At 35.8% G+C, this 522,558-nt stretch overlaps 3 protein-coding genes across 3 annotated transcripts in view; 1 reads left to right on the top strand and 2 right to left on the bottom strand.

The window, feature by feature from the left end:
• Nucleotides 1-106,914, bottom strand: part of LOC145692014 (inter-alpha-trypsin inhibitor heavy chain H4-like) — a 199,556-nt gene extending 92,642 nt beyond the window's left edge. The window contains exons 1-5 of the mRNA XM_081767312.1: nt 106,686-106,914; nt 21,796-21,950; nt 16,225-16,344; nt 6,551-6,689; nt 3,945-4,059 (exon numbers count right to left, since the gene is read on the bottom strand). Coding sequence (XP_081623438.1) covers nt 3,945-4,059; nt 6,551-6,689; nt 16,225-16,344; nt 21,796-21,950; nt 106,686-106,865 — 709 coding nt within the window. The 5' untranslated portion in view covers nt 106,866-106,914. The remainder of the gene's footprint in view (nt 1-3,944; nt 4,060-6,550; nt 6,690-16,224; nt 16,345-21,795; nt 21,951-106,685) is intronic.
• Nucleotides 106,915-184,869: 77,955 nt separating this feature from the next.
• LOC145692013 (inter-alpha-trypsin inhibitor heavy chain H4-like) lies at nt 184,870-411,760 on the top strand. The gene is made up of 15 exons (XM_081767311.1): nt 184,870-185,145; nt 284,267-284,421; nt 299,845-299,964; nt 303,909-304,047; nt 312,615-312,729; nt 315,188-315,363; nt 320,025-320,225; nt 331,406-331,568; nt 337,374-337,771; nt 342,026-342,388; nt 362,333-362,402; nt 371,488-371,694; nt 380,986-381,107; nt 392,702-392,838; nt 411,528-411,760. The coding sequence occupies exons 1-15, from the start codon at nt 185,005-185,007 to the stop codon at nt 411,601-411,603; spliced, it is 2,583 nt and encodes an 860-aa protein (XP_081623437.1). The 5' UTR covers nt 184,870-185,004; the 3' UTR covers nt 411,604-411,760.
• Nucleotides 411,761-416,956: 5,196 nt separating this feature from the next.
• LOC145693612 (uncharacterized) lies at nt 416,957-498,224 on the bottom strand. The gene is made up of 13 exons (XM_081769761.1): nt 497,896-498,224; nt 477,787-477,959; nt 474,341-474,451; nt 465,952-466,090; nt 463,836-463,953; nt 461,555-461,730; nt 458,119-458,319; nt 453,348-453,504; nt 445,548-445,936; nt 439,885-440,205; nt 435,644-435,725; nt 424,657-428,931; nt 416,957-417,026 (listed from the first exon to the last, which is right to left on the bottom strand). The coding sequence occupies exons 1-13, from the start codon at nt 498,082-498,084 to the stop codon at nt 417,019-417,021; spliced, it is 6,339 nt and encodes a 2,112-aa protein (XP_081625887.1). The 5' UTR covers nt 498,085-498,224; the 3' UTR covers nt 416,957-417,018.
• Nucleotides 498,225-522,558: the final 24,334 nt, after the last annotated feature.

The following is a 522,558-nucleotide window of genomic DNA, read 5'->3' as shown; positions in this document are numbered from 1 at the left end:
ATGGTAATATGGATACCTGACAATTTCGTCGAAATAAAGGACCCTGAAACAGAATATATTAGATCACGAGACTTTTTTCTTACAAATTTTAAAGGGGGTCCCTGAAATACTACCCCATATTGTTATATTGTGACAGTATTAAAAGTCCTACCTCATGATAAATTTGAAATTATGGGCCTTAAATCAGATGTGAACAAGAAGACATTTCAACCTGTCGACTCTGACATTTGGTTCATTAAAGAGCCGGATATCATTGACTGTATGCTTATTTACGCAATGGTAATTTGTAGTGATAGATATAAGGACCGTTTTGAAGAGACTGTTAATATGTTTGAAGTGAAAAAGCTAGAAACGATTCTAGGTACTCCAATTGAACATTATGATCATGAAAATTTTGAAATTTGCAGAAGTGAGTGTGAATACGTTTATTGTTCCGTACAAGCTGAGAAATGTTCGCATTGTATTTTTCCGCATTAATGGGATCATGTTCAATCACGATAACGGCATGATATTTTATAATTGATATTTTGTGCATTGCAGCTTTTCACCGAATAAAGGATTTTTTGGTGAAGACGTAACACGAAAGTAATTTTCACTAACTCCAAGCTTCCTCGGCATCATCACTTGCAAAGTTATTACTGATATATACCACACAAACGAGTTATTAATTCATTTAATGTTTGGTAAGAAATAACTGAGTAACTATCAGAGAAAATTTCACCTAATTTTGCCATGTAAAACATTTTATTATAGCCTTTAGTGTTCTTTAGGGTCTTCAAACCTGTAAGTTATGCGGGTGTTTAACAATAGCTTCATTTTTGTTTCAAAATTGCTCCAAATGCAGGGGCTATTTTGAAACACATATTTTCATTTTTTCCAGAGAAACATATTTGATAATGAAGTGCACCTGAGTTATTTTCAAAGATATTTGTGAACGTATATGATGGTATTTTTTTAATGTTTCTAATCCAAGCAGTTTTTGCTGTACACTCAGAAGTATGTTTTTTCGTTTCACAATTACCCCACTTGACCCTATATACATTTTTCGTTGAAAAGGAATGCCATAGTAACAGTTGATTGAACTGGTATCTTTCCATTCTAATGTAACATAGTATGTTAAAGTTAACCTTTTAGAGACATGCAAAGGATATTAGCACATAGATGGCCGTTCTATTGAGAATAGGTGTTGTGTATAAACACAACATTTGGACGGATAGGAAATGAAATGAAATCCTTGAGTTTTACGTCCCACGGTTATGCCAGTTAGGGTAAAGGAGACAGTGATGATGAGTAATGAAGTAAATGGTGGAATGGAGAAAGTGGGAGGAAACGGGAGAACCCCCAGGAAACCCACGCACACGGTGGGACCTGGGATCGAACCCGGGACCCCAAGCACTAGAGGTGAACGCTCTACCACTGAGCCACCGCGGCCCCGCTTTGGACGAATAGCATGTGGATGTGGTTGATAAGTTCTATTTGCCTTGAATTTATCGAAGGAGTCAATCAATACACAATTAAAGGCTTGGTTGAATTTTGGGGCGACCATATTTTTTTGTCTCTGCCGAACACTGGTAGCTGTTCATAAAGGAAGTGGCATACAAACAGAAGCCGAAAACAGGTGTGGTTCTCAAAAACGAAATTTGTATGAAGAGGACAAGTGTAGTTTATAACGACATTGGCATTGAATTTATTGAAGAAATCATTCAATATTCAATTAAATACTTGAATGAATTTTAGAGTGACCATTAAATCATTCAATATTCAATTAAATACTTGAATGAATTTTAGAGTGACCATTTTGTGCCTCTGAAAAAAACAGTGATTGCTATCCCTAAAGGGTATCATTTGGAGACGTGCGTAGCATACAAACACAGCCGAAAATAGATGTGGTACATAAACACAAATTCTTGATGAAGAAGGCGAATGTGGTTTAAAGCCTCACTTCTGTTGAATTTGTAGAAGTCATTTAATCATCAATGAAACGTCTCGATGAATTTTTGGTCAATTCTTTCTTTTGTCGTTGAAAAAACTTTGATTGCTGTTTCTAAAAAACAAGTACCCTTTATGGACGGGTGTGGCATATGAACACATTAAAATGTGTGGTATATAAACACAAGGTATGTGTGAAGATGTCAGGTTGTGGTTTATAAACCTCATTTGCGTTTAGCTTGTCAAATAAGTCCTGTTTGTGACAATATATTAAAAATTCACATGGAAAGTTGTTTCTTTTTTCGCATTCCTGAAGAAAGACTAATTCAGAGTACCCAATTCTGAAAGCTTATGTCTTTTAATTTATAACGTCAATATTCATACATCTAATTTAATTCAATTATTATTGAAATACACTTGCATATATAACTGAAATTATAAATTCCAGGACACCTCAAAGTAAAGACAAAAAATACATAAATCAAGGTTTATCAACCAAGATGGTGCGGTTACTTAACACAATCAACGACAGACGCAGAGCACCATTTACTGTGTTTATATAAATCAGTGTTATGAGCAAAAGTTGTTATTTATGATTGGCAGTTTAGAAAATGTATTAAAATTTACAAAAAAAACTAACGCTTATTCCACTGGTAAAAAGTACCAACGCTCGTATACATTTTTAAATGCTATTTATATATCTACTACTTCGAGGACGCTAAATTCGCGCCCTGGACAAATATCAACACACGCTAGCCGCCTCTCTCTCTCTCTCTCTCTGTATATATATATATATATATACGAGGGCTATTTTGTCAGTAAGGTCCGATTTTTAATAGAAACAAAACAATAACGATAATACCATACATATTTCCTTATTTCCTCTACATACATTATTCTTCTAAATAGTTACAATGTTTGAATAAATATTTATTATAGCATTCGACAAGTTTTTGTACCCCCCACGTAGTAAAACTCACCCGCCCGTGATCGAAACCAAACTTTACCTGTTGTTTGAACTTCTTCATCCGTGTTAAACCACTGCGCGGTTTGAATCTGTTTCAGGTGGGGGGGTCCAGTAGCTTCCAACCAAAATATCTGATTAACTGTTCAGTTTTTGCAGCAGAATGAGGATGTGGCTTTCAACTACCCATACTGACACTACAGCTACAAGTAGTGTCACCTCATGCAAAAAGCATGCTAGGAGACAGTGCGTGTGCACATTTCGACAGAAACAACATACATAGCCAAAAGCTGCAGTGAAAACGTTTGAAGATTGCCTTCGGTCACAGCTGTTGGTTTCTACGACGTGGGCATACAAAATTTGTCGAATGCTATGATAAATGCTTGAACAGACATGTTGCAAAATAGCTTTTTGTGTACAGAAGAGATAACCAGAAATGTATTACATTATCTTTACTAGTTGTGTTCCTATTGACAATGTATTGCATTATCTTTACTAGTTTTTTTCTATTGACAATGTATTGCATTATCTTTACTATTTTTTTTCTATTGACAATGTATTGCATTATCTTTACTAGTTTTTTTCTATTGACAATGTATTGCATTATCTTTACTAGTTTTGTTTGTATTGACAATGTATTGCATTATCTTTACTAGTTTCCTTTCTATTGACAATTGGAACTTACTTAAAAAACAGCCCTTGTACTTAGGTAGGGTGACTCCATGAACAAGTGTGTTTATAAATAATTCCAGTGGATTCAGCTTTAGCAAATAAGTATTAAAAGTGAACGTAGAAATGTACCCATCGTCTTGGGCACGTTTTACGTTTCCGGAGCGTAAAAATGAAAAATTCTGGTAAAATATCCGTAAGAACTGTGGCCAGATGCATAGGATTTCGAGAGGTGTGTATGGTAGCTAACATGAAGATTATAATAACATTTCTGATTGTCCCAGTCGATTTGACCCAATATTGATGTTAGAATAGTGAATATATGAGTAACAAGAAACAAATTATAATCATAAATTTCTACCATAAGTTCTGGAACACTTACTTCCAAGTTGGTCGTTATTGCTTTCAATAAAACTTGGTTTCATTTCTGGTGCCTTAACAATAGAGATTGGTATTAGATCACGTATTGCCACAGTTACTACTATTTTGCCTGCAATCTATAAGAAAAAGAACATATTTTTAAGAAGCTTTTAAATCTATATTACATTTACTGTAAACGCTACAAAATATGAGATCTTGATTGCAGAATTGGTAAAATGTAGATCACACCGCGAAAAAGTAGATCAAAACAGAATTAACAGTATTTATTACAGTAAAGATTTGGTAACAGTCTGAAATGTCAAAAGATTTACTCAGGGATGTATTTAACATTTGTGCCGCCACTAGTATTAAAGAAGTGCGTCCCTTCAACAAGTGGAAAATATTACTTAAGTTTAAATTGTTTCTATGCTCAATTTAACCTAATCTTTTTCGCATATTAGGTTACACATGTATAAGAAAGTATCCGACTGGTTGTATATAAATTTACTACTCTAATGAGCTACAATCTAACTGCTAAGCTCAATGCTCATCACAAGAATGAAACGCTCATTCGTGTCTACCTTGATGGTGAAAACTATGCCATGTATGATTTTGCAGTTGGGTGATACGAGAGGTTCACGGAAAGCCTGATGATTGAATTGATGATAAAGTACCAATGACAGTAGTTTAAAAATATCCAATAGCTGAAATAACTAATCTAATGAGAACTTCAGAAACTTTCCAACTATTGAAATTGAATTATGCCAGAACTTGATAGAATACTGACTGAATAAAACTTTTCTTATAGTCGAACTTAACCAACCAAAATATCTGATAAGTTGGAATTAACGTTACGAGAAACTAACAGAATACACGGTGGTTGAAATTAACTCAATGGAGGGACTAACAGAACAGTCAATAGTTGAAATTCACTGATATAAGATCTTATCAAAGTATTTGATGATTCTGATTTACTCATACTACACTTAACGAAAACCCTATTATTGAAATGGACTGATTCGAGCATTTCAGATAGTATCCGATGGTTAAAATTGAGACCAAGGCGAGAGTTTATTAGAACATTCGATGGATAAAATTAACTGATGCGAGAAATTAACACAATATTCCTGGTTGAAAAAAAGCTGATGAAATCCCTTTTAAAAATATCTATTGACTAGAGTTAACGCAAGCAAAAATTTCACAGAACACCTAATGATTGAAATTGGTCGAAGAAAAACTTGGCGGAATACTTGATAGTTGATAATGACTTATACTACATCTTACCAAAATATTTGATGATTTAAATTGACCGATGTGAGTATTTTACAGAGTATCTGACAGTTGAAATTGATCAATGCGAGAACTTCGTAGAGTACTCGATGGTTAAATTTGGCTAAGGCAAAACTTTTTAACAGAATATCTCTGGTTGTAATTGACAAATGGAAGGAGTTTACAAAATACCTGATGACCACAATTAACGAATGTGAAAACTTCGAAAAAAATAAATAATGGTTGAAATTTACTGAATCAGAACTTAAGGAATACCTGAAGGGTGAAATTGGTTGATTCGAGAACCTACAACATAAGTGATAGTTGGAGTTCACTGTTGCAGTACATTACAGAATGTCGTATGGTTGAAATTAACTAAACAGATAACTTTGTTAAAATATCCTGCAATAACTTAATCAATTATCCATCCCATTGTTGAAATTGACTGATGTAATAACTTAACAAAATGCCCCGTTGTTCAAATTAAGTGATACGATAACATACAGTAATATTCAATGGTAGAAACTTACTGGTGCAATAACTTAACAATAACATTATATACGAACGATTAATATTGATTGTTAGGAGAGAGAATGGAACATAAGTAAAATGATCAATGGAATAATTTTAGAGCTTAGTCTATTACCAGAGGACTCTCGATTCAGCCTTTCTGCTGTCATTTTTCCCAGGATACTTTGCGGTCGGTGACATCACGTGAAGGTATCAACAAGGATGTTATAAAACAGAGGATCTACCCATATCACAAAATCGTGAAGCTATACGTATCCTATGATTGGTGATTTCCATACCTGTGAAAGGTTATTTCGGGGAATTTCTTCTCACTTCTATTTGTACACCCACAAGTGCAGCATGTAAATAATATGTTGTATAATAAAAATCTGAAGCAACGACTTCAACAAAAATAAATGACAGACACACTTCATGTCTACATATGAAGATCTGAATGTTTTGATCCAATATATACGGCGGAAACGAGAGTAGCCAATTAGACGTGTTAAGGCCATGTTTCTTTTGGCTTCATTCAGTTAATCAGATGAAGATACATATGGTCAGACTCTCTATTATATAACATCCCTGAGTATCGCGAAAGTATCAAGAGAACAAGTGAAATACTGAATACGCAATTACTCTAGTTGGCATAATGTTTCAAGATGAGCGAAAGTCCCTCCACATGACGTCACGGACAGGGAGCCAATCAAAACGCTATAGTGAACTGGTGCTACCTGTTATATACACACCTTAGTCTTTGACAACATTTAAAGGTTCAGTAATATATCAGAATCAAAATTTTGTGCAAGAACTTATTATAATCAATCTGTTTCTTTTATATTTACTTACATGTCCCGTGTTGATATTCAACCCATACTCATAAAACCCTCGTTTGCGTTTCAAAACTTCTTCATAAGTTAAATTAAAGGTGACAACTGCATTAGGTTCTACCGATAGCCTTATTTTAAAATAACTGTTATCCTTCCCACTGAAAATGAGAGAAATCGTATTGATTATTTAAATTATTTAATACTAGAAATAACTGAACATGATTTTCTAGTTAAAAGGTGGCTAATTTCAAGCAAGTATGTTCTTGCACACAGAGAGAAAAATCGATCGTATATACAAGAAAAAACCCGTAGATTCCGATTACAGACAGCATTACTGGTCCTGCCTGTGTCATGCTAGGAGAACTGCAAATGAAAACAATTTATGTCGTATTTCAGAACTTTCGGACTGTGTAATATTCGTACAACATAACTATGAGTTTTTTTTTTTTTTTTGTATCGTACACGTTGTAATATACCATTACAGTCTAATGAAATTATGTTTTTAATAGGAGGGTGCCCGAAATTTTTTGCACCGACTGTACTTGATGTTTAACAAAAAATTTCTGGCTGTTCATATAATTCGTAATTTTATTTGTTATTCTATTTCAAATTAACATGGAAAAACTGTAAAAAATTCATTGGGAATTATAGTTTTGGGAATCAATACCTTTATTTATATTTTAAATTAGTTATAAGTCTTGTATATGGATATGTAAATGGATTATTACAATTCTTACGGTGTCAGTGCTATCCGAAAATATAGATCCACTATTGGACGGAACTTTCCAGATCAAATAACCAATCTAAAATTCGACAGAATTTTCAGGACCACCCTTCACCTCTCTTTTAGATACCTAGGTCCTTCTAAAATCTAGTTTAATCCAGTTTTTACCAAATTTTATTCGTTTCAAAGCCCCACCGCCAAAATGCTTAGTTTTGATTGGATGATAAACCCACGCTATGATATTAGGGCGCAATTATTCCATTCCAAGCCGGAAAATCTTGCTGACAACAACCAGATTTCGATCGTCGAGCTTAAAAGGTCGCAACGGAGTGAGAAAACTGCAAACAAGGTAATATTTGGGAGTTTTTTAACCTAAAATCGTTGGAAGTCTCTGGGAGCCAAAAAACTATTAAATTTCATAGTCAAAACTGGACTAAAAAAAAAACTGAAATAGTAAGTGCAACAGTGACGCCATGTTTTCATCTGCGGATCGCTATGGACAGGATTCAACAGTAGTGTGATTTCCGTCTTTCTTTTCCCAAAACCGGTTCAGAAGATCAGTGTTTCCCATCATATTTCTACCTCCCAATTTTCCTACTAATTGAGGGTTACAAGACCTGTCCATTATAGATTTGTTTATGTAGTTAGTGAGTGATTTTTTTTTAATTACATACATGGCGGTATTTAATTTTGTGGTAGTCAGTCCAGTAATCACAATGCACGTGTAAATTTCAGTAAGGGCTCCTATCTGACTCCCAAATTGGGAGTACGGCTTCCAGCGGGATGAGTTGAACATTCAGTTTGTTCCGGGTTCCTGCCCCTTCAGGGCAGGGGTCCTATTGCTAGCTAATACTCCGATATGTCCCCTCAGGGCATCGATTAAATAGGTCGAGTAAAGAATATGATTTAGTAAATATAAGGGCCAGTTGGCCCTGTTCATTTCTTTCCTTTCGTTACCTTTCATAGAGCCGATTTAACATGGTAAAATCTGAATGATTTCTGTGTATATTTATTAGTATAACATGTATTAATGTAGTGTGTAGTATGAATGTGGCATGATGTGTCTTGTAGTTCGAGTAGTATGTGTATATTTGTAATGTAGTATCAGTGATAGTGATAATTAAGTGATGAAAGAGTGTGTTGGACAGTGTAGTATTTACTATGCGATAAATTTTTATTACTCCGTCATTAAGTGAACGTAATATAGTATAATAATTCCGTGTACAAGGTCACATTCAGTTGTTCAAGGGTTCATTATATCGTCGCTAGCCCTAGTGTCAAAAGTCAGTACTAACCGCCATTCTTCCGTCGAGGTGCTTAGTGATTTAGTTTCCATGAAATTGACCTTTCTTTTCGAAATAAAACCTAGAAGGTATAATTCACAGCCCATATGAATGTACAGTTAGGTCAAGTGACCCAAAATTAATATATTCTGAAAATTTCAACATTCTGCTTAGTCTAGAACCTGAAATATTTAAATAAATAAACAATACGTAAATTTTTAACAGAAGTCGGGCGATATGATGCTAGTTCTTCGCTTTGAAAATATATTAAATGTCCATTTTTCTTCGTGGCTGTAGAATTTCATTGTTGATGCAGAATTTTATAAACATTAGACATTATCGCAGATAATTCTATTTTCAGTGAACATACATAGGATTTTTTTTCTTTTGTTCTTAATAAAGCTACCAAGTATTACATAGTATTGTGTGTGTGGTAAAAGAGTCTTGGGTTCGAGTGAGGTTGTCGTGCGGTGATCGGAATGGGAAAATGTTTGTAGTGATTATAGATTTTAAAGTATTATGATGAAATGTGTAAATAGGCTGGGCGTAGATAGAGGAAACAGGGTGTTTGTAGAATATAGCGTCGTGGCAAATGAATATTAATGTGAATATGAATATTAATAAGTATATGAATATTGTAGTAAATGAATATAGAATATAGGACATCCAGTTAAATATATAGTAGCCCAGTGAATACTTCGCCGCGTGTTGATATATAGATATTGAATAGATACGTGTAACTACAAACATCTCAGGTTCTGACCCCTGCACCATAATATCACGCGGACCGGAGGGCGATATATAGTCGGACTACGGTAATACTTTGTAGTTTATGTGTCATAATAGTAATCAACCATAGTAATACCATCTGATAGAATGGGTAGCATCATATAATCGCTGACTAGACATATTGAATAATAAATTATGAAAAGACAGTAGCAGTTATACAACAGGGCTGTAGTGAATTATATTTTCTGGTCGGTTTTAAAATAGAATACCCTGCTCCGTGAGATTTTTTTTTTCCTTCACGTTACCTACTCAGGCTAGCTTACAATGTTCATGGAGGCGACAGCTCTGATATGGTACGGAATCAAAACAATTAGTTATTGGAATTTATTTTCGCGTACCCGGATGTCGACCCCTAGTCCCTTTAAGTATTTTCATTTCTTTTCTTAGTTTAATTAGACGAGGGAAATTAACGACATCCCATACCGTGGCGTGTCTGCGCGGGGTAGCTATCGGTGAAGTTTGGCAATAGAAATCACCGATCCGAAATTCAGTTTATTTAATTTTTTTTTATTTCGGCAAATCATTAGTTAGGGATATCTTAGATAATACTTCTATTCTAGTTTCATTACTGTCCTCGAACCTTCTTAGTTTTTCTAAGGGGTCGAATATTTTCTTTTTACTTAGAGATTTCGAAATTGGGGACGCAGTTACCTGGTCCCTTTCCCCCCTCCTTTTATCCTGCTGGTCTGGGCCGGATACGGGGATCGGATTTCAATCTTACAAGCCAACTCTTGTGGGATTGGGATCTGATGGACACAGAACTTGCATCCTTGGCAGCAGGGCGCCCCTTGAGTCTACGTATTTGAGTAGACCACCCTTTTTGGCATGTTAAGAATATTTTGGCTATGGATTTGGTTGAGAGCGAAATTCGACTTCTAACTTTGTAGCGTTAGTTATTTCTCACTTAAGTCTTTGGCGCCCCTATTCTTCGTCTTCCTTCTTCTCTATTTCTCTCTCTGTCTTCATTTCTTCAAGTTTTTTTAATTTTTTCAACCTTCCCCCCCCAAGATTTTGAACTTGTTACTTACGATTTATTTAACGTACAACTCTGATCTGAAATTACCAGCTGAGACGTTGCAAGACACGATTCATGAATGGAGTAGATAATGATTGGGTCCTCCATCACATTTTGACCTATCGCTGAAATGAACAAAGACTTAGTATTTGACGACACTTCGATTACGTTCTTTCACCGTCGTTCGTCTTAAGTTTTTTTTTTCCGTTGGTCACTTTCCTTTCTGTTTTGGTTTTCAATTACCTTGTAGTTAACCTGGGCCCAGAAATTGTATTTTGATTTACCTAGTTATATCTAGAAATGCTCTGTGTTACGTGCCTGCCTCACAAAGTTTTTTTTTTTCCTTCATGATTTAAACACGAATTGATTATATAAAAGTTAAAAATTTATAGACGCGCGGTATCAGATAAAAGTTAATTTGTTTCCAAATGTAATGTTGGAAGTCATTTGTTTTCTTGGACAATGTTGCAACCTTGAAAAATTTTATTGTTGGGGATGATTAATTTAAATGTGTGCGCATTTATTATAAATATATATATAGAGAGAGAGAAATAAATACTTCGAAATGTATGTGTAATTAGTATGTGAATATGATGTTAAAGTAAAAGTATGATATTAAATGTATTATGAATATATGTAAGAGCGCTCGTGTCTGTCCCCCTAGACGTGTATTGGTTGCTATAGTTTACCAGAAGTCTTCCGACGAATTTAAGAACGTAGATTTTGTTAAGAATACCGCCGTGCACTTAAGTAATTTTCCTTTTCTTCTGAATCAATGTAAGTGATAACCTCTGTAATTATATAATGGCATGCATTGAAAAAATATCGGCAGGTCTAAACGTAACCCCCATCATAACAAATATTATCCCTGGACAATTAACCTAAAACCATTGTGGAAAGTGCACCTTGAATCCTTCTCACCTACATGTGTATCCTGTGACTTGACCAGTTTTTTTTTTATCCTCAATTTGAACCATCATACTCCGTACACCTGTGGAAGATCATTTTTTTTTTAATCCGAACCATATATAAACATATACGAAAGTGATCCTAATGAAAGGTCTCGTGAAGTGTCCCAGTGTTGGATAAATAACTTGAAATTATTCGATTAATAAATTTGGAAATAGACCGTCTAAGAGGAGAAACTTCCTCTAGTGAAAGTTATTTTCTCGAAATCCCTAGATGGGTATAGACGTAGCAGTGTGCGATTGCAGATATAAACTGTTACCAGTTACAAACCAAATATAGACGACGAATGGTTTTGTAAACCAATAGATATATATATATATATACATATAGAGATATATATAAATGACCACAAATTAAGTTAAATGGAGCGAAACGTTTTGGACACTACGACTAGTGCGTGAGTTGTGATTTGGACGCTCGAAATTATTAATATTTTAATATCTCGACGTGAGGTAGAGACTCATATAAGTTCTAATACACCAAAAAGTTTTTTTTCTTTCCTCTTTGTCCAATTTTTTTAAGTGAAATAAGTTTTTCTTTTGCGTATGTCGCAAATCATCATTTTGCTTTAGCATGCCTAAGATATGATACGTGTAATTATTTTGTTTTTCTTTCTTTTTCATTTGTCAATATGATTGAATATATAAAAAATTACTAAAATATAACACTATGTACTCTATTAATATATAACCAAGAACTTGTGCTTTTAATATTTTCTTCATAATTATTTGTTTTGTCCTTTTTTTTCACTATGAATGTAATAAACTATTTATACCTTTGTAGTTAGTTGGTTTCCTTTAAACATATATACACTGTCCTGAGTGAGTGAGCGTGTGAATGCATGATAGATTTAATATAAGTAATTTTAGTGATATCATTTGTCATATTAACATCTGTAATATATGTGTCATGTTTTAATATATGTGTTAAGGTAAATAACCTAGGTCATGAAGGACCGTCACTAACGGTTTAAATCGGCTCGAGGAGTGAAGCAAAAATAGCAAGGATAAGCCTAAATACGACATCTTTCTTCCAGGAAGTTGAGACTTTTATTGATGCGATACATAAATTTATATTGAGTTGATAAGTTTGATTTTTTTTTTCCTCTTGGCTAATTCATATGTGTAGTCGATCCTAGAGGACAGAGTTCAGATGCTGGATAGTTATCAATCACCGGTTGGAATAACTTTACAAAGAATTAAATTTCACTTTTCTCATTTCCAGGTCTAGGTCTGGGCAACCCCATGATCGTGGTGCCTGGAGCTAGGTCTGGGTGGTATGAGGGAACATGTGTCTATTCCGAAGCATTCCAAAATTGATTAGTTGTTAATAACATTTAGAATGATTCATCTTTCAACGACTTTCCCGACCTTTTACTATATTTCCGGAATTATCCAGTAATCTGTTTCTCATTAAAATACCCTATTTCTTTTCTTTCTTCTTTACCTACCTCCTTCTTTTACCCTTCTACTTTCTTCTCTTTTTTTCCTATTTCTAAATGAAAGAAAACGGAGTCATGATTGAGAGTAGTCGCTATTGGCACGGTCAATAAGTTGTTTCGATAAGTTTTCTTCGGGAGTCCGATATGGAATAATTAACAATAACAAAAGGTTTATTGGAAGTTACTCTATTGGAAAATAATCTGGATTTCAATCAGTAAGTGATCTTTCGTAATCGTCCTCGTTAAAGAAAATTAATTTCAGCGACTCCTCTCCAACTCTACATTAGCTCTTTTATCTTCGTTAAATTTTTACGTCTTCTTTCAATTTTGGCTAACCGTGACAGGATCCGTTGCCCTAGAAACTGCAGTTTCTATGGCAACGGACAGAAGTTTTTCTTTCAACGTGCCATGGAGACATGATTCCCGTCTATTTGCAGCTGTACAATTTGGTCCTGGCTATGCAAAATATATGTATGTAGCCTAGTTCAGAAAATCTTGTGAGTGATTTCCTCCCAAATTTCCTCCCTGCAATCCGTTTTTCTTTCTTTCAATCTATTAGGTTAACTAAAGGAATAGACTGACATTAGGGTCAATCCAAATGAAATTGACCAATGCTGACAAAATTTAGTTTTGATTAATTTTTTGAACCTAAGTTTGTACCATATTATGGGAGTCGAAAACGGGTATTCATTTATTTTTTAGCCGCGCAGGTTTTGTCGTAGCGGCCATTTTGTATAGGCGTCTGAGCGTATTTTGAACTTTTCAGAGGATTTCGTTAAACGCTGTAACATTTTAGATTTAAAAGATAATGAGTTCAAACTAAAACCATACAAAAGATAATGGAGTGGACAACATTGTCTGTTCTGTGAATATTGAGACGTCCGTTAGAACGTCGGAGAAGAAAGCTCTGAATATTGATGTTGGAACCTTAAAAAGTGCCCTTTTTGGAATGTACGTTTTGAAACGAAATAAATCAGACTCGCCTTCAATTCCTTTGTCTACACAGAGACTAGACAATAGACAACGCCCCAAATAAGTTTCAGATCTGAGAAACATATACTTGATTTTAGGAAATTTTTAAACATTGCGAATTTTCGAAAATCGTATTTTTTCATTACCAAACATCTCAGGAAGGGCGAAAGTGAAAAATCTGAAATTCACACAAAATAGACTATAGTTGTGCAGTAACAAGTGGGTAAAATTACATTACTGAGACTTGAGTGGTTTCTGAGTTACAAGTTTTTTTTTTTTTACTAGTACTTAATACCATGAAGCGCCATGAGGCGTGGATATTAACTTTGCAGCAGAAATCAAAATAACATGACAGTAATGTTAAATTGGTAAAATGTGCACAATTTATGAATCATATCTTGTACAAACAAAACGCGCCTGATATTTTTTTCTGCCTATAGCGGAGCTGTGGCACTGATATTGAAAGTACAACCTGTAGAAATTATGAATTCTGTGGGTGTGAGTTTCCGGAGAACCTTAGTGATTGGCACCCACACCTTGTCATTCGTAGGTAGTTTAAAAGAGGTTCTTGGGCCATGGGGATGGAAAAGTGAACAAAAAGATCGTCCTGACTGATGTCTTCAATTCTCCCAATCCGCCATTTCTCGTCGTAAATACAGACTACGATATCATTAGGTGCAAAAGACAACATGCTATGTTCTGGAATTACTGAAGCACTGCAGTCCGTAAATTCATGTGATTGTGACAATTCATAACATCTGATTTGTGTTTACGTCAGAGGTACAAATCTATGATATGATATGGTATTGATAGTTATTTTACAAGTAGTTAATCTCGAATTTCTTGCTATTTGACTGCACTTCTTCCGATGAAACATAGATAAATTGTATGCCTGAGATAGTATCAACAGAAAACCTGAACGTTTGTTCAGCTGTTAAAATTTTGAATTTCACATGATTGCAACAACTTATAACTCAGAAACTACTCAAGTCTCAGTGATGCAATTTTACACACGAGTTACTGCACAACTATAGTCTATTTTGTGCAAAGTTGGATTTTTTACTTGCGTCCTTTCTTAGATATTTGATGGTGAAAATACACGATTTTCGAAAATTCGCAATGTTTAAAAGTTTCCAAAAAATCTGTTATATGGTTCTGAAGTCTGAAACTTGCTTCGGACGTTGTTTATTATCTAGTCTCTATGTAGTCGAAAAATTGAAGGTGAGTCCCATTTATTTCGTTTCAAAATATACATTCCAAAACGGACATTTTTAGGTTTCCATTATCAATGTTCAGAGCCTTTTTCCTCGACATTTTAAAGTACGTCCGAATGTCCACAGAACAAAGAATGTTGTGCATTCCATTATCTTTCATAGGTTTTGGTTCGAACTCATTATATTTAAAACTTAAAAAGTTACAGCGTTTAACGGAATCCTCTGAAAAGTGCAAAATACACACACGCGCCTATACAAAATGGCCGCTATACACAAACCTGTGCGGCTATAAAATAAATGAATACCCGTTTACAACTCCCTGATTGTGGTACAATCTTAGGTTTAAAAAAATTAAAACATAAATAAATTTTGTCAGCAACCTATATACATATATTTACACCTCAACAAGAATTTGAGTTGAGTTGAGTTGAGTTGATTTTAGTTTAGCGTCCCTTTCAGCAGCGAGGCTATTTGAGACGTGGACCTACTGATTAACGTGAAATACGAACCTCATGAGCTCCCGCCGGGAATCGAACTCGGGTCTCCCACGCCAAAGGCGCTCACGCTAACGACTTAGCCACGAAGAAGCTCTCAACAAGAATTTATTTCTTAATTCAATTGTAGGTATGTTTTTAGTGTATGATTTTAAAGTTTGAGCCAGTATCTCCACATGTCATCTACTATTAGTCAGGACAAAAGCCAAAATTATTAAAGTATGTTAAGCATATATTTGTTACAAATTAGCCACGTACAGTGAATAGCTCTGTAAACGTACCGATACTTTCTTCCATCCTTCCCAGTATGGTCCAATCCTTTCGGTTCTGCTCACTTAAAATAAAGAGGAGGGACAAATTCGGTCGAAATTTAAGGTCAGATTGCAAACTATTTTTCGTTAAAAACAACTAAAAACTTTGATTTTTATAACTAAGGATTACTCGTCTCGGTTGAGATTTAAATTTGGTGAAAGATTACATGATGAATATATTCAAATGTCAAAAAATCCTCCAAGTTCAGCAATTCACGATACCTCTAGTCCTATATATTTCTAATGTCATTTTCATGCCATTAAACAAATCAATTACTATGATTTTATATGGAGAGGAGAATTATATGTAAGCGAAAAATGGTAAGTTCAAACCTTTACGACCATGAAACATTCAATAATTATACTATCATTTACTCTCTCTTTCTACTCTATAGGTAAATAGCATCATCCGGAGCAGGGCTTAGGAGATACTTTAAGAACGAAAACGAAATAAATAAATAAATAAATAAATGAAAATAACTGATTTGCTTCCACTATTGCTGCCGTTTGTTCGTTTTCTGTTGCATTCTGGTATTCTTCTTTGGCCTTCGACTTTTCCATTATTTTTCCAACGTAGGTCTGGTTCTCGTCCCCTAATCCCCTAGAAGAATAAAAGAAAATAACGAATAAAGAAATATACAAGGCTTAAGAAGATAGTTGTAGTTAAGCATGATCATTTATTTATTTTACAAAATGGTAAAAACTGAATTTGACTTATCGACTGATACACAAAATTATTTCTGACAATAAAATACTGAAACGGAAGTAAATAATAGTTTCAAAAAGTTTCAAAGAAAATAATAATTTTGCATTATACTTCGTTAACCATATTGCATACTGTTGCCTATGTAGTATCATAATGAAATTACATCTCATTAACTATATTATATACTGTTGTCTTGATAGTATCGTAATGAAATATCTTATTAACCACATTACATACTGTCGTCTAGATAGTATCATAATAAAATTATGCCTCATTAACTATTTTATATACTGTCGTCTAGATAGTATCATAATGAAATTATATCTCATTAACTACATTACATACTGCCGTCTTGACACTATCATAATGAAATTATATCTCATTAACTATATTATATACTGTCATCTAGATGGTATCATAATGTAATTATATCTCATTAACTACATTACATACTGTTGTCTAGATAGTATCATAATGAAATTATCTCATTAGCCACATTATATACTGTCTTATAGATAGTATCATAATGAAATTATATCTCATTAACCACATTACCTACTGTCGTCTAGATAATATCATAATAAAATTATATTTCATTAGCTACATTGTATACTGTCGTCTAGATAGTATCATAATGAAATTATATTTCATTAGCCACATTATATACTGTCGTCTAGATAATATCATAATAAAATTATATTTCATTAGCTACATTGTATACTGTCGTCTAGATAGTATCATAATGAAATTATATTTCATTATCCGCATTATATACTGTCGTCTAGATAATATCATAATAAAATTATATTTCATTAGCTACATTGTATACTGTCGTCTAGATAGTATCATAATGAAATTATATCTCATTAACCACATTACCTACTGTCGTCTAGATAATATCATAATAAAATTATATTTCATTAGCTACATTGTATACTGTCGTCTAGATAGTATCATAATGAAATTATATTTCATTATCCGCATTATATACTGTCGTCTAGATAATATCATAATAAAATTATATTTCATTAGCTACATTGTATACTGTCGTCTAGATAGTATCATAATGAAATTATATCTCATTAACCACATTACCTACTGTCGTCTAGATAATATCATAATAAAATTATATTTCAGTAGCTACATTGTATACTGTCGTCTAGATAGTATCATAATGAAATTATATTTCATTATCCGCATTATATACTGTCGTCTAGATAATATCATAATAAAATTATATTTCATTAGCTACATTGTATACTGTCGTCTAGATAGTATCATAATGAAATTATATTTCATTAGCCACATTATATACTGTCGTCTAGATAGTATCATAATGAAATTATATTTCATTATCCACATTATATACTGTCGTCTAGATAATATCATAATAAAATTATATTTCATTAGCTACATTGTATACTGTCGTTTAGATAGTATCATAATGAAATTATATTTCATTATCCGCATTATATACTGTCGTCTAGATAATATCATAATAAAATTATATTTCATTAGCTACATTGTATACTGTCGTCTAGATAGTATCATAATGAAATTATATTTCATTAGCCACATTATATACTGTCGTCTAGATAGTATCATAATGAAATTATATTTCATTAGCCACATTATATACTGTCGTCTAGATAGTATCATAATGAAATTATATTTCATTATCCACATTATATACTGTTGTCTAGATAGTATCATAATGAAATTATTTCGTTATCCACATTCCATACTGTCGTCTAGATAGTATCATAATGAAATTGTATTTCATTAATCATTAGTTATTTCAAGAAAAAGGCTGTGTTTGTGTATGGCGTATGCTTATAGAAGCGTAAGATGCAAAGTATCTGCTTCGAATTGTAAAACATTGTGCTGCCGTGGGCCTCAACATCATGGTTTTCAATGAGTCTTGAACTGACATTTTCATATAACGTTACACCGTATGATTTTGTCGCCATTTTAATTGATCATGTACATCCTACGATACAGGTGTTATCTCTGGGCAATGAAGCTATATTTCAGAATGACAATATGGCAATTTACACAGTTGGTGTGGTTTGAGTAACATCATGGTGCCTGGTACGTCCATTCGTCAGACCTGAACATAATTGAACATCTGTAAACAATTTTCGAGACACGTAATAGAATCAACAAGTAAGTTTAGAAAAGGGATGAAATGACAGATAAAAGTGCAATTGAAAGGCAAGTTCGATAGGGATGGAGTCTCTCACCTATATTATTTAATATGTATCTTGATGAGATAGTGAATAAGAGCCTACAAAACGAAGACGGTATTTAAATAGGAGATAAAATGATTAGGTGTATACGGTTTGCAGAGGATATGGTGTTTGTTGCAGAATCTGAAGAGAGAAACAATAAAATGTTTGAAAAAGTTGAGGAAGATCTATGAAGAATATGGGATAAAAATAAACGTTAGAGAGATGAAACCCATGGTGATTGAAACGAAAGGGTCAGTATCAAATACAGAAGAAATAATAAACACTTCTGACCAGAGTATATACACTTGTTTATTAAAAACTAAATTCCAGTGTAACAGTTTCGACAACGTAACGTTATCTTCATCAGACACTAACTGAAAGATATATATATATATATATATATATATATATATATATATATATAGCGCAGATATTTATACCAAAAGTGAAAGTCCTTGTGTGCATGAGAAGCCACCTGGGTCGTACTTCCCCGAGCGTCATCTTTCGGCCTGACTTAATTACCCTCCCACTTGTGTTTATCTTTTCCAAACACACCTGTTGTTTATACTTGACCAATTGCCTTAAAACTTTCTCTTAATCTGCCTCTGGTGCCTATTAGAAATAAATAACAGACTATACTACATACAACTGATTATAAATAAAGCAATACAAATATATACAGAAGTATGAGGGAAGAAAATATAACAAATGACTAGTTTTCGGTACCTTAGCCATATTAGTAATGATTTGAAATGTGAACGTGAAATAAAAGTAAGGATAGTAATGGCGAAAGAAGCCTTTAGGAGAAAGAAAATACTATTTTCTGGGACTTCGAATAAAAAGTTAAGAAAGGAACTCATAAAATGTTTAGTGTGGAGTATTGTACTGTATGGGTCAGAAACATGGATATTACGCAATAATGATGAAGAATGATTGGAAGTTTTCAAAATGTGGGTTTGGAGAAGAATAGAGAGAATTAGATGGGTCAAGCGGAAGGCGAATGAGAATTTGTTAGAAATCGTGGGGAAGAAACGAACAATTTTAAATATTTTAAGAAGAGAAAGAGAAACTGTTTGGGGCATTGACTAAAGAGGAACTATGTCATGAGAGACGTGCTAGAGTGTAAGGTAGCAGAAGAGAGAAGGACGGAGTGAATGACACTGCAATAAATTAATGCAAGCTATCAAAACAGAAAATTCGTACTTGAAGACGAAGAGGTTAGCGGAAGACCGTGTTGCATGGAAGCTTCTCAATTTCAGCAAGTCACCAGCCAATAATGGCAGAATATCTATGATGATGATGATCATGACGATACATACAGTGGAACATCTCAATTGTGTTGTCAATTTCGACGAAAATTCCCTTTATCACATTCCGAATAATTAATATCAAATACCCCATGAAATGGGATTTTCCAACGGGTTGACATCACTGAATTAGAGATTTTAAAAATTTTCCCGAAACCTGCGAATGAAAAATTGTCCTCAAACAACTTACCTCTTTAATCTCGTTGTAATCTATTGAGTGATGTGTGTATTAAATTTGATATTCTTTTAGTTAAATATAAATAAAAAATTTAAGTTTTAATGATTATTTTAAACTACATCTCATTGTGAACTATATCTCGTTGATGTTTAATTTTATCTGTGAATGACAGCTAATAAATTGGTAGGCAAAATGAGAATTAGACAAATTGCAAAAACTACAATATTAAACATACTGACGGCTTTTGGGGAAGTTACGTCTATGAAATTAAAATTTTATCGTTAAGAGACATCATCATAGCGAAATTAAAATACTGTTAATTTTACAGTAATTATGTGATATCTTCAAAGAGATGAAAGATAATCGAAAAGTGGAACAAGAGCACACTAGACAATATTATTTTACATGAGACACCGTTATCACGACTTGCATATCTGCTTTTGATTTCCAGCTGTTTGAAAAATCGGCATGTATTTTAGCGTTTTTAAATGGCTGCAAACGGAGAGCTACTAGGTGACTCGCAATAACGGCACCTCTTGCAAAATAATATTGTCTAGTGAGATCTTTTTTCACATTTTGATTATCTTCTATCTATTTACAAATATCACATAATTATTGTAAAATTAGCGGTATTTTAATTTCGCAGTGATTAGGTGCCTTAAAAGCTAATAACAAAGTTACTTGTAACGATATTTTTATTAAATTTCTCTTATGTTAACTTCTGACAAGAGCTGATTCTGATGAAAGATCAACATTCGGCTTAACTTGTGATTCAGGTTACTTAAGCTATCTCTTTATCGTTTCTACATGTTGGTAAACTTGCTGCTGAAGAAAAGTTCAGTAATACCCGAGCCACTCTGGCACTTACTTATATTCAGGTACAATATTATACATTAATATATTGGGTGTATCTGAAAAGTAAGTTTCCCTATGGCGCGGGAAATAAGCACAAAGAAGACACAATGACTTTGTATCATTTACTACCACAGACGTAGGACAATTAACCGCACTTTTCAGCATATACACAATCAGAACTCAGACTCTTGTTATATAACATGGGATAAACTTTTGTATTTCGATGTCGAAATAGTCAGTTGCCTTGAAGCGGAACCGTCGGGACTTGTTCGTCGCTATCAAAATGCCTACCGGGCAGGTATTACCTGAGGTGCAAGGGGAGGAGAAAGTCGCTAGGAGCAAGATATGACAAAAGATCTCTAGTAGCCACTCCAATTTACGTGTTTGACTAAAAGAACTGTGTCAATAAAATGTTTCAAGATCATTGTGTCTTCCTTAAGTTTACTTCCCGCACCGTTTGAAAATTTTACTTTCTGGACATACCTAAACGGCGTGACAAACATCTTGGCATTTGAAGGCGGCGCTCCAAGTTCCCTTTAAATGCTGCTAGCAAATGAGAGGCCAGCGGTATTGTCACGTTTATTTCGCACACATCCACGTCTATCCCCTGTCACCTGATCGCGCTGTAGTTTGTCTGCTTACCCATAGGAACATCCCTTTACCACTTGGCAACGTCACACCAGAGCTTGCGTTTTATTCGTTTAGCTGAAATGACAAGATGTTTGTCACAGGCCTTAGTATATATTATTAATTGTTCCTAATTACTTATACTCACAGTTGAAATCCTGAGACAAAAGCTCCTGGTGGTACTTGAATAGCAAATACTTCTTCCACCGAGTTGTTATGGGGATTTTCCACTGTACAAGTAATCAAGGTGTATGCATAGCGTACGTGGATATCCGTTGTTGCTTCCCATGACGCAACGATTGGCTATAAAAGACAAGAGACGAGTAGTACTCATACTTGGAGATCGAAACATTTATATATATATATATATATATATATATATATATATATATATATAATAGATTTAAAAAAAGACCCATAGCGTGTTTCATGTTCACTTAACTACTATAACATTTTAAAATTCTATCTGATAAGTATTAAAAAGCAAAACCCGGCTTAGTTGGCTATCATTTGTCTCACTTCAATTTAAATAAGCACCAGTGGAGTCTCTTGACGGAAGATTTAATATAATGTAACCTCATTGTGGTTAGCTCATCGTTTGCTTTCGGAATACTATTTATCCATAGCACCTGTTTACCGTGCTAATTTATAGTCACTAATGGTGCTGGGTAATGTGTTCCAAAAGGGGAAATAAACTTACTTCAGTGCTATCCTGACTCGTTACGTAAACAATTCACACCGTTGTCGAAAGCCTGAGTTGCAACGTGCGTTAAATATTTACTGACATGCCGTTTTACAATATGTGTGGTTTACGTTAGACGCAGTGATCGGTGCAAATGTTGAGAGCAAGGCGTTTCTGTCCCTTGAAGTTTGTTTGCGCCATGATTTCGTATTAAAATCATCATTGATTACTTGTTAGATGATATCTGACAAACCTAAATTGATCACTCACAAAGGTATAGAGAAATCGATGCCAATAACACAGTTCAGTCGCAAATTTAAGAAGTGCTACGATTGTGATTTGAAGTTTACAATTGGCATTTGGTAGGTACCTTCTGGTCACCTACTCCTGCTGACATGTATCCTACTCCTCTGTTCCTCTCATAATCAATCCTCGTTTCTAAATCTTGGAGCATTTCTGCCAACATTGGAAGAAAATTCAATTAGCCGTAACATAATCATTTTGTTAAAGTCACATAAAGAGAAGACAATCAAACTTAAAGGCATGGTAAGAAAAAATATGCACATTTAGAATATTAAAGGACAAAGCATTCTCACCAGTATAAATTTCAAGAGAGGTACAGAAAGCCACCTAGTAAAATTGAGCTTCAACACTTACCCTAAAATGCAAGCAAGAATACGATGAATGTTGTGATACTGAGATACAAGGTTAAGAGAAAGTTGATTTTCTTATGTAAACCTATGATTATATACTCTTTCACCTGACTTGATTGTAGGTCAAGCAGTTAGTTGTAGATATCTACTACCAATTTCGAGTTGAATGTTAATTTAAAAGATATCACGCCATGCTAACCGAACTACATCTCGTGATGTACACGTGAAACCTTTTGTTGACTTCTTAGTTTAAAATCCCACAAGTATGCACCGGGGCTAAGACAGACAATGATTGATGAAAATGAATGTTTGAAAATACTGGTAGAATTGGAAGTGCCTCGAGAACGCCCACCAACACGAAGTTCTCCAGACTAAAATCGTATGTATGGCTTAGGGTATAAACAAGCAGCACTCGCTCCAGAAGTAAGCCACTCAAGCCTTGATTGACCCTTGATTCTTACAGAATTTATCGGAGTCTGCCTAAACAGTCCATAATTGACCAGCACATAAATATTGTTAAAGTTAGCCAAAGTCTTGTTCGTGCATTGGACATAGTCAAATTAGCCTTTTGTCCATGACCAATCTCGATTGAATGTAGCAGATCATCAATAGTTACGACAGACAAATTTGTCTTTTGTCCATGATCAATCTCGACTGAATGTAGTAGATCATAAATAGTTACGACAGACAAATTTGTCTTTTGTCCATGATCAATCTTATTGAATGTAGCAGATCATCAAAGTTACGACAGAAGCTTCACTATTACAATGTCAACTTTGATCCAAATCAGTTTTTCGATTCTTAAGAGGTGAATATTATGATTAGAATTAAATTTCTAGGCTTTCAACATCTATCGCCATGTTAGCCGGTCCCGTATAAATAATAACGTCTCACGGCAATTACACTATGCGAGGAAAGTTAAGGAAGGAAGCGGCCTGGGAACTATGTGTTAGGTAGCATCCCGGCATTTGCCTCGTGTGAATGAGGAAAAGTTACTCAGGATGACTGACCTGAAAAAGCTTTTACACTTTTACGACCGAGTGTCCCCACCGGGAATCGCACCCGGGCCCACTCGCACCAAAAACGAGAGCGTTGGTGACTACGCTAGGCGGAGATAGAAAAGGTGAAACTTAACACCGGGCTTTTTTTCTTTCATTTGGAGTGTGGGTTTGAATATTCTTAGTGAAATTTGGCAGATGTGTTGAAATGTGGTACAGTGGATCAGAGATATTGATCTTCGCCATATACAGGGTGTTTCAAAACACCACCGGCAACGTTTGGGAGATGATTCCTGACACCAAGATAAGACAAAAAGTATAGACTAACCTGGGTGCACAAATGCTTCCTTTCGGACTTTTAGGCTGCCGAAAACATGAAAAAAATGAATTTTAAAGGTCCATAGCTCCAATACTATAGGACTCATTTTTTCATGTTTTCGGCGGCCTATAACTCCGAAAGGAAGCATTTGTGCACCCAGGTTGTTCTATACTTTTAGTCTCATCTTGGTGTCAGGAATCACCTCCCAAACGTTGTCGGTTCGAAGCACCCTGTATGACCACAGAATGTCATAAAATTTTGATTAGTCATTAATGACCTTTATTGCATTGTATTCTTCAGAAATCAAATTACACAACTTAGGTCAATGTGACAGAGCATTGCAATTTTAATCTCTAGAGTTATAAGTAACTAGTATTTTTAAATCTACGACTCGCGTGCGTGGTTTGACACTCGATTTTGGATAGGTATTAAACGAGACAAATTCATTTACAAAGCCCGTTTTTCGATTTTCTAGTTTGATTTTCCATTTTCCAAAGAGTTATAAAAGTATCCTCATTTTTTGTTGTCTTCGAAGAACGCTTGGCCTATATGCAAGTAGCATTCCGTTTTCTTGTTGTGGGTTTATATAACAGCAGAGGATAAATATCCGGTAACAAAATATTTGTGGAAGTATTCTTCTTACTCTCCTTTATTGAGGCTCTAACTTAACCCTTTATCTGGCACAGGTTTCTAGAAATGGGTATTCTCGGGTGGTTCTACGTCGTAGCCACAAAACCTTAACTATTTATTAGTTCTGCTGTCGTCACTTCATATACGTAGATATCGCACACATGCCTACACACATACTCTCTCTCACTCTCTGACACATACACACACACACACACACACACACATACAGTATATATATATATATATATATATATATATATATATATATATAGATAGATAGATAGATAGATAGATAGATAGATAGATAGATAGATAGATAGATTGATAGATTGATTGATTGATTGATAGATAGATATAGATATATATTCAGTTACTCTAACATTTATTAAATTCAATGATGTGAATGACTAGACTGTATGTCATAAATATTTGTTTGAGTAGCTATCATTCCCCACATATCATGTCCACAAAACGTTTCAAAATAATCTATTACACTCGCATTGCCGGGAATTCGTGCTTGGATGCCCGCAGTTTGTCTAAACTAAAAGCGGCTTCTTGAAAAAACCCGGCCCTCCAAGTCATACTGTTCGAATCGTCATTACCATCATCACTATATTCACCACTTTCTGACGTCTACGGAACCACTTTCTGACGTCTCTGGCTCACTTTCATAATCTATATTGAACCGGTCATCCATATCGTCAGCTGAACCGTCATCTTCAAAGCAGTCTATGCATTGTCTCATCATCACATACCTCTTCTTTCTTCTTTCTGCTTGTGGACGTCATTCGTATTTTGTAGAACTATGAAACAATTGTGTGTGTTTCACACAAACGACAATACCACACAATAATTAACAAAATACGTTACAAAGACGTCCCCGCCTCACTAAGACGTTTGCTACTATTTTGACATGCAGTTTCTGCTTCTTTGTATTAGAGTAGCAGCGGTGTTCTTATTACGAGGAGCAGTGTGCCATCTATTGGCTATTCCAAAAGCCAATGTTATTTACACATTATGGGCATTCAGAGTCATCTGTTGATTTGTTTTTGATTTAAATGTAAGAAGAAAAATGTTTCAAGAGAGATCTTCGTCATTGCCACTGAACATTAGTTACTTTTTAGTCAAGACGTAGCACTACGTCGTAGCCGTTTCCAGTGCACATATGAGATGACGTAGCACTACGTCATAACCAGTAAAAGAGTCAACTGGCAACGACGTGTGATTTCTTCCTTTACCAAGGTTCTGAATTACAGACCCGAAAAGTATATGTGCTTATAACTAGTAGTTGAATAAATCCTGTGGACTGGGTTAATGTGAAATAACAATGCAGTCTTTTGATTCGTGCGCACGCCAATACAAGACATAACGAGAAATAAGCAGTATAATTTTCTCCTTGTTCTTCGAGAAATTAATTTCAATGGAGAACCATTTTCCATTGTGTTCATTGAGCCTCTAGAACATAAGGCTAATAGACTAAGCAGTTAGCGCACGCACCTTTGGCGTGAGAGACACGGGTTCGATTCTCAGCGGGAGCTCATGTGGATCGGTTTCCACGTTAAGCTATAGGTCCACGTCTCATATGGCCTGACTGCTGAAAGGGACGCTGTACTGAAGATCAAATCAAATCAAATAAGGACTAATAGTAGAAGTTGTTTGGGAGAGATTATAAAGAATGAAGATGATTGGGTCTGCCAAACAGCATACACACAATTCATACAATTAGAGGGGATACGTTATCAAAGTTCATATCGTTTCAGGATTTTTGTATTCATATTTTGAGAGAGTAAATGTCTATTTTTCCGTATTTCGTATAAGAGGGCTTAAATACCCAAAAGCCTCCTTTGCATGCGCCACTGCTATTGTGTTCAGGCGTCGAACACACAAGGGTAAATTTAACATAAACGCTTAGAAACAATGGGCCTTATGCAGAAATGTTCTGATGCGTGATTAACGCCATACTGAAGAGTTCGACTAACATATGTTTCCTGCAGTAGTTAGACCTTTAGTATGACGCTAATAATACGTCTAAACGACTCCGCATAAGGCCCAATGTTACCTCAATGTGGCCAATTTACACGATATACAACTGATCAACTTGGAGAATAACAAGGGAAAATGCAGGTTTTACAACAATGAATTAAATTTAAGCTGGCCTATGCACAGTCGTTTTGACGTATGATTAGTGTCATACTAAAAGCCTGACTACTGCATGGAACATATGTTAGTAGAACTCTTTAGTATGGCACTAATCACACGTCAGAACGACTCTGCATAAGGCCTAAGGTGTCTAAGCTAACAGTTTTTATTGTATTCCTACGATGGTAACATCATCATGACAGCTTCGGTAGGTAACAGGGTGACCAATATCCCACTGCAATTCTTCTTACATAAAAAATAAGGAATCTTTACAGAAATTTCGTGAAAGTGTTCTAGTTTGTTTAGGTGGTGCAGGCGAGCATACATGTCCATTTCTACCTTTAGTGATAATCTCTGTAGTCGCAGAATTCTCATCATCTGCATCAGAAGAACCAAACTAAATTTCACTGTTCTCTTCAGACGGAACCTAAACTTTATATTCTTCATCATTCACAGTTTCTTCACCACTGGACTCGCTCTCCTCTTCATTCAGCACTTTGTTCACAAAGTCATCAAAATTGTCGTTGGCAACATTCATAGGATCCATGGCGAGCGACAGAAACCAGGGGCGTCATTTGCCTCCCCCTGAATTTGAGAGTTATATAGATTTTATCAATAGAATAGTAGTAACTCAGTGAAAAACGCGAAACTTTACGTATATCAAGGGGGTCTTGCTCCCCCTCCAAGCCCAATCTGAAATGACGCTACTGACAGAAACAATTGTCAGGTTAAATGAAATTTACAGGCGTAAATGGTAACAGGTGTGACACGCAACCTCAAAGTACTCAGAAAACAAAAACAGGACCCACTTCACGCAAGCTTACGCAACACACTAACTTACCTCGTACTGAAGATAGATTAGTAGAGTAGCCTGGTCACAAAAACTAATAGCAGTAAGAGGGTAAATATTAAAACACTAGGCTGAAGTTATGTGTCACCCCTGTTACCATCGTAAGGGTATTATATTTTATTTGTGCAATTTTCCAAAGAGCATTAGTATCTAATACTCTAACCAATGTTTATGGAATGGTCTTCGTCCTTGCTTAGCTCGTTAATTAAGGCAACGATCTTTAAATTTCTTGGCAACACATAAAATTGTTAAAATTATGTCCCATCAATTAACCATTCGTAACTCAATCACCTTACTTCTATCATTTTTATTAGAGATAATATAGAAGTCCTCAAAATTACTAGCTCTCTGTCTATCTTTATCTATTAGCAAAATTCTAGGTATAGCTAAAGACCAATTTGCAAATAGAATATATTATAATCTATCAATAATAATAATAATAATAATAATAATAATAATAATAATAATAATAATAATAATAATAATATCATAATAATAATAATATAAAAATCAACATTAGTTATTGGAACAACCATAAAAAATTTACCACAGCACCCGGAAGAACAGTGGCTAAATGCTAGAGTCTGGTGTATGTGGTCTCTAGTTCGATTTCCGGCCAAGTAAGTTTGCAGTGGACAACTTAGTACTCGTGAGTTTTCTCGGGGTTTTCCTGTCTCCTCCCTCTTTCTTGTTTTACCCATTCTTCAAAGATCAGTCACTTGTTTTAATCATGGTTTATCTTACTCTAATAGGAATAAATGTGGGACGTTAAACTCAAAGATTTCATTTCTATTTCATTTTCAAGTTTACAGTGAAGGCGTAGTGAAGATTATATTGCTTCAATCTGGCCAAGCTCTTAGATAGACAAGTTACAAATGAAACGTATAGTTTACGGGAAAATGCAGGTTCTAACGCCAATGAGATCAACTTAACGAGGTGTCAAAGTTGACAGTCTTTATTGTTTATAATGCATTTTTGTAATTTTCTAGAGCACACTAAATAGTAGTTAGTAACCTACTACGTCTTTTGAGATAGTCTTTGTCCTTCATTAGTTCTAATAAGCTATCGAAACAGTGCAATCAACAAGAAAAGATAACTCTTAACTAGCAGACTCAATATTGGACTTAAGAAGAAGTTGGTCAAGTGCTATATATGGAGCATTGGACTGTATGGTTCAGAGACTTGGACATTACGGAAGTAAGAGAAGAAATAGTTAGAGAGCTTCGAAATATGGTGTTAGAGTAAGATGGAGAAGATAAAATGAACAGAGAGAGTAACAAACAAAGATATTTTAAAACGGATAGGAGAGAAGAGGACACTTCTAGCCACCATCTCCCTAGAAAGGTCAATTGGATTGGACACATCTTCCTAAGAAATTGTCTTCTTCACAGCGCCATAGAAGGAAAGATGGAAGGAAAGCGAGGAATAGGAAGAAGAACACAACTGATCGATGATTTGAAAGATAGGAGAAAATATTGGGAGTTAAAAGAGGAAGCTGAAGATCGAGAAAAGTGGAAGAAATATTTCTAGGCCCAACTCTAAAAATGAAAAAATCCTCATTAGTCCCAGGACCTTCCAAAAGGCAGAATACTTTAATAATAATAATAATAATAATAATAATAATAATAATAATAATAATAATAATAATAATAATAATAATAATAATAATAATAATAATAATAATAATAATAATAATCGAAACGATGTCTGAGGATGAATAACACATTAACACCACAAAGTACACCGCAAGAAGTAAATCCGTAATGCTCATCCAAACCCTGGATGCAGTTCCCACTTTTTCGTTGAGATTTTAACTTCCCTACAGGATGGAGGTTCCTCTGATTTCTTGAACGTTTAACTGTCCAGAAGGATAAAGGTCCATCTAACTGGTCGAATGTTGGTTTAATTTTCCTACAGGACGAAGGTTCATCTGATAAATTTAACGCAAGTAAGAGAAGAAACAGTCATCCTCGTCAAATTTCCGAGAATAGGTTGAACGTTTAGCTTATGTAGCAGTTAACACTAAACTGCTGTCTTATCTAATACTTGTACTTGCTTCCGTCATAACCTGTGTGATTTGATGCATGTTGCTCAGAATGTTGCAAAGGGCATGGGTGGATAAGTACAGTGAAATGGCCCCAGATGAATTTTGGGGTTACAAGTGGGTGGTATGTAGGTGCCAACAAGAAACATTATTCCCCACAAGTTTCAAACCTCAACTCTCATTGGTTCCTTGGGAAATTGCGCAAATTCGGAAAAGTGGGATTAATTTATTTCTCAAGAATGGCTCGATCGATTTTGCTCAAACTTAGATATATGTATAGGTGTTACAAAGGCTTTGTCTGAAAATATTAGCAGCTTTCCTCGACATTTCCCTTCTCAAACAATTCGATTCAATATTTTGAGCCCCTTTTAACCTATGATGGTCTGCGAGAACAATTATGAAAAAAATAATTTTAGATTTCGCTTTAAACCTACAATCACATATATTCTTTTCCAAAGTTGTATCACGGGTACACCATTGTCAAAGCTACAACTAATAATGCCAAACCTATAAGGAGGCAATTGCAAGCGGAACAGTTATTGATGTAGTTTTAGCATGTTTGATACCTGAGTGGATGAGAAATCATACTTGAAGTACCAAATTCACTGGGGCCCCAATTGATGACTTGTGTCCCTTCTATCCTTAGTTTGCGATATAGTGAAACTGTTGATATTTAGCAATTTGTTTGGAAATGAACACCCTTATCACTTAAACACGAAACAATGAATCTTTGTGATTGTGTGAATTTGTCTCGAAGAAAGGAATAGTGTTATAGAATTGCTAGTTCTCTGCACCAATAAATTCTCCATACGTGTTACAACAGATGAAAACCACTTCGCAATCATCGCAATCATGAAATCTGCGGAAACTTAAGCAACAAAAACACCTTTGCAGCCTTTATTGAACAGAAGAAAATGCGAACAAGAGAACGTTCGTTTTGCTTCTATTTCTAAACAGGATCTTGAGGATTTTCCTCGAAAGTCCGAAAAGTATTTAAAAAGATTGTTTTGTGGGTATTTCCAATATAAATAGACAATATGTTATTTGACTGAAATGTTGGATGAGAGGGGTAGTATTAATATGCAGTATGTTAGAGACAACGACAAGATATTGAAAACAACTGTGCATTTAAGACATACGCAAAGTAAGGCATACAAAGGTTTCATCTAAAACGAAATACAAAAGGTTACAAAAGTATCATTAGATATTGTTGCGACTGTGCAAATGGATTGTGAACAGTTGGCTCTTGCTCCCATGTTACAGCCATTATTTATTAACCAAGTTATGGAAGATATTTCTCGAGGATCTCAAAACCAGAACAAATATTAAGCAAAATATTCGATTATGATATTTGTGTGGTCAGAATTGAAAACAGTGAGAAGGACTGAAGTACGTACTTCAATGTTCCTTTCATTCTTATTTGTTTCACACATTGAAATACTTAGACTTCTTACATGTAACTTACTTTCCCTTTGAATTATATTTTCTTGTATTTCTTGTATGAAGTGTACCTTTTATTCAAATGTTGCAGTTTTCCACTAATCTACTTCTTTTCCCCTATCCTTTCTCTCAGGACCTATTGGAGACACTACAACAAAGATTATATTACATTATGGTGTTGTTGATGGTTATCCTCTTTCCAGGTGAGTCTATTCCTCTTTGATTGACACTGTAGATATGGGCAACATTGATTTTTTATATGAACACTCGCACTGAAACTTCAGGCATCCTCAACTGGGTTATTTACGGGGGTCTAATGGCAATTTTAGTCTGATATTCACGTTTAGGCTGATTATTTCATATGAAAAAAACACCAACATAAACAGTTTCACTTTAGCTCAAAATGGGGATGGGGACGCCACAGGCCATCAAATGGGGCCTCTGTGAATTTGGCACTTCAGGTGTGATTTCTCATTCATTCAGGTAGCAAATGTGCTAAAGCTACATCAATAACTGTTCCGCTTGCAATTGCCCCCTTATAGGTGTGGTTATGGTTGGTTTTGGCTAATTTTGACCATTTCGTACCCGTGATACGACTTTGGAAAATTATATGTGATTTTAGGGTTAAAGGGACATCTATTTTTTTAAATAATTGTGCTCGCAAAGCATCATAGGTGAAAAGGAGCTCAAAATTTTGAATCGAATTTTTTCAGGGGGAAACTGGACGAGGGGAGCTGGTAATTTTTTCAGACAAAACCCTTGTATGCACCTATACAAACATCAAAGTTTGAACAAAATCGATCTAGCCATTCTTGAGAAATAAATTAATCCCACTTTTCCGATTTTGCGTCATTTCTCACGAACCAATGAAAGTTGAGGTTGGAAACGTGAGGGATTAATGTATCTTGGAGGTACCTGTATACTACCCACTTGTCGTCCCAAGATCCATTTGGGGCCATTTCACTATCCTTAACCACCCACGTCCTTTCCTACACTAAGTTTTTATTATAATTTTAACACGTATTACTTTTGCCTCATCAAAAAACGAGTTATCTTGCTTCGTAATTCTAGATGAGACGAAGTAGAGTATTTTCTAGTCGAAATGATGCAGTATTTTCCCAACATGAGACAAGATAAGACTTCATTCGCGTCTTGTCCCGTGCTCATTCCAATAGATAATGTTATTCTACAACAGCAAATATAAACCTGAACAATTTTCAGTGTTGCCATCTATAGAAATTACAGTGTTGTCAGAATAGCAACGCCCCTAAAATCGAAGTTAAGACAGCGATTAGATGAACGATCTCAACTGCATTTGGTTACGTATCATGTTGCTTTTTAGTTTCCTGTGAACTACTTTTTAAACAACATTATCATTTAGTTTTAAGAACTGTATGTTAAAATTTTTTTGTTTATTACAAACTAAATATAACTATTATTTAGAACGTAGGTCAAACGAAACCAAAACAACATGATACGTAACCAAATGCAGTTGAGTTTGTTCCTCTACTCACTGCCTTAAGTGAGATTTTAGGGCCGTTGTTTTCTGGCAACTGTAATTTCTATGGATGGCCACTCTGAACATTCTTCATGTTCATATTTTCTGTTGTAGAATTATATTATCTATGATTGTGGAAAAACGAGCAAAAGAAAAATTGTAAATTTTGTATTATTCGTTAGTAAGACAGGCTCTTAGGATGATATATCATTGGTTCACTAGTTTATATGAAACACTTTAAAATCGTAAATGCCGCATACTGAATACTGTAGAAAAAAAGCTTCCCACCCGTTAGAATACGGTTTGTGATTTAAAAAAAAAAGTAACAATGCCTTACGGGAGTAAGTAATTTTTATTAATTTTTCAGGAGAGACAGAAAACAGTGACTTACTTCTTTTTGGCTTTAAGTGCCTTCGGACTTATATCCACTTTTATTTAGATAAAGTATTCCTAATACAACTACAAGCTTTCTAAGAATAAGAGATATCAGAACACGCCTTTCAAATCTGGCAATAACTCATTTTCAGAAAAAAAAATGACTTACTCCCCTCTGCCTTTAAGGTCCGGAGATATGCATTTCTGTCGATGTTTGTAGGTTTTCTTCAGACAATTTCCCTCGACGGATACAAAATTTTCCTTTGTTTGTTGAGTGTCCAATTACTGACAGAATTTATGTGATATTAATTTAGTTGCATTAAAGGAAGAGAATTCATTTAGTTTTGTTTTGTTTATTTGCTTCTTAATTCCATTTTTTACTTTTTCCTTCAGTTTTTACAAAACAAAAAGAAAACGCACACACACACAGCTAACAATTCTGCTACTTTAAACATACACACGCATACACTATTGCTATTGTGTTGGTTTATTTCTTACAAATAAAGAAAAGTTTATGCATTTATGTTGGTCAGTTTGTCAGCGAGGGAAATTTCCTGGGTTTTCACGTTTTTATCGAAGAAATCATTTTCCCCTTTTTTTCTAAATTTACCTGAAATTTCCCTCAAACTACGAACACATTTCTAGCGAAACAAAAGAAAGAAAATTAGTCCTTTGTCACAGCCTCCATCCACGACTCAAAACAAAATCATTAATAACTGAACCATCTTGCCTTCATTTAAAACGACATGAATGATTGTCCTTTTTACGAACTGTAATCCATATTTCTCTATGTAACTTAGCAAAATTCTAGGTGAAACTAAACACAAATTTTCAAATGGAAAGTATTATAATTTACAAATGGTAATAACAATATAATAAAATAGTCCATATCTTTTAACGGAACAACACCAAGAAGAAGTTACCACAGCACGAGACATCTAAGAAGTAAATGCTGCGTTAAAGTGAAGACAAAATGTAAGATAACTTCAGTACTGGGAATGAGGGGCTGTTCACAACTTTCTAACCAATTTTTACTCAATAATAACTAGAGCAATCCAAAACCATGAAAAGCGTAAAAAGCATAATAGCAATTTACACATATGGTTGGTACCTTAAACATCGTTGTGGTTGTCTAAGGGTCAGGCCCGTATCCACGGGGAAGGGGGGCAAGGGGGCCTGGGCCCCCCTAAATTTTAGCTGGCCCCTATAAAATTTCACGGTAGGCTTGCAAATGAACTATAATATGGTGATGAAGTATAATATGATTGGGTAGGGCCCCCCTAACTTATACCGGGCCCCCCTAAATTCTTGGGCTGGCCACGGGCCTGCTAAGGGTCCAGAAGAAACTAATTTTGAAAGCATAATAAAGCATAATTTTAGAAAATAAAGCATAAAACATAATTTAAAATGTATAGCACAATTCTTGAAAAATTCTGTTTAACTGCAAGTTTAACATACTGTATTAATATTTTTTAAGTCTAATATTTACAACGTAAAATCATTGAGAACATAACAATGCAACAATGAAAAGCCTATTTTAACTCCTGTAAATTTCTGTTCGGTGTAATTCTTTGATGTAGAGAAAAAAAGTAAAAGAACAAGAAAACTTTCCGCTAACAATGAATAGTATACAAGAACTCACTGTATTGTTATGTGTGCCTCTTGAACTTGAGCACTTACTGTACTTTTTGGTGGCATTTTAGTGTTGCCAATCTGGGGGAAAAGTCACTAAATCTAGGGGATTCGACTTTCAGAATAGCGACAAAAATTAGCATTTCCGATTAGCGACTTTTTTGGTGATTTTTAAATGACGATTTGGCGACTTATTTACAAATATAGAGAGTTTTGTGATGTTAATAAATCAAGCATTATTACCTAGGTAGTTGAAAACAGTTTTTATATGTTTGTTTTCCTTTTACTTCATTGAATTAGCTCAAGCGTCAATGAATTTTTCTAATAATCCCGCTTTGTTTTGTGATAGGCTACGTCTTATCATCTAACGGATAACAATTTTAACCTTCCATGTCATTTAGCTAGCAGACCTTCCATTGAAAGGGAGAAATAATACAGTATTACTTCTAAAAGCTCGAGTAAACTGTGAATGGGTGTAAGTTTTTTCTCTGTAAAGGTTTACATTACATGTGTTTTTACTAGAGAGCTTTCGAGAACGTGGAATTCAACCTCCGGGTTCTATAGGGCATAGAGTTGATGTTCAGTTTAACGTCCCGCTCAGCACTGAGGCTATGTGACACGTGAACCTACTAACATGGAATCCGAACCACGTGAGCTCCCGCTGGGAATCGAAGCCGGGTCTCCCACGCCAAAGGCGAGTATGCTAACTGCTTTGCATGGAGTTATATATATATATATGCGAGAGACGGAATACCAAGAATAATTTTTAGCGATTTTTCACCCCAAATTAGAGTCATTTCGCCTCGCACTTAGCGACTTTTCGTGTCAACTTTTGGCAGCACTGTGGCATTTTTTACTTTCAATTTCTGTATATACACACATCTCTAAGGTGCACACAAGTGATAAGAAAAACTGACTCGAGCAGATATCCCTTTACAGTGCATTTTGTAGAAAGTCCATTAAGTATAAAAGAAATTGGTTGCATAAAATATTAATAAATAGATCAAGATACTGTATTTAGAATATTTAATACATAGTAAATATTATACACTATACACGATTAATGTAAAACACTGATTGAAATTAACATAAAAGGATAATCAAGTATAATTTGGAAAAAATTAAAGCATTATTAAACAAAAAATAAAGCATAATGTGGGTTGCTATAATAATAACCCTTTTCACACTTAGTAACACAAAGCTGAAACCCTCCCGTCTTTGTCATTTAACCGTATTTGATTTATGTTTTCTCACTAATTTTGCTAATTTTGGGGGTTATTTTCAGTGGCGAAGCGTAATCCCACAATTAATCCCGTAAACAAATAACAAAAATAACATTTAATGTATCATAAAATGTTTAAAATTATGGTCAATATTCTTTTTTTACTTATTGAGTTTAACAAAAGAATCTACCAAATCTATTAATATTAAAGAACATTCTTAGCTGTATTCCTAACATTGTTTAGAGTTAAATTTATGTCATGTATACATAGTAGTTTTTATTTAACAAGCAAGAATGAATATATATATATATATATATATATATATATATATATATATATATATATATATATACAGGGTGGTAGGTAACTCCACCGACAAACTTTGGGAGGCGATTCCTTATATGAAACGAAAGAAAAAAGTTCTGATAAACATAGGTCGAGAAACGTCTCCTTTCAGAGTTATGAACCGCCGAAAATTTGAAAAATGTTTCGAAACGCCCTGCCTTAAAAATTATAGGACCTATCCCAAGCGGTTTAAGAAATTACACAGGAACGAGTACGCAAACTATCTAAATATCTATGTTTTACCATCCTCCGCTATCGGCGAAACGAACGCGTTATTAGCACTTAAAGGAGTATCCCTATACCTCAATTTCCCTTCTACAGTTCGTTTCGCCGATAACGGATCACGGTAGAACAGAGATATTTAGATAGAGCGCATACTAGTTCCTTTGTAATTCCTTATATCGCTTGGGATCGGTCCTGTAGTTTCTAAGGCAGAGCGTTTCGAAATGTGAATTTTCGGCGGTTCATAACTCTGAAAGGAGACGTTTTTCGTCCCATGTTTATTAGAACTTTTTTCTTTCATTTCATATAAGGAATCACCTCCAAAATTTGGCGGTGGAGTTACCTACCACCCTGTATATATATATATATATATATATATATATATATATATATATATATATATATATATATATATATATATATATAAAAGCAAAGTAGACTAAAAGTAGTGTATTAATATTATTATTCAACTAATTTTTACATGAGGAAAACACACAATCTGTATTAATGAAATATTCTCATTTAGCTCCACTACAAATATTTTAAAGTGCAGTTCATATTTTCTTCTGTCTGGGATTTGCAGCGCGGTTAAGGAAATTTCCTCCTTACTTGCTGTTTTCATTTCCTGTATATTTGAAAATGGAGGGAGAGAAAAAGGAATTAGGGTGATGGCAATATATATCGAACACTTAAGGGCAATCGTATGAATATTTAATGAATATCCTTTATCAGTGAGAAACAAACCCCTGTATGAGCGAGGTTTTATTTATTGGTTGAAACCAGCCCACTATGATAATTATAGTTAACAATTTTGAAATTTAAGATACATTTTAATAGCAAAGTTGTATTGCTTGTTGTACGGAACGGGTTGCTATATATATCGATTAATGAGATTTTAATTATCGAATAGGATGTTTTGTATATTGGACAGCGAGGTTTAAATATTTTATTTTTAAACAAGTTTAGTTTAAGGGTTATATGGATATAGTATCATTGAAAACACATTGCAATAATTCTAAAATATAAACTAAGATAGCATATGCAAAGAGAAATACATATTAAAATGTTCTTTTCTACAAAATATTTGTATCATATCGCCACTTTTCATCACAGAGAGGGACATCTTACGTTAATTTTTTGTTGTCTTTCTTTTAATTCAGATCTTCCCGTTATTCCTCGGAAGATATTGCACGCATTTTTTTTTCAGTCTAAATTGATGAGGTTTCTCCGGGGCTTCAGGAAGTTTGCGAAACTCTTTGAATGAACCATCACTACTACTTGAGAAAGGCAAACATTATAATTCCGAAGCAATCTCATCTTGATGCAATAAGTTTGGCTTGTGGATGTTTACCCCACTTTTCGAAATGATGACACCTGGAAGATTCTTCATGGGCGAAGGTGCCTACACTCCTAAGCGTTCGTTATTCCATGTGAAATCACAATTTTCACTTTTTTGCCCTTCGTTTTCTTTTTCTGAACTTGAACCATTTGTTTCGCTTTGATCAGCCAATTTAGTTTCATATGTCGCACCGTACCGGATCTTAACACTTTTCCAATAAGCATCCAAATCTGGATCACATTCACTCTTTCTCTCTTCGTAACGTCTTAGTTTGTCATGCAACATGTTAAGAACAAGAGAAGGCAGGAATTCTTCCAGATCATCAAGCACGAACTTTATTTTCTGATGAGGAGTAGGGAACAGGTGCTGAGAAGATGAAGGGATACTGTAGTCACTTTCTTGCTGTGGTTTTCCCACTGGTGTCTTTAGAATATCGGCAACATACTTGCTATAGTCCATAGCTGCAGGACTCAATGGATAAAGCACACATTTACAAAATGCGCTTTTCACAATTTCTAGTTTGATGGCATCATCCGAAACTTTCCGCAACTGACTTGCAAAATTTACCTTTAGTACCGATGCTCCGAGAGTTTTGGTTTACTCGTCCTCTTCCATGCTCATTTTAAGGGTGAAAATGCGCCTACTTCTGCTGGTTGCAGAAGACGAGTACCGTTAGAGAAAAGACAATACAACAATATTTCATGATCGTGACAATATTTACTGACCTGAAGTGAGAGATTACTCCTGTACCTATCGAGAAAGAGGATAACAGGAAGTGTGATTTTCTCAATATCTAGCCACTTCCTAAATCGTTAAAGGTAAGTCAAAAATGCTGTAGCCTTTATCCAGCCAATTTCTGTCAGCACAGAAATTACCGAGTACTGTTATGTTCTCTTTTTCTTTAGATGTTGCTGTAATTTGAAGCTGTTCTCCTCTCAGAACAAGGTACTTTTCTGAAACTTTGTGGAAGAGGAAGTTTGTTTCGTCTGCATTGAGGATCCTTCTTCAGTCTTTCATAATTGCACTTAATGCGTCAGATTCAAGATAGCTCGAGAGTTCAGCAAACCAATCGCGTATTCTTTCATCCGAAACTGCAGCAGTGCCGTTGCTAAAAGTGTCAGCCTTCTTCTAACATAGTCCCAAAAATACCTGAACCAAGTTTTCCCTGGTCTTCCCTGCTTGAAAGGTGTACTTCTTCCTGCAGACGGTACAATTTGCTGAACAGTGTCCAGTAAATTAGTTTTTTTCACCGGAAATAATCACTTTCCCATGTTCATCATCCATTCAGAAATTCCGTCTTCATTTTGTGGGCTCAGTAGTGGCTTTCCCTCAAGAGCAATGTCAATCCTCTTATGTCCAGATAATTTATCATTTAAAAAGAAAGGTTTTTCATGCCTGTCTTTGGGACATCGTACCAGACCTCACCTACTGAACAGCTCCAGTCAAGACATACTGTATAACGAACAGTAGTATCGTTTCATTCTTTTGACAGGCCTGGTTCTGGTTTTGGAGACACCTTCCTTGTTGGGGTTCTTAATCTTGCCCATTATCAAGTTCTGAATAGTAGTTAAGGAAACTAAACAAAAATGTAAAATAATCATTTTATAATTAATTTCTACTGTGTTTAGTAGCCTATAAATTGAGGAAGAGGACAACCCGGAGACAAAACTCTAAAATAATGCGTTTAGCATTACGTAAGACCTCAATTAGATGGTCTCTCTATGACGGAACATTACTCAAAAGGTAAATCTAAATATTTTATAACGGTTTGAACCCATGAACTATCAGATACAACGTGGAAGCCTTAACATTCAATGCAAAAGAAATCAACAAATTAGTTAAATTAATATTTAAATCACCAATAATCCTTTGACTTAAAATAACTTTCGGTACAATAGAACACTTTTCTTTAAAGGGACCTCTTTTATCGAACAGCATTTCGATATTATAAAATGTTGTTCCGAATATCGAACACTATTTTCTTTTCGCTTCAAATAAAACAATAGCTGAAACATTACATTATTACAAATAAATATGCATATATTTATACATGTATTAACACATCGCATCATTAAAAGGATACGTTATGATGACACCATCACCCGGGGGAAAAAGATTATTATTGCGGTGATGCGCATGAAAAAAATATAGTAATTTCTCCAGTCTCCAGCTAAAACCACAGACTAGGAAATTTTTCTGTGTTCGCTAATATCGATGCGTATCGACCTATTGATTTTCATAAGACGAGATTTGGAAGGGTGAGTTCACAAATTTCAGATAGTGCACAACATTTTCGATATTCTTATTTTATAAAGAAATGACCAAGGTGTTCAATATTTGGAGGGATGTTTGATATTTACTGCCATTGCCCTACATTCTTACAGTTAACTCTCAAATCTCTAGGATAAGTGTTTGAATCAATAGGATATTTAATATTGTATTCTACGCAGTGACATATTTAATGGGAAGGTTTCCGGACTTAAGCACTCGCCGAAATTTTATAGCAACTTTTTTTATATACATTGCAGATTTTTTTTTACATTTCCAGGAATAAAGTCAGCAAACACCCTCCCGAAACAAACGAAGTCCCCCGAAACAAAATTGTAAATACCCCACTGATTCTACGAAATGGAAAACTCAACTAAAGTTACATTGAAATATTATTATTTTATCCTGTACGGTAGAGTTTTGTAAATTTATATATATGTTTAATGCATCAGACTTATATTCTACCAGCTAAGAACTGTCCCAGAAATAAAGTAACCACTTGGAATTGCGTTTATCTACTACATTGTTTACAAATTGAACTCAGTGTTCTTCTGGACTTTAACATTAGAGCCAAACACATATTAGAACCCATAAAAAACAACTGTTACTGCTCCCGAAAGAATTTTCGAAGTTTGCTTCTGATATCTTGCATTAAGTTGCGCACAGTCGTTTCACTGGTAGTACGGACTGCACTGTTGCACATTTGTTTGAATTGCTGGAGGTTAGTGGCAGCCGGACCCTTCTTCCTTGAGAATTCGCTTCACAGTTGCTCAGTAGCGTTCGATGGGGTGAAGTTGGGGAACGTTTGGTGGGTCCTTCGTCACAAAACTCACCTCATTCGTGGTTAGTAGTGCTGTACTGACAGTGGCGTAATGGACCGGGGCCCAATCTGGCCAGAATAATGGGGAACTTTGTGTTTATGATACAAGGGCAGCAGACCCCTTTTTAATGCACTCATTTCTATAAATCTCGCCTCGAATTGTGCCATTCGCGTAAAATGTTGAACTTCTGAGACCAGACGAACAAATGGCTCGCCATACTATCATTTTGGCGTCAAATTTTGACTCCCGGATTGTCTTATCCGCATCACGAAGCACTACACCCTACATTGCTGTGTAAAACTGGGGCCCGGGCAATGTTTTTGTGTCCATTTTCACGTGTGTTTCATCGTCCATTAGAATGTATCGAGACGGATTTGTCACTAGATCATAAAGTTTTCTAGTGAGGGTTTTAGAGCGTTGTTTCTGCTCTGCACTCTTTTTTTAGGTTTTTTTTCTTTCGATACGATCGTATGTTATGTTTCGACTTTACCCGTTGCACTGTTCCTTTGGTAGTATGTAAATTGTTGGCTAGTTCACGAACTGACAAATGTCTTTTCGTCTTCAAAATGTGTAGAATCTATCCTTCCAAAGTTTTAGTAGACATTGTAACGATATATTTTTTCTCAAGATTCAGGACCTTCGAAAAATGGACTCGTACAAGGATGAAATTAATTATGTTTAAAAAAAATATTCTTGAACTTCTAGTAAAAATACGATGTTTATTCTTAATTAGAAATTATGGTTAAACATTTATATCATTCTGCCCTAATTCAGTCTTATTCAATCGTTTTTGCAATTTTGTTTTTTTAAAAAAAGAAGGGAGAAAATGTATTCTTGTTTGTCGTTTGAGCTACTGGAGAAAGAAAGAAATATGAGTTGTGTTGGGGGGCGTGGCTTATTGCGAGCTGAAGGTTTCGAGCCAGCGAAACTTCGTGTGTTCGCTGACTGGATTCTTAACGTTTCGCCGGAGTAAATTCTTGTCTTGTTTGTGTCTTCCGGTCAGTGTTAAGTTGCTTCTTCGCAGTTGTGTGTTTAAGTGTGAATGTTTGACGGTTTTGGAAGTTGGTGCCACTGCTACGAAAGTAATATATTTATTAAGTGCTTTACACGGCAGGAAGTTTCTTTAATTTCAATGCTGAAGATTTGTAAAGTAAATTATGTTAAATGGGCCTATAGTAGAGATATTGAGATCTCTAATATTGAGATTGGAGCCGGATGCAGTGGCCATTCTCGTGGGTCAGTTTGAAGTTGCAAGTAAAGTGGTGGTTTTTGTTAAAGAAGTTATTTTAATGACAAGTGCAGTTATTTCTCTAATTAGTGAAGTCTCTGTGGCTTATGAATAGGTGCTCGTTACGAGGAAAAGCTTCAATTTTAAGGCGTGTTATGAAAGCTCATTTTGGATTTAGTGAAAGCAAAACTGAGTTATAAGCTGGAAGTTTTTCTAGTTTCCTAGCTGTTTCCGAATAACTTCACTCTAGTGCTCCGTTTAAATGCCATATGCTTTAATATTGTTGAGCATTATTCGGAATATTCACTGGCATTATACTACCGAATTGTCGTCAACCTTCAGAAAGTAGAAAAGTTCAGACGAAAGAGACCAGAGGGAATCATTAGATCACGATTGACGAAGGTAACACGATAAAAAAAATAGTACTTCAAATAAGGTGAGTGAAGTTCCAATTTTGGTAGAAACAAGTAGTTGTGCTACGTTTAACTATATGTTTTTGTACGGTTGTGAAATTTGACCCGGGTTAGGATTCATTCAATTGGGCCTCGCGTATTTCGCTGCTTTATCTGTTTTGTCCTCCATCTGATTTACGAAAGATTTCTGCCTTAATCAATCTCGACACTGAGGCTCGTTACACACTCAAGTGGAGCTCCGTGCTCCGTCTTCCGCCCTCCGCGCTATGCGTGTGTGCTTACACAGTCATCCGTAGTTACGCGCTCCGCGTCGCGTGATTATATACACAATTCTCCTCAGTCAGTGTTGCGAGTCAACATGAGTAAGATCGAAACGATAATAGTGGCTTCTTATTATCTCTGTAAGAAGAGAAAACAAAGAACACAGAAAAATAGGCGGTTCCAAAGTCACCCCTTAGTTACTCAAATAAGTTTGAAGGGAGCTTTTGTGACTGTTTATGTAGGTTTGAGAGAAAATTAGAAAAAGTTCTTCAATTATTTTCGCATGTCAGTCCGGTCGTTCGAGGAATTAATTGGAAAAATTGTGAATGTCACGATTTTTGTATTCTACGCAAGCGGGATCCCATAAACATAGTCTTAATTCAACTTCTGTAATAAGTCTTTCTGGATCAATCTTTATTTTGGTTTTGCTACTATGCACCTTGCTCTTTACATTTTAAAGGGAAATGGCAGCTCCGCGCACGGAGTTCCACTTGACTATGTAAGCACCCATTTGCTCAATGGCCCTATCCGCCTCGCGGAGGGCGGAACACGGATAGGGCCACGCGGAGGCCTCCTCATGACTATGTATGCACCCATAAGAAACAATAGAACAATCTTGCCACGCGGGACTCCGCGTGACTGTGTAACGGACCTAATAACGGATTAATATTTGAAGATTTATCTGATTGATCCAATATTTTCGCTAATCCGTTTTTCTTAGAGCTTGTTGCCTATCGTTATCTGTTCGTTATGATAAATTTGGGTTAGAAAGTTTAATGAAATTCATATTTCTAATTTCTCCAACAGCTAATGATTTGGGTCTAGAGATTAAACTTTGAAAAGTAGCTTTATTGATTTCAATACTTTACTTATTGAATGTGAATTATAAATCTTGAATATGAGAATTATTAATTTGAAGTATTGATAGATACAGACTTTAATTTAAACTGATTGTTAATGAATAGTGAGAGGACTTATTGCTCGTTGAGTTGTCTTTATTGAAAGTGAATTCTAGAATATACATAATTGACTTGTGCTGGATAGGCCGAATACATTTGTTTCATGATTGTCAAGCTATAACTGATTTTGACTGTAAATTTCAGGAACTTTAAATGTTATTTTTAGGAGAAGTTAATTTAGGTGAATTTTGATATGAAAGCTGAAATTCCATACAATTATGATTCAGAATTTATTGAAAAATTATTCATTCGGAGTTACGATCAGTTTGCTTTCGAATTTGAACTCAAGTAATTGTTTTACAATAGTTAAAGACTGTTGGTATTTCGCATAAATTTAGTATTTATATGTTATTCAGTCGGTGTGTATATGATCTTCCAACGTAAAAGCACATATACACCCTTGCAATGTTGTTGAATAAAGTTGTTACAATAATTTAATATTGTAGTGTTTATTTAGCATATGTATGGCTTCTCTCCGTATATATTCTATATATATTTTCTGATTGGAAATATTGGATAAAATTTTTCGGTTATTCACGAATCGAGACAAGATTGATCTGCTCCGCAAGTCCCATCTATCAGGCCCTTTTCTTGCTGAGTTTGAATCGACAGTTTATTATTATTATTATTATTATTATTATTATTATTATTATTATTATTATTATTAACAAGACTCTCGTTTTAGATGCGATCTGAGTTGGCTAGGCTGAGGTGGACGTTACAACATACCTGGTTTTCGTCCTCTTCCTTTTAAATCTTTAATAGTATAATGTTCTCCAAACTTGAGTATCACTTTTCTGACACCAGAGTAAGACACACTTACCGACTTTGTGATCCTTCGCATTGAAAGTCCCCTCTGAGTGCACCGTTTGTGCAGAACTAATTTTCGCTTCGCTTCGCTAGTCTGTGGCGTGACCGCTCACTTCCATACATAGAACGACTCTTTGCTTGGCATTTCAACTACAGGTATGTGGCTATGAGATACTACTGAAGCTTCTGTTGAGTTCTGACGTATATTATAGTAGTTACTTTATTTCTGGGACAGTCCTTATTATGGTTCAGTCCCCATGTAGGGAATAAAACAGCTACTCTGAATAACTTCTGAGAGTATATACTTAAATTAAACAAATTATCACTAATAGAAACACATAATTGCACACACAGACTTGTTACTCTGTGTTAATGAAATCTTTTTTGCATTGGAAGATGCCTTCAACTCTAAAACTAAACTCCTAGAGGCGTTCCTTCGCAAATTCCCAACAATGCGCGCAATATCCATCGATAGACAATAGTTTCGCTCCCTGTGCAGGATAGTCCGTAAGTCTGTCTAGCGAGTTGGTGGGGCTGGGACGGAAGGGTCTCCAAATGTTTCCAACCTACATATTGTTACCGATAAAATTGAAATGTTTAAGTATTGACTTTATTTTAAAAGAAATCGAAGATAAAGAAAATATACGGTAGAAAACAGAGTAGGCCCGGCTTCAGAGCCTCATAGCCTCATAGTACGCTTCGCCACTGGTTATTACCAAGGGCAAAGATTTCTCTGTAGAGATGCAAGGGCTCGGAAAAAAATCGGCTTTTTTGGAAAAAACTCGTTTTTTTCTGCTTCGCTTTTTTGCTTGGGAAATTTTGGGCTTTTTTTCAAAATTCTGCTTTAAATTGATAAACCAGATTTTGTTTTGCTTCTCTATAACACAAAAAGTCATTTAATTAGTGGTTGATGCCGATAATAATATAAAACCTCGAAAATAAACCATGAATTTTGAAAAGATATTTCACACAGTTTAATTCTCGACATATTTACATTAGGATTAACCAATATATATAATAAGATTTTTTTAACCTCTTACATACAAAAGTAAGCAGGGTTGGCAAGAACCATGATTGTTTTTGAAAATGCCAAAAACCCGTTTTTTTGGGGGGGAGTTTAAACTAGGCTTTTAGGGTTTAAACCAGGATTTTTGGGTTTAGATATTTTGCTTTATGTATTTATATTACATATTGACAGAAATAAGTTTGTTTCGCCTTGGTGTTATTAGTCAACAACGGGGTTATGCTGGAAGAGGTCACATAAGCTTAAAGAAGTCCGGTCAGTAAATATCTTAAATTGGGAAACTCCCACCCTAGCCATCGCGAAAATTCCGTCGTTACTCTAAATGTAAAACAATAACGGAAATATCCTATTATTGCTTTGCATGTAAAATTTAAAGGTCAAATTCATAATCAGTACACTAAAACTCAGGTTTTAAATTACAAATTTAGTACTTACATATCATTGAAAGTCCAATCCAAGCTAATGTTGTAAGTTACCTAGGCAATCGATAAATCTTGCCAATTTCTATCAGTATATTTAAGCAAACTTGGCTTCTTTATAAAACAACAGGCATTCAGAAATATACAATTTGGTTTCGTTTCGTATGTTCAGGCTTAACATCATTACGTAATACCGAGGTTATCAAGGAGAAGACTTTCGCTTACATCCGAACCGCTACTTTACGTATGAAAGAAGGGTTGTGGTTCGACCGAGAATTGAGGTGAGGTGATTTTGAGTTTAACGTCCCGTTCAGCAGCGAGGCTATATGAGACGTGGACATACTGATTAACGTGGAATCCGAACCACATGAGCTCCCGCCGGGAATCGAACCCGGATCTTCCACGCCAAAGGCGCGTACGCTAACCGCTTAGCCACGGAGGAGCTCTACCGACCGAGAATTGAACATGGGACACTCTGATTAAAAGGTGAAAAGGAAATAAAACAAAGGCAGATGGTTTGATGTTGGGAAACGTCACCATGAAGTTCACACGAATCGCATTTTTCGTTCTTTTTATTTATTTTTTGGTTTAAACCAGTTGTTTATTTAAAAAAAAGAAAAAAACAGCTGGTGTAAACCAGCCAACCCCAAAAGTAAATACTTCTTTTAAAAAGTACACAAATAACTAGCAAAATTCTATGTAGTGTTTTTCAAAATATTCAATACCCTCTTTTTGGAACAAAATAAAATTAAAATAAAACAAGAAAAATGCTTAGATTTATATGATACACTTAAAGGCTGCACATCTAGAGCTTTTGGTTTTGTATATTCTTGAAAACCTAGAGTTTTATATAACCACCATCACGGTTTACTCAGTCCTCAAGGTTTCTGAATTTTTAACAAGAGGGATTCAACATATCAAGGGTGTGAGGCAAGAACATGGTAACCCACAATTTTATTATTTTAAGAAATTAGAGATTTTCTGCTGCACAATCCATTTTGAAAGTCGGAAAGCTGATATTAAACATAAGACAATACATGAATAATTAAACTAAGCGGAATGCGTTGCTGTCTATCTGGTGCTGCATAACTCAGCAATTGAAAATTTGTTAGTTACCTCTTGTTCTTAGTTGTTCTTGGCTCATACCCTTCATATCATTATGGAACTCTCCCCACCCCACCACAACAACAACAAAAAAAAGACTATGGAATATATTTGTTAAGATAAATACAACTGCACAACAAACATGGCTGGGTGGAGCTTTTGCGCTTCTATCGGGAAGTCCGGGATTCAACTCAGCATTCGACCATTCTGACAAAGCTTTTCTTCATTCCAACTGTGAAGTAGAAAAAGTGTGTGTACTGTGAGTTGGCCGACTTCATTCTTTACTGTTTTTAAATCGTTATTACTAATTACCAGCAGTGACGGTTTTGCGAAGGTTAGGGGGCGGTCTTTCGGACTGAAGCCTGTTCTCCAAAATTACGGAATGTCTAAAACAAACGAAATATCTATTAGTCATGCCTTTACTCATAAACTTTAAGCTCCCGTCAAATAAAAATTACGAATGTTTAGAAAAACTAAACATTAGTAAGAAAAAAAACTCCCAAAATACTTTTCTAAATCCGCCACTGATTCTCAGCATAAAATGATCTTCAAGGTTGTATCCGGGAGATTATTGATAATATATAAACGAAACGAAATATTAGTTACGCTTGTACTCATAAACTTCAAGCTCCTCCCAAATAAAATTAGGACATTTAGAAAACGAATCAATCAGAGAAACCCCTCCCAAATTACTTTTCTAAATCCGCTACTGATTATTTGTATAAATTAGTATTCAAGTTTGTATCCGGAAAATTATTGCTAAATCGTTGCACAGCTACAGTACAACAGAAATGTGGAAGTACGCTTTGACGGATATATAGAGAAACGTAAGTTTAACTTTTGCGCTAGCAGCTAGAGTACTAAGCTCTTAGAAATGAAACACGGATGACAAACTGAAATGATCCCGAGAAGAAGAAAATGTCGATAACTCAAAAGTTAAAATAAAGTTAAATAGCCTCTAAAATTGCTCTCAAATACTACTTTCTTCATGTTAGCTTTAATTCGTAAACACGTGCTCCATCCATCTTGATAGTGAATTTTAGAGCGAAATATGGCATTCAGGTCATGGAATTCTTACCTAACTATAGAATATAGTATAAGAAAGCTATTTAGATAGAAAAATCAGGAAAATGAAAAAAGCCAAAATTTCGAAAATTCTCGTTTTTTTCCCTAAAAAGCCGGCTTTTTTGCATCTCTATTTCTCTGTAACTCCGGGGCCCCCATTCAAATGTCTGGTTGCAGACAAGGGTCTAGGGAGGCATATATGAGGATTGTAAGACAAATTGAATTCAAATTATGACAAATATTGAATATTCATAAAAATACGTATAACAATAAAAAACACTTATAGAAATACATGGGGGCCCACATGAAAATTAGAGGGGCCGTTGCAAACCAGTACAAACGGGTACCAGGAGCAGTCTAACCTTGCCGTGATTGGCTCGATGAAATACAAGCATTCTCATGTTAAAATCTAAACTCTGGCACCACTTCTTTTCCTACACTGTGATTTCAAATACTAAGTCGGATGTCTTACTCTCTAGCACACCAATTCCCTTCAGTTGTAATGCGGAGTTGTGGAGTGGAAAGACGAGTTTCGTTAGCATGATTACGATACCAAGTTGGATTGCTGCTTAAATGTGTAGCTCTTTCAATTCTGGAGCTCGGGTAGCGTCACAAGAGCTTCTGAACTACAGTGTTGCCAATGAATTCTAGCCACTACCAGAAGACAATCGCTCCTGAAATTGTCATTTGTTCCTTATCCATAAATAGAGCCATTTTATACTATTCTGTGTTTTGTGGATTAATAATCTTTCTACTCAAATATCGGTAAATGCCCCTGAAAAACAAACTTCTAAATTCGTTGTACAAAAGCAGAGGAGTGATTCCTGAGAGTAAAACAAACAAAAAAGTTCCAATAAACATAGGGCGAAAACCCCATCCTTTACGTGTTGTAGGCTGCCGAAATCACGAAAAACTGAATTTTAAAGGTTCATAGCTCCAAAACTATGGAACCTACCTTGCTCGGGTCAATACTTCACTTAGGAACTAGTATGTGCCGTATCCAAAAATGCGTCCTTCAGAATCGAACATGAGACCTCCACAGAGCGTCATAAGGACGTGTATGCTGTACGAGTTCAAACTGGTATCAAACGCCGCTGCAGCGGGACTGAAGATAAGTCAGGCCTTCGGTGAGAGTGCCATGACTACGCGGGCAGTGCAGCGGAAGTTTAACAAGTATAAGGACGGTGATGAAACCCTCGAAGACGCACCACGTGTCGGAAGACCAACAAATGCATAAAATGATGATCTTTAGGCAGCAATTGGGTTGCATAGTAGCCAGACTGTGAAGACTGGGACTACAATTCACTGTGAGTGGAAAAAACACTTGGCAGTATCTTCATCAACTTGGGAAGCACTGTAAGTTAAGTCAATGGGTTCTACATGATTTGACTCCGAACCAGAAAGGAACGCGATTAACTACCTATGTTTGTTTGCTTTCTCAGGAAGGAGCCATTTCTGGAAAGGGTGTTGACATGTGATGAGAAGGGGTCCTGTACGAAGTTCTATGACGCCGTCATCATTGGTTAGGATCCCATGAACAGGTTCCAAAACAGAAGAAACCAGTACTGCACCAGATGAAGGTCCTCCTGTGTGTCCGGTGGATTGCTCGCGGCATCGCACATCGGGAACTGCTACTTCCTGGTCAGAGCATCAATGCAACTATGTATTATCAGCAGATGAGCCGTGTTCAAGGAAAACTCAAAACTCTAGAGTCAGAACTTCTGAATAGCAAAGGGGACCTCCTGCTACAGGACAACGCTGAGCCTTACGTGGCTAGGATGACCCGGAACACCATTCTACGGCTTGGATTTAAAACCCTATCACCATCCACACTCCCCGGACATTGCACTGTCCGATTATCGCTTGTTTCATTCCTTGGACAATCATCTTCGCGGACGCCAGTTCAAATCCCTAGTAGAGGTGCAAAATACACTTGATTCCTACTTCGCTTCACGGCCTACCACCTTCTACTGCAATGGAATCAATGACTTTCCAGAACGTTGGCAAAAGGTCGTCTATGTTGGTGGGAACTATTTTTGATCATGCAGGTACGTCTTAGGTGACATATAGATGTTCAAAGATAGTCTGTGAAAAAGCGACAGAACTTTCTTGATTACCTTTATAAAATCGTTTGTTATTAAGTGCGATTATTTTAGCCTAAGATATATGCAATGGTACAAAGAGATTTTCTATGACATTATATATATATATCGTCAGGAAATGCACAACATAAGCTTTCAAATGGTACGCAATACAGTACAATGTCTTATTGCCACAAGTATGGATCTAATATAGGCAAGTATACATCGCGATAAAACATGGCCATTTTTTTCCTCGAAGGTCACGATCTAAGGGTTTACTTGTTCCTACCATAAATCCTTCATTGTAACTTGATTTCGGCGTAGACGCATCAACTCAGGTAGAAATGTATAAAGCTCTCAGTATGGCTAACCCGATTACGGTTATCATAGTAGCCCGAGTCCGTGCAGATTTCTAAACACATTACCCCACAGAAACGAGTGCCATAAGTCCAGGCCTTCTAAAGGCTGTTGCGCCACGAATTTAGTTATCATTATTATTATTGCTAATAATAATATGTTATATTAGTAATAGGCTTAATAAAGATTCTGTCTGTTTATCTACTCTGCTTGTAAGTATATTATTTCTAACTTTAAGATATAGTTATACAGGTCAATATATAATTGATCAGTTTCTTTCTAATCTGATTCTTCACGTGTATAAAAATTGGACAAACTACAAATTAGGATACTATAGACAGGAAATTAATAATGATAGCTTTATTACTGAGATATTAACCTGCATACATTAATACATATGAGGACTTAGGTCCTAAATAGAATGCTTTTTAATCATTTTTTAAAGGAAAAAAGTTTTAAATTCTCATTATAGACAGCTGACCTGTCTAATAATAATAATAATAATAATAAATAATAATAATAATAATAATAATAATGCTATTTATAAAAGACTAACATTAGTGCATCACGCTAACTCCTAATACTGAATCACGTTGATACTCATTGCAATAATATAATGCAATAATTTAGATTTGAGCATTTATATTTATGTATCCGCAAGTTCGTTGGTCGGTTAACTAAAAAAAAAAAAAGTGAATGCAAACAATTAGAGCTCTTAAGTATTGACTTTAACCTATAATTAGTGCTTGAACTTTTCGGGTAAGCTGTACCCGCCCGATACCCATTGCGTTTGGTTTACTTGATCCTTAGACCTGATAAACTCGTTTGACCCGTGTTTCGCCTGTTTGGACCGTTTGACCCGATAGACTCGTTATGAGTTCGTACATGATAATTAGAACAATTTCTGTTATGATAATAAAGTGAAACAACACATCATTTACAATAATGACACACGTGATTATCAGGTCATCTCTATTCATACGCTTCAATCGGGCAAACCCGATTCATACGGGTAAAAATACAATATCGGTCCAACCTGCGGTCCAGGATCTATTCTATTTTCCGAGCATTACCGAAAATGCACAGAAGCCCGAAACGGCTCGGACGTAAAAACTATCATATATTTATTATTATTATTATTACTATTATATTAATAGGAGAGAAAATTACTTGTTGAATGAAGTGTACGTATTTTATCCCTATTTTAAATGGTTATTCTGGTTTTATGTATCTGGTTATTGGTTTGCAACACTCAGAAAGAATAGTTCGAGACTTCATTGTTCACCCTAGCGACAGGGAAAGCAACTAAGCTTTTGTAATACCGGCAACATCCAACTGGTTGACAAACCGCACGTGGCCGCTAACAACCATATGACAGTTTACTGCTGATAAGAAAACTTGTTTTAGCTTTGAAAACCACTATACAACAAATCTTACATCAATATGTTTAAAATGTAATACATGGCAATAGCCTGTCAGTTACGCAATCCATAAGAAAACAATATAATTGGAAAGCTCCAAGAACATGGCCACTTTATTTTGAGCTGCGCGAGTCATGCTGTTTTAGTCACGAGCCACCACTAACAAACACTAATGGGAAGCTAATTGAGGATCACCTAACTACATCAGAGAAATACGATTTTTTTGTGTCAATACGTAGTACTTAATTAGTACTTACTAGTGGCCAAGCTCATCAAATTATTGCTGAAATTATTGTAGACATAATTGATTGATGGTTGGGTAAAATTCATGCTTTCTAAAAGTGATCTCTAAATCAAAATTATACTCCACAGAGATTTATTGCTTAATTAGTACTCTTCCTCCCATATTGCCTCGGAATTAACGCTCAACAAATAAGAGTGTAAGTTGTAAATTAATGTTTGTGGGGTTATATATGAAGTTGATCCAACCACTTCGGAAGAAAATAATTTTTTCAACTCAGAATTTAGTGCATAATCAGTACTTTAAATCCCACATAGTCCCATAATTAGTGCCCAATAAATAAGGAGGTAAAATACAGACTTTTGTTTGGGGTTTATGTGAAGTAAGTCCAAAAACTTCGAAAAAAAAAAAGATTTCTTTTAAAAAAAAGTTAGGATTTTATGCATGTTTAATGTTTTCAATCCCATATAGCCCCAGAATTAGTGCTCAATAAATAATGGCATATCTGCTTAATGGGTATATATATATTTCACGGGCATTCACCCATTTTTCACGGGTATTCACCCTTTTTACGCCTATCCCGTCGCCGGATGTAAAGAATATATCCGCCGGATATATGGTTACCATACAAAAGGCCTAAGCGATGGGGGTGATAAATCGAAGAAAGGGCTTCTTATCCTACTTAGACACGTTGAATCGGACACCCAGAGGCTAGCGTCATATTTATGAAGCTCTTGAATATCTGCTGCATAGCACCAAGATGGTGACACGCCTAAGAGGTTCGGATCGAACGAGAATCGATCGCCCCAGCTCGCTTGAAGCGAGAGCCAACCATATTCCCCTCCTCGAGACAGTTCAAGTTGTCACTGTCCTGAAAATTCTTTTACAGACTTCCGAACTTGTGGATTACGGGAGTATTTAAGACGCTTCAGGTGGTGGGCGGCATCCAGGCCAGTGGCTCCGGAGACAACCTGCACGTCGATAATTGTCGCTTGCGACGGTATGAAAGAGAATATGTCAGGCTTTCTAACACCCTTTGAGGTCGAATTACGGGGCTCCCGAAGCACCGTCCATCACTGCTCCTTAAGATTCTCCCACAATGCACCACAGATAATGTCGTTGTTCCTGAATCGAATTCCGTGAGTCCTACCACAATTCTGGATAATATGGGCAATTGTCTCTCTGACTCTATAGCTAGCCGGGCAGTCAATGGACATTCCATATCTCCGAGACCCACGCGAAGTTCGAATCCTACTAGGTAAACAGTTGACTCTCGTATGAAGAATATCCACAAAGGCCTTGCGGAAGAGGCTTACTGAACCACTCAAAGGGAGGGGGAAATGACGCACCAGCCCGGAAACATTCCCGGAGCTCATATCACTCAACAGAACTATGCAGCTTGACAGAGATGTGTTTTCTAATTGTGCGAGTATCACTCACGCCCTGACCGATAGCCTCAACTCGGCGACGTGCATACTCCACCTCTCTCTGGATGGAAGGTTGGAGACATCATGGTGCAGACGGAGCCACCGGCGCACCACAGCACTTGTTGGTCAAGTGCTTCAAGGCTGCCTGTCGCTGTGCAACCAACACCAGTACCTGATAAATCCTTGGCAACAAGTATTGAATCAGTAACAGGATCCACTGCTGCGGTTTCAATGGCACTTTCCTAAGACGTTGCAAATGAAGCGCCAGAGAATCCTTGGTCGTCTGTCGTCCCTTAGGTGTAAATTGTACTCCCAAATTGCGCCAGTTGGAGATAATTCCGGTCTGAGGAAGAGGGTCGGATCCCATGTGAAACCGTCGCTCCGTCATGATCTTCGTCTTCTTCCCCTTTCCATCTGGCATCATTGAGAGTTACGAGCTCTTCTTGAGTTTGAGCTCGAGGCCATTCTTCTTAAGCAAATCCATTGCAGTGTCCAGCAGTAGATGAAATACGCCCGGTGCGTTTGATGAAATAAGCACCAGATCGTCTACAAAGGCTAGGGAATTCACCTTTGCAGAAGCGCTGAGATCAAAGCCGCCTTCAGTTGGTAAAGGTTACAGAACAATGTCAATTACTAGATTGAATAGCAGTTAAGAGAGAGGGTCACCCTCTCGAACACCTCGATTGATCAGCACACTTTCAGAGGCCTCCCCAAGCTCCGACGTGGTTTCAGAGTTTGTGTATAACACATCGACGTGATGCAAAAACGAAGTAGAGCCCAACGCTTTCGATAGCGGCAAGGAGGACATACTTTGAGGCAGAGTCAAAAGCCTTGGAGAGGTTAATTGTGGCTCGATGACGTTGCCGAAGATGATGGTTAGCAGTAGAAAAATCACTGCGTAAAGGATTGAAAAACTCTTCAAACAGGCAAAACTGCCCGCTGCCGACTATCGAATACTGGGGCCGTCACTAGCCGGACTGCTAGTATAAAACTGCCTAGTCATTACAAAGCCAATGGAAATTGGTCTGTAGTCTGACGGTACCAAATCGAAGGTGATCCGGCAGAGTGCGAACCAAGAGGGATAGGTTGTACAACTTCAGAAGGAGTCGGACTGGAATTTCCAAAAGCTCATTCTCAGTCAATCCGTCAAGTCCAGGGCCAGTACCACGAACAAGCCGAGCTCCGGTAACCTCCGTGACAGTTACAGGAACCCACAAGTAACTTAGAAGGGGACCTTCGGAGAAAACTGGTTCCTCAGGATAAGGAACCGACTCCCTACCATAACCGGCATAAATCTGGGATGTAAAACTAAAGATTTCATTTCATTTTCCCTACCGAATAGGCCACGCCAAAATCCCTCATGCCATCAGGATTTGGGCGCCTTGAAAGATCTTCAGGGCCGTCTAACACCCCTTAAGCTGCCAGGTGTTGTCACCCTGAAAAGAGCTTCTGGGCGTACTCCTGTCTGCGTTGCCTCCTGTTGGATAGGACCTGGTCAGGAGAGTCGTCACCGCAGCCAAAGTTCGACGGAAAAATGGGCGATCAAAGTATGGCTTTCAAATATGAGGAAAGTCTGGGCAAAACTTCTTCATTGCTTAGGGTCGCTTATATGATATCGTCGAGGCGGCACTCCTGGTACGTCTCTACGTTGGGCTGCTGCGTCTAGGTGGTCTGCCCAAGCAGCCCTCTCAATTTCCCCTTAACCCCCTCCCTTCAGCCAAGTATGTCTCCAGTCGAACGTAACGGTGGTGCCGGAGGAGAGAGGAGGAAAGGAGAACCGGATGTAAGCACCATCATCGCCAGAGATAGCCAGAAAAGCTTTTATATTTTGCATACCAGCCCAGTGCTGGGGATGCAGATGTTACATACACGTAGGAGGCTCGAGGAGCGCCCAACGCCAAGGAACTCCTCTAGCTACCCCACCGAGTCAGCAGTATTCCTAGTCGAACACGCCTCGACCCCCTACTAACAGATTTCTTAACCTCAACCCTCGCCCAAATGAACGGATGGATAAGTGGCAGCTCCTTAGAGACTGGTCTGGGACGCAGAAAGGCATCCAGTCACCAATACTCCTTCGCGTTCTCTTACACGCTCATGAGAGAGTCTCCGCGGAGGGCTGCTATCGCTCGGTTACTCACCTGAGGCAATGGCGAGAATACCACCATCCACAGGTTACCAGACCTGCTGGATACAAAACCTGCCCCCTCTACCATGAAACATCACATACTCCCCTGGATGTTTACACCAACAAAGATCGAGGGTATAAGGCCCAGCGTGCGCGGTCAAGGGGTTACTTGTTGAACCTATGGTATTGCGCTACACCAGACCCCACGAAGATGGAAGGTGCTTCGCCGATGATTGGCGTACTCTGCCTGTCACCACATGGAAGTGTACATAGGGCATTTGCCACGTCTTGTGCTCGCTACTCTAACTAACCCTCACCCCCGAACGGGCTTAAGGCGCCATTAGAGCGCACAGTACATGAGCGCAGCTTAGACCGGCAAAAGGGATACCGCGCCGCCACTACCGATCAACCCAGCATTTTAAACCCAATCACCCCGACATAGCTGTTTCCATTGCAGCAAGCTTCGGCGAAAGACACTCATTGGAATTCTGTCCCACTCCTGCAAGCTTTCTACAAGCTTTTCATAGACCATCCACGCTGCGTGGGCTGCGATGTTGAAGACGTCGTTTCAACAGTCCGTATGCGCAAAAACGCATTGGACTGGCATCTGGGTTTTCCAGATGAATGCCTTCAAGCAGAATGAAACGAATTCCGAACTCTTCTGCCATTTTCTGATAAAAACCTAATGATGTTTTGGCGGTATGACTCGAAGGCTTGTCCGTATGGATCGTCATCTTGTTTGCGCCCATTACAATTGTGGGATGTCTCTCCGATAGATAGGTACTATTGGAGGTATTTTGATGGTGCAAGGTGGAATCTGTGGCTCATATGGCGTTGAGTCGGGGATTTTTCTTGGCACACCAATCGGTGGATCTCTCTGAGCACTATAGGTATCACTTTGCCTGAAGCCCTTCTCCTGGTGGTTTTCGCGGCTGAATGTTTGCGGGTCGCCCTGAGTGTTAACCCATTCTCCCGACACTGTTTCATAATGAGTACGTACGAAAATTTAGCATGTAAAAGGGCCATTATGATTGCTTTAAGTACCCTCCCAATATCGATTAATTTCCGTCGCCATTTGATACCACTCACGTACCTACAAGGTCACATACAACAGTTTCCCCGACAGCAAATCCATAGTTCCAGCATGACACAGCAGGTGGTAGCAGTGAATAAAAATTGTCAGGTACACAGTGAACAACCTTCTGTATAAAATTGCCCAATTACCATGATAATGAGAAATGTTGCTGTTAGAATTTAGTGCTTAAGACGCTATTTAAGATAATAAGGGTGCCGGTGTTTCTGGTATGATTTGAATTTAGCGTTCATTTTAGCTACAAGGCCATGAGATGTGTATCTACAGCTTAATATGTCGTACAAACCACATGAGCTCCCACTGAATATCGTATCCGGGTCTACCTCGGCATTGAAGAATTCTCACGTATCAACTTTCGAAACCGGTTTTCCTCTCTTATTTAGATGTCCTTAATGGTAGTGACATTCATTCAAAAATATGCCAAATGTATAGAGCTACGTCTCTTTCTTTTATCACTCTTTTTTAAAATTATTATTGCCGTTTGGTTTTGGAAATGAAGAAATCAATACTTTTGTCATTTAAGACTACATATGTTTGATTTTGTTGTCACAACGTTTAGATGTACTATTCATCTATAATTTCCCACTTTGTCTGTGTATCTATATATGTGAGTATGTCTATTAACTACGAATGCATATGTATGTGGGTATATAATGGGTGCTTTTTGAAATGAGAAGATCTTCAAACTGGCAACATTGTTTTCTGTGACGGCTGACATTACAGTTTTGGCAGTTGATCAGAAGTAGACTCACGCCGGAACATTGTTTGCAAATTGTGCAAATTTATTTTGAAAACCGTAGTTCAATTCGACAAACTCATTGGGTATTACGTGCATTTTTCGGTGCTCATAATTATCCATCAGAACGATTAATTCGAGAAACTATGGTTTGTTTTTGCAACACGTTTCCCCTAAACGATCATATGTATGCGGTGGAATCATTGGGCCATATGCCTTCAAAAATGATGCTGGGCATGACGTTGCAGTCAACAGTGAGCGCTACAGAGACATAATTACTAACTTTTTCGTGCCTCAATTGACAGGCATTAATGTTGCAGACATGTAGTTTCAGCAGGACGGCGCAACATGCCGCACAGCGCACGCCCCATTTAATTTACTGAAAGAAACATTTGGTGAACGATTAATTTCACGAAATGGAACTGTTAACTTGCCACCTCGTTCGTGCGATGTGACGCCATTAGATTACTTTCTCTGGGGATATGTAAAGTTGCATGTTTGCGTCGAGAAGTCAGAAAAAAATGAGCGCTTGGAGTCAACATTCTACGCGTTATTGCCGAATTACAGCCTGATTTACAGCGAAGAGAGTGTGAAAATTGGATCAATAGATTACGCCACGTACGCGCAAGGAGCGGTGGCCACATGCATGATATCATGCAAGATTAATGCTATAAAATGAAATCAAATAAAGCCAATTTCATGGATATTAAAAAGTCTTTGTTTTATTTCAAAATAAATATCTCTGCTTCTAAAAAACCTCTACATACATAGGCTATATGCTCGTTCCAAAAGTCAGAACTGTAACATTAAAGGCAATCTGACAATGTCTCTGGAAAGTAAAGTACATAATAAATGCGTTTCGTCTGTGGTGTAGCATAGTTGTGAAAGGGTAATTGAATATGCAATTCCAAATACACGAAAGTCAGGACTTGCATAGAGACGTACGGACAGATGTATGTTAGTAATAACTTGAAAGGCTGGGCATACCTTGACATCTAGATGGAAGATAAATAAAATATATTTTACATTTTGTATGTAGAGAGAAGAAAGGACCCAAAGAATAATAAACTGGGAAATGTATATAGTAAGTCAAGCATTTTACAGTGTTTATAAGAATAACGATAGCAGCTGATCGAATTTTGTGGTGGAAAATAGGAGAGCATTCATACAGCAGTGTATTTAAAATGACTGAATATGATTTCTGTAAAAATGCAACTTATTTTTTACATTAAATTTAAGGCAGTAATTTTAAATAGTAACAACAAAAATTAAAGACCATATTTTTCATTCTTTCAGTCATTCATCATCATTGCTGCTTAAAATTTTGGGTTTCGGAATAAGCATAAATTTTGCTTTTATTGCCTTGAGCACTAGTTCTCGGACTATGTGTGATTGAAAGCACTAATCATGCCCTAGATCCTGTTTCGAGGAAAAATGTATTTTTTTCAAAGTCATTTGGACAATTTCACATATACCTCCAGTATAAATTTGCCTCTTATTTCCTTATTTATTGACCAATTATTCTGTGACTATGTGCGACCGAAGGTATTAATTATACAATAAATTCATGTGCGGTTTAATTTTGATTTTGAGACAACTGTTAGAAAGTGTTAGCCAAACCAATTATTAATCAATATATTTTTAGAATAATTTGAGCACTAACTCTGTGGATTTCATCACTAATAAACACTATATAACCACTAAATCTTGACAAAAAAGGTTCCATTTCTGTAATGTGATTACGGCAACTTCACGTCTCTCACTGAGAGAGTTGAAAGAGTTACCATACCTCGGTAACACATTTAAGAGAATTTGGTGTTTTTGTAAACGTAATTTTGAGATGCAATTTCTACATTTAACATAGAACACTAGATGGTAGTCCCACTCAATGCACAATATGTTTTAATTGAACGGACATTTTTTACCATTGTAACCACAGGTCTGTTATACTCTTAACAGCATTCAAAAATGTGTTTTTGACATTGCCTTACAAAAGGTCGAGTATAGTTGCAATTTGAAACTAGGCTTTTCCTTTGCAATCTGTTACAGAAGGAAAATTATAGATCCTATTTTATTTTGTATTCCTCCGCCTCAGGTAAACAGTGAAGATAATTAGAACATTATATTAGTCAAACAAACTTAGTAGTGTTTAAAGCAGAATTTCAGCTTCAACTTTTATTATATTGCCAAGCCCTGAGACTCATTCATTGTCATGCTCTGTAGATAATAGCTGTGTATCCGAAAATATGCTTCAAAACCATACTCGTAAATTGTTTTCAGTGTTTTATCAAAATACTTTTGGCTTACGGTCCAAAGCTCTAGAATTCTATACAAATGTCTTATCAAATAATTATGATGTAATCACAATCACCGAAAGTTTTTTAACAGAATGTCATACTGATGGAGAATTTCTCGATAAAAGATGCGAAGTTTTTCGTCAAGACAGGAACCTTGAACGATCAAAAAATTGTAAGGGAGGGGGTGTAATAATAGCAGTACATCAAAATTACAATGTCCCCTATATAAACTCTTGTGATCTAAATTTTGAATGTGTAATTGTCAAACTCTCCAGTCACTCACTAAAGGTGTTTATTTGTGCAGTATACATTTCCGGATTCAACTGTAACGACATATGAATTTTTTTATGAATTTATTGTGAGTATTGTTTCAATAGGAAGCACCGTTCTTTGCATAGGGGACTTTAATATAAGTCAAATAACGTGTTCTAATTTTGACCTCCTACTTTCAATAAATGTAAAGACTTAAATAACTTCATGTCCCTGTATGACTTAATTTCCCATAATGACATTCAAAATAGTAATGGCCGAACGTTAGACTTAGTACTTTCAAATCTTAATGACGTTTCCGTAATAAAAGTCTTCTCTTGTTACTAATGAAGACAGGCATCACCCAGCTTTACTTATCTCTTTCCCATTTGAACACCTGCAGAAATCGAAGAAAAAAATTAAGGAACCCGGTTTTAATTTTAGAAAAGCAGATTTCCACAAGATGTACAAAGAACTCTCTAAAGTAAACTGGGATTGCCTTTCGCAATCGGATGATGTAAATATAGCATTAACAAACTTTTATCAAATGATTAACAACATATTTTTTATATGCGTCCCACTTAAAAGACGTATCAGCAGAAGTTATCCGTGTTGCTTTACTTATAATATAATTAAGAAAATAAAATTCAAGACATACCACCATAACAAGTGGAAAGAGGGATCAACAAATATACTTTATCATCGCGATCAATTTGAGAGACTGCGTAAAGAAATAAAATCTGACATAAAATTAGCCTACAAAACTTTCATTTTAAACTCAGAATGCTCTATCGAGAAAGACCCAAACCAAATCTGGAGCTTTATTAAACGCAAAACACAGCATTTGTCATCAAACTCCCTTACATACAATGGTCATGATATCCAACATGTCAGTGAAATAGCACAGGCCTTTGCACATTATTTCCATTCAGTGTACAACAATGTACCCGCCACATACGACATTGACTCTTTTCTCGCTAATCGAACCGAATGTAATATATTAGACAACTTTCAATTAGATGAAATAAAACTCGAAAAAATAGAAAATGCTATACGAGCGTTGAAACCAAAAGCATCTTGTGGTCCTAATAACATCCCCCCTTATGTTGTGAAAGGTTGCAGTGATATATTTAAATATCCAGTTCGCACTATATTTAATATTTGTATTAGAACAAACACTTTCCCAGATAAATGGAAAGAAAGTTTAGTCTGTCCATTACCAAAATCTGGAAACAAGAGAGAAATAGAAAATTTCAGACCAATTGCTATTCTGTCGCCTTTTGCAAAAATTTTTGGAAGTATATTATATGCACGAATTTTAAATCATGTAAAACCTGTTCTTTCAACTTATCAACACGGCTTCTTACGTAATAGGTCTACTTCGACAAACTTATCAATTTTAACAAATTTTATAGTAACAGAATTAGATAGAGGCAATCAAGTAGATGTCGTTTATACTGATTTTAGCAAGGCATTTGACGCCGTTGATCATGATGTCTTGTTACTGAAAGTAGCATCTCTGAACTTTTCGAAACAAGCAATGGAGTATCTTGTATCATACTTGCATAACCGAAAACAATATGTTTCATACAAAGGATTTGTTACTGAAAAATTTAATACTCTATCAGGAGTCCCTCAAGGATCTAATCTAGGTCCTCTGTTGTTTCTTCTTGTTATTAATGATATTCCTCTATGTATTAAAACTTCTCAAATTATTCTTTTTGCCGACGATCTCAAATTGTACTCCAAAGTAAGTTCAATTGATGACTGCGTGAAACTTGAACAAGATCTAGAGAGTATTCAAATGTGGTGTGATAAGAATAAATTAGTCCTGAATGTTTAAAAATGTAAATATGTATCTTTCACGAGGAAAGAAAATCAAATTAACTTTACGTATACAATAAGAAGCACTTCCTTGTCTACCCCAAATACTATCAATAATCTAGGAGTTATATTTGATAGCAAATTGACCTTTACTCAACACATTGACGCGATAACGAGTAGTGCATATAGAAACCTAGGTTTAATTTATAGGATAGGACAGGATTTCTGCAAACAATCAACATTTATAAGGTTATATTTTTCATATGTGAGGTCAAAATTAGAATAATGTTGTACTGTTTGTACACCAAATGTCACTAAATACACTGATGCAATAGAAAATATACAATTTAAATTCTTAAAAATGCTTGCATACAAGAAAACCGGTTTCTATCCAAAGTATGTCTCCTATGAAGACTCGGTAAGGAATTTTAATTTTCAAACATTAGAAAAAAGATGTGTTTTTGATTTGTTGTTCTTACATAAATTATTAAATGGTAAAATTGGTTGTCCAGAATTAGTTTCAGAAGTACTATTACGTGTCCCAACAGGTAAGACGAGGACAGCAAACGCTGGGACCTTCTATTGTAGAGAAGCAAGAACAAAAATATTACATAAGTCTCCTCTGTGGAGAATGTGTGCTTCATATAATGAAATGATTAGATTTCATGTAATAGATGTGTTTAGTATGTCAGAGAACAAGTTCAAAAGAATTATCATGCAATAACTTATGTATAATTAGATAACGTATATTTCTCTATGAATAATAGTGTATGTTAAATAATTCTGTATACGACACTATAACTGGGCATTAAGCCTGTTGTGTTGTCCTTATGAAATAAATAAATAAATAAATAAAACTTTGAGATGCTACTCGTGAGAGAACTATTTCTTTTATTGATATTTCAGTGAAACGTTATCATAAAATTCATGTTGCATTTCCTGATGATGCCTTAAGCACTGTCCTTGTTTACAACAAATACTTAACTCGTTCTAGTCATTATGAACTTTGGTGTGCGTACCAATCGATCTAGCTCCAAGTAAGCATTCCTGTACAAAATTACCATACTTTAATACATATATTCTTTTTCATCGGACATACGGGAAGCTACAATTATTACACTTCCAAACTATGCTATGCATAGTGTCGGAAGTCTTATAGCACGGCTTTATCGGTATCGTACTACGTGGACAGCTATCAGAAAATAAAGAGTAAAAGATGTCGAGATGCAATGCGAGGAGGCTATTGCCCCGCCCAAGTGTTTGAGGAATACATATACTTTAATGGATTACCTGTTAATATACTAGTTAAAACGTTCAATTGTTATGTTGGTACAGTTCTTGACCCCCCCTCAAGCGAAGTCTGAAATGACGCCCCTGTTAGCTTTCCAAAAGTAGTTTTTTATCTCATCCCTTAACCACCTATTCAATACGGAAGTGATTCAGATTAACGATTTCCAGTTTCAAGCTTCTTTGCGCCATAGGAACTAAAACAGTAACATACTGCGACCAATGACTTTCTGATATGAACGTAGCGTTCCGAAGAACAGGCTCTATCTTCGATCTTATTAATGTATTGCAACCAGTAGTTCTAAATGTATGTTCTACTTGAAGTTTGAGTATTGAGGTTCATAGTTTGGAAATCTACCGTTGGTTCATACTGTGAAACGAAACTCGCTCTATATTTGGCCTATCGCGGATGGGAATGTGTGGTGCAGTACATCGGCAAAAAAAAAAAAAAAAAAAAAGCTTTAGAATACGTGAGTCGGTTAAGAAATTTCAAGCTTGGTGTATGAATTCCCAATAATGCATAGGCAGCTGTTCATGCAAATCGAGTTTTTGTTCTACTTATAATGCTACGGCTCCGCCGGAATACCTTGCTTGCCACAGTACTCAACGAATTTCGTTCAATTTTTCCGTATGTTTATCAATGTGATCTGTTTTTAAGCGAAAACATTATTTCTTTTCACAGAGGTGTACAATGTGATCTCCTGGCACTGTAAAAAATTTCATAGATAAATTTACAACCAAACGTTGGCAATCTGTTTGCCACTCCTCTATGTAAATCAATTTACGTCTATAAAGTAAAATTACTCATATGAAATGGTGTAAAATTACAGTTTTATAAATAAAAGTATCATACTTTCTAATACATTTACTGTAAGTTTATAAAAAGACCCAGCAAATTTTGCAATTTTATGTAAGGAAATGTATATCAACTTACAAAATGAATGGTAAATGTTTTTACATTGATGTTTGACAATTTAATTACAGCAATGTTTTTCAGTGGGGCCCAGAACTTTTCGCTGTAACTATTAATTCTTAGTTAAATGACTTGAAACCAAATAAAAGTTTAATGAAAGAGGAAACCACCGATTATATTAACACACCATAACCTTTATAGATATGAATTCAATAACGCACAAAGAAGTCACTTTTCACTCTTTGTGTGTTAAAGTTTGGTACTTGGTCGATGGAACAATTGGTGGTGAACCGAAGGTGGTTCTTTCATCCTTAATACAAATAGGGTCTAAATGAGGAGGCATTTGTTCTTGCCTTACGTCTTAGTTGTTTCGAAGAGCAAGATTGAATGTTTGAGCAAGAAGAAACCGCATTCGACAAAAGCATTAGAAGATTTATTGAGGCTGCTCCAGACATATGGCCTCTAACCATTCCAAATATTCGTCTTCTGGGCGCTACTCTCATCTCGGGTGCTATTGAATAACATACTGTATGTAATGTAGAATTGTTCTTGTCTTGAATTCCTTATTTTCAGCTCATTCAGTTTTCTTTCTTTTACGAGCATCTTTGTCAATACCTCGCTTAATCTACTTTTTTTTTCACAAACCTTTCCGTCTTAGCATAAGACTTCATTGCCTGATCTTGTCCTTGAATCAATTTCGAACTGCTCCTCAAACCACGCCTCTTGGCTTTGGTGGTCTTAACATTCAACGAGCTGTGAATGTGGAGTCCTACATTTTTAGCGAATTACGTTTAGTTGAGGCTCTCCTTCCACAGAGTTATTGTATGGACCCCAATGGGGCTGTTCAGGAACGCTCTAATAGATGGGCAAGTTTAGAAGATACAGGTCTACCAGAAATTACCATAAGGCATTATCAGTCATATCAGTATACACCAATTGCATCTCACTTTCATAATAATCTGTTCCAATTTGCAGTTGTTCCGGAACCTAAAGTCAAACTCCTTGCTGCTCCACCTCCCAAAATACTATATTCTACGCTTTTAGGCTTTCAATTGTCAAATGAAAGTTTTGAAATTGCCGTTACCTTGCGTTTAGGTTTAGCTGTTTGTGAGGTTCATCGCTCTCCAGCTTTTAGAGATCGGGTTAACCAACGTGGCCTGCATGGCTTTTCATGCAAGTACAACGCTAGTAGATGCGACCGATACTAATGTGTTAATAACTAATAACCCTTAACACTACTGCAAATTCCTTCAATACGGGAGTCTTTTTGGATACGGGCGTTCGGATGGAAAGCTACTCGAGGACATGACATTTGTTCCATGGATGAGAAGTAAAAGCGTGTTAGGGACTTTGCGTGCTTTGACACATACTCATTCAGGTCTCCCTGTGTTTGAAATGAACTCTGGACTGTTGCTAATTGCCGAGACGCCGACAAACAAACAAAATACAACAACCTTCTTGAATATTTTCCAAACCCATTGCCATGAAGACCAGTGGCGCTTGGAGTTTAAGAAGCCTTGATATCATTAGGTAGGTACGATGATGCATTTCTTGCGTTTTCGGCTAAATTCGTTATACATTTTTCCTAATGCTTCACAAAGCTACCTCCATCCAAGGTGGCAACGTGTCGTCCGTCCTTGACACGTTACCACCTGGAATAAAACTTGAGTTGTTTCTTCTCGAATAAGATTATTATATATTTTATTAAAAATGCTAATCATCTAATTGTTCAGATATATATTTGAATAACGACAAAAAATAGAAATAATTGTTGCAATAACAAAATGTACGAAAAATTAATGAGGTAATAATATTGCTTGTATAACAATAATAATTTGAATGAGGATAAAGATGACGGCCAGACAGGTAAATACATGAATGTTAAACTCTCACTTTTTAAAGAATTTTACTTTAAGATACTTTTAGTTTGATATTGTCTTTAGGTTATTTAAAACAATTTATATATGCCTGGTATCTTCATCCCTAATTTCTTACAATTTTTCGTGTATGGAGATTTATTAGAACCGGCTATTCGGTCTTCGGCTGAGTCATTTTGTTTGGTCCAATATCCTCAGGTTTCCTTAAGAAAAATCACCTCGACTGATACAAAATTTCCACTTTTTAAAGCAAATTTTCCCTTGTTTGTTGAGTGTCCAATTCCCATGACAGAAGAATAACATAAGACATAAGATTAATTACGCTTTATTAAAAGAAGTTCCAACTAGTCAAAAAATATCAAAGATAATAATGTTTCTACATCAATGATTTCACAAAAAATTGTAGTGAAATTAAAAAGAAAATGAAAGTACTTACATAATTTGTTTCAGGTTTGTCGTTGATTTGTGAAGAGGTAACCAAAAATTCAAATTAAACTTAATTTAGTTTAATGAAAAGAAATAACTATGTCTTCTATTTTGATTATCTCATTTGAAACATAAATTTGAGTTATATAGTTAGATACCTTTCTTCATAATTATCGAGGCATTTATCTTCTATCAACATCCTATACAATCTTTTCAAATATTCCATTAGCAAAATTGACCCCATAAGCCGATGAAGTTATTGGCCATTATTTATCTGTGCGGATTTAGGCGAAATCGATCAACTATCAACCAAATATTTACGATTCTACAAATACTCAGAAATGGGAGTACAGTGCTCCGGTATATTAATTATTTATTAATTTTAGAAAGGCCTACGACTCGGTTAGAAAGGATACATTGTGCAGCATTCTTAAACAATTTGGAGTACTGGTAAAGGTAGTCCGATTAATTAACATGTATTTAAATGAATCAGAGTAGGAGTAGGAAAATCTTTGTTCAGGATCTTTCACGTCGAGAATGGCCTCAAACAAGGAGTTGCGTTGCCGTAGTTGTTATTCAACTTTCTTCTGAAACACGCTGTAAGGAAAATCAAAGGTAGCAACAAGGGCCTAGAGCTGAATGGTATTCACCAGCTGAGGTATTCACTGGCTGAGGTAAGGCATATGATGATGATGTAAATTTGATAGAAGATGATAGGAAAACAATAGAAAGAAAATAGAGGTCTTCTGAAATGTTTGCAGGGACATGGTTTAGAAGTAAATCCAAAAACAAAAATACATGAAAGATCGTCGGGATCGTAATATTTCAAATTATAAATGCTCTAAAATATCAAATAATACTTTCGACAAAGTGGATACATTCAAATATCTAGGATCAATATTGAGAGACCAAAACCATATTCACGAAGAAATTAAATGTCGACATAGGCAAGGGATTCGTGTTACTATTCAGTTCAAAATTATTTTTCGTTGCGAATTCTGTCGAGAAATTTGAAGCTTAAAAATATAAAATGATAATCATGTCTATTGTCCTATATGGTTGTGAAACATGTTCGCTTACTCTGAGAGAAGAACATACACTGAAAGTATTTGTGAAGATTCTGAGACGAATAGTCGGATTTAAGAAGTATGGGAATGGGGAATGACGGAAACTCCATAACGGGGAACTTTTTATACCGTTGACTAAGCATTGTTAGGGTCATCAAATCTAGCAGGTTCAGGTAGGCAATGATGTAGGCTTAAGCCAATCACGCTTTGAATCCTTTTCTATAAAATCATTTTTCATCTTTGGACAGTTCTCCTCTAAGTTTTATTAATTTTTGAGGTACTGTGGGGCTTTGTTTTTGGTTTTCGCTTTTCCTAAGATGCACAGCAGTCAACACTTGCCTCCATTGAAGAAACGTCGATTTATTGGCGCAAATTCTTAATACAAAATACATAAAATTCACAAAAAAATCAAACTTCCGGTTGCACTAACGATAATTGGGCATGGGCTAATTTTAACTTCAAGTATTGCTGTTCCCTTTCCTAAATAAGAATTTTGCTTTTACTTTTCTTTTGCTCGGGTATCTAATATAGGACAATGTATTTATACCTATCTTTTACCTTATTACCAAGTTCATGTTTAGGGCTCATATCTCCTAATTATTCACTAATATTACCTTTCTCTTCTGTCACACATGAAACTCGTAAATGTTGTCTCTCTCCAGAAATAAAGCACTATTGTGTTCGTTCTTATGTACTTATAGAAACAGAATGTGTTTGGGCGGAAGGAATACATTGACAATAATAACTTCTATGACAATAATAACGGTTTAATTTCTAATACCATTGTTTATTTCATTTCTTTTTATTTCTGCTTTTTACGTATACTTCATTATATTTTAAAAACAATATTAGTCGAGTCAAAATACAGTTTGACCTGGGCAAAATTGCAACCTTTAGTTTTACACCTGTATTTTGTTTAGGTACCTCACCTGATGAAAATATCCAAAATCCGACAAAATCGGACCACGGGAACACCTCTAAAAACGGTTCCAAAATGGCGGACCATCTTTTTTTTGAAAAAATCATAGACCTTTACGTTGGAGGCTCTAGTAGCCCTCTTAATTGACACAGAGACATCAATGATACCTCGTTGGAACGCTCATAGACCACAAAGTGCAACGAAGTGACTTTGGTACCCATCATGCCCAACCCATAGAAGAAGAAGAAGAAGAAAGTCGATTTTTGTTTTTTAATTAATATTTCTTGGACCCTGGCAACACTGTACGTCCTCATACTCTGGCAGAAAAATTCCTACGTGTAGACCAGACATTGGTAACAATAATATAAAAAAATGAAGGACGTAGGTTCAACAGTGAGGGAGATAAAAATTCGGAACCGCGGACAAGGGAGGGTCACTCTGTATATTTTTTACTGTGGTCTAACTTATATTTCTTAGATCTAGCATCCTCCCTAATTGTCACAGAGACATGAAGCATACCGCGTTGGAAAGCTTATGGAACCCCCTTGCCAACGACGTATCGTTTGTGCCCCCTGTGCCCAACCTGTAGAAAAAGAAGAAGAAGAAACCTTGAAAAAACTCGGAAAATCTACACTTTTGCCTTTCTTGGGCTCTGGCAACCCTGATAATCGTCCTATGCATGAAAATATATTGCTTCTTTCTTTAAATCAAAGGTCGCTTTAATATATGCACTATACATAAAAATATTCTTAAGCAAAAGAATGGGAATAACGAAAGACTTAGGGAGGCAAATTACATATCTACATCGTCATTGCCTACGCTAACACTGTCCTCATCATATTCATTTAAACAGTTAAAACATTCAGTTTCTTGGCATACACCACAAGCAATAGCAAATAGAAGGTCATACCATAATACAATGTACAAGACAATTCGTTTTGTAGAAACATAACACCTATATATAAAGCAAAAATATTCTAAAGCAAAAGAATGGGAAGACGAAATATTTTGGGAGGCAAATTACACATCTACATCGTCATCGCCTACGCTAACACTGTCCTCACCATATTCATTTAAAGAGTTAAAACATTCAGTTTCTTGACACACACCACAAGCAATAGTACATGGAAGGACATGCTTTCTGCAAGTACAATACGTTCTTGCACACCCGGTAGCACAGTTGCAATGAACAATGGTGAGCAAATTCCATACCCATCAAACACGATGTGCCATATTTACGAACCGTATACTCAGCAAATGAAGTAGCGATATCGTCGTACGAACTTCCTTTACACCATGGTAGTCTATGTAACAGAGATCCTCCGTCTAAGACATACAGAATATTGTCTGGCTCCGTTTCCTCAAACTATGCGGTCTGCTGCTTGCTGAACTCTAGTATCGCATGGGCCAGTGGGGCTTTGTCTGCCTTACGCATCATGCTGGGTGACTCAAAGCTGGTGGGTAGGCACGTAATTCGTGCGCTAAGGTCTTCTCTAAAGATGCATTAGCGACATCTAACAGTCTTTGAAACAAAGATTCGAATCGACGGAGATATCGCTGCTGATTTTGACACTACTCGGGGATGCTAGAGTTTTGACTTTATCTGCACGTTCCTACTTCACAGTGAACAGGTCTTTGCCAAATAGTTTCTTCGCAATCTCTTCTCCAACTGAAAATAAATTATGGACGTTGACTGAGGAATCCGCTGTGACGCCAGTGGCAATGTTTGTCACCGATTTGTCTCCATCAAATGGTGAAATGGGCTGCAGTCCTGCAAGAATGCGACGTGTGTCACTGATATCACGTGACATTCTTGACGTTTCGGCTTCTTTATGTTGTTCGCTAGTGACATATGCTGTGTGAGTAAGAGTTTGCATCGCCAGATTGTACTCGGAGCATGCTGGCATTGAGAGCACCCACAAAGATCGTTGCATCTCCGACATTCCACTCCCATGGGTTAGACCTCCAGTGGATTTCAGCGATCTCATCAGAACCTGTTCTATGACTAGATCAGAGGACAACCCAGCCCAATAACGGTTGCTCCTTCTAATAACTCCGAACCCATTTTGAAAGCTTTCGTGAACTGTTGGATTAACCGATGGCAGCGTTAACATTGTTTGCAGGTACAAGCACGTCGACATCAAATAATTGGAGTGTCCTGCTGCAGCGAATATGAGAATGCAATCTGCTATAGCATCAAGGTGATCCTCCAAGCTTCCTGTTCAGTCTGCTGCCACAAGTTTCCTTGCTGTAGTCAACAATCGCTGGTATGCAAGCCATAACTGACTTGTTTTTGATATGTTAATAAGTTCTGACTTTCGTGCTTCTATTTTTTCTCGGGCTTCTTGGAGAAGAGGTGAAGAACTAGCTCCAGTTACAGTAATCTCACCCGACATCAGACTCTGGTAGAGAGAGTAAGCATCGTTGATATTTCGTCGATAGCATCGTTGATAGTGTTCCGTTATCGGTCTGCACAAAAACATTTTCCACAAGCAATGCACTTAATGCGAGGTCAACCATCATGTGCGCACGTAGGAATGCACTTGCTACGGACTTGCCACTTAACATATGTACAACCGAATTTTCTCCATAAAGCTCATGCAAGATTTCACGTAAGCCTCAACCATCCATCAGGGAACCAATTGCTCCTAGAAGGTTCATCAGAGTATGAAATGAGCCCAAGAGGAGAACCGTGTCCTTAATACTGGTGTTATGTGCTCTGTCATGCAGGATACGTGAAGCTTTCCAAAACAGTGGTTGGTCTAAGGTGATGATTGGTGTGACTTTATATTTTCTTAAGGTACACTAAAGTGGAATAGATGCATGACATATCAGATGGAAGTCAATAATCGGTAAGCAGATAACAGTGGATTTCCCTGGATGATGACGAGATGGATCTGCGTGAATGGCCTGCATCATTCCTGACCAGTTTGGTGTGCGTGACGGAAAGTGCCAGGAACGTTTCCACAAAATATCCAGGAAGCTTTCGTTCGGTGATGGTGCTGTTACCAGTTCACAGTTGACCTTTTCAAGAATAGTCCTGGCTTCAGTGTATGCGTGAATGGGAACACTGGCAAGGGACTTCCCATCAGTATCAGAGACGGGCTTCCGAAAAATGGTTAGACTGTTAGTAGTGGATGGAGTAATGGCCGCCAACATTTCCATACTATGGAATGTGCCTAAACCACTCAGCGTTTGGACATTATGGTCTACATTATCCGCTGCAAAGAGGAGAGTCCGGTCTGCTGGCATTTCGATCACACGATTACCAAATGTACTTGCAGTACAGCGTTCAAACCGCTGCACTTCCGTGTATGAAGAGCAAAATTCCAGGTGATGCAGCGTGTCAACAGGTGTTTCGATCGATAGGGGTGGTGCAGCTGCGCGGCAACACCTAACTGCAGAGGAGCTAAGATATCTCTTGGTCTGGCTGCTTGCATCAAACACTGGCCAATCGATGCTATTTTGGTTTCATTGTCCTTTCCGGCAAAAAGTATGGCATAGAATAGTTTAAGGTTAGGTGGAATGTACTGAAGGAATTCCTGAATGGTCAAGTCGCTGGGTGAAGGATATGTATCACTTCCAGTTCGTAGTTTGAATTTTATGTCGCCTTTGATCAGTCGAGCTACGGTTTCTATTATTCTATTTTTTTTCTTTTCTTCATCATACTCTCGTGGTAAATCACGATATCCCCGTAGAATGTGATTGGCAGTTTCTCGAAGTGTAATGAAGTCGTTTTTTCCACTGTCACTAGAAATTATATTATTTTCACCGAAGTACTCAATTAGTTGACGCTTCATGTGCCGTCTGTCATATGCAATGTGATCAGTCCCTACAAGAAATGTGCCCATTTTTGTAACAAATTCTCCCACAGTTAGTTGCTCATCATCGTGCTCTTCCAAATAACTACAGATGCCCTGAAATGCTCGAATTCTCTCATTATTTGTAGGTCGGTCAGCCCGGATTTTTTTGACGCTGACTGATTTTCGGTGCAGTATTGTTGAGGAATTGCTTTACCTGTTCGAAAGTTGATATTACATGATCTGTGATAGACACAATCTCCCTCATGAAGATCAGATGAGAAGTACTCAATTCGACCTCGGACAGTTTGTGACCCGGTATCGTTTAGTTCATTGCAACACTTTAAAATGCTGTGTGGCAATGCTTGTGTTTTCACTCGAACATTTTCTGATTTCAACACATGACGGTCATCAAATAAGACAGGCGTTAAGCAAAACAGGCAGTCACTGTTGCTGTTGAAGGACCCATCCGACGAGCGAGTAACTCGTTTTTAAATCGGCGATGACGTTTTTCTTTTTAGGGCAATCACAATATCTTTTTTTTTTATCAATTTAACGTTTGCGACAAGAGACATGAACCACCATACTTGTAGCGGAGAATGTTACTACCGCGAGCCTTACTGGCATTGTTCACTCCTTCAGCTCCCTTTTCTTGAAGTGTGATGAGGTTATCGTCAGGATCTAGGCTTCTGCAGATGATACACAAACGTGTAAGGGAATCAGCCGTGGTTCTTCAGTGCCTAGGTTCATGCAAGACTATGATATGTAGAAAAGCTTATGGAACACCATTTCCAACGACGTATCGTTTGTGCCCCCTATACTCAACGATTATCAGGGTTTCCAAAGCCCATGAAAGGTAATAGTGTAGATTTTCCGAGTTTTTTCAAGGTTTCTTCTTCTTCTTTTTCTACAGGTTGGGCACAGGGGGCACAAACGATACGTCGTTGGCAAGGGGGTTCCATAAGCTTTCCAACGCGGTATGCTTCATGTCTCTGTGACAATTAGGGAGGATGCTAGATCTAAGAAACATAAGTTAGACCACAGTAAAAGATATACAGAGTGATCCTCCTTTGTCCGCGGTTCCGAATTTTTATCTCTCTCACTGTTGAACCTACGTCCTTCATTTTTTTATATTACTGTTACCAATGTCTGGTCTACGCGTAGGAATTTTTCTGCCAGAGTATGAGGATGTACAGTGTTGCCAGGGTCCAAGAAATATTTATTAAAAAACAAAAATCGACTTTCTACTTCTTCTTCTTCTACGGGTTGGGCATGATGGGTACCAAAGTCACTTCGTTGCACTTTGTGGTCTATGAGCGTTCCAACGAGGTATCATTGATGTCTCTGTGTCAATTAAGAGGGCTACTAGAGCCTCCAACGTAAAGGTCTACGATTTTTTCAAAAAAAGATGGTCCGCTATTTTGAAACCGTTTTTGGAGGTGTTCCCGTGGTCCGATTTTGTCGGATTTTGAATATGTTATTCAGTAGTAATTTCTGAATCGAAAACTGTTCAAAAAGCTTGTGTTGCAATTTTGCCCAGGTTGAGGGTAAAATTGCTCTAGATTTCCTGGACTATATACACAAATACCAAAAGGCAATTATGGGTGCCAATTATACTACTTTGAACAGATATATGCAAGCTTTTGTCATTGTATTGGATTATTTCCGTGCAGGGTAGGTGGAAAGTAGCTCCCTACTTTTAATACTTTTTCCTTCTGTTGTAAGCATAAACTCAACGTTTGGCACCCATATAGTTTATATTATACTATTATCTTTCCGAAGGTTACAACTCAATATGTACTCCAGTGTTTGCTAGACACTGTCACAAACGAACATCTACGCTTGCTACCACCTACCTCAAGACCTCAGAGGGAACACCACTTATGACCTCACCGATCTTATTCCCAAGTTCGTCAAGTGTTTGCGGCTTGCTGTGATGCACTTCTTTCTTAGCCCATGGGATGAGGTCCGGACTTTGCGCTGGCCATTCTGTGGGATCCCGGCGACTTATCCAGCGTCCTGCATAACGTTCATCAAGCCATTGTCTTACAGGCAATGCGTAATAAGGGAGAACTTCATGTTGCATAAATAGCAATTCACGTGACTCGTTCTATTCAGAAATTGTAGGCCATGCAACACTTGATAACATTTCTATGTATATTTTAGTATTCATAGTGTCTCTCAACAGATAGGGTCAAATAGTGTGAGGAGAAGTTGGTCCATATCACACTGTCACTTTTGACTTGCCCTAATTTTTTCAAAGGTCTCCGTGGGGCCACCTTCTGCTTAGTAATGCTATTTTGACGATTAAGAAACTTCCTACACGAAACACATCTTTATTACTCCACAGAAATCTAGAGCCTGCCTTGTTGCTTTTGAAGGGCTTCGCTCGAACATCTCCCTCCCTGTGTTGCCACCTTTTCGTCTGATCCCGAAGTCGAAGGCCTACCTGACCTCTTAGGTCCACGACACTTCCGGTACTCATTAATTTTATGTGGCAACATTTAATCGTGATTGCATCCAGAACAGCTTCCCTCCAGTGTTGACCCCTCCATCACCGTTGCATCTGAATTGAAGACTGACTGCCACATATCCAATCTTGCTGTAATTTTGTATCTCTCTCTCTGTGTCTCAAATCCTTAATCGTCCTGGCATCTGTGTGGCTTCCCAGGAAAAACAAATGGTTTACAGGATCAAGAAAAAAATAGGGGGGTCTATAAAACAAGATAACTTTCATTATCTCATGACATCAATAGAAATTCACAATTCAAAATAAGGAGTTACTTTCCACCCACCCTGTAGACCAAAAAAAAAAAGAGAGAGAGAGAGAGAGAAACAATAAGCATTTATATTTGTCAATCAGTCTGCACGAGTATTCTCTGGATTTTCAAGTTGTACCGGGAAAAAATCTTTTGATTGAATTTACCTGCGAAATTTCTGTCAAATCTCGACAGTGTTGCCACAGTCCTAGTTCTGGAGTGGGCTGAAAAATAGTACAAAATTGAAACAAAAAGGGTTGAATTCCTTACTTTGTACCAGTGTAATAGATGGCTCTATAACACGAAACTGAAAGAGTTAAAGTTCTAGAACACTCCCCCGCAAAGGCGCTGACTTTCCATAATTTATGTGGGTACATATCAATGGCGGACCGTGTTATATGTTTCCAGGGGAGTCTCGATACTTTTTGATCGATTTCCTTTCAGTTAAAATCTTTTATGAACGCTATCATAAAGGGCTGTGCTCGCTTCTGTTCACAATATAGTTTTATTTTTTATTGTGTGGACTGCCTTTGACTAGGCCAGAGGGAGGGAAGGAAAGGGGGAGTGTGTTGCTTGGTTGTTTTTGCACAAACACATTTGAAACAAACAATTAGAGGTTAGAAATGTTAACTTCCATCTCAATGTCTTAATTGTTTATTTTAATTTATTTTATTTATCTATTTATTTATTTAATTTTGACAATAGCAACATATTTTATTTTGTTTTGTTCCTATCTAAAATTCCTGTGACTGCTGGAGCCCCGGACTACCCACGTAGTCAGCGCACATGTTCCCTCGCGCTTCCAAGAGTCCAAATCAAGAGGGTGCTCTTTCTAAAAATTACTTTTTAAAAACGTCCAAACAGAAGAACCCCAAACAACCGTGGAAGCAGATGAAACTTTTCTCGCACGTAGGAAGTATAGCAGAGGCCACAAATTATAAAGGAAAACAGTTACCATCTTCGGTGCGTATTGTAAGAAAACCAAACACGCCTCTATTTGAAGGCGATCAATAAACCAAAACGGTATTATGACCATAGCTATATGAAAAAAATATATATATAAAACGAGGAACAAATAAATCATCTTCGAGTTCTTGTGTAAACAGTGTGTTATAATAAAATATTAAAATATAAATTATTGCATCTTATTCTCGCTTATTTCAGACCAAAGAAGGATAATAGACTATAAGAATAATATGAAATAAGTAAACCGACATTTGTAAAAAAAAAATGTAACAAGTATTTGAAAATATGACAAGTATTTGTTAAATTGTGCTGAATTGGGTAGAATTGTTGTACCAACTTTTTCCCAAATGGGGCTGAAAAAGTCAGCTTGATGCCAACGGGCCGATGAATGACACGAAGGACTGAATTTGATACAGTTGTACTGTACCAAGTGTAGGAACCCTGAATCACGAACTACTGCAGGACACTGCCATACTTCGCCTATCTGTCTTTCAAATCAAAAAGAAATATACAAAATGATAATGTTAACTCTATTAACTCACGTATAGGTATTGCAAGTTTAGAATAAGTAAACTTACTCAACAGAGGCTTCGTGGATATTCACTGCGTCTTCTTCAAGTAAATGTAGTAGCAAAACTCGAGATAGTTTGGATAAACTATGCTTAACCAAATATTTTAGTGCCAGCAAAGCTATACCTTTTTTGCATTATACACTAGAGCTGAATAAATTTTGATGGTTAAATTTTTAAAGTGTTACAACCTGTCATCTAGTAGGCTGTTCGTAAACTGGAAAAATAAAATTTTGGACATTCTGTAAGTCGGTGAACAGTTTACAGATTCAGTTTTAGTTTACATTCTTATATGTGTGTGAGGGTATGAAGAATGGAACTTTTGTGAACGTGGCTGCGGACCAACACCGTGGCTAGTGTAGTTGCTGGGTAAACGAGTTTCACAAGACCTTCATGGAATCTCAACCTTCATATTATAGATCATTCTACGCCACCCAACCTTGCCTCCGAGATGGCTGAATAAATGATGAATAAATTGAATTTGTATTAGATACGTTCCCAAACAATCAAACATGGTTGATAAGATTTCCTTATATCCGCTTACTTCACAGACACTAATGAACACTCACGACCCAGAAAGTTTTGTTGGGAGGGGTCAAGATTTGGGGGCATCCAATGCTAGACGCCCTACGTCTATGTAATATTAAACGGGATAGGATTCTGCATCCCAAAAGATGATATGTAATTGAAAAATAATTCCACACATACATCAAGCATTTCCCAGTGAAACAAGTATAATTTTATTGAGAAAGTATAAAAATATGTTTCAGACAAGAAGTTTTGGGGAGTTTGAACAGTGTAGACCCCATCTTGTGGGTACGGCCAGTACTACTCATTTAGTCGAATCAATACATTGCACCAGAGAAAATATCCCAGATAGAAAAAAAAATTAATTCTATTAGTTTGGAATGTGAAATGTCCTCAGATATTGTAGTCACGTGAAACGAGTCATGACGCCACCACCATTTCAGAGTCTGAGGTGTCATATGCGTGGTTACAGTGGAGGAAAGATAATCTCAGTACACAGGAGAAATCATATGTATTTTCGGTGTGTGGAAGTATTCTTCCTAATTATTGAAACAGTTTTCACGAGGTTTTGTTTTCCATGGAACTCTACAATGAAGTAGTGTTTGGTCATTATTCCAGCGGCACGTGTGGTTGAATTCCGATCACCCTATGTCCTTCCATCACTTTTTACCATACTAGCAGTGTAATTTGGATTGATTGAACGGTGCAAATATGATACCTGCACGACCAATTTATATGAGTTAGAGCAGAATGGTTCTACAGTCCATACAGTACACTAAGATAGAAATTCTACAGTTTTGTGATGGCTGATTGGTCAACCATGAGGTATCTGTATTAACACTTCCAGCATAATTGGTTTCCAGTGTTTTTTCAAAAGAATCGAAGAGTCAAGCATGACGTATTTCTATAAATACTTCCAGCATCATTTTTTCCGTCTTTGAAGTTAAATCTTTCACTTTATATCGCTACTCTTATGTCCATTAGGCTAAGGTATATGGATGATTAAGACAAGTGAATGATGATGGATGAATTAGTGGAATGATAAAGTGGGAGGAAATCGGAGTATCCCGAGAAATCCCACGGTCACGATGTTGTCCACCACAAACATACTTCGTCACTTATATGGATGAATTCCGCCCGACAAATCAGTAGTTGCTTGCAGGACAACGGATCTCGCAACTAAGTGGCATTTTCTTAAGATGTTTTCGTTACTTTGATAACTATTTCATAAGCCATTGTGTAGACTTAGTAATGAAATAATATTATGTCATAGGTATCTAAACAGAATAGTTGGATCTGCTTTCGAGAAAGCTTTCTAAAAAATAAAATCTTCCTTTTTTCCTATTGTCTTGTAGACGAACAAACCATTCTGCCTACGATATTGAACACAAAAGTTTAGAGCTACAACGTTTTCCTTAGGCTATATACGTATCTGTGTCCCTGTAATGTATAGTATCGTTTCCGGTTTAGAAGCGGCAGATATTATGAGCAGGTCTTGTAGACAACAGCACTTGGAAGTAGAGTGCGGGGTGAGCTAGTGGTTAATAATGTCCCTAACCTTACATCTATATACAGTCTACAAAAATGAATTTATGTATAGAGGATGATTCCAAAGAACACCGACAGCGTTTGGGAGGTGGTGACACCAAGATTAGACAAAAAGTAAAGAGCAACTTGGATACACAAATGCTTCCTTTCGGAGCGAAATAATATATGCCCTATCCAAAAGTACATGTTTCAGAATCCTGTGTTACTCACGCAACAATTTTGCAGAGGGAGTTTGGCTACTGGGATATACTTTGAAGTACTTAGGAACTACCTCTATAAAAATTGTTGTGAAAGTACCACAGGGTTCTGAAACATGGATGTTAAATCCGAATTCAGCGCCGCAACTTGGCGGTGGGAGAGGGGTTAGATATCGAAAATGGCCGATATTAGTGTCGAATCCATAGTCTTCGGTGTCTCTAAGGATGAACAGTAACACGTCCGATGCTGTTTAAATCCGAATTCAGCTCCGCAACTTGGGGGAGGGAGAGAAGTTAGATATATACAAATGATCGAAAATTGTCGATATTAGTGTCGAATCTATAGTTTTCGCGATCACTGAGATGAACAGTAACACTTCCAATGTCGTTTAAATTCAAATTCAGCCCCCTTTAGTAATTCTAAAGGGGGATAATGACATGTAAAAGTTTCGTCCAATTGACCCTGTCGAAAGCTTTATGCCAGTCTATGAAGCACAAACACAACTCTACCGTTACTTCAAAACGTATGCACGATACATAATAAATAAAGTAAAATCGTAGAGGTGAGTATATACAGAGGTTGATCCACTTATATTGAGCCATCGTCATTGTGGAACTGTACCACCTTTATGAAGCAACTCGTTAGTCACGTAGTCTCCTGCAACGGAAACTCTAATGCAGAGAAATAATCAGTACAAGTGGTCTGCTGGCTAGCGGAAATGTGGCATATATGTATATATATATATATATACACTATATATATATATATATATATAAAGCTGTATAACACAGTCTATGTTGCTGAGCCGACCCTCCCCCATGAAAGATTAGACAAACGAGAAAAAACAACTAAAGAATCTGATGTGAAAATAATTGAATCGTTGATTTGAGAAACATCGTAAGTCAGCCATATGCAGAAAATGAGTTACCACGTAGCTTTGATTCTTGAAGGATAGTTACACCGTTGGATTGTGATATGCCAGAAGTCACGCTAATAGCTCGTGCAATATCGAGCTGCAGCAAGTATATATCCCTGAGTTGAGAAACGTCACAAATCATTGATTTACGGTATTATTGACATTATTGACTTACGACGTTTCTCAAATCAGCGATTCAATTAAGGTCTAAGGAACTACCGAGAACTTAGAACTACAGGCTTTCAGTGTCTAGAGTTAATGCTGTGTAATTTAGTGCCTTTCTACGGTTAAATGATTAAGTGCTGTCAAGAAGAAAAAATAAAAGGAAAGTTATTTTATGTTTTATGTAAACACCAAAAAAAGTGTAATTACAATAAGAAATCTGGCGAACCAATTTGTTTTAACAATAAGAAAATAACCTTCCAGTTATTTGTTCTTAAGTGAAGCTTAAATGTAAATTTGTTTCAAGTGCTAACAAGAGGAATAGTTATACGTATATGAGAATTAAATCGAAATTTTTAATGAAGAAAGAAATGAAAGCAACTAGGAAATGTGGAATATCAATTTCGAAAGTAAAATTCAGATGAAGACGAAACTGAAAGAATATAGTATAAAAGAATTATTTAAAAAATATATGAGAAATAGGATATTTGATCAACTATCGCTTTTAATATTTTACCTAGTCAATAATATTTCATTTTCATTGCCATCTTGTATCGTTTCATGTCACGTTCAGGTATTGCATGTCTGCATGTGTGTTTTTGTAAAACTAAACAAGTAAATAAATAAATTATAAATATTCCTTGGTTTAATTTTTAGGCATCGTGCAATTAAAAATAGCCACACTTCAATCCGCTGAGGATAATAAGCCAGAAAAATGCGGGAAAGAATGAAATAAAAGGAAAGAGAGGGAAAAATTCAGAGGAAAATTACTACTGGCATAAACAAGCAGGGCCGTGCTGTGGATAATCAGCGCCCGGGGCGAGAGTATATGACGGCGCCCTCACACATATATTCCAAGTAATTTTTCCTTCCTTTTGCCCCTTTTCACACGATTTTTTCGACCCCTTACTTCGGCGCCCGGGGCCTAGCACCGCTCGACCCCCGGGGCGGCCCTGTAAATAAGTCTGTAAGAAAATAGCCAAGGCATGGAGATATGGAGGCATTTAAATAGTAAATAGAAATATATATATATATATATATCAAGAAATAAAGTACCGCAAACAAGGCGAACCTAGTCTATCCCTAATCGACCCTGGCTATCAAATGTAATAATCGTTATGGCTTCGACAATAGCATATTTCCTCATCAAATCTGATTCAAATTCGGCCAATATTACCGAAAATAAAGTAACAGGTATTGATACACACCTGTAGTGAAACTATAAGCTCGCCTGCAGGCGCGATGGCTCAGTGGTAGAGCGTTCATCTCCGGTGCTTGGGGTCCCTGGTTCGATCCCAGCTCGCGCCCTGTGGACTTTGTGGTGGATAAACACCGTCCTCGTGGGTTTTCTCGGGGTTCTCCCGTTTCCTACCACTTTCTTCATTCCGCCATTTCATTCGTTTCTCATTATCACCGTCTCCTTTAGCCTAACCGGCATAATCGTGGGACGTAAAACTTAAAGATTTCATTTTTTTTATAAGCTCGCCTATGTTTCAGGCCAGAAGTTTATAAATAAGTTTATCTTCAGGTAGTCAGCATACTGACTTGTCAATAGGTTTCAATATCGTTCGTACGTGAAGAAGAAGCTTAATACTCAGCTTGGCAAGTAGTAACATTTATTATAGCTTGTATTTGGAGAACTCCTAAGTAGAATTATCTCAGAGATCCAAGAGGGTTGTGATCGAAAATGGCAAGCAGATGCTACACGTAACATCAGCGAATACATCAGCGTTTTATTATTATTGTCTGCAGAGAAACGTTCCAAAAATTTCAAACTTGATGTTAAAAGAGCAGAAAGAAGTAGACCGAAGCAAATTAATTTGCACACAGTGATAATAGATGTAAAACGAAGGTCTATGTGACGTATTTATACTTGATAAAGTGGTTGGGTGTAGCATAGACCCTTCGACACTTACTATCACGAAATATCCAACTTGAAAAGAATGTAGCTCAGAAGTATCTAAAGCACATTCATGCCTGTAACAAAACTTCATACAGAATCATCATCATCATCATCATAGGTGTACTGCCATTATTGCCAGACCACTTGAAGCATCCAAGGAGCTTTCATGCTACACGGTCTTACGCTAACCTCTTCGTCTTCACGTACGATATTTCTGTTCCGGTATCGTCCAATTATTGTAGTCTCCTTCGCCCCCTTTCTCTCTTTCCTGCCACCATACCCTCTAAAACCTCCCATGTGATACAGTTCCTTCTTAGCCAATGTCCTAACCAGTTTCTCTTGTTCTTCTTCTTAATAATAATATCTAAAATTGTTATTTTCTCCATCACAATTGCTAACACATTCTCATTCATTTTCCACACGAAGAAATTTATGAGTTATTTTTCTCAACTCTTTATTCAAGGTGCCACAGAATAGATTTGTCTTCCTCCTAAATGTCTCTTTCGCCATTCCTACCCTTGCTTTTTTATTTCACGTTTGCACTTCATGTCATAACTAAGAATACTACTCAGGTATCGAAAACTATTCACTTGTTCTATTTTCTCCCCTAATATCTTTATATTTGAGACTGACCGCTTTGTTCCAATCATCATGGCTATTGTCATTCTAACATTTATTTTCATTCCACATTCTTCACAGCCCTTCCTCAAGTTTTCTAACATCCTGTTGATTTTCTCTTCAGATTTTACAACAAGCGCCATATTATCTGCCAATTATGACGTCATACAGCCCGTCTCCAATGGAATCAGGCAAAACCCCTGGTAGTAAATGATTATAAGATTCATTACAAATATATCACGAGTAGCCATAATATTTCGTCATTCAAAATCCCCTCAAGTGGAACATATTAATATATGCTCCTGGTATTTACTGAGAAACAACAGAAAACTTAAAACTGTGATTGTGTCTCGGAAACGGTAAGAGATACCAAATATTTTATAATAACCTTTTCTCTTCTTTTTTTTTTTTTTCATTCTGAACCAAAAATGTTATTTACAAAATTTGCATAGAATCAACCATAAACGAGTTACAGACGGAAAAAGATATTAGTATATATTCTGGGAGCCATCTTGAAATTATGATATCATGCAGCCCGTCTGCAATAGAATCAGGCCAAACACCTGGTAGCACATGATTATATGCTTTATAACAAATACATCGCGATTACTCTCAATATTTCTTTATTCAAAATCTCACGGATTAGGGAATATTTTCTTATGCACCGGCACTATCAGTATGATGTGCTCATTCCGTAGAAAATACGAAAACTAGATTTAGGGGCCGTTCAAAAATTTTGTGGTCTCTAATCCAAAAGATGCAATATAGGGGAACGTGGGGCATAATGGGGAAGCTAAGATATTTGCCTTTCTAAATTGGTAACCAATACCTCAATTGCAGTAATTTTTCTGCGGTAGACACGTTGGACATTTATTGTGATATTTCAACCAGCAAATCCTTTCAAAAATATTGTTTTGGACCTTTTTGCTTAGCTTATTCCAAAAATGGCTCTTTTCCCCATTATGCCCCCTACGTGGGGCATAATGGAACATTGGATTTCAGTCAACCCCATTATGCCCCTACCCCATACTGCCCCGTACACTATTACATCTATAACATCCAGCTCTAATATAGACTTATCATAAAACAACAATATATGATTACTATTATACAACACAACTTGAATTTTATGAAATATTTATTAGACTCAATAATCAAATATAACAAAAGATGAGTACTCTTTTTTTTAAAAAAAAAAATGTTGATAATTACTTCAAAAGTACATTCTGAATTAGGCATTATTAAGAAAAAGAAAAAAATGTGATCATTGGGAATTGTACTACAAAGCTTATGCAGATTACATAGAATTATTGTCAGTTAAATCTTAATATTTCCTGACATCAAATCAACATAACCAAATTTTGAAAATTCAGCATGAAAAACTTAAACAAAACTGCGCAAATGCAATCCCAGCATTAACAAGAAATGTTTCGAGCTGGATAGTAAACTACACAATCGATACTCTTACGGGGCATAATGGGGTAATGGGGCAATATGGGGTGATTGCAATACCGTTTTGCCCCACCCCGTTTTGCCCCAAATGAGTTGTAGTGTTAAATCAACGAGTATCTCTGTTATAACTTACAATCCGTAAACCTCAAAAACACACAACAAACACAGAAGAAATATTCTTTCAACATATCAATAGTTTAAAAGTGTGTAATAAATAACTTGCCTTACATTGACAGAAGTAAAATCCCAATCGTTATATGCCATAGCACGAAAACAAAGAACTGACACACAGCACTGTTCCTTTTCAACTTATAAGAACGCTGCTCAAGCGCAACAGCCCTTCGTCCTTGAGAATCTTGTTTAGGTACTTATCGCTAGATTGCAGTTAATTACAGTTCAAAAAATACCGATACCCCGTTATGCCCCCCTATCCCGTTATGCCCCACGTTCCCCTATTTGAATCATAAATTTTCTTGTAGGACTTATATCTGGAGAATTGCATATAATGTAGCCAAACCCAAACTATCACTTAACTTAGTTCGATGTGTTTATTCCGTAGAAAATACGAAAACTTGAATTAGGGGCCGTTCAAAATTTTTGAGGCCCTTGATCCAAAAGCTAATTATTCGCCAAGATCGCAATCTTTTAATCCATTTTCTCCCTAAAATTCTTATTTTTAAATTTATTTAGTAGAAACAAAGAACTCGTGGAAGGTTTTTAAATGTTTAATATTTTGCAGATGCTTTTTGCGTTAGGAATGTTTTTCTATGTCGCTTTTTCTGCAACGATACGTTATTCTACACACCAAACATTATCCTCCATTTACTTAAGTCAACCCTTAGAACTTTCATCATCCGAACACTTGGCTTTGATCGTTTTCTATAAATTGATTTTCATCTTTGGGCAGTTCTCCTTTGTTATTTTTTGAAGTATTTCGGGATTTTTTTTTCTCGTTTCTGCTTCTTCTAAGATATACTGGAGACAAAACTTGTCTCCATTGAAGAAAATACGATTTACTGGCAAACACCAACATTAACTAAGATATAAAAATTTCGGTTGCACTAACAACGATTCTGTGGTCGCTAGTTTTGACTTCAATTATTGCTGTCCCCTTGAACAATTAACCTCTTTGATTTTTACTTTTTCATTATGCTCGGGTATCTAATAACTAACTAACTCTATGGCCTATGGAAACCGAAGGTTTAGTGCCACTTTCACAAAAGCTCTCTATTGACTTCTGTCCTCAGCCAACTAAATCTATTTTTACTTTGTATTCGCATTTCTGCGGGATCCATCTTAATATTGTCCTTTCATCTTCACCTAGGTCTTGCTAAAGGACGTTTTCCGATTGGACTTGCAGTTAACACTTTGAAAGCATTCCCACTTTTTGTGTTATGGCTACATGACTTGCCTACCTGAGTCCCCTAAACTTGATGACCCTAACAATATTCTGTGTCTAACATAAGCACATATTTATACCTATATTTTATCTTATGAACAATTCACATTTAGGGCGCGGATCAGGTAATTACTGTATTCACTAATATTACCCTATTCTTCTGCCATACACTGAGCTCATAAATGTTGAATCTTACTAACGATAAAGCTCTAAAATATTCCTTCTCAAAGTTATATTTTTTTCTTGTACTTACACAAAAAGAATGTTCGGGTGGAGACATACTACTATATATATCCTCAATAGTAATTTCGAATGTTTAGTTCTTAACACCATTGTTGATTTCATATGTTTTTTCTTCTCTTTTACTTTTACTTAATTTTTTAGCAAAAAATACAACAGGGTGTCTACTAAAATTCCAAAATGAAATTTCGTGACTTTTTCGTGACCTTTTATTTACCAAATCATAAAATTTTCTAACATTTTGAAGAGCGAATTTGGGTGCGAATTAGGCCGAATTTTCATCCATGCGATAGAAACGTACTTTGCTTGGGATTTGGTAGAGTGTAAAGCCGATCATAAGCATTTTTGGTGGTGAATTTTGATGTTTTATAGAACAAAATTTTCCAATCTCTACTTACATTTGCACAGTTTAAAAAAAATCGTGACCTAAAAGCTAAATTTCGTGACTTTTTCGTGACTTTCATGACCGTTTTCTGATTTCGTGACTTTCGTGACCGATAGACACCCTGTACAATATACCCAGATATCAATGGGTGACTTTCAACAGACACACATAAACTATTGTCATTGTATTGGATTATCTCTCCAGAACAAAGAAAAATTAAGTATTTATATTTGTCAATCAGTCTGAACGAAACATTTTTTGGATTTTCATGTTTTACCGAAAAAAAATTATCTTTTTGCTTCATTTTCCTACGAATTTTTTATTTCAAATTACAAATTTTGCCTTCAAGACACTAGCATACTTCGCCAATATGTGTCTTTTAAAAAAGTAAATTCAAAAATCTATCACCTATCCCATGTCCACTTTGTGACATCATGAGATAGTTGTTACGAGAATAGAATAAATAAACTTACTCCACAAAAACTTCATGGACATTTGCTGTGTTTTCTTTAGGTAAATGTAGTAGCAAAGCTCGAGAAAGTTGGGTGAAGTATGTTTAGCGTAATGTTTTAATGCTAGAAACTCGAAACTGATATTTGCATGATAGTCGTTTTGTGTAAATGTTAATGGTTGAATTTTAAAATTTTGTATCTTGCCATCTAGTAAACTGTTTGTAAAGTCCTGGAAAAATAAAATTTATGATACACTTTAAGAAAACGAACTCTTACAAATTCAGTTTTAATTTACGTCACTGAGGTACAAAGGACAGGAGCTTTGTTCATGTACACTCATGTCCAAAATGACTGTCGCATATCTATAACTGTCTTCTGGTAAGAATATAATTTGATAATTATTTTGCACGGTACTTATAATACTGATACTATGTGTATAATCGAGAAATGTATATTCGTGGCAAATTTCATAGGAAAAGAATTATAAATATAAACATTAGAATAAGTAAAACCAAATGTTCCTAAATGAACAAGAAAGTTTTATTTATAGTCATGCGACAATAATTTTGGACATGAGTGTACCTCCGAACTAACATCGTGACTAGTGCAGTTGCTGGGTACACGAGTTAGGCCTACCGCTCACTGGCAACATTTTGTCGGGCAACTATCTTGTTGCTCTGGCTAAATGCATTGAGTCTTATGGGAGTCAGCTCACTGAGGGGACAGCGACAGAAAAGTTGCCGAGGTGTCGCCAAGCAGGGCGACAGCAGGGCAACAGCTCGGCGACGGAACAGTTGCGCAACATTTAAAAATGCATTGAGTCTTATGGGAGTCCGCTCACTGAGGCGACGGCGACAGAAAAGTTGCCGAGATACCTCCAAATAGAAAGGTAAAAAAAATAAATGTTTTCTACAAGTAGTTTCACGTAACAGTTCGTTCCGTGTGTAGCGCGTGAAAAGAAGTGCTCGCAATGGAAACTAATACATTCTTTGATTAGTGACTAGCATATCATTTGTGATAAAGACTATGAAAAATTAATTGAGGATATAGAGAAATGCTCAGCGTTAAAGAAGAAATATACTGTATATAAAGAAGAAATTATGGAAGGAAGTGTGTTTCGCTGTTATAAGAAACTAGAATGAGCTTTCCAGCCAAGAGAAAACAACACAGGGAGTTACATTTTTCGATAATGACATATCGCTGTCATACTACACACTACTACTTTCATTAATTTCCCACAACTAGAAAAAAATACAGATAAAATTATCATTTTCAAGTTTCTTTCCATTTCAAATAATAAAAAAAAAAAACTGTACTGTATAAAAATGGCCGATTTTAAAACGCGAAGAATACGCGGGAAGAACGAAGAAAGCCAATTTTTATTTTATGGCTATACGTAGTACATTGAGAGTACAGTTACTGTACAGTGTTGTCGGATTGCCGCTTTTGTTAGTTTCGGTCTGTTAGTTATTTCCAGTCGTTTTATATTTTCGTTATTCTTGTCATCTTTTGATTCGAATAATTGTTACCGTTCGTATTAGCTTACACAATGCTGTTATTCTTGTCACTCACTGACATTCAGGGACGTCATTTAGGGGGGTAGGAGGTGCAATTGCTCCCCAAGAGTTTGACGAATACATATACTTTAATCAATTGTCTATTAATATACTAGTACAAAACGTGAAAGTCTTATGTCGGTGGCGCTCTTGCCCCCCTCAAGTGAAGTCTGAAATAACGCCCCTGTTGACGCTACCTTCGAAAGTTTATTTAAATTTATTTATTTAGCCATTGGAATGGGCGGTAGTTTTTTTTTTTATGTCCAAAACCAGCGATTATGTGAACTGTTCCGGTCGCCGATTATGTAAATTGTGATATGAAATGCTCGGCAACTTTTCTGTTGCCGTCGCCAGTGAGCGAGAGTAGGGCAACAAAACTGTTTTGTCTCCGTGAAGTTGCTGACTGCAGGCGACAGCGACGAGATAGTTGCGCAGCTGTTTTGTCGCCAGTGAGCGGTAGGCCTTATACATACCTTCACATTATCGGCAGGGGTAAAGTGGATCTGAAAAGTAGGGGGACGATAGGTAGTGGCATGACGTCACGCCGTCTCTTTGACTACTTTTACCCATTGTATTCTTTTTAGGAACTGGGGGGACGCTGTATATAATTTTTGAAGGTGGAGAGACGGCATCCTCCCGCGATCCCCCTCACTTTTACCTCTGATTATAGGCCATTCTACGCCACACAATCTAGCCTCCAAGATAGCTGGATAGATAAAGGGAATAAATTTATTTTTATATTAGGTACGTTTCCACAAGAAAAAATAAACATAATTACTACGATTTCCATATATCCACTCACTTCATAGACACTAATGAACAGATGTACACCTAGCTTTCTTTTGGGTGGAGAGCTGTCCAACCGTTGGGGGCAGGGGATCCAACACTACCAGCTACTAGTGATGGGCAGTGGGAATATTCCCGATGGGAAGGAATTTTAGAAAGGGGAATATTCCCGTGTTTTTCCCTGCCTATAAATTCCCGGGAAGGAAGTTATTTCCATTTGTGTACTTTATCTTCCAAATTATAAGAACCATATTGTCAATACATGCGTATTGAACGGGATTAAAATTGATAAATAAGTGAATTAAGAATGAAGTTTTCAAAATTAAATTTAGGTTAAAGTATGAATTAACATTAGGAAAGATTAAGACATTACAAAATTATGTCATTCGCATTGTTTGTTTACATTGAAGTGACAGCAATAAAAACAGATCTAGCAAAATTAGCTAAGTAATGTTATGATAACGAGTACAATAATTAAGAAAGTGCAATGTCAAGTGTTTTGTAAAATGTTTGTTAACAGAAATAAACAATTTTGGATATGTGTAAACGGCCAGATTTACAGATGTGGATGTCTGGAGATTTCTATCACTTGATAACATTGCAGAAACACAGGTTTCGGCAATGAGACGGGTAAGCATCGAAAGATGTCATCAGATGATGTAGCAGCTTCCCCAACCAAGGAAGAAGAATAAAAAGACGAACCAGGGACCCCAAGCACCAACGGTGAACGCTCTACCACTGAGCCATCGCGCCCCCTCGAAAGGAGAAACGACTTCCTTAAACTATACGTAAGTACGAGAACTGGCTGCTACAAAGCAGAGTAGTATTTCTACCCAAACGCTTCAAATGGGTTTTACGAGCATCGAGATTGTAAGCCATTTTCTTTGAGTTTGCGTTTAGTAACCGGAGCGTGTTATATGAAACTTATTGTAGATATGTTTTAGGACCCATGATCATATTTGAAATATTTTGTCTAACACTAGAACACACATTTTCAGTTTTCGTTTTGTGCAGAAACGAAAGTAGCCGTGCTTTATAGGTTTCGATGCGATGAATACGAATGTCTCGGGTAAAATGGTCTCCTAGCTCAGGGTTACGGGTAAATAAGGTGTTTATACTTCACAGTAATACTTATGACGCCGAAAAGGTGTGAGGTGGATGCTTCCAGTGAATTTGGTAACACTGTTTTACACCATGATTCATGCGCACACTTTTCAGTCACGTCAGCATTGTCGAATGTAGAAACTAGATGTGATTTTAATTGCCGTTGTTCAGGGCTGCGTGCTTTTCTGCTGCATTAGTTCACTTATTACTGGAACGAGTGTCGTGACCTTTGCCAGTGAATGCTTATGAGGTGAAGAGTTAAAATTGAAGAATTAGTATTATTGTGCGCATGTACGCTTTCAAGAAAATGCCTCATACCTGCAGTAAGAAACCTGGTAACTTTCGTTATATTTATATATATGTTGTTTGTGCTTCTAGAAGGCGACAATTGGCTAAGGCAGTAAAACAAACATATACGGTATTTTTCAGGTGTCAGGTTAAAGATCAAGAGAAATTGTGTGATCCACATGCATGTTATACCTCGTGTTTGTCTACATAGAATGCTTGGATGTATGGTAAAAACGTCTCCATGAAGTTTGGTGAGCATGCACACACAAATCATGCATCGGATTGATATTTTTATATGGTACCTCCCTTGAGGAAATGAGTGAATACCTATAGGAGGCGGAATATTCAATACCCTGACATCCTATCTGCCATTTGCCCTGTGGCTCACGGCGAAGGATTGATAGTTCATGTTCCCCCACATGTACCACCATAAAGCAGCGATGGCGCTTATGCTGAACCGACACACAGCCAAAACTGTGCAATCATCCACCAGTGACTGACCCAACATTTATACTAACATCGTCATATCGAGAACCACACAAAATCACACAGTATCAGCGTTGCCAGATCTAGCATAATGATGCTAGATCTAGCATAATTTGCATGTCTTTAGCATCTAGCATCTTGCTTTTAGCATCCTGCCCAAATCTAGCATAATTTCAGTAAGTTTATCAAAAAGCCGTAAAACCTGGAGATGAGAAAGAAGTTGGTCGCGGGAAGGAAAAGAATGGCAGAAACGTATCCTCTCCCATTGATTTATACAGTCGGTAAACCATACAGGCAGTCTTATTTTTTGAAGTAGGTTAGAAACGGCTTTGGGCTTTTTTGTGTGGCTCCACCCAGGGTTTTCTAATCCTTTAACTTCGAGGCATGGGCGGAGCTATCGGGGCCATTCTCCCCCCCTCCAACTTTTTGACAACTTCACTATCTTTATTTCTGACTTCATGACCATCTTTTTTCCTCTAATGAAAGGTCCGAGACCGAAAAAATTTGCCCCCCAGCAGACAATTCCCAACTCCGCTTATGCTGAGAGGTAATTTTCTTTCAAAGTATGTAAACAAACACTTTGCATTCATCTATACGATATATACGCAATTGAGTCTTGCAACGACTGCACTAGTTTAGTTGCGTTAAAGCTTTGGTGCGTGAAGTATTGAGTTCTATCCACGCATTCTTGCGCTCTGCGTATTTTAAGTTACGTTATCGTATCTCAGCTTCGTTTTTTTTTTTAAATCTCCTGAATTAGTAATTATGAGGATCTAGCATAATTTGACCGAATCTAGCATAATTTCGATCAAGTTTTGGAATAATTCCGACCTATGAGTCTGGAAACGCTGCACAGTATGAACTCAATGATCTCATTAAAGATTTAGATCTTCCGGAGCGTAATGCCTAGCTCTTTGGCCTCACGACTGCAGCAGTGGAATCTCATCTTTGACACAGTATGTATGTCTGTGGTTCGGGAGCGTTAGAGAAAAAAACTCAGGGTCATTTCCGTACTGAAGGCGACATTACATTCTGCAGAGACATTAACGTTTTATTGGAAGATCTGAACATTACATACCAACAAGACGACCGCTGATACATATGTTACATTTATCGAAAGAAAGTTATACCATGTTGAAATTCATTTTAAACTCTGTTAATTACAATACGCATGAATGGGTGGTACTTAGAAATTTCAGTCATTGCAATGCTATTGGGTTTGCAAGGAGTTACACTAATTATTGCTACTACTTACGTGTGTGGGACAGTTGCACAAGAGAAAAACACTACACACAGAGGGAATGGTCTCCACGAACAATTCTGGTCCCTTGATATAAAAAATATTGCCGAAGAACTCTAGTGAATCCGAACAAAATTATTTTCCACCATTGCTCATTACGTTAGGACTCGTGACAGTATTTGTTAAGGCTGTGCACATGAATGAAGTAGCATTTCAGAATTTGTGTAATATGGTTCCACCACTCAGCACAGAACAAGTCACAAATGGGATATTTATTGGTCCACATATACCTCAGCTGTTGGGAAACACACACTTTGAATCCACTCCAACCCCTGATCAGCTGCATGCGTGGCGTTGTTTTCGTAATGTGACAACATTGTTCTTGAGAAACAGGAGAGGTGAAAATTGCAAGGACCATTTGGACCACTCACGAATGTTTATAAGGTCATTGGCTGCAACATTACATAGAAGATGCACTTCCTTTACTCCCACCTCGATGTGTTCCAGAGAACTGTGGCGCATTCAGTGATGAGCTCGGCGAGCGGTTCTACTGGGATTATTTCTCAAAGAGAACAGCGGTACAGAGGACAGTGGGTTTGCTGCTATGTTGGTTGATATATTTTGGATGCCACAGAGAGATGCTCCAGGCACTACTCACAAAAGGAAGTTAAAAAGCGGCGCGTATAAATTAGGTAAGTTTAATTAAAGTATATATCTTATTGATTACGGTAGCAATATATGTGAAATGTAAAGTTCCAATTTACTCGTAACCCTGAGCTAGGAGACAATTTTAACCATGATATTTTAAATCAGTGTGTCGAAATATAGAAAGACCGGCAACTTTGGTTTCTGTAAAAAAAAAAAAAAAAAAAAAAAAAAACACTGCGAATAAGTATATGTTTTTTAATAATAAACGTTTAAATATAAATAAATAAATGCAAAATAAGACAAGGTACTGAATGAATATTTTGTATTACATTAGGCAAGAAATGTTTTCTCTCGTCTTCAAAACAGCAAGGGTTGAGACCAGGGACGGATTAAGGTTTTTGAGGCCCTATGTTACAAATAATTCCAGCTCATAAATTTTCTCAAATAGCTCACACTCTCACAAAATAAGTATCGTGAACTCTAGCGATACCGCGAGCGTAGGGAGTGGAAAAAAATTCAGGGGTCTGAAACCTATAATATAATATGTTGATTGCTATATTTTAGTAATTAAAAGAGGGAGAGGGATTTAGTAATTAAAAGAGGATCACTAATATTTGTTAAGAACGGAAAATTTTCCGGAAAAATATAGAAGAAAATTTTCCACCCCACATCACGGCTAAACAACGATGTAGGAATAAGTAGAGTATTTTTTTTGAATCGGAAAATTTTCCGGTAAATTTTCCGTTCCAAAATTTTCCGGAAAATTTTCATCACTGCTTATACACAATAACGTAACAGCGCATGTATACTATTTACTAGCATGCACCCTGCACACCCCATGTTTGTGCTGCACACGTGCCATGTACTTTGTCTGTCACCAGTTTCCGCACATACGTGCCTTCTATACGCTTCTTACATCCAATGAACATGCCATGTCGTGTACTTTCCCACATTACACAGCGTGTACAGTTTCTCGTTACAAGACCTGGGCCTTACCTGTAATGTTTCACTTTCATTACAGGAGAGGCACAGGCCGATATACATATATATATATATATATATATATATATATATATATATATATATATATATATATACATTATAGTAAATAATAAACAATATTTGTGTTAGAGTGAACTCTCTCCTCTCTATATTGTAATATCCCATGTAAAGTTGTTTACAAACAAATCCACGCATCAAGTGTTTATAAACAGCACCTCGTGCTTCATCAAGAGGAACTTCCACCAGGGGGACCTGCAATCACCTGCAGACGACGTTTAGCCCCTCCCACGGAGCAGAAGACGAAATTGAAGCAGCAGCGCCAACGCCACCCAAGGGACGCTATAAATTGGACAGAAGAATCCAGCTCAGTACCAGTTTTCTGGTGACCCTCCTTTAGTCTGCTACGGGACTCTTGGAGTAACCAAACCCCAGGCCTCTAGTCCGCTACGGGACTACGCCTATCCTTTCTCCTGGCTTAGCCTGCTACGAGGCTCTGTCTGGGAATCCTAACCTCAGCCGCTTAGCCTGCTACGGGGCTCTGTTAGCCACTTAACCCGCCTCTGCTTGCTACGGAGCATTGGTTCCTTAATTCCACTCCTCTTAGCCTGCTACGGGGCTCTGTTGGAGATCCTGTCTGCGACCTTACGGTTAAAGACCATCTATACTCACCCTGGTTCTAGAGAAATCAATTTGTATAGTATTTTTGTAAAAATACTTTTATAGAGGAACTTTTTATAATAAAAAATACTGGTAGTGGGAGTCGATTCCGGACGCTCTTTTTACTAACAGCTCTACCTCTTCCTTATATATGAGACAAAACTACACAAAGTTTTACAATATACTTATCGTATGCGTCTTTGGTGTGAGGTACATAAAGAGAAGAAACGTAAGTAGCGTACATAAAAACGTAGGTTACATGCGTAAATCCTGTAGTTTTTGAACTTAAAGTATGAGTTTATATAACACCCTGCAGCAAACATATAACTAAATCGTATGTTTTATAATACTACTTGTGCCAGAGCCCGGGAAGGGAAGAAAGTGAGTAGTATCGTTCGTTTTGAAGTAAAGTAGAAGCGAACAACATTGAGCCAATTACTAATTGTATCATTTTGAGAAGTGGCCGAATTATCTATAGAAACGTTATGAGTACTGCAGATAGTGAAACGAGTGGCACTCAAGTAACAAATTCTTCAGACAACATGATGGACTTATTAAGACAAATATCGCAACAAATCAAGGATCAAGCTAAACATTTTGATAAAAAGCTTGAACAATTGCAGCAACGCAATGATGAAAAGCTAGAGCAACTGCAAACAACGCAATGATGGTAAGTGGGAACAAATACACGAAAAATTAAACCAGATGAACCAACAAATTGCTGCCAAATTCGGACATTATGATGAAGATATGGAAAAGATAGTGGAGAGATTTCCCGAGGTCCAGGACTCTGTAGGCATTATAGAAACCACGGAGAAAGCAAACTTTTAATCTACATTAGTGTAATTTACGGATTTTTCACAAAAGCATACTGCCGTATTGGTTAGAACAGACTATCCTAGCTTTTCCTTTCAGTCCCATACTTTTGATTGTCTTATGAATGCTGCGTGTAATGGTGATGCCGGTATGCATCAAAGTGTGAAAAGGTACGACCGTTTTCGTATAGTGAATGCTATTGATTGCTTGTATTCACAATATATTCAACATGATATTAATCATGTGGTTTATGTAGCAGGAGGTAAGTTGATTCCAATATTCGTGAAATGCAGAAAGAAAACGTGTGTTCCTGTTAGTGCTTGTGTTGTTTGGTTCATTGAGTTGAATCTGTTGAACTGTGCACTTAATGACAATGCTAATATGATAATAGTGAGCAATCTGACGATATCCTTACGGAATATTATGCAGTGCATTGACTTTAATAATCTAAGCATGATAGTGCAAAGTTTTGAAAATCCGTCAATGGTGCAACATAGTGCTAGCTTGAATCTAACTTACCTTCGAAACCAAGCTCGAAGTGTCCATGCGAGACTAAAGTGTGATCTCAATGTAAAAGGTGATGTTAAATCCATATGTACCGGTAATGTAACCGAGCCTAACTACAGAAGAAACAGAAACCATAACAGGACAGACTACCGTGGATGGCATGTAAAAGACAAATATAGATCTATGAGGAGGCACGATATTTCACCTCCAGTGAAACGAAGGAGAACTGAACCTAGTGTTACCGGTAAGATAACCGAACCTAACCTTAGTATTGACGGTAAATGTGATTGTGTAACTCGACCTAATCCTAGTGTAGTACGATTACGTTCACCTAAGAAGCATGTAAGCATTAGATCTAATCACGTTCGATGGAGACTTCGTAGAAATCCCATAGATGACGAAAATTCTCAAAGTAAGAAACAAAGAAATGTAGATGTAAATAACGCGCAAGACTGTATTTCTGTTTATGACTTTCAATACAACCTAAACAAATTCATTGTTCATGTAACTTAACCTAAAGTAGGGACGTCCGAAAGGATATATCAAATTGATTCTTAATATGGCCACATATGTCTTCATGTTATGTGTTTTCTTTGATATTTGTATTATCAATCACATTATTTGTGTTCCATGTTATTGAAGTATATTTAAAAGCATCTTTGTAATGCTAGGATATATATTGAAGTTAATAATTTATGTTTTCTATAAGGAATTTGTATTTTAAACAATTCTTACGTTTGTGTTCTTGTTAGATTCGAATTATATGCTAATAGTATAAAATGAATAGCATATACATCTTTTTCAAATTCTTGTTCATGATGCTTAAATAAATAATTATTAATTTGTAACAAGCATTTAATGGACCCGAAAAAGGACTTAAAAATCAAACAACTTGTAAATCAAATTTCGAATGTGCCTTATCGTCGTTGAAACGTATAAATAAATGAAGATGATGATAAAGTTTAAAATAAATATGATAATAATATTAGTATAAAATTAAATATGAGATATATGTATATTTATATGAATTGTAATTTTCAAGTATACGAGGTGCATTCGAAAACTCGAGTGATTGATATGTTAAAGTCAACGGTCCAGAATTCTTTTTCTTTTTATTTGAGTAAATGAATAAAAAGAAAAGTCCGTCGGGCGCCATAATATACAGCGGTACGTTGTTGTATATTTGTACATTGTTAACACTTGTAAGTATTTTTATATATGTACTAAACTATGTTATTTCAAGAAAAAAAAGAAGTTAGTTAGATATAATATGGATATAAAGAAGATATATATATGTTGTCATAGCTTTTAAATAATAGGATTGTGGATAAGAGGTTGTCAGGACAACCGAATATAAATAATTGCAACAGGACAACCAGATATAAAAATAAATGAAATAATTGCAACGTAGCTTCGTTTTATTTAATGGCTCAATTACATAATTTTAAAGAAACGTTTTAACGGAACATATTCGTATTTTCCTCTTAATTTAAAGTAAATACAACTATTATTTAAAAAGCAGTTCACAGAATACCAAGACAACATGATACGTAGTCAAATGCTGTGGATTTCGGTCCTATAGTTGCTGCCTTAACTTAAATTCTGGGGGAAATGTTATTCTGGCAACAGTGTACTTTCTATGGATGGCAACACTGAAAATTCTTCTGGTTCATATTTTCTGTTGTAGAATTACATTATCTATGATTGCAAAGGAGGATAAAATTCCTTACATACATAAGATGTATGCTATAAATTGTTCCCGTATACTTGCCATTACAACGACGCTGTATGTTGTATTTTTTCGTTCGTAACCAGGGCAGCAGTGCCACGCCCGTATCCACGGGGGTCTAGAGGGGCCGCCCCCTCTAAATTTTTGCTGGACCCCTAAACGTTTCACCGTAAGATTGCAAATGAACTATAATATGGTTGGATCGGGCCCCCCTACATTTTGGGCTATCTACTTTTGGACAGTGCTCAAGCACTTATCATAAAATAGAAGAGGAAGAAGAAAAACAGTGTAAGCAAAATCTCTCTTATATATATATATATATATATATATATATATATATATATATATATATATATATATATATATATATATATATATATATATATATATATATATGTGGGGGGGGTGTTTGCGTGTGTGTTTGTATACTGCTACAGTGATGTTAGCCGTTGTAAAGGAAAGGTTTATGATATATAATGGTGCTAATCGCCATGACAGTAAGATGTATAATTTTGAATTGTGATGTAAAACAAGCAATTCTCGTCAAATATAATGTTTTGAGAATTTGAAACAGATGTATGTTTCTTAAAGTTACCGCTAATATTCGTAATAGTTAAAATACATGAAAACATATATGCAAATTGAGACATAAGGTGGTTATACCATATACATTTCGATGGTAACTGATTGAGTCTATTTACAAACTCGGCTGAGACGATTTCTTTAGCTATGTATTACAAAAATAAAAACACACAGTTAATGTAAAAAGTGACCGTTATGAGCTACGACACTGAAAAAAAAGATTTGGTCGGATTGAGCAAAAAAAAAAAAAAAAATGGTGCTGGTAACCGAATCGTTTGTTCAATATAGCGCCAATTAAACATTTGCAATCAGCACGAAATCATTTGGTTTTGATTTGTTTGGTGCAACAGTAACCTAGTATTAGTTAATAGTACCAAATATGTATTTGGTACTCCTGACCAAATATGTAGGATTTGGTTGGGAATGCCAAAATATTTGGTTAAAGTGATCCAAGTTTGATTCTTGAAACTAAATAATTTTCTTGCAAATACTAAATCTGCACTTCAGCTCGTGCCGTGTGGACTTTGTGGTGGACAAACACCGTGTTTCTGGGTTTTCTCGGGGTTCCCCCGTTTCCTGTCACTTTCTTCAACCGACCATTTCACTCATCTCTCATCATCACTGTCTCCTTTAGCCTAACCGGCATAAACGTGGGACGTAAAACTTACAGATTTCATTTCATTTCGTTTCATTTTAAATCTGCACTTAGCGAATATAATCAAATGTCCTCTACGAAACTTGATTTACCAAAACATTTTATAGCAATTATCAAAAACTTTACTTACAAGAACTAAACTGAAAATAATACACATAGTACTCTATAAGCAAGACATGATGAAGTAAAGTGCTACGATAAGCAAGACATGAATTTTATGCTATATAAAGTGCTTTTCTACTATATTCGTTTATGCGTACAGTCACTGTCACTGACGCGCCTGCTCTCTGCGTCCCTGCTGAGCTCCTGCCCTGAATCAGCTAAATGGCATTCGTGCTCTTTAGTGACAACCTAGCACAAGTTGGTACGTGTTTTATGAGCTGTAGTTTTGTGTCACATACTGTAGATACTCAGTCCGGGTTAAATGCCGCAGATGGCGATCCCGAGAGTGAACTTAAAGTTGAAAATGTTTAGATTTTCGTAGTTTCTTATTACTCTTTTGGTTAAAAGCTAAGCGGACAATCATCTTCGGAATTAATGCGGTTGTTTCTTATAGAAATGAAGTGCATGAGTAGTGCAACTTCTATTAACGTGTTTCTCAAGAAATATAGACCTCGCAGGTAAGTGTTCGCTTATCTGGATTCTTTATGAAATGTGTTTTCAATATTATATTTCATACTTCTTCGTAAATTTAATATTTTGTGCATCTGTAAACTGTGAGTCCATCAATTACTTTGCAAACTTCTGACGTTTGTGTCACTTTATATACCCTTTTACGGAAGTTTCTAGTAGCGGAATGGGAATTGCTCCAACCCCTACAATATTGCACCCTGCTCTAGCGTCGTCACTGGAACTGGACTCCATTACCTCTACAGAGGATTATTTGTTACACCAAATTTACGCCTACTAAAGTAACCAACACACATTACGTAACAGTAAAGTAATATATATATACGAGAAAGTAATTTTTTGTTCCTTTACGCACTAACCGTTCCTTTAGTCAAGCTGCCATTTGCTTTTCATGATTACCCAAAAGTCAATATATATAAGTGACCTAGTAACTAAATATTTTGGTCAGAAAAACTAAATCCTTATAAAAAAAATTAATCAACCAAATCTTCTGACCAAAAAATTTGAAATAACAAACCAAATTTTGGTTACACTGCACAAATAAAGTGACCAAAATACCCTGACCAACCAAATTTGGTATTCCCGACCAAGTTATTTTTTCAGTGGATGTTAACGGACTTACTCAATTAACGAACCAGGTCATAGCAATCAATCTAGCTATCTATTGGTAAAACAAAATTCGCTTACATGTATTGTATATGCGTTAGAGATATACACAGCCAAAGTCGTCGTTATCCGTTACGACGTTGACTCCATTTTCGATCCGCTCCGAGATAATCGCTCTAGGTATCTATTGGTAAAAGAGAATTAAAAAATCAGTTGGTTGCACATTGCCATTCTACCGTTCGTCACGTAGTACAAAGTTTCTTCTATGTATGTTTAGTGATGAGTGCAAGAGTCTTGGTCTTGCAGTTTTTGCAAAAGATTAGCATGCAAGACCACTACCAAGACCAGGAATTCCGATGCAAGATGAAGACCAAGACCAAGGGGTGCGAGACCAAGACCAAGACTTTTGCGCAAGAGTCTTGCAAAAGTAGCGGTCCTACTTGAATTTCTCATAGAATGTAAAAAAGAAGGGGAAAAATCATTACATCTTTTACTTGAATTTCTTGGCTTCAGTATAAATGCCGCTAGAGTGAATGCGTTCCCAGTAGTTAATGCAATCCGTGTGAGTCAGTCTGGTCCTATAATATATAGCTACAGTATGTCGTTTTCTAAATTGGTTGCTCGCGTTTTATGTAGATATTGCTCGTTTTCAAGCCACACAGGTGTCATCTTTCATCGTGTAAGCTTTTTTGGTGGGTAAACACCGTGTGCGCGGGTTTTCCGTTTCCTCCTACTTTCTTCATTCCACCATTTCTGTCATTTCTGATCATCACGGTCTCCCTTAGCCTTGGTGCATAATCGTTGGACGTTAAACTAGATATTTCATTTCATTTCAAAGCATATCAGTGGTGTTCTTCTTCTAAAACTAAAGAGAAGTGTAGCATTGAACATCGATAATTCCGTATACCATAGGTCCCGACTACATGGGTATGGCCTTGGCTCCGAGACTCAAGCATCCGGTACTACTACTCCGAGACTCAAGCATCCAAATTTTTGGTGAGGTTGGAATTTTTTTCTTTCGAAATGACAAAAACTTAGTGTATGACCGCAAGTTTGATTTCATGGGCGGATGCTTTCGTATGTTGAATAATTGTTTATAAATATAACTTCTAGCCTCCTTAGGTATACATCACATCGAAGATTGAGCAATATAATTATACTACAACAATAACTCTATATTATAGAATGGAAAGTGGCTATGTTTGTGACTTCTATCTCTTGAACCACTTGACCGATCTCGATCAAATTTTTAACATAGATGAGGTTTGGACCTTGGAGTGTTTTCATCATTTCACTTCGACACGGGTAGTTATAAACTTAGGAGGAGGAGGAGGAAGGGGGAAAGTAGGAGGAAACGGGAAAACCCCGAGGAAACTCACGCACACGGTGTTTGTCCACCGCAAAGTTCACTTGCCGGGGACTGGGATCGAACCCGGGACCCCAAGCACCAGTTCTACCACTGAGCCACCGCGGCCCTTTGAAAAATCAGAGTTGGGCCCCGTGCGGTCCGCAAGGGGCCGCACACTTTTTGACGAGCACGGGTTTTCGATAGTTCTGTTGATATCCTGCAACCGTATCTTTTTCAAATTTTCAGAAAAATGCATTCTAACGGATTTATTTAGCCGTTCCGGAACTTTTGACCACAAGTATATATATATATATATATATATATATATATATATATATATATATATATATATATTAGCTTGGTAGTTCTTATTTTTCGACTTGTTAAGTTTCACTGCCCTAAAATGGTTAGTCCAAGAGAAAATTGTGCTCAATTGAATAATACTGAACAATGCACGAAGCGACCTCAAGTGTTCGAAGCATTTATGGAATACAATAAGAGAAAAACCTTGTAAGTTTAGAATGGCTAGAGGAAGTGGCACCATATCTTAGATAGATAGAATTACATCTCTTACTGTCAGTGTCGGATTTAAGTTTGATGGGACCCTAAGCTATTGGAAACTCTGTCCTTTATACGTCAAGTTTTCTTTTCAGCGACAACATGTTGCTGTTTTTTAGGTTTGAATATGTGCTGTATGTTAATTTCTATACCTAATGAATATGTAATTGAAAACAAGGGCCCATTACAAGCAAGGTTGGGAAACGGGGGCTTCATTACAAGTGGGGCTGAGAAATTGAGCCCTACTACTCGCTTCATAAAAATGTAGTACATAACACTACAAAACACCATTGTTGTACTGTATGTGACTTTTATCTTATTTGCTTTTTCTTGTTATTTGGAAATTACATTACAATCAGTTTTTTTTTCTTTGAACTTTTTGGGCCACCAAGCGAGTAGGGCCCTAAGCTATAGCTTCTTTAGCTACGTAAATCCGAAACTGATTACTGTCGTACTTCACCACAAGCATCGTACGGAAATTAGAATTATAAATACAAAAATTAGAATGAGTAAAACAAAATTTTGCTAAGTGGACAAGAAAGGTTTATTTTCGTTTTATTGTTCTTATTTACTGCTCTTTTGACATGAAATTTGCCACATACATGTCTTTGCCGATAATACACATACTAACATTATAAGAAATACCGGGCGAATTCGTCATCAAATTATTCCTACAACAACATATTTATAGACAGGCGACAATAATTTTGGACATAAGTGTACATTGCCGTTTAAATTCAAATTTACCGTTACGTTAGTATTACTGAGGGGAGGGAGGAAGGAGTGGCATGTAAAAATAATTGAAAATGATCGATATCAGTGTTGAATCCATAGTTTTCGGGGTCTCTAAGTTAATTGGTGACAATTTTGTTGCCATTAAGTCCAAGGTTAGCTCGAAGTTGGGGTAAGATCCCCTAGTATTTCCAGGAGGAGGGAAAGAAAGACATGTAAAATGATCTAAACCAGTGCTATTCAACATTTTTTTTTTCTCGCGTACCCCTAGACACAGTTCACCATCCTATTGTGTAACCCTGAAGCTGTTTAAAATAAATTAAATTGAAATGTACTTTTTAAACTAAATATAGACATTTTCTGTTGAATAAAAAGCGGGACAAATAGAGATACAATAAAATGACAATCAGTGTGCCAATCAAAAGACTATTTACAGGGTGATAAAGGGCACATTAAAAAAATGACATGAAAAATTTCAAAATTTTCTTCAAGTATGATCATTCAATAAATATTGGAAATATAATTATTTTAGGATTACGTATCCCCAGAAACATCTTCGCATATCCCCAGGGGTACGCGTACCTACTGTTGAATAGCACTGATCTAAACTACCGACATCGGCATCGCATCGATAGTTTTCGGGGTCGCTTAGATAAATAATGACACTGCCAAAGCCGTTTAGGTCCAATTTAAACCCACATAAGCTCCCGCGGGAAGGCTGAAATGATTCCATTGAAAAAATACGAAAACGACCGATATTAGCATTGAATCATTAGGTTTCCATAGTTTTCGGGGTCGCTATATAAAAAGCGATTCTCCAAATGTTATTAATATTCCAGTTAAAGCCTTATTAGCACCCTGTGGAGGGTGAAATCGTCAGATGTAAAAATAATTGAGAATGATCGATAATATCGTCCAATTTATAGTTTACAATTTGCTGAAATAAATAGTGATCTTCCCAACGATGTTTAAGTTCAAGTTTATACTCATCTACACTGTAACCAATAACCGTGAAAATAAGTGCCTTATACCGTAAAAATATACGGTTTACCGTTTTTCTAAAATAATGGTAGGAGACCGTTTTTCTGTCAGATACTTGTGTCGGGCATGCGCATTGCAGAGAAAAAGCACATGTTTGAAGCGAGGATTGATGGCGCATAGGTTCAGATGTGTTTTGTTTTGTTTCTTTCTTTCTTTTGTTTATTTGTTTAGTGTGTGGTTTTCTGGTGTGATATACACAGTACTATTGTTGAAGATATCCTGGAAATTCAACATTATAAGCAAGGTAATGTACGGGAAAGCACCATGTTAATATTTGAACTTTGTTCGGTGACAAACAAAACTTCAGTTGCCTACCGTGGCAAGCAGATCGCTCCAAAGTGCAACGATGCGAAACCTAGAAGCTGCTGGATGTATAAACTAAAGTTCTTATGATAATGTAGCCAACTACGAGTGGTGGTGAAGCTAGAATTAAAATCACAATGTTGAAATACTTTAAAAAAAAATAGGAAAAGTGCTTCGTAGTTTACCGTTGCATCAACCGGAATGTTTCATGTTACAGAAATAAAAGTACACTGTCACTCATGTGTGCCCGAAGGAGAGCCAGGGGGTCGCTCCCCTAGCTAATGAAAACGTATTAAATTTCTTAATAGAAATAAAAAAAAAATACCAAATGTAATAGTGTGTATAGTAACCAGGGAGATGAGTCCCCTAGAAAATTTTCATCGGGCGCCCATGCTGTCACCATTTTTTCTGGATAAGTGAATTGTTAGATTTGAAAAATATTTATGTAAATGTTGTTTCTATCTTTAATTTTGTTCTGAGTACCTATAGTCTGTTCTAGTGTCTTGTTAATATATTTGAGCGTTTAATAAATATGCAAAAGTTCGATACTCTGGAAGTTTGGTGACTTTTTTTTTTTGAGCATTGATGCCACTCTAACATAATTATGCAAACACGTATTTATTAATTTGGGATAGCGGATACTGGATACTGTAGGCAGTGTTGTGAAGAGTCATATGGTTTTACACTTGTTTGTCGTACTTCTGGTCATTCTCAGCTATGTTGTCGGGTGCCTGCTTGGTTATCTGAAACCGTAATAATGCGACTAATCTAATGAATTGCTGATTAGAATATTTGAGGTCTATTAGTCTACTGGTACTCATAGCGAAAATACATGCAATAAAGCTAGTCTTAACACTGCAACAAAATATCAATTTATGAATATCTTAAAAGGACTGTTCCAACTACATCTCCAAAGCATGCGAAAACTCAGCTATAAAATTCAAGAAATACAGTTTTTTTTTTTTTTTTTATGTAATATCGAACCCCTCTTCTGGTGTTCTGTTCAATACATGACAAAATTGGTAATTTTGAAAAGAGAAAGCAATATATGTTCAAGATGATATCAGAACAAGGGTTCGATATTACAAACTAAGAATTAATCTCAACTTTTATTCTTATGGATATTATGCACGTCGTAGGTGCAACGTTTCTTTCGTTCACTTTTGTGTTTTATTTAGTTAAGTAGTCTTTAACACCAGTGGACAAGTGTGCCCTCTATTTCCATCCATTTAGCAAAAATTATTGCTAGCCAGTGTGCGTACTGATACAGTTTCCAGCAATTCGATGAAAATTGGGTCAATATATATTGCCCAGCAAGAATTCTTACTGGATCTAGAAAGAGGGTATGCTGGACCGGCAAGGACCTCTAGATAGGGAATCGGTGTGATAATTACCGTAAATCTTCTACGGTAATAACACACCTGTGCTTTTTTTTTTTAAAAAAAACACCCCTAAATATTACGGTAAATTACCGTAAAATATAAATATGTTACCAAATTTATTTCTAAACACGGTCAATATTATTTTGCTTCTAAATATACGGCCTACCGTGTTTTATGAAAAAACAGTGGTCCGTAAAATTTAGGGTAATCGGATGGCAGCGAGAGTTGACGGTAATCGGTCAGTAAATTTAAGGCGAAATGTTTTACAGTGTGCAGAGGATGGGGTGGGGAAGGTGAAAAATAAAATTTCGAAATTTACTGACATTTGTGTCAAATTAATAGTTCAATTGAGTATTTTCTACATTTTTTTAACATTACATTTTCATCGAAATAAGTATTTGAAGGACGAAGGAAATTCTTTTCCTTAATCCTATTCTCCCCGTGCGAAGAATGGTAAAAGTATATATATATATATATATATATATATATATATATATATATATATATATATATATATATATATATATATATATATATAGGATGTAATTAAAGATTCCCCACACAAAAATAAGCAGAAAATTTATGTGACATTTTCTAAAAATCGGCGTCATTTCCGAGTTACAAGCTGTTGCAAATCGCGGCAAAACGACGTGTGACACCTCATTGCGGACAAAGGAAAGGTGCAACAGCAAGCGGGTCTACACAATTTAGAGAAAGGAATGCCTGAATAAAATAATGGTGTTAGAAGCAAGGTAGTAGGGACGCGGCACAAGCAGTTCCTTTTCTGCATCCATTTTCCGCATGTCAATCTCTCCACATAAGAAAGTCCCCTTTGAGAAATTCCTTGTGCCGCGTCCCTACTGTCTTGCTTCTCACCCATTATGTTATTCAGGCATTACTTTCTCTAAACTGTGTACACTCGCTTGCTGTTGCTTCTTTCCTTTGTCCGCAATGAGGTGTCACACGTCGTTTTGCCGCCATTTGCGACAGCTTGTAACTCGGAAATGACGCCGAATTTAAGAAAATGTCACATACACTTTTTGCTTATTTTCGTGTAAGGAATCACCTCCCAAGCGTTGTAAACGACCTTAATTACACCATGTATATATATATATATATATATATATATATATATATATATAGCTATCCTTTTTATACAAGACAGGATTTCTAATTGTAAAATCTCCAAAATTAAAGTTCTTAGAAGAATTCAGTCTATTGAGAAAATTTCGCAATCCAGCAAACAAGACCATAAGTGTCTCCATGGATCAGAACCCACTAATGAAGAGTTCAGTTAATTTTTGTTTAAATTTAGCTGCAATGATTTTTCTTTCAAATGTATGTATTTTGTGAAAGTTTAAAGTAATTATATCTTCTTGTACTTACCTGAGCAGTTTCTGAAGGCGCGTCCTCCGAATAGTCACTGAATTCATCCGCATAATCCCCGCCAGTATACATGCCATCATCGTAGAAATCATTTTGAGAAATCAGCTGAGGCGATTGCAGCGGTAAACGGAATCTTGGCATCATGTCCATAGGAAATGTATTGATCTGCCTTTTGGACATTTTATGCACATTCTTGTCAGCAACAGATAGATAGGATTCCGTAACAGAATTCTTTAAAAAATCAGCTAATACATTCGATCTAATCATAAAAACACAAATTCCTAAGAACCTATACAGAATCATTGCTAGCAATTAGGTTATCCACATTTCCTTAATGCATTTAGAAGTGCCGCAGCGCACTCTTACAATGTTCATAAGTATCCTTAAGTACAATTTATTAATGTTAAAAATAACATATTTTAAATTTTCAAAATACCTTAAAACCTAACCATAAACAATGAAATGTTTTGTACATGTACATTTATAACAAAGAAAACATGATGTAATGTTTAAAACTTGATAGAATTTATGTTTTTGTACGCGTGTTTTCCCTATAGTAAATTGCATAAAATTACAGTACTCAAGAAAAATTACATTCTTAAAATTTTAAAACATATACGATCAATAGTTGATGAAATCATGTGCTTAAATGAATTTATAGCTCTTAAAAGCACTTAAAGTATCTTTTTTAAAAATTCATTTTTATTTCATGGTGATATTTACACACTAATTTGATAATCAATAAATTGACATTTAAATAGTTTATATTTTAACGCTAGAGACTAGTTAAAAATTAATCGTTGTTTTACTTTTTTGTAACTAACGCTCCATTTGACCTTATTTTTTATAAACCAGACGAATTTCCCACGCATTCAGTGCAATATGCTCTTGATATTTATTGCATGTACAGCAGTATTCAAATCGCACCCGCATAAAACTCGGCAATTTGGAAACTTCCTAAGTCAACATACATTTATACACTTTATACAAGACAGATATGATCTTACCCTTCATCTCGACTCTTTAGTTTTCTTCAGCTAGATTATAAAAAACAATCTAGTTATATATTTTTTTTCTAAGAATATACGAAGCAGCAATATTTTCGGGTGTACAGGGTGTCCGCAAAGTCTTGAAACCATTAGAATGAATCATAGCTCGTAAACTATAGCAGACAAAGACAGTAAGACTATTCATGGCTTTGGATTGATTATTTTAACAAAAGAGACACTGACCAAAGCTTAAAACCCACTTTATTTTAAATTATAATTTGTAACTGTTTCGGATATCTAGCATATCCTTCTTCAGACACTATAGAAAATAAATGAAAATACGGACATATATATATAAATATTGTTATGACAAAGTTTAAATTATTTAACCGTCATATATATAGTCATTATTATGAAAAAGTTTAAATTCTTTTAACAGACATATATATAGTCATTGTTGTACTTTTTTATTTTTATTTATTTATTTATTTTTTATTTTTATTATTATTAATTTTTTTCCTATTTATTGAGGCCTTCAGCCAATCCCATAAGTCTTCGTTTTCACTTTCCAACTAATCACGTTCCTTCATTTTTGGTTCTTATAAGGGTCTTTTTTTTATTTATTTATTTTCTTTTTATTTCTAAGTTTGAATAGCATAGAGAAAAAGAAAATAAATAAATAAATAAAAAAGACCCTTATAAGAACCAAAAATGAAGGAACGTGATTAGTTGGAAAGTGAAAACGAAGACTTATGGGATTGGCTGAAGGCCTCAATAAATAGGAAAAAAATTAATAATAATAAAAATAAAAAATAAATAAATAAATAAAAATAAAAAGTACAACAATGACTATATATATGTGTGTTAAAATAATTTAAACTTTTTCATAATAATGACTATATATATGACGGTTAAATAATTTAAACTTTGTCATAACAATATTTATATATGTCTATATTTTCATTTATTTTCGATAGTGTCTGAAGAAGGATATGTTAGATATCCGAAACAGTTACAAATTATAATTTAAAATAAAGTGGGTTTTAAGCTTTGGTCAATGTCTCTTTTGTTTAGATAAAGACATGTTTTTTTTTTTTTTTTTTTTTTTTTTTTTTTTTTTTGCACTGTATTCTACAACTTTTCAAGTTTTGTTAAGTTGTGATAGTTAAGTAGTATTCTTATTATTCTGATCATTGTAATGAAATTAAAGGTTGACATTTTTTTTTTGTATACTTCTGCAGATTATGTTGTGAGCGACAATGGCGATATCACAGGAGAAGGCCCAATGTGTATGGTGGTATGCGGAGTCTGGTAAATCACCAGCAACTGTGCAGTGACAATTCCGCCAGAACTATGGACGAGATCCGCCATCAAGACAATCCATAATTAGATGGACTGCAAAGTTTTTAAAGACAGGTAGTGTAATGGACTTGCCATGGTGTGAACGACCAAGTGTGGCGGCAGAAGTGATAGACAACGTGCAAGCAGCATTTCAGCGCAGCTCTAAGAAATCAATCCGTCGTGCGTCACGCGAATTGCATGTCCCGAGATCAACAATTCGTAAGGTCCTCCACAAGCGGTTACGTTTGCTTCCTTTCAAAGTGCAAATTACGCAAGCTTTGGAGCCAACTGACCTTCCTCAGCAGGCTGACTTTGCTGCTCGCATCCTGGCCTTAATTAACGAAAACAATCAGTACCTGCAACTGGTCATGTTCTGAGACGAAGCCACGTTCCAACTGCCTGGATATGTTAACCACCATAGCATTCGGATATGGGCTGCGCGTGTATGGATGGAGATTTAATATCGTCTCGATTTCCTGAGGCCAACTAACGGGGCGCGAGAGGAAGTGTTGTAATTGTGAATAAAACTTATAGTGGAGGCGTGGTGGCTCAGTGGTAGAGCGTTCACCTTCGGTGCTTGGGGTCCCTGGTTCGATCCCAGCGCGCGCCGTATGGACCTTGCGGTGGACAAACACCGTGCTCGTGGGTTTTCTCAGGGTTCTCCAACTTTCTTCATTCCACCATTCCATTCATTTATCATCATCACCATCTCCTTTAGCCTAACCGGCATAGCCGTGAGACGTAAAACTTAAAGATATCATTTCATTTCACTTCAAATCTTATAGAGTAGTAGAACACGTTGCAAAGAACCGCCTATCTTTATATGCTATAGTTTACGAACTATGTTTCATTCTAACGGTTCCATTACTTTGGGGCGCCGTATCCATTTCAGTTTAACCTTCCACAATTATGAATTTTAGGCTAAGGGAGAACAGTTATTATCATTAAAGAACAGTTATTCCTTGTAACTATTAATCTGGAATAGATTACTTTGTCGTATACCTTGTTCAAAGTATGGAGTATAAGAATTGGTCTGTAATCTATTCCAGAGTAGTTTTACATTTTTTTACCGCCTTTGTACACTGATATTACTTAAGTGATTTTCATCCCATTAGGAAATATTCCTGTTTCTGAAGTTTTATTCATTGCATGTTCTAGAATGAGCGCTGTTTCCTTAGTAGAATCTTGGATGTTTTTTTGTGTGTGTGTGTGTGTGTGTTTGTGTGTTTGTATTGTCACATTCTTCAATTGATTTGTTAAGTAATGCCCTATTTATGCTTCATAACTCAATGTTACTTACAGGATTCAGAAATATATTTGTTTCAATATTTGATAATAGCATTGTTTTATACTGGCCGCCAAATTTGCCCCAACACCGGTGGAGATACTACTGGACTCTTTTACTTCTTTTACCGGGTCATTAATAAAGGCTCCAAGCTCAATAACGATATTCATTTCAGTATGTTTTTCCTTTGTTTGAATGTTTATTACCAATTTGGTTGTCTCCCACTTTTCTTTAATATTATTTACTGTTTTGATCATTGTATAATAGGTGCCTTTGACATTCTAGATAACTTTCTTTAAAGTATTGGGATATTGCTTGTATACTTCGCAAAGTCGTAAATTGAATGGATTTTGAATACTTCTTTTACAAAGGTATAGATATAGTTATCGTCATCCACGCTTATATTCTTATGTTGTATTTAAAAGGACATCTGTTCGTTACGGTGCATTCTTCTATATACTTCTCTATTATTGTCTGAAAATTTTGTAATTCTTTTGATGGGCATGCTTCTTATGCCCCGCAACTAGCTATAACAGCTCTGTTGATATTTTGTTAACTTGTTTCTTATTTATTGTTTGTGATGACATTTCGTACAAGTTAAATTTTCTACAAAGTTCGAATTTTGATTTAATTGTTAAAATGTTAACATGTTCTAGACCTGTGCCAAGCAATATTACAAATTACATTACTAATATTTACTTTAAACGCAGTAACATATATTATACACCTGTACCGTTAAAGATAGGGTTTACGTTATAATTACTAAGTGTCAATTGGGGAAATAGCTTCCTTTCCCGGAGCAAGAAGAAGAAGGAAAATTATGAATTCGAAAATATTATAATTTGAATAAAATCAGGAGATTGATAAACAAGTCGGTGTTCTCTGGAGCTATTGATTAGCAAAATAATTGGATTTAAAAGTGTGCAAAAAGAAAAAGGAAAATCTGCATTATAATCTAGTAATATAACGTTTATTAGCAGCTACTGTACTTAGATAATATATATTAAAGCATTGAGGATATATTTTGCTAATGGAATACAGGAGAATGCAGATATATTTAGCTAAAGTATTACTTATGGGGGCTTAAGCTCCTCTTCTGTGTTACCATGACACCAAACATGTAAAAATATTTAATTTCATGATTTAATAATTACATTTTAACTAGATTCCAGTATTCTATAATAATCATCTGGCCAACATGGAAATTACTTGGAATGATACCGAACCTTTGATATATATTTTATTAGCTTAATATTTGTTGTCTGAAACTTCTACGATATATTTTGTTGGCATAATATTTCTGTTTGCAAAGATGTTATCAACAGCATTTAGTGACACAGCACTACGTATAATCTTTATAGGTTGTATAAACTCAGATTAAACATGTAGTTCTTCGTCGAACAGTTGATTTCATGTTTTGTCCCTTCAGTAACAAAACGAGGATGTTTACCACATTGGTTTTATTTAATATACAAAATTATGATAATAATTTTAAAATAATTTTGCATTTATTATAAACGAAAAGAAGATATATAAGTTACATGCAAATAAGTATACATATGGGTATATCATTGTACATAGAATGTTAAATGAAAATTGCTTCATTATTATAAAAAATGTAACATAGGTTCCACAAATACATTTTATATATTTTCAATTAGCAGGAATTGCGTGAGTTTAGTGAGAGGAGGGTGGTTACAGAAGGAAGATTTCTTCCAATGCTTTTCCCGGTGGGAGCGTTCCTAGCATCGCTGCTACGTTCCCTCTTTGCACAGCCATACTTAATCTTTGTATAAGAAAAGCTGAAGCTCGAGTGTCGCTTGTGTTGAGAGTTATGCGGTGTCCGACTTCTTTAATAAAGTTTAGTCCTTCATGACCCCAGGAGCCACAAGTTTCGATGGCGATGGTAACGAAGTGGTATTTGTCCAAGAGTTTGTTATATTTTCGTCTCTTTTCAGATTCTCTGCAAGTTGCGACCATCCCAGCTTTTGTGGAAGAAGTAGGAAGATTAGAGAGGGCTAGAATATCGATACAAGTGAAATCCCATATTAAAGTCTTCCCTCGTTTCCATGGCACCAAAAACATTCCGTCAGATCTCTTGCCGTCAGAACTACTACATCCCATTGGCTCTCTCACAGAAGGCGTTCCAGAAGAAATGAGGGCTCTCATGATGAAGTTATTAACACCGGAGTGGCGAGAGTATCTGCCAGCACTGTGAAGACATGATAGGTAATGTATACCTTTCTTATCCACTAAACTTCCGCAAGCAAGGCACCGGTGTTGTTCGCAGGCATCTGCTCCCAAACATAAAACACAAGCCATTCGAAAAGATTCGTCGGGAAGATGCAGCCCTAGGGATGCAGATGGAATAGCCTGTACCCAGGCACCTGTTTCAGAGAATGAAGTAGCAAGAAGACGTGCCTTATCTTCAGGATTGGTGGAGGACTGGAGAAGAGAAGAAAATCAGGAGTTTATAAGAGGAGTGCCCATGAAGATTGCAAACTTCTCTTATCAAGATCAAGTAGAACAAGTCCGCCGCACGATGTCCACTGGAAGATACAATCATTAATCTCAGCTTCAGAATCTTGATGAATATCCTGGCAAAGAAGAGAAGTGATCAATGGCATAGAGCTATGAATGGAAGAAAGAAAGATGGAGTGGCCAAATCAAGGGCTCGACGAATACCTAGACCTCCGTGATCCACTGGGAGAGATGCCTGCAGCCATGAGCTATCTGTAAGAGAGCAGTTGAGAAGAGATTCTAGGCCAAGTTGGATGGAATTATCGTATTGTTCCAGAAGATCTGTCTCGCTCCAGGATGGAGAACTACGAAGGAAATATAAAGGTCTAGATATTGCTAATGAGGCCCGTGACATGATGCGTCGAGTGTCAGTGTTTAGTGCTGCACCGAAAAGGGAGGCTCTGTCTGGTGATATAAATTTAATTCTAGGTGCGACTTCGTTGAAAAGGATGTGCAGGGTGTTAGCCTGTTTGTTTGAGGCTCCCAGGAAACCAACGTCACACTTGCTGAAATTGAGATTTAATCCAATCTCGCGAGATTGATTATGAATCTTGTCAAAGCTTCCACTACATCTTCCAGCTATTTTTCCATCGATAAGATACCAAATGTTTAACTCAGTATTGATATTGCTGACAATAGATTTAATATGCATTAAAGATTAAATAAAATGCTGCAATTATAATATAGTAAATAAATATGTCCCATGTGGAATATATTGGCCTTTTCGCTAGACTGTTGTACTCCTACGATGTTACCTTGAACAGAGCAGGCACAAAAGCTGTGAAAGAAGAACTTTGAGCGTAAACACAACTAGCATGGTGCTTGTATCTACTGTTTTATAATCTACTTCTGCTATTTGATTACAAGCTTATGAATGTATCGTTGGTTATTTATATAAAAGGTTAATTACTTTCTGATTAAATTAACATGACATGGAACAAATCCATTATATGGACTACATCACAAAATTAATATTAGGAATAATATTTAAATACATATTACGCTAATTTAAATATACATAGTTGTTGCATACATGAGGAATTTACCGGTTCTGTTAAATATAATGCGCAAACGCGTTTTATAAAATAACCTAACTTATTTTTCCTCGCAACTAAAGAGCACAAAGGTTTAATGTTGCCAACTGCCTTATATGCAAGGCATATTTCACGGTCTATGCGCGGAAAGTACAATTTATCCTGGAAAGAAAAAATCAAGAAAATATACAATAACTTCCACACATCACATTCACTTATGTGCACTGCATAATTTAATCTTATCTAATAATGAGAATAGAATTTTCTTGAAATAACCAAAAGAACATATAAATTTTTAACATTTTATTATAATTATCAGACTTATTATTTTTACAGAGGAGAGAAGACTTCTATTAAAGTTTATTATCTTTAACAAAACAAACTTTTAATGTAGTAATATATCAAATTGCAAGATGGTAAAGTTCCTCTGTTGTCGATGCTTGAAATTCCAAAAATATCAACTTTAACAATCTTTAGTTCGGAATTCATTCTCTCAGTTTTTAATTTTTAAGGTACACTAATAATTTAATTTATTATCACTCTTCATTCAACATTCAGTGCAGTGTACATCCAACTAATATCTACATTTAAAAAAAATTAATACTTACCAAACATAGTCGTTACGTACTTACTTCTGTGTTATAGGAGAAGAGGGTTGCCGATTCGACTCAACTCACATTCAACTCTTTCACACAATTATTTAGGTATATATTTTAAATCAGAAGTTTTAAAGGCTATTAATAATTTTTTAAGGATCTATTGTGCACTACTCATTTTAATTAAAGTCAAGTGAACTGGTTTTAATTTACATACCAATACAGAATTTTATTTTCAATGAATTTAATTCAAGTAATTTAAGGTTTTTTCAACAAGTTCTTAATTTACACAAAACAACAAAACCTAAATTTATATCCCCCTTTATTTAAAGGAATTACTTCTTGCATTTTATAACCGTTTTAACTACATTCAACTACTCCCCTTTTTACCATTTTTTATCGTTTTTGAAGTTTCATCGTTCTATATTTTATCTGGTTTAATCAATAAACATTATTTTTAAGGAATGATACGAGGCACGTCCAGAAAGTAAGTTCCGTTTGGTAATAAAATTAAATTGTGTACAGACACAGAAAAATTATTTATTGCACAAAATTCTACAACTCTTAAACTACTTTTCCACATAACTGCCGAAATTTTGAGCGTGGCACAAGCTTTTGTATACTTTCTTCATAGAAGTTTGCCGCCTGTGTCTTCAACCAGTTGGAAACAGTTTCTTTCAGCTCGTCGTCATTGTTGAAGTGTTGACCGCCAAGGAAAGACTTGAGATATAAGAACAGGTGAAAGTCGCTGCGGTTTTCCTGGATCTTGTCATCAATCGTGTGAACCAGTTCTTCTGTAACCAAAGATGGACGCCCACTTCGTTCTTCATCGTGCACGTCACTACGTCCTTCATTGAATTGTCAGACCCATCTTCTCACCATTGAATCACTCATCGCATTTTGTCCGTAAAAATCGCAAATTTGCCGATAAATTTCACTTGGTTTCACTTTCCTCGCATTCAGAAAACGAATCACCGCTCTGATTTTACAAGCGGCGGGATTTTCAATCAACACCGACATTGTAAACAAGCACAACAAAGTGTACGTGACTGACAGCGATCTCCAAATGGTGCACGTTTCTTCTCCTTGATACAGAGCGCATGTGCGGAACTGCGATCGCAGCGCTACAGCGGAGATAAATTGAGACGGAACTTACTTTCTGGACGTGCTATGTAATTCACTTTTTAAGAATCTTAAACAGATTTTAGAAATTTCACGCAAAAAAATGAAAAAGAGAGAATTAGAACAACTAATTTTAACAAGAAAAGCCAGTTCCTCACTTTGAGTCAAAACGACAAATTTAAGCACCTGATTTTTTTAAAATTTTGAATATTTAAGATTTATTATTTTTTTTAAATCTTGCATTATATTCACTAAGCAAGTTTAATTTTAAGACAAAATTATTATTTTTTTTTCAATCTCGATAATTTAATTCCTTTGTTCAACCTATTTGAGTAAAGCCTTTAAAGAATTTTTTGTTAAAAAGAAATAATTTCAACGTATTCAGTTTCAAGCTAATTTAGATTTTTAGTTACGTGTTTCAACTTTTATGCACTCAATTTTTCTTCTTTTCCGTTTTAACTCAACACCCACACACACAGCATGACGGAAGCCAAAATCGAACTTCGTATAACCAAGAAACACTCAAGAGATGTCCCATCTTCTCTTATCCGATGTTACTTTCCCTTACGAACAAACAAGAGGCACAGACAAAGGATATACCCTTTGTCTGTGGACAACAAGTACGGAGCTCGAAAGCCGCGGGGAAGAGAAGGCGTGGTCAAGCACACCAAGGAGTAAGACTACTACTGCTGCCATCTCTTATTGAATAAGCAAAACATTACCACTTGCAATAAGATTCACAAACTTTTTTCTTTAATATGTGACCAGGGCCGGCGCGAGGGGGGTCGAGCCGTGCCACCACCCAGGGCGGCACGTCTAGTGGGCGGCAAAATTTGAAAAAGAAAAGAATACTGTTAAAATATAATGCTTCGTAATAGGCCCACATGGAAAAATAAAATTGTGTTCCCTGAGAATGTAATTAAACTTACTTCACTCACATTCAGGAAAATACTCACTCAGGAAATTCAGAGCATTCCCCTTCATTTACAATTATCAAACTACTAGCCACAGGTATCTCTTCAAGATTTCCCTTGCAGCGGCATAGATAAGATTTTCAGCTAGGACGGATAAGATTGTCAAGTGTCTTTTATATTTTTTTTCTATTCAGCAATATTCTAATGCTCCACTCCAAGTACGCAAAAGGCACACTCCCGCTTGAGACAAGCCGTTCTAGCCTACAGCACCTCTAGAGACTTTTAGGTTCTAGCAGCGAGTTTTTAACCAATTTACAAATTTTTTCATTATCATATCTTATCAACAATATACATATTTATATATAATTGTTTTTATATTTAAACAATACAAGATTGACTGCGTCATGGCCGAACACATTAAAAGAACCATGGGAGGACAAAATAAATACCACTACCAAAAGACGTCCAATTTTTTATTCCAATTCTTAGTGAGTAAATTGAAAGTAAAATACTGTTTTTGTTGAAAGCTGCAACATCTTACACTATAATGCTAGACTGTACACCAGATATTTCTGGTACAGAGCAAAGGATCGTTCGTTTTGTACAAATTACATACAGTAATGGAAGTAGTAAGGGCCTGACTATAGGAAACTTTTTGGCCCCTGGGTCCCTGCCTCAGGACCCATGGTCCCTGGCCGGGGTCAATGACCTAGGGGTACATAGGACCACCCCCTCTAAATTTTGGCAGGGGTACCTTGGCCCACCCCTAAATTTTGGCAGGGGTACATAGGACCACCCCCCTTAAATTTTGGAAATTGCCAAATCTAAAAATTTGGTATAGTAGCCTAGGACCATACTATGTACCTCTATTAGTATTGGGTGTCTATGTCGTTCCCTTTCATGGGTAAAAAATTGCCAAAAAGTCAAATTTCGGGGGTTTTTGACCTAATTTATCCCCTTGGATGAGGTGTTATTACCCTATATGGTTATATGGGCGTATACAGGGGTCCATTCCCTTTCATAAGACATGGGTATATTAATGCACCCCTTGAAAAATTTGGGAGGGGTACCTTGGCCCACCCCTTAAATTTTGGAAATTGCCAAATCTAAAAATTTGGTATGGTAGCCTAGGACCACAGTATGTACCTCTATCAGTATTGGGGGTCAATGTCGTTCCCTTTCATGGGTAAAAATTATCCCCTTGGATGAGGTGTTATTACCCTATATGGTTATATGGGCGTATACAGGGGTTCATTACCTATCATAAGACATGGGTATATTAATGCACCCCTTGAAATTTTTGGGAGGGGTACCTTGGCCCACCCCTTCAATTTTGGAAATTGCCCAATTTCAACATTGGGTATTATAGTACAGGACCCTAATATGTATTATGATAAATTTGGGTAGTCCACCTCATTCCCTTTTAGGGTAAAAAATTGCCAAAAATTTAAATTTCGGGGGTTTTTGACCTAATTTATCCCCTTGGATGAGGTGTTATTACCCTATATAGTTATATGGGCGTATACAGGGGTCCATTATCTTTCATAAGACATGGGTATATTAATGCACCCCGGGAGGGGTACCATGGCCCACCCCTTAAATTTTGGAAATTGACCAATTTAAACATTTGGTATTATAGTACCGGATCCTAACATGTATTATGATAAATTTGGATGGTCCACCTCGTTTTCTTCTAGGGGTACAAAATTGTCAAAATATAAACGTAAGCAATACGTTGTACCACGTGTTTGGTCTTTTGGCCCAATTTAACCTCTTGGATGAGGTTCTATTACCTTATATGGTTATATGGTTATGTATAGGGGTCTATTCCCTATCATAAGACATAGGTACATTTGTGCACTCCTTTAAAAATTTGGGAGGGGTACTTTGGCCCACCCCTTTAATTTTGGAAATTGCCCCTTTTACATGTTTGGTATTATAGTATAGAACCCTAATATATATTACTATAAATTTGGGTGGTTCACCACGTTTCCTTTGATGGGTACGAAATTGCCAAATTTTAGTACAACCACGTGTTTGGTTTTGGCTCAATTTATCCCCTTGGATGAGGTCCTATTACCTTATATGGTTATATGATCATGTATAGGGGTCCATTCCATATCCCCTTAAATTTTGGAAATTTTCCAATTTAAGCATTCGGTATCATAGTACATGACCTCAACATGTATCATGATAAATTTGGGTGATCCATCTTGTTCCCTTTCATGGGTAAAAATTACTAAAATATAAACATAAGCAATATGTTGTACCATGCGTTTGGTTTTTGGCCCAATTTCTTCCCTTTGATGGGGTTCTATTACCTTATATGGTTATATGGTCATGTATATGGGTTCATTTCCTATCATAAGACATGGGTACATTGACGCACCCCTTGAAAAATTTGGGAGGGGTATTTTGGCTCATCCAGTCGGTTTTAGAAATTGTTTAATATAAGCATTTGGTATCATAGTACAGGACTTCAATATGTACCACTATAAATTTGGATGGTCCACATCGTTCCCTTTCATGGGTAAAGAACTACCAAAAATCGAATTTCGGAGGTTATTGACACCTATTTAGCACGTTATATGGTTTATTACCTTTATATGTTTATGTTCCCTTTTAAATTTGGGAATTATCAAATAACAAAATTCGGTAAACGTTTTCTAGGACCCATTGGTGTTCCTCTTATGGCCAAATATTCAAAATTTAAATGTTATTGACCGGTTTTATTATTGAATAAGTACAGGATTTATTACTTTTTTTTCATAAGACACAGGTGTATTTGTGTACCAATCTTAAATTTTGGGAGGGGGTACATTTCTTATTGTCGTATCAATAATTGGTAATTGGATAGTATATCATTCATTGGGTAAATCATTGTCAAATATGAGTATGATCACGTGATCAGTTATTAACCTATGATGGGATTAGGAGTCCAGGACATTGGTACATTAAAACTTTGTAGTATAATTTAAGAATTGTCAAATGAAATTACGTCATTGGTTTTGATTATTCACGCCAAATATAAACGTAAGCAAGACGTTGTACCACGTGATTGTCCTTGATGAGGTAGTGTACAGGGATTCATTTCCTTTGTTGTGGTACTTCTTAAGTTTGAGTACACACACTTCTAGAAAACAGTTGGTTCTACTCAGGTAAACAATTGACGGACATTATTGACCTTATTGAACATATAATAATATGATTAACTCTAAGACTTAGGTATATCAGGAGAAGTATTCTTTAAATTTGGGAATGGTGATAAACAGAATTTTAACATAAGGCGCGAAATTAGAAACAATACATTGAACTTTAGTCACAGCTCATAGTCTAAGATCATTGGTGGTGATTGATTTGAAATCTGATAGCTATCCTTATTGAATCTTATGACTCATAGACGAAAGGCAATACATGCTACAACACTGGCAAAGTTATTGTTAATGCAATTTGATTGGTTGATCACTATCTTTCCTGCAATCTGATTGGTTGATCACTATCTTTCGTGCAATCTGATTGGCTGATGATTTTCAAATCTTTGCTGTATTCAGTTTTAAGTTTTGTTTAACATTTAAAAATCTTGGTTTCGTTCAACATTTTGCACTCACTGATAAATATGATCAAAACCGTTTATTTGTTAATCGAATAGTTAAAAACCGGATAAAGTTTGACGGTTAACCGTGAAACGTAAAATTTTTTTAGTTTGAAATTTTTTTGCTTGAAATTTTTTTGTTTGAAAATTTTTTCGTTTCCAAATTTTTTTGTTTCAAAATTTTGTTTGAGATTTTTTCGTTTGAAATTTTTTGTTTGAAAATTTTTTCGTTTGAAATTTTTTGTTTGAAAATTTTTGTTCGAAAATTTTGTTTAAAATTTTTTGTTTAAAATTTTTCGTTTCCAAATTTTTTGTTTGAAATTTTTTGTTTCAAAATTTTGTTTGAAATTTTTTCGCTTCAAAATTTTGTTTGAATTTTTTTTGGTTTGAAATTTTTTGTTTGAATTTTTTTTCGTTTCAAAATTTTGTTTCAAAGATTTTTGTTTCAAAGTTTGAGTTGACATTTTTAAAAGTTTGTGCATTTATTAGTAAAGAACCGGAACTGTTTAGAACAAAAACCTTTGACAACATTGTGGTGCAATAGTACACGTCAGAACCTGGGGTTGTACTTGAAATGAAAAAACACAATTCATTGAAATGGATCATTTTATTACACTCCACATACATCCATACCAGATAGTGGTTCTGGATATTGTCGATACAATATATTTTGAACTTCTTGCACTAGTTTGTCTTTAGCATATAATTTTATTTCCAATTGAAGTCTTTTAAGGTCTATTGCAATATCAATTGGTGGAAACTCAATGTCCATTTGATCACAAATAAACTGTTTATCAATACAGGTATGCACTAGCCGGAACTGTTTAGGACAAAAACATCTGGCAACGTTGTGGTGCAATAGTACACGTCAGAACATAATAATGCAACGTCATCAGTTTTGCATCATCGTTCGAGTTAGTATTCATGATAACGTCATCATGGCTACTTGTCTGCAGTTTCTAAACACACGTGATGTGATGAAATCATTTACCAAGATTACTGATTTACAACAGAATGTACCTTATAGAATCTTAGCTAGCCAAATGATCCCTACAAAGTTTGGATTAAGAATCGTAGTGAAGCTTGAAAATGATAAGAATATAATTTTACCAGCAAGATATTTACCCATGGAACCATCAAAACAAGAAGAACTGCTGCGTTTCTTAAATACTGGATCTGTATCTTTATGTTACAAAGGATTCTTGGGTCGAAGTCATCAATTTGAATTTAGTACACAGCCGGATTTGTCAGCAATTGTGATGAAATCATGAATCAGCACATTCCTTTGACGTCAGACATAGTTGTATGAATTTGGTTGGTCGGCATGACGTCAGTAACTGTGATGAAATCATGAATTCAAACGTCAGCACATTCCTTACCAATGACGTCAGTAATAACTATAAATCAACCAATACACTGTCATCCCACGAAATCATTTGAGCAAGTGCTTTTCTGGAGGAAAGATGTGTACTTCTAACGATAAAGAGTTCATCTTCGCAAGCTATTATCCAATAAATATATTTCAAACAAAACATGTGATGATTGGTATCAGTGCTAGAACATTTGAACCAGTAATTCGATTGGGCAAAGCAGAACAATTTGGTGTACAACTGACCTGTGAAGAATGGCAAATATTATGTTCACGAATCGACCAAATGAACGATTATTTTCATGATGAGCTAAATGTGACCATAGTCAAATCATTAGGCTCAAATCATGAAGTGGTGATGCGTACAGTCCTCGAAGAGAAGATGGTGCTGTTACGTAAAAAGAGTACATTTCATGTCCCTCGCAACGTGGTGTATCTAACATAAACGGAATGGAACAAATTCATCAGCGTATTTCAGTGTGTGAAACATGCAGTGGAAGTGTGCAACAAAACTAGTATATTCCTGAAAAAGTACTATTTTGAAAAATGTGTTATGCATATTGTACAACATGTATCTAGATATTGTGATGGTTGTCAACATCGTTCGTGGGTGCATACCTGTATTGATAAACAGTTTATTTGTGATCAAATGGACATTGAGTTTCCACCAATTGATATTGCAATAGACCTTAAAAGACTTCAATTGGAAATAAAATTATATGCTAAAGACAAACTAGTGCAAGAAGTTCAAAATATATTGTATCGACAATATCCAGAACCACTATCTGGTATGGATGTATGTGGAGTGTAATAAAATGATCCATTTCAATGAATTGTGTTTTTTCATTTCAAGTACAACCCCAGGTTCTGACGTGTACTATTGCACCACAATGTTGTCAAAGGTTTTTGTTCTAAACAGTTCCGGTTCTTTACTAATAAATGCACAAACTTTTAAAAATGTCAACTCAAACTTTGAAACAAAAATCTTTGAAACAAAATTTTGAAACGAAAAAAAATTCAAACAAAAAATTTCAAACCAAAAAAAATTCAAACAAAATTTTGAAGCGAAAAAAATTTCAAACAAAATTTTGAAACAAAAAATTTCAAACAAAAAATTTGGAAACGAAAAATTTTAAACAAAAAATTTTAAACAAAAATTTCGAACAAAAATTTTCAAACAAAAAATTTCAAACGAAAAAATTTTCAAACAAAAAATTTCAAACGAAAAAATCTCAAACAAAATTTTGAAACAAAAAAATTTGGAAACGAAAAAATTTTCAAACAAAAAAATTTCAAGCAAAAAAATTTCAAACTAAAAAAATTTTACGTTTCACGGTTAAGCGTCAAACTTTATCCGGTTTTTAACTATTCGATTAACAAATAAACGGTTTTGATCATATTTATCAGTGAGTGCAAAATGTTGAACGAAACCAAGATTTTTAAATGTTAAACAAAACTTAAAACTGAATACAGCAAAGATTTGAAAATCATCAGCCAATCAGATTGCACGAAAGATAGTGATCAACCAATCAGATTGCAGGAAAGATAGTGATCAACCAATCAAATTGCATTAACAATAACTTTGCCAGTGTTGTAGCATGTATTGCCTTTCGTCTATGAGTCATAAGATTCAATAAGGATAGCTATCAGATTTCAAATCAATCACCACCAATGATCTTAGACTATGAGCTGTGACTAAAGTCCAATGTATTGTTTCTAATTTCGCGCCTTATGTTAAAATTCTGTTTATCACCATTCCCAAATTTAAAGAATACTTCTCCTGATATACCTAAGTCTTAGAGTTAATCATATTATTATATGTTCAATAAGGTCAATAATGTCCGTCAATTGTTTACCTGAGTAGAACCAACTGTTTTCTAGAAGTGTGTGTACTCAAACTTAAGAAGTACCACAACAAAGGAAATGAATCCCTGTACACTACCTCATCAAGGACAATCACGTGGTACAACGTCTTGCTTACGTTTATATTTGGCGTGAATAATCAAAACCAATGACGTAATTTCATTTGACAATTCTTAAATTATACTACAAAGTTTTAATGTACCAATGTCCTGGACTCCTAATCCCATCATAGGTTAATAACTGATCACGTGATCATACTCATATTTGACAATGATTTACCCAATGAATGATATACTATCCAATTACCAATTATTGATACGACAATAAGAAATGTACCCCCTCCCAAAATTTAAGATTGGTACACAAATACACCTGTGTCTTATGAAAAAAAAGTAATAAATCCTGTACTTATTCAATAATAAAACCGGTCAATAACATTTAAATTTTGAATATTTGGCCATAAGAGGAACACCAATGGGTCCTAGAAAACGTTTACCGAATTTTGTTATTTGATAATTCCCAAATTTAAAAGGGAACATAAACATATAAAGGTAATAAACCATATAACGTGCTAAATAGGTGTCAATAACCTCCGAAATTCGATTTTTGGTAGTTCTTTACCCATGAAAGGGAACGATGTGGACCATCCAAATTTATAGTGGTACATATTGAAGTCCTGTACTATGATACCAAATGCTTATATTAAACAATTTCTAAAACCGACTGGATGAGCCAAAATACCCCTCCCAAATTTTTCAAGGGGTGCGACAATGTACCCATGTCTTATGATAGGAAATGAACCCATATACATGACCATATAACCATATAAGGTAATAGAACCCCATCAAAGGGAAGAAATTGGGCCAAAAACCAAACGCATGGTACAACATATTGCTTATGTTTATATTTTAGTAATTTTTACCCATGAAAGGGAACAAGATGGATCACCCAAATTTATCATGATACATGTTGAGGTCATGTACTATGATACCGAATGCTTAAATTGGAAAATTTCCAAAATTTAAGGGGATATGGAATGGACCCCTATACATGATCATATAACCATATAAGGTAATAGGACCTCATCCAAGGGGATAAATTGAGCCAAAACCAAACACGTGGTTGTACTAAAATTTGGCAATTTCGTACCCATCAAAGGAAACGTGGTGAACCACCCAAATTTATAGTAATATATATTAGGGTTCTATACTATAATACCAAACATGTAAAAGGGGCAATTTCCAAAATTAAAGGGGTGGGCCAAAGTACCCCTCCCAAATTTTTAAAGGAGTGCACAAATGTACCTATGTCTTATGATAGGGAATAGACCCCTATACATAACCATATAACCATATAAGGTAATAGAACCTCATCCAAGAGGTTAAATTGGGCCAAAAGACCAAACACGTGGTACAACGTATTGCTTACGTTTATATTTTGACAATTTTGTACCCCTAGAAGAAAACGAGGTGGACCATCCAAATTTATCATAATACATGTTAGGATCCGGTACTATAATACCAAATGTTTAAATTGGTCAATTTCCAAAATTTAAGGGGTGGGCCATGGTACCCCTCCCGGGGTGCATTAATATACCCATGTCTTATGAAAGATAATGGACCCCTGTATACGCCCATATAACTATATAGGGTAATAACACCTCATCCAAGGGGATAAATTAGGTCAAAAACCCCCGAAATTTAAATTTTTGGCAATTTTTTACCCTAAAAGGGAATGAGGTGGACCACCCAAATTTATCATAATACATATTAGGGTCCTGTACTATAATACCCAATGTTGAAATTGGGCAATTTCCAAAATTGAAGGGGTGGGCCAAGGTACCCCTCCCAAAAATTTCAAGGGGTGCATTAATATACCCATGTCTTATGATAGGTAATGAACCCCTGTATACGCCCATATAACCATATAGGGTAATAACACCTCATCCAAGGGGATAAATTAGGTCAAAAACCTCCGAAATGTGAATTTTAGGCAATTTTTTTACCCATGAAAGGGAACGACATTGACCCCCAATACTGATAGAGGTACATACTGTGGTCCTAGGCTACCATACCAAATTTTTAGATTTGGCAATTTCCAAAATTTAAGGGGTGGGCCAAGGTACCCCTCCCAAATTTTTCAAGGGGTGCATTAATATACCCATGTCTTATGAAAGGGAATGGACCCCTGTATACGCCCATATAACCATATAGGGTAATAACACCTCATCCAAGGGGATAAATTAGGTCAAAAACCCCCGAAATTTGACTTTTTGGCAATTTTTTACCCATGAAAGGGAACGACATAGACACCCAATACTAATAGAGGTACATAGTATGGTCCTAGGCTACCATACCAAATTTTTAGATTTGGCAATTTCCAAAATTTAAGGGGGGTGGTCCTATGTACCCCTGCCAAAATTTAGGGGGTGGGCCATGGTACCCCTGCCAAAATTTAGAGGGGGTGGTCCTATGTACCCCTAGGTCATTGACCCCGGCCAGGGACCATGGGTCCTGAGGCAGGGACCCAGGGGCCAAAAAGTTTCGTATAGTCAGGCCCTTACTACTATGGAGAATGGCTTGTAAAAATTTGTGAACACTTTCTTGGTTTCGTACCAGTAAAAGGCATCACTGGTCTAGAACTGACAGAAGTAATAATTAAACAGCTAAAAGAAATGAACTTCTATCGAAGACATGAAGGGCCAAAGATATGATAATAGTTCCAATATGAAAAGCAAAACCAAATTCCCAAGCCTTCTATGTTCCTTTACTAAACTTTGTCGTTAACGATACAGCCAAAACAACTCAGTCCACCGTTTCATTTTTTGTATAGTTTTAAAAAATGTTTATGACTTCTTTTCTGCGTCAGTTCAACGTTGGGTCATACTAAAGGATTATATTAGCAGCCTCACTTTAAAACCATTCAGCAACACAAGATGGGAGAGCCGAGTTGATGCTCTGACTCCACTTAGATATCAAATAGAGGTTTATGATACCTTATTTCAAATAAATAACGATAATAGAATACATAGAATGGTCGCCTACGATGCTCTGTGTATAGCAAACCAGCTGCGTGACGTTAGTTTCCTTTGCTCTTTCGTTATCTGGTATGACTTTTTACTCCACCTAAACATAATAAGCAAAAATCTCCAAAACCTTGATTCTCGTGTGTTGAATGCAGTCGGGGTTTCTTGAAAATATATTTAAGTACTTTGAAGGACCTGAAATGATGCAAAATTTCAATATATCATAGTTGATATGATTTGGCATCAGCATTAGATATGGATGACCCACGGATATGGAAAAAGAGAGATTCAGTACGAGGCAGAGGATGAAGCTATTGAAGATCCACATAACAAAATACAAGATCGATTTTTATTACTACTTCTAGACCTGATTGTGTTAGCTTTAAGAGAATGGCTTGAGCAACTTAAACATTACAGCGAGTATTTCGGTTTTCTTTACGATATAAGTAATCTAAACGATATGCCATCTGACTATTTGTCTGAAAAGTGAATGCATTTTAATATGCAAAGAATCAAAAGATATCCCAGTGATTTGAAAGACGAACTGAAACTATTAACTGCTATAATTAAGCCTAAACGTTCACCAAAAGAGACTAAAATTAATTAAGGAATATGACTTTGCTCCCTATGTCAGTATTGCAGTTATGATTGTGTTTACCCTACCAGTAACCGTGGCAAGTAAAGAAAGAAATTTTTCGAAACTTACTCTCAGCTTATTAAAACCTATCTACGTTCTTCCATATCTCAAACACGTTTAAGTGGTCTAGTGATGATATCAATGGAACATTAATTGGCTGAAATATTGGACTACGCGAATGTGATAAAGGAATTTGCTCATACCAAAACAAGAAAAGTTTTTTCAATTAAAGTATGTTAAATTTGTGCATTTCTATTGTGTTTTAATACATAATAAGTCTTAAGCTAATTACTTACTTTTGCCGTAATATTTGATTCAATATATTATCTTTTTGCTCCATATTCTATTGGAAACACCTTTTGATATAAAGTCGGACTAAAGTACATTTAAAAAACTACTGTATGCTCTGCTATATATCCCGTACAGTGAAATCGATCATACTGAATATTGTGTCATGTATGGAGTCGTTTAAATTACATAAGCATTCGAGAGAGGTAGTTCAATTTTTTGTTTCCTTTTCCTTTTCATACATGTTTTTAAAAGGTTTGCGGATTAAAGGGGCGGCATTTGAAAGTACCGCCCAGGGTTGCAAAACTGCTAGCGCCGGCCCTGTATGTCACATAGATTAGATGTATGTCACGTACTGTAACTCCTGTAATCTATGGTTTCTTTGGGAGATATAAGATTAATAAATACCTTCCTTTTTCAACGTACCTTACTGGTGTTGAGAGTAAAAGAATCTGATACTATAAAAGTATGTACGGGGAATTGAATAATTTTGGACATATATTATTTCCAGTAGTTAGTGTTTCTACCTTGTAAAAAAATCGTTAAACTATGGTGTTCCAATTTCATCTTTTAATCTGGCTTTATTTCTTTTCGGTAGCGTTCTCTTGTCTCGCTTCCTAGGTGTTTCATCGTCTACAGGAATCAGTGGATACATCTTTAGCTTGTATCAGGTAAGAATTTATTTTAGGTATTCTCCTTTTTCCTATCTCTTTCTCTTCCCTCTCTTATTTCTTTGATTGTATTATTTATGATATAATTCCCAATGCATAACTTTAAATTATTAATGAAATTATTTATTTTGTTGTAACGTACCATTACAGTTGAGAGTAATGTCAACTTTTTACTCACCCTGTACCTAGTAATTTTTTTTAAAAAATTCGATTTCGGATTAATTACACAATTCTTTTTTCTCTTTACTTCAAATTAAATGTAATGAATCGAAAGGTCTCATTAGTAATCATATTTTAACTGAATATATATTTTTTTATATTTTGATTAATTGTAAATCCCATTTTCGCATATACAAGTTGAATAGTTACAAGGTTTACCATTCTGACGTCATACCGAAATATAGTTCCGCCATTGGATATAAATTTTCTTAATTTCAGACCAATGTAGATTTTGGCCAGGTAACTAAACCTTCCTCACCCCCTCTCACTAGTCCACAGTCACTTTCAGATCCGGTTTTATCTGGATTTCACTAAATTTCTATTCGCTTTGTAATTTCCGCGGCTGGAAGACTCCGCCCTGATTGCTGGAATTCTCCAATCCCTGTCGTTTTCGGCGCAATGTTTTCATTCTCTCAACACAGACGTTTCTGCAAGGATAGCCGGGGACATTAACTGCTCTATATTTGCTGGTAAGGACCTAACTTCTAAGGAAAATCAGATAAAAATCAAATTAAATGCCGTAGTAAATGCCATATGATCATTTAGGAGCATATAAGCCTATACTTTTGTTGAAAGAACTGAAAAAAACCAAGGAGAAATGGGAACCAGTTTGTTAGACGCCATATTGCTCGTCATTCAAGCCAAATCATCGACAGACTGAAAGAGTGATCTTTTAGGTTCGTTTTCTCTTAAAAAGCCAGCAATTTCAGTTAGGGGTTAGGGAAAATACGACCTGTTTTGTGTATTTTGTTCGTGTATATTGTAAATGTAATTTTATTTATCCGGTAATTGGCTGTATATAGTAGGTTTCGTAGTGCAATACTAATTATCATAATGGCAGTTTAATCTAAATAAAAGGGTTCCAATTCTCTCTCCAAATTGAACCATTTCTAGCGGGGGAATGAGTTAGTTATTGTTTGTTTTAGGGCCTTTTCCCCTCTGAGGGGAAATGTCCCTCAATAAATCTTGTTAAGGAGCCCCCAGGGCATCAATCTCTAGTAAACATGTTGTAAACAATTGGTCAGGTCAATTGGACCTAGGGTTAACCTTCTCATTTTGTCCCCCTAAAGTTCAATAGAGCCAACTGTACATACCGACAAGGGAATAGTGTGTTAAGTATAAGATATCAGGTACTTCTCTTTAATATGCATGTAATTAAATGGTGCTTGTTTGGTTTAGTAGTTTAGTATATATATTGTTATGTGTAGATAGTAGTTTTGTGTGACTGTGCGAGGACAATGTAGTTACGTATGTAAACTCATTACAATCATTCTAACTAAAAGTAACTAAACCAGAATAAATATTATAGATTTGATTAGCAAGTGTAAGGCTATATTTTAGTACACAGCGAATTATTTCTCTACTACAGCACCATCGTGTCCGTTTTCGGTATTCAATTGTTTGTTGACATTACGACATCGCATTAGTTAGTGATCTAGATTGTTTGATTATGGCCCCTTGTTCTTAAATTACATCCCGTGGCCATGGTTTTCGTTTCATATGAGTGTACATTCATATAAAGTAGCATGAGACCTTACACTTCTGAAAATTACAGCTTGTTATGTCAATTAGCAATTGAAATACCCACTGAAATCAAGAACACCTATTTTCTTAATATAAATACGCCCACATGATGTTACTGTTTGTTTCAAAATGTAATATTAAATTCTCTTTTCCCGTGGCTGTAGAAAAAATCCATTGTTGCTTTAGTTTTATCAGCAAATCAGAAATAAAATCATCGTTGACAATATTTAACTTTCAGTGTGTGCACGTATGATTTTTTTAAACAAAACTGCGAAGTAAATATAAGTTGGTGTTTCGTAATAAGAGTCTGTAGTTCGATGAATGTTGTCGTGTATCGGCCTAAGCATGACATATCATGATAATTATAGATTTGTTAGTGTATAATATAATGAGTGTATGGCCTGGGCATAAATACACATAACAGGGTGTCTATGAAGTATTGCTTCGTGTATGGAAATGAGTAAATAAATTAATAGATGTAAAAATATAGTGATTATATGAGTATAATATAAAATGAATAAGACGATAGGACACCTGTATATAAATGAATAGGCCCAGTGTACCTTATATATATATATATATATATATATATATATATATATATATATATATATATATATATATATATATCGAAAATACAAATATGCTTGATGATACAACTCTTGCGCTTCGGCCCCTACACCAATGCATTCATTCAACTGGGTTTGTTATCGGATAGCAAAGTGTAGTCTGGAATTATATTTTACTTCGTATTTAAGTACCTCATACTAACAGCCCCGGATCTTAAGCCTTTCATTAGATAGGGTAGCATCATGTGGGAATTACTTTCAAAGGTTGACAGAAATAATAATTAAGAAAAATAACTGCTATATCCTGTGATCATCGAAAAGTACATGTTTGCTCATTTGTACCTTTAACATTCATTGACTCTCCGAGATTTTTTTCTTCGTTGCTTACATTATTTACCCTTCAGTGTTCTTATAGCTAACAGCTCAGATCGGGCTATATGATAAAATCAACCCCTACTAAACTAATATTTATTAAATTCCGTACCTGGACGTCGACCCATGACCCTTTTAAGTATTTTCGTTTCTTTTCTTAGTTCAATTAGATGATGGAGGTTAACTACGTCCCAGACCTTAGCATTTCTACGCAGTGTAGCCATCGGTGATGTTTGGTCACTGAAATTACCAATCCAAAATTCAGTTTATTTATTTTTTTTATTTTGGCAAATTACTCGTTAGGGATATCTTAGCTATTACTCTAGTTTCATTACTATTCTGGACTTTCTTAGTTTCTGAGAGTTTGAATGATTTATTTTTGAAATTCCCAAAATTAAGAATCTACACTACCTTCCGGTGGATTCCGGGGTCTTCAATGGCGTTGACCGGATACAGTGAGTGGTAGGATTTCCCTAAAGCCTTTATCTTTCCGAAAATCCCATCGAGGGCACAGACTCGTCTCGTCGTTGCAGACATTTGTTTTTCGACTATTTATTTAGTAAGCCGAACCCCTTTTGGCATAAAAGAGAATATTTGGTTATAGTATGTTGTATACGTAAACTCGACCACTTATCTTTTGTAGTTGTAGTGTTCTGTCTCCTCTCTTTTTACCTATTCTTTCTTCTACTTCTTCTCTAAAGTTTTTTTTTATTTTCACCCTCCCCCCTCGGTTCTCAAACTCATGAAAACATACAATATTCATATCACTTATTTCGATCGTATCTACTAACTGAGACATCGAGGGATACAATTCGTGGAGGTAGTTTCGGTATTTCAGCACAACTCAGGACCATTTTCACGATACTCAATCCACCATGGGAGGGGCTGACGAGAAGGTACAATACGCTTTCAGGTACAATACCCAGAAACTTGATTATTGTTCATCGATCGTACAAATTATATCCATTGATTACTGATTTCTGGTTTTTATTCTATTAATTGGTTATATGGTGTGTATGTATTAGTAGTTTGGGCCCACTAGTTTCAAATAGCTTTGATTTTTTTCTTTCTCTGTATATACATCAATATATATATGCTTACATACTTTGAAAAGTTACGTGCCTGTTCTATTTGTTGTATGTCCACCTATTGTGTCAACTTATTAAATAACATCAACCATATCTTTATACGCGGATTTTAGTAAATTGAAAATTATTATTGATTATCGGGTTTATATATACAGTTCAATGTTGCAACCTTATAAGAAGAAAAAAGAATTTTGTTAGTCAGGGTTTTTGTTTATTTTGAGCCAAGAAAGTGTGAATACTTGTTGAATATGAAAAGGTTATGTAGAAACTTAAATGTAGACGAAATACTAAGATTGATATGAGAGTGAAATTTATTATATTGAGTAATATGAATATATATATATATATATATATATATATATATATATATATATATATATATATGCGATTATGTATCTAAAGGGATCGGTATTTACCCTGGTTGTTTTAGGTTGCCATAGATTTTTGACACCCGATACTGACCAACTATTTCAATTTGTACAGTATTACTGCATAATTTGTGATAAATAACGCCTTACGGATTTGTTATTAATGTCTGTGACTATTAAAGTTTAATACTATATTAAATGTTGCATGTAAATAGAATAAGTAGCAGGTCGTAAGAAAACGAAACCTAATCTGTATCCAAAGTTATTTTGTGGAACAATAGTGAAATCAGTAAACCATGAAACAGTGCGCCCCAAATCCTCCCCTACGATCGGAAACCTAACTATTTGTCGTTCGTCAGTTCAGTGACTAAAATCTTTTGACTCCACGATTTAGACCAAAAATCAAATTTTAGTGATCTTAATTTGAACTAAAAGTGATTAATAATTTAGTAATGTGAATACAGGACCTAGATAGGTCCAAAGACCTAACTTCATTGAGATATAATATAGTATTATGGAAATATGTTCCCAGTGTCTGGAGCTAGATTCGATAATTATTTTTAATGATAATAAATTTTGAAATTTTATACCAAGTGCGTCAAGTGACGAAATGAAAATTATATATAATATGAAGAAACTAATTTTTTTGTCTGTAGTTAAGACAAACGATTAAATACTCTCATGGACACCAATTATAGTGCATAAAGAGAGTTGATAAACGAGTTACTATCGACGTGAGAAAAAGGACCCATAAAATTGTCGAAATTTCTCCTCTTGGGATAGAGACTCAATAAAAGTGCTACCAAGTTTTTTTTTTTAAAAATAAGTAACCAATTTATTCTTCTTTCGCATTGATATGTACTCGTTTTGGATTGAATGTCAAATATGTTCAATGTTAACCTTGTTTTTCTTTCTCTCTCTCCTTCTTTCGTTTTGTCGATTTTTTTTAACATAATCCAATTTTTTTAATGTATCTACAAAGAGAAATGTATTATTCTATATTGTTGAAAGTAACAGATTTCTGTGCATGCCTAAAAAACATAATAGTATTATTATTTTTATAAATTCATGTATCAAACTTTTTCTGTTATGTCAAACTAAGTTTTCTTTTCTTGAAATGTAATAAATGTCTATAGAAATGTAGTTAGGTTAGTTTAATTCAACTAAATGCAACCTGAAGTATACATTGTCCTGTATGAATGTGAGTGTGAGTGAAATGTAGGTTTAGTATTAAGTGCACCAATTCTTTTGACATATATGTGTGACTTACTATAATTAATGGTAGTTGGCAATTAAAGTCGTTGAAAGTCTATACTAACCTAATTTAAGTTGGCTCTATAAAGGAAGCAAAAAGGACGGAAATAGCCTGACGAATGATCATCATGGGAGAACTGTGAAAGTCAAAATCTTCGACAAATATATGTTACTCTGATTTTTTTTTCTGTGGTCGATTCTAGCATGCCGTCCGCTTCATCGTTTATACTTCAAGTATTGGATACTCGTTAAGAATTTTGGAAATATTTAATAAACTGTTAAATCAAACTTTCTCATCTATCTCAGAGCTAGATTGGGATAATTCGATAGTTGGGGTTGCATGGATCTAGGTCTGGGTGGTATGGGTTAACATATGTCTACCTTTGATCATCTTAATACCAAATATTCAACCAATAGCTATTGGAAATGATCCCAATTCGGTAATTATTCACTTTCTTTTACCATATTTCTCGCAAATATCCAGTAACAGTTTCCCTATTTTCTCATCTTCTTACTTTGCCTATTTTTCTTCTCTTCCTATCCCAACTTTCTCTTCTCTTCTGTACTTCTTTTTCTATTTTAATAAAACTGAAAACGGGGTCGTGACTGGGAATTCCATATATAATAAACACGGTCATGTATTTATTTTATTTTATTTTTCTTCGGAAGTCCGATATAAGAGTTTTTTTTTCATTCTGGTTGAACCTTGTAGGTTTGGAAAGAAATGAAATATATATATATATATATATATATATATATATATATATATATATATATATATAATTAGACATAAGCTGATAGCTTCATGAATATTCCCCCACCAGGGGTGAAGGGTTCCCACTCACGACTTATTCCATGCACGATACAGGGTTCCCACCCTCCTTTTGTTTCTTTCTTTCTCTTTTTCTTCCTTTCCCTTTTCATTGTTACACTTATACCCTCTTTATTTATATCTATATATTTCTATTTAACCTTCAAATTCATCTATTCATTTAACTTCATGCATATCGGCGACTCTGTTACATTGCATTTTTTAAATGAATATATTATCCTTGATTTTACGCCGAAGGTATCTTGGCTAAGTATATTGTTATGATTTCCTCGTACTTTAATGAAACTTTTTCTTGCGAACACACTCTGGAATACACAAGCATGTAACCATTTTATTTGTAGACATTTAATAGTATATGGTCTTATGATTGGTAAATTTACCTTGTACTTTACTGAATAGTATTTACATGAGACTAGGTTAGTTGTTTCAAGTCGAACTTCAATATTCAATTTCCTATTGAGAATTTTGAAGAACACCCAAAACTTGCATCCGTGTCATGTTAGACCAACCACAAACACTAAAACGACCGGAACATATCACAAAATAATGGGCTATTTATGGGCTAATTAGATGCTCTAATCCTAATTTTCGGGCTCCTACTCTTTAGCGGGAAATCAGAAACAAAATGGGTGAGTCTAGCTTGACGTCAAGCTGGAACTCCCCATACGGTTACAATGGTCCGATCGAAACAATTCAAACGATAGAATTATGCGCTTTTTATGGGCTAATTAATTCCTCTAATCCCAATTTTTGGGCTTCTACTGTTTAGTGGAAATTGAAATCAAAATGGGCGAGTCTAGCCTGATGTGAAGCTAGACCAACCCATACAGTTACAATGGTCCAATCAAAAAAAATCAAACGCTAGAATTATGGACTATTTATGGACTAATTAGTTACTCTAATCCCAATTTTTGGGCTATTACTGTTTAGCGGGAAATCGAAATCAAAATGGGCTTGTCTAGCTTGATGTCAAGCTAGAACCTTCATCTGGTTACAATGGTCTGATCGAAAAAATGAAACGCCAGAATTATGGGTTATTTGTGGGCTAATTAGTTGCTGTAATCCCAATTTTGGGCTCCTACTGTTTAGCAGGAAATCGGGATCAAAATGGGCTAGTCTAGCTTGACATCAAGCTAGAACCCCCCATCTGGTTACAATGGTCCGATCGAAAAAATTCAAACACCAGAATTATCTCATATTAATGGACTATTTAGTGCTCTAATTCCGATTTTGTTTTGTTCAAGTGTTGGTTTGTGTCACTGAGTATTGTTATGATTTATCTGTAATTCGCTTCACTCATGAATATTGTGTTTTCGAAATATTTTAAAATTATGTTAAGTATGCCCAAATGGAAGAAATACCTTATGTAACATTTCAATATACTTTAATTTAATTTGTCTATGACCACCGGCAATATTGAATTAAAGAATCTATTTTAGGACCTAAATAATCAGCAAAAGGATCATATTTTGAATAAGTCCTCATCGTTGATATTATAAAATCAAAATGAAATTGATTATTAAATGAATGTAAGATTACTGTTAAAACAAAATGAAATTTATATATATATATATATATATATATATATATATATATATATATATATATATTATAATTTATATTTGTGAGGACTACTCGGAAAGTAAGGTAACCACGAATGTAAGATATGTAAGAGCCCAGCATTCTTCAATTGTAATCAATTTAAGAAGTCCCCGTCGGGAGCCATATATACACGGTATTGTATATCTGATCTATAAATTACTTCCATTTTTAATTGTAGCTATTTTGGGCAACGGTGCTTAAAGGTGCACAATGTGTTATAAACAACAAGAAGAAAAATGTAGAAAATATGTTGATATAGATTGATGTTCATGTAATGGTAGTGGCTATAACTAGAGATAATTGTTTGTTTCGTGTTGCTATGACAACAAAAAGATTATTATTCATGGAGTTTTGAGAATAAAAGTTAGTTGTTATATATGTTTGACGAGCCTAATTTCCAAGGTATGCAATTGTTAGTTTTTGCAATTAAGTGTATAAATTAAAGTAACGAATCGTGTTGACTTACTCGAACTGTGAGCAAATATATGTAACAAAAGGAATCTTAAATAACGTTACATGATGACTGATCACTACGAGTGATTCTTCTTTATTCCATTGATACATGAAATACTTCCAATTTGAAGAAATTTGTTTTTGGGATCATTTCTCCATCAAGTACTTGTATCGCCAGGATATTTTGTTCTGTGTAGGGTAGATAGGGGGAAATCGGATCACCTTTGCAGAAAACGTCAAATTGGAAGTTTAATATCCTTCTATTTAAACGAAAAGTACATATATAATAATAAGTGAACCTTCATCTAATAGACTACAATGATTTTTTTTTAATTTATAGTTCTCATTTCAAAAATTTCATTTTGTAACAGATGATAGATCTATCCGATTTACCCCAATGTTGTGAGGTAAATGGGATCAGTGTTGGAGAAAATCGGATCACAATGATTGTGATATGCAAATTCGACAAATATTTTTTTTTCTTACCAAGCGCATTAACACAACATGCATGCAACCATAGTGATAGTAGGACACACAGCAAAATCAACCACTTCATACTTCATTGACTGCTGTTGTATTTGACGATGTGATGCTTTCCTCTTCGGTACTCTGTCGCTTTGCTTTCATTTTGGCCTTAAGAGCATGAATATGTGAATCTGATGTCAAATGCAAGGAAGATGTACGGTCTCTTCGTTTTTCCTTCGCTGATATGTTCTTAACCGGAGAAGGTATAAGGTTGCTAATTGTAACTATGGCTGCTAATTGTATCTAGAAGGAGTGGCTGAATTGGTTTCAGAGGAGTGAGACACTAATGATAAAAAAAGGTGAACTCAAAATTCCAATCACAAATTTGTGTTCTGCTATAGCTGATGGATTGAATGGATATATACCAGTATCATTAAATCCTTTTACACCATCAGTATCTGCTAAATTCCACGCTTGTTTGAAGATGCAGCTAAAAGTTGACTTTAATACTGTTCTTTCAGGATATTGGTGAAGCCAAGATGTTGTCTACTGGTTGAAATATGCCTTTAATGGCTTAAATTCACAAACACAAACCAGGGACTCCTGGAGCCAGAGGTGAAAGCTCTACCACTGAGCCACAGTGTCCCCTATGACTATAGCAACATCATATAAGAGAGGTTTTCTTTAAATAAAACGATATATATAGAGATAGGTGGTTTCAATACATCCCTAATCTTCCTACAAACTTCTGATGCAAATTATAAATTCAGTGATCCGATTTACTTCAAACTGTACTTTTCTTCTTTTCCCTTTCTTACACAGCATGTTTAATAATTTTTGGCCAATTTGTTGTACAGCCTAATGATCCATGCACCAGCCAATGAAACAATAGTATTGAAAATCAATAATTCTCACACAGTTAGAAAAAGCTTATTTTGCAACAATGAAAACTTACATTTGCTTTTTTTTTGCCACTCGAAAAACACACGTACCTAAACAGTGTCTGGAACTCTTCTGGCGCCAAATCAACAGCGTCTTCCGTTAGTATCCATTTCTTCTGAGAGATGGCACTACAATGCACCCCACGTTGAAGCAAAGAATATTCTTTTGTCGTCCAATCACAAGGGTTGTTTCTTACTGATCCGATTTACCCCATGATCCGATTTGCCCCACCTACCCTATACGTATCTAGTTGTGTTTTGTTTTATCTATCTACATACATACAAATTACTAATAAGTAATCTTAATTTCAAAACTTTCATTGATTAAGAAATTTAGTAATTACTATAGCTTCAAACATATATAGTAGCCAAACTATATTTTGGATTTTAAATATAAACATTAAATATATTCTTCGCCTGCATCGATCAATATTTAGAAATTCACAAAGAAGGCTCCTTCTGAATTTCCATTATACCTCACAAAATATATTTTTTACCTTAAAAAAACTAACTGTATGACCTATGAAACCCAGAGGTTCAATGCCGCGTTCACGAAAGCTCTCCATTGACTTCTATCCTTAGCCAACTGGATCCAGTTTCTACTTTATATTCATATTTCTTGCGAGATCCATCTTAATATTGTCCTCCCATCTGGGCCTAGGTATTCGTAATGGACGTTTTCCGATTGGTCTTCCAGTTAAGACTTTGAAAGCGTTCCTACTTTGTCCCATTGTCGCTACATGACCCCAGCCCTTGTGAGCCTCCTAGATTTGATGACTCTAACAGTGTTTGGTAAAATGTATATAAATTATGCAGTTCCTCGTTATGAAGTTTCCGCCATTGTCCATTCCCGTTCGTTTTCGGTCCGAATAATCGTCTCAGGATTTTGTTCCTAAATACTTTGTCTGCAGTCTTCCCTTAAAGTAAGTGACCATGTTTCACAATCGTACAGAACAACAGGCATGATTATCGCTTTAGATACTTTAGGCTTCAAATTCCTCGACAGAATTCGCGACGACAAAAGATTTTGAACTGAAAAATAACATGAACTCCCTGCTTTTAGTCTACATTTAATTTCTTCGTGAATGTGATTTTTGGGATGTTAATATTGATTTTTGGATGTTGCAAAGTTTACGAATCTAACACCGTTGTCATCACTTTCGTTATGCAGACGTTTATTCCCTACAATCAGTTTGAAAATATCCTCTAGTCCTACTTCGTACTGAAATCCCCTAATAGAATTTTCATATGGTATCGTGGGAGTTGGTCAAACACCTGTTCTACTTCTTCGTAAAACCTGTCTTTTATATTGTCATCCTTATCTTCTGTGGGGACATGTGCATTTTAAACAATAATATCACACCTCTGACTCTTCAGCGTAATAAAAGGAAGTCTATCATTATCAAATTCAACTTTTAATTACTGGTATTAAACGAATCGAAATTAAAAGGCTATTTGTGTGATCATATATACAATAAAATTACAAAAGTTTACTATCATTACTGGAAATTAATATTGTTACCCATTTCGTACATTGTAAAAGCACATAGTTTCTAATGTATTGAAATTTCATTTCTTATCGATAGGAGAAACGTTGTAAATAACTGTAAATTTTCATAACTGTTCTCCAATTGGATTTGTATACAACCAAAGGTGGTTTTGTGAAGTTTAACAAAAGTCTAAAAAAGCCTCTTGAAAACAGCTCTTATTTGTAAAAGAATACATAATGATCGTTTTTGACTGTTGCAATGGTCTGTCTAAGCAACTTGATAAAAATTCAGCGTAGCATAACAAAAGGTGATTCTCTTACATGTAAACAAAAAAAGAAGAAAAAAGAAAGAAAGAAAAGAAAAGAAGGAAGGAAGGAGGCAAAAGTTTGGTATGGTGAGTGTAAGGGGTGACGAATTCTGCTTCGCCCCGGGCCCCGAAATCTCTAGCTGTAGCTCTATATGCTACGAGTATTTTCTTGAATTCGGGTGGAAACTGTTATACATATTTTGTTACTATTGCTATTTAGCATGTGTACACTCATGTCCAAAATGATTGTCGCATATCTATAACTGTCTTCTTGTAAGAATATAATTTGATAATAATTTTGGGAGGGTACTTGTAATACTGATACTATGTGTATAATCTGGAAATGTATATTTGTGGAAAATGTCATAGGAACACAATTATAATTACGAAAATTAGAATGAGGAAAACAAAATGTATTAAAATTTTCGTTTTATTGTTCTGGACAAGAAAATTCTATTTTCGTTTTATTGTTCTTATTTACTGCTCGTTTGACATGAAATTTTGCACACACATGTCTTTGCCAATTATACACATACTAACATTGTATGAAATACCGGGCGAATTCGTTATCAAATTATATTGTTACAACAACATATTTATAGACATGCGACAATAATTTTGGACATGAATGTACGTACTCGGAGCTTTCATATTCATAATTCAAGAGAATGTTAATGTCCTCTGCATATATGCAATATCTATTTTTGATATTAATGTTAGTAATTATTAAATTTTAACAATTTTTGAATTCCTCATAATTTTTATCAGATAACCTCGTATAAATAACTCCTATGCCAATACTCTTCTTGAAATTGGGATTGCTTATTTCAACCCATAACATTTCATATAAGTCAACTTTCTATTAATTTTGTATAAGTGTTCGTGTAATGACGTTCTAATGTATATCTTACCACGATCTAGTGTTCGCCTGCTACTGTATATATACTCCGAAGAGACAGTCAAAACTTATTTCGTACAAAAACTTGAATAAAATAAATGATGCCCTTTTCTTTGATGCGGCAAATATTCCTTGGCACGTAGTGTACAACTCTTCGTCTATAGACGAACAAGTTAATTTCTTTAATACCGCGATATTAACACTACTTGATAAGCATGCTCCACTCATTAAACGCAAAGTATCGTGACCTTCTTCCTCGTGGATAACTAAAGAAATTCTAAACGCGATTCTCCTTATAGACAATACACGACATCTCGTAAAGATAATCCAGTACAGGCTGACGACTGTTTTAAAAAATATAAAATCTTACGAAATAGATGTACACACTTAATTAGGAAGTCCAAAATGAAATTTGCCTCGAACTTAGCGAACATCACTGGTAACTCGAAAACTTTGTTGAAAAAGTTTAAATGTATTTGTATTAAGGACCAAAGCAGAAGAAACAACATATGGCTAACAATCAAATTACTGCAGATGATCTTTATAACAATTTTTGTGACATTAAGTTTTTAAGTAATACAGATTCTAAAATTACATTTGATGAGAGTCCAGAATGTACAGAAAACTTTTTTCCTTTGAATGTGTCAGTCCTCTAACAGTCATGGAGGCCCATTAATAGAATAAAATAAAATGCTACTGTAGTTGACCAAATTGGTATTAAATTTATTTTTAAAATTTTGCCTTTTATACTAAATCCCATTACTAATATTTTCAACCGTTCTCTTATGAGTGGCACTTTTCCATCTGCTGGAAAAAACAGCTGAAGTTCTAGCGTTTCTCAAAACAAGTAATATCACAAGTATTAATGATTTTCGGCCAATTAGTATTTTACCTGCTCTTTCAAAGGCATTAGAATACATTGTTAGTGATCAAATTCGAACCAATCTAATGAAATACATTTTTTTTATCCGTTTCAAGCAGGCTTCAGAAAGCACCACAGTACTGCTATATCTGTTACTTATGTCACTGACGACATTAGACTAGCAATGGATAGAAAGCAAATAACTGCTCTTGCTCTACTAGATTTCTCTAAAGCTTTTCAAACACTTATACATAAGATTCTCTTCCATAAATTTCCAAGGAAATTTAACTTCTCCAATGGTGCTGTGAAATGGGTTAAAAATTATCTACAGGGACGGAAGAAATTTGTAACTGTAGCCGATACTTCTACACTCACGGCGTCCCTCAAGGAAGTGTCCTTGACCCTCTTTTATTTTGTCTGTACATTAACGACCTTCTTCTGTCTGACAATACTGTAAGTATCACCTATACGCAGATGATTTTCAAATATATATCTCAGGTCAACCCTAAAACTTGGACAATTCAATTCAACAAATGAATGATGATTTGCACCGCATTTACTTGTAGACAAATGAACATGGGTTAACCATAAATCCACTTAAATTGAAGTGCATTTGTGTCTCCTCTAAACGACTTATACAAATGCACCGTTCGAATATACCAACAGTACAGATAAATGTAACAATTATTGTAACAATTTTTGAAACTGTTACAAATCTTGGTGTAATAATAGAGCAATTCCCTGAGTGGAAACCTCACATTAACACTGTATGTAAGAAAGCGTTCTAGTCTTTGCATTCACTCACTAGACTAAAGAAAATTCTACCCACGGAAACATAGCTACTACTTTTAAAACCTCTAATATTTCCTCGCCTTGAATATTGTGATGTAGCTCTATCAGACTTAAATGAAGAATAAGCGTACCGTTTGCAACGTATCCAAAAATGCCTGTATACGGTTTGCTTATAATCTCAAACGATCAAATCATTTAACTCCATACAACAGAAAGCTGGGCCTTTTGAAACTTCCGATAGACGTTATTTGCATCGACACACATTTCTCCTCAGTGGTGTGTTTAGGGGATGGCTATCGGGCTCACCCCCCTCGAAATAGATAAATTTATACATAGTATATATAATAACTGTATATCTACAAAGAACCAGCACATATACACCCACTCAGGAGAATGTGTATAGCCTCCCCCGAAACAAAATCCTAAATACGCCACTGCTTCTCTTTAAGACTTTGCGCTTTCAACAACTTTCCTACTTATTTCAACGTTTGCAACCACTAAATGTTCACCACTATCACAATACACGATCAGGTGTAAATAAACTCCTTTCTCTTCCCCTACATTCGTCAAAATTCTACTCAAATGCGTTCTTTGCATCCACTATCCGTGCGTGGAATCACCTTCCATCCAATACAAGACAATCTCTGTCAATCAACCTTTTTAAGAAGCCGATTAAGCAAATCCTCCATAAGTCTACCAAGGCTTACTAATATCTGAAAAAAAATTCTGATTTTTCTACTTCCTACCTTTTATTTCTTTTGTTCCCTAATTAATGTGACTATGTTATGTGGTTCTTTGTAGTAATTCAGGTATTCTATGAGTGCATGTGATGTGATGCGTGTGTGTGAATGATTGGGAGCGTTTTATATATATTTTATACAAATATTTTATTATTATTATTGTATTACTAATCATGATAATATGTATTGCATGGTCAAGTGGGAGACAAGGCATGATTAGCATTAAATTCGCCATGTAAAAGAAGACTAAATAAATAAATAAAATAAAATAAATAATGTACAGGCTTACTCTACCGTGTCCTCTTCGGATGTTATTGCAAGGGGTATAATTTCTTAATTTGTTTACATAATTATAGTTAGGCAAAGTTACATAGTAATTTGTTTCTTCTTCATATTTAAAACGAATTTCAGTTAATGCAATGACGTTGAACTCAGTCTTTATTTGACTTAAGAATGCTTCAAATTCATTATGTTTACTATTTAAGTTCTGAATATTTAGGCGCAATAGTGCAAACTGATCGTCAGGTGGAATGTCAAGTACATTTGGTTGTACACTCTTACAGGTTAAGAACGCGTGAACGTAGTCAAATATTGGGTCTTCTATATCACAGTTGATCATACAAGGATTTTAGTTATTCTAAACAATATTATTACTACTACAATATTACTATTTTACTACTGTTAATGCTACTAGCACTGTCACAACAATTAACAATTATATTACCTCTACAAATATACTAGAATATATTTCGGTACTAAACATATGTGACTGAATACAAACACGAAAGATATACTTAGGATATTTTATCCACATCACTGCATTTTTTAACTTTGATTCCTCTGTCTTACTGAGATTTTCGCACATATATGGTTCCATTTGAATGAGTCCAACAAACTACCATGGTGCTTATTTCTTCTTTGCCATTGCCGTACCCAGTAGTCGTTTCCTTGCTGGCGTGAAGTGGTACTTCACGAAAATTGGCACAGAATGCTGAAAACCTATGAAACAAGGGTGATTTTCTCATTAGTTTTGTCTATGTTTATGACTGCTCTCATGAATTGGCCTCGCTTTCGTAAGTTCACGAACTACACTACGATATTTTTGTGTCTGGGTTTGCAAGAACTCCGCTCCATGAGTTTCGTTTCAAATGTCCACTTGAAATCCCATTAGCATATGCACTTGCCGTTACAACTCTTTCGATATATCCATCCTTATTAGAAGGAATTTCTTACTTTCAAAGTTTCTCACCAGTTATATTGTTCTGTTTTCTCTGACTCTAATTCCAAGTTCAGAATTTCTTATTTTAATTTTGTATTTTCTTTAGCGATGTCAGAGTTGTTCAGATTTTCTAATGCCAAAAGCTTTTCATATATTTATTCGTACTTGTAGTTCATGAATTAATTTTAATGTCCACATAGCTGACGAAAATTCAGATATGGGAGAACTATCACCAAGATTGTCTGTTGGGCCATTTACGATGACTTCAAGATTCTAATTTTCTTGCTCTCCCACTTTTAGTTCACTTCCACTCGGCAGCTGACTTGTCGTTTGTGAGTGTTTTACTTCATCCATCTCTCTCTGGTAATTGACCTCAGTGGACAGTCTTGCGCTCGCCTTCGCCTTTTGCATGTTTTCGATATTAACAACACAATTTACACATTTCCATCTTAGTTTTGTCCCACTGTTCATGGTTCTAAATTTTTACTAATGGAAGTGCTTTTACATTCTAAGTGGAATTTTCCTCCACAACTCGCATTACACTGTAGAAAATATTTATTTTCCAGGATAATACCACACCTTTCCGTCATGTTTATTCTTTTCTCTTTCTTCTCTTTGCAAAGTTAACTTTTCTGTAAGGTATAAAAATTTTACAGAAAAAGGGCAAAGAAACCTGAAGTTTCCTATATGAGAGAAGAAACTACGGTGACAGTGAAAAAAATGGGAAGAAAGTTCATTGGATCTACACGCTTCATAGCAACTATGAAAACATTTTTCTTTAATGTCCGTACGTCCTTTCCTATGTATCTATGTACTGTCGTAACGGTTTGTCCTTTAACTTACACCTAGTACCTGTGTTAGGTGGCATTAACTGTAATTGATGGGTTGATTTCAAGCTCGTTTTGGATTTGATCCTCTGGAGAAGAATTTTGGTTACACTTCTACTGTTTCTTACCCCCGTGGATCGCAATACTGAAAATTTATACATGCAACCTAACACGACTACCTGACACCTCCATTCATACAAATAATTAAAAAAAAGACATTACCTGGATAACGAAGACTTATTGGCAATTTCACTTGTTTAAAGAAAAGACAGCGCACAAATATTTCCATAAAACTTATTGGTTAGAACCTTAAAAATAATAAATAAAAAAAAAGTATTTAATGACTTTCTAAGAAATGCTCTTTTGGTGGTGGTTCACTTATAAATTTTACATTTTCACTGTTCACACTTTTCGACACTATACTCCAAGGAGGTAAAGTGAAAATAATAACTCCAAGGGATTATCTCCCGGCGAAAATGTTGTTGCACATGGGAATCAATAATACTCTCGAGATTCTGTTTTCTTCTGATTTCATGATCCATCTTAGTTAAACAACCATTGTATTATAATCCAATCTTAGTGTGAAAGTTTAATCTTTCATAGAAGAGAATAGCTAGTGGTGGTTACTCCTTCATGCGCACTGAAAGTTAAAATAATGGTTTCTCAGGGCAGCTTATGCGTTGTTCTTCTAATAGGAAATTTCTGAGTAGTTGACAATAGTTCCCTTAAATACTCAAGGTGAAGAAATGCGATTGTATATATAAAGGATATAGAAACTTTGCTGTAAATAAAATACTCAGTTGAAGCAATATTGATTTTCTTATCTGAGAACTACGTTTAGTGAGACAACTCCTGATAATAGTTTCTCAAATATGTAAAATGTTGTTAACTAACTAAACTGAATATTCATAAGCATCATACATATAAAGATGTTTTAGTAAAAATAAGCGATTAGCAATAGTGTCGACTGATGCCTGTCATTCTTACCTACACCTGGTATATATATGAGGATTTCAAGAAAAATTGCATTCAAATTATGCCAAATATTGTATATTGTAAAACTTTGTCTCATATAGGATTTTGGGTAGAGCATTTAATAAAAAGAGCGTCCGGAATCGACTCCCACTACCAGTTTTATTATAAAACCTTTTCTTTATAAAAGTATTTTTACAAAATCCTATACAAATTGATCTCTCTAGAATCAAGGTGAGTTATAGGTGGTCTTTGACCGTAAGGTCGCAGACAGGATCACCAACAGAGCCCCGAAGCAGGCAAAGAGGAATGGATTTTAGGTGCCCAAAGCTCCGAAGCAAGCAGTGGGTAGGTTAGATGGCCAACACAGCCCCGAAGCAGGCAAAGCGGCTGAGGTTGGGATTCCCAGTCAGAGCCCCGAAGCAGGCAAAGCCAGGAGAAAGGATAGGCGTAGTCCCGTAGCAGACTAGAGGCCCTGGGATAGGTTATTCCTAAAGTCCCGAAGCAGACAGTAGGAGGGTCACCAGAAAACTGGTATTGAGCTGGATTCTTCTGTCCAATTTATAGCGTCCCTTGGGTGGCGGTGGCGCTGCTGCTTCAATTTTCGTCTTCTGCTCCGTGGGAGGGGCTAATCGTCGTCTGCAGGTGATTGCAGATCCCCCTGGTGGAAATTCCTCTTGATGAAGAGCACGAGGTAGTGTTTATAAACATTTGATGCGTGGATTTGTTTGTAAACAACTTCACATGGGATATTACAATATATATATATATATATATATATATATATATATATATATATATATATATATATATATATATATGAGGATTTTAAGAAAAAGTGCATTCAAATTATGCCGAAATGTGCATTCATAAATACAATAAGGGGCCCACATGAGCTTTGGGGGGCCGGACAGCCTAAGATCGGCGCCCTTGTCTATATATAGAACTAGATCGTTCATAAAAGAAATAGAGTACAAATGAAGTGTAAGATCATAGAAATGTTCATGCTACATCAATAATTTCCGTGTTAAATTAGCACGGTTTTATTAAGAAAGTGTACAAATGTATGCTGAGATAGGAAGTTTAGGGGAGAAATCCAAACACAGTGGACCCCCTCCGCCCTTGGGTGCGCTCTTGTAATACAAATTTGGGTATTAGCAACCGGTGATTTGCACATGAATGTAGTGGCGGATCTACAAGGTAAAAACTGGGGGGTAGCCAGAACCCAGACTAGGACAGGTATATCATGAGTTTACTATAAACTTTCAAAAATATATACATAATAGCTTAAATTGTTTTTGTCACTCAAAAAACTGGGGGGCCTAAGACCCCGGCCTTGGCCTAGAACCGCCACTGCATGAATGATGTAATCCATTTCGAATTTACTAAAAGATAACAACCCCAATTTCCTACAGGAGTGAAGTCAAATTAAGTCAACGTAAATTTACTTTCATTTTACTTGTAGAAGATCGTCTAGCTGTAGGATATTTTGTCCATGACAAAATTGTATAGTAATAGAAGATGCATCATGGATGTAGTCGTTGCATTGCGATCCGAAACTAATGAGAAGACTGAGGCGTCAGATCCGAAGACGCCCAAGAAAAATCCCCACATTAGGTCAGAAACAAGCCAAGAAGCCCAACGCACAAAATTCATATATACCGGTGTATATCAGAAATTAGCTACACCTTGAATTTAAATGGATAAATCAATTCATATAGAGAAAGATAAATACATAAAGAGATATCCTTTATTTCTTTATATTTGATATAAAATGCACAGACTATTATATTCATCAGCAAGTATTTGTAAGATTTCCTACATAGTCCAGCTGTGTTTCATCTAATTTTGTTCTACTCTGTTCGTTACGCAAGTAAAATAGCGATAAAAAGGAAGAGAGGTTTCAATTGCGTTCAAAAATTCTATTTTATGTTTTAAAGTTGTGTTTCAAATCTATTTAGTTCGCTTTGAGGTTACTGTGTAAAGAAATTCACACATGAGAGCTATCTCTCGGAAAATAATCTCAAAATGATTAAATGACAATCACTCTATAAGTTCTACTAGAATGAAATGATTATGCAGTAGCACGATTGATGACAAGATGAATAATAAGCACATTAACAGATGTCTGTTTTATCTGTGAATGTTCCTTAAAGGTAATCAAGAATATAGTGTTTGCCTTTGAATAAAATCGTTTTTCTCTGTGTAAATTCAATTATTTCCCTTTCCAAAATCTGACCTATTTTGCAGTTAAGGTTATTTAGCGGATTTTGCATAAATGAAACAAATTCGTTCTAAGAACGTTTGTTAGGAGATACTACTTAAAAGACGGAAATAACATAAAATATGCCGAAAATAGTGAATCAGAGTTTTCACCAATATTACAGTTATTAACTTGAAAATTGTTGTGTAGAGAAACACATGCAAAGAAAACAAAATGTTAGTTAAATTAAGAAATGCCTCGATGTGTTACTGTTGGTAGTACTTTGCGTTCTTCTTTCTTCTAAACCTTTCACACAGAATTCGTCTGCTGAGCCGTTGCTAGGGCTAAGGGGGCGAGCGGGCCGGTTGCCACGGGCGCTGATAACAAGAGGGCGCTGAACGAGCAAAAAAAAAAAAGTGTTGGAAATGAGTAAACAACACGTCACCCCGAAAACATATTGGCGCCCTATTAAATCAATATTGTTGTCGGTTTGCAAAGAAATAAATTTGTTGAAAATTTTCTTGCTCGCAACTCAAACGTTTTAATAAGTCACCATAAGTTTTTTTCTTATTACCTTAAAAAGTTATTATATAAGATTTGTTGCTGACGATGTGATACATAAGGTGCCGAGTAGTGATCTATAGTCTACGCAGGGGCGTTTTCAAAATCAGAAACAGTCAAAGTCTGAAATACGTGTTCCGCGTTTTGATAGTGATGGGTTTGTTTAAATAATCACGCTTTGACCCAATCGGAATAATCATGACCGTGAGAATAAATGATTTGAGAAATTTGTAAAGAGGGCCTCTAATGAATTTCCGTTACATTTCGGAAAATATTTTTACCGTAAAAGAGTCAAAACTAAAATGCTATTTGTGTGCTCACATACCCAATATTACAATTATTGCTGGAAATTAATGCTATTGCCCATTTTGAATATTTAAAAAAAAGCACATTTTCTAAAATATTAAAATTTCACTTCTTATCGATAGCATGAATCACAAATAGTTGTAACTTTCCATAACTGTTCTGCAACTGGATTTCTATACAGCCAAAGGTAGTTTTGTAAAGTTTAACAAAAAGTCCAAAATAAACCTCTTGAAAACAACTCGTACACATAATGATCGCTTTCAGCGGTAATGGTCTGTCTAAGCAGCTAGATAAAAATTCAGAGCAGCAGAACAACAAAAGCTAGTTCTCTTATATGTAAAACAAAGAAGAAAAAAGAAAAGCTTGGTAAAGCGAGTTTAGGGGGCGCCAAATTCTACTTTGCTTCCGGCATCGAAATCTTTAGCTACGACTCTGCTCGTCTGAACTCAAATCTCTTGCAGAAAATTCGAACCTTTCGTTTGTGCGTCTAAGGAAAGCACCCCTACCTCATTTTCATCCATTCTAAGTCAAAAATCTAAAATCACTGAAAGATATATTTAATTATTTTACATGAAAAGTCCAAACACCTAATTTCACGCCTCTAATACATAAGGGCCAAAGGGGTATTCTCAAAGCTGGTAAAATTTTAAGCATATTAGGAATCTCCTTGACCCCTTCTTATCTTTATTCAGTTTTGTAAACCAATAGATACATTCAAACCAACACACATTACATATACAACCAGTTGAGAACAGTCGTTCTTTCAGAAAAAGTGCTCCGGGGGAGCACACTTAGTATTCCGGGGGGTGGCACTGCTCGTATTATTCGATTTATTATTATATTATAGACATTTTGGTCTCCTTCGTAGGGCACTCTTGGAGCTCCGGGGTGCAGTGCCCCCTCAAAAACCTGTCTGGAAGAAACACTGGTTGAAAATGCTCCAAGAAGATTACCAGAACGAACTTAGAAAGAACTGTTTGTTGTCCACGGCAAATTGATTTTATGAAAATGCAAACCAAAAGTGGTAGGCTTTGTCTCTTATAACTAGAGGAAGCATAATTGCATATTAGAAACTGGAATGCCTAAAAAGCGAGCCATAAGCCTGACTATTGAAACAGTTAGATATTGTATTGAACGATTCGAAGCAGAAGGGGGACAGTGATTACGAAATAAAGCGAAACTGAGTAGACTGCAAGTGACAACGAAAGACAAAAATTTTTCAATTAGTGAAGCTAACGCAGCAAACCCGTTCGCTGCGGCGATTAGTATGAAAACAACTTTTAGGTCTTGTTAGCCTGTGCTCATGGAACCTTACCGAAGTAAGCATGGACAGTCGCATAGGGTAAGGTGATGCCTGTCGAAAAATAATCCCACGTTCCATTTTTTGTTAAATTACGTAGCTGAAACAGAGAGAAACAGAGATAAATGTTCATTAAATCCAGTGGAATACGTCGGAATTCGTATAACGGGAAAAAAAAATTGTTCCACAAAATTCAATTACTTGCCACAGAATATCAAACCATTATAAATCGAAGATCTCACTGAGATCTTCTTCCAGGTTAAATGAGAAAGTTCTTTTAAATACGTATATCTTTATATGAACAATTGAAATGAACAAATATACAGTTTCTTGTCAAAAGCTGATTAACTGAGTTCTTATAGATCAAAAGCATATAAAGCAAATGTGAACTTAACAACTTCCAATCAACTTTCAATCATAATCACAAAAACTCCATTATACACTAACATAGTCTTCTTATTACACGTTTTATAGCTCGTAACACAAATATATATTTTTATATTACATTTCTTAACTTTCGGAGTGAAATATGTATATATATCTTCATTTACGTACGTCTCCTTTAATTATCTAATATGACAAAACTTATACAACTCGTCGTAATATTTTTTTGAGATATATCACCAACTTCAGTATGAAAGGGCTGCCTTCGTATTACACGCAGCTGTTCGTTTGGTTTGCCAAGCTAACACTTGGCGGCGCTGTTAATCAATTTAATAAATGATCAGCTAAAAACTGCAGCATCGATATATATATTTTTCTTTTTTTAAGTAAATTTTACCGTTTAACGGTGTCGAATGCAATGTATAGACATATAACTCTACTCAAATTACACTGTTCAACAACGAAAATGTAAATTGAACAAAATCAGCTAATTCTTATTGATTTTATGCTGCTGATCACGAATCTGAAAGTTATTTTCGAATATTAGCTCTACTTTTCGTTTTACAGGCATGTCTAATAATAACGCTTTAAAAATAAATATATTCGCTTCGTTTGGGATAAAATGTTACACTGATCCGGCAACAACTGGAGAAACTATATGAACGCTTGGTTTCATTGTGTTCCTTATCTCAGTAGTGTTCTGCTGTTGTTAGAAAAGACAGGTTTAGTGCAGTTATCAGCGTTTTAGGTGTGACGTTTGTGTAGTGCAGGACATAAAAATACAACTACAGGTACGCAAAAATACTGGTATTTCGAATGTATATTTTTAAATAGTTGTCGGAACTATTTCAAGTGACATTTTGAGGATTTCAATAAACAAAAATGCCGCGAAATTGTGTAAACAGTGCGGATAGCTTCTGTTACGTGTGTGGGGAAGTGACATTTTCCTCACAAAAGGAGACTATAACACCACTAATAAGAAAAGCCTATCAATATTACTTTGGTTGTAAACTTGGAGACCAAGATAAATCTTGGACACAACACATTGTGTGTAACACTTGTGCCAGCAATCTAAGAAATTGGATTAATGGGAAGGGGCGCTCAATGCCTTTTGCAGTGCCCATGATTTGGAGGGAGCCAAGCGACCACATCAGAGACTGTTATTTTTGTATGGTTCCTTCTGTCAAGAAGGGAATTTCCACGAAGAAGAAGCGGGCCTTGATCTATCCTAACATTCCTTCTGCAATGCGCCCTGTTCCACATGGAGAAGGACTACCTGTTCCTGACCCACCTAAAGAATACGATCTTTTTTCTGATGATGATCAAGAAGTTGAAGCTCCTGAATCAAGTACTTCGAAGGACCCTACGTTTGTTGTAGAAGAACCTCCATGTGAACCACATAGACGTACTCAAGAAGAACTAAGTGATCTAATCAGAGACTTGGACCTCTCGAAAAGCAAAGCCGAAATTTTAGCATCACGCTTAAATCAATGGAATTTATTGCAGGAAAAAGAATATTTCAGTGTATCGGAATAGGGAGAAAATGTTCACTTCATTTTTTACTATGGAAGACACACTTGTAGCATGTACAGATGTAAATGGTCTCATGAGGGCACTTAAAATTAATTACGAACCTACGGAGTGGAGGCTCTTTATAGATTCGTCCAAGGTGAGTTTAAAGGCAGTGCTTTTACATATTGGAAATAAACTTCCTTCAATTCCTGTAGGTTACGCAGTTCATATGAAGGAATCTTATGAAAACTTGAAACGTTTACTTCAAGGCATTAAATATTACGATTTTCAGTGGCTCATTTGTGGTGACCTTAAAGTAATAGCACTGTTGCTAGGTATGCAGTTAGGGTATACAAAGTGTTGTTGCTTTATATGTGAATGGGACAGTAGAGATCATGGATCTCATTACCGCAAAAGTGATTGGAGTACCAGAGAAACTCTTCAGCCGGGAGTGAAAAATGTGCAGCATGAACCACTGGTAGATCGTAACCGAATTTTGCTTCCCCCTCTACATATTAAATTAGGTCTTATGAAAAGTTTTGGTAAGAGCATGAGGCCTATAAGTACCTAAGAGGATAATTCCCGCGATTAAGTGATGCCACAGTTAAAAAGGATGTTTTCATAGGGCCACAGATTAGGCAACTATTCAAATATCACAAGTTCGACGAAATTCTCCAAGGTGAGGAGAAAGCTGCGTGGGAAAGCTTGAAGAGTGTTTGTTCATAGTTCTTGGGAAGACACCGAGTAACAAATTACAAACAACTGGTAGCAAAGTTGTTATTGTGCTACGAAAATCTTGGTTGCAATATGTCTCTGAAACTCCATTTTCTTCATTCACATCTAGACTTCTTTCCCAAAGATTGTGGAGCAGTAAGTGACGAACATGGTGAGCGTTTCCATCAAGATATTGCAGCCATGAAGAAGAGATATGAGGGAAAGTGGAGTTCTAACATATTGGCCGACTACTGTTGGACTATTGCAAGGGATGCTCCAGATGTAACCTACAAAAGGCAAGCCAAGCGAAGACGCTCAAAATAAAATAAACATAATCCTGTACAAGAGATCACTTGAAACTTTTGTCTACATTGCAGTGTAGTTCTTGCACAAAAAGGTATTTGTACATATTTTTCATGTTTTGATGTTAATACTGATTTTTATTACGGAATTGTTATTGTTTAACTTGACCACGGTTACTTTATTTTCTGTATCGCTGTGAAACTGGTATTTGCGCAATTTTGAAAAAGGAAGTAGAAGGGTATAGAAAGCTATACGTTAGGGTACTTCTTAACTCCCCAGCTTATCACATCACAGTGAAATAGATAAAAAAAAAGTGAAATGTAGGTTTATACAAGGATTTTGCTTAAATGTTCTATAAATATTAATACATTTGTGTATATATACACCTACTGTTGTACAAGGGCGTTTTTTTCACAACCTGAGCTAAGAAAATTCTTCTATTATCATTTCCTTTCATATTATGCTTAAATGAATGTAAAAATCGCAATTTCAAAGAATTTACATACTTTCGATCAAAATTTGTTGAACAGTGTTATTCGTTTGGCTTTACGGGTCAAACTAACAGATGCTCCTATACGTACATGCTCGCTTAGAGTTTGCAAGGATGCACCTCAACGAGCCACAATACTTCTGCAACCGTGTAATCAGGAGTGATGAGAAAGTTTTCAGTTTATACGAAGGAGGGAACCTGTTAAAACGTTCTTCGAAGACATATGTTCATAATGGAGGGCTCAAAATTGAAATATTGGCAAACTATTATCTCTCTATGACTTACGGTTCCCAAGATATAGCTTCTTAAACCTCTCGAAATCCCATTTTATTTCACCAATATCTGGGGAACGGTAACCAATTGGCCAGTGGCTACTGGTTACTATTTGATACCGAAATTTTCACCATCCTCTTAGGGATTGATCAACATCAATAAAATACCTGTGTGACTTACGGTTCTAGAGATATGACTCCTTTAATCTCCAGAAATCGGAACTTTTTTTTTGGCCAATACCTCGGCGATGGTGAGAGTAACACGAAGAGACACATATTGAAAATGGAAAGACACATGTTCAAAATGGAAAGACATGTTCAAAATGGAAAGACACATGTTCAAAATGGAAAGACATGTTCAAAATGGAAAGACACATGTTTCCATCATTTTCTGAGATAGTTTTTGATACTCTATCGAATGGTGGGTTCAAAAGTTTTAAAAAATCGCAAATTACAGACAGACGCACACAAATATAGAGAGTTCAGTAACGAACTTTATAAATTCGTTGAAAATAGCTAGAGCAAAGTACAATCGCACTTTAAGTCGATTGCTAGCAAACATTATGAAACACGTCACAAACCAAGTTATGAGAGATAAAACATGAACAATAACAATAATAATAAAAAGCCTTGTCTAAGCATTGAAATAAAAATTTTCCAAACATCTCTTATAATATATACAGCAAGAACACCGTTATAGCAACAAGTAACATAACAATATATAATATTTTGTAATAAAATTACCCAGCCAACATTTACAACATAAAAAGGCAATAAATAAACCAATTAAATATAGTAAACAACAAACCAATTATTAAAATATCAAAATACAGTAGTACGTCGATAATCCGAACGTGGTCCCAGGAAGCTTTTTACATTTTGTCTTAGCACCATCGGCGAAAATCTGTCTTCAACATTGGGGGGAGACGGGTAAGACCCTTCTCATATTATATATATACAGTATATATATAAAAGAAATGTTCAAAATATTTATGAAGTTGAAAAAGAATGCTATGGAGGATCAACGGAGCAGAATTGTCTTCAGTGACGTATTTAGGGGGCTATGGGCTTGAAGCTCCCCCTTAAATAAATTTGTTAGTTTTTCGCATTCCACGTACAACAATAATCCTTCTTATCATTTCTAAGAATGTCATTGACTTTCCATTTTCTTATGTTCTTTGTTCAGAAATAATAATGTATTTGTCAACTTTCATTCCATGTAAGAATTGCGTCCTTTTGTTCTTTCTTTCGTCCTTTCTACTTTTCTGTTTCTTTTTCTTTACTTTACTTTTTTCATTTCGCCTATCATACTTTATCGACCGTTGTCAGTTGTGATTCAAGTCGGCCGTCTTCAGTAACGCCAAAACTAAGAAGAGTTGATAAGCGAAACTGGTGTTCCACACCAACTTGCGCGGATATCAACATGACATGACTTTAGTTATTATAACAAAGGAAAATTATATCGTTTAGTTATTTTTAAAAGAAGGAAATATTTGAATTAAAGAAAATCAAAACAGGTGAACAATTAGACCGGGAAATTAGGAAGGCCAAGAGGATGCTTCCTTTTTCTTGTATGAATAGAATAAATGGTTAGATTCACTCCTAGATTTTTGTATCATATCATATAGGATTTATGGTCTGCAATTCTTGCCATTATAACTTCAATTTATGCATAAATTAAAATATATTTAATTCTCAAACTCAGGTGGGCATTGCCCACTTGCTTCCTTGTGTTGGCCATAGTCCCTCGACACAAAATCCTAAATACGCCTTTGGTTGTTTTCAACATTGGGAGGTGGGCAGATCTGAGGCTTATTCTAGAGAAGGGAGGTAAAACTCATATTACGGTAGATGAATCTGATCAACTATTGTAGAGTATTGTGACGCTAAAGTTCTGTACTCTTTAACCAACCCTCGTATTCACAAGAGGAATTCTTGGAATTAGCGATTAGCCAGTCGAAATTCGCAGAAGAACGAAACCACGGAATTTTTCTACCTTGAAGGTGCACCTCTCGCCGAACCGTCTTTGCTCGTATTTGCTTGTTCCCTCACTCACATCTACGCAGTCTGCTGTCCAAAGTATTAACATGTTCAATTATCAGTTATTGATTGATATTTAATTAACTATTTAGTGTCTACGTATTAATCACTCAATTAATAGATATTCAAATTCTCTTAATGGTGTTTAACTGGCTAATATAATTAATAATAATGTGCAGTTTTGTAGGAAATATATCCTAGTGACATTCATATCAGTCCGCCCTCTTTGTCTGCAGAAAAAGTGCAATGTTCCCTTTTTCTTCTTTATCGAAAGGATAATGTCCTCTGTAATCTGACTCCACTAAACTTCTTTTATATAAATCTCTTTCGATAGCACACTATAATAAAAGCTCGCATGGACGGGTTAATTCGTTTGTATGTTAAATGAGTGCTCATTAATATATTATATACTTATATTTTGGCGTTAGATATTACAATTGCTACAATGTCGCACGGACGTCTTAACACTAGGATTGTACCTCTCCAACTAACTTATTGAACTCTCTTTTCACACTCAGTGTATCCAACTACAATATAATACCACTAATTCAATTCTTTTTTCTTATTTGCATACAAAATAATTCAACTGATCTTTAGAAAATACTAAACACTACAAAAGCGTCGATGCAAAAGAGGCGGGCAGTGCATCTTAAGGACTTAAAGCAATCAACAAGTCCTCCGCACTCACAAGCCACAAGTTAAAATATATTTTATATATCTGTGTACTCCCAAACTATGGGCAAGTGATAAACAATCCAGAGTGTGCAAACAACACTACAAAGAAGAAATTTGGGATTTTTTTTTTTACCATGGAACGAGAGATGGATTATTTCTGCATTCTCGTATCATAGATTTCATTTCGTTGTTACTCACGCGACGCGAATAACGCGATCGTAGTTCGTTTATAGATGGACCAGCGAATGAAATACCCACTTAATATATAGTTATTCCATAAAATTTAAGTGTCGTTTGTGATTGTGAAATATTAATAATAAATCGATATTTTTCATATCATCTTAAAATATTTTCTTTGACCAAGAGCAGTGTAATATCAATTATCTAATTTTCATGCGTAATGAGAATAATAAGTGTCGTAAGTGTTCTGTTGTTTATTTATTATTGGAATGTATTCGTAATATCCTATGAATGAAACCAATACAGGTAAGGATTTGAAGTGCTTTTGACGATTACATGTTAATTTGCAGGCTATGACGATAATGAAATACGGTACAACACTACGCTCATCTCTTAGACAACCATCGCATATTCAGGTTATTTTTATTATTTTTTGGTAGATTTTTCCCTTTTGGTTGCATGAGACATGTGTATTATCCGAATCAATGTTATTTGGGACGATTAATTGTTGAAACTCAAAATTCAGTTGCAATCGTACCGGCTGGCCTATCGGCGACAATGGGTACGTGGAGAAAAACTATAGTCTATTTAAATAACCTGACACTGTACCGAACCCAGCACCATCATAGTATATTACATATTAGGCGATGTAGATGAAGTAGTAGTACATATCAGTATTACAAATCATTGCCGTAAACACATTGCTTTTTTTCAGAGTATAATTTTGTATGGTATATTATTTTAGGTAACAATTACCATGTGAATAGCATTATTTTAATATAGGAAAAGGCCATCAGAATTATTTCAAACGCAGACAAATTAGCTTATTACAGACCTTTGTTTATCAATCTTAAAATTATGATAATAATCAATCTATACATTTACACAGTACTTCTCTATATAAAAAGTAATCACCAAAATTTACAACTCAGGCAAGACATCCATTCGTATAATACTAGATGCAGTAAATTCATAAATGTTCCATATCAACGACTGTCCTAATCGTTATATATTTATGAGACACTTGGAATAAAACTGTATAACAATTTGCCTGCAACACTAAAAGGTGAACATATAGATAGATTTAAAAGTAAGTTATACAATTGGTAAATTGCAACGCCCTTTTATTCTTTACAGGAGTATTTTAATTGTTCAATAGGAGTGTAACGTATTTTCTAATCTCGTGTTGAGCTAGTATTTAAAATGCATATTGTTATTGTAATTTATTTTGTAATGTCATTTCATCATTAATTTAGTTATAAATCATTATTTATTTATAGTTACGTATTGATATTGTATCATATTTTGACGTTGTCTCATTGCTATGTATAGCTTAACGACAATAAAATTCTTTATTATTATTATTATTATTATTATTATTATTATTATTATTATTATTATTATTATTATTATTATTATTATTATTATTATTATTATTATTAAATCTGAACACAAGCATATTTATAATTGGTATATTTCTAATTAGGCATCCACAAAGTTCCAAGTTAAAATTGTTTTATAAAAATATAATAATATAAATAAGGACTTCTCCAAAACTATGAAGAAAGAATATCAATTATGTGTGACGCAACAATACTCTTTGAGCAAAATGATGATAATCTCAATAACATTACAGGAATCATTACAGAAATCTGACGCATGTCATATACTCTTTAGTTAACAGATGTAACCTTAAGATCATGGAGAAAAATATTCCGGCAATTGAATTCTTTCCTTTGCTTACGAGCATCCTCTCTCAAAGGAAAAATTGGGACACGTGGAAATACGTAGAAATATTTTTCGAACTAGCAGAGAAGAGAAAACAGGTAACATTACGTTGGCTACAAAAACCGAATGAAATAACTACACAAAATTTCATAGACATCAGGCGGGAAACTTCAAAAAGTTTTAGAACAAAGAAACGTGATTTTTTGAAAGCTAAAATTTAGGAACTTGAAGATAATAGTAAAAATAAAAACATTCGAGACATGTATAAAGGAATCAACGAATTTAAGAAAGGCTATCAACCTCGTGCTTATATATTAAAGAAATCTGACGGTACAGTTCTCAGTGACACGGATAGCATCTTAAATAGATTGAAAGATTTCTTTGACGATTTGCTTAACACGCAACCAAAAACTAGTGTGCGTGAAGAAAAGGAGAACATGAAAAATATACAATTTCTCTGGATCTAAGAGTTGAGACGACTTCCTTCACAGGTAAAATGCCAAGAAGACAAAATTACGTCATCCGTATCAACTTTCATTCGTAACTGTCTGGGAAGTAACGTGTTTGGACAAGAATTGATGAATACATAAGGGCTAAACATGTCCTTACTACTGTAGAATGGGTCAAAAATGAGTTCCAATGAATTGTTCTTAGCTGTGCACAAATTGCAAATAGTGATCGAACTTACAACGCTAGCCACCACAAGAATCATCCTATTTAAGATGTCACCTCACCTTTCTACCTAGAACAAGGGGGAAACAAAATATATTACTGTTATCAACTAAAAAATATTTATATTCCATTTCTTGTTATAAAATGATAATTCTATCTGTAAATCTATAAATGTAATAATATCATTGCGTTGATGTGTAAACCTAAGAAACATCTAACATATTTTATATCTTTTCTCTTTCTACGAATACCGTTGGCTATGTTACTTTTTCTTTTCTTCTGTGATAATAATAATAATAATAATAATAATAATAATAATAATAATAATAATAATAATAATAATAATAATAATAATAATAATAATAAAGGAATAACATAATTACAATACCAATTACATAAATATCTTCCCATTCAGAAAAATTACTAATTACCACGACGGGATTTGAACCCAAGTAGCTGCAATGGGAGTTTCCTGCTTTCACAATTTTTTTAAAACAAATTGCCCCCACCGAAGTATTGTTCGCTACTGGCAGTTTATGTCCTTTCGACGTACTACAAACACTACAGGAGCACGAAGACAGAAATACTGAGGACAATTAAAATTCCGATCTTGCTCTTCAGATGAATTCGAACATCTAGTGGATTGCGCCTCATGATCAGAAGCCGGACACCCTAGATCACTCGGTTAGTGCCACCGGCTCAATTTGCCACAAATTCCTCATATGAATATAAGAAAATAAACTAGTAGTTATGCATCAGAAATATAGAACTGTCTATTTCTACACGTGTTAATACAATTAAAAGAATGTGAAAATAATTTCTGTTGTCTTTGCGTCTTTGAAAATTAGAAGAGTTATGATAAAGACGAAATTTAATGTAAATCGGGATCATCTCTATAACCAATGACGTAACCTCAACTTGAAGAACGTTCCGTGATATTTTCCTCATTGAGGAACATCTATATAACTTGTTTTTGAGTTAAACAAGGAACTCTCGAATAAGTCATTGTGACACTCACATAAGGATTAGTACCTTCTGTATATTCTTCCATGAAACAATTTTGACTTGGTATTAGTTTAGGTGGAAGATGAAGTGGTGCGGTATGAGAGTGGTTAGCGCATCGAACTACTATTGGGGTTCTTTTGACTGTGGCCTGACTCAAAGACTGTTAGATTTTCTGTGCAGTGGTTGTTAATAGTTTTGCGAAGAATTCTCTTCCGTGTTGAGGACAGTTATTGTTTTTGCTTTGTATTCTTTCTATTGTTCACTAAAGTTTTTATGCCTCTGTTTTAGATTGTATTGAATAAAAAACAGTAAAATATTTTTTTCTGAATGTCATCCGTTTTCTCCACTGGAATGTGGTAATATGTTAAACAAAATACTGTACTTCATTTGAATGCTAATGTCAACAACTGAGTTCTGGACATTGGCAATCATTTATGCACATGTGTAATACTAATGTTATATTATGTAATACTACTTTTTTTCGAAATTCGTTACAAATTTTTACTTTTCAATTGGAAAGAGATGATCTTGTCATCTTCTTTCATGTGATGCCACATCCATGCTGGTATAAAGTCTTCTCCATTCAATTAGCTGTCACCTCCATTCAGTTAGCTGTCACCTCCATTCAATTAGCTGTCACCTCCGTTCACTTAGCTGTCACCTCCGTTCAGTTAGCTGTCACCTCCATTCAATTAGCTGTCACCTCCGTCCACTTAGCTGTCACCTCCATTCAGTTAGCTGTCACCTCCATTCAGTTAGCTGTCACTTCCATTCAATTAGCTGTCACCTTCGTTCAGTTAGCTGTCACCTCCATTCAATTAGCTGTCACCTCCGTTCACTTAGCTGTCGCCTCCGTTCAGTTAGCTGTCACCTCCGTTCACTTAGCTGTCACCTCCATTCAATTAGCTGTCACCTCCGTTCACTTAGCTGTCACCTCCATTCAATTAGGTGTCACCTCCGTTCAGTTAGCTGTCACCTCCGTTCAGTTAGCTGTCACCTCCATTCAATTAGCTGTCACCTCCGTCCAGTTAGCTGTCACCTCCATTCAGTTAGCTGTCACCTCCGTTCACTTAGCTGTCACCTCCATTCAATTAGCTGTCACCTCCGTTCACTTAGCTGTCACCTCCGTTCAGTTAGCTGTCACCTCCATTCAATTAGCTGTCACCTCCGTTCACTTAGCTGTCACCTCCGTTCAGTTAGCTGTCACCTCCGTTCAGTTAGCTGTCACCTCCATTCAATTAGCTGTCACCTCCGTCCAGTTAGCTGTCACCTCCATTCAGTTAGCTGTCACCTCCGTTCAGTTAGCTGTCACCTCCATTCAATTAGCTGTCACCTCCGTTCACTTAGCTGTCACCTCCGTTCAGTTAGCTGTCACCTCCGTTCAGTTAGCTGTCACCTCCATTCAATTAGCTGTCACCTCCGTCCACTTAGCTGTCACCTCCATTCAGTTAGCTGTCACCTCCGTTCGCTTAGCTGTCACCTCCATTCAATTAGCTGTCACCTCCGTTCAGTTAGCTGTCACCTCCGTTCAGAGCATTTTTCAAATTTACCAATATTTCTCTAAATATTGGTTCTCGTGTTAAACTACTGTATTAATGTGAATGTAAGTTATTATAGCGAACAGAAAAATAAAGAAAATAATGATTTTGAACAGTGTGAAATTTTCGTTTCTCAAACTCTCAAGAAACACTTTTCAAATAGAATGACCCATATATTTGTGTTTTCTTTATATTCAGTATTTCAACTTAAGAGATAATCTTTAGGATTCCAGACGAACGCAGATTTTTTCAAGCATGTATATCTAGAAGCAGGCGAGAATATTGGAGAAAATTTATTATTTTTATATGCCAAGTAAATAAATGTTCTTTATTAACTGGATTGGTTTTTCTCCATTTTTGTGTATTACACACAAAATCTCTATGGGTAATTTTTTAAGAGTCCTTTTCCTATATTTTTTTTATTAATATGGTTCCAAAGGACCTTATATTACCACAGCCTGGTACTGAATATGATTAATAGGGACGTGCTGAATCTCACGTCTAGCCACCTCGTGGAGAAAGGGTGTCAGATCATAGCAAGATTTGAATTGATAGGTTGCTATAAATTTTAAGTAGACAGTATTGTTTTAAAATTCTTTACGATTTTTGCATCCCCATCTGTACTCTGCAATGGGTTACAAATGCAGAGCATAGGATATATACCAACAAAATACGCTTTCATACTTCTGATACTTTTTTAATTTAGATATATTTTGTTGTAGAAAACCTTTTTGAATAATTATGTTCGAACATAGAATCTACTGAGGCAGGGGCGGGTCCAGGACGGACTTCTGAGGGTGGCGGTGGGTTGTAATACTGCTACTTAGAGCTACTTTTAAGAGCTCCAAACTCCGAAACGAGTTTTATTTATATATAAAATAAGAAAGCACCCTCTTCTGAGGGGGGAGGGTCCGATCATCTGATCGCTCCCTGTACTGAGGCCAATAAATTATAACATGTTAATGTATTGTGGAGTACTGTCTCATGTTCATTAATCTTATATGGAATTTTAAGTAATCTTTAAGCCACCCCCATTATAATTGAATGCCACACAACTATATATGTTATGTAATTTTAAGAGTTTTTGCTTTGAATTTGGAAATGTTTCATTAGAGAATATTAATGTATTTTAATTTTTTTAATGAAATGAAATCTTTGAGTTTAACGTCCAACTATTATGTCCTTTGTTCTAAGGAAAATGATGATTGAAACAAGTGAATGATGATGGAAGAATTGATGGAATGAGAAAGTGTGAGGAGACGGGAATATCCCGAGAAAACTCACAGAAGCGTTGTCCATCCCACAAATTTACTTGGCCGGAGATTGAACCAGAAACCCACACACTGGGATCTACTTTGTGTAGCACTCTACCACTAAGCAACCTTGCTCCTGGTTTCTTTTAAAATAATGTATACATTTATTATTAAGAAAATTTTCCCTTTAATGCGTATTGATTCATATTATGTTAATAGTGATTTCTAAATTTTAGGTCTTGTTCCGTGTTTGCAAATATTCCAATTTCGTGTGTAACAATTTAGATTTCTTATGTAGCTCAAATATATAGAATGTATTATAATAGAGAATAAAAACCATATTGTTTATAGATTGTTTCGTAAACATTTTTAGAAAATAATAACAATAATTTGTTCTTAGGATGCGGAAAAAGAAATTAAAAGTATTTAAGCTTTCCATCGATCATTTTATTACGCTTTACTTCGAACAACAATACAAAATTTTGAAACAAACTAAGATTTCCATATTATCCGATTTTAGTTTGTACCACTCGATTTTCAAATCCTATATTCGTCCCCCGTTTAATCATCTTTTAACCACGGAAAAATCATCCGCTTTTTTGGATTGGAGAAAAATCTAAGACAACTTTGTTGATAAAGTGTTGTTATAATCAACGTAAACCGCTACATCTCTGTGTCAATTTAAATCGTGATTGAGTTAAATTTGGACTCGCGTTCAGGCTCAGGTTGTGATCTATTTGCCTAGTGCAAGTGCTCAAAGCCGTTTTATAACATCTTGTATCATTTTTCTTGTAATAAGCTTGTAATTTTTCTTGGGCGATACTTGATTTTTATATGCACTAGCCTGCTATTCCGATAGAAGAAGAAGAGGATAAAAATTTATTTATTTATTTATGACTTCTTTTACGTGACGAAGTTAAGGCTCTGCAGCCTTCTCCGAGCACTTAACCACGTGCATACATTTATTTTCTTAAAAAAAAAAACACCAATATATAGAAAATATTAACAATTACAAAAGAAAAGTATTGAACCACATAAAAAAAGAATATACTACTTAAGTGAAAAAAAATAGTTAAACACTTCAAAAACGAAAATTGAAAATAATATACAATAGAGGAAACAAAATAAAATGGAGAAACCTAGAAGTATGAATATATAAACAGTACAAATTAACATAGGTTACCTATTGGTTGTGTGTTCATATGTAGATTATTAATAATCTGATAAAACAAAGATGTCTCATGTGCTACCAGTATCCTTATCTTTACTTAAAAGAAGGGAATTTACAGATTTTTTAAATTTGGCAACTGTGGAAACGTTGTGCATTAATTGAGGTAAACTGTTCCAGAGGCGTGTAGTACTTACTGTGAAGGATTTTGAGTATAAATCAGAATTGTGACTGGGTATGGAGAGCAAGAAATTATCTTGTGATCTTGTGCTTCTAGTATGAAAGTCTGATAAATATAAAAATCTACGGGCTAGGTACGATGGTTCTGACGTAGTGAGTATTTTTTACAATAGGGTAAGGATATGTAAATTTCTTCTTTCAACTAACGTCAGCCATGACAGTTTTTTATAAAAAGATGTGAGATGTTCCCTGTAAGTTACATTGAAAATAAATTTAATGCAGGCATTTTGGACTCTTTGCAAGCGCTTTGCTTGATTTTCTGTTAGACCAGAATAGACTGAGTCGCAATAGTCAAGATGTAGAAACACTAACACCTTGACAAGTTTGATCTTCAGAGATATTGGTAAGAAATTTCTTAGTCGATTTAACGTATGGAGGGCGCCAAATGCTCTCTTACAAACTCCATTTATTTGATCTGACCAGGAGAGATTTTGATTTAGTATGACTCCCAAATGTTTGACAGTTGTAGAGAATGGAATAACAGTATTGGACAATTTTATATTTGGGAGCTGATAGATATCAATAGAAGAGAGAATTCTTGGGGAGCCAATTAAGATGCACTGCGATTTTGTTGCATTTCATTTTAAGCCGTAGACCAGTCGCTGATTTAACTCGGTATTTATTTTCTCAATCGCATTATTAATATCATGTTGGGGAAAAGAAGCATATAACTGAAAATCATCAGCGTAAATATGGTATTAACAACATGTGAGAATTTTAGCGAGATCATTAATGTAAAGGGCAAAGAGAAGAGGACCTAATACGCTACCCTGCGGCACTCCACTGTTGATACAATGCCATGTCGATATGTGATCCTGATTGATCACTACTCTTTGTTTACGTTTGTGAAGGTGAGAATGAAACCATTTAACCACTGATTCAGGAAAATTAAACAATAATGATAATTTCCGAAGTAATATGTCGAAATCAATCGTTTGAGATGCCTTACTGTAGTCAAGTAGAGTAAGGAGCGTCGGTTTTCTGTTATCAATAGCCCATCTTATATCCTCCGTTACGTTTACTAGTGCAGTGCATGTGCTATGATTACTTCGAAAACCAGATTGAAATGTATCCAATAAATTATTTGTTGTTAAGTATTCCCGAATTTGATCATTCACAATATATTCAAAAACTTTTGAAAGCACGGGAAGGACACTGATAGGACGATAGTCTGCAATATTATCAGCGTTGTTCTTTTTTGGAAGTGGGCGGGCTTTAGCGAGTTTCCATACTGTGGGAAACGTACCTGTGACAAGAGAGTAATTAAAAATGTCAGTGATAGGATTTAGTACATGCGGTAGGATTTTCCTGATCATGCTTATTGAAATATTTTTGTAATACAGATAATAGAATGTTTTTGGTATCCATGACGACGAATTACTTGTTGATTATTCTGAAAAAGACGTAAGTTATACTTCTTTAAGTTGTTCCACGTTAAATATTTAGAATAAACGACATATTGCGTGAAAAGAAAATGAATTATTTGATTTATTCATAATGGCTCAATAATATATTAAGGATCAGGGAGGTACTGTCGTTATAGTTTGTTAATAAGAAATCTGGTCTAATGCAGAGTGGTTTTCTTTGTGTAGTTCATATGTTTTTAATGCGCTGTACTGGAGTCTCTGTACGAATGAATATTCGTTAGTGGATGATGTGACAAACATACTTGAATTTCTCAGAAGTACATAAACCACAAGAATGCCAAAGGACAATTTCAGATCTAAGTTTAAAGACTCTCATAGAAGCGAATTTACATTTGTTCGCCAGGGCAGAACTCAGTTTGAAGCACAATATATACTATGGAGAATTTAGTTTCGTAAGAAAAGTACATTGGAAGTGTCACTTAACAAAGATATCACTAAAACAAAAGGTCCAAAGGATCGCAAATCAGTATTTGTAATAGACAAGTTCACATCAGTATTTACGGTTTAGAATCCGCCGGTTTTCTACTTTTAAAATATGGTAACCTTAAAACAAACCTTTCGAAATAGCACAAAACCATTCTAGCTCAATTATTCTTTGCATATAACTTTTCGATTAAGATCATAATAATTTTATTTCAGTCATTAATGGTATTTCAAGAGTCGATGAAACATTTTGTCATCATTTGTAATTGTCACTAATGTGTAATTACAGTTACCTACTTTTTCAAATATCAAGTTACACATTTTTATTCCAGTAATAACGTCATATTTGTAAGTGAACGAAGGCTTGTGTATAGCTCGCTCCCCCACTTCTTTGTCCTCGGAATTGGAAGAGTCACTACTACTACTACTGCTACTACTACTACTACTACCGCTACTGCTAGTACTACTACTATTACTACTACTACTACTACTACTACTGCTTATATCGATAACAGAACCCAATCAACCCCTGTGGGGCTTCTAACCCGTTCCTACTACTACTACTACTACTATTGCTACTAACTACCACTACAACTACTACTATTGCTACTAACTACTACTACTACTACTGCTACTAACTACTACTACTACTACTGCTACTACTACCACCACCGCTACTACTCCTACTACTACTTATACTAAAGCTTCCCTACCGCAAGATTTACATCTTGAGCTCCCTCGTGGCTAAGCAGTTAGCGTACGCGCCTTTGGCGCGAGAGACCCGGGTTCGATTCCTGGCAGGAGCTCATGTGGTTCGGATTCCACATTAATCAGTGGGTCCACGTCTCATATAGCCTCGCTGCTGAAAGGGACGCTAAACTAAAATCAACTCAACTCAACTCAGATTTACATCTTAAATCTTTATAACATGCGATTCCGATTCATTATGAAATAGAATGAATCGTTAGAATCACTATGATTCGTTACAAATCACTGAGGGGAGCGGGCTATACTCAATCCGTGAACGAAAATATTCAGTATTAGGAGAGATATTTCACTTGTGTAGATTTATATTATTTGATTTAAAGGCATGAAGTCATTGTTATGTTGTATTTCATGAAGAATAGGAAGAAATGAAACTGCAATCTTTTAAGTTTTACGTCTCACAGTTATGTCGGCTAGGCTTAAAAAAAAAAAAGAGAGAGAGAGAGAGACGGTGATGATGAGAAATGAATGACATGGTGAAATAAAGAAAATGGGAGGAAATGCAAGAACCCGAGAAAACACACACACACACGATGTTAGTCCACCACAAAGCTCACTTGGCGCGAGCAGGGATCGAACCAAGGACCCCATGCACAAAAGGAGCTCTACTACTGACCTACCGCAACCCATGAAGAATTGGAGTACAATGAGTTTCATTAATGCATTTTCTTGGAGGCATACATCGGAATTGTGAATATGAAAAAATATATTCTATAGAAATGGATATTGTGATGTTGGATGAAGCATGCACTTACATGTTGTAGAAATTGTATTATTTGTGTCATAGAGACGTGTATTTTGTGGTTTGTTGTATGTTTATTGCCATGTATTGTCAGATATACGTATAAATATATGTAAAAAAAATTAATGAGAATTTTTAATTGAGTATGACTTGTATAGTAATTGAATTTAATGAGTACAACCTATAAATATGTTATACAGCGATTATATCTTCTAAATATGGTTTCTGAATGTTCATTAATGTTTTTTTCTGACGTTAACGCTTTGAATTTATTTTTTCAGATCATTAAGACTGAAAAAAGAGGAAATAGTGCATTACCTAGAAATATTTCATCGACATTTCAAGCAATTTATTGGAAAGATAAAAGTTCTGAGTATAGTAAATGACTAATAGTGCTTTCCAGAATGATAGGATTGATTGAGATTTTATTAAGATGTTTTTTATTACTGACTTACATTTTCTTTCGATCACGTTTTCTAATTTCCACGCATTGCTGTACGGTTTGCATACATTAATAACATACTACGTATATACGAGTAAGACAATATTTACACACGCATAATTCAGCACATGTAACAATTTGAGCTGTGAAGCATCCGTCAGTCATATATTGAGGAAACAATAATGATTTTAACATTCTTACTGGAGAATTGTTCCATTATCCAAAAATTTTGGTAATATTTTTTTCTTCTTCTGTTTAGGCATATTTGCTAGCTAAAATTTACACAAAAAACTTCCCTACAATTAGTTTGTATGCTCATCCGCTAAGGTAAATTTATAAATCTAATGTACATTAGCATACATACAGGTAAAAACATTATAATAATGTCAATATCAGATATTTTTTCAATATTTTAATAATTTAGCTTTCCGCCAACAGGTTCATATGAACTTATCTTTCTTATTTTGATGTGAAGAATCAACTCTCAAAATATTGTGAAACATTTTTGTAATATCTAATACAGATCAATAAGTAATATTTAATGTTATTGAAATTATACTTAGTGTTGTTCAAAATATAAATATTAAGTGCAGAAATTGATTTAAATATTAAAGTTCTATTTAAAAATGTCCTTAAGAGTCTTCATCTCGGCGAAATTAAAATACCGCTAATTTTACAGTAATTATGTGATATCTTCAAATAGATAAAAGATAATCGAAATGTGGAACAAGAGCGCCCTAGACAATATTATTTTACATGAGCAAACGTTATCACGACTCACTTATCTGCTTTCGATTTCGAGCCATTTTGAAAATCGGCATTTTATTTTCGCGTTTCTAAACAGCTGAAAACGGAAAGCCACTAGTTGACTTGTGATAACGGTACCTCACGCAAAATAATATTGTCTAGGGCGCTCTTGTTCCATATTTCAATTATCTTTTATCTATTTGAAGATATCACATAATTACTGTAAAATTAGCGGTATTTTAATTTCGCCGGGATGAAGACTCTTAATAAATATTTTTTAGTGAATAAAATCTACTAGTGAAATGGATATAAGAGTATCTTAATGTTAGTGCAAAAAAGAAAAAAAAAGAAAGAAAGAAAGAAAGAAAGAAAAGAAAATACCCACACAGTGCAATTATTCCACATATATAATATCCTTTTTCTCTCATTTCAAGAGGATACTGAAACCATTTCGCGAAATATGGATTTTCCACAGCGTGAACAAAATTTCGGAAGAGAAGAACACACCTAGTATGGAATTCAAATGGACCTCAAGAATCAAAAAGACTTCAAAGGAAGACGAATGAACTTCTAAACTGCAAGTAAAATTAACTATAAAATATCTTAACAATTTATACTACAGGTGAAAAAAAAAAAAAAAACAAATATTGAGTTTTCACACTTTCTGCATATCTATTCTCTTCAGTGAAATTATCATCAGTGACTACATTCCATCTGATGAAGTTTAATACGAAAGAATTTATATATAAGAAGGAATATATATATATATATATATATATATATATATATATATATATATATATATATATATATATATATATATATATATATATATATATATAAGATAAAATTTTTGATATTTTACTTTCGAAAACTTCCAATGATTTACGCCCAGAGATATTTCTTATTATTCCCTATGTCAGAATGCCACAACATGAATAACCACTTCGCGGTTTCATACTTTTGTCTCCAAGGTAACTTAAGGAAAAATCAATTTTAATATATATTTTAGTGCTCAAATAAAGTTTTTCCTTATGTTGCTGAATATCGAAGAGAAACCATTCCCTTTTAGTCATCGTAACTAATACAACGAAGTATCTTTCTTATAATATTCAATACTTTTTGGACATTTTCGTTTAGCTAGTTAGCAACAATTTACATGTATGAGAAACTGCAATCAGCAGCAATCTCACGAAAACGTAATTCTCAGATAAGAAAATCAATGTTGCTGAAACCTAATATTATTCATAGAGCATGGTTTTTATATGCTTTTTATAAGCAGTTTTATTTCCTCACCTTGAATATTTAAGGGAACAACACATTAGCCACCCTGAGAAACCATTCTCTTAACTAACAGTGCGTATCTATAACCCGGAGAAGTAGCAAAGATTATTTACAGTATTGTCTTGTGTAGACTATTGTGCACACCGAAAACTTCATAATAAGATTAGATTATAACACAATGGTTGTTTAACTATGATTCACTGTAAATTCACAGGAAAATAGCATCTCAAGAATATTTTTGACTCTCATCTACAACAACGTTTTCACTGAAAGATAATCCGTTGGAGCTGCTATTTTCACTTTTTCCTCTTGGAATATAGTAGCAAAAGTGTAAACAGTGGTACAAGATCATCAAATATTTTTTATTATTAATTTGATGTTCTAACTTGTAAGTGTTATGGAAATTTGTGTGTGCTGTGTTCTTTTTATTATTATTATTATTATTATTGAACAACTGAAATTGGCAATATTTCTTCGTTGTCCAGGTAATGTGTTTCTTATTAGATGATTAAACGAGTTTTTCAGTCTTACTGGGTTCTATGTAAAAATTTTCAGCATTTCGAACCACGGAGTAAGAACAGTAGAAATGTAGCCACAATTGTTCTCCAGGGGCTCAAGTTCAAAACCAGATTGAAACCAATTGGTTACAATTAATGTCACCTAACACAGGTACTAGGAGTAAGTTAAAAGACAAACGGTTACGACATAGATATCTATCGACGAACGAAAAGACATTGAGAAAAGCAAATTAGTTTATAATGGGCCGTGAAATCTGTTGAATTTTCGAATTCGACTTTTTTTCCACTGTCACCATAGTTTCTTTTATCATATCATCAGCATTTCCACTCTCTTTCCCAAAAAAATTCTAGGACATTCCCAAGACGTTTCCAGGACAAATCACCAATTTTCCAAGACTTTGATACAGGAGGGTATAGCAGAATTGCAATTGTATTCACAATAGTGATATGAAAAGTACAGTAGCGTATGCAGTGAATATTAATGCGAGTCCAGTATTAATACACAACAATTAAATACACAAAGCGGAGCGTAATGTGCTGCTTTTTTTTTTGTGGTTTCTCAACTTCCCTTATTGCCACCCAATCCACCCCATATCCAGTACATGTATTTTCATTCTTTCTACATTACATTTTAATTGTGCACCGAACAAGTGTACAAGCAACAAAAACCTATTTTTCGTACTGGCATCTTCGCTGCGGGGCAGATATAATTACGGAAAAAAAGTTATATTATAAGTTTTTCAACTGAGTATTGAGTTGTATGATCTCCTCATCTATAGACTTTTTTTTTTTTTTTTTGTAAATTATTCATCGCAGCTTTGGAAAATTCAATATTGCTAATAAAATTCTCACTGACCAAAGCAGTATATATATTAAGATTATATATACTGCTTTCGTCAGTGAGAGTTTTATTAGCAATAATTTATTTCTTGTTTAGCGAAGGTGCTCTACGGATAGCATCTGACTTTGACAATAAAGTAAACAACACTTCTTCTCTGTTTCATGTGGAAGCTGGTTTGCTTCAGACTCCAAAGCTTCACTTGTTTCATTCAATTTTCTTTTCTTTCTCTGCAGCTGATAAATACTTTGACATATCACTTTCCTCTTGCTCTGCACTTGACTTTCTCTTTTAACAGTCTTTATTTTGTAAAGCTCTTCCATTACTGTTGCCTTGTATTGAAGGCATGATGGAGCATTTCTTTCATGAAGTTGACTGAAGTAATGTCTTTATGAGAAATGTTATCATACACAAATCTATGGAGGACTGATACTGATACAAATCACTGGTCTGCAGGATAGTGATAGTGATGACAGCATCCAAGAATTGGATGAAAGGAGAGAGAAATTCTCCCAGCTAATCACCCTGTTGGGAGAAATAAATCCCACCAACCACCCACACATGCAGGATCATGACAAATTATTATTATTCAACACAAAAACAGGAATAGCAAACAAAGTAGCAATTAATTAAAATCTTCATTATAATTATTAAAAATCTGGCATTCAGTATTTCCGTAAATTTCAAGGACAGAAATGCATTTTCAAGAACGTTTCAGGATGTTTCCAGGACAAAATTAATTCAAGAACATTTCTAGGTTTTCAGGATTTTCAGGATGAGTGGGAACCCTGTATCATGGCCTATAGGAAATTTCAAGTTCCTTTTCTATATCGCTCTTAACACACTTCTATTATTCCTTTCGTTTCTTCTGTACCTTACAGACAAAGTTAATTTTGCAGAAAAGAAACATGGCGGAAAGATAATGTTTTCCTTGGATGTTTCCATGGATGTTTTCCTGGAAAATTAATATTTTCTTCGGTGCAGTGCGAGTTGTAGAGGAAAATTCCACATTGAATGTAAAAGCATTTCCATTAGTAAATTGGTCCACTAACAGTGCGACCAAACGAAGATAGATGTCCGGAAATTATGTTGTTAATGTCGAAGACATACAGAAGGTGAATTCGGACGCAAAAGAGTCGACTGAGGTCAAGTAGCAGAGAAGGATGGATGAAATGAAGTACCACTAAGCGACAACTCAGCTGCCGAGTGGAAGTGCGCTAAAAGCGGGGAACCAAGAGAAGAATCTTGAAAACATCATAAATGACCTAACAGACAATCTTGGTATTAGTTCTCCCATATCGGAACTTTTGTCAGCTATTTGGACATTAAAAGAGAACGTATTGTCAGCTATTTGGACATTAAAAGAGAACGTAATTTTCATGTGCTAGAAGTATAAGAAAATATACAAAAGTCTTTTGGCATTAGAAAATCTGAAATCTGACATCCCTAAGGAAAATACAAAATTCAATCCAGAAATTATGAACTTGCAATTTGAGTTAGACAAAGCAGAACTATATAACCAACAAGAAAATTTGGAAACCAAAACTTTAAAGGAGTCAATGTCCCATTTAATAAGGATGCAAATGCCGAACCTGTTAAAACGGCAATTACATCTGTTATCGAGGTTGAAGTGCACATTGAAAACGAAACGAGTGTAGTGCATTAGGCACCAGTCCCTTTTAAACCCACTCACAAAAATATAGTGGTGCGGTTCGGGAGCAAACGGAAGTTAGACCAGTTAATGAGAGTAATCGAAATAAAAAATAATGAAATACTCACAATTCGTTCCATTGGTTTTCAGAATTCTATATCAATTTACGTGAACTATGACTTGACGCCAGCAAGGAAATGACTACTGGTTATGGTCATGCGAAAGAAGAAGCAAGAAAGTTGGTAATTTGTAACACTGATTCAAATGGAGCCATGTATGTGTGAAAATGTCAGCAAGACAGAGCGATCATAATTGAAGAAAGGCATTGATGTAGAAAAATATCCTATATGCTCTTTCGTGTTTGTATCCATTCAAATGTGTTTAGTACCAGAATATGTTCTGGCATGCCTGTAGAAGTAATGTAGTTGTTAACTGTTGTTGTATTGCTAGTAGCATTAACAATAGGAAAATAGTAATATTGTAGTAGCAGTAATATTGTATGGAACAACTAAAATCCTTGTATGATCAACTATGGTATGAAGGATCCAATATTTGACTATGCTCACCCGTTCAACTGTGATATCGAGGATCCAATATTTGACTACGTTCACCCGTTCAACTGTGATATCGAGAATCCAATATTTGACTATGTTCACCCGTTCTTAACCTGTTAGGGTGTAAAACCAAATGTTCTTGATATTCCACTTGAGGATCAGCTTACACAATCACACTTAAACATCCAAAACAAATAGTAAATACAATGAATTTTAAGCATTCTTAAGTCAAATAAAGACTGAGTTCAGTGTCATTTCATTAAGTGAAACTTATCTTAAATATGAAGGACAATCAAATTGCTATGTAACGTTGCCTAACTATAATTATGTAAACAAATTAAGAAATTAAAAATAACATACGAAGAGGACACGGTGGAGTAGGCCTGTACATTAGAACGTCATTGTATTATTTTATACACAAAGACTTAAACAAAATTATTAATGTTGATTTATATCGAATGTTATAGGTTGAAATAAGATACCCCAATTTCAAGAAGAGCATTGTCGTAGAAGTTAATTATAGGTCACCAGATAAAAATTATAAGGAACTCAAAAACTGTTTAAATTTAATACTGACTAAAATGAATAGCAAAAATTGCATTGATCAATCATGAAAATGGCACGATATTTTATAATTGATATTTTCTGCATGATATGCAACTATTCATGGAAATAAAGAAATTTGGTGAAGACTGAAAATGAAAGTAATGTTTCTGAATTCCAACCCTGCTCTCCATCATCACTTCCAGAGTTATTACTGATAAGAAGACGAGAAGTACCAGAAAACGAATTATTATTCATTTTATTTTTATAGGGAATAACTGAGTAACTATCAGAGATAATTAGACCAAATTTAGTCATGTGAAACATTACACCCAAAGCATTTTATTATAGCCCCCGGTATTGTTTAGTCTTCAATCTTGTAAGTTATACGCGTGTTTCACAATAGTCCCAAAAGCAGGGTGTATTTTGAAACACATGTTTTCATTTTCGCAGGAAAACTAAATGTGGTAACGAAAAGCACCTGAGCTATTTTCAAAGATTGTTTGCGAAACGTATATAATGGTATTTATTTTTTCATGTTTCTAACCCAAGCAGTTTTTGCTGTACACTCAAAAGTAGGGTCTATAGCTTTTTGTGTCACAATTACCTCATTTGTCTCTATTCTGTGATATTGGTGTCTTGTAATAATAAACATGATCAAAGGCTATAAACAAATCAACTGGTTCGAGGATTTGTTTATTCCGAAGTTGCTAAGTCACTTAATAAATTATTCTCTTGCATGTTCATGTAATTTTTACATGTTTGAACTTCTACATCAAAATCTACAGTGGAAAGGGTATGTGTGACTCTGCGGAACAAATTCAACATAAGATCAATAGTAAGAATTTTGTTCATGGGTATCGAGAATGATATATTTCTGGTGTATAACTGCACATATGTAGACTGGATATAAAATCCGTGCTAGGTGCCAAAAAAGGAAAAATTTGGTTTAATGTCAAAATGTGGCCTATGTGCCTAACACTGCTCAGTGAAAAACGGACTGTCTAATATTCACTGTGGAAATAATTCAAATAATCGCAAGAAGAATGCACGTGGGTATATGTCCAATCAGTTCTGAAGTAAAATCTGGCTTTTTACTCAAAATTTTCACTTTGGCACTTAGCATAGATTTTATAGTCACTCTACATATAACGTACATACATTGTATGATTTTATTCTAGATTTGCATGTTTGTGAATCATTATGAATATTTATGTTCATTTGTCTTCATTTTACCTTCGCTGTCTATATGCTTATGCTCTTCTTGCAACACACATTTGTTGATGACATGAAACTAATCTGTAGCCATCTTTACAACTACAGTTATATGCAGTATACACAAGGTGGGCACAAAGTCGCTTCTCCAAATATGTGAAGAAGTACTTGTTTCGGGGAAAGCAGCTTTGTGCCCGCCCTGTATATTGGATAACATAGTGAGAAAGCATAGTACTTACTTGAACTATCTTCTTTTACTTATGTCAGCCGGTGGTATCTGGAAAAAATGAAAAATGGAGTAAAATAAATAAGTGTAATGATAAAGTGCGCCATTAATTAGAAATGTTACGTATATACAAAAGGCACTAGGAAAGTTTTGCAATGCGATCCTATTTCTTATACTTTTTCAAAGTATTTTCCACCACACTTTACACACCTTTCCATTCTTCCTAACCAGTCATCGAAGAAACTCTGCCATCTTTCAGCAGAGATTCGGGCACACCTATTATCCCAAGCCCTTAGCAGGGCGTCATCACTTGTAAACTCCTTCCTTTCAGTCTGGTCTTCACATGGGAGAACAGCGCAAAGTCACAGGTAGCGCGATCTGGACTGTACTAGGGTGCTCTAAAAGTTTTAGTCCAGGGCTGGCCAAATATTCTGAGCAAACTTTTGAACGGTACGCTGGACCATTATTGTGCTGAAAAAATCATGTGCCCATCCTTGAGTTTGTGTTCAACTACTATAACAAGATGGATTGGTATGAATTTTTAAGTCAACCCTCGTATTTCCCCAGTGTCAACTCTTAGAAATATAACGCAATCAGTTAACATTTGGAGGAGAACAATGCTCAAGAATTTGTCACCCAAAAGGTGCCTCACTTTTCCAGACAGCCCTGCTTCCTCTCGTCAGCCTATATTAGGAAGAGGAATTTAGCTACTCTCGTGCTCTCCGCCCACGCAGCAAATCCTCATGACGATGACAGATTTTTACGTGACAATGTAAAATCTATCAATAATCGTCAATCGTACAACTTATTGGAACGATCAGTGTTTTTAATGTGATTTCTATTAACCTATGAATCATCTATTATATATTATTAACAATATAATAAAGCAAAAACTTAATGTTTTCTACGAACTATATTTTAGTTTGTTAGTGTATTCTTGCGCTGTTAACTGGCAACTATGTGATGCATGAGGAGAAGCGCAAGAGAGTATCATTCTTTCAACATGTAATAGTGAGAGTGTTTATACCTTGAGAACAAGCAAAAATGTTCTACGAATACTCTCAAAAGAGAGAGTACTATTCATTCGCCATGTAGGAGTCATCATGTGAGAGTCAAAGTGAACGAACGAAAATGTTCTACAAATACTCTCAAACGAGAGAGTATTATTAGTCGCAATGCAAAAGAGAGCATCGACACCTGCTAGGAAATTTAAATATATTTAATATAAGCTCTCATATATACCAACCTCATCAGCAAACATAAAATGTTCAGTCATATTTTATAAGTTTTGTGATTTTAAGTTAACGAAACATTTTCAATGGTATCTCTAAGATAACGTGTGATTTGTGATGTTGTCATCATATATTCGTACTTGACATTTTTAAATGAAGAAACTCATGGAAGAGATCTAAAGCGTTCTACTATTGAAAACGACGCACAAACGTATCTTTATTCAACAGTGCACTAGTGAATTTTATTCCGTATGTTCGTCGGAATCGTCGTGCGCGTTTACATATCGTCCCGAAATCTTTTACAAGGGCCAGATTATCTTCGAGTGAAATATTAATCATAATGTGCAAATGTTAGCATTGTTTTAAATCATATGTAAATCACCTCGTGAAAGTGAATATCAATACAGTGTTAACCTACAATTCTTGTTATTTTTCCTAAAAGTGAAAATAATGATAACAAGATGTGTTTAATAAGTTATGTTTTCCTTTTAGCGGTTGAAATGTGTATAAGTTGAAACATACGTCACTAGGTAAGGTATTTCTAAGCAGTGGAGGGCAAACAGTACTTTCGTCTCCCACTACTCGTCTGGTGTTGATTATGCATGACCATCCCACCTTGTATTCTTTAGCCGGCAGTGGGCAGCATATCTCTGAACTGACGCATCAGCGACGGTGGGTATACGGCATATGCCTCTAGTTTGTTATAACACTCGAATCCTAGGACCGTGGAAGTGGTGTTATTTGTTTTGTTCTCAGTTTCTTACTATAATCTATTAATTTATGCAAATGAATGATATTTTAAGGAAGACTTTTAAGGGAATCCAAGGTTCGGATCCTGATTACATTATAAGTTGGTCTTCTCAAACTGGAACAAGCAAATATCAAACCCACTCCCATTATATCTGGCGCCCGTCACAGGAACAGATAATGAACGAACACAATATCCATTATACTACTTGAGAGCTGTAAGAACGTTAGGCACACATTCCTCGGTATACCACAACCCTGTCTTCTGTGTTTCTAAGACAGCTTGGTCGACAATTCCTCGAACACTAAAAAATACCGCCACCATTCTCTTCTTCAGTGATGTGGACTTTCGAACAGGCTCGAGGTTCTCCTCATCTTCGAACAGACACACTTTCTTTTGAGTCTTGGTCGGGTCGTCATAGTAATAGAGCCAAGTTTCGTCACCTGTCACAATATTGTTTACAGAGGAAGATTTTTCATTTTTAAATTTTTTCAACATTTTAAAGCACCATAAAACATGGTGTGCCATCTGCTCGTCACTCAAGGCATCTGGTAATCAAAATGTGCAAAGCTTTCTTACTCGAAGGTGATCGCGGAGAATAGCACGAACTGCTGGTACATTAATGCCCAAGCATACTTCTATTTGATGGTATATAACCCGTCTATCTGTCTCAAGCATTTCCTTACTGCAAGCAATAATTTGTTCAGTCACAGATGAAGATAACCGACCCTAACTTGGAGTGTCCTCAAGGCTAAAATTTCCTTTTTGAAATTCTAGGTACCACCTAAATATCGTTGTACGATGAGGACGATCCTCTTCAAGCACAGGACTCGTTTCCTTTAAACATTGGTCAACGCTTAAACCATGTGCAAAATTGGAGCGCAAAATTGCCCAGTATTCAGGTTTTGATCACGACGACATCTCCACCACATTTCACTAACATAGCTGAAAATCAACTGACATTGAGATAATGAGTAGAGATTCTACAGTGCAGGTTTGGACATATTTAAACAAGCACTAAGTGGCAAACGCCTGTGATGATCCAATCTGTTCTATTGCAAAACTTTCCTAGATTCCTTTGCATTAAATATAGCAATTGCATTGCATGCATTATATTTGATTAAAAGTGATTTTTGTAGTGGACAAACACCGTGTGCGTGGATTTTCTCGGGTTGTCCCGTTTCACCCCACTTCTTCGTTTCATCATTTCTCATCATCAACGTCTTCTTTAGCCTACACAGCAAAACCGTGGGAACTAAAACTTCAAAATTAGATTTAATTAATTAAAAAGCATACTTAGGTATTTATATTAAAATGAATACAGTGCCATGCCGTGGAAAATCAGTGCCCGGGGCGAAAGTACATGAAGGCGCCCCTCTACATATGACTGAGTAAGGTCGACAGACCAGACAACCAGCGCCACCATGGTTGTTGCAAAACATAAGAAAATTTACAAAAATAAACCCTGCTTTTCCTTGATTTTGAGCACTTCTTATTACTTTTTTCGTTACATTTTATATATATGCACATGCATTTTCCTAACATGAGTAACATTATAGGACCACTTCTTAAAGCAGGAAGAGGATTTAAATACATACTAGTAATATTCCAAGTATTTTTCTTTCTTTCTTTGTTTTGGACCCCTGAAATTTGCGCCCCCTTACTTGGGCACCCGGGATCGGCGCCCTTTCCCCCTTATAGCACGGCACGGAGTGAAGATGAGTTAGTTAGATACAAATAAAGTAACTTACGATAGTTAACTGGTTTTGATGAATGGCGTGTTGGATGCATTAATCCTCGTAGACCTTCGATGCATCATCTGATTGAGAAGAAAACAAAGGATTAGTACACAAATCATAATACCTAATCTAGTTATCCTAATCTAACAACCTAATTTGAATGTTATCTAATCTATCTACCGCCACCTACTCAATCCTGGTTCATCATGAATGACAAATATAACCAAGTTTATCTAACATTTTAGGCTTCTCACCTCATAATGATTAGGAACAGGGATATATTGTTCTCCGCACCGTGCAATGGCATCATTAGCTCACCTCTTCTTTCTCCAGAAAGAACAAATCTTAAAAGTCACAATATGCTACCCCCATCATGAACAACGAAAGGGAGAAAGAGCACAATCACTCAGAAAGGCCTAAATATCACAAATACAATCTCGTTGATTCTATTTTTCTTTAAATAATAATCAATTATGTTAGTGTTATATGCTGAGAGATATGGTCCTGGAAGTCCGTCGTTCGATTCTAGTGGATACCACTTACAAAATTTTATTTTTTTTCCAAGAAGAATTGAACTTATGCAGCCTCAAGCTTTTTTTAATCATTTTGTAAAACCTTCTTTGGTTCATTAAACTAGGTGCAAAGCAGACGTCCATCACCCTGTACATGTTCACATCATATTCTTTTTCCTGGCCTTTATTCCCTTACTTGCTACTTTTACACAATATACATATTGTCATATGTCACCTATACTTTTATTGTGTTTTGTTGAGTCAATATTTTGATATTGACTAACTCCCCTGCTAATGCTTTCTACAGAGTGATGTGATCTACATATATCCGCATACACAAACATTATTTTATTGTGAAAATCCGTCTTTTCTACTTTATCAGCTATATTGGTAAGTTCACGTTGGTCGATGTCACCTCCTGTGAGGTCGATTGAGGGTAATGCTTGAGGTACTGAACCTTGGAGTTTTATGTCCTAAACCTTCTAGAACCTTTCGACCTAGGTCATGACAACGTGATTGTGGGTGTTTCCTAACATTCGAAGTTCACTGCTTTTTTATGGAGAAGAGAAGAAAAGGGGTGAGTTTTTGTGAAACTGCCTTTGAATAAAACCACGAACACCGAGTTTGTCGGGGAAGTGTGCACAAGATTTTTACGGAGCAACTGTGTTGTACGATAGCTCATGCAACTACTTCCATACATAAAGGTATTATAAACAGCAGACATGTTGAAGGAACTTTACTTAACAAACCGTTATATTTTACAGATCAGAGATTCTTATTTTACCTACCTAAATTCTGCTGCATCTTTTCAAATATGCATTTTGTGTATTTCATTTATAATTACAGTGATAGCTATGTTAAAGCTACATTAAGAATTTAGTATCCATGTATTTTAATGAAAGAATTAAACGATTTAATGATGCATGTTTCCGGCTTTTCATAAAGCTGGCGGTGGAGATAACATCCCCAATTTGTTGGGCAACGATTTTCTCACATTTTCTAGGTTGCCTTCAGTGCTTTGCCAGCACTATTTACAGTGATGGAACATGGTGGAGATACTAGGTACTACAGAGAAAGAAATAAAAACAGCATCATTTCTACCATGTTCCGTCACTTTGAAAGGTACAGCAAGCACATTAGTGAAACATTAGTGGAACATTAGTAAAAAGGTAAAGCAAACACATCTGCAGAGGAAAGATAGTAATCCTTTTTTATAGAATTCAATATCGAGCTTCAATCTTAATATATCAGTTTGCAATTCCATGCAATTCTTTTATCTTTATTTCTTGATTTTCCTTCTACATCTGCTAAAAAATTTAAAAAAAAAACCTGTTTCCACCTTGAATGATAAGGAACTTGTTTGCAATTATAACAAGACTAATTTCCATATCAAAACTGTGATAACTAAATGGAACAGGTGTTCGCTACTAGTCGAAGATTGAAATGAAATGAATTCCTTCAGTTTAATCCCACAATTATGTCGGTTAGGCTAAGAGAAAAAATAAAATGAAATCTTTAAGTTTAACGTCCCACGGTTTTGCCGGTTAGGCTAAAGGAGACGGTGATAATGAGAGATGAGTGAAATGGTGGAATGAAGAAAGTGGGAGGAAACGGGAGAACCCCTAGAAAACCCATGATAGGCTAAGACAGACGCTGATTAAGGCCAATGAATGATGATGAAAAATTGGTGAAATGACAAGGTGGGAGGAAACGTGAGCTACCGTGCCCCCTATTCGAGGATTGAATTCTTGTATTTGACAATAATCAAACAATTCATTCTGGGATTTGTTTGACCATTTGATTTAGCACTGTCAATGTAATTTTAAACTAATGCGACCTATACATGAATGTAGGATTTAAATAGAAGATCAACTTAATAAATTTAGCTACCATCATCATGAAGTCTGTTTCCAACAAGAAATATTTATTTTAAACGATACAGTTAGGGCAGATTTTGCCGCCCCTCGAAACTTCCTGCCCGTGAAAAAGCATGTGTTACACATATGGTAGAGCCGGCCCTGATTAGGACTCAAGGAACACTCTTCTAGCACCAAATATACAGTATTCTGGAAGCAAAAAGCAATATAATTATAGCCGTGCCATGAAAAATCAGCGCCCGGGGCGAGAGGATACGACGGCGCCCCCATACATATATTCCAAGCAATTTTAACTATGTTTTTTACTTTTTTCTTCCGAATTTTTCGCCCCCTTACTTAGGCGCCCCGCTCTCTTCCCCTCCCGGCACGACCCTGGTTGTACGCAGACTATAATGAACGAGCGCGTACATATTATGTTGCTTGACTATTAGTAACAATTTGAAAAACAAAGTTTATGATTCTACTTTGTATATATATCCGCATACTTGGTGATTCTTTTAACGTTTTTATATTACGTTGTATCCGAAATTATTTACCAATACGACCTGTCAATCTGTTATATAGACAAAATATCATTATGATTTTTAGTGTAAACAAAGTTTGTTACGGAAATGTATAGACGAACGAAGTGATTCAACTCCATCTTGATTTCCATCAAACAAATAAGAATCTGGAGCATGCGTTCTTTTCCGCGGCAAGTCACTGAAGAGCGAACATACAAATCAGTATTATATTGATGTTAATTTCGTCTTCAAAGAACTGTATGTATAAAGACAATTTATAATAAATATTGCAGTTGTTTTGTATTAAAGATTTCAGAATGTAGCAGTAGAAAAGAACAGAAAAAGGAGATTAGGGGCAGATAAAGGGGGGGGGGGTCCAAAAAGGGAAGAAAAGGAATAAAGGGTCCAAAAAAGGTTTTTTAAAAAAAGTGCTGGAAAATTATCTCGATTTCCCTTTATGAGGACTCTTTCTTGCTCTAAAAGAAAAAGATTGCCCACCTAAATTTCTAGCCCTACTCAGTAATTAGAAACATACCTGCGCAATTCCAAACAATTCTGTATTACCAGCCCCACACTCTGTTGTTCGTCAATGTTTGTGGGGCGAATACTACAACACACTATGTCTATGTAATACATGTATTATATTGTATTATTCCAAGGTTATCAGTGGTAGAGCGATTATATCTGGATCGTGAGATCCTTGGTTCAATGCGCGGCTAGGTAAGTCTGAGATGGACAACATTCTTTCTGTGAGTTTTCTCGGGGTATTCCCGTTTCCTCCCCATTTTCTCGTTCCACCAATTCTTCCATCATCATTCACTTGCTTTAGTTATCGTCTCCCTTAAGCTAAAGGGCATAATCGTGGTACGTTAAACTTAAATGTTTTATTCTACACCTGATAACATTATGCAAGTACTGCCACCTATATTGTCAGAAAATATATGGAACTTTGTTTTCTTATAGCTGAAAACACTAAAGAGTGCAGATGAAGAAAAGATCAAATCTTTAAAAGGTATAATCACTGCAAAATTAAAATACACGCAAATTTTACAGTAATTATGTGATATCCTCAAATAGATGAAAGATAAATCGAAATGTGGAACAAGAGTGACCTAGACAATATTTTTTTCTGTGAGGTACCGTTATCACCAGTCACCTAGTATAGTAGCTTCCCGTTTTCAGTCATTTAGAAACGCGAAAATAAATGTCGATTTTATAAATGGCTGGAAATCGAAAGTAGATAAGTGAGTCGTGATAACGGTATCTCATGTAAAATAATATTGTCCAGGAAATTTCTGTTCCGCTCTTCGATTATATCTATTTGAAGATATCACATAATTGCCGTAATGTCAGCGGTATTTTAATTTTACCGTGATTCGGCCTCTCAAGCTGCATCAGCCATTTCTCTGCTACAGAAATATATCTTTAGTAAGAAAGTGTATAAATGCAGTGAGAAAAAAAAAATGTAGGTGGCGTACTTAAAGAGACAGGTTACATGCGTAATTCCTGTAGTTTTTGGACTTAACGTGCAGCAGACGTCTAGCTGAACACGCATGTTTTATAATACTTTCTGTATAAGTGTTCCATCTATACGTACTTTCCGTATGAACCAATGTAGGTGGTCAGAATCTCACATACAAATGGACGTATATAACATATAGCTGACGAAGGTAACATAAGTATATGTATGTGATATACGGAAAATTGTTAGATGTCAGATATCTTGCAACGGCATGATGTAACATCTAAGGGCAGTGCCTATGTAGCATACGGATAATGTATGCTCCGTACTGATTTCTATAGTAAGCAAGAGGATACCGTATATTTGTACAATATACCGCTGTCCGGAGAACGGATCTTTCTCTGTGTGTATGTTGAGTTTGTAACTTTCCAAAGTGCTAAGTTTTGTGTGGGTGAATATTGATCATCACTTTTGACAATAAGGGATCTCATCCGTGTGAAAGACATGAAGAGTTGTTAACTGCTGTATATACAAAACTATCAAATTAGTATTGCACTGAATGCGTGGGAAATTCGTCTGGATTACAAAACTTAAGGTCAAATGGAGCTTTAGATGCGAAAAGTAAAACAATGATTAATTTAAATAATTTTTAGCATTAAAATATAAAATATTAAAATATCAGATTATTGTTATCAAATTATTGTAAATATTACCAAGAAATAAAACAATCTTTTAAAAACGTGCTTTAAGTACTTTTAATAGCTATAAATTCATTTAAGCACACGATTTCATCAACCATTGATCGTATATGGTTTAAAAATGTAAAAATGTAATTCTTTGTTTATTTGAATACTGCAATTTCATACAATTAATTGTAGGAAAAACACATGTACAAAAACATAAATGCTATCAAGTTTTAAGCATTACATCATGTTTTCTTTGTTATAAATGTACATGTACAAAATATTTCATTGTTTATTGTTAGGTTTTAAGGTATATTAAAAAATAAAAATGTAATTTTTAACACTAATAAATTGTACTTGTGGATATTTATGAAGAGCAGAAGGGTGCGCTGCGACATTTCCAAAGACATTAAAAAACGAGTGGATAATGTACTTGCTAGCAAAGACTCTCTATAGTTTGTTAAGAATTTCTATTTGTGTTTTTATAATTAGATCGAATGCATTAGCTGATTTTTTAAAGCATACGCAATCTTATGTATCTGTTGTCGACAAGAATGTGCATAAAGTTTCCAAAAGGCAGGTCAATCCATTTCCTGTGGACACGATGCCAAGATCCCATTTTCCTCTGACATCCGATCAGCTGATTTCCCAAAATGTTTTCTATGATGATGGCACGTTTACAGGCGATGGTTATGTAGCTCCGTTCAATGACTATTCGGAGGACTCACCTTCAGAAACTGCTCAGGTAAGTAGAAGAAGATACCATTAGTTTAAAAACTTTCACAAAATACCTACGTTTGAAAGTAAATAATTGCAACTATATGATCTTCGATACTATTAACTGATGTATTACTCCGCGGTTCGCGATCAATGTAGAGGCTTACAGGCTTGTTTGTAGAATTGCGAAATGCTAGCACTAGACTGAACTCTTCTCAGAATTATAATTTTGCTGATATTACAATTTAAAATCATGTCTTCTATAGAGAGGGAAATTTCCAATGGACGATTCCATCTACCTCTGCTGACAAATAGTAGAATACAAATGAGAAGAGATAGCAAATGGAGATATATATATATATATATACTAGCTGAAATTCTCGTTCTTCGCACGAGGAGAATAAGTTCATGGAAAAGAATTTTCCTTTATCCTTAAAATACTTATTTCAATGAAAGTGTAATAATACAAATACAGAAGGTATTCAATTGAACTATCAATTCGGTGCTAATCTCAGTAATTTTCGACACTTTATTTTTCACCATCCCCACCCCCACTCTCTATAGATGGGTATAAACTTGGACTTAAACGGCATTGGAGGCGTCACTACTCATTTCAGCGAACCCAGAAACTATGAATTCGATGCTAATATCGGTTCTTTCGATCATTTTATGCCTCCCCTTCCCCTCCCCGTAAGATTGCTAGTGGGGTCTTATCTAAAGTGGGAGCTGACCTTAGACTTAAAGGGCACAATATCTGTCACTAATTAACTTAGGAACCTCGAAAACTATGGATTCGACAATAAAATCAGTCATTTTCAGTTATTTTTACACCACAATATCACCCTCAGGAGTGCCGAAATTCTAAGGTTACGAAGGTGAAAAGGTTAGAAATGATTAGAATTTTAAGCGTCTCTAACCAACCTAATATTGATTTTCGAGTTTTGCGGCTTAGTCGATTAAACCTATCCTCAACCTAACTTATCCAACCTTACTTCTCGTTTCCAAGGCAAATCTATTTCTAAACACTTCTGCAAACCTTACTTCTCGGCATTTTCAGCTCTGTCATCAAAAATTCACGCTGCCGATATCTATGGATACAATTTTAATACTTCGAACTTACTGAAGAAAATTTTACACTTAACCTAACATAAAATTGAGAAGAAGTGAGGTGATTTTGAGTTTAACATCCCGTTCAGCAGCGAGGCTATATGAGACGTGGACGTACTGATTAACGTGGAATCCGAACCACATGAGCTCCTGTCGGGAATCGAACCCGGGTCTTCCACTAACATAAAATTGAATATCTCCGTTGTTAATTGAGTTACATCAATGATTCTGGTCGTGTTTGAAAGCTGTTGAAATGTTCCATAACGTTTGTTTCATGATGTGTTTCCTTGAACATAGCCGTTTTCAAAGTCATTTGTCGTAGAAGTTCAAAAAATTAATGTGAAAATCATCATTTTTCTAGTTTGAGCGGACATCTTTAAAAATGGCGGAAATAGAAGGCAAACTTTTATAATTATAATAAAAGCCCAATATATTCTCTGATAAATAAAAGAGGAACGACGTTTTTATTTTGAATAGTAAGGAAGTTACAAAATTTTAAATTTGGTAAGTCGAAAATTTGTTGGCGGCCATATTGATGACGTCATAGAAAAAACTGCCCGGAATTCAAAATGTCTACCCAACTTTTTTTAAACTTGTTTTTTATTGTAGATACCGGATCCGGAGAGAAGAGCTATCAGACATGTTCAGGGCCTGGACAAGGCTGAGTAACTACTCCGCTTTTGATATCAATAAAATTCAGAGACAGCTCTGTAGTGCGAGTAAGTTCTCCAAATTTGTGAGCCAATCTCAGTAAGTGACTGTGCGAAACATGACAAAGTACATGATTGATTTGCAGCGTAGAAAAACTTATAAATTGCGTAGAAATGTTGCAAATGGTGATTACAGAAAACTTTACAGGTTCAAGAAAGAAAGTGTGGAGTGGTTATCATAATATATTTTTTAGGAGAACCAACCGAAACTCGGGGTAAGCACAAGGGCGTCGATCTTGGGAAGCCGGGGGCCTGGGCCCGACATGTATTTTTATGAATATGTTTCTTTTTATTGTTATGTGTATTGCTATTTGTATTTTTTATGAATATACAATATTTGGCATAATTTGAATTCAATTTGTATCGAAATTCTCATATGTGCCTTCTTGAACCTTAGTCTGCAAGGCAACACACATCTAAATGACTCCTCTCCCAAAGTTGCAGAGAAATCGTCGCCCTTGGTGGCACACTAAGTTATTACGAAAAGACGTGGATCTTCTTACGTTGCGTGAACGATTCTGGACCCCAGGTTGGTGTATCAGAAGATTCTGATCTATTACAAGTGTAGTGGATGCTATTATTGTGAAATCTGAAAACTGGATTAAGTTTCTGGCAAGTGTGTGTGATATGCAAGCAACAAAAGCAGAGCGGCAAGAACGATATACATTTCCGGAAACTATCGGAGCACCTGACTAAACACACGTGGCAATGAAGAAACCTAATATTTTTGGAGACGAATACGTTAATAGGAAGGAGGTACCCAGTATTAATGTACGAGCAACTTATAATGCCAAAGAAGAGTTTACAAGTGTGGATACAAAATGACCGGGATCAGTCCATGATTCCCGTATATGGAAAACTTTGATGTGTGTAGGGCAAAGCTATTCAACCGGGGGTACGCAAAGATGTTTCTGGGGTACGTGATTCTGCTTTTGGGGGACTGATGGAAATATCTCTTGACAGTTCACTAAAAATGAAATTCGATAACTTTTCAATTTGTGACTTTTGTATTTATGTTCGAAAAGAGTACAATGAAATTACTGACAGTGCTATTTTACAACTTCTTTCATTTCCATCAACATGTGTGTGTGAACGTGGTTTCTCTGAATTAATATCAATAAAAACGAAGCAGAGAAATTGCTTGAATTCAGAATCAGCTCTGATTCTCGCACTCTCGAAGATTCGACCCAGAATCGAGGAGTTGACGACCCGAAAACAACCTCAGTTATCTCATTAGCAGGTTAGTTCTAGAGTTACTTTTATTTTTGAACTTTTAACATTGCCATCAGTGTAGGAATTATCAGAGAGGATGACGAGAAAATCCTCCTCATAGTCAGTAGAACTGGATGTCTGCCATATGTTTTGAAATTTCCCGTGTTACTTTTTTTTCGGATGTGAACTTTATTTCCCTTAAATAGTCTTTTGACAAACACATTAATTGTCTTTTTGTTGGGTGTCTCATGTGTATTAAGTTTAATAAATTAATTTCGATTTAGTTTCTTTTCATCAGTATCAGGGGTACACAATTGGATGGTGAATTTGTCTAGGGGTACGCAAGAAAAAATGGTTGAATAGCAGTGGTGTAGAGTAAGACAGAAAATCGTGCAAATGCATTCTTTTGGAAGATGTCAGGTATGGTATTTCTCCATGGTTAGTGACCCTTCCATGACTTTTAGGACACTGCACCATAGGTTAACCGCAAAGAAATGATCGCCCGACAGATGGGAGAAATGAGTTGAGTTGTTTTTAGTTTAGCGTCCCATTCAGCAGCGAGGCTACATGGGACGTGGACCTACTGATTAATGTGGAATCCGAACCACATGAGCTCCCGCCGGGAATAGGAGAAATGAATAACCCCTCCTTTTATTGATATGGCTCACTGCTACGTGCAGACGTAAAGTGAATAAACGTTCATAAAACTGAAATAGTTTCGACCTGAGAAGTAGCTTGTTCTGTTGATACGAAATTGAGGGAAAAGATTACTCCAGGAAATGTAACTCAAATTCTCGAACAGGACTTCTCAGGAGTAGTTACTCATTTTTATTGATATGACTAATTGATACGCGACCAAATTTTAAGTGAAACTCGACACGTCTACAGCAGAAACGTTTCCAAAGGTTCACCAAACCTTCGAAGATAAGTGTTTATCACAAACAAAAGTCTACAGCTAAAAAGAAAAAGCGTTTTTGAAACTCTGTGAAGAAGTCGACGACGAAGCCCGCGCGGACACCTGTTAACCTTTTCAGCGAAGAAAATTTGACTTTTGAAAAAGAAGTTTTGCAAAAAGACCATTAAATGAGTGTTCATTTAATGACTAACATGTTAAATATTCCAAAACCAATCGTCCACGAGATTGTGACCAAGGATTTGGAGATGAGAAAAGTGTGTGCGAAGCCTCTGGCAAGAATTTTGACCAACGATTAAAACTTATGCCGAGGGGAAATTTGTCAAGACATTTTGGAAATGTGTGAAAATTATCGTCAATTTTTGGATAATGTTGTCAGGGTGATGAATTGTTGGTATTCCTGTACGACCCCGAAACGAAGAGGCAAAGTGCCTAGCGGAAGAACTTGTCGTCCCCTCGCCCCGAGAAGGCTCGAATGAACAAATCAAAGATCAAGATTGTGCTCATTGTGGTTTCTCTGACATCAGGAGTATGTCCACCGTGAGTTTGTACCTCTCAGGATAACTGTTAACTCTAAATTTTACTTGGAAGTCCTCATGAGACTAAAGACCAGACATCAGCGGCGATTAGAAATTTCACCATGACAACGCGCTAGTCCACCCTGCCTTCGTCATGATCAGCTACTTGGCCAAATCTAACATAGTAACGCTGCCCCAGTCACCCTACAGTCCAGGACGTCGCTCCCCGCAGACTTTATTTTGTTTGTCCGTTTGAAATATCCTGTGAAAGATCATTGTATAGAGCAATTGACGATGTGAAACCAACTTGTGAAATGGCTTTAACACACTTCCAGAACAGGCCTTCCAGGATGCCTCCGCAGATTAGAAATCCCGTACAGATAGCTTCAGCTCATATTTGATAAGATTTAGACATTAATATGTAAAGATATTTATTGAGCACTCTTCGAATTAGCATATTTCACATTACGGTTTAGCATTCGTTTATAAATAATTTCTACAATATCTACTTAGTTATCAATAAAGAACAAAGTTGCAACGGTTGGTTCATTGAGTCAGTAACTATTTCTTAACCTGTAACATATTCAGCGAAAAGTATTTTACATTATGAACAAATTGGTAACAGGAACTCATTGAAAGACACTTAACAGTACACAGCAAAAAATGAGGTGTTGAAACAACCCAAAATGACTACCACTTTGGCGTGTTACTTGTGTGTCAATTCAACACCACACACATCGTCTTCAGAGCATATCAGAAATACCTTGTTACTGACTGTGAGTATTTGCATCGTTTTCTATTGTTTGGTGTGAGCAAAGCTTTGCGAAATATATTTCGCATTTGTGGTAACTAATAACATTCTATGTTTTCTGTAATCGGTGACAGTAATATTGTTGTAAACATGTGAATCATCTGACAACAGTTAAACAGATAGCAGTGCTTCCATCTATTTTCCTTATCTATTATTCTTGTCTTAGCACTTATCAACAGGAGATGGCAGTACTGTTGCCTAAGTCAGTGTTGTCAAACGACAGGTTTACAACAATATTATTGTGAGCGATTACAGAAAACATAGAACATTATTCGCTACTTGGCACAAGTGCCAAATATACTTCGCAAAGCTTTCCTCATATTAAACGATAAATACCAACGCAAATTGTCTCAGGTAGAACAGGTTATTGCTGATATGGTCGGAAGACGACGTGCTTGGTGCTGAACACTTTATGTCTCTTTATCATTTGCAACTGGATGATGCTGTAGGGGATCCCGAAATCTTTCACATCTACGAATCACGTGAGCTTTCATCATTCATCTACCCATCATGTGCACCGTAACTACCTATTAACATGGGATTCCTCTGTCTTCCTCAGTTCCTGAATCGCCCCAGGAACAGAAGATAACTTGCATTCGTCAGTACTAGCAAATCCATGTGATGTGATGGGGCGTTCAGAGCACTGCATATCATCTTCATCTAGTTCTCTCCCTACTGCACCCTGCACTATATTCATTCTAGTTTTACATTCGTCATAACTCAGCACGGCATGCTACTAAATGTATTTTCTTTTCTAAAATATTACTGTTGCACACTTGGTCTCCCATATATTATGCTTGTACGTCATTATATGTTATTTATCACCCCTCTGTATGTGTATGAATATGTAATTAACGAATGAAAAAAATAATAATTAAATATATGTAACCTCCTAGACCAACCACATTAAAGTTCAATCTAAGTTTTATATATCTGAAACACTCACCCGAAGAAAGGGCAAAACCCTTTAACCGGGACGACGGACAAAAAAACTTCGTGCTGAATTAACACACAAGTAACACACTAAAGTGGTAGTCATTTTGCATTGTTTCAACACCTCATTTCTTTACAGTTTAACAACGTAGTTTTAATTTCTTGGGTGGAGGGTAAGAGAAAGGACAAAACAAATTTAGGATACAGCAAATACTTGTTTAGGAAAATCATAATTTTATATTACTTCATCTATATCACAACACAATACAAGGCCTGTGAGCGTGTGGCCCCCCTCACTCCCATTCCATTTTAAATTTTCCCAGTTTTTCTTGGCTGAATTGGAATAAGGCTCCATGTTCTGTTCGTCGACGTAAATTGTGCTCTAGTTTTATCTTTTTGTAAGTTGGCAATCCTGTGAGTGATGATTCGTGCTTCCTGTTCACTGAACAAAGGAGGTGCAATACGGTTAAAATGATGCAAAACATAGTTCGTCGAATTCAAACATCATCGAGACTTACTTTTACTGTTTTTAACATTTCAATTATTTTGTTTTAATGGTAAACTTATTTAACGCCCTTTAATATGTGTATTTCTAATGAAGAATATTTATTATAAACATTTGTAAAATCTTTTCTGGTGTGCTAGGCGCAAACATACTGACGCTGAGGTAAAAAGCCGCGAAGGTGTGCTAAGCAGTTATGGTGGTCTAGATTGTTCTATTTCTGTGGCGCCTGTGAATAATATCTAAGTTTCTCTTCGCAATCGATCACGATTTTTGTAAATTCGACTGTGGGAAGAACAAGTTAATCCTACACGAATGATAAACATAAAATTAACACAAAATCAACGTTTGCGTGCTAAAATAGCGTATAATATGTGAATCTATGAAATCAACAAGGCGTGAGTAAAAAACCAACACAGGTAAAAGGGCGAATTGCACTCACAACTAAAGAGTAATAACTATGACGGAACCTGAATAATAACTGTTCGACGATCAACAAGAAGCACCGAGGAATCCTTTTTTTTGAAAAATAGCTACATGATTCCACCCCCCCCCAAATCCATCAACTTATAGTGTAGTTAAGTGTAATATAAAAATAGCGTGTGTTTAATGCTAGTGCATCGTGTAATGGAAATTTCAGCCGGCATTCGTAGTGCGTCATTTTCTTAAAAAAAAAATAAAATATATAATAATTTCATTGCGTAAATTCCATATTAATAAATTTTTGGGCTCATGGTGTCTTGGTACATGTTAAGTAAAAATCACTAACAAAATGTTGTAATGTCATTAACGTAAGTATTATACATAACCTGTGTTCACTGAATAAAATTTACATACAATCTATTTCTTTATGTACAATTACCTTTACAGCACTTCTGCACAATCACTACCCAAAAATGGTGGATGTTTTCGTCTAGTAACTTGTACTCATTCCGCTATCGCCAGCAGGCGTGGCAATGACGGTGGCCGCTCGTAGTCGCAACCTCAATAAAATAATATTTTGGTTCAAAATCCAACTTAGAGGTTTGCGCACTCTCTATTATAGTATTATCATTTGTATTGCAAATGCCTTCCTCATGCAATTACTAAAATCCACCACAGGTAAGCTGTATTAAACTGGAGTTGTTTCCAGCAGAGTTATAAAAATTGGTTATCCCAAATGGGATCAAATAAAAATAAAACTCTGTCAGTCACAAAAGTGGTTAGCTCGAACAAAAATTAGACCCTGCAGGCCATAAAAACAGCTGCCCCAAACTGGAACCAAACCCAACACGATCCAATCGTGTTACAAAAATGGCGCCCGGACAGGGACAGAACTCCTTCACCGTACATGTAAAAAGTAGTGATTTATGTGTAGAAACGTAAAGGTATAAAGTATCTAACTCGTACTGAGAAATTTTCTGTAATTGTAAAAATGGATAAAAGTAATGTTAAATTAGTGCTGAACGCACTTAAAGCATATAAAGAGGAACTCATTGAACAAACTAATATGGTACGCGAATCATTAGAAAATAAAGTTGAAAAAGTTAATGAGTCTTTAGAAAGCAAAATTGGAAAATGTAATCAATCCTTGGGAGAAAAAATAGGAAAAACCGGTAAACAAGGTAACGTATGGAAATCTTTAGAAAGTACAATTAATAATTTTGGGAAATCTTTGGAAAGTAAATATGCGGAAGTTAATGAAACAATTGTAAAGCACGTTAACGATAAACTCCAGGCACAAATAGAAGTTGCAAAAAAAAAATTTGGGGTAAAAGTGAAGAAAAGGGGGTCCAAGCACTTGAAAAAATTGAATCAGTTAAAGCTCCAATTGAAAAGGCTAGTTGTGCAAATGTAGAACAAGGGTGCCAAAAGGTTGTAAATGAGTTAGTTTTTGTTAGCGCTTGCAATGGTAAAGAAAAAAGTAGTCAGCCAGTATCATACAAATGTAAAGGTTTAGTTAGCCAAACTGTTACGTCAAGTAGGCCTAGTGTTCGTTCGAAGTTTAAACAGAAAGTAAATGCGTTGAACAGAAAATATTTGTCATGTTACGGAGGAAAATGCACTGATAGGTTTTGTGCGTGTAATTGTACTAATGTAGTAGTATTAATAAATGGAGGCAAAAAAATGCGCTCTTTACTCATTAGTCATATGTTGAATTTAATGGAGCTAGGATGCGTCCAAAGCACGTCACAAACAGATAAGTTAGCATGTATTCCAAGTAATGACATATGTTCGTACTTCGTGAACATAGTTAGGGTTCAGATTAACAAAAAGGAAAACGGTGGTAACAGTTCTCACTTGGTTGTAATAAATGTGTATGTTGCAAGTTTCAAGCGCATAAGGTTTTATTGTTTTCTATGCACCCAAATATGTGTAATGAATGATAAAATCAGGTCAGGCACTAGTAGCATCAAAGAGAATAATGTTAGTGGAATGTCATGGCACAAACAAGTTGAAAGTTGTCGAAATAATTTTAGTAAGTTGCAGTACATTTTGAATAAATCCGTCAGCAAGTATAAATATTGGTCACAGCGTAGTAAGCACACGTCCGATAAGAAACAAAAGTTGTGTAAATTGAAACGAAAGATAAAAGGCATGCACAAAATATTGCGATCTTTTGAAAAAATGTCAAAGTTTGTCCGTAGGAATTTTAAGAAAACCCAATGTAAGCACAAAGGCAATTGTATGGTGGTAAGTAGTAATAAAAAAAGCAATGTAGTCACTCCAGAAAAAGCACAATCAGAAAATGTAAGTGAAAAGCGAAATGAAAAGTTAAAACCTAGTAAGCGTTGTAAGTTGTTCAAAAGGTCAAAAGTCAATGCAAAAGGAAACGATATGCAGGAATTAGTCGTTAAAAATCATGATGGTGTCCGTGAAAAATGTGAAAATCAGGTGAGAAAACCGCGTTGTAGCCAAGCGTCGAAAATTCAAAACAAACGCGAGAAAAGGGCAAAAGTTAGGTTAGTCAAACAAACTTGTGCTAGGTGGCACGAGCATTCAGTAATAGCACAGAGGCGTAATCACACAGGGAAAATGAAAAACCGGGTTGATCATAAAAGCAAATTCAATGTTTTATACAAAATCAAGCAGAGAATTTTCTGTAACAAAATTTTGAAAGAAAATAAGTGCAGTAAACATAATTACGAAATATGTGAAAATTGCATGTTAGTGAAGCAATGTGGTAAGTCGAAAGTCAAAATTTCTGTCAATATACGATTTGTTGTTGCTACTGACAGTGAAAAATCACACGCGTATGGAAAATCAGTGATTATTAAAGTAAATATTTGTTGCAAAAAACACACAGGCAATTACGAAGACATGTTTATTAAACGTTTTGGAATAAAATTCAAAATTCTTGTTTTACTTAAAAAACCGAGAGTAGAAATTGGATAAAAGCATGCTTGCGAGAAAACTAGATGGTGTACATTTTGAAAATTTGACCGTAGCAATGTTTAAGATTCTTGAATATTACAAAAAAAAAGAAAGAAAAACAAAAAAAAACAAAAGATGAATGCAAGATTAAATATTTTGTTTTTAGAATGTAAAAAAATTAAAAATTAAGAAGATTGGTAAATTGTTAGATCCTTTAACTGGTAAATCAATTGGTTCACATTCAGTGGATAGACTTAAGGTGTGAAAACCTACAAAACAAACTCGTAAAATTTGGTTAAATCTCGCAGTAAAACATAGTTCTGAGAAATACCATGATGTAATTTCAAGCGAATTTAAAAATTCAGATCTAAAAAGCAGTGTTGAAACTGTTCTTTGCAATGCATTAACCACAACACCAGTGTGTTTATCTCAAAGTGTTCAATCCAGAAGTAATAAGCAACGAATACATAAAATCTTGGAGAAATTGTTGGGTATTGATAAATATTTGAAATTTCTGTACTATAAAAATTTATGTTCATCTGATATATTGGAATTTGCGTTTGTAAATCTACAGAATCCTTATGTGGCACTAAATAAACAAGTACAAGGAATGTAAAAAAAAAAAAAGGTTGTTTCATATGATATATGCAGGCATCTGTGACCCGCTATGCGACTTCCAGATGGCCGTTAATATTTCTTTTCCAAAGCAATGGAAAAACCAGCAAAGAAATATGCCAAGTCATGGAGATAAGGTCCCCCCCCTTTTATATGTATTGGGTAATGTAACATGTTTTTAATGCTCGGAGTAAGCTATTTTAGTAAATCCCATTCTTTATTATTTTAAGTTTTTAACCTTGTATTCTTTAATTCGGCCTCATCTCGGGGTGGTAGAACAAATAATTTATTGTGAGTAGGTATCTTCAAAATTTAGCCAGGCAGATCCTGTCGAGTGATCAGAGAAAGTCATAACTAAATTATTACGTTGTAAAAATTTAGCTGTGAATCTTTAAGGCGCCGATAAATTTTATTAAATCTCGACAAAACGTATATTACTCAATATTGTGTAAAATAAAGTTTTTAATATATAATATATTTTAAAATTTTGTTTACAAATGAAAGATTTTATTTCATATATTCGTGTTACTGTATTATTGCATTGTGTTTAAAGTTAACTAACTAATTAATAGTGCTGTTTAAATGTTGTATTTTAAAGGTTTAAAAAATGGAAATATTACATTATTAGGAGTTATTTTGAGAATTAGTTATAAGGAAGCATATATTGATGAAAAGGTTATTTTTGCATTTCATGTGTCATTTTTCTTGAAATATTGAAAATTTTATGTGTTCAGTATGATAAAAATATTTAGTGTGAGGTGTAGTAATACGAGTCAGATACTTACAAAAGAAAAAAAATTAATTGAAAATTTTATAATTTAAGTAATAATGTAAGAAATATATTGGTTTGATGTTAATAAATAGAATATGAATAGGATATAATATAAAATGAAAATATAATAAATAATCAATATTATTCAACTTATATTGAAATATTGTATTATGAAAACAAATGTAATCTTATAGTTACACATACAAAAGGAGAGCCCATTTAAAGTATATAGCCCATAAAATAAAAAGCCCATCTACGTTTGTGTAAAATGTTAATGAACCATAATGAATCAAATGTTAATAATAAAAGAAAAAAGAGGAATAACAACCAAAAAAATAACTCTAAAAAGAGGGAACCCAAGATCCCAGGGTTCTGATAATCTTCAAAGAAGATCATCGTCCATGTCGCACGCCATTTGTGAGCGTGTGGCCCCCCTCACTCCCATTCCATTTTAAATTTTCCCAGTTTTTCTTGGCTGAATTGGAATAAGGCTCCATGTTCTGTTCGTCGACGCAAATTGTGCTCTAGTTTTATCTTTTTGTAAGTTGGCAATCCTGTGAGTAATGACTCGTGCTTCCTGTTCACTGAACAAAGGAGGCGTAATATGGTTAAAATGATGCAAAACATAGTTCGTCGAATTCAAACATCATCGAGACTTACTTTTACTGTTTTTAACATTTCAATTATTTTGTTTTAATGGTAAACTTATTTAACGCCCTTTAATATGTGTATTTCTAATGAAGAATATTTATTATAAACATTTGTAAAATCTTTTCTGGTGTGCTAGGCGCAAACATACTGACGCTGAGGTAAAAAGCCGCGAAGGTGTGCTAAGCAGTTATGGTGGTCTAGATTGTTCTATTTCTGTGGCGCCTGTGAATAATATCTAAGTTTCTCTTCGCAATCGATCACAATTTTTGTAAATTCGACTATGGGAAGAACAAGTTAATCCTCCACGAATGATAAACATAAAATTAACACAAAATCTACGTTTGTGTGCTAAAATAGCGTATAATATGTGAATGTATGAAATCAACGAGGCATGAGTAAGGAACTAACACAGGTAAAAGGGCGAATTGCACTCACAACTGAAGAGTAATAACTATGACGGAACCTAAATAATAACTGTTCGACGAGCAACAAGAAACACCGAGGAATCCTTTTTTTTGAAAAATAGCTACATGATTCCCCCCCCCCAAATCCATCAACTTATAGTGTAGTTAAGTGTAATATAAAAATAGCGTGTGTTTAATGCTAGTGCATCGTGTAATGCAAATTTCAGCCGGCATTCGTAGTGCGTCATTTTCTTAAAAAAAAAATAAAATATATAATAATTTCATTGCGTAAATTCCATATTAATAAATTTTTGGGCTCATGGTGTCTTGGTACATGTTAAGTAAAAATCACTAACAAAATGTTGTAATGTCATTAACGTAAGTATTATACATAACCTGTGTTAACTGAATAAAATTTACATACAATCTATTTCTTTATGTACAATTACCTTTACAGCACTTCTGCACAATCACTACCCAAAAATGGTGGATGTTTTCGTCTAGTAACTTGTACTCATTCCGCTATCGCCAGCAGGCGTGGCAATGACGGTGGCCGCTCGTAATCGCAACCTCAATAAAATAATATTTTGGTTCAAAATCCAACTTAGAGGTTTGCGCACTCTCTATTATAGTATTATCATTTGTATTGCAAATGCCTTCCTCATGCAATTACTAAAATCCACCACAGGTAAGCTGTATTAAACTGGAGTTGTTTCCAGCAAAGTTATAAAAATTGGTTATCCCAAATGGGATCAAATAAAAATCAAACTCTGTCAGTCACAAAAGTGGTTAGCTCGAACAAAAATTAGACCCTGCAAGCCATAAAAACAGCTGCCCCAAACTGGAACCAAACCCAACACGATCCAATCGTGTTACAGGCCTTGTATGTGTGTGGGGATAGGCGTCGTCACCGGGTCCAGACGCTTGTCTTCCTATTCCCCTCTGGTGTTGTCACTGATTCTTAACTGTTACATAATTCAGTTCATCGCAAACGTATAAATCATGAAAAGTGGATTAACACGGCGAAAGAAACCTATGTATGAAACTTCCACTAGGGAATCTTTACAAGAGTTAGACGGAAAAGACAGTCAGGTCATATAAAAACAAAGTTAAAAGGAGGTACGATAGAATGTTCAATGTGAATCGGTTCAGGAATTTAAACACATTAAGGATATATTTTAGAATTAAACCAGTTGAAAATGCTCCAAGAGCATTGCTAGAATGAACTTAAAAAGAATGGAGCGAGAAGGATAACTGTGACTGTTCCTACATGTAAATGCAAATCTTTCTCCCTGCATCTTCTGTTTGTCGCAAAAATTCACAAAATATCATCTCTCTGTGACCTACTGTTTCAGAGATATGGCTCCTTAAATCTCCCGAAATTCGAACTGTTTTGTCTAATATCGGGACAACGGTGGCCAATTGACCAGTGACCACCGATTATTATTTGGTAACAATATATTCACTATCTTCTTAGGTATTGATCAACACCAATGTGATCTCTCTGTGGCTTACGATTCGCAAGATATGGTTCCATAAATCTTCCGAAATCGGAACTAATTTTTGACCAATATCTCGTGAACAGTAATAGAGAGATGATATTGGTGTTAATGAATAACTCAGAGGTGGTAAACATTCTGGTACCAATATTAACAGGTGGCTACTGACCAAACCATTGGCCACCGGTTACTATTTGGTACCAAAATGTTCACCATTTTTAAGATTTTGATCAACACCAATATAGTTACTCTATAGTGTATGGTTTCCGAGATATGGCTCATTAAATCTCCGGTAACCAGCCATTTTTGACCAATATCTTGGGAACAGTAAGAGTGACGCGAAAAATTCCATAAAAATTCTCTTTCTCTCTCTCTCTCTCTCTCTCTCTCTCTCTCTCTCTCTCTCTCTATATATATATATATATATATATATATATATATATATATATATATATATATATATATATATATATATATATAGATAGATAGATAGATAGATAGATAGATAGATAGATAGAGAGAGAGAGAGAGAGAGAATTCAGTGACGAACTTTTTAAGTTTGCTGAAAATGAATTAAAAAGAAATAAGAAATAAGATAAGAGAGGATGTGTTGTTCGTAGAATACAAGGCATTCTTAATAATTACACCTACAAGCGCTGTGCTCCCTTATATAACATAAATATTTCAGTATTTTCCATAAATGGTAAGCTATGCACTATCTTTTTCTTTTAAAGGGACAGTTTTCCCTCCAAAAATTTATTTCGCGCTGAGACGAACTAGATCAATCAAACATGTGTATTTCTTCATTTTATGAGTTCTAACACTCTTCTTCCAACTTAATATACTACGATCTTTGTTCGCTGACTTAATGTACTAGATTCTATTCAATTTTTTTCAGTCAACTTTCGATAAAATATCTTAGGATTTTTTTTTTCAGTTTCTTTGGGTCACGCTTGCGCTGCAACTGCACTACATCGAATTTTGCATTAATGGAATCTACGACTAAAAATAAAGGACTTTCCTTTTACCTGACTTCAGTCCGACATTTTGATCTGTAGTTCTGGTTGTTTTTGCATTTTTCCGACGAACTTTGGACTAGCCGAAAAGAAGCATTCGTGCACCCTAGTGGTCTTTTCTGTTTTATCTTGGAGTCAGGAATCACCTCCGAAACGTTGTCGGTGTTATTTTGAAACACTCTTTATACAGCAAAATAATAGAAACATCTGAAGTTCGTAAAAAAAAAGTCACATGTATGAGATGGTGACTACAGTGCCGGGTTATTTGGGATAGTATATTAGGGAAAACTCCGTACTACGTGAGAATCTTTAGAACGGCCGTGTGCAACGAAGTGAACGGTCGGCAAAGAAATAGGCGATATCTTTGATTTCCAAATAGATCAAATTTTTAGCACTTGGTTATGCGATACGAGCGTGCCGAAAGTGGCAAGTTTATTAAATGTATCACGCGGGACAATGTCCAAAGAGATGACACCCTAGGAAACTTAAGGAAAAATCAAATCGGGAAAGAGGAACAATGCTCAACAGAAAATCTTCAGTGAGTGGTCAAGTTAAAGTGGATTGTCTCTCAGAACTGGCGTGTGATTACCGCACAAGTAACGGAGAAACTCAAGCTCTCAAAGAACCTGTATCGACAATCATAGTCCACAGCGAGTTACATTACATAAGAATGCCGGGTCAAATTGCACGTGCTAAATCGTTGATAACGTACCATAACGCTTTAGTACGACGCCAATGGTGCTGCGAACTTTGAATATGAATTGCTGATAGCTGGAAACGTGTGATATGGTCGAATCCACCTTGTATCAAACCACTGTCCATATTTATGTGTGTCGGGTGCCCAAAGAAGTGCATGATTACAGTGTCTTCGTCCAACCGTAAAACACAGTGGCGGCTCTCTGGATCTTGCGGACCGCAATACGTTTGTTTGCAGTGGGTAATGTACTGACTCTTACCGGGCACCTCACCAAGAGACAGATGAAACCTATGGTCCAAATGATGTATCCGGACAATGGCACCATATTACAGGATGACAATCCCCGCGTCCAAGACCACGAACCGCGGCTGCCTGCCGTCGTAAATTTTGCGAAGCGTTAGCAACTGACGCGGAAATCGTTACCGTTTCGAAATTACACGAAAGCCACAATTTTGCCGTCATCCGCCGTTTCTTCTCGTTTGAATCGCTAGTGTCGCCGTTAAACAGGCGTGGGTCTCTTTGTAACCGACAGAACCGCCACGTGCCTTTTCGTAACCGCCAGTACCGCCATTAAACCGCCACATAACCGCTTCGCAACCACCAGTGCCGGCTTGAAACCGTCAGTACCGCCAGTAGTTTATGCACATGTTGCGTACCTAAACTTCTTCGTGCTAAATTTCACACTTTCTCTTTTCTTCCTTCTTAAGCAGAAACGGTAAAAGTAATGAGGCAGCAGTCCGCCGAATAATCTGTTAATTTTTTTAAAAAAAATGTAAGAGTCACTGGGTAACCCTATTCGGTCGATTTGTATCGGCCTGCACTTTGAAAACTTGTTGTTAATTTTGCTCAACCCTCCTCGGAATAAACAACTGTACATCGCGTTGCCAGTGCTGCCAACGGCGTAAACAGTAACGTTGCTGAACGTAACTCGAAAACCCGCTGAAAACCCTAATTTTAATGGAAATAATGATAGTTTTGTCTCTATACGACATTTAAAAAGTAGCTAATTCCCTATTCTAGCAGTGATAAATTAACAAAATGTTATCGCTGAAATATGTTATTAAATCGCGGGATCTAGGGGCAAAGTCGCTTAGTATGCAGTACTGCGCTTAACTAAACACGATCTTAGCGGACGCAACTGAGTTGTCACGACCATCCAGCGGTCATTCGTGAAAGAGTCTCTTATTACAATTCTGGCAGAAAAATGTCAACTAACATCTAATAAGCGACGGAATCCAGTTCGCTTCCGCTCCTGCGGCTTGTCGCTTCGAACCGAAAGCGGAACGATGTCGGCAGTCATTTTTTCCTTCACTTTGGCATCTATCTGCTAAAAGGCGACAGCGGACTGATGATAATTGGCAGTCCTTTACACACGGGGATACTCCCATTCATATAGCTGAAGCTCTTGCAGCGTGATTTGAGAAATATTATGATGAAGTTAAGAACCTCCCCGGGCGCGTCCAATTCTCGAATCTAAATTGAATTCAACATTTGTAGTTCGTTTTGGAAACAGGAATCCGGCACAGATTTCTGTGTTCATCTTCTACCACGGAACTGTGCGATATACGCAAGGTACAATGGTATAGTATTCCACTTGTTCCAACCTCTATGACTCTGTTCGGTATAGTATTAGTGCTCTATTGAGAGTAGAAGGTTGTACAGTCTACATGGGCCGGAATTTTTAGCCCGCAACCGGCCCTGCCCATGAATTTATAATGTTAGGCCCAACCCGATTCCGAAAAATATGTTTTAGAATTTAGGCCCGATCCCAGACCGAGTTTGTGTGATAATCAAATGAGCCCGAAATAAGCTCGAATTACAGAAATTTAATAATGAACGCAAAATTGTATTTTTATTTACAGCAATTAACGATTTAACTTTGCAGTTGTGCTTTCAAAATTCTCCAGAAAGAACGGTGATGTATCGTAGCACAGTATATTTACAAAGTTAGGCCCGAGAAATGTGGTTGTATGTTTAAACATTTATGGCCCGGTCCCGAAGTGATATATGCTTTGTTGGCTCGATCCCGTGCAGACCTCTAGAAGGTTGTTCAAAGCCATATAACAAAGTAAGATGCACTATGTTTGAGGAGTTTCTATTATTTTTAATCAGGGGGTAAAAGTGGTAGGAGACGCATAACGTTACGCCATCCCCCGACTCTATCTTTGCCCTTCGTAATTTTTAGGAAGTGGGGGACGCAATAATTTTTTTGGAAGAGGGAGAACGGGGTCCACCCGTGTTCTCCCTTACTTTTACCCCTGATTTTGATATGTTTAATTGTATGTACACTGTAGAAAATCGTTGTGTTATTTCAACGACATGCCTATGTGTTAACACGATTGTGTTAAAATATAACACAAACAAGTGGTTAGAACAACTCACTCTCCATTTGGAGTTTTGTGTCGAATGTCCGTAGTTGAAATGACACACAACCTGTGTGTTAAATTAACACAAGTGTAGAATCTTCAGTGTTGTTTTCTGCGTGATTGCCAAATATGTTGGGCATCTAATTATAAAGGCTTATGAATTGAAGCTACAGACAAACACAGTAGAAAGAAATACTTAAAGAAATCCAGGTATACGCAAAATTTCATCTCCCACATTTGATGCATGTATTGCTTCTTTTTCTAAGCGATTGTGTACTAGAAGCAACAAACGCATCAACTTGATTAGATGGCAACTGTCACCGATCATTTGAAAGTGAATATGGAAGAACTATAAAATAAAGTAAATACACAGTCGTCATTTTGTTATAAAATTACATGGCGAGTAGATTTTATCTTATCCCGAAAGGTTATCGTCGAATATACGTGGCTTAAAGGAACACTCTGATTAGCCAAATTCAAAAGACCTCAACAATTTATCCCTCTACAAGCGACGTTTTCTTCATCGCTTCCGTGGCCAAGTCGGAAGAGCACGCGGCTAGTAATCGAAAGGTGGCTGCTGGGAGTTGTCGTATACAGACGCATAGTACATAGTGCTGAATCTCAGAGTTAATATATTCATAACTAGGGTTAGGCCTAAATAATAGGCTTATAAACAAGTTAAAATAAATTGAAAATTGTTACAGGTAATTGTTATTTAAGGTTATTATGTGGGAAGCAATGCTAATAAGCAGTCTTCATGTAGTGAAAAGAATGCATCTCTCAGCGATTCAGGAAATGTTGAATTAGAATCTGCTTCCACTGCACAAGGAAACAATTTCCCAGAAATAACAGTAGATATTCTTACACACAGTACTCCTCCTGTATCTAGTAATGTAGAAAATCCAAAATGTAGAAGTGAAGAAGTTAAAGTACAAGGGGAAAAGATCAGGAAGTTCAGGGACAAAATGATGAACAAGTGCAAGGGCAAATTTGTCGTGCTGATACGGCGATTACCCAAGATGAAGATCTTAAAAGTCAGTCCAAGTTACGGGAACGAAGAGGAAGGAAACGTTTAAAAAGAAATGAATTAGCTCAGAAACTAATTAAAACAACGGTAAGTTGTGAGATAGAAGTAACAAGTATAAGCGAAAATGATCCATCTAACCTGTCATCGGAAGAAACATGAGTAAATTTAAAAAGTGATAAACGCATAGATTTAATACAATATTACGTGATGAATATGTAATGTATATGTTTTCTTGTTTAAAATAATCATAATTACACTTCACATTTCCAAATTAAAGACGGAAATTTTCAAAAAGTGAATTACATACCTTGAAACTATGGAATGTTTTTATTATAACTTATAATTTACTTAATTAGGTTGATTTTACACATAGTAAATTACCGATAATGAATTATTGCAATGAAAATGTGTAATCAAAAGGACAATTTGATGACATTTCACGAAGGGATTTCTTTGGCTATCTTATGATAAACGAGTTCTGTAATAGTAAAATAATATTGTTCAGCGTTTCACAAATACCTGATTCTAAAATTTGACTTTTTATTTAATCATTGATCACATCTTATTAACAGAATTAACAATTTGTATCCCTTTAATAGCATTACTGGTTATGAATTGAGATTTTAAATTATGTGCATATACGTAATTTTCTCTTCATCGTTGTCATGTCTTTAACAATCGCTATAATCAATATAAATAATTTGCAATCAAATATCAACTTATTCTCAATTACGTGATTTTTTGTTAAAAGAAGGGGTAGACTTAGCCTTATTACAAGAAGTCGGCTTACAATATTTGGATTTGGAGAAATGTTATACTGTTTATAATAATTTCAATTTTAATGGTACCGGTACGGCAGTAGCTGTGAAAAATAATGTAAATTTCTCATCTACGCTATTCCAGCCTACAGGAAGGATAAGCAATGGAAGCATTGACAACATACAAATTACAAATTTATATCCACCGTCTATTTCGCAAGCTAGGAATTCACGTAACATGTTTTTGCTATTGATGTAGCTGAGAGCTTAGTTCCAAATCGTGAATATTTTCTCATAGCTGGAACTCTTTAACTGTGTCTTGAGGGCTGAAGATCAAACTCCAGGATTTAATTTTAGTCCTACTTTGAATGAATTGGTACAGGGCTTACACCTTCAAGACAATTGGATATATAAAAATCCTAATATACGTGGGTTTACATATATCCGTAAAAATTGTGCATCAAGAATAGATCGCATATATTTGTCAAAAACCTTTCTGGGAAAATAGTTCCTACTGTATTTTCTGATCATCAAGCCTATAATGTTTCTCTTCGAGCTCCAGGTCTAAAGATTGAAAGAGGTAGATGGTATTGGCATTTTAATACATCTCTACTCGATGATAAACCTTTTTTGTGAGGAATTTCAAAATAAATGGAAATATTGGGTGCTTCAACAAAAATATTTTCGAACAATAACTGAGTGGTGGTTTCAGTAACTTAAACCTCATGTTGCAAGTTACTGTCGTTGGTTTCCTTCGGAGAAAAGCAGGGATCAACGGAAACTTTATTATTTTTACTATAGATGTTTGAGTGAAGCACAAGCTGCTGCGACACATGATCCAAAACATATCACAGACGTCCAGAAGTACAAGGCCAAATTACTGAATATAAACAGGCAACGGATGGAAGGTATGAAAGTTAGAAGCAAAGCTCCTTTCATTGATCCTGAAGAAAACCCATCCTTGTACCATCTGATTCAAGAGTATAAACGTGGCAGTAGAAAAATAATTACTAATATAAAAGATGATGAAGAAATATGTTGGAATTCAATAGTAGATATCAAAAGAGTTTTCCAATCATATTATAAAGAATTATATGGAAGATCGGCTTTAACAGTTATTCCAGACCATGTTATGTCTCAGATTCCCTGTGTTTTAGACTCTGATACGGCGAAGTACATTGAATCACCTTTTAGTGGAGATGAGGTGCGACAAGCTGTTATGACTGCGTCAAATGGAAGATTACCTGGAATAGATGGTCTTCCTGCCGAATGGTATCAAACGTTTTTCCCGATAATTGGTGAAACTTTAACGAAAATTGTAAATGAGCGTTTTAGTGAAATTCCAACGTTGAAATATAAATCACCTGGAGTAACCGTTTTTGTTCCAAAGCAGGCTAATCCTACAAAGGTATCCAATTATCAACCAATCACGCTAATGAATTTTGATTATAAAATAATGGCATGATGTTTAAATAAGAGGTTAACCAGTTACATTGATTTGTTAGCGGGACCCTTTCAATATGCTTGCGTTGGAAAGAAGAAAATATATCACATTTTATAGTGTATACGAGATGTTATTACTATGTTCAAAGATTCTTCTGGAAATAATGCTCTGTTTTCAATTGATTTCCATCAGGCATTTCATAGGGTTAACCACGAATATTTGTGGTTAGTATTAAGTAAACTTGACTTGGGCGCAAGATTTATTAAGTGGGTTCGCGTGCTTTATGATGAAGCTAAAACCAAGTTAAAAATTAATGACTTTTTTACGGAGCCGGTTTGTATTAGAAAAAGTGTACGTCAAGGATGCCCATTAAGTATGACATTGTTTGTAATATCGTTACGTCCACTGTTAGACAGTATATATAATCGCCATCAAGGTATTACTTTCAACAATCGAACTCTGAAAGTGTGTAGCTATGCAGATGATGTAACTGTTTTTCTTAATAATCCTTTAGATCTATCTACATTACAAGGTTGACTGAATGAATATACAGCATATTTTGGTGCGATGATTAATGTAGATAAAACTCAACTTCTCCCGCTTGGCACACAAACACAGCAAAATTACTGTGGATGGATAACTGTATCTTCATATTTAAAAATTCTTGGTGTTAAATTTAAATCTCGAATCAGAGATACTATAGATCTAAATTATAATATATTGCTCAATAATGTACGTCAAGTTCTATAGATGCATAAGTGACGCCAATTGTGATTATTATCACGTGTATATATCATTAATAATCATGCATTTTCAAAATTATGGTATATTTCACAGATTCGGTATATTAGCAAAAATCTTACAAGCGTAGGTAATTGTTTTCTTTGGTATGGACATGTTTTTCGTGTAAGGTATCCGTACATATGCTTACCTAGAAAAAATGGTGGTCTTGGCCTTGTCCATGTCGAATACAAAGCCAAAGCTTTTTTCAATCATTGAGGCATTCAGAGCATGATGAATGATTCTGCAGGAATAAGTTTCGAAATACGAGGGTCACTACGAAAGTTTTGAGATACGTATTGTTGTAGCACAGTATTAGTATTCGAACAACTGCGTTCGGTAGTGGTATCCGGAGCGAAGAAGCGAAGCAAGTTGCAACTCACCTAGCTTATCGGCGTGGCCGTATCGCTTTTACTTGTTTGTTAATGTGAGCAGTATTCGGATGTCTAGAATGGAGTTCGAAAGGGAACATTTTCGGGCAATGATTCTTTACGATTTCAAAATTGGTTTGAACAAGACAGAAAGCCTTGACCATCTTCAGGGGGCATTTGGGGACCTTGCTCCTTCCCGTGCTACAATTTTTCGGTGGTTTGGTGGATTCAGAAGAGACCGGACATCGCTTAAAGATGAAAAGAGAGCTGGACGTAAGGCAACAGCTGTGTCAGATGAAAACGTTGCCGCTGTGGAATAAATGATTCGAGAAAATCCTCGAACAACTTTCAAGGATATTGAATCTACAGTGAACATTGGATCACCAGCAGTAACAAAAATTCTTCATGATCATCAGGAAGGTTTCATCTCGTTGTTTGCCTCCACTTTGACTGAACAGCAGAAGCGCATGCGTATGGATTGGTGTGAAGAAATGCTTGCAAGATTTGATGGAGGCAATTCTTGACGCATCTCTGACATTATTACTGGCGATGAGACTTGGATCTATCAATTTGACCATCAAAATAAACGCCAGCCTACAGTTTGGATCTTTCCAGACGAAAATCCACCCACGAAACTGAAGCGGCCGCGAAGTGTGGGGAAGAAGATGGTCGCAACTTTCTTCTCCAAATCTGGCAATGTTGCAACTGTTCCACTTGAAGATCAAACGACTGTTACTGCTCAGTGGTACATCACTGTTTGCCTAAAAAAAGTGTTCTAGAAGCTTCTGGAACGGCGTCCAAGAACTGGATTCCGTGGGATCCTGCTTCATCATGACAACGCGTTCGCACACACGGACAACATCACAATTCAGTTTTTAGAATCTACGCAGAACAAACTTATGACTCATCCGGCGTATAGCCCTGACCTGGCCGCGTGTGCTTTTTGTCTGTTCCCCAGGATCAAATATCGCATGCGTGGGAAGAGATTTTGCAGCTCTGAAGAAGCTGTAGTGGCTTACGAGAATGAACTTTGAACACTTGAAGAAAAAGACTGGCAACACTGCTTCCAAAAGTGGTTTTCGAGGATGCAAAAGTGTGCGCAGTGTAATGGTGAATACTTTGAGAAAATGTAAGTGTTAAATTGATTTTAAGTATGTAAGTTATTTCACATCTCAAAACTTTCGTAGTGACCTTCGTACTAACAACTCTTCTTAAAAACATTGGAATTAATTTGCCAGTTAATATTCTAGTAATTCCAAATTCTTTCTGGTATTATAAAGATGTTGTGTGTGAGAACGTTTATTGTAAGACTGGGTTACAAGACAACCAGTTGAGCTCAGTTAAGTCTCTGTACATAAAACTCTTCAAAAATCTTTAACTCCCGCCTTCTAAATTAACAACTAAATACCCTGATGTAAATTGGACACAAGTATGGCAGAATGTATTTTCATCTCATGTCAAAACTTTACTTCAATCAACATGGTATGCTGTAGTAAATGATATAATTGACACAAATTCTAAAAGACATCGTTTAAAATTCGGAGATACGGACAGCTGCATGCAGTGTGGTCAAGTAGATGATATAGAACATCGATTAACAAATTGTATTGCAACAACAGAAATTTGGAATTGTTATCAGAAATTAGTAAAATTTGTCGTACTGTTCAAAATATGGTGCATGTTCGAACATTAATAAAACCAGATATTAAGCTTTTTCCAAGAACTAAGAATAATGCTGTTATGTGGTTGGCTGCAAATACTGTGCATTACATGTTATTATGCTATAAGAGTCATCAGCAACAAAAGTATTATGATTACATTTATGATCAATATCGTCATTTTCCACCAGTTAGAAGAAAATAATTATTTGCAAATTTCCTAGAAATTGTTATAAATAATTGGCTTTCTTAACTAAATATTCCTTATACAAATACTTTTCTTGACAATGCATATTGTTTAAAGATAATGTGATATCCTAATTGCTGAGCTTGCTACCTATGATCAACAGCTGTTATAAGAATGAAATGATTCTATTTTTGTGATTTTTATATTTGTTTTATGTACTTTTATTGTTTTGTAAATGTATATAAATTGTTAATAAAAGTGAATTAAAAAAAGAAAGATTGGTTGTTCGTGCCCTCCTCCCGTCACTGGAGTATTTTTTTACTTGTTTTAAGTGTTTTTTTTAGACAGCATAATGTAAACACATTACGCATATAGGCGATTTAACATATTTTGAGGGAGTAATTTTGTGGTTCATTAACGCTTACGGCACGGTTCAACACCAGTTGTGTGTTAAAGACGTAACACACCCCCTGTGTTAAACGCCAACACCGCGGGGTATGTGATGAACTAACACCGCATAGTGGTAATCTCGCTGGAATCAATGCCTTGTGTTAAAATTCAGTTGAATTAATACATCCATTTGTTACTATGTATAACTGCAAATATTTGTTGAAATTACAACTACTAAATACTATGATATTATCATATTGAAGAAGCAAAGGAAATCAAATATTTTAAACATTCAAAAATGTTTCTAGCATTACTAAGGTTTGTCGTATCTTAGGAATGATTTGAGACATTAAGTTGGTGAAAAAAGTATTAAGATTGTTTCGTCTGTTGGGAACCATAGAACTCCTTAAATATGATACTTATTTAATCACCTTTTCAGAAGAAAGAGTTTGTTTAAAACAGGGACATTCCATGTGAAATCAACCAATGAAATGGCAACATCTGACCTGAGGATCTTAGATTTTTGTAAAAATTGGTGCACATCTTTATTACTGTCGGAGATGAAAAAATCCCAAATATTACCTCTCTTCTTCTGAAAGTGTCCCCATGCAGGGTGTTCAAAAATGCCAAGTAGGTCTCATAGTATTAGAGCTATGGACCTTTAAAGTTCATTTTTTTTTCATGTTCTCGGCAGCCTATAACTCCGAAAGGAAGCATTTGTGCACCCAGGTTGGTCTACGCTTTTCGTCATATCTTGGTGTCAGGAATCACCTCCCAAACATTGTCTTTGTTGTTTTGAAACACCCTATATACCCTTGGTTTTCGAGTTGAGTTGAATTTGAGTTTAACGTCCCTTTCAGCAGCGAGTTTATGTGAGACGTAGAGATAATGATTAACGTGGAATCCGAACCACATGAGCTCCCGCCGGGAATCGAACCTAGGTCTCCCACACCGAAGGCGCGTACACTAACCGCTTAGCTACAAGGGACCTCCTTATGTTTCTCGAATCAAATTACTTTTCTTCTACATAATCAGCAACAAACCCATATCAAAAGATTGGTCTTGGATCGAAATTTGTGAGCGAAAGAACCAGGGTGAATTTTACCATATTCTACCTTTATTTTGTAAATCTCCCTTTCTGTCTTCGAAACAAAACATTTCTCTTCAAAACAACCAATAAAAACCGATTAGCTTCAGTTTTGCATCGAAATTTGAAAGTGGAGTTAGTGTAAATATACATCACCATTTGTTTTGTAAACACACTTTATGTTTCTTAAAAAAAGAAATAAATGATTCCTAATTCAAAATAATCAACAACAAATGCACATCAAACGATGCATTTTGGTTTTAAATCCAAAATTTGTAAGTGGAGTGAGCAGAGTAAGTTTCCGCATCCCAACTTTATTTTGTAAATATCTCCTTACGATTTGAAATTATTGGCTCCAGCAAGTTGGCTCTCCCAAGTTTATTTTGTAAATATTTCCTTACGTCTTTCGAATCAAACGATTTTTTCTTAAAAACAATCAATAATCAGCGAAAATTAACGTTGGGCTTCGGTTTGGAGTCGAAATTTCAAAGTGGGGGCGGTGTGAAGGAGATCCACCAACTTCATTTTGTGAATTGTGAATTTCTCCGTACATTTTTCGAAACGAATGTGTTTTTTTAAAAAACAATCAATAACAAATGAAACACAAAAAATTGATTTCAATATATAATCGAAATTTGTAAGTAGGAGTCCAGTGCATTCTTTTCTTCAAAACAGTCAATAACAAACGATAGACTTCGGTTTTTAGTCGAAATTCAAAAGTGGGGCACCAGTGTGAATTTGGTCCCCCGAGACTTCGGTTAGAGTCGAAATTTGAAAGTGGGGATCTAGTGTGAATTTGACCCCCCGAAATTTATTCTGTAAATATATCCGCACTTTTCTCGAAACAAATGATTCGTTTCTTCAAAACAATCAATAAGAAACGGAAAACAAACGATAGACTTCGGTTTCGAGCCGAAATTTGAAAGTGGGGGGGCCAGTGTGAAATTGGCCCTCCAAAACATTATTTTGTGTATATTTCTTTACGTTATTCGAAACAAAAGATTTTTTCTTGAAAACCATTAATACCAAACGAAAAACAAACGATTGTGTTTGGTTTCGAGTAAAAATTTGAAAATGGTTGAGAGAGGGCAACTTCATACACGTATACGACAGTTTCGATATGAAAGCATATTGTAAGTTCTGCTTTAACCATGTTCATCGACAAGCGATTTCTTTTGTCACTCCAAAACAATCTGAGTAGAACAGAGAATGGCACTAGTAAGAGGAAAATTTACCTTACATTTAAAGTTTGGTTTCGAAGTCGTACCGGACACCGGACAAGAAGTTCAAAAACGGAACTGTGAGGTAAAATCCCGATGTTTGGCAAAACTAATTTTACATTAAACTAAACGGTAACGCCTCATATCTACTCGGTGCCGGAAAAAAAAGCTAAATTACGTACGAGGCATCATCAAAAAATACAGTGAATAATTTTATTTGAAACAAAATAATAACGTAACATGGAATTCGATTTAATCTCCTTCAAAGTACTATCCTCGGCTAGCAGTGCACTTTATCCCAACGTTGAATCCATGACTGAAAGCATTTCTGGAAGGCTTGTTTTGGAAGGGCGTTCAGCTGCTCTGTCGTGGACCCTCTCGATATCAGGAATGGTATCCAAACGTTTTTTCTTTAAGCACAGTTTTAATTTTTGGGAAATGCCAGAAGTCGTGTCACATTATATCTTGAGAGCATGACGAATATGGATAGACAGGAATACTTTTTCGGCAAAAATCTCCTTTTCTCAGTCAAAAGTCGGGAAACGAATTAATCACTCAATTTTCTCATTTATAAGTCGGTAGTTAAAATGCTTCGCGCGGACTTTTTCGTCAAAAAACTTCTGTTCCTCACTCAAAAGTCGGGAAACGAATTAATCACTCACTTTTCTCATTTATAAATCGGTAGTTAAAATGCTTCGCACGGACTTTTTCGGCAAAAATCTCATGTACCTCAGTCAAAAGTCGGGAAACGAATTAACCACTCACTTTTCTCAATTATAAATCGGTAGTTAAAATGCTTCGCGCGGACCTATACGAGATGCTAGGTTCTTGGAAAAGCTCTCAAATAGTTATTCGCCTGTTTGAACGAACAAGTTTTGCCAATTTTTACACGTTTTGTTTTGTTTCTTATGGTCAATGGACGTCACAAACATTGCTAATTTTCTACCGACTCATTTCTGCTTTTAAATCGCTCATACCACTTGTAAATAGTCTTCAGTGCTACAACATTATCGTCATGTACCAATTTCAACGTACCATTTCCTTGCGAACTTGAAACAAAACTTAATGTTCACGCGCTGTTGATGCGCGAAAGATACGGTGAACACAACCTCATTCTAGCGGTTCTGGATACTGACTGACAAGTCAGAACGTGTTTCATCTTGACGCTGCCTGTCTCAAAAGATCAAACTATCGGCCAAATTATATCAAATAGTTGTAGAGTCAGCAGTTGCTGCTAAAAGAAATTCATTCTCCGTATTTTTTTTATCAAATCTTGTATAACCGAACAGAGGATATTAATATAACAAGAAATTGGGGAGATAGTAAAAAATGATTATATGAGTTCCATTCCCATCCATTGCTACCGAAAAGAGAAAACAAATACTTTAGGGTTTAATATTTATTTATATGTCCAGGTAATTAATTAATCGCAGTTTTACAATGCGAGACGAAGGTCACTTCTTTCGTTGTGTGTTAACAAATGGGTACTCTTCAAATTTCGAATAATCTATATATTAAAATGATAAGTTTATGGTTGTGGTCAAGAAAAGTTTATATGCTTGTGAATATTTATATTTGTGTGGACGTTTGTATGTTTGTGGACGTTTATATATTTGTGGCCAATTATTTCGACAATGATATCTCGGAAACCACCACCTTTAGAAAGATGTGGTTTTCACTGATCGATTGTATTGTTTATTTCTAACTGAACATTTTTTTAAAAAAAAGACTTTTCTTTCTTAATTACATTTTTAAGATTACATTGGAAGCAGGGTTGTTTTGTTTAAAACAAAATGTTTAAAACATATGATTAAAACTTGTTTTAAACAATTGATTTTGTTTAAAACAAATTTTGTATACGTTTTAAACATTTTGTTTTAAACACGTGTATTTTTTAAGACTTGTTTTAAACATATGTTTATTTTATTTTATTTTTGTAAAAAGAAAATCTGCTAGAGAAAGAAAATTGTCAAAAGGGCTTTCCATTCAGACGACTATTTTCTTCCCGTGTGAATGTTTTGATTTCTCGTGGCAACAGCAGATCAATGTGGTGATCTACAATTTATTTTGTCTCTTTTTCCCCTTATTTTAAACGTATATTGTAATGTTTAAATGCTCCTCAGTTAACTTGCAAGAAAGTGTCGTAGTCGAAGGTTGGACTACTTGTAGAACTGATATTAAAAAATAAATAAAATAATTATCATGGAAACAAATTTTTGTGTTGTATTCGGAACACAAACAAAAGATTATTTGCTAAATTGCGGTTCTCAAATTAAAATATCGCAGGCATTCGTTGATACAGTACATGTTGGTTCTCAGTCTCCGTACAACCTGGAATCGCTTAACATGAGTTTTAAGGGAAGAAAAAAGGACATCATTTCGAGCAAATTTATTTAAAAAAAAACTCAAACTCCATCAGATAAGAAAACGACCATGCGAGCTCGTTTCAAAACGTGTAAGAAAGAAACGGTTGGTTTAGTTCAAAGAATGGAGAATCATTATCAAAAATGCAATACTGTGAAAAAACTGGAAACCCAAACAAATGGTGAAAATATTGATCCGAAAACTGCTTCTGATAATTCTAACGTCATTGATCTGGTTGAGACATAATGATGGGCAGTGGGAATATTCCCGGTGGGAAGGAATTTAAAAAATGGGAATATTCCCGGTTTTTGCCCTGTCCTATAAATTCCCGGGAAGGAATTTATTTCCATTTCTTTACTTTATGTTCTAAATTATAAGAACCATATGACTAATTACTATATTTTAATATATTATGATTTACTTCTAGGTTTTAAAGAATTTGGAGGTTAAAACATTTAGAATTATTTGACGGTACTTTATATACCTAATAATATAATTTTTAAAGTTCCATTTCCATTTGCACTAAAAGTAGGGTAATTGTTTAGTATTGGAGGCCAAAACTAGCAAAAAGTAGGATGATTTACGGGAGAAATAAGTTGATAGTGATGTTCAAGTAGTCAAGAAAGTATCGAACACTTTTTAGGGCAGTAGGGGATTTATACAAAACGAAAAGGTAAGTGGAAGTGATTTATGTGAGAAAAGAAAGTGAATTGTTTGTAACGAAGATAGAAAACAACGTGCCATGCGGGACTCTAACCGGCCTTCATTCGCTAACACTCGCTCTGCAATGCTGTCTGGATTTAATGCTGGTAACGTAATTTAACGTATAAAACCATAAGCCAACCGCATCGGAATAGAATATCGCAAAAAAGTAGGTGCAAAAGCTGGCCCCCAATGCTAAAGAACAGCAAAAATTAGCAAAGTACTAATTTACAAATGATGGAAACGAACCATTTTGTAAAGTCATTTAGAATTATGTAGAAATAGAGATGAAGTACTATTAATAAACCCTGAACCACCATTAGTAATAGACGTCGGTCTGTCTCCTCTCTCTGACTCGAATTTCTGAAGAGGTACTTGGATTTTTTTACATGTGAATTAACGTATGGAATTTCGAGAAATAGGTAGAATGAAAGGTCGTGTATGGCAATGAGGGGCATCATTTCAGACTTCGCTTGAGGGGGGCAAAAGCACCACCGCCATAAGACTTTCACGTTTTGTACTAGTACATTAGTACACAATCGATTAAAGTATATGTATTCCTCAAACTCTTGAGGGGGGGCATTGCCCCCTCTGCCCCCTTAAATGACGCCCCTGATGCAATGTTACGTGCTAAAATATAAAGATAAGCAAGTATCTTGCAAATTTTGTGAACATTAATTGGTGAGACATGTATCTTGTAGCATTTACCCAATCTAATTGGTTTATAACATTTATAAATTTAATGCGTTTATAATATCAGTAATAGAGTCACGTTGAGCAAATCCATTTACATATAAATTTAAACTGTTTCGTCATTTAAAAGTATTAGGTCTTACTATATAATTTTTCACACATATTTAATTGATAGAACATATTGCAAATAAATATACATTTATGCGTACTCTCTAAATATAATAAAGTATTAATAAAGTAACATATTACCGTTCAGAATATACAGTACATTTTAAAGAAGCCTCTGTGGACCACAGTAATAATATGCTGTGATATAAAAATTAATTTAACTTTGAAATCATAATATAGTAATAGAATGCAATTATATTTCTGATTGTACAAAAATTCCCGGATAAATTCCCATTTTGGAAATCTTCCCGGGAATATTCCCAGGGAACATTCTCGAAAAATGTCTTCCCGAGAATTTACCCATCACTATTGAGACACTGGAGGATCCACGGAGGGGGCGACCGCCCCCCCAAAGGTCTTTATTTTTTTATATTTCCAGCATTTATCATTGGCAAATATAAATATTGCCTTTTCACGACCGATCCAATTTGTGTAACAAGCCTAAGAGAGTCTAATCAAAATGTGTGGTATTAATAATACTTAATACAGACATATTTTAATTATGAATGCTTTTGTCCCTAGTTCCTTAGGCAGACACCATAAACCCCAAAAGAGTGAATATATGATTCATTCGTTGGACGAACAGCTGTAGGAAGGAGGGTAAGACGGCTCACCCTTTGAATTAAAGACGTATATTTTAAAATTGTGTCCTAGAAAAAGAATATGAAAATGAAATTCTTGTCCCGAAACTTCAATTACCTTTATCTGAATAAAGAGAAATGTAGGAAAAGAGCTGGAGGTGGTTCACTAAAATGACGTATGAGGTGTTTTAATTTTGTGACAGAGTTTTAGCTCAATTCAATTCTATATGAAAGATACAGAAGGAAGAACACTAAATATTGAACCATAGTAACACGTATGAGCATTTGCTATATTGAGCGAGCCCGTATTCCAAGCAAATTGGGTGTCTGGAGGCGAAGCCTCACCTTAAGCGAAGGCTAGTATAATATAATTTTATTGTTGTTATAGGAATAATTATAATTATCCTATGTTTCTAAAAGCTACATCTAAGAAATTACTTTATAGAGCCAATTTCTAACCTCCTGTTCTTAGTCTGGTCTATTATTTTTTTCTTTACATACTCAATTATACCACTGCAAAAATGGTGAACCTGGACAAAATACCCTATATGGTGCTCATGGTCCCCGGTTCAATTCCCGGTTGGAGTACATTTGAACAAAATAAGTGGTTCGGGTTCTACCCTAATCAGTAAGTGAGCGTCTCCTTTAGTCGCCATGTCGTTACCGCTCAAGCAACAAACCAAAATACCCTTTGCATACACTTTTATAAGTGTCCTATATTTGTCTTCTCGCTCTCTTCTGTTTAAGTGAAAAATTCCTGAACGTACCAGCAATTGAATTCCTGATACATTCATCTTTAAATACATCAATTGGATACAGTTGAAAGTTTTTTTCTTGAGAAATGAACAATTTTATGGATGGATACATAATGCCAAGGTTTATCAGTAACTTCCAACATCTCGTGAATCCTGGGTTCTATACCGATCATAGAAAAGTTTTCCTCACCTTTGATACATCAGAAGATTTTGGTATAATTTATGGAGCCGCAATCCGAACATACATTTAAGAAAACCTCAACAATGTTGAAAAATTGAAGTCGTGGTGAAATATTGAATTTCAAAAACGAAACGCATCGAAAATCCAACAACATTTTGCCCATCAGGAAATGTTCTCCGCATAACGCTACAGTTCAAAGATTATGTCTCTCTCAGAGAGGACAATGAGAAAATATAATGGATAGGAGTCGACGATCGGAACATACCCTTGCATTCTATTGGATAGTGAAATCGATAGATTTAGCTCAAGCTTCATGTTTTCCTGCGATCACTTTAGTGCAACAAAGGAAAGCTATATTTATCTACACAAAGGAGAAATGGAAGGGGCTTAATGGCAGATAAGAGCGATAAAATATTTTTTGCGTTACTGGAATTTTAACATATTTCAAATTCAACCCGTTATATATTAATTTACGGTGGTTCTGTTAGTATGTGTGTTTGTGTTGAAGATGAGTAAGAGACTGAAGAACGTAACTCTGTTGTCATTTTTCTGAAGCGACCGAGACTGGAAGAGGCAGAGGCATAAACATGTGAAAATCCCGTAATGAGAAATTCATGAAATTCGGGGAGGCACGTGAAAACAGGGTGTATGTATGGCTTTCAGTTATTTCGAAATACATGCTTTCTTTATCATACTTTGGCTAAAATTATGGACTCGAATCAAATCGAAAGAAGTAAGCGCTTTACAGGCTTATACCACAACTCACCATGACACCCCTCCCAAATGTCATTATCAACAAAATATGAAGAAAGCACCGATGCTATATGAAACGTACATCTGCAGTTTTAGGTGGAATCCGAATCACTGTAATGCGCCCAGAGAACAAACGATATTGCCACTAGTAGAAAGTACGTACTCTTGAATAAATTTCTAATTGCTATTTTCATACTAATTTGAGGACCCTGAACTATTTTAACGCATATCCGTTCATGGAGCCACGAGAATGGAGTTTGCATATCCATCCATTGATGTCATTTTTCTCGTCGCTTCATACACCAATGTGTTGAAACGTCCTTCCATTGGCCTCAGTGTCCTCAAATTAGTATAAAAAAGAGCAATTCGAAACGTATTCAACCATCGAACTTTTATTATTGGCATAAATGGAAGTTCAAAAATTTCAGTTTTTAGGTTATTTGGCTAGTGACCCCATGAACGGATTTGTTTAAAAATAGATTCATTGGATTTAGCGATTTTAAAAAATCAAAAATTTTTCCAAGCGAGGGCACTTTTTACCTGTGCTATTGGCGTTAGTTAGTTCTTTCAAGGCTGTAACATCAGGATCTCATGAATGAAGAAACGTAGTTATACATGTCTTATACCTCGTGATAAGAGATACGAGATACCTCGTACGTTGGACTAATTCGGGAGCGAGTTCAAATTCATAATGAGAATCAATTATTTTCAAATTTGTAAAATCACCACAGAAATTAGACGAAATTTACAGAAAAATCGAGATTTTGTGGAAGGGATCCGGACTTCCTGGATCCATCCCCTGCGTACGTCCCTACCTTGTGATGTGATACTTCAACATCTCTCTCTCTCTCTCCGTCTGTCTCTGTCATTTTTTAAATGAATATTTACGAAGTGCGAGAAAGAGTTTTATAGAGTTTTAGATGGATCTTTAAGTAGACTGAGAAGAAGAATATAAAGAGTAATCTTATGCAAGCAAATTATCAAAGGAATTACTTAATTGGTACAGCGCAAGGGAGGATGCACTTGCGTTCTTTTGTTACTGCGGAATGAATCTACGGGTTCATTAAGCCGTAAGGAAGAACATACTTTCATTTTTAAAAACACACACACACACAAATTCGGGTCCCAAAATGGAATCTGGGAATCAGATTTACACCCCCTGCAACCCCGGATTGGTATGTGTCCCATACTTAACTAAAATTTTAGTTACCTTTAAGTTACGCATATCTTCCAGGAAGCGAACCGCCCCCTTCAAACGATCCTTCTGGATCCGCTAGTGGGTTGAGATGCAACTGGATACTTCAGGTAAGAATTAATTTTGTATCAACAACATCTTTTTCATTATATTATGAAAATTTTATTTCGTCCCTCTTCCCCACCTCAGTTTTAAATTTTCTTAAAAACTTTACAACTCGGCAAAGCTAGTTAAAGGGACCAGGTGAGGAAACATAAGGTATGGTACGCCCGCGTAACTAACCATTAAAACATGATACTTGTTGTAACATCAATGCGGAATGTCAGTGTCTGGGACAATTTGATCTCAATGTGTTCGTCTGTCTGTATGTATGCACCACGCTGCAGGGCGCAATTTTCGGTCTTTTAACATTAAATTTTAAGGGTAGAGGCACGAGACGTCGGAATTTGCTGTATAGATTTTGACTGCGATCCGACATAAAATCTCAAAATTAGTGGTTCGGATCCCACTTTAAGCAAAAGCCCTGTCTCATATAGCCTTGCTACTGATGCAAGAGCGTAATCAATCAAACTAAGCAAACTAATTTTATGCGTTTCGAACAAACTTGGGTTGCAGGATAAATTTGGCTCTAACTCAGTTTTTATAAGATGTTTTTAGATATGGGGCGTTCACAGAGAGCAAGGGATCCAAGCAGGTCTGCAACAAGCCACAGAGGTTTGGGGGCCATGAATATGTTAGGGGGAGCCAAGTCATTAAAAATTGTCTTACAAATAGCTAAATTGTGCTTTTGTATTAATAATAGCATTTTGTGTTAAGGTCTGGAGGGGCCACGAAACGTTTAGGGGGAAAGCCCTCCCTAGTCCCCTTCTGGTTGCGGGCCTTGATCCAAGTTCATTTTCAGAAAGGTTCGCTTCTTCCTCAGCAAACATAGTATCTTCGCATACATAGATTAATAATAAATGAAACAAAAACCACGTGAAAGGGTGTGGACTAGAGTTTCACAGGACAACCGTTGGACAAGGACATTGATAGAATATAGGTGGAAGGTTAATTCCCCCTCCTTGCTCATAAATTTAAGATATTGACATTATAGTTTACGCTGCTGCGTAGGAATGGTTAACAAATCAAGCTTCGAATGCCATAGTCAATGATGCATAATTACGTTAAATAAATGGAGGGTGTGTCCATAAGAATACACCGACGGAAAGCGTCATATTTTCACAACCACGAAACCGAGATGAACGAAAGAAAAACTACATGATAATATGCAATCTAGGATTTTATATGATTGCCACTAAGGAGGGGCGCTCGTTTAAAGGTTATCCGCCCCTATCCTGAATTTTAGATTTTGAGGGCAGTAATGCAGATTTAGAAAACTTTTGCTGAGCAAAGTACAACATAAAAAAAATTGAAGTCCTTATCCGAATAAATACGGATTTTGATCTGTTATAATCCAGAATGGGGGTGGAGGCGGTTGTCCTCCTGCCCCACTAACGCTCCTGTCTAGCGGCTGTTATATGAAACTATCCCAAGCTCTTTCGCATGGTTTTAGTTACATTTGTTTTTGACTCTTGACTGCGAAGATATTACGTTTTGAAATAGAGTTCACTTCAATAAATTATTGACTCCGAAAACAACCAATTACATACGCTTACAGAAAATATTCTAAAGTTAGCACAACATAAAGTGTGCTTCAAACATTACTATCGGAACATTTATTATTTGAAAATAATTTTATTATCATCAGTGTTCTGAAATAGTAATCAAATTTTGCATCAAAAGCTTCGCTTGCGTCCACGAAATGCAAGCTTAGCCCCTTAAGGCATAACTAAAAACCTTTCAGAAGCCGTAACTAAGAAGTGATAACCGCACAGCCACAGCCGCATTTCTGGTAAACTTCTAGCCTTAAAACATGTAAAATGACTCCATTTGCATTTGAAATTTCTAATACCAAGCAAAGATATCCGCCATGATGCTTGATAGCACCATCTGATGTGTCAGACCACTTCCAACTTTCATCAGTCTCCCTTAAGCCGTTCTCAACACAACGATAATGAGGACTTTTGTTTTATCATGTATGATAGATTATGTGAAATCTCTATATTAGATAGATTTTAAAATCTAAGTAAAAAGCTTATTACAACCAAGAAAGTACTTACGAGAGTCACTGGCAAAAGGGTGTAATGAAACGGGGTCGTGATATGAAATAAGTTGAGAATTACTAATCTATACTGAAATATTCTGTACCCAACTGTGTAGTCTTAACGGGAATAAAATAAATGAAAAGATCGGTTGTAAGAGAAAAAAGTCTTAATAAATATGTTATTACACGATTGTGGAATATGTTTAAAATCATGTTTTAAACTGTTCAAAATGTTTAAAACATTCTTTTCTCGTGTGTGATTTAAACATGTTTAAAAACATCTTAAACACAGTTTTCATGTTTTAAACATATGTTTTGTTCTTTTTAAAAATATCTGTATTTTTTCAAACGCTGATTGGAAGTACTGAAATTGTAAAATGTCAAACATCATATCCTGCGAGTTATACATTCTAACACATCATAATTGTATACGGGAGTAGTATAACAGTCACGCGCTTGTTTCATGCCCAAATTATAAGGAAGAGTGAAGGAGAACCATTTCTCCAGTCTAAGATGAATCTTTATTGTCTGGAGTGTTTTGCTCAATGAACTCCATATATGACTAACATTATAATTAATTGTGTGTGTAATGTATTTGCTTGTTACATACAGCATGCAAGAAGAAAGAAACACTGATCATACATGAATTAGAAACTCCAATCGGAAGTGCGCTCAAATCTTGAAAACGGTGAGAGATATTGATAAAATAATCGAAAAATCTTCCTTTTATGATACCCTTTGCTGATTTTTATCAAGACTCCTTTCACTTGCGTCTGTAAAGGGACATGTACAGATGTTGTGAAGAATAACAATGAGATTCATGCTCATATGAGAATGATACGCTGTGTATAGTGCGCAGGTTCAGCTAGCTATTTATAAAAAGGCTAAAATGTAACCTAAATAACGCAGAATTGCTTTACAATGCAAATCATTTTTACAAAGACTTGGACACCAGCTAAGACTTCTTTATTAAAACTTATACAAAATTTACTATTTTCTTTTGCTCGCTTCTCATAAGTGAAAGGAAATAATGAAATGCAACTCACCACAATCACAGATAATGTTTATAATAGTTTTTGTAGTGGCAAGAGAAATTATCGCGATAAGTAATCCCGAGGATCGAACCTGGTATCCACTCAACACCCATGAAGAGATAGCTCCGCCAAAATTCAACCTTGTAACAAGCGAGAACTATTCATACATAAATGTTGTTTCCCTGCGAGTTAATATGTTATTTAAATGAAACGAGGTTTTGTTTCAATCACATCGAAACAACTACAACCACTATATCAAAGATTATATTAAGATGGACATTGATGAAACAGACTGACGAACTACGCACAAATTATTAAATTTAAGGATACGTATAAAGAAAATGCACATTCATCTGGTCTTCTGTATTTCCTCTTAAAATGTATTTTTTATTACAACTTCATACTTAGGATCAATTAGTTACAAATAAGGATAGAAATTACAGTAGCAACTTACAATTGTCCAATTTTGTTTCACCGGATTGCGAACACAGTTAATGAGCAGACCATCGCTAGCACAATAGATGTCAATTCTCCCGCTCTTGCTGTTCACATCACTCAGCTTTGCCCATAAATTTCGTACGGAAGCAAAAGTTCGTCTGCTATAGCACGTCTCATTCGCTGTGGTGTTCTCATGACGCAGCAGTTTAGGTGAGAACGTGTTACAAAGGTGGTTCTCACGGTAAAGCTTGAGAAAGAACAAACAGCCATTGTAACAGAAAAGAAAGATATAAGAGAAAAGAAAGATAAATGAAATTAATAACTAAAACACACTTATAAGCTTCACTGCTATAACAGAGCTACAAAAAATAAAAATGAATGCTTCCAGATTTTGTTGGAAATAAAAATCATTATAAATGGCTATCAACAGGTTGAATGGCTACCAACAGTTGAGTCTTGATTCGTTTTCATTCAGAACCCTGAATCACTATAAAATGGATGAAAAACACGATACACTATAAACACACCATTAAAATTTCACTCAATCACTCAATCACAGGGTTAACAGAATAATCACTGCTAAAGATTAAGTGAAATATTAATACACACGCATCAACAACACACACACACACACACACACACACACATATATATATATATATATATATATATATATATATATATATATATATATATATATATATATATATATATATATATATATAATATGGTTATAGTTTATATGTAATAAAAATATAACTATATATATTCAAAAATTATAAAACTTTCGTAATAACTGTTTACCCAGTCTTAACACTTTCGTTCAATCCTGCTTCACTTCGGAAGTCGAATCACTAATGTTTCAAATATGAGTTCTCGCACTTAATCCATCCATAAGTTTCAGTATCTTCTGCTGCCATTCTATTCCCATACAAATAGGGCTAGAATTTCCCCGGTGGATTTTCGGTTTTGTCCTCTTCCCTTACGGACAAAACGCTTCCCACGGTGAATGTTGTTGATGTTCTCGATGAAGTATAAGTAACAAATGGAGACAAAATAACGTATCTCCATTTCCTTATATTCTGGAAATGTGGCTTCAAAAATAGGAAAGTTTAACAAAAATATGTGTGGCCTGCTTCATACGTATAGTAGTGATAACTTAATATTGAACTGTTAGTTTCAAAGATATATATTAATGTTGTCCTTGTGGAAATTCTTCTCCATAATAAGTAAGTATAATTATATGTTAAATTTTGTAATGATCAGGAAAATTAAAGTTCTTCCTTATAAAAACAAATAAAATATTCTTCTATAACTTCCGTCGAGTTCTTCGTGTAAAATAGATATATAGATGTATATGTGATCGTAGGATAAAATAACTCAAGTCTTTGTATAAAAGGATAAGGTTAAGGGTTGTTAACAAAGCATGATTTTTTTTTTACATCTTACTCAAATACAAGAAATCAGACCAATGTAACACATCATCATCAGGATGGGATGACATATCGAAGCGTCCAAACATCCTACGGTCCGCCAAGTCGTATCGACATAGAAGTGTGGTTTGGAAGATAAAATAACCTCCCCATATATATACACTTGATAAACCTCCCTGAAGAAATCAACGATCACGTAAGAAACATTAGTTGTGAAGAAAGGAAAAAATAAATACTAAATTCCCTTAGACGATGTAGTATGGAAGACAATAAAACGAATGCACACAGTATACCGTTGTAGGAAAACGTGGTCATGACTTAGGTATATAATGCTCTAATGGTTCCTTTTTACCAAGGAAAAGAATACCTTAAATAATTATGGTTCTGAGAATGACTAACAGTCAGCAGTTCTACACATACCAAATCCAATAAGGACTACCTCTTTCACTGGCTGGACCAAAGGCCTACTCCTTTCCTTCCTTCCTCCAGAAACCATACATTTTAATAGTAAAATCTTCTCTAAAAGTGTAAACAACTTCTCTTCACTAATTTATTCATTACGCAAACACCATGTTATACTATCATCTACAAAACTAGAGTTAACCTTCACTTCACTATAGTTAACGTCACAAAGCTGATTATCTGCTTCACCTTCTTCCATAGTTTCAGAGCTACCCTTAGCCTCCCTTTCAGCTCGTTCGATAATGTCACTGAAACGATGTTCGTCCACATACTTTTTAGCAATTCTAGCCACTTCTTGCGAGTTGCTGGGGTAGGTCTCGAGAGTTTCATTCGTGATACGTTTTGGAATCAAAGGTATTTGCCATTCGATGTATCAATCACTTCGAAAACATTATCTCTTATCCTTCTCCAGCAAACATAAGGCCCAGGAGAGACATTACACAGCTTCGCTATTCGTTTACCCAACAGACTACTTAAATTGTATTGGCGAAGAAAAGTACGATCACCTTCAACTAACACTCTTCCTTACCTCGATTTACATTTAACTTAGCATTACGCTTTTCAATGATCTTCTTTCGTCTTAAATTGGACATAATCAGTTTACCATTCCAATCGGTACTTTCTTGTTCGCCTATTTCTTCATTCTTCGGCGTAATACCAAAATGAGATAACGTAAATTTTTCGGGTTTAACATTCAAAGGTAATTCTGCTGGAGCAACTCCTAAACTAGCACTAATGGTGTAGATTAATAGTACACAAGCTTGAACTACATACTCTGGCTGAGATTCACGACACAACACACGTACGATACATTCTAGATCTCTATGAAAACGTTCAATAACATTACTGGAATCGTGGTAAGGTGTAGTGTAATTGATTTTATCGTCATATGATTCCATTGCTTGCACAAACTGATTTCCAACAAACTGTGGCATATTATCAACTAGGATATTTAAACACAATCCCATATGCATAAAGTATAACTTAGTAATGCATCGAGCCACTGTAGCACTAGTTGCCTTCCGTAAAGGATAAGTCACTAAGTATCGAGAATACACATCGCATACCGTAAGACGATACATTTCGCCATGTTTACCACGAGGTAACGGTCCTATGAGATCAACTGAGATCAGATATCTCACGTTCTTAGCTGGTACACATTGCATTAAACACTGCACAGGTTAGTTGTTTCCTTTTGTACGCATACACACTTCACAGTCGTTAATATACGATTTGATATCACTTCTCATGTCCTTCCAATAAAACATTCTGGATATGATGTTGAACATTTTAGACGTCCGAAATGGCCATAATGATCATGAAAACCATTTAAAATGTGGTTCACCAAACTCGGTGGAACACACAACTTTAGTCTGTCCAAAAAATTAAAGTCTGGAACCATCAACAACCCATTCTGTAACGTATAATTATTATTCCAGTTTCTTGAACTACTTCGAACTGACAAATTTTCTTCATCACTTTCACCACGTAGATGTTTAATTATGGGTCGATAAATATCTCACTCTCATTGTATTTTTGCGATACCAGCGGGATCTAAATCATACACTTCAGACTGTATAGCTCGTATAGGGTTAGCGTTCACAATAACTTCCTTTTCTGTTGGAAACCTTCGTGATAAACAATCACTCAATACATTGGATTTTCCGCTGATGTATTACTTCATAGTCATACTATTGCAATTCTAAAGTCCAGCGCATTAACCATGCATTGCAATTGCGCGTACGTTTCAAATGCGTCCCACCTTTATGACCACTATGAATGTAAACTTTCGCTCCTTTGAACCATACGGGAAACTTCCTCATACCCTACACTAAACATAAACACTTAAGTTCTACTGTAGCATAATTCTTCTTACACTTGGTTAAGGTTCGGCTACCATATTCTAAAACACACTTTTCATCGTTCATATACTGAGAAACTACAGGCAAGCCCAAGGGCTGAAGCATCACATTCCTCGTAAAATGGTTGATCCAATTGAGGATGGTGTAACATCACTTCCTTCATAATTTCCTGTCTTAACAATTCAAATGCACTCTGATGGATTTGTTTCCATTTCCACTTTTTTCTTTCTTTAAGAGTTCATAAAGAGGCTGAGCAATTATTCCGTGGTTTTTAATAGTGCGAGAATGCCACTGTACCGCACCTAAAAATGAACAAAGCATTTTTAAATTCCTTGGCACTGGTAGGTTAGCAATACCCTCTACAGATTTTGGATCTCGCCGAATACCCTTGGATGACACATAGAAACCTAAAGTAGTTAATTTCATTAACGCCAAAATACACTTAGATTAAGCGTCATATTCACATCACTTAACAATGCTAACACTCGATCGAGTATAGACAAAAATTCAGAAACTGTTTCTGCACTAATTGCCACATCATCTACATATCGAATTAAAAGTTCCTGCAAGTCGAACGGAAATATCTTATTTAGATATAATTGTAGAACGGATAATCCATTTTTCACTCCGAAAACCATTCTTGTATACTCATACAATGTTCACTCGAATAAAAAAGCTAGATATTGCATTGAATCTTCTGTAATTCTACACTAGTTATACGATGAGGCAAAATCGAGATACCAACCACTTTTTTACTGTTAAATTTAGCGAACAAATTAGGCAACTTCTCTGAACGCAACGCTGGAGTTTTCACATGAACTTATAAAGCACGACAGTCGACCACAATTCGCAACTGTCCAGATTTCTTCAGAACTATATGAATAGGTAGCAGATGACATGATGAACTGGACCTAATGATACCCCACTTTAGTAATTTGCGTATTTCTTGTCGCACACCCTTCTTGTATTTCTGAGGTATATCATGCAGTTTAGCAATGATTGGTTCACTGGTATCAACTTCCAAATGATACTGAAAATAACGACACTTTCCTGGAAAACCCTCAAATACCTTACGATGCTTCATTAATAACTCGTACAATTGAGCTTTTTCACTATCGTTGAACAACGTAGCACGAGCAACAGCATCTTTGATTTCTTCTTCCGTAAAATAGAAATCTGGAGGGAATTCTTCACAATTCACTGTTAACTCATCACTTTCATTCTTACGTGAGTCACAACTACTTCTGGAAACCTTTACTGTTGTATCTTGTGTCGGAGGCATGCATGATCCATCGACTTGCTTTTTAGTGAAAAACCACCATCGCAGTTCTTTCAGGGATGTTCTCTTCGGGCATCTTAGGTATACGGAGCATATAAAAGTTTCCAGAACTCGGAATGTTTCATTAAAACTATCTTTTCCCAGTGATGACAAAGTGTCAAGAAAATGTCTCATCAGCGTCAAAAATGTATTTTTTTTTAAAAAAAACTAGTTTTCATTTTACCATAAAATGATCCGATGGTACCAGACCCTGAGAGAATGCAATCCAATTAAAGTATGAGCTCGGTTGTGACCTAACGCTTGATGTACCATACGAACAGAAGTCTTTCAAGTTTTAGCTCATGAGGCAACAAAGCAGATATCCTGTGGAAGTTGCTGGTAGAAATTCGTATCTAGCACTAAGATATCAGTCCTAGGGAAAATCCTTTTTTTTTTTTTTTTTGAAATTTTTATCAAAACTGCTCCATTTACATAAAAGGTACTAATAACATAATGTGTAGAACGTCATTGGACCTTTCTTTAAAAAAATAAAATCGAATGATTAGAAACGGAGTTATACGGGATTAAGCGAGCGATAACTCATCGTTTTCCCTCACCCTTTCCAGTCGCGGGTCTAACATGTCCAGCATCACTTTTCTTATTCCCTACCTTAAAAGGAACAAAATGATACAATCCACAATATTATTAAATTGCACACGGGATAAAAAAGTGATCAATAGAAAACTGACTATCAATTAGTTTCGAGTATTCTCGAAAAACGTCCAGTGAAGCTCCATATATACGCGTACAAAGTTCCATATTTGAACTAGATTTTTTATATGAAATATTAAGTTTTTAAACAAAATTCTGTTTCCAAGGAATTCCTTTAGATCAAACATATAACAAGCGATATACATATGACAACTGAACTTCGCTAAAAAAAATGAATTTCCCGGCTTTTAGGCGCCTCATATATTCGCACGGAGAGAATACATTTTATTTAGGACATATAAAAGCTAAATTTCTAATTTAAACTGCACCGGAAGTATCACTGTTCGTCTCAGCGATCCCGAAAACTATAGATTCAACACTATCGGTATTTTCGACTACCTTTAGAACACTCTGGCGCTCACGGACCCCTATCAGGCATATCAGTGGGACGTAAAACTTAAGGATTTCATTTCATTTTTTTTTCTCGAAGTCAAAATAAATATTTAGAAAGTATATATTTGTATACCTCTCGAGTTCTCGTCTCGAGATACAAATTGCACTATGGGGACGTCGCATATAAAGAATCATAGATCAGATCTACCAATCTATCAAATAGTTATATCAATTCTTTTCAGATGACAGTTAAAGTCGATATTGATTGACAGTAGCATCACTTATTGGTGTAGCAATTAGTGCTGTCGAAATCGGATTTTGAAAAAAAAACGAAAACCGATATTTGAAAAAGTGAAATTTTATAAAATCGAAATCTCGGTTTTAAAAACCGAAAACCGCTTTTGTGGTTTCGCTTTCGAAAACCGCATTTGCGATTTCGGTTTTGAAGACCGCAAATATCACAAAAATTCGACAGCACTATTTATCACAAACGTTTCACAAAGGCTAATGAACCAAACTATAAATTTATAAACAAGGCTAGAAAGCCAGGTACGCGATGGAACGTCTATTGTATATTAACAGATATGTCGAACTTGCAGACTGCAATCCACTGACACTGTTACCGTCGTAAACTAGATTTATCACGGGAGCCTCATTCTGTTCAGTGCCTCACATGAAGATCTGATACTGGTATTACCGTCAATTTAGGCATTTGGTGTATTTCTTCGTTGACATGCCAACAACAAGTTTATAAAACACTGACTCATACAGGTAGCAATACAAATATGAAATAACTCAATCTAAGTGGATCCACACTGAATTTCATGAGTTGCATGTGTAGTGATCTTAAATAGGGATAAACCTTATTTTCTATTTAGCTGTGACTTGTACAGTGGGGGACACTTCTAAATGGTACACCTTAGCCGTAAATCTCCATATGGCTGTACCATTTAGAAGTGTCCCCCGCTGTACAACCAACGAACTACCCCTTTCGCACAGTGCTGCACATATTACCATAATAGTCTTGGTATGTTAAAACCAAATAAAAAATGTTAAAACACACATATAAACCAATACAATTGTCTCGACTGATAAATGATTTCATAATTTTAAAAGGTGTAATTAAAAACAGCAAACATTGTTTCTGCTTTGAAAAGGAGAAACATGGCTTCGCTTATAAAACCGCAAACACGGTTTCGGGCCGCTTTCGCTTTCGAAAAGAGTTTTTGCGGTTTCCGCTCGGAAATCCGCTTTTGCGGTTTCGGCTTCGAAAACAGCATTTGCGGTTTCGGTCTTGGAAACTGCATTTGCGGTTTCGGATTTGAAAACGGCTTTTCCGCTTTCGGTCTTGAAAACCGTATTTGCATTACGGTTTTGAAAACCGCTTTTCTGGTTTCGGTTTTGAAAACCGCTTTTCCGGTTTCGGTTTTGAAAACGGCATTTGCGGTTTTTGGTTTCAGAAAACGATTTTCTCAGAAACCGAAAACCGCAAATGTCTCAAAAATTCGACAGCACTAGTAGCAATCGATTCAACTGGTTGTTGTATTCGTAGAGTAAGGCCCTTTGTAGACTACGCAACTTCGTGTGTCGAATACACGCGACAATTTTTTTTTCTGTCGCAGGCTTGTCGTGGAGTAGTGAGTTCCCATTTGATACAATGGATGTGGCGCGGGACCTTCGTACACTACGCAACAAGCGTGACACTGTTGCAGGCTTGTCGCGAGAACCCCCACCTGACACAAGTTTTGACATTAACAGACTGTACGCATTCGCGTGTCGAATACGCGCGACAGCGCTACAATTTGTCTTTACAGCAAGCAGATACTCATTCTGAAAGATAACCTCAATGGGAGCTTTCGACACAGACGCCTTCAGTGCGGAAATTCAGGCACAGCCTAATATATGGAACTCCAGCTGTGATTCCTATAGCAACAGACTTGAAAAAGACATAAGCATGGGGAAAAGTGTGTTGTGCATTCCATAGTGGATTCATGGATATGCCATCGAAAGAGAAGAATTGTATCTGTAAGTACACTGCGTGTTGCCATTTTGTTCTTTCTTGCATTTTCCAAAATTCGGTACTAAACCAATGAACTGTTTGGTGGAAATTGCAACATTAAACTACATTGTTTATCGCTTCACTTTATTATTTCAAATTATACTTTAAAAAATGGCACGAATGACCAAATATTCTCAAAATATGTTACACATTCTCGAACTGTGATCCCCAGGCCAATATGTAATTTTATAACGTTTCGTTATTTTTATATATATTCTGTGTACGAAAATATGAAAAATAACGTTTTATAAGCACTTAGGCACAACGCTGATGACTCGTGTCACTCTATAATGAAATTTGTAAGGAGAGTCCGCGAGGCATAAAGGCCAGTAGTCAGTGGAGGATTTAGCAATATTCTGACTAGGTCCCTGATTTAGTCCCCGACTCAAGGAGGACCGCCAATTCCAGGCCACATACGTGCTTGGATGTGCTTGCATTTTGTCATTAACGAATATAACAGATTGTTTAGTATTACGGCAGTGCACTGTCCCCTTATTCTGGCTAAAATAGTTCACATTCGCGCGACACGTGAAGTAAGATCTAACATCTGTCGCGTCCCGGGTGTGTGCCGAATATCAGGGTCGCGACGACACAGCCTATCGTGCGTCTTTGACACACGAAGTCTCGTAGTCTGCGGACGGCCTAACGCTAATGGCTGCAAGTTGATTGATATATATAAACCGAAAAATTCCTTAACATAGTATAATATTCATTTGATTTAATTTTAGAGTCCAATTCAGTAGCGATGGTTTATAAGACATTGACCTACAGCTTAAACGTGAGATCCGAACCATACGAGTCCCGCCGGTGTATCGAATCGGAGTCTCTAACACTAAAGGAGCGTGCACTAACCACATAGCCACGAGAGAGCTCTGTGGAAGGCAAATTCACCCGTGTCCCACCCTCTTGACTTTGAGTAATATATATCAATACTCTTTAATCAATTTTATACTAATATACTTTTTTTAAATGTTAAACTCTTGATGTCTGTAGAGAACATTGCAAGGCCCTGGCGAAATCTGAAATGCTACTACTGATGTGTAAAGCTAAGAAGTAATATTTCACGGTAACTATTTTACTTTATTAAGATGAAGCCAATACTGAAGTATATGCTCATCAATACTTTCACTATAATCCCAGCAAGTCACTAGTTGTTATTTAACCTTAATATTCTCCACCGACATATCAATGAATACACCACATCGAGATAAACAAAATAAGAACGTTTGAGGTTAAAAATCGTATGCATACTTTCGTAGGAAACCGTAAAAAAATATTTTTATCGTGTTTTAACATATGTTGCTAGTTGTTTTCAATAACGATTGATACTTTCTCTATTACTTAAAGTAGTTTGGTATCATTTGAGTTTATCGTCGTTTTCCGTCAGCAAGGTTATATAAGACGTGAACCTACACCTTTACGTGGAATCCGAACTACACGAGCTCGCACTGGAAACAACGGAGATACACTGACAAGTGAGAATAATCCGCTATCCAGATTGCAGTGTTGTACAAATATACGGAATCCATATGTTTACTATGGAAATCCGTACGGAGTATACAATATCCATATAGTAAATACGTACTGAATTTTACCCGCTTAGATGTTACATCATTCCGATGCAGCATGTCTGACATCTAACAGTCTTCCGTATGTTACATATGTCCATCTGTATGTGATATCCTTACCACCTGTATTAGAGGTCTTTCTTCCATACGGAATGTACGTATAGATGGAGCAATTATACCGAAAGTACAGGGTTAGCATAATTGATTTCATTCGTTTTGGAAATGCTATATTTTTAAAAGTATTCCCCGTACACAGATGAAAGATACATGAAAAGAATCATAAACTGACCAAGTTTGTACTGTGTGGCAGGACGAAACCATTATCTTTCAAATAGGGTGTGGCAGTACGAGGTTAGTACCATTCGAAAATGGAGGGAAAACAAGAAAAAAAAAGTTTTTATGTGCTTGAATGTGCCAGTTGTTCGTCTGTTATAGCTGTGCAACGCACTTTCAGAAGAGAGTATGGAAAAGACCAACAATGTAAAGCAAATACCATAATGCAGTGGTATGGGCAATTCAAGGTCAATGGTTGCTTGTGTAAAGAGAAAATCACCTGGTCTCTCAGATCTCCTGATTTAACACCCTGCGACTGCTTCGTGTGGGGGATACGTTAAGGACCTTGTTTACATTATCCCTACTACCGCAATCCTTAGTCGAGCTCAAAGAAAGTAGTGCAGACAATTGACAGGACTATGTTACAAAATGTATGGAATGAGCTCAAGTATCGTCTGAACGTGTATCGTATCACCAAAGGGACACATATTGAACATTTGTAGACGGTGTATAAAATTAGTGAGTTTCGGGTTTGTTTCATGTACTTTCAAGCGTGTGCGTATAGCACTTTTGAAAATATAGCCTTTTCAAAATGAGTGAATCATTTATGCTGTATCAGTGGCGTATTTACGATTTTGTTTCGGGAGGGGTTTTGCTAACTTTCGGGGGGAGGGGCTTTGCCTGAAAATGTGGAAATTCTGCAATATATTCCGTATACTTTACTATAGTAAGAAAGATTTCGGGGGGGCTTAAGTCCGGAAGCTCCCCCCTCAAATACGCCACTGCCCTGTATTATCAAACTTAAGTTTTCAGTTATACGTTTGCTGCAGGATGTTCCATATAGTCTTCATCCCGGCGATATTAAAATACCGCTAATTTTACAGTAATTATGTGATATCTTCAAATAGATAACAGATAATCGAAATGAGGAACAAGAGCGCCCTAGACAATATTATTTTACATAAGAAGCCGTTATCACGACTCAGTTATTTGCTTTCGATTTCGAGCCATTTTGAAAATCGGCATTTATTTTCGCGTTTCTAAACAGCTGAAAACGGAAAGCCACTAGGTGACTTGTGATAACGGTACCTTACGCAAAATAATATTGTCTAGGGCGGTGTTGTTCCACATTTCGATTATCTTTTATCTATTTGAAGATATCCATAATTACTGTAAAATTAGCGGTATTTTAATTTCGCAGGGATGAAGACTCTTAAGTTTAAGAACCACAAGATTTACACATGTAACACGTTTTACGTACCCTATATACGTTAGTTTTCTCTGTTTAGGCTGAACCAAAGACGCATACGGTAAGCATATAGCGAGGAGGGAGTTCACTCTATTAGAAATAATGTTTATTAACTTATTTACTATAATGTAAAAAATGTATTGTTAACTAGTAGAGTTTATCTATTGTTTCTTGCCCTGTCGTAATGCTGATTCACACACACACACACACACTACCAAGAATGACACACATACGCCTAACAGTGACGCAAAATGAACAGATTTTATCAAATACATTTTAGAGGTATTGCAGTAGACATCAACTAATACAGAAAACTGGAAAATGAATTGGTGGGACAAACTGACAGAGCCAGGGAGAAGCACATGTACAGTAAGAGGTATGACATTTCAAAGGGACGGAAGATATGATCCGATGAATCAGAAAAATCATAAATTAGGAAAGAAAGCTAATAAAAGTATTTGCTCGTTTGGAATCGAAGATCAACAAGGACACGTAGTCACTGACAATCAAGGAATCCTTAGAGTCTGGAAGGAATACATGAACTATCCGTATGACCAGAACAGCTTAAGAGATAAGGTAATTGAAGCAGAAGAATTGGATTAAAGGAAAAAGCAAAGATCCCAGTAATGGCCAGAAAAAGGAGGAACAGGGTGTCTACTAAAATTCCAAAATGAAATTTCGTGGCTTTTTCGTGACCATAAAATTTCGGAACATTCTCAAGAGCGAAGTTGGATGCGAATTAGGCCGAATTTTCATGCATGCGATTTGGTAGCAATTTTGTAGCGTCTAAAGCCGACCATAGACATCTTTGGTGGTGAATTTTGATGTTTTGTAAAACAAAATTTTCCACCCTGAGAAAGGTCACTGAAGCGGACATACCAGTGGACTTACTCAAGGGATTAGGATACAATGAACCGGAAGTTGTGGCTTCACTATTACGGTGTCTACCTGAGTAAAGATAATCAAAGAAATGTATGGATCTCAGAACCAACAGCTTTATTTCATACACTGGAAAGATAATTACGTGCATGCTGAATAAGTACCTCGAACGTAAGATAGAAGAGATATTGCAGAGATGCCATTGGATTGATGAGATCTACGTATATCATAACGAATTCTGACGTAATAGATAGCTTGTATTTGTGCTTCACTGACTGTCAAAACACTTCGAGTGGGTCAGTTGGACCAGGGCTGGATTAATTCATCTGGAAGCTCGGGGCTAGAAAAATATGTGGTCCCTGCACACTTCGCCTAATACATTTCTGTGAAAGTACCATAGGACAGTTAAGAGAATATGTTTAATATTTTTCGTCATAATTTGTCCTACGATTATATATCTTATATGATTGTTTTTAGACAGACAGTTGAGTTTTTGATCACAATGGAGGCCCATGTCCATTTGGTGGCCAGGGGTTACAACAGCCTCCCTAAATCCATCTTTAATCTGGCCATGAGTTGTACCAATCGTGTGAAAGAGCTTAAAGAAATCGGGATAAATTGAAAGGAATCGGATACTCATCCATAACCTGTACGCAGAAGAAGGAGTGAAATTGCGCACGAACCAAAAAGAAATTAATAGTTTGTAGTTTTGGAGAGAATTCACTTAAAGATGTAGTGTGCCACCCCAATTATTTAACGTTTTCAGTAAGTGTTTAACGAAGGAAGCACTAATGGAAGCTGTAAGTTTCAAGATTAGAGGACGAATCATTAACAAGGTGAGGTATACTGATAACACGGAAAATATAACTTGAAGGACCAAAGAAGGACTACAATAGACGTTCGTTAGAACAATTGACACTGGGAAACAATATGGAATAGAAATCACAATTAAAATATTGAAAGTCATGAGATTATCCCATACAAAGACGCCATATCTGATAAGACTAGAAGAAAGAGAACTTAAAGATGTTGATTAATTCAAATACGAGAAGCTTCTTCCACCAGAAATCAGGTCAAGAAATGCAGTAGTCAAATATTCGTTCAGAAAGAAAATAGCGCTCCTAACTAGCAGGCTTAACGTTGGACTAATTAAGAAACTGTTCAAGTGCTAAATACGGAGTATTGGACTGCATGGTTCTCATACTTAAACACTATAAAAGTTAGAAAAGAAATGTTTAGAGAGCTTCAAAATGTGGTATTGGAAGAAGATGGAGAAGATAAAATGGACAGAAAGAGTAACAAATTAGGACGTTTTAAAACGAGTGCGGGTGACGAGAACGTATTTAACGAGCATCGTCCATGGGAAGGTCAATTGAAATAAACAAGTCTTGCGTAGAAATTGTCGTTTTATAAGGGAACAAAAGAGAAAGATGAAGTAAGAAGAGTGGTAGAAAGGAGAGCATGACTGATGGAAGATTTGAAAAATGGAAGAAAATATTTTGAGTTGAAATAAGAGGTTTAAGATTGATGAACATGGAAGAAATGAATCCGTGGCTACTGCCTGTAGTTGCAATTCTCTATTAGTGAATATCATTGCCTTTTTCCGTAAGAAGGTTTCTTCCCGTGAAAAAACGGTCTTGGTCAAGTGCATTAAATGGTCTTGGTCAAATGCATAAAATGGTCTTGGTCAAATGCATAAAATCAATCAGGTGAATGAAATACGTGGGTCATTCAAGGGAAAAGTTTCCTCATGTTGCCAAAAATTTCGTAAGATACAGGCGAAAAATTTAGTTACACCAATTATCATGGTTCTTTCTCACTTTTCAAGATCATCTCCAAGGTGGCAAAGGCATTTTACCAATCTTTGCATCAATATTTGAAACTCATCTGCAAATAATAATAATAATAATAATAATAATAATAATAATAATAATAATAATAATAATAATAATAATAATAATAGTAATAATAAAATAAAAAATTCGGGGTTCAAAGAACGAATATCACTTTCCACACCTGTCCGAACCACCAAATCATTCTGAAAACGTTGACCCTGCATTTGGAACTTCAGTTAAGGAAACAAATGAAAGTCACTCGGGGCCAAGTCAATGTTGTATGGAATGTTCTAATCTTTCCAATTTATTTTTTAAAGTTTAATTGGGTTAGTGGTGCCAAATGGAATGAGCATTGTCATCCAGAAGAATACCAACAGCAGAAAGGTGTCCACAACTTTTGTGACGAATTGTATTTTCTCTTCAAAAACTCTCTGTGAGCACTACTCTCTTCAAATTCAAAAAAACAACAAAACAACAGTCACATGAACCTTACCTGCAGAAGTTCAACATTGAATTTTTTTTTATTATTCACATGCTTCCATTCCATCTAGGTCTATTTGAATTCTAGAGTGTAGTGACCAACGAAGCTTTTACTTTGAGCCACAATATGCCAGAGAAGGTTGCGATGTTCTTTGTGAGATCGGATCAAAGGATCCAAGCCAGAGACCGTACGCGTATTGTCATGTTGTTCAGAGAGTTGTAGGAACCAACAATATGTAACCGTCGCTTATCCCAGTGATTTTTCATACTGCTTCGTCGGAAATGTTCAAATCAGTCCCTGCTGCACGAATCTTGTTTTTTCGGTTGGACAACAGAAGTGCATTCATTTTGAAAATCAATTTTGCGTCACTGACCAGGAACGGTCACCGGGCCGACGTTAATTCACAAAACAATTTGCATCACCGTTGCACCAGGGTCTCCATACACAACAACCAGCCTCCTGTAAATGTTGATACGAGCAACACCATTCGTCCACTCATATCGGATCACAGAACGAAACTCTTTTTTATTCCACACCACCAACATACATTGTTCTGCAATGATACGTTTCTCTGTAACACCACCGGTTCTTAATTAAATATTTCTTGAGCCACAATATCAAAAACAGAACTTTGAAGCGTAAATATCATTTATTTTACACCTTCGGTTAATATACTTATTACAAACGATTAATTTCCTAAACATCAAATTCTTCTGATAACCCTGCAATCTATTAGTCAACAATCTTACTTATTTATATTATCTTTTGTAACTAAGGAGCACTAAAAAAAAATCTTTTCAATACAATTTTTCTTCTTATTTACAAAATATGCTCCGTTGTCGCACCTCTGATCACCTTTTCTAAGACCGGTACAGGTAAATATACAACATACCGTTGTATCTGGCGCCACGAACATGGATTTCATTTATTTACTAACAATAAATGAAAAGAATCCTGGACCGTACAAGTATACACATTTTGATCAGCCCTTGTATATACATAGAATTATGTTTTATATTAATATCATATATTAATCACATAACTGGGCATATCCTTTGGCCTTACATTATAATATAAATATCAAGGTACATCAACAGGAAAATAACAATAATAATACGGTCCACAATTTTTTTGATTCATTGGACTATTTTTACTATAATGTGCATAGTTTAATTCATGAAGTTAAATATAATTGCACTGAATTAAATATAAATATGTTCTCTAATAGAATTGATCCAGATGTAAACACAGCATAAACATTCTACGTGAATATACATATAGAACACATAAAGGGCTTAGTGAGTAATTATAGTGTTGTGAACATAATAAAACAATATAACATACTTTAACATTGAAGAAAATAATTGTTACACTAGAAAAATAGTTGAAGATAAAATAACATGAAGAAAAATACAATAAATAAGTTATATAATTATGAAATACGACGTTTATCTCGTTTTGAGATTGAGTTCCCTCTATTATACATTATTTATATTAATTTTACTTATGATCTCAGGAGGGACTACATTTTTAACTAAGTCCATCCATTTCTTTTTAGTGTTTTCGGTAGGTTGCCAAAATAATAAACTGAATAAAGAACACATTAACCATAGACATAAGCAAAGTCGATCTAAAACAAATCTGTCGGACGCCTTTTTAATGGTTCAAGTTATTCGTTCAAAGGGCGCAATTAAGGAACATTGTATTCCGCATTCTTGAGTAGAATCGGATCGATTGTATGTATACACAGAATTTGGATTTCTGTTATTATAATTGCTACCACCTATGAACCGATTTTGTGCATAATTACGATAATTGTTGTTACTTCGATTATAAGTTCGGTGATTATTTCTGAAATTCCTATTATTATTTCTTCCATTAGGTTGAGTTGAATTACCGGTATTATTTGGATTACACGCTCGTACATTAAAACGACGATTGCCATTTCCTTGTGTGTTAGAGCTATTTCCATTCTGTACACTTATATTGCGAATATGAGCATAATTAATAGGATTGCGGCTAACATTACCCTGACCTCTATTGGGATTTTTATTATTTTTCTGCATCAAATATTGACTCTCGAAGTTCTGCACTAACATGACCATATGACTGAAATTGACACATTGTGCAGACATCAACATTTGTTGTAATCTAAACGGCAATAGTATGCGAATTGAAGCAATTATACGTGATTCCGGATGATTAGGATTTAGAGCTTTTAATTCGTTGTATGTCGATACTACAAATTCCGTAACATTTTTGTGGCTTCGGGGATCGAAAACTTTGGTACGTAATAAAGCATCCCTGTTAGCAAGCATAAAGTCGTTTTCATAATTGGACAGTAGGGCCGCTTTAAAATCTGAATAAGCATGGAGATTTTCTCGAATGGCTTTGAACCACGTTAAACATGGAGGTTGTAAGACGTGTGGAAGTATCTTCAAGAATTTTGATTCTTTGATTCCTATCAAGTCGCATTCGTCCTCGAACTTCTCGATAAATACCCGTGCAGGAATATCATCAGGTCCACCGCTAAATTTGGTCAATGACTTTACTTCGCTAAATCGCAAAGGTTTGTCATTATTATGAGATTTTGAATATTTACCGTAACATTTTGAATTCCTACGGGATGTATATTTCTTTCTTCTTCCAACTTCGGTACTTCCTTCACTGTATCCCGAAGACTCACTATCCTCCAAAACTCGATGAGCTGTTGATGGTTCTGGTTCCTTGAAAGGAGACTGATTTCTATAACCACCATCATGAGAGATTACTGGTTCTAATCCATTATACATAGCCTGATTTCTATGTCCACTGTGAGACTGATGTCTATGTCCACCGTCGTGCTCTTCCGTAGTAGTATGGTACCACTCTTGCAAACAATTCATATCCTCCCGGAGTTCTCGAATGTGAAAGGTGTGTTCGTTAATTACCGATTCCATGGCTTTGACCACATCCTGCATCTCAGTGTAATTTTGGGATATTCGTTCCAGCTTTTGGTCATACTGCTTACATCTCGTGGAAATCTGTTCCTCCAATTGACCTTCTATTTTACAATGTAATTGATCCATTTTATCTTCCAGTCGTTCCTCAATTTTAAGTTGTAATTGCTTTAGGGAGTCCTCCAATTGTTGATGGGTTACATTCTGGAATTCCTCAAATTGTTGTTGTGTAACCATTTTTTGCTGTAACTCCTCAAATTGTTGTTGGAACTCCTGTTGGTTCTGTTGGAACTCATGTTGGTTCTGTTGGAACTCATGTTGATTCTGTTGGAACTCCTGTTGATTCTGTTGAAGTTGGTTCATTTGACATGATATCTGCTTTAAAAGGTCTATCACGGTATCAGGAGCATGACTACTACTTTGCATAGGTCGGTCTTGTATACCTTCAGTTTCCGACATACCTCGGTTTATTCGTTTACCGCTTCTTAATATAGTAACATAAATATTGGGCTCAATTGTGTCCGTTGTTACTGTACTTCAGAACGATACACTTCTCCCGGTATGAAGGCACCATTTAATTATGTAACACCACCGGTTCTTAATTAAATATTTCTTGAGCCACAATATCAAAAACAGAACTTTGAAGCGTAAATATCATTTATTTTACACCTTCGGTTAATATACTTATTACAAACGATTAATTTCCTAAACATCAAATTCTTCTGATAACCCTGCAATCTATTAGTCAACAATCTTACTTATTTATATTATCTTTTGTAACTAAGGAGCACTAAAAAAAAATCTTTTCAATACAATTTTTCTTCTTATTTACAAAATATGCTCCGTTGTCGCACCTCTGATCACCTTTTCTAAGACCGGTACAGGTAAATATACAACATACCGTTGTATCTCCTTATGGCCAGGACACATTTGTCACTGCATGACTCATGGTAATCACGCACCACACAACACATGGGCGTTAGCTCGCACGAACATTCTATTTTGTTGTGTATGTAGAGAAAAGACCAAAGAATACATTGCTAGTTTCGTGTCAATTATCGGGTTCATACTTTGTCCATTTTTTAACGGCAAGCTTTCCCTTGAACGACCCACGTACTTAAGTATACCTTTCTAATACAAATTATTAATAATTACTGTACCTAGATTGTAACTGTACGGTCTAGTTGATCGATTATTAATGAAGAAAATTTTTAACTTTTAAATGAACCTCGCATAAAAGCACTCTCAAGAATTTTTCTCTCAGCCAACAAACAAATGTGCATATATGTATGTGCGTTTCGTCTGCGACAGAGATCGCAGAGTTCCTCTCTCCTTCCCAAATAAGGAACTAAAATTCAGCACAAAGAACAATCGTCGTCTCAAAACATTCCTGTCTATGGGCTGTCATAGCTATTTTTAGCTTCTGACATCACCAAACTGCGTAGCAAACCGATTTTTTGCCTAGCAACACGACGAGACGGAGAGAAAAGGTGCTTTAGTCTGACTATCACATTCATAGAAGCAACCACGTTGAATTTGGTGCGCAACTGAAATGAAAAAACAATTTGAAATAACGTTTAATTTTTGTTAGTGCAATACATGGCAACTTTAAGTGTCGTAAAATCGAACCAATACAATGATAACGAAGATAAACGACAAGTTGAAAATGTTCCTTTACAAGTAAATCTAAAAACTCATTGCAGCGACATGGAGTAGGCAAGCAGCAAAGACCACTTGTTCATCAAAAGAAGATGAGAGGAAACCAACCCGCAACCTTCTGGACAGACCCTCTGGAGCCGCCAATGACAATTCCCCTTCGATTGTCACAGTGAGTAAAGGGTGCTAGTGAATAACAAAAATCAACCATGTGACGAAATATAACGAATAATTCGTGTCAACCGCGACATCCGCGTCTTTCGTATTAAATGGGCCTAAATTATTGGTTATCTAAAGTGAAGTGCTACTGCTTATGTAATATTTGTTCGTGAAGTTCAAGTGTTAATTAAATCAACAATCCAAAAGTTGAGTATTCTTTTAAAATAACAATCATGATCTAAATTCATATATGTTAATTTTAAGAAATAACCTAATTCATTTTTCTTTACAGCACGAGTGATTAGCGCCTATTCAACTTAGTAATTCATACATTAATAAATTGCATCAGCGCTAAAGAATACAATTGGAGTTAGCTTTGTGCCGGTTTCCCGAAACGTTCTGACCGAATTCTGAACCTGTTGTCCAGCGGCTATATGGTCAGTTTTAATGGTCAATCCAACCCGCTAGTAAATACTAAAGAAGACATTCAAACGGTGGAGAATCGAACCTAGACCATGGTAAAAGCGCAAGCCCACTTTGGGACCGTAGGACACGAACCACATACAGTAACAAAAGGGTTTATCTCGATAGGGAGTGAGACGTACCTGGATCGAACCCAGTACTGTTATATATGGCTTTCTCTCACGGGAACGTACCAGGACTCGAACCCTAATACTGTAATAAATGGCTTTGCCGAACAGAAAAAGACGAGAATCGAATCCTTTACTGTAATAAGATCTTTTACTATTAATACGAACCCGGTGTTTTCGTTTGAAGTTAAACTCCACTATAAATAAATAGATACTCCAGCAACATGAATATATCGTACTGCATTCTAACGGCTGAGAAGAAGATAGTTATATCCTTCCTGTTGTTCAATTAGGCATGATTTTCCTTTTATCACTAACATTATCACACTCAACGGTTACTAGAACACATAGTAGAGGACAGGGCAGAAGTATCAATAAAGTTTTGTCTCGATTGGCCAAATTGGGAAACGTGAACACTTGTTTGTCTTTAATAAGTCGCAGAGCTACCTGGGATATTTAAAGGGCAGTTGTAAGAAAGATTAAGTTTATTTGGTTATCTTAACAAGTTTCCAAGAACTAATTCCCATGGTTATTTAAGTAATATTGAACATGATTTAACATAATATCACTTATGTCGTGCAATATTACAGCTCCTCCTCTGTGGTTAGTGGAAATACTAATTACTGGTAACATTACTTGCCTCTTTGTAAACTATTATTATATCTGCATATTATTTTTGTACTGATTGGAAAGTTGTAAAGAAAATGTCGTCTTTTGAAAACCTCGGGAAGACCCCAATTGCTGTGTTATCCTACCGACTCATTAGCCTTACTGACGTGTGTACGAAGCTATTGGACGCTTTTAAGTGAATGGGCTTCATCACAACCTACAGGTGGAGAACAAACTGCCAACCATTCAAACTCCATCTTATAGGCTGTGCAGTGTCGTGGAAACTCAGTGCCCAGGACGAGAGGATACGACGGCGCTCCGTACATTATGAGTAAGGTCGACAAATCAGAAGTGAAGCACAACCGTGATTGGCGCGAATCGTAAGAATTTTTTCAAAAATAAACCCTTCTTTTCCTTGAGCACTTTTTATTACTTTTTTCCTTCCATTTTATACATGTGCGCATGCATTTTCCTAACATGAGTAACATTATAGGACCACTTCCAAACGCAGAAAGAGGATTTAAGTACATACTAGTTTGTACTGATATGTTAACGACACTAGTTAAATTATCTTTATGTGAAACCACAAGTAAGTCCACTGCTAATGCATTTGTCTAAAAATTTCATATCCAGTGATTCGGGTGTAAATAGACGGGGAGACTCTTTTAGCAACTGTCTAGGGACGCAAAAGGTATCAATCTGACAGTAGTCAAATTAAATATTAGATTGAAAAATACTGCAGTTGATCTAAATTATTCTAAGTAATTTTTAATCTCTTTATTTTCTTTTTCCTCACGAATTTTGTGCTCTCCTTACTTCGGTGCCTGGGGTCGTCGCACCTCTTCCCCCTCCACACGGCACGGCACAGCCTATAGGACTGCTCACCAGTTACTCAGGCTCTCTACCTTTTGGCCAACCATTTTAATAGGTACGTTTCATTTTGATCTCTGATATTGCACTAGCATTTCATACTGTTTGACATGGCGGATTACCTTACAGAGTAAAACATCTGCTTCTTCATTCCTAAATACGATTAATTGCCACTTTAATCCATGAGCCCCAGGATTGCGTTCAGATCAACTTGTCAAATGGCAAAGTGACATGACAACATATTTCAACTCAGCACCGGTGTGCCACCAAGATTTGTGCTGCCGCACACACACACACACACACACACACATATATATATATATATATATATATATATATATATATATATATATATTTACATCAGCTAATCATTATCACAACAAACACTATTCGAAGCTTTCTTGCACCCACTGGAAAACCTGAAGTATATTAATATTTATTTGCATATATTGTTATTGTAGATTGTTCCCATAATGCCCACCGACTTCGATTTTACAAAATTTGAAAAATAAATTTCACTTTTTATTTAGTGGTCAATTTGAAGGCATTTTCTTATACTACCATTAAGAAACCCACATACATCATATTACGAATCAATCATTATGGAACAATCTCATGTGTGACACGCAGCAGTGGTACGAATCTTTGAAAGTTTCATTTACAACTCTTCTCCTTTTTCTTTTTTAACTGATTTTGTGAGTAATGGTGCATTCAGTATAAAGGTACAACAAGATATTCTCTCTCTCTCTCTCTCTCTCTCTCTCTCTGTGTGTGTGTGTGTGTGTGTTTTTGTTTCTAGTTTCCGGCGTAAGCATGTGGATACTACCAGGTATACTTTCGTGTGTACATATGCTAGTGTGTGTGTGTGTGGCGCGGGTATATGAAGTATTAATTGGGATCGCGTAGTGCAACTTATCGATATTAGTACGTACATACAAACGGCTGTTACTTCCAACGATAACTTTGAACGAATGCGAATTTTTAAATTCTGCTTTTTGCAACAAATAAGTAGAGTGATTCTTCTCGAGGGAGTTCCCCTAAATGGTAGCCCCTACCATGTCCAATTGAATCACAAATTGCCGCATTCGTTTGTACATTGTTTGTACAGAAATGTGCAAGCCAAATTTTCGTTTGTACATTATTAGGGGCGCCGCCAGAACGAAAACAAATTGGGGAGTGTCTAACTGGTAGCCCCCCACCAACATGTCCTATTCAATCACAAATTATCGCAATCGTCTGTACTTCGATTGAACAGAAATGTGCAGGCGAAATTTTCGTTTGTACACAATTAGGGGCGTCGCCAGAACAGAAAAAATGGGGGCTGTCTAAGTGGTAGCCCCCCACCCAGGTCCAATTGAATCACAAATTGTCGCAATTGTTTGTACTTCGTTTGTACAAAAATGTGCAGGCGAAATATATGTTCGCACGCAATTAGGGGCGCCGCCAAAACGAAAACAAATTGGGGGCTGGCTAAGTGGTAGCCCCCACCAACATGTCCAATTCAATCAAAAGTTGTCGCATTCGTTTGTGCATCGATTGTACAGAAATATGCAGGCGAAATGTTTGTTTGAACAAACTTAGGGGCGCCGCCAGAAGGAAAACAAAGTGGGGGCTGTCTAAGTGGTAGCCCCCCCCCACCATGTCCAATTGAGTTACAAATTATCGCAATCGTTTGTACATTGTTTGTACAGAAATATACAGGCAAAACTTTCGTTTGTACACTATTAGGGGCGCCGCCAGAACGAAAACAAATTGGGGGCTGTCTAACTGGTAGCCCCCCACCAACATGTCCTATTCAATCACAAATTATCGCAATCGTTTGTACTTCGTTTGTACAGAAATGTGCAGGCGAAATTTTCGTTTGTACACAATTAGGGGCGCCGCCAGAACAGAAAAAAATTTGGGGCTGTCTAAGTGGTAGCCCCCCTACCATGTCCAATTGAATTACAAATTGTTGCAATTGTTTGTACTTCGTTTGTACAGAAATGTGCAGGCGAAATGTATGTTCGCACGCAATTAGGGGCGCCACCAGAACGAAAAAAGTTGGGGGCTGTCTAAGTGTTAGCCCCCCACCAACATGTCCTATTCAATCACAAATTGTTGCAATCGTTTCTACGTCGTTTGTACAGAAATGTACAGGCGAAATTTTCGTTTGTATACAATCAGGAGCGAAGCCAGAACTGAAAAAAATGGTGGCTGTCTAAGTGGTAGCCTCCCTCCCCCCGTCACGTCCAATTCAATCACAAGTTGTCGCATTCGTTTGTGCATCGTTTGTACAGAAATGTGCAGGCGAAATGTCTTGTTTAAACAATCTTAGGGGCGCCGCCAGAACGAAAAAAAGTGGGAGGCTGTCTAAATGGTAGCCCCCCCACCATGTCCAATTGAATCACAAATTATCGCAATCGTTTGTACATTGTTTGTACAGAAATGTGCAGACCAAGTTTTCGTTTGTACACTATTAGGGGCGCCGCTAGAACGAAAAAAATTGGGGGCTGTCTAACTGGTAGTCCCCCACCAGCATGTCCTATTCAATCTCAAATTATCGCAATCGTTTCTACATCTTTTGTACAGAAATGTGCAGGCGAAATATATGCTCCCACGCAATTAGGGGCGCCGCCAGAACGAAAAAAATTGGGGGCTGTCTAAGTGTTAGCCCCCCACCAACACGTCCTATTCAATCACAAATTGTTGCAATCGTTTGTACTTCGTTTGTACAGAAATGTGCAAGCGACATTTTCGTTTGTATACAATTAAGGGCGCCGCCAGAACAGAAAAAATTGGGGCTGTCTAAGTGGTAGCCCCCCCACCATGTCCAATTGAATCACAAATTATCGCAATCGTTTCTACATCTTTTGTACAGAAATGTGCAGGCGAAATATATGCTCCCACGCAATTAGGGGCGCCGCCAGAACGAAAAAAATTGGGGGCTGTCTAAGTGTTAGCCCCCCACCAACATGTCCTATTCAATCACAAATTGTTGCAATCGTTTGTACTTCGTTTGTACAGAAATGTGCAAGCGACATTTTCGTTTGTATACAATTAAGGGCGCCGCCAGAACAGAAAAAATGGGGGCTGTCTAAGTGGTATACCCCCACCATTTCCAATTGAATCACAAATTGTCGCTTTCGTTTGTGCATCGATTGTACAGAAATGTACAGGCGAAATGTTTGTTTGATCAAACTTAGGGGCGCCGCAGAACGAAAACAAAGTGGGAGGCTGTCTAAGTGTTAGCCCACCCCATCATGTCCAATTGAATCACAAATTGTCGCAATCGTTTGCACTTCGTTTGTACAGAAATGAGCAGGCGAAATGTATGTTTGTACACAATTAGGGGCGCCGCCAGAACAGAAAAAATTGGGGGCTGTCTAAGTGGTAGCCCCCCACCATGTCCAATTCAAGCACAAATTTTCGCAATCGTTGGTACTTCGTTTGTACAGAAATGTGCAGGCGTAAAGTTTATTTGTACACAATTAGGGGCGCAGCCAGAACGAAAACAAAGTGGGAGGGCTGTCTACATGGAAGCCTCCTACCATGCCTAATTCAATCACAAGTTTTCGCAATCCTATGTACGTCATTTGTACAGAAATGTGCAGGTAAAATTTTCGTTTGTAGACATTTAGGGGCGCCGCCAGCACGAAAACAAAGTGGGGGCTGTCTAAGTGGCAGTCCCCCACCAACATGTAATATTCAGTCACAAATTGTCGCAATCGCATGTACTTCGTTTGTACAGAAATGTACAGGCAAAATTTTCGTTTGTACACAATTAAGGGCGCCGCCAGAACAGAAAAAATGGGAGCTGTCTAAGTGGTAGCCCCCAACCATGTCCAATTCAATCACAAATTGTCGCATTCGTTTGTGCATCATTTGTACAGAAATGTGCAGGCGATATGTTTGTTTGAACAAAATTAGGGGCGCCGCCATAACGAAAACAAAGTGGAGGCTGTCTGATTGGTAGCCCACCCACCATGTCCAATTGAATCACAAATTGTCGTAATCATCTGTACTTCGTTTGTACAGAAATGTGCAATCGAAATGTTTGTTTGTAGACAATTAGGGACGCCGCCAGAACGAAAACAAAGTAGGGTGCTTTCTAAGTATAACCCCTCCACCATGTCCAATTGAATCACAAATTGTCGCAAGCGTTTGTACTTCGTTTGTACAGAAATGAGCAGGCGAAATGTTTGTTTGTACACAATTAAAGGCGCCGCCAGAACGAAAACAAAGTGGGGGCTGTCTAAGTGGTAGCCACCGACCATGTCCAATTCAATCAAAAATTGTCGCAATCCTATGTACGTCGTTTGTACAGAAATGTACAGGCAAAATTTTCTTTTGTACACAATTAGAGGCGACGCAAGAAAGAAATTAATGTGGGGTCTGTCTAAATGGTACCCCGTCCATCATGTCCAATTCAATCACAAATTGTCGTAATCGTTTGTACATCGTTTGTACAGAAATATGCAGGCGTAATTTTCGTTTGTACACAATTAATGGTGCCGCCAGAAGGAAAACAAAGTGGGGCTGTCTAAATGGTAGCCCCCACCATATCCAATTCAATCACAAATTATATCAATCGCTTGTACATCGTTTGCACAGAAATGTGGAGTCGAAATTTTCGTTTGTACTCTATTAGGGGCGCCGCCAGAACGAAAACAATGTGGGAGACTGTATAAATGGTAGAAACATTAAAAAAAATGTGTCACATTTATTTAGTATTTTTCTAACAGGACTTTGTTCACACTTTTGTGTGGTTTTGTATGTTCACACTATCGTATGATTCACTATATTGATCTTATTCTAACGATGATGGAATTAAATGTTTATTTTTTGTTTTTGTTTTTTGTTTATATTTATACTTACAATCATTATTGCTGAGTTAGTTTATCACTCCTTGGCTCTTATTATTAAACTTATTCATTATTTCTTACGTGAGCTGAATCCTTATGAGAAGAATTTATTTTTTTCTTTCTATCTTGCGCAGAAACCGTTATTCTCATCTCGTACAGGAAATTGATAAGTGGAAGATATAACAAATTCACAAAGTAGACTGTTAAAGGGAAAATTATAACACAGTATTTTGTTTTATTTGATCGTCTTCATTAAACTCATTTTGCAGAAACTATAGAATGCATGGTGAAGTATTTTGGTGCATTCAGCATTCTGATTTACGAGTAGAGTTGCTAACTGGCCGGTATTTGCTGTGATTTTGATTAAGGCCGGTGACCAGTACAAACTTATTAGCCCCCTTCTGACGGGTATTTTGGAATCTGCAATCCAGAATATAACATTGAACATCGAAATTTTTCAACAGTGCCTTTACAAACACAAATTTCCGTTGTATTATTCATTATAGATATTTTTTTAATGTATGGCAGTTTTTTTTTATTTATTTAACATAACAAATTTGATAACACCTATATTTTATTGTAAAAGGATTTTATACATTTATTGAGAGTAGAAAATGACTTTTTAAAGCAATTTCCTTTGTTTGAAGTGTAAGTTTATAGAGTAAATTTCATTTTATGAATCAACTATTGTTACATAAAGATTAATATCCAGTATTATTCATCTGTTTCGATAATTTTAAACAAGTGGCAATTGCTGGTAAATAAAATAACGATCAATACAGTCTTCAGTTTCTCATTTGTACAGAAAATTTTGAGGGTGTGCCGGTAATTTTGTTTTCCTGAGTTGGCAACCTATTTACGAGGTTTTGTTTCAACTCTGCTACGTAGTGGCTCCGTACTGACACTCCGCATGCAAATAAGTATGTAAGGCTACCATACGTCCCGGTTTCTTAAAATTTGTTCCGGTGTGCAGAAATTTTCCTTCTTGTCCTGTTTTTTTCTTTATTATTATTATTAATTACATATCAAAATTTCTGAAAAGATAATAAAATCGACTTATTCCTTTTGCTTTCAATTCCGACAATACTATAGGAACAATTTCATTCTAATCTTTATTATTATTCCAATCGCTGCTTCCCCGGATATAACATGCAATGTTTAAATCCTCCTAAGTAGCACTCTTATCACTAAAAGTAAGTATACCCCGAGGTGGCAACAAAGTCTTGTGACGTTGCAGACCAGCCCCGAAAACACATATTTTTTCTGCTTCAGAAAAACAATTATGCAAATTGGTTTCTTTTAGTTCGCATTTTAGGTTAACAAAAATAAATCAGTCTATTGAAATTTTGAAACAACTTCATAAATCTGGATTTTTTTCTTTATAGACATGTAGAGCATGTAAAGGTGGTATGTGTAATAATATTGAAAATATAATTTTTCCCTAAATATTGTATGTTCACTGATTGCGTTTATATTGTATAACAGCTTCTAGCTTCTATAATAATTTTTAGCACTGTTGATTAAGTATGGACTATATTAATACATTATTTTAAGTTGTGTAATTAGTGCGATACTGTAGTAAAATTGGAAAAATGAAATTAATACAAAATGCAATATTTACTACTATTTGTAAGATGTCCCGTTTTTTCTGTTTTCAAAAAGTATGGTAGCCTTAAAGTATGCTAAACCATACAAAATAAATTGTACTGTAAATTGTACCCCTCTGATAGTGCTCTCAAACGGGTCGGGTCGGGTCGAGTCGGGTTACGGGTCGTGTCGGGTCGAGTCGGGTTGTCGGGTCGAGTCAGTCGGGTTAGCTCGTGTCGGGTCACTCGGGTCGAGTCGTCACATTCTTCACTTATTTTCTATACGGAATACTATAAGGAGCTTTGTTGTAGAATTCAATTCGAAGTTGGTGAATGAATGATAATTGTGACTAATTGAAGGTGAAATAGTAACAAAATTTTACTTTAACCCTATATTAACTAATTGGCATTGTAATTGTAATTAATATTACTACTGACTTTTTTCCTTTCTGCGTTTCTATGTCAAGTTGAATGTCACATTAAGTGAAATTGAAAGGAAATATCTAGTTAACGTCCAACGTTATGCAGCAACGCTAAGAGAGACAGCGATGATGAGAAATAATTGAAGTGGTTGAATGCAGAAAGTGGGAGGAAATGGGAGAACACCGAGAAAACCCATGCACATGGTGTTTGTCCACCAGAAAACTTACTTGGTATGAACTGGAATCAATACCCATGGATCTTCGGGTCAAACATCTGCCTTTGGGCAGAAAACATTATTATTATTACTATTATTATTATTATTATTATTATTATTATTATTATTATTATTATTATTATTATTATTATTATTATTATTATTATTATTATTATTATTATAACTTTAAGAGTGCCCAAGAAAGTTCCGCCGCCTTTTCACCAACACCTTCGAACATTGGTATGTAACCTAAGACGTACCTGGAATATCAAAAATCGTCTCCATCAGCCTCGACGACCTTCTGCCGACGTTCTGGAAGGCTATGGATTCCATCGCAGTCGAACTTGGTGGGACGTGAAGTAAAGAAGGTATCAAGTGCATATTGAACCTCTACTAGCGATTTGAATTGGCGTTCTCTAAGGTGATTGTCCAAGGAATGGAACAGGTGATAATCGGACGGTACAATGTCCGTGGAGTATGGCGGATCCAATAGTGTTTTCCATTCAAGGCGTAGAATGATGTACTGGGTCATTTTAGCCACGTGGGGCTTAGCGTTGCCTTGTAACAAGAGGACCCCTTTGCGATTCAGAACTGCTGGATCCAGACAGTACACAGTGACAGTACACAGTTGCATTGATGATCTGAGCAGCTTGTAGCAGTTCCCGATGGACGATTCCTCGAGCAGTCCACAAAATGCACAGGAGAACCTTATTCTGGTGTAGTGCTGGCTTGGGTTGTTTTCAACCGGTTCATGGGATGCTAACCAACAATGACGGCACCGTGGAACTTCGTACAGGACCCACTTCCCATCACGTGTCAACACCCTGTCCAGAAATTGCACCTTCCTCAGACGAGACACCAAAGAAACACAGGTGTCTGCTCGCGTTGATTTCTGGCTCCAAGTCAAATCATGTAGGACCCATCAACCCAACTTGCAGTGCTTCCCAAGTTGATGGTGGTGGTGCCGAATGGTTTCTCCACTCACACTGAAATGTAGTACCAGTTCCTCACTTATCTGTCTTCGCCTCAATTGCTGCCTGAAGATCTTTATTTTGAACATCTGTTTGTCTTCCGGCACGTGGTGCGTCTTCGAGTGTTTCGTCACCGTCCTTAAACCGTCATATCACTGCACTCTCCGCGTAGTCACGACACCCTCACCAAAGGTCTGTCATATCTTCCGCCCCGCGGAGCAGCAATTTGAACTAGTACAGCAAACAAGCCCTTATGACGCTCTGTGAAGGCCCCATGTTCACTCAGTCCTTACGCACGTTCACGGTGTATCTGAACAGCCACAACCAAGTAGTATGTTGGATATACTTACTAGTGTTGCTCACGAGACCAGGTTTGGGGCATTCTCGTCTCGAAAATGTGTCGTGAAGGTAGTCTCGTCTCGAAAAGTGCATATGTTTCTATTGAAAGAGCTCTGTCTCATCTCGTACCCCTTCATGAAAACTCTGTCTCGTCTCGTCTCGTCCAACAACTGACCTTCACCTTACATCCATTCGCATTCAACTCACGGTGTGAGGGCCAATTGAACACAGACCTCCACAAAGAGACAGAACTTTCTTGGTCATCTTCAGATTATTATTATTATTATTATTATTATTATTATTATTATTATTATTATTATTATTATTATTATTGCTGCGGTAGTGATTTGACTTTCTCCGCAATAAAATACTTGCTAATTTTATATAATGTTGCAAATATCTTCTAGATAAATTAATCAAGAAAAAATAAAAGGTAATTCCCTACAGAATGAAATTTCAGTGCAATTAGTTCCTTATGATTCTATCAGACAGCAGCGCTGTTTTTAAATAGAAAATCGGAATGTTAACGTGATGAAATTTTTGTTTGTTACACAGCAAAAAATATTAAAAGAAGTTCTATATACATTCCTTACTAGAAAATAATGTTGTCTTCAGAACTTTTATTCTTTTAGTCTTCAGAACTTGTCTTCAGAACTCAGTCAAATTTAATTTTGATTTTCGAAGTTGATTGCCTAAATTTTAACCTTGGAAATTTGGATGTGGAGTAAAATAAAGAAGGTTAGCAGGGTAGAGAGGAAAACGAATTAGGAAATGCTGAAAAAATGCAAGAGACGAGAGCAATATTAGACGATATAAGGAAGCGAAAAAATGGACGGATCACAAGTTTCGATCTTGCTAAGGGATTGCATTCTGAGAGATGTAGTAAAGGGGGTGATATCAGGAGAGCGAGAGTGTGTAAGAAGGTAGCAATTGATAGATTGTAATAAGGAGGGTGGTACTTTATGTTGGGTTGCGAGGCAGATATTAGCGGGAAATCGCAAAAATGGAAGCTTCTTACCTAGTTCACGGAAACTGGCCTGTCATTAATGGCAGAACACTGAGGAGGAGGAGGAGGATAATTATACTACAAATAAAAAAAGCCGAAACAATGGTTTATGCATAAGAATTGGCCAGCATTTTTTTTTCTGGTGGCAGTTTTGTAAGGTTCTATCTCTCTCAAACTGATTAGATTGTAAGGTCAGGTCACTCGGGTCGGTTGTCGGGTTAGGTCACTTCGGGTTGGTTCACTCGGGTCACTTTGGGTCGGGCCAATCGGGTCAGCTCTGGTCGGGTTGTCGGGTCGGGTCAGTCAATTCGGGTCACGGGTGGGGTCGGGTCGGTCTTCAACACATATAATTTCCACGAAAATTACAATATACCACGGTTTATACCTCATTGGACTTCCAATAAAACATTTTCAATGATGTGTACACCATGTCACCATTTTTGTATGAGGAAATTTCTAGAGGGATTTTGTGGGAATTTGATGGAGTGTAGATTCCTCTGTGTGTGTGTGTGTGTGTGTGTGTGTGTGTGTGTGTGTGTGTGTGTGTGTGTGTGTGTGTGTGTGTGTGTGTGTGTGTGATACGTTACAGGATACAAGATGTCGAGGAAGTGTGTAATAAACCGGACAATTTCTGTTATGTATGTGGGGAGCTGATATTTAAATCACAACGTCGATGTTTTACTCCACTTGTGAGGAAGTGTTATCAGTTATATTTTGGTTGCTGTGTAGGAGACCAAGATAAGAACTGGATTCCTCACTACATTTGTTGCACTTGCGTGAAACGTCTGACTGGGTGGGCAAATGGTGGACGAAACATGAACTTCGCAGTACCGATGAACTGGAGGGAACGAAAAGATCATTCTTCAGACTGCTACTTTTGTATGACACAGATAAAAGAAATAAGCAGTAAATCTAACCACACATTACAGTACCCTAATTTGCCATAAGCAATTAGGCCAGTTCCACACAGTGCAGAATTACCTGTATCAGTACCTCTTCCTCATCTTACGGTAAATGAGGATTACGTACTTGAGGCAACTATTGAAGTTCCAAATGAAGATGATGATCCTACTTATGTAGGAAGCATATCTACATTGGATCCCCATCTGATAACTCCGGGTGAACTAAATGACCTCGTACGGGATTTAAAACTCTCCAAGACACAGACAGAACTTCTTGATACTAAACTTAAGGCTGGAATCTGCTCCATCGTGACACTAAAGTGTGTATTTTTCGAAACCTTCATACGGAGTTTCAAAACTATTATTCTCAAGAAAATGATTTAGTGTATTGTAATAATGTCTGTGCTGTGATGGATACACTTGGACATGCACATAAGTACAGAGTGGAGATTGCTTATTGACTCTTCAAAAACTAGTTTTAAGGCTGTCCTTTTGCACAATGGCAACAAATTTCCTTCAGTGCCTTTGGCTTATGCAACTAATATGAAGGAAACCTATGAAAACATCGAAATAGTGTTAGAAAACATTCAGTATGAGAAATACAAGTGGACCGTTTGCTGTGATTTACGTCATTTCTTTGTTAATGGGTTTGCAGCTTGGTTATACGAAATGTTGTTTCCTCTGCGAATGGGACAGCAGGAACAAAGCGGAACATTACATCAAGAAGGAATTGCCAACGCATGTATTAACTCCTGGACAGAAGAATGCTGTTTATTCCTCACTGGTGAGCCCTGATTAGATAATTCTACCTCCTCTTCACATAAAGTTGGGGCTCTTCAAAAACTTTGTTAGGGAAATTGACAAAAGTAATGCAGGATCTTGTTACCTCAAGGAAAAAATTCCTCGGGTTAGTGACGCTAGGGAGTTTTGCAAACCCCCAAATAAGATGTTTGATTCGTGACCAAAAATTTGAGGATCTCTTAACTCTGGTTGAGAAAGCAGCTTGGTGTCCATTTAAATGTTTTTAACAGAGAATTTTTTAGGAAACAAGAAAGCCCCAAATTACCGTGAAATTGTGAGTGATTTCCGGCAATCATTCAATGAAATGGGTTGCAACATGTCACTTAAAGTTCACTTTCTAGACTCCCACCTGCATTTCTTTCCTGAAAACCTTGCTGCTGTTAGTGATGAGTATGGGGAACATTTTCATCAGGACAATTCCTCCATGGAGAAGAGATACCAGTGACAGTGAAGTTCAAAAATGCTAGCTGATTACTGTTGGACACTTAAAAGAGATGTTCTAGAAACCAAACACAGAAGAAAGTCGACAACTAAAACATATTAGTTGAGGTAAGTAAGTGTCCATTTATTAATAAGATACTACTCACTTCTATTGTATTATTTATTAAGTAGATATAAAATACTGACACGGTGTATACATCATTGAAAATATGTTTTATTTCAAATCCAATAAGATATAAACCGTGCTTATATTGTAATGGAAGTTATATGTGATTTTATCTGCACTAATGAATATTGTAAAATGAAAAGTACACATAGCATATTTTTATATAAATATGTTTATTTCTCTAGATAGAATAATGCTACTTAGAGGGCTTACTAAGTATAAATCAAGCTAACATACAATATAATTTGTGTGTTTATATACCTAACGTACCCAAGCTACAAGTATGAAAATGGTTTTTAAAAAAAGAAAAAAGAAAAAGAAAAGAAATTTGAGGGGAAATTTTCCGAAAACACCTCTGTCACGGAAAAACTGAGGGTGATAGAGAAAAACTGATTGCAGATTCGAATTCTACGTGAAAAGTTCTATTAGAATCAGGTATTTTCTTCCGTGTGCCAGAGAAAAAGAATTTTTTTTCGACTAGTGTAATAGGTACCATTTTCAAACTCAGCAACCGTTATTCAAACCGGTTAACGTTGATCGCAGATATTAAAAATACTCACATCCGTATATTATTTAATACAAACGAAAATTTTACCTGCACATTTCTGCACAAACGATGTATAAACGATCGCGACAATTTGTGGTTCAATCGAACATGGTGGGGCTAGCACTTAGACAACTCCCCTTTTTTTCGTTCTGTCCACGCACCTGATAGCGTAGAAAAAAAAAACTTTCGCCTGCGTATTACTGCTCAAACGATGTACAAACAATTGAGATAATTTTCTTTTGAATCGGAGTAGGGAGGTGCTACCAATTAGGCAGCCTATACTTTGTTATCGTTTTGGCGCGCTCGCAATTGTGTACAAACGAAAATTTCGCCTGCAAATTTCTGTACAAAACCGTAATAAACAAGTGCGACAGTTTGTGGTTGAATTCGACATGGTGGGAGGGCTATCAATTGGAGAGCCCATAGTTTGTTATCGTTTTGGCGGGGCCACATTTATGTGCAAACGAAAATTTCAGCTGCACATTTATGTACAAAGGCGTACAAACAAGTGCGACAGTTTGTGGTTGAATTGAACATGGTGGGAGGGCTACCATTTAGACAGCCCCCACTTTGTTTTCGTTCTGGCGGTGCCCCTAATTGTGTACAAACCAGGGCCGGAGCGAGGGGGGTCGAGCCGTGCCACCGCCCGGGGCGGCAAGTCTGATGGGCGGCAAAATTTGAAAAAAGAAAAGAATACAGGGGCGGCAAAATTTGATAAAGAAAACAATAAAAGGGCGGCATGTGAAAGAACCGCCCAGGGCGGCAAAACTTCTAGCGCCGGCCCTGGTACAAACGAAAATCTCGCCTGCACATTTCTCTATAACTATATTCAAACGATTGCGACAATTTGTAGTTCAATTGCACATGGTGGGGGGGCTACCATTTAGACAGCCCCCCACTTTGTTTTCGTTCTGCCGTCGCCCCCTAATTACGTACAAACGAAAATTTCGCCTGCATATTTCTGTACAAACGATGTACAAACGATTGCGACAATTTGTGATTGAATTGAACATGGTGATTGGGCTATCACTTAGAAAGTCCCCCACTTTGTTTTCGCCCTGGCGGCGCCCCTAATTATGTACAAACAAAAATTTCGCATGCACATTTCTGTACAAACGATGTAGAAACGATTGCGACAATTTGTGATTGAATTGGACATGGTGGGGGGGGGGCTATCTCTTAGACAGACCCCCACTTTTTTTCGTTCTGGCGGCGCCCTTAATTATGTACAAACGAAAATTTAGCCTTCACATTTCTGTAGAAACGATGTGGAAACGATTGCGACAATTTGTGATTGAGTTGGACATTTGGGGGGGGGGCTATCACTTAGACAGCCCCCAATTTGTTTCAGTTTTTACGGCGCTCCCATTTATGTACAAGCAAAAATTTCGCCTGCACATTCTTGTACAAATGATGTAGAAACGATTGCGACAATTTTTGCCTGAATTTGACATGGTGAAGTGCTACCATTGAAACAGCCCCCACTTTGTTTTCGTTCTGGCGGCGCCCCTAATTGTGTACAAACGAAAATCTGGCCTGCACGTTTCTGTACAAACGATGTAGAAACGAACGCGACAAATTGTGATTGAATTGGATATGGTGGGGGGCTACCACTTAGACAGCCCCCACATTATTTTCGTTCTTGCGGCGCCATTAATTTTGTACAAACGAAAATCTCGCCTGCACAGTTCTGTACAAACGATGTAGGAACGATTGCGACAATTTGTGATTAAATTGGACATGGTGGAAGGGAATACCATTTAGATAGACCCCACTTTGATTTCGTTCTGGCGGGGCCAGCAAATTTTACCAGTGCCGTCTGGGCTATTAAAGTTTCCGAGGTATGAGCTATTACATTTATTGAAAACTTATTTTCCTATTTGGTTTGTCGATGCTAACTTTACTAACATGACATTTCTGACAAATACGTCAATTGGAATCTCCACAACTTTGTGTCAACTAACAGTGTTGCAAGGTTCAAGATTTGGGCTGCTGGGGAGCTAATGTGAAGTTGCTCCTCCAAAGTTCTTGAAGGTTTAACTCTGTTTCAAATACAGACGAAATCTTGAACCTTGCATCATTGTTAGTCGACACAAAGTACTGTCAATTCCAAGAAACGTACCGGTATTTGGCAGAAATATTATAATATAGAAGTTAACCCCGCCAAAAAGCAGGCAAAATCACATTTAATAAAAAATGTAATAGCCCATGCTTCGGAAACTATAATAACCCAAACGCTAAAAGTTGTTGACCTAATCCGCCCAAACGAAGTACTATTCAACCCAAATAAAAATCTCGTCTGGCCAATCACTTGAAGGTTAATGTGAAGTTGCTCCACAAACTTTGTGATGGTCCAACTCTGTTTCAAATACAGTCAAAATTTGAACCTTGCAACACTGTTAGTCGACACAAACTACTGTCAATTCCAATAAACGTATTTATCAGAGCGGTCATATTGGTAAAGTTAGCCCCTACAAAAGAAGCAGGAAAACCATTTTTTAATAAATGTGATAGCCCATATCTCGGAAACTATAAGAGCCCGAACGCTAAAAGTTGCTGATCCAATTAGTTCAAACGAAGTACTATCCAGCCCAATAAAAATTTCGTCTTGGCCCCCCAAACTTTGCAAATCTGTAACTTTGTTTCCGGAATAGCCCAAACACTAAAAGACGCTAGCCCGAACAGCCAAAATGAAGTACTTTCTGGCCCAATAAAGATTTCGTGCAGGCCAAACATATGAGGGGCCAACTTCACACAGGCTAAATTGTCGTGCAGGAATCCACATTTGTATCGTTGAATCAATCCAAATCAAATTTTATGTAGTATAGGAACCCCTGATGGGAAGGATGTGGGATGTCAAGAATTCAACTCGACGCGCCAAGGAAATAATACTCGACAAACTACTTCGTTGTTCATTGTTGAACGAGATATGAAAAACAAAAAGCTCGAAAACATGTGAAACCGCTTTCAACAATTAGGTACAATTTTTCGAGACAGAAAATACGTACAATTTTCCCTTTGCACTTAGATTACGTTTCGTAAGGGTAACTACAACTGATACCTCAAATTATGGAGTGGTGGAATAATGACACGTTTTAGAGTACCTGAGTATATTTCACATTCCAGGGTAGTAGAGGTAAATGTTTTGTTGTCTCTATCTGGAATATTTTCTCCAGTACAGTGTACTGATTCGATTTAATGAGTAGATGTTTGTTCATTAGTGTCTGTGAAATAAGCGGACATAAGGATATCGTACCATCTTTTTGGAAACGCATCTCATACATATTAGACTTACTTTTAATTATACAACTCTCTTTAAAGCAGGGACGGATCCAGGACCGACTTCTGGGGGGGGGGGCGTAGGTTGTCATACTGCTACTTTTAAGGGCTCCAAACTATGGAATGGGTTTTATTTATATATATAAAATAGGAAAGTTTTCCTCTTCTGTGGGGAGCGCTCGCCCCGATCGCCCCCCTCCCTCTTGGATCCGCTTCTGCGAGATCGTGTGGTAGAGAACGGCCTATACTGTGGGCCGTTGAGATCACTTGAAGTTCTGTATACCTTGTATATACTCGTAAACCAACGCACTTGAAATAAAATGGACTCTTTCAGTGTAACGTCCCACGATTATTTCCTTTTAGACAAAGGGATACAAATAATTAAAGCAAGTAAATGATTACGGAAGATGGGTGGAATGATAAAATGGGAGTACCTCAAGAAAACCAACGGGTACAATCTTAACTTGGCCGGGTTCGAATTAGGGAACCCACACAGCAGAGGTAAGCGCTCTACCACTGAGTCACCTTGCCACCCCGTCAACTGCACTTGATTCAAAAACCGGTGTTGATTCAGATCCATATTAATAAAAAATGCCGTTCTTCATAACCTCGGTTACGTATACGGACGTAAAATAAAGCCGGAATTAAGTGCTGTGTTGCCGGACTAATTTTAGAAAATTGACCAGATAAATTGGGGTATTTATTTTGGTTAGTAAGGAAGAGTGAGTGAAAATCAGGTGAGCGAATTAGATAAAGTTAAAAAATAGTTGTTTTTGATGATGTAAGCAGCACTTTGTGAGAGGTGGAAGGAACTATTTGGCGAAGAAATAAACTTGTTATGATTTATGGGAAAGGCAACGTGGAAATGGTGCATAAATGACAAAATTCTCACGTATCGAGTTTAAGTTTTATCAAGTTGTACAAAAATGAGAAGTGTCAGTTTTTAAAATTGTGTCCAAGGCATGGTCTACTCAACAGGCGAACAGTTTACCGTAAGTGTAGAAACAAATTCAACCTACAGAAGAGAAGAGCAACATCTAACAAAACTTAATCTAACCAAATTTAATACATTTCGGTACTTTTTGAACGCTTTTAGTATCTCCCCCAAAGCTGTGCAACACATAAACCATTGCTCTCTATGCCGTATAAAGTATTTTCCCACAAACCGCATTTACGCGTACCCACCGCCGCTGACGTGCCTTCTCTCTACGGACGCACCCTTTCCCTAGTGCTAGGGTTCCCCTACTGCACTCCTGCACCAGGGGCGGATCCACTGGGCGATCGGAACTATCGCTACCCCCAGAAGAGGATACTTTCTTACTTTGTATATAAATAAAACACATCCCAGAGTTTAGAGCTCTTAAAAGTTCTTCTAGTAGAAGTATTAGACCCCCCCGCCCAGAAGTTCGTCCTAGATCCGCCCTTGTCCTGCACTGACTCGGTTAGATAGTATAGCTATTCGTCCTTTTTAGTGGCCAACTACTACAGGTTGGTTAGTGTTTTATGCACTAATGTTTAAGCCATATGTCCACATTGTGTTTTGAACAATAATTACTGCCAAGTGAACCAGGGTTAAATCTAGTATTTGGGGAAGAAACTAAATAATATTCACTTTTTTTCGATTTCGGTGTGGTCCAACGATACAGTAGTAATGCCTAAAGCTGCATCTGTAATTGTGCACCGTATATCGTCGCAAATTTTACTTTTTTAAGAGTTTTCAAAGTCCACTAGATGGCAAGCAGTATCTCTTTGCAATTGAACTGTTAAAATTCAAACAATCGGACTATGTCACGCAAAGAACATTTTAAAATTTTTGGTATTAAAATATTTGATTGAGCACAGTTTACCCCATATGTCTCGATCTTTTCTACTACATTTTCCTAAATTGAACACAGCGAACGTCCACGAAATCCTTGTTTAGTTTGTTTACTCTCCATAAATTCACAACCACGATACTCAAAATCTACGTTAAGCCCGTTGGCATCATCGAAATTCACTTTTTCCTAATAGATGTATTAGTACTAGTTTATAATAGATCTGTGTCGTGAATAGCAATGGGCAAACTAATTCATCTCGGAGAATCGATTCATTTACTCTGATTCACTAAAATGATTCGATCATTTAATTCGTTCATATGAATTGGTCGGATGCGCATTCCCTTCGCGCAAGTGAATTGCTTGGGAATGATTCGCTCATTGAATCAGTTAGGTTTCCACGCATCTATTTTCCGCAAATGAATTATTCGGTCATATGAATTGAGTGGGAATTACTCGATCATATGATTCGCTTGGACTACTGCACTTCTTTTCTGCGCAACTTAATAAATTCCTTGTGAGGAAGTAATACCTCGTGTATCATCTTTGCCGTATGACACGGCCGGCTTTGCATTGGGGTGACTGGAGTTGCTCGGGAACTCGTAAGCTTCAGTACTGTTACGAAGTTTCAATAGCGATTGCTCTACTCCCATTGTTGTTATTTTTACATCCTGTTTTCATATTTATGGCTTGAGGCAAAGACCAAAACTGTTGCAGTCTATACGTCTTTTCTGTCAATTTCAGTTTTCGAGGATGTACTTTGTTGAAATATACTCCATAAGATTTTCACGGGATACGAGAAGTTATAACAATTTATTTTCAACTTCTTGTCGTCGTACATCTTAATATGGAGAAAAATATAGAGCTCTAAGTGGAGGGGCGGACCAAGGCAAATTCTTCACCTTGGCAAAGGGACTTTTTGGCGTCCCTTTTTCTAGTTCTAGCCTATATTATACATTTTATTACAGTGATTACCCATTTTCTAAAAGAAAAATGAATACTCAAATACATGATATAGGTCCACTCTTTCTTCTACATGCCAAATTCTCAAATCTCCATTTGTCGATACAGCCCCCCTAGTACTATGAAACTGTCTCCTTCCATGGTGGAGTGGAAGATCATGTCATTGACGCTACTTTATAAGAATAGAAACCAAAAAAATCAGTGGAAAACACGTTATAAAATTTAGAGCTCCTCGGTGGCTAAGCGGTTAGCGTAAGAGCCTTTGGCGTAGGAGACCCGGGTTCGATTCCCGGTGGGAGCTCATGTGGTTCGGATTCCACGTTAATCAGTAGGTCCCGTCTCATATAGTCCCACTGCTGAAATGGACGTTAAACTTAACTCAACTCAACGTTATAAAATTTATTTGTTGAGGCTCGTTTTGGCGCCCCGGCACTTGGTCCGCCCCTGTTTAAGTGTAATGTATAGGCGATATCCATGCTTTTCGTTTTAAATACAGAAATACAATACAGAAAGCATTATACAATGGGCCTGTAGTGTTAAGATAATTTTCCGTGAGTATTATTTTTCCGAGTCATATAAACTTTGTAAATTACACATCGTGTTAATTGATTTCTTTTGTTGTTGTAAGTCTTAGAATAATGCCCTGCAGGGTAAAGAAGAGCTGGATGAGTAATTAAAGTAAACTGTTATCTCGCAAAAATTTCTATTTTATTCTAGGGGTGCGTGGGATCCCTGGTTTCGTACACTGTTAACTAAGTTTGTAGTGTACATCATGATGTCCTTGGGTTTTTTCGGGTACTCCCGTTTCCTCCCACACTCTCATTCCATCCATTCTTCCATAATCATTTACATGCCCTAATCATTCGTCTCCCTCTGCCTATAAGACATAATCGTGGGATGTTAAACTGCGAGATTTCTATTTTATTCTATTATATTCTAAAATATGTTCTATTTTATTCTTGACTCGCAGAAAATAATGATCTTTCTGAATTCCTTTGAACTAGAGAAGAAAGGGAGTTGACACATTAACACATATTTAATATTAATGCGATCATTTTAAAAGATTTCCCTCGGGGAGGCTTTGAATAAACGCGGAATAAAAGGAAACTTAAAAAGTTTTACGTTCCATGCTTATTATCATCGTGTAGACTAAAGTAAACGATGATTATGAGGATGAATGAAATAGTGAAATGAAGGAAGTGTGCGAAAACGGGAGAACCCAGAGAAAACTCACACATATGGTGTTTGTCCACCATTAAGCCCATTTGGTGCAAATAGGTGAAAACCAGGGATCCCATCCACCATAGGTGAATGCTTTACCACTGAACCACAACTAATTTAATAAGCAAGATATACACATATACAGTATTTGCGAAAATACTGGTAATCCCAATTGAACCCAATATGAGAAATGCCCCAAGGGAAAATTCTTAGCCCCGGGGAAATTTCTCCTCAGCTACATCTGAAATCATCAATGTTCGTCTATATTCCGAAGAGAAAACCATAAGTTACTTAAATTTAAGTTTAGTTGATTTTGAATTTAATGTCACATTCAGCAGCGAGGCTATATCAGACGTGGACCTTCTTAACATGGAATCCGAACCACATGAGCCCTTGCCGGGAATCGATCCCGGATCTCCCACATCCTCTTGTTTATATGGAAGCTCAGAAAACCATTTGTATATTTACGGACTATTTCGATTGTAGTAAAGCGAAAAGTAGGGTAAGCAAGGACGCCGATTTCTCTGAAACTTTGTTGGGGGGGGGGGAAATTCAGGTGTGTTTGGTTGCAGACAAGTGTCTAAAGGATTTTAAGACGATTTTAAATTATGCCAAATATTGTATGTTCATAAAAATACATGGGTACCCACATGAGCATTCGGGGTGGCCCCGAGGATCGACGCTCTTTCCACTAAGCTTTGTTCCATGTGGATAAGTGTTTCTACTGAAAGATGAAATATATTATCTTCCCAGAAAGAATCTACGTTCGTCTTTCTACAGTGCACTTTTCTGTGTAAATACTGTATTTAGATTGAACATAATATAGTACTTTGAGTTGATTATGAAACATTAAAAATGATCTTTTTGGCTAGTGCAGTTAAAATGATGATAGTAGTTTAATCCAATGTACATAGTTTCATAAAAAAAATGGATAAATGCTCGTGAAGGGTATGCTGATAATAACTACAAAACTTATTACGTTTAATTGGGCAACACTGCCAGTACGTCACGTCGAGAAGCAAGCCACAGGAAAGTTGAAAAAAAAATGAAATGAAATCTTTGAGTTTTACGTCCCACGGTTATGCCGGTTAGGCTAAAGGAGACGGTGATGATGAGTAATGAATGAAATGGTGGAATGAAGTAAGTGGGAGGAAACGGGAGAACCCCGAGAAAACCCACGCACACGGTGTTTGTCCACCACAAAGTTCACTTGGCGGGGACTGGGATCGAACCCGAGACCCCAAGCACCAGAGGTGAACGCTCTACCACTGAGCCACCGCGGCCCCCCCCCACAGGAAAGTTGATTTGGGAAGTAATCTGTTTCTAAGAATGCGGCGTCCCTTCTTTGCAGGAAGCAACCCTATCACTCAGGAAGAAAAAAGCGCGCATATGGTTTTCTTTCTTTTTTCACTGTCCATCAATTACTAACGCATTTGCAGAAGCATCCATACCAACTCTCTCACACAAGCTGGCAGTTTGTGATTCACAATTCATTTCGATCACGGCAAGGAATTCAGTGAAAAGTACAAATTATTCATTAGAAGAATCGATTCATTTGTGGAAAGAATCATAATTCATTTGATTCACGCTATGATTCGTTCATAATGATCGAATCGTTCATGATCGACACAACACTAGTCGTGATTACTGTCTAACGGTACCGTACTTTCTCGGGGAGCATCCTCCCTCGAAGATCTGGTATTCAGTGAAAAAGAAACAAAATGATCACATATTTGCTTTTCTTTTGCGTACATTACATATCCGTGCATAGATTCACTCCTTTCTGTACTTTCCATTTGTCGATGTGGTGTACGTTACCACAAATGACCATTGAGCTTTTGTTCCTGTTTTTACGCAGAGTAAAAAGAATACGTCCTCTCTTATATTATGTGTACTGTCTTTGTACAGTTTCGTTACAGTTACGCATGTGCTTTATGTACTCCTGAGCTACCTTCATTAACAAGTTTGATATTTCGTGGTCATGAGCAGTGTTTCTTCCAGACAAGTTTTTTGGAGGGCACTGCCTCCTGGACCTCTGAGAGTGCCTCCCCCGGATGAGACCAAAATAATACATCTATAATATAATAATAAATAAAAATAGTACCAGAAGTGCCCTCCCGAAATACTACGTACGCCCCCCCGGAACATTTTTTATGAAAGAACGAGTGGTCATGAGTGTCAAAGGGGGCTTCTTGTCCAATCAACCGTTTCGTCAAGGAAAATACGACACATAATATCATTTGTTTTTGGTTTACTATATCTGTATGCAATTTGATTCGCTTCGATCTGCTTCTTCCTGCTCTCTTAACATTGAAATGATATTTTTCAGTTTTACATTTCACGATTATGCCGGCTAGGCTAAAGGAGACGGTGATAATGAAAAATGAATAAAATGGCGGAATGAATAAAGTGAGATGAAACGGAACAACCCTGAGAAACCCACGCACACGGTTTTTGTCCACCACAAAATTCACTTGGCGTGTGCGGGGATCGAACCAAGGATCCTACGCACCAGAAATATACGCTTTACCACTGAGACCGCGATCCCTCTCTTCAGAAAGAGTTTCAGATTTTTACACTGTTTTCTGTAGATAATAATAATAATAATAATAATAATAATAATAATAATAATAATAATAATAATAATAATAATAATAATGATGATGATAATGATAATAATAATAATACACATATTCGCTTAGTTTATGTGTAGTATTTACTTGTCATATTTCACCGCAATCTACTTGAATCAATAATATAATCATTGATAGTTGTCGAAATACAAGCTATACTAAACCTTCCTGCCTGTTAAACTGAATATTAAGCACATTCTCTAAGTACGAATGATATTTAAACATTGGCAGGTTATTATGCTGACTACCTGAAGATAAACTTATTTATAAACTTGTGTCATAAACATACGAGAACTTATAATTTCACTCCAGGTATGTGTGTATCAATACCTGGTACTTTATTGCTCGGTTATACTGGCCGGATCTGAACCAAATTTGATGAAGAAGTAGGTTGTAGTCGAAGGAATAACAATTGCTATATTTGATGGCCGGGGTGGATTAGGGACAGACTCGGTTCACCTTGTATGTGGTACTTTATTTCTCGGTAGCTTTTTTTTTTTTTTGGTACTTATTATTTAATGGCCTCCACATCTCCTGCTTTGACTGACTACCGAGCGAAGTAGCTCAAGTGGTAGAGCATTGGCTTCGCATTCGGGAGGTGGTAGGTTCGATTCCCGCTGCCGATCATCCTGACGGGTTTTCCAGTTTCCCTCAGTCCTAGGAGGCAAATGTCGGGCTTGTACCTACTTAACAGCCCCTGGACGATAAGTTCCCAAATCTTTTCCATTGCTATTGTTGTTGTTAGATATCCATTATAAAATGGTCTCTGAGCTGTATCTGGTGATTGTTAAATAAATAAATGATTTCTGACAGACTTACTGATGTCAGTCGTAATTTCCCTCTGCTTTTTTGTCTCTCTTTACTTTTATGCCTTTTTTGACTTATTATCCTCAAACGATTAAAATTAGCCTAATTTTTATAGCATTGTACCCAAAAATTTAAACCAAGCAATATATATATATTTCTACAAGAACACACATCCAGACATGCAATATGTTGGCGTGACCTGAAACGAGACAAGATGACAATGTGAATAAAATATTGACTAATTAAAATATTAATGTGATAGTTGATCAGGTGTGTTATTTCTCAAATTTTCCTTATAATTCTTCTAAACTATATTCTTTCAGTTTCGTCTTTATCCGAATCTTAGTTTTGGAAATCGATATTCCATATTTCCTAGTTGCTTCCTTCTGTTTCTTAATTCAAAATTTTGATTTCATTTTCGTATGTGTATTCCTCTTGTTAGCATTTAAAAAAGTTTACATTTAATCTTCACCTAAAGGCTGTAACCTAAAAACTAAATCTTCACCTTAAAAATGTAAGGCTTTTTCTTATTGTTAAAAGAAATATATTATCCAGATTTATTCTTTCAATTACACATGTTTTCTTGTTTATATAAAACATAAAAAACTTTCTCCTGATTTTCATCTTCTTGACAGCACTTAATCATTTAAGACTATAAGAACACTAAATTACACTGCAGGGAGGATTTCAGGGACAAGCATCAGTCTGCGACTGATCACCTCCCTCCTTTAGCTTGCTTTGGAGCTCTAGGAGATACCTAACCCAAAACCTATAATTTGCTTGGAACTCTAGACTTCCGCTCTTTCTACTTAGCTTGCTTGGAGAGCTTCTTGGGACTAAACGGCGTGACAACCATCTTGGCATTTGAAGGCGGCGCTTAAAGTTCCCTTTAAATGCTGCTAGCAAATGAAAGGCCAGCGGTGTTGCCACATTTATTTTCTACACATCCACGTCTATCCTCTGCCACCTGATCGCGCTATAGCTTGTCTGCTTAGCCATAGCCACACCCCTTGGTATTCGACAACGTCGCGTCAGAGCTTGCGTTTTATTCGTTTAGCTGAAATGCCAAGATGTTTGTCACAGGCTCAGTCAACTAGCTTGCTTCTGAGCCCTTTGACTCTTAATGCCTCTGTTTGCGTGGAGCATTGCGGATTTTAAAATCACTCTTTCCAGCTTGCTCGAAGGTCTGTGGAGATCTTTCACCAAGCTGCTCTGACCTTGGGTCAGCTCTTTATGCTAAGTATAGATAATTTACATTACAGAGTTATTTGTAATATACTGTTTTTTAGAGGATTTTGTATTAAAAGTCAATAGTGGGAAACGATTCCTTACTGTATTTTGCTCTACCTATGCTTTACCTATTCCTGCACAAGTAGGACTTCAGAATATACAGGTACTTTGATTTTTGCAAAAAAGTACCTTTTTGGTTTGTAACAATAATTTGCAGAGGACATTATTGTATATTAATGAATGAAGATAAGATACGTAAAAAATATATCAGCAATGAGGGACAAGCTCGCTGAAGCTGGTACGATTGGAGATTTTTTTCTTCTTTTGCAATGTCATTTATGCACAAAGAAGAACGATCACTACGTTGGAATCAATCTCTTGGCATGAACGTGAGATATCTAAAAGAAATCGGCAATGAGTGACGGCTTCTAACAAACCCCATTATAAAATCTGTCAAAAAAAAATACTCTGAAATAACATTAATTTTGATTAACCGTGTATACATCAAATAAAAGTACATTGCCGTCGATAAATTTGTCATGACCACTTAGTGATGTAATAGTGAAGAATTTAAAATTACTGACCTTTTATTTGAGCCTCAGAGCTCATCTTGACATGGTTAGGTATGAAAAGCAAAAACGCTAAAACAAAGTAGTTAAAATATCATTCAATATGACAGAGACATATCACGAATAAATATACAAGAGACGCTGTAAGAATTTATAAAATATTGATAGTCTTCCACATTTATTAAAGCAGTTACTTAATACAAAATGGTGGTTATGAGCCTCAGAAACTCACCTTATCACTTCTAGGATTAACTTCACCTATATATAATAACAGCAATATCATATTTCGTTCCAGTCCTCTTTTTAGAGAGGGAAAGAGAGAGAGATGAAGTACCTATAATTTGTGTAACAATTGTAATTTTTGAAGTATTTTTTTAAGAACAAATTTACTTTTTTTGGATCAAAAGACGCAATATAGTATTTCAATTAAATTTTTTCTTGCAGGGTTTATACTGTTTCTGGAGAACTACTCACAATATAGCCACACTCAAACTATCATTTAACTTAGCATGATGTGCTTATTACATAGAAAATACAAAAACTCGATTTAGAAGCCGTTCAAAAATTTTGTGATCCCTGGTCCAAAAAGTAATTATTGGCCAACATAGCAATCTTTTGATTCATGTTTTTTGGAAAACTTTATTCCAATAATCGTTTTTAAAATACTGTTCTGTTCTACCCTTTCGGGTGTTTATTGTTATAATCTTCACTACTAAAGTGGTTTCGATATTGGAAATCGACTTAAAAGTTACGGTATGGACTGTAACCAAAATGGTCCGACCATAAGAACGAATAGCGGATTCTAAGTAAAATTGTATACAGTAGAAAATTGTAAGAAATAATGAGGGGTAGTGGCACCAAACATTTGTAAATTTTTTAAAGTAAATTATAGCTTAAGTATCTTTAAGATTATATCATACAAAAAAGTCTAGAAGAAAAATTGGTTTAAAAAGTGAAATTTTGAAAATTATAAGTGTTTAACATTCATGTATTTATCTATCCGGCCGCCATCTTCATCTCCGTTTGTATTTATAAACAAACGCTATTGTTACTCAAGTAGTTTTTCAAACAATATTTTGTTACAATTATTTGTAAATAGGCAATATGATTTTGCATATGATACCTTTACCACAATTCACCCATCTGCTTTAGGTATGCCGCTATTTACAGAACCCGCAAAAAATGTTAAATCTATCTACAGTTGCAGATCGAAAGCAGATAGATGAGTTGTGATAACAGTATCACGTGCAAAATCGTTATATCTAGTTCACTACGTTTCCGCTTTTCGAATATACTTATTTGTTTTGAAGATATTACAGAAAAACTCTAAAATTAGCGGTAGTTTAATTTCGCTGTACTGAAGACCCTTAATTTAAAAGTTTAGTCTGATACAAATGTTCCCTGACCCACCAAAAATTTCCTCAGGACTCACTAGTGTGTCGCAACCTATAGTTCGAGGTACGCTAGAACATTAGCTATATAGCTACATTAATATGTGATTGTCTAAAATACAAGTATTACAGGTATATTACTAACGCAAAGTTATATGTGTCTTTCAAGAAACCTCTAAATAAATGTTAAGATTACATATAGTCGCTTCCCACTTATACAACATAATTTCACTCAGGATATGTGCGTAAGTAATTAAACTAGATGGTACATTTTTTAGGAGTGTTGGACTGCTGTATGTGTGTAAAAAGTGTTAAATTTTGCGACGTACATTTAAGTAAATCCGTTGTATACTTGTATTCATTCACAAAACACAAAATATTCTAAAATGGCTGAATTTATGGACAACGAACAAATGACAATCACACCAGCGACTGTCTTCTGGTAATGGACAGAATTCACTGGCAACATTGTATCCAGAAGCTTTTGACGCTCTCAGAGCTGCATAATTGCAAGAGCTATACACTTGAGCAGCAATTTAAGTTGGCATCGTAACCATGCTAACAGTGCTCACACTTTCCGCTCCCCAATTTTGTACTACAACTGAAGGGGAGTAAGACATCCGACTTACTATTGGGAATAACAATTTATTGGAATCATGGGTAACAGTAGTTAAGATTTAACGAGAGAATGCTTGATCTTATATAACGATATTTGACGGAAAATATAGCTAAATAGAAAATTACTATATTTTCCGAAAATTGGAGTGACTCACCGATCCTATCGCGTTAAGGGTAAACTGTAACTGGTGCATGTTTATACCAGTTTGGTGCAGTTTGTATCTGGTTAAATGTCCGACAAATGAATGTAGTGTAAAATCGTCGTATGCAAGATGAGCATCACGCTACCATACAATTTTGTTGTAAACTGGACAAATCTTTCACCGATACGTTGCAGATGGTAAGAACATTGTAAAATTATGCAGCATTATAACAACCCAGCTCTATCAATCGTCAAACAGTTTCAAATAAGACGCAAATCTGTTGAGAATGATCCAAGGTCAGAAGTTCTTTGAACGTCAAGGAATGAAGAAAATCTAGAGAAATTTAGTGCACTGTTGAGAGCTAATGACATGTAGAAACGTAGCAAATGTCAACCATGCTTCAAAAGCACAAAGAAACGTTTAGGTTAATCTTAACGAAGTATTTGAAAATGAGAAAAGTGTATGCTTGTTTTGCTAAATGCCTCGCGTCAAATTTTTGACAGATCACCAAAACATTAATAGAAAGGAGTACAATGAGCAGGAGCGTCATTTGGATGGTGCAGGAGGGGACAATTTCCGCCGCCGAAGGGTTTGAGGAACATATACTTTAATCAATTGTCTTCTTATATATTAGTGCAAAACGTGAAAGTCTTATGTCGGAAGTGCTCTTGCCTCCACCTCCCCTTCGAAGCAAAGTCTGAAATGACGCCCCTGACAATGAGTCTACTAGTGTCTATTGCAGTACATAACGACAACTTAATAGAAGAAATTAAATGAATAGATTCCATAGACATGTATTCCACAATTGGCGAAAAAGCGTAATATGGTGTTGCAATGCCCCGATATTTTCAATTCATATCCTGCATTTTAAGGAACAATAAATTATTCCATTGCATATAGAAGTGTTACGTTTTCATATATACAGTTTATTTACTTTTAACACACAAATATATTAACTAGAATAGGTTCATGTAACACCATTAAACTACCTGGTTCAATATGTAATAAGACAAGTCAATATAATTATTTGCTTTTATATCATTTTATTATTAAAACTTACGAATAGTTCTATTCGTTAACTGATTCCTTACACAACATGTCGGATATTACAACTTATTACATTACACATCACCATAGCAACGGTAAAATGACAATCGAAAATAAGATTAACACATATTTCTTTCAATTACAAATAACTGAATTACAAATAACTGCTCACACAGTTCGCCTCTGATCCATATTCATAATAGCTGGTACAGGTATATTTTAAGCACATTTACAAATAAATTATAAGTTAATTACAAATAAATTATAAGTTAATTACAAATAAATTGCAACGTTATCGTTGTAAATGGTGCTCGAAGGCGGAATTCCGTAGTAGTATAACTACGTAGGAAAGAACCCTGGATATAAAATGAAAGTTGACTTACTTTTCGAATAGCTCTTAAATATTTGACATCACATCAATATAAATATTTTACATTATATTACATTGTAACAACACATTTTATTTTCCATATTTTCACATTATATCAATATAATAAAAGTTCAATTTAACATTAATATTAATATGGCTATTCAGATTTTAAAATTATATAACAATTTTCTTCAGGGTACTAAGTAACCTTTTGTGAGCACCACTAAGTATAAATCAAGATCTTTATAATAACTAGCATAAGTAGAATCAAGAAGCAATGAAATATATTTTCTTTCTTTCTTTCCTTTTTTTTGGACAAGAAATATATTTGGTCTAGGAATTAATTCGTGCGGGTGGACAAGAGATGGCGCAACGAACGGAGCGTCCCACAGTTCCGTGTATCCACACATGTGTTGCAAACCCCTGTCATCGCGTATCGTTCGTAGTATAGGGCAGTGGATTAAAGCGTCAACAACACCAGTTTATAGTTAAGTGAACATGGCGCAATTTGTGCCTGATAAAGTGTTTTTGCGGGGTGTCCTGCTGCATTACTTTAACATGCAGAAAAGTGCGACTGAAAGTCATCGTATTTTGGTGGAAGTGTATGGTGACCATGCTCTAGCTGAGCGAACGTGTCAGAAGTGGTTTGCACGGTTTAGAAGTGGTGATTTCGGCTTGGCAGACCAAGAGCGAGCTGGACAGCCAAAAAAATTTCAAGACGAAGAATTGACAGCATTGCTCGAGCAGGATTCGTGTCAAACGCAGGAACAACTTGCAGCAGCATTAGGCGTTGATCAAACAACAGTCTTCAAACGCTTGAAAGCCATGGGAATGATTCAAAAGATGACACATTGGGTTCCACATGAATTGAAAGACAGAGACGTTGAAAGACGAAAAACCATTTGCGAATTGCTGCTTCAACGACAGAGCAGAAAGGGGTTTCTGCATCGAATTATTACGGGTGATGAGAAGTGGATCCATTACGAGAACCCTAAACGAAAAAAGGCCTGGGTGAAACCAGGTGAACCAGGTCCATCACAACCAAAACGAGATATTCACTGTGCAAAGGTTATGCTGTGCATATGGTGGGATATGAAAGGTGTGGTGTACTATGAGCTGCTGCAACCGGGTGAAACTATGAATGCAGAACGTTATCGACGACAATTAATGCGTTTGAAGCAAGCTCTGGCCAGAACACGACCAGAATGGGAGAACAGACATGATAAACTTATTGTTCAACATGATAACGCTCGCCCACATGTCGCAAAACCGGTCAAAACCTATTTAGAAAATGTCGGATGGGAAGTTTTACCCCACCCGCCGTATTCACCAGACGTTGCCCCTTCGGACTACTACTTGTTCGATTGCATGAACAACGATTTGATTGGACAGGGGTTTACTTCTTCAGAAGATATCGAAACATGAGTCTCTGACTGGATCGCTTCCAAGGATGAGGACTTCTTTCGCCACGGAATCCGTACATTGCCTGACAGATGGGCGAAAGTGGTGGCTAGCGATGGACAATATTTTTCTTAAGGTATTTATGTATTTTGTGTTTGTACTACAGCTTCAATGTGTGCGTACCAACCGCACGAATTAATTCCTAGACCAAATAAATTAACAAATTCTTAATTAACATTATAAAAAGAAATTTACAGCAAATCTGATAATAATAAATTCTCGAATTATTGAAGTAACCAAATGGAAATCTTAAAGACAAAATAACACAGAGTCACATTCAATGAATTACATTATATATCAACAAAATACTACATTCTTCCTTTTTTTTTTTGAGGAAGGAATTCTCATTGTTAGAAAGTCTCAACATTATCTTGAGTCATAATCTTTGAGGGAACTAAAGTTCGGACTAAATCCAACCACCGTTTTCTAGTACCTTCAGTGGGTTTCCATAACTTGATTTCATCGATATTTCGTAGTCCTAAAATTTTGCCTGTTTTTATATCCATAAGTTCGAATACTTTAGCATTAATTTGCTTGGTACATAGATAAGGACCGGCATACAATTCACAAAATTTATATATTCTCTTTAATGCAGCCTTTGGCAGAACTAAATCCTTTGGCAGAATTTGAACCTTTCCTAATTGCTGTTCCTCAATCTTCTGATTCCGCACTTTAAATCTCTGTGTTTTGCCCAATACTTTCTTTTTATGTTTTCCCGTATAATCCACCAGGAACAAGTTATCTATTTTCTGTAATCTGGGATTTGAATAATCTTTAGTGATTTCTCGCCAAAAAGTATAAGATAACAGTGACACTGTAGCTCCTGTATCTATTAAAGCAGGAATGCCAACATCATTAATTATTGTATTAATTCTCGCTGTACAGAATGATTTTAAAAAGACAAAATCTTTATCAATAATATCTGGGTTTAATTCCCATCATCGTCAAATCTCCATGAGCAATTGGCCACGGGTATGTATTGGTAAGAGACATTTGTATCAAAAAACTTTAAATCAGTTTCATAATCTGAAAGTTGATGAGAAGTACACGATCCTGATATGGTTTCAACCCCTCCCATATCAGCATATCCTAGTTTAAATTTTGTTGTCTTACATCTTTCTTTAAAATCACATTGTATCCCGCAATCTGTAGTACTACTACCTTGCCGAATAGGCATAGTTACATTATTTGGATTTCTGCTTACAAACCTCCTGCCATCTGCAAAGCGATTAAGCGAAAATCTAAAATAATTATTATTTCTGTTGAAATTCCGGTTGCCATTTCTCAAATTTCTAAGGTTTCCAGCTTGATTTCTGTAATTAGATTGAGTCTGATTACCGGTACTATTACAACCATTTTTCTTTTTATTGAAACTACGTACATTAACATTATTATCAGGTTGTACACTGATATTACGAACTGCTGCATACTGAATTGGATTACGTCGAGAAATGTTCTGCCCTCTATCTTGAATTCTATTGTTACTATTATGCATTACAGATTGGCTTTCGTAATTTTGAATTAGCATGATCAGATGGTTGAAATTAATACATTGTGCTGACATCAACAGTTGCTGTAATCTAAAAGGAAGCAAAATCCTAATAGAAGCTATTATACGTGATTCGGGATAAGTTGGGTTTAAGGATCTTAATTCATTATAAGTAGAAACTACAAATTCAGTAATGCTACCATGAAGTTTTGGAGAATAATTTTTCGTTCTTAAAACGGAATCTCTATTTGCAATCATAAAATCATTCTCATAGTTCGACAAGAGAGCATTTTTAAAGTCAGAATAAGTACTTAAATTACCCCTAATAGATTTGAACCAAGTTGAACAAGGCGGTAACAACACGTGAGGCAGTAATTTTAAATATTGTGACTTATCTACACCAATAAGTTCACATTCATCTTCGAATGTTTCGAGAAATGATCTTGCAGGAATATCTTCAGGTACTCCACTAAATTTAGTAAGGGACTTAACCTCACTGAATTTTATAAATTTACCTGTGACTGTTTTCGCCTGCCTATTGAAATTACGTCCAGATGGCGGTCTCACTCTTCTCTCAAAATCAGTGCTATCCTCTTCACCACTGGTAGAGTTGTTGTTTTCCAACACTTGGCGACGCTGGCGATTAGGATGACGATTAGTAGACACCGGGTGTATTATATGACTAGGTCCATTTTCTTGGGACGTACTTTCAGGAACACATTTCTCTTTGATAATGTTGACTTCTTCTTGTAGTCGCTTGATGTGAGTTTCATGTACGCATACCATAGATTCTAATGCATTTATGGAATCTTGAAATTCACCGATCTTATGTTCAACTTCTTCCATTTTTCTTCATATTTTTCAAATTTAGTCACAATACTCTGATTCATGCGCACAAATTCTTGTTTAATAGCTTTCAGTTTATTTTCATGACAATGTTGTAACTGTTCAAACTTCTCTTCAAAGTCTAAAGTTTGCTGATTTAACCTATTTTTAAGATCTTCCTTGAGATCGCTAATTTGTTGAGTTTGATCGTGCTTAAGATCATTGATTTGTTGCGATTGACTTTGCTTAAAATGTTCAAACTTCTGTGTTTGGTCTTGCTTAAGATCATTGATTTGTTGTGTTAATTGCTTAAACATTTGCAAAACTTGATTATTATCCACAGATTGAGACATGGATTCTTGAGTATTGTCTGACAGTACTTGATCATTGTTTTGTTCACTTGCCATATTTACTTTACGTTCGATTTTTCGACCACTGCGTAAATATGTAAACTGAAGATTCATACGTCTTATTACAAATTTTCAATATCCAGTCTTTACTTAACTTCAAGACATACACAGTGTCCCGCGGTTGAAAAGCACCATTATTTAAGTAACAATAAATTATTCCATTGCATATAGAAGTGTTACGTTTCCATATATACAGTTTATTTACTTTTAACACACAAATATATTAACTAGAATAGGTTCACGTAACACCATTAAACTACCTGGTTCAATATGTAATAAGACAATATAATTATTTGCTTTTATAGTATTTGATTATTAAAACTTACGAATAATTCTATTCGTTAACTGATTCCTTACACAACATGTCGGATATTACAACTTATTACACTACACATCACCATAGCAACGGTAAAAAATGACAATCAAAAATAAGATTAACACATATTTCTTTCAATTACAAATAACGGAATTACAAATAACTGCTCACACAGTTCGCCTCTGATCCATATTCATAATAGCTGGTACAGGTATATTTTAAGCACATTTACAAATAAATTATAAATTAATTACAAATAAATTGCAACGTTATCGTTGTAGCATTATGTATATTATAAACTTGGTCTTTTAAGTCAAATTTTGTTCCTTTTCATTTCTAGAAAGAAACGTTCCGTTTGGCATTTTAATTGTGTTTAGTGTTACATATTTAGAAGATGTAGGCAATGAGCTACGTGGCTTCGATCATCCGAATACACCAATAGAAATTAAAAGAGGAAGAAAATATATTAAATTTAGTGTTATCTGTGTTTTAAAGAAAGAATAAAATTGAATGTCAGGAAAAGGATAAAAGGTAAACACAAGCTAAGATAATTTTGAAAAATTATGGTTGATTTATCAATACCTGGGAAATAATAATTTATATTCGTGTCTCAGAATGAAAGCTCCAACAGGTAATGTAGTTTATGTGTAAATTTAGTTATTGTGTGTTATAAGGCAGAAAATATAATAACCATGGCTACGAGTTAAAACGTAAGTGGTCGGGGAGCTAATCTTCTTCCCGTAGCTTCCTGTTCCACCTTAAGATATGATTAAAATAATGATAAGATCCAAGTATAAGAGCTTTCGACAAAAGAACTCAAAATTTTTGGTATTTATTAGTATGAATTACATACTGCAATTTCACAGATTATTTTGGTAGCTGATTTCGTTAACACTACAACCACATAATTAATCTGTGTATTTTCAACTTACCAGGAGCTAGCCAAGCTAAGAATAATGAAATCTGCTTTGGTGTTTCAATAATAATATCGTTATCTTGTATCGTATTTCACGTAGAGCGAAGCTGCAAAATAGAAATTCATCATCAGGTAGATATTATTATGACGTGTATGTGAAGTTTGTAATTTCTGGTATAAAAGTTTGATTTCGATTCCCTGAATAGGATAAGTCGTTCAATAATTAAAGTTATGTGAAACAAAATTATTATAAGAAGCTATATAATGAAAAGATAGTAAAAGTAAAATAAAAGAATAAAAAAGAAAATAAATTAATATCAATGAAGGGGAAACCATCTTATATAAATATATATATAATTAAAATTAATTAAACCATTTTTCAATATAGGGATAAGGTTTTAACAAGATACTTACTGGGATTGCTTCGTTACTGTCGATAAGTCTGCGATATCTAGTACTTTGTGAAACTGAAAGAAATAAAACAATATTATTTATAACTAAAAATTCATGCAAAGTAGAATAAATTTTTAGAACCAGTACAGAGCTAGTTTACAACATACTGGATATTTAAAAAGACAAAACCTACAGGAATTTTATAAACAGCTAATTGGTAATACTACACAATATACGCAATTTAATCCTAACGAACTTACCTAGAAAATTTAATATTTACTTTTCTAATATACTTACCTGTGAATTCGTAGGAACACTTATTTTTTGGAGACAACTTTAACACGTATCTTCTGGAAATCTAGAATACTTATCTGAAATATTCTGGAACTGACTACATCTTCAGAAAACTAACCTAACCTAATAATATACTTTCTATTTTGAAATGTTATATATTAATACTTACCTGAGGTTAGCAAATATAAATTGTATCCATGATCGTATTTATATGTAGTGACATTCATTTATTGAGATATGAAAGTTCATTCGATGGCGTAAGTGTTATTGTAGTAACATTCGTGAAAATAACTATAGTTTGCATGTGTTTAAATATAAAATGGCATATCATTTTACAATAGAATTAGTGTGCTATATGCCAATTCTATCAGTTCTAAAATAATGACTTTATTAGTAAATTAATTATGCCATGTGTCTACTAAAAATTCCTACATGGCATTATAAATATTTTGTTTCGTGTACTCTTGCATGTTTTGTTAGGGATCGACCTAACCTAAGTTTCTCCTCGAGTCCGAAAGTCGAGATGGGGGATTTTGACTGGTCACTGGTTCAGTTCTTCGTGCTTTTGAGATATCTAAGAGATGGAGAACTGCACAAATGAATTTCAACGTTGTTGTACGCTGTTGATGTCAAAAATCTAATCTTATTTGTTGTTTTACTGCATTAAAATCAATTTGGGAAGAATTAAGTAAAATTTTATGGCATACAGATCAACGGGTGTTTTAAGAAGATAAGTTTCGTAATGTGGAGCATTACAGGAATATATTTTCTTTTGGCGACCCAGCCAGGATGGCGAAGATGTTGATTAGAATGACTTTATATACCAATTAAAATAGTATTCTAAAGAGTTTCCGTGCTACTTAAGTTTCTCTTCAGAATTATTATGCAATGAAAATCCAAATAATATAACATTCAGATCTTCTTTGCCAAATTCACAATTTATAAAATGGGATAAAATCTATCCACAATTTCACTATGCGTGATAAGGCAGACTAATGTTGTATGAGAGTGGAAATTGTCGATATTATAATAAAGTCATTATTAAAATTAAATTTACTATTTTATTCTGTTTACGATAGTGAGATGAAACGAAACGAAATAAATATGGAAAGAAGCTTCCCAAAATCTAAAATATAAATAAATAAATGGCGCACTGTGTTGAACAGAACCTTGCAGTGAATGTGAATTTACATGAGTTGCAATTTACTATTGTGCGACAAGCACGATGCAAATGTTATTGATAAGAGCGGTGATAAGGTTAAAGTGTGCGACAACTGTAATCACTGGTATCATTTCAAATGTTTCAATATGGACAAAACAAAATTCGAATTCCTAAGTAGACCAGAAGGCGAATAGATTTACGAATCTTGTAAGAAGGAAGTAGAGAATTCTGAAAGTTGTGGATTGAAGAAGAAATTCCTGTAGTAGATAGGAAATCGAATGTGACCCAGGAAAAAGAGAAACTGAAGGTACGAAAGGGATCTGTAACAAAAATTGAAGGAAGAAAGAGAAAGCGTAGAAATAACACTGAACATTCATCTAAACCTAATCTAGATATAAGATAAAAAGACAAAAAAGAAGAAAGAAAAGGAAAGTGTAAAAGAAGAGAAACGTATTGCTCTTAGACAAGAAAAATAACGTCGACGATTTTAATAAAAGTCTCCAGAAAGAAAATACGAATTATTTTGAAATGGTAAAGAAATAATTTCAGGAAATAAAGAATAAAAAGAATCTAATGAGAAACGCATCGAGAGAGTGGAACGAACACCCGATGAAATTTTGAAGAAATAACCTGCACACGAACATCTAAGCCGTCAATGTGCCACAGAATAACTCCACAGAAAAATTAAATACCAATACTGTAAAATTGAGGAAACTGTTGGAAGATCTTAATTGACGAATGAATAAGGTACAAAAGAACGTACGAGTGTTAAAGATGTCGGACTGAGTTAAAGACTCGTCTGACTCAAAGGATAAGGAAAGGAGAAGCGTGGAAGATATGTAGATAATACTTATTGTAAGTAAAGTACAACGATGTGTAGCAACACAGTAACAACCACTACTTTCAACTCGGTCGGTTATATAACTATGGTCGGTTATATAGCTGTAGACCGTAGTTGTTATACAAGCGTAAAATGAGAACTAAGTCAATTGTAATACCTAACAATTGGCGATTGGAAGTGCGGGTTGGTAGTTAAATCGTTAATTTAATACTGATAAAAGTGGAATGTAACACATTAATTTTATCGTGAAATGATACATTACTTTACACTTAAACACATGCAAACAAAAATTATTTTCACAAATATTACTACAATAACACTTACACCTTCGAGTGAACTTTCATAGGCCTATCTTCATAAATGAATGTCGCTATATACAAATTTAATCACGGATGAAAATTTTATTTGCTAACCTCAGGTAAGTTTTAGTATATAACTATTCAAAATAGAAATATTATTGGGTTAGGTTAGATTTCGGAAGATGTAGTCAGTGCTAGAGAATTTCATTTAAGTATTCTACCTGTATATTTCCAGAAGATAAGTGTTCAAGTTGTCTCAAAAAATAAGTGTTCCTTCGGATTCGCGGGTTAAGTATATTAGAAAAGTAAATATTTAATTTTCTAGATAAGTTTGTTAAGATCAAATTGTATATATTGTGCTGTATTTCCAACTAGCTGTTTAAGCAATTGCTTTAGGGATTTCCTTTCAAAATATCCAGTACGTTGTAAAGCTAGCTGTTTTCTGGTTCTTTAAATTTATTCTGTTTTGCATGCATTTTTAGTTATTATTAATATCATTTTATTTCTTTCAGGGTCATAGATGTAGGAAACGTAGCAGACCTATCGAAAGCAACGATGTGATGTCAGTGAGTATATTGTTAGAATTTTATCCCTATATTGAAAAATGGTTTGATTAATTGTAATTCCATATATTTAAATAAGATTGTTTACACTTTATTATTATTAATTTATTTTCTTCTTTACTGTTTTATTTTACTTTTACTATCTTTCATTACGTAGCTTCTTATAACAATTTTGTTTCTCATACATTAATTATTAAACTGCTTATCCTTCTCAGGAAATCTAAATCAACCTTTTAGTACTCGGAATTAGATCCTTCATAAACACATTATTACGACATTTTCCTGATTAAAAAAAAATATTTTGTAGCATAGCTCTACATGAAATACGATACAAGATAACGATATTATTATTGAAGTATCAAACCAATGTAATTATTCTTAGATTGACTGGTAATTTGAAAATACGCATATTCATTGTATGGTTGTTGTTATTAACGAAATCTGGTACCAAAATAATCTGTGAAATTGCAGTCTGTAGTTCATATTTATAAATACCAAAAATTAAGAGTTTTTATGCTAAAATTTCTTTCAGTTGAATTTCATCATTATTTTGATTATATCTTTAGGTGGAACAGGAACTTTCCGGAAGACAATCAGCTCCCCGAGCACTTACGTTTTAGCTCGTAGCCATTATATTATATTTTCCGCCATATAGTCTTTATATTTTCCACCTTATTAGAAAGAATAACTTAATTTACACAAAAAGTGCAACATTATCTGTTGGAACTTTCTTGCTCAGGAACGAATGTAAATTATTATTTCTTAGGTATATGATAAAATAACCAAATATCTTCAATATTCTCTTACACTACGTTTAATTTTCCGACTTTTCCTGAGGCTCAACTTTGTTTTTTTTTCTTTCTTATAAACACATATATTATTTAATTTAATACATTTCTTCTTCTTGTAACTTCTACTTGATTTTCCTGATGATCCAGGCCACAAAGCTCATAGTTCCCATCTTCTAAATATGTAACAGTAAACAGAATAAAAATTATAATTTTATTTCCTCCGATATAAAAATAAATAAAGATTATCTTAACGTGCTTATCTTGCTAGTTTTCTTCATTTGCCAACGATTTCAAATACCTCTTCAGGGAACTTAAATGCGGCATTCTGTTTTAGTAGTCAATATAAAGGTGCCGTTAATTCATGATGCTATACACTGGTTATAGATCCTATTAAACATCTCTAATGAATAGCATAAATTGAGCAACAGCAAAACCATTTTTCTGAAGCAACCATAATATTTGTGTATCTATGCCGTAATCAGTGGTAACCGGTGATGATTTCAGGCTTTGGCTCAGTGGAAAAATTCCTCGCAGAGGTTCGAATTTCTTCTGTCGGGACATATCTTTGATCTAGCTCAACGTGTATTACAGTATTTTTGTATTATCACCCCATCCCTTGTGTATTGAACATTTCTCAGGGGGAAACCTGAAATCATCACAAGTGGTAACGCAACCCATGAGTGAATTCAGGTCGGTAAGTGTTCAATTTCAACATGATATGCCACTGACACAGCATTTTCAGCCTTACTTTATGAGTAAGATCTTGCTAACAACTTGCCAACACTTATGTACCATGCTAAAATTATTTCATATGGGTAATGATCACATTTTTTATAATTCCTTTAAGTTTATTTACATTTAAGTTGGCGTGAAAGGTTGTCTACGTAGATCACCTGAAAAACTTCGTGAAGGTTAGCCTACCTTTCATCGAATTTGGACAAGTCCTAAGGTACCAACTGACTTGAACTTAAATTCAGCTTTAAGATTCAGAAGCGAGGACTGATCTTGAATAGAATATGTTAATCCATCCATGTTAATCCATCCATGTTAATTGGAATGCGTGACCGGAAGTTACCTCCAAATACCAACGTAAATTTCAAATGATCCTCGCAGTGGTGGGCAATTTAGGTTTGTCAGATATCATCAAACAAGACATGAATCAGGACTTTAATACCACAATATGTTCCAAGGAAACTTTAGGGAGCGGAAACCCCTTTCTAACATCAGAAACAATGACTAGGTCTACCGTAAACCACACTCATTATAAAACGTAATTTCAGTAAATATACAGTATAACGCACGCTGCAACATCAATAGCAGGCCTTCGACAACGATGTGCATTATGTACGTGCAGAATCAGGGTAGCACTGAAATGAGTTCTCCAAACCTTCCCCCCACTTTTGGAACACGTCACCCAGCACCATTTGTAACTGTTAATTCTCATGTGCTATGGAGAAAGAGTATTCCTAAAGCAAACGACGAGTTGACCAGAAGTGTTTTTTTAGGGAAATCACATTACATTAAAACTTTCCTCAAGAGCCGCCACTGGAGCTTATTTAGGTTGAGAAGTAACAGGTGATGGTCAGCTAAGTCCTATTTTACTTTTTAATACTATTATATCATATATAATTTTAAAATGTTATATCAGTTAAGTAAATATGAAACACGCTATGGATCTTTTTTTTTAATATACTTTCATTTATTTCTTTTAAAAATGTGTTAATCTCAGTAGATGAGTAGAATTACTATTCATTTCTTCTCTTTTCTAGCCAATCGTTAAGTCATGGACAGCAATAACGGATATCTACGTACGCTATGCATATACCTTTGTCAGCACCGTAGTTGAAAATCCACATAACAACTCGGTGCAAGAAGTATTTAATATTAAAGTACCTCCAGGAGCTTTTGTCTCAGGATTTCAACTGTAAGTATAAATAATAAAGACTAATTAATAATAATAATAATAATTATATATATATATATATATATATATATATATATATATATATATGAGGCCAATTCAGAAAGTAAATTTCCAAACGGTGAGAGAAGTTGGATAGTATCTCATGAAGAAGGAGCCTCCAAAGAGACTAACACAGTGATGCCAACCTAAAATATTTCAAAATCCCATCTCGTAAGGCAAAAGTTCCCATTTTGTACCAAAAATTCCCATATTGCACTAATTAAGAAATTTGCATTTAAAAACTCCAAATATAACACTCATCTTTCTTAATCTAAGTCTAAATGTTCCAAAAAGTTCCAATTCTTCCATAGTAATAACAGAATAAACAAAAATTGAGCAGTCAGGACTTCGAGGACGCGCTCGTTTGTGTAACATGAGAAATAGATGCGCTTGAACATAACATCACCTCCCTTGACCTATCATCCCCGATCTCTGTAATTGAGTTTTCAGCTCCTAAACAAATGCATTACCTTTGGATGTGTTCTCCTGGCGGCGAATTGCGACAGCATATGGTTGCAACAGCTAGCCAAAACTGTTGTGAAAATAGGACAATACAAGAAACAATCGCATTAATGTTTCCATAATTTCAGAAATGTGTTGTAGGCGAGGGGAAAATCCTATATATGTGGCCAACTTCATTAAAAAATATCTCTTTATCCTATTCTTGAAAATTAAGGCCCAAAATTCCCACGAAATGTGATTTTTCCCACGGGTTGGCATCACTGCACTAACATGACATGAAATAAACTCTCGTGGATAGTGAAAAGTATCAAGCGCTAGTAGCTTCAACTTTGTCCGGTAGATGTCAACCGTTGGATGATGTATGCTGCCATCTAACGGTGCGATGTGTAACTACTATCATATATTTTCAAAATAGAAAATGAAATATTTAAAGCTATCGTTACAAGTGCCGGATTTACGTATAAGATAAACAAGCTATAGCTTAGGGCCTCACTCTCTTGGATTAGAGGCCCTTAAAATGAATATATATATATATATATATAAATATATATATATATATATATATATATATATATATATATATATATATATATATATATATATATATATATATATATAAAAATTAAGAAAAACAATAAATAAATTAAAATCTACATATAGCAATAGTGCTTCGTGTTGTGTAGTCTCCTATGATGTAAGTAATAGGACCCCTTCTGCTAGCCTGTTTCTTGAAACATCACTAGTTTCGTCATTTCTGTGTATAGAGTGTATACGTTCATCTAGACACACAAAGGGTCCCATTATCTTCAATAGTTTAAAGCCCCACTAAACCTAAATGTGGCACTGATCGTTACCCGTTAAGGTGTTTACGGATTCACTTCATTTACAAGCTCGGCCGTGGTAATCGCTCAAGCTACCAAATTTGCGAAAAAAAAAAAAACACACCATTCAAATTTTCGTTTTTGTTCAAAGAGTTATCGTGTGAAATAATGGATGGCCCTTAAATCATCACTACTGTTAAAAGACTTTAATGATTTGTCTCCATTAACGAACTCACTCTACATAACCACCCTAGCTGTCTATTTGCGACAAAAGAACGAATTAAAATATTTAGTCCATTCAAGAGTTATCGTCTCGAATAACAGACAAACAGACGGGTGTAATACTGACATACTAATATTACAACATTTTCATTTGCTTGATCCTGTAAATATTTTATTGTAGCAGAATAAAACGCATTACCTGCACCATATTGGTAGCGAATGGGGGTATTTAATGTCATAATAAGTCATTTTTCTCGGTTTTCTCCAAAACTTCATATCACAATTGGGGCGACTTGTTTTGAAAATGGAGTTGTTTCCGGCTAAAACCCTGTAACTTCAAAAAATCGAAAAAAAATCGTAGAGATGGCATCGCGTACAGGATTAAACAAACCAATTTTGTCAAAAATAGTACAGGCTATCAAGTGAAAATCGCCACTTACTAATAATTAAATTAAAACTATACAATAGTTAGTACTACGTTAGTACTGGTTAGTACTGCAAGCCAGCGGCGTAGCGTAAGGGAACGCCGGTATGCCCGGCATCCCCTGTTAAGAGAAAGTACGTATTTCATTATATATTAAACGCAATATATATATGTTGTTTGCTTTTAGAATTATCACAATTATTTCCTTGTTTTAACAAGCGGAACCTACGCATGCGTGTCACTCAGATGCACATTTTTTGTATTTCCTCTCGTCGTATGCCATGTTCCTTGGGCATCCAGGTCGACTGCAAGCATCGGTGTTTTCGTCTTCTTTCTGTCGAATGCGCAGGCGCAACTACTTATTTTCCTCGGGCTATTGTGTTGTTAGCACCCACTAAGTTTTATCTTCTAGCGTCTATTCTCTTGAAAGTCTTATGTAGGAAGTTCTGCAATAAATCTCAGTAACAAAGTAGTAATCACTACACTATATGTGGCCATTAGTGCTTTTAAGTTTTGCAGAAATTTTACAAAATGAAATATTCCATGTGTGTAAAGGTAGCCCCATCCACATCTCAAATGCTACTAAATATTTTCACATGATTAGTGCTACGATAGTGCACTATACACTGAAGTTAGTGCTATAATAATTTAGAAGTTATTAGAGAATAACTCGATTGGAACTAAATTTAAATTTATCAAAATTTACAATGATTACCCTACAAAGGTAGGATAAACGTCAGGGTTTAATGCGTCAATAGTGCTTCCCGAAACATCAAGCACTAAGTTAGTGCTATGATAGTTTAGGAATTATATGTGAATAACTCACTCGAGGTTAAATTTAAATTCGTCGAATTTTACAATAATTGTCCAACAAATGTAGAACGAACGCTAAAAATTAGTGCATTGTTGGTGCTTTATAAAACACAAAGCATTAACGCTACTGCTATCATAGTTTAGGAATGATTAATGATTAACTCGGGAATGACTGAATTTGAACTTATCGAATTTTACATTAAATTTCCACAAATATACGAGAATGACTGAAGGTTAGTGCACCGATACTGCTCCAAAACATACTACGCACTAACGTTAGTGTTATGGTAGTTTAGGAGTTATTAATGAACAGGGCCCGGATCTTGTTGACAAGTCAACTTTTTCCTGTTACGCATATGACAAGGCAAGTTCAAATAAAAACGTTATCCACCAACTCTAGGTTCTAAAAATATAGTTTTTTAGGGTCAACTTTCGGTCACTTTTTGCTGTTTTGAAATAACTTTTAGGTCACTTATGGTCTTTTTATTCTTTTTTCCTACATAAGGAAATCTTTTAATGAACATGATTTACGGATGTGGAAAAGACGAAGTTGATTAATCTCTTTTCTTACTTCCTGACTATTGGATTGGAAAAACTGCATTCTTAACAAGCTAATGAAAACTAAACTGTAGCTGGTTAACGAAAGGTGGGGGTTGGTAGGTGGCCAAACAGATAGTTTAGGGTTATTGACCACAAAGAATGTGATAACGTGAATAACTAAAAATGCATTAGAAGGCGTACAAGGGTTTTAAACAGGTTTTTTATCTATTATTTTCATGTAGTCTAAACTTGCTAAGTTTTATTGTTTAAGAGTGCTTCCTAGTTTCAACTCGGAAGTGAACTGACGCTTTCAATACTTACAATGCCGTACAATGGACTGATCAATGGACATAAATGATCAATGGACTGCAACTAACAGAAACAAAACTTTTTGAATGTGAGTGAGAAATGTTAATTAAAAATCCAATGGATATTAAAAAAATGTCAATGTTCAATGAAATAAAAGTTTGAGAAAACGTAAGTTTTAAGGTCAATTTTTGTGATTTTTAGGGTTTATTTTACAGGAATTTTAGTGTAATTTTATACATCACTTTTTAAAAATTTTTAGGTCAACAAGATCCGGGCCCTGTTAATGAATAATTTGAGTGGGGCTAACTTTAGCTTTAACCACAGCTTAAAGATTACCTACATATATTTTATGTTACTTTTCCTCTGTTAGAAGTGTCACAGATTAATAGGTATCAGAATGGTACTTTGGAGTCTGAACGCACAGAACTGAAACAAATTGGAATGCGTACGAAAAATTCGAGTAGAATATTGCCCTGGGATACTAACGCTGCTTTGAAATCGAAACGGCCAGCACGTTGTTTGTGTACTTTTTCCTTGCACTTCCGTCATCCATACGCTTTGGCAGTCAATTCGCTATTGGAAGCTGAAATGAAAGCTAACTTATATAATTGTCGCTATTATTTTGTATTATTTCTACATATAATAACTTAATGTATTATTGATAGAATCTGGAAATTCCATTGTTAACTTATAAGTACATTCTATTTGGTTCCCTATTACCTTAAAATCTTAGCGTTGTTTCATGCATCTATTATAAAAGTAAATTGAGAATTAAGTTATGAATGGATAATTCCAATCCCGATTTAGAGTTCTGGAATAAATCCTGTTCATATTTCGGAGTACCACTGTTATTCTAAAAATAGAAAACTCGAATGAATATCTAATTGTACGAAAATAAGAACCTGGAACTGTCATAACCTTGGAAAGTATCTGTGAATATCTGTAAATGTGAATTGTAGCATACAAAATTTAACTACACCATAAATTAAATAGTATATATTTAGAAAATTTAAGGTTCAAAAATTTATTTTATCTTTATTTAAGTGCTACGTTGAGAATTACCGTATTATATTGTTTTCAGTTTGGTCCTAACTTCTATGTCGTCTATTCTGACATCTTGTGTTTACTTTTGGCGAATTAGTGTTGCGCAATTATTTTGTAGAACCAAGTACTTGAGCGGAAGCGAAGCATTCCTCTGTTTTCTTTTACCAGGAAAGTAAAATAAACAAATGTATTTTTATTCCTCCGCTGTTCAAACACCTGGTTGGTTAGTGATACATCACTCTAATACTTTCAGAGGGAGGTCCCAAAGATACAATACTTTTTGAGGAGACTGGGCCATTTAGACAAGGCGAGGCAGAATATTGGCAGCAAATCTTTTTAATTGCGTAATTACGTAATTGATATCTTGTTATTACTGTCTTCCATTGCAATGCTCTATTTTCATATGGTTGTTTTATACTAAAACTGTACTTACGAGCTATTTTGCATAACAGTGTGTCAATAAAATTAGGAGCAAATCGGTGTGTGCGAGTGTGGGTGTATGTGTTTCTCTTAGTTACATGTTGGTTTCTTTACGCCCGATCAGAACTAAGGGGAATATAGCATACAGTATTAACACTGGCCATAATGTATAATACAAAATAAAGTAGCAAATTTACCACATAATAGCATGATGTATGTATAGATGGAAATATTTTAGGCCTATGTTTAGCAGAAGGGGTCCAACTCTTTTCTCTCAAAAATTTTACAATTTTGGCAATTTCTGTTCACATTCGGTTAGTTTAAAGTAGGTTGTGTTAATTTAGACTAGCTTAGGTTAGTTTAGTATAGTTTAGGTTAGGTTAGTGCATGTTAAATTAGTGTAGGTGTCCCGCATAATTTCCCAAAAAAATGATAGAATTTCGCTTATTTCTATAATATTAGGTAAGTTTAGGTTAGTTCAGATTAGCTTAGGTTAGTTTATGTTAGGTTAGGTTAGATTTGGTTACGTTATGTTAGTCTAAGTACTTGCATCATTCATTTCTTCTGTAAATTTTGTGTTTTTTACGTGCTTCTGGACCACTTGTACTAAACATACTTCATATTTTATACAAGGGATGCTCATTTAATTCATGTACTGATGCTACAAAAACACAGGGATGAACTGGGCTATTCGTTCAGTGCGAAGTACTTTTCTGCTGTATTTACATGTCGCTTAAACGCTTGTTCTGGAACCCTGGAATGCTGAAACGTTTGTCCTAAAACACTTGTAGAATGCGCCAGAGTCCCCACGTCATGTTATTCTGTTTAGTACCAAATCCTTTCCATTTTAAACTGGATTTCAGAGGGGGGAAATAAGAAAACGTCACAGTTGATGCAAATAGAGGGAAGTACGAGGACGTTGATTGTAGCCAAGAAGTCAGACATCATAGCGAAGTGTGATGCCAAACATTGTTGTGATGCAAACGCCACTGTTCAGTAGCCCACTTATGCGGTTACGACTAAAGAAACTGGCGGCGTATCCGTTGCATTGTAGCTATATAGCCCGCTGTTTTATTGCCTATTTGGCTCCGTGAAATAAATAGTTATGTACGATTTCGAACGTGCCAGAAAGTATAATCAGTAGCACTTTTATCTGGGATCGAACATGTTTGGCCGTTTCTGGGTCTTCGAAATCAAGATGACTTCCATTGGAGCTTTATCCTGGTTTCGGCGTCGTACTCGAATATCCATGAGTCATGTGATGATGCTAACAAGAAGGCACTAATTATTAGTGGCTATTTTCTCCAGTTTCCTTCTGTTCATATCACAATTATCCTTATGGTTCTGTATGATAATCCTCGCCATGAATTTCGCCGACAAACGCCTACTGCTAGATCTTCGAGAAAGATTTGATAATATGAGCCTATTAAAATGTTTAACTTCCTACCAGCATCGCGAACAGCCAATCAACTATCGGATTTCACAAGTGTATTGATCTGGGGAATTGTCTCCCCAGACTAACGGCTAGCAAGCCAGAGAGGATCATCTTCCATTCTTCAATCATGGAAACGTGTGAAATACAGAAAGGTCAGTGCACCACACATTGATGCAGAAAGGTCGATGCGGCACACGTCGAATGCCAGAGAGAAAGACAAGCAAAACCAAATGTTTAGGCTGGGGCGTTGATCATATATACTATGCTACAAACAGGCAAGTTAGAAAAATCTTAAAGAGAAACTGAAATATTCCAGACTTGGTAGGAAACTATAAAGTAGGGTTGGAAGATAATATTGAATTGAGAAGCTAACGGGATAAGTAAGTCAAAGAAATAATGGAAGTGACTGGAAATTTTTGTAATCCACGTGTGGGAAAGCTGGAGAGAATTAGACTGGATGAAACGAAAAATGAATTAGAAGGTATTAGAAATATAAGGGGCAAAAGAAAAAACATCATTTGTAATTAAAAAGAAGAAGAAAACCTGGTTGAGACATTAGTTGAAAAATCTGTATCAACAGAGATGTGACAGCAAGGACGGTGGAAGGACCAACTGAGAGGCGGAGAAAGATGCTACATTTGATAGACAGACATGAAAGAATTCTAACACGAAGGTTAAGAAATAGCTGAAGACCTTTGTGAATGGAAGTGTCTCAGTTTGTGCCACGTCATCTGGCAGAAAACTCATAATGATGTACCAGGAATACTGTAGAAGTCTGCCAAGTAGCTATTTCTTCTTTTACAAGATTGACAACTGTAGCACTCCTTGAAGCTGTTACTCAAAACTGACGGTTACTATTAAAAATAAATAAAATAAGATAAATAATCCGACTTTGAAGATACGGTATTGCAGTGCGCTTATTGAAAAGATGCGTCAAGGAGTATTTCCAATTACTAATTTCCTAACAAAAGATAATTCAAGCAGAACTATTCTAAAATCTAGTAGACGATCCCTATCGAAGTAATTGGAACAAAGTACTTCGATAAATTCAAAGAGTATATTATATAATTTGTTATTTATATAATAACTCAACTTTAAACAATTTAATGCTGATAATAATAATTATAAAAAATTAAACAAAAATAAAAATATTTAAAGCTTTTATAATAGCAAAACATCAAACAGAATGAAATTTATTTTGATTAACTACACAATTGAATTTGTTTAGACAGAACGCGTCTTATCAGATTCAATTAAGGTGGATCACCACCCGGAAGTCAGTACGTATTTTAGCTCGTTCTTTTAACTACTGCGCAATGAAACGTTACATATTATAAATATTGTACTATAAGATAAAGGTATATTTCAGCTACAACACAAGACACTGATTCATTTGGTTGTGTCTCCTGATATCGAAAAGGGTAACAAATAATAGAAAATATTTGATTCGTTTTACAATGAGCACACAAGATGGCACTTACTGTTAGAACTTACTAGAACTGCTCAGTTTTCCAAAATGTTTATTTGTATGTGTAAAGTATTTTAAAGTAACAATCTTATTACGAAATAGATAATTTGTTTGAACGTTTTTCATGTTATGCTTCAAATTTTATTTGAATATTAATTTACATTTAAGGAAATAGATTTTTAGAAGAAATTTGCGCAGAACGCCATAATGCGTTGTTGTCAAATTTGTACGTTTACTGTGGTAGTGACAATAAGAAAATTCTTGGATTCTAGCGTTGTAGTTCGAGAAGCGGGACTTACCTTTGAATTGCGGTAAGGATCGAAAACTAATTTCACCAGTAAGTATCCAAGCAGAATTCCATGATTACTTTCTTTATTATCTGGCATCAGTAAACACTCGACATTATCTGGCAACACAGCTCTATTCAAGCAACGTTTAGCATAGCACCGAGAACACCTAGTGATCCACCTTAAATTCAGACAATTCAAAATTAAATTGAATTTAATTTAACTTGGAGTACTGACCTCTATGCTTCAACAAAGCAATAGCGTAAGAAATTTTGCCCGTTAAATTGTACCTTAACCCGATTCAATTATCAAGTCTTTTCCGGCAATTACTTCGAAGCCAAACTCAATTACTTTTAAACAAGCCAGGCAATCAAACAGCCTCTAAACACCCTATCCAATCCTATTGAAAATTTATATATAATTAAGAAATTAATTTAGCTAATAGAAAGCCCAAAGTTAATTTGTTGTTATCTATTCCATTAACAGGAACTATCGAACAATCAAAAACCTATTTCAATGGGACTAATAGCAAAGCCTATGGACACCTTTTAGTTTTTATCAAAACGATTTAGAAAAAGAATCCAAAAACAACCCATTAAGAAAAATAAATTACAATTTACTTACCAAATATTACAGCTGGGCTCAAGGATCCGCTACTACTGTCCTAGACACTTCTCAGTACTACCCAAATGGCTTCAAAAGACGTCGGCCGAACCAGGAGAAACTCAAAGTAAAATGATCCACAAAAAGCCAAGCGGCGTATCGTATACTTGCGGTACTATCACCACAGAACGAACTAAGAAAGTCCTAAATATGGAAATGGAACATTAGTACATATGTGATGTTTCATGTGGGCAGTTTGATTAACGCACATACACCCATCACAAAACAACATGAGAAAAATAAATATAGCTAATTGTTCGTTTTCTGTGTTTCTCGAATTGCAACATTACAAAGCATTACAAGTACTTTTCTATTATAATTGTGCGTAAACCCCGGAAACACATACCAGTGGCATTTAAAGTCATTTGACGTACTCTCCCAAATAATTCACTAGATGGCAGGATCATGACAGTAAAGCTACGGAGCTCCAAATGAAACTACAAAACTAAAACGCCAGTCGATTGAATGGTGTCATGCAGACTCGACACGCGTGTAGAAAATTCGTCATCGTAGCATAAGTTAATGGTTATCTTAGCGATGACAAGTTTTTTTTTTTTTGGGGGGGGGTCATTTCATCCCACATGACCAAACTGTGAACGCACTGTACTATTTCCGCACTTTCCTGCAACAACGCTTTCGTCGGGCTAACTAAGCACTCTAGAAGACCCTATGAATGTCTACACGAAGCACTCATTCTTGATGACAAGGCGACAGTTTATACTGCAGCTTGTGAGTAGTACAATCTTCTCCCTCGTTTGGGATGAGAAACACTCGAGTATTTACAGTCGTCAGCAGCGTTGCCAGATCTAGCATAATGATGCTAGATCTAGCATAATTTGCATGTCTTTAGCATCTAGCACCTTGCTTTTAGCATCCTGCCCAAATCTAGTATAATTTCAGCAAGTTTATCAAAAAGCCGCAAAACCTGGAGATGAGAAAGAAGTTGATCGTGGGAAGAAAAAGAACGGCAGAAATGTATCCTCTCCCATTGATTCATACAGTCGGTAAACCATAAAGGCAGTGTCATTTTCTGAAGTAAGTTAGAAACGGCTTCGGGCTTTTTTTTTTTTTTTTTTTTTGTGGTTTCACCCAGGGCTTTCTAATTCTTTAACTGCGTGGCACGGGCGGAGCTATGGGGGCCATTCTCCCCCAACTTTTTGACAACTTCACCATCTTTATTAATGACTTCATGACCATCTTTATTCCTGAAATGGAAGGTCCGAGACCGACCAAAAATCTGCTCCCCAGCAGACAATTCCCAACTCCGCTTATGCTGCGAGATAATTTTCTTTCAAAATATGTAAACAAGCACTTTGTATTCATTTATACGATGTATACGCCACTGAGTCTGGCAACAACTACACTAGTTTAGTTGAGTTAAAGCTTTGGTGCGTGAAGTATTGAGTTCTATTCACGCATTCTTGCGCTCTGCGTATTTTAAGTTACGTTATCGTATCTCAACTTCGTTTTTCTTCTTTTAATACTCCTGAATTAGTAATTATGAGGATCTAGCATAATTTGACCAAATCTAGCATAATTTCGATCAGGTTTTGGAATAATTCCGAGCTGTGAGTCTGGCAACGCTGTCGTCAGATTTATCACCTTACAAACTTGATTTCATACCAAAACTGAAGGAACTATTGCATGTAACACGCTTTTGAACAGATAAAGATATTGCCATTAGAGTGAGAAGTGAAATGAGAAGATTCACTCATGGTAAGGCCATGGGTACTCTGAGCCTTCCACATGGTTAGCGATAAATGGTGGATTCTTTGATATACTACTTCGAAGGACTTTAGATGTCACTGGCATGTGTTTCTGGACTTTATGGACACTTGTAACTTAATTGTACTTGTAATGACTTGTAATGTTGTAACTCGAGGTAGAACATAAATAAAACGAACTATTCGTTGTGTTGTAGAACCTCTGTAAGCCGTCACATTTGGGACTAGGGATATAGTCAGAACGCAAGAGAAAGGTTGGATTATCAGGAAGTACAGAAAAAATACGAATTTACAGTAAAATGAACAATTACTGAACTCAAAACTGACTGTATTGTTTTCTACAGTAAAAACAAACAAACAGTAAACACTAAAAACTGCACAGTATAGTACAGAAAACATGCACAACTAAAGAAACGATATAAGAGATGACCTTGCACTAAAGCGGATATAGGGTAACAGCAAGTAAACAACAATGCCGCGACGGCAGTAAATGACAATGGGTCTCGTGAGTTACCGACGAGTCGGGACAAGTTCGGTTTCGGCCGGTTCTGAGTGTCGAACCAGCCGAGAGCATGCGAGAGAGGTTCCACTGTACTATTTTTTTATCTGGTGGGGATATATATGTTCTTGCAAGTGCCTGTACATGTAAGTTAACATGTGAATTAACTTTATATTTGCAAATTTTGGAATTTCTTACTTTATTCCCGTTTTCATAAAAATAAAAATAAAAATATTGCTATGACGTGCGGTAACCATAGTACCTCATTATGAATTTTCTGCCATTAATGCAGAGCACCTTTATAAGAGTTTCAGGTGTTTTATTATTGAATTAGTATAGAATTGATTATAAGGGATGGATCTCACTCTACTCAGGTAAGGAAATTCCTCCTCCTCCTCTCTAAATGGCGACCTTCGTTCGTTTTTTTAAAAGAATGTATGTCTATCATTATAACTGCACAACCACGCAGACAGTGGCGGATCTAGAATGTAAAAACCGGGGGACTGCCAGACCCCAGACTAGAGATAAGTTTTTTTTTTTTTTTTTTTTTTACATTCGCTCGGTCGCGTTACTCTTAGTCGGTTACCTAGAGCATTCGAAAACCGACGAGTTATCATCATTGCGAATGATTTCTATAGCAGTTTTTTTTCTTTATTTCCATAAGTAAAAAAAGAAAAAATAGGGAAATTTGGGAGGGAAAGGATAGGGAAGGAAAAGAGACCAAAAAAGGGAAAATTTACAAAAACGAAACAAAGCAAAAAAAAAAAAAACTAAAAATTTAACAAAAGAGTTTGAATCTAGATTGCTTGTTTATTTTCTATTTCTGTATGTGTGTTTGGTATCTGTGTTCTCTGCGTATTTATGTTTTTATGTTTTTACCTTTTGGCTTCTTCTTCTTTTTACCTAAGGCTTCTTCTTGTTTCTTGCACGTTTTCCCTGTGTGTTTAGGTTTTTTCACCCATATGTTTTATATACATATATATACACATATATGTAACTTATACAGTGGCGTATTTACGATTTTGTTTCCGGAGGGGCTTTGCTAACTTTCCGGGGGGCTTTGCCTGGAAATGTGAAAATTCTGCAAGATATTTCATTTACTTTACTATACTAAGTAAGATTTCGGGGGGGGGGCTTAAGCCCGGAAGCCACCCCTCTAAATACGCCACAGGATGCATATATATACACACATATATACAGATTTTTAAATATATTTCTTTGGTATTCGCCTACTTCTTTCACTGCACTAATGGTTTTCACCTGTGTTTCCACACAAAGGATATCACGAGTTTACTATAAAGTTTTAAAAATATATAAATACTAGCTTAAATTATTTTCGTCAGTCTGAAAACTGGGGCGGTCTAGGCCCCGGGCTAGATTCGCAACTGCACGCAGATTTATCTGTGTTTAGTTTAAAGTATTCACTGCTGAGAAAATAATACGTCTTTTTGAAATGAAGTTTAAAGAACGAGTCTTGATTTTGCGTTATTTGTAGAAGAAAACATGCAAGAAACAATTTTGCTGATTCTCATCGTTCATTGTATTACAGTGTGTATGCTAAGGTAAACCATCTTGTAACAGATGGTAATATGTCTCTCCTTCCTGAAAGGACGCTCAGGAACCGTTTTCTAACGTAGTAATGCCAGAATACTAATAGAGAATATTAGAAATAATCTATTCCTTTACTTTCTTCTGAAATTCAAGAAATTCAAGATACTAGATTGAGATCTGCGGGTAAGAGACAGACAACACGCACTAGGATTCGCGATGCTACCTACACTATAATGAAATGACTTCTCAAAAAAGTGAAAAATTGACATTTCTTGGCTTTTGCGCAAGGTAACTCATAAAAAGATTTGGTATTACTCGAGCAGACGATTCTACCAAATTTTGACACATTTCTTACATTTTCAGCTTAGGTTAAAGCTTTGTGTTTCTTTTGCAACAGCTCTTAATTCCAGATTGACTTCAGGAGGGCTCACTATAAGTACAGTGTGGAAGTATTGGGATAAAAAGTAGTGTATAAAACACGAACCACTTGTGCTAGGTGGCCACTAAAAGCACGAATGCTATCAAACCGAGTGAGAGCAGGGCGGCCGGAGCAGTAACGAGGGGGTGCGTTCGTAAAGAGCAGGCACGTCAGCGACGGGGGTATACGCATAAACAAGGATAATAGAAGAGTACACTTACATATACAATACTTTCACTGTCACTCAAAATTCATTTCAATATGCTGTGCGCTAACAGTAATTACTTATATTCACACTCTCATTGCTTCACAAAACATGTTTCATATTCTATTTTATCTATACATTTTGTATTTGGTGGAACCGTCTCCTCGAATGAACCCGAAGACTTTGTAAAAAGTAAACTATAAAACCATAAACTACATAGCCATGGGTTTTGGTTGCCAAAACAAGATAAATATGCATCGTTTATGAGATATTGAACTTGAGATTTCATTCTTGGAAATTTTCAGTTCTGGAGTTAGGCCACGTAGTATTCAAGTGTTCCAAGTTTTGCTTCGCATGCCTATACAACAAATGTTCCAAACTACAAATGTGAGGAAAGGTTCCAGCATGAACTCGGCATTCCTTCGTCCACACAATCAATGGAATCTCACGTGGTTTTGTGGATAGCGTACGCGCGTTTGGCATGGAAGACCTGGATTCGATTCCAGGTGGGAACTGAAGTAGTTCACACTCCATGTTAAGCTGTAGGTTCAACGTCTCATATAGCTGAATGGGGCGGTTAACTCAAATCTAACTTCATGTATACAATCTATTTACATCAAAAGTTTACTCTGTACACATTCATTATTATTCAAATTACATTGGACTCAAGTGAAAATGGTATGATATGCTGTGATTATAAGGTTTCGTTTTAGAAGAGGTCAATCTTATATCCGAAGAACTTAATACATATAAGACGTCTTCTTACTCGAGTAAAATGGTCATATACTTCAAACCAACAGTCGTGTTCACCAACTAAGAGATTCATCCCCTGTACTTAGAATATATGCTGTACGTAAGGGATAATTTCAGTCTAATTTTCAAAGTAAGTAAATTCTACATTATTATTACGAGGATAGTGTTTAATGGATAAAAATGTACAAAGATTAGAGCAGTGACGATCCCAGCTCTTATTTCCTGGGGCTAACAAGCTGGAACTCAAAATTTTTGGGCCACCTATAGCTTTGTATACCGAAAATAGTAGTTTTATAACACTTGTTCTACGTTACAGCAAAATGTGACTAGAAACATTCGAGGAATATCAGCTCCCACTGGGAGAGGGGGGATGCTCAGTCCGTAATAGCCACTCTATCGTCGTCCGTGGATGAGGCATAATGCCAAACGACTGATCTCATTAAGGTAAATAAAGTGATAAAAACTTGTGAAAATCCTCATGACTAATTTTCGAGGAAATGAACCTAAAATATGTAATATAGTTAATGAGATATAATTTCATTATGATACTATCTAGACGACAGTATGCAATATGGTTAATCTATATATATAAAAGAGAACGTACAAATCCTTTGTCCGCTCATCACGCTAATACGGCTGAACCAATTTCTTTTATTTTTGGGGGGTTATTAGGATTTGGACCCTAGATGGTTTTTATCATATCACTTTAATTTTCAATTACCAGTGTCTTGAGATAATTGACCATTCAGGTGTCCATTACGTACAAATCCTTTGTTAGTTCATCATAGGTATAAAAATAAACGTATGTATATGCAACCCGCATGACCGTGTCACTCGGCGGGTTAACATAAATGACAGGCGTTATAATGTTTTTTATCATATCACTTGAAAGCGAAAAAGTAAAAATTATCTAAGTAACAAAGTTTATTGCGTTCGGGGGTGACCGCAGCGAAGCGGGGCGGGTTAACATAAATGACAGGCGATATAATGTTAACATTTACTGCAATCTTCTATGGTTTTTATCATATCACTTGAAAGCGAAAAAGTAAAAATTATCTAAGTAACAAAGTTTATTGCGTTCCGGGGTGACCGCAGCGAAGCGGGGTGAACGCTGCTAGTGAGATATAAAACAAAATTATGATAACCATGCAAACTCTAAATACTGTCTGACTAATTTCTTGTGCCAAAATTGTTCTTACATAAATTGGTAAGTCAAATTGAGTTGACCAAAGCAAAATTTTTAAGAATAAATTCTCATGTAGAATTACAACTACCTCCTTAATTCTTGTATATTTCTTTAATCATTTATTTCTTTTATTCTTCTAGGCAATTAGGGGGCGAGAACGAGACATACGTTGGAAAAATAGCGGAAAAGTCGCAGGCCAAAGAAGAATACCAGAATGCAACAGAAAACGAGCAAACGGCAGTATTAGTGGAAGCACACCCGTAATTTTCATTTATTTATTTATTTATTTATTTCCTTTTCGTTCTAAAAGCACCTCCCGAGCCATGCTCCGGATGGTACTATATTCCTGTGCACTAGATATAGGGTAAATCAAAGTTTTATTATTGAATGTTCAATGATCCTAAAGATTTATTTTTAAGCTTACATTAGAATTATCCTCTTTATATAAAATAATAATAGTAATTGAACTATTTCATGGCATAAAAATGCCATTAGAAATATGTCAAACTTTGCCTAGAGATGTCCGGAATTAGTAGAACAAGAGACTCTTTCTTTATTTGAATATATTCATCGTATAACCTTTCACCAAATTGAAATCCCAAACAAGACGAGTAGAAATATGTGGGACTTTGCCTAGAGATGTCTGGAATTACTAAATTAAGAGCCATTTTCTCCATTTGAATATATTCTTCATATAAACTTTTACCAAACTGAAATCTCAAACAAGACGAGTAGAAATGTGTGGGACTTTGCCTAGAGATGCCCGGAATGCCTAAAACAAGAGACTCTTTCTTTATTTGAATACATTCATCATATAATGTTCACCAAATTGAAATCGCAAACAACACGAGTAGAAATATGTGGGAGTTTGCCTAGAGATGTCCGAAATTACTAAATCAAGAGCCTTTTTCTCCATTTGAATATATTCTTCGTATAAACTTTTACCAAACTGAAATCTCAAACAAGACGAGTAGAAATATGTGGGATTTCGCCTAGAGATGTCCGGAATTACTGAAACAAAAGAGTTTTTCTTCATTTGAATATATTCTTCATATAACCTTTCACCAAATTGAAATCCTAACCAAGGCGAGTAATTCTTAATTATAAAATCCAAAGTTTTTAGTTGTTTTTAGCGAAAGATATTTTGCAATCTAATTTTAAATTTTGAGTGAACTTGTCCCATTCATTGGCCACAAATGAAAGTACTAGACCCAGCTGCGAAGGATGAAAGGAAGTCTCCGTACGTTTACGGAGTGATTATTGAAAATTTGCTATAACATTCATAAGCTTAACATACTTTAATAACATGGTTTATATTCACCTTCTTTGTCCTGACTAATAGGAGGTAACATGTGCTGATTCTGGCTCAAATTTTAAAGTCATGCACCAAAAACATATCTACAAATGAATCAAGGAATAAGTTCGTGCCCGAGTTATTTATGTAATACACATAATCCAAAGAACTTTACGATATTTACTCATAAAGAAATCACGAATACATTACGTATATCTTAAAAAAAAATTACACTATAACAGCATACATACTACATTTACTTTTCTTCTATCTTATAATAACCTCATGAAAAGATGCTTATACCATCTTTAAAACACATCTCTCATCATCTACACAACTTAATAGCCTGCCTTTTTAAAAAATAATACAAAATTTACCATTTTTCTTTTGCTTGATTTTGAAAAGTGAAAACAGATAGTGAAATGCAACTTACCACAATTATAGGTAACTAGCAGCGTTCACCCCGCTTCGCTGCGGTCACCCCGGAACGCAATAAACTTTGTTACTTAGATAATTTTTACTTTTTCGCTTTCAAATTGCAGTAAATGTTAACATTATAGCGCCTGTCATTTATGTTAACCCGCCGAGTGACCCGCTTCGCTGCGGTCACCCCGGAACGCAATAAACTTTGTTACTTAGATAATTTTTACTTTTTCGCTTTCAAATTGCAGTAAATGTTAACATTATAGCGCCTGTCATTTATGTTAACCCGCCGAGTGACACGGTCATGCGGGTTGCATATAAATACGTTTATTTTTACCTATGATGAACTAATAACAAAGGATTTGTACGTATGGACACTTGAATGGTCAATTATCTCAAGACACTGGTAATTAAAAATTAAAGTGATATGATAAAAACCATCTAGGGTCCAAATCCTAATAATCCCCCAAAAATAAAAGAAATTGGTTCAGCCGTATTAGCGTGATGAGCTAACAAAGGATTTGTGCGTTCTCTTTTATAATATAGATGTTATTTTACAACAGGAAATAAGAACCTGAAGAATTTTCAGTGTTGCCATACATACATACAAATTACAGTGTTGCGAGAATAACATTTCCCCAAAAATCTAAGTTAAGGCAGCGGCTAGAGGAACGAACTCAACTGCATTTCATTACGTGTCATGTTTTGGTATCCAGTGAAATGCTTTTTAAATAACATTATTATTTAATTTCAATAATTGTATGTTAAGAAGATTTTGGTTATTACAAACTAAATACAACTATTATTTAAAAAAAAGTAGTTGTATTTATAGTAGGCACACTGTAATTAGATATACAATACCTTTGGTTCTATCTTATAATCACCGATGACAAGGTAACTTATCTTTTGAAAAACATCTCTTATCAGCTACACAAGTTAATGATGGTTTATTTACTTCCACATTATTTATTACATTATTTAACTAAGGCTTATATCATTCCCATGTCCCATAGAACTTTACGGCATTTAGTCATAAAGAACTTATATCTAAACGCTACACTATAACCACGTACACAGTACGTGGACTTCTATGTTCTAACGATCTCATGGCAAGATATTTATACCATCTTTCAAAACATATATCTTATCAGATACACACGTTAATGATGATTTATTTAATTTTACATTATTTAATTAATGCTTATATATATGTCCCATAGAGCTTTAGGATAACCATGAAGAACTTATATCTAAACGCTACACTATAACTACATACATACTATATAGACTTCTATCTTATAACAACGTGTTTATACCATCTTTAAAAATATATCTCTTATCAGCTACATAAGTTAATGACGGTTTCTATACTTCTATACTATATAACTAATTCTCAAAACTTCTAATTAGGTTCATTTTATTATAATATTCCTTTTGGTTAATCTAACAGACTTTTTATTCATTAAATGAGAGCTCTTAATATTCAACACTTCTCTTAATACTGTTCGCTTTTTTGTAACATCTTTCTCTATCAAGATTATTTATACAGCCTCTATTTGTTACATCGGTTTATTGTGCTTTAATTGATTTCCTTTTTTTTTAATTCGACAACTTCTTCTATAATTGTTCCTTTAACTTCATTCTTCATTTTACCAATTATTTTATTGTTTATTTGAGGTAATTTGTATTTATTATTTTGAGAATTATCGCTTGTATAGAAGTAATTATTTTTTTTCATATTTTGTTCATATATTTCTTTTGAATATAATAAATATAACTATCCATATCTGTATACCATATTTTTATTTTGTTTTATTATTTAGAGTGCATAGGTACTAAATTCTCAAAGTTTCTATAGTATTTATTATACGCAAGATTAATCTTAAGAGCATAAGGCGTTCCCCACACGTAAATTATCAATAGAACATTACATCGGTCTCCATTTCTTCCCAAGAAAGTTGGATTATGTAATCCCACGATTATCCCCATTCACGTCGTTACTGGTTGTAATACTAGTCTATTGAGTTACTATGATATTTAATACACTGAAAGGAAAAAAGCTGATACAAAGGGTGGAAATTTGGCAGGAATTTGAATCACATACAAGAATTTCTATACTAGGCTACATACAGACAGGTTGCTTAGCGAGGACCAATCTGTACAGTCGCAAGAAGACGGAAATTATGCATCCGTTGGCACATGTACGATACAAAAAAATCATAGTTATATACCGTCACAAGTATTGTCTATTTGTCTAGGAATCGTACACAGTTAAGAATATGTGTAACACTACACGGATTGCAGTTCTCCTGCCGTCTGTAACCAGAATCTACGCATAGTTTCTGACATATACAATCTTTTTCTTTTATCTCTGTGTACAAAAACATATTTACGTGATAGCTATTAGCCATTATGTAACCATAAAATCATGTTCTCTTACTTCTAGTATTAAATGACTTAAATATTCAATATTTCTCTCATTTTCAGTCGGAAGAATGACGGTTATTTTAAAGTAAAGCTATCGGTAGAACCTAATGCAGTTGTCATTCTAAATTTAACTTATGAAGAGGTTCTGAAACGCAAACGAGGATTTTATGAGTATGCCTTGAATATCAACACGGGATATGTAAGTAAATATAAAAGAAACAGATTGATTATAATAAGTTCTTGCACAAAATTTTGATTTTACAATTTTTATGAATCCTTAAATGTTATTATTCAGGGGATGGACAAAAATATGGAAACCACTGGTATAAAAGAGGAAGCAATTACAAACACGATTTGCGTCTGAATCGTAGGTGTCACTGTAATCATCGGTGCATCCTGTGAGTTTTGCTACTTTCTCAATCGAACAGATGGGTCAATTGCAGTCCAGTAAATGGTCTATTCAGATTATCGTGAATCATGTTTGAGCTGACAGAGATTCAAAGTGGGTAAATTGTGGGAACGCGTCTGGTGGGAGCTTCCGTGACGAAAATAACGAAAATGTTTGATCTATCAAGAGGCAAATTCTCGAAGATCATGATTGAGTAGAGTGTTCCGGAAAAATTCATCAGCGAAGCACCAGCGTTGAGTCAAGTATGTGTTGCGTGTCTAAGACAGACGCATATTGGGTAGGATTGTGACCAACCAGTAAATCGCCATGCCACAAATGGTCACAGCTGAGCTGAATACATTACCTACAAACCATGTTAGTGTTAAAAGAATCAAACGAGGACTCCACAAGCTGGGTATTTATGGCTGATCTGCAATTCCCAAATCACTCGTGACTGTTGATCATGCTGCTATATGGAGATAGAAATACAAAGCCCATAAAACTGGACAATGTAACAGTGGAAGAGTGTCTTTTGGTAGAGTGAGTCTTCCTTTACACGGTTCGCATCTGCTGGCCAAGTTAACGTGTTGAGAACTCCAAGCGTACGATACAGATTGTCTGTTAGCAAAAGTGTGGCAGGGCGATGGTTCAGCGATGATTTGGGCAGCCGTATATTGGTATTATTCCCGATCCATCATCATCTGCATGGAAATGTTACAACTAAGGTCTACGTAACCATTTTGACTCACCAGCTGCACCCCATAGTGCAAACCTCGCTCCGCGTTTCAAGATGACAGAGCTCTCTTTATACATCTCATATCGTCCAGGACTGATTTGATAAGCCCGAAGATGAAGTATCACATTCTGCCATGGCCTCCACATTTACCAGACCTAATATCATTGAGCCCTTGTGATCAGTTTTGGAGACCAAGATACGAGCCCATTACCCACCACCATTGTCTCTACACAACTTGCAACTGCTTTGGCAGAAGAATGATACAACATCTTTTGACAACCATTCACGACCAGTATTTCTCTCTTCGCCGTCGACTTCAGGCCGTTCTGTGTGCCAAGTTTGGTCCTACTCGCTATTAATAAAGATAATGTGTAATTTTTCAGGAGCTTCCATATTTTTGTCTATCCACTGTAGATTAAGCTTTAAAAATATTCCGTTGATCATTACAACTATGTTTCGTTATTTCTTCCAACAATCAATTTTAATCGTTAAATACAGCGTTATTGTTAAGTAATTGAACCAATCAGTTTCAATCATCGCATACTTTGTTATGGTACCACTCAATTTGAACAACCGGATATTTTGTTAAGCTATAACATCAGTAACTGCCAATTAGGGGATAGTTGATTAAGTTATTATAGCAGTTAATTTCGATCATACGGTATTTAATAAAGTAATCTGTTTAGTCAATTTCAACCATATGACATTATGTAATGTTACCACAATAGTCAACTCCAACTATCACTTACAATATTTTTGTAGGTTTTCGCATCAGTCACTTTCAACCTTCACGTATTCTGTAAGTCCTGCTTCAGTTAATTTCAGCCATTAGGTATTTTTTCTCAGCTTCCACATTGGTTAATTGTGGTCATGAGGTATTTTGTAAAATCCTTCCATCAGCCAATTACAACCAGGGATATTCTGTTAAAGATCTTGCCTTAGTTAATTTTAACCATGTAGTAGTTTGCAAAGCTGTCGCATTGATCAATTTCAATCACCAGATACTCTGTAAAATTCTCACCTCGGTCAATTTAAATCATCGTATAAATCAATTCAACCATCGAGTGTTCCGTCAAGATTTTCGTCAGTAAATTCCAATCATTAGGTATTCAATCATTTTTAAAGTCTGTCCATTAGCTTGTTTCAACCAGGAATATTGTGTTAATTTCTCGCATCAGTTAATTTTATCCATCGAATATCCTAATACTTTCTCGCCTTGCTCTCAATTTTAACCATGGGGTACTATCTGAAATTTTCACATCGGTCAATTTTAATAATAAGGTTTTCGTTAAGTCTAGTATGAGTAAATCTAAATCACCAAGTACCCTGATAAGTTCCTATATCACTGAATTCTCAACTATCGACTATTCTGTTAGTCCCTCCATGAATTAATTTTAATCACCGTGGTTTCTGTCAGGCTCCCGCATTGTTACTTTCAACCTATCAGATATTTTGTTAAGTTCGACTATAAATAAATTTTAACCACTGAGTATTCTGTTAAGTTCTAACAAAATTCAATTTCAACAGTTGGAATATTTGTTAAGTTCTTACATCAGTTAATTTCAACTATTAGATAATTGTTAAAGTACTGCCATTGGTCGATTTCAATCATTAGTCGGGTTCAATAAAGTTCTCATCTCACTCAATTGCAAAAGTCGTACATGACATAGTTTTCACCATCAACGCTGACACAGTTTTTGTTATTTTTAGTTTATTATTTATTTTTGTGTTAGGGAAGTAAATTCTGACAAATGAATTACTCCAACTTTAGAATATGCGTAGAAAACAAACACGACAAAAACATCATTGCTGGAGCATGATTTGGACATTTTTAGAAACGACCTTTGATCTCCAAAGAAAGTCCTGAAGTGTTCTACCAGTGAACAAGAAATGTTTAGAATGCTCTTATAACTTTTAATAGAAATTGCCCTAAAGAGGTTCAAAATTGTATCTAAGCTTCTGATATCTGCAATGTGTATAAGGACAGGAAAGGCTTTTAAATATTCTTAGGAAACTTTATACACATTATCATTTACACACTTAGAAGCCATTCCCACCCATATACTCCTTATACATATCAGAAGTTGAGGTACGTTTTGGACACTCTTAGGATAGCTCTTATTGTCCAATGTTAGGATCCAACTTAGATGTTTTTTGTTCGCTGACAAAACACTTCAGGACATTTTTGGAAATGTTAAACAATGCCCAAAAGTTGTTTCTAAATAAGGTACAAAAATATTTATTTTTGCAGCGTTATTAGTGGATTTAGAAAATACCTCGAAGCGTTGGTATTGCTCACATGGAAAAAGCATAAGAAGGCTACGGAGTAATAAAGAGTTAGGTCTTGTAAATCTTTTTAATGGTAAATTTGCAAACACATCCAATTACCTGGAAGCAACCAATGATACATTTTAGTAATATACTGTATATGATACTAGAAAAGAGACCAGTTGGGACATTGGCTAAGAAAAAACTATATCATGAGAGACGTGCTAGAAGGTATGGTGGCAGGAAAGAGAGGGAGAGGGCGAAGGAGACTACAAATGATAGTTGATATCAAAACAGAAAAATCATACGAAAGAATTGGCGGAAGACCGCTGAGCATAGAAGCTTCTCAGTTGCGACAAGTGGAATGCCAATAATACCAGAATACCTACAATGATGATAATATTCCAACTAGTTAGACCAACAATCACTGTCATCAATGACATTATTAAATGCCTAGAAAATTATGTTCCCAAATGACATTACATCAAATTGTTGCTTAAGCTGATTTACTTTATAACGCACAAAAAGTCCTGCATTCCTAACATAAATATCGCAAACCTCAAGTGAAATAGGGAAAACAGGAATAAATTATTTTCGTGTAGCAAAATATATTAGGAAACACTTCTGATCTTGACAACTGTAAGTTTCAGGAAAAACTCAATAAGCTGATTTCGTTCTAATAAACTGATACGTTAATGAAACTATGTTCCCGAAATATTAAATATATTTAATTAATGTTAAAAATAATAATTCCAACCTATTACTACTATCCACCGTATTTAAAGTATTCATCAAATAATCAGAGTAGAAGAAAGAGGATGAAATTGAAACTTGCTATATCTATTTGAATACATTTAGGTTTCTACGAAGTCTTCTAGCATGGATACAATTTCAGATACCTCTATAACATGAGGCTTTTGGGGCGAACTCACACACAAGCAGCAAGTTACATGAAATTACATTTGAGGTGATCGTTATCCAATACCAAACTTCTCTGTTTGCAAGTAGATGTTGTGACTATATGTAGCCTTAAAGTTAAAGTTCCTGCTTTCTTCCATTCTGGCCATCTGAGCCTCCAAGGCTTAATCACGATAACACTGTTAGGAAAATGATATAAATTATGCAGTTCCTTATTATTAAGCTTGCACCATTCCTCATTCTCATCCATCCTATGCCCGAATATTCGCCTTAGGATTTTATTTCCTAATACTTTCAGTTTGTGGCTTTCCCTTAAAGTAAGCGACGACACAAATTCCCTGCTTTGAGTCGACATTAGATTTCTTCGTGAATATAGTTTTACTCTGTTAATATTGAGTTTTAGATATACGAAAATATCTACTTTCTCAAAAATATTAATTAGTACTTTAACATATCCGAATTTGTAGTGTTATTGTCCCGACGAACTACCGTGTATTTAGTTTTCTCTGCATTTTCTTATAAAGCAATGTACCTGCAGGCATTTCTTTCCATTGTCCTCATATCACCCCCTATCAGATTTACATCATCAGCACACGACATAACCTACTGAGTAACATTTAATTCTAGACCCTGATTACTATCTTTGATTTTCCTTATATCGTATTTCAAAATACAATTGAATAATAAAGGCGACAGCGCACCTCTTGGTTTCGGGCAATTCTCGACATGAAAGTTTATGAACCAAGTATTTTTCTTACTCGGGCCTTAGTTTGAGATTTATTTAAGTACGTCTTAATTAAGCTAATGAGCTTTTTTCGGTATACCAGATTCAGTAAAAAATGTTATACAATGTTTCTCTCTTAACAGAGTCGCAGATCTTTCTGAAATCAATAAATAATTTATGTACAGGCCAAACGCAATCTTATTTGTTTCCGAGTATTTGGCGAATGGTAAGTATCTGGTCGATAGTTGATCAATTTTATCTGCGTATGGAGTCAATCAAGTTAACATAATGTTTGAGAGGATTTTATGCGATCAAGAGTTACTGAACTATGAGGCAATTGACATTTGGTGTAGTGTCAGGAACACGAATTCTCTTCGAACCTATTGGAAATTACGAAATGTATCAGAAGTAGTGTTGTAAAGGCCTGGAAAAAACTGAAATTATGGGTAAAAAAGAAAGCAGTTTTTTACGTTTTATCCCGACCTTCCAAAAAAAGGGGAAAATTGAGAAAAAAATCAAATTTTCGAATATTTTACTACATTATACTTTTAAAATGAAAACTATTTTATAGTTAAGATCATTGAGTAGTTATGTTTCTTGTACTAGAATGGGGAAATTTTGTGGCACCACTCCTTTAAAGTTAGCACCGTGATAGAATGGAATTATGGCTATAAAAGATACTAAAATATATTCATAGTTAGATTAATTAACATAGACGCATTTAAATTGTCTTAAGTAATCTTACAAAGTTACCGTTTTATGGCAAGGAAGTGTTAAAAAATCACGGCCAGAATCATTTTAGTTAATACCAGGATGTTAAAATCAAATATATATATATATATATATATATATATATATATATATATATATATATATATATATATATATATTAGGAGATACGCATCTTTCTTGTGTTGTGTAAAATTACCGGAAATTTTGAGCCCATTAAAAAAATCTTCTGTTCAGAAATATTGGCAAAACTCGGAAAGTATAATTTAAAAACTATTTTTTCGTCAGATGCTAATCTTATTTTCTGTAACGTGTCTGCAGCATATATACAATGTATTTCGCTAGCAGGTAATATACTTAAAGCAACAGTTTTAATTTTACTTTTTAGTTTTCTGATATCTGATAAAAATTCCTCTTTATTATTTGTACATTTTTCGAACCACTTCAAAAAGAGAGATGATCTTATTTATAAATACACACATACACGGCACAAGTGTGTAAATTTGAGCAGCGAGAAATATATTAAAGAATTTAACATGTAAAACTTCCGTTCCTTATTATGAAAAGACTAGCAGAATACCCGTTCTTCGCAAGGGGAGAATACGTTTCATTTTGGGTGTAAAGGGCACCAAAACTGTCACCAATGAACTTAGGGACCCCCAAAACTATGAATTCGACACTAGTATCAGTCATTTTCAAATACTTTTACATGTCACCCTTCCCCTTTAGGAATAGTAATAGGGGTTGAATTTGGATTTATATGTCATCGGAAATGTCACCGTTTATCTCAGTCACCCCGAAAACCATGGATTCGACACTAATATAAGCCATTTTCGATCATTTTTATACATTCACCCTTTCTCCGTCTCCCAAGTTGCGGCACTGAATATGGATTTAACCAGCATCGGAAATGTTAATGTTCACCTCAGCGACCGTGAAAACTATGCATTTGACACTAAATTGTTCATTTTAGAAGGTGATATTTATATATCTCCCCGCCCCCTAGCTCCGAGGTTGTATTTGGTTTTAAACGCCATCGGAAATGTCACTGCTCATCACAGCAACTCCAAAAACTATGGATTCGACACTAATATGGGTCATTCTCGATCATATATATATATATATATATATATATATATATATATATATATATATATATATATATATATATATATATATATATATATATATATATATATATATATCCCCTCTCCCCGCCGCAAGTCACGGGGTTGAATTTGGGTTTAAACGGCATTAAAAGTGTCATTGTTCATCTCAGTGACTATGGATTTGACAATAATATCTGTCATTTTCGATCATTTTTAATATATAATTCCCTTCCCCCTCCCTAAAGTCGGCGTTGAATTTTGATTTACACTGCATCGGAAATGTTACTGTTCATCTCAGCGGCCCTGAAAACTATGGATTCACATTAATATCAATCATGTTGCATCATTTTTATATATCTCCCCCCCCCCCCGAGTTTACGGGGATAAATTTGGATTTAAATTACATCGAAAGTGTCACTGTTCACCTCAGCGACCACGAAAACTATGGATCTGACACTAAGATGGGTAATTTTCAATATATGTCCGCACTTCTTTCCTCCAAGTTACACCTTCAAAGTGAAATGGCAAAATCCATCCCAGGTCCAAGTCTGGTAATTCAAAAGTTGTTAAGTTACAAGTATAGTCACTTTCATTTGTATATATATATATATATATATATATATATATATATATATATAATTTGTCGCACTAGAAAATAGGTATTTGTTTACATACAAAATTTTGTACATAAAGTTTATATTAACGTCTGTATTTAAATATTAAATAATAGTATTTATATGTCTTAGTGCATGAGCATTAGTGAAATTTGCCTTCTGCTCTTTCTTTTAAGGATTTGGTTAATATTAACAAACTTTCACCAGATCAAAGAGCACATTAAGACTCAGTTTCATTCAAGAGCCCTATTTGTTGCAACAGAAACGCTTCATGATGGTATATATATATATATATATGCAATTGTGGAAGTTCTGTAATCAATGCACAACCAGGAGTAGTCGACTAAAAGACAAATAAAGGAAATGAGTACAGACTATTAATTTTCATGAATAATTACAACAGTTTTATTTTCGAATGCTTCTTTTATACATATATATTCACAATATTGAAATTTCACACGTTCAAAAACAAAACGGTTCCATTACTAGTAAAACTAACCTAATACAAAGATTTTTGTTATTTCCCCAATTTTTCAAATTTTCCGGAAAGAAACCGGAAAAACTGTTTTTTACCAGCAGGTTCAAAATTTCCGGAAATTTTACAACACTAATCAGAACACAACTGAACATTCTTACAGCCAACTAACACCAGGGGAAATCAATAAATGTTTCTGTTGTTTAAAAACTGGGCCAATAAGCATATGTTCTTTAAAAATATTTTCAGAATAAATTGTTGACAAGGAGTTAGGATATCGCTATCTCATGACTCAGTACATTGTCTGTCTCTAAAGATATACAAATATAAAATTGTACGTACCACAATATTTCGTGTACTCTCAATGAACTTAAAGCAAACATCGAGAACACTATCTACAACACCACTGTGAAAGATCACCAGACAGACTCAACCAAAGTAGTATACATGTGCCTAGAACGAATTGAAATTAATGGGTGCCTCTTTCAGTACATGAAAGCCATATTTACGTGTGACCCAACATGGGTTATACCTCGGGCCGGCTAATTTTCTTAATTGTTTTTTCTCCACACTTCATTTCTCGAAAAAGTTCAAAAAGAAAAACCACGATATCTAAGTGCTATATCTTGGCTATATCCTTTGACATTGTAGTAAATACTTTTAATTCTGTTTTGATCTATTTTTGCGGTGTTCCTTACATTTTATTCCACAAGACAATTTGCAATCAAGATCTCAAGTTTTGTAGCGTTTACAGTAAATGTAATACAATTTTAAAAGCTTCATAAATATATGTTCTCTTTTGTAGCCTGCAGATGAAGTAACAGTAACTGTGGGGATACGAGATGTAACAGCAATATCTGTTATTAAGACACCAGAAATGAAGCCAAGTTTTATTGAAAGCGACAACGATCAGCTTGGAAGTAAGTGTTCCAGAACTTAGTAACTTATGATTATAACTTGTGCCTTGTTACTCACATATTAACCACTGTAACATCAAGGCTGTGTAAAACGGACTCGGACACTCAGAAACGTTATTATAATTTTCACATTAACTACCACACACACGTCTTGAAATCCGATGTATCTGGCCAGAGATTTTACGAAAATTTGACCAGGTCTTTCCATTTTTATTGAAAGAACCTATGCTCAGGAAACGTAAAAAGTGCCCAAGACGATGGGTACATTTCTAATTTAACTTTTTATACTAATTTGTAAAAGCTGAATCCACTGGAAGTATTTATAAACACACCTGTTCATGGAGTCACCCTATATAAGTACGACGGCTATTTTTTAAGTAAGTTCCAATTGTCAATAGAAACAAAACTAGTAAAGGTAATGCAATACATTGTCAATAGAAAAAAACTAGTAAAGATAATGTAATACATTGTCAATAGAAACAAAACTAGTAAAGATAATGCAATACATCGTCAATAGAAAAAAACTAGTAAAGATAATGCAATACATTGTCAATAGAAAAAACTAGTAAAGATAATGCAATACATTGTCAATAGAAACAAAACTAGTAAAGATAATGCAGTACATTGTCAATAGAAAAAACTAGTAAAGATAATGCAATACATTCTCAATAGAAACAAAACTAGTAAAGATAATGCAATACATTGTCAATAGAAACAAAATTAGTAAAGATAATGCAATACATTGTCAATAGAAACAACACTAGTAAAGATAATACAATACATTGTCAATAGAAACAACACTAGTAAAGATAATACAATACATTGTCAATAGAAACCAAATTAGTAAAGATAATGCAATACATTTTTGGTTATCTCTTCTGTACACAAAAGCTACTTTTCTACATAGTTAAAACGTTTGTTCAAACATTTATAATAGCATTCGACAAATTTTTGTATACCCACGTCGTAAAAATCGCCCGCCTGTGAGCGAAGCCAATCTTCAACTGTTGTTTCCACTGCGGCTATTGGCTATGTTTGTTATTTCTGTCGAAATATGCACGCGCGCCGTCTCCTAGCATGCCTTGGGCATGGGATAACATCAATTACGGTCGTAGCGTCAATGTTGTATTGATCAGTTTGGGTAATCGAAATGCCCACCTTCATTCTGAAGCTAAAACTTAAGAGTTACTAAGATATTTTGGATGAAAGGTATTAGACCACCACCTGAAGCAGTTTCTCGCCGTTCAGAGGTTTGACACGGATGAAGAAGTGGAAACAACAGGTAAAGATTGGTTTCAGTCATAGGTGGATGATTTCTGCGACGTGGGAGTACAAAAACTTGTCGAATGATGTAATAAATGTTTAAACAAACTTTGTAACTACGTAGAAGACTACCTTAATGTAAACTCATGTCCAAAATTATCTTCGTGTGTCTATAAATATGTTGTTGTAGGAATATAATTTGATATTGAACGAATTTGCGCGGTATTTCTTATAACGTTAGTATGAGTATAATCGGCAAAGACATGTATGTGGAAAATTTCATGTCAAAAGAGCAGGAAATAAGAACAATAAAACGAAAATAAAACTTTCTTGTCCATTTAGCAACATTTTGTTTTACTCATTATAATTTTCATACTTATTATTCTTTTCCTACGAAATTTACCACACGTATACATTTCCCGATTATACACATAGTATCAGTATTAAAAGTACCCTGCAAAATCATTATCAAATTATATTCTTACAAGAAGACCGTTATAGATATGAGACAATCATTTTGGATATGAGTGTACATATTAAATAAGCAAATATGTATGGCATTATCTTTATTGTTTTGTTTCTATTGGCAACCGGACCTTACAAAATAGCCTTCGTATATATATACCAACTTTAAATTCGTTTTTCTCGTGAGTCCCAGAGATCTTTCAAAATAATTTCGTTGAATTTAGAGTCCTCAACAACGACAACAACAACATGAAAAATTTAGTCTGCACACTCGTGACGAGAGTGATGTCCAGCGCGTGTTGGTATTTTGTCCAGCGCGTGAATTTAGCGTCCTCGAAATAGTAGGTATATAAATAGCATTTAGAATTGTATACAAGCGTTGGCAATTTTTACCTTTTTTGGCTGAGAAAGATAAGTGGCACAGAAACCAACATGATTGAATAGAATATTTCGTTAGTACTCTAAAAATTGTTATTGTTTTTGAGTGGTTTACAGTTGATAAATGTTATATATACCTGTAGTTAGAAAGCGTTACTAGTGAAAGGAACAGTATGTTACGCGCCAGTTGAAGTAAATATTTTGCCCTGATTTGTGTTCTTTATTTTGGAAAGACACTTTATTTGTTACGACTTAGCGAAAACTCATGAGTAGACCAAAAATTTCCGATCAATATATATATGATTCTGTCGTTTCTAGAGTTGAGTGTGAATATTCATAACTTTTCTTCTTACAGCTAATAACTATGCGAAAATAAATTATAGACCAGGAGATAAAGAAGCCATTGTAGAACTCACGTTGACTCCAGAGGCACAGGCAAGCTTGACTTCAAAGGGGAATCCCGAGGATGGAAACCTTGGAATATTCACTGTTCTATACGATCTCGATAACAGAATTGAAAACCAAGTTCTAGTAAGTCTTCGCATATTTATTTATTTATTTATTTATTTATTTACTTAATTTGCCCCAACTTACTAACATTTGACTCTGATAGTTTTGGATAATTATCTGTAATCACCAATGTTGCTCATGAGAGGAAACGAAACCAGAAATAACATTTTCTTTGTATTGTGTCGTAAATTTTGTAAAGGGCTCGTCTCGTGCCGATTCTTGAAAAGCTGTTCTCGTCACGTTTATGCCGTATGCCGTAATTTATGCACACAATTTATGCCCTAACTCTTTTTCCTAATTTCACCTAGAAGTTATCCGAATCCTTCCGAGTCACAAGGGTTCAGGGGGTAGAGCGTCCTTCCTCTTATGCGTGAAGTCTCGGCTTCGATCCCAGCTCGCTTTATGATTGACAAGCACCGTGTACGTGTGTTTTCTCGGGATTATCCCGTTTCCACCTACTTTCTTCATTACACTATTTCATTCATTCTTATTAACACCGTCTTCTTTAGCCTACACGGTATAATCGTGGGACATAAAACAGAAAGATTTTTATTTCATTTCCTTCCGCGTCGGGAGAGGTCCGCGAAATGTATGGTATAACAACATACATTGTGTAATTAATTGCGTGTCTTCTAAAGGTTAATAAATGCTCTCCGTTATGTCCGTATACTCATTTTATCAATTTATCGTTTTTTTATACTAAATAAGATGTAAAACTAAATCACTATTTGAGATGGATTATTACTATGGTGCCCACAAAACTAGTAACATTTTTTCGTCTCGTCTCGTCTTGATTTTTGTTTCAAATTTTGATTCTCATTTAGACTCTCGTCTCGTTTTCAAGACAAGAGTCGAGACATCGAGACGAATCGAGACGTCGAGACAAGAATCGAGACATCGAGACAAGAATCGATAAATTTCTCATGGCGGGAGCAACTAAACATCATTATCTAATACATTTTCTCATTGATTTTAGTTTTATTCGTAAATGAACATATTTCTGTGAAATTCTCTGTTCTCTCTTCACACAGTTTAAAATGGGAATTCGAAAAACACTTAAAAAATGCATCGATCGTTTGTATTTCTTTTGTTATTGATTCTTCTGAAGGGAAAAGGTTTCTATTTCGTAAAACACAGAAATAAATGGAAAAGAAATTTGAATCTCTGAATATGTCCTTATGGCTGGAAACAAACGGTCTTCTGCTTGAAATAACTAATGGCTAAACAAAACCAAAACAAACTATTTATTTCTCTCGAACTTGTGTATTAAATTTATCGTAGCTAGTGTAATGTTAGCTACTCATATTTGATTTCTATTTCTTTGTTTTCTTTCAATACAAACTAATTTTACCTCAAAATAATCAACGCTAAGGAAAACTAAACAGTTTAAAATATGGTTTTCAAGGTCTGTTCTTAAAGTAAGGAGTCAGGTCGGGCGTTATGCGCATGTGCATTTGATCAGGAAGCCGAGGCGGAGAAAGGTGGAGAAACTCTTAGCTTAACCACACGACAACAGAGCTCAGTTCGCTTCGAACAGTTTAAGCGAGTGGGCAGGCTTCAGAGCGTATCCTTCTTAAATCGCTGCGTTACGTGGACAATGGAGCGAACATTGGAGCAGCGCTACACTATGGAGATTTGCTTTAAACTAAAGAAATGCATTACCAAGAAAGCATACGGTAGCAATACATTATGCAGAGTTTAAAATGGCACTACACCTTTAGAGACAACCGATGAACTGTCCGGACATCCGTCGTCGATGGTTATGAATGTTATTATTAATTATGTGCATATTTTATTGAACAATGGTCAACGTTTAAGTGTCGTTATGTTTGCAGAAAGAGTAGACATTCATGAAATACAAGTTTATTAAATTATAACTGAACATTTTCAAATTGCAGAAAATGTGCGCAAAATTCGAGCCGAAAAATTTGAACTCTGCTCAAATGAGGGCCCGAATGACTGTTTCAGTCGAATTGATGCTACAACTCAAAAGTGACCGCAATATTCTAACTCAAGTTATTACTGGAAATGAAACGTACTGTTTCAATATGACACAGAAAGAAAAAGACAAAGCTCAGAGCGGGACACCAGTCAATCTCCGCCTCTGCAGAAGGCACGGATTTCCAACTCCAAAGTGAAAATCATGTTAATTGTGTTCCATGACTACAAAAGAATCCTTCCGAAAAGAATGTATTCCCTCCTTGAAGACGGTAAAAGCAAGTTTGTACGTAGAAATCCTCCAGAAATTGGATAAAAGTGTCGTGTGTTCATCCAGAGGTCGCGACATAATGGATTCTGCACCACCGCACACATGTCGCCCACTGTTATGGGATTTTTGACCGGAAAAGCATAACCACATTTTCTCAGCCCGCATAAAGCCGCACACTCACTATTTTAATTTACTTCTTCTTGTTTCCGAGGTTGGAAAGCGTTTCGAAAGTTTGGAATATTTTTCCTTTAAAAATGTTTTACTTGTCCAATCTTCTTTCTTAGTTGAATCTATCTGCTTTAAACGTTCAGACGTTGCTTTTACCTATAAAAAAAAACATGTATTAGAAAATACTATATTGAAGAATCAGACTGGTTGTCACATAATTTTTAAGTATTCGCAAGAATCGAGGAATAAGTATTTCAGCTTTCGATTTTTCTCGAATTAATAAAAGAACCTGGACAGTTTCAGTGTACGAGCGACACTGTTATGAGCGAGTGTATGAGCGAGTAACACTTATTTCACTGTTAGAAGAAAGGACATGTAGGGTAAACATGTTGTTTCATATTCTTTCTAACAGTAATAGAGCATAGATTTCCCATATCCGAAATTAAAAACCTTAACACCTGATAAAAAGTGACATTATATTCATAGTTAAGCACTTAGTCCTTTCTAAAATATTCAGGGTGGACAGGTTATATAAATTCGTGATTGTCCTAGCTAAACCGAAAGGTCTAAAGAACCCTAAAAGTTTTGCAAAACTGATATCAATTTTAAAATTTAATCAAATAATACAAACACTCTCAATTTTTATTCACAGCTACCGTTCACTCACATCCACACACTTTTCAGAAAAGTACTGCATATTTTATACAAAATGTATATATTATCTACCTTACAAAGGTACTGCTAATTATGCAGAGAATTGCTCTCAATGGCTGTACGTAATGCATACTTATACAATTGTTATCGAAGTCCAACTTCATCATCAACAGTAGGATTCCACAACAAGTTTCGGTTTCATTGCTGGTCTCCTTACAAGAAAGTTCTATCTTCTTTCTTATGCCTCTATTGCAACTGTTAGTTGTAAAAACAACTCATTTACAGCCTTAATAATAATAAACATACACGAAAGACGTCAAGGTATAAAGTTAATGTCCTTACATATAGTTTTAAGAACAACATCTATCTTTAAATTTATTTTTATACTGAAACCGGATAAAGCAGAAATATACTACAACTTATTGTTTCAATACTGAATCATCATAATTTTGAATCATTACGCAGTTTTATAATGTGTAACAAGAAATATTTTTTGAGATTCGTAACTGTTAAGATATGTATATACTAGCACATTCGTCGATCTTCGCACGAGGAGAATACGTTTCATTTTGGACATAAAGGGCAATGGGGGATGAATTTATATTTAAACGCCATGAAAGTGTCACTGTTTGTCTCAGTGACCCGTAATCGACACTAATTTCGGTCATTTTTGGTCATTTTTATACAGCTCCCCATCCTCCAAGTTGCGGGGCTGAATTTCGATTTAAGCAGCACCGAAAGTGTAACTTTTCATTTCAGCGACCCCGTAACTAAGGGTTCAAAACTACTGTCGGTCATTTTCGATAATTTTTGAGTTCCTACCACTCTCCAAAGTTGCATCGTCAAAGTGAAATGATAAAAGCAACCCAGGCTTGAGCCTCATCTATATTGAAAATTTGACTGAGATCGGTCGTTTGGTTTAACGGTTGTTAAGTTACAATGATAGTTACTTCCATATATATATATATAAAGAGAGAGAGAGAGAGAGATTTTTATGTGTCTCCCACTAGTCCCCCTTCCTTGCGTTGCACCATCAAAATGAAATGATAAGAAACATTCCAGGCTCAGACCTCATCTATGTTGAAAATTTCATCGAGATACGTCGGGTAGTTCAAGAGTTATTGAGTTTTATTTTTATATATCTCCCCTCCCGCCTCCTCCCAAAAGTTTTACCAACATAATGTAATAATGAAAATCTCCCTACGCCGGAACGTCATTTATGTTGAAAACTTTGGTTGCAATCGGTAGCGTGGTTCTAGAGTTATTAAGTGACAAACATAGACACTTTCATTTATATATATTTACATTGATTTTTATGTCCCACACTCGTTTCTCTCCCATACGTTGTGCCATCAAAGTGAAATGATATAAACCATCCCAGTCTTGAACCTCATCCATGTTGAAAATTTCACCGAGATCTGTCGGATGGTTCAAGAGTTATTAAATTTTACATATTTTTATATATCTCTCCCTTCCTCGCGCTTCCCTAAGTTGCACCGTCAAAGTGAAATGATACAAAAAACATATCAGACCCAAACCTCATCTATGTGAAAAATTTGGTCGAGATCGGTCGCATGATTCAAGAGTTATTAAATCACAAGTATAATCACTATCAATTATATTATTCCTTCTTTTTCTCCGTTCTTTTCAGATAAGTGGAAACTATTTTGTTCACTTTTTTACGCCTCACAGTATACCAAAATTTTCTCAGCATCTAATTATAATTATCGATGTAAGTTCGACGATGACAGCTGGAATGTTAATCCAAATGAAGGAGACGATAAAACAGCTACTGGACAGCCTTCAACATACGGATTACTTTAGTATTATCAAATTTTCAACGTATGTTGTGGTAAGTATATTTATTCGACAATACCTAGATATTATAATTTTCGGCTAATAAGTCTCATAATAAACTACCTTTCTACATAAAGTAAAACTCTTAATCATTTGCCATGCATATTTTCGAATTAGCTATTCTTTAAATCTTTAGAAAACGTAATTATTTTTTGTATTACGTTATGACTTCATAATGACATATGAGATTTCTCTTCCGTCATGTTTCATGAGAAACCATACTCGTTAAAAAGTGAAAGGTAACAAGTATATTTCTTTTTAAAAACTGATGTCTAGTATAAAGGCTCTAATGCTAATACAGACTTACCCATTGATGACTTCGCATACAACTGAAAAAGTAATTAGGAAAATTATGAAAAAATAGAAGAAATTATAGACAGGGAGAAGAGGGGGTATTTGTAATGGGAAATTTGTATGTAGTTGAGGAAGAAAAACAGGAAAGAAGTGTCGTAAGCAAATATGGTTTAGGCGAAGGGAATGAAAGGGGAGAGGGACTAGTCAATTTCTGTAGACTTAAATTACTAGTAAGTGGGTGGGAACATGTAGTTCGATCATTACAAGAGAACATTATATACCTGGAAATCCTCAATAGACAGCCGAAGATATCAGATTGACTATGTTATCATTCAGAACAGGTATCTGAATAGTTTGAAGAACGCGAATACTCTGCACAGCGCTATTTTCCCTGGTCCTAACTTTGTGCTGTTCGAAGTGGATTTTCACACACAATTTCACGTTTGCTCGTTGTTCTAACTTGCTGTCCATGATGAAGTAGCAGACATAATAACACATCTTCTAATATTATACGATGTATGATAAGTTGTTGACACAGTTTTCTTCAACGATTATGATCATGCATGAATAAATAAATAGTTAAGGGTCCACAGCTGGCCAGAAACTCACGGCAATTGTTCCATTATCCAGGCGATGAAAGTGAATCTGAAAAAGTAGGGGGACGGTAGGTAGCGGCATGAGGTAACGCCGCCCCTCTACCTATCTTTCCTTATTGTTTTTGTTTTTAGGAAAGGGGAAAAACGTACATATTTTGGAGGTATGAGGATGGTGTTCCCCGGCGTTCTCCCTCCCTTTTACCCCTGGCATTATCCCTAAAAATCCAGAAAATATACTGAACACAGAGTCTACGGGAACATACTTCGTAATGACTTCATTCTAAAGCAATGTCTTGGCTACAATTTATACATACTGAATATTTGGACACCTGATGCTATCAATTTCTGTAAGGTTGATGCTTACTTTATATATCGATCACAGTGAAGTCTACTTTGGAGGGACACATCTGAATAGTTTGCATGTAGCCGACTGAATTATTATTAAGATTCCGATGCTACTATTATACACTGAGTGATCACTGAATTGCAACCACCCCTCAACAGAAGAAAGTGTGGCCAGTAGCCGAGCTGATTACATGACCACCCCGACTGGTAGCATTGCAGAGAATAAACACACTCGAGGTTACATGCTGGCAGACAGCACACTGTTATAATGGGAGGTGGGCATTATTTATTCTCATTCCGATAGGACATAATTGTGGGTATCCGAGCAATAGGTGCATCAAAACCCAGACAGCACCACTTGTTGGATGCGCCTGTTCCTGTGTAATGAAAATGTGCAAGGATTGAGAAGCAAATGGGATAACAGTCTCCAATAAAGGGAACTATAGATGCATATGAAAGTTCAAAACGTGGGGCGAGCGTTTAGTGAAACGGTTTGTGGAAACGAAACGAACCATCAGTGTCCGGGAATTACATAACCAATATAATGGTGGATGTACAGCACCAATATCCCACTCAATTATATTGGCACGCATGAAGTTCCACAGCAAACGACCAACTCATCAGCCACTTCTTATGACTCGTCACCGTCGACTTTGTCGCGCTTGGGCATAGGAATGCGCTAATTGGACCGTGAATGATTGAAAAAGGGTATATTGGTTCGATAAATCATGGTTTGTGATACTACTCCCTGACGGGTTTGTGCATGTATGGCGCCAACAGAACGAAACTAATGATCCCTTGTGCATGATGCTTACTCTACAGGCAGGTTGGGGCGGGTGTATGGTTTGGGGATGCTTCTGCAGGCATGGACTGGTGCCGTTGATGTATATGGACTACAGTGTGATGTCCATTGTGTATCGGCAGATGTTACGAGATCACGTACACCCTACAATGAAAAACTTCTATCCACACGAACATGGCATTTTCCAGGATGACAATACGCTCTGCTACCAAGCTAGGACTGTACTTGCTTGGCTTAAGGAACATTCCACGGAGCTGCAGCATGTGAATTGACCCTCTAACTCACCGGATCTTAGTACTTTAGAAGATTTATGAGATATTGTGGAACGAGCTCTTGTATCCTGACTCCTGTACTAACATCTGGGCTTATTAGGATGTCATCAGCAACATATGGTGTCAGATCCCATATATATATATATATATATATATATATATATATATATATATATGTGTGTGTGGAAACATATCAGCAACTACAAGAATCCTTCAGGGTCCTGTCCAGACCGTCATCTAAGCAGAAGACGGACGAACAAAGTATTAGGTAGGTTGTCGCAATTCAGAGAGCACACTATGTAAATCTGTGATTTAATGATTAAAAACTCGTCTACGATGACAGTTGGTAAAAGTTCGTCTCTTACCCATGTTTACGTGAGATGCGTAGCAGGTTGATTAAATTGCAACATATATTCAAGCATTCGTAAAAGACCGTCGTAGGACTACAGTACGCCACCAATATATAGGGGACCGCAACCAGGAGAATTTAAAGAATCATTGATATCAGCATCCTGAACCAGAAATCCAAGTCTACGAGTCATTGTTGATCCTTTATGATCCATGGAAATGACGTGGCTGTAGCAACAAGATATGTATATTGTGTTGAATTATTCATTTGTCCGTTTGGACTTTAGAGTCCTCTTCTTCACCAAGGTTAGACGATACAACTACAGTTCAAATTATAATTTGAACACCTGAAATGTATTAAAATTAAAGGCTTTCCAACCGAAAATTGATCTCTTCGTCTCGTGCAGCAAAGATGTACGCACTAACGACTAGACCAGCGGAAAGGACTGCACTCTTTACATTACTAACATTAATTATATATTTAATTTTTAAGGAGTTAGTTTAATTATGTAATGAGATTAGCATTTTAAACAGTTTACAGCTCGCCTACTATTCAGCAACTTCATATAGCGTAATTGTTAATCGATAACTCTATAACCACGATTAATAATAAAATTGAATTCAGAAAACCTTTTTATTTTTATATTGCAAGCTATGCATGTATGTGTGTCTTTAAGAGATACTGTAAGAGAGAGAATTCGTCATATACCAAAGTGTGCATTGACAAAGTGTCTTACAGATCCGCTCCCTTTTGTGGTTATTTACAATATTAATTTTACTTCTGAAAATACCTAATTTACTTTGTATATAGTGTTTCAAAATATCACCATATAACATGTTAAAAAGTCAAATATTTAGGAGCTATTTATGCTGAGAGATCGGATTTCAAATTCACTTTTTGTCAATAAAAAAGGAGCTCTTAGCTTCTTGTAAATAAATGTGTAATGAAATTAATCTGTATATGGTAACTCTCAAGAGCGCCGATCCTGGGGGGCCGAGGTCCCCCCTAAAGCTCATGTAGTACCCCTCATTTTATTTGTAAATTTGCAATATTAGGCATAATTTGAATGCAATTTGTCTTAAAATCATCATATATCCTTTCTGCATCTGAATGACCCCTCCCCCAAATTTACAGAGAAATTGGTGCCCTTGGTAACTCTCGTCATATTTAAGCTGGCAAAATCGACGAAATATGTTGCAAGAGAATTTGCTATGTCATTAAGGCTCGAGTTTGTAGGAATGGAAGTAGTTTTCTATTGGGAAGCCGCTAAAAGATTTTTCCTCGCATCTGAAAATTTTCGTGTTACTAAATTATAAGTATTACAAATTCACTGCCTTTTTGCCGTTATTTACAAGGTTACTTCTATTTCGTAATATATATGCCAAACAGGAAAAGCACTATAGCCTTCTTTCCTGTTAAATTACAAGAATTATCTGCCTTTCATGAGAAGAAACCACATTTCTAGGGGTGCACGTCATGAACAACAGTGAAACAACTTTCAATTATTTTAGTTGGCATAAAGAAGTGAAATTTCAGATATGAGGACAAAGTGTATTTAAGTAATTACGCTACTAGAGAAATGCTTTTTATAAAAGATTGCTTTGTGCATTACAGTGAATAGGATACGTGAAGGGCTGATTCTCCAAACAAGATACAAATTTGAACCTAATGAAGTCAAAAATTTGTCAAGGACTGTTGCTGTTTTGGTATTCGTGTGATTTTCGTTCACTGTACTGTGTATTCACATACCAACATGAATACGACATACTCACAAAAGAAAATAGTTGTTACTGGTATCGTAAATATAATGGGCAGAGACAACTGGAAGATTTGAATTTGTATGGAGAATACGTGCTGCCATTCTGTTCAATCTTTATGACGTAGCATCAAATCAAACTCAGTTGACAGCATAGCTCCAGTTCACTTGCCTTTACCTCATGACCATGTCATCTGATCCTCACTTCATTTGATCTATTCTTAATACACAAGTCGAAAAATCCAGGATCCCAGATCGCCTTGGTGACTGGAAATAGGAACTAGCTATCTTGACGTTAGTAATCCCAGGTATTATCAACCAGTTGTTCTGATTTTTGTGAGATGCTAATACAAAAACAAGTTATAGCAAATTCATCATAAATTCAATCTTTCCAATTTACCCTAACCTTAACACGAATGGTCAAAGGACCTTGATCCATCCAGAAAAATGGGCGATCGGCATTTGAGTGCTCAAATGACAAGATATGTGAATGAAAATGAAATGAAATCTTTGAGCTTTACGTCCCACGGTTATGCCGCTTAGGCTAAAGGAGACGGTGATTATGAGAAACGAATGAAATGGTGGAATGAAGAAAGTGGGAGGAAACGGGAGAACCCCGAGGAAACCCACGCACACGGTGTTTGTCCACCACAAAGTTCACTTGGCGGGAACTGGGATCGAACGCGGGACCCCAAGCACCAGAGGTAAACGCTCTACCACTGAGCCACCGCGGCCCCAAGATATGTGAATGGATATAAAATTCGCATTGCTAATGTAAAACTTCACTTTCATTGCCTTCAATTGCTGTTACTGTGAATTTGAGGGATCATCTATAGACTGAACCAAGTTTGTAATTTTTGTATCATAAACTATAATTTAAGACCAAACACGTAGCCTTACTTATCATATTGGATTTTGATTCTTGTAGTGCGTAGCACTTCGGTCAGAAGAAAATTTGCCAAGCCCTGCCCTAATCTGATTTCACATGCGTGAGGTTGAAGCTACCTGAAATAAAGTGATTTGGCGAAGATGAACATCAATGATTGAAACAAATCGTCGCATGAGGACCAGAGGAACGTAACTCCATTTTCATAGGTTTACAGGAGAGAGAAAAAGAAGTGATTTTAAAAGAAAAAAATAAAAAATATTAAGATTGTAAAAATATTGTTGAATAGTAATCAAGGCATTACAAAATGAGTTTCAATACTACATGAATGACATAATAGCTAACCAAAATAGTAATTCATTTTCGAGCTACACACTATTGAAATGAGATACGTTTCTCTGACTCTGAGCAGATTGCTTTAAAGGAATTGTTCTTGTGGGCATACGCTTAGCAAATTATAATAGCCTACAGTTTTCTTATTACGAGCTCTAACTAGAAAGACTAAACATTGACATCTAAATGTTAAAATAGCACCACTAAACACTAAATAAACATTTAATCACATCACCATCATTATTATTACACGCACTGCAGGGATGACGTGGGTCAAGGAAAACTTAATCCACGACCGACTGACCTACCACTCATCGTGTTTCACGACCCACTTTGACTCATTATGACCCACTCTGGCGCACCACTCACCGTGATTCATACTGATCCACCACCCACCGAAACCCATTGTCATCAACTTTGACCCATGATCCATGCTCTCCTTTCCACTGACTAAAGAGTTTATACCTGTAATAAAAGAAGGTTGTGAAATTATTATTAATCGCCGTTTGAATTTCTACGGTCAATCGCTCAAGCATCGCTTTACTACAATACTGATGGATTTGACCTTTACGATATAAAATGGTAAAGTGTTTGTCATGGGCCAAATTACGATGAATTTCGATTTAATTAACATATATAGTTATTTCCTTGTTGAATTACAGGTACTTTTCAGTGGAAAATAGGATGAAATTTGAAAGTCTCAAAACTCAAGTTAAAGTAGTCGAACGTAAAGACAAAAAAAAAAACTTTAAAATTTTCCATACAATTAAGCATACCGTACAAATTTAAAATTTCCATGTAAGCTTACAACATAAATTGTACGTATATTTTTCTCACAACTCTATGATTGATTGCCTTGTGCTCTCAACGCTCTACCAGTATATAATAAACACAAGCTTCAGCAATTATTATAATAGAAAGCAGTTAAAATGCGAAGCACTGTAGTTCTTGTTTCTCAATTCTATTTCAAATGTGGCTGATCCGGACCATTAAACTTAGTTATCTATTTAATAGATAGATGATATGTCAGATCAGCATACGAAACTTAAGTATTCGTCAATAAATTCTTAGAATTCTGACCAATGCTTTACAAGGGATACATTTTTTCAGAGTTCAGGATTTTTATTGCTAAACATTAAAGATAACTAAGAATAGATAAATAAAAAACTTATTAGTTATTATATAAAAATACTAACTTCCTACCATAGAATACTAGATAATTTCGAAAAATATTTCTGCATTTCAATAAAATTAATTTTGAAAATATTTCAAAGGCATATGCTTCCCCTAAAGAAAATGCATTTCACTTACAGAAACCTTGTTTTGTGTGAGTTGCGTCTTAAAACTTTGTAAAAAAAATTCAATCATCTTGTACCACGATGAATCTATTTACTTTATACAGTCTTAATCTAACTAATTCCAATGGGTATTAGGACATGATCCAATCACCATTCGGTACTTCAAATGTACTTAAGTATCACAAAGTTCCAAACTAGGAGGTAAATAATTTTAAAAAATTCAAGAAAATAGGCAAATCGATTCTAAGACTCAGGAGACAGGATTATCAATTACTTCCATATACCCTATGCTTAATAAAAAAAGATTTACGTATTCAACTGATTACAATTTCTAACCTATTCCACTCCTTATTCATGGTGAGAAGAAAGTGTACATAAGAGGTGATCCTACGTATAAAAAATCCAGAACACGGCTTCTATTCAGGGATAAGGAATGACTGGGATCATTGGAATCATTGTTGAATTCTTTCGGATCGATTGCCCCATCAGTTCCCTGAGTCGTGTTTTGGTAATAGAGTGCTTCAAACTAGAAGCCGTATTCTAGATTTTGTTGCATGAGCTGTCCTGTTTCCTTTCATGCATAGAAACACTTAGTACAGCCACGTACTCTATCTACAGCCGGAATAGTTTTTTCCATTACTTTTATACGAAACAATCTTCAAGAATTTCAATAAGAGAGTCATTTTTGTAACACGTTTTAACGACAACAGTCAGACACGTACCCAGGAATTCATTTCGAGGAGGGTTCAATGCTTTAGGGGACTCCCAAATTCAGAATGAGTGTACATTTTACACGTGTCGAGAATTTTGCGTAACATTGTAGTACCGGTAAGCCTATATTTAAAAAAATATCGGTATTTCAAAGAAGGGGAACTTGACAGCAGTATGAAGCAAATGAAATTATGGTTAATCTAGTTTCGTAATCTTTCTTACCTGTTTCTCCTAGTATTGTCTCCTTTGGATTAGTTGCCTTTCTTTTCCTCCTGGGTCTAGGGCTGTCATCATCTGATGTTGATGATAAAGATTCCGGGTCTGCACCTGGTACATAGTCATCACTTGAACATGAACTCAAAAGATTTTCATGTACTATACCATTAGATTCAGTGATTTCTTCACCCGATTTGTTGGCGTTATTCAATTCTGTCGTTGATGGTAACGATCCCGGATCAGCAATAGGCACATAACTATTACTCGAACACGAACACAAAAGATCTTGTTTGTTTTCTGTGCAGACTCAAAGTTGTCTTCTCCCGTTTTCTCGGTGTTATTGAATTTGATTAAGCGTACGGTCACAGTGCATCAGATTTTTCACTCTGGCGATTATGGCCGACTGGTCGGTCACCCGCGTCTGCCTACTGCTTGGTCACACTGCAACCTATCCGTCGTCAGTCCGTCTTCTTGTGGGATACAATATGGACGAGGAATTCCTGCTATTAGAAAATCCTGTGTTAAAAATATTACTTTTACAGGAAGATAGGACCGAATATGTAATTACTATTTTTCAAGAAAGAGAGAAATATGGCGAGTTTCACACGCTATTTCCAAAGTTGGTGGAGCAGGCACAGAAGTTTCTTCAGTACTTCAGAATGGAACAGGATAAATTTTGGCACATTTTACAGAAGATCCGAGGACGCATAGAAAAGCAAAGTAATTTTCGAAAATGTATATCAGCAGAAGAACGACTTGCTGTAACATGTAAATAGGAGTCTCAATACTTGCGATGAGTTGCAAACCACCCGCTAGTCTTGCGTAGCCTGACGACAAAAACAAAATAATTTGTTTCCGATCGGTGGTCGGTAGAAGTCGGGAGAAGTCGCCAGATCATGCTGGCGCCAGTCTGACCACGTACACTTCTCTCAATGTATTTGTTTATTTCACTAATGTCGTCAGAGTATGTCAGACGAAAAAATCGGTGAAAGTCGGATCCACTGTGACCATAGTCTAACTCGAGAACTCTTCTTGCCCTCGAAATCATTTTGCAATTCATAAACGAACTGTGAGGGACGACGTGCTAGTCAGCACCACACTTCATTCGCTACTCCCTTGTTTTTTGTCGTTTTTCCTAGAGCTAAAAAAACTACTATAAAATCAAAAGTCGGCAACAAAAGGCTGTCTAAAAATAACTTGCATTGTAGCAGACTACTACTTGACAATTTGCACATTTTGCTAGGGAGTAAAAAGTGAATCGGCATTTCAGTTTGTTTATGCAATAATTATTTAATAGTTTATTTACTTGCTTTTAAAATAACGAAACAACAGTGTACTTTTAGCATAAAATTTACCTCAGCTTAAAGCAATGTTACTCACTAAAACGTATTTTTGAAAATTCATCTGAGTTCTCGACTCAGAGAAACGTATGAGCCAATACGTCTCTTTGGTCCTGAAAATTGAATGACTTCTTTTCAGACAGAAGAACGTATTGGCTGTTACGCTCCTCTGGCTCTAAGATCAATTCGTAAATGAGATATATGTTACTGCTTTTTAACGACAAGGAGAAGAGATAGAGTTACGGCGATTTGTCACCAAGTGGGTCTTTCAAAATTATATAGATATATAAAGAAAAACGAAAATCCGATTTTTGGACTGAATTCCATCTGGTTCTCATATGACGAAATATACTTGCCTTCTTCCTGCCTATTCTTGAGAAGTTCTGGAAGCCTCCCGAGTGGACTTTTGTTTGGATAATTGAAAAGAAGTTCTCTGAGGAAACACGGTCTCCCCGTATTTCAAGGCCCAGAGAAACAAATTAGGTTATATTTCACGGGTTGGACAAATTTAAAACATCATTTACTACCAACTTGTTGACAAACTTGATGTAGTAAATTTTCACTACAATGCTACCACATAATAATTATTAGCCCAAAAAATTATTGCTTAAAGATCTGCCAAGAATATTTAAGGATTTAAACTGGAATCGTATTAATCCTTGCAGCAAATACAATAATCCCAACTTTGAGGAATTGTTGGCTAACCAACTGCCAATATTGGCCCTATGTTTCAATTGTCTGTTTTACTGAGCATTTGCCAACAAACTCAATTGCCAATGTTTGCCCTACGTTGTGATTGGTCGCTTTGCTGAGCATTGCTAATAACTTTAATTGCTAATGTTGGTCACATGTTGTAATTGGTTGCTTTGCCCAGCATTTGCCAACCGAGTGAATTGCAAACGTTATCCCAACGTTACAATTGGTCTTTTTCCTGATTATTTGCCAACCAACTCAATTGCCAACGTTGGGCATATGTTGTATTAGTTCACTTTGTCGAACATTTGGCTGTAAATTCAATTGCCAACGTTGCCTATATGTTGTAATTGACCGCTTTTGCCCAGTATTTGCCTACGAACTCAATTGCCAAAGTTGGTTATATGTTGTAATCGGACACTTTATCGAACACTTACCTTCAAACTCAATTGCCAACGTTGGTCATACTTTCGTAATTGGTCGCCTTTGCCCAGCAGTAACCAATTAAGTCAATAACCAACGTTGACCCTAGACCCTAAGTTATAATTCGTTGCTTTTCCCGAGCATTTGCCAACCAAGTCAATTCCGAGCGTAACATCTACGAAGAAAGTCAAGCTGTGATTGTAAGTGCGAAGTCGAAACTGTTGGGTAAAGATAGGCTAGATGTTGATTGGTTTACATGATACTTCAAAATATATTGTACCAGCATTTTATTTTTAAACTTTTCTTCGCGATTACCCTACATAGAACCTACGATTTGTACCTTGGTAGATAGTTATTCACTCTATATTACATTGCACTTGTTTCTCAAGCAATCACGATACTTTAAATCGAACCACAACACATACGAAGATGAAATAATATCGGTTGCGTCATAATCCAACAACTAAATTCGATGTTTATCACCCAGTCGGAAACGCGTTGGTCTTTCCATGTAAAGAGTTACGTGACTTAGGGTCTTATTCCGTACCAGATTTCGCGAAAATTGTGTAGGGTAAAGATACTCAAAACTTCCGAAAATCAATTATAAGATCTATGCCTATTATTGTAAATAAAAACGCAGATTTTCCATTGCTTTGACACAAACCGTTTCCGAATAAGTTCCATAGTTGAACACCAAATCTAGAGAAGATGATGTTCTTAATTTCCAATAAATAGGCACTGGAAATACAATGTCATGGTAGATTAAGCTCATATAGAAAACTGTTTATAATATATTTGACGTTAGATAACAGTCTTAATATTATGAATTGACTAAACAACTATTTTTCATTCTCTTTTTAGGAATGGGATCTTTTATTCCCTAATGATATAGATTCAGGACTCTACTCATATCCTTGTCCAGACCCAGCTATTGCTACCCTAACAAATCCCAATATTTATCCAGCGCATGGAGATTTTATAGAAAAAGCAAAGGAATATGTTGAAATGCTTGAAATTGAGAAAGGTTTGCTTTATTCCTTATTTGTTTCTACATTTTAAAATAGGAAATATTATATCACACGTATCTATTTAGGTTCCATAAAATTGCTTAATTGATTGGTTCATATGGAATCTATTATTTCCTTTTAACATCGAGGTCGTATGACACGTGGATCTACAGTAAAACGTGATGTTCTAAGAACATGAACTCGCTTCTGAAATCGATCGCAGGTCTCCTGTGTAAAAGTTGCATTTGCCCTTATCACATGATTTGCAATTACGTCCTTCGCAAGCGGCGAGGCTATATGTGCAGGATGTTATCCCATCAGGAATTCAACCTGGTATATTACATACCAAAGCCACGCTTTCTATTTATTAGACTAACAAAGCTTCGAAGCCAGCAGCATTTACGTGATATCATTCATCATAGTTTTTTTTTAAATAGCTTTCTTTTAGAATACTTAAGGTGTTAATTTTGAAAAAAAAAATTCGCACATAAAAAATCAACAACGCTAACACTTTCTGACCAGCTTAATTAATACACTTATTTGTTAATACTAAAATACAGTGTTACATTTTGAATAACTTAACGATCACGACAGACAACCTTAAGTTATTGAGACTGTAAGTGCTAGTTATTTATGTAATAAGTTGCAGAGTCGTAAGGGATAGAGAAAAATATCAATTCAAAATATACATACGTGGGTCAGTCAGAAAGTTAGCTGCACTCTTCCGTAAATATTTTCGGTCAAAGGCTATTTTGATGATACTGTATTTCAACATTGCAGCTGTATCGTGTGACGTAGAGGCTTTCATGAACTAAGTGGAGATGTTCAGTCGTAAACTTGTCTAGACAACTGCAAGAGGCGTCCAAATTGGAAATGCGTGCAGTGATTCGTTTTTTGTGGGCGAAAAGGTGTAACTCTACTGAAATTTATCGGGAGTTGCATGAAGTGTATGGTGAAAATGCAATGTCAAGTCAAGCTATCGCGAAAGCGTACAACATATTTGAGAACGGACGTACAGATATTGACGATGCTGAGCACGAGGGAAGACCATCAACTGCGACAAATCCGGAAATCGCTGTTCGCGTGAATGAATGCATTCTTGCAAACAGACGAAGAAGACGAAAGATGAACTTTCAAAGCGACGAAACCACTCGGATAACGGGGTGAAAGCTGTAGCCACAGAACGTTTATCGAGCATTGGACGGAATTTCTTTGCAGAAGGCGTAAAAAAAACTTGTACCATGCCTCGACAAATACTTAGATAACGTACATAATTACGTTGAAAAGTAGATTGTAAATGGAACTTTACTATACAGATAAAGTTATTGTAAACTTTCTATCCTGTTTTATTTTCTTAAGCAATACAACTAACTTTCTGACTGACCCACGTATATTGCGTTCCACTTTATAAGAGAATATTCAGGTGGAAGTTTGTTCTGTTAAGCTGGTGGTTCCACTAAACGAATCAACAGTGTTGTAATCACTAGATATTTGTCTCAAGTATCTTCACATTGGCATGTATGTCTTATACCTGCCGGAACCAGATTTAAAAGTGCCGGGGAACGCAGGGGGACGAAGTCCTCTCTCTTCGAAAAAATATCTGTCGCGTCCCCCCACTTTCTCATAAAATTACAATGGGCAAAGATACGCAAGTGGTACGGCGTGACCGTCTTGCGTCCCCCTACCTTTCAAAATTCACTTTTACCCCTAGCCGGAACATAACATTACTTTTTTAAAAATGAGTTGCAACATTTTTATTATTTAAATGGTTCAATATCCTGGCTATTATGCGTGGGAAGAACTTGTAACTTTGAGTTGAAATACAGAGCTCAGTTGGCCACAGATGATTTTGATTGTTTTACTTCAAGGATGTTATAAATAGAGGATCTGCCCATATGTATTTTCATCCTATTAAATCGGTGAAGCCAAAAAGCAACCGAGCATCGGCACGTCTGATTGGCTACTCTAGTTTCTACCATCGTCTGGTTGGCTACTTTCGTTTCCGCCACGATTGCTGGCTCAAAACATTGCGATCCTATTGGGCAGAGTGGGCAGAGTAGGGGTGGCAAAACTGTGACGTATTGCTTCAAGATTTTGTTGTAAGGGCAGATCCTCTATTTTATAAGATCCTTGTTTTACTTCCACTTGTTTATAAAACTATAAAGAAGTTCACAGAGAAGTAGGTAGCCAGTTCAGGAGAGGAAAAAGACTGTACAGTCTGTAGGTATATTCTTAATTATTGGCTTTCTTGTTTACTGATTCTGATGGAGGTATACCTAGAATCAACGACTAACAGGTGGATAAGAAACTGTAGTTTGGAGTCAATTATGTGAAGTTGTACCAATCTTGAATCACCAGCTTATTTATTGTATGTTTCAGCTCATTATTTAATTCATTCCCTTTTTTATTATAAACTACCTACCCTTACGATTTTACGTTATCGCAAATTATGGCTAGTAAATTTATTAAAGTAAAACTTTGGCTAGCGTTTGAGGAGGATATCAACCACACAGTACTTACATGATTGAACTGTGCTAATCTAACAAAACACTAACAACTCTTAGGTTGCAAATTTGATTAAAGAAAATAGAATATTTATTAACGAGATCGTAAACTATATTATAAGCCTGTATAACATATAAATATATAATGAAATAAGAAGAAAAAAGCGACAATGTAAGTTTACTGATTGTGTGGGCCCTGCTCACAATGATATTAAGTTAATATAACATGCTCAGAAGGTAATAAAATGATCCGACAGAAATACCTCCTCTGTTTCAGAAGCAAATATTCTAAAGTTAAATCCTAGAAAGTGATACGGTGATTGTCGTTTCATTTTTGGAAAGTACACATGATGTCGTCTTACATCAGCGTGTTTTAAGCAAAACGTTATTCAATTTATGACCTCCATTATTGATATAAAGAGAAAAGTGCCATGCACGCTCCGTTGTTACTGGCAGTGACAATTTCTCAGGTTTCTGCGGGAGATGTTTCAATACTCTGGAGAGGGAAAATAGTATTACGAAAATAGTGGGAATTCACATTGACTACGATCGGATATATGTTCCCGGGAGGAATTCCGCTAGTCCGGAGGGGAAATTTTCCCCCGAGCTACCCCCTAAAATCGTCACTACTTACTAGCGACCCGATATTTCTTTTATATATATACTAATCATTAGAAAGGCAACGTTTACTATCGACGACCCTAAGATTTATAGGACCTTATGCAGAGTCGTTCTGCCGTGTGATTAGTACCGTACCAGTGATGGATAAATTCCCGGGAAGAAATTTTTCGGGACTATTCCCTAGGAAGATTCCTGTGAAGATTCCCAAAATGGGAATTTTTCCGGGACTTTATGTACAATCACGAAGAAAATTGCATTCTATTACTATATTATGATTTCAAAGTTAATTTCGTTTTTTTATCACAGTATATTATTACAGTAGTCTCCAGAGGATTCCTTAAAATGTATATTCTGAATGGTACTGTGTTACTTTATTAATATTTTATTATAGTAAAGAGTACGCACAAATGTATATTTACTTACATGTTCTATGAAAGTAAATACAGTATGTGAAAGAAATGGTATAATAAGTCCACATATTTTTACACCGCTAAACAGTTTAAATTTGTAAGTCGATTTTCTAAACTTCAGTCTACTATTGATATTATAAACATATTAAATGTTTAAATGTTACAAACAAATTAGATTGGATAACGGCCAGAAGACACATGTCTCACTATTTTATCAACATTTCTGCCCACGTATTTATGTTCAAAACATTTGCAAGATACTGACTTATCTTTATAATTTAGCACGTAACATTGCCACACACAACATTTGTTCCTACCTGTTCTCGAAATTTCATGCGTAATTCACATGTGAGAGAAGTTCGAGACCGACGTCTACTACTAACGATCGTTCGGAGTGTATTAACTCTATTTCATCTCTATTTCTACATAATTGCTACATTACTTTACAACTGGTTCCTTTACATCATTTGTAAATTAGTACTTTGCTACTTTCTAGTGCAAATGGAAATGAAACTAATAAATCATATGATTAGTTAGTACAATCAACTAATTTTATTTTATTTAACCTCCAAATTATTTAAAGCCTAGAAGTAAATCATAATAAATGAAAATAAAGTAATTAGTCATACGGTTCTTATAATTTGGAAGATAAAATAAAGAAATGGAAATAAATTCCTTCCCGGGAATTTATATGCCAGGAGAAAAAGCCCAGGAATATTCGCATTTTTATTTTCCTTCCCACCGGGAATATTCCCACTGCCCATCACTATACCGTACTAAAGAGTTCAACTAACATATGTTTCCTGCAGTAGCCAGGCCTTTAGTATGACGTTACTCATACGTCAAAAGGATTTTGAATAAAGGAGATATTGTCTATCATGTCGTCATTGAAAGAATATTGTGTCTTTCTTTTTGAAGAGATTATCAAAAGTGATGGGTCGCCAGTAACAACGTAACGTGCATTTCTCATGCGCTTCGCGCTTTGTATTAATAATGGAAAAAAATGAAATGAAATCTTTGAGTTTTACGTCCCACGATTATGCCGGTTAGGCTAAAGGAGACGGTGATGATGAAAAATTAATGAAACGGTGGAATGAAGAAAGTGGGAGGAAACGGGAGAACCCCGAGAAAACCCACGCACACGGTGTTCGTCCACCACAAGCTTCACTTGGCGGGAGCAGGGTTTGAACCCGGGACCCCATGCACTAGAGGTAAACACTCTACCACTGAGCCACCGCGGCCCTATTAATAATGGAGGCTATTCCTTTCATAGAGTAAGGATATAGTATAAGAAGAATCAGCTGCTCTTCACGCTGAAACCAAGTTATGTGAGTGAAGACTTTGGCGCCACCACTCAAAGAAATTGTGTACTACGAACTGCTAAAAGCAAGAACGAATGAAATCATTCAGAGCGCATGATTCTGATAGAATTAGCCAATGATATAATTATCTACTGCCAGTAGCAGACAAAGCAGTTAGTTACGACTCTAGCCGGCAGTAATGCTGATATCACTTTCGTTGCATTGTGGAAAAGTTTGAATTTCAATTGGGTATATACTAGTGGTGGGCACAAAACCAGTTTTCGGTTTCCGGTTTTAGAAAAAATGAAACCGATTCTTGAAAATGTTCAAAAAACCGGGCTTCGGTTTTCTACAAAACCGTTTCGGCTTTCTTGAAACCTGTTCTGTTTTTCACCGGATCAGGTCCGGTTTTCTTCGAAACTAGTTCTATTTCTGACCAGAATAGTGCTTCGTTGTTCTCCGGAAACCTATTTCGTTTCCACAGAAATAAGTTTTGTGTGTTTTCCAAAACAGTTTTTACCGAAACCAGTTTCGGTGAAAACCGAACCATTTTTTTTTAGAAAATCGAAACCGGTTTCGATGTAAAACCGAACCGGCTTTGGAGAAAACCGACATGTCGGTTCTTCAGATTTCGGTTATTCTAGAAACTGGTTTCCGTTTTTTATAAAAAAAAAACGGTTTTGCCCATCCCTAGTATATACGGAGTGGTGCATCAGGGTGATGAGTGATTCTTTTGAGTGGTGTTTTGTTTAAAACACATTAACATAAAACGACATTATGTGTATTTACTACAAATAAGAAGACTTTTGTTATGGTTTCTTTGCATTTTATTTTATTGGCTTCCAATTTTTTGGAATTGAACAGCTTCTCAAACAGGAGAGTTCACCCTACGTCATACTTAGTTGTGACTTAATAAAATAATCAAATTAATCAATAGTTCAGGTAAATTATTCTTGATTAATATCTTTAATATATTAACATTCCAGGTTCTAATCTATTTGGAGCTATTATGAGAGGAATAGAATTAGCAAAACAAACTGTAAATATACATTATATCAATGCAACGATGATGAATACCAAAGTTCCAGAACCTATTATAGTTTTATTATCTGCTGGACGTCCGAACAAAGGAGAAGAAATATATCCAGAAACTATTACAAAAATTGTTACCCGTAAAAATATGGACCTCCAGATATCCATTTATTGTATTACATTTGGAGAAGAAGGAGATTTTGATTTCTTAACAAAATTAGCTGTAAATAATTATGGGTCAGCTTACAGGATATATGAATCTAGAGATATTGTCTTGCAGTTGCAACCTTTTTATATTGATACGGCTCTGCCTATGCTGATAGACGTAACATTCAACTACTATGAGAGGCAGGTAAGTAAACGGTAATTACTGCCATGTTTACCATGGCACAGGTTTAGTAAAACTAATTGATATTTTGAACCATGTAAACATTTAAACTTTTGGACATCTATCCACACAACAAAAGATACAGAAACTTCTATTTAGACACAGTAGGCTACTGTACAATAACCGACAGTCTTTGAACACCTCCAGATGACACATGATCACCCCTTGTAGATATTGTGTTGTCCAAGATGCCCCAGATGTATGTACAAATTATGTAAAATGTATGCCATCACTTTGTTTTCGAACTGTTGCCGAGAAGGACTGTTTTAAATGTATCATACTAGATATCGGTACTGTTTTTACAGAAGTAACGCTTTTGGACACGCGAAGCATACTTTATAAACACTATTTCAACCATTTCCCCCATTTTAACCATCTTTGGCTCACGAAATCTATATTGTTTCAGTAAATATTCTGATTTGTATAGTTTATTCAATTAGCTTCAGTTTCGTAGTATTAAATTATTCGTAGCAAGAGTGGATGCTAGAATGATCAACACAACATCAAATAGGTATAGCGTTCATGAAACATTGGATGTGAGAATTGAGGTAAGATGAGTTACACTATACAAAGAATAAATAGAACGTCGGGGCGCTGTCTCAATTTAGGTAAACATAGCTTTGTAAAATTTTACGGGAAAGTATGTTGTTTTATTTAAGAGAACTAATGTATGGAAGTTTTAGAAGCTTGTGATAATTGGAAATGAGGAGCTGCAATCCAGACAAAGTGGCCATAAGTGAGCACCCGTAGGAACAAGGCTTTATAGGTATTTAATGAGGAATTCGGGATGAAGACTCTAAATTATGTTTCAGATGGTTAAGTCGAAGGTAAGCTTTTGCGCTTATATCCTGTAGATGTGCTTTCCATATAAGGTGTCAGTCTAATGTAAATCCCAAGTATTTGACTTTTAGAAAGTAAAAGACGGGTGTCGTCAACTGTGAGATTCAATAAAGATGAATTGCGGTGAACTTTGGAGCGTTTATTAGGTGGTAGTTCTGTAGTTTGAGTTCTCTGGCATTGATCTTAATTCGTCATTTATCACACCAGAGGACAAATGCATCTATCCCCTCTTGTAATGCTGTGTTAAGTTGGTGAACAGTGCGGCCGACTGTAAGATAGACTGTATCATCAGCGTCTTGAAATAAATGAATGTTCGCAAGACGTGGAGGCAGGGAAAGAGAGAAGAGCAATGAGGTACATCTGGATATAGAAAGATGAGATGTGAGGATTGTTGATTGATGAAAAAGTACGCGATGCATCCACACAATAAACTACAAATGAACCTATGTATGCGAGAGAAAGGCGAAAATAGAGTAACTTAGAGAGAAGTTTTTGGTATCAAACTTTATCAAATGCCTTTCTCAGATCAAAAAGGACCAGGCAAGATGGTTTTGCCGTATTGTATTAATTAGTGATGTAGTTTAGAAGACGCATGAGCTGATCATTGATGCTGACTTGTGGACAGAATCCTGCTTGGCGTATCGGCAGAAGATTGTATCGTGAAAGATCGAGATGAAGACGTTGTACTATTATTTTTTCAAGACTTTTAGTGAAATTCGGGGTGAGCTGAATCGGACGCCAAGAGGTTTCTGTGGCTTGGTAAGGAGGTTTCTGTGGCTTAAGAAACGTAAGAACTTTAGACGTTTTCCATTGAGTAGATATATAGCTGGTGCGGAGAATAAAAGTATAAATGAGGGTGAGAAGATTGAACAGAATGGACGAGCTTTCTTTCACATGTCGACACGAGACGTTATCGATTCCTGGAGCGCCATTTCGTTTGCATGTAACCACATCCGTGATTTCAGCAGGAGTGTATAAAGACCCAACCTTTTATATTTTAAAAATAAGCAATACTTTTATTTGAGAGCGAAAGTAAAATTTTATGAAGAAAATAAACTTATATAACTGTGCTCCTGGAGTATTTTTATACCTCAATAAGGTATTATTACCGAAAATATCATAAGGATATCTGGACACCCATCACATGCACAAACATTGCACAATGAAATTACATTGAACACCAAAAATATCTGCATATAACAAGAAAATGTACGTTGCTGAAAAGAGGCCGTGGGGTATTTAAATACCCCATAAGTACAGTTAAGTGCTAGAGTCACTACAACTGAAGTGGGCAGTGGAATGAAGCGAATACTGTTCAGATTACGGCGAGATGACAACGTCGCAAAATAATGTTGTTTAGAAATCACCATTGTTGTCATTATTGCCAATGTAGCTATTCTATGGTTAAATCTAGCCATTTTCACATTCTGTTTAGACAGTAAAAATGTAGTTTGGCTATTGAACCTAATCTTTGCCAATCTACAGTCATAATTGCAATCTTATACCCGTTGTGTCTTTAGCAGCAATTAACTTCTTTCGTCCACTAAAACTTCTTCAAATATATATAAACGAAACGTGATTTCCTTTTGTTTTCAGTATGCTTATATTTTTATTTTACAATGTATCTTATGCACCTTACTTGTAGTATGCTCGCCTAGGTGTGTTGACTTCGGATTCTTTTCCTTCCTATAGACACGAGTAATTTCAATACAGGGTAGTCACTATTTCCCGTTACAGTTGAAAATAAGTAACACAAACCACTTAACGTACGTAAATAACTACACAGTAAGAAGTGAATGACATGAACAACCATACTTTCGGGGAGTCTTATTGAGATAGGAAACATTAAATGTCCAAAGGATTAGTCTGTCCACTGTCATTCTCATGAGAAAAGATAATACGCCGCCAGGTTCTGTGCGACATTTTGCGGAGCATTGCACATCTAACTTGAGTGAAAGCTTGTTTCACAGCTTTGACAATTTGGGCAGTGGTATTGTGACGGTTTTGTGCAACGAAGCCCTTTATGAATCATCAAAGTGCATTATACAAGGTAGTGAGGTCTGGGCTTCTTGGTGGCCAGGTAAGTGTAATTGGAAGTATCAGCCATCATTCACAAAATCTGAAACAATAGAAAACCTTACATTAACATTTATAGAAGGGTAACGAGAAAATTTACATTGGCAGTTATCAAGAGTAAACGTTAAACCTGACATTAGCATTTATCATGGAGTAACGGGAAACCTTACATTAGCATTTATCATGGGGTAACGGGAAACCTTACATTAGCATTTATCATGGAGTAACGGGAAATCTTACATTAGCATTTATGAAGGGGTAACGGGACTTTGTGGCCATCCTGTAGGTTGTTAAATTGCATATTAGCGTTTCGAGGATATTTTGTGGATAGGACTGCGTACTGTATATTTAATGTTGGATTAAACCAATATTGCACCAATGTATTGGTAACGTTGCCGCAAGAATTGGGAACGGAAGAACTAACACAAGGGATGTTTAATATATTAGGCATTAACGCGAGCTAAGTATTCTCCAAATTAAGAGTAAATGTGTGATTTGAAAAGGTCAGGAAGAATGTTACACTATTCTTTAGGTATATACAATAAAATTACGAAATGTCTTACTTGTTTAACTGTTAAGTTATGTTAGCTATAAATTGAACCCTCTTACCTATTTACTTTACGTAGAGATTAGCTACTTTTAGCAAAATTCTCCCAGTCAATTAGCTACTTTGTAATGGCTCCTGTTGGCAACACTGACTGTTACTGAAACAGGTACTCTAGGAGCTACCAAGTGAAGATGTTTGACTAACATCAGGGGCGGATATAGCTTGGGGACGGGGACCTAGACCCCCCCCCCAGTTTTTGAGTACGGTAACAAAAATAATTGAAACCACTATTTTATAAAGTTTTTAAAGGTTATGGTAAGCGTTGCTTTTTATTCTTTACTAGAAAATTTTTGAATAATTAGATACAGTTTGAGTTGCAGTTTTCTGTTATGGAATGTGCAAATAATACTTGAAGTCCACAATTTCAATGTCCAACCTAGCCATGATATCCATGAGCAGAGAGCTAAATGGGAAACTTCTGCAGGACCCAGGAACAATTCTAAACTTGTCTGAGCTCTGACTGTCCCCCTTTGATTTTACCTTCTAGATCCGCCACTGACTGACATTGAATCAAATGTATATTTCTTCTTGTTTTACTTATCCATTTTTGCAGCTACTTTCCCTATATTCCGCATCATTCCTACTGGTTCATCCTCTAACTAGCACAGAAAATCAGAAATTTTTTGTGCATTCTTAAATGAGCAAATAATGTTTGTAACCTTTTTATTCTGTGACTTACAATTATACTTTTACAGGTTGACTGGAAAGATATGAGCAGTTCAAAATTTAATGCATTGTATTCTGGCAGTGAGCTTATTGTGGTCGGGAAATTATTACTGGGCGCCCACACTGGTCGACTGTCTGGGCTGATTCGAGCAAAATGTGCAGATGGCGAAGTCTCTTACCTCATCGAGAACCAATTTAACATGAATTCTTTCCATTCAAGAACAAATTTTAACTTATTGGAATATTCTAAAGATAAAGCTGGAGACATCGTGGAACGCATGTGGGCGATTATAAATTTAGAACAACTCGAACAAATGGCATTGAGGTCAAATGATAAGAACATCACTAAAAAAATTGCCATAGTCAACAAAATTATTAGTATCGCAATGAAGGTATGAATAGTAATTTAAGTTAAGTTAAAGCTTCTTTTACCAAGCAGAGTAACTCTAATACCTCAATGTTTGTTTTACTAAATGTTTTGACGAAATTCCGAGGGCCGTAAGGAAAGGGATTTCACGAGGAAATAGATTCAAGTGTGACACGAAATTGTGAACAAGTTCATGCGCAAACGAAGTGATTTTTTGTACAATTAAACCCATTCGAGGGAGAAACCCTTTATCTCAACAGTTCCGGAGATATAGATGAATAAGTGGAAGGCTGGTGTTCCGATATTTTGCGAACTTTTGAATATGTAGCGATAGTACAAATAAAAGAGATGCTTAAATATGAAGAATTCCTTCATCCACAATACTTGAATAATACGTCTCCTTAGACATTGGTTACAAAACAAGAGTCCATAAAAAATTTATTGGGAAGAATGTTTTGGAGTGTGAAGGCGAAAAAAACGGAGTTCCATTGTTGCCTGAAATAGGCGTGTAAGGTTTCTATGTATAAGTTTCTTGCTACTCTAAATCGAATAAAAGCACCATCAAGTCAAATAGGATGAAAATGTAAAAATGGCCGTCCGAACTTTTGAAACATTTATAACTTCTACAATTATTAACCGATCGAAACGAAAAGTGGCCCAAAATTGCGTTTTACTATATAGTAGTCGAGGGAGAAAATCGGGAAGATCATGAAAAGAAAATTAAGTTTGCAACAATATGTGTTTGTTCAATATTATTTGATTTGTTTTTCTTTAACGCTTTTGCACAGAATATGACATTCTATTTTTGTTCACATAATAACGTCTCTGTTCCTTTGGCAATGTAATTAATACATTTTTATAATTCACCTTCCCTAATTTTCTACGAACTAAAGACATCATATATTTGAAAGTAATATCATACAATTTTGTTCTTCGTGTCAGTGGCGTTTGTTATTCCTCATAGCCCCTACATTTTTCGGCGAAGGTTAACAGCTACGCCACTCACCTCAACATTCAACACTACTTTAATTCGCTCTGGTGCATCTTTCGTAACGTATAAATGCAATTTTCAAACATATTCACTTGCAACATAGCCGAAAATCCACAAAATATCAGAGCATAGCTTTCCCTTTTACCCCCTATATCTCCGGAACGTTGAGATCGAGCATTTTTCCCCTCTAATGAAATTCATTGTTCAAAAAAACACACTTTGAATGCGCATAAGCTCGTCCACAATTTTGTGTCACACTTGAATCGGTTTCCTTGTAAGAGTGATTAAGAAAGACACACCAAAGTTAATAAGAAGAATTTATTATACATCTGAAAAATACTTCTTTGCTCTATCTTTTTTCAACATAGTTTCCATAAACATTCAAGTACTTATTATATCTCTGCACTAGTTTAAAACTTCCATCAGCATTAAAATCTTCCGGCTGTGCCTTGAGCCAGCCTGTGACCGCATCTTTCACCTCCTCATCAACACCAAAGCGCTGACATCCAACACACTTCTTCATATAAATGAAAAGATGAAGGAAAGAGATTGTGAAACATCGATTTTCACGAACTTTTCCCTCAATCGTCTGAACGAGATCATAAGTGACCTGTGATGGCCTGCCACTCTTCTCTTCGTCATGAATGTTTGGTCGTACAGTTTAAAATGAACAAACCCATTCACGAACAACTCCTTCACTCGTCACACTTGGTCCATACACGACACAAAGTTCCTGATGCAGCCAAATGCTGTTTTGCCGTAATAAAACGTATAACCGCTCGCACCATGCACTCGGCGGGATTTTCTATTGTAGCACACAGTTTGAAACGGTATAAAAGTGGAACTAGTGGTCAGACAACCTTCACTCTACCACAGCGGGACGCAGAATGATCTACCGCGCACGTCTGTGCAAAGAGGGTGGCGTTGCCCCTACTATTTCACGCACAGTGACCAATCGGAGGTTTCTTTCCGAACGCGCCTCGTATTATAGAGAAAGGTGGGTTTCTTTTTATATGTTGTTCATTGTAATAAGAACATTTTCTTCGTTTAAAGTCTCACAATCATGGAACAAGGCTAAAGGAGATTGTGATAATAAGACAGACTATAATGGCAGAATGAAGAAAGTCGGAGGAAGTGGGAGAACTACTAGAAAACCCACTCAGAGGGTGTTTCCCTACCACAAGGTCTACTTGGAGACAGATGAAATTTAACCAGGGGTCCCACGCATCAGAGGTGAGCATGCTATCACTGAGCCATCTCAATCTATCATATTGTAAGAAGAAATGAACACTTATTAATAAACGAATTACTATTTAATTTATATCATGAAGTACGCTACAGCGTAATTTAGTTATACCTGTTGATATTATAACGACCACTAAATGTGTATTACTACGGAAAACACCAAACACGTGTTTGTAATTAGCTTAATGCTTGTTTTGTGTATTTTATATGTCTTTATAGCCCTCAGTCCGTATATTTATATATTCTAGGTTACTGTTTTATCAAAATCCATCTAAACACTTCCTTTCGATATTACCCTTTTTTTATTGTAGTACGTAATAAATTAAATATTTACACACATTGTACACGTAGTTTTCACAAGATGGATTCTCTATACATTATATATTTTCCGTTGCTATAACAACTTTCAAAACATGTCATATCACTATCACAACAGCACATCAATCATAATAACAGAAAAGAAATTACATTTACCTCTCTTTGTATTTTCTTCTTCTTCCTTTTGAACAGCTTGTGCATATTTTAAAAGCAAATTTTGCCCGTAAATACAAGTTATTATCTAAAAATTACGCAATACCGTTACAGTATATTACTGTTTATTTTTGCATAATTACAGTATATTGTTGGTATATTACGGGTTATATGCACAGAGTTGTGAACAACACTCAATACTGTAAAATATGTGTCTTATAACAACTAAAATTAGTATCAAAATTGTCAAAAAGTACTGGAATAATAACGTGTATGGATAACTTACGACAGCTAAGATTAGATTGGGTAATTTCAAAGTACGTAAAATTTCTATTTCAATAAAACTGTTCAGTTCAGCCCTTTTACGATGCTCAAATGATTTTATATTTGTCGTTCATTAAAAGACAGAGCCAGGGAACAAGATTCACTGTTAGAGGAAGTTATATTTAACGCATGTTTCCCAAAAAAAGAAGCAAAAGTGTTGGGTAATCTGCTTATCACCCTTGATAGAAAATGGTATATTTTAACCTTTGGTAAAACAGAAGTTAAATTTATTAGTAAACCCTCAGTAAATGTATAGTTTGATTTGTTGGGGTTTTATGCTCCTTTCCACCAAGGACCTTCTAGTTTAGCCCTTCAAATATATATTTATATTTTGGTATGTAAATTAGGCCTAGATACTGGAGTGAAGCAGATCCCGTTGTGCTTTGCATAAGATATTTTTACATCGTTTTACATAAAATCTTGAAAGTAAAATAGACTATTGGGTATGCAGCCTCCTCCATACTATCTGGTCTAGTTCCAAAAAAGAAAATACTAGAAAGAACTGCGTAAGACAATGAGGAATATTTTTTAAACGATCTTTTCTATTTGTAACGCCTTCTTAGAAGCCCAACTTTGCAAATGAAAAGCATTAATCTATTAGTGAGTTTTGCAATGACTAAAAACTTTACGTTTTCATTCTTTTATTGCTACATTTTCACATTTATGTAATCGTTTCCCAATGAAGAGTAAACCAAGTTTAAATCATTTAGGAATTAGGTCTACGTTGCTATTTTGTGTATTTTTAAATTGTATGTATGTACAGCGCACATCATTTTGTGTTTCCCGCAATTAAGTTTATCATTATAAAAATTATCTTAAAATGTGTACCAAATTTTTATTCTCGGTCTTTATTTTCCTAAAAGGTTATTTTTTTTAGAGACGGATAACTTTAAGCTAGCAACACTGTTTTTTGTGATATGATACAGTTCTTGGTTGTTTTGAAGTTAGTTCGGTTTGGCAGTTCATCATAGGTAGACTCACGCCGGAGCAACGTTTGCAAATTGTGCAAATCTATTTTGAAAACCATGGTTCAATTCGACAAACTGATCGGGCATTACGCGTATTTTACGGTGCTCATAATCGTCCATCAGAGTGATTAATTCGCGAAACTGTGGATCATTTTCGCAATACGTTTACTATAGACGATACTGCGCATTCCGTAAGACGTCGTACAGTCCGGAATCAACAAGCAATGATGCTGGCCTTTAAAAATGATGCTGGTGAGAACGATACAGTCAACGGTGAGCAGTACAGAGACATGATTACTATCTTTTTCGTGCCTCAATTGGCAGACATTAATGTTGCAGACATGTGGTTTCAGCAGGACGACGCCACATGCCACACAGCGCGCGCCACACTTAATTTACTGAAAGTAACATAACGAACGATTAATTTCAGAAAATCGACCTGTTAACTGGCCACCTCGTTCGTGCGATTTGACACCATTAGATTATTTTATCTGGCAATGTGTAAAGTCACATATCTACGTCGAGAAACCAGACATAATTGAGCACTTGGAAGCCAACATTCGACGTGTTATTGCCGAAATACAGCCTGATTTACTGCGACTAGTGTGTGAAAATTGGACCTCCAGATTACGCCACGTACGCGCAACCCCGATATCATATTCACACATTAATTATATAATATGATCTGTCAAATAAAGCCAATTTGATCGATGTTAAAAACATTTTTCTGTGTTTTATTTCAACATGAAGTTCTCCGCCTCTAAAGAAAACACCCTGTACAATAATGTTTTAAAATGCATACTTCAATAGATAACAAACATTTATTAATTACTAATGGGTACTATGTGAATATTTTATATGAAAATATGAATATGAATCTTTTAACGCATCTATAATTTGGAGTATTACGATCCCAGTCAACTCCCATGTACACTGAGAAAAAAAAATGTAGGTGGCATACTTAAAAACGTAGGTTACATTCGTAATTCCTGTAGTTTCTGGACTTAACGTACAACCGTATATAACATCCTGCAGCAAACGTATAGCTGAAAAAGTATGTATTATACGCACTGTCTGCATAAGTGCAATGACGTCATTCGTGTGACGTCATCTGCAGTAACAAATATATACGGAGGTGATATCTAGCTTTGTGACGTCAGGATCGTATGTAGCATGTGGGTTAATAATGACGACACACACTGACTATCAGGACGGAGCATAATTTCAAGAAGTATGCAATATACGTTCTTTACGTATGTTTCTTTCGTTCAACCCCAAGACAGCATCTATATTGTACTTGTGCCCCGTACGTACGACTAGATACAGTATACGTATTGTACGTATGTATTATACAGATTTTCCTTATGTCGCACACAGCTTGTCCAGATACAGCATACAGAATATCCATATGCACCATACAGAGTGCACATATGTAGCTTACAGACTGTATGCATGCAGCATATAGATTATACGTATGTCGCGTACAGGTTGGCTATATGTAATGTATGGATTGGATGTATGTAGCTAATAGGTTGTCCATATGAAATATACGGATTTTACCTGTATCGCATACGTATTGCCTTCTTGTAATATATGGATTGGACATATGCAGGATCTAGATTGTACGTATAGTGCACCATTATTAAAGTGCTGCAACATACTGCAAAATGCATGATACATTCTTACTGTAATGTTGTCAAATATTGTTTTACTCTGTATGAAAACTAAATAGCTTAAAATATGTTTGATCTCCTTTGTGCCAATAATAATAAAATTAACAATCTTAGTTTGGAGCAGTGAAAGTGTCCAAAGAAATGTATTTACCTGCAGGGTGTCCTATAAGTTTGGATTTCCTGCTAATTCGTTGGGAAGCTACTGCAAAGCCAAGTGTTGAAAAGTGACACAAGCGTTAATTTTAAAATTATGGGCACAAAGGAGGTTAACCATATGTTAAACTATTTTCGTTTTCATACAGAGTAAATCAATATGTGATATATTACTGTAAGAATTTATCATATGCTTTGTTGTTAGTTAGTTCCAGCACTTTAATAATAATGCAAAATGCACAGCCATATACAATCCTATATTCAAACTCAAACAACTTCTCTGTACATTTTAATTAACAGGTATGTTTTTTTTTTTTTTTTTTAAATGTCGCAACAATTAAAAGTATGGTGTTAGCTGAAAACGTGTTCGCTCACAAGATAATTTCTACTCAGTACTCGCCATAAAAATGCAACACCAAGAAGGAGGCTGGGTAGCTGCGCCAAAGTTCCCAGGCCGATACCTAATAGTAAGTGCAGAATACTCTTAAACGTCCGCCGTATTCGCTGTGCGACAACGTGGTGACAGCGGAGGCGTTGTGCAGCCATCGACTAAACATATTTATCCTTCCCTGCTCTAGACATTCTGCAAATTTGGATTTTCGTGGGTGCATCCTTCTTAGTGCAACATTTTAAGCAACGAGCGGATTAACAGTCTCATACATTGCTTAAAGAAAGAGCAATGATTCTCAGAATTACTCGGAAGATATTATATATATATATACAATAATTTAAAACTGTTATTTCAAACTTTGCAATTCAGAGCACGAAAAGAACTATAGCTAAAGGAACACTGATTTTAGCCAGATAGTAACTAGTAAACTCAATCACACTCAGTACCATTAGTTCATGGTGTTATCCGTAAGTCAGAGATCATGGTATCTCATTTCGTGTAGACTTTTGCATTTATTTAATGCTAAAAATGTATTTTATCGCTACTTGAACCCAGTACCATATATATATACCGACAGGACGTACCTTAGTCACAAGGTGACATGAGTGAAACACTAAACTATTCGATTGACACCTGCGGCCTTGTCAACACTAGAGAAAGTTACAAAGTGATTAAGTAAATACGGAACATAGTTCATACAAAGTATAGCGATGTATGAAGTCTCCGTTTCATACGACTTGGATAAAGGATACATCTGAAATTGCAACAAAAAATATATGATTTCTCTGGATAATTTGGATTAGTCCAGAATTCGAACACATATACGTTGGTAAGTCGAACTTTTTTTTTTTTTTTTTTACTTCTTTCTTCGGATTCCCAATAAAGTTGACTACTGAAAAGCTGAGTTACAGATTCTGTATTAAAACAACACCTTTGCTAGACATGTTCAGTATACACATTGTCTTACATACAGAACAATACATTAGTTATTAATGCATGTCTGAAATAATAGTGCTTCGTATAGAATTTTACTTCATTCAAACGTAATAGCACGAAGATAAAAAAATATTGCGAAAGATAATGTTCTTATTACAGAGAAAAAGAGTTGAAATGACTTAACAGTAACAAACATTTTCTTTAAACAGAGACAATATTTTATTCTAATTTATGGAAGAAAGAAATAATTTGTAGTACAGTATCTTTATTAGGGTTATATGTTCGTACAAAAGAATGTAAATACAATTGGGTCTGTCTTCAGAAAGGACGTACTTTTAGCCACAACCTACACTGCTTCTTTTCACTGTCTTTCAAGCAGAATCCTGGTTTGATGCACGAAATACCTGAAACAAAAATCAGAAAACATTTAAAATGTTACATTCGGTGTGCTCAACTTGGTTGTACTTAACAATACAAAGTATCTTAACATTTTTGAGATTAAATGGACAAAATCTGTTCGGTCAGGTATGGACTTTTAGGTTGCACATAGAAAAATTACGAAGTGTTTATTGATGCTGAATAACAACTCAAAATGTATTACTATTCAAAAGTAAGTGGGTACCCCAATGGTGTTCGGGGTACCATGGGGTATCTAATGTCTGTATTTTTTTAGATATATGGAAATGTACGTCTCTAAAATGTAAGGAACTGACATCTGTTTACCGAAAACCTCAACTCGATAAGCCTTATGGATATTGAGATATGGGAAAATAAAGAGCGACTCCATAGAAGTGTGGGGTTTGAGTACTAGATGGTGCAGTTTCGGAAATGTAATTACGAGGGCTTACAACAACCTCAAAAGTAATTTCAATTAAATACACTACACACACGCCCTGATGGGGCTTTTCGGGTACCATGATATTCGCAGAACTCTCATTTCTAAATATTCTAAAATATGTCTTAATAACGTTTTAAAGAACGTTAGAGGTGTGTGTTTGCCGAAACTGCAAGTCGGTACGCCTAACAGTTACCGAAATATGGTGAAATAAAAAGCGACACCATAGGTACGTGGAGCTTGCATATTAGACAGTACAATTTAGAAAATTAATTAAAATATGACTATCAAGATATTGTCAAATAAAGGGAGGATCCATACAGTTATGGGATTTTCGTGTTAGGTGGTAAAGTTTCCGAAACCGGTCATGGAAAGTTAATAAGCATCAGTAGCAATTTCATCTTAAAGTAATTAGGTACTTCCATGGAGTTTAAGAACATCATGGGGTCTACCAAGGTTAAATTTTAAAAGCTTTGGAAAATATATTTTGACATTTGTAAAGAGTATTATAAATATGTATTTACCTAAAATTTCCAGCTAGTACATCTAGCAGCTAGAGAGACATCATACAATAAAAGCGTATTAGATCTTGAAATTTCAGAAAACAATTATTGATCCTAACAAAAGTTAAATAAGATGGTACTTCTATGGGTTAAGTGACTACCTCAGACTTGTCAGTACAATTTCGATCGAAAGATTAATTCAGCTCTAAATTTTCTTTGGACAATTCCAAGCGTTCATCGGGCTCTGAAATAAGTGAACATTTTTTGTCAATATCTAATATAGCAAGCGAGATATAAGAAATTATTTTATGACGTCGTAAAAATAGAGACCCACATGGATTTGTACTTTTGAGTCTTTGCTGTAAGAAGAAATTTCAGAAAACAACCGTATATATCTTAATAGAAAATTAAATGGGCGGGAGCACGGTGGCTTAGTGGTAGAGTGCTTACCTCTGGTGTATTGGGTTCGTGGTTCGATCTGCGGCCGTCAGTTTGTAGTGGACATCGTATTCGTGGGTTTTCTAGGGGTACTACCTCTCCTCCCACCTTTGCATTCCATCAATTCTGTCAACAACATTCACTTGCTTTAATCGTAATCTCCCTGAGACTAAAATGCATAATCGTGGGTCGCTACACTGAAATATTTCCTTTTATTTAATTTTAAAATGAAATAGGGAGTTAAGTATGATCGTATCTCTATGGGATAAGTGAAAACTCCAATAGTTTCTGCAAAAGAAGACTAGTTAAAAACCCTACCACTAAGCTACAGTATCCCCGTCCATTGAATTGTCTATTAAGGTATATACAGTAGTTTCCTGAATTTTTTTCTTATGGGAAAGACCCAAAAGTACAAATCCATAAAGATCTATTTTTACGTCATAAAATATATAATTCCTTATATCTTCTCGACTATCTTAGATATTGACAGCGACTTTTCATTCTTTTGCACAGCTCGATGAACCCTTGGAATTGCCTGAAGAAAACCTAGGACTGAACTAAATTTTCGATCGAAATTGTACTAAGGTACTCATTTAACCCATAGAAGTACCCATCTGATTTAATTTTGTTGCGACCAATAATTGTTTCCGAAATTTCAAGATCTCATACGCTTTTATTTCAGTGTTTCTCCAGATGTTAGATGTACTAGCTGGAAGTTTTGGGTAAACACATATTTCAAATATTGTTTACAAATGTCAGATTATATTTTCAAAAGCTTTTAAAATTTAATTTTGGTAGACTCCATGATGTTCTAACACCCCCTGAAGATATCTAATTACTTTAAGATGAAATTGCTACTGGTGTTTATTAACTTTCTATGACCGATTTCGGAAATTTTAGTATCTAACACTAAAACCCCTTAACTGTGTTGGTCCTCCCTTTATTTGACAACATCTTGATAGCCGTTAGTCATATTTTAATTCAATTTCCGAATTCTAGCGTCAAGTATGCAAGTCCCACATACCTATAGTATCGCTCTTTATTTTCCCATATCTCGGTATCCATAAGGCTTACCGAGTTGCAGTTTTCAGTTTAAAAAAAAAATCAGTTGTTTACATTTTAGAGACATGTATTTCCAAATATCTAAAATGCAGAAATTAGGTACCGCATTGGAACCCCATTGGAGTACTCACTTACTTTTGCATAGCAGGGTAAAAACGCCAATGGTTCTCACTTTAAGGTTGAAAACATACTATTTTGTCTCTTCTCTGAGCATCGTGAATCTGTCGGAGCTGTACCATAGTTGAAAGGACTCACTGATCCTTCCTATAATGACCATATAGTCAGAATTCAAAAAGGAGTAGCCGTTGAAGGAAAAACAATATTTTAAAATCCTTGCACCAGTAGTCGTCACCTTAAAATCAAAATGTTCCAGTAGTAGTCAGGATTTTCTACCAGTATTCGTCACTCAAATAACTTGATATAATTTATTCAAAAACGCACTGTGTATCAGTTTAGGGTTAAGAATACAATATAAAGTAGTAAGCTTAATAACTTTGCATCACTTTTAGCACTCAAGAAAGAAAATAGAAACGTTTTTACATACTTTTTAAAGCAATTTCAGAAAGAAAAATGTTAACTGAATTCAAAAGTTAACTGTATATCACTTTCACGTTAAGAGTACAATATTAAATACTATGTTTAATAACTATACATCACTTTAAACACTCAAGAATGAAAATAAACGTTTGTACATTCATTTTAAAAACAATCTGAGAAATAAAATAAGTTAACTGAATTCAAAATTTAATTATACATCACCTTAAGCTTAAGAATACACTATAAAATACTGAGATTAATAAAAAATGAAATCTTTAACGTCCCACGGTTATGCTGGTTAGGCTAAAGGAGACGGTGATAATGAGAAATGACTGAAATGGTGGAATAAAGAAAGTGGCAGGAAATGGGAGAGCCCCGAGAAAACCCACGAGCACGGTGTTTGTCCACCACAAAGTCCACACGGCGCGAGCTGGGATCGAACCAGGGACCCCCTGCACCGGAGGTGAACGCTCTACCACTGAGCCACCGAAGAGTCGCCGACTGAACGCGCAAGTAGCATACAAATTTATGATGCTGAAGGCGTTATTTTTCACAGCTATGGAGGAAAGAGATAGAAACAAAAAAAATAACAGGAAATCTTTGTTTTACGTCCTACGAATATGCTATGTAGGTTGACGGTCAGAATTGAGTAATGAAAATTGATGATCTCGGAATACGATTTGGCCGAATAACGAGGGAGAAAATAATCATTGATTAAATATTAAATTGAAAAGAATTAAGAACCTGACGCTTAAATACTTATCTATCCGGCACCCATCTTGATCCCCATAAAATATCATGAAGTGCTTGATTGATTCTAAACCCAATAATAGTAATAGTAATTTAACAAGAAACACAGAATATATAATTTACGCACCTTGAAATGTAGAAATTAATGATTGTAATCCCCAGCTTTCCAATAGACCTTTGATTTCTTCAAATGAAGATTCGGATATCTTGTTTCTTCTCAAGCAATAATGGGTTACAATAATCAGTTGCAGTCCAAAGCCAAGTCACTAAGTGAAGCATGAATATAAAAGAATTCATTAGTTAGATGCATACAAAATCCTACGCATGTAAATCCGAATCTACTTATATTAAATTGTAAATTTAAACAAACTAAATTATACTACAGTTATAGTGACATAAAACATACATTAAATAAGGTATACAGGGTGTCTCAAAAGTCCCCTGACATAGGGTAACTCTGTTATTATCAGAGTTACAACAAAATGTAGGAGAGGAAAGCATCTCCAAATATGATGTTTTCAATCTAAAGTGAAGGAATTTTTAAAATCGGATGACTCGTTTGCGCTGTACACTCTTTATGCGCCTAATGTGAAATGAAAATGCAACGTTGCCATTTACCTGGACCTACAACATAAGTGAATGAAGTTACTTTCTTTTGCGCTAACATTTCGATGGCCAGCCCCCGTTTCAAACAGGAACTTCATTCACTTATGTTGTGGGTCCAGGTAAATGACAACGTTGCATTTTTATTTAAATTTGGGTGCATAAAGAGTATACAGCACAAATATCTCGTCCGATTTTTTTTGAAAAAAAAAAGTGTTCACTTTAGATTGAAAACGTCATATTTCGATATGATTTTTCCTCTTACATTTTACTGTAACTCTGATAATAACAGAGTTACCCTATGTCAGGGAACTTTTGAGACATACTGTATACATCATAAGAAGTTCCTTTCTAAATTCTACACGGATGTGGTTTCATTGAATGTGAGGTGGGTGATACACATTAGGCCTTTTGGGAGTACATCACACGGACGACCGTAATTTTGTGTTCAAAATTTTTATTATGAACTGGTGGGATATGTGATACATATGGCCACGGGCTAGAATTTTCTCAGTATGTCAAAAATGCAATCAGATTTCATGCAGCTTAATTTGGTGAAAAGCTATTGCCAATTGAACGTTACATTTACCTCTTTCTTGCAGATGTTAAACCATGCCGTTAGCACGTGAGGAATGGATCGAAATAATAAAACTGTGGGACTGGAGGACTATATGTGCAGTGGTTGCCGATTGCAGAGTCATCCACAATGTGACTCTGTGTCACATGTTTCAGTGCTACAGTAATTAACTAAATTTGAGAAGACGAGCACATTCGTGAACATACATCGTAACGGTTCAAACTCGCGGGCCCTTTTTCCTTCCCCATTTTGAACCGGTACATGAAAATGCCATTTTCTCTATGTTTGCCTGCGCCGATTTTGAAAATTCCTTCACTAATCGATTTCTCTCGACGAGTACTACAAGAATCAGTTAAAATCGCACGGGCCCTTTTTTCTTCCCCATTTTGAACCGGTACATGAAAATGCGTTTTTCTTCATGCTTGCCTGCGCCGATTTTGAAAATTTCTTCACTAGTCGATTTCTCTCGTTGAGTACTACAAGAATCAGTTAAAATTTCGCGGCCCTTTTTCTTCCCCATTTTGATCCGGTACATGAAAATGGGTTTTTCTTCATGCTTGCCTGCGCCGATTTTGAAAATTCCCTCACTAGTCGATTTCTCTCGTTGAGTACTACAAGAATCAGTTAAAATCTCGCGGGCCCTTTTTCCTTCCCCATTTTGAACAGGTACATGAAAATATGATTTTCTCCATATTTGCCTGCGCCGATTTTGAAAATTCTTTCAGTAATCGATTTCTGTCGTCGAGTACTACAAGAATCAGTTAAAATCTCGCGGGCCCTTTTTTCTTTCCCAACCCAATATTTTTATATATTTTGAATGTATTCAAGTATGGAACAAAAGTGTTTAATTAATTCCCTTAGTAGGCTTCTCAACTTAATATTTTTCAACTTAAATTTTATTTGTTTTGATTATTTATTTTCTTGTGACTCAATATTTAATTGCAATCGTTCATTGGGGAGAAGGGTGGCCATTCTCAAATATATAAATATAGTATTCTTAAAATTTATGTCTTCTCGTATTATTAGTTTCTTCCACTAGACCTGGAAATTGCAAAATTAATACCTGGAAAACCTGGAAAATTCAGGGAAATTGAGTTCCATATTTATGTATGAACCCTGCTATTTACAATTTTTTTCGAATAGGGAGAATTGTACAAAAGGGTGTTTTGGGAATGGTATAACAGTAGGTTTCTGGGGGTGTTGTTCGAAATGAAATAAAATCTTTAAGTTTTACGTCCCACTATTATGCTTGCTAGGCTACAGATGACTTGGTGTTGTTCGGTGGGGGTCAATGTTGCCAATTTTGGGAAAAGTCACTAAATCAGGGGAATTCGACCTCAACGATAGCGTAGGGTGACCATAAAATTTTCAGTTAATAACGGGATAGGTTCTGGCTTTTAGATCTACCTTTGTTCTTACCAGTACCTTGGGGCCGCGGTGGCTCAGTGGTAGAGCGTTCACCTCTGGTGCTTGGGGTTCCGGGTTCAAACCCTGCTCCCGCCAAGTGAACTTTGTGGTGTACAAACACCGTGTGCGTGGGTTTTCTCGGGGTTCTCCCGTTTCCTCCCACTTTCTTCATTCCACCATTTCATTCATCTCTCATCATCACCGTCTCCTTTAGCCTAATCGGCATAACCGTGGGACGTAAAACTCAAAAATTTCATTTCATTTCATTTATCAGTGCCTTGATATCAGAGTTCCCTCTCTCTCTCTCTCTTTGTTACTGAGCGGGTACTTATGAAAAAGGAAAGACACGTTGAAGTTTGTTCAACACACAACCAACTGCTAAATCTCTGCTGTCTTTCGAGCAGTACTACGAACTATAGAGTATGTTTAATATAGGGAATTTCAGTTCAATTTTTGCCTCTTTGTTGTTATTAATACTTTTAAAAGGAGTAAAGGTACTGGGTTTGTTATTTACTTCTTTCATTTACATAAAATGGGACGAATACTACTTTTTTCCATCTACTGACGGGAAGGCCGGGAAACGCCCCTAAAACGGGACTGTCCCGGTCAAAACGGGACGTATGGTCGCCCTACGAATAATTTTTCCGATTGGAGACTTTTATGGGTGATTTTTAAATGACGATTCAGCTACTTATACATTTAGCGACTTTTTGCTGCAAACAAAATTTTCATCTGTAGAGAAGCATTATTAGTTCAAAACAGTTTTTGAACTAATAATGCTTCTGTTTGTTCTTTTTTCTGTTTGTTTGTTTTAATCAGCGCAAGTGATGAAGAGTTTGGAAATACAGCGTACCCACTGGCCCACAATCCTGCATTGTTATGTTGCCCTTGTCCTCTAACGAAGAAGAACTACAAACTTGATGTCCTTTAGTTCGCAGTTTCCGTTGAGAGACACACGTAATACATCTTTACCGATAGCAAAAAGATTAGCTATAGATGCGTGAATAAAGGCGATGTGGATGTTTGTTATATTTGTTCTTTGGGGTCTTTTAGTTATTCTGCAGTTTTTCTTTTACAAAAAATTGCTTAACGTAAGTACTGTAGTGTTAATTATTTCGGAACTATTTTGACTCCACAATATGAACAAAAGTACCCGAAACAATCTGAAATGATCCCTGAATTCAAGGATTGGTTGCGCCCTGTTTACAAAGATGTGAGTAGAACCAGCGGCGCAAATCTGTCTTCAACATTGTTGGGGAAGGGTAAGACCGTTACCATACTTTTTATTTTGCGATGTCCAAAATAGTTATGAAGTTGAAAAACAATGTTGTGGAGTATCAGAGTTGTCTTCAGCATTGGGAAGCTGCAGATTTGAGGCTTATTCTGGGAGACGTCTATTTTATCTCACGTTCCTTTGTAGCAATTGGACAAAAATCATCAAATTTCTCCCAAAAAACACATTTCAAATCGGATTATTGGGGAAAACTCCCCCTCAGTTCCAAGATTGGAGGGGACATGTATCCGTCATCCCCCCCCCGGGATTTGCGGCAGTGAGTAGAACATATTGTTTAGTTTACATCTACAACTTTAAAACAATGCTTATAGACAATGAATTTCTCGATTATTTTTTATAGCGACTTTTCACCCAAAATTCGAGTCGCCACCTCTCGTTTCGCAAACTTATTGTCAACATTTTGGCAACACTGGTTGCGGGAAGAGCTACAATGGAAATGAAAATGAAATGAAATCTTTGAGTTTTATGTCTCACGGTTATGCCGGTTAGGCTAAAGGAGACGGTGATGATGAGCAATGAATGAAATGGTGGAATGAAGAAAGTGGGAGAAAACGGGAAAATCCCGAGGAAACCCACGCACGCAGTGTTTGTTCACCACAAAGTTCATTTGGCGGGAGCTGGGATCGAACCCGGGACCCCAAGCACCAGAGGTGAACGCTCTACCATTGAGCCACCGCGGCCCTAAGAGATTGAGAGTCATAAACTTAGTCACTTTCAATTTTGTAATATATATATATATATACTGTATATATATATTACAGTATATATTACTGTATATATATATTACATCACTGACTGATAACTAAAATGCTTGGATTGTATATATAAAAGTCACCCCCTGCCCGTAAAAAGCTCCATTCAAACTCGGAATCGAACAATTGCATCTGTAAAGCAGTGCTGAGTTGATTTTAACGTTCCTTTCAGCAGCAAGGCTGTATGAGACATGGACTTACAGATTAACGTGAAATCCGAACCACATAAGCTCCGGCCGGGAATCGAACCCGGGTGTCCCACGCCAAAGGCGTGTACACTACCCACTTAGCCACGAGGGAACCCATCTGGGTAATAGTTAAGAACAGGTACTTCTCATCTCCCGTGCACGAGGATACATCTTATTGTTGCACTACCTTAACACCCTAAGTACAAGGGCAAGAACTCAGTCTATTACCTGCTTTTTAACATCCTAGATCAGCGTTTCCTAACCTTTTTCAACTTGCGGCACACTACGGATGTAACTTGAATTCTCGCGGCGCACTCATAGATATTATTATTTGTAAATATAAAACTAGTATTTTTTCTGCGATTATTGATCTCCTTCTCACAGAGAAGAAAGCTCAATCACTGTTTTTTTTTTCCGTGGTAAATTATTATGCTTATTTTTCATTCTAATTTAAAAATATAAAACAATTGCAATGAAATATTGGACTCAGGTTTTTAAAACTAAGCTTTCTTGTTCGAAAACTGTATCCAACCTTTCACTAAGAAGTAAGATCACTAAATAACGAACGAACAAACAAATCTTTTTTACTTTTAAAATACAAATGTATTTAATTTGTCGAAAGGATTGAATGTTATTTTAAATTTTCAAGTTACAAAATAGTCTGCAACAATAAAGAAGCAATAATAGTTACAACAATGATAACCAATATATATTTTCAACATTAAAAATGTACAGAAAAGTAACACGGTATGAAACTTAAAGTTGTAGATTCATAGTAGAGGTTCATAGTAATGTGAAATAAAAATATACATTTTTCCTTCGTCTTGCAATTTGATTGCTATAGAATTAATAATTTGCTTCGACTTCCTCGCGGCACACTAGCGGCCCATTCACGGCACACCAGTGTGCCGCGGCGCACCGGTTGGGAAACGCTGTCCTAGATAGTCAATGAATAATTCCTGAAAGTATGGCGTTTCTCGTCCTTCCCTAAATGGGAAGTACGGCTCCTTAACTATAACCCTCATCTGTAAGGCAGTGTAAGCAACAAAAAATTTAAAAAAAAAAAAAAAAACGCACACTGGATGTTTGCGCAACTGAGGATCAAAACATCCTCAATGGAGTATGAGAAATCGTAAACGTGAATCAAAGTGTGTTTTTGCTTATTCATTACTTCGTTAATAGTTAATTCCTTCTAGAAATAGTGAAACAATACTATGAAGAAACACTAATTAAACTAATAACTATTACGTTGTGTTTCTTACCATACCGTTTTTACCAGCCATAGAATTTGAACCTAGTACTATACTGCATTAGTCACGCCGGAACGAAGGGTGAAATTCAAACGCCTGGCACTCGTAGAGCTGTTGAAGCTGTGTTGTAGTTACGCGGCCTGCGTTGGTACTCCTCAACATAAATACGTCACTGCCCAAAACCAGGAAACATCACAGACAGAAGACAGGGGCACAATCAGTGCCTGACACTTCACGAACTCAAACCCGCCAAGACTCAACTCAACATGACCTTCAATTACGTTCTACAGTAGAAACCAAACCAATGCTAAGGCACAAACTTACCAACTTCCTATATGAAAACACAAGAAAAAAAAAATTCAAACTTTTTGGTTCCAAAGTGATGTCATAACAATAATACTAAAAAGGTTTTAATTCTCAGTAACCCAAACATTAATTAACTAGGGAACATAACAAGCAAAAATAAATAAATAGAAATCAAATCAAATTAAATTTAAAAAATAAAAACCTGACAAGTAAGCTCTCCCTGACTACTTTTTTTTAAAATTTCAGTGAGGCTGTAAAATATATCAATATCTTCGTCAAATATATATATTTCAATGTAAACAAGTTCTTTAAACAAAAGAAAGCTCTGTAGTAGAGCGCTTACCTCTGACCTGTTAGGTCCCTGGTTCGATTCCTGCTCCCGACAAATAGCCTTTTGGTGAACACTGTAGGTGTGGTTATTCTTAAGACTTTCCAGTTTCCTTACATTTTCTTGATTCCACCATTATCATGTATCTCATCGTCACCTTCTCACTTACGTTTATGTACAATCATGGGGCGTTAAACTAAAAGTAAAAAAACAAAAAAAAATGCAAATATCCTAATAAAAATGAGTTTTCTAGACTACACAAGTGGCCCCGCGTAGCGTAGTTGCTAACGCTCTCGCCTTCGGTGCGAACGGTCCCGGGTTCGATCCCGTTGGGGATCGATTTCCTCAGTCGAAAAAGTATCAAAAGATTTCAAGTCCAGCCATCCTGAATGAGATTTCCTTGGGTTTTCCTCATTCACAGCAGGAAAATGCCGGAGTGGTACCTAACATATAGGTCCCAGGCCGTTTTCTTCCTTCCCCAATCCTTTCTTCCCTTCCTTTACCCGGATAGTGTGCTCATCGAGGGACGTCATCCCTCATATGTGACGGGCTAACAAGGCCATTGATGCCGAAAGCCCAGAGACCTAAAGCCTAAATCTTCACTACACAAGGGAATTTTCGCGCTGAAAACGGTTTCTTAGCAATTATGTTAAGCAGTCCTGTAGTAACTCTGCACCACGTAATAAATCGTCACATATAAAACGGAATGAATAAACACATAACATTCATTTTGCTACCTTGTAACGTAAAATGTTTCAAAACATTAATATTCAAAGATTTCTCAAAATTCAGATTCACCCATTCCATTCTCCTCAATCATTAACGAGTTGTAGTCATAAACTATATTACTTACTTAGTACTATACTAAAGCAAGTTACACTAAAAGAATATATAATTAATGGAATATTTAACTAAAGTAATAGTTAACTAGTGCACTTACCTAGGTTTTTGTTTCCTTCCTCTCTTCTTTTCCGATTGTAACAACCTCGTTTCGCAAGCAAAAGACGGTAGTTCAATGACGTCAGCCATGGCGAAAGAAAGAGTGTCTATAGGCGGTCTGGATCTCACGTACAGATGGACGTATATAACGTATAACTGAAGTACTTAACATACGTATATGTATGTAAAATACAGAAGATTGTTAGATGTCAGACATTCTGCAGCGAAATGATGTAATATCTAAGCGGGTAAAAGGCAGTACCTGTGTAGTATATGGATAAAGTACGCTCCGTACAGATTTCCTTAGTAAACATAACGAATCCTTGTATTTGTACAATATACCGCTGTCCGGATAATGGATTTTTCTCAGTGTATTTAGTTTTACTTGCATTTACTTCTAAACCCATGTCCCTGCCAGCGTTTATGATGACCTCTGCATTTCTTTCTATAGTTCTCCTATCATCCCTTATTAAATTTAAGTGAGCATACGCCATAGTCTTGTGAATACCATTGAGCTCTAGGCTCTGGTTGTTATCTTTGGTTTTCTTTATAGCGTACTCCAGGACAAAATTGAATAATAATGGCGACAGGACTGCTATTGTTAATATTATTAAAGTTAGCTTTTTATTTCTTAATTAACGTACTGCACCAGGCTGAGGAAGATGGTGGTGATGGACGCATGGTGATGGTGATGAGAATGGTATACTGAATCACTGAGTCACTCTACTACTGAGCAGGGCCGTGCCCGGAAGGGGGTTGAGCGGGGTGACGGCTCCGGGCGCCGAAGTAAAGGGGCGAAAAATTCAGGAGAAAAAAGGAAAAAAGATGGAAAAATTACTTGGAATATGTGTATAGGGACGCCGTCGTATACTCTCGCCCTGGGCGCTGATTTTCCACGGCACGGCCGTGCTGCTGAGTCACACTTACCATAAAAATTTGTTTGCAGAATAACCTTATAAAAGGAATAAAATATTTGAATAAGTATTGGGAATTAAGAATAAACAGAGTTATATCATTTCTTAAGAATTTCTGCCTTTCCCTTTTCTAGTACTCCTTCGCCACGCGATATACAGCCTTCAGTGTTGCAGTACCAGAGCAAGTAGAGGTTACAGTTGAAGGTTAGTAAAAACATCTTTAAATTCTTTGTAACGTTGTTAATTGAAGGGAATGTCCATACCTTTAACTATTGATAATATTTCACGCGCTGCTCCAATTTCCATATTGCACTCTTGCAAATGAATAAAATAGTCATTATTTCTAGCAAGAATTTCCTATTTCAAAGTTTATACTTTACAAAACAATACGAAAGGAACAATTGCTGTTTCTACCTCCTTTAGGATCGAATTTTTAAAATCTGAGGGTCGTAAAATGAACCAAGTGATTATATATATATATATGTATAATTATATCAGTATGCAGTTTTTAAAAGTCTGACATTGGACATTGGGTAGACACTACTCCAATCTCATCCTTAATATGTTGTAATTCCGATGTTAGAAATATTTGTATGTTATTGCATGTTGGAATACTTCTCTCCCTCTTTCGCAAGAAAATTATGCTCTTATGTTTGTAAAATTAGAATGAGATCACATGAGGTTATCGAAAGCTAAGCTTTTTAAAAAGTGATTCTCTTAAATAAGCAATAAACTAATTTCTGATCAGAACAAACTGATTTTTGGCAGAAAATTAATATCCTATGACAGTTTTGTCAACTGAACATTTTGCCTTTATTAGACGCTGTATAATAAAAATCAGTTTGTTTTAATGAGGCATAAGTTTATCACTTAATTATAGTAGGGAGGGCGGGTACTAGTTGCAAGACTTTAAAAGTTTGGACTTAAAAAATGTAATATTGTTGGTATCCAACAGATGTACACGAAACCTTGCAGTTGCAAGGCGAGATTCATTCCACTTGCACAGAAAATGTGAGAACTTCCACATTTACAGCTCACAGATGACGGGAAGAACCCTAGCAGAAGTAGTGTGACGTAGGTATGGGCTCGCCCACTTTTCGCACGAGGGTTTCAAATGACACCACGGAATAGTACACAGATCACTTTACCCAGAGTAGCAGACGACATCCAACTATAGACCACACCTCAAAAACCGAAAATGGATTTGACCGTGTCGTTGACCTTTCCTGCTACCCCTGTTTTAGGGTTTTTCTCGTCATCTGTGACCTGTATGTATTCTTCTGCGACATTAAAAATTACCAAAGACTTTTATTGCAACTTGTAAGGCGTATGTGAGATAAGTTGTAATAGTAGATGAGGCTTATTGTAACGCATGAAATTCTAAATAACAGTGAGACCGTAAATTCTAATTTATATTACAAATTATACAAGATACAATATGACTGTTATGATAAATACTGTCCAACATTTTGTCTTTTCTAACTCAAGGACAAAATATCTTTATACTTGTTTTACGAGTGTTAATATTGAAGTTAAGTTTCAGGAAAGCCGCGTCGGCAATTAGAATACTTGGGATGTAACTTGGAATGTTGCTCAGACTGTGGGATCGGGCGATGCTCGTCTGTAACTTGGAGAAATGAAAATGGGAGTTTTAATAAAAAGTAGAGAGATATTGTTGGGAAAAGTGATTGGAAGGAATATGGATTAAGGTACCTTAGTCCAGTCAATAAAGATGGTGTAGGGGAGGTAGTTGGAGACAGAATTTTTGACTTCAGGGTTGTGTTTGGGGTAGTTAGGAGGTAACTAAAAGTCCCCGGATGTACGAGGTGAGCGGGGGGCAGGAGGGGCAGAGGAAGGTCGCTTTTTTCGGTTTTTCATTTACATTTCGTAAACGGTGCGTCATAACCAAAACAAATTGTTCAAAAAGAAAGCTGAGAAAATTCCCTACAAGATTGTTTCTATTCCTTTTTTCTATTCCTAATAGTTTTGGAGATATCCGCTTGCGAAAAGTGCAAATTTTTAAAAAACACTTTTTTCCCTCACATTACTCTGCCTTTAGTACCTCATCCCTTAACTTCAGCAAGTCCTCAGGACAGATATCTAAGTGAATTGTGCGTCTCGATGGATTTCACTTCCTCATGTCGTTTTTGGGATGTATTGGCTACCAAACATCCAGAAGTGGTATAAATGATCTTTTAAGCACTGTATACGCTCCAGCATCAGTTAAGATGCTTCAAGGCCATGCATTTCCTAGGGCAGTCAGAGGTCATTTGATCACACAAACTGCCTTGTCCAACATCGCATTTGACTGTCCAAATCACAGGGGAAGTGCAGACTTGTGTCAAAGAATTGATTGCTAATTTCCTAAATGAGAATCCATCATTGAGTTCATTGAACGAAAATCCATACCTGAAATCACTGGCCAATAAATTTGGAGAAGCACTAGAAAAGCTCAGTGGGAATGGACAAACTGCAAAGTTATGGCTTCAATACTTCAAAATAGTATATTTGATGAAAGAGTAAATTCATGCTGAGAAGTCAAGCGATTGGGATGCCCATCTAACTTTTGTAAAGAGAATGATAACTTACTTTCACACATCTGGCCACTTTCCCTACGCGAAATCCCGCCACCTGTATGTGCAGGATACGATGAATCTTCCATCCAAAATGACGCCAGAAGAATTTCACAACGATGGGTACTTCACGATGCGACGCTCTGATCGTTTTTGATCAGGTGTTTGGTCAGATATGACTAGCGAGACTACTCTTATGCGAAGTTTCAAAAGCCGTGGTGGGCGAATACGTGGGCGGACACTACAGATAGTGTAATAAGCAAATGGGCGATTTGGATGTGTGCCATTAATGACATTTGCACATCGCTAGAAGAATTCTATAGTGTTCTCTTCATCTCAAGTGAACAGCACGAGGATTTTGGAGAAGCTTGCAAAACTAAAGATGCGGCTGATATTGTTAAACTCACAGAATGGTTTGGAAATCACCCTTCTTTCCCTGAAATGAGTGAAGTCATGTCGATAGCTACAGGATTGTTGGGAGATGCTACAGTCAACTGCAACGATACTGTTACAGTTGGTAAGCAAGCGATAATTAAAATGGTAGAATTATCATTTTCAGATATCAGACTGGCATGCTAAGATAGAACACTCCCCCTTTCGTCTGTGAGTTCATCCACAAAAATCAACGTGGATGAGTAAATTAAAGTAAATCCTTTCTTGCTTTTTCAAAGGATTTCAGTAATGAAGAAACGGATGAAGTCTTGAAGAGTTCTTGGAATATGAATTGACCCCATTCCCGTTAACCTTGTTTAATGAAGATGGAATGAGAAAAACCAAGAAATCAGTCCTGTACACACTGTTTGATCAAATCATCAAGTACACACATATACCAAACTTTGACGTAATTGTTGATGGAAGATTTCTGATATACAAAGTGATTTGGTAAAGAGGATCTTCAGTTACCACTATTTGTGAAGGATATGTGAAATTTGTCCAGAACCACTATCCTAGGAAGAGTTGCAATGTAGTGTTCGATGGGTACGCAAATTCAGCAAACAGCACAAAGACAGCTGAACAGGGACGACGCTATCGAACGAAGAATTCCGTGGACATCAATTTCAATTCGCACCCTGAAATAACAGTGATACAAGACCAACTCCTCTCTAATGAGTACAACAAAAGGAAACTAGTTGACCTGCTGAGATCGAAACTCCACGACAATAAGATTGAGACTCTTCAAGCATCACACGATACAGACGTGTTGATTATTACAACAGCCATTGAAAAATCAAAACCAACCAGTGTCACCGTCATTGACGAAGACGTTGATCTGGCAGTTCTCCTAATGGCAAAAACTCCAGCTAATCGAGAGATTTTGTTTGTAAAACCTGGCCGGGGGAATGTCAAGACCAGCGTATATCCCACTCAACAGATGCAGCAGTCAGGACTAAAGGACATTTTCTTTCTGCATGCCTTTATAGGCTGCAACACACAAGTGCACTATTTCGGAAAGTAAAGTTGGTTCCATCAAACTTTACCAGAAACACCGAGATATCAGCTGAAGCTTTCTCGAGCCCTTTCTCATCACAAGTTGAGAAAGCTGATCCCAAAGCTATCTTGATGTAGTTTGGAGCTCTAAGAACGGAGAGATCGCTTAATCTCTACCGTTACCAGTCGCTTGTCAAGTCTATAGGAAACATCAAACCTGACGTCTCTTCTCTCCCACTAACTGAGAGGGAAGTCAAGGAGCATTCCTTCAGAACGTATCACCAGGTCCAGCACTGGTTACGAAACGAGCTACCACCTGAATTGTAGAGTTGGGAGATCAAGACAGACAACCAGCTTACTTCTCTGCAGATGAAAGACCTATTAGCACCAGAAAAACTTTTGAAGAAGTTTTTCTGCTGATGCACCAAAGATTGTAGTGGCACATGTGGATGCAGAAGAGCCCCAAGGAAATGTTCTTCTTTATGTCAATACTGTCTGGGAAATGTTCCAATGGCGTCTCGAGTTGGACAATAATGGAAGACGATGCTGAACAGATAGAATCCCTACCCATCTCTGAAGAGACAAAATCCCTGGAAGACGTGGAAACTGAGATGGAAGAAAATATAAATAAAGATGAGCAATATGAGCCACCTCCTTAGCTAATTGCCGGACGCTCCTGTCCCAAGAGAGCCAAGACAACAAAATTCTTGTATGAATAGTTTTCTATAGTTTCAGTGAATAATTGAAGATAAATAATCACTCATTTCAAAGAAATTTAGTGTTCTACGACTTTTTCCCTGTGGATTTGACTGAATTTAAGGAATAAGGTGCTAAAAGGCAAAGTTTGTCTATAAAAATGAGGATAAGAAAGAGAGTTTTGAAAATTAGTAATTTTCGCAAGCGGATATCTTGAAAACTATTAAGAATAAGAAACAATCTTGTAGGAAATTTTCTCAGCTTTTTATTGAGCGATGAAAGTGACCTTCGTCCGCCCCTCCTGCCCCCCGCTTACCAGGTAAGTCCGGTAACTACTCCAAACACAGCCCTGAAGTCAAAAATTCTGTTCCCCACCATGTCCTCTACACCCCCTTCTTTTGAGCGTTCATTGACTGGACTACCTGTTGTTTTTCCATGGCTCTGCTAGGTTCCTTGTCGTCGTGCTGGCTATGGTCTTGTTCTACGTAAGGCCAGTAGAACATAATGTGTCTGAACTATTTACCCTAGAAGTGGCTACATCTCAGACAAGGGAATATATTCGAGAGACGGTTGCTATGCTGACAAACTAAAAGTAAGATTGCTTGTCTGTCTCACTAACTCTGGACAGACTCTCTAACTCCTAGACTAAAATTTCCCGATATACTGTTTGACAGTAACATGTCTTCCGACTCACTGACGGACAGTATGATTTCTCCCGTCTGACTGACTTCTTCCGGGTTGTCCTGGGTTTTTAAAGCCAAATTTTTCTCAACGTGTGGTTGATGTAGTCAGGAAATCTCGTGTCAATAGGCACTTGACGTCAGAAAGGTGAGATAATCGCGGAAATAGTTCTCTCAGCTTTTATTACGTAAAAAGAGTACACTGGCATAATCAATTACATAACATAAACAAACACATTCAATTCTCCCAGAACACATAGAAATGTGAGGAAGAAAATATATTAAGTCTAAGCAGCAGAGGATCTAGCCTGAGACCGGGGGGTCTAGCCCCCCAGTTTTTGGGTGGAAAAAATAATTTAAGGTAATATTTGTATATTTTTGGAAGTTTATAATAATCTGATGATGTACCTATCATAGTCTGGGGTCTGTCCCCCCCAGTTTTTACCTTCTAGATCCGCCACTGATTCTAAGACTATAATGAATTCATTACTAAGATTTGTTATTTCGTAATATGTTATTCCCGTGTCTGAAAAACAGCTTTATGTGGCTGAAAAAAAAAGCAGTCTCACAAAAATAATGTCATTTTTTTACACTAAGAAAATTTTCTCATTTACCAATCAATCAATAGATCAATAAGTTGGGAGATTAATACCAATCAATAAACAATAAATACTGATATGTTCACCTTATAAACAACAAAACTGCAATGTCATTAGGCTAATCTGCTCTAAATATAATTGTCGTCTTGCACATAGATCTTTCTAAAAAGATTACATAATATTTTTAACTTCAAGTTAGCCTAGTTTTAAATATAGCATATGTTACAAATGTAGTTAAGAGTCTTCATCCCGGCGAAATTAAAATACCGCTAATTTTACAGCAATTATGTGATATCTTCAAATAGATAAAAGATAATTGAAATGTGGAACAAGAGCGTCCTAGACAATATTATTTTACATAAGAAACCGTTATCACGACTCACTTATCTGCTTTCGATTTTGAGCCATTTTGAAAATCGGCATTTACTTTCGCGTTTCTAAACAGCTGAAAACGGAAAGCCACTAGGTGACTTGTGATAACGGTACCTGACGCAAAATAATATTGTCTAGGGTGCTCTTGTTCCATATTACAATTATATTTTATCTATTTGAAGATATCATATAATTACTGTAAAATTAGCAGTATTTTAATTTCGCCGGGATGAAGACTCTTAAGGTATATATAAATAAAGAGAAGAAACTCTTTAAGAGGCCTAACATCGCTAATTTTACAGTAATTATGTGATATCTTCAAATAGATAAAAGATAATCGAAATGTGGAACAAGAGCGCCCTAGACAATATTATTTTGCATGAGGTACTATTATGTTAAATCACGTAGTAGCTCTCCGTTTGCAGCCATTTAGAAATGCGAAAATAAAAGCCGATTTTCTAAATAGCTCGAAATCGAAAGCAGATAAGTGGGTCGTGATAATGGTATCTCATGTAAAATAATATTGTCTAGGGAGGTCTTGTTCCACTTTTAGATTATCTTTTATCTACTTTAAGATATCACATAATTACTGTAAAATTAGCGGTATTTTAATTTCGCCGTGATGGTGTCTCTTAATAACGATAGACATAAAACTCATCTTGTTTCGCACATTTCTTAATATGTGCCCACCGTACCTTCTAGAACACTACATACATTTACCACACTCCATACATTCTACCTACTCCCTTTCATAATTTTCATATGCCTTGAGACATACTAAACAAAAGTATTCATCATCATCCGATGAACTATCAGTGCCCTCACGATTCGATCATTTCTGTCTTGTTTCTCTTCTGCATATCTTTCCTGATTGTCTTCTTGATTTGTACCCTGGCTTCTTCAAAATTCTTCTATTTAACTTCTATCTATCTACTTTGAGTCACCCGCACAGGACAGCCATGATTGAAATAGTAAGCTTACGGTATGTGGCCTACTGACAATCTGATAATTATTATTAACATCAATAATAATAGTACCACAAGACAGGGTACTTTGCGACTTCAAAGGTAACTTTGCACAAAATATGAAAAAAGTTGAACAGTCCTCCGTCAGTAAAACTATGAACTGTAAAGAGGAAGTGTCAACTGCCACCGTAAGATAGAACATCCAACTGCATTTTAGCTATAATGTTGGCGGTTAACATCAGTTCTAATTACCAGGAGGGTTTGTTGTTGTAGAAGTGTGGAAAGCAAGACATCAGCTACAAGAATTTTCGTCAAAGTTAAGTCAGTATCGTAGAATACTACCATGTATAATGGGAGTTTGAAGCAATAGCTGAAATTGAAGAGTGAAACGTTTTAAAGTCATGAAAAATAAAACTGGGAGAAGGGGGTAGGGATGCGAACGAGACGTGTCGGGACACTATTTTCCTGACAAAATTCGAGTCGAGACATGGCTCTTCCAATAGAGAAATATACATTTTTCGAGGCGAGACATCACTTTTACAGCACATTTTCGAGATGAGACAGCTACAAATCTTGTCTCCTGCGCATCCCTAGAAGAGGGTTTCAGTTTCTAATCGGATATACTTTGCACCGGTCCAAAATAACCCCTTAGATAGAAAATAACTACTGCTGGCACCTCCTGCATTCTAATTTTAGGTAGTTTTCTTATATAGGTAGATGCCGGAATAGATTTCTTGTTGGAAAATAAATTACGAACAGTAGCGGATCCAGAAAAATAGTTTGAGAGTCGCTTCACTCAGAAAAGCTTAGTTTCTTTACAAATCATTAGACGTTTGGAGGGGCTTAAAGCATATACGTACAGGAATGACTAACATTAGATTTTTTAAAAAATCATGCAATTTGGGTGGGCTTCAGGCTGAAAGTCTTAAACGCCGTAAATATTCCACTGATTTCTTTTGGGATGATATTCTTGGACATAACGAACAACCAAGGCAAATCAGTACACGGGAATTTTTTCTGTTCTGGCATTTTTGTGAGACATATGCTAAACTATCAGAATGTAGTTCCTCTGTCGGTACAAGAAAATACTTTTTTTTTTTTTTTTAGGAAATATCGATAATTTGTCCCTTCAGTACCATCATTCTAATATCAATATTTGTAGACTGCGTGCAGTTTTGTGTATAAAGTGAAATGTATAAATACTGAAGGGGCAGAAACGTTATGTTCGTATATTGAACATACTTTTTTGTAGGTTGTGCAAAGTATTTTCATCTACGGGGTTACTTTGCACCATAGTTTATATTTCAATAACTATGGGCATACTGAATGTGTATTAATGAATTTCCACTTATGTTTTCCTTATATATCTAGCTATTATATGTTTAAAATACCTTTCTAAATCATTAAGTTTGAATCATTAAGTCACATGCGATTTTCTTTAAAATTCCTTAAGTTTGGTCTTACAATAGTAGTAGTAGCAGTTTTCTATTAACTGATTAATTTTCTATAGGTTTAGAAGTTATTATCGTTTCTTTCACTGTAATATTGTAGGTATAAGCAGCGTTATTTTTAAAAGTATATTACTAATTGAAGTAGGCTTTATATACCATAAAATATGAGATACATTATTTTCTACAGCGAGCGTAATACTGTTATATGAATGCAGCTGCTTCTCGTGATTTTGTTTTACAGCACCGGAGCCCGTCGCAACCACCTTTTCCAACTTAGCCTTTATCAACTTTACTTAATAAAAAGAAGAAAAGTCTCCAACGTGAGTGTCAATGTAAACGGGGCTGGAATTCTTTTACAGGTGAAAGTATATGTGTTTCATTACTAAACCAAAACTAAGACATATTTTTTAAATCACATCTGTTCAAAAACTTAACCTCGCGAAGAGTAATAAAGCCACTAATACCACCATCATTATAAGCAATATATATATATATATATTCACGATATTTTGTTTCTGTTTTCAGTTGTGGAAACAGTTGTTGTGAAAACCAGGAAAGAAACCAAACAGTATCAAACAATAAAAAAGGTTACCACGAAAAAGCGTGGCAGGACATTGATTATCCAAGAAAAAATAACTATTATTGAACACACAATATACCTAATTCCTTGTGTTCCTAATTTCAAATGGGACATAGAAACTCGTGCAAGAATATTGAGATATCTTAAGCATGGTACGTACTTAATTTATAATCTAATTTTACTTTAACTATGGTTGTATGATTATTGTTATTACGAATATACACACACGCTTTCATGTTCATGATACATTATATAAAACAACAGTTATTTATACACATATCCGTGCTGACTACTCAAAAAATGAAAAGAAATAAAATTTTTGAACCTACTAAGACTATAAGGATGTGTCAAACATGCTGCTCTCAGATTATTTGGCAATCAAATACTAATTAGTTTTTGTGTTTTATCTTGTACTAAAAATTAAATTATGTACTGCAATTTTAAAATCAAGCTTTACCATTTGAAGAAAAAATAGAATAGGAAAATTATTGTGTGGTGCCAATGGTATCTTCCCACTTGCGACAGTCCTATTAGCGACAGGAACTGTTAACTGTCCTATGAGCGACCGATTCGATCTGATAACTGCCCTATGAGTCACCGATTCGTTCATACTAAGGTAATGGAAGAAGATACGGTTCTCTTTTCTTTAACTTGTTTTATGCTAATGTGATTTAGAACCTAACAAAATGTATTATGAAAAATTTCGCTCTACCTGAATTTAATACGTGAGAATGCTCTCATTACATTAACAATATTTTATACGTTTTTCCTAATATTATATTTTTGAATTGATTTCTATGAATACATTGACTCTATCAAGGGGAAAACTAACAAAATACATTTAGAGTAGCTCCGCCTTTGTCTATGATTCTAATATAACTAAAAATTTCATGTTAAAATGATACGAAGCGTAAGTTAAGCTTGAATATGTTTATGGCATAAGAAAGAAATCAGAAAGAGGTAGGGGTGCCCGAAGAAGATTTTCTAGAGAGGGGCATCTCCATGGTTGCTGTATCACGTCTGGTATATCTGGTATTTAATATACGTGGTTTGCTATGTTACGTATACATTTTTGTGCGACCCCTGCCTTCCCAACGGGCGCCCATGGAAAAAAGGTGTTCACCATTTGAGGATATCAAAGAAATCTAAAAACACAGTGTATTCGAAGAAATTATTACACAAGATACAAATCTCTCGCAGGACTTTACAGTTAGTCTAGTTATAAGGGATTATTTCAGATTGCTACACGACAAGCTTTTATGTATAAGTCAAAACAAGGGAGGAAGGCAACTTAAGCAATTAGTTTACGTTTTAGTAGCTTACAACAAGGGGGAAGGCAGTTTAAAGAGTTTGTTTACCTTTTGGATTGTTTAGAGTGAACTGTATTGTAATTGGTGGGATTGATTGGTAATAGCCAATCAGATGTAAGGGATCTCAAAAGCTGTCTTTTATCATTGACTTTTTTTTTCATTTTGTTCCTAGTCTTAGGAAGTCTAAAAAGTAGATAGTTGGCGAAACTGTTACACGTTTAAGTTTGTCAAAGTAAAATATATTACTGTGCTTAGTGAGTAATTAGATTTGAATCAAATTAAATACAGAAAACAGAGCTTTTCAAGAAAGAGAATATTACAACTGGATTTTCAATAATTACATAGGAATATACTTTTCATGGAAATATCCCTGTTGTCTCGTTAAGTTATTTGATATGTTTTATCTCAAAACTAACTCAAAATTAAAATAAGTTTTATTTGCACTCACAGTAGAGGAAAATATATTTGACAAACAGTATCACTATCACTTACATATTTCATACCAAGGTTGTTCGGACGCTAATAACGCCACAGGCAAACATATTTTACGAGATAGAATCATATCATGTTCCGTCATCTCAATGTAAATTAATCGGTCGCTCATAGGACAGATAACAGTTCCTGTCGCAAATAGGGCTGTCGCTTCTGGGACTAATTCGTGCCAATATCAGGTGGAGTCGGGGAGCGTTTTGGTTTGGATGGTCAGAGGGAGGGGACGCTAAGGCGAGTTCTTGTCCCGAACAACAACTAGCCTAGTTGTGTCGCTGGTCATAAATAACACAATTAAATTTGAATGTTCACACAAGACCGTTCAACACCGTTTATACAAGACCGTTTAACTGCACTGAGAAAACATGTAGGTAGCGTACTTAAAAAGATAGGTTGCATGCGTAATTCCTGGAGTTTTTGGACTTAACGTACAGCAGACGTATAACTGAATACACATGTTTTATAATACTTTCTGTATAAGTGTTCCATCTATACGTACTTTCCGTATGAAACAATGTAGGCGGTCAGGATCTCACATAAAAATGGCCGTATATAACATATAGCTGACGAAGGTAACATAAGTATATGTATGTGATATACGGAAATCTGTTAGATGTCAGACATCCTGCAAGAGCATGATGTAACATCTAAGGGCAGTGCCGATGTAGCATACGGATAACGTATGCTCCGTACTGATTTCTGTAGCAAGCAAGAGAATACCGTATATTTGTACAATATACCGCTGTCCGGAGAACGGATTTTTCTGTGTGTGATATAGGACAAAGTCTCGCTGCCGAAACATCGCCGCCTAAAATCTCACGGGCAAAAACCTCGCGTGGCCACAATCGCGCCGCCCAAAACCTTGCGTGGACATAACCTCGCTAACCAAAATCTTGCGTGGACAAAACGTCGCCTTCCATAATTTCGTGGGCCAAAACCTCGCTTGGTCAAAACCTCGCCGTCGAAAACCTCGCGGACCAAAATCTCGCTTAGTCAAAACATTGCGGGATGAAATCTCTTCGTAAAATTACCTAATGATTTTCTTAATATGCAATTTCTTATTACAAATAATAATAAGAGGAAGAAGTAGAAGAAAAAGAAGAGAGACAAAACATCGTGTGCGTGGGTTTTCTCGGGGGTATTCCAATTTCCTCCTCCTTCCTTTTTCCACCATTTCCTTCATCCTGGTCATATAAGTGAAATTATAAAAGACATCCCAGGCCTGAACCTCATCTATGTTGAAAATTTGATGGAGATCGGTCTGGTGGCACCAGAGATATGATGTCACAAATATAGTCATTTTCATTTTATATACGTAGATTTCTAAAGCACGCGTTAGAATTTTTCTTGTCATTATTATTTTTGCAATTATGTGTTATTACTAAATATATACATACAGCATGTATAGAGCATTGTACATTGAAGAAATCGTCGGGACAGTTCTTCCCAGGCGAGATTACGTCCCATGTAGTTTAGACCAAGCGAAATTCTGTGTCGCGAGATGAGGATAGCGAGGGTTTGGGTCGACGAGATTCTGTCCCGCGAGGTTTCGGGCGGCGACGGCGATGTTTTGACCAGGTGATGTTTCGGCCCGGCGAGATTTTGGACTGCAAGGTTTTGGCTAGGAGAGGTTTTGGTCCGCGAGGTTGTCGCCGCGAGGTTTTGTACACAAACCCGCTCAACTATTAGGTGTAGCCATTAGCTGAGACAGCAATACGATCAGCGACGCTGCAAGGTCAAGGAAGTCTATTACTGGTAGATCTGAAGATTAAAAAAAACTACTAAAACAAGAATAGAATTACTATCGTAGGAGAGACCGGGGCTGGTTGACACAGGGGTAGGTTGACCCACTGCAAATTAAATCCACGTTCAGTGGTTGGTACCCCCGATACTCATGTCATGGAAGTGGCTACGCTCGAGGCAGTTACTGTTGTACTTTCATGGATATTGAGGAGCGTTTCAAGAGTTGAGAAGAAAAAGCCTTTTTTAGAGGGGGCAAGTAATTTTTATAATTCTAGTTTTTATGTGACTTGAGGAAATAATCTATTAGTAAAGAAAACAACGAACAACGGATTTCAAATATTACTATTTCGCCTACACTAGACATTGAAATAAACAGTGTATGACTCATGGTCACTGTTTGCTGAAGCAAAGAAACTGAAATGGCACCATGAGGTTGATCGACATAAAAGGCTTGGGGTAGACTTACACATTTGTCAACTAACCCCGAGTGGTGATGAAGGATATTTTGAAGGGTATTTTGTTAAGTCTTATGTTGAATATTGTTTTTTTTTTTTCAGCAGTTTGACATTTCCTTCTTTCAGTGTGGTACTGTAGGATTACATTTGTTGATCGGAACTTCACTTCGCTTCACGTCAACCAGCACTTCCCTACCGTCTCTCCCAAGTCACCCCTTCACAAATGCTTCCGATTTAGCAAGTCTATTTTCTTGTCTAAGAGCACTATTTTCCAACTTTATTTTATTGGCTAAGCACTTAATAATAACAAAGAGAGGTAAGAAACTTTGAAGGGTGTTTACTTTATATTTGTCTTGCATTTCTGAGCATTGAGACAAAAAACAATGTTCTTTGCATTCCTTAAGCAGCAGAAGAGTTTGAAAGAAAGAAATGCCAAGCAGAAGAATGTGTGTCTTTTAAAGTAAGATGAAGTCGGGAACGGTGAAATAATTTTTTTAGTGTAATATAGATAGGTGGAGACCTACTGTTTTTTTTAATAGTCAATGAAGAATAGGGGGAAAGTAAAATGGGGAGTGGAAGGGGAGAAGTAAATACACTCAAACAATAACTTTTCTTTAGTCTACGTCATTAGGTCTATAGCGGAAAGTCGTCTGATATCGGACAGCGGATGGTATCGGACAAAAGCTGTTTTCGTTATTTCCTGCTTAAGGCGGCACACGTCAAGCATACAGTGAGTTGATCGAAATGAACTAGCCAAGCCCACGCCATAGTGGATTTGTCCGATGAACGGTGTATCTCGTACTTCAAAGTTTTTGTATTTTTGCGAGTAATCAGGTGCACGGAGATAGATTTGTGTGCCTGCAACTTGTTACAAAGTAAATGTATTGATATATTATTACAATCATAGCATTTATTAGGGTGTATATATTATAATTTACGCGTATAGTTGCCTTCGTGTTGTTACAAGCCGGTAGATAGCCATTTATAAGTTGCAAGTCTTTCGGCTCGTATCGGACAAAAGGGAATCGGGTGGTATTGGACAAAACACTGGTAAGTAAACTTGACGTTTTTAATGGTTACTGGCTTTGTCAGGAAACCATGGGGAAAATACGTGGAAATTGCGATGAAGAAAGTATAAAGTTGGTCATGCACAAACTTATTTCCAAAGAAGGAAGTGTGGTGTTCCTTAGATTATATTAGGAGATCGTGTCGAAAACTGTTGGAAGGGAAACAGGTAACAGCTAATCTTCGTTGCTCGGATAACAAAGGCACATTTAGTAGAACGTGACCAAGAAGAAACACTATACAATCATGTAAAGGCTTTGTATAGTTAACTAGCATAATGCCACTAAGAATACCAGAATTTTTTAAAACTAATTTACAAACTTGCCGAAAAACTACACATTATAATCTGGGGGCCGTCTTTTGATGATTGGATACAATGCAATATGTGTAAAGACTTGGTCCATGAACAATATTAAAGTTTTGAAGGCAGACTGTTTTATCATTGTGATTTGTGTCAGAATAAAAAATAACAACTATTGATGAGATTAAGAATTTTAAGATCTATTTTTTCCTCTTATTTATGCTGAATTTCAAAGCGTAATAAAACTCTATTTTGTGTGTAAGAACTCCTGTAAGTAAACAGCTAATATTTGCAATTTGTTCTGTTATTAAATTACCACAAAAGACCAATTCTCTATAGTTTTATGTTTGTCCGGTACCACCCTCCACTTTCTAAGAATGCTAATTTGTATTACCTTTGATTTTTTTTACAAAAATATATATTATTGGTTTTTACCTGTCAAATCACCTTTAACACATTGTGTGTAAGATACCAAGGTATCATTTTGTGCATTAAGTAATCTATATATATAAAAGAGAACGCACAAATCCTTTGTGAACTCATCACGCTAATACGGCTGAACCAATTTCTTTCATTTTTGGGGGGTTATTAGGATTTGGACCCTAGATGGTTTTTATCATATCACTTTAATTTTTAATTACCAGTGTCTTGAGATAATTGACCATTCAAGTGTCCATACGTACAAATCCTTTGTTATTAGTTCATCATAGGTAAAAATAAACGTATTTATATGCAACCCGCATGACCATGTGACTCGGCGGGTTAACATAAATGACAGGCGCTATAATTTTAACATTTACTGCAATTTGAAAGCGAAAAAGTAAAAATTATCTAAGTAACAAAGTTTATTGCGTTCCGGGGTGACCGCAGCGAAGCGGGGTGAACGCTGCTAGTTTGATATAGTTATTTTTCTGAATGACAAACTGAAAAAGCTACGGTGTCCGATACCAGACGACCTTCCCCTAATAGGCTACCACAAGAAGTACAGATTGCAACATGTCGTTATCTTTACGAATAATAAACCAAACGAAACATGGATCAAATGTTCACGTTGCAAGAATTGGGCTCACGAGGCATGTATTGACAGAAGCAAATTCTATTTGTGTCATAATTGTAATTCAATGGACGATATGTCTGAGTGGAAAACACATGTATACTTATGTAACGTTTGGTGATTTGGTGAAGCTAAGCCTAGTTTGTTGTGAAATAGCTACTAGGTCTACGTTAGCTATAGGTGAAAATATATTGTGAATAGGCCTTACGTTAATTATAGACCTATTCCAATCTATCAATTTTGGTAATACTTTTGGTTGTGCCTGTTAGGTAGGAAGCATAGAACTGATTTCCTTTTAAAGAAATTGTGAACGTTAGCCTGCATCGTATAGAAGTTTCCAGTTGCCTACATTCAGCCTAACACACCATTTGCATTACTTGTATTCAATTGTTTAAGATAATAGTCTTAGTAAAGCTCCTTAGTTCCTAAGCAGTTAGCGTACGCGCCTTTGGCGTTGGAGACCTGGTTGTTTGTGGGAGATCATGTGGTTCGGATTCCATGTTAATCATTAGATCCCGTCTCATATAGCCGCGCTGTTGGAAGGGACGTTAAACTCAAAATCCACTCAACTCAACTCAATAGTCCTAGTTGTCATTTTCGTACTTATTAACTAGAATGTATAATTTGGAAATGCAGTGAATATTAAACAAATAGGTACAAAATACGTATTTCAATATATGAGTGTGTCCACTCACCAAATATAGTGATTCAACCAATCCAGACTCGGGGCTAGTTGACGCATTTCACTTAATGTTATTTTCACAAGTCTAGCATCCATGATATAATACAGATAATATTCCACTTTGTTTTAATTAGTAGGAGCAAGTATATCGAGTTTGCCAATACTTTCTTTCCTTCTGTAGAAAATTTACATCACCAGTTATGGCCGACAAATGAAAAAGTGTCTCGACCATCCCCGGTCTCCCATACATGTTAGTTTTAGTAAAACTATTATTTGTTACAAATAAAAAAAATCAGCAAACAAAATCTTTACTGCAGTGTACTGTATACAAAACCAACAATGGTTAGGGAATTTTTATATGAAAATAAAAGGTAGCATATTCTTAAGACTCGTAGCTTAGACAGAATTAAAATTAGCCCTAAAGTAGCGTGTCTGCCAATTGGATTTGTTTTGTGAGGGCTTTAAAAGAAATGCCCAATCTGCTACTTGTAACTCAATCTGGCAACACTGTTTACTCAATATATCAACTTTATACGACCCGTTTGGGAGAGTAATACTCCCGGAAGTACGTTTTTCCGCGCGCTACTCTAGCCAGCTGTTTTACGCGCTATCCTAGCCAGTTGTTTTAAGTTGGTCACAAAATTTATATCATGAACTACAAGGGGAACAAAACGAGCCCTATATCATGGAGTACAAGGGCATAAGTACTACAACTACTTATCTGCACAAAAGTAAATAAATCACTTTTTTAAGTATTATTTTCATATTATTTTAATTTAATGTGTTGTAAAAATGTAAAAACAAAAAAACTTTCCTCAGGCCGGGTTGAACTCGCGCGAAAAGAGACTTTTATTACAAGCATATAGCGCTAACTCACTCTGCCATCAAGGCCGACAGCACCAAGTGTTTGATTTCTGTTATTTTATTGCAACGTGGCAAGAAGTGGATAACGCCAACCAATCAGAAATGTTTTTCTCGTTTCTACTTCCGGGAGCATTACTCTCCCGAGCTAGTAATAACTTCATAGCATGATGACCGACCACCTGTTGTCAGACATTCATAACGACATGTTTTTAAACTGTTATTTACATTATAATCAATAAAATGCAACTAGTCAGAAACTTTTCCTTTTCGCGACTTGTATTTACTTGAAAAAAATATATCGCAACAAAGAAAATGAAATCTTTGAGTTTTACGTCCCACGATTATGCCGGTTAGGCTAAAGGAAACGGTGATTATGAGAGATGAGTGAAATGAAGAAAGTGGGAGGAAACGGAAGAACCCCGAGAAAACCCAGGAGCACGGTGTTTGTCCACCACAAAGTTCACTTGGCGGAGGCTGGGATCGAACCCGGGACCCCAAGCCCCAGAAGTGAACGCTCTACCACTGAGCCACCGCGGCCCCATCCCAACAAAGAATATACAATTTGATTTCCTTCTTATATTAAGCATTACTAAAATAATTATTAAACTTGTAACATAATCCCAGCATTGTTGAATATATTTTTAAACACTTTTATTCATATGGTATTCTATTAAAGTATTGTGCGTGAAAATTATTGTTAAACATACTAGTTCCACAATAATACCTTACAACTGATAAACTCAGGAAAGCCAAGTGTATAAGTATAGGTTTCTTCACAGTGTATCTTTCTTCATTACACCCAGAATTAAGAGGCTTGGGGGGCAGACAATAGTAAGCACTAGTTAAGGGTCTTCACTAAAGCGAAATTAAACTACCGCTAATTTTAGTTTTTCTGTAATATCTTGAAAGCGAATAAAAATATTAGAGAAGCAGAAACATAGTGAACTAGACAATACAATTTTGCATGTGATACCGTTATCACAACTAATCTTTGTGCTTTCGATTTGCAACTGAAGATAGATTTACCATTTTTTTTGCGGGTTCTGTAAATAGCGGCATACCAAAAGCAGATAGGTGAATTCTGGTAAAGGTATCACATGCAAAATCATATTGTCTAATTCACTACGTTTCTGCTTTTCGAATATGTTTATTTGTTCTGAAGATATTACAGAAAAACTCCAAAATTAGCAGTCGTTTAATTTCGCTGTAGTAAAGACCCTTAAGTTGAAATTGAGTTAAAAGGTAGAGTGAGTTGTGATTGAACCACATAACAGTATGTAGATAATTTTATTTCGGAAATGTGCCTCCAGATGTCAGTAGGAAGTTTGTTTGACATGTATCATTGGATTGAATTGCAAGGGGAATATTGAATTTTCTTTTACAGTTTATTCAAAAGTTTGAAAATTTCACTTACCATTGTCTTTCCCCGTACGACTCCATTATAGGAATATGATGTTCATGAGTTGATTTTTCTCCTCAGCTCTGGTTATGATACAACTGACTGAATATGCTTGGTATAACATATACATCTCAGGAAGTCAACTGAAGCTTCCTATTGGACCTGAACAACATAAAACATATAAATTGTTGATATCGCCAGATGTAAGTACAAATCTATAAAATACAAGATTAATACTACTTTACTTTCATGATTTTCCAACTTTACTTTTTTATTTTTACTCTTTAGATCAGTCGGGGAAATAAGCATAATAAATTTAGTTTATCATACATGCGAGGTGAGTTAGAAAAGTAATTATACTTAGGGATGCTCACGAGACAAGATTTGTGGCAGTCCCTTCTCGAAAATGTGCTGTAAAAGTGATGTCTCGACTCGAAAAATGTATACTTCTCTATTGGAAGAGCCGTGTCTCGACTGTAATTTTGTCAGGAAAATCCTGTCTCGATTCGTCTCGTGAGCATCCCTAATAATACTGATTTTCTTATAACGGTGAACTTTATTACTTTTAGAAATCAAGGTTATACCCTTTACAATAGTCTCTTTTGGGAGATATGAAGGAGTTATTCCCATTCTTCCTAGCAGTGCTGGAAGTGGTTTATTGGAATACCGCCCAACTCTCTGCATATAACCCAAAGTGTCAAATTGGTACCCTTTCAAGTGATTTTCTAGCAAGAGAAAGAAGAAGTCAGTGGAACTGAGATCCGTCGAATAAAGGTTCTCAATTACAGGAATGCGTTTTCTTCTACCAAATGTTTGTTGATTAAGACTGCCGTATGACATGATTCTTTGGACCCAAACTTTTCTCATGACCACAGTTTGAGTCAAAATTTGATGGAAGGTAAACAGATACAAATTTAACTCGCTACTGATAATACTCACCGTCAATCGACAATCTCACCTAACAAATAACTCATTCGTTTCTGAGGTTGAAGGTCTTGTCGCACGAGATTCGCCTTCCACTTGTTCTAGGCCTGAAAAAAAAAACTTGTGCCATCTTAACTCATGTTTCTAATAGGGAATGTTCTCTATAACTCCTTTGTAACTTTTCATAAGTCACAGTAACGGATTTGCTGAGCGTTACACTAACTTTGATGGCACGACGTTTTTTAAGGGTCCATTTTCGTGACACATCTCACAAACATAACTTCGTTTCAGATGCTCTCTACGATGCAGCAACTAGGACAAGTTCAAACTTGTACTAAGTCAACAGCGAAGGCATCGTTTTTGGTTCGGACAGTGTTACCAGTCTCATCATCTTTCAAACACACCTCCTAATATCTCTTGGTACTGAAATGTGAATCCCTATAGATAAGTCGTTGACAATCATCACGTAGAAAAAAAGCAATCGGTATGCTTTATCAAAGCCAAGCTGAATCTGAGAGTAGGTATTCCCTCTTCATAACGGGCAAGTCGACAACCTGTTACCCAAGGGCGATCGGGGTGATCTCCCTCCCCAGAAGAGGAAACTTTCTTATTTTATATATAAATAAAACCTATCACAGAGTTTGTAGCTCTTAAACGTAGCTTTAAGTAGCAGTATTACAACCCGCCGCCCCCCAGAAGTCCGTCCTGGATCCGCCCCTGCTGTTATCTTTAACACAATAATCGTTCAAAATATTCTCGGCCTGACTATCACAGCATACAACACGCCAGTGTTTTACATCAAATAATGGTTAAAGTCTATGCAATCAGGGTACCTCATGACTCCCAGTAAGCTCGACATCCGAAGAATTTGATCCGTGATAATAGGCACAATGAAGACAGCAAATTTTAGTGTGTTTGGGTAAAATGAGACACAAATATTGCTATGTCACGTAGTTTACCTGAAACCGTCTTCACAACAGCAATCCTAAAGCAAATTGTCCATGGTATATACCATAATTTATTCGACCACGCGGTTTTATTCACCTTATGTATCTCCAAGTTGCTTTGTAACAGTACTTGGTTACAATCATTATTTCCAGGGAGAAACGTTCTCTACATTCGAGGTAAAACACAACACGTTCCTTGCACGGGTGTCACGGTTCGTAATTTTGTACGAATGTTACAATTACATGTGAAGTAAATGTAAATCTTTTTCAATGTGACAACCGTCTTCCATTCTTTTTCCCCTCCCCTATACCTTTCTTCGAAATATCTTTATACAGTATGTCTTAAATTCAGTACTATTGAGTGACAAGAGATTGTTAAACTCGCAGTTATGTATGCAACTCAGGCCACAACGGCAACATATCACGCGGTTAGCAAAAGACTGCTAGATTTAACCTCTTGAGCATGTCACATTGGGATGGTGGGTTCTCCTGACCTACCAGTGAAAGAATTCTACAAGGCATGTCAAGCGACACTTTTAATTCGTAACTTCGAATGGACCTCTTTTGTTAGCGAGTGTTCCTCGTTGTGTCATATTTTTTTTCTCACTTGGACCTTACCCGACCTTTTCCAGGGCTCGATTTCTCGAAAAATATGTGTGGAAACAGGACCATAATATACCCTTCGCAATAACGATTCACTTTTGACGAGTGTGGACTTAGCAGGGCCACTTTTGAAAATTATAAATATTTGCACACCATACGGTTTGTACCGTAAAACTTTTCGTTTGTACCGGTCTCAAATTCGAAGAAATCGAAAAATAAAGTGCTCCTGCTAAATTCACGTGAACATAGCAGGACCACTGATAAATTTCTACAAATTTTATGATTTTTCCGTACGAATTCTATGTACAGGATTATACCGTAAAAAATTTCGTTTGTACCCCTCTCAAATTAGGAAAAATCGAAAAATAAAGTAGTCTTGCTAAGTTCACGTGAACTTAGCAGGGCCAGAATACAAATTTCTACAAATCTGAAGATTGTTGAGTACGAATCGTTTGTTCTGCGTTTGTACCGGATTGTACCGTAAAACATTTCGTTTGCACGGTCTTAAATTCGAAAAAATCAAAAAATAAAGTCGTCGTGCTAAGTTCACGTGAACATGCCAGAACCACTGATAAATTTCTACAAATCTGAAGATTTTCTGTATGAATCGTTTGTACTGCTATGTACCGGATTGTACCGTAGAAATTTTCATTTGTACCGGTTTCAAATTGAGGAAAATCGAAAAGTAATGTGGTTCTGCTAAGTTCACTTGAAGATAGCACGACTATTGACTAATTTCATCAAATTTTAAAAATAAAAATATTCCAATAATAATTAAACAAAAAGTCAATGGATACAGAACACAAACAAACTCTATTTATATTGTTAAAGTAAGACCTGTTTTTACATCGAATATGCTTAGTAGGGTGTCTTACTTAAAGTGCAAACAATATCCATAAACTAAACTAAAGGATTTATACACAGTAAGTAAAACAAATAAATTCACATCTAACACTCGATATAAATAGCAAGATAATAAACACTTAGATAGGTCCTTTAGGGAACTGTATGGAATGTCGTTCTATACGCACCAAAAATACATGTGCTACTGATTCTCTATTGCATGCATTTAATGCTCTCTATTGTGACAGTGAGAAGTTCAGGGAACAAGTTGACAGTGTAACTCCAGGTACAAATTCGGTTTCTATTATAAAACTAATGTGGAAATTTTACATGGTGGCATTTGCCTTATCAATTGTGAAAGTACTGTTTTGAATATATTAAAACGAATCTTTTATTTCTTTCCATTCTGTCGAGAAACAATAACTTGCAGTTCTCACATTTGTGCGACATCCACAATTTTCAGATCGTACGTTTTAATGCCAATATAATGCCAATAATTATCCTAGTTTAGTTATCCTAATTTTAGGATATATCTTATCTCTAATGTCTCTTATCTCAAACTTAGCAGGATCACTTTACTTTTCGATTTTTTCGAATTTGAGACCGGTACAAACGAAATTGTTTACGGTACAATCCAGTACAAAGGTTGAACAAACGATTCGTACTCAAGAATATTCAGATTTGTATTCTGGCCCTGCTAAGTTCATGTGAACTTAGCAGGACTACTTTATTTTTCGATTTTTCCTAATTTTACACCTATAATTTGAGACGGGTACAAACGAAAATTTTTACGGTATGATCCTGTACAAACAATTCGTACAGAAAAATCTTCAGATTTGTAGAAATTTGTATTCTGGTCTTGCTATGTTCACGTGAACTTAGCAGGACCACTTTATTTTTCGATTTGTTCGAATTTGAGATCGATACAAACGAAAAATTTTATGGTACAAACCGATACAAATGTAGTACAAACGTATGGTATGAAAATATTTATAATTTTCAAAAGTGGTCATGCTAAGTTTACACTCGTTCACTTTTGGTGGTATTTCGTTAACACAAACGCAACACTCTGGCACCTGGAACCTGAGATACTACATTGATAACAATGCGGACTTGATAGTTCTAGCGCAATTACACTGGTTGTAACAGATCAGTCTCATATAAACCAATCTATCTTCTGTACAAGAAAAAAGAATAATTAAAATTTGTTTGTCAGCTATCAGAAGTGGTGGGTGTAATAAAAATAAAATACTAAAGCAAGCACTCGCTTAGAAGAGATTGCTTTTGTTCCGTATTTATAATAGTTGCACAGTTTTGTACTTTCTACAATTAATATGTGCGTAAAGAGTGTATATGTTATCTTTAGGAAAATATGAACATAATCTACTGGTAAGAGTATATTTTGTTACGTATAGAGTATAAGATTGAGATAATTATGATGAAACACAGATAATTCAGATACCGGTATAATTTATCCTTTAAGAAATATCTCTCCTTGATCTATGCACTTGTTATTACGTTCCTCGAGCTTATAGAAGGGCATTTGGGGGGGGAGCTGCTATAACACAGTGCTCTAATGTCTTCTCGTGACTGAGAATGGCGTGAAAGTGAAAATTATCCAAATTGACTCTTTACCAATATTTAAATTATCAGCAATCATTGGGAAGAGTCATTGGACGATCTTCTATATGAAGACGGCAAACAGATTTCACATTATCTACTGTTCTGGCAGTCGAAGGGCAATCGTCCTTCGTGTCGTCCCTTCCATCTCAAGATCAGACCCTTAGCCAAAAAATTTAGGCGCCCGGGGCGAAGTAGAATTCGGCGCCCCCTACCCTTAACTTACCAAACTTTGTTTTTTTTAACATATAAGAGAAACAGTTTTGTTGTTACGCTATTCTGAGTTTCATCAAGCTGCTTGGACAGATCATTGCAACACCCAAAAGTGATTATGTGTTCTTTTACAGATAAGAGCTGTTTTCAAGAGGCTTATTTTGAACTTTTTGTTAACTTGACAAAACTACTTTTGGTTGTACACAAATCCATTTGGTAATTATGGAAAGAGCATGGCGCCGGCTCTCCTACGGTAGGGACCCCGTGTTAGACATGGAGTTGATGGACGCGTGTGTTGGCTTTGAAATAGTCCGAGTCCCTTGAACACAATGGTGATGTCAGAAATCGGGCCATGGCCATGAAATTCCAAAAATGGGGTCCGACGTTTTGGCTGGAGTTCATTCTATACACCTATAAACATGGAGTTGTTAGATATGGGTGGTGGCGTTGGAAAGATCAGGATTTTCTAAACACAGCGATGATATCAGAAATCGGGCTAGCCCCGAGGACCCAGAAGTGGAGTCCTGAAGTTCAGGGCTCGGGTTCTCTCTATTCGTTTATTAAACATAGACCGCCAACACCTGCGTTATACAACTCCATATTTAATAGGAAAATAAAAGAAACCCGAGTCCAAAATTTTGGAAATTCATTTCTATGGCCTCGGAGCCAGGCCCGGTTTCAGACATCTCTGCTATGTGTCGAGTATCTCTGGAAAGAGACCCGAACCTCTCCAACGCCACCACCCGCCTCCAACAACTCCATGCTTAAAAGAGAAATAGAATGGACCCGATTCCAAAATTTTCGAGCTCCGACGCCAGGGCCCGATTTCTGACATTACTGTTGTGATCAAACGACACTGACCCTTCCAGCTCCACCACCCTCGTACAGGTCCATGTTTAATAGGCAAACAGGAGAGACTCAAGTCTAAATTTTTGTGACCTCATTTTTTGGAACCTCAGGTCCCAGGTCAAATCCCTGACATCAATGATGTGCTAAGGAAATCCGGACCTTTCCAATGGCAACATTTGCAACCAAAACCTCCATGTTAAAAAAGAGAAATAGGATGGACTCGAGTTCTAAACTTCTGGACTCATATGTGGGGTCACAGGGCCAGGGCCCGATTTCTGACATCACCACTGTGCTCAGGAAATTACCCTTCCAACGCCACCACCCGCGCCCACCAACTCCATGTCTAACACAGCTTCTATAGGGAAGGAGGATTTTAATGGAATTTTCTCCATGCTCTTTACAACTATTTACATTTCATACTACCAATAAGAAACAACATTTAAATACATTAGAAACTATGTGCTTTCAAATGTTAGAAATGAGTGACAGCATTAATTTCCACTAATAATTGTAAACTTCTTTAATTTTATTCTGTATGTGACCACACAAATTGCATTTTAATTTCGATTGTTTTGAGGTTAAAAAAGTGTGAAATGTAACGGAAATTCAGAAGAAGCGTTCTTTGCGAATTTCTAAACATTGATGGATGGGAAGTGAAGAATATGTTTAATGTTTGTATTTAAAATTCAAAATATAGTTTTGCTACTACATATGTTTGAAATTATGGAAACTAGTTAATTAATTTAAATTGAAAACACATCATTTGTCAACGGAATAAAAAGAAACAAAAAAAAACACTGGTAGTGATCACTTTTTGAAAAAGGCGAAATTTATTGGGTTAAATTCTGACCCCTTAAACCCCTATTGTACAACTTCTTCAAGTTCGAAAATGTTATTATTCCCCTTGTTTACCTTTAGTTTTAGTATTCCAGCGCAAACAACAGTCGTGATTAATCCGATTGGGTAGAAAACCGTGATGAACTAAACAAAATCACCATCAAAAGCCGAACTCGTGTTTCAGATTTTGGCCGTTTTTGAGTTGAGTTGATTTTGAGTTTAACGTCCCGTTCAGTTGCAAGGCTATATAAGACGTGGACCTACTGTTTAACGTGGAATCCGAATCGCATGAGCCCCGCTGGGAATCGAACCGAGTCTCCCACGCCAAAGGCGCGTACGCTAACCGCTTAGCCACGAAAGATCTCTTGACCGTTTCTGATTTTGAAAACGCTTCTGTTCGCACGCTATGTGATCACCCATTACCTTGTATATCATATCATCATTAACAAATCATACATAATAATTTTCTTTAAGTAAGAGTAAAGACTTATGATTGCTATTGAAACTTTAGGGTTGCGAGCGGAGCGAGTAAAAAAACAAATTAGCAAATCTAGTTTTTTGCAGACCGACAGCAATATTAATTTTATAGGGCGCCGAACAAACAAGAGGGCGCAAATAGGGCAAAGGGTCGTTTACTCATTCCCAATACTTTTCTTTTCGTGTTGCTCGTTCGGCGCCCCTTGCTGTCAGCGTCCGGGGCACCAGCCCCGCTCACCACAACCCCTAGCTACGGCTCTGCTCAAGATCGACCATATCGTCGAGACACGTTAGTATAATTTATCTCAGTGCTCCCATATGCATTCACAGTCATTTCAAGAGCTTTCACTTCACTTTTGCAAGCTTTAAAACAAAATTTAATTGCCACTCTCTGCTCACTGCACCTTGAATTGGGAGACATTCTATTTATTTCCTGATAGGACTTCTCTAGCAAGTTCCAAAACAAGTGTTCGTTCCATGCCCGGAAGTGACCCCGCCTTTGCAGGGGCTTAAATATATAGAACATTTTGACCTATTTTCTATAGCAGGTGTACATAAAGTACGTTGATACCCCTAAAAGTTGAAACCTATGCTAAAAAGCCAAAATACCTGTTTCATCATTGTAAAAGCATAATTAAACGAAGTGAAAATATTTGCCCCAGGGTCCCCGCAGGGTCCCAGGTGGGGTCCAACTCAAAATTTGCAGTTGAAAAGAGGGGCAAGTAGCATATAGTTTGAAAGCTAGTGTTAAAAGAAAAACGATAACAGAAGTCTCACAGCTCTAATCAAACTCTGTGCGAAATGGCGGAAGATTCAAAATTTGAAAACAATCTGTAGCTAACAGTGCATGGCCACCACTGGAATTCCAAAACGGTGATACAGGTGTCAAAATTCTAAAACATGTGTTACAGTATTTAAAACGTGCAATTTATCTAAATGAAAATGTTTGCCCCAGGGCCCTCGTAGGGTCCCACGCGGAGTCTACCTCGAAGTTTTCATTTGGAAAGGCTTCAAAAAGTATATCGTTTATAAGCTATCGTTCTTCAACTTTTCGACGACCCGTCTGGTAGAAGCAGTCTAGAAGACACGGCTCCGTCGAATGTTGTTTGCTGAAGCTTGGCATTTGTTCTGGTCTATGTGTGAGAGCTACGTAAGTCACACGCCACAGTCGTAGCAACGTGGTAGCTGCCAGGACTGTATCTTTGTTATGCAGGTATGAGGGCCATATGCATGATGATCACTCTACGGCGTGATAGTGTGGCTTAAGTGTCTCGTGGAGGGGTGCGGTCATGTTGTTGTTCATGAAGAAGTGATAAAAGCAGAGAGGTTGGAGATACCAACTGCACTGAATAAAACTCTTCTCCATGCAGTGTTCGTCGTCCGGAATCGAACATGTCGAGAAAGCTGGATCCTTTGTGTGGAAACTAAAGACAAGTCTCTCACTGACTGGTAACTAAAATCGTCAGGAAGGTCGATGTATCCACATTTGCGGAAAGCGTACTTGATCATATCTTGGAATCTGGGTGATTCCAACTGATTTCGTGTTACCCCAATCAAGTGAGCACTGGAATACCGATTTGTCATATCTAGCTTGTCTCCAAGTCCTTCTTTCCGAACATTCTTGTGGGCACGCTTCACCATCATTTTTCTATAAGGAATATGTCCCACATCGAATGGCTGTCCATAGGAAGTACAGCCTGGAATGATTGTTCCTGGATGTAAGTCAGGACACTTTTGATACAAGTCCGGATTTCTCATGATGGCTGCGTCGTCCTTCAACAAAAGATACAGAGTTCCAACATCTCGAACAAGATGTGGCAGATATTCCTTGAATATTGCCTTTTTCGTCATTCCTGACTTGTTGGCTCTGATTATGACTCCAGGGATCTGAGGGATTTTACATTGGACCCTTGATCCAAATTTCCCGGATGGTTTGTGGAACACAATGACAGTCGGGCCCACGAGCTTTCCTGATGCCGAAATCGCTTCCTGGACTGTGTAAGAATGTGTCATTTTTGATTCGGATCTTACTTGAGTTTCGACATTTTTTACTCCACGTTGAGTTAGAGTTCGTGGTGTTCGTAATTCATAATTGAATCCACTTTGATCAAGATTCACAATTTGATCAAGGTTGTAGTTACCCTCTTCAATCTCCCGCCTGATTTGTTGAGTGTAGCTGTCGAATTCGTTTGAACGTTCCAGTACTTTTGTTCTAGCTGCCATTGTCATGACTTGTGATTTTCCTGGAACCCTACTTCATTTCTCTCAATAGTCGGCGGATCCAGAATCGGGATGCCTTGAAACCAGTAACCCCCAGCTTCCGCGATTGTTCCAAGGCTTCCACGGCAATGCCATCTTCAGTGATCCTGATAAAATTCGGAGCAGCGCGTTGATTTTTGCACCATGCTTTGACAGATTCTCGGAGTTCTGCTAGCTAGGTCCACCTGGATGCCTTGTCCAGGAAGTTTCATCCGAATGATGTCACTTGTACAGATGCCAACTCTTGCTACACGTTTCGCATCCTTGAGTTTGCGACCACTGGATGCATTGTTATAAGCTGCTACAGTATCCCTCAACTTCGTTTCACTCCATGATCTCCAAAATGCGGTTTCTTAAGAAGGATTTGGGTCCAGGTAGTCGTAATCAGGATCGCCTTCGGTACCCGAAGCAGTTCCTTGTTGACTTGATGTGTCCAAGGGCTGGAATTGAAAAAAATGAAATGAAATTTTTGAGTTTTACGTCCCACGCTGATGCCGGTTAGGCTAAAGGAGACGGTGATGATGGGAGATGAATGAAATGGTGGAATGAAGAAAGTGGGAGGAAACGGGAGAACCCCGAGAAAACCCCCCCACACGGTGTTTGTCCACAACAAAGTTCACTTAGCGGTAGAAGGGTTTGAACCCGAGACCTCTAGCACCAGAGGTGGACGCTCTACCACTGAGCCACCACAGCCCCTGGCTGGAATTGAGTATTGTGTTCGAACGTAACATAATCGTCTACGGTCATTGTAATGTCCTGGAGAACAGAGTTTGTCATCATCAACTTGATGAGCTTGTGAACCTTCTTTGCAATCTAGAGAATCAATTTTCTAGATGTAAGTCAAGCTTATTGCAAATTGACTAACACAACTTTTTATTCAAGCTAATCACAGGCTATAAGTCAGAATTGCTGGCTTTCTAAATTCGTCATTGCAAAGTTCAATGTATAGAAATGAAAACGTATGTCCTGGAGTCCCTATATGCGGGCAGCGGTCAAACTACACATTTTCAAATGGGTTAAATAGTATTTTCTTTCAAAGTTTCTGAAAACAGACAGTGTATGGAACCAATCTTTCGTCTCTACGCCAATCCTGTGCAAAATGGTGGGGTGTTTACACTACGTCTACGGTTTCAAGAACATGTTCCATTTTTCACTGTAGTCTCTCTACTATTTCCGGTTTCGATATTAAAAAGTTAACATAAAATTGACATTAACAAAAAAATTAACAATAATTACGCCACATAAAATAAACTTCCTAATATATTGTATATGCCACACACGTATTGTTTATATTGAATAGCAATGTGGCTCAGAGCTGATGCATGTGATTCCTGGTTCGATTCCCGGAAAAGTAAGTTTGTGGTGGGTTTTCTTTCGGGTAATCCCTTTCCCTCCCACATTTTCATTTCCCTATTTTTTCATAATCATTCACTTGTCTCTCAGCCTCAAGGGCATAATGGTGGGACTTTAAACTAAAATATCATATTTTGTTTATATTGATTCTATTCCACAAGAATAACGTTATCAATGTTATACTTTTAAGGTTATCAACGTTATTACCTTTATAGTTATCAACGTTATACCTTTAACGTTATGAACGTTATACCATTAACGTTACCAACTTCATACCTTTAACGTTATCACTGTTATACCTTTAAAGTTATCAACTTCATACCTTTAACGTTATCAACGTTATACCTTTAAAGTTTATAACTTCATACCTTTAACGTTATCAACGTTATACCTTTAAAGTTTATAATTTCATACCTTTAACGTTATCAACGTTATACCTTTAAAGTTATCAAATTTATACCTTTAAAATTATCAACGTTATACCTTTAGTGTTATCAAAGTTATACTTTTAAAGTTATCAACGTTATACGTTTAGCGTTATCATCGTTATACGTTTAACGTTATCAACGTTATACCTTTAACGTTATTAACGTTATATCTTTAATTGAAACCGGAAGGGTTCGATGTATAACTTTCAATTTCAATACTGCATCTCTGCAGTTCGGGATTCTACTGTGGTTAGGGAGATTAACAGAATTATTTTGATTTGATTGACAATTTTGGATTATTTGAATTAAACTGGTAGTAACTGTGTTAATAAGATTTTAAAAATAACAAATTATATACCATTTATTTTCAAAAAAAAATTAACTGTGTTTGTATTGTGCAAGTATCATGTATTAATTTAAACTATTTTAAATTTGTTTTCTTAGGGTTCCGACGATAGAGGAAAAGAATGCACGTCTCTATATGGTTTACCAGGAACCTGCAGTCACTTGAATCATTGCTCTCTTAAAGGATTTGGGGAGAATATTTTCAAGTACGCGGAATATTTCTGCGAAATGGACGGGTGCGTATATGTACAATTTTATACATCATATTTTATAACAATGAATTTTCAATAGTAACAGCTCGCGACGGAAATCGAAAGCCTGACATACTTAAAAAAACACAAAAATTTATAATATTTTTCTTGTTTTTCATAAGGGAAAGGAGATAATGAAATGCAAATTACCGCAATCATAGATAATGTTATTCTACAGCATTTAAAATTAACCTGAAGAATTTTCAGTGTTACCATCCATAGAAATTACAGTGCTCCCAGAATAACATTTCCTCCCAGACCTATGTTAAGGCAGCGGCCAGAGGAACGAACTCAACTGCATTTGATTACGTAACATGTTGTTTTGAAATCCTGTGAACAACTTTTTAAATGACATTTTTATTTAATTTAATAACTGTATGTTAAAACTATTTTATTTATTACAAACTAAATACAACGTTATTAAAACGTAGTTCACAAAATTCCAACACAACATGATAAATGTAGTTCAGTTCGTTCCTCTAGTTGCTGCCTTAACTTTTATTTGGAGGAAAATATAATCCTGGAAACACGGTAATTTCAGTGGTATGGCAACACTGAAAATTCTTCAGGTTCATATTTTCTATTGTAGAATAGCATTACCTATGACTGTGGTAAGTTGCATTTCATTATCTCACTTTGCTTATTAAAAACAAACAAAAAATGGTAAATTTTGTATTATTTTTAGTATGTCAGACTCTTAAGGACTCTATGCAGAATCGTTTTTAGCGTTATAATAAAAGCTTGACTAACTCTTGTTGATAACTTAACTATACATTTTTAGAAACTCTTTCTTGAAGTTAACAACGATACTGTAATGTGCCATTACAGTTAAGGTAATGAAAGTTTTGTTTAGAGGGACTCAACACTTTCCGAACATACCGCGTACTTTAAATTTTTAATAAATAACTTTCCGTCCATGTATTAAATACAGTTGTTCTTTATTTAAATCAAAATAAATGTGGAGGTTTTGGAATAATCTAGTAGGAATTATATTTCTGGGAATAATATCTCTATTTATACATTATTTTATTGTAAACCCTGTATATGGGCATTTCAAATGGACGGGTTTTGAAATTATACATTGTAATTCTATACGAGAACATAGACCCTCAATTGGACAGAAATTCTTAAAATTATCCACCAATCTGATATTTGGTAGAATAATTTAGACCCCCTTTGTCCCTTTGAGATATACATATCCTCCCAAAATCCGGTTTCATCCAGTTTCTACTATTTTCTATTCGCTTTATATTTTCCGCCGCCAAAACTCTTTTTTCTGATTGAAACTATTTCCGACTCTCTAGTATTAAGGCGCGTTTCTTGTCATTCTTTACCTGGAAAAGCATTAAGCAACACTACGTTAGTTTGCTCCAAAAATATTTTGGTTTTCTTCAGCAGTAAGCACCAGAAATCAGGTAACAATGTATAAATTAGTTAAATAGACTCGTTGAAAGCAGAAAGGCGTGTTGAACAGTAAAATTCTGCATTGAAAACAGACAGTGTGATATAGACTTCAACCCAGGCGACGCCATTTTCGTAAATGTTAATAGTTATATAAGGATTCATCATGGTGTGTGATCTTTTTCAAAACCTGTTTGAAGATTAGTGTTTTCTCTTGATAACTCCCGTTATCCTCAAAATTTTTCTGTTAGGTTGCGATAGGCCTGTCCTAATAAAGTTTTTGTCTGTGTATGTAGTAAATGTGATTCTTTTATTAACATGGCGGTAGGTGTAGGTTTCTTTAGAGTTAAGTTAAATTTCATAATCTCAGTGTAAGTTAAAACAGGATCTCTCTCACTTATTCCTAAGTTGATCACCGCTTCCAACGATAATGAGCTAAGGTCAATAATTCATAAGGGTTCTTTTCCTCTCAGGAAAGGGACCCTTACCATTAGTAGTTTCAATATGCCCCTTCTGGGGCATTGAAGATATCTGTAATTGACTAACCATGATTTAGTTGATAAAAGGGCCACCTGACTCTGACCCTCTCCTCCTTTCTTAGTTCCCGAACCGGTTTAGAATGGTGAAATTAGTGACTGGTTCGGTGTGCATATAGTGGATTCGTGTGATAATATAGATTAATATGTTTAGTGATATGTGTTAGCATGCGTAACTTTCTTAGTTGATGTTTGATATGTGTAATTTAGTATGTGTTTACGTGTGTATGTGTGAATGTAAACATAATCTACTTAAGGGCAGTGTATTGCTGCTTATTGATTATTAGACTTCGGATTTTAAGGCAAATGCCTATTTTGTTCCCTTTATAGGAAGTAAAAAATACTTCGGATCTTTACGAATCATGAGGAATTAAGCCTATTAAAACACTTTATAAGTGCCCTAAAAATGCCTAAAATGGAGTTTAGCGCCTATTTTGGCCGTTTTGGCCTAAAAATGCCTAAAACTGCAAAAAATACAAAATTCCTGTATTTTTTAAATAAACTTTTTTTTTAGTGTTGAGTGAAATTTAATTGACAAATCTGAAGGCAGAGTGAGTGTGTTTGTCGAGGCTAATTTTAGTCTAACTCGTATGAAGAAGTGAAACGCAGAGGGTGGTTGTATGTAAAAAATTGTTTCTAAAAGTTGAGCTATTTCTGCTCAAGGTCAAGCCCATTTGTGAAAGACAAAGACAAACCATCCCTTTGCATCCTGCAGACACTGTACTGAAAGATCTCTATCTCTTTCTGTCTGTCTCTCTTTCCCCAGGGGCAAAACCAAAGCTATTGCTAAGTGCATATCGCAGTAACCAATATTCCCCTCCCTGCCGTTCTGCATTCTTGGAACTATTCCACCTTTTCTCTTCTGTAGCGGCTCACTTCAGCTCTTCTGTGATCCGTTCAGCTCTCTGGAATTTGGACAATAGTTTACACACACACATTCACAAATCAACACACAGCTCTATTGAAGCAAGAATCTCTTCGGGTCTTCGCTTTCAATATTTGGGAAAAACCAAAGTCCACGAACAGAAACGATTCATGAAGTGACGCGGTTCAGTTGACTGGAGTATCCATCCATGTATCATTTTCGGGTCAGTGCAGTGATTTATCTTAAACACGTAGTTCAAGAACGATACATCGTCTCTACAACGCATGAACAATTGGACTCAACGGCTTACAGCCCAGTCACAGATCTTGAGGATTCTTAAAAAGAAGTTTTGTATCATACGCAACAATGCCAAAGGAGAAGTCTTCAAAAAGTACCTTGATTCGCCAGTGGTTGCAAGAATTTCCAGATCTAACATACGATGGAAGAATAATCTTTTGTCCATTGTGCAGCAAGCAGGTAAGAAAAGCTATTTTTATTTACAGAATTTATAAATTTAATTAAATCAATTGTACACCCCCCCCCTCCTTGTTTCTGTATAGCTAGCTAAAGTAAAACCTTTATCAATGGGAGGTTAACTATTTTAAGAGACAACGTTACTGAGCTGCTGAACTCGTGAAAATCTAATTTACATGGAATTTAGATCAGTTAAGAAAAAACATAAAAATAATCCTGTAACACAGGAAAATCTTTAAAATGTAAAGACTTCTAGCAGCCTGCTTAAATGAAATATATGAACGATGGTTTTGAAAGTGCTAATGGAAGAAAGTGTCTAGACTTACACATTCAACAGTTTTAGGGATTCTCGGGGATCTTGAGAAAAGCGGACATGGCATTCTCGGTTCTTTCCGAAGGACTCCCCCCCCCCCCGAAAAAAAGCGGTAAAGGTTAAAAACAATGTAAGTTAAAGTTGACATATTGTGTCAGTAACTCCAAAAGGGGTCCTCTTTTCGGAGAAAAATGTTTAATGCCAGCAATTACTCGACAGTTTCAGGAGCTTAAGAAAACATATTTTTGCTATCTCGTTTTTCAAAAGAAAAAAAAAATACGAAAGAAGTTAAGAAAGGCGGGATTCAATTTTTTTTTAAATGCCAACAGTTCCAAAAGTTTGAAAGAAGAAATGTGCAATGCCAATATTGATTATCTTTAAAAAGTTAAGGAAACTGGATATATCCTTTCATCCCGAAAATATCTAAAAACGAGGATTTCAGTTTGAAAGAAAAACTAGAAATGTCAATATCTTGAAAAGCATAAAAGATAGGAAAAATGTTTAAAGGCCATTTTTTTTTTTTTTTTTTTTTGTTATTTTTCTCGAAAAAGAAAGAAAAGATCTGTTAATAGTTAAATAACGGCGTTTGAGGTTCATAGATTGTCTCAGAACTTGTTTTACGAAGCAGAAACTTGTTTGTCTCTTTGTTTTTTTATTTATCAATTTTGCTCGAGGTGCTACTGTCTATTGTCTTAAGATGCTATTGATTTCCATCCATAGTTACAGACAAATAAATTCCACACAGGGGCAAGAAAAGAACAGTCTGACACTCGTCTAACAAGAATTACAATTGCGGATAATTTTATTTTAGGACAGATCTTAAGAAAGGAAGAATTTGTCTCTGATGTTCTCTCCCCAAAGCCAAAAAAAAAAAAAAAGGAATTCTAATCGATTGCTCTCTCTCTCTCTCTCTCCTGATGAAGAATATCCATACACCTTTTGTCGCAGGGCCGCAAGAGACAACTAATTTCCAAAAAAAAAAAAATTAAAAAACGCCAATTTTATTTATTGTATCATGCTGATGTTCACGCTCAACTAAGGCATTGCTAATACTTTATTTTCGTTCTAACTTTGGTTTCTGTCAGTTGATAGTTGCAAAAATTTTGAATTTTTGAAATTTTAAAACGGCCCTTATTTTAAATTTTTGACAGGTCACTGATTTTCACACTGAAACATTTTAATCATATTTTGGGGAAAATTTGGTTCAAATCAGTTAAAATTTTGTAAATTACAGTTTTAAAGAAAATTTTAAAGGGACGATATTTTGAAATTTTTCATGCAATTATTTTGGCATCCAAATCTCAAACAAAATATTGCCAAATTATGTTTTAATTTTTGCCAAGTTGGAGTGTGTCAGCATTCGAAATTAAATAAAATATAGTGCTTAAAATTAAATTAGTTACAGTGCTTAAAATTAAATATTATTTCTCAGATATTGATATACAATTTTATTGCTTCTGTCTGTAAATTGGGGATTATTCTGAAGTAAAATGCTCATCGATTAGTCTTTTATTTGATCTGTTCTGATTCGAAATGGGACTGGGGTATATTGGTCTTTAACGAGGTAGACCAACAAGTTTGCCTTTTTGTCAACTTTAAATCAATAATGTAACGTTCACCGATTAAAAAAAAAAAAAAAAAAGCACATTACGACCAGAAAGGCAAGCAAACAGTGATGGTAGTTGTCGCAATTAGTGCTCTCAATCGGGTCAGTTCGGGTCGACTTTTGGTTGGACACCCTCGAGTAACGGGTCGGGTCAGGTCAGCCTAACTCGGGTCACGGGTCGGGTAGCGTTAGACCAACTCAGTTCACCGGTCGAGTCGGGTCACCCGAGATAGTTTGACCCGACCCGACTGGTGAACTGAGTTGGTCTAACGATACCAGACTCGTGACCCGAGTTAGGCTGACCTGACCCGACCCGTTACTGAGGGTGTCCAACAATAAGCTGACCCGAACTGACCCGTTTGAAAATACTAGTCGCAATGTACACGAAGAAAATTAGAGAATTTGAAACCGAAATTAAAGTTAAAACGCCACCATCTTCACTAGTTTTGTAAGAAGCATTTGAAAATATATTTCTAAGCGTTTTTTTTTTTTTTTTTTTTAAGGTTTCTCAGGAAAAGAAGTGCCACTTAAAGCAACACATTGATGGTGCTGGACATCTTGCCAAATCTAAAGCGAAGAAACAACAGAAACAGACACAGTTAACTCAGCCTTCTGGATCTGGAACTGCGAACACATTTAATGCGGATCTTGCTAGAGCCCTTGTCGCTGCCAACATCCCATGGAACACACTTCAAAATGAAACATTCCGACAGTTTTTACAGAAGTGGTGCCAGCAATCGATACCGTGTGAGTCAACACTCAGGAAAACGTGTTTGGATTCTGAATACAACAATACACTTGATACAATCAGAAAGGATATTGGCGATTCCAGCATTTGGGTAGGCGTCGATGAGACTACTGATGCATGCAATAGATACATAGTGAATGTTGTTGTAGGAAAACTTGATGAAGATGGACCTTCAACTCCTCACTTGTTAAGTAGCAAGGAAATTAAGAAAGTGAGTGCCCAGACAATTGCTTACACCGTGAACAAAAGTTTGCAACTTCTGTATCCTAGTGGTGTGGATGATTCTAAAATTCTTCTTCTTTGCACAGATGCAGCTTCTTACATGATTGCTGCGTTTAAGAACCTAAAACCTTTCTACCCCAACCTCATCCATGTTACCTGTGTAGCACATGCTTTTCATAGAATTTCTGAAACAATCAGGAACGAATTTCCTCAAGTCAATGCCCTCATTTCTAACATGAAAAAAACTTTTTGCAAAGCCCCATCGAGAATCGCTGTCTTTAAAGAAAAACTGCCTGGCATTTCTCTTCCTCCACAACCTGTCCTACCGCGCTGGGGAACATGGCTTGAAGCAGCTTTGTATTACGCAGAGAACTTGGACGCTATTGCTGGTGTTGTTGGCGAACTTCCTGGTGTGGAAAACATTGCAAGTGTTTCAGTTTTGAAGGAACTTTTCAAAGATCCCATTCTCAAAAGAGATCTTGTATATATCAAGTCAAATTTTTCATTCTTACCTACGACGATCACTAAGTTGGAAGCTACGGGAAAGCCACTTAGTGAACAGGTGTCAGTAGTTAACGAAGCCGAAAAGAAAATCCAAAGTGCTACGGGGAAAGTTGGGGAAAAAGTGCAGTGTAAGTGGGAAAGTGTAGTGAAGAAGAATGAGGGATTTCTTGTGTTGGCTCGTATAGGGAAAGTTTTGATGGGAGAGGATGAAACCATCCCCGACGAAGTGGAAATGAAAAATGTATCGAAATTTAAGTATGCTCCTGTAACATCTGTCTCAGTGGAAAGATCGTTTTCGGCAGCAAAGATGATCCTTACAGACAAAAGAGAGAGATTGACAGTCGAAAACTTTGAGAAACTGTTGGTAATTTACTGTTTCCAAAATTACGAATGAGCAAGTTGTGTACTGAATGAATCACCTGATTCACTGAAAACAAAAGATGTTAATAAAAAGGGGTATGTAATAATTTATACTATTATTTTTAGAGCCTATTTTTAATTTTTAGCGCCTATTTTCCTATTTTTAGTACCTATCTTAGGCGCCTAAAATTAAACTTTTTGGTGCCTAAAATTCCGAAGTCTATTGATTATTTATCTCTTTTCGTCCTTCGTAACAAGTACATTGATTCATAATAAAAATTCATAGTAACACTGTACCGTAATTACTTAGTGGATTGCTCATAATTATCGATGACAGAATACAAAATTTATTTAATAGTGCAAAGTTAGTTTTCGTGCTATCAATGCCATCTTGTGTCGGGTTGTGAACTATTCGCCGCTCGGTTTTTGTTACTCCCAGACTTAACGATCTGGTCAACATGAAAATAATACTTCTTTTGCAATTATTGATGAGTAAATATTAGTTCTGGCCCATATGAATAGGTATATATGTTATAAATGAACGTTCATAAAAAGTACAGTCATTTATATAGTCCAATAATCGAATTATTAATAATAGTAAACTTTACTTCTTCCCTTAACCTGAAGTTTGTCCATATGGTTTTATTTTTTTATCAGGCTGTGGTTTCAAATTCTCTCTCTCTCCATTTCTTTCTGTGAACAATCGCATTGTTGACATTTTCCGAAATATAATTACATGTAGTTAATAATATTGAATTTTCGTTGCATACAAAATAATTCGAAGAGAATAAATAAAGTGAAATATACTATGGTTTGTTTTGAAAGAATTTGATGTCAGTTCATACAAGTTCACGCGAATTGATTAGTATATTATAGTAATTTCTGGATTTTAATATAAATATATATTGAGATTGTTTTGTACAGTCTTATGCGTAATTGTAGAGTGTAGGGTGTCTGAAAATAAATCGACGTTATAGGAAAATGGTTAAATATAAAAATGAGTAATGATAATATTAATGATATATATATATATTGTACTGAGAGTGAGTAAATAATAGAACGACCATGCGTATATATGCCCGGTTGTAAATTTTACTACGAGGTATTGATTTATTTATATAATGGTAAATATTTAGTACACTAACCATTACGTTAGAATATTGTGTGAAGCGTGTATTATGGAAAAAGGATGGATTGTATTTTCACTTTGAGGCTTGACATTTAGTAGTAATCGGACACACTAGCTGATCATACAGTCTGACGATGTGAATAGTGGTCATATAGCAAATGTTTCCGGATATTTTTCAGTTAATCACAGAACGGAATAACCATTTGCAGAATTGGTACAATTTAAATCTACGCGTTTAGTTTATATTACAACGATAATGTTATATATAGTATTTGCTATCTGTGCCAGCTTATAAAAAGAGATCAGAGGCGAATTATTTGAGCAGTATTATGTATAAAAAAGAAAGACACATAGAGATATCGAGAGTTTATTTTTGTAATCTTTAACTAGAAACAGAGTGGTTGCTATGGAAACGTAGTAAATAAGTGTGTATGTATGTAGACATCTTGTTGGATATGCATGGGGTTGATTATGTACGCTTCTCATGTTTGAATATTAAAAATCAGCTAAGAAAGTGATAAAACGTTTGAATTATTTTTAAGATTACTAAACTTGAACTTACGAACCACCTTCTAAAAATTGGTGCCTCAACACCGGGAAATATAAAAGTGTCGTTTTGAAGAATATTAAAAACGGCAAGCTTTCAACGTGACCTTAGTGTTACCATATTGAGAAGCGGTAAGGTGATACACCGAAATTTTGCAATGAGTGCAACAGATAGTGACATAACTGGTGATCAGAGTGTGTATCCAGAAATGAATCCTAATGAAAATTTGACTGACATTTTAAGAGACTTAGTACAACAAATTAAGAACCAGTCTGAGCAAATTAATGATCAGGTTCGAAAAAGTGATGAAATAGTACAACAAATTAGGAACCAGTCTGAGAAAATTAATGATCAGGTTCGAAAAAGTTATGAAATAGTACAACAAATTAGGAACCAGTCTGAGCAAATTAATGATCAGGTTCGAAAAAGTGATGAAATAGCACAACAAATTAGGAACCAGTCTGAGCAAATTAATGATCAAGTTCGAAAAGGTGATGAAATAGTACAACAAATTAGGGAACAAGGTCAACACTTTGATGAAAAATTGGATCAGAAGATAAACCAGCTAGCTAAGGATTTTGATGAAAAGATAGCGAGGTTAGAACAATGTAATGAAAGCAGATGGGATCTTATTCAACGTCAACTGAGTCAGACGAACCAACACATAGTAGAAAAATTTGAACAGTACGACGAAAAAATTGAAAAGTAACACAAAGATTCACGGAAGTTCAAGATTCAGTAGATGGCCTAGAGTCAATGATAAATGCTCACGCCAATCACATTAAAATATTGCAAAATGAGGTGAATTTTATCAAGGAGAAGTGTATTCCCGAAAGTGCATCCCAGGACAATGGATACATGAATGTGGTGCATCCTGCATCTACAGGTTGTGAACCTACTCGTCATCCCAGACCAATTTTGGAACTTAATGAATCTTCGAGCTGTGAAGAGAGTACTGATAGAGAAAGAAGAGTGAGGCAACCATCCCGGCGGAAACACAACTCTAACAGGGGTATGAAGATTAATACAGGTAAACCGTTACGATTCAGCGAAGTTAAATCGCTTACAAAATTTAGTGGTGTGCCGGAAGATATACCCGCTAGGGCATTTCTTGAAAAATTTCAGGATGAATGTGAGCTCATGGGTGTAGATGAGTCTCAGTTTTTAAAATTATTACCACATGTATTATTACCACCCTGTTTAACATGGTTCTAAGCTATCAGGGGTAGTCTTCGTACATATTCTGATTTCAAGAATGCTCTACTATCGAATTATGAAATGATTTTATGATAGCGAATAGAGATGCCGTCTGGCGAACGAAACATTTTAATCCAAAATTACACAGGAGTATTACAGAATTAGTAGTATCTACATATAATGAGTTAAGATCACTAAATCCAAATCATCCGGAATCCCGAATTATAGCTTCCATTAGAATCTTATTACCATTTCGACTACAACAGTTGTTAAAGTCGGCGCAGTGCATTAGCTTTAATCATCTAATTATGCTTATTCAAAATTATGAAAGTCAGTCGGCAATACAGAATAACAATAAAATGCAGGATAGAGGTCAGGGTAATTATGGACGCAATCAGACACAATATGCCTCTGTTCGTAAAATAAATATACAACCTGAAAATAATTCTAATGTCCATAGTTTTAATAATAGAATGAATACGTATAATGGTACAGGTAATCAAACGCAACCTAATCATAGAAATGGAGCTAGGAATTTTAGAAATAGCAACAGGAATTTCAGTGGAAGTAATAATTATCGCCGATTTTCACAAAATCAATTTGCAGATGGCAGGAATTCTGTAAATAGGAATCAAAATATGGTAACAGTGCCTAATCGCCAAGGAAGTACTATAGAATGTGGGATACAATGTAACTTAAATGAAGTTATAAATCAACGTAATTTAAACAAGAGTGTGCTGATGTGGGAGGGGTTAAACCCATGTCAGCATCGAATACTTCTAATCAATTTCCTGATCGTGAAACTAATTTAAAGCTTTTAGATACAAATGTCATTTGTCAATGATCCATTTACGAAGAGTACAGAAATTTAAATCTCGAAATTCGAAAATTGAAGAGCAACAATTGGGAAAAGTTAAAATTCAACCTAAAGATTTGGTATTTGTACGATTACATCCTCAGAGTGACGCTACATTAAAAAGGATATACAAATTTTGTGATTTGTACGCTGGACCTTATTTATGTTCTAAACAACTCAGTCCTAAGGTATTTGAACTTGTGGATATAAAAACGGGAAAAACTTTAGGACTACGGAATGTTGATGAAATCAAGCTATGGCAGCCTACTGAAAGTACTAGAAAACGGTGGTTAGAGGTAGTCAAAACTTTAGTTCCTTCTGAGGTCATGACGCAAGCAAATATAAATACCAATTGATAAAAAAAAGTTCATTGTGTTAAACTTTGTTATTTTATCGTTGAATTTCCAGAATTGTGTATTTTATTTGATGTTTGATGTTTGTGTTTGATGTCTTTTGCAAAGTTCTCTCATAATTACTTATATGAATATTATAAATATTTAAAAATAAAAGATCATAATTTTAATGTAAACGTATGAAGGTAACCACAGATATATAAAATAGATGCAATTTATTATATGGAAAGAATAAGAATAATGAATATCGAATCTCTTAATTTTTCAAAGTTTACTAATGTATTAAATGATACCCTCAATGTGTTTATATGTTCTAATTTTGTTGCCTTCTGACCCTACTAATATTTAATATTATAAAGATCTTTATTTGTAATTAATGTTGTTTGAACATGAAGGAAACTATCAGTTAGGTTTAATTTTTGAATAGCCTCATCGACGATAATTATAAATCGACGTTCCTAGTATTGATATATATTGATAAATATAAAAATGTGTAATGTTATAATATGTTATATATATAAATGGAAGAGTAAAATATTTGTATTAAAAGTGATATTAAGTATATACGAGGGTTATTCAAAAGGTAGGTATTTTATAATCTTCAACCCAGGTTTCTTTCCTTCATAGCAGAATTATTACGGAAGTCCCGTCCGCACGACATCTACAACGATAACGTTGTATATAGTATTTGCTATCTGTGCCAGCTTATAAAAAGGGATCAGAGGCGATTTATTTGAGCAGTATTATGTATAAAAAAGAAAGACACATAGAGATATCGAGAGTTTATTTTTGTAATCGTTAGCTAGAAAAAGAGTGGTTGCTATGGAAACGTAGTAAATAAGTGTGTATGTATATAGACATCTTGTTGGATATGCATGGGGTTGATTATGTATGCTTCTCATGTTTGAATATTAAAAATCAGCTAAGAAAGTGATAAAACGTTTGAATTATTTTTAAGATTACTAAACTTGAACTTACGAACCACCTTCTAATATTTGCGATACTACTCTGCAACTTTAATTTTTTTCCCACGTCACCTGATTAAGCTAAGTTCATTATTGTTCGTAGTGGTGACGAAATGGATAGAATCGAACAATCTAGTAAATTTAGCGTAAGCTAACAAAATTTATCTAATACTCTAACAGTTATTTACAGAAAAGTGGTATATTAACAAATACTCTTCCCTTAGTTTCAAGCGACAAAAATTTAAATTTTATTAGTCTAATTTTTTTTCAAGAGCCGTCACTTAATTTCATGAAATTCAGAATTGTTGTTCTCATGATAATATCATAGAATTGTTTGGAAGGAATTTCCCCAATCCTATTACATATACAGGGTGTCCATATAAAAACCCGTATTCCTCGCGTATCGGTTAATGATGTCTAATTAAATTGCTTGTGAGGTGACAACACTGTCTTAAAAATTGCCTACACTCTGTTTTATCGGAAATTTAAGTGCAGCAGTGTGTTCGTGCGTCAGTTGTGAGAAGCTCGTACTGTTGATTTGTTGCAATGTGTTATGTGTTGAATCAGTGCTTGTGGTAACAAGAAACATTTGCTAATGGTTGTTTGGCCCCTTGCTTTACCTCATATCAGTTGAAGCATGGTTTCCTTGTCAGGTTATGTAAACTCCCAGAATTGCAGATACTGGTCGCAGGACAGCCCACATATTCTGCACTTTCAGGATGTATGGATACTTGCACATAATTTGAAGTACTCACCAAGTACCTCTGTAAAAATTGTTGCGGAAGTACCACAGGATTCTGAAACATGGATAGTTGTATAACACACATACAAATTCACAAGCGAAGTCTTGATCCGACTATAGTAGGTCAAATAGTTTTAGAGCTATGGACCTTTAAAGAAGCTGTAGACCTTTTCATTTTTGTTCATGTTTTCGGCAGCCTATAACTCTGAAACGACTGATTTCTGCGCCTAGGTTGGTCTATACGTTTTGTCTTACCTTGGTGTCAGGAATCACCTCCAAACTTTGTTGGTGTTGTTTTGAAACATCTTTTATAACCTTGCTTCCGTATTCCTAATCTGTGCGAAAGAAAATGTTTATTTGAATGACGTATTGAGAAATGCTGATGATTTAAGATGAAGATGTATTTACAATATCGTCTACATAATTCTGTTGTGTAAGCACTGTTCTATGTAGATGAATTTCTTTATTCAAGAGAGAGAGAAGAAATGCTATGAAGATTAGAGGAGATGCTGCTGATAAGTATGAATAAAGTGATGGAATGAAGAAAGTGCGAGAACCCCAAGAAATCTAACACACAAGATGTTTATGTTTGTTCACCAGAAAGCCCATTTAGCGTAAGCGGGAATAGAATCAGGGACCCCACGCACCAGAAGTGAACGCTCTATACGACTTTTTTCGTCTTTTTTCCCCTATCACTAACCCACTACACCCTCTTTCTTTATTCAAGAAAACAAAGTTGAATAATTGGTATCATTCAAAACTGCCAATTTGATCAATCAATTATTTCATATAACAAGAATTTTAGGAATGATCCGAAAAATGAATCAAAATATTGCGATCTTGGCCAATATTTAGTTTCTGGATCAGGGGCCACAAAATTTTCGAACGGCCCCTAAAGAGAGTTTTCGTATTTTCTACTGAATAAACACATCATACTGAGTTAAGTTATAGTTTGTGTTTGGCTACGCTATATGTAGTTCTCCAGATATAATTCGTACAAGAAAATTTTTGACTGAAATATATTGGATCTTGGATCAGGAGCCACAATTTTTTTGAACGGCGCCTAAATAGAGTTTTCGTATTTTCTACGGAATAAACACATCATAATGAGTTAAAAGATAGTTCGGGTTCGGCTACAAAATATGTAGTTCTCCAGATATTATTCGTACAAGAAAATTTTTTGATTGAAATATGTATATTGGATCTTTCGATTCAATAATGTATCGCTTATGTGTGCTAGATAAAATTTCTTTCATTCAACGATTTCTTTGTCTTGCATTTATGCATTGAATTAATTTCTTATTTGCACAAAGTTAAGGTATAAGGGATTGTTCTATGATTGTATAACTTTAATTTCAAACTACAACCATCGTAAATTTTCCGAAATTCACAGTAGGTCACTGTTCTATACGAATTTAGTATATTTTCCCCCGACAGATAAATCTACAAAAGTTCGTGAAATAAAAATAAACATTATTGTGACAGACTAAATACTGCGAAGTGCTTGAAACGATATCAGATTCGAAATTTTCTGTTGCAAATGTCCTCACATTTTAGTGGGGCGTGACTAGGTTCTTTGCATATTCTGCGTGATTAACGAAAACATTCGAGACTTTTGAGAATTGAAAATTTCTTCCTCTTTTGGTAAGATGGTTACAAAATCGCATTTCCAAATCCTTACATTTTAATTGATTATCTTAGACAATTTTGAATAATTCTTGCATAAACGCTTGATCTAAGAACATTCTTCAGAACTCGGATGTTAAATTCTTTTTCTTAGTCAGGTATATTGTTTCATGCCTAGAGTTTAACGTCCCGTCTAGAGGTTAAGGGACTTTAAACTCTAGACATGAAAAATATATTTTCCTTGCCTCATTTACGCTCTTCTCAATGCACGTTTTACAGAAATGATTATCATTATTGCTACATGCATAAATATCTTCTGGCAGACATTCTTCGTCAGAACAGTATTTGCATTGCAAAAGAATGTTATTTGCTCTTGCTTGTTCAACTGCTTTCTTCCGAACCTCTTTCTTTCGGTCTGCTTCAGTATAATGTCTTCCTTCTTTTAGAAATGAAACTTCATGAAGGAATGCAATGTTTATATCGTCAAAAATGTTACAAAAATGTTGCAGTTTGATATATCAAGTTGTTATTCGCCCGCAATACCAGTTCTAAATAGCTTCTATTAAGTCTTCGGTACTTTGAAGCTAGATAAGCCAATGCATATGCCCGATAGAAGCCGTCAACTACACGATTGGAATTCCGGAAGTACTCCAAAGGTCCTGGATACCATAGCAAAAACTATTCAATGTCAAATTGTGTGCAAAATTTAGATCTTATGTTTTCCAATTGCTTTGTTTTGGACGTATTTTCTTCTCGAATGATGTATTCGGAAAATCTTTAAATTGGTCAGAACATACATAATAATGACCCAAGATATCGTAGAAAAACTCAGGAGCTTGGTCTGGTAGCTTAACACTTAGTATATTGTATGACATTCTATTTGTGTCTTTATTTGTTGAACAAAAACATGCTATATTGTCAATGGGAAGTGTTCGATTGGAGACCTTAAAGAATTCTGGTATACTAGAAACAGTATCTGTGGCACTGGAAGACGAAGGTGATGTTTCAGACATAGATCGATTGTTTGAGACAGCTTCAAAGAATGCTCCTCAAGGTGTGCCTTGTGCTATTCTGGGAGTAATGATAGATAACTATTTATCTGATCAAGTTGTTACAAGCATCGTCTAACCTTTTGGACAATTGTTCGATCTTATTAGAATCCATCTCTGTGGAAATGTCTCTTTAAAAATTTGTAATCGATCTCCATTTCGATCTCTCGAATTATTTCTTTCCTCCGATTGTGATGTCTGTTCGTTATTATTTTCAGTCTCTGAAGAAATGATTTCATCTTCATGTATTTTTGCTTTCTTAAACTGTAGCAAGGGCTCATTAAGTATTTGTTTTCTTTTTCTGTTACTTTTCTCCTTAACATGGCCTTCTTCGGACTTAATTGGTTCTGGTTTCGATTCCTCATAATTCTCCTTTGTTTCTACCTTTATTTTACTGCCACGTTCGTTATTCTTCATTGAATCCAGAACTAGTTAGAATATATTCTTAGCGTCTCTGTTTGCCTCCAAATAAGAATACATTTCACCCAAACTCCTATAATTTAAAATCTTTTGAATAAACCTTGCTTCAGATAACAGGTCTTCAACATACTCACCTCTTTCCAATGTGTTATCATCCATACTAATGATTGTTCTTAAAAAATTCTCTAGTTTGATACTCTAAGGTTTGGGTTCTCTGAGTTCATAATGTAACAGTCCCTTGCTTAATGTTTAAAATCACTCGAAAATATTTTTCATTTCATTTCGGCCTCCCATTGGACACCCTCTTCATAGGCTCGAACTTTGAGTTCCAGAAGCCTACTATCTGATTATGTAATAAATAAAAAATATAAGTCAATAAAAGTAAATATGTTATTGTATTGATATTTCTTATAGTGTCACTATAGTAAATATTAACTTGAAAAAAATTATTGTTTAAAATCAATAATAATACACCAACAATAATAACATAAAAGAGGATAATATGATTGTTCGAAACAACTAAAATGAATATATATTTCTTAAAATTTTCAGGGGGGATGTTTATAATTGAACAAATAAAACTTTCGATTTTCCAGTCGTGTTATATTTTATTCGAATCGACATTTCAAAGATCAACAATTGTCTTATCATAAGAGGTTCATCTTTTAGGCAATTGTTGAATAGATATAGTTTTTTTTATATAACTTTGTCACATCGGTATAATTTTATAATTCAGCGCGTAACAAATATTTCTACAACTTTCAATTTAATTCATATTTATATTTATTATTTTCTGAATTACTATTATTGTTGTTTTATTGTTTATCTTTTCAGTTTTCTTATTACAGTAGGACGTCGATATAATGAACTAATTGGGACCACAGGTAGTTCGGATTTTCAAATTGTTCGGATTTTCGAAAATGACCAAGATAATGCCATTTAGGCTTAAATATACTATACTGTATGCTTTTTTTTATCGATACAGTGGTTATACAGTACATACAGTAATTACAATACCTTACGTAAGGCTACTTACATTTAGTGTTTCTGAAGAACATGCTTGTACACTAAATTACACTGTTCTTGTAACACACTTAAAACTTACTTGTATAGGCCTAAGGGAAAATAAAATTAAAAATATGTATGACAATTACATATGAATGAGCTTTTATAAAAACACTGTCTTCATACAAATTTGTTTATCGCTAGCGCTAGGACAACATGTAAAAAGCTTCTAGGGACCGCTTTCGGATTTTTGACGTTTCAGATTTTTGACGTTCTGGGATTATCGACGTCCTACTGTATATTGAAATGTTCCAAATTTCACTTAATACCAGTTTTTATTATAGGTGCTATCCCGTAATACGATTCCTATTCCTTCTCCTAATAAACTTTTATGTCCTTCCGAGGTTCTGTTATTACCTGATGTGTCTCTAAACAAAATTTAGTAGTTTTCTTCTAATGCTGTTGTGCTAATGCTGAGTTTTGCATTTCACGCATCTAATTTTAATTGTACGTTTCCTTTATGCAATGTACGTTAATTCGAAATTCAAATAATAGACTATCCCGATAATAGTGGAATTTACAACTCGAATTGTGTTATTTAGTCCAAACTGTGCTTCGAATCCTGTATAAATATATCATTAGAAAGAACACTAAATAAATAAATTATTTATAAGGTGTATAATATTGTACTGCAAATATACGTAGGTTATAACTGTGTGTAGGGAATAAACAGGAAAGTTGGAGGACTTTAAGCTTTAATTTGAAGGATTCCAGAGTTCAGATCTTAAGGGGATTGTAAATGTTAATAATAATAATAATAATAATAATAATAATAATAATAATAATAATAATAATAATAATAATAATAATAATAATAATAATAATAATAATAATGTGCCTACACCTATCATAGTAAAGTATATCTTATTGGTTTCCTTGTTGTACAGAAGTCACAATCTATTTCCTATTCAATACCATTCACACCATATTTATAACTAAGAATTAGAGTGTCTACGTAACGCACACGCAACAATAATATTAGACTATTAACACGTATTTTTGTACTTTTATACTATTAACCCTTTTAAGATTCCTACTTTTTGAAGTAAATTTTAGACTTCCAGTCAAACAACTAATGCTTTCTTACTATTTATAGTAGGATGATGGTCCATACCTCGTTTTTTCTCAGAATAGAACATCCTTTAAAATGTCCCCGTATTATACACCAGAAACGGGAAAACCGGGAATTTTTCGAAAAAAATAAAAGTTTTGCGCCCCTCGGGTCCGCGCCTGGTTTCACTTAGTAATCTGAAAATCTCTTGAAAAATACGTAGTTATATATACAATGCCTGTGCAAAAAAGTGACACCCCTCTGCCCCCACTTGCTGCCACTGAATTGACCATCCGGTTCCAAAATGTATCTGGGGTGTTCTTTGGGTCATGCTTGACTTGACCAATAAAAAAAAAGCCGGTTTCAATACGTGTTATATGAGTTTAATAAGCGTTTAAACACAACATTACTCCATGGTACAGATTCGTACCAAAAATCCTCAATGGGTTAATGAGGTGAGGTAATCCCCTTTTGTCAACACGCAACAGTGATTAGTTCCCGCCAAACATCAGTTCGGATACCACTGGTTTTGTCAACTTATGAATACACGTAGCTTATGCAAACATTACTTGCTTTAACGGAATACATTAAAATTGTTAATCAAAGAACTAAATTTCTCCTTTTTACCCTTTCTTTAACTTTCAGGTATGCTGGTGTTTGCTGCCCAACCGCACTGAAGGAAATTTTAGTTGCAATCGAAAGTAAATACTGTTATCTGTAACATAAATAAAAATTTTGCAAAAAAAAATGTAATTATGTATATAATATTATGCTTTGGGATGAAATAAAATCCTAACACTGTGGTTGAAGTTGTAGTAATTATTATAGAACCCCGAAATATTAATATTTGACATTGAAATAAAGGTTTTATTTATCTATGTTTCTTGATTTCGTTTACTTTTTTTAAATTTATTTTCTAACTCTTATGTATTCACAAAAGACAAGGAGCGTAAACTAATGCGAAAACAAAATACAGTAAAAATACTGGTTTCTGTTCTATTTGCGATTATTTCTCCTTTATTATAAAAGTATTGAAGTTTTCGCCTGGTTTATTCTTTTAGACTGTGGACCAAGGTTTATCTTCTGTTACGGATGATTGTCCCTTAATTCTACAGATACTCAGCCAATTTAGGTTATGCACCGCACAGTGAATATATATAGCTCGTTCCTCAATTTCTTGAAGTCTCTTCTGAACACCTGAGTAAGCACTACTCATCACAGCAGCGTCATCATATCCTTGCCCTCTTCATTTTTTACAGACAACCCCAAATTCTCCAAATAACTTAACATTAAAGTTGCAAGTCCGAATGCAGTTGGATTTCTTATATGCAAAAATCCTTTTAAAAAAAAATCTTCAACCCCGACTCGTCTAGAAATTTCGTTTTCTAAGCTACCGTTTACTTCTGTAAAATTTACATAGCGAATAATGAAACTCATTTGATCTTTCTTTGATAAATCTTGGCCCGTATCAATGATTAATGAGAAAAATGGCATTCTTTTAATTTCCTTCAACAAATTAGTTACTAAGTTTCAATGGAGATTTGATTGTCAATACCATGGCTGAATACCCAAATACAAATACCTTTGAATACCCAAAGGCATACTTAATCTGTCCTTTGGGTAGACTGATTACCCGTGCTAATGTAGGGTCATATTTAGCTAACTACTGTACTAGAGACGAAAATTTTCCATCGTAGCTTCCATCATGTTCTTTACTGTCTCTAAATGCTAATGTGTTTTTGCTAATGTGAGTGTAATATCGAAGTCTCTCCAAAACCTGGGCCCAAAACTTTGCTTTAAATTTCTTTTCGCTCTTAGTGAATCATAAGTGGTTTCATCCATTTTCCACTTATCAAAATTTTCTGTGCGGCTTTAGCTTTTTTTTTTTTTTTTTTTTTTTGATAATCCTTGCTAGTCTCTGATCTCTGTTGCCCATCCACTTTTACTTTCACCAGGGAATAACCAACATGGCAAACAATACGCATAATCCAGTTTCTTTGAATAATTCAGCCATTTTACCTGCAATGACTGCCCCGATTTTGTAATTGTTTTGTAATACACAGAGGAAAATCTTCTATTCTTCTCATTTTTCGGAAATGGACCATTTGGCTGACAAGATCCAGATTTCACAATAAAATGCTTAATATTGTCACATAAATTAACATTTTCATAAAGACCTTTATCAGTTAGATTCTCTTGCTTCAGCATATAGGCAATAAGGTCTTCTTTAGAACTTGAAGCTTTTGTCCATGTGCTAAGAGCATGAATAAAGAACAGAGAATAAAGAGCAGAGAATAAAGGCTAATAAGACAAACAAGGAATATGGATACAGCGTACTCAATGAGCTTCGAAATCGGACCATAATCTCTTAAGAGTCCCTATCACTGCGAAATTAAAATACCGCTAATTTTACAGTTATTATGTGATATCTTCAAATAGATAAAAGATAATCGAAATATGGATCAAGACCTCCCTAGACGATGTTATTTTGCATGATTTACCGTTATCACGAGTCACCTAGTAGCTTTCCGTTTGCAGTTATTTAGAAACCGCGAAAATAAATGCCGATTTTCTAAATGTCAGGAAATCGAAAGCAGATAAATGAGTCATGATAACGGTATCTCACGCAAATAATATTGTCTAGAGAGGTCTTGTTCCGCTTTTCGATTATCTTTTATCTATTTGAAGATATCACATAATTACTGCAAAATTAGCGGTATTTTAAATTCTCGGTGATGAGGCGTTTTAATTTTTACAAATGTTTTTCTTTTGTCCTATGTTTAGCTTTTTTTTTTTTTTTTAAGAAACTTTGAAAATTCGTTGTGGTGTTTACTCTATTAATAGTAATAAAGATGTTATTTCTGAACTAGAATTATTCTGCTCATTGAATTGTTAACTTCTGACAATCAAACTTAATAGTGTTTCCGATACACCTCTTAGTGCTATGACATAAAATGAAAATGAAATGAAATATTTTCAGTTTAAGGTCCAAAGTTATGTCCTTTAAGCTAAGGGAGACGGATGATTAAGGCAAATGAGTGATAATGGAAGAAATGGTGAAAGAAAATGTGGGAGGAGACGGGAGTACCCCAGACAAACGCTACAGACACGGTACTGTTCACCACAAACTGACTTGGCCGGGCATTCAACCAGGGACCCCTTGCCCCAGAGATAAGCGTTCTACCATTGAGTCGTCGGCTAAGACATAAACTTCAACGCATTACTTCTAAGCACGTAGCAAATCATTTGCATTAAGTTTAATCTATCTAATATAAATAAAATAAAGACTTTCTTTGTCTGTCTGTGTGAGGCCTGAGAACCAGACGAATGGACCGAAAGTTACCAAATTTTGGTTACGGGTACCTTAGTCTAGGCCCCAAACCAAGACGAAGCATTTTTTTTTTTCGAAAATTAAACCAGTGTGTCTCAAGGGGAAGCCGTTTATCGGGACATGTAAAAAGTAGTAGAAAATGACCGACATTAGTGTCGAATTCATAGTTTTTGCGGTAGCCGAGATCAATGGTGAAACTCCGTTCGCATTAATTTTCAAGTTCACCTCATTCGGCTGCGGAACGGGGCTCACGGGGGGGGGGGGTACCGAGACATGTAAAATAATCCAAAATAACCTATATTAGTTTCAAATCCATAGTTTTCACGGTCGTTGAGATGGAAAATGAAATGAAGTGAAATCTTTGAGTTTTACGTCCCATGCTTATGCCGGTTAGGCAAAAGGAGACAGTGATGATGAGTAATGAATGAAATGGTGGAATGAAGAAATTAAGGCAGGTTGTCGTAACCCTAATTTATCATTAAATTTACCCCCAAGTCCATAAACCTGAAATCCTCCTGTACAGTTATATTTCAATTTCATTCATCATATACGAATCCTCGAACCAGTTTTTCCGCTTCAGTAATTGTCGTCTTGATACAAAAGTAAAATCTTTTTGAACCTAGGAAATTCTCGTTATTCTCTATATTGTGCTAATATAACTACCAACGCTAACATAACTATCAATGTGTGCATCTAATATGATACAAGATGATAGTGATTTAAAAGCTAGTAAATGGACGAAATAACAAATGGAACGACAAAATGAGTGACGTAGTCACTGTGAAATTAGTGGCAAAACTTGGTTTTCTTAATCTCGAAATTGGAAAAATGCATAAATAAATAAGTCTACAAACTGAATATGTGTTATTAACAATCTATAAATATTATTTCATGTGTTCATAGCTAAATAAAGTGAAATTAAGTACATGAATGCCAAAAGCGTGCCATACAAACGTGTAACACAAACTGCCATCTGAAAGTACAAGAAAGGTCTCGTTTAAACATCATCTTAAGTTTTTTTCATATGAGATATAATAGAATGTAACTAGATTTTCAAATTTACGCTTTATTTTTATTAATTCTTTTGTGTTTCTCTTTCTTTCATCCTCCTGTTAATATCAAATCTATGTTGATGTAATCTAAGATCCCATGTGTAATGATATCTTTATATGTATACTTATTGGCATGTTCTTAACACTTTGTGTTTATTTTAATAGAAGTAATAAATGTTGACAAAATTTAGCTACTTGATAGCTTCCTTTAAAGCTGATTTACTTAAGACAATACATTGTCCTGTATGAATGTTTATGTGTGTGTGTGTGTGTGTGTGAACGAGTAATAACTTTAGTTTTAAGTGGTAGCTTTTAATGTGAATTTACGATAATAGTACTTACTATATGTGTGTATATTATTCTATGTGTATATTAGTTCATGCCAAGGTCATGAAAAATAAGTAACTTTATCTAAATCAAGATCGGCTCTGAAAGGAAAGATAAAACAAGAAAATGAGCCGAGATGACGATAGTTTCTACAAGAGTTTCAGAAACTCTGATTTGTGGAAAATATGTAAATCACCTTGATCTTTTTTCTTGGCTTATTGAACTGTGTGCTAGATCTCCGCTATGGAAATTTAGGTACTGCATAAAGATTACTTAACGTTTGGAAATAACAGATAAACTATAAAATTAATACATCTCATCACCTGGACTTGGTCAGGGTAACTCCCACTTGTGCATTTTCCTGGATCGAGGTCAGGGTAGTATGAGGGAACATGTGTCTCTTCAAGATCAATTCAGAATTGATTCTCAAATAATAAAATTCGGGTATGAATCACCTTTTCAAAACTATTCAAGTTTCTTTACTGTATTCGCATCATTGTCCAGTAATTCTTTATCTCTAGTTCCTTCTTTCTTTCTTCTTTTCCTCTTTCTCTTTTCCTTCTTTCCTCCTACCTCCTTCTTCTTCCTTCTCACTTTTCCTATTTCTAATAAAACTGAAGAGGGGTAGTGACTGAGAGTCATCCCTATAGACACGGTCATTAAATTCTTTTGATGATTCTCTTCGGAAGTCCGATATTAATTAACCAAAACGAGATATACATAGAAAGCAAAAATACTGAAATTGATTTTAATTTATTTTCTAAATTATCAGACTGAAGTTTTAAATTAGCTTCATCACTCTCCCATGAGCGACACCTTACTTCATTTATTTTCACTAATTGTTATGCATTCTGAGATTTAGTTAGCGTATTTTTCCGTTCACTGAAATATCATATTATCTGATATTTGATATATTCAAAATATAATGAACTTGTGAGAATGTTATAGCGAAATCGTGTGTAGAATTTAAGTAACTTTTTGCACACCCATATAAAAAGTTCTGCTATGTGTATACAATACGTGAGAAAAGTTCATAAGGCAGGAACACCACAATAAGAAAAAAGTAAATTCTCGTATAAAATATATAGCAAATTACTTTATTCACCAAATTAATTAACACCACCACTTATTATTTAGAAAATAAATTATTACTTTTTCAAAAAAAGACCAATTACAATAATTACAATAGTTTTTTCTATAATTAATTGTATAATACAAAAGATTATCAATATAATGGTGAAACTTTATATTTAAAAACTGGATTTCTTTTTTTTTTATTTATTTAACATTTGTTCTATCACAAATTCTTGTACACCATCATCTCTCACAATCTTCACAAATTAGATTTGTACCAAATTTTTAAGGTCAATTTGTCTCTTCTTTGTACTTCTTCATGTGAAGATCCCCAGTACTGGTAATATGCTTCTTATAGCACTAAAAAAAGAAATTAAGATCATTATTGTTGGTTTATATATATGACTGCAGAAAAAGCTGAAGAAAAAGCTTTCCTTCAATTTCTAGAGAAAAAAGAGGAAAATGTAATTGTTACATTCTTTGCTTGTTGTGTAAAATTATTTCAGCTCCTTTGAGTTTTTATTAGATTATTTCTAATTCGAAATGTCTCCTGTGGACACTGAGAAATTACAAGAACATTTTAGAATAATTCCTCTAGCATAACAAATAATTGCAACCAAACACCAGAGCCGTAGCTAGAGATTTAAGCGGCCGGGGAGAAGTAGAATTCGGTGCCCCCATACACTTACTTTACCAAGCTTTTCCTTTTTTCACATACAAGAGAAGCAGTTTTTGTCGTTATGTTATGCTGATTTTTTATCAAGCTGCTTGGATAGACTATTTGAATAGCCAAAAGCGATCATTATGTATTCTTTTACAAATAAGAGCTGTTTTCTAAAGGTTTATTTTGGAATTTTTGTTAAACTTGACAAAACTACCTTTGCTTGTACACAAATACACTTGGAGAACAGTTATGGAAATTTACAACTATTTACATTGTTTCATACTATCGATAGGACATGGAATTTTAGTACATTAGAAATTATAAGCTTTTGAAATGTTCAAAATGGGTGACAGCATTAATTTCCAGTAATAATTGTAAATTTCTGTAATTTTATTCTGTATGTGACCACACGAAGAGCATACTCATTTCGGTTCTTTTACAGTAAAAATATTTTGTGAAATGTAAGGAAAATCAGAAGGTGCCTTCTGTGCGAATTTCTCAAAGCCTTTATTCTCACGGACGTGGTTAAACAGATTGGGTAGAAAAGCTTGATTATCTAAGCAAACTCATCACCATCAAAACACTGAAAACGTATTTCATACTTCGACCATTTCTGATTTTGAAAACGCTCAAACGTACACTATAAATCATTATTGAAAATCATATATAAGAACTTTTTAATATAATAAGTAAAACCTTGTTGTGACTAATTAAAACGTTTGGGTTGCGAGCGCAGCGAGCAAGAAAATTTTCAACAAACCTATTTCTTTGGAAAGCGAAACAATATTGATTTGATAGGGTGCTAATACTTTCAGCGACGCCGCGTCGTTTACTCTTTTCCAACACTTTTTTCTTTCTTCTTGCTCGCTCGGCGCCCTCTTGCTATCAGCGCCCGGGGCAACCACCCCGCTCGTCTCCCCGAGCTACGGCTCTGCCAAATACATATGCAAACGATATACAGAATAACATGAACTAAACTCCGCACCCTTATTCAACATCTGTAGAGAAGTAATAAATTGTTAAAAGTGGAGTAGTAAAGTTTTGATCCAGTAGTGTTATTTCAGATTTACCCTCGGGGAGGAGGGGAGATATTGTTCACTGACATAAGATTTTAAGTTTCTTTATAGTATATTAGTATACAATTTACTAGGAATAGGGATGCGCACGAGACGAGTCGAGACAGGATTTTCGTAGCAAAATTCGAGTCGAGACACGGCTCTTCCAATAAATATACATTTTTCGAGTCGAGACATCACTTTTAAAGCACATTTTCGGGACGAGACAGCCACAAATTTTGTCTCATGCGCATCCCTAACTAGGAAGCAGGCCAGTATCACCAGGGGGCACAGAGGACCGGCCCTTGAAATTTTTACTGACCTCCTAAAAGTTTCACGGTAAGCTTGTAAATGAACTATAATATGGTTTGATTGCCACCCTAACCTCTACTGGCCCCCCTATATTTTTGGGCTGGCTACGGGCCTACTAGGAAGCATGTATTTCCCAAAATGCCGCTCGTGTTTAAAATCATCATAAGTTTAAAATCATTATTAGAGAGTAAGTTTTAAACACGTTGATCCAAAGTACTTGTTCTGATGATATTACACCATTTTCTTAACGTTATTTCAGAAGGTAAAATCCTTTTCGATGTGCCAAATTGAATCTCTGCTGGACATGTTTTTACATTACATTCATCGATGGTAGTCCTACTCAATATTCACTTATCTAATCTTACAAACTACTACCGGTAACTTATGTGTACCCAAAACCAACACCGTGAAAAAATTAAATTATATCAATGCTAAGAACCAAATGAGTATTGCTACAGAACTAGCTTCTTTATATTATTTCCTGTGAAGCAAAGAAAATATTCTTGACGACAAATCATGAATGTGAGTTATCGACTTCATTTTCTAAACCAAATCTGTAAGCTTAGAATTATAGCTTCAGTTTACTTGTTTCTTTCATATTTAACTCAATAATATTAGGATTTACTGAAGTCGCTGTCAGTAAGATAAGGCGATGTCTGAGGCTTTACATGTATCTACGGTGTTTTCTCATATCTTATACAAGCTCCAGAGAGAATATATCTGGAGATCTAGCATGCGAGTAACATTGAGACCCGTTCGGCATGCTAGATATCCAGATATTTTCTAAATTTCATTTCTTTTATTGAGGGATAAGTTACAAAAATACTATGGATAACTACAGTACAAAATTGAATTAGGACACCTGCTGAAACTGGCTAACGTAATATTGTCTGTAAATTAAAGAAGAACCTCCTTAAATTCTTCCATTCGTTTCAGAGTCATTGCCAAATATATTTCTTTATAATTAAATATATTCCTTATGAGTTTATATTAAACATATTTCTTTTCTGACAACTGTATATAAAATTAAGTACAATTCTTAGTTAATTAAGGGAACGGAGTATAAAATGGCCAGGGCGGGTAAAGTGATCATTGGCACTTTTGTCGCCTGTATATACCTGACACCTCTCGCAAGTAGGCCCAATCAGTTGCGCTAGTTGCTATTGTAGTTCTAGACGACAATTGTTGTTCCGCTTGTATAAATAAAAACGTGATTTCATGTATTGTTCATCTAACAGTAAGTATTAGTTTAACAATGATTTTCTCCCAACTATAAAGAACTTGATGATAATATCATGTTTTTTATTATTAAGCATAATGCTTTTTAATCATTTTTCTATTATTTAGTAGTGTTCAAGTGTTATTGTTCAGAGTGAAAAAAAAAAGAAATGTTCAGTATATCGTGCAATCGGGCAAAGTGGTCAGAAGCAGAGACGGGTAAAGTGACCGTCTCACTGTGCCTGTAGCCATTTTGCTCCACACTTCCAATTGAGCCAAACATTGCTAAATTATGCAATAAACCAGGCTTTATATTTTGATATTGAAACAGCGGTTCACCCATTATATACTTGCAATGTTAGGTACACTATTGTAAACTTAGATCTATATACTTGATCGACATAATATAGAAGTTATTAAGCAATTTTCTTCTGTTAACAAATAAACGCATTTAACTATTCTAAAAGGTGGGGTTTTTGTAGCTTGTATTTGAATTCTCTGTATTCAGTAGTCTATTAGCTAATTTTCTTACGACTACAGGTAACTTACTATAATAACAGTTTCTGCCAGTCTTTCAGATTAGGTGGACTCTTAATAGATGTCTATTTGGATATAAAGACTTTATATAACTTTAATCCCTTAAATTAACAAGTCAGGCGCCGCGAAAGATATTCCATAACCAACAGACATTGTGGGGAAGCGTGTCCACTTTGTCCGGCTAAGTTGGGTAAAGTGGCCATTTTGTATGACTTGAAATTATCGATAAAGCTTCTTCAAAACAGGTTCATTTAAATATATCTTAAAACTTAAGGACGGAAGAAGATTACAAAACTTTTACTTAATTCCTAGCATCTTTCTATAGGACTGAAAAAAATCCTTAGGGTGGCCGCATTGTAACTACAGCTATGGGTAGAAACTTATATTATTGGAAACCTTGCGAAGAGACTTGAGTGACTATTTTTTTAAAAAAAAACAACGATGTGCATATCCCAATACAATAGAAGTTTACCAATTTCAATTTGATAGGGTTTTATTGAAGGAAACATTTCTACCCCCCACTCATTTGCGAAATTGGCGGTTTTTTATCTATGGGATAAACTCTGTCAGACTAATCGATAGGATTTCTTCGAACATGATTTTTTTTCTTTTGGTAGAAATTACAATTAAAAGTTACTTTTGTCCAGCAACGCAACTAGGCTAGTTGTCGCGCGGGTCAAGAACTTGCCTTAGCCCCCCCCCCTTGTGACAAACCAAACCAAAACTCTTCTCTACTACTATGATATTGGCATCACACAGTAATTCTCCTATTCCATTTTTTTTCAAGTGGTGAAGGTTGATTTCCAAATTGCACTACATAATTTAATTTTTAGTACAAGACAAAACATCAAACCACTTAGTATTTGATTGCCAAATAATCTGAGAGCAGCATTCTTCACATATCATTACAGTCTTATTGTAACAACTGCAAATCACAATGTTTTTGGAATTATTTCGGGATGTGCATATGTGTAGAATGAATCAACAGACGATTGCTTTAGAATGGAATATTTAATTATTACAAACGGTCAAGCTGTTGTCTCGAATATTATACCGGGACATTTTGCAAATCTCTGAAATCGAATGTAAGTTAAAACACAAAAAACTGGAACTAAAATTTAACTTTGCGGGCTCTTTTGGCTAACAAGATTTTTACAATGCCCTCAAAAAATAGCTTTGAAGCTAACTTATGCTTTATGGATATAGTCCTAAGGTTGGTGAGTCGTTGTTGTCTTATTCAGTTTCTGAGGTTATTTTCTTTTATGATTTTTAGTTTGTTAAAACTCTTTTCCTTGCCTTATAGTAAAAATAAATATTTGCCCAATTTTGCGCCTCTCAAGCCGGAGCCCGAGGCACAAGTCCCATTTGCCCCCTTAGTTACGTCACTGGTTGTGTCTACGAAAAAGGAACGTACTCATTTCTACTGTAAAACTAGCAATTGTGGAACATTTCATCTCAAAGATAGAGAGATTGTTCAAGGCCAGTTTCGAGAAAAATGCATATGGAAATGTTCTCTTTTGAAAATAAGCTCCTTATTTATGCTATTCATTATGGAACATTTCATCTGAAAGATAGAGAGACAGTTCAAGGCCAGTTTCGAGAAAAATGCATATGGAAATGTTCTCTTTTGAAAATAAGCTCCTTATTTATGCTATTCATTATGGAACATTTTATCTGAAAGATAAAGAGACTGTTCAAGGCCAGTTTCGAGAAAAATGCATATGGAAATGTTCTCTTTTGAAAATAAGCTCCTTATTTATGATATTCATTATGGAACATTTTATCTGAAAGATAGAGAGACAGTTCAAGGCCAGTTTCGAGAAAAATGCATATGGAAATGTTCTCTTTTGAAAATAAGCTCCTTATTTATGATATTCATTATGGAACATTTCATCTGAAAGATAGAGAGACTGTTCAAGGCCAGTTTCGAGAAAAATGCATATGGAAATGTTCTCTTTTGAAAATAAGCTCCTTATTTATGATATTCATTATGGAACATTTTATCTGAAAGATAGAGAGACAGTTCAAGGCCAGTTTCGAGAAAAATGCATATGGAAATGTTCTCTTTTGAAAATAAGCTCCTTATTTATGATATTCATTATGGAACATTTTATCTGAAAGATAGAGAGACTGTTCAAGGCCAGTTTCGAGAAAAATGCATATGGAAATGTTCTCTTTTGAAAATAAGCTCCTTATTTATGCTATTCATTATGGAACATTTTATCTGAAAGATAAAGAGACTGTTCAAGGCCAGTTTCGAGAAAAATGCATATGGAAATGTTCTCTTTTGAAAATAAGCTCCTTATTTATGATATTCATTATGGAACATTTTATCTGAAAGATAGAGAGACAGTTCAAGGCCAGTTTCGAGAAAAATGCATATGGAAATGTTCTCTTTTGAAAATAAGCTCCTTATTTATGATATTCATTATGGAACATTTCATCTGAAAGATAGAGAGATTGTTCAAGGCCAGTTTCGAGAAAAATGCTTGTGTAAATGGTCTCTTTTGAAAATAAGCTATTCAATACTGTTTGTGATATGCTTTGTTTATGGTCTCATTTATTTACAAGGAAAGTTGTTTTTCCTTTCATTCATTCTTCACAAAGAAACAACTTTGAAATGAACAAGGATCTTAAGTGTCTGATATACTAATACGAGTAATAATACAAAATTTACCATTTTCTTTCGCTTGTTTTTCATAAGTGAAAGGAGATAATGAAATGCAACTTACTACAATCATAGATAATGTTATTTTACAACAGAAAATATGAACCTGAAGAATTATCAGTGTTGTCATCCACAGAAATTACAGTGTTGCTAGAACAAGAATTAACCCCAAATGTACGTTAAGGCAGCGATTAGAGGAACGAACTCAACTGCATTTGCTTACGTTTCATGTTCTTTTGGTATCCTCTAAACTATTTTTTTAAAATATCATTTTTATTTAATTTTAATAACTGTACGTTGAAACTATTTTGTGCATAACAAACTAAATACAACTCTTATTTAAAAAGTAGTTCACAGGATACTAAAACAACATGATACGTAATCAAATACAATTGAGTTCGTTCCTCTAGTCGCTGATTTAACGTATATTTATGGAATTCTTATTCTGGCAACACTGTAATTTCTATGGATGGCAACACTGAAAATTCTTCAGGTTCATATTTTCTGTTATAGAACAACATTATCTATGATTGTGGTAAATTGTATTTCATTATCTTCTTTCACTTATGAATAAACAAGCAAAAGAAAAATGGTAAATTTTGTATTATTTTTAGTATGTCAGGCTCTACCTGGATATCCAACGCTTTGTTAAAACGATTTGCATTGTAGAAAAATTCGCTTTTTTCAGGTTGAATTTTCTTTATGATCAGAGTTTACATAACCAACTCACAATTCGTAGACGCCTTGAAAGCAAATATCAACAAAAGAATTAAACAGTGATATTGCGTGTACCGACGAAGACAATTCAAAATATAATGCACCGTGTTTAATATTGTCGGCATGCAAATGATCACCTCTTCCATGACATGAACCCATCACATAATGAGGTAGGTAACCCCACTTATAATTCCACTGCAATATATTATTTTGTGTAAAAATTGTTAAAGAAGGGTTGTTCCTGTTGTGTGTGGAACATCTTGTAGATCCCAGAATTTAAGTAGGGCAGGAATGACGAAAGAGGGGGACAAGGAAGCAGAAAGACCTTGTTTATTTAGTCTGCCCCCGACTGGCTTCTAAGACTAAGTATTATATGTTATATTGTATTGTAAGTAAAGTGCCGTACTATAGACCTATTATGCAAACAACAATTTTACGAAAATGTTCCAAAAATGGATCAAAAGATTGAGATCTTAGATAACAATTATGTTTCTGGATCAAGGGCGACAAAATTTTTGAACGGCCCCTAAAACGAGTTTTAGTATTTTCTACGGAATAAGCAAATCATACTATTACAAAAGACTAATTTTAGGATAATATTACCAAATATTATCCTAAATCAATGAGTTGAAACTCAAAATGGCGCGTGCTAGGAAGAACCTAAAAATTATGTAGAAGATAACGCAGATTTTGAGATACTGTTATTACAACACTGTGTTCGCAACTGAAATCTAACTACATAAATAGCAATTAATTTACAATATGTATATAACTTAGTTCTTATATTTTTTTAATTAGTTTAAGAAATATTCTACTTACGTTGGTTTTTAAGACGCTTTGTACTTTCTGGGTTTTTCAGCAAGTTACCAACTTCTAGAGAATTATCTTCCAGGTCTGGAACGGTCGCACCATAGGGACGCCCTGTACCTCCTTGGTATGCCAAAGCATTAGATATTGCCTGTGCATCTCCATTAGATCCTCCTCCTTCTAATGCGTTAGCGTATGCTCCTGCTAAAGCAGCAGCAGATCCTGGTCTTCCATATTGGTCTTCTGATCCAGCAGCATTTGCAAGACTAGCTGCAGCACCTCCTTCTCTATAACTAGGACGTGTAGAAAAAGGTTGTTCTAATGCTAGTGCCTTAGACAACGCGGAGGATGTTGGTCTAGGCCGTGTACTAGTTCCATATAGTTCATCTGCAGCGTTTAATTGTGCCAATGCCCCGGCTTCGGCTGCTCCTCTCCCATACAACTCGTCTTCTCCTCCCAATGCTGCAGCTAAAGCCTTTGATTTAGCATTTTGATTTCCTGTTCCATACAACTCTTCATCTCCTCCCAGTGCTGCAGCTAAAGCCTTTGATTTAGCATTTGGATTTCCTGCTCCATACAAATCTTCCTCTCCTCCCAAAGCTGCAGCTAAAGCCTTTGATTTAGCATTTTGGTTTCCTCTTCCTGCTGCTTTTGCCAGTGCTGCCGCTCTGGCTTTCGAACCTCTCCCACTGGGTTCTTCGTTTGCTAATGCGCTTGAAAGTGCAGTTGCTTGGCCATCTAGTTCTTCCTCACCTAATCCTCTATTCTTGCCCCGTGGACTTTTCGTATACAGTTGATCTTCAGCATTGGCAAGGGCAGCTGCCGAAGCCCTTCCTCTGCCAGAACGTGGTCTCTTCTCGTACCCTTCTTCTTCAGCGTTAGCTAGTGCTGCAGCTGTTGCTCTACCTCTACTGCGAGGAGTTTCCTCGTAAAGATTTTCTTCATCTTCAGCATTTGCTAATGCTGCTGCTTTGGCTCTTCCTCTGCCTCGTGGATTTCTTCCAAATGGTGATTCTTCAGCATTTGCTAGTGCTCCTGCAGACGCTCTACCTTTCCCTCGTGGTATCCTTCCGTAAGGTGATTCTTCAGCATTTGCCAATGCCGCTGCCGATGCTCTTCCTCTGCCTCGCGGACTCTCTTCATATGGGGATTCATCAGCAGCTGCAAGAGCTCCTGCACTTGCTCTACCACGTCCTCTTGGGTTTTCACCATAAGGTGATTCCTCAGCATTCGCTAATGCTGCTGCAGATGCTCTGCCCCTACCTCGTGGATTCTCTTCATATGGCGACTCATCAGCACTTGCAAGAGCTCCTGCTTTAGCCCTGCCACGACCTCTTGGGCTTCCACCATAAGGCAATTCCTCAGCATTAGCTAATGCTCCAGCCGACGCGCGTCCCTTACCACGTGGATTTCTTTCATACAGTTGATCTTCCGCATTGGCTAATGCAGCTGCTGCGGCTTTTCCTTTGGCTCGAGGATTTCTTTCGTATGGCGAATCTTCAGCGTTTGCTAGTGCTGCAGCTGAAGCTCTTCCTCTTCCTCTAGGGTTCTCTTCATATGGAGACTCTTCGGCATTTGCAAGTGCTCCTGCAGAGGCTCTCCCTCTTCCTCTTGGATTTCTATCATACGGATATTCTTCAGCATTTGCTAGTGCAGTAGCTCTTCCTCTTCCTCTTGGGTTTCGTTCGTATGGCGATTCTTCAGCATTTGCCAGTGCAGAAGCTCTTCCCCTTCCTCTTGGATTTCCATCATATTCATCTGCATTGGCAAGTGCTGCTGCTAAAGCTTTATTTCTCGACGAACGTGGATTCCTATCATACGGTGATTCATCGGCACTAGCTAAAGAAGCCGCTGTTGCTCTTCCCCTGTAGCGAGGATTTTCTTCTGATGTGTCTTCGCCATTAGCTTTGGCAAGTGCAGCTGCTGCTGCTTTGTTCCTAGAACTCGGATTTCTTCCGTATAATTGATCTTCAGCATTTGCTAGGCCGTAAGCTAAAGCTTTCCCTTTTGGGCGTGGTCTTCCTTCATACAGATCGTCTTCTGCATTTGCTAGTGCCGCAGCTGAAGCTCTCCCTCTACGGGGATTTTCATCATAAGGACTTTCGTCATCCTCCGCATTAGCTAGTGCAGCTGCCTTGGCTCTTCCTTTACCTCGTGGTCTTCTTCCATATGGTGACTCTTCAGCATTTGCCAAAGCTCCCGCGGTAGCTCTGCCTCTGCCACGCGGGTTTCTATCATAGGGATATTCTTCAGCATTTGCTAATGCTGCTGCGGTAGCTTTTCCCTTACCCCGTGGGTTTCTTTCGTACGGATATTCCTCAGCATTTGCTAGTGCTCCTGCTAATGCCTTATTTCTTCCTCTTGGGGATGATAAAAATGGTGAATCTTCAGCGTTTGCCAATGCCCCAGCTGTTGCTCTTCCTCTTCCTTTAGCGTTTCCCTCATAATCTGAATCTTCGGCATTTGCTAATGAAGCAGCTATATTCCGACCTCGACCTCTAGGATTTACTTCATAAGGAGATTCTTCTGCGTTTGCAAGTGCTCCTGCAATTGCTCTGCCTCTGCCACGAGGGTTCCTTCCATGTGGTAAGTCTTCCCCATTCGCAAGTGCTAAAGAAGATGCTTTTGCTCTTGGACGTCGATTTTCTTCAAAAAGATTTTCTTCAGATTCAAGCAAATTTGACGAACCTCTTGGTCTAGAACGATAGCCCTGTTCATTAGCTGCTGCGAGAGCTGCTGCTAAAGCTTTTGACCTTGCTCGAGGATTTTCGTAGTCCTCGCCTGCTGCCTTCGCTAATGCAGCTGCAGTGGAACCTGCTCCATAAGGTGCTAGAGATTCATAGGTATCATCAGGGAACATTTTCTGTGTGGTCAATGACGCTAAGGTTGGAGATGGTAATGAGGTAAATCGTCCATACGGATTTCCTTCTACTGCTAGTGCATTTGCAATTGCTTGTGCTCTCTGTTTAGAACGAGGACTTTTTTCATAGAGGTCTTCAGTATCTAAACCATTCGGTAGCAATCCCCCTACTCCTCGCGTTTTTAATCGACGACTCCGCTCATTAGGAAGATCTTCGCCCAAAGAATTAGCCAACGCTGCTGCCTGAGATATCGACCTCGAATCTCTTTCATAGGGTTGTTGATCTTCGTCTAAGGCATTAGTTAATGACAAAGGATCTGATCCTAAACCACTGTATAGTGGATCTTCTGATTCTGAAGCTTCTGCCAGTGCTTCTGCTCTAGACTTTGATCTTGGATTAGAGCCTCTTCCATAAGGTTTCTTTGTTGCACCTCGTCCGTACAATTCGTTCTGGGCGTTCGCTAGTGCAGCCGCTTTCGCTCTTGCATTTCCACCTTTGGTTCTATATGGTTGATCATCAGGTCCTAATAAAGAATCTAACGAACCCCTTTCGTATTCTTGTTCTTCCGCCAGTGCATTTGCATATGCCGATCCTCTACCATCTCTTCCTCTCTTGTTAGGCCTTTGTGGTTTTCCGCGACCATAAGGTCCATTTGCTTTTGCAAGCCCTAGAGCTGTTGCTGGTGATTGGTATCCAGGTACGAATCCATTGTATGGGCCGTACGCTTGTGCAGCTCCTAAGGCAGAAGCATATCCCGGATATCCATTAGCATATGGACCATAAGCATTCGCAGCTCCTAATGCTGACGATTGTCCTTGGAAACCATTAAAAGGCCTTGCTGGTCCATAAAGTCCTGCTTTATCTCCTTCTTTTGCTACTATGGCATTTGATATAGAAATCGCTCCAGGGTTATTTTCTAGTGGATTTTTACCAAGCGCTGCAGCATGGGCTCTAGATTGAGAGTTGAATTTTGGTTTTCTGTTAATGCCACCTCCATACAGTAATGCTTTGGAATTTGCTGCACCATAAAGACCTCCCGGTCCAGGGTATTCTTTGCTTTTCTTTCCGTACTTTTCAGCAGGCAAGTCTTCCGATTCCTCCGATGACTCTTCTGGGCGACTCTCATCTGGTTCCTCCGAGGGTCTTACCAGTTCCTCACTCTCAGGTTCCTCCCCTAGTACTTCCGGTCTCTCTGGTCTTAAACCACATGGATCAAAATATCCTGCACTGTCAAGATCGTCACTCAAATCTTCACCATCTGGTGCTCTCAAACGATTCTTCCTTGGTTTTCGTCCATTCTTCAGTGGCGTTGAAGGGAAGGGATCCCATCCATCGAGTAAGCTTTCGATTCCTAGGAGTTCTTCGTTCACTTTCTCACGTACCGTTCCTTCGGCTGCTTCACTCAATCCTAGGTAGCTATCATCCACTGTATTAGATAGGAGAAAAAATCGCATTATTGTTTTCGTACGGCAAAAAGAAAGAAACAAGTTTATAAATGTCTAGGAAAAATATTCTTTACCTCCAGCAGAAATATCACCTTTACTTTCCACAAATACTATTATTATCATCATTTGAAGAATGTTACAGTACCGTTTATAGGAAACTGATAGAGGGAACTTCGAAGATTTTCTAGTGGCATAACACTTCTCTTTTTTCCTTACATAGTAGATAATACATTTAACTTTGAATAATTTTTAAGGTTTCTGAGTTTGATAGAAAATTGGTTTTGCAATCATGTATAATAATAATGCTATTCTATGGAATGCTCTTCTTTGCTTATTAAATGTGGATAACATCCCTCATGAAGCAGTTTTAAGATATAGAAGAACAAATATTTTTACCGTTTGAATTTGTATCTCTTTTTTTTAAATGGGCCCGCGGTGGCTCAGTGGTAGAGCGTTCACCTCTGGTGCTAGGGGTCTCGGTTCAAACCCTGCTCCCGTCAAGTGAACTTTGTGGTAGACAAACACCGTGTGCGTGGGTTTTCTCGTTGTTCTCCCGTTTCCTCCCACTTTCTTCATTCCACCATTCCATTCATCTCTCATAATCACCGTCTCCTTTAGCCTAACCGGCATAACCGTGGGACGTAAAACGTAAAAATTTCATTTCATTTTCTTTTCTTTTTTAAATGTTTCTTTTTTAAATGCTATCCAAAATGTATTTTGTTGAATATTCTCAAATCATTTAATGGAATTATTGATTTAAAATTTAATCCTTCCTTTATTGCCAACCTGAAGCAGCAGATTTGGGGGAAAACTTTACAATTGTGACATTATGAACACATGTATGGGATACTATGTGAAATGGTCTATGGTGCTAAATTGTGTGAAATTCAGGAATAAGGATTCTTGTTAACAAAAATGTATATCGTGGTTATGTTGTTAGCGTACACGCTTTCGATGTGGGATCAAGTTCGATACCCGGTGGAAGCCTTATCTTGTTCAAATCCCAAATTAAACTGTAGTCCACGTTGCATATAAGCTCGCTGTTCAAAATGGACGTTAAACGTCTAACTACCAAGCAAAATGTCCATAGAAATAGTTCTTATCTCTCTTCTGTAAGAAGTGGGAATGATGTGAAATATTTTTATATGATGTTAAAGCAAGATGTATTAACAATTAATACAAACTACGGCAGTCATTTCCAACTAGTCGATGTATGACGTAGAACAACCCCTTTACGGTATGAGAAACGTATACAGAAACAGGTAGAAGAACTAAGGGGTAGCACAGTCTAGGAGGATGAAATAAAGAAGTATTGGGAAGGTACGAAGAATACTCATGGAACTGTGATAGCAATTCTGTGGGAATACGGCTGTGATATCCGGATTTTGATGTGCCAGTTTCATATCAATAAAACATCAAAACTTGATCGATATATCGACATATCAAAAAATAACGAATATCGAAATATAAAGAAATATTAAAGAAAGAATATATATTGAAGTATAAAATATTAAAATATCGTAATATAGAACATCAATCAGCGAAAAATCGGAAAATATAACATCAAAAATCAAAACATTAAAGTATTGAATATCAAAATATCGAAAAATACTGAAATACAGAATATGAAAATAATTCGTAATCATTTGTCACAATCTGTTGTTCAGGATGATAAAGTCAGATTCCTTGCTGCTTCATCTCCCGAAGCGGGTGTATGCTTGATTGCGACCCTCTGCACCTTTAGGTCTTCATTTACCAAATGAAAGTTTTCGAATTGCTGTTGCCTTACGTTTAGATTCAGCCTTTTATGATTCTCATCACTGTCCAGTTTGTGGAGATCAGATTAGCCAACATGGACTGCGTGAATTTTCATGCATTAAGAGGGGTGGTAGATACGCCCGACATTTCTCTATTAGTGATATAATATTAGAAGCCTTTAATGCTGCAGGAATTCCTTCATTACTGTACCTTCTGGCTACTGTAGTTCGGATGGAAGTGAAACTATAGCATGACATTGGTTTCATGGTTGAAAGGTAAGTGCTTGTTTTCGGACTTTACATGCGCTCTTCATACGCTCAATCAAGGCTTTCTCTGTCTGTAATGAACGCTGGAGATCAAAGACCAGAGAGAAAGGAAAATACAATCTTCCTGCACATTTGTTTCGCATTCCAATTACTATCGAGACTAGTGGCGCTCGGGGTGTCAAGAAAGCTTGATTTTATTAGGGAGGAGGAAGACACATTTCTTGAGTTTTCGACAAAGTACTTTTCTACTTCTTTCCTAATATAGTATATAGCTATTCCAATCCAACGTGGCAACTTGTCGTCAATCCTTGGTACTTTACCACCTGGAAAGAAACTTGCTGCAATGTTTCTTCTATAATAAGAATATAAATTTAATTTAATATCATACCTTTTGAAAAATTGTAGTAACAGAATACAGAGTGTTTTCTCATTATGTAGTTATAATTTTATATTTCAGTATGTAATAATCAAATATTGTTATAACCTTCATTTTGCTTGAACTTCGTATTGAAACCAATGCTAAATTTTAAATTTAATTGGAATTTTTGTTTCTGGCAAAAAAAATCTTCGTAGTTTCTTTAACTGTCAATTTGAAATATATTTTTGACAATATCGGATTATCAAGAAATCTGAAAAATAGAATATTAAAATATCAAAAAATATAATATTAAAATGTCAAACTGATGAAAATCGAAATATCAAAAAATACTAAAAATGTAGAATATCAAAACATCGAATAACAAAATATCGAAATAATGAAAATTGATAAATATAGAAATATGAGATACCAAAATATCGCAGTATCAAAATTTGAAATACTTATCAATAATATTTTTGATTTTGACATTTGAAAATATCGATCGGTCGTTATATTAAAGTATCATACAGTTTATATGGAAAATCTCATATTGTTTGTCTGTCACCACAGGCCACCTACCAACTCCTGGTTTCCTATTTGATACTTGTTCTCTCTGTGTGATTCAATTAGATTCTAAATATGAAAATGAGACATATAACATTGAATCGGAAATCAGTTTTAGGTAATTTGCTTTATTTTGCCTAATTGAAAAACATTAAAGCAATAATTCCATGACCAAGCAAAAAGGTTACTTTAGGACCTTAGCAGCACAGAAGCAGCAATCGACATGACTTGTAGTAAAAATACATATATAAAAGTTATCTTGTACCTGTATGTCTGTATGTAAGGTTTGTTCTTTCTAAAGTATTTTCTATTTAAAGATAATATACAAATACCAGGAAGACCCAGAAGTTCTGCACCATCAGAACACTGGTCTTCGTGAGGTGAAACTTTGGGAGGATAGATGACACCAGCACTGAAAAGTGTTGGAAAACATAAAGGACAGATTTGTGGGATCAAGTGAAGGCAAGTGCTGCGTGTGATAGCGAGTTTCCCCATAATGTCAAAAGAGGTAACATGAGTGAGGACCAAATCGCAATTCGAGCTATATTACGATTTTTATGGAAAGAAGGACTAACTGCAAAATATGCAAAGGAGGAAATTTGTCGTGTAGACAACAGAGCAGTACTGGATCGATCGACAGCTTCCTGTTGGTTCAAAAATTTACTTCGGATGATTTAAGCCTCACGGGCTAGCCAAGCAAGGGTAGACCTCCGATGGACATTAAAGGAATACTGAATCATTTTTCATACAGTGAGGTATCAGCTGCGACAGTGAGGATTGAGAATGAAATCTCTACAAAATTTCTTACTCTACAACTGACTGTAAATGTTCAACTACGTTCAAATCGGTGAATTGAGCCGACCTAGGGAATGTTTAAATCCATCAGGAGGCTTATCGTACAAACATGCACAGGCCTTGCCTTCCCTGACGGTCTAGTATGTCTAACGCTGGAGCTTTGGTGCACAAAATCTCAGGTTCGATTTTCGATTCCAGATGGAAGAGCTTTGACATTTGACAGAATTTTCGTGGTTTGAATTCCATCTTAAACTGTAGTCATATAGGCTTAGCGCTGAAAAAGGACGTTAAATTCCAATCAAAGAACTTTACAGATCTTGTGTTTATTGGAGCATAGTCATCTTGCAAGATTGCGTCCTTAGGAAATAACATTTCTACCATAAAACGTACGTAGACACCAGAAATGCTCTGCTAATTACTGGTAGTAATTCATTCTTTGAGAATAATAATAGTACGAAGAGAGTGTTATGAAATTTCTGTTCAAACTAGCACAGTGTCGTCAGAGGTTGCGGAGAGTACACGTTTTTTGTGCCCATCAGCGTCACACATAAATCGTACCTCCGTAGTTTCCATTTTTTTTAACGGATACACTTACTGGCAAGTAGATTAGAACCAGGCGAGTGAAAATAAGGTTCACTCAATAAAGCTTCTTTTGGGTAGTTAGCAGACGTCGTCGCCTACTAGGCATTGAGATATAGTTATCTTGAGTCGCTTGCGTATCGTACACTCTCATATAACAGTACTTACTTAGTGGGTAGCGCAAATAGTCCGTTTTGTGGGGACTGTATCATCCGATTGAGTATTCGACACATTCTTGTAGAATGCCCAGAATACTAACAACAAAAAAACATTTAATAATATTTGAAAATTTAAATCAGGTTTTAGAAGCTAATGTGGTCTATAGTGGGCGTATCCTCACTTCTATCCATGAATTGGAATAGCTAACGTGCTTTAAAAGTTCTTCTTATTAAATTTTTCATGTTATGTACTATTAATATGGAGTTTTGTCTAGTTACTTTCTAATTGCATAATTTGTATATTCGCGGTGGGTCAGTGGTAGAGCGTTCACTTCTGGTGCTGGAGACCTCGGGTTCAAACCCTGCTCCCGCCCAGTGAACTATGTGGTGAACAAATACCGTGTGCGTTGGTTTTCTCGGTGTTCTCCCGTTTCCTCCCACTTCCTTCATTCATTTCTCATCTTCACCGTCTCCTTTAGCCTAGCCGGCATAACCGTAAAACTCAAAAATTTCATTTCAATCTGTATTCTATTCTTTTAGTCCTCTTACGACCTCTCGTTTAATTTTTACATCTTTCTTTAAACTTTAACTACAATTTTTTTAAAGAAATTTTATTTTGAATTTTTAATGTACAGTATGTGTCATTTTTGGTCATATCGCGATAGGTATAAATAACATCATTGCTGACACACCGAGTAAACCATAGTCATTTATTTATTCAATTATAAGCCCGGGCTGTTATTGGAAATCAGCAGAAATATGACTGGTCAACCAATATTGGCCACTTCCAATCATTGATGGTCCATATGTTATGCTGTTGACATCCTTTCTTACGCTCTATTGCTATGGTGGCAGTAATAAGAGATTTCAAAGTCGCAATCCGAAAAAGTGACTTTTTTTAGTCTAACGTCCCGTAATTATGTCTTTTAGCTAAGGGAGAAGATGGTTAAAGCAAGTGAATGAGGATGAAAAAATTGGTGGAATGAGAAAGTGGAAGGAAACGGGAGTACCGCGAGAAAACCCACGGACACGATGTTGTTCACCACAAATTTACTTGGCCGATGATCGAACCAGGGATCTCATGGACTAGAGATAAGGGCTCTACCATTGAGCCGCACTGCCCCTGAAGTCACAAAACGAGCTGAGATGTTGAATCTATTCACTTTTCATCGATCTTTGATTGTTGAAATAGTTCGTTTCGGGCGCTGATTGATTCTGCAATCATCAATGTCACATTGCTCTACAATTCTTCATTACAACCTCTTATATATTTGACCAGAGCTGGATTTAGATTTGGTTGGGCCCTAAGCTACTGAAGATAATGGGGCCCTTTATGTGTCCAGATGAACGTAGGACCCTATATACAGAAATAAAGAAACCAGTGATATTTTACGAAGCAGACTAGCAGAAGGGGCCCCATTACTTACATCCTAGGGGCCTACACAAACGAAGCACTGTTGCTACATGTAGGTTTTAATTTTATTGTTCTTCCTATATTTTGGAAATGTGCATTAATTTTTTTCCTTTAATTTTTGGGGGCCCCAAGAGCGTGGGGCCCTAAGCTATAGCTTGTTTAGGTTATACGTCAATCCGGCACTCTATTTGACCATTCTTCTCTCCTAGGCTTCGTTTCTGTCCACCATTCCTCTTCTCTGATAATGACTTGCCGTGAGATATATAGGCCGTTTACATCTGTTCTTGATATACCTAGCATTCCGAACAGTCTTAGATACACTTCTCCAACTAATTGCGGTGTTTCACAATCGGAAAAGTCTCCCATTTTGCATTACCAATGCCTAGCCTGTCGCACACACGACTTCGGACTATACTGCCGCACGTAGTACTCAGTATCACCCAATGCAACACTAACAAGAGACAGTTGATGTGAACGGATGTTCAGTGTTACTAACGGACAAAGAGAACGTGGTGCAATCAAGGGCGCCGATTTATCTGTAAATTTAGGGGGGGGCTCACTCAGACGCAGAAACTGTATATATGAGGATGTTAAGACAAATTGCATTCAAATTATGCCAAATATTATATATTCATAAATACACTAGGGGGGGGGCACATGAGCTTTGGGGATGGCCTTGGACCCCAGGATCGGTGCCTTTGGGTGCAATGTATTAGTGTTTCTATTATTACGATATATATCAATGTTAATGTAACACATAATCCAAAAATATGAAGCACACTGTATATACTGTTGACTTACAATAATATCTTCCTCTTCTATCCTCGTAAGACCCATTGTTGCTGACTATGACAAGAGAGGTAAGGGGAGTAACAAATGAATACTGAAAGAAAAATAGAGAAAAGTCACATTATAAGTTTTCAATAGTACTGTATATATTAATACAAGGTATGTTTTATAGGGACTGGCATTAATGTTGTTAATAATGTATTATTAAATTTTACATATTGAAACAATAAGTCACAATTCAGTCCGAATAATTGATTATTCTCTACGTAAACATGGTTTTGTTTTACGTCCTGCAAGTCACAAATTTTTCGGACGCGCTCAAATGATTTGCGCAGTGGTGCCAATTTGGAAGAAAAGTCGCTAAATCTAGGGGATTCGACTTCCAGAATAGCGCCAAAAATAACATATCCGATTAGCGACTTTTTTGGTGATTTTTAAATGACGATTTGGGACTTATTTACAAATCTAGAGATTTTTACAATGTGAACAAATCAAGTACTATTAGTTGAAAACAGCTTTTTATATGTTTGTTTTACTTTTACTTAATTGAATTAGCCCAAGCGTCAATGAGTTGTTGTATCCCATATAGCCCATATAGCGAGTGATATCTCCAGAATCCCGCTTTGTTTTGTGATAGGCTACGTCTTATCATCTAACGGAAAACAATTTTAACCTTCCATGTTATTCAGCTAGCAGACCTTCCATTGAAAGGCAGAAGTAATACAGTTTTACTTCTAAAAGCTCTAGTAAACGCTGAACGAGTGTAAGTTTCTCTCTCTCTCTCTCTCTGTAAAGGTTTAAATTTCATGTGTTTGTTTCCTAGAGAGCTTACGTGAACGCAGAATTGAACCTCCGGGTTCTATAGGGCATGGAGTTGATTGTAGTTTAACGGCTCGTTCAACAGCGAGGCTACATCACATGTAGACCTTCTAACAGAATCCGAACTACGTAAGGTCCTCCCAGGAATCGAAGCCGGGTCTCCCGGCCAAAGGCGGGTACGTTTTGCATGGAGTTGTATATATATTGTAATATCCCATGTGATGATGTAAACAAACAATTCCACATGTCAGTGTTTACAAACACCACCACGTGGTTCGGCAAGAAGACTTCACACCAGAGGGACCTACAATCACTTGCAGACGACGGCTTTTGGTTCCTCCCACGTAGCTGAGGACGACATCGGAGCAGGAGCGTCACCGCCACCCAAGCAATGTATTGAATGGACGAAGACAACTCGACACCAGTTTTCTTGTGACCCTCCTCTAGTATGCTTCGGGACTACGCCTATCCTTTCTCCTGGCTTAGCCTGCTTCGGGGCTCTGTTGGCCAATTAACCTACCCACTGCTTGCTTCGGAGCTTTGGGCACCTTGTTCCATTTTCCTTGGCCTGCACGGGGCTCTGCAAGATCCTGTCTGCGACCTTACGGTTAAATACCACCTATACTTAACCTTTGATATTAGAGACAGTATTTTGTGGAAATACTTTTTATATAGAAATTTTATAATAAAATTGGTAGTGGGAGATCGATTCCGGACACTCCTTTTATTAACGCTCTACCTATACCTATATGGGACAAAGTTTTACATGGTAGAGGCTTGGACCGGATCAGTTTTTGTCTGAATACTCCCCTACCTTCTAGTGCTCCGAAAAGTGATTTTTTTCAGTGTTACTAATGTTGTTAATGTTTTCAGTGATTCTTTTGTGTGATCACTCAGTGTTGCCAACCCCACATCTAGAAAAATAACCCTTCGGTTTATTTTTTAAACATACCAGGAGGATGTAATATTCCATGTGATGTAAACAAACAATTCCACATGTCAGTGTTTACAAATACCACCACGTGATTCGGCAAGAAAACTTCACACTGAAGGGACCTACAATCACTTGCAGATGACGGCTTTTGACCCCTCCTACTCCAGCGGTGGCTCAGTGGTAGAGCGTTCACCTCCGGTGCTGGGGTCCCTGGTTCGATCCCAGCTCGCGCCGTGTGAACTTTGTGGTGGACAAACACCGTGCTCGTGGGTTTTCCCGGGGTTCTCCCGTTTCCTCCCACCTTCTTCATTCCACCATTCCATTCACCTCTTATCATCACCGTCTCCTTTAGCCTAATCGGCATAACCGTGGGACGTAAAACTTAAAGATTTTTTCGGATTTCAATTTTTTTTATTTTGGTATCGTAGTCTTTGTCTTATCGAGTACTGAAAGATTTAATGAAAAGATCTGAGGCCTCATAACGATGGTCCCTATCAAAATGTTATGATCGTATTTAATCGACTAGTCCTTCTAAAGTTGGTGCATGGAATAGGACTGGCCAGATGATCTTTAATTAGTAGATGCATATCAGCACATCAAGACCCACGGCCATTATTTCTGGCTTTCTAGGTTGGAATTGGCTCCCGAATACCCTCACGACCCAAGATTCTGCATCCAGCCCTAATCAAACTCTCTTTCAAGCACGAACAACTATAGCATACCCAAAATCGTATACTCAATTAAATGAAGTTTGTTGACGCAAATGTCCCAAACTTTTGTAATTCATAGATTTTAACTTTTTTAGTCAAGTAACTCTTCTTTGTGATCATGACACAACACTCATCTAGGAATCAAATCACGTCTACCAGAGACAAAATACTATTCGTACTTTTTCTTGATATAGAGATATTTGACCTCATTAATTACGAGGGTACCAAAAATAATTGAAATTATAGCTTCGTATACCTGTGATCTGGAGTTAGAAGACACATGAAGCTAGACGTTGTCAGCTTGGATTTTTTCGTACCAAATTAACGGCCTCAATCCGTGTGAAGTAGTTCGGCGTTTATGCTCCGTTGTATCCCTATTCTCCGCATGCTGTGGGTAATTATGATGCGTAACCACAAGAAACAAATAGTGTGTGTGTGAAATTTTGGTTTTCTGCTGGGGAAAAGTGCACTGGTACATTTGCTCGGAAAAGTGTACTGGTACATTTGGCAATACTTTAAGGGTGATGTTATGCCACATGACATGAGAAATGACAACACCTCAACTGAATATATCTGATCTGGTCGTGCTTCGGGTTCTGTAAGAGAATGCTGGGGCACAAATTTCGGAGGATATCCGTTTCATTTTCAAGTCTTCTGACAAATTCGCTGTAAGGTAGGCTATTCAATAACACTGACAAGTAGTTGCTGACAGCGCCTATAAGAAACAAACATTTTATGTACACTCTTTGTTCCTTGTAATCGCACATGACTATACTCACTAAATGCTGTAAATCCGAACACAAACCAAACCCCTTGACGTGACGTTTCTCTGTATGTCTGAGCGACTCCAATGCCATCTGTTAGTGATTGGTTAAACTACGTCCAGCGTACCGACTAACACGTGGTCACCCTAACAGGTGTATTAGAAGCTTTCCAGACCTAGTGGCTTTCACGTCTTTTTATTCATGTGACTCCCCAGTTTGCCTCAGTAATGTTATTCTACAACAGAAAATATGAACCTGAAGAATTTTCAGTGTTGCCATCCATAGAAATTACTGTGTTGCCAGAATGACAATTCCCCTAAAATCTAAGTTAAGGCAGTGACTAGGGGAACGAACTCCACTGCATTTGATTATGTATAATGTTCTTTTGGTTTGCTGTGAACTACTTTTTAAATAAGAGTTGTATTTAGTTTGTAATAAACAAAGTAGTTTTAACATACAGTTATTAAAATTAAATAATAACGTTATTTAAAAATTATTTCCCAGCAAACCGAAACTACATTATATATAATCAAATGCAGTTGAGTTCGTTCCCCTAGTCACTGTTTTAACTTAGATTTTAGGGGCATTGTTATTCTGACAACACTGTAATTTCTATGGATGGCAACACTGAAAATTCTTCCATATTTTCTGTTGTAGAATAACATTATCTATGATTGTGGTAAGTTGCATTTTATTATCTCCTCTCATTTATGAATAAGTAAGCAAAAGACAAATGGTAAATTTTGTATTATTTTTAGTAAGGCAAGCTCTTAACCACTAGAGTATGATGTCTTTTAAACGCTTTCAATCGAAATGCACAAAATAAACCAAAGACGATCAATCCACTACTACACAAAATGGTGAGGAAAACCCCAAAGTAAAAAAACCTTGACAGAACTTTTAAAATTATGCAGTAATTACAAAACATGAGTGTTATGTTTCAATTTTGGTTAAAGTTTAGATACCTTGTCATATGCTTTGATAAATTTACACGACTGGAAGGAACTTGTAATTACAACCACTTACCTCAAGTGCGAGTCTTAATGCTTTTTCTCTGGGAGACTCATTGCCGCTAGAATCCAGAGCGCTTCTGTCATAGTTGTCATATTCGTCCGGTCTTCGAAGGATTCCATCTTCTTCCAGAAGCTTCTTAATGGTGAGGAAGGCCCACAAACGTTCTTTGAAACCAATCTTTCTAGTAGCGTTGTTGACAGCTACTTTAGGTGGTGTTCTTTCAAAGTTTGAGTTTGGATACACGCCCAGCAAATCGGCCTTTCGTTTGATGTATTTTTGCTTCCAGGTATCCTCATAGTCGAACATTGTTTTCGTTATAAGGTTCCATTCGCCCTGTAAAGATAAATTATAGTTTGCTTGTAAAAAATAATTTAATTTACAATAATCATTTAGGCATTTTAGTACAAACTTATTTAGAATAAACTTCCTGACATTTGTTATGTGATAAATTTATTTGTAGAAAAAAAGGAAGTCTCGTTCGAGTTTACGTATACGTGTATCTATGGTAACAGCCACTTACTATTGATAGATATCAGTAAACTATCTTCGTTATATGATTGATGCGTGACAGATGGTGCACTCCATAAAGTTTCGAGAGGTTTTCCTCAGTGATGCCAATCAGTGAAAGAAAACCCATTTTGTGGGTTGTTTTTACTTCAATTTTTCAAATAGGGATAAAGAGAATTTTCATCAAAATTGCCAGTATATATATGATTTTCTATTTTTTTTTTTTCATATTTTATCGGCACCAAAAGTACGTTAATAACGCTTAAATAGATGTGAAATCAATGCTAATTGTCGAATTTTGTCATTGGAAAGCATATGTTAATGTTGAAGTGATTTATACAGTAACTTTTGAATTTCCCTGGAATTAAATAATAATAATAATAATAATAATGAGCAGAAAAAATAAATTACTAAACGAGAAACAGACAATTTCTGAAACATTCCTCACAAACTTAAGAGACTTCATCCCGGCGAAATTAAAATACTGCTAATTTTACAGTAATTATGTGATATCTTCAAATAGATAAAAGATAATCGAAATGTGGAACAAGAGCGCTCTAGACAATATCATTTTACATGAGATACCGTTATCACGACTCACTTATCTGCTTTCGATTTCGAGCCATTTTGAAAATCGGCATTTATTTTCGCGTTTCTAAACGGCTGGAAACGGAAAACAACTAGGTGACTTGTGATAACGGTACCTCACGCAAAATAATATTGTCTAGGACGCTCTTGTTCCACATTTCAATTATTATTTTTTATCTATTTGAAGATATCACATAATTACTGTAAAATTAGCGGTGTTTTAATTTCGCCGGGATGAAGCCTCTTAACTCGAGAATGAAGTTTGTTTAGTTTAATAATGTTTAGTAAAACACAAAAGAGTGATGGAAATACTAAATTCTGACAACAAAATATGTTCGTTTTCATTAGCAATTTCAATAGTCTTTTAATTAAGGAAAATATTTATTGGGAATTTAGAAAATCGGAATTTACGAATGTCACTCAAATATTGAAGAGAGTAAGTGGCATACCATAGTTTTAATTTTTATATTTTATAAATTTTGTAATTAGTACAGCTCGTGGGAAATTGACGAGCAAAATGGGCATTTATAAGATGCCTTTCGAGTTGGGCGTTTATAAGATTCCACGTTGGCATCACTGATGTACCTTGCTTTCGCTCGGCACTCACAGGATAAAGGTTTAGAGACCTTTTTTATGTAGTCCAATGTAGGCCCGCCATTATGTTGCAGAAGAGGCATATAACAAGTACAAATGTTAAAATTATTATCAGTGTATAATGAAAAAGTTACGTGTCTTGAATATGAATTCTATCACAAATTGTTGTGTCTTGTTATGGGGGAAATTGGTGTGAATTGTGTGTTCGGAAAGATATGTGCACAAGAAACTACGTTCGTTTGGTAAATGAAGAATGACAGAACATTGAGTTATATTGGGCATTGGACTTTGGTATGTACGTTCTTTCTTTTACTTATTGCATGGACTTTAGAAACTTATTTAGATTGGGCAAGTATTGTTCATATTCAATATGCTTTTATCAGGGCCGGATCCAGGATTGTCTGAGGGGGATGCACCAATAACTACCAAAATAACCAATCACACTGAAACTCTTCAAATTGTCATGTGACAAATTCTTTATCCCTGGCAACACTGATGCATAGAACGGAGGAAAGTATTTTCAAGAGGGTCGAAGGTGTTATGCAGGGGAGTTCGTCAGTGGCCGTTACGGGGAGTGCATCGTGTTTTGTGTGCTCTGTGAGGACGAGATTTGACTGGGCCTTTCTATACAATACAGGTACATTACACTTACACTCTTTTTTCCATTTACACATTCATACATTCCCTTCTTTTTTCAACACTATTTTCCCTTCATTTTACACTCCCACTTTTCTCTACCTTTTGCCCTGTCCATCTTGGCCTTCAGCCCTCTTTAACTGTTCGAACTTCTCTCCCGATTTTGACCTTTACCCTATTGTGTCATACTTCTCTCCTGATTTGACTTTTTCCCGATTGTGACATTACCTTTTTTTCACGTATTTTTTACTTTATCATACTTATTACTTTGTACGTACATGTCATATACCTTTGTACTCATCTTATTACTTTTTATCATTTTTCTACTAATCAAATCCTTACATTTTACACGTTTAATTACCTTTGTAAATTGCCGATAAGTCTTTTCAAGACAGTGGCAACGTTCTTTTGCGCCACTTATTTGACGCTTCTACAAACAAACAAGGTGTTATGCAGGAAAAAAAAAAAAAAAAGTTCTGTCCTCCTGGTTTCTGTTGTCTTCCCTACTTGACAAATGCTATATTGTTTTGCTTGGTGAAACCTTTTCCTTCAACCTTTTAAAAATCGACTTAAATTATTGCTTTTGTAAAGCACGGCTTTCTTTTAAGCCCCGAAGGAAAACATGATGGCAGAAAGTTTCGGAAAGTGTGGCTATTTTCAGAGCTAGTTTCTTATTTGAGATAGTGTATATTTACAACGAAAAAGGGGGGTCCACGTGCATCTTTACATCCCCTACATCTAGCCCTGACTCCTATAAATAAATTTAGCTTATTTGCTATCTACTATTTGTATAGTCATCTAGTTGAGAATTGAACTAAAAGATTCTAAATTTATTCGTTATTGGTTACTATTTACATTTTGCTTTACAATACATAAAATTGTTATTCTCGTTTTGTTGAAAAGTAACCTTTTAACTGGAAAATATACTCGTACCTTTACACCACTAAAATCATATCCACCATGTCTTCATCATTTTAATGCTACAGACGGAACACATTATAGACCATACATGTCTAAGTTCCTTTTTAACTATCTTTGTCCGTACACAATGAAAAAGTATGCTTTACTTACCTTCGTGCATACTCATATGAATAGTCATGTTTTATATACCCATATGAGAGCTATGCTTTAATTACCTTTATTCGTTGTTTTAAACTTTCACGACGAGAATTCAACATTTCTCTTTAAGGTTAGTGCAAAGGGATAAGTTTTGCCGATAGATGTCACTACAGTCTTCGTATCTCTCCCATGTATTTTTTACCTTTCACGAAAATTTACAATTTCTTTTATAAATTTCAACCTAGAGACTTCAAATTTTTAGAGAAGGAACTTCATAACCTATTAAAGGGAACAATCCGTGCCGATTTTTTATTTAGAATTTTCTGCATTGTTGAAACAGTTCCATTGTTAAACGTTTGGATATTCATTTTAACAATTAACCCATTTCAACAATGAAGAAAATTCTAAATAAAGAATCGGCACGGATTATTGCCTTCGATAGATCATGAAGTTCCTTTTCTAAAAATTTGAAGTCTGTAGGTTGAACTTTGTAAGAGAAATCGTAAATTTTCGTAAAAGATAAAAAATACATGGGAGAGATACTCAGACTGTAGTGCTATCTATCGGCAAAACTTGTCCCTTTAAACCAACCTTAAGGTTTTCGGATTATACATTGTACATTCTAATGCCGTCTGAAAAATTATGCTTGAACAACTTTTGTGCACACCCATATGAAAAGTTATGTTTTACTTACTTTTGTGCACACCCATACGAAAAGTTCTGGCTACGCCTTTGGTCTCAATTGTTACTGTGTATTTTGTAAACAGACAATTTGCTAACATATTCAATCACGGTATTGTTTCAGCGTACATTAATAGATTACAAAACCATCGAGAACCGTTTAATAAGCTTCCATGAAGGGCAATAGTTGACAATGGAAATGTTTCTCTTTTTTTTTTTTTCTTAAACTTATTCCGCCTTACGCAGAGTCGTTTTGACATATGATTAGCATCATACTAAAGGCCTGACTACTGCAGGAAATATATATTAGTCGAACTCTTTAGTATGGCACTAATCACGCGTCAGAATGACTATGCATAAGGCCCATTATTTTACATCAGTTAGAAATTAATACTTCGTATAATTAAATCGAAATTGAAATGCTACTGTCGATGTAGGTAGTTGTACTATTACACGGAAAATAGTATTGCTAATTTTAATAATGATAAATGCAATTGCAACAAAGATTTTTGGTGACAGAATGCCTTATAAATCTTTTGTGGGTATAACTGATGTATCTATATTCTATGCTTCATTAACTTCTTTTAGGTGTTGTATATTTTGTCCAAGGGTACATACTTAATAAAAAGTACGACTTGAACTAAGGGATCCAGCGCAACATCCGAGCAGCGACATTAGAGGTTCTGGCAGCTACCTACAGAAACTTGCAGCGTCTTGTTAAGAGACCTAATTACTGCGAAATTAAAATACCGCTAATTTCACAGTAATTATGTGATATCTTCAAATAGATAATAGATAATCGAAATGTAGAACAAGAGCGCCCTAGACAATATTATTTTGCATGAGGTACCGTTATCACGAGTCACTTAGTAGCTTCCCGTTTGTAGCCATTTAGAAACGCGAAAATAAATGCCGATTTTCGAAATGGCTGGAAATCGAAAGCAGATAAGTGATTCGTGATAATGGTATCTCATGTAAAATAATATTGTTTAGCGAGCTCTTGTTCCACTTTCAGTTTACCTTTTATCTACTTGAAGATATCACATAATTACTGTAAAATTAGCGGTATTTTAATTTCGCCGTGATGAGGCCTCTTAAGTTGTGCTCTGTCGCTCACAGAAAATATTTCCAGCACCTCCTATCATAACCTCATTTCGTTTAATTTCTTATGCACATAGGCAGAGTCGGATTTAGGTTTGTTGGGGCCCTAAGGTACTAAACGTAATGGGGCCCTTTAAGTATCAAAATGAACGTAGGCACCCTATATCCAGAAATGAACAAAATAATGATATTTTAGAAAGCAGGTTAGCAGAAGGGGCCCCATTACTTACATCATATCTACACAACATGAAGCACTGTTACTATGTGTAGATTTTACTTTATTTATTATTTTTCTTAAATTTTGAACATATACATCCAGTTGTTTCCTTAAATTTTGGTGCTCCCAAGAGAGTAAGGCCCTAAGCTATAGCTTGTTTAGCTTATACGTAAATCCGGCACTGCACATAAGTAAAATATGTTTTATTTCTTCTTCAAACCAACATTTTCTGAGACTACCTTTGAGTGGGACAAATTGTATTAAGCTAAGAAAGAAATTTTGCTCAACATACCTCTGGCTTTGTGTTGTTGAAAGTGACATTGCTGACTAAGAAAGACGACAACCCATCGTAGAAATCTCTCAGCTGGAGCCCAATATCTAAGTCTTCGTAAATGTTCCTAACGATGCCGTAGTTTTCCCTTGCTAATTGCCTCAAAAGATCAAAACCAGTAGTTTCTCTGAAGACCAAACTGAAGATGGGAACTCGTTCAATGGCGTTGGCATTGCTCACTGATGTAAGGATATTAGAAATAGAATTCACTCCAATGTTTGGTTTACCAGTACTCAAGAGAATGATCACAGGCTCTGGTTGTTGTTTTCCAGCAAAAATGTCATATCCTTGGGTTCGACCTTGGCGAGCAAGTTTGAGAGCACGTAACAAAGCGCCTTCGACGTTGGAACCTGAAATTAAAATAACATGCAGTAGATATACTAGAATTGTAAAAATGCAGTTATTTCATTTTGTTACGTTAAATACTTAGAAAAAATATGAAATGATACTTCTAACAATATACAATATCCATTATCAGAAAATTATTGACGATGTTTTTCTTTTAAATTGTTACAATGAAAATAATTTCTTTTTGTTTCGTTAAATAACAATCAAAAATAATTTAACCTTTTTCAGAATTTATGGTAACTTTTGTTACCACAGCGTAGTATTGTCTTTAACCGCTTATTTAGGTTCTATAACATGCATTTAAGCAAGGGTTTTTTTTTTTTTTTTGGTCAAGTCAATCATGGACCAAAGAACACCCCAGATGTGATTTGAAACCGAATAGTCAACTGGCGGTGCTGAATGTGGGGGAGGGGCGTAGAATTCCTTTTTCTTAAGGCAAATTTCAAAAAATTTTCACGCCCTTTTCAAGTTATCAGATTGAAACTTTGCATACGGACTGTGTGTATCTTTGAGTATTCCTTTTCCTTAAGGCAAATTTCAAAAAATTTTAACGCCCTTTTCAAGTTATCAGATTGAAACTTTGCATACGAACTGTGTGTATCTATGAGTATTTCTCAGTTTCGCTGAGGTCCCTACGTGAACCCGGGATCGAACCCGAAGTGCACAATTTTTCAAGGGGGTAATTTTTTTCAGGAAAATGTCCGGTTTTCTCCGAATTTCCCGATGCAGGTGTATGATACGGACATGTGAGTAATACCATTGGAAAGGGCGTGTTACACTAAAGAAAATGGCGTTTGAACCGTGACCCTATGCCAAATGGTAATGACGCAGTAAACTGTTATATATATATATATATATATATATATATATATATATATATATATATATATATATATATATATATATATATATATATATATATATATATATATATATATATGGGTCATCTTCAGACTTTGACAAACATTTTTCAGCCCTTTGTTTTCAAGATAGAAGATTGAAATTTTGAACACGCATTTGTATACATAACTATGTATTTTTAAGGGATTTTCACATCCCTACCTGAATCCAGGCCCGAGCCAGGTTGGCGCAAAAAATTGAAAAAAAAAATTCAAAAAACTTCAATTGTGGAAGGTGTGAGACAAGAAAACATATCTTTGAGACTCAACACCTTGTATCAACAAGAAAAGATACTTGTCATTGGGTCTGAAAGTGTTAATCTTCACACTAGTAAGGTACTCTATCTTAAGCAAAAAAGTAACGTTGCCAGAACAGCAGGTTCCGTTGGGTACTCATCATACCAGCAATACTTCTATACAGCATTATTAGATTCGAGGTGCCCTAGGTTCCCTCCCTCTCATTTTTGTGCGTTCTTACGTACGTTCGAACCCAAATGTCCGGTGCGATTGAAAAAATTGACCATTTTAGGTTGATAACCACCTATTCCAAACAACTTTCCTGTGTTTCCAATTTTTTTCGTATCTTTAGTCATTTCGAAGTTAGCTTACGGCTTTGGATTTTTTATAAACTCAGTATACATCTATATAATCTACTTTCGCATTTTGATACACTGAAGTAGTAGGTTGGCTACACTTTTTGCAAGCTTCATTATCATTGATCGCTACAAAAGCTTAAGTGTTTCCGAAAGGAAACGAAATGGATTCTCAGCTTCACTAAAGGATAGCGTCCATCTAGCCAGGTCACTTCCAATTGGGGCTATCGGACGTCTCAGAATTTTGCTCCTACTCTCAGTAATTCACACTGAGAGAACAGAGAGCAGACAGCAATCCTGGCATGATAAAGATAGTGATGACAGACAAATGGGGTACTAGATCCCTTTGCTGATAAGTTAGTCGTGAATTCATGGCCCCTCGTACACTGCCAAATTGGATTATACTTCGATTGTAAGAGCATTCTCTTACGTCATATATCAGTCAGGTGGAAATAACAGATATTTTCAATATACGAGGTACATACAAAAATTACGTGCAGTTTTGCTATAGCTCAAAAATTAATAAGGGCTTATTAATATAATTAATATAATAATATGTATGAATTAACTACAGTGAAACCTCTCTGAAGCGGACAGTCGTGGGGAATCAAAAAATGTCCGCTATAGAGAGGTGTCTGCCTTAGAGAGGTTTCAATATTTTCTTACGTAAATTAATAAACAAGGTAATATGCAATTAGATTTTTTTTGCATGAGTCACGTATTTATGAATATTACCAAAATGTTACTGTACCTGCATTATCTTGCGCCATTCAATTCGAGGCACAACATGGGAATAAGATGTTATAGTTCTCTGCGCTTTACACTTATCGCTATTTACTATGTTTTCGGTGTGTTGCTTTAATTTGAGAGTTAATTGGAGCCCAACAATGACTTTTTTCTTTTAAAAAAAAAAAAGACAATATGCGTACCCGTGGTCAAAAATACTAACCTTGTCTTCTGTTTGGTTAGAGATTCCAGCGGGACAGTAGAATGATGTGTCATTCCAAACAGTGGGCAACTGTCAATCACTTTTGTTTCTAAAGCAGGTTGGGTGTGACTGGAATGCAAGCAAAGGATATAAGGGTGTTGTGAAACAGAAACCCTTCCTCTGGGTTGCTGAACAGACAGTTGAGGAGGCAAAATGTTGTCACACCCACACTTTCTTCTTTGGTGACATACGTATGGTTTACTAAAAGTGTATTTTTACTGCACTTTCCAACTTGTTTCTGGAGAAAGTGTCCGTAATACGGAGGTAAATAATAGCTATAAAATACAAGAAAGACTGTCCGTGTCCGTACTAGAGAGTGTCCGCTTTAGAGAGGTTTGTCAATATGTTTTTTCCTATTACAGTGTTCGGGGATTACAAAATATGTTCGTTATGGGAGGTGTACGCTTTATAGAGGTGTCCGTTAGTAGAGGTTTCACTGTATATGCTTTAAAACTTAACTGTGCAAAATTTCAGGTTTCTAACGTTGAAAACTTTTAATATATTCACCTGTGAAAAAATACATTTTTCATAGTGACTGAAATGACGGATTTCACCATAGAAGTGTCTAATAAACATTTTGGTTACATGTTGTGAAAAAGGTACAGATACTCATCATCAGTTCAAGGATGAATTGTGAGGACATTGCTGTTGCTGATTGTACTGTCCAAAAGTGGATGTGTGAAGTTTTTCGATGTAGTGGTAGAGACCAACTGAAAATTTGCAATCCGGAAAAGTACACTGTAAAAAATGAGGTGTTGAAACAACACAAAATGACTACCACTTTAGCGTGTTACATGTGTATTAATTCAGCACCAAGGCATCGCCTTCCGAGCATATCAAAAATATCTAGTTACTACTTGAGAGAATTTGCATTGGTATTTATCGTTTAATATGAACAAAGCTTTGCAAAATACCTTTGGCACTTATGCCAAGTAACGAATAATGTTCTATGTTTTCTTTAATCAGTCACAATAATATTGTTGTAAACCTGTGAATCATCTGACAATAGTTATACAGGTAGCTGTAATTCTATCTGTTTTCTTTATATGTTATTCTTGTGTCTTAGCATATATGAACATAAGGTGGCAGAACTGTTGCCTATGTAACTGTTGTCAGACTTTTCACAGGTTTACAACAATATTATTGTGACCGATTACACAAAACATAAAATATTATTCGTTATTTGGCATAAGTGCCAAATATAATTTGCAAACCTTTGCTCATATTAAACGATAAATGCCAATTCAAATTCTCTCAGGTAGTAACTAGTTATCTCTGATATGCTCGGAAAGTGATATCTTGGCGCTGAATTAACACACCAGTAACACGCTAAAGTGGTAGTCATTTTGTGTTATTTCAACACCTCATTTTTTGCTCCGTACAATTCGTGTAATCCTCTCAAACAACATTGCTCCTGTTGAAGTCTGGTCATGGAGGATAAAAGGCTAACCGTTGAGGATATCTGTAACCTTAAAGGATTCTCTCATTGCATGGTAGAAAGAATTGTAACATACCACTTGAAGTTATCAAGGTCAGTTCACGCTAAATCCCTCGACAGCTGGATGAAGAGAAAATGATCTCCCGGGTAAGAAGAACATTTTTTACATAGTAAGAACATCGAAGTGGTTCTTAATCCAATCTGCGCGTACTGATTGAGACATTAAAGATACTTCGTTTCCTAAGGTTTTTCGATTTTAAGTTGTGAACTGAAGATTCTATCCAATTTCGACTTTCTTATGTAGTGTTTATTGCTACATAGCTAGGAAAAATTAACACTCCATTAGAACTATAAAAAAGTAATATTATATATATATATATATATATATATATATATATATATATATATATATATATATGCTGATCCAAGAAAGTACGATTTTCGACAATTTGATGAAATTTTTACCGCAATGCGCTAACTGAAAGTACTATCCGATTTCGATTTTCTTTCCTTCTGTGTATTGTTACATGCTAATGAAGATATTACTGTCCTATTATAACTTTAAGAAATAAACTTTGACCTCCAACTGAAGATTAAAATACAGTTACACGTTGGGATAGACGGTCCAACTTTTCTCCACTATTAGAATTCGATTTGAAAAAAAAAAATTATTATTTTTCGATCCGCCCGAACATACATAGACTGCAAAGATATGTCAAGGTGGACGGAGATGACGTTCAGAAGTGATGGAAGGTCTCACCCAAATATTTAACATGACCGGAATTATAGGGCTATATAATAACACGTACTTTTGATTTGTACCTTGTAGTAACCTACTAAAACATTATTTCCTAGAGCACTTGTTCCTTTAAATAAAGAGAAAAAAACTAAATGCAATGCTCTAGTATTCTATGAATGTTAAATTTAATTAGAGAACTCCAGTGTGTACGTACTGTTTACATTTCACAATCAGCATAATTTATGAACAACAATAACGTCATTATTATTGCATTAAATTCTTCACGAGAATAAAATGGGAAATTAATTTCCGTTTGTCCTATGAGCAGAATGTTCGCTCTTGCTTCAAAGCACGCTTCACCAGTGAATTTACAGATTCAAAAGAAAGGTTGTACATGAGTTTTATTGTTTAAAGAGATAATAACCCTCGTTAGGTCTATAGGAAATTTTGTTTTTGAATATCAAGTTGTTGAGACTTTTGTGACTGTGAGTGTCATCTCTTAGTAGGAATTTGCCTACAATGTATCGTTAAAACCTGTCTCAATTCAATCACCAGTTAGTAGCAAGCTTGTTATAATGGCTTTCACTGGTAAAGTTAAAAAATACAAATGATACGTTGCGCTTTCAGCGCACAAGGAAATCAAACTCACTTTTCTGATCTCTCCCTTCTCCCCCCCCCCCCCCCTCTCTCTCTCTTTCTCTGAAGTTTCTTTCACAGCTTAAAAGATACCTGTCCAAATGTTATAACCAGTGCCCGATTTACGTATAAGCTAAACAAGCTATAACTTAGGGCCCCACTTGCTTGAGGGCCCCAAAAATTCAAGGAAAACAGAACTAGTTGTATATTTCCAATATATAAGGTTTAACACTTTCGATCCTGGGCTAATCTGACCTTGTTTATTCTAGTGTCCTGGGGTTTATAAGGCATTTTTTAAAACATTATAGCACATTGCTACATAATAATGGACGCACTAGAAACATTGCAATAAGATTTTGGACTTTAGACTTCATTATGAATATATAATTTGGCACTGTAAGAAGGGGTAATTCGCTACACTGCTGTTTGAAATATGTACTTTTTGACTCAACGAAAAAAATAATTACAATAGAAAAACAACACTCGCTCTGCCTGTGAAGTGCGAGCAGTTACAATCACAGACAAAGGATGGTTACAATGGTGTATAATAAGGAGCGGGAAATCTCCGGGTACTGACCGCTGAGTTCCATTATTGAGAAGCGACGATTCTGCATCATGCTTTCCCGAACAATTAACCTCCCACTGCGCTCCTTATGATGCGCATTCTAGCGTCGTGCTGCAAATTATCTACAGGCAGTGATGCTAGTTTGAGGGAAATTTCCCGCGGCGTAGGGAGATTTAGCAAAGACATTTTTTAAGGAGGGAAAAAGGGAGATTTAACTAATTTGAGATAAAATGTAGGGAAATTTAACTTTCAACAAATATTATGTTACTAACTACTGTGGCAGTATGACAAAAGATGGTAGCATTCTTTCCTGATTTCCTACACACAAAGTGACAAACATTTTTTTTCCACAAGCTTTCTGCGGCATGGCTTGAGGATGTCATTATACAAGATAACATTGAAGTAAAAGCACAAATGTATGATGTGGAGATATGAGCACAGTTTAATAATCCATAGATACGAAATAATGCTATTTTAAACACTCAGGCATACATACACGCACACCCACACCCACCCACATCCACACACACACACATATATATATATATAGTGAACAAAATTAAGGAAATTTTATCTTAAAAAGGGAATTTTTGAGCATTTCTGAGGGAAATTTTAACTTGAGGACCTAGCATCACTGTCTACATCAGCAACACACTATCTGCTTCCTCATTGACATTAGGTCCACAGACCTGGCACAACTCACGATGGGTTTCCATCGGCACTATACCCTGTGCATTCAAAAGCTTTATAACTGCTCGCACTTCACGCCGCGAGACCACTTCCATCTTCAACCACTGGCACGACGCTTCTGAGAGCACTAGGAAAGTTCCGCTGGCGCATGCGCTAAGCTAGGGCCTTACTCTCTCACGTCAACGCAGTCGCTGCGCGCCACATACGGTTTCCTAGCTATGGGACACATGGGAATGTTACTTTCTGGATGCGCCTCGTACCAGAAAGTTGATCACAACACTCAACCTAGAAGAGTTCGTGTACTCTTCGCTGAATGTCAGGTGAATAGTATTTCTTCAAAAACTGAGTCTCAGTAAGTATTTAATACAGCCAACAACAAACCGGAACCGATAATAAGTTACATAGGGGCTATTACGTAAAAAAAAAAAAAAGAGTTGGACTCGGCTCCGGCGTTTTGGAATAAACAAACAAAACGAGTCTGACTCAGGATTAGGATCGAAAGTGTTTTAAAAAACAAATAAAACCTACATGTAGGAACAGTAATTTGCGTTATGCATAGGTTCTTATGATGTATGCAATGGGACTCTTTTCTTTTAGCCTACTCTGAAAAAGGTCATAAGTTTGCTCATTTCTATATAGGGTCCCTACGTTCTGAACAAACTAGTTGCACTGCTGGATATATAAGGGTCTCATTACCTTCAGTAGCTTAGGGCCCCATCAATCTTAAATCCGTCTTTGGTTATAACTCATAATGTAAACAATGATTTTATGTACTTATATTTTAGGTATTGGACTTATTCGCTTATGCTCTGAACGCCCCATTTTCTTTCAGTAAATATTCTATCTATAATACAAAATCACTTACCTCCTTCAACAGTTAAGTTTCTGATATACTCTTTAGCTCTGTTAACAAATTGTGATGTAGCCAGGTAAATTTTACCCGGAGGATCAACGCCACTAGTTGTCGGGCACGGGTAAGAGTATCTTCCAGAGTCCACGTTCGGCAAATCAACATCCCATTCCTACAGCAAAGAAATATTTTCTGTTTAGAATAATGAATCATCTTAGTTCATTTACGACAATCACTGTGATGCGCCTTGTAAAATTGTAATGTTAGTAAATATGGTACTCCATACAATAACACTTGAACATAAGCGATTTTTTTAAATTTTTTGTTCCTTTTGCAATAGATATTAACTAGAGTCAATGGCGCCGATTTCTCTGTAACTTAGGGGCGGGGGCATTCATTATAAAAATACATACAACAACACATATAACAACAAAAAATACATATTCATAAAAATACATGGGACCCACATGAGCTTTGAGGGACCTGGGACCCCCAGGACCGGCGCCCTTGGCTAGAGTGATTAGCTCAACTAGATCAGTGCAGTCAATTCGTAAACATCTTCATGAGAACTGAAACTTTTACATTGGTTATTCAGATCCTATTTGCTAGTATTGGAGCAAAGATGTGTGTTCCAAAATTCACGCAAGATTTAAATTTTTCACCATTTCTGCAGTAAGGTTGCCAACGAGCTGACAGTTCAAGGTATCAAAAATGGAGCGCTACGTGAAAGAATAAAGCGCTTTCATTGTTAAGCAATATTTTAAAAATAATGATGGTTTGGCAGCTACAGTTAGCAATTTTCGCACAAAATATGGTCGGGATAGTGACTTAACTTCATCAACTGTGGAGAGATTACTTTAATATATATATGTATATATGGAGACTGGATCAATTTGTGATCTTAAACACTCTGACCGTCTTTCAACAAGTCGTTCAACACAATACATCGAAGCGGGGGGGGGGGGGAGCGCGGTGGCTCAGTGGTAGAGCGATCACCTCCGATTCTTGGGATCCCTGGTTCGATCCCAGCTCACACCGTGTGGGCTTTATGGTGGACAAACATCGTGCTCGTGGGTTTTCTCGGGGTTCTCCCGTTTCCTCCCACTTTCTTCATTCCACCATTTCACTCATCTGTCATCATCACCGTCTCCTTTAGCCTAACCGGCAAAATCGTGGGACATAAAACTCAAAGATTTCATTCCATTTTTTTCACAATACATCGAAGCAATTCGTGAGAGTTTTGCTAAGAGTCTAGAAACATCAATTCTGCACCATGGTCAATAATTGGACATTTCGAGAAGCTCTCTACAGCGTATTCTCATGAAAGATTTCCATCTTTATGCTTAGAGAGTTCAATTAGCTAAGAACTGAAGCCTACTGACCACACACAGCAAATAGAGTTCGTTAAATGGATTGTGGAAGAACAATAAGTCGATGTTGATATTTCGAACAAAATCGTCTTCAAGCTTGAGGCTGATATGCATCTGAAATGTCCCGTTTTAATGATCAGAGTTGTCAGCTTAGATCATGCAATTTAACGCTCTTAGAATTTTTTTCTTTGGGGTTTTACGAAGTCTAAACTTTATGCCAACAAACCTGCGACCACCCCTACATCCTGAAGGAGAAAATTGAACACTGTATCGACGAAATTCAGCTACGTTAATGCAAAACGATCATGGAAAATTTCAACAAAAGATTTCGTATGTGCCAGCAAAGCTGTGGAGGTCATATCCAATATGTTATTCCATACATAATCCTACATTGTATACTATATCAATCTTTTTTTTCTACAATTTTTAATATAAACCTGTTTCATATGAAAATAACTTCTTGCGTGAATTTTGGGACACCCTCTATAATTGTAGAATACTATAAGTTACGTATTATGCCGGTAGACGGCAGGAAACACCTACTAGCAGTGACATCTACTGAAGCAAATTAAAACTTCTAGAAATAAAAGTAAATGTGTTTCGTGTGATCCTTTTTACTGTCTTCTAGTAGAGTTTATTTATGGACTAAGAATTATCACCTGCCTACGCCTGTGTAAAAATATACGCACAATTTAAATCATTTATATTCTGTGTATGTTTGAAGATAAAGTGGGAATATGACTATAAGAAATAGTTAAATGTTTGTGAATGCAGTACGTAACATTTAATTACAATACGTACTCGTGTAGTGACAAAAGTCTTTTAGAGAAGATTTGAAGAGACCTTCGTCCAGCACTGGATTGACAATAGATGCCAATGGCTATTAATATATTTGTATACTGTCTAAATATTGTTGAAGTAGTCAGGGGTTTGTGAAAGACCGCTGAACAGGGGTTTATTATTATTATTATTATTATTATTATTATTATTATTATTATTATTATTATTATTATTATTATTATTATTATTATTATTATTATTATTATTATTTGGTAAAATACACTTCAGGCCCTAGGTCTTTCTATTATCTTACAATAGTGTTGGAGTTACTTGTCCGTTGAAGTTTCAAAGCAAAATGGCACGTCCACTTCTACCTGATACAACAGTTGACATTTCTTTGTTGTTTTATTGTTTTTTTTCCTTTTCTTCCTTCTCTCTTTCGTGTTATTTTGATTTAACTAACAGCATAGAAACAAACATTGTCACAAGATTTCTTTTCTAGAGACACTTCACCTAGGAGTGGTAGTAAGGCACTTACTAAACTCCACTAGGCACAACTTTATCTCCAGGTATATCCAGGAATCCACTTTACAGAGCCTAAGCGAACTCTGCGCCGCATTAAAAACGATGCTAGAACCAGAAATAGCTCAAGTCCCACCACTATGTCTTACAATTGATTCATTGCAGCTTTTAGAAACTAATTTATTCCATCATAACCTATGACTCCTTTGAAGGCCTATATTTTATGTCAGGTTTTCCTTAGTTACGAGAGGTGAGAGAGAATTCAACTATCCACGTAACGCAAGTGTATTCTTGTGGTCACAGCATTGCGTAAACAAGAGGAATTTCAGGATTTAAACCCTCTCTTGAGCAATATTATATTATATATAAATAAACATTCACTATATTATAAACCACGCTTGTTCTAAAAGGATATGAGATTTGAGTGCTTGAATCCTCTCTCGATACTTTATTTTGCGTACGCCACTGGTCGGAAGCTTTCTCCCACCGTTGCCATGTTACTTATTGCCAATTGAAGATTTTCTAAGGACACGAGAATTCGGAGTAGCCAGTTGGATTCCAGATGAAAGTTGTACGTTTAACCCTTTTCATCAATTAAACGTCTATTAGGATAATACTGAAATATTGCTACGTTCATCATCCATCCGTCCGTTCGTACGCAGATTTGTCCGTTAGTTCTCATGAAAACTCTTAAACGAAAGCCAATGTTTGGGTTATTGTTCCGCCTTAGAGAGCTACGGCGATAATTTCTCCCATGTTCGTTAATACAATCAAGCTATTAACATCTTAACGATAACGTAGTCAATGTGTTCACATCTTAACGGTAATTCTCTCTCTCTACCGGAGTTTATTTTTCCTTTGATTTTTTCCATAATACCTTCCATCACGTCCCTCAGAAGAATTTTTTTCTCCAACTATACTCTAGCTAGACAGTTTCTTTTCTTCTTCTTAATAGTTTTAATATCGCTGTTCTCTCCTATACTCTTTCTAATGCTTCCTCATCAATTTTCCTTTCCATTCAGTTAATTTTCTTCATATTCATATCTCAAAACTTTATACTTATTATTTTTCCTATTATTTTTCCATATTGCCGATGTTTAGGCTCCATTCTATTTAACACTCTACACGTGATTGAGACAAGTATTTTTATTAAGCGAGCCATAAGACATGCTCTTCTTTTCTTCTCCTAATGATTATTTTTGAAATTCCTATTCTTGTTTTTATTCCGCTTTCACATTTGAAATCATTTAAAATTATTGGCCTGTTTTATTTCTTTCCATCTCAAATTTCTATAGTTGGCACAGCGCTGTTGGTTCCAACAACTGTTGCTTTATTTATTTAGTATTTATCGTTCTTCTATTTTCTTCACGGCTTTTCCACATTTCTAACACGAAGTGGGCATTAGTTCGAAGAGTGCTTCAAACCTCACTTCACTCTTCCGGATTCTTTTTTTACGTCGATGGATCTAATTTCATATTATTCCAGCCCTTCTAAAGTTATTGGCATACTGAATAACTGGAGTTTATATATACGATCTTATAATTTTGATCGGAACCAAAAATTAATTTAAAAGCCATTCAATATCATTAATGCTTAGTTATTATACCTCATTAGTGTTTTCTTTCTTCCGTTCTATGTACTGAAATCTACCTTTCAATACTACTTTTAGAAAGACACTAGTTTAAGTTTTGATTCAATGACAGATTATCAAATATAAGCCCGTAATCAAGTCTTAATGAATTAAGGGCAAGTGCCTAATTTACAAATATGGACGAAGAATTGCAACTTGTTATATTGACTCAAGCTATCATATAATTTCTAGACGCAAGCGATAAAAAAATCTTTATAAAGACGTTAGAAAAAAGTATAGTATCAAGTTCAATTCAGTATTGCAAACTCATAACATTTGTTACTATTTTATGAATTGCCATTGGTCTTAAATGGGTTAATGAGTTAGAATTTCTCAATTGCTTTTTGTTATTGGAGCTATTATGACAACACTATTGAAAAACATTAACTTACAGACCTAATAACTTAGTGTAGTATTGATAAAAGTTTTAAAGTTATTATTATTCCCCTTTCAACTTACAGATTGTTTAAATTGCAATACTTACGACAACATTTGTAGAGAATTTAACCAAACTGAAGTAATCTCTCTTGTGAAGGTCGTCTAACAAATACGATACAGCTTCCTTCAGTTGTTTCCATTTGCGACCTGCCATATTGGCGCTAGCGTCGATAACCAAGATAACATGCTTTGGTAATGGTTTCAAACTCCTTGTTGGTAAAAGATCCACGAAGTAGCCATCTACCACCTGAAATTGAGTTAAGTAATGTGAATGAAGTTACCGAGTTTTATTTAGGTCCGTTTACCCTGTAACAAAAAAAAAAAAAAAAAAAAGATTGGCTATTCACTACTGGAATAATTTAATATTATTGACAGCTAAACTAAAACTAAATAGTACTGGCGCAACAACCTACCAAGAAAAAATTACATTCCAAAACTTATGCCTTTATGATGATTGATGGTCAATTAGCTCTCCTTGTCGTTCATACTGGTTTTCTAGATTGGAGTTTGTTGTCTGGAGTTACATGCAGCTCCCCAATTGTCCTCAGGACGCTAAGTGGAAGCCGTAATTCCAAGTACGAACTGACACACATCCTTCCTATGATCAAAACCAGCACTGCTTGACTTTGCTGATTCCAACAGAAGAGGTAACTAGGAACTTGATATTAAATTTTATTAGTTAATTCAATACTACAATTTTGAGCTCCTCCGTGGCTAAGCGGTTAGCATACGCGTTTTTGGCGTGGGAGACCCGGGTTCGATTCCCGGCGGGAGCTCATGTAGTTCGGATTCCACGTTAAGCAGTAGGTCCACGTCTCATATAGCTTTGCTGCTGAACGGGACGTTAAACCCAAACTCAACTCAATACTACAATTTCTTTGTTATTCTTGAAAGTTATATTTTTTAAAAAGCAATTCATCGTACAAACAAACTAAAAAAAGATATTTTCTTAGATTTTTTTTTACCTTTTTCCTCATATCTTTTTATTTGTTTCGTTTTCAAGAAATATTCCAAAGAAAAAGGAATCACTTGACTTCCACCGTACTTCATATCATATTCAGTTCAGATCATGTCCATAGTCAAGAACATGCATCCATAATATCAGTGAATTAAGACAAAAGAAATGAAAATGAAATCTTTGAGTTGTACGTCCCACGGTTATGCCGGTTAGGCTAAAGGAGACGGTGATGATGAGTGATGAATGAAATGGTGGAATGAAGAAAGTGGGAGGAAACGGGAGAACCCCGAGAAAACCCACGCACACGGTGTTTGTCCACCACAAAGTTCACTTGGCGGGGGCTGGGATCGAACCCGGGACCCCAAGCACCAGAGGTGAACGCTCTACCACTGAGCCACCGCGGCCCCCACAAAAGAAATGAATAATTAGCTTTACCGATGTCCTATTTTATGAACGTCCAAGAACAGATATTTCATTAACCTTCAACGAAAATGAAGTGAAATCTTTAAGTTTTACGTCCCATGATTATGACGGTTACGCTAAAGGAGACGGTGATGATGAGAAATGAATGAAGGAAGTGTGAGGAAACGGGAGAACCCCGAGAAAATCCACTAGCATGGTGTGTGTCCACCACAAAGTCCACACGGCGCGAGCTGGGTTCGAACCAGGGACCCCAAGCACCAGAGATGGACATAAGATAGACTGAAGAAAACCACTGAAGACGACGGCATACCAATAGGTATGCTCAAGGGATTAGGAGACATGACAATGAAAGTACTGACTTCACTTATTAACAAGATCTACCTGCGTGGAGAACGGCAGAAGGATTTCCTTGATGTTACAATGATTGCATTACTCAAGAAAAAGCAAGCAAAGAAGTGCAGCGATCACAGAACCATTAGCCTTATTTTTCACACTGGAAAGATTGTTGCACGCATATTGAACAGGCGACTGGAAAGTAAGATGGAAGAAAGTTTGGAGGAAGAATCATTTGGATTCCGGAAAGGAAAAGACACCAGAGATGCTACTGGGTTGATGAAAATTATATCAGAGTGAGTTAATGACGTAAAAGAAAAATTGTGTTTGTGCTTCTTCATGAACGGGCGAAAAGAGTTCGTTCGGGTCAATTTGGACCAAAGTTCGGAAAATACCTAAAAGATAAAAAAAAAAGGATAGAACTGGAGAAACTGACTCATTCGGTACCTATACATAGAGCAACGAATGAAGTTGATCTTGAGTGAAGGAGAAAACAATAGTGAGGAAATTGGAAGAGGAGTCAGACAAGGATGTAGTATGTCGTCCCAATTATTCGACATTTACTGTGAATGTTTAATGAAGGAAGCATTTCCAGGAACAAACCTAGAATGAAAAAGAAACGCTCATTAGTCCCAGAACCTGCCAAAAGGCAGAATACTAAATAATAATTGGGCGGTGGGTTGCATTTCTGCTACTTAGAGCTACCTTTAAGAGCTCCAAACTCTGGGATGGGTTTTATTTATATATAAAAAAAATTCCTCTACTGGGGGGATCGCCCCGATCACCCCCCCCCCAGGATCAGCCCCTGAATAAGGTAGATGTCCAGTGTAATCCATTGGATGTCCTTGTATTAGTGGTACATCTGCGTTTATTGTAATCTTAATCGTAATCTTTCTATGTTAACTACAGCCAGGCACGTAGCTAGGATTTTGTAATAGGGGGCTCCGAGACATGAAATACTGTGGTTATCACATCAGAGTTCGATTATTCTAAACTATTTTACTGGTAACATATGGTTCGTTTAGTCAGGATTTCGTAATAAAGGGGGGGGGGGAGTTTGACACGAAATATTGTGGTTATCACAGCAGGGGCTTGATCAATTTAAAGTATTTTAATAGCGAATATATTAGTTTGTTAAGACTTTAAAATATCTACGTTTCTTCTTCTGTTCATCCAAATATAACAATTTTCCTTTCATTATGACCTCAACTAAAAAAAAAAGTACGTATCCAATAATGTATTGTAAAATATTTTATTATATCTGGGTTCCTTTCTCTGTTGAATCAAATGTTACTAGAACTTTCCTTCCACATAACTTTTTTTTATTATTTCGTCAACTGCTGTCTGTTCCAAACGACAAGTTAAAGGAGTTGAAAACTGTTTCTCAAATAACATGTTTGATACTGCAGAGAAGTGATGATGAAAAATTATTTTTATTTTTAGCTTTTTTTTATTTTTAACGCTTATTCTTCCTATTACTTGTTTCTTTTTGTTTCATCCTTCCTTATTTTTTTTTATTTCTGGTCTCGAAGGGGGGGGGGGTCCGGACCCCCCGGACCCACCCCTTGGCTACGTGCCTGCTACAGCTGTAAAACACGGTATATTTCAAAATATAATAAAATCAGACGTTACATTGTATCTGTTGATTTCACTCTACGTAAATACGGTTGTTTTATGGAATCAGATTACGTTTTATGACACCATATAACGCTGTATACTGTTTTGGAAATTTAGGTATTGAGAACTTATAAATCAGTTTGATACTTACTGGAATTTCTAGTCTGGGTTCCTTGTTGAAGTCGTACTGAAGGACAAACTGGCCGAGATCTCCGTCTTCACGACCATCTCTGGAAAGTTGTCGTTGTTGCTCCGGAGTTGGAGCGAACTCAATTCTGTATTTCCGACCTCCATTCAATACAGCCTTCACTTTTGCATATGGATTCACTGAAATTTAAGAAATAAAGTAATAATAAAGAAATTTGCTAATAATATAAGGAACTTATACAAAACAGTAGTGTGACCTGTCATATTACATATGTTGGAGGACAAAAAAGAGAGTCAACAGAAGTTGCATGTTGCGGAGATGATGTTGCGATGGATGTGTGTGGAGTGACGTGGAAGGACAAAATTAAGAATGAAATAATCGAGGGAACAGTAAAGGTGAGTCAAGTAGTAGATAAACTAGAAGAAAATAGACTGAGGTGGTTTGAGGATGTAAGAAGACGACCTTGAGAATACTCACCGAGTGGACCGTATTTTCATTCAATAATGTACTACTTGGGGTAAATGTTTTGTCTGATTATCTTATCTCTCTAGTCCTATAATACAGATCTGGCTCCATGTAACATTTTTTCTATTCCTCACTTTGAGAAAATACCTTTATGTTAAACATTTTTCATCTGAACCCGGGGTAAAAGGGGGTCAGAAAAGATATGGGGCGGTAGGTAGCGGTATGACGTAACACCGTCCCCATCCCTATCTTTACCCATTGTAATTTATTAAGAACTGGGGGGACGCCGTGCATAATTTTGGAGATGGGGGACGGCGTTTCCCCTTACTTTTGCCCCTGATCAGATCTTTGGAGACGGTACTTCCAAGACATGGCTACCAGATTGTATGCCAACAGGGGGAGGGGGGGCAAGTTTTCCCAGCTAGATATTTGAAAGAGCTTCGGTTCTTCTAAATGCATATCAAAACACTGTATTTGCTTATTCATCCAATACAGGATTTAATATATCTATTGTAGTCAGTGGGATATTTAGGGGAGGGGCTATCGGACTCAAGCCCCCCTCGAAATAAATTTGTTAAGTTTTCGCATTCCACGTACAACAATAATCCTTGTTGCCATTTCTAAGAGTTTAATTGACTTTTCATTTTCTTATGTTCTTTGTCCCGAAATAATGCTCTATTTGTCAAATTTCATACTACGTTCTTTTTTCATTCTACTCTTCTGTTCTCAGTCGTTACTTTCTTTCGTTGCTCCTATCATAGTTTCGCCGTTGCTAATTGTGATTCAAGTCGGTCATCGTCAGTAAAACCAAAACTAAGAAGAGCTGATAAGCGAAACTGGTGTTCCATACTAACTTTCACGGATATCAACATAATGGAACTTTAGTTATTATAGCAAAGGAATATTTATATCCTGTAGTTATAATAAAGAAAGGTAAATGTTTGAATTAAAGAAAATCAGAAGGGGGGAATAAGTAGCCCGGGAAATTAGGTAGGCCAAGACGATGCTTCCTTTTCATTCTATGAATAGAATAAAAGATTAGATTCACTGCTAAATTTTTCTATCATATCACGTAAGATTCACCAGTCTGCAATGCTTGCCATTAAAACTTTCAAATAAAATGAAATGAAATATTTGAGTTTTACGTCCTACCGTTATGCCGGTTAGGCTTAAAAACTTCGATTTAATAGTAAATTAAAATATATTTAATTCTAAAATTCATTTGGGCAATTGCTTCCGTGCTTCCCCGTGTTGTGCATACCCCCCCTCCCCGAAAAAATTCTAAATACGCCACTGACTGCAGTTCATGAAGTTATGCAATATGTGTCATTAATAATACGTGAAATGTATGCACAAGGTGTGTATACGTATTTGCGACTTTGGTTGTATGTCTGTGTTTTGCCTCCCTTGGAAACAATCCTGCGGAAATTTCTAGCTACCAGCTATCTAGATGTTTGAAGGAAACGATAGCTCGAGCGCATCACATCAAGTGGGGGACTACCTTGAAAAATGCCATCCGTAATACAAGAATAAGAAGAACAATCTAATGAAAAAATAATGACAATTTTTAGTTGATCATCCCTAGCTTTATTTCTTATGTAAGCACTTTTATTAGAAATGTGGTTTACTGACAAACAAGAATCGTGTTGGAGCATTTGAATTAACCTAAACATAATAAAGTAAACGAATTACATTTCTAATACTATTTTAAAAAAAGTACAATGTTAATAGTACTATACTACTGTATATAAATATGTAAAAGAGATAATAAATCATATGTACCCTGAATTGTATGTAATAAATAAATTAGAGCTCTTACCTGCTCTTGTATCATTGGCACAAGATGATCGATTGAGCGACCTCAATGGCGGGAAATAAAGAATCCTTAGTGGTTGAGATTCTCTGATTGATATGTCTACACTTAAGTCTTTCACAATCTACAAGGAAAAAGAAAGATACATGAAAAATGACTGTCAAACTAGAGACAGACAATAGCCTCTGTACTATATATGATGTTACTAAAATTTCGTAAACATTGCTTAAATAGATATGAATTTATATTGAAACGTTAACATTGTTTGGGTTCACTTTTCTCAAATGTCTATTGCGTCAGAACTGAATTATTTATGCTCATTAGTAGCTAAACCTTTGGAATAAATTATCTTTCGGAAAGCAGGCCCGTAGCCAGCCCAAAAATTTAGGGGGGGGTAGAAGTTAGGGGGGGCAGACCCAATCATATTATACTTCATCACCATATTATAGTTCATTTGCAAGCCTACCGTGAAACTTTTAGGGGGCCAGCCAAAGTATAGGGGGGGTCCGGCCCCCTAGCCTCCCGTGGATACGGGCCTGTCGGAGAGGTAATCTAAAACTGTTTCCAGAATATACAAAATTCGTTTAACAGTAGGGAAACATTCCCTGTCAGTAAAGTATCGTCCGGACTTGGACCCCAATGACGTTATTTTTAGGTTCATAGGGTAGATTTTGATATTTGTTAACTATTCGAGAGTGTTTTTTACAATGCCGACACAATATTGAAAAAAATGTGTGTCCCAGTCTAGAATCGAATCCGGGACCGGACGAATCAAAGACAAACTATTCGGTTACATATTAATAAAGCTCAAATTTGAAGTCGTCTGTTTGGATACTTCTTTTTAGAGAAAAAGAGAGAGGGAGAAGCTAGAGAAGTATTAGGTTATCTTAACGTTTTCATCATAATGTCACCACCCATTAAATCCAAATATTACGCGGGGGACCCAAAAAAATCGGACTGAAAGAGCGCGGCCGTTCCTAGGCGTAGTAGAGTTCTTCGGTTATAGGTCTAGTAGAGACCTCAAATCAGTTGCCCAAGCGGCGTCTGTGCAGGAGGTTGATGTTTGATTGTAGTGTTGTTTTTTTCAACTGTTCTCGATTTCCGTCTGCGAAATCATTATGAGAGATTTAAAGGAACAAAAATTATGTTAGAAAATTTGCTTCTTGCTTGCAACGAAAGCTTACCAAATGCTTTAACAGGCTTTCAAGAAGGATGCTATGAGCGCACACAAGGTTTCGAGTGGTTTGAGTGGTTTAAACATAATTAGATCAATGTTGAATACCATGCTCGTTCTGAGCGCTCTTCATTATCTCAAAACGACGAAAACATTTTTAAAAAATCGCCCCAAAATTAGCTAGGATCGTTGTTTCGAGATTCACGAAATTTCAGAACAGACAGTAGTGAATTGGAGCTCGTGTCAGCGGATTTTGAATGAGGATTTACAAAAAAGAGACGCGTTGCCGCTAAAATTTGTTCCTCGCCTGCTCACACAGGATTTGGATGGTTGGGCTCTCACAAGTAGGCTATCGTTCCCTACCCTCCGTATTTGCCAGGCCTAGCCCCGTGAGACTTTTATTTTCTATTCCCGAGGAATCTAAAAGGGAAGCATTTTGATGATGTGTAGGTTGTAAAAAAGGGCTTAGCAGAAGGCACTGGATGATATCAAGAGTTCCAGAGATGCTTCAAACAATGAGAAAGAAGACTGCAGAAATGAATCACATTTAATGGAAACTTTTTTGTAAAAGATTGAAAGTATTTTGTAATAATAATAATAATAAAATTAATTTTTTAGAACAACAATCCGGTTTCTTTTGGGTCCCTCCTCGTACAGTAAGCCAGGGCAGTGCCGTGGAAAATCAGCGCCCGGGGCGACAGCATACGACGGCGCCCCCATACATATATTCGAAGCAATATTTTCCTATCTTTTTTCCTTTTTTCTCCCGAATATTTCGCCCCCTTATCGCCGCCCGGGGCCATCGCCCCGCTCGCCCCCCTTCACGGCACGGCCCTGCAGTAAACTTTTGTTTGCAAAAAATTAATGAAAATAGTTTATAAATTAAAAGCTACAAGTCAATACAGAAAAATAATATTTTAACAAGGCTGCGTTTTTCGTTGCACTTACCTGTCCTGGGTTAATAGGAACTGCTAGTTCATAAAGCCCCAATCGACGCTCTAGTAGGCCTTCATAAGTTAATTCAAATATCACTTGAGCATGTGGAGCTAAGTTGATTGATACCGTATACGTGCTTATGTCGTCCACGCTGTAAATATTTTTAAAAGTAAATCATTATTATATTAAGTAAGGTAAGTGTTGTACTATATTATTTCTATACTAAATAAGTTAAATTACTTTTAATTTAATTTTCCTCTAGATGTAGAGACATATCTGTCAGTACCAATATTTGTATTTACGATAAATCTCAAAAAATATCTTTCATTTATAAATTTTTTCTTCGTTTCTGGTAAACCAAATTTTTTAGCAAGCTAAAGTTTGCAAAATTTAGCCTTAAATATACAGTTTACCTCAAATTACATAATTATATTTTAAATTGAATCAATATTTGAAAATAAAAAATATTTAATTCTTTAGATTTGCCGAGTAAAATTTCACGGGCCTAAGCCACTTCAACGCCATCTGTTAGCGACCGATTGAACTAAATTTGCCAAGTAGAAAGACATTTGGTTTCATTTTAGCGTTGTCTTTCGAAACGAAACGAAACTTTTAATTTCATTTTAGCGTAACGAAAACGATCACCACTCTGGTTTTGGAGCTATTATTTGAAGAGTACATTATTGTACATCATAAGTTGCGATCAACCCCTTGGTATTGAGTGACAGCTTCCCATATACCCTATTGTAAAATTGGCAATGGTTTAGCACTCTACGCCACAGTACGTTTTGGAACCCAGAATTTCTATTATTTTTTTCGAATGAGTTGATCTCTCGCAAACCTATATCATACCTTCTTTGACCTTAACATTGAAAATGGATGAATCAAAACTCTTAAATAAGTTGCATTAGAATTTTGGTATATCGTACCTTCTTTGACCTTAACATTGAAAATGGATGAATCAAAACTCTTAAATAAGTTGCATTAGAATTTTGGTATATCGTACCTTCTTTGACCTTAACATTGAAAATGGATGAATCAAAACTCTTAAATAAGTTGCATTAGAATTTTGGTATATCGTACCTTCTTTGACCTTAACATTGAAAATGGATGAATCAAAACTCTTAAATAAGTTGCATTAGAATTTTGGTATATCGTACCTTCTTTGACCGTAACACTGAAAATGGATGAATCAAATCTCTTAAATAAGTTGCATTAGAATTTTGGCATATCGTACCTCTTCTTTGACCTTAACATTGAAAATGGATGAATCAAAACTCTTAAATAAGTTGCATTAGAATTTTGGTATATCGTACCTTCTTTGACCGTAACACTGAAAATGGATGAATCAAAACTCTTAAATAAGTTGCATTAGAATTTTGGTATATCGTACCTTCTTTGACCTTAACATTAAAAATGGATGAATCAAAACTCTTAAATAAGTTGCATTAGAATTTTGGTATATCGTACCTTCTTTGACTGTAACACTGAAAATGGATGAATCAAATCTCTTAAATAAGTTGCATTAGAATTTTGGCATATCGTACCTCTTCTTTGACCTTAACATTGAAAATGGATGAATCAAAACTCTTAAATAAGTTGCATTAGAATTTTGGTATATCGTACCTTCTTTGACCGTAACACTGAAAATGGATGAATCAAATCTCTTAAATAAGTTGCATTAGAATTTTGGCATATCGTACCTCTTCTTTGACCTTAACATTGAAAATGGATGAATCAAAACTCTTAAATAAGTTGCATTAGAATTTTGGTATATCGTACCTTCTTTGACCGTAACACTGAAAATGGATGAATCAAAACTCTTAAATAAGTTACATTAGAATTTTGGTATATCGTACCTTCTTTGACCTTAACATTAAAAATGGATGAATCAAAACTCTTAAATAAGTTACATTAGAATTTTGGTATATCGTACCTTCTTTGACCTTAACATTGAAAATAGATGAACTGTATCGTACTCAGTTCCGAACTTTTGATGATTGAAATACAGTTACGTCATATCTTATCTCCATTTCGTAGGCACTTCTCTGTAATTTATTCAATTTCGAAAGACTAAATTAAAATTTACCTAAATATTAAAAATGAACAACTATCAAAGGTTCATGTATTCTTATATTTGCAGCTTTATCAGAAACTCTCGAACGTATATTTCATTTTCCAATGTTACAAACCGTTACAAACAGTTTTAATTATTATTTTTTTTGTAATTAACGAATTGTAAGTCTTTATCAAGAATGTTTTCAATAGACATTGGCATGTCATTACTGATAACGTTATTTGTGCTTTATTGAACATATTAAATGTAAGTAAACCCTATTTCCATTTACGTTGTAGAATCGCGTTCTTTAATTGCGTTTTACTCAATTATGACTTCTACGCCAGAACCATCTGCTAAATTTCATTCCACTTAAGACTTCTAACACGTTTAAGTAATAAGGTTTCTTTAACGATCAATAAATAATCTTATGTTAGCGACATTTGTAAATGGATTAGTACGCTCCAATAGCGTAGTTAAGTAGAAAAAGTAGTTTCATATTTTATTGCTCAAAACTCCAATTAGTACAAGGCATTTTTATTTTCGAATCATGTACTGTATAAGATATAGCTTGTGTTGATCAGGAAATCTTTTAAATAACAAGAGTTTTGTTTTAATTGTCATGCCCATAATTGTAGGTTGTTTTGTAAGGATACTGCAGATCAGTGGCGTATGTAAAGGAGTGCGGGTTTTAACCTCCTCTATTGAATAAAATATTATGAAAAAAAAAATAAGTATTTGCCATATTAAACATAAGATATGTATACTAAGCAACTAACTCCGTGGTCTATGGAACCCGGAGGTTCAATGCCGCGTTCACAAAAGCTCTCCATTGACTTATATCCTTAGCCAACTAGATCCAGTTTCTACTTTGTATTCCTATTTTTGTGAAATTCATCTTATTGTCCCCCCATCTATGCCTTGGTTTCACCAATGGTCGTTTTCCGATTGGATTTTACAGTTAAAACTTTAAAAACGTTCCTACATTCTTCTATTCTGGCTACATGTCCTCTCTACGTAAGCCTCCTAGATTCGATGTATACAAAAGACGTATACAAATTCCTAAAATAACATGAACTTGGAATCTGATTCAAGGCTGAAATTGATGAAAGTCTGTGTACGCTACTCGAGTTGAGTTGACTTTGAGTTTAGCGCCCTTTCAGCAACGAGGCTATATGAGACGGAACCTACTGATTAACGTGGAATCTGAATCACATGAACTCCCCCAAGAATCGAACCTAGGTCTCCCACGCCAAAGGCGCGTACGCTAACCGCTTACCCACGAAAGAGCTCCATGTGCGCTACTATTGCAGACTTGAAAAGGGGGTGAGTTTTAGGAACAAAATACCCATTCGCGAAAAGCGTAAATAATATGATTAAATGTCGAAATAGAAACAATGAGTTTTTACAACTATTTGTTATATCTATTTATATAAAAATAAATAAAAAATAATGGTTTGGTGATCAACTCCTCCAGAATAATGAATTTGACCGAATTTGATGAACTCTGGTACATGATTACATGATGACCTAACATAGATTTTCGTCATTTGAATTTAATTAAAATGCATATTCTAAGACGGAAAGCATAAGGGCCATAATTGTCACTGTAAGAAGGGAAAAAGGGACATTTTATATATTTTTTTTCTCCAAATCGACCATTGTCTGATATTTATAATTATGGGAAAGTGGCTGAACAGCTTAACATGAGTTTTGAACAAGGGAAAACCCACAAAGGAGTTCACTGGGTTCGGACCCTCCTTTAAAAAAAGGGAAAATCTTCGTAACTCAATATACATTTCTCAATAAAACTAACTATATTTGTTTAACAAGGAAATGGTTGATGTAGTATGAAAATTTGATCTTATACTTCATCTGTACTCTTTTTCGTATAACAACAATCTATTTTTTTTTTTTTTTCTGAAAATATAGGTGGAAATATTTTACAATTACTTACCGTCTTTTCGGGTGCAGAATAATACTTGTTCAATACTATCTATGGATATAGGCGTAGTTGCTTGTAGTATTGAACTTCCCCCCCTCCCCGCCGTAAAATTTGGATCGCTCCGAAAAAAATCCTGGGTGCGTGTCTGGTTTTGAAACATAGTTAGTACAGCTCACAGATGACGAGAAGAACCCTAGCAGAAGTAGTGTGACGTAGATATGGGCTCGTCCACTTTTAGCGCGGGGGTTTCAAATGACACCACGGAATAGCACACAGATAACTACCCGGAGTAGCAGACGATATCTAAGTATAGATCACACCTCAAAAACCAAAAATGGACTTGACCGTGTCATTGACCTTTCCCCGCTTCCCCTGTTTTAGGGTTCTTCTCATCATCTGTGAGCTGTACCTATCTCGATCTAGTTTTTTTTTATCATGTTATATTGGTTTGAGGGCGTATGGTTAGGGGGATATGGGAGGGTGAAATTTCAAGCGGAAAATAGAGTAGTTTACAAGCTCTTTAACTATGGAGTATGAAACTCGGTACATGAAAAGTGCTCGGCAAGGAACACTTTTCATTAAAAATAACGGGACATGTGCATTAGCATTTTTGAACTTTCTCGTTTTAGTGAGGGGACGGGAAGGGGAGTGGTTTCTATATCTTTTTCACAATACTGAAATCGATGTTAACTCTTGGTTTTGATCACATCATGGGAAAAGTGCGTGGGGTCCCTGGATCGATCCCCAGCCATTATCATTATGGCGGACATCTTTTCGTGGGTTTTCTAGGAGTACTACCGTTTTCTCCCACTTTCTCATTCCACCAATTCTTCCATTATCATTCACTTGCCTTGATCATGGTCTCCCTTAGCCTAAAGGTCATAATCGTAGATCGTTAAACTGAAATACTTAATTTACATCACGGGAAAATGACTAACTCATGTCAAATGAATTTTGGAACAATTAGTACGTACCTCAAAATGGATTTTTGACATGTTACTTTGATTAAAGAGTATATTCTAAGTCGGCAGGAGGAATTCAACAATTTATTCCAGAAATGTATTATTTTACGAATTTTTATCATTACACTTTTTATTGAAATGTTTATCCTAAAGCGGAATGGGGTTCAAATACATTCTATAAACCTATTCTACCCGTGCGAAGAAAGGACATTTAAGATAGCTTTTTATTTTATGATATTTTATTGTTCAATAGTTATTATTGATGATGTAGCTATGCAGACGTTGGATTCTCACTGACGGAATACAATTTTGAGTTCCGACTCAGCTTTGTGAGGCAAATTTTTTGAAGAACTAATCATGAATTAAAAGAGTGTGGCTGAAAAGTGACAGAAAGAAAGCTAATTTGCGAAAAATGAAATGAAATCTTTGAGTTTTGCGTCACATGGTTATGCCGGTTAGGCTAAAGGAGACGGTGATGATGAGTGATGAATGAAATGGTGGAATGAAGAAAGTGGGAGAACCCCGAGAAAACCCACGCACACGGTGTTTGTCCACCACAAAGTTCACTTGGCGGGGGCTGTGATCGAACCCGGGACCCCAAGTACCAGATGTTAACGCTCTACCACTGAGCCACCGCGGCCCCCTAGCTAATTTGCGAATCAATACCCTAACCACCCGATGAACATCTGAAGATCCCTTGTCTAGATAGTCGTAATATGATCATGATTTTAGAAAGTAATAATTATTACAATATACATTTTCCTGAATCCGAGACCAAGTTCCTTCCCTCAATTTCGTGCCCCAGAATAAGGGATCATCTTACTTTCGAGATGATGTGGACTTTTTTTCTTCTTAACTGAACAGAATCACAAGCTTCATTTAAGCCTTATCTTTATCCTCTTCTGAAATCAACTACCTGACAGGTTGAAGAATCGTTTTAGTAACACAACATTAATATTGTTTTATATATAGTTGCCAAACCAATATTTTTACAACAACAGAAAAAAACATTATGTTTCTTATTAAATAGGTATGAATCTTATGATCGATAGCAAAGTGTGGCATAAAATATTGATAAGTGGTTACGAGGGATGAAATATAGTTGGTGTCGAAGAGGAACGTAACGAATACAGAAACAACAGGGGGCACTTCTTTTACTCATGTAAATGTCAGAAAATCTATAAGCTCAAAACTATTTACGATTCCAAAAAGTAAACCATATCGCTAATTTTCGAGCTATCGTGTTTGTTCTATGGAAATCAACATTGAAACCAGAAGTTGTAGTGAATTTCTACCACTTTCGGTTTTGGTAGACAGTGAAGGATGGAGATGAAATGTGTCCTTGTGATGCATAAACGGTTCCAGAAAAACGCTTCCCACTATCCCCATGCCATAAACGTCGCCAACACCTAGTGACCCACTTGCCGGTAAATGTCGATCGTCGATATAGCGATGCGTCGATGGATTGCCGCTAGTGTGCCACCGGTGGAAGGGTTTCGTTGAGTCGAAACAGATGTCCTAGAGTCGGGATGTTGAAGTTACCACCGCGTACAGCGAGGACTTCGTTTTGGTCTGCGCTCCTACGATTTGTCGCGGAGAATCACGAAGGAACCAACACGAACTATCGCTAGTTATGTGCATGTGGTTATTATTTTATATTATTTCTTCCTGATGAATTGGTTCTAAAGTGAGCTCCAGGGGTCAAGATAACCTCTGCCTCTACATCATGAAGTGAAACATCTTGAGATGAGTGAGTATAACTGTATGAATTTAGATGGCAACTGTTGCCGATCATTAGAAAGTGAATATGGGAGAACTGTGAAATAAAGTAAATTGACGCGCGTCATTTTGTTATAAAATTCAATGACGGACACATTTTATCTTATTTCAAACGGTTATCATCGAATATACACGGTTACAGGAGCACTCTGATTGACCAAATTAAAAAGACCTCAACGATTTATCCCTCTACAAGTGATGGTTTCTTCACCACCATCGTGGCGAAGTCGAAGAACTCGCGACTAGTAATCATAAGGCTGGTGGTTCGCACCCATTCCGACATACTTTTTGGGGTACTTTTTTCAGTGTCTTTAAGTCTCACCTTAATGTAAACAAATCATACATATAGGCGATTTAACATATTTTGGAGGAGTAATTTTTTGGTTCATTGGCGTTTCATCCCGTCTCTCCTACTGGTGAGCCACTGATGGCATAATTTTCAAAACAGAAGTGGGGCCACCGCGGATCGTCGCTGCGAGACCGCCAATTTTTTGGCGAGAGATCGCTAGTTGTCCATCGGTGATTCACCGATACTTACGGCATGGGGATCTTTTATCGTTTTTGTTCTATAGTGATCACCGTAAAAGCCGCAGATGATTGTTTTCTGCTACTTCCGGTTTGATCATCACTTCCATAAGCGATGTCTATTCGTAACTTTTGGCCCTCTTCGTCTTGGCTAAAATTGAATATGTTCCATCAAGTAGTACTTAAGATTTTATGTTTTCCAGATGGATACTCGGACATGCGGGGTAAATATAATGAAGTTAGTGGTAATCAGCTTAGAATTTATATGCTAGCCTGGGTGTTAATAAAAACCCATGATACTAATATAGTAAGATTACCGTCCAGGTCTTTAGGCTCGCAGCCAGCCCAAAAATGTAGGAGGAGGGCGATCCAACCATATCATAGTTCATTTGCAAGTCTACCGTGAAAATTTTAGGGGACGAGTAAAAATTTAGAGTGGCCGGCCCCCCGTTGATACGGGCCTGCGTTCTTTCTATCTTTGCGCTCCTTCAACCATTCATCTAATTTTGTAACACAACCGCAGTGTTATTTTTACACCACTTAACATCACATCTTCGTTGAATCGGTATCACGAGGCCTGTGTTAACCGCAGCATCAAATCCTTCGTGTTGCAATAAAATATCTATAAATAATGTATTGAAATTCTGTAAACGTACTATTGTTTTTAAATATTCGTTAAATAATTTTTTTCTCATATAAAACAAGAAACTTAGCAGCAGGGGCGGATCCAGGACCGACTTCTGGGGGGGGCGGTGGGTTGTCATACTGCTACTTTTAGGGGCTCCAAACTCTGGGATGGGTTTTATTTATATATATAAAATAAGAAAGTTTCATCTTCTGGGGGGAGATTGCCCCGATCGCTCCCCCTGGATCCGCCCCTGCCTGGATGGTTTCACGTCTGACTCCTTCAACGCTAATGCACGTGACTGCTCTCCCACAATTTTGATTAGGTTCAACTTATCCTTTTTATTATTATTATTATCTTGAGAGACTTGGGTTCATACATTATTTGTTCCTACACTAATATACATATCTGATTCAGTTGTAAACAGTTTGTTCTGGATTTTACTATCTGGACAAATATATCAAACCGGGGAAACACACAAAAATTCAGTTATAGTATATTAAACATACCTTGACTCCACATACGCCCCTGTTCTTCCGGACTGAATGACATATTTGTATTCTCTTTTTGTAGGTTCTCTTCGCTTTGCATTCGCTCTAAATACTTCACCATCACTTTCTCTGAAAATTAGACAGGATTAAAAATACATCACAGAGAAAACAAATATCGACTTTTCATAAAAGTTACATTTTTTTCGCTACTAAATATTTTTCAAAAGCTAACAATTTTTCTTTTGCCCGTTTCTCGTAAGTGAAAAAAGATCATGAAATGTAACTTACCACAATAAAACATAATGTTATTCTACACCCGAAAATACGAATTGGAAGAATTTTCAGTGTTGCTATCCATAGAAATTACTGTGTGACCAGAATTTGAATTACCCAAAAATCTAGGTTAAGGCAGCGACTAGAAAAATGAACTCAATGGTAATTGGTAACTTATTATGTTGTCTTGGTTCCTTGTTAACTATTTTTTAAATAATATTTTAAATAATTTTGTAATAACTTTTCTATTTTGTAATAACTTATGTAAGCTATTACAAAATAAATACAAATATTGTTTAAAAAAGTAGTTAACAAGGAACCAAAACAACATAATAAGTTATCAATTACTATTGAGTTCATTTTTCTAGTCGCTGCCTTAACCTAGATTTTTGGGTAATTCAAATTCTGGTCACACTGTAATTTCTATGGATAGCAACACTGAAAATTCTTCCAATTCACATTTCCGGGTGTAGAATAACATTATCCATTATTGTGGTAAGTTACATTTCATTATCTCTTTTCACTTACGAGAAACGGGCAAAAGAAAAATTGTTAGCTTTTGAAAAATATTTAGTAGTCTGCCCCCTTAAATACAGAATCAGATAGATGTAGCCATATGACGTTGAAAGTGATATGACCGTGAACAGAGGAAGAATTAAACAAAGGTACTTATGTTGCATTAAATTGTTATATAGGTTATAATGACAAAATACGAGGGTAGATGAAAAAGCAATGCCTCCTTGCTATAATTTTGTTTCTATTATTATAGCTAGTGAACTATTTATGCATTATATTATAGAAGTTATCTTACTCTACTAATGCCATATTTTCTTTTTCAGATTGACTGATTAGAACCATGTATCTGAAGCTAAAAGAAAAAGTCATCATTGAATTTCTGGCGAAAGAAGGTTGTCCACCTATGGAAATCCATAATCTCTGGGAAAATGTTTATGGGACACTGTAATGGACATCAGCAATGTGCGTCATTGGATGAAGAAGATTGAAAACGGAGAAACAGAAATTACAGATGAACCGCGAGGCAGCTGGCTGACAGCATAAGTTACAGATGCAAATCGAGAATGTGCTGATGAATTGATTCGAGGAGATAGACGCATTACAATTCAGAATATTGTTAATGCATTGAACGCCTCGTTGTAGTTCTGCCCAAGGAATAATTGACGACTTGGGATATCACAGATTCGATGACTTGGATGAAGTTGGAACTTTAAAATGATGGGTTAAGAATCAAAATCCTGATTTTTTACAAAATGATTTTGATGCCTAGGTTCGACGATGGCGCAAATATGTTCAAAAACATTAAGACTATGTTGAACAGTAGTTTTCTGTAGAGAACAGTTCAGGTTATAATATGTAATACCTTTTGCCGTCATATGTTCCGTAATACATTTGTATACTACAAAAGGTATTACTTTTGATCAACCTTTGTATAATTACATGTTTCCAACATAACGATCTGTCATTTGGCATCCAAGATCTAGACATTCCTAAAGATAATACGAGGCGTCTTGTTAAAAGAAATGCTGTAAAAGGAACGTTAGCTCTTAACAACATCTATAGTGATAGTGTGCGCGACTTGATCACTGGTGGCAAGTAAAACTACAAATCTACAAGATGATGTCATGCCCATCAAAAATACTGACAATACCTGAATTTGAATGATATTGTCTAAAGAGAACACAAAACCACTTTACATTTTTCTCATTGATGATTATTCTATACAAAATCACCAAATCTATCTCAGATTAATTTAGTCACCAAACAACTCAACCAAAGATGCACGAATACGCCATGAAGAAAGGTAGGGATGCGCACGAGACGAGTCGAGACAGGATTTTCCTGACAAAATTCGAGTCGAGACACGGCTCTTCCAATAGAGAAATATACATTTTTAGAGTCGAGACATCACTTTTACAGCACATTTTGGAGACGATACAGCCACAAATCTTGTCTCGTGCGTATCTCTAAATAAAGGACTTCTTTCAAGCCAATCTTGATGACGCTGATAAAACTCACTCTAATTCTTTACTAAAAACCTGACAATCCCCATTTTCCATTAAGGAAAAGGATATTCAAAATTCAACAATGTCTCTTGTTCTCTCTTGCCTTTCAAAACGGCACCATCAATTATTTGGAATTGACCGACAAAGAATTAACCGAGATACATGCTTGTATTGAAAGAGTTGGAAGAGCTTCATCCAGCAGTGGATTGACAGTGATTGTCTATGAATATATATATATATACTGTACTTGAAACATTTTCTTCTGACCTAGGCACCATATATTATATATCCAATAGGCATCATATTTTGCCCTTAAACTATCTAGGGCGAAACTCGCGTTCTAAATGCGAGAGAGGAAGTTCATTGCCCATTTTCCTTCGCTGAAAAAACCGTGACTGCCAACTTGTTTCGGGATATGTTAGAAAACTGATTGTTAATCCAACTGAATACCACAGAGTTTTCCTTATTTTTCAAGAAATGTACGAATGCCTCTCAATTGCCTTATTTTAAGGCCCTGAATCTGTCGAGCTGTTAGCTGAGACAATTTTAATCACCTTGTTTGCTGGATTTGTATTCTACTTTTTTCTTGGAGGTTCGTTAAAGATAGCGTTTATGTTCCACGGAACGTTCATCAAGGAACTTAGTAATCCGGTAGTGAATACACTCCACGTCATTAAAATGAACCTGCAACAGCTGTAGAGTCTGGAACTGTGATGATTTTCTTGGGATGGCCCGGGGGAAAGTTCCTTCCGGAACCACGAAATGCTCTCCCGGGACCATTTATGCTATCGTGCTCAATGTAGTTTCCTAGTATTTTCGTTATACTATTTACACTCCCCAGTATATTGAAAATCTCGCCCCCCCCCCCAGAAGAAAATATATTATCACTGCTCTGGAATGAAGTGATTATTGTGAAATTTTTATAGTACACACACAGAGAGTGCATGCTTCGTAAAATTATTAACATAACAGAAGATGGTTTACATACTTCCCACGCAAGATAGAAATCTTTTATATCTTTTTAAATGACATCAATCTTTAGGTGTATCATGTGTATATAGTATACTATTATTAAATATTTCATCGAGTAGTGCTCCCAACTGTGTGGTGAAATACCAAACGTTTGCTATAGCAACATCGCGAAACACTACAAAATTGAAAAATACTTACAAAAGAAAATCAGAGATGAATGTATTCTCTGGTAAAATGATGCTGAAGGATATTTCTTGAGCCTCTGGAGCTGGATTTGATAACTGGCTGCTAATAACAGTGACAGCATACCTAAATTGAATATCTGACTTCACGCGCCAGCTATGAAGCTTTGGTTTTGGTAACGGAGCCAACTGTAATGAAAAGAAAACAGGTTAGATGCCAAAAACAGAGTGAAATGTGTAACCAACGCCAACCAAATACAACTTTATGAGTAGGATCAGAATTTATATGCATTTACAAACCATAAAGTGTGTACTACAACCAAAATGCTATGCACTTAGAAACAGCTTATTGACTTTAGATTCTGTCGCTTACAGTGTTTTACTGTGTATAGAATGAATATCTACAATATACTAAGAACTGGATTTAAAGTTTTTGCCGTTTGTAGAGTTGCCTCTCGTACCGAATGGTTTGCCTCCGTCCTGAAAATTTTGGAAATATTGTACTTACAAAAGTGGTTTTATGCCATTTAAACCCTCAAAAGTATTTCAAAAACTAATATTATACAAGAAAATAACCTGTCAAAAGATGAGCACTTAAATTTAACTACAGTCCAGAGCTTTTAGCTATAGTCGACTCTAGATCATGAAGCAGGCTAGAGATTGTAAATCAGCTTATTTATTTTGTAGGCTTTTCTGTCATCCGTTACACTCTTGATATCAAATATCCTAAAAGTTGTTTCCGTCCAGTTGGTCCGCATTTTATCCGAGGCCTGAGATACCAAATATCAAAACGTATACTAGTCTCTCGAATAAATATCCACTTTTTTGTTTAATAATATTTTGATACACAATAAAAGAAAAATACTAACAACTTACTTTTTTCAGCTCAAACTATTATTAGTTTTATAAAATAATTTTCAGTCTTTAGAGAATAAATAAGTATAGCAATCTTGTTTTACGAAATTTGCTCCTTCAAAAAAAAATGTTAAAATGTGCTGCTCTAGGCTGTAAAAAAATGTTAAATTTGCTGCTCTAGGCTGCAGAAAATGTTAAAATTTGCTGCTCTAGGCTGCAGTTTATTCAGCCTATTTAGAAATCCGGCCCTGAGCACACTACTAGAAGTTTCTTAAAATTTTCTGGCAGTGGCGGATCTAGAAAGTAAAACGTGGGGGCAGCCAGAACCCAAATTATGATAGGTATATTATGTATTTACTATATGCTTTCAAAAAATATAAATAATAGCTTGTTCTTTTTGTCACTCAGAAAACTGGGGGGAATAGGCCCTCCGGCCTCAGGCTAGATCCCCATTGTTTTCTAGCACCACATTTCGTGTATTTTCTCTTAAAATAAGTTAATATGACAAGAATGATCTTTTGAATACCAACTGACATAACTGGATAATATTCGTACAATACCACAGAAAGTTTGGAATCACTCTCTACATGTACTGGCTAACTGACTCGATGTTTCCAAATGCTATATTTGAGCTAAATCATCTCATCCAACTTCCCTTCAACCTTTTTTTCTTTTCAGTTCCTTTTAGGCATCGGCTCAAATCTGTCTTCAACATTGAGGGGGGACGGGTAAGACCATTCCCATATATATATATATATATATATCTATATATATATATATATATATATATATATATATATATATATATATATATATATAATGCGATGTTCAAAATATTTATGAAGTTGAAAAACAATGCTATGGAGGATCAGGGGAGCAGAGTTGTCTTCAAATATTGGGAGGCGAGCAGATTTGAGACTTATTCTGGGGGGGGGGACTTCAATTGCATTTCACTTTCCTTTGTGGCAATTGGACACAAATCATCACATTTCTACCCCAAAACATATTTCAAATCGGATTATTGGGGGGCAGTCCCACTCAGTTCCAAAATTGGAGGGGACATGTCCCTCTCATCCCCCCGGGATTTGCGCCAGTGCTTTTAGGGCATAACTTTAAAAAGTCATTAACAATAAGTTCCAGTGAATCGGGAGAAGCACCTTCATGCAATAGTAAATTGGATGCATCTTTATTTTCCAGACATTTAATTGTATCAACAATTGTGGAAATATGTATCAAATAATTAAATTAATGTCTTTTGATGCTGGAAAAGTGGTAGGAATAAATATTTTCTTAATAAATATTTTCTCAATGTACACGAAACTACTGACGTTGAGAAAATCACAATGATTCGTAACTTCAAACAATGCAGAAATATGCGGACATCCATAAAATATGACTTACCTTCAAAATATGCAGTTGCATATGCGCACATACTTTCTTAAAATATGGTTTCCATTAAAAAAAAAAAAAAAACTGTTGAAAACACTGTTGTATGGATAGTAGCGTATCTCGTGAGATGGCGGGCTCAGAAGAGTCGATGAGTATATTGCCTCCTAAACCGTAAAGATCCTCAAAATACGGAGTTTTACATCAAAACAGAATGTAGTAGTGCAACAGTACAGGGTGATTATAAATGACATACCGGTATCTGGTTTGAAAGGGTGTTATTAAAGATGTACATAACATACAATAACGAATGATACTTGAAAATATACAGATATTGTCCAAGTTTCAGACATACTATTACAAATTTTCTAACTTATGTAACTTGCTTTCGGCAAACAACAAACATCTTTAAATATGCTCTGTCTGAACGAAGAACTTCTACGCCATTGGATTGGGCTATATAGTGAAGATAACTTAGCGCTTTTTTCCTGGTCTCCTAGATCTCCCGATCTGACAGCTTTTGTTTATTTTCCTTTGTGGGCATGTGAAAGACACAGTGAGTGTTTCCACTACCGTGTCGTATTACGAAAGGAAGGCATATCAAACATTTCTAACAGTTTGTACGAAATTAGATAGTTTGTGCATATTTGCATGTATTATTCCTTACTGTGTGTGTTGTACACTTTATAAAACAACCATTTCAACCTGATAAACCATTGAACTATACCGACAAACTGTAAGAGGTGATTGATCACGTCAAAATAAGAGAAAAAGGTCATATGACGTTTGTCACGGTATTCTCGTATTTCACGTTTTTATCACGTATATACGTGAATCATAACATCGCAACACGCCTAGCTACGAACACAAGGGAGCCTAGTGTTGACGTTCCATAACACGTCCGATTTTACACTAATATGAACCACCACTTGACGGTTTCTCGAATTCGAATTAGTGCGGGTTTAAATTTAGTTTTTCGACGATTGTCGTTATAATGTATTTACGTTCTCACTACTCCCGTAAGCTGCAACCTTTAAGCGTTGTCACTGTGAATTTTTTCAAGATTTATTATTATAAGAACGAAAATAAACAAACAAACAAACAAAAACTACGTTTGACTGTTCACTGTAACCCTGTTCCACCGTTACGTTTCAAGTTTCCGCGCGTCTTGAAAGCATAATAACCATAGTTGAAACAGCAGTTAATATATTTAAAATAACTATAATATATCAACTAAACACTTTGGTGTTTGATGAAAGTGATTTTTTTCAATTTTCGTAGTTCCACTACCTTGTCAGCGAAGCGAGAAGGAACACCAGAATGCTATCAATGGAGCTACAAGAAAGAGATCGAAATATGTGGTTGGAAGGCAGGCGAAGCAAGAAGCAATAATGATAACAAGCAATCATTCCACATAACAAAAAACACTTCTCGCTACATTTCACTGCTGTTGTTCTAGGGCTATCAACATTGAAACCGGAAAGAGATGATTTCTACCATTTCCGGTTTCAATAGAGAGTTACTGCAGGAAATGGTACCTATTCTTTAGACGCTGAATTCGATTAAGAAAACATTTCTCGATACATCGTACCGTTTTGGAAATCAAAATTGAAACGGAAAGTACTTAGTAAATTTGAACCGATTCCGATTTCGGTAGTGATATAGGTGGTTATTGCATGTTTTCTTGCAACGCTGAATTGTTTCTAGAATACAATATGCCACCATCTACGAACAGTTTCTGTCCTGTAGCGATCAATGTTGAAACCGGAAATGATTGATTTCTACCACTTCCGGTTTCGAATAGACAGTTGATGGAGAGGGTGGAAGCCTATCCTTGGGAAGCTCTGTCTATTGTGAAAACCGCTTTCCAACATTTCTTATTTTTGCTCTGATATCCGTCAACAGATTAACGGACGGATATAACCGTCCTATAAGACGTCCGACATTATTACGTAGCATAGATTGGAAGTCTAAAAATAATGTCAGAATTTTTGGAAGTATCTGTGCCCGTGAATCAGTGGCGCCTTGTGGTGGACAAACACCGTATGCGTGGCTTTCCTCGGGGTTCTCCCGTTTCCTCCCAGTTTCTTCATTCACCATTTCATTCATTACTTATCATCACCGTCTCCTTTAGCCTAACCGGCATAACCGTGGGACGTAAAACTCAAATTTTCATTTCATTTCATTTTCAGTAGCGCCATTTCGGATTTCGCCAGGTGGTAAAAATTATCCACCGACATACAAGTTTCACTTTTTTAGTAGTAGTAGTAGTAGTAGACCTAGCAGGCCTGTATCCACGGGGGGCAAGAGGGAGCCGCCCCCCTTCCTAAATTTTGGCTGGCCCCCATAAAATTTCACGGTAGGTTTGCAAATGAACTATAATATGGTGATGAAGTATAATATGATTGAGTCGCCCCCCCCCCTAAATTTTTGGGCTGGCTACGGGCCTGAGTAGTAGTGGCCTATATTGACATACATGTTCTTGAAAAGCATGTATTTCTCACCCCTCTGCCTTCCACAAATTACTCTCCTGACGTGGATCATAGAATCACTTTTTTTTTTAAAAAAAAAAAAAAAAGACAAAAATGGTTGTACTTTTGCCACTGACGCGTCTTAAAACGTAACGGTTTAGTATTTGCTGGTGAAATTTCCATTTTCACGTATTTTCTAGTCTTGAGGTTAGATGGCAGTGCACGAAAGTGGTAAAGAAATTCTTCTCAGCGTTAGTGTATGCACATGTGCTATCTAGCGTAATTAGTTATAACCACTGCTTGTTAAACCCCCTTCCTTTTGCACTCCTTTGGGCTTTTCAATTTTTTTTAAATATTATTTTTTAGCGTACAACTTCTGACGCAGGCTAGCCAACCACACGATAATTTATCGTGATATAAAATAATATAAGCCTTCATGTTATATACGATAATTCCCTTGCAATAATAGGTAAATATACGATAATTTTAGAACACTTTTTTAAAAAAGTTTTTTTTTAATGTGCAAATAAATTGTAGATGTTTGTTAAATAATTACAAAACACATATACTGAGATTTTTAACAATCATTCCGGCTATAAAATAAATCAATAACGATTTGAGAATTGGCAAATGACACATCTACCCATTCTTTAAATTCAATTACTTTTACGAGAGGATGGAAATATTGTGCTAATTCAGGATTTTAAAAAATGCTGAGGACAGTGGCGCCGATTTAGGGGACGAAACTGAAGATTACTAGATAAGTTTATTATATTTTATTGCTATTATTAGTAGTATTTATAATTGCTTCTACAATTATCACGTATATAATGAATATACAATATTTTTGGCAGTATGCGATAATTTTAAAGGCGGAAATCGACAATTTTGTTCTCTGAGGTTGGCAACTCTGTACACAAGAGAAATCACATCGGCAGTGCAAGCAAAGCCAAATTTGTTTTCCACCCGCAAAATCGCCCCAAGGGCGCCGATTTCTCTGTAAATTTATAGGGGGCATTTAGATGCAGAAGGTATATATATGAGAATTTTAAGACAAATTGTATTCAAATTATGCCAAATATTGAATATTCATAAATACAATAGGGGCCCACATGAGCTTTGGAGGGGCCCGGGCCCCCCTGTTCCCCCAGAAACGGCGCCCTTGAATCGCCCACTCCTAATTTTAAACCATACCATAAATTTCCACTTTTAAGGCATTGTTTAAATTCTGATGCAAGGCACCTATGTTTACAAGTAACATCGAATTCGCAATTTTGGATTTAGGAGTTAAATTTCTGGGCTTTCGGCATCTCTGGCCATGTTAGCCCGTCACGTTTGAAGGATGACGTCCTCGGCGAGCACACTATCCGGAGAAAGGGAAGGAAGGAAGTAGCTTGGGACATATATGTTAGGTACCACTCCGGCATTTGCCTGGTGTGAATGAGGAAAACTCATTCAGGATGACTGGCCTGAAAAAGCGTTTTAGACTTTTTCGAGACCGAGTGCCCCCACCGGGAATAGAATTCGGGACCGCTCGAATTTGCAATTGCATAATCATATATCCAATATACTTATGTTTTTCAGGTGGAGTTCATAAAAGTATAAAGAATTCAAGTTATTCAAGAATTAGAAACCAATTGATGTTGGGGGGTGGCGCGGTGGCTCAGTGGTAGAGCGTTCATTTACGTTGCTTGAGGTTCCTGGTTCGATCCCAGGCCGCGCCGTGTGGACTTGTGGTGGACAAACACCGTGCTCGTGAGTTTTCTCGGAGTTCTCCCGTTTCCTCCCACTTTCTTCATTCCACCATTTTACTCATCTCTCATCATCACCGTCTCCTTTAGCCTAACCGGCATAACTCTGGGACGTAAAACTTAAAGATTTCATTTCCTGTGTTCTCTTCTGTATAATTGGGCTTATCATTCGACTATATATCCACACCCATCAATTACAAATTAACAGTATAATTTTAAACAAGTACAAAAAGTCAACTACACAATGGTGAAAAATTAACTAGACTCGTTTCTCGTATATTTATAACAATAACTTCTAAAATGCGTCATGATCACATTTTCATGATGGATTGCATTTCAACGTAGGTTCCTATGTATTCAATTTTTTTAGACCATTCAATTTCAGACTCAAGACTTAAATTTCGAATCACACATGCTCCTCCTATCGGGAATCGAATCCTGGTAGTCCTTCTCAAAGAAGCGTTTGTTAACCATATATACAGGAGGAAGCTCCAAAATCTTCATGAATTTCCGCAAGTCTAGCTGGAACAGAATTTACAGTTTCTCACCTTAAACCTAATGTGCACGACTTTGCAATTGACCATTCTCTAGTTCAAGAACAACCATTTGTTTCGTAAATACTTATAAGAAAATGTTTTAGTTTTTCTTTAATAACAATAATAATAATAATAATAATAATAATTGATATATAGGCGTTACAAAGCAAATATAATGTTTCCACAATCTACTGCAGAGTTCTCTCGCCCTAGATACAATCTCAGTCGTTCATTTCTCTGCAAGAAGCAGAATAAATCCTTCTTACGATACTCGTGTGCAGCCTGCCGCAAGGAAGTAACATTAAGTATGAAACAAGATTTTTAAGTCACATTAAAATTGTGATTATATTGTACATAAGGCTAGGCGTTGAAAGGACTATGCAGGCGACCGCTAGAAAGAGCAGAGATAGAACACTTCAACTAGGGTAACAACAAGCGTCGTGACTTAACGCTGTTAGAAAATCCGTTATTGGTTTCAATCAGAGATCCTAGCTTCACACTGAAATAGTTAAACATCTTTGTTTGGTCGTTCGTCATTCGTATACACAATAAGTGTCTATAATGGTATTTATATATATATATATTGGACTTTATATAAAATATTGGAAAGGCATATGATTTTGTGAAGAGTCGCTTCTGCAAGCAACGAAAACAAAATAACTGAATTGTCACTAGGTGGGAAAATAAGTCTATATTTGTAACTATTGCTTGCATAACTTTCCAGCGGCAATAACATTGCAGTCTTTTGGCCATGGAAACGAAACCGAATTCTTCTTCAATTTATATACAAATTTTGTAATCCCTACGTACAGAGAAGGTTATTTTCTTTATGTCAATGCACCCACTCTTACGCTTATCCATTCGACATAATTTTTATACATATTGCGCATATGCATACAAAACCAGTTTAATTGAGATAACATCGCTGTGAATAAAATATAGTTGAACGACAGGTAAAAGTTGGGAATAGTATTTTTAATTGACAGCTCTGTTCAGTGACTTCAGAAGTAGGGGTTTACCTATTAGAGTTGTTCTTATTACGACGATTTTTGATGTAAAACATCGAGGAATTTCGTTGACATTTTAAGAAATGATGAGTTATTTCTCATTAAAGAATCATCAAAGGGTAGTTAACTCTTAACAGCGAGTTCTTTTTCTGGACTTTTTTTTTCTTTCTGAAAAACATTTTGAAATATTTTGTTCATATTTCATAAATAAATATTTAATTTACTACTTTACAATATACAACAGGGGCGGATCCAGGGGGCGCCCCTTTACTGAGAAATAACCACTTTGCCCCGATCGCCCCCTCCCCAGACTAGGTTATTTTTTATTTTAAAAATAAAACCTATCCTTAAAATTTTCACTTTTGTAATATAAATTTAAAATATAACCTATTAATATTGAACGAACGTCTCCCCCCAAACATTCAGCCTGGATCCGCCCCTGTATGACAATTAGTTTTCACGAAAGTTTCGTAAAAGAAAGAGGGACTGTTTTTTTTTTTTCGGTCGATTTACCCTAAAATGGCTGATGTTAATTTATGCATATTTAGTAAATAAATGAAGCACTTAGAGGATAAAGGTGTTACGTTACATTTTTCGAAACGTTAAATTCTGACGGTCAGGTCACTTGCAGCAGCTGAGAAGTTTCCATGGTCTACGGTCCTCCGTTAAGCTCTTCGTTTTCACGTGTGATCTTTCTGATTTTATATCGTCTATTAATTATAGCCTCCTTCGTCCCCTCCCTCTCTTTCCTGCTACGATACCCTCTAGCACGTCCCTCATGATACAATTTCTTCTTAGGCAATGTCCCAACCAGTTTCTCTTCCTCTTCCTAATAATAACTAAAAGTGTTCTTTTCTCACCCACCATTTCTAACACCCTCTAATTCGTTTTCCGCTCGACCCAACTAATTCTTTCCATTCTTCTCTACGCCCACATTTCGAAGGCTTCCAGTCGATTTTCATCACCTTTACGTAATGTTCACGTTTCCGCCCCATACAGTACAACACTCCACACGAAGCATTTTATGAGTCTTTTTCTCAACTCTTTGTTCAAGGTCCCACAAAACAGACTTTTCTTTCTTTTAAAGGCTTCTTTCGCCATTCCTATCCTTGCTTTTATTTCACGTTCGCACTTCATGTCATTACTAAGAATATTACTCAGGTATCGAAAACTATTCACTTGTTCTATTGTCTTCTTACTTTTGTATTTGACACTGACCGCTTAGTTTAAATCGTCATGGCTTTTGTCTTTCCAACATTTATTTTCATTCTATATTCTTTACAGCCCTTCATCTTGATGGAAAATAGACGAAATGAGGAGCATAAGATGTCTGTTTATGTCGCTTATCATAGAATTTTCTCTGATTTAGATATCCTTCTGCAAATTACTTTTAACTTTATTCCTTATTATGATCAACTTATCTCTCTCCACTTGGAATGGTATCTTGACGTCCTGGAGTATTCAGTCAATGTGCGAGATTCATACCCGAATAATAAGAATCTGGAGGAATATTTTGTACCGCCCTATCCTCTAGAGCCCTGGCACTAAGCAGTTCACATTTTGTTTTTGTAACTATCGTTTGAAATACGGTGATTGTTGGTGCCATCTAATAAACAAGATTAGTAATAAACACAAGTGGGAGGTACACAAAAGTTACAAAGCAGTTTTTACTACAATGCAAGCCTCAGAATAGAAGGGGGGGAAAATAGCACATATGTGCACCTACGGACTGAAGAGACTATATATACGTGTTTTTAGCGAAAATAACGTGTGGAAGCCATTTTTACCGATCTGCTTGGTGATTTCGAACAAAGAATTTTAAACAACCCTCTATAAGTTTGTTGGATTGTTGAGGATTTCTCCGTAGCGCAATGCAGCCCCACTAGGAAGGTAGTTGTGAGATATATCATTTGCCCAATACAGCCTTCTGAGATAAGGTTTTGGAAGGATGTCTCCGTTGCCCAATGCGGCCTCCACAGAGAGGGAGATAGGTAGGTTAATGATCAGTTCATAATTGATACTTCTTGTCTACTTGTGGTCCTCTTTTATGAGTGTCCGCTGAAGGAGTGGTACGGGAGGAGAAGGTCGTCCAACTTCAGGTTCGTTCCGAACCAACTACGTGATTTCCTGGTGTTCTCCTCCTATCGTCTGCTGGGTGACAGTGTTTGTACACAGTAGCACATGTTTCTGAATGAAACATGTGTTTATGGAGATTGTTTACACGCTAGTGTAGGGATTCTCACGATACAGATTCCGTATCTCAGGAATAGGGTGAACAGGCCCACAATCAGAGGGGGGATAGGGGGTCCTGCCCCCTAAACTTTTCGTGGCCCCTTCAAACCTTAACACAAAATGCTATTATTAATACAAAATACACAATTTAGCTATTTGTAAGAGAATGTTTAATGACTTGGCCCCCCTAACATATTCATGCCCCCCCCAAACCTCTGTGGCTGATTGCGAGCCTGAGGGGGAATATAATCGTTTAACTCACTATTTAAACTAGAAATTGAAGAAATCAACTACTTTTGGTCTTAAAGTTGATCACCATAACGCTTTTTATTTATTTATTTATTTATTTATTTATTTTGTACATGATTCAACGTTGTGAGTACAAGTTACATCTCCAATCTTTTCTGTCTACTAATACCGAAAATGACCGTAGACTTCCGGATCCAACATCGATCTGCATAGAGCAAATTTACCAGAGGGCGAGAAATGACTTCTCTGATAATGATTCAGCGTTCCATGTATAGAATTCATTATCCGTTTTAACAAACCGTAAGTAAAAAAAAAATTTAAAAAATATGATTTTCCGGTTTTAACACTGATCGTATAGAGAAACAAGAAGTAGTGTCAGAGCGTACATCACGTGAAGAAGTTTGGTTTGATTTTTGGGAAACCAAACTCCCTAACAAGTCTAGGGTAGCATTTTTACCTCAAATTAAATTAAGTATAGTTTAAGATTAATGAATATTTCAAAATAGAAAACATTTAACTCTTTAGAATTATCGAGTAAAATAACCACTTGCGTAACAGCTCTTCTCGGGCTTGAGCAGCTTCAATGTCATCTGTTAGCGATCGATTGAATTAGATTTGACGAGTAGAAAGATATTTGTCAATAGTTGTATTCCACGGACAGGTTAGTATTCTGTATCCTGAGCGGTGTACTAACCCGCTATTCGCAACAGCACTGCAGGTAATCTCTCAATCAAGGATGATATCCTTAATTACGCCCATTGATTGTCAATGTGTTGGGTAAGGAATTAGATTTCTAGGCTTTCGGCATCTATGGCCATGTTAGCCAATTACAAATATGGGTGACGACACTTCTCTTCGATCATATTACACTCGGAATTGTAGAGGAAGAAAGAAATGGGGAAGGAAGGAAGTGGCCTGGGACCTATACATTAGGTACCATTCCAGCATTTGTCGCGTGTGAATGAGAAAAATTCAGGGAAAAACCTTACTGAGCATGGCTGGCCTGAGAATGCTCTTACACCTTTTCGATCGAGTGTCCCCAACGGCAATCGAACACGGGACCGCTCGCACCAAGTCCATATGTTGGGATCATCATCGAAACCGATTTCTAACTTTTCAGCCTGTACACCCTGGGGAAAATTGATGGTGATCCATGAAGTACTTCTTGAGATTCTGTGCCTCCCACTACTATATACGTTACAACTTTCAAAAATATTTAAATAATAGTTTCAATTATTTTGACACTCAAAAACTGGGAGGCAGATTCGCCCAAGATCCGCCACTGGTTGACTCCCAGCTTTAGCATTAATACACACACTATGCACAGTTTTTTTTCTTTTCATTATTTCATTTCTTTGACTTTAATCTCAATATTGAGGATTTAATACTTTCTTATTTGTTATTCTAAATATTGTAACTTAGTTTGCATCTGTCAATCTTTCTTAATGTATTAGGGAAATACATTAAACTAATATGTGTTTATATCAGACACATCAGATTGATGAACCAGATTGATGATTTATATTGATTTGATGAACAATAAATCAAAATTAAGAGCAAAAAATATATCGCATGTCTTGATCTAGAAATACAAATCAGTGAACAAAAGCAACGTTTGTATGAAACTGATAATTGTGTAACAGTTTCGCCAACTACCTGGAAATATTGGTTTCAGCAGACACTGTAAACCCTGACAGTGGCAGTACCAGTATCAATAACAGTTGGCAAAACTTTCACAGTTATTATTTTAAAATAAACGTTGCTTTTGTTCGCTGATTTGTATTTCCAGTTCAAATTATTTAGAACAGCAAAGCTAATATGAACCAGTTAATTATCTCTAATGGTTAAGGTGGATCACCACCCGGAAGTCAGTACATATTTTAGCTCATTGCCTTAAGTACTACGCAATGAAACGTTACATATTATAAATATTGTACTTTAAGATAGAGTAATGTTTCAGCTATAGCACAAGACACTGACTCATTTCGTTGTGTCTCCTGATATCGAAAAATGTAACAAATAAAAGAAAAAATATGATTCGTTTTACAATGAGTACACAAGATGGCACTTGCTGTTAGATCTTACAAGAAGTGTTCAGTTTTACGAAATGTTTATTTGTATATGTAAAGTATTTTAAAGTAACGATCTTATTACGAAATAGATATATTGTTTGACCGTTTTTCATGTTATGTTTCTTATTTTATTTAAATATTAATTTACATTTAAGGAAATAGATTTTGAGACGAAATTTGCGCAGAACGCCATAATGCGTTGTTCCTAAATATGTACGTTTACTGTAGTAGTCACAATAAGAAAATTCCTGGATTATAGCGTTGCAATTCGAGAAGCAGAATTGCGATAAGGGTCGAAAACTAATTTAACATAATTCGATGATTACTTTTTTTTATTATCTGGCATCAGTAAACACTCGACACTATCTGGCAACACCACACTATTTAAGCAGCGTTTAGCATAGCACTGGTTAACACCTAGTTATTCACCGTAAGTTATTTAATACGAGTAGGACACGATAAATTTTATTTCCACATTTCAAATTTACATCTTCTTTTGTCTTTTTTTTTTTTCCTGAGGCCAATCAGAAGCCCGAGTCTAGTTTCGGCATTATGTATGAGTCCTTCAGAGATACCTGTTGCGGATTGGTTCTCGATTCTCGGTCACATTGAAAATTTATTCAGACTTACACCTGAAAGGAATCATTATTTTCTTGCCATCTAGCGATGAAATTCTGAAGATCTTAAATGTTGAAAGTTTTTGTCAGTTTTCTTGATTTCCAGTACTTCACTGACAACATGCCTATTAAGATGATTGCTTTGTGCTATGATTTTTGTAGCCATCGTGAAAGAATATAAATGGATAAATAATAAATTGATTTTATAATAAATTTTGCACCTATTCCACATTGTGTTCTTTGTTGTGTAAAATATCATGTAAGTGAAAGAACATATGTTTGAAGTAATATTATAATTATTCCGTTCAGCAATATCAATAAATATTGCATCTAACCTTAAAATAGAATGGTTAAAGGTTTATTTGCCATATATTTTGCATGAGTACCTTCTTTTTACTACCTGATATACATATTTTAAAAATTCACTAAAACAATAATGGGCAAACTACGACCCGCGGACCAGAGCCGTACTGCAACCCAGGAGCCCACCGGGAAAGTGCTTTCTAAAGGGCCCACTCACATGTATGTAGGCCTACTACCCCCTCCCCCGAAAATAAAAAAAAAATCCGAGTGTCATTCGGATCAAGTATACTGAGACGTCTTAAAATACAGATTTGAAACTCTTTTAAGGCAGTATTTTCTCCCCTGACACTGACTGATCTGACGTAATGCCCAATTATTCATTATTTTCTTGCAACTGTACAATTATTTGAACAAGCTCGATTACTTCATATCTCCCCCTAAAGTAACAATGGCGCACTTTTGCCATAAATTTTTCATAGGTGCCCCTGGTGCATATACAAATACATACATGAAGCAACAGAAGTAATTTATACAAATGCTACATTGTCCTGTATTAACAGGAGAATCGTAGGTAGGGGGAGGGGTGTGCGAGGCTTTAGCCACTTACGCTGATAACAAGAGGGTGTCGAACGTGCAAGAAGAAAACAGAATGAAATGAAATCTTTAAGTTTTACATCCCACGGTTATGCCGGTTAGGCTAAAGGGGACGGTGATGATGAGAGATGAGTGAAATGGTGGAGTGAAGAAAGTGGGAGGAAACGGGAGAACCTCGAGAAAACCCACGAGCACGAAAAAAGTATTGGAAATGAATAAACGACGCGTCTCTTCGAAAAAGTATTGGCGCCCTAATAAATCAATATTGTTATAGGATTACAAACGAATAGATTTTTTTTAAAAATTCTTCCTCGCTTCACTCGCAACTCAAATGTTTCAATAAGTCACAACAAGCTTTTACTTATTACTTAAAGAAAGTTGTTATCATACACAATTATGATTTGTTAATGATGATGTGATATGCTGTAGAAGGCCACAAGCTAATGTTTGCGCGAGAATATTAAAAATGAAGATAAACAAAGAGGAATAACATTTTCGAACTTGAAGCAGCGTTAGAATAGGGGCATAAGGGGTCAGAACTTAACCTAACGAATTTCGTCCTTTTCAAAACATTGATCACTACCAGTGATATTTTTCTTTTCCTTTTTTATTTCTTTTTCTCTCTTTTTTCTGTCTTTTTCTTTCTTTTTCTGTTTTCTTTTTTCTTGTTTATTCCATTGACATGAAATGTTTCCAATTTGAAGGAATTTATTGGGATAATTTCGCCATCAACTACTTGTATCGCCAGGATATTTATTTTTGTGCATATGTATCAAGTTGTGTGATATTTTTATCTATCTACATACATACATTCATATACACACATTATATATGTATATATAGATTAACATATGTCTGTATGTGTTAGTGTATTTTCAATATGTTAATTAATAATAAAAAAAAACTTAAATTCAGAACTTTCATTCATTAAGAAATTAAGTAATTACTATAATTTCAAACATATGTAAGTAGCCAAACTATATTTTGGATTTTAAATATACAAACATCAAACATACATATTCTATTTCACAAAATATTTTTTTACCGCAAAACAATCGAAATTAAAATGTTATTTGTGCGGTCACATGTAGAATAAAATTTCAAAAGTTTACGATTATTAGTAGAAATTAATGCTGTCACCCATTTTGATCATTTTTAAAAAAAAAAAGTTTCTAATGCATTGAAAATTCATTTATTATCGATAGTATGAAACGTTGTATACTAATATAAAAACTAGAAAAAAACTAATAGAAAAAAACTAATATAAACCTCTTGAAAAAAGCTCTTATTTGTAAAAGAGTGACAATGATCTCTTTTGGCTGTTGCAATGGTCTGTCCAAACAGCTTGATAAAAAAGTTATCGAAGCATAACGACAAAAGGTGCTTCTCTTGTATGTATAAAAAAACAAGCTTGGTAAGGTGAGTGTAGGGGAGGGGAGCATCGAATTCTACTTCGTCCCGGGCGCCGAAATCTCTAGCTATACGGCGACCAAGGGGGCCCCAAAAATGTAAAAATTACTGGAAACATTTTCGCCATAAATGTTTTTTTTTTAATGACATGAATCACTTCTGTATAAATCATGAGCCCTTTTGAACATGTTGAGAAAGGCCCAGTGCCGGATTTATACGTATAAGCTAAACAAGCTATAGCTTAGCGTCCCACTCTGTTGGGGGCTCCCAAAAAATTAAAAAAGAGCTGGCCCTAATGTCATTTCCAAATATTAAGGAAATGCAAATAAGGTAAAACGCACATACAACGGTGTTCTGTACTGTATTAGGCTCTTATGAAGCAAGTAATGGGTCCCTGTTTCCCAACCCGCTTGTAATGGAACCTCCGTTGCCCAACCCCGTTTATAATGAAGCCCTCGTTTTCCAGCCCTGCTTTTAATGGGGCCCCTGTTTCCCAACTCCTAGTGGGGGTCATTTTTCAGGGTCCCGCTTGAAATAGGGTCCTCGTTTCCCAGCCATTACAATTAGCTACTTTAATAAGACTTCACAGTGTAAGTGATGCGGTATCTTATATACTAGTATGCGGATAAGACTCTAGTGCTGCCTTTTGGCGTACTCTTTGGAATTCTATAAGAAATTAAGTCTTATAACAGTGGGTGCATAAAAAGAAGACATGAAATAAAACGACAAGCTGGCGAAATAACAGTAAAATATATTGGAATTACAGCCTTAAACGGCAATACTTTTTATATCGCGACTGTACGTAAGTTGATAAGTAGTGTGCAGAAGTATTTCCATATACAATCAGAATTGATAGCCTTGGCACTGATTTTCATAGTGATCTATAGAGTGCCAATAATGGATCACTAAAGAAAACAACAGGAGAACGAATCATAGTGATTTGATACATTCGTTCTAGGCATATGAATCGTTCATTTGTATATGTTAACAGTATTCTCCATATGTATTATTACGTTCAGAATTGCCCAACTGGATTTACCTTGTGTAAGTTAGTATGCAGTAGTCTGAATGCATTTGGCTGTCGGCACTACCTAGGTAGCTACTACATAGCAAGGCTAGGTACCAACATCTTTTCACGTCGTAGTAAAAAGAAGTTATGGGTTTTATAATAATTGTATTGCAACAGTTACGTTTTCCAACGATATTTTGATTATTTCCAGTCTGGGTTCTGGTTGCCCCCTCCCCCTCAGTTTTTAAATTCTAGATTCGCCTCTGTTTACAGCGAATTTGCGTCATATTACACCTTATGTAATCTTCGAGGTTGCATTCCATTTTGAGTTACTCTAGTAACTTGACCTGGAAAAAGCTCACACGATTGGCTGGCAGCGGAGTTGAGCTTCAGTCAGTACTTACCAACTTTAGTCAATGCTTACTTTTGGACTGGCTACCGGCCTGCAACCCTAGATGATATTCAGACTGTATTTACCTACATTGGATCTCTGGAAACGTTTCAAACTTTACCAAACTCAATAGGGGCAACTTCAAATTAGAAATGATGCGGACTCCACATATAGAAGCATAGAGTGGAGCGTTGGTCATAATTGGCGCAAAAGCAGAGATCGGTAAGGGGATCCATTGGGACGAAATTAAACTACCGCTAATTGTACTGTTTTTTTTTCTGTAATATCTTCAAAACGGTAAGTTAAGTTAAGAAAATACTTATTTTATGTGTAAACGTACTTAAATATCCATTAAGTCCATAAATTACCATATAGCACATATTAAAGAAAAAACCGGCGACATCTTGTCGTTGAAAAACAAAGCTAGAAATATAACGGGCCCCATTACCTTCAAAAGTTTAGAGCCCCATCAAACCTAAATCCGGCACTGGAAAGGCCGCATCATAAAATTTTTCGTAGGGCCCCCTTCTATTTCCTACTCCAGGGCCCCCAATGGTCTTAATCCGGCCCTGTATATTTTTTATACAGGAAAACAACGGTACTGTAAAATGTAAATTATGATTTAATTTCAAGTTATGGCATCATTTGAGATTTCAATTTAGCTCAATACTTCAATATAAGCAAAAGTATAAAGCAGAGTGGGAAATCAGGAACTTTTCAAGGGTTGAATTACGAAAAATGTGAAAGGCTGTTTTCGCAACATCATGGGCTGGCAACGCTGACTGTATTTGCGGTACTCGACGTGTTACCGTCCTTCGTTCTCTTATTCCCGCATGCGAGGAGTGCATGACTTGTGCCTTTTTGTTCATACACCGCTACTCACGATACGAGCCAGAGGGCCCACTAAAAGAATACACCGTCCAGGGCCCACCGGGAAATTTCCCGGCTTCCCGCCTGGCCAGTACGGTCCTGCCGCGGACCAGACATTTTCCCTTGAGGCTGACACTAAAAATAATACAAAATTTACCATTTTTCTTTTGCTTGTTTTTCATAAGTGAAAGAAGATAATGAAATGCAACTTACCACAATCATAGATAATGCTATTATACAACAGAAAATATAAATCTGAAGAATTTTCAGTGTTGCAATCCATAGAAACTACAGAGTTGGCAGAACATTTCTCCCAAAATGTAAGTTAAAGCAGCGACTAGAGGAATGAATTCAACTGCATTTGATTACGTATCATGTTGTCTTGGAATCCTGTGAACTATTTTTTAAAATTATAGTTGTATTTAGTTTGTAATAAACAAAATAGATTTAACATACAGTTATTAAAATTAAATAATAATGTTATTGAAAAAGTAGTTCACAGAATACGAAAACAACATAATACGTAATGAAATGGGGTTGAGTTCGGTCCTCTAGTCGCTGCTTTAACTTAGATTTTGAGGGAAATGTAATTGTGGCGACACTGTAATTTCCATGGATGGCAATACTGAAAATTCTTCAGGTTCATATTTTCTGTTATAGAATAGCATTATCTATGATTGTGGTAAGTTACATCTCATTATCTCCTTTCACTTATGAAAAACAAACAAAAGAAAATGATAAATTTTGTAGTATATTTTTAGTATGTCAATATCTTAAACGTTTTATCCGTCCGCGTGGCATGATTCCTTATCTGACAAATATTTAAAAAGTATTTTCATTAGTTTGATGCCTCACGCTTATGATCTTTAGGGTAAAGGAAACAGATAATCAAAATTATTGTATTATTGAAGGTAAATTATTGTATTATTATTATTATTATTATTATTATTATTATTATTATTATTATTATTATTATTATTATTATTTATGTGTTCTTCCATTGGGAATCTGACGAATTGAATTTCAGAGTCCATGCATCCCTGTTGGTACCGGCTTATGATTTTTTTTTATAAATGCATGCGTCAAATTCCTCTTCATAACCATTCAATCGTTAATAGAGGTTACTTAGTATTACAAGAGCATTGTAAAATGTGTCATTTTTATATTTAATAAATTGTATTGTTGCGTCTAAAGTTTCTTTACTTTCTTTCAAAAAAAAAAAAAGTAAAAAGTTTGTTTATCACTGCAGTAAAGTTTCCGGAAGCTACAACTCACAGATGACGAGAAGAACCCTAAAACAGGGGTTAGGGGGGAAAGGTCAACGACATGGACAAGTCCATTTTCGGTTTTTGAGGTGTGGTCTATACTTAGATGTCGTCTGCTACCCCGGGTAGTCATATGCGTGCTATTCCGTGGTGTCATTTGATACCCCCGTGCGAAAAGTGGGCGAGCCCATACCTACGTCACACTATTTCTGCTAGGGTTCTTCTCGTCACCTATGAGCTGTACATATTGCATTAATTATAGCTGTTACATAGCCCAGAATCGAAAGTGTTAATCATTGATTTATATGAGAAATGTCTGGAAGTGACACATGGAATTTGAAAAATGGAATATGGAAATCTATTAAACATCGACATTAAACCTTCATGTTCCTTCAGTTAGAACTAGAACTAACAATACAAATCTCTTCTATTGTTAAAAAAAAAGCTAGAATCAAAATAATGCTGAAGTCCCTAATTTGAAGAACAAATGAAATTTTTAAGTTTTACGTCCCACGATTATGCCGGTTAGGCTAAAGGAAGCGGTGATTATGAGAAATGAGTGAAATGGTGGAATGAAGAAAGTGGTAGGAAACGGAAGAACCCCGAGAAAACCCACGATCACGGTGTTTGTCCACCACAAGGTCCACATGGCGCGAGCTGGGATCGAACGAAGGCCCCCAAGCACCGGAGGTGAACGCTCTACCGCTGAGCCACCGATCCCTCTCCTACTTTGCAGAATACGAAGAATATGTCTATAATACATTAGATGAAAAACATGATAAAATTTATATAGGTACAATGGACTGTAAAGCGGTAAAAAAAATTGTTGTAAAAATATAGTCTCATATTTCAACACTCTAATTGGGAATCTGCCTGTTGTGTTGATAAAGAACTAGACAACCTTAGTACCATAAAAAGTATATAACAAATTTTAGTAATCAATGCTTTAATATTAGTACTAGAATAAACATATGACTTTAAAAAAATACTAACTGTAAAATAACCTTACTGATTAGTGAATGTTAGTAGTATGTACTTTGAATAAAAATAAAATAAAATAAATGAATATCATGATTACAAAAAAATAAAGCCATAGAATATACTTACCGGATCTGGCCTACTGTACAAATTTTTACGAACTGGATTATATTCTAATGTATCAAAAATGTTTAATAGTTTGGGATCCTGAGTACTTGAATACGATGTTAAACAACTTAAGAATACAAAAAGCACCGTTAGCAGTTTACAAGACGCATGATTCCGGCGCCGGTGCCATGACGTCGTCGTCGGTTCCATCCTGTTTGGAAATGGATGGAAAGGGGCCTCTTCTCTCGCTGGTTTATACTTTAAAGTTGGTTCGTCCGGCTGTCTGGATGGTGCAAGACACACTAAAATATAAGAATGCTTCCCATAAGTCAATTTCCTTTTGCCTAATGTCACGCATTCACTTAAAGATTATATGACAGCGGGTGCTTAGGACATAGATAACAAATAAAAATTTTATGTCTTTTGCAGAATGGCACAACATATAAGAAGTTTCATATGAATCGTCTTTTAATCTAAGTTGCTGAAGCGTATAATTTATATTTCAAATTATAATCATGTTTGTATTGTTCTGTTTGAGCAGGTTGCGCAACAAACGACCATTCCCTAAGGTCCAATATTACTCTTTCAATCACGTATTTTCTATCTACAACTTTGAAAGAAAGATGTTACACCTTATGCAAGGATGAGCTTTGACAATGGTCAATAGATGGATTTAACATAATGACTATTTTGCTGTACGCATTTTACGATGAGAAATTTTTGATTAGATTTTACGCTCATAAATATGTCGTCGCTTTCCAAGTGAACCGTCTTTTATGCGCACATCTATATCTGTTTGTTATTATAGATATCAATGCATGCTTTTTTAAAAAAAGTTTTTGATGTTTGTACTTTTGATGGCGCTACGGAACACTACACTTTTCGTATTAACTACACTTAGTTCCCTCCACGTTTGTAACCTTTTAGTTATAGATTCTCGTATTCCGAAAGGAATGTTTACAAAAATCTAACTTTTTTTGCACCCCTCATTTTCTTAATGATGCATAACATTAAAATTTCCATTTTTACACTTGCGGGAACAAGAAAAATTTAGATTAGCAGATCCTGAACAGTATAAATGTGGGTTTCTCTAAGTTTCAGCAGGAAATCTCCTTGGATACCTTCTACGATTAGACAGCCGTTTAGAACACATTTCTTTGACATGTTAGGCCTATGTAGTGTGTTATGAGAGTATAGGGTGTGTTAATGTAATACTAAAATGAACGAGAATAGTGTAAAGTACCCAAAATTCTCATATGTATTTTGTAAATTTATTTTGTTTATTATAAAACAAGGAAGCGATATTCAAACTGTTTAGGAAAATAAAAACAGATAACGTAGGCATCACACCACAATTATAGGAAGTTTTCCTATACGGAAATAACAAAGTAAGGCATTTCATAAGGAGGCTTGAGCTAAGCTCTACGCTACAACCAAAAAGCACCTAAATCCCAAAAAGGGGTTGTGCTGGTTGAGGACGGAAAGTAGACTGGGGAGTTGTAATTAAAATTGCATAGTAAAAAGAACATCAATTAAAAATTATCAAAGTTAAACTACCTGTAAATATTACATCTATTTATAATGTTAAATAATCATAATGGTTAAATTTCTATGGCATTACAATTTAAGGAATTTTTTATAATTAAAACCATTTCGAGTCCTGGTAGCTTGTGGTGTAATGTCAAAAATATCAACAACAAAAAATAATTATTTCATTTCTTATCCTAAAAAAATTAATCAAATCCATCCTTAAGTTGTCTAAATACACAGTATTACAAATTTCAAATAAGCTACGCTCTGCCCCCAAGTATAAAAAGTTTCTAAAATACTAAATAATTCCAATTAAACATTTGTAGCACACGTTATGGTGGAAGCATCCGGTTTTATCCATGTATGGGTATTTTATGAATTACAAATTAATTCATGATTTTTTAAATGTTCTTTGAGTATGGGCGGCCCATCTCGTACAAATACACCTTGTTCTGATTTTCCGTCACACAATGTTTTTTGCCCTTATTTTGTGTTCTCTCTCCTCGTTGCAATATTCTGAAATATTGTATTTTTGTTTACCATTTACATTAACAGCTGTAGATATATGTAATCTTATTTTATAGTCCATGGAGGGGTTCTAAAGTAGGTATACAGTTATAAGAGTTCTTATTTTCTTTATTAGTATGTATATATTATATAATAAGTTGTTGATTATGAAAAAACAATACCTTTATGAGGTCACAATCAGGATTCTGATAGGAATTGCCATTAAATACAATCTCTGTGGTTCTCAAAGAGTCTATCTTCAGTATTTGCACATTCCTGTGGTGTAGTTTCTATACTCAATCACACTGATTGTTATTAATTTCTTTGTACACTTCTCTAATGAAATTTGTCTTGTCGTCAATAGCGCGTAGTTTTCTCGAAAATATTTTGTCTTTGACAAAATCTCAAAAAAACAATGTCTGTTGTAGTAAGGTCTGGTGATTGTGGTGGCCATTCAACTCCTCTCGTCGACCTATCCAATAATTGGATAATTCGCTGTCAAGAAACTTGCACATTGTTACGGGATAGTGGAGAGGAGGTCCATCTTGCTGTAAATAAGAGTCATCATGATCATCTTGTCGCCGCAATTGTGGAATAACAGTGTCCCGTAGCATGTTAAGATACAGGTAGTGGGTGACTTCAATTTAAAATGTTAGTCCCAGTAATCCATTTACATTTACAAACTGTAACCAGGTTCATTCAATTGTTCAACTGTTACATAGGTTTTTTTTCCTGTTAAAAGCATCTGAAAGTTTAAAATTTGAATCGACTGACCAGCACTCTTTTGGAATCATGTCATCATCTTATCTTTGTGAATTTAGCATTATAATCTGGATCACCCTCTAACAATTCATAAAGTAATCTTGGTCGACACATTTTTAAACCTAAACGTTGCATCAGACACCCCAAAGAATTACAGAAAATATCTCACTAACCTGAAGCTCTCCTCTTTGATTTTTTTAGGGGGGCTTTTGATAAATGCCTGCGCAACTAACATTTCATTGTCCTGGGTAGTAACACTGACCGGTCGACCACTCTTTGGCGCATCACAGATGGAGCCAGGGGTAGAAATGGATCTGAAAAGGTAGGGGAATGATAGGTAGCGGTATGGCATCACGCCGTCCTCCTGTCTACCTTTAAACATTGTAATTTCTTAGAAACTGGGGAGACGCCATAAATATTTTTTGGAGGTGGAGGAACGGCGTTTTCTCGCGTTCCCTCGCACTTTTACCCCTGGATGGAGCTAGTTTCATGAAATTTACTGCATAATTTGTAAATTGTTCGTCTACTTGGTAGAGGTGTATCAAATTATGTAGCTCATTTCTGTCGAACCTTCTCAGCATTCTTTCTCTTCCAGTATTGTTTGTTTGGATCAATATTAGAATATATTTAATCAAAAATGTTCTTGTACGCCTTATAACTGAAGAATTACATATAGTGTATCCAAACCCAAACTATAACTTAACTCACTATAATTTAGATACTTATTCCTTAGAAAATACGAAAAGTCGATTTAGGGGCCGTTGAAAACTTTCGTGGCCCCTGAGCCGAAAACTAATTAGTGACCAAGATTGCAATCTTTCGATCCATTTTTTTTTTAAATATATAATTCCAAAATTCTTGTTTATCCACTTTTATTTCAAAGTATAAAACAGCTCTCCCAAGTATAACGACTCTATAGAAAAGCGTCGTCAACCTGGTCCGTCTTGTAATATATAAGTTACGAAGCGATAATTACTTTTCTTTATGCAAGAATCAACTCAGATATTCAAAGATCATTAGTCTCACCTTTATTGCTTGATATGTCTTAAATATTCCTTTTTAAAACCGTGAAATACATAAATTCACTTGACTAGGTCAACACATAACATGTACATAGCCACAACTATCCCATAATAATCTCTTACATATATTAAAAACATTCTTCTTTTCTGTTAATTTAAAATGAACATTCTACTAAGTATATTACATATTTATGAGCACTTTTTGCCCACGGTACAGGTAAATATTATACAAACTAAAGTATTTCGTTATAGAAAATGTCGCCCGACAAAGGGACTGAATATAAAAGTCATGAGTAGGCTTGGCTTTTATATTCAAGAACCACTGGTCTGATTAGATTAATGTTCGTACATTACATATGTTCTTTATATTTTGATCACACCTCGTATATATCTTCATTACTTTTTGGTTAAACCTCATATATATATAAAATATTAGTTATTATCATTCACATAAATACATTTACAATAAATCTTTGATTTCATTAATATTTCTCTTTTATTACATTATTATTTATTCTTTATCATTAAAAACATCGTCGCTTAGAAATATAATTAACGAGGGTGAAACACAAATTATCAAGATTACTAGTTTCGATCATTATTACAAACGATGATGTGACAAATAATATTTGTTCTTTTCGGGCGCATTGTATAACAAATAAGTTAGATGTTGCAATTGTAATGTATACATAGCAGCACTAAGATGTCCAAAATAAAGAAGAATTTCACTCAAGGTAGTCATTGAATAATTGATTTTATAGAATGGATCTTATTCTTAACATAATCTTTGATAATTAAACACAAATCAATCTGATATAAAATAATTTTTGCCTTTAACTAATTATAAATTGAATTATGATTCTTCACATTAATAAGAAAGAATAAAAATTAAACATAACCTACGTTTGAATAATCAAATGGAAGTAAATAAATTTATTTTACAGAAACAAAAGACACCTTTTTGTTATTAAATAAACACATTTTTCATTATTATTGTTATTTTTCATTCTTATTTATTTGATCAAGAATGTTGGGTGCTACTAACTCTTTAACTAGATGCATTTCAAATATTTATAACCATCGTTTTCATTATTAATATTAACACAAACTTTAAAACGAAAATTCACAAGAATCTATAACCAACATGGGTTTAACCTAATTTCGTTAACGGTAATCATGTTACATTCGCACTGGCATATGAATCTAATAAAGTGCATTGTACCGCACAATCGTGGTTAGGTTCTACATTAGGTTGTACATGTCTTTCATCGTGATTTGAATTTTGATACGAAGTACCATCTCGTGAACACTGATTATGTCTATACATAGGATTGGTAGCATCTCTAGGATTTCGACATGTATTTCTATTATTTTTGTGTCTACTTCGGTTGATTAGGTTAGGCGGATTCCCTACATAGCCTTGTCTATTTTGTTCATTTTGATTGCTAGAGTATACTCGTCTTAGGTTCGGTTCACTATTATTCACACTTCGGACATTCAAATTCCGAACAGGGACCAAATGATCTGAATTATTCTTATTTTTACCCATTCCTGATTGTGTTAGATTCATAGCATGGTATTGAGTTTCGTAGCATTGTACAAGCATTAATAAATGACTGAAACTCATACACTGAGTGGAAAATAAGATCTGCTGTAATTTAAATGGAAGCAAATTGCGAATCGATGCAATTATTCTTGATTCCGATTGCAAGGGATTAACAACCTTTAATTCATTATAGACATTTACAACAAACTCTACAATAGATTTGTGCAATCGAGGATTGAAATGTTGATTTCTAAGAGTGGCATCTCTGTTTGCCAGCAAAAAGTCATTTTCGTAATTCGCGATCAATGCCGCTTTAAATTCCCCATATGTACTAATGTGATCACGTATTGCCTTAAACCATAAGGAACAAGGTGGGAGTAATACATGGGGTATTAATTTCATGTATTGTGATCGGTCGATAGACATTATATTGCATTCATCTTGGAATTTCTCTAGGAAAGAACTAGCATTTTCATTGCACTTACCACTAAATTTACTCATGGCTTTGATTTCGCTCATCTTGACACTTAACTTTACCTTTCTTTTCTCACTCCTTGTTCTTGTGGTGTGATTGTTCCGGTCCGTAGCGTGCTGTGTCATGATACCATTTATATTTCGTTCATCAGTGATCTTCGGACAATTTTCCTCTAATATAATATCCTCCTCAGATTCCGGCGAAGGCGTATTTATATCCGGTGATTGGGGAAACTCGAAGCGATCACTGCCCAGATTATTGCGATAAATGTTATCTCTAGCCTGTAACGTTTTAATTTCTTCCTGCATAGTAGCCAACTGGATCTTTTGATGTTTAACGGAAGATTCTATTAACGTTAAATCCTTTTTTACAGCACAGATTTCATGATTTTGATGATCGTGCTTTTCTTGACACTCATCGGCTAACCTTTTTAACTTCTCTTCAAACTGCGAGGATATGTCGTTCATCACCTGGACGATTGTTTGTTTCGTATCGTCTGATTTCAGTTCTATCCGTTCTATTCGTTTACTTAATTCTTCATACTGCTTGCTAGCTTCGTTGAATTTCAATTCTATCTTCTGTTCCATGGTCTGGTTAGCTTCATAGAACTTATGTTCCATGGTCTTGTTAGCTTCGTTGAATTTCAATTCTATCTTCTGTTCCATGGTCTGGTTAGCTTCATAGAACTTCTGTTCCATGTTTGTGTTAGATTCATTGAGCTTCTGTTCCATGGTTTGTTTTATCTCAGTCGTCATTTGCATAATTTGTCGCTGCACAGCTAACAAAAGTCGATCCTCAGATGACAAACTTGGTGTTGCACTAATTTCACCTGGATTACTGGTATTAGATTCCTGTTGCACTATTTCACTATCCATTTTTCTTTTGATGACCTTACCGCTTCGTAATACGGTTAAGTTCGTATTCATAAATGGTAATATCCAAGTAAATTCAGCCCTACTTTCCTTCTTCGGGAACTGAATTTTCAAAAGTCCCGGGTTTGGTAAACCAAATTTTTATAACGACTCTATAGAAAAGCGTCGTCAACCTGGTCCGTCTTGTAATATATAAGTTACGAAGCGATAATTACTTTTCTTTATGCAAGAATCAACTCAGATATTCAAAGATCATTAGTCTCACCTTTATTGCTTGATATGTCTTAAATATTCCTTTTTAAAACCGTGAAATACATAAATTCACTTGACTAGGTCAACACATAACATGTACATAGCCACAACTATCCCATAATAATCTCTTACATATATTAAAAACATTCTTCTTTTCTGTTAATTTAAAATGAACATTCTACTAAGTATATTACATATTTATGAGCACTTTTTGCCCACGGTACAGGTAAATATTATACAAACTAAAGTATTTCGTTATACAAGCGAGAGAAAAGTTTTAAAATTTCCATGTTGCCCACCAACCTATCGTTGAGGTGAACAAGAAGAAGTTGGTAGATGGTTAAATTACCAGCCATGATTATCTGAAAAATAATACACTGCCCCTACTTTTGCACTTCCCTGTATATTTGAGTGTTAGTAGAGTCCAGAGATGCATCCACGCAGGGTGACCACCGCTTACAGACTCCTCCTGCAAGAAACTTAGTAACTCAACATACATTTGTACATTTTTTTTTAACCAGAGTTATACTCGTTTCACAGAGAAATAAAGCAAAGCTAATCTCCACTTCTTATGACAAATGTCTTCTAAAGTTTTATCTGGAGAATAATTGTGTATAATTTCGTTTATATTTGGTTTACCTCATGGTTAAAAGTGGATCTGAAAAGGTAGGGGGATGCATGACGTCACTGCGTCCCCCGTGCCTATCTTTGCCCATTGTAATTTATTTAGGAAGTGAGGGGACGCCATAGATACTTTCTGGAAGTGGAGGACGACATCCCCCCGCGTTCTCCCTCACTTTTACACCTACCTGTAGCAGTATAAGAATGCCGAAAGAAAAATTTTCTAGAAGGTATGTTCTGAAACAATGGATTAAAAAGGCAATAAGATTTTAACAATTCAAGGAGAAAATATATTTTGTGCAAAGTGTGTGCGAAACAAGTAAGTAATATTTTTAAAGTAAGTACGCTTCTTTTCAGAAGAGGGCATTTCCATTTTGTTCGAAAGCAAAAACTCAAACTCCAGCGTCGCCCTGTTTTCTGGCCGCCTTATATTTTCACAGCAGTTTCAGGCCTGGTAACGAGTTTATACAATTATGAAAAAATCTAGATGTGTCTTTTTTGCATACTTTGAATGAGTTCATTCCAAAGAAACCGTTAAGAGGTGTACCGTATTTCGGGAAGAAATGAACAACCCTTTTGAAAATATGCTCAATTAATCAAAATATTCGCTTTAAAAAACTAAAACTTATCACAGCAGCTATTTTCTGAAATCAGGAGACAAGTTCTGGAGTTTCTTTTCAGAGAGTTTATCAAAGTAGGCTATTTAAATCCAAATTTGTGTCGCTTTGATATGGTCTCTCGAAACAACGTTTTTTTTTACTAAGTCTTCTGTTATGCTTTTGATAACTTTACCTTCTTCCCATTTATGGTCCGTATATTGCTCAAATCAGTTTACTCCACTAAAGTATCAATATTAATCATGGATGTTTGAAACGGTTAATGTTACTCTAGAAGAAAATATTCTAGGATTTACACATAACTGGACGCAAAAAGTAATTTCAATTGGATTTATTTTCTCTTAAAGAAGAACATAAGGTTTTGAATACAGACTTTTAATATTGTAAAAACTGCCTTCAACGGACCCCTTATTAAATGGAATTTTATCTTAAACGGAAATATTTTACGGTTCCAGGAATTTACAGGTAAAAAAATGTGTTCCCTTGGTTAGGTGGAACCTGTATTGCGAACAACGAATATTAACAGATTGACTGGCATGAGACTTAAAATTGGGTCTCCAGTACTGTCATTCATGAGGCCGTGATATCCACTTTTATGTCTCACTTCATCAGTTGTGCCAAGCCGCGATACCCGTCTATGGGTTTCACTTGTCACTTGTTAACATGATTAATAATAATAATAATAATAATAATAATAATAATAATAATAATAATAATAATAATAATAATAATAATAATAATAATAATAATCATTTGGTTCCAGAATGCTACACGATACTCGTAGCCTGTACCTAGAAAGCAACCGGCGCTTATAAGAATGGCGTCAACCCGGTGGAGTCACTCAGTCGAAAAAGTGTAAGAGCTTTGTCAGGCCAGCCACCCTGAATGAGGTTTTCCTGGGTTTTCCTCATTCACACCACGCAAATGCCGGGTGGTACCTAACTTATAGGTCCCAGGCCGCTTCTTTCTTTCCTCAATCCTTTCTTCCTTCCTTCCCCCGGATAGTGTGCCGCTCGCCGAGGGATGTCATCCCTCAAATCGTGAAGGGCTACATAGCCTTAGATGTCGAAAGCCCAGAAATCCAAATCCTAAACCCTAAAATTGGCGTCAAAATGGTAGTGCTATGTTGATTTATTTTCGCAAATTTTTATTACTTCATCCCACAATGTTATATACAATCTGGCATTGGCAGTCAACCTTTAAAATAAACTTTTTAACGAAAATTTTCAACCTCCGGGATGCAACGTTTAGAAAACTTATAGACATTATGTTAGAAGTTAAGTATATGAACTATGTTATCTGCAAATGTCGTTGTCTTGTACTCATTTGTTCCTAAAATAGGTTCAAATATTGATGAATTGTGATCACTCCACGAATCAAATAACAAAAAGGACTTTGCATTAGACGCTGGCAGAAAAACCTCTTGAAACCATGATCTCATAAGACTTGATATTAATTTTCCCTAATTTGATGCTTTCACGAGGATATTTTCAGATTTAAAGAGGATGTTTTCGACTATAGTGAGAGGCGAAGGGACTCATTTTCAATAAGCACCCCGAATATTAAGAGACAAGAGTTCGCTCTAAATAAGCACCCCTAATAGTGAGAGGAACAGAGACGCACTTTAATCAAGAATCCCGTTAAAATACGTACAGAAAGGGGTTTCAAATTGTCAGCAACCTTCTCGCAGTAAACCCGGCCAACTATGATGTTCTTGCCTAACTACAGAGCATTTCAAACCAGAAGACTTTTTGTAATTGTAATCAGCATATTCGATCCGCCATTTTGAATTTTGTAATTTTGACGTCAGATTCTGCATCAGCTGTTCTAAACCCCCCTTCCCTGGCAGTATGTTTTCTTCTACATTAAATGGTTGTTTTCTGTCTATGCTTTGAGACCACCCCTACCGTTCAAAGGGTGGTTTCTACCCTTAAACCCACACCATTGGCGAAATAAAAAATACGTGTCGATTATTTTTCGATGCTCTACAAGTATGCAAAGTTTCATTGAAATCGGTGAGCAGTGATGAATATTTTCCGGAAAATTTTGAAACGGAAAATTTTCCAGAAAATTTTCCAGAAAATTTTCCGATTCACAAAAACATACTCCACTTATTCCTACATCGTTGTTTAGCCGTGATATGAGGTGAAAATTTTTCTTCTTTTTACGGAAAATTTTCCGTTTTTAACAAATATCAGTGATCAAGTAACAATTCCTTAGTATTTATAAAATTTATTGAATTCATGTATAGAAATGTTAAAAAGTGAAAAATCGTTTAAAGAATCTGAAAATTTTCATGGCTCAGACAATTTTCAGTACTATGTAGGAACAAGTGAAACAATTTTTCATGAATCGAAATATTTTGTGTCTTGTATGGCAAAATTGAAGAACATTTTATGAGTTGGAAAATTTTCATCATTTTGAAGCAAAAAGTGAAACAACTTTTTGTGAATCGGAAAGTTATATTGCTCTGTAGAAACAAGTGAAAGGAATTTTCATGAATCGGAAAATTTTCATCACGATGTAGACACAAATGAAAAAACTTTTTATAATCCGAACAATTTTGGGTATTATGTATAGTTATATTAGGTGAAAAAATTTTCCACTATATTTAACTGCACATTCAGCTATAAAATTCAATTCCTGTAGAGGAAAGTTAGACAGCAACAAATTATAATTTTGCAATTAGCTTTCGGAAACCAGAAAATTTTCTAGTATTTTAACTTGGAAAGTAAAAGTGTACAGTGTTTCTCTCTCTATCTCTCTCTCTCTCTCTCTCTCTCTCTGTGTGTGTGTGTGTGTGTGTGTGTGTGTGTCAAGTACAGGGAATATACATCGAGTTCGTAGAGAACAAATATCCCATTCCAATATTTAAAATGTAACAAGAAATTGAAAAGAACCTTTGTGAATTTATCAATTTCAGAAACCTGAAAATTCCACTATTTGAATATATGAATAAATATATTCATATATTCCACTATACCAATATATGAATAAATAAATGTTTATTTCCAGAAAATGTTCAGTATTTGTTTTCATGAGTTACTTAAACTCGAATTTTGGGTAGTCAAAAATTTACAGTAAGCACTTTATATTATATCTATTTATTTATAAATGTTGCAGTAAGTAAATCTATAAATGTATTGAACTAACGAAATCTAATATTGTAAGATCAAAGGATTCTTGGGGATTCTGAGGGAAGAACGCATTGAAGTTTGTGAAACATTTTTGAAATGAATAATCGTTAGATTTTCACTTCATGAAACTTTTTAAGACAATATTTATTACCAACACATTTTACGGCTAAACAACGATGTAGGAATAAGTGGAGTATGTTTTTATGAATCGGAAAATATTCATGACTTTTAATAAATTGAATTTTTAAATAATAGAATGGGATATTTGTACTCTACGAACTGGATGTATGTTCTCTGCACTTTGCATACACCCATACACACACACAGAGAGAGAGAGAGAGAGAGAGAGAGAAAGAGAAAGAGAGGAGTTGAATTGAGTTGATTTTGTGTTTAACGTCCCTTTCAGCAGCGAGACTATATAAAACGGGACCAACTGATAAACGTGGAATCCGAACTACATGAGCTCCCGCTGGGAATCGAAGCCAGGTTTTCGATGCCAAAGGTGCGTATGCTAACCACTTAGCAACGAAGGAGCTCGCAGAGGAAGAGAGAGAGAGAGAAACACTGTGTAAAATTTTATTTCCCAACTTGAAATATTAGAAAATTTTCCGGTCTCCGAAAGCTAATTGGAAAATTATAATTTGTTGCTGACTAATTTCCTCAACAGAAATTCAATTTTGTAACTCTATGTGCAGTTAAATATAATGGAAAATTTTCCACCTAACATCATTATACATAATACCCAAATTTGTCCGGCGTATGAAAAGTTTTTTCCACTTGTTTCTTCATCGTGATGAAAATTTTCCGATCTATGAAAATTCCTTTCACTTGTTTCTATATACAGTGGTCGAAGTGAGACGGTATGCGGTGGTATGCCATACCGCCTCTGATTTTTCAGTAATGAGGACATACCGTCTCTGGTATTTCAGTGATCAAGACAATATTTAAATAGCCGGTATGTTGAGTCAAAATCATAATAAAACATACCGCCTCTGCTTTTTTTTCACTTCAAACACTGTCTACAGAGCAATAAAACTTTCCAATTCACAAAAAAGTTGTTTTACTTTTTGCTTCAAAATGATGAAAATTTTCCGACTCATAAAAAGTTCAACTTTTCTATACAAGACAGAAAATATTTCGATTCATGAAAAATTGTTTAACTTGTTCCTACATAGTACTGAAAATTGTCTGAGCCATGAAAATTTTCAGATTTTTTAAACGATCTTTCACTTTTTAACATTTCTATACACGAATTAAATCAATTTTATGATTGCTGAGGAATTGTTACTTGATTACTGATATCTTTTTTAGAACGGAAAATTTTCCGGAAAAATATAGCGGAAATTTTCCACCTCACATCACTATCGGTGAGTGACACTTCCGTAAGTCTCCTTGTCAGTGACCCTGAAAACCATGGATTCGGCACTAATATTGGTCATTTTCGATCATTTTTATATATCTCATTCCTCCCCGTCCTCAAGTTGCGGTACTGAATTTGGATTTACACTGGTTCAGAAATGCTACTGTTCAACTCAGTAACCCTGGAAACTATGGATTCGACATTAATATTGGTCATTTTTGATCATTTTTATGTATCTGCCCCTCCCTCAATTTATGGGCTGAATTTAGATTTAAACTGGATCGGAAGTGTCACTGCTCAACTCAGTGACCCCGAAAACTATGGATTCGACACTAATATTGTTTATTTTTGATCATTTTTATGTCCCCCTCCCCAAGTTACGGAGCTGAATTTTTATGTAAACGGGATCGAAAGTGTTACTGTTTAACTCAGCGACCCCGAAGACTATAGATTCGACTCTATTATCGGTCATTTTCGATCATTTTTAAATGTCTCTCACCCTCCCCTAAGTTACGTCGTTAAAGTGATATGACGAAAACCATAATCATGTTGAAACTGTGATTAAAATTGGGCTTGTGGATCAAGGGTTATTAACTCACAAACTTAGTCACTTTTACTTTTATTTATATTGAGTTATATATATATATATATATATATATATATATATATATATATATATATATATATATATATATATATATATATATATATATATGCCCCCTCTTCCTCCCTTATGTTGCTCCGTTAAAGTGAAATAATGAAGAGCATTCCATGCCTGAAATTCATCAATGTTAAAAATTGGATCGACATTGTTGTTTGGTTCAAGAGTTCTTAAGGTTTATTTATTTTTTATAACTCTGCCTCCCCTGAGTTCTACGGTCAAAGTGAAATTATAAAAGCACTTCCAGACCTGAACCTCGTCTATGTTGAAAATTTGATCGAGATCGGTCGGGTGGTTCAAGATCTTATGAGTCATAAACATAGTCACTTCCAATGTTATAATACATAGATAGATATAATTTCAAATACTGAGCTGTTTGAATCTCAAGCCAAACATATTCAAGAAGCTGTGAACGTTTGCGGGGCTGAAAACGTTAAAAGCAAACTTGCGTTTGACAATGCTCATTTCAGTTTAATTGCAAAGATCATAACGAGGTTAAATGATCGGGGATATTTCGACTTTGAAGTGCGTTTGAGCTGTTTGAGTCAATAACGAAGCCAGTATTGTGAATGATGTGCGAAATCTGAATACTTACATAGCTCTATATGTTCTTTATAATTCTAAATAATGATAATAATAATAATAATAATAATAATAATAATAATAATAATAATAATAATAATAATGGGTGCACACAAGGGGGGCTGTGACGCAATCTGCGTCATTGAAATATTGGGGGCTTAAAATCTATATAAATATGTTTGAGGGGAGTGTAAAAATTAATCGAAAAGAAGATTCTATTTTCATGGAAGAACACATACGGATAACACAATGCATAAAATTTTTCTTCTGTCCTTTATACCACAATACTGACTAGTCATCTAACTTAAGTTTGAAGTTCAGTTGTGTTTTGTCCAGAGTTTGGAATATGGAAAGTGGTATTTAGATAGCAGATCCTTAACCAGTCATTACTCTTGTCCATGCTTAACCAGAGGCAAAGTCATCAATCCTCTTGGATTAAAGCGCTGTTTTGATTTATATTTTATATGCGTTAAAATTCGTTGCATCAAACCAGATTGATATTTGAATTAGTCGGTTATAGTAGCTTTTTTATGTAATAGCATTTTAAATGTTTTATAGTGACAGTAACTTCCACGTATCAGTAGCCTCAGATGAGATATTCGTTATCCCGGGCCGCTATCTTGAAACTGTTTCAGATTTTTTTTTTTTTTTTTTTTTTTTGCCATGCTGTAGGTGTGCCTGAATTTTAGCCAGTGTTATTTGGATTTTGCTTGCTGAGAGCTGTTTGTGTTTCGCAGGAAGAATTTTGTGTTTGAACTTAAAATTATGGGTAATAGAACAGGCGATTTGGCAAGAGAAAGTGTATAACATTTAAATTAGAACTGTCATAATTATACGATCAGGCTGGGAGGGGGGTGAGTCAGACAATTGGGGGTGAGCACCACTGTAATAATAATAATAATAATAATAATAATAATAATAATAATAATAATAATAATAATAATACAGTGAAACCTCCCTTAACGGACACCTCTTTAACACGGACAGATTTTTTTGTTCGGCAAAATATATGTTCTCTTACGAAACAAAACCCTCCATTTTATGGACACTCTCAGATACGAACACGGACAGTCCTTTTTCCCCCGAACGTTTCAATAACCTCTTCATAACGGACAGGAATTATTATCGGTCCTGCGATATATTACAGTAGACAGCAAAGTATTTTCCCCATCAATGTATCTATCAAGAGTCTAGCCCTGGTGAACCATCAAACAGAACAGCTTCAAACTGAACTTGAAATTATTATTTTTTCTGCCCTCAATAAACTGTTTTCTGGTGGAAATCCTAGAAACCCCTCAATAAGCAATAACACTCATGCAGGGTCAGTCGTATGACCAAGAATTCTATGCGAAAGATCTTCCCTTCCCTAACAAATATAGTCCTTTTTCCTGTGGCATATTTCCCGACAATTTCCCGACATATTTCCCGACAATTTCATAGATAACAAAACAAACATTGTTTGTTTTACAATATCATTTTCAACGAGGAATGTTTCCTCTCTTATTTTTATTTTATTATTATTATTATTATTTGAAAGGCAACATTTTTCTTTTACTTATGATACTGGAACAAGTCTGGGTTGGAGTTTTTCGAATTAGTCCTAGAAGCGACAGTCCTATTAGCGACAGGAACTGTTATCTGTCCCATGAGCGACCGATTCATTTGCATTGAGATGATGGAAGATGATATGATTCCCTCTTGTAAAACATGTTTGTCTCTGCGTTATTAGCGTCCGAACAACCTTGCTATGAAAAATGTAAGTACTGTTCGTGATACCGTTCGTCAAATATATTTTCCCTCTGCTGTGTGTTGAAATAAAACTTATCTTAATTTTGAGTTAGATTTGACATAAAACATATCAAATAACTTAATGAGACAACAGAGATATTTTAATGAAAAATGTATTCCTACGTAATTAATTATTGAAAAACCAATTGTAATATCCTCTTTCTTCTAAAGCTGTGCTTTCTGTACTTAATTTAATTCAAATGTAATTACTCACTAAGCAAAACAATACATTTTATTTTGGAAAACTTAAACGTGTAACAGTTTCACCAACGATCCACTTTTAAGACTTCCTAAGACTCTATAAATAAAATGAGAAATATATTTCAATAATATAAGACAGCTTTTGAGATCCCTTACATCTCATTGGTTATTGCCAACCAATCCCACCAGCTACAATGCAGTGCACTTGAAACAATCCAAAAGGTAAACAAACTCTTTAAATTACCTTTCCCCCTGTTGTAAGCTACCAAAACGTAAACTAATTGCTTAATTCACCTTCCCTCTTGTTTTGACTTATACATAAAAGTTTGTCGTATAGCAATCTGAGCTAGATGAACTGTTAAGTCCTGCGATACATTTGTAACTTGTCTAATAATTTCTTCGAATACATCGTGTTTTTAGATTTCTTTGATATACTCAACTAGGGAGTATCTTCTTTTCGATTTCTTTCTTTATAACATATTCAAGCTAAACTTATGCTCCGTATCATTTTCATATGCAATTTTTAATTACATTAGAATCATAGACAGAGGCGGAGCTACTCTACGGAATTTTTCGTAGTACATTTTATTAGGTTCTGAATTACACTAGCATGAAACGAGTTAAAGAAAAATGAAAATGAAATCTGTAAGTTTTACGTCCCACGGTTATGCCGGTTAGGCTAAAGGAGACGGTGATGATGAGAGATGAATGAAATGGTGGAATGAAGAAAGTGGGAGGAAACGGGAGAACCCCGAGAAAACCCACGAGCACGGTGTTTGTCCACCACAAAGTCCACACGGCGCGAGCTGGGATCGAACCAGGGACCCCAGAAACGAGTTAAAGAAGAGGGAACGTTATTTTCTTCCATTATCTTGTAATGCCCCATCATCTTGCGTGATGGCATTACAAATACATAATTTCTGTGCGTCCTTAATTTCCAAATAGTTATTCATTTGTTACTCTATCTTTATAATTATATTTTAGATCCATTCATAATTATTAAATGATTTGTTAATTTGGTGGCAAGTAAAGACTTAAAATTCTGCGCCAGAAAAGCTACTGTTGCCTGAAGAAGAAGAAGAAGAAGAAATATACAAAAAATAATAATTTCAAGCATGGAGTGAAAAATGTAAATGAAGATTTTAAAATTGTATCTTTTAACAAATATTTTAGTCCTAGAGTAAAATATTTGAACTTTGATTAGTACATTCAAGATAAGATATCGTATGCGTTGTTTGAAGTTATGTGTCCAATTATTATGAAGTGAATTCTTTGAACCCACTCCGGGTTCTCATAAGTAATGTATCTTCCGACATTCGTATCAATGGTCTAAATTAATTATAGCCTCGTCAAAATTCCCTGTTAACCTATACTATGTTATTTGTGCATTGGCTATTCAAATGGTATCAGTTCCAATGGAAGAAGGAAGACGTTAATGTAATGTTTGCAAAAGAATGGTTTTCGTACTACATACTATTTCGAAGGTTGCATGTCGATTGGGGATTACGTCGGAAGGAGACGTACTTACATACTTCTGCTTGGAATAGATTGACGCGGTATTACATATGTATTTGATTTATTGGGTTCACAAATTGGCGTATGTCTGTTAAATACGTAATTGCGACGAATAAAATGAAAATAAATATAATGATATTAAAATATTGCAACGAATGAAATGTTCTACGATGAACGTTAAGGCCTATGTTTAGCAGAAGGGGTCCAGCTCTTTTCTCTAAAAATGTTACAATTTTGGTAAATTTCTGTTCACATTCGGTTAGTTTAGGGTAGGTTAAGTTAGTTTAGGTTAAGTTAGGTTAGTTTATGTTATATTAGTGTAGGGGTCCCGCATAATTTTCCAAAAAAATATATATATATATATATATATATATATATATATATATATATATATATATATATATATAGAATTTCGCTTATTTCTACTAATATTAGGTTAGTTTAGGTTAGTTCAGGTTAGCTTAGGTTTGTTTATGTTAGGTTAGGTTAGATTTGGTTACGTTATGTACTAAGTACTTGCATCATTCATTTCTCCTGTAAATTTTGTGTTTTTTACGTGCTCCTGGACCCCTTGTACTAAACATACTCCAAAGTTAATATAAAGGTTTATAATAAATAAGTAAATATAAGAAAGTATATACATATATAAACATGATGAAAATGGAACAGACATAGCTAACTTCTATGAACCAAGTGCGATTTAAAGTTATAGTTAAGTAAGAGTGCTAGTGTTAACCGAAAATTAAGCATGTTAAACAACATAAACAACCTTCTGAAATAAACTGGATATTTAACAGCAAACAACTCAACGACTTGCAAATAATAGGAAATATATTCTACCAGGAACTAGACCTAATTATAGAACTTAATTTAGACCTAGTTTTCGTTACAAACTAAACCTACAGCCAAAAAGAAATAAAGCAAATAGTCTCTATTTAATGATGCACAGAGAACAGAATATAGAAACAGTTATAAAACTAAAATATTGTATTCCAATCCTTCTCTGTTCCAACTTATTGAGTTTCTAATAATAATTTTGAATCTGAAATTTCCTTGGTCATTTCTGCTATATATGTTAATAAGCTAAGTTTATACATATGCTTGATTCCTTGGGTAGAATGTTTTCACTCCAAATCTGGAAAGCGTGATCTGATGCGCTAATGTTTCTGGAGCTACTTTCCAGATGGCGATCCAAAATATAGAGCAGCGTAGAAGGAGAGATATAATAAGGGCTGTCTCAATCTTAATATGAAAGAATCGGTGACTCATCGGCCAGTTAACAATTGGAATCGGTCGCTCATAGGACAGTTAACAGTTCTTGTCGCACATAAGACTGTCGCAAGTAGGACGACAGCGAGTTTTTCCGGTTTCCTTTTTCACTTTCTTTGTGAGGGTATCTTTTGTGGTTGGAGCTGGGTCAATAAACATATGCACTCCCATATAATTTGCTTTTTCATCCGTTTCGCCAACAAAGATACGCACTAGTAAGCAAACACACACACACACACATGTTTCTTCCACAACCTTACTGAGAATTTTCAGAGAACACTTGCTAATGAGTTTTATTACCCTTGAAGAGGAAAAAACATGAGTTTTTCGCTAAACAAAAGAGTTTAGCTAATTAGTTGGTTCCTAACGCATCTTTTGAGAAGGATCTGAGAATTTGAAATAAGTGAAAAACACTTTCCCTCCCGCTTTCCCCTTCCATGTAGAAAGAAAATTACCATACGTGCATATCTTTTGCAGATTACGAATATATCAACACATTCTCCAGGAATAATATTATTTAACAGAAATGAATTTCTCCTTTCTCTCTCCCGGTAATTCAAATACGTACTAAATAGAATACTTTCATATTGAATTTTACGTATTTACGCTCACACATAATGTATTTGCTGTACATTACTGCATACAATTACCGTTATGAGTAATTAAATTTCTGTAATCTCTCTGTAACGGACATCTCTCAATAACGGACAAAAATTCACGTCCCATTGGTGTCCGTTATTCAGACCCGTCCCGTGGTGTCCCGTCCGGTGGTTTCACTGTAATTGAATATATGTCCGGACAATGAAGTCTTAAAGGGTGTAAGTTAAATGCAGATACCATTTTTAACCTTATAATAATCAATATGATCCTGACTTGAACTAGATCGAGTACAAATTTCCCCAGACGCCATTACACAAAATATTAAGTATATTATCAACTAGATTTCTTATCAGCCCAAATATAAAATCTATTGAGCTATTGAATTTTAATATAAAATCTAAAAAATTAAGAAATCGATTACCTTTTACCTGCAACAGGTCTCAAACTATGGCACATTTAAACTCACCTATTACGAGAATTTGTCGATTATACAACAAGCTGATACAGGAGAATGTCGACTTAGATTTTGCTATGCCTTATTCAGTCTATGTAAAAACTCTTAAATATAATTTTTGATTAAGAGAGATTTTCAGTTCGAACCTGACATTGATTATGGTATTTTGAAATTAAAAGAGTATTTCTATTAAATGAAAACATTTCTGCTTCTTGACAGAAATCTTATTTCAACATTTATATTTTGGATATTTATATTTTTGTTATGTTCTGTTTGTATTTCATTCATTTTTGTCACGAAGGGCTGATTTCATAGTCTTTACTAGGTTCTATTTGTATATTTGCATTTCTTATTGAAGGAATTAATACAAATATATCTCTTACTTGTGTTTTCTCATGTTCGTGATGTTAATTGCATGTTTATTTTTTTTTCTTTTTGTTGTGTGTCTCAATATTTATAAAGCTTGTAATTATGTAAGCCTATTGTAAATGGGAATATTCTTTTCCTGTAATATGTGTCCAATAAATAAATAAAAAAATAAAAATATCATCATTAAAACAAACAAACAAAAAAAAATAGGTCTATAACCCACTTAACCAACAAAAACATTTAGTGAACCAGCGTCTCCAGCTGAATGGTATTTACAAGATTATGGCGTATGCTCATGTAAATTTAATAGGGGATGATAGGAGAACAATAGAAAGAAACGCAGAGGTCTTATTAAACACTTGCAGGGATATGGGTTTAAAAGTAAATAGAGAAAACTTAATACATGGAAGTACGTCGGGGTTGTAAAATAGAATATTATTTTTCTATATTTAATTCCCAAGCTCAGATGGGCAATTGCTCACCTTCTTCCCAGGCCCGTATCCAAGGGGGGTCTAGGGGACCGGGCCCCCCTACATTTTTACTAACCCCCCCAAAATTTACACGGTAAGCTTACAAATGAATTATAATATGGCTATAAACTTCTGTATTATACGGTTGGATCCGGCCCCCTCATAACTTCTACCGCCCCCCCTACATTTTTGGGCTGGCTACCAACATGATTCTTACCCGTGTTGTGTATAGCTCCCAAAACATAATCCTTAATACGCCACTAACCATTGATAATTATATATATATAGCCTATTTTCATATTTGTTCGTTTAAAAATTCAAATGGTAACTAAATTTATATGTGTATAAAAATAAATGACCGAAAATTCCTAAATGTCTGGAAAAGTAAATTGGGTTCATCCTAAAGCAAGTAAAGCTTATTAACTTCCTTTTTTTCTTCTTAATTCTCTAAGCAAAGGCATCGGTTGCTCAGCGATATAGCACTCACCTTTGGTGCATAGGGACCCTGGTTCGATTTCATTATTGCTAAATAGGCTTCGGGGTAGACAAACACCGTGTGCAAGGGATTTCCTCCGTTTCCTCCTCTTTACGTCGTTTCAGTTATTATCACCTATCTCACCATAATCCCTCAATGATAAACTCTAATACAAATAGGGGACGAGGTGGCTCAGTGGTAGAGCGTTCACCTCCGGTGCTTGGGGTCCCTGGTTCGACCTCAGCTCGCGTCGTGTGGACTTTGTGGTGGACAAACACCGTGCTCGTGGGTTGTCTCGGGGTTCTCCCGTTTCCTCCCACTTTCTTCATTCCACTATTTCATTCATCTCGCCTCATCACCGTCTCCTTTAGCCTAACTGGCATAATCGTTGGACGTAAAACTTAAAGATTTCATTTCATTTCTAATACAAATATTATCTTTATACATAATTTATTATTGTCTCTGTGCTTCTCAACTATAGAACGACATGTATTCTAAACTTTAGTATTTTCTTATGCGAAAGATATAGTGTGCTTTATTTCCTTTTATGTTCTGTGGTTATTAGTTACCTTAAAATACGATTATTTTTAAGACGATAGTTAATATTGAATGGAATGCGATATCATAAAATAAATATAGATATTTGATTGACCAGTATTTCCACATAAAATATACAAAGATGCTAAGACCCATCTTCTGGTAATAAAAATAAGAATTTCTTTTACATCGACTGAAAATGATTTCTGTATGGATTGTTTGTTGCTTTGAGAATGTCGTTTACATATCTCTTTGATAGTCGTTTTATTTTTCTTTGTGTCAATGCATTTTGCCTTTCTTTTTTTTTTTTAATGCCATCAAAATGATTTATCTTTTAACACAATGATTGTATGTCACGGTTTCATGGTATTTGCATTATTTGCATTGACGGACATTTTGGTGTTTAGAAAAGCTCTTAGATAACATGCAGAAGATTGTCTGGTATGTGTCATTGGTCGTTGATATCAAATGACATTTGTACTTTTTCCATTGCATTCTTCCAGTACTGTAGTCATATTTATAGTGTTTATGTCACTCACATGTTATTCAAGGTGACATTTTCCCAGAATTAGTTACCAGCAGATATTAAAGGGCACGGTGGCTCAGCGGTACAGTTCTTGCCTATGGTGAAGGTGGTCCTTGGTTCGATCCCACTCCATGTAATAGTGGACAGTATCGTACCTGTTGGTTTTTCAAGATTCTCCTATTTTCCTCCACATTTTCATTCTACCTCATTCACCCACTCTATGGCCTATGGAACACGGAGGTTGAATCCCGCGTTCACAAAAGTTCTCCACTGACTTCTATCCTTAGCCAACTGGATTCAGTTCAGGCCCACAATCAAACATAGAAGTTTAGGGGGCCATGAAAAAGATAGGCGGGACAAGTCATTAAAAATTCTCTTACAAATATATAAATTGTGATTTTAGTAGTATTATTAATAGTATTTTGTCTTGAGGTCTGGAGGGGCCATGAAAAGTTTAGGGGGGCAGCGCCCCTGGCCCCCCTCTAGTTGCTGGCCTGATTCAATTTATATTTTGTACTCCTATTCCCGCGAGATCTATCTTAATATTATCGTCCCATCGCGCCTAAGTCTTCCTAATGGAAGTTTTCCGATTGGATTTCCAGTGGAAACTTTCAAAGTGTTTCTACTTTCTACCACTTTGGCTATGTGACCTATCCACATGAGCCTCCTAGACTTAGTGACCCTAACAACGTTTGGCAAACGGTATAAATCATGCAGTTCTTCGTTATGAAGTTTCCGCCATTCCCCATTCCCGTTCCTCTTGAGTCCGAATATTCGTCTGAGGATTTAATTCTCAAATACTTTCAGTTCGCGTTCTTCCCTCAGAGTAAGCGACCATGTTTCGCAACCATATAGCACAAGAACGAACAGTCTTATGTTCTATGTTGCAAATCTCAACCCCGTTTTACTTTGCTGGTGTCGTGCCAGGTTATCAGTCCTGATTCAAGGCATCAGTGAATGTTTCTGAACAAGCGCCTTTCCTACAGGATGAGACTGTTAGCGTTACGTTAAATCCGCAAACTGGAGGACCACTCCTTGTCGTTTGTCCGCGACTGTTTATTCAATATATTCGCAGCTAACCTCTATATCTTGAGACGCAACCTGAGGACAGCAACCAACATTACGAGGTTTCATTTTACTTATTCTTTCAAAATCGTTTACGTTTTGCTCGTCTGTCTTCTTCAGCTTCCAGGGCAAAATCATTCAATGTAAGTCAGAAATTTCATTTCATTTTCATTTTACCACACGCTTCACCTCCAGCAAAATAATTAATTACGTCTTTTGTACCTTCTGAATGGATATGAAGTTTAACAAATCTATTTTTCTCGGTAGACTTATGATCTTGACTAGAATGGTCGACAAATCTTTCAGTTTAACGTCCCAAGACAAAAGGCCTTTGATGCTACGAGAGACGGATGATTAAGGGAAAGTGAATTGTGATGGAAGAATTGGTGCAATGATAGTGTGTGAAGAAACGGAAGTATGTTGTGAAAACCACGGACACAATATTGTCCACCACTAACTTACTTGGTAGGGGATTGAACCAGGGACCCCATACATCAAAGGTAAACGCTCTACCACTGAACCAGCATGTCCTCTAGAACCTGATACGAGTCACGGTGTGTTATTGACAGAGTACTCGTCTCTAATTCCCAAGTCACATGAGTTTATTTTTGCCAATATCGTGTTTCTTAGTTTTTCCCATATCTTCTGAGAATTTCGTTTTAGCAATTCTACCACAATTACGGGGAGGGTTCATAACTCCTACAGGGGCCGTGGGGAGGGTTCAGTGGTAGAGCGTTCACCTCTGGTGTTTGGGGTTTCGGGTGTGATCCAGTCGTCGGCAAGTGAACTTTGTGGTGGACAAACACCGTGTGCGTGGGTTTCCTCGGGGTTCTCCCGTTTGCTCCCACTTTCTTCATTTCACCATTTCATTTATTACGCATCATCACCGTCTCCTTTAGCCTAACCGGCATAACCGTTGGACGTAAAACTCAAAGATTTCATTTCATTTTCACAACCCCTACAATGTTTTCGCTACCTTCAGAGACTCTTATTTGTAACTGCGTACTAGTATTGACTGTGAGACGATTTAGAATATAGGAATTTAGAATTTCTTTGCTTTCGGTATTTATAGCCATGTTTGCCTGTCAAGTAAGACAGATGACGTCACTCGGCGATCAAACTATCCGAGGAAACGGCAGGAAGGAAGCCGTCTGATACCATCCCGGTGTTTGTCTGGTATGAATGAGGAAAACCTCACTCAGGATGAATGAACTGAAAAAGATTTTACACTTTTCCGACCGAGTTTTTCCACCGGAAATCGAACCCGGGACCACTTGCATCAAAGATGAGAGTGTTAGCGACTACGCTACGTGGAGCCACTGGCCATGAGACGAGACGAGACAAGAAATAAGATTTTTAACGTCTAGTCTCGTAAATTTTTGGACAAATTTCGTCTCAGCTCGAGTCTAGAAGGATTGTTCTGGACTCGACTCGATCGATTCTCGAACGGCCTTTCTCGTCGTTTTGTATG

Source organism: Thermobia domestica, chromosome 8 (genome assembly GCF_964235325.1).
Source record: "Thermobia domestica chromosome 8, izTheDome1.hap1.1, whole genome shotgun sequence".
NCBI lineage: Eukaryota > Metazoa > Arthropoda > Insecta > Zygentoma > Lepismatidae > Thermobia > Thermobia domestica.
The sequence above is the reverse complement of the archived record's forward strand: the minus strand, read 5'-3'. Positions and strand labels throughout refer to the sequence as shown.

Coding starts and splice junctions, on each gene's coding strand:
- LOC145692013 (XM_081767311.1), top strand. CDS start 185,005: ATGCCAAGATCCCATTTTCCTCTGACATCCGATCAGCTGATTTCCCAA. Junction 331,569..337,373: donor AATGCTTGAAATTGAGAAAG/GTTTGCTTTATT, acceptor TTAACATTCCAG/GTTCTAATCTATTTGGAGCT. Junction 342,389..362,332: donor TTATTAGTATCGCAATGAAG/GTATGAATAGTA, acceptor TCCCTTTTCTAG/TACTCCTTCGCCACGCGATA.
- LOC145693612 (XM_081769761.1), bottom strand. CDS start 498,084: ATGGAACCGACGACGACGTCATGGCACCGGCGCCGGAATCATGCGTCT. Junction 458,320..461,554: donor AACCCAGACTAGAAATTCCA/GTAAGTATCAAA, acceptor ACTCAATTTCAG/GTGGTAGATGGCTACTTCGT. Junction 445,937..453,347: donor AAACTTAACTGTTGAAGGAG/GTAAGTGATTTT, acceptor TTTTAATTTCAG/GTTCCAACGTCGAAGGCGCT.